Source organism: Pleurodeles waltl, chromosome 2_2, assembly GCF_031143425.1.
Source record: "Pleurodeles waltl isolate 20211129_DDA chromosome 2_2, aPleWal1.hap1.20221129, whole genome shotgun sequence".
NCBI classification, from domain to species: Eukaryota; Metazoa; Chordata; class Amphibia; order Caudata; family Salamandridae; genus Pleurodeles; species Pleurodeles waltl.
The window spans coordinates 962,358,351-962,935,066 of record NC_090439.1 but is presented as its reverse complement, the minus strand read 5'-3'; the positions used below and the strand labels follow the sequence as shown (position 1 = coordinate 962,935,066).

The following is a 576,716-nucleotide window of genomic DNA, read 5'->3' as shown; positions in this document are numbered from 1 at the left end:
CCTTTGAAGTGGGGGAGACTTCAAAGAGTGGTTTTGCAGTGTACAAGTTCCCCTTTCAGCCCAATCCTGAATGCCACGGTCCCAGTAGGGGGTTTATCAGTCCATTGTGTGAGGGCAGGCCACTGGCCTTTGAAATGTAAATGTAAGTGTCAGGCCCTCCAGTCTTCCAGCCCAGGAAGACAAATTCAGTATGCAGATGAACGCAGATGTGACTGAGTGTCCTGTGTCTGTGCTTGTCTGAGCAAAATGCACAAGGGAGCTGTCAACCAGCACAGGCCAGATGTTGGAGAAAAGATGTTAGGCACAGATGGTTTTAAGTGCAGAGAAATTCTCACTTTCCAAAAGTGCCATTTCTAAAATAGTAATATTAAATCCAACCTCACCAATAAGCAGAAGTTTCTACTACCATTCTTGCCATACTAAATATGACCTGGTTACCACTTTCAGGTCAGAATCTACCACTCAAAAAGTCTGAGGACAGTCCTAATGCTAGTCTATGAAAGGAGCAGGCCTCACAGTAGTGGAAAATGAATTTAGGAGTTTTTCACTACCAGGACATATAAAACACATATGTACATGTCCTGCCTTTTACCTAAATAGCACTATGCCCTATGGGTTGCCTAGTGCCTTCCTTAGGGATGACCCATATGTAGAAAAAGGGGAATTTACGGCATGGTAAGTACTTTTAAATGCCAAGTCTAAGTGGTAGTGAAACTTCACACACAGGCCTTGCAATGGCAGGCCTGAGACATGGTTAAGGGCCTACTTATGTGGGTGGCAAAATCAGTGCTGCAGCCCAATAGTAGCATTTAATTTACAGGCCCTGGGCACATGTGGTGCACTTCACTAGGGACTTGTAAGAAAATCAGATATGCCAATTGGGGATGGACCAATGTTACCATGTTTGAGGGAGAGAGCATATGCACTTTAGCACTGGTTAGCAGTGGTAAAGTGCGTAGACTCCTAAAACCAGCAAAAACAGTGTCAGAAAAGTTGAGGGAGGAAAGAAAAAAGTTGGGGGATGACCACCCTAAGGCTGTCAGGTGTCAGGAATAAAGCTGTACGCGGTCCAGGTCCCGCCCGAATCTCCGCTGTGCCTATTTGCAGCACTTCATGCGCACCACTTGTCATCCCCTCTTGTTCTAAAAGTGGTCATCAGCTTTGCCTGCCCCGTGGGAAAGCTCATGTAGCTGCAGGGTCAGGACATTGGTGGACAAGATGCACTTATCAGTGCTATTTTAGGGAATGGACTACAATTCCCAGGTTTCTAGAGGCAGCGGCCATCTTGGGGTGTGGCAGGCCTATAAAGCCCAGCCACACCCAAGCACATTGCTCACTATGTTGAAGACTTCGATGCAGTCAGACCTCGTGGGGGTTTCTTTGAAGAAGAGCAGATTTCCTGCATGGCAGATTGACAGTAAATCGGAGTATCCTTGTTTTCAGGGTGAATTCAGATAGGAGTAGGTCGTACTCATAGCGGTAAGGTCTTGATGAGCCCAATCTTGAAGGGAGTTGTTTACTTCCAAAAGTAAAGCGCCCCTTAGCACACCGAGCAAAGCATTTTCAGTTCAAAGAGTAAAGCGGCCTTGGCATGGCAATCAAAGCGCTTCAGTCCACATGAGTACAGCACCCTTTGCACAGCAATCAAAGCGTTTCAGTCCACATGAGTAAAGCGCCCTTGGCACGACAATCAAAGCGCTTCAGTTAACATGAGTACAGCGCCCTTGGTACAGCAATCAAAGTGCTTCAGTCCACATGAGTAAAGCGCCCTTGGCACGTCAATCAAAGCGCTTCCTTCCACATGAGTAAAACGCCCTTGACACGACAAACCAACGCGTTTCAGGTCACATGAGTAAAGCGGTCTTGACACGAGGATCAAAACGCTTCAGGCCACATGAGTAAAGTGCCCCTTAGCATAACGAGTGCAGCGCTTCAGATAAAGCAAGTTAAAGTGCTCTCTGGCATTTTGAACAAAGCGCTTCATGTATGATAGTCAAAGCGCTTCATGAACAACAAGCAAGGTGCTTCTGTCCAACGACAAAGCGCTTCAAGTTCAATGAGTAAAACTTTCAGGCCTAGGTAGTAAATGTGAAAATATTTCAGAGATAAACAAATTAAAGTTTCATTGTTTTTTGGGAAGCATAATATGTGAGATACATATTTAAGTCTTTGAGAATTTCTAGGCTGTGATCAAACGTTTATGTTTATGAATGCATAATTGTTACATGATTGATATTTAGAGTATATCCATAGTCCAAGGCTCTTGCCATCTCTAGGTTCAGAGGTTGCCGTTTGTTCTTGTTCCATGATTCAAAGAAGGGGCTACGCCCAATTCACAAAGGGTCTCAATCTGATATCACGTAGACGCCTTTAGTCAAGATTCTATTGGTGAGTTATACTGTTATGAATGAGTCTATGCATATTTGTTCAATCCTTTTCTTTGCAGATCTCTCTCCCTGCAGTTCCCTACCCTAATTCCCTTCCCCCCGCCTGGCTTCATCATAACTCTGTGCTATAATAGCTTTCTGAGTTGGTGACACCGGGAGGTGGGCCTTTTGTTCAGCAGTGTGCAGATCCTGAGGAAATGGCACTGTAACATCAGATCTAACATGTGCCCTCCCTAGCTGAAAGTGGGGAGAGCTACCCAACCCCCTGGGAGCTCTCATCACTAAGGCAGAAGAATCTGGAGAGACCACCAGCATTGGTGTGGTCAGTCCCTGGGCAATGCTCCACCGTAAGTCAATTCCCTGTAGGGAGATTGACCACCTCAAGAGTCTAGGATTTTCACCCCTCATCTGTATGAGCCATTTGAGGGGCCGGTGGTCGGTTTGAACCCGGAAGTGAGTCACAAACAGGTATGGTCTCAGCTTTTTGTATTTCTTCATTTGTAGATGTCTCTTTTCAAGAATTGGCTGTGTTGTGCCAGTTCTCTGATTCTCTTTGGACGAGTAATAAGCGGACTTGTTTAACTGCTTGGAAGTAGCGGTGCTGTTCTGACTCCTGGAAGACTGCATTAGTTGAACTGCCTTCTTCTAGGCAATGCTCCTTTTAAAAAGGCTGCTGGAATGGCGAGGTAATAGCACCCGGCTGCATTATTTCCTGATGAAGGAATGTCCTGTGAGGTGAAGAGAGCAGCTGGACTGCATCAGAGGTCATGTGGGGCTTTCATTCTTTTTCACTCTGATGTGGAATGCCTGTCAGAAGTTGAGAAGGAGATAGGAGGAACTGGACACCACTTTCCTACAAATTCTGACAATCTGCACAATTGATGAATCTTGATAGCTTAATTTCACAGATGCCCATGTGAACTAACATGAAAGTTAACTGTCCTTGCCCCCACCCTGGGTGAGGCTGTGAGGTTTACCGGGAACATCGTTGACATTTGGGTGCAGGAGTGGCAACCAATGACTACTTCCTATAGTAGGTGACTTTGAACATACTTTTTAACGATTCAGAACTACTGATTCCCCGAAGAGAGTTACCATTATGATACTGTTTTCATTATTCAATATTTTCATTTGTACTAAAGTGGATGTCATGTGATTTATTTATTGACTGTAATGTTGCTTCAGTGCTGCTAAAGTACTGTATTTGCATTTTCTCTAAGGGAAGCTTGCCATTTGAGCCACTGCTATCAAGGTTAAACCCAGCATTCCTTAGAGAAACATGATGTTACCTTTATAGGCTCAGCATTGTTCAGGTTTGTGGGGTGTCCACAATGAATATTGAGACTGTCCTGCACCTAGTTAGCAATCCACTTTCATATGGGCAACAAAGCTCCAAGTTAGAAAACATGAAGACTGTAGCTGCCATGCATTTTATGCCACTAGGGCCTCTTTGCTACCTTTTTTTGTTCCTGGGCTATTTGTTGGGAGTTAGTCACTTTTCTGTTGTTGCGAAATCTCAAGTGGGTCAAGGCTAGGAACCATAGGCAGGCAGAGTTCCATGGCATCATTCAGCTTGTTTCAGAAGTCCAACAGGAGCTCTGAGCATTACAGCTGAAAAGCCAGAGTGTTATGTCACACAAAATCCTTCACACAGAGGGTGCAGCTTTTACAGGTAGCCTCAGCACCTTATGCCATTTAAAAGGGAATGAAAATCAATGTAAATCTCAACTTTGCAGGCAGCTGAATATCTTCTCTCTGGTCACACCTAGAGTGCCCAAGCTTTTAAGGCAAGCTTGCAGGGTAGCACAGCAGATGTGAAAGTGGAGACAGGCTCAACATCTCTCTCCAGAAAGCCATCTGCCAAAATCAAGTTCTGATTGCCTGCTGATTATTCTTCCAAAACGCCCTCTTGTCCTTTACCTACCTGTGTACTTTAGAAGGCTACCGTCTTTGACCTGACCTGAACCATATTTGTGAGTAGTTAGTCCCCATTGTCCATCTTTAGATGCCCGTACCCAGAACTGGAGGATTGACAAAACTGCAGAGACTTAGAAGAGAGTTGTACTGGTGGTAGGAGATATGAGTATTACTAGGGTTGTGGATTGCAGCAGTTCGTATTTAGTTGGCAGTGTTTGTGTGAATTTGGGTAGTGTCTTTGTAAGGAAATGCCTCCTTGGCATGGTTACCCCCTGACTTTTTGCCTTTGCTGATGCTATGTTTTGATTTGAAAGTGTGCTGAGGCCTGCTAACCAGGCCCCAGCACCAGTGTTCTTTCAGTAACCTGTACTTTTGTTTACACAATTGGCACACCCTGGCATCCAGGTAAGTCCCTTGTAACTGGTACCCCTGGTACCAAGGGCCCTGATGCCAGGGAAGGTCTCTAAGGGCTGCAGCATATCTTATGCCACCCTGGGGACCCCTCACTCAGCACAGACACACTGCTTGCCAGCTTGTGTGTGCTGGTGAGGACAAAACGAGTAAGTCGACATGGCACTACCCTCAGGGTGCCATGCCAACCTCACACTGCCTATACAGTATAGATAAGTCACCCCTCTAGCAGGCCTTACAGCCCTAAGGCAGGGTGCACTATACCATAGGTGAGGGCACCAGTGCATGAGCACTGTGCCCCTACAGTGTCTAAGCAAAACCATAGACATTGTAAGTGCAGGGTAGCCATAAGAGTATATGGCTACACTGAAAACTGGGAAGTTTGGTATCAAACTTCTCAGCACAATAAATGCACACTGATGCCAGTGTACATTTTATTGTAAAATACACCCCAGAGGGCACCTTAGAGGTGCCCCCTGAAACCTTAACAACTACCCGTGTAGGCTGACTGGTTATAGCAGCCTGCCACACTTGAGACATGTTGCTGGCCACATGGGGAGAGTGCCTTTGTCACTCTGTGGCTAGTAACAAAGCCTGCGCTGGGTGGCGATGCTTATCACCACCCCCTTGCAGGAGCTGTAACACCTGGCGGTGAGCCTCAAAGGCTCAGCCCCTTTTGGCGGCAAGGCCAGAGGAGATAATGAGAAAAACAAGGAGGAGTCACTGGCCAGTCAGGACAGCCCCTAAGGTGTCCTGAGCTGAGGTGACTCTGACTTTTAGAAATCCTCCATCTTGCAGATGGAGGATTCCCCCAATAGGAATAGGGATGTGCCCCCCTCCCCTCAGGGCTAGTATCCATTGGCTACTGCCCTCCCAGACCTAAACACGCCCCTAAATCGAGTATTTAAGGGCTCCCCAGAACCAAGGAACTCAGATTCCTGCAACCTAAGAAGAAGAGGACTGCTAAGCTGAAAAACCCTGCAGAGAAGACGGAGACACCAACTGCTTTGGCCCCAGCTCTACCGGCCTGTCTCCCCACTTCTAAAGACACTGCTCCAGCGACGCTTTCCCCAGGGACCAGCAACCTCTGAATCCTCAGAGGACTGCCCTGCTCTAGAAGGACCAAGAAACTCCCGAGAACAGCGGCCCTGTTCACCCAAGACTGCAACTTTGTTTCCAAAGGAGCAACTTTAAAATGACTGCGTTTCCCGCCAGAAGCGTGAGACTTGCTACTCTGCACCCGACGCCCCCGGCTCGACTTGTGGAGAACAAACACTTCAGGGAGGACTCCCCAGTGACTACAAGACCGTGAGTAGCCAGAGTTGCCCCCCCTGAGCCCCCACAGCGATGCCTGCAGAGGGAATCCCGAGGCTCCCCCTGACCGCGACTGCCTGACTCCCAGATCCCGACGCCTGGAAAAGACTCTGCACCCGCAGCCCCCAGGACCTGAAAGATCGGAACTCCAGTGCAGGAGTGACCCCCAGGAGGCCCTCTCCCTTGCCCAGGTGGTGGCTACCCCGAGGAGCCGCCAACTTCCCACAGTCTTGCTGAGATGTTTTTGCATATTGTATCCATCTGATGATTTAAAAAGAAGTTGAAAAGGTTATCGGGTCCGATGTGGCCTAAGATCCCGAGTTAGTATTAAAGGTGCAGAAGACACCATATTGAATTGTCTGCTAAGAGGTTTTGTTTATTGTGAGATGCCGTCAACGGCACAGTTGACAAGTTAAGAGGGGGATTTACTTTGTGTGAATGTCAGGTGGTCGGTGTAGTGGATCCTAATGCACAGAGTGAAGCTGTACTGATCTAGATGATACCCCGCAGGTTGAGGTTTCATTTGAAGTGTTTGGAAATTCTCTTGTATGTTTGAAACTATTCATTCTTTAGTGGAGCAGACAAAGGTTATTGTAGTGTGTTTTATATATATGTGGTACAGTGTTAGTATTGGTTGAAGCCATGCTGTGATTGGTAGTTGCTTCAGAGCAAGGGATTGTGGATGCAGCATTGTTTTTAAGTGAATTGAAGCTTTGTGATAATTGTTGAAAAATTAGATGCTTTAAAATTATGCAAGACGTTTGTTTAGAGGTGACGTTCATATCACTAGTAGAGAATGCGAAGTGGGGTCTCTGAAGATATCCCAGGTCATGATATGGCAATTAATGTTGGGCTCCGTACATGTGTTTGGCTTGGTCAGTGGCTCAAGATCACACAGAATGAAGGTCCATTGAGATTCCCACAATATGGCACATATGGAGAGTGCTGTATGAAATTAAGCGACCTCCTAGACCCGCACAATGAAGCACTTAATGCTTAGAAACATGCTGCCTATGCAAGAGAAAGGAGAAATAGCAGGGTAGGTCGAGGAACACTATTTATACTTAAGCAGATGCTAGGTGTGATACTGAGCAGAAAAGGTACAGAGCAGACATGACATAAGGAGTTAGGTTGTACCCGACTTTGACTACAGATGTGGTCGAGGGAGAAGGGGAAAGGAAAATGATAAGAAAAAAGAAAGAGAAGCAACAAAATTAACCTGATGATATGAGTATAGATATAGTATATCATAGTATTGATGACTCTGCAGATAGACTTGGATTTGTAACTGTCTGAACTTCCACCCCTGTATAATGACGTCAGGAGTGAGAATGGGAATAATGGCAATGGTGGAAATAGTACAAAGCCTTTTCCTACTGGCCCAGTGTTAGACTTTTCATCCTTGACGTGGTCTCCCTTAACTTTTTGCCTCTGTTCCCTAGGTTGTTGATGTGTGCTGGACTCTGATTTTGCTGTTTTTGTTACTATGGGCACTTTACCACTGCTAACCACTCCTTTACAAAATGAGTATGTAATTGGCTAATCCATGATTAGCATATTTAATTTATTAGTATGTCCCTAGTACACTGCACTAGAGGTGCCCAGGGCCTGTAAGTCAAATACTACTAGTGGGCCTGCAGCACTGGTTGTGCCACCCACATAAGTAGCTCTGTAATCATGTCTCAAACCTGCCATAACAGTGTCTGTGCAGTTTTTAACTGTAAATTCGACTTGGCACGTGTACCCACTTGCCAGGTCTAAACCTTCCCTTTTCTTACATGTCAGACACCCCTAAGATAGGCCCTAGGTAGTCCCAAGGGCAGGGTGCAGTGTATGGTTAAGGTAGGACATATAGGTGGTCATTCCAACCCTGGCGGTCCATGACCGCCGGGTTGGAGGACCGCGGGAGCACCGCCGACAGGCCGGCGGTGCTCCAATGGGAATTCCGACCGCGGCGGTAAAGCCGCGGTCGGACCGGCAGCACTGGCGGTCTCCCGCCAGTGTACCGCCGCCCATTGGAATCCTCCAAGGCGGCGCAGCTAGCTGCGCCGCCGAGGGGATTCCGACCCCCCCTACCGCCATCCAGTTCCCGGCGGTCTGCCCGCCGGGAACCGGATGGCGGTAGGGGGGGTCGCGGGGCCCCTGGGGGCCCCTGCAGTGCCCATGCCACTGGCATGGGCACTGCAGGGGCCCCCGTAAGAGGGCCCCTAAATGTATTTCACTGTCTGCTGCGCAGACAGTGAAATACGCGACGGGTGCAACTGCACCCGTCGCACAGCTTCCACTCCGCCGGCTCGATTCCGAGCCGGCTTCATCGTGGAAGCCTCTTTCCCGCTGGGCTGGCGGGCGGCCTGAAGGCGGCCGCCCGCCAGCCCAGCGGGAATGTCAGAATTACCGCCGCGGTCTTTCGACCGCGGAACGGTAACCTGACGGCGGGACTTTGGCGGGCGGCCTCCGCCGCCCGCCAAGGTCAGAATGAGGGCCATAGTATTGTGTTTTATATGTTGTGACAGTGAAATATTGCTGAATTCATTTTTCACTGTTGCAAGGCATATCCCTCCCTTAGGTTAACATGTGGGCTACCTTTAAATATGATTAAAGTGTAGATTCCCTTTGGGAGCGGATGGACATGTGGAGTTTGGGGTCACTGAGCTCACAATTTAAAAATACATATTTTAGTAAAGTTGATTTTAAGAGTGTGTTTTTGAAAATGCCACTTTTAGAAAGTGGCCATTTTCTTGCTTACATCATTTCTGTGACTCTGCCTGTTTGTTGATTCCCTGTCTGGGTCAGTTTGACAATTGGGCTGGTTACACCTCACACTAGACAGAGACACAAAGGGAGCTGGGGTGTAGTCTGCATTTCCTGATGACCCATCTGTGCTAGGGGGGAGGAGTGGTCACTCACACCTGAAAGGGCTGTGCCTGCCCTCACACAATGCAGTCTACAACCCCCTGGTGAGTGTCTGGAGCCTGGTCTGGTCAAGGCAGGATTTCACATTCAGAAGAGACATTGCTTTGAAGTAGGCCTACTTCAAATGAGAAATTGGGTATAAGAAGGGCACCCAAAACCACAGACTTCAGAACAGTTCTGGAAACTAGAGGAACCTCTGCCTGGAGAAGAGCTGAAGAGCTGAGGAAGAAGAGCTGCCCTGCCTGTGACTGTGCTTTGTGGAGCTATCCTGCAGTTGCTGCTTCTGCCAGAGTAAGAGGGCAAAGACTGGACTGTGTATGCCTTCCATCTTGAGAACAAATCTCCAAGGGCTTGATTTAGAGCTTGCCTCCTGTTGTTTGAAGTTTCAGGGACAGCAAAGACTTCTCTCTGCCAGCACCTGGAGTCTCTGGAGAGACTCCTACTCTGCTAATTGGTGCCCATCCAGTTCCTGGAACCCTGAAAGGAGAAGCTGGCAGCCTAAGAGGAGGAAATCCTCGCACAGAGCGCCGTGCGGGGAAAAGATCGACGCCACTCCGATCTGCGGCTGAAAATCGACGCTCGTCTGTAACGTGACTGAAGAATCGACGCACAGAGCTGGAGAAATGATGCGCAGCATCGCTGACGGAGGCTGGGAGATCGCAACCCGCACTGCGTGGTTTTTGGATCATCGTGCGGCTTGATTTCCGAGAGTGCTGACCAGATCGACACATCGCTCTCCTGCAGAGAGAAAAAAAGACGCGCCCGATGAAAGGAGAAATGACTCAAGGTCTCACTCATGAGTGAAATCGATGCATCTCAAGCCCTTTTTGACTTACACTCACCCATGCAGGGTTATTTTTGATGCACCCAAGGTACTTTTTCACGCTAACAGTGTTAGTATGTGTTTTAAACTACATAAAGACTCTTTTTGCTTTTTAATTGATAACTTGACTTGTGTATTGTGGATTTTTGTTGTTTTGGTCTTGTTTGGTTTAGATAAATATTTTCTATTTTCCTAAACTGGTGTTGTGTCATTTTGTAGTGTTTGTAGTGTTTCCATTAAGTTACTGTGCATATTGGTGCAAATACTTTACACCTAGCACTCTGAAGTTAAGCCTACTGCTCTGCCAAGCTACTAAGGGGGTAAGCAGGGGTTAGCCGAGGGTGATTCTCTTTTACCCTGCCTAGAGTGAGGGTCCTTGCTTGAACAGGGGGTAACCTGCCTGTCAACCAAAGACCCCATTTATAACACCCATCCAAGGTGACTACTAGTCCTGTAGGAGCTGTTTCAGTGAATGCACATAATGAATGTAGAAGGGAAGGTTTGAGATAGTGTGTCTCAGTTGATCCTACCATAAGTACTGTTGATGCTCTTACAGCCTCAGTTACGCTTGTCTTGGTCGTTCCCATGTATAAGTCAGAAGATTCTGGCAAAAACACTTTCTATCTGGCTATACCCAATAATGTTGGGGGGCAGAGAGGAGTTCCAAATAATCCAAATGTTAGGGAGCTTGTCCCTTTAATTTTAGCCCTCAATGTGGAGCAAGTACTGATATTTGTTTTATTATATCAGGATGCACGTCAATAGATACTTATCAGAAAGTACCCAGTTGTACTATTACTGCATGAAAACCATTGTTAAATTCAGGAGATGGTGCCCAAGGAAATTATACCATACATAAGATTCCTGTGGTGACTCGATCCATTAGTGCGAAGCAGACTCTATCTAGAGAAAGTATGAATACAGGGACAAGTCAGGGAACAGTTCCATCAACACCAAAGGAAAGAACTACAGATGTGACAAAGTTGACAAAAGATTTGGATGTAATGAATATCGACAGTGTTGGCCAGGAGCAATTAGAGACTTATCAGGAAGATGAGCTTGCATGTAAGTGTTGGGGCAGCACTAAGTGATCCAGCCAAGTTCGTGACAAATTGACTCAGAAATATGAAGTAGACCTAGATAAAACTAAGGCTCTGCAGAGGTGCTCTTGATTGTGCTTCTGTGAAAAAATACATTGCAGCTATGAGAACCCCAGGATTGAAAACTCAGATTAAAGAACTAATTCATAATATTATGGAATGGAATGAACCTTTAATTGGGTGACTGAGTGTGATGCTATTAATTGTGTTTGACCAATGACTTTGTGTTTCACCACTGCGCATATTAGTTACTCAATGTTCACCAGTAGCACATTATGGTGGTCATTATGACCTCGGCGGTCTTTTCGCAAGACCGCCGAGGTACTGCCGTGCTGAAGACCGCCAGTGGTGGCGGTCTTCTGCGCCGTGTATTATGACCACTGGCAGGCCGCCGTCCTTTTTCATACGGAATGCCGCCAGCAGCCATACTGGTGGACGGCGGGAAACTGGCTCAACCTCCACCGCCACGTCAACAGAACACCGCCCCCTGAATCACGTCCCATGATTCGATGTGGCGGTGTTCTGGTGACGGTGTTCTGGTGGTGGAGCTGCCCCCATGGATCCCGTCCCCTCCCGGAGGATCAACGGACAAGGTAAGTTGATCATCCGTTAGGGAAGGGGGTGGGAGGTGTTGTTTGAGTGCATGGGGGTGTGCATGTGAGAGTGTAGATGGGGTGAGTGAGTGAGTGTATGCGTGTGGGGGGTGCTGTGTGTATGGGAAATGTGTGCGGGTCGGACGGTGTGCATGTCTGTTTATATGTGTGCGGGTATGTGTTGTCGGGGTGTATGTGTGCGTGTAGGGGTGTTTATATGTGCATGTTGGGGTGTGTGCGTGTAGGGGTGTATATATGTGATTGTTGGGGGGGTGTGCGTGTAGGGGTGTGTATATGTGCATGTTCGGGATCGGGGAGGGGGTTGTGCCACCTTGGGGGGTAGCAGGGGATGGAGGGTGTTGGGGGAGGATTCGTAGGGGTTGGGGGAGACCCCTATCAGTGCCAGGGAAGGAATTCCCTGGCATTGATAGTGCCTACCGCCATGGATCTCATGGCGTTTCCCAACCACCCGAGATCCATGGCGGTATGCAGGGTCCTGATACCGTCGGCGGTCTAGTGACGACCGCCAGGCTGGAGACCGCAATCTCCAGCCCAGCGGTTCTCACCGCCATGACGGTCGGAATGGTGAAGTGGCGGATGACCGCGGCGGTAACCGCTGCGGTCCTAATTCCATTTTTTTTTTTCCGGCCTGTTGGCGGTCTTACGCCCGCTTTACCACCGACCGCCAGGGTTGTAATGACCCCCTATATGTTTAGTTCAGTTTAGCTGCCTATTGGCTTTGACATGGCATTAGCCCTTATGTTCTGCATTCAGTTTAGCTGCCTATTGGCTTTGACATGGCATTAGCCATTACAGTCTGTATTCAGTTTAGCTGCCTATTGGCTTTGACATGGCATTAGACATTACATTCTGTATTCAGTTTAGCTGCCTATTGGCTTTGACATGACATTAGACATGACATTTGATATTTAGGTTAGCTGCCTATTGGCTTTAACGTGGGGTTAGAGATTTTAGTTGAGACATTGCAGATGAGCTGTGTTTTTCCAAGCTGTGTTTTTCCACATGGTAGACCAAGCAGTGTTTTTCATACCAGACCTTAGCTGATAAAAGCACGTAGATTTTGTGTTTACCTCGCAATCCAGTCTGAGAATGAGTGAGCTCGGGAGAATTGGCCACTCTCCAAGGTTCTTTGGTTCTCACACTGAGTTTGCTTTTAAGGATGACTCTGGACTACAGCAGGAGGTAGATTGAATCTGCTTGACTTCATACAGGAACGGAGACGTCAGTTGCCTGTCTCCCTTTTGGGTAGAAAATCTCTTTCTCGCAGTTGACCGGAGTCATCAACTTGCAGACCCCAGAAAGATGAAGCTGAGCTATAGGCCCTACGGTGATAAATTTGGACTTTTATGCTTTGCTTTGAAGTTATGCTATAATATAATCACATATATTTGATGTGTACATTGCAACTGAGAAGTACTTTGATATATTTTGCTTTCATTGCTGCGACTACTTTTGAACGTGTGCTTCCAATCTACTAATTTAGTCTCTCAAGAACATTGCGGTGAAGTAATAAAAACAATACATGTCTTCTTTCAACTCAGAAGTGCATTCCAGAGAGGTTCTGTAAGCTCAATTATGAGATAAGAGCAGGAAAGGAGAACATTATGACATAGTCAGCAGTTTTGGGAGTCAAATTGGAAATTGGATGTGCACGATTTCAAAGTGTAATTGTTTTTTGTTGTTTAGAGAATTAAAGAAGCACGGCAGACCATGTTTGAAAATGCATGTGAAGTTAAACTGCCTTATGGTGCTGTGGGAAACATGTTTTCTTGTTTATAAGGACTGTATGAGTCTTCAAATGAGTGCTGTGATAAAGCATATTTAGAAAATGTGCCTTTTGAAAGAAATGATGTTCCTTTTGTTCTTGACAGAAGGGTTTGGATACTTTTGTCTGCTTACAGAAAAATGCAGGAGAGATATAGGCAGTTAGAACATGAAAATAAGAATTTACGTGAGCAAATTAGCCAGAACACATTAATGCAAGATAATGCTGAAATCTATAAAACTGCTGTTTTAGAAGAATCTGGCTTTTCCCATTCCAGTAATGAGGGGGTTAAGACAGCTGTGGGGCAGTCTGAGCCTCCGTGTGAGCAAAACACCCCTCAGTTTTTGGCAGTTGAAGAGCATTCCTTAACTGATAACACTGAGAACAGAGCTCAGCATGTTATTTACAGACCGCTTCTGCAAATAAAAATTAATTCGGACATGGCAGAAGTACCGTCGCAAAATGTGCAGTTACTGGCACAAGTAAAACAAAAGATTTTAGAGTTTCTTACTGTTTGCACTAAGCAAAAGACACCGAGTTTCATGAGCTTGTTTGATTTTTGGAAACAGTATAGCCCTCATCTGAGTGACATCTTAACACTTTGGTATAAAGTAACTAGGAAAAAATATAAGCAGCTGCGCGCTTCAAATGAAATAATTCAGACTTTAGGTTTCTGCGCAGTGCAAGAGGGAAACACTGATTTACATGTAAATCAGGAACAGGGGAAGACAAGAGTGCCCCTGGAACTTTGGAGTAAGCTTTTGACTTGCTATCAGTCGGTGATGAGTTCACCTAACTCTCACAGTTTAGGACAGGCACAGGAAGCTAGTATCATACACTGGATCTGGTACATGCAAGACAGGGCTAGAGCCACTGCAGCCCTACATGAACAGGTGTCACAAGCCCCTTTTCAGGATGTGGAGAGGGTGCAGGGAGTACCACAGGTAAAAGAGTTACCAGTGAAATTGAGTGCACCATTTGAATTTGTGTCCCCTGAGGATAAAAAGCGTGTGTGTTTGACTAATGATTCATTGACTGAAAAGTGGTTTTCTAGCACAGGAGAAGGAACAGTGTTGTACAATGTGTGTCAGACTTTAAAGCAAGAGCTGCTTGAGATGTGTCATTTTTACACTGATTCTTGGTACACTGCCAATGGTTTAGCCATTTGGTTTTCCTCATGGCTTGTACATAACTGGTTCAATTCCATTGCAGATGTTAAAGAGAAAAATTCGGTCTCTGAAGTGTCCACCCAGGATTCTGACTTAGTGGGGATGGCTAAGTGGGTGCACCAGAAATGTGGACATCTGGGAGAAAAAGCCACTTACAGGTGGGCAAAGATGAGAGAGATGCATTTTCCCATAGATTTGATAAAAACTGTGATTGTGCCTATTTGTCAGCATGCACAACAGAAATCTGTCCCACAGTCAAAGATCGGTTGGACAGAGGAAAGTTACCAGGACAGATATGGCAAATTGATCAGGTTTTAGGGGGAGTGATTGCTGCAGATTACCAAGGAGAAATCAAAATTATGCTGACAACTAGAAAATAATCTGATTCATTCATACAAATTGGAGACAGAATGGCCCAACTTGTCAAAAATGCAGTGAATGGAGGTTTGGTAAAGAAGGAGTCTGCCCCAGCCCTTCCGACAGTGCAAGGAAAGGGAAGCTGTGGTGCAGCAGATAAAAACCTCAGTGCTGAGGTGTGGGTTGAAGCCCCAAGTGACCCTCCAGAACCTGCAGAAATCATAACAAAGGGCCCCAAAAACATCCTGCTGATTATAAAACAGGGAAAGGAAGAGGAAGGGCACATTTCAGATGACAAATGTTATTTGCAAGAAAAGTAATACTTTTTTCTTTGCAGATAAAAAATAGACAGCAGAATGCCACCAATCAATGCCAAAGTTATTGGGAATCCACCACACCAAATATAGGTGGTCATTATGACCCGGGCAGTCTTCTGAGCGCCAGGGTTAATGTGGCGGTATCACCACCAATAGGCTGGCAGTAATGAACGCCAAATTATGACCATGGACAGCCAATGTACCACACCAACCACAAGCGCGGTACGAACACCGAACATGGTGGTAGCCACCTACAGACAGGTGGAAGGCAAGGATCCACCCACCATATTATGACATAGCACACGCCACGATTTCTGGGGCAGTAGTAATGACACCAAAAGCCTGGTGGAAACACATCACTGAAAAGGAGACACTCACCTCCAGGGACACACAGGAGTCCGCGTCCGCCATGGAACCTGAACTGCAAGTATTCCCAATGCTGTACCACGCCATGGCTGTCCTGGAGCACCAATGCTGACGAAGACAATGACTGTGAGTACAGCTGCCTAGCACACAGGGGTGGGAGAGAGGGGTATAGAGTGACACACACAACACACACCATACACCATACACACACCACACACCCAGTAACACATGCAAAGGAATAAACAGCAACAGAACCCCAGAGTAAATAAAAGTAGGACACATACATAATTCCAACCACTGTATTCCTTGTGTATGAATATAAAAAATGCAAAAACATGCACAACTACAGAAATAAAGACATGCAGGCCCAAAGGCCAGTCCAAAGTCACTAATCCACATAGGGCAAAGTCCAAGCCCCAACTCGACTCCTTACATCGGGTCTCCACTGTTCATGGGCATCATGTTGGGAATGGGCAGGCAGCTCAGGGGGTGGGGGGGATGTGGTGGATGGGGCTAGAAACTCATTGTGAGGGGGCTTCTAGCTCACTGGTTCTGGAGGGGGCTTTCTGCCCACAGGATGAAGGGGGGCTGGCTGCCTACAGGTTGAGGAGGGGGCAGGCTGCCCACTGGTTACTGAAGGTGCCCCTTGGCCTCTGGTTCTGGATGCTTCTCCTTGGCTTCTGGTTCCAGATGCTGCTCCTTCACCTCTGGTTCTGGATGCTGCTCCATGGCCACTATATTGTGGGCCTCTAGGTCCAGGTATATCTGTGGGGTGGTGGTGACTGTGCATGTGGTATGTGGGGCACATGTCTGCGGGTCTGCTGTTGTGGTGACTGTGGGCAAGGTTGTGCAGGTGGCAGGATCTGGGAATGTTGATGCAGAGCATGCAGGTGTGAGTGAGGATGTGACTGTGAGGGAGGAGGAGGCGGAGACAGTGGAAGCAGTGGATGATTTTGTGTGTGCATCTGGGTGTTGGCTGTGTGAGTGCTTGTGGACTGAAGTGTGCTGCCTGTGTTTGTCTGTGTGAGTCTCGTGTGTTGTTTTGGGTGCATGCTTGTCAGAATGTGTGCATGGGTTGTGTTGGGGGTGAGGAGATTGGGACTAGATAGTGGTAGTAAGAGGGGGGATGGGTGAATCAGGGACACTGGCTGCCATCAGTGAAGAGGCCAGAGCCTGAAATGAGCTCTGTAGGGTCACAAGTCCACCGTTAATGCCCTCCAGGAAGGCATTGCATTGCTGCGTTTGGGATGCCAGCCCCTGGATAGCATTACAATGGCTGACTGCCCTAAAGAGATGGATCCCAGGAGGTCAATAGCTTCCTCACTGAGGTCAGCAAGGCTGACTAGGGCAGGGACTGAGGTGCCTGGGACAAACGAGATACCTACCTTCCTGGGTGAGCGGGCACAGGCAACTCTGTGGGAGGCTACTGGGAGGACAGTGCTGGTACGGCGGGTGGTGGTAGAACCTGTAGTTGGGGTGGTCCCAGAGGGGTCCGCAACCACCAGGGAGCTCCCAGTGGAGGACGATTCAGAGTCAGTGGTGTCACCTTCTGTCCCAGCCGTGGTGCTCCTCTCGCCCTCCGTCCCACTGGTCCCGTCGTTGTTGGTGGACTCTGCCTCTCCTCGGTCCCGTGGGCTACAGCTCCCTCACTCGCGGTGCCCCTGCTCCTTTCCCAGATGATGCTAATGCACACATGGACAGGATGACAAAAGGAGAGAGGGGAGAGAGAGAGAGAAAGGGAGCGCAGGGTCCGTCTCAGCACCAACAGCACAGATGGCAGACACATCACTGTCACACACTGAGATTGAGAATGGGCAGTATGGACCACACTGACATGCCCTTGGCTAAGTACCACAACAGGTAGGCCCCAAACACTTCCAGCCACACACCAACTGGGACCAGCTAAGCCCTGCCTGACATGGGACGTCACCTACCTAGCTATCTAATACATGCTTTCAACCCTATTATCCTGAGCTGGACCACGCAGCAATATCTAAACTGGCATATTGGAGCTTTCACTGACTAGTACCCTGCACCCAAATCCCATGCCAGGCAACAGAGATGGTTGACATACACACTGTACTCACCCCCTTGTGGCTGCTGTGATGCCCTCATGTGCCCATCCAGCTCTGGGTAGGACATCACCAGTATGCGGGCCATTGGGGGGTCAGGTTCTGATGGGCACCCCCCCTCCTCATTGGGAGGCCATCTCCAGCTGGGCCTCCGTGGTCTTCCGACCCAGCATCTCAGGTCCTTCCACCGTTTCCTGCAGTGGGTGTTCTGCCTGCTATAGACCCCCAGGGTCTGCATGTCTTTGGCGATGGCACGCCACAACCCTTTCTTCTGATGGACGCTGACCTGCAGAGGAAACACAGAAGGTGGGACACCATGAACCTGACAATCCAGCCTGTCACACATATGGCCCACAAAAAACACTTCCCCTCATCAGGCACAAACATGACCCCTACCCCTGCATTGATGCTGCCACCAGCCATTCCCCCCACCTGACACACTGCCAGCATACACACACAAACACACACACACACACACATCTTCAGTCATGTTGCATGCAACGCACCCATTGTGTACTCACCTGTTGGTCTGGAGGCCCATACAACTGGCCATCCTGGGGAAGGACCCCATCCACGAGGCACTCCAACTCCTCCGACGTGAAGACTGGGGCCCTTTTCCCTGTAGCACGAGCTGTAGTGTAGCCATTTTTAATGTAGCTTTCTGCTTGTTTGCTTAAAGTATTAGGCCTCTGCGCACTTTGCCCTAGATGCATTTTATTTAGCCTCGCACTGTTATTTTACAATAACCAGTATCACGGTCTTGTTTTATTTTCTTCTATCACACTGTTTAGCTTACTTCAGCACTGAAGTTCTCAAACAATACATTCTTGCTCGCTCTGTGCTTCAGTCTGGTACATTGCCGATAAACGTGTTAGTTATAAAAACACTTCCTAGTCCTGGTACACTTAGGAGGGAGATTCCGACCAGGAACCCACAACTAGATGCTGACAGCCCTGTTGCAGATGCTGATCCCGATCACAGGCCTTTGCTCAGGTATGAGGGTCGATGTCCTCCCGGGGGAACCTGAAAGGCAGGCTTAGAGCTTAACATGCTGTACTCAAAATATATCTTAGAGAAAGAACTTAATCTAGTTGAACTATGATAGCATTATTCTTATGTTTCACTCTCCTCGTTACTATTTCAATCCTACTGTGTTGTATGGTTCTGGTTACTGCGGCTCACGCCTTGTTATCTAAAATGCAGTCGTTTTATTAAACCAATCTTTAAAACTCAAACTGCCTTTGTCATTTATATATGAGACCACACTGTGTATGAGAGAACTGGTTGGGACCTGAGTGACCACGACTTCCCTGGGAAGCACTAAGATGTCATGCGCTCGACTGCCCAATTGTCTAGTCCTTTGGGGAGAGATAAGGCACTGCTAGTTAGCCGGAGCTCAACCTGGATTTGGGGTGACAAGGGTCCTTCGCCGTGGGTCAGACTTAGTCCCCCACACTGTGAATGATCTTGCCGCCCAAAAATCCAGTAGTCTTATTAGGATAATGAGAGCCTACGTGACAGAGCCGTGGCAGGTTCCAGACACAGGTCATAGTAGCACACGCAGTGGAGATGTCGTTCTGTGGAAACTCAGGAATCAAGTGAAGTGTTAGAAAGGAAATGGCGGTCACGTCTGTGGCGGTGAACACCATCACTGCCGGCGTTGCTCGTCATTGGTTCCCATACTCCATGGAGGGCCATGTTAGCCAATGCGGAATTACACGGCGGTGCGGACTGCCTTCCGCCATGACACCAACGCCAGCGGTGTGAGGTCACTTCCACCTGTCCCTGAATACAAGACAGGCAGGTGCCATTTTCTAATGCTTGTACACATGTACAGATTAATAAGTGCGTCATTGTAGTCAAATGTACTCACCTACAGAGTTCCAGTGTACAACATATAAACAGGCTCTGTGTACACTGCTGTAGTGTGTTCATGGTTCCTGTTGATACTCCTTTTCTACATTTAGGTCCCTTAGGTACCAACCACTGCGGAGGAATAGGAGGAGGCAAACACCCGTGTCCAGACCCCTTATGGACTTGGCTACACTGGAGGACCAGCACATCATACTCACCTATCGTCTGGACAGGGCCACAATCACAGAGCTGTGTGCACAATTGGAGCCTGATCTTTTACCTGCTATCCATAACACTACAGCAATCCCCCCTCTTGTGCAGGTACTCTAAGTGCTCCATTTCCTAGAACAGGCTCCTTCCAGGTGACAGTGGGCTTGGTTGCAGGGATGTCACAGCCAATGTTCTCTATTGTGCTTGCAAAGGTTTTGTCTGCTTTACTCAAACACATGTGCAGCTACATCGCATTCCCCCAGGTAGATGACTTACCCACTGTGAAGGCTGGATCCTATGCAATGGGACATATACCACATGTAATTGGGGCCATCAACGGGACCCATATTGCCTTAGTCCCCCCAGGGCCAGTGAACAAGTGTAGAGGAACCGGAAGAGGTTCCAATAACTCAATGTCCAGATGGTGTGCCTGGCTGACCAGTACATCTCCCCCATCACTGCCTAGTATCCAGGGTCGGTGCTTGATGCCCTTGTCCTGAGGAATAGCAGTGTCCCACACCTGATGGCACAACTACAGAAGCACAGAGTGTGGCTTATAGGTGAGCCTGAGTCCCCACCCAATGTATGTCAGTGTATGCTTTCAGGAGTCATACCCCCTGCCAATGTGTAGGGCTAATGTGTGTCCCTCACTTCTTGCAGGTGATTCTGGCTACCCAAACCTGTCCTGGCTCATGACCCCTGTTAGGAATCCGAGAACAGGGGCTGAAAATAATTATAATGATGCCTATGGGCGTACCAGGAGGATGGTTGAGAGGACCTTCGGTCTTCTGAAGGCTAGGTTCAGGTGCCTCCCTCTGACAGGTGGATCCCTATGCTACTCCCCTGAGAAGGTCTGTAGAATCGTTGCTGTGTGCTGCATGCTGCACAATTTGGCCCTCAGCCAGCATTTACCCTATCTGCAGGAGGAGGGGATGATAAAGCAGCTATGGCAGCAGTGGACACTGAGAACAGTGAGGAGGAGGAAGAAGAGGAGGATGTGGACAACAGGTCACATTTGATCCAGTAGTACTTCCAATGACACTCAGGCAAGACTGTTGAACTAAACAGTACTACATTTTAGTGTTGTACTGTGTGACTGCAGCATGATGCCATTCATTCCCTGTGCATCCCACCTGACTGTCACCTATATCTTCCCTTATTGCACATGTTGGTGTTGTTCCAAACGTGTACTGCAGTGTTGTGTTCAGACTGCTGAGACACATTTGTTGGATGAGTCAACATGTTACTGGACATTTACACGGGATCATGCAGTTCATTACAGTTTGTTACATTGTACATTACCTGTAGATAAAACACTATTACACAAGTTGTGTCCAAGGGTGTTTATTGAAAATAGTTCTACAATGGGAAGTGCAATAGAGTGGGGTTATGGTTAGGGATAGTCTAGGTTATTGGTCTGATTGTAGCACAGGTCCAGTGTCAAAGGGGCCATAGGAAGGGGAGCAATGGCAGTTCATAGTAGACAGGGTGACACAGTGGAACACAAGGGGGACATTCAGGAGGGTCTCATTTCCTGGCAGTGGCCTTGTTCTTGGCAAGTACCTTTGGTGTCTGTCTGGGTCTCCTGGAATGTTTGCAGGGTGGTCCACCTTCTGCAGGGGGAGGGGTGCTGGTGGCCTGTGGGTCCTGTGGCAGGGCCTCCTGTCCACTAGCTGCAGCAGATGTAGAGGGCTGGTCAGTTGACTGGCTAATGGAAGGGGCCTGTTTATGTGATGTGTACTCCCTCATGATGTTGGCTATATCACCCAGCACCCCTGCTATGGAGACCATGGTGCTGTTGAGGACTTGCAATTCTTTGCTGATCTCCTGGTGGTCTTCCTCCTGCAGCCGCTGGTTCTCCTGCATGGTGTCTATCACCTGTCTCATCTTGTCCTGGGATTGTTGGTAAGACCCCAGGACATTGGTGAGTGCCTCCTGGACAGTCGGTTCCCTGGGCCTGTCCTCCCCCTGGTGCACAGCTGTCCTCTGAGTGTCCCTGGCTCCCTGTGCCTGTGTCCCCTGAAAGGTATGCCCACTGCCACGGACCCCAGGACCCTCATTGTCTTGCCTGTGAGGTGTGGACTGGGGTCCCTGTACAGGTGGACATACTGCTGATTGATGTGTCCTGGGGACAGAGGTCTGGGGACATTGGGTGGCGTTGGATACTGAGGGGAGGGAGGCTCTGTGGTGGAGTGTGTGGGCTGGGGTATCTGACTGACCAGTGGTCCCTGATGGGTTAGGGAGTTCATCCAGATCCAGAACTCCAGAGTTGCTGGCCGTAGTCTGGAAGGTGATAACAGATGCATAACCGACAGCCTTAAGAAAGGTCACAATCCCCGCAGTGTTGGATGCGTTGAAGATTCTGCTCACCAAGACTCCAAAATTATTGGGGAAGTTGATATTTAACAAGGACTTTATCTCTGCTGATGACCTTGCAAGCTGGAGGGCATTGGTCTCTCTGGCTGATGTCAGAGTGACATGTTTTTCAAACAACAGCCCCTTTAGTGTGCTTACATTTGAAGTAACAATGTGGGGCCATATTTCTGCTACTTTTATCTCTTGTGTGGGGGATGTAATACATGGCTGGAGCAACTTATAATTTGAGAAAACAAAATTACTTAAGCAATTCCAGGCTTAATTCTGCAACAGCTTTCACTATTCAGCATCACATAACTTCTGTTCGAATGTATCTGAAATGCTGGGTGAATCGAAGAGACAGGAGTACCCTTCAGATAGCACGCGATGTTCTCTATGGCAACATTATAAGTGCCGTGCAAGGACACCTGCTTGCAAATCACAGAATGAGTAACAGTAGTATCACATTCACTTCTGCTAAGACCTCTGTTTCGCCGTTCAAACATTTGTAAGTGAAAGGCAACTCCCACGCCTCATGGATATAACTGTTATCTAACTGCTTAAATCTGCCAACTGCAAAATGTTTTAAACACTTGCAATACTGAATAGTAGAAACAGGCAGGTTAATTCCCCCATGTATTAGCCATACTGCTGATTGAATTTCTGCTATAGTAAAAGGCAATTTTTCCAATTTCTCAATGTTAAGCATGATGTAACTAGGTTCTTTTTCAGCCATTATCTGTTGTTGTCTGGTCAGATTAAAGGCAGCAAATAACTCAGTAGGGTTAACATGCTGCCAGGGCGCACCAATACTTTTGAGAACCGGCAGTGTCCAACCCAACTGCATAATGTACATAAGCTGACTCTCTCCATGATGTAAAAATTACATATTGCTCTGAATGATGTCTATTGCAGAAGACAATGTTATTTGGTGTGTAAATGTGGTTGGACAATATGTTCATGTCATTATTGAAGCAGCTAAAGCCTTCTCTGTTTTTTTTTTGTCAATAGGCCTTAATCATGCAGCAGTTTTCATTCTCCTAAGCTTCCAAATTTTATTATATATGGCATATAGAAAACATTGCAAGCATGGTTTTGTAGGACCCAGCAAGAAGTCTTGGGTATCAACTTCTGAAAGAAGTCAAAGATGTTCTTTGAATGCCAATGTGGAGGAACGAAACCAGTGTTGGCATAGCTTACCCACACTATGGGGCATATTTATGAGCCCCTAGCACCACTGGAGTGTCACATTACATGACTCTTGGTGGTGTTATGCCCTGCACCATATTTACAGGGTGGCGTTAAACCTCTTTTTGTGGCTTAACACCACCTTGTAAATACAGCCCCTTCCCACGCAGCACTTTGCGTGGAAGGGGCGTGCAATGGGTGTTGCTGTGGGTGTGCTGCAGAAACACTCATTGCATTTTGACGCTGCCCCAGATTTATGTATTTTCATAAACCTGAGGCAGCACCAAAATCTAACGCCACTCCAGCACACACAGAAGTGCCAAATCGCCAATAGTGATTGTTTATATGCAGGAAGGGGCACCTTCTTGCACATAAACAATCATTTCTGGCATTTTGCTCTTTCTATGCGTGCTGCAGAATGCAGCACACACAGAAAAAGCAAAAAACAAGAACATAAACAATCATTCAAAATGCCGCTTTGCCGTTTGTGTGTGTGTGCTGCTTTCAGCAGCACGCCCACAAGTGCCAAATCACCATTAGTAATTGTTTAGGTGCAGGAAGGGACACCTTCCTGCACCTAAACAATCAAGCCCCTCAACGCAGACATCCTTGAATGATGGTGCAAGGATGCCTGTGTTGGTGTGAGGCAGCTCAATTTAGCGCCAGTGCAAGGGGAAACGCAGGGGTGTGCCAGGGTTATAATAAATACGGCACATCCCTGCATTTCTAAAGTGACACAGTGCGGCTCTGCCAATTTTGGCACTGCTCTGTGACATTTTTTGTAGAATATGGGTCTATATGTAGTAATAGTAGCTGAGCTGTGAACTGTGATGTAGTGAGGATCTGGTCGGCTTGCTCTAAAAACCCTGTGTGAAGTTAACAAAACATGCTTCACAACCATTTGTGTCCACTGGCCAGAATAACCACCCCCCATGAGGTGAAAGTGAGGAATTAAAGGTATCACTCTGAACCCAACTAGTAAGCTGTTCTTCAGTAACATTCAATTTTTTTTGCCAATTGTGAAATCTTGATGGGCCAGGATACTGGCCGCATGCAGTTCTTTTTTTCCCTAACTCCAGGCAGGTTATTTGTTGAATTGTGTCATTCAAAAATATAATTTGTAAGGGAATAAGGCTTGCTCTAAACAAAGCTTCCTTATCCTGTGTTTGCCAATCACATATTCACCATACACTCTTCATCTCAATAGAATTCTTCCCAAATTCATAGCTATCAATGGTCAACAGAGAAAAAAAGGAATCTGAATAAATTAATTTGGTGTTGGCTAGCAATATCTTTCCCACTTTAGAAGGCGGCAATTTTAAATAATACAAAACTGCATTGCTAGCATCAAGCCCATAAAAATATGCACCCTTTTCTACATACATTTTGCAACTCCCCACTGGAGGAGTTGGACAATGCTCCCATTGTGTGTAATTAAAAACAGATCTTAGTGTACAAGCTTGGTGCAGAAAGTAATGTCCTTAATGGCGATAACAAAATATTTCCCAACAATTCGCTGTATTCATATATACATCTTCACTTTCGAATACAGTGTACTATTCAAGCTCAGAAAGTATGGAATCAACGCTTAAACACCCTAGTCATCAGAAACAATCCTAGGTGTAATAACATAATTCATGAAACTTTAAAAATATATGGATTTTGAAGGACCTCAGTAGGACTGAATACATCACATGGTACTTTATCCCACACAATCCCATCAGGATTTAGAATGGCTGAAGTTTTCATAAGGCACAAGTCTCTTTGGACCTTTTGGGAAGAAAGGTAAGATGTCAAAGCCTCATCCGCCAGTTCAACAGCAGAGTCTTCAGGAAGATAATGAAAGAAAACAATGACAAGACCAATCCAAATCTAAATGGCAAACAATATCAATGTTTTCCATAGATAGTACCATAGATGACCCAAACAATTGTTTTTACTGAAACTGGTGCAGTTGCAGATGCAGAAGAGTTTGAAGAAAAGTCATCTATGTTGACAAAGTAACCAGAAGCTGTTTGTGTCAGTGCAGAACTGTTAGATGGACCCGATGATGGTGGTTCATAATAAAAGATATCATCCCTCTTTGTTGAATTGGAATAGTAGATAACCATAGTGTAGACGTTTCTTGTTGGTGAAGAGGTGACAGGAAGTAGTAGAAGCTCGTTCGCCACTCACCCAAGCTCAGGGAGCTAACTGTAGTATTGGTACTTGTAGAAGCATTATTGAACACTTGAAGAGGCATATCCGGTTAGGTGGTGGGCAAGGTTAGGAAACTAACCACAAATCCTCGTGGTCTACTGTGCATGATCAGCCACATGGTGCCATTTGACACTGCCAATTGAAACCAAATGATTTTCTTTAGAACCAGGCAGTGGTGGTATTTTGACAGTTCTGGTACCGTGTATTCCCAGGGCTGGAACCAGTGCTCTATAGGATGGGCCAAAGTCCTTTTTTTACAGCAATCTTCTCTTGTACCAGATCCTCAACTTAAGGAATCCAGCTGGTAGATGGTGGGCAAATCTCTCATCCCCAAGGTGGGACATAGGCAGATAAATTTTAATCACAGAATTTTTGTGTTTCCTGTAAAACTGTGATATGTTCATTTACTTCAAATGCTGTTTCTGCTGTGCCAGTGCTATCAAAATCTGGGACATACATAGTTATCCCAAGCAGGACCTCAGAAGGGCTGGATCCTCCCAAGGACCTTCTGGGTAGACTATTTAGTACTCTCTGGACCCCATATAGGAGATGAAGCCAACCACGACCATAAACTAATACCTTTGCTGTTAAGGATTGCTTTAAGTCTCGGTTCTTTCACTCCACAACAGAATTACCCTTTGGATGATATGGAGATGAGTAATGGAGTTGAACACCCATTGTTGCCATGGTGTCCTTGAATGCGCTGGATGTTAAAAGCTGGGCCCTGGTCTGAGTGGAATGGTACAACCACATATGTCCTGATTAAGACTTTCATATGTTTAATAACAGTTTGGACATCAGTTGTTCATTGTGGCCATACCCACAGGAATCTAGAACATGAATCAACAGTGACTAAGATGTATTTGTATGCACCAGGGACGCAATGGTCCAGGTACACACATTATAGTGGTTTGTTTGATACTAGCAGGGGTGTCAGCGGTGGGCATTTGATGGTGGAACCTATAATTTGTTGACGTTTGTCAGAGCAGAGGGCATACGGCTTAGTCTGTTTGTATAGACTTGGCTACAGTAGCGTTTTTGTAGCAGGGATATAGTAGCCACCACACCAGCATGGGCAGAAGCAATACCTTCATGCACTGCTTTAACGAGATCTGGTCTCTGATCTTTGTTGGAGATCACACAATTGCCGCCTCCTGGAGTTCTTGCAAAGGCAATGTTTTGGGCACTGAAGTGGTAGGTATATTTAGCAGGGTATGCTTTTGGTAGGGGCTTGTCTTCAGCCGAGGCTTTGACAGCAGCCAATGTCTCATTGTCCAGTTTCGTGTGAGAACAAGTAATTACAGTAACAGAAGCCGTAGCTACTGTGGATTTGGCAGCTTCATCAGCCAAAGTGTTTCTTACAACATGTACCCCTACATGTTGGTGGCCCAATGTATGTACTACATGAACTCTGGGTAGTCTGTCCGTAGGATCTGCTACCCTCCCCCACAGGTTTTTGTGTTTGATGGTGTTCCCTTTTGAATACCTGAACCCATTCAGATGCCAATGATGTAAGTAACCATTGTAGGACTGGAAACAGTAATACGAATCAGACACAATCAATGTGTCCTGTTCTGGATCTGTATGTTCCAGTGCCAAAATGAGAGCCTTAAGCTCAGAAAGTTGCACAGTGCAGACCCCTTGGATCTGCGTGTAGTTATGTTGAGGGTGGAATGTACCATCCCTCATGAGTCTGCTGACTGCTGTGCAAGCAGCGGAGTACTGATGTTTAGTTCCTACAGCTGCTTGTGCTGAACAAGGTCCCATACTGATTAAGAGGCATGGTGTTAGAGGGTACGGATATTCAAGCTTACATTGTACATATTCTTAATTCTTAGGTCTTACGCTTGGGGTCAGGAACATAATTGACATCGGTGGCAGTCAGGGAGATTGCCCATTGAATCCAGCGTGGATGTAATGGTTTTGCGTTTGGAACGCTACCTTTGGTAACTGCTTCAAGGGCTGGCACCAGGATAAAGACAACAATGTGTTTCCCTTGGGCAAGTGGTCTCTCCTTGATGACAGCCATCCATTCAGCAGTCAGTATTTTTTCTGTTTGGGGTACAAGAGTGATTTGTATGCTATGGCACTGTGTCACCCTCATTAAATGTGGCATAGGTGAACCTAATGGCATCAGGCATTATTCTGATTAACATGTTTGTTTTATTGTCATATGTATGTAAGGGTTGTGCTTCTAGCATGTCTTGTTGCAAATCTCTAAGTATGTGTGTATGTTCTGGTGTTCAGTGTTTTCTTAAAAAGTCTAGATGAATGAGATCATGGTGGTTTTATGCATTGTGCATAATCTGGAATGTATGTTTTGCCAAAATTAAAGAAACCCAGTAATTACTGCAGTTTATTGATGTATTTGGTGGTTGAAGTTGAGTGCACTTTTCTAAAATAAAGTGTGGGGTTAGGCTTCTGCCTTCATCAGATAATTTGTATCCTAAAAATAGAATACTATGATAAGCAGTTTTGTGTTTCTTGAAGTAAAATTTGTAGCCTTCTTCAGAGAATCCTAAAACGATGTTTTCCACTGGGCCAAATGTGCATTGAGGTGAATATCTGTAAAGTAAATGTCATCGACATAGGGCAAAATTTCAGGATCAATGTACTGTAGTATTGATGTTACACAGGCCAAAAATACCCCAGAGCTGTTCTTATACCCCTAAGGCAATCTACTAAAGCATCACTAAGAGCCTGATATGGTGAAGGCACTATGACCCCCACTTTTAGGCACTAGATTTTGGCAGAAGAAGCCATTGAAAATATCTAAGGTTGTTTTGTATTTCTTCACACCATATTGTTGATAAGTGTGGTGCTGTGTACATTTTGGATTGCAAATGTGCGTGTATGACTGATTAAATGTCTGTAATCTAAGACTATTCTATATGAATGGCCAGGTTTTCCTACGGGGACTAACATGTTATTCATGGCAGAGACACAGGGTTATTTTACTCCCTGGTACTCCAGTTGTGTGGTAATCTCTCTCCCGGGTACTTTGGCTTTATGTTTAATTGGATATTGAGGGTGGATGCGTGGAGTAGATCTAATTGGTATTACATGCTAGGGGGAATCTCTATCCCATCCTGCGGGGTTGCTGTACAATTCAGGAGCCAGAGTAAAAGCCCAATTGGCAGCATAGACTTCCTTTACTATGTCTAGAACTAAGACTGAGAAAGAAGGCAAAATTACATCTTCCCAATCTTATTCTGCCAAAAACATATCATAATTTAGTGTAAATCTTCTCCAGAAGAATAATTTAATTGTGCACTCAATATCTCCCCCAATCTGAATATTTAATCTGCAGATTCTGTTGGGTGGGGAGACATGCCTGGCCGCTGTTTCAACCTCAAGGAAGTCATTAGTCGGTGTCACATCCAGAAGATCTATAAGACTCTGGCAATATATTGTGACCTCTGCCATTCTGTCCAACAGAGTCACTGCCCATGTCCTATTCTTCAACTACGTTCTCTGTACAAGTGGCATCTTTAACTGAAATTGCTGCCACCTTTATCTTTTTAAATTGGGGCTTTTGCTGTGGACGTTTCTCTTCTCTTACTTTTTTGTGAATGTCTCTGAGGATCGTTGTGCATCCTTTTTCAGCTTCACATAGTTGCTTCGATGTTCTGACTGCCCTTCTCTGTCACTCTGTTTATCTGGTGTGTCCTGGAAGGAACGAGATGGGCGACTGTCAGTATATGAATTTATATCTGTTGTTTTTAAAGTATTCCTATTTCTAAGGTTGTATCTTTTTCACAGGTCTCCGGTCGCGATTCTCCTCTTTGTAGTTTTCTGTCTCTATTTTGTTTTTGTTTCTTCCAGATTTTTTTTTAGCTCTCTTGTGCTTGCTTAGTACTCTTATTAGTGGAGGTACTCTGTATTGGTGGTTTAATTGGTCTGGCCCCCAGACAATCTCAACATATACCCGTATAAGTTTCAGAAATAATCTTTGGCAGCTCGTGCTCCTGGTCCCATTGAGGAACCTCCCAGAGCCACTGGTGTATTGTCAGTCCTGCTGTTTTCCCCTTGATATTACTTAAAATGATTGAGGAGATTGTGTCAAAATTGTGCATCATCTTCATCCCCAAGTCCAGGGCCGGGGCTGCCCGATATTCATTCTGAATTTGTTTCAACACTTCTGGTAAATTTGCAAGTCACGGTGTACCATGTGTGGTGGTATATATTGCGGCAAAGACTGTGCCCCAAATGGCACAGTCTTCTATTGAGGGAGCCATCCCAAATGGCAAGCACATTGTGAGATTTCTATGTTTACGTTGGGGGTCCCTTATGGAGAAACACTGCTTCAAGCTGGTTTGTTTTTTGCGCGACCCAGAAAAGAATCTTCTCCTCTTCAGTAGGCTCTTTTCCCATTATTGAATAGACAGTTTGTGGATTAATGCCTATAACACCCAATTGATAGCTAGAGCATGTTTAAAGCCTGGGGTGTTTGGCAAATGACCTGCTACCGATACTGACATGCTAGCATTCTGTGCCTATGGGGTTAAATGTTATAGTACAGATTGACAAAGATTCATTTGAGCCAGTCACTTCACCAGTAAGGAAAAGAATTAAACACTGCTAAAATGTCAAATATGATTTCATTGTTCTTAGATTCTCTACAGTGTATCAAATAAAATAAATAAAATAATTGGATCAAGTGTGAATCACACTTCTAGACCCTATACCTTTAATTCAAGAACACAAAACAAAAGGAAATAAAAGGAAGAAGAAACACTTTTTAGGGACATCCCTAAACAAAAAAAACACAAGCACATTGGTCTTAGAACAGACTTTTTCGCTGTCACCTGATGTAACTATGTTGCACTGTATTGACTGCTTTAGGAAGAAATACAAATGACACATTTGCTCTCACCTTTATTTCTTTGAATGGCATTTTAGTTTGTGCTTGTGTAGGTGTTTACCAGTATGCATTTGTTTACGCTGGTGAGGGGTGTACCCCTTTTGCAGGTTTCCATTACATATTATAGGCTTAAACCTAAAACAGGATAGTCTACAAACAGGTAATCAGCCTTGGTTGAAATGAATATATATCAGCAGAGCCCTCCTAAAAGTTAGTATGTGAGATTATGTGCCAACCTTCTTCTTCCTCCCTTAGTGCGGGAAGAAAGTTGAACATGATTTCTTGTTACAAATTGAATCATAATGCTACATTAGGATCAAATCCTGGCCTAGGATATGACATCACCCAATGTGGCAGTTCATAAAGTGTTCAGAGACCACTTGAGGTAGTAGCCAGAAGTAAGAAAAATTAGCCAATTAAAAATGGAAGACAGACAAATCAATAGGTTCAAAGGGGGCCCTTTGTAAGATCTATAAAACCAATGTCAGATTTCAGGAGGACAATATGTTTGAAAACAAATGTCTGCAAAACCAACAACTGTGAAGCAACCGGGAAACCAGTGATATTTCACTGTGGGAAGTCAACTACAAGGCATTTTACATTCATTTACTCACTACACGGAGGATGGGATCAAATTCTTCACCATCGGTTCCATCAGGAAATTGAGCATGATGAACAGGTCATGGGACAATGGAGAACATCGCTAAAGCAAACACTCTGTGGTAAAATTCATTCAATGATACAGTTCACTATTTCATTTTTTAGGTTTCACCTGTCCAGTACTTGTGCTGTGCTTGCAAAATATTTTGTGATAAAAAAAAAAAAAAATCTTAAAAAGGGGTTAGAATCTGCCCTTACTGGCCTGAGCTTACCATTGATTTATTCCAATGTCTAACTAATGTGCTTCTGGTTGGCCGGTACGTTGTCTTGATTTACTTCCCGCTCTGCTTTGCCATCCATGCAGTGTGGAGTCTGGACCAATTACAGCTTCTGGCCACTGGCTACCGGCAAGTGTCCTTCCATTGGCTATGTCACTGTGAAGGTACCATTTTTGGCATTTCTGAATGAGTACTTCATATGAGTGCATCTGCAGACCCTCACACGTGCATGCCTACGACCGTGCTTTACATATTAAAGCATTCGCCAAGCCCCTCGATAAATAAAGGTTGCACAGGAGAAGTTCACCTTTTGATGAAGATTTTAGTTGTTAAGATAAAATGAAGATTGTTGAATATACACAGTGTTGTATACTGGTGTGTGTGTTGCAAAGAGTACAGTGACTGCAATTTTACTCGCACCCCTTCTGCCCCCAAAATCAAATGCAGATTTGCCTAACCCAGTGTCCCTCCCACTCGGAGCTGGACGGGCTTGTCACAGTAGCACTCCAAACAGAATCCCCACCCGCTTTATCGACTGCAATAATTAGCGTGTTCAGTGTAATTATAAATTTGAGCTATATGCAAATCATTATGCAAATGCAATGATTTGCAGTGCATTAGTGAGGCAGCTTTTGCAGAGTGCTTTGAGCGTACGATTTGTGTATGACTGGTAGCTTTGCCGCTACATGACTTTAAAGGGGGTCAAATGTACAAGAAACATTACCAAAAATGTTTGTTCTTAGTTATGTTTCAGATCCAAGGTTTTTGGTATTGCCAGGAAATTCAGATGTTCCTTTACAAGGCAAATTTTGCCAAGTATATCTGCAAAATGCATTTTTGTTTTAAAACAGAGGATGTGTCAAGGAATGTGGTAGTCCCCTTCTTACCACACCCTTGCACTCCACCTGTCTTCACTTGTTGGTACCTCAGTGGAAACTTGTCTCCACAAAGTTGGAACAGAACTGCTCTGTAGCTATGAGCCTGTGTAGACCCTTTATGCCTTTCTATATATTCATGTTTAATTGCGGTGGGGTAACAGTACTTATATAGCACCTAATACAACATTTTTCCTGTATGCTGTCAGCATGTGTCTCCATGATGTCTTTCAGTATGTGTCTGCTCTGCTAAGTGAATGCAAGTCGCAGTCTCTCTCTGCTAGACTGTGTCTGTGGGTTTGTGTGTCAGTGTGTCTCCCTCAATCTCACTAATTCTCCATCAGTCTCACTCACTCAGTCTCACTCATTTACTTAGTCTCACTCATTTACCTAGTCTCACTCAATCTAAATCAGTCTCACATAATCTCACTCATTCTCAATCAGCCCCACTCCATGATCTCACTCTGACTCTCCTAGCCTCAACTTAGTCTCACTCATTCTCTGTCACACTTATTTCGTTCATTTTGAATCTCCAGTCTCTTTAAGCCTCATTTAATCTCACTCATTCTGACTCTGAAGTATGAAGTCTAATTCAGCCTTACTCATTCACACTCATTTATTCCCACTTATTTTGAGTCACTCTGACTCACTCAGTCTCATTCTGGCTCACGTTGATTCAATCAGCCTCACTTGATTGAATCAGTAACATTATCATGCTTCATTTAGTCTCAATGTTTATCTTACTCAACCACACCCTGACTCACTCAGTCTCACACACAATAATACCCATTGTCATTCTGCTTCACTCACACTCATTCTCACTCATATTCACACATCCTATCACTTATTCTCACTCACTCTGATACTTTGACTCATTCACTCACTGACTGTCTCTCAATTCCACCCACGGATGTAGAAAAACAGACATGCTCACATGTCCACAAACTCTCTCTCACATATACACATTCTCACCCATTCACAAACAACATTTAAGATCTTCCTTTTATTATTGTGCTGCTTGCACAGGTCCAATTTGGACTCCTGCTCTTCCATTTACCCTTGAGGCAGCCACACGGTTCCTTTCTGCTTCAACCAGCAATGGAGCATAAAAGTGAATCCTCGAACCTGAGCAGTTGCAGATTCCAGGTTTCAGTCTCTACTCTTTCACCTACCCTTTCCCATCTCTTTGATGAGCTAGAAAAGGGTGGAGTGACAGGCTGACATTTCCATTTGTACACGCATTCTCACACATGCATACACCAACTCAAACAACACTAAAACACACAGTCGCATTCACGCACATACTCACACATTAATGCACACCCCTGCACACACACACAAAACACCCGCCTCCCCTGTCGGAAGCCCAACTTACCTGCATCCAGGGGGTCTTCTGGCAGGAAACATGATGGGCGCTGCAACCGCCAGCAGAACACCGCCAGGCCGTATCATGTGTCATGATAGGGCTGGCGGCGGTCTACTGGTGTGGTGCTGCTGATGGTAGCAGCCCCATCTTACCACCATCCGCCAGTATGGCCACAGCTGGATTTCCGCCCTTCTTGTGGCGGAAATCCGGCTGTGGTTATATTCTGCCGAACGGATGGCAGCCGCGGTGACGGTCTTTTGACGGCCGTCACCGTGGCGGTAGGTAGCTTATACTGCCATTCTTATAATGTGGGCCATAGTGACTATGGGGAGAATAAAAGAACTGTCCAAGGCCAAAGCGTCACATATGGAGGCCTCACTACATGGACCAGTGAAAGTTGAATCAGTAAATGCAGTCACGCCGACACGCGGCAAAGCCAGACCCAGAAGAAGTAACGCTGCATCCAGGACATGAGGCTATTGTGGAGGGCCAACCCAATGCCCTGCAGAATGCCCAGCGAGGCGGAAAACTTGTGCAGGGTGAGGGAAGATGAATCACTTCCTGAAGGCATGCCGAGCAACAATAGGACATACCCTGAGTTCAACCGTGAACACTGCATTCGAGGCGCAGGTCCAAAACAGTGACATGGATGACGATGTTGACGGAGAACACTCCATACACTCCATCTTCACAATTCTCACAGCGTCCTGCATAACACGTTGGCTACCCAGATGCATTATACAGGTGGGAGATCACTCAACCCCAGCAGTAGTGGACACAGGAGCCTCCATAAACATAATGGCCCTCATTATGACATTGACAGTAAATGCCGCTCACTGCCATGCTGACGGCCACCAACCTACCGCCGTGGTAGTGGATATCTATTCTCCATATTATGACACACACACACACCAATCTGACAGAATTCAGCCACATACACAAATCCGCCAGCCCAAAGGTCAGTGATGAACTGGCGATATCAAAACCCACACCATTACGCCAACAGAGCAATGCCCATCACATTATGATCCACAAATCACCACGGTGGACAATCAATGGTGGTAAACCATTTGCGGTACACACTACCTCACTCAGAATGGACAACCACATACAAAACAACACCACATTGGACAATTCAAACAACACAAATCTGACACTCATACAGACACCCACCCACACCACTATAAAACACACACCTGCATTACCCACAACCCTTTACAATTACAAATCATTGCCAAAAGAGACACACCAAGAACACTGACACAACTAGAGCCACACACTACTCACACCTAGACACCACTCACGTAGTCTAAATCACACACCCCAGCACCTTAACTAACACACCTCACATAACACCCATGGTACCACAAACACCCCCCCGTTTCACAGGGGAGGAGCTAAGGGTCATGGTGGAGGAAATTGTCAGGGTAGAGTCACAGCTATTTGGAGCACAGGTGCAGAAGATGTCAATAGTCAGGAAGATGGAGCTATGACGGAGAATTGTGGACAGGGTGAACGCCATGGGACAGCACCCCAGAACTAAGGATGACAACAGGAAGAGGTGGAATGACCTACGTGGGAAGGTACGTTTCATAGCAGCAAGACACCAGCTCGTTATCAGGAGGACTGGCGGTGGACCCCCACCTCCTCCTCCACAACTCACAACATGGGAGGAGCAAACCTTGGGAATACTGCATCCTGCGGGCCTAGTCGGAGAAGGACTGGACTCTTGTAAGTCAACTCTCTACTATTATCACCCCCTCCTACCTGCATGCCATCACATACCCTCACCCTCACTCCCATCACTCCACTCCATCCCACACACTCCACCATGTCATCTCACTTATCCCAATGCCAAGCCCTGCATGCTGTACCAATGCATGGACACCCCTCACAGCCCTGCATGGACTCTCCTCACTAAAGCATGCACAGCATAGAGAATTAACAATCCCACCATACACTAACATACAAAAGTGAAAGCTGGCAGGGCAAATACAACCATAAAGGGGACGTCAGGGATGTTCAATATGTCATACACATAAACTATAACACATCATTTACATCCCCACAGGTACCCCAGCCAATGTCACCGGAGAGGAGGTGCCAGCAGTATCCAGTCCCCCAACTGAAGAGGCTCACGGTGATGACAGTAACTCTGATCTTCAGGATCTGGATGATCTACCTGGCCCATCAGGGACCACTGGACAGCCGGTTACCCAAGCCCAGTCACAGACCACCACAGAGCCTCCCCCATTAGAAAACAACACCACAGCACCCACCCAGCATACTCACACCTCTGTCCCCAAGACACGTCAATCAGCAGTGTGTTCACCTCTACAGGGACCCCAGGCCACACCTCGCACACAAGACAATCATGGACCTTGAGTCAGTGGCAGTGGGCACACAGTTCAGGGGACAGAGGCACAGACCAAAAGGGAAACTGGGGAGGAGTGCTGTGCGCCAGGGGGAGGACAGGCCCAGGGAGCTAACTCTCCAGGAGGCACTCGCTGAGATCCTGGGAGCCTACCAACATTCCCAGGACATGATGGGCCAGATCCTGGACAACGTGCAGGAGAACAGGCGGCTGCAGGAGGGACAGTACCAGGGGATCAGGGAGGACTTGCAGGCCATCAACAACACCCTGATCTCACAGCCAACATTTTGAGGGAGGTAGTCTCACACCAGCGGGCCCCTGCCACTAGCCAGACATCTGAACAGCCTTCCACCTCTGCTGCTGCTAGTAGCCAGGAGGCCCCGCCACAGGACTCACAGGTCACTAGCACCCCTCCCCCTGCAGAAGGTGAACCACTCCGCAAACGTTCCCTGAAATCCAGTCAGAAGCCAGAGACACATGCCAAGACCCCCTGCCAGGAAATGAGACTCTCCTGATTGTCCCCCTTGTGTCCCCCTCAGCCACCCTGTCCACCTTGAACTGCCATTGCTCCCCTTCCTATATCTCCTAGGACAATGCACATGTGCTACAAACACACTGGAACAATACCCTGGACCTTCCTCCATCATCACCCCATTCCATTGCACTTTTCCCCTATATGTTAGCACTTCAATAAACACCCTTTGACAAAAATCTATTTGGAGTATGTCATGTATTTCAAATATGTATTTTTTGAAACAGGTACAAACATTGCAAATGAACTATACATAGAATGAGCATAGATTAATGACCTGTAGCTGGCTGTAGTGATCACACCAGGAGTATTTGTCAAATCACCAACATCTGTGTGTCATTGGAAGTACTGAGAGATCACAGATGTTCTGTTGTCCTCATCCTCATCCTCTGCCTCCTCATCCTCACTGTCCACAGGGTCTGCTGCTGCCATAGGGGCATCTCCAGTATTCTCCTCCTGCAGAAAAGGGACATGGCGTCTGGGGGACAGGTTGTATAACATGCAGCATGGCACTACTATCTGGCAGACCTTCTTGGGTGAGTAGCACATGGATCCACCTGTTAGATGGGAGCACCGAAACATGGCCTTCAGGAGGCTAAAGGTTCTCTCAGTGATCCTTCTGGTTCTCCCATGTGCCTCATTATAACGTTCTTCTGCCCTTGTCCTGGCATTCCTCACAGGGGTCAGCAGCCATGATAGGTTTGGGTAACCAGAGTCACCTGCAAATATTGAGGGACAACGCTTAGCCACACACTATCCCATATGGCCTGCACCATACCCATACACCAACATATACTGGGTGGGAACCAGGGATCACCTATTGGCTACACCCTGTGCCTCTGTAGTTGGCCCATCACATTTGGGATGCTGCTATTCCTCAGGACAAAGGCATAATGCACCGACCCAGGATGCTTAGCATTGATGTGGAGATGTACTTTGTCTGCCAAGCACACCATCTGAACATTCATGGAGTGGAAACTCTTACGATTCCTGAACACCTGTTCATTCTGGCGGGGGAGGAACAAATGCAATATGTGTATCATCAATAGCCCCAATTATATTGGGGATATGTGCCGTTGCATAAAACACGGCCTTCACTGTGGCCAAATCCTCAACCAGGGTGAAAACAATGCAGCTGCACATGTGTTTTATTAGGACAGACAACACTCTTGTCAGGACTTTTGAGAACATTGGCTGTGAAATTCCTGCTGCCAAGCCCACTGTCACTTGGAAAGAACCAGTTGCCAGGAAATGGAGTACAGATAGCACTTGCACAAGAGGGGGGATCCCAGTGGGATGACGGATAGCTGAGATCCGGTCAGGTTCCTACTGGGCACACAACTCTGTGATTGTGACCCTGTCCAGTCTATAGGTGAGTATAATGTGCCTGGCCTCCAGTGTAGTAAAGTGCACCAGGGGTCTGTACACAGGGGTATGCCTCCATCTCCTATTCATCCGCAGCGGTAGGTATATAAGGGACACAAGAGTGAGGAGGCTATCACAAACTGAACATTGGAGCCACAACAGTAGTTAGCATTCTGTAAACATGTAATGGGTCAGTGTGATTTGTCCAGTATGTGCCTATTTCTCCTGTGACGCAGCATGATTCCATAGGGCTGCCCCCCCATGAAATGGGGTCTGCCTGTCCTGTGTGGAGGGACAGGTGGAAGTGAGGTAATTCTGCTGATGTTGTGCGCCGTGGCGGGAGGCAGTCATGAACCGCTGTGCAAATCCTCATTGGCTAATTTTGGGCCCTATGGGTTACAGTGGCCAATGGTAATCTACACCGGCGTTGACGGTATGCACCGCCGCGGACGTGACCGCCATTTTCTCTCTGATTCCTCACTTGCTACCTGACCTTCCATAGGAGAGCACCTACACTGCATGTGCTGCTGTGACCTGTGTCTTGAACCTACCATGACCCGAGTGACCGGAGAAAGGGACCCAAACTTCACTTCGGAGGAGTTTGAGAGACTGGGGGTCCTACCTCAGTACGGACTGCTGTATGGGCCTCCAGACCAACAGGTGAGTACACTGTGGGCACGATGCATGTGGCGGAGGTGTGTGTGATGGCTCCGTGTAAGGGAGGAGGGATGTCTTCCTGGCTGGGTACACATTGGGGGCTGGGCTATGTGTGTTCCAATAGTGGTATAAATGGGTATGGTGGGCCACATGTGTAACTGGCTGGACTGTTTGTCTAATGGTGTTTTCCTGTCTATATTGCCTCTGCAGGTCAGCACCCATCAAGAGAAGGGTATATGGCATGCCATTGCCAAGAACGTGCGGACCCTGGGGGTTTCTGGCAGGCGGAGCACCCACTGTCACAAACGGTGGGGAGACCTGAGACGCTGGGCACGGAAGACGGCAGAGGCCCAGCTGGGGATGGCCTCCCAACGAGGAAGGAGTGCCCGTCAGACCCTGGCCCCCCATCACCCGCATACTGACGGTGGCCTATCCAGTGCTGGATGGGCGCTTGAGGGCATCACAGCAGCCACAAGTGGGTGAGTACAGTGGCTAACATTACAACTTACGGCTGGTGGGGTGGTGTCCGTGTGCTGGATGTGTGTTAGTGGGTGTCCCTAGGCCAGGCCTGCCATAGCAGCGTAGGTCCTCTTGTGGCTAGGGTTCTGAAGGGATAATCCTTCCTACCTAGCTTGTGAGCATCCACTACTGGTCAGGACTGCGTGGGTCCCAGGTGTGCTGCAGTTAGCGGTGTGTGCCCCTCCTCATGCCTCGGTGGCTAGCAATATCAGTGGTGGTGCAATGCATAGTGCGTAGGCCTGTTCCCTGTGTGTGAGGGTAATGTGTATGCCAACGGTGGTGTTGGTGCAGCCATTGGCCCAGTCTATCCTTTGTCTCTTTCCCCCCTTTCTTGTTTTGTCATCCTGTCCTTATGTGCATTAGCATCATCTGGTGGAGGAGCAGAGGCACCAGCAATGAAGGGAGCTGCATACCACAGGACCCAGGAGGCAGAGTCCAAAGACCCTCAGGGCACCAGTGGGATGGATGGCGAGGGGAGCACCATGGCGGAAACTGGAGGGGACAATTCAGACTCAGTTACCTCCTCCGATGGAAGCTCCCTGGTGGTGGTGGACTCTTCTGTGACCACCGCAGCTACAGCTACAGCCGCCACCCCCGTACCAGCATCGCCCTCCCAGCTGCCCCTCAGCGAATTGCCCATACCCGCTCACACAGGAGGGTGGGCATCTCCTCCGCCCCAGGCACCTCAGACCCTGGCCCAGTGAGCCCTGCTACCCTTAGTGAGGAGGCTATTGACCTTCTGAGATCAATCTCTGTAGGGCAGTCAGCCATTGTGAATGCCATCCAGGGGCTGGCAGCCCAGATGCAACAATCTAATGCATTCCTGGAGGGCATTCACACTGGATTGGTGGCCCAACAGAGATCAATCCAGGCTCTGGCCTCCTCTCTGATGGCAGCCATTGTCTCAGTTTCTACCTCCCCCCTCCAACTACCACTTCCCAGTCCCATTCCCCTTAACCCCAACCCATCTCAAGCACACAGCCAGACAAGCATGCACACAAGACAACGCCCAAGAGTATGTTAGGCAGACACAAGCACCACACTTTATCCCACAGGCACTCACACAAACACCATCCAGTTGCAGACACAACAACATCCACTATTTCTACTGTCTCCCCCTCTTTCTCCTCCTCCACCTTCCACCCAGTTACATCTACACTCACACCTGCATGCACTATATCGTCATCCACTACCTGCATCATCACCACACCAAGCAGAACACACACCTCACTGGCAGACACCTCCACAACAGCCATGCACACGTCCCCTGTGTCCTCTCCCACTGTGTCTGTCCCCCCTCCTAAAGTACACAAACACAAGCACCCAACAGCCATCTACCTCACAACAACATACAGCCCATGCACATGCAGCCAAATCCAGCAGATAGACACCTCCAACAACCACTCCCTCATCCTCCACTCCCATTACTTATCCCTCTTCCCACCCCAATGTCCCTAAAAAGCTTTTCCTTTCCAGCATTGACCTTTTCCCTACCCCTCCTCTCCCCTACCCTGTCCTGCATGTATGGCCAGGGTAGGAAGAACCCAGCCAAGCACCTCAGCCACACAGTCCATGGGCCCAGTTACGTCCACACCTACTCATGGTGGAAAGGATTCGAGGCTACATATATTTAAGGGGAAGGAGACTTCACCAACGAGCCGAAAAGGGAAGGAACCCTCACCTGCCATCCGAAAGGGGCAGGAGCCTGCACTAGCAGGCAAGATGGGCAAGGAGCCTGCAACAGCAGGCAAAAAGGGGAAGGAGCCTGCACCTGCCACCCGAAAGGGGAAGGAGCCTTCACCAGCAGGCAAGAAGGGCAAGGAGTCTGCAACAGCAGGCAAAAGGGGAAGGAGCCTGCACCTGCCACCCGAAAGGGGAAGGAGCCTGCACCAGCAGGCAAGAAGGGCAAGGAGCCTGCACCAGTAGGCAAGAAGAGGGGAAGGAGCCTGCACCAGCAGGCAAGAAGGGCAAGGAGCCTGCACCAGCAGCTGTCATGGAGCCCCCACCACCAAACGTGGTTGGTCCACCACCACCAGTGCCACCACGGTGCAGCCATATGACGGTGCTGGGGATGTGCAGGAGCCCCCCACCACCAGCACCTCCACATTGCAGCCATCCAAGGGTGCTGGGGCTGTGCAGGAGACTCCCACCACCAGCATCTCCATAGTGCAGCCGTTACAGCCGGCGGATGCTATGTGATACAGCCTCCATGGGCTACTGTGTGGCCTGTCCCCTCAAGCACCAGTGAGGAAGGCACCCACCTGAGAGACTGTGGCCTATCACTCCCCAGGACCAAGCACAGGGCATGTTGCCCCCTCCAGAACCAGTGGGCAAGTCACCCACTCAAGAGATTGTGGCCTATCACTCCCCAGGACCAAGCACAGGGCATGTTGCCCCCTCCAGAACCAGTGGGGAAGTCACCCACTCGAGAGACTGTGGCCTATCACTCCCCAGGGCGAAGCACAGGGCATGTTGCCCCCTCCAGAACCAGTGGGGAAGACACCCACCTGAGAGACTGTGGCCTTGCACTCCCTAGGACCAAGCACAGGGCATACTGCCCCCTCCAGAACCAGTGGGTAAGACACCCACCTGAGAGACTGTGGCCTTGCACTCCCCAGGACCAAGCACAGGGCATGTTTCCCCCTCCAGAACCAGTGGTCTTGCTTCCGCTTCCAGCTGAGGTACCCCTCTCTCCCCCAGAGGTGCCTACCTATTTGCTAACTGATGCCCCTACAGTGTTCTCTCCGTATTGATGCTGGTGACAAGTGAGGCCTTGGACTTTGCCCTGTGGCCATGTGGCCCACGCGAACTGAGGACTGGCCAGTGTCCCTTTTTATGTACATTTGTAAATATCTGTAGCATTGGCTAAGTTATTGTTTATACTGTGTTAATCTTATTACAATCACTTTGGTACATTCCTGTTGTCCTTGCATTATTCAGTAGATTTAGGGGGGATTAACTTGTTTTCTTGTGCAGCTGGTTGTGTGTAAGGTGTGTGTTTGTGTGGGATGTGTGTGTGTGTGTGTGTATGTATGTGTCACTCTCGTTTTTCTCCCCCCTTCCCTTGTGTGCTAGGCGGCTGTACTCACCGTCGTCGTCTTCGCCGGCGTTGGTGTTTGTGGTGGAGCAGAAGGTAGAATATCATCGGAAATATTTGCAGTTCTGGGTCCATAGTGGTGTGGGTCTTCCCTGTATCTCCAATGGTGAGCCCTTTCACTTCTGTGCAGTGTTTCCGCCAGGTTTCTGATGTCATTGGTACAGCCCCGGAAAAGGTGGTGGATTGTCTGGTCATAATACTGTGGGCGGAACTTTGACTTCCACCTGGCTGTAGGCGGCTACCGCCGTGGTGCCTGTTGTTTCTGCCCTGGCGGTCAGTGTGGTACACTGGCTATCTTTCGAAGATCTTTCTACCATGGACATAATTTGGTAGTAGTTACGGCTGGCCTTTTGGCGGTATTACTGCCACTTTATCACCGACCACCAGGGTCATAATGAGGACAAATGTCTTCTGACACATATGGAAGAAAGGAGCCACGTCCAGATTTGACCCCCACAGCTATTGAGGTGTTCACATATGGACAATCTACTCCATTGGTCATGCGAGGTAAATTCAGGACAAGCATTACCCATGGGCCCGCTCCATTGACCACCACGTATAAGTTGCTGAAGACGGCCATGGCATGTTGTTCGGGTGTGGAGCCAGGGAAACCCTTGGCATAGTGACCTTTGCACTTTGAGTATAAGAAGAATCCAAACCGAGATGCTGAGAGACTTCCCTGATGTTTTCAATGGCATTGGCTGCCTGAAAGACAAAGAGATCAAGTTGCACATCAACAAGACCATTCAACCTGTGGCTCTCCACTACTGTTGCATCGCGTTCCATGTAAGACCACAAGTAGAGAGAGAGCTTGACAAACTTGAAGCAGCTGGTATTATCAAGAAGGTGAGGAGACCCACACCGTGGGTATCTCTGGCTGTAGTCATCAGAAAACTCAAGCAGCCTGGGTAGGTGAAAATCTGCGTTGACATGTGTCTGCCCAACGATGCCATCAGGAGGGAAAGACACCTTACCCCCACCATCGATGACCTGATCGGTAAGCTAAGGGGGCCTGCTGGTCCTCAGAGTTAGCTCTCAGATCTGGATATCACCAGCTAGTGCTTGGTGAAGAGTCATGATATATATCACCATGTTCTTGATGCATGTGGGGCTCAGAAGGTATCACAGGCTGAACTTTGGAATATCCAGCGCCTCAGAGGTGTTCCAAAATGCAATCCACAAGCTCCTTGCAGATCTCCCTGGTGTTGTGAATGTCAGTGATGATATTCTTGTCCATACCCACACCAGACCGGAACACCAGTCTCAGTTGAGGAAAGTTCTCCAATGACCCTCCATTGCAACAAGTATGAGTTCCAAAATATATGTCTTCTCCACAGAAGGAGTTGCCCCTGATCCGGCTAATGTCCAAGACATCAAAGAAGCACCTTCTCCAACAATAGTGACCAAAGTCCGCAGCTTCCTGGGGATGGTCAATTACTGAGGCTGGTTCATTAAGCACCTAACGCTGCTGACACAACCAATGAGAGATCTCACCAAGACAGCAGTGCCGTGGACTTGTGGGCCAGAGTAAGAAACTGCCTTCCAAGCCACAAAGGATGCACTATCTACAGACACAACCCTCAAATAATCTGACCCACTCAAAGACACCACCATAGCAGTCGACGCAGGCCCAAAATGACTAGGGGTGGTGCACTTACAGTGGAAGGAAGGAGGAGAATGAACCCCAGTCACCTTACAAGCAGGTCTCTCACCACAATGGAGCAGCAATATTCACTGATCGAGAAAGAAGCGGTCCTGACACATTGGGGATGCAAGCATTTCCACCTGTATATATATGGGCATCCATTCAGGATAATGACAGACCACAAGCCTCTGATCCCCCTCTTTAGAAGGACCTCATCAACCCTGCCCCCACCTTGGATAGAAAAATGGATGCTCCAACTACAGAAGTACAACTGCCAACTAGAACCCCACAGAGTACCTCTCTTGACATCCAAGGGTGGCTACGGAAGAAGAGGATAAAGCCTACGAAACAGAGGAATTTGTGAAATACATTCACTGTAAGTGACTACTGCCTCCAGAAGGCATTAAGTGCAGTCCATTCCAGTCAGTGGCACCCGCTCAAGAATCAATGGCCACAACTCAAACCTAGCATGAGCTGCATCATGGAAAGCCTATACCACGCCCACGAAGAGCTGACTGCTGACCTCGATGAATGCCTCCTCAGACGTAATCGCTTGTTCATCCCATCTAGCCTCACAGATCAAGCTGTCCACTTGAAAACAAAGAGCAGACTGAGGACCAAAGTGTGGTTTCCCTTAATGGATAAAAAGGTAGAGGTTCTCATTAGATCATGTGAATGGTGTCAGGCTGCTGAAAATCCCAGCCCTCCAGCCTCAGTCGCAACAGAAAGAGGACCAAGACAAGTGTGGGAATCGACCAGCCTAGACTAAGGAAGTCTTCCCGATGGTTGACACACTTTAGTACTCATTGAAGACTACTCGAAGTATCCAGTAGTGAAAATTATACAATCTCTGACACTGAAGTGATCCCCATGCTTGAAAAAAATCATAGCCACCCACGACCTGATGAAAGAAATAAGAATGGATAACAGGACACCATTTCAGGGCCAACAGATAGCCTTGTACCTCACCTCGATGGGAATCATCCTAAAAAAAAATAACTCCTCGCTGGCCACAGGCCAACCAGAGAAGTCGAAAGGTTCATGAGAACTCACAAGAAGATAATCCGGATTGTTACAGCCTCAAGTTAGCCATCTACTTGTTTCTTCAAAACTACCTCCTAACCCCTCACGCCACCACAGGGTGGGCACTGGGAACACCTTTCAATGGGGCAAGTGATCAGAGACTCCATTCCACATCACCTGAACTGGACACCTCGTCCAATCAATGACGAAAAGACCTATGAGAAGTGCAAGTCATCCAATGACAAGGCCAGCCGTAGACGGACAGCTAAGGCATCTGACCTCCAAATAGGTGACTTTGTGCTCATGAAAGATCAGACCCCAGGGAGCAAGTTCAGGTTGCCTTTCGAACACCGTCCCTGGATCATCGTACAACGTCAAGGAACCATTGTCGTTGCCCGATGTAAAACAGAGGAATTCACCCGAAATATATCTGCATTCAAGTGCTACTACCCTGCGATGTCCCTGTCAACTCCATCACCAAGAGCTGAGCCATTCCCTGATAGACTGGCAAGTCCTGCGGTGGACGCCTGGGCACCCATCGGTCAGACTGTAGCACCAAATCAGGAGGACGTCTCAGCGTCACCACAGGAGGACTCCATGAGAGAACCACTGCTCATGCCATCGGAGCACAAGGCAGACTGCCCCGCCCATACCAGTTATGCCATATGACAAAACCCCACACCATCCACCAGGCTGAAGGACTATGTGGCCTTAAAGCAGCCAAGCTCATCCACCTGTGGCCCGACAGCCCTCCGTTGACTTTCTATGTGGACAGCTGGTGTGTATGGTGTACCTTGTTGTAGATTTTGTTTGAATTTGGAGAGGAATGTAGAGTCGTGCCCTGTGATGCAACTGAGGCGTAGAAGCTACCATCCAGGGTCCACGCCAGAGGGGATTCCTGGGACACATCCCCATGGTCCTCACTGTTGGTAGAGCCCCCCCTGAGGTCACATGATTAAAGTAATAAACAGTGTGTGCCTGAAGGGCATGGTCAGGAGTGGAGACCAGTCTGCGTAGGACACAAGAAACAATAATATTGTGTCTGAGTGTTCTATTGTAGGGCACAATGGGCCGCAAGCATACCCGGCCTGTCCGCGCTAGCCAGCAACATAACAGTCGTTAACAGTTAATTTTGAGTTCTATACATCAAAATGTAGACCAGCACGGTAATACTGTTTGTTTTCCTTCGTTTAGAGCTGCAAACCTCCCTAGCACAAATTTTGTTAGGATTTACCTGTCAGTATTTTTGGGGGTAAAAAATACAGCAGTAGTACTACACCACTTGTAATTTGTATTTTGATGAAAAATCCAGTTTGCACCCAAACATGGATTGCCAGTATGCACTGGAATAAGGGCTTCAGAACAGGGGTGTAGCTACCACTGGTTCAACAGGCGCAGTGGCACAGGGGCCTAGAGCCCTCTGGACCCCACTGAGCCATGAAAAATTCTGTATTTTACTATACAAGCAGCAATCAAAGGGACCATTTTCCTTGCTTACACCTGTGCCCAAGACCACGCATGACATTTATTTGGCAGAGCCTCTAGTAAATTAACAGCCTACCATTAAAGTAATTAGAGGTGCACAGACCAAAGGAGTGGAAGATGCAGGGGTCTTAAGCATTGACATAATTTGGGGGTTGCCAGGGGTCGCAGACGTGACCTTTAGCTTGCCCTTTGTGACCCCTGGATTCAGAGGTGACAAAATCAGTGTCAGGAACACAGGGGCACCACAATGTCAGTTGGGGCTCTCTTCTCTTTTGTTTCTTTCATTTTTTTTATGATAATAATAGCAAATAATGTTAAATATTCACTATTAGTATAATAAAAAATGGAGTACAATTAGGTGGACTATGGCCCTCCCTGGAAGCTGAGGTAAGTAAAGAAATGCTTTTAAATGTATGTTGTGTGTGTGCTTGAGGGTGAGTGTTTGCTTAAGTGAGAATGTGTGTGAAAGTGTAAGCATGTGTATGTGAGTGAAATTGAAGGTCACAGTGTGTGTGATGTCACTTCTTCTACCCTTGGCATTTTGGTGAATAGACGTTCAGGGTCTTAAGTCTGTGCACCATACATGAGGACTGCCTCTGACTGTGGACTTTACACAAAAAGTATGTCTCAAAGCCACAGGCATACATATATACAAACAACGGAAGAATGGAGAAAAACTTTAAAGGTATTTTTATTTGTGCCATTTTTTCATATTCATGTTATAATTGTATGAATCATAATCATGTTTTCTTGTACGTATTCTCTTGTTGAACTGTGTACTGAAGTATAGTCTATTGCATGAGGATCGGAAAATAATCTGAATGGTTTCTATACCACCATATGAATCGTGCTTGAGGGACTTATTATGCACATGCAATATCACATCTAGAATTCTACCACTTTAGTTTTCATAAATTGCAGGAACATGAATGTGCACATTGCAGATTTTCACAAAGGTTGTAAATACCATGGAATGATTGTGCACAATGAATAACATAAGTTAGACTCGAGAAATGAATCGCGCGTCTTGCCGATTCGAGGGCCACCAAGTAAATGCCATGAAGTGGTAGCGCGCAATGAACATCGTGATTTTAAACACAAGAAAAGAATTGCGCGTATTACCGATTCGAGCACCACCAAGTAAATGCCATGAAATAGTAACGCACAATGAATAGCATGGGTTCAACAAAAGAAATTAATCGCGCGTTCTGCCGATTTGAATGTCAGCCCATAAATGTCATGAAATGGTAACACACAATGTATATCATGAATTAGACACAATAAATTAATCGCGCGTCTTGCCGATTCGAATACCACCATAGGACTGCCAAGAAATGGTAGCGTACAATGAATAACATGAATTTCACACAAGAAATGAATCGTGTGTCTTACCGATTCGGATACCACCATAGGAATGCCAAGAAATGGTAACGTACAATGAAGAACATGAATTAAACATAGGAAATGAATCGCGCGTCTTGCCGATTCGAAAGTTGCCAAGTAAATGCCATAAAATTATAGCGCACAATGAATAGCATGAATTATGCACGAGTGAAGAATTGCGCGTCTTGTCGATTCAAGTGTTAGCATGGAAATGCCATCAAACTTCAAGCGCACATTCACACGCAAGAACGCCAATTGTTTTATCATGCAAATTAGGCCTTAGAACTCGAAAGCCTTCGAGAACGGGATTGGGGCCCAGCCCGACCTCCGTCTTACCGCCCTGATCTAGAATCACCGGCAAAGTGAAAAGGGCAAGGCCTGGAAGATCAAAGTAGGCCTCCGGAACAGGAACTCAGGAAGTTGCTGCTGCTCTGCATCGAGACCTCTGAATAGTGGGCACGTGGAGCTGGGCTGGCTCCCTTTTAGAGAGTCTTAGCCCAGCCCACAACCACACCCAGGAATGCTGCAGGGAAAGCTTCTAGAAGGCCCTGGAAAGGGACCACACCATGACACAGTCTGAAAGCCTGCAGCAGTACATTGCATATGAACAGTATTTATATGCACGCTGAACATACGTCTTCAGGATTAAACTCTGCAGTGCAAAAGGTTAAACAACAGCATATCAGCACAATTCATAAATTATGTTAGCTTGAAATTGCTAGGTTTTTGCATTCTAGTTGCCCGTAGAGCGCGCACTGCCCTGATGTTGACAGAAGCAGCTTCCTCAACGTGAAAGGAAGGTTTATCAACGTGAGCAGTCGAAATCATCCATGACCGCACGCATTGAGAAATCTCCCTGGGAGGTGGTCTTGAGTAAGATTTTCCTGACTCGCGTTCGCCAATTCAACGTTGGTGAGTGAGGAAAATATGGAACTCCATGCTCTAAGTGGAGCGTAGTTCACCACCCACCCCTAATAGTGGGTCACAAATTTACTGTAGCAAGAGCACAGTGGAAGTGGACTTTTGAGCTTGTGAATATAGTTTCCATTGAATTTATCAGTGACTTATATATCAGTATACAGATGATCAATTCAATTGTTTATCTTGTTAGTTGTCATTTATCGATTTGCCCCCACATTACACCCTTTCTTCGTTTGCCATTGTCCTGTATATTGCCCAGGGAACGTGGGAGTATTTGGGCAAACCACGTTATTGACGTAAGTACAACTGGGCCCATATCATTCTTACTTCACTAGTGCTTTAGCAGTGACAACTAAGAACAAGCTTGATAAAGAGAAGTGGCAGGTTAATGTGATTATCGCCTGCCTTGAAAAATTGTCATGGCTTAGCCTTTGTCAATTTAGGTTCCTGGTTTGTAAAAGCCAGATTTATAAAAATGCACCTAAAATAATACGGATTAGGTGAAATATGCCTCTCTCTGATTGGTAGGAGGCCAGACAGACCATGCATAGTTACAGTCAGAAAATTTGTTTTTAGATGCAGCTTGAGCGATATTTTGAGACTTTCGAAAAGTAATTCCATTCTTAAAGTAAGTGTTTGTCTATGGCACCTTGTTTATAGTAGTAACAAAGGAGAGGATTAGATCAAAGGCAGAGCCGCAGGTAAGTAGTGGAGATGCTTGATGATAAATGGTGTATTTGTTTTTTATATATATATATATACTGTATATATATATATATATATATATATATATATATACACACACACACATATATATATAAATATATATATATATATATATACACACACACACATATATATATATATATATAAATATGTGTGTGTGTGTGTTAGAAAATTGAATTGAGATAAAAAAAACTATAGAAATTCACTTAAAAAACCCAAAGGTTACAGGGACGTTCTAGTTACTGTTAGAATTTGGGTTTTTGGTTGGTTAGTCAGGGCAAGTAAGTTACACACCAAGATAACCTGTGTTCACCCCTGGTAGCTTGGCACAGAGCTGTCATGCCCCCAGAGGTTATGTGTAAAGCGTCTTCCCAACACACTCAAAACAGTGCCACAAAAGAGACTCTACATATGAATATATAAAAATATTTGTCTATATTGTAGATATATCTTAAGACCAAAATGACTTAAAACCTAAGTACTGTTCAAATAAAACAATTACTACAAGATGTTACTGGTTATCTTTAGTAATACATTAATCCTCAGTGACATACAACACATTATCAGTGGCTATTCAGAGAGTGAAACATAACCCACTATAAAATAAACCTATTAAGCATGAGAAAACCATACGACTCCGTAAATACATGAATCGTGATAGATGTGCACACTATCCCACTGTTGGCATAGTAAGAGTTATCAACAGGTCATGGGATGTTAAAACTAAATACACATACCACTTCATATAATTAGTAATACCTAAGTTTACCAGTATATACCATCATAATCACAGAGACAGTGCACTTGCACTGCTATTGTACTCTGGGCGGTAATTAGAGCACCATCGCAAGTTACAGGACCCCTGCACCCATACCACACTGATCACGGTCATGTGTCTATCTCTCCGAATGCGGCAAGTACCTGATTGGGGTGGCCTCCGCCGTGGGCTCACTCTGAGATGGCACCCAGATACAGAGCAGCTTCAGTTGTCGGCTCCGCTCACCACGTCCTTCCTGGTGGCAGATCCCTGCTAGGGGGTTGAGTGATTGTGCAAAATCAGCCAAGACCAGCTGAACACCAGCCTCGCCCAAAAACCACCCCCCGAACCCACCAATCCCGACCTCGCAGCCTGCAACCTCTGGCACTGGATCGACGACTGTGCCAACACCCTTGCCCCGCTCAATAAACATTCCAACAGAGGTGCCAACAAGAGAGCCAGCTGGTTCACCTCGGACCTTCAAGTCTCCAAGCAAACCTGTCGGAAACTGGAGAGAAAGTGGCTCCTCGAACAGTTCCCGGACAACCATGCTGCCTTCAAGAACGCCATCCGCAATCACCATCACCTCATCAGATCTGCCAAGAAAACCTCCTTCAAAGACTGCCTGGACAACAACGCACACAACAGCAGGGAGCTCTTCAACATCTTAAATGAACTCTCCAACCCCAGGTCCAGCACAATCAACATCCCCCCTTCACAAGACCTGTGCAACTTCCTCGCCACCTTCTTCCACCACAAGATCACAGACATCCATGACAGCTTCAACAGCCAGACCACCCCGCCAATCACTGACTCCTCAGACTCTCCTCCCACTTTCAACTACGACCCCCTACTCGTCTGGGCCAACGTGAACGAAGACAACACAATCAAAACCATGGGCTCCATCCACTCTGGATCTCCGTCAGACCCATGCCCGCACCACATCTTTAACAAAGCAAGCGCCTCCATCGCTCCCCACCTCCACAAAGTCATCAACATCTCCTTCGAGACCGCGACCTACCCCGAGAGCTGGAAGCATGCTGAGATCAAGCACCTACTCAAGAAACCCGAGGCGGACCTGAGAGACCTCAAAATCTTCCGCCCCATCTCCCTGCTCCCATTCCTGGCCCAGGTCATCGAGAAGATCGTCAACAGTCAAAACAACATCCTGGACCCATCCCAGTCAGGGTTCCGCAGCAACCACAGTACGGAAACCGCCCTCATCGCCGCCACCGACGACATCAGGGCCCTGCTTGACAGTGACGGAACCGCGGCCCTCATCCTCCTGGACCTCTCGGCCACCTTCGACACTGTCTGCCACCGCATACTACGCACACGCCTTCACAACGCAGGGATCCGGGACAAGGCCCTGGAGTGGACCACCTCCTTCTTCTTTGGCAGAACCCAGAGCATCCGCCTCCCCACTTTCAGCTCTGAAGCCTCCAAGGTCATCTGCTGCGTTCCCCAAGGTTCGGTCCTCAGCCCTACACTTTTCAACATCTACATGGCCTCGCTCGCCCGCGACGCCCGGCTGCACAACCTCAACATCATCTCCTACGCTGACGACACCCAACTGATCCTCTCCCTCGCCAAAGACCCATTCACTGCCAAATCCAACCTCCACGAAGGAATGAAGGCCGTCGCCGAATGGATGAGGAACAGCAAACTGAAGTTGAACTCAGATAAGACGGAGGTCCTCATCTTCAGCGCCAACCCCTCAGCCTGAGACGACTCCTGGTGGCCGACTGCTCTGGGAGCAACCCCAACACCCACCAACCACGCACGCAACCTGGGCATCATCCTCGACTCAACACTCTCCTTGACCAAGCAAGACAGCGCTGTCTCCTCAACCTGCTTCAACACCCTCCGCATGCTCTGCAAGATCTACAGATGGGCCCCCACATATACAAGAAGAACAGTCACCCAAGCCCTCGTCCGCAGCAAACTTGACTATGGAAACACCCTCTACGCAGGAGCCCCGGCCAAACTCCTCAAACGACTGCAACGCATACAAAACACCTCCGCACGCCTGATCCTCGATGCCCACTGCCACAGCCACATCACCCCCTTCTGAGAGACCTACACTGGCTCCCCATCAACAAAAGGATAACCTTCAAGCTCCTTACCCATGCACACAAGGCGCTCCACAACACTGGTCCAGCCTACCTCAACAGACGACTCACCTTCTACACCCTGTCCCGCCAACTCCGCTCAGCCGACCTCGCCCTCGCCACTGTCCCCCGCTCCCGAAGAGCGACTACCGGAGGCAGATCCTTCTCCCACCTCGCCACCAAGACCTGGAACACCCTTCCCTTGCCCCTACGACAGACCGAAGAACTGCTGATTTTCAGGAAGTGGCTCAAAACCTGGCTATTTGAGCAGTAGCAGCACCCTCCGCCCATAGCGCCTTGAGACCCTCACGGGTGGTAGTGTGCTCTACAAATACACTGATTGATTGATTGATTGTGTGACGACACTGCAAGAAGGGGGCAGGTACAATACTACTAGTCTTGTGGCGGCCAAACTGGTGCAGCCTACGCCAGCACTTAAGCCTGGTGATGGGACCCTTTGAGGGGGTGTGTGAGGGTCAGGCGTCGCAAATGCATACAAGCAAGGTGGGCCACAGGCCAGGATCAGTATTGGCTGTCTGTTGGGTTTCCCCATCAATGGGGGGGGCACACTCTGGTCCACAACAAGGATTCCTTGCAATGGTTGGTCAGAGTGGTGGCTCAATCTGGTCTGCAGCTCCCGCACCACCTGGGTAAGAAGTGTTCAACATTCACTGGGAAAGTAAAAACACAAAGCGCTCTTTCATTCACTATGTTGTAACAATGGGCTCCTGGGAACGGAGGCAAGAGCACTCCCTCCTTTCTCTCATGGAAATCCCTCCAAACACTCCGAGCTTGTAGGACATAAACACAAAAGTATAGTGCTCCCGGACGTTACACTTGCAGAACCAGGGGCAGCCATTTACCAACATTGATCACCATCTGGCCCCTGGGAAAACACTGTAGGGAACACAAGGCAAGCAGTAGAGGGTAGGCAGGCCAGCACAATAAGGCACTTAATGGCGGTTCCTCCTGCCAGTCCAGCAGTGCATAGGTAGTCCAGAGACAGGGAGCAGCTGACAGCAGGGCAACAAGCAGAAAAATAATCCACAGGAGTCCTTTGTGCTACCCAGCAGACACCCGGCAGCTGGGCAACAAACAGAACAGCAGTCCAAATGAATCCTTTGTGCAGTCCAGCAGTCCTTCTGACAGAGGTTCAGTCCCAGTTCCAAAAGTGCTTCCCAAATCATGGGGCAAGAGCCCCTCTGCTTATACTCAAAAATGCCTTTGTTCAGGGGGTAAATTCAAAGGGACCCGTTCAACCCAGTTCTGTGTCAAGACATGAGTAGAGGGTAATCAGTCCATTTTGTGAGAGCTGGACACAACCTATTGACATGTAAAGTATGAACGATCCTCCCTCTCCCCAGCCCAGGATGATTGTTAGAATTTGGGTCTCTAGTTGGCAGCGGTATGCACCATATCCAAGTAGAGACCACAATCCTAGCTAGGGTAAGTCACAACACAACCTGAATTATCCTTTGGTCACCCGCCGGTAGCTTTGCACAGAGAAGGCAGGATTAACTTAGAAGGCAATGTGTCAAGTATTTGTGCAGTAGCTCATATAGTAACACAGTGAAAACACCACAAAAAGTACTGCTCACCGTTTTAGAAAAATGGATACTGTTTATCTGAATAAGATGAGACTAAAATGACAAAAATCCAATAAGTATAAGTCAAGATGTTACCTTTTACAGGTTTAAATGAGTCTAAATCCACAAGATTCAGTGGTTGTATTCTCCTAACACACAATACCTGGGATGTGTAAAAAATAATGACGCAGAAGGCCGCAGAGGAGGAGATGCATCGGAAAGTAAAGTGATACGTCAGTTTTTTTCTGGTGTGGCAAAGGGGATGCATCATTTATTTCCATGTGGCAAGGTGATGTGTCTTTTTTTTCCTCACTGCGGTGCAGGGATATTTTAATGTCTAAGGACGATGTGTGAAAAAACCAGGATGTGCTGGTAGGATGGAGCAGGCACTGCATCAATCCGGTAGGCAATGCAGCAATCTTTCAGCCACGAGGCATCGATTTTGCTGATATTGCATCAATCTTCTGACCACTGAATTGTCCAGTTCTAGGTCCAGAATGTCTGATTCTGTTGGGTCCCAGACCAAGCATATATACCCAAATGTGCCTTTGAAGTCGATGAAAACTTCAAAGAGTGGATTTGATGTGCACCAGTCCCCCTTCCAACCCAGTCCTGTCTGTCAGAAGATCTGTTGGGGGTTATTAGTCCTTTTTTGTGAGGGCACGCCACTAGCCTTTGAAGTGTAATAGAGAGCTCCTGTACCCTTCCTGCCCAGGAAGACCCATCAGTATGCAGATGTATTCAGATGCAGCTGAATGTCCTGTGTTTGTCTGTCTGGGTGGAATGCTCTGTTAACCAACGCAGACCAGACGTGGATTGGAGACAGGCTGTAAGGCAAATCGAGCAGTAAATGCAGAGAAATGCCTACTTTCTAAAAGTGGCAGTTCTAAAATAGTAATGTTAAATCAAACTTCACCAGCAAGCAGGATTTCTCACTACTCTTCCAACCATCCAAACATCACAATGCCACTCCTCTCAGACCAGACATTACAACTTAAAAGTATATAAGGGAATTTCTAATGCTGGCCTATGAGAGAAGCAGGCTTTGCAGTAGTGAAAAACAACTTTCAGTGTTTTTCACTACCAGGACATGTACAACTCACAAGCACATGTCCTTCCTTTTACTTATATAGCACCCTACCCTGTGGGCTACCCATGGGCTACTTTAGGGGTGATTATATATAATAAAAGGAGAGTTTAAGACTTGACAATTAGTTTTAAATGCCAGGTTGAAGTGGAATTGAAACTGAACACTCAGGCCTTGCAACGGCAGGCTTGAGACATGGTTAAGGGACTACGTATGTGGATGACATAATCAGTGCTGCAAGCCCCCTTGTATCATTTAATTTACTGGCCCTGGGCACATCTAGTGCACTTTAGTAGGGACTTAAAAGTAAATTAAACATGCCAATTCCGTATGAGCCAATGTTAACATGCCGTGTTTTAGGGAGAGAGCACATGCACTTTAGAACTGGTTAGCTGTGGTAAAGTACCCAAAGCCCTAAAGCCAACAGAAATGAGATCAGAAAGAGAGGAGGAGGAAGACAAAAGGTTTGGGGTGATCCTTCAGAGTGGGACATTTTACAACAATGACTATCAGTATGCAGATACCTCTTCTGTTACACCCAACCCCTATTATGTGATGGATGTCTGGAAAATATGCACCAAGTGGAGCTGACTGATTGCAGTCAGGCTGCAAAGCACTAGAGCTGGAAGCACAGAGAAATGCCCACTGTCTAAAAGTGGCATTTTGAAAATAGTAATGTAAAATACACCTACATCAGTAAGCAGGATTTCTCACTATCATTCCACACATACCAACCATGCCCACGGTACTCCTCACATGAATAGAAATGACCACATAGACATATATGAGGGAATTCCCAATGCAAACCTCTGAGAAGAGCAGTACTCACAGCAGTGAAGAAAGAAATGGGCTGTTTGTCACTTTTAACATGTAACACATAAAAATATATGTCCTACCTTTTACATACACAGCACCATGCTCATAGGGCTATCTAGGACCTACCCTAAGGGTGACTTAGGTGTAGTAAGAAAGGGTGGTTTGACTTGCAAAGTCAGTGTGGGAGTAGACTGCACACGCAGGCACTGGAGTGACAGCCCTGAGACAAGTTTGAAAGGCTACTTCTGTGGGTGGTGCAATCTGCACTGCAGGCCCAGTAGTAGCATTTCTTTTACAGGACCTAGGTATATTGTATACCACTTTACAAGGGACTCACAGGTAAATTAAATAAGCCAAATAGGTGTAAGCCAATTATACCACGTTTTAGGGCAGAGAGCACATGCATTTTAGCACTGATTAGTAGTGGTAAAGTACCCAGAATCCTAAAGCAAACATAAAGAGGGTCAGGAAAATAGGAGGCGAAAAGCAAAAAGTTTGGGGATAACCCCGCAAAAAGGGTCATTTCCAGCAGTTAGGCTCTGAATTTACTCATACAAAATGTTAGAAATTCAGCAGTTATACTTAGTTAATTCAGGGAACTATAACTCGCGCCCTAAGGCAACTGTAACTCGTGCCTCCACCCTGCACAGCTTTTCTTTATTAATTTGACTGCTAATGCTTCATTGATATTTTTAATGATGTTATAAATGTTGTCATGATTGTTGTAATATCTGGGGTAATTAGCAGTGCATGGCGAGGATATGAGTTATAGTAACTTAAAATAACTCAATTATAACTGTTGAATTTCTAAGGTTTTTTATGAGTACATTTAGAACCTAACTATAACGTCCTTTTAACCTTTGTTTTGTTTCAGTGAATTTCTATGTTTTTTTTAAATTCTTTTTCCTGACTATAGGTTCCATACAACCTTTGTTTTTTTTTGTGAATTTCGATTTCTTTTTCAAGGTAAAGTAATTTTAGTTACTATATTTTAATCCAACCACCACCGCTGTGTGGTGGGGGTGGCAGAAGGGCCTGGCCTTGTGTTTTTATTTCTATTTCTTATCTATAATCGCCCTGAAACCTTTGGGTTTGTTTCAGTGAACTTCTAAGGTTTTTTAAACTTTGGTTTCCAGCTACTATCTAGAGAGTGTTACCAAGTCAAGATATGATGAAATACTAAAGTAATACCACTATTAAATGTAGTGCATCATTCTGCATAACTTGCCTTTTTTCCCAATATAATTTAGTCGACCCTGCTGCATAATTTGACCGTCTCATGTCACAAATTTCCAGTGCTGTGAGTATATGTTAACGTTAACAGTGAGAGTTTACCAATGTTATTATCTTTTGGTATTATTTTTCTACGAAAAACATTTTGTAAATCAATGTACAGAGTTTTCATTGACCATGAACATCATTGTGATGTCATCAAGTTTGTAATGTCGCTGGCCAGTGGCGTAACTGGCCAGCCGACGCGTCGTGTGAAGGAGGGGTGTTCTGGGGTTATGTAACACCCCGTGTGAAATCCCTGGATGTTTCCGAGGGATTTCACCTCGATGCGGGTGGTTTTGGTTTGCTCCGTGGCCTCCGGCCCGGAGCTATAAAAATAAAGAAGGGGCGTGGCTGGGATCTATCGGAGCCGCGACGCAGGACAGAGCCCCGTGTAAAAGGGCTCATCCTACACCAGGCCGCACCCAGCCACGCCGTCATTAATGAAACACGACCGAGTCATGCGCTTTATTTGTAATATCGTCGCGCGACGTGCAAAGTGTGTTTAAGCCCTTTTCAGGGCTTAAACACCACAAAGTGGCGACAAGGTAGGCGAATCCTCGCCTGTGAGTTGGTGCCCCGCCGCGGCCGTATTCCGATCGCGGTGCTCGTGCGGTGGGCTGACACTCACACAAAACGCAGAAAAAAAAAGGCAGAAAAAAAAGAGCCAGAAAAAAAAGGCAGAAAATAATGCTGTGTGATGCCCATCAGGTGAAAAGGATAATACACAGGAAGGCTGGACAGAATAAATACATACCTGGACACAGTGAGTACAAGTGCCCCCTCCAGAGCCGGTAACTCACCACAGGCACAGTAGAAAGAAACTCATCTAACGCCACCCCACCCACTATGTCTGCCGTACCCCCAGTAGAACCTTTTGTGGTAGAAGGGGCTCCCTCTACGCAAGTACCCAAGTGGAGAGAATGGGTAGAAAGAGTGTTGCTGTTTTTTGAGGCCACGAAAGTAGCAAATGACCAAAAACGCGCCATGCTCATCCACATAGGAGGTAAAGACATATATAAAATATCAAAAAACCTTGTGGAAGATGCGCCCAAAACCCATACGACACTCATAGCTGCCCTCAACCGCCACTTCGAGCCAATGGTCAATACTGATTACGAAAGGTTTATATTCAGACAACCAAGACAGCAGATGGATGAATCGTTAGATGCTTTTCACCTAAGACTGAGAGAACTGGCGGCACATGTAGACTCAATGATGAGACTGAAGAAGTCCGAGGACAATTAATACAAGGGTGTGCCTCCCTCCCCCTCAGGGAACGCATCCTAGAGGAATCCGGGAAATCATTACCGGATATTCTACTGTTGGGCCGAACAAAGGAGCTCTCAAAAGCTAGAGCCTCACACATGGAGGCGGCATTGCAACACCCCATAAAAGAAGAGGTCATCAATGCAGTCATGACACCCCGAAAGAAAACCCCACAGAAAGTGAGTGGTCCACACCCCAGACAATGTGGGAATTGTGGGGGAGTGCCACATCGAGCCTCCGAGTGTCCGGCAAGAGGAAAAGTGTGCTCGAGCTGCGGGAAGATGAATCACTTCGCAAAGGTATGCAGGTCCAAAAGCACCCGAGGGGCAGCCGTCAACATAGCACTCGAAGATGCCCCTCCTGAAAAGTCAGAGCAAGGGAGCGACATGGATGATGACGAAGCGGGTATTCATGTTGTCCACTCCTTATTTGCGGCCATGCCTACAAGCTATCGCCAAGCGCAACTTCCAAAGTGCCAGATACTCATGGGTCATCATGAAGTGGTCGCTGTAGTAGATACAGGAGCATCCATAAACCTACTGGCAGCGGAAGAACATCACCAAATGTCCCCAATTCCAGCATTGACCAAGACCAATGTCAAGGTATATGCTTATGGACAGAGCACCCCCCTCTCCCTGAGGGGTATGTTCCAGACCACTATCACTCATGGACAACAGTCGATATCGGCGAAGGTTTACGTGACCGAGGGAGGAACTGGCATGCTACTAGGCTGCCGGGCGGCGGAGGAGTTACAAATAGTAACATTTGCGCTCAGCATTCACCAAGAATCGGTGGCGGAGTTGGTAGCCAGGTACGATGGAGTCTTTAATGGCATTGGATGTCTACGAGACCGGGAGATCAAGCTCCACATTGATCACACAATTCAACCAATAGCTCTCCACCATCAGAGAGTAGCGTTCCATCTCAGACCCCAGGTGGAGAAAGAATTAGACAATCTGGTGAAAGCTGGAATTATTGAGAAGGTTTCTGGGCCCACCCCTTGGGTATCTCCCATTGTGGTAGCTCGGAAGCCTAAACAACCAGGCGAGGTGAGAATCTGTGTGGACATGCGTCTCCCAAATGCAGCCATTAAGAGAGAAAGACACCTGACTCCTACGATTGATGACATTTTGGGAGAGCTCAGTGATTCTAGGTGGTTCTTGAAGCTTGATCTCTGGTCTGGGTACCACCAGTTAGTGTTGGCCCCGGAATCCCGCTACATAACGACTTTCTCTACACACGTGGGGCTCAGGAGGTATAAACGCCTATGTTTTGGGGTATCCAGTGCGGCGGAAGTATTCCAAAATGTTATCCAAGAGCTGTTGGAGGGTTTGCAGGGAACAATAAATGTCAGTGACGATATCCTTGTCCATGCCCCCACCATTGCTGAACACAATGCCCGTCTACAAAAAGTCCTCCAACGCATTCAGGACTCAGGACTTACTTTGCATCGACAAAAGTGTGAATTTCTAAAAGACCGTATACAATTCTTTGCTTACATGTTCTCGGAGAGCGGGGTTGCCCCAGACCCCGCGAATGTAAACAACATCAAGGAAGCGCCGCCGCCCACCACAGTCTCGGAGGTCCAAAGCTTTCTAGGGACGGTAAATTACTGTGGTCGATTCATAAAAGATTTATCCAATCTAACTCAACCTCTGAGAAATCTCCTCAAAGCGTCTGAATCGTGGCAATGGGGGTCTTCTGAACAAACAGAGTTTGACAAAATCAAAGAAGCTTTGTCCAGCGACACAGTGCTGAAATATTTTGATCCAAGAAGAAACACCAAGGTTGCTGTGGATGCGGGACCCAAGGGTTTAGGTGCTGTATTGCTGCAGGAACAGGGAGAAGGAATGTGGACTCCTGTTGCCTATGCCAGTCGTTCGCTCACTGACACTGAACAGCGTTATTCGCAAATTGAAAAGGAAGCCATAGCGGTCCACTGGGGTTGCAAGCATTTCCATATTTACGTGTATGGCCGCCCGTTTGTCGTGACCACTGACCACAAGCCACTACTTCCCCTGTTCAATGGAACTGAATCCAAGCCACCGCCTAGAATTGAGAAATGGATGCTACAATTGCAAGATTATCGGTGTCAATTGGAATATCGCCCGGGGTCCGAAAACCCGGCTGACTATCTGTCGAGACATCCTAGAAGCGCATCAGAGGTGGAAGTCAAAGAAGCAAAGGAAACTGAAGAATATGTTAGATATGTAACTGATCGATCCCGGCCTTTGCAGAATGACTATGGAGGAGATCATACAAGCAACTAAGTCGGATGAGTGCCTGCAGAAAGTCATGACAGCCATACAGAGTAATCAATGGCATTGTATCAAAAGCCAATTGCCTTTATTAAACATTGACTCTCAACGTATACTGGGAAGTCTTTATAGTGTGAAGGGTGAGCTCACCACTGACTCTCAAGGGTGCCTGTTAAGGGGAAGTCGTTTGGTTATCCCAGTCGTCGCTGGTTAGCTCTGACAAAGCTGTGGAGTTGGCACACAATGGCCACCAAGGTATGGTCAAAACGAAGAGCCGCCTCCGATCCAAGGTGTGGTTCCCCCTCATGGACGAAAAGGTTGAACGTTTCGTCAGGTCGTGCCGTTGGTGTCAGGCTACTGGTGAGTTGAGCAGGCCAGTTCCCATAGAGACTGAACCAATCCCTAAGGGTCCATGGGTCTCTGCAAGTCTGGATTTTGTCAGTTTACCTGATGGCCGCCACACTATGGTCATAATTGAGGATTACTCAAAGTATCCTGAGGTGGAGATTATTCCTGCACTCACGGCGGAGGTGGTGATCTCTGGGTTAGAGAAAATGATGGCCACCCATGGTCTTATTGCAGAAATTAAGACTGACAATGGGCCACCCTTTCAGAGCAAAGAACTGGCTGAGTACTTAAAGATCACTGGCACCCGTCATCGCCGGGTCACCCCTCGGTGGCCTCAAGCCAACGGTGAGGTAGAGCGGTTCATGCGGACTTTGAATAAGGTGATACGAATTGCGGTGGCCAGTGGCCAGTCTGTTGAATATACCATTTTCTCATTCTTACGGAATTATTGACAGACGCATCATTCCACTACCAGCCTAGCTCCGAGTCATGTTGTTTTTGGGAGGGCGTCAGTGGATGCTATTCCTCATCATTCTTCTTGGGTTCCTCCTGAGTTGGCCCGAGACTTGGTTCAGGAGAAACGGCGGATGTCAAATTTACAGGTCAGCCGTGCCCGACAAGCCACCCTGTCGGACCTGAAAGTGGGTGATTATGTATTGCTCAAGCAAACCCTACCGGGTAGTAAGTTTCGTACGCCTTTTTCTACGGTCCCATGGGTAATTGTTCAAAGGAATGGATCTGCTGTGGTTGCCCAGCAGGGTACCGAGACAGTGACCCGCAATGTGTCGTTTTTCAAGAGGTTTCATGATGCTGGATGCTCTCGAGCCGAAAGAGTTGGTGATGCTGATGAGGGTGGCCCGGTGTTTGAAAGTCCTGAAGAGGCTGTGCCATTGTGTGGTCCTGTGAGTCACACTGTTGATGGTGCTGAGCCTGCCCCGGTTGAACAATTGACTGGTGGTCCAGCCCCTGAGGTGGCATCTCAACGATCCGGATCTGCCAGATATGGTTTGCGGGGCAATCCCTGTCCTTCTACCCGTCTACATGATCATCTGTGTGATTATTGACTGAATAGTCTGTTTAGTGTTTTTGTTGTTTTTGCATTTTTTGGAGGAATGTAATGTCGCTGGCCAATGGCGTAACTGGCCAGCCGACGCGTCGTGTGAAGGAGGGGTGTTCTGGGGTTATGTAACACCCTGTGTGAAATCCCCAGATGTTTCAGAGGGATTTCACCTCGATGCGGGTGGTTTTGGTTTGCTCCGTGGCCTCTGGCCCGGAGCTATAAAAATAAAGAAGGGGCGTGGCTGGGATCTATCGGAGCCGTGACGCAGGACGGAGCCCGGGGTAAAAGGGCTCGTCCTACACCAGGCCGCACCCAGCCACGCCGACATTAATGAAACACGACCGAGTCATGCGCTTTATTTGTAATATCGTTGCGCAAAGTGTGTTTAAGCCCTTTTCAGGGCTTAAACACCACAAATTTCAATCACTGTGTTGTTTTGAAATAGAGCAAATTACATACTTAAATATATTGTAGAGAGTATATAGTTATAGGGTCTTCCTAAAACGTTAGTTAAAGTTTTCCCTTATGTATTAGGTTTTATAGGCAAGCACTGGTCCCGTGTTTTTTTGTGTTTCTGCTGCGACTCCAGTAGCCACAATGACGTTGTTAACTGCGATGACCGCATGGTTTTCAGATAGTGTAACTACTATGTATGCACATAATGTAGCCACTGTTTGTTCATAGGGCTTTTCTAATATAATGCTTACAGTTTGTTTTCTATAATAGGTTTTGTAGGAAAGTAGTTTTTTACAGTTTTTTCATTTCCACAGCGAATCCGACAATCACGGTGATGTCATTAACCTTGACAAATGTATACTTTTCATAGTATGTAAACAACATATTTACAGATATTGCAGACAGGGTTCGGAAACAGGGGTTTAGTATGATGGTGTTATAACTTCTACTTGTGAAGTTATTTGTAATGAAAAACAATTTTTATTAGTTTCCGAAGGGTCGGGATGATTTGCGTAATCACGGACATCATGTGACCAGGAAAGAAAGAAATACGATTGGATAAGACAATTTTTAAGCATTTTCATAGAGACCCCACCCATTTCTCTGCTCATGAAACTTCCATTTGCTTCTTTAACCATTCTCTGGAAGTCTGTCTAAAACTACAGGGACAGTGACTCTACTTATTTGTGTTTTGAGTTTTCAAGACCTACAAATATGACAACAGGAGGCAGCCAACAAGCTCAGGTCCCACATCCAGGACACGAGGAAGATATTGAAGACCAGGATAATGAAGAGTCTGCAGATGAAGGGCCTTCTTTGCGAAAAGGCAGTGTTGCATGGGATTTTTTTACAATTCCAAGTAGGGGGTCAAAAACAGTGGCTAAATTAGTTAAGTGCTCTCTCTGTCAGAAGATGCTCTCAGGCGGATTAAATAAAAAGTACTCATGTGGAGAAATATCCAGGTTATATCTCCTCAAAGCTTATCATTCAAGCCGATTAAAATGAGCTAGAAAGGAGAGAGGAGCTCACGGAACCTTCAGAGCATCAGGAACACCATCTACACCAGGACAGAGTTATGTTGGAGAAATTGCACCAGAATTCCGCCAAATGGCAATGTACTGTATGGACTGCAGCAAGGACATCTTTGCTGAAGAACAGTCAGTTCAAGTGCTCCGTGATGCAGCAAATGAGCATAAGTGTTAATTTTAATTTGAAATCCCAGTTGTATGGGCACCTGACCGACTGTATGAGCCGTGTATGGGTGAATCAGTGGATGTATGAGTAGTGTATTGTCGCGTGGGCTCTCATTATTCTAAATGAGACTACTGGATTTCTAGGTAGCAGGATCTATAACGGTGTGGGGGACTGAGTCTGACCCACGTGTAAAGAACTCTGTCACCCTAAATCCGGTTTTTGCTCCGGCTAACTAGCAGTGCCTCATTTATCCCATGTGGAAGGAATGATTTGGCAGCCGAGCGCATGACATCTTTGGAACTTCTCAGGGAAGTCGTGGTTACTCAGATCCAAACCAACTCTCTTATTTCCAATATGATCTCATATACAAATGACAAAGACAGTATAAGTTTTATATAATGTTTTAATAAAACAACTGTATTTTAGATATTAAGGTGTGAGCCGCAATAACCAGAACGATACAACACAGTAGGATTGAAATAGTCACCAGGAGAGTAAAACATAAGAACAAAGCTATCATATTGTCTAACAGTTTCTACTCTCCCTCTGCTTGTTCTATTTAGAGCACAGCATGTTAAGCTTCTAGCTTGCCTATTAGAATCACTGTGGAGACATCAGCCCTCATACCTGAGCAAAGACCTGTGATCTTGGTTCAGCATCTGCAACGAGGCAGTCAGCGTCTAGTTGTGGTTCCCTGGTCGGAATCTCCCTCTTGCGTGTATTGGGACAAGGAAGTGATTTTATAACTAACATGTCATTGTGATCACAAAATGTCCCTACGCAGGAATGCCAAGTCTAAACTCCTACCACGTCTATCGGAAATGTACCAGACTGTATCCTTGACTGAAGCACAGAGTAAGTATGTTATGGAGAACTCCAGTGCTGAAGTAGGCAAAACAGTGTGATATGAATAAAAAACAACACCGTAGAACTGGCTATTTGAAAAATAACAGTACGAAGCCTAATAAAAAGCATATGGAGCAAAGTGCACAGAGGCTCTAAGCTGTCAGCAAATGAATAAAATATATTCAGGGCAAAGTGCACAAAGGCCTAAAGACTGAAGCTAAAGCGCAATGAATACGTAAAACTAACCACACTACACCCTCCCCTTGTCGGTAGCAAGTGGTTCCAATAATATAAAAGGATGCCCTAAATATAAACAATACCTAAAACAAATATTTCGACAAGGTGAGAAGACAACAAAGTCATAAATTTAGGTAATATGTGATCAGAAAACCAAATTCAATATAGTGTCAATTTCGTAAAAATCCAATCGTCAGATAGAAGCAATAGAACGCAGGAGTTCCTCCACTTCGATATATGTCAATATCGGAAGATCCACGCCACAAAGTACCATGGAGCAGGTGTGATCCAAAGCCCATAAACCATTCAGGGCGGCACCCCGTGCAGGGCCTATGAAAGAGACAATACCATCTTCCTCCAGGAAGGGAATCTCATAAACTGCCTCACGAAGCAAGCGCATCCGTAGTACACAAGTCTGGGAATGAGCCCTAATCGGGAACATCAACAGATCAGTATCGACCATTGGAGGGCGCTGCAATGAGAGACAGAGAGCCAGTGCATGTTCAAACGAGCACCAAAGGCATCGAAACACGGGTTGCACACAATCCAAAACCGGTCTGAATGACAGAGACCAGTCGCACTCCAAATGTCCCAGGAGTGTCGCTGCAAAATGCTGCAGCATGCGTTCACGACACAGCTGCGCTGACGGGAGCAGCAATACAGGATCTCGTCGTGACGGGACAGCCATTGCGAAAAAATAGCAACAACAGCAAGACTCCAGCCAATAAAGCCAAAGTAATCGGGAAACCCCCAAAAATGCTTCAGAAAATAGAATGTATAGCCGAAGGTATCAAACCGAATATGGAAGAGAAGGTATGAGCAAAACCAACACCAACGACTTTGAAAAAATGTGCAATACCAGCAGTGCTGGATGCATTAAATATACGTCCCACAAGTTCACCGAAGTGATTCGGAAAGTTTGTATTCAAAAGGGACTGTATCTCCGCCGACGACCTTGCCACCTGAAGTGCGTAGGTCTCGCTAGCAGATGTAAGGGCCACATGCTTTTGAAACAATAAAGCTTTTAGCCGACTCAACTTGTCGAAATCAACCTTGGAAGTAGCAATATGAGGCCAGATGTCCGCTACCTCCCTAAATTGAGTGGGGGGAAACAACACATTCCCGCAGCACGTAACGGCCTTGTTGACAACGACGATGTAAACTATTCCGGCACGCATGCCACAGCAGCGTTCGCTGTTAAGAACAATGTAACTGCCGTTAGAAAGCACCTGGAAAGTGTTTGTAATAACCGGGACTGGAACTCCCTTCAGATAACAAGCTAAGTTAGCAATCGAAGCGTTACACGCCCCGTGCAAGGACAGCTGTTTACAAATCATTGAATGGCTGACAGAAGCTTCGCATTCGCTGCCGCTAAGAAAAACCTCCTTCAAACCATTAACACATCTGTACTGAAAGGGAAGGTCCCACACCTCGTGTATGTAACTGTCTCCCAAAGGTTCATATCTACCCACCGGAATGTGCTTCAAACACGAAGTAAATTGCAAAGTAGAGATAGGCAAATTAATAACCCCATGAATCAACCATTCAGCTGACGGAATCTCAGCTACCGTGAAAGGCAGTTTCTCTAATTTCTCAATATTTAACATAACATATGTCGCTTCCTTTTTAGCCATCAGTTGTTGTTGACGAGTCAAATTAAAAGAGATAAAGATCTCTCTGGCACAAACGTGCTGCCATGGAACGCGACTCGCCTTCAAGGTCTGAAGAGTTCAACCCAGCTGCATGATGGACCGAGTCTGACTCTGCCCATGATATAAAGAAGACATGTCCGATTTAATAATGTCAATGGCAGAGGAAACAATGCTGTCAATCGTGTAAACACGGTCAGAAAGGGTATGCATGCCATTATCAACAACAGACAAAGTCTGCATCAGATTTTCCTGATCAATCTGCCTCAACCGGGCTGCAGCCTCTTGTTGTGAAAGCTTCCAAATCTCATTGTAAACCTCATATAAGAACCTTTTCTTCCGTGGTACTTTGGGACCTGACAAAAAATCTTGTAAGTCAGTATCATTGGACAGTAACGTGAGATGTGACTTAACTGCATCCAGCATGGATGACTTCAACCATTGCTGACAAAGCTTCCCCACACTGTATGTAGTTATAATATCAACATGTTCTGGCGATACATAACGAGTGTCTGCCCTACTAGTCCTGAACCCCCCTGAAGAGGTGACAAAACGTTGATGACACACATTAGTGTCTACAGGCCATAATAACCACCCGCCTGGATGTAACGATGAAGTGTTAAGCGTACCATTTTGGACCCAATGTGTAAAGTCACTAAAAGTAGCATTTACATAGTGCTGCCAATTCGTTAATTTAGAAGGGACAGGTATACTAGGCAAAGTCAACTCCTTAATTGTTGCCAAGCCCAAACAGCTAGTCTGTTGTACTGTGTCATTGAGGAAAATCATTTGGACCGGGATAATACATGCTCTAAATAACGTGTCCCTGCCCCGCATATGCCAATTTTTCGAACCCCAAACACTTTTTAAGTCAACAGTTTTAAACCAGTATTCATATCCCTCGACAGAAAGTTTAGATACAAACAAATTGGAATACAGTAATTTTGTATCGGTCAATAACATTTGCTTATTAGAATACGTTGCAACTTTAAAATAGTAGGACTTAGCATTACGTTGATCATGCCCACAAAAATATGCAAATTTATCATAATATGTTTTCGAACTACCTTGTGGAGGAGTCGAGCAATGTTCCCATTGCACATAATTAAACATGGGCTTAGGGCTACTAGCTTTATGAATAAAGTGGTGTCCATAATAGTTATAACAAAACATGTCACCATGATTATCTCTAAACTGGTAAGCATCTTCATCGTCATAGACAGTATAGTATTGCAATTCCGTAAGCATAGAATCTACTGTCTTCACATCCCAATCATCAGAAACAATGCCAGGTATAACAATATCATTCATTGATAATTTGAGGACATACAGTATTTGAATCAATTCAGTGGGACCATATATATCAAGCATTACTTTATCCCACACAATTCCATCCGGAACTGGTATAGCAGAAATGTTCACTGTGGACAAGTCTCTTCGAACCATATGAGACGAAAAATGCGGTTTTAACACTGTCTCTACGTGCTCAATGTCAGATCGATCAGGAAGAAAATGACCATGTATTATCAGAAAAAAAGTAACCACAAATCCCAACCATAATAAAATAGTCATCATAGCCAAAAACAGCCAAAAATAGTTCCAAGGAAAAACAAAATATGTTTGTTTAAGCCATCCCAACAGCCGTCGTGGACCGTGGACAGAAGACATCGAGGACGAGGAGCCGGACCCATCATTATCAGCGTCGTTGAAGCAGCCAGAAGCAGTTCTAGCAAAAGGTGCAACTGTGAACGAAGAGGCAGATGGAGGCTCTCGCCGTGGCACGCTATAAACCACATGTTCAGAAACTTCAGTAGAACGTACAGCAATTTGATCACAAGATTCCATATTAATCGTCGTCGGTGGAACAATCGCAAGATCATTATCCACCCTCCCCAAGCTCGGAGAGGAAACATTGTCGGTGAAAATCACCTGCAGCGGGACTTCTTCCCCAGTAGTGAGAGGGATTCCGGAACTACTGGGTGTCCCTCTTGGTCTGCTGTGCAGAATCGGCCACATGTTGGAACTTGACATTATCAATGGAAACAATGCGATTTCCTTTGGCCCCTCGCAGCGGCGGTAAAATCACAGTTCTCGTGCCGCTCACCTCCAACACAGGGACAGGTTCTCGATAAGAAGGACCAAATTCTTTTTTAACTGCGACCTTTTCACGCACTAGATCCCCAATCCTGGGTATCCAACCAGTAGGTGTTACTGGCTCATCCTTAATTCCTGAGGAGGCAGCACTGGCAGAAGAGTTATCTTCACGGAATTGTTGTAAATCCTGCAAAACAGTGACACGATCATTTATGTCAAAGGGCGTATCAGCCGCCTCCACACCAGGACCATCTAGATCAGGAACATACATTTGTGTTCCAAACAGGCACTCATGTGAAGTACGACCCCCCAGTGACCTTCTAGGCAAGTTATTAAGTGCTCTCTGTACTCCATATAGGTGGGCTAGCCAACCACGACCCGTACCTATAACTCTGGCCGTTAAGGACTGCTTTAAATCATGATTTAAACGTTCCACAACAGAATTTCCCTCGGGTAGAAATGGAGACAAGAATTGGAGTTGGACCCCCAACGAAGCCATGGTGTCCCTGAATGCCTTAGAGGCAAAAGCAGGGCCCTGGTCTGAATGAAAAGCCGCAACTGCAAATATATCGACAAAGATGCGCAAATCTTTAATAACAGTTCGAGCGTCAGCCGAGCGTAGTGGCCATACCCACACAAATCTGGAGCACAAATCTACAGCAACCAATATATATTTGTATGCACTATCTGGTGTCAGCGGACCACAATGATCCAAGTACACACACTGTAATGGTTTATTTGAATCCAGAAGGGGCGTTTGCTGCAGGCGTCTAGCCGACGACGCTTTAATTTGTTGACAAACATCACAACAAAGGACATATTGCTTTGTCTCTTTATAGAGACCAGGCCACCAGTAACGAGCCTGTAAAAGTGATATCGTGGCAGCCACCCCAGCATGTGCAGAAGCCACCCCCTCATGTGCTGCAGAAATCAATCGAGGTCTCTCAATTTTATTGGGAATTTCACGCACACCAATGCCTGGAATTGTAACAGTAGCATTCAGCGCACCATTCAAGCAGTAACAATATTTGGAAGGAAATCCTTTAGGAAAGGGCGTGCCAGCAGCCGTAGCCTTTATGGCAGCCGAAATTTCTGTGTCTGGTTTGGAACTCGAACGAGTCACTGCGGCCACAGTGGCGACAGCCACCGCCGATTTCGCGGCTTCATCAGCCAAAGTATTCCCAGCAACGTGTATTCCAATGCGCTGGTGTCCAAGTGTATGCACAACATGGACGTTAGGAAGCGTTTCCTTCAGATCCGCAACCTTACCCCACAACATTTTATGTTTAATGGTGTTGCCTTTAGAATCTCTGAACCCATTCATCTTCCAATGGTGTAAATATTCGTTGAAAGACTGCACACAGTAGTAGGAGTCACAGACCAGCAAGGTTAAAAGTGCTGGATCCGCGTGCTCCAAAGCTAACAATAGAGCTTTGAGCTCAGCCAGCTGTGCCGTGCAATCTCCCAAGGTTTTAGTATAAGTATGTCGGGGGCAGAACACTTCCCCCTCCATAGTGCCGCTCACCACCGCACATGCAGCAGAATACTGTTGTTTAGTCCCAACCGCTGGTTGCGCAGAGCCATCGGTATACATGACCACTTGATATTGGTCAATAGGCAACGTACCAGCAGGAACAGGGTATTCCATCTCATATTGAAGAAATTCTTGAGTCTGCAGTTTAGGGTCAAATACAATTTCAATTTCAAAGAAGCTTTATTGCGGCTACAAGAGCCAAAAAAGCGCGAGCAGTAATAAATACAAATAAATGCACATAATAAAATAAAATTGCAGGTAAATATGGTGATAAAAGGGAGTAAAAAATAAATAAAAATTAAAATGGAATAAAAATGAGATAGAATAAAATGAAATGAAATTAGATGAAATGAAATGAAATGAAATGCGCTGTGCAGGATGTTGGGACAGTCTTATTTGGAGTCTTTGTCCAGAAGAGTTTTCCCTCTGATAAGCCAACTAGCTCCGAGGAATTTGGCGATAGCGATCACTAGCGTTGGCCTGGTGTCTGATCTAAGGATTCGCAGAGCTAGCGCAGAGCAGCGTGCTCCCAGTAGTCTGCATGCCGGGGCCAGCCATTTCCTACGGGGGGCAGTATACGCGGGGCATGCAAAAAGGAGGTGAGGGAGATTCTCGACGGGGGCTTTGCAAGCAGGGCATGCGGTGGATTCGTTGTGTGACCAGCTGCTGGTGAAAAGTCTTAATGGGAGTGTTCCAATGCGGAGCTGGAAGTACAGTTTCCTTTCCCTTGGGGCCGTGATTAGGTCCCAAAAAGTTTCGTACTTGCATGACTCTTTTAGGTTGGCAAAGTCACAAGATAATGTAGTGTGGAGTGCAGCCCGAGTGTCTTCGTTGTTGGCCCTTTGCCAGTATAGTTTCTTTAGTTCGCTTTTCGAGGGAAAGACTGACGTGGCTGGTGAGTTCCAGAGATCATCGAGCCCGATAGAGTGAAGTAAATCCTTGATGGATCGTAGCCAGGGGATTCTGTGCAGGTGGTCGGCTTTTAGGATGACCTGTAGAGCTTCGGTGAAGATGTCAAGTTCCGGAGTGGTCCAGAGACGCCGCCAGTACAGCAGAGGTCGCAGGCGGGCTTTGTGACCAATGCGTTTGATGCCGAGGTCCTTGAAAAGAGGGAACAGTGGGGTGCTTAGCGGAAGGGACACAAGGTTTCTTAAGAAGTTGTTTTCAGCGGTGGTTAGGTCTTGGGTTTTGGTATAGCCCCAAAGTTCAGCCCCGTGGAGCGCTGAGGAAACTGCCTGGGCTTCGTATAACTGTAATGCTGGGCGAATTGGTTTTGTGTGTGAGAGGTGGAAATTTTTTAGTAGAGCCCCAGTTGTTTGTCTTAATTTAAGGGCTTGTTTTCCTATGTGTGGCTTCCAGGACATGTTGTCAGTGAGTGTTATGCCCAGGTAGCTGAAAATGCCCACCTTCTCGAGTGAGGAGCCCTCTAAAGTGAATTTCCCTTTGAAAGATCTGTGGCGATTAAGGGTCATTAGTTTGGTTTTCGTTGCGTTGATTTCGAGTCCCTGGGATGAACAGAAATGCTCGAAGCACGCAAGGAGTTTCCTTAGACCACTAGGGGTCTTAGATATCAAAAGAGTGTCATCGGCAAAGAGTAAGACTGGGATTTTTTGTGTGCCAAGTGAAGGTGCGTCAGCCTGCAGTCTGAGGAGGGAGGGGACAATTTTGTTGATGTACAGGGAAAAGAGGGTCGGGGCAAGTACGCAACCTTGCCGCACACCCCGGGAGACGTGGATTCTATTGGTAAGTTGGCCCTTGTTGCCCCACCTGACTTGTGCGTAGTTGTCCTCGTGGAGTCGTATCAAAATGGCAAGGATGTGTTCCGGGATTCCCATCCGAGAGAGAGTGACCCACAGTTTGTTGCGAGGTACTAGGTCAAAAGCAGATTTGAGGTCCACGAAAGCTACATAAAGGCTGCCTTTACCAATGAACACTGTTTTCCAATATAATAATAGGAATCTGAGGGCTTGATCAGTGGTGGAAATCTTCTTTCGGAAACCGGCTTGGAGGGGGCTAAGGATATCGTGGTCAATTATCCATTCTTCGATCTTCCCTAGGAGGCAGTGGCAGAAGACTTTTTGGACACAGTCAATTAGACTAATGGGTCTATAGTTACAGGGAAGAGATCTGTCGCCCTTTTTAAAGATTGGAATAACAATGGCCGCTTTCCAAGAGTCGGGAATTGGCGCCCCAGATGCTATTGCGTTAGCTAGAATGGTGAGATATCTTGACCAGGATGCTAGGTCTGTTGAGAATAGGTCTGCTGGGACGCAGTCTGAACCAGGGGCCCTGCCGCGTTTTAGTGCTTAGAGAATAAGTTATATCACTTTGAGAGAACAACAGGGGTGCTGCGGTGGTTGGTGCTAATGAGTGAAGTAGGAGGGGGCCCGTACAAACAGAGGTGGGGCTATCATGATCAGGGGAGTACAGACTACTAAAGTGGGCTATCCAGTCTCTTGGGGCAATATTGGTTGTGATGTCCAAACCACTGGTTTCTGGGCCTCGCGCTGCCAGGGACCAGAACAGACTATAATTTCTCTTGCGCACAGCGTCGCTGAGTGCTGTCCACCATTTGCTATCTTGATCACGCTTGGCTATGCATATTGCAGATTTATAGGACTTCCTAGCTACGCGGATGGCGATGGGGTCCTTGGATTTAATGGCTTGAACTAGGCGCTTGTTTAGGGACCGGCACGTTTTGTTGAACCAGCGGTGCCTGGCTTTGGGTCATTTGTCGTCGTGGGCTGGGGGTGCTGAGAAGTGGGCTGCGATATCCCTAAAGCAGGAGGTGTGGATTGAGCTAATTTCCTGGTGGGGTGTTGCAGAACCTGCCTCTAGGTCCCTTAGTGTGGATTTTAGGGTGTTGTTGGCAGCATTGATGAGTGCGGGCCGGGCCACAATATTGTCCCATTTTAGGTGTCTTTTGTTGTTGGCCAGGTTAATACCCTCGGGTGCTACTGCTGCGGGGTTAGACGTGGCTGGGAGGTTACCTAGGGCTAATGTGTGGACAGAGAGAGGGTTGTGATCACTTTCGGTCCTTTCGATGATTGTCATATCGATGACTAGAGGCCATAATCTTATATCGAATAGGCAATAATCGATTCTGCTGGTGTGGTTCGTTTTGTTGTATGTGTGACTACCGTTGGTGTCTGAATTAGTTCTGCCATTTAGCGCCCTGAGTCCAAACTCCATGGTCAATGATTTTACCTGAATGGCAACCGACGTCCACCTTTTGATGGGTGGAATTGACAGGGCGGGGATAGACCAGGCTTGATCTTCCTCGCGGGTGGACCTGAGATCGTCCCAGTCAAGGGGTTCGAATGTGACGTTGAAGTCCCCAGCCACGATGGTTTTATGATGGCGGGGATAATTTTGTAAGAGGGCTACGAGGGCGCAGAGGGTTTTGGAGACTTGACGCCCCCTGACCCCTCAAGCGTAGATATTAAAGATGTTCACCACAGAGTCAGGCCCAAAGGATAGACGAAGGCCTAACAGGTCGGGAGAGGCGGTAGGTAGCTGTGATATATGGCAGCTAAGCGATGTTTTGATCCAGATGGTCAGACCCCCTGAGGGCCTGCCTCTCGTGCTGGCCACAGCGGGGATGTGGAAATTTGAGTAGCCTGTTCGGAAGAGTGGGTCGAGTGACCATGTTTCCTGTAGGAGACATATGTCATGTTCGTCAATAAATGAGGAGAAGGATGGAAGGGGAAGAATAGATTTCAGACCTGCCACGTTCCATGAGACAAGTCGTACCCCAGATTGTGACTGAGTTGTCCTGCCTAAATGCCCGGGGTTTGTGAAGTTGGCTGTCGGGGGTTGGTTTGGCAGATGTGGCTGAGGGAGCAGAGATGGGTTGATACCAATGTTTGCCCGTGAGGCTTGTGGTGGTTGGTGATGTTCCTCTGTTGGAACAGGCCTGGTCCTGATCAAGGAGATGCTTGCGGGCCTAGACAGCAGCTCTAGGTTTGGTGGGCAATGTGCCTGCAAGATGGGTGGAGCATCGTTGTCATGATTGCTCGGTGAGCCGGAAATGGTCTCGGTGTCATGGGTAGGGGGGTGAATACATGGACAGACAGTGGTGGGGTAAAAGGAGGATCTGGGGGTGATAGATGTTGGAAGGTTGCAAGGTTTGCCTGCATAGATTTTAGGTGGGGCTGTGAGTCAATCATGTTTACCAAGAGGGGATAGGTTTTCTGCCGGGTGGTAACTCGGGCATTCCTCGTGGAGCGTAGGTGACCTGGGCTGTTTAAACTGGATGCGTGAGTGTGCAGGTGGGCTTGTTCTTGCGTCTAGGGCCACCAGATTGCTCGCCATGGTCCTGTTCTTGAGTGTCAGTTTTAGGATATAAAAGTGAGTTCCCGGGTCTGGCCGTCGTACTGCGTTAATTAGGTCCTCACGTATTATGGATCGGCAGCCTCTAACATGGCGAATCCAGTGAATTGCCTTGTTTTTGATAGAGTCTACCCCTTCCTTGCGCGCCAATGTGGTTAACTTGGGAACGTTAACCATTAGAACTATATTACCTAAATGGGACTGGTCAGTGGCAGGTTGCGTAGAGTATTTTGAGGCAGTGTTGCTCATGGGTTTGAGGGTATTATGATAGATGTCTAGTGAATTTCCTATGCCTAAATTGTGGAAGAGGGGAGTCTGGTGGGAGTTCATGGTCTTTTCTTTGGTAGGGTGAGGGCCAGCGTGGCAAGAAGCAGAGGAGTTGGGCGAGTTTGTTGTGATGCCTGATAGGATTGGATTTTGGGCAAGGTTACTGGTGGTCGTGTTATTTGCGTGGGTTAGCTGTTTTACTATTGCAAGTAATGAGTTAACCATATGCTTGAGTTCTGTGACTTCCTTCCTTAGAGCTTGTATGTATTCGATATGCTGTGGGGTTACATGAGGAGAGTGCGTGTTGGTTGGTGCTGGCCCATCTGCCAGGGTGTCTGGGTTGATGTTGTCGCGTGATTCAGGGAGGTTGGTTAGGGGATTGAAGCGGTTACTGAGCTGGATGGAATCGTTGGTGGCAAGTGGTAGGTCTTCTGCTAGGGAGGGGGCCGCATGGGTGATAACGTTCCTACTTTCACCCACCCCTGTAGTGTCAGTAACTTGTTGCCCACGTTTCACGAAAATCTCAGCGATTTTCATGGAACCTTCCTTCCTGCTAGTTGAAGTGGGCCCCTCCCCAGTTGCAATAGAAATGTTTCCCTGGGGGCTAGTTAGTATTCCGTTGCATTCGCCCAGGAGAGAGTCGATTCTATCCATAACGCAGTTGCTAGCTGCATGCGTATGCCTTTTTCGCTTGGCTTTTAGTACTGCCCCGGCCCCTGCCTCTATTGCTTTCCTTTTGCCCATCTGGTGTTAGTGTAGGTGCAAGGTTAAATGATAAGGTGTCAGATTAAATGGAGCAGCTGACTGGGGAGACAGAGTTGGAAATAACAAAAGGGACTGAGTACAATATGGGCTTCTTGGGAGATAGATGTTAGGGGGGTGGCCCAGCCCAGCCTCTGTCAGCCGCTGACGGGCGCAGAACGGGCCCGCCCTTGGCCCGGGCTTCGCCCGGGCACGTCCCGCGCTGCGGGAGCGCGAACGAGTTTTAAAGGGCTCCTGCCCCGCCTCCAATGAACACACAGCGCTTCCCGCGACGGTGGGAGCGCGAACGAGTTTTAAAGGGCTCCTGCCCCGCCTCCAATGAACACACAGCGCTTCCCGCGACGGCGGGAGCGCGAACGAGTTTTAAAGGGCTCCTGCTCCGCCTCCAATGAACACACAGCGCAGGGTCAAATACATAATCTACATCAGTGGCTGTCAAAGACGTAGCCCATTGTATCCATCGCGGGTGTAAAGCTTTCGAATTAGGAACACTCGCTTTTGTAACGGCCTCTAAAGCCGTAACCGGAGGAAACCACAACAATGCGTTGACCCTGGGCCAGCGGTCTTTCTTTAATCACAGCCATCTGTACTGCAGTGAGAATTTTCTCAGTTTGTGCAAAACGTTGCTCTGCAGCCGAATACAAGTGAGACTTGTATGCAATCGGGACTGTCTCCCCCTCATTAAAGGTGACATAAGTAAACCCAACAGCCCCAGGTACCACCCTGATGACTAAATGTGTCTTATTGTCCCGTGTGTGGAAGTGTTTAACCGCTAAGAGATCACTCTGTAACTCTCGCAGTATGTGTGTATGTTCAATCGTCCAAAATCTACTCGAAAAATTCAGGCGAATCAACTCGTATAAGTGTTTTATACGCGTCGCATATTCAGGAATGTAAGTTCTGCCAAAATTCAGAAACCCCAGCAATGACTGGAGCTTCCGAACCGTATTAGGAGGCTGCAATAAAGCACATTTCTCCAAAAAATGTGGCGCTAGGCTCTTGCCCTCACTCGACAACTCATATCCCAGGAAAATGACGCTGAGGAAGGCAATCTTTGATTCTTAAAATTAAACTTATAGCCAATATCAGCAAACCCCACAACAATGCGCGATACACGCCTCAGATGTTGCAGAAGCTCATCATCTGTCAGATATATGTCATCAACATATGATAATGCTTCAGGGTCGAACTCATGCAGCATTTCAGTTACACGAGCCGAAAACAGTCCTGGGCTATTCTTATACCCCTGAGGCAAACAACAAAACTTTTTCTGAGAGCCAAACGCACTGAAACAGGTATAGTCCCGACTCTCGGGCGCTATATTCTGGCAGAAAAATCCATTCGAGATATCTAATGTTGTCTTGTATTTTTTACGCACTATATTATTCATAAGCGCTGCGCTGTGTGAATTCTGTATTGCATATGTGCGTGTATGACTATTCAAATGTCGGTAATCCACCACTATCCTATAGGAATGGTCTGGTTTAGCAACCGGAAACAAGGGATTATTCATCGGCGAGACACAGGGCTCAATTACACCCTGGTACTCCAATTGTGTAAATATTTTCCTAACCGATGCCCTTGCTTCAAATTTGATAGGATACTGTGGTTGTGGCTGAGGTTCGCCCTTTATCGGAATTACATGAGAAGGTGATTGTCTGTCCCACCCCACATTATTTCTATACAAGGCGGGAGCCTGTGCTAGAGCCCATGATTTACTATAGGACTCTGCTAGTTCTCTCGGAACAAGTGGTGAGAAGGAAGGTGTAATAACCACCTTCCCAACCGGACAGTCGCGAACAAAGTCAGGTGGCCAATCTTGTTCGGCCAGCAGAACATCATATGATTTTACCACATGGTCCCAAAAAATGGTGTTTATAATACGGTCAATGTCCCCTTCCAATCGCAGAGTCACTTCATATACTCTATCAGGAATCAGAGACTCGCATATCCGCCGTCTCGACTTGTATGAAGTCATCAGTTGCTTTCACCTCCAGATGCTCTAGAAGACTCCGGCGAACTATTGTGACCTCTGCCGCGCTGTCTAACAGTGCTAACGCCCATGTCTTGTTCATCAAGAGAACTCTCTTCTTGAGCGGCATGTCTGACTGAGACTGCTGCCACTTTCTTCTTTTTAAATTGCTGTTTTTGTTGCAGCGGTTTCTCTTCCTGTTTAATAGAAACCTCCGCTGAGCGTTGTGAATCCTGTCTCGGTTTCACGTACTCCGTCCTCCGCTCTGACCGCCCACCTCTCTCACTTCTCTTTTCCAAGGAGTCCTGAAAGGAACGAGATTGGCGTGTATCAGTATTGTGATATCTATCAGGCGTCTTCAAAGTATCCCTATTCCTGAGATTATACTTATTCTGTGGTGTCTCCGGTTGCGGAGACTGTCCACCATCTTTCTTAGGTGTTTGCTGTTTCTTTTCCCAGTGCTTTTTCGAACCTTCAGGTTGTTGCTGTTTAGCATTATCTTTATTATTTTTACCCTGTAACTGGGGTTTTTGTGGTCTAGCCCCTAGGCTATCACGACCAATACTAGAATATGTTTCCGCTATTATTCTCGGAAGCTCCCGCTCCTGATTAAGCAGCGGAACATCCCGAAGACGCATTCGCACTGCTAGTGCTACTGCCTCTCCTTTGAGATTACTCAAAATAATAGAAGAAACTGTGGCAAAATTGCCCAGCAACTGCATGCCGAGATCTAAGGCAGGGGCAGCCCCATATTCATCCTGAATCTGTTTAAGCACGTCCGGTAAATTAGCTAATGTCGGTGTACCGTGTGCCGTAGTGTAGAGCGCGGCAAACACCGTGCCCCAGGTATTACAAAGGTCCACCGGAGGAACCATCCCGTACGGCAAACACATCGTCAAAATTCTATGTTTATCCTGAGGTCCCGTATGGGGAAATACTGCTTCCAGCGTATCAATTTTTTGCGCCAGCCAAAATGGAGTCTCCTCTCGTTTAGCCGGTACTTTACCCATAACTGAGTGCACAGTGGCCGGATTAATACCCGGAACCCCAGCCTGTGGGTGCGCTGGAGCAGCATGCGCTGCATTTGTATTTAGTGTCTGCATGACAAACTGAACTAATCTTCTATATGTAGCCGTTAATTCCGTATATAAACGACGAACTTCAACCACTGCCAATTGAGCAACCGCAGGATGAGGTGTATATGTAGCCAATAAAGGCCAGGTAGGACCATCATTACTTAGTGGACCTAACCTAACTTGTGCTACTGTGTGTGGGAGGGCGCCATCAAGCCAATTATGGTGTTCTTAATAAGATAGAGGTATTTCTAAATAAGCGTAAGCCCTGTATTGTCCAGGGACATTCGCAACAGTGTATTCGTGAAAAGTATTTGTTCCCCCATCCACTGATGGAAATCCGACCCAAGAATAAAAAAGTTCAGTTCTATAGGCTGCATGGGCGTCCACCACAAAAGTGACTGGACCCCCCTGGACTGTCAGTCCATGTGTCAACAGATGTCCCGTGAGCGGATGACGCATATTAATTGCTATATTCACTACATTAGGATTCGCCATTTTATAAAAAATAGCTGCAGGTCAGAGAAGGCACACCAATATCGGGGTTTTTCCTTTCAAAGTTCAAGCTTGAACAACCAACCACTAAGCAACAGGAAGCACCTATGCCGTGGCGGCGGAAACCCTCAGCCCCACGGACGTCTCCGTATACGGAACCGAGGAGTCAAAATATATATGAGACCAAGAGAGTCAGTCGTACCTAATCATTAGAGCCAGACCAAACGTTGGCGGCGCCATGTCGCGTGGGCTCTCATTATTCTAAATGAGACTACTGGATTTCTAGGTAGCAGGATCTATAACGGTGTGGGGGACTGAGTCTGACCCACGTGTAAAGAACTCTGTCACCCTAAATCCGGTTTTTGCTCCGGCTAACTAGCAGTGCCTCATTTCTCCCATGTGGAAGGAATGATTTGGCAGCCGAGCGCATGACATCTTTGGAACTTCTCAGGGAAGTCGTGGTTACTCAGATCCAAACCAACTCTCTTATTTCCAATATGATCTCATATACAAATGACAAAGACAGTATAAGTTTTATATAATGTTTTAATAAAACTACTGTATTTTAGATATTAAGGCGTGAGCCGCAACAACCAGAACGATACAACACAGTAGGATTGAAATAGTCACCAGGAGAGTAAAACATAAGAACAAAGCTATCATATTGTCTAACAGTTTCTACTCTCCCTCTGCGTGTTCTATTTAGAGCACAGCATGTTAAGCTTCTAGCTTGCCTATTAGAATCACTGTGGAGACATCAGCCCTCATACCTGAGCAAAGACCTGTGATCTTGGTTCAGCATCTGCAACGAGGCAGTCAGCGTCTAGTTGTGGTTCCCTGGTCGGAATCTCCCTCTTGCGTGTATTGGGACAAGGAAGTGATTTTATAACTAACATGTCATTGTGATCACAAAATGTCCCTACGCAGGAATGCCAAGTCTAAACTCCTACCACGTCTATCGGCAATGTACCAGACTGTATCCTTGACTGAAGCACAGAGTAAGTATGTTATGGAGAACTCCAGTGCTGAAGTAGGCAAAACAGTGTGATATGAATAAAAAACAACACCGTAGAACTGGCTATTTGAAAAATAACAGTACGAAGCCTAATAAAAAGCATATAGAGCAAAGTGCACAGAGGCTCTAAGCTGTCAGCAAATGAATAAAATATATTCAGGGCAAAGTGCACAAAGGCCTAAAGCCTGAAGCTAAAGCGCAATGAATACGTAAAACTAACCACACTACAGTATGACTGAGATAATACTTGTGTGACTGTTTCTATGAGGTATTAGTTGACTTATTTATTAAAGTGTTGTGTACTTACCTCATCGATGCTTCAATTCAACAAAAACTTTTATTATGAAATAGGAAAAAAGTAACACAAAGGTGTAGACAGATGTTTATCTTAAAACCAGTCTCAATGGTACCTGTCAGCAATATCTATGTGCTACAAAAAATATTTTGATACCTTTGAGTAAGACAAAGGAGGAGTTGAAAGATAACGTAAAATATCAAGTGAGGACAGACAGCAGACCTTATAACAAGAGCTCAAACTATCATGTTATTATCTGTGATGCACCTCCCTGTGCCCTGAGACCCACCTTTCTCAGGTTCACCTATTTCTTTACTGATCAGGTACTCCTTATTAGCTCCCCAATATTGTGTAGGTCTGCTGTTTGGAGGAGCCAGTTCATTAAATGCATCTGTTTGCGTGTTGCAATATAACATGTCAGTGTGCCATTCCCCAATCGTCGGCAGTGACCATCCATCCCATCGCATTGCTATCTTACGCTTAGCCAGTAACAGTCCCATGGACATCAAACTCTGATCTGTTTTCTGCACCACCCTGTCATAGCTGAGCAGCGCTAGGAGCGGTGTGCTTTCCAGCCTTGTCCCCCTATACTTTCTAATTCTACAAATATTTTACCCCAGAACTGCTGATTGTCCGGACAGGACCATGCCATTTGCAAAAAACCCACTTAGTCTTCCCCACATCTGGGGGAGGTGACATCTGTGCGCAATCCATATTTATAAAGTTTGAGGGGTGTATAGTATACCCTGTTTATATATTTAAAGTGTATGAGGCGGTGCCTGCCATTCAAGGAGATACTGCGGGTCATTGAGCAGCAGTATTGCCACTGTTCGTCCATCAACCGTATTCCCAAATCTCTCTGCCATTCGATTCTGGCCTTTATCAGCTCATGCACACGCTTCTTCTGTGCATGTGCGTAGAGTCTAGACACTAACCGACGGGGTTGTGCATCTGTAATAATCATAGAGAGGGACTGTATGTCTGGTGGTTCCTGCAGCTCCTCGCCCAAAACAGCGCCCATTGCATGCCTGGCTCTATAAAAGTGATATTGCCTGAGCGGGGTCAGTGCTTGCATCTGCTTTGCCATAATTGCCCAGGTGCGCATGCCGCCCTCATGGAAAAAGTCTCCCATTGTCTTTCTATTTAACTTATGCATTGCCTCTACCGCACTTTTATTCATCCCCCAATGCATACCACGCACACCACTCCGGAGGCACATGCGAGAAATACAGTAGGGAGAGCCCCTTTTAAGTCATCAGGCTATGCCAGGCCTGTGCAGTAATATTCAAGGAGGCAAATTCCCCATATTAGTGAGACAGGATTGAAATATCCTGCTAGGCAAAGGATATGGGGCAGCCAGCTCGCGTTCTAGTTGTAAGTGTAGCAAGTCCTGAGAGCTGTATATCCAGGTGTGGGCAAACATAGCATGAGTTACCCTATAATACGTTTCTGGATCAGGTGCATTGAGTCCCCCCCATCTCGTACGCCAGGGTCAATGCCCGCCACTGGACTCTCGGCTGCTTTCCTGCCCAGGCTAGTCAGATAAGTAGGGCCCTCAAGGTTGAAAAAACACCCCTGGTAACAACATAGGGATATTCTGGAAGAGAAATAAAAATCTCGGAAGCACCACCATTTTCATGAGGGCTATCCTACCCACCGAGAGAGGCAATCTGATCCATCTCTCCACATCTCTCGCCAGAGCTTAATTGCAACATCATAATTATCTGTTCTTACTATATGGTGGTCTGTGTGGACCTGGATCTCTAGATATCGAACTGATCCCGTTTCCAACTTAAGGGGGAAGTCCATACCCATGGGAGTTGTGGCTGGCATCAGAGGGAACATAATGGATTTGTCCCAGTTGATCCGCAGACCAAAAACGGTGCCATATTTTATGATCTCTCCAAATATTGGTGCTAGGTTATGATGAGGGTTTCGGATGTAAAGTAAGGTGTCATCCGCATATGCCGAGATCACCAGATTATAGTTCTGGAATCTGAGGCCCCAATGCCCATGATATTCCCGCAGCACACATGCAAGCAGTTCCGCAACTATTGTGTACAACAGGGGCGACAACGGACACTCCTGTCTTATACCCTAGAAATGTGGAATGCATCCAATACCGAGCCACTAATTCTGATCCTGGCCAAAGGCTTCTCATATAATGTTTTCACTAATTGTAAGAAAACGTCCCCTACCCCCAAACGTGGGAGGACCGCTGTCAAAAAGTGCCACTCCACAGAATCAAGGGCCTTCTTTGCACCCAGGAAGACCGCCACAGCTTTCGTCTAAGTGTTCAAGTTTTGCATGACACCAAGCACTGTGGAAGATTAGCTGTGAGATTACGGCCCGGGATAGACCCTGATTGCTCTGGTTTAATCAATTTGGGTAAAAGTATGGCCAACCGGTCTGCTAGGATCTTAACATAAATTTTTATGTCAACATTTATTCATGATAGCGGCTGATAGGATGAGCAGTGCACTGGAGATTTGTCAGGTTTCAGCAACGCAAATAGCATCGCCTCTCACATTGAGGGCGGCATCACCCCGGCCTCCGCCATCTCTGTGTACACTGCCTTCAGATGTGGGAACAATAGCTCTTGGAAAGCTTTGTAAAACTTTACTGTCAACCTATCTGGCCCTGGGGCCTTCCCCTGTGCCATAGCCCCAAGGAACCTGCTCATTTCCATGGTGGTCAGAGGCGCCATACAGGACTCTCTGTCCGCATCCGACAGCCACAGCATATTGATGTGCATCAAGTAGTCTAACGTGGCGTCTGAATTTGGGGCAATTTTAGAAGTATTGAGGGCCACACAGTACTCGCAAAACCTATTTGCTATTCGCTCTGGATCCGTGATCACGTTACCATCCTCATCCTGTATTGCCATAATCATGTCTTTCTCTCTGCTGGGGTGTGCTAAGGCCTCCAGTACTGCCCCTGGTCTCTCACCCTCCCGTAGATACGGGCTGTTGCATATTTCCCCATATGTTGAACCTCAGTGAGTGCTGTGTCCTGAAATTCCACCAACTTGGTGTGTGTGTGGCCTAGAATGTGTCTGTCTGCTGTGAGTAGGTGTTCCTGCTGTAACTGAGGGAGCTCTTTCTCCAAGTGAGCAAGATGGCCACAGATTGATTTCAGGACCCCCTGCATGTTTTGCTATGGTAAATTAATGGATTTACACTTTAAATGTTTCCCAAACTGTGCACATGCTGTCTATGGAGCCAACATTTACCAGAAAAAAGACTTTAATTACAGTAGCTAACTCTTCGCAAAATGCCGAGTCCAATAACGAGTATGGGGGAAACCTCCACATGAACGGGGGATCGTTTTTGGACCTAAAGCTATCTTCAACGGGACTGGTGAATGATCTGAGTGTGTTCTAGGCAAGGGGTCTACCACCTGCATGCGGCCGGCAATGCTCTTGGAGACCAGCCAGAGGTCCATTTGTGTATGTAGATCATGTACTGTTGAGTAGTGAGTGAATCCCCTCCTCCCCCCAATGTGGTGTCTGTATCACCATATATCGACCAATCCCAACTCTGCTGCTATTTTGTTCACCGCCTTAGCTGCAGAGGCCGGTTTCCTATGTGTGCCTACCAACTTGTCAAGTAGAGGGTCTAAGGTACAATTGAAATCGCCTCCCCATATCTGCGGAAGACACGCCCCAGGCCACAAACATGATAATAGTTATTGCAGTACTATTAAGCATTATTACAATATACTCAAAATGTAAATTTTTATTTTTCATGCTTCCCAGCTTTTATATTTCCTCACAATGGTTTATATAAAGCATCATCTTTGAACAGTGGGAGAAAAAAACAATTAATGGATTGTGAAAAAAAACAACCCCAAAGTTGCACAATAGATCCCTACAAATAAATGACACTATACATTGAACCCACCACATTTCTACAGTAATGTAAACAACAATATTTTAATATTTTTCTTCAATAATTGTATCTGGTACAGTATCAGAAATAAATATAAAGTACTATTCTTTTTTAGCAGTCCTTCTAAAAACCACTATCCCTGGTAGGCCAAATGAAGTCTAAGATGTTGATAATCCATGTACACAAAATCTCACTCAATAGTTTTTCTCCTCAATTAGGATCCAGAAGTGTCACAATTAGTGATCCAGAAACAAAAGGGGACTTATTTAAAGTTTTGCAAAAATAGTATTGTTTCAACCTAGAGCTGCTGTAATTACAGTATGTTCTCCCATTTTTACAGCTTATTTAGAGAGCTCTGTATAGATTTGATATATTAACTCCTTAATAGAACTTTAAAATGGCAATTGACACACAAAAATGTTTTTTTAAAGACATTACCATTATTTGGCCGATTAATGTCTAAACAAGAGATGAAGCATGTTGAGGAAATAAGGTACACCAGTTTTTTAACCATAATATTTCTTTATAACTGATTGAAGAAAGAGGAGATATGAGTTTGGTAGTTTAAAGGAAATATTTTGGTTTTATTTCAGGTTGATGTTGGTGCATTCTGTCCATCCAGTTTTACTTTTTTAATATACAGTGTATTGTCCAGAGGCTGTAGTAACTCCTTCATGAAAAACTCAGGGGTGGCTCTTCCACAGAGGTGGAGAGGCATTACACCCCTGGCTGAGCCAGCAGATGAAAAATAAAACAATAGCTTGCTATCATTTTATTATTCATCATTTTTCATCTGGTGACTCAGCCAGCAGGTGCAGGGAAGGGCAGGGCTGGGCCATGGGGAGCTGGGAGGTGGAAGGGGGAGAGTGCACTAAGTGCGTATGTGTGTTTGGCTGACTGTCTGAGGCCGGCCAAACACGCATGCACACTTAGGTTTCTCCAACCCAGCTGTATACGCAGCCGGGCTGGAGAAACAGCACAGATCCAAGGCTTGTGTCTGAGTGGCAGTGACTGCAGCTCAGACTAATCCTGACACTGCCTACATGCTATGTTTAGCATGCAAACAGGGTCAGGATTGCTGGGGAGCCTGTGCTGGTGTCCCAGTGCAGCAAGGCGGCAAGCAGCGGCCAGAGATGGGAGGCAGAGGTGTTTTCTTTTTTTTTAAATGTTTGTAATTTGAGTTTCCAATCTGGTACCATCTGGTCTGCAGTGTTGTAGCATTACTATAGTATACTTAACCATTATTTGTAGAAATAGTGTACATAGAAGTTCAGATCTTCAATTTGGGCAGGCCATATTTTGGTTAGTGTTTCTATACAGTGTCTCAAAAGGTACACTTTTACAATCGGATAAAGTTAAGTACAGAAATCGCTCAGAGTTGATTTCAGTGCTAGATGTCAAAGAGCAGCCTTCACAGTCATGGGTCCATTTGTTACGGAGTCCAAAAAGATCATCAATAGTAGCTTGTTCTTCTTCTAAAACTCCAAGCGTGACTGTAATTAATTCCTGTGCCTCTTATTGACTGTTTAGAGTAAACATTATTGATCTACTACATACATCTAAAAGATCTTGGATCCCTGAAGCTGATTGTACTGCACTTCAGTTACTAAATGTTGCAGCAAATTATATAGTGCAGAACACATTCTCTTCTCTGACTTTTGTTCAACTTTGATTACTTCATTAGGTAAATGGAACAGTACATTGAGAATGACATTCGCAAAGCAGTTGACAGCTGTACTGTTTTCCAATTGGTAACCTACAATTTCATCATCATTTTCCACTTTCCTCTAATTAGCATTGTCTGTGTAGTCTTTATGTCCTTTCGTTTTTTTTCAAGGTCCATAGTTTGTTTTGTAATATTCTGCTTTTGGCAGAGTATCAATTTCTCATAAACTGGATACTGGCCTAAATGAGGAGCGTATAGAGTTCTTAACCGACTATATTCTCTTACACAGCTGGCATCAGCACTAACTTTACTCTCATCAAAGTCAATCAAAATCAATCTGAACAAGATTCTAATTTGCAACAGCGCGATATATGACATTCCTTCTTTGAATACAGAACTTCCAACATTAACCAAAGCTGCATGTACACTTAAACCTTGTGATTTCTGTATGGTTACTGCATATGCTAAAGCCAGATGCAACTGTTGCCGTCGGATATGTGTCTTTTACAAGTAAAAACTGTACAACACACCGGCCAATAATCTTCACCTCACCTATCTGATCAAATTTTACAGCCAAGTTTCCCCCTCCTCTCTATTTGGAAAATAAATGAAATCAACAACGTAACCATTGCACCATGTACTAATCGTTCCTCAACATTTAAATTGCATTGTAGAATAACGTTTTTGTAGACATGGAAAATTCTGTCATTTTGGATACTGATTTTTCCAAAGAATCAAATTTTGCTTGTAGTTTATCTGTCAGTAGTATTGTGACTCCTTGATACTCCATTTTATCAACAGCATAATTTCTAAAATGTCTTCTTTTCCAGTTGTAGTAATTTCTCACTAAAGGTTGATCACTCTTGAAGTGTTGGCATTAAACAAACTATAGATGTCTGTTTTTGATGAGATTGAACATCAGTTCTGCAGGAATAATGTCAGGTGGGAATAGATTCCTGATTAAGCGAGTATCCAAAGCACATTTCTCCTCTTTTGTGAGAACTCCTACTCTAGTGTCTTTCAGTATCTCTGCATATTCCATTTCAGATGCCTGGTGCATGCTTGTTACTAATTCTTTGTACTCAAAGTTCAACCAAATGTTTGTTACCAATACATTCTAGGGAATTCCTTGCTTCATTATGCAGAAGAGCTTTGAAATTTGGTTGTCCTTTTATAAGAGTAAGTTGGAGTAGGTCACCAAAGACAACTACATGTTGTCCTCCAAATAACACATCATAATTTGTCCTTATAAACTTGCTGCATCCTTAAGTGCATGAAAGCAAGCATTATTTTTGATACCATGCTCACTTCATCAATGATGAGAACTCATCTTTTTCAATACTCTCAATACTTCATAGCGAGCGTCATTAAATACCTTCTGATATTCTAGTTTATTGTCATGTTTAACAGGCAGCATTAGTAGTCAATGCAGAGTCATTCCTTTAATTTTATGAACAACTAATCTTGTTGGTGCTGTTACTGCACATGGCAAATTTGAATTGGTAGTCTTCTGTAAATAACTGGTGAGAACTTTAATTAGGGAGTTTTTGCCTGTACCAGCTTGTCCACTGATGTACAATAATATTGGTTTATATGTAGGACATTCACATAGTGTTTTCTCATGCACAAATCTGTGATCTATTTTAATTTTAACTTTGATGTAAATGTCTCTCTCTTCATTGTTCAGTTGCTTCACTAACTGTTCGAAATCTACAGTTTCCTCTTTTGCCTGCTGCGTGGCAACCTCCACCTCATTCATAGCTATTGCTGCTTCATTTTGAATTATTGGTTCTCTAAAAGGATCTCTACTTCCTGGTGTAGACTTCTGGCTGCTTTGCAAACTATCCCTGGCTATTTCAGTAGCAATGGCTTCTTCCTGTGCCACCTCATCTTTCAACATCTGCATGTGTATTGGAAACACAGAACACTGAATGCTACCTTTTACAGCATTGAATGAGTCTTCATAACAGTCATTTTGTCCAAGTAGTTCTGAAAATTTTTGCCATGGTTTGAAGAGGTATGGAAGGGCCAATTAGAAACATTATTTTCTAGATGGAGTTTGGCAGCTAAGCTTCCTGTGATTAACTAGATTACCTTTATTGTGTTTTACCAAACAACCATCACATCCACTCACTTCAAATCGTCCTTCTAAGTGTTTTCTGAGACATTATTTCCATATGTGTAATGTTGAAGTATTTCATACAAACACTTGTTTTCAAGATGGACATTTCATCTTAGGTAGTATGCATCCAACATGTAAATCTTTACGATGTCTGTACTCTCGGGATCAACTTCTGCAAGATACTGTATTTCTGGTAAAGTCTTAAAAACTCTATTACGACTATTTGCAAGGCCTAAGCTTATCCACATGATTTCTCTAGATTTGGAGAACCAACTTGCAGAGCTCAACCTATGTGTGCATTCATAAGAACCAATTTCCCTGTGTGAAAGTGTTTTTAAAGTAAAACTGTACAATTTAATGGTGAGGCTGTTTTCTGCAGAAATCTCTTTCCACATCTTTCATCTCTGTCTTTTCTGTCTTTTTTGTGTAAGAAATGATGTAGTGAGTTACAGCAATGGAATTATCTGCAACAAATTGGATGTCCATATTTGCATACCACATCTTTAGAATGATAGGATTGTAGTTGTTGATATATTGTGACACTTCTTTTATTCTAAGGTTGTATTTTTCGGTGACCTGTGTGTCTAGGTGTGTCTACTTCATATGAAAAGCTATTCACTCTTCCTTCTGAGATCACAGGTCGTGGAAATCCAAAACGACATTGTGTATATATTTTGCTTTATGTTTGTGACAACAGTATTTACCACACCTATGAGTTTGAATTCTAAGAACTTGCCTTAATCCCTTCTCAGAAATTTCCTTTGGTATGGCGCATGTCACATACTGTTCTATGAACCTCAACACAGACTTATAAGTGCCTGTTCTAAACGTTGGGGCATCTTTTACCCACAACAGCATGTGAATATGTGGAGCAACTCCAGCTTGATACTCTTTCCACCAAAAGAAATCGGTGACTTCGCCAAGAGGTGGATTTGTCTTGTTGCAGATGAAACCCATCATTGCTTGAAATCGGTGGTTAAAATATCTACAAACGCTTGCAGGATCCAATGAACAGAGTTCTCCTGGTGTTTTCAGATTTATATCTTTTATATTAGAGTTTGTATTTTGTAAGAAATCAAGGATATAATACCATGGATACTCAGCGCAACTGAGTGTCACAACCCAAGTAGGTAATCCTAGATTCCAGAACTTGCATTTCAGCTCACCATGGCAATGATACCAATATTTATTTGTACCATGTTGACATACCATCAAATTGATTAAGTAGTACTCAAGGTGTTCATCTTTTCCTTGAACTTTATCAACCAATTCCCTTGCTGTGAGATTCTGGACATTTGCTCCAGTTTCACGGAACAGACTGTTTTAAACTTTCTAATCTCATTATGAACCTTATCTTCAGAAATACATAATTCCTTTTCAGCTACATTTGCAAATTTTAACTGACTATTTTCTCTGCACTCCTGTTCAGGTCCAAAGAAACAAAACTGGGCATCACAACTTTTTTCAACTTCTGCCAGTGTTCCATACAAAAGTGCTATTATTTCCCCTAAACATAGTGCAGGACTCTTCACATGATAAAGTCTCCTGACTAAAGTTAGCATCCATGAGTGGTGTACAGCTAACATTCTAAAATGATGAAAGGTGCTTTGGCACACTTTCGTTGATAAACATGCAAGTGAATGTCCCTTTAGATTTATATATTTTCTTACTCTGCATGGATCTAATCCTTGTAAAATGGCAATTTTCTGTTTGGGGCTTTTGCAAAGAATGACATGTAGGAAATTTCTCACTGTATCAATTGATTGCTGTCAAACACTACAAATACTGCTACAATTCCACTTGTAAACAGGGGCCTGTCTACGCAAACCCTGAACCTCTTCAGCTATGACTTCCTATACATTTCTCAATAGGAGAACCATCTTTAACTTCATACCACCGTCCAGATTCATCAACTTTATGCACTAGCCTGTTCGCTTGCAAGTAGCTTTTGTGATTAATGAAAGACTCACTACTAGCTGTATGTCTCCATTCCCCACTAAAACATTTGCAAACGTTACTTTTGTTTGAGTCTTTTCTTTTGACATTTTTGTCTCATGCTCAGCACTATTTTATCTAGTGTTTTCATTCTGTTCAAAATCAAAATAAATACATTCCTCTTCAGAACAAACACCTTATCAACTATACTCTCAAGATGTTCCTTTTTTCTGACAGCTTCTCTCCTTCTTTTGTATTTCTTCATATTTCTTCTTAGATTCTGGATTACTCTGCTACGGAGCATTCTAACTCTTATTTCCTTGAACTGGTGCTGTCCTCTTCTTAAACTCTGCTGTTCTTTGTATATTTTTTTACTTCTATGTCACATACTTTTACACTTGTCTTATGTGAAATTTGTATCTTATTGATTTCCTTTTGCTGTTTTTCAAGTTGACCACATACTATTTTAAGAAATATCTTTGTTCTCTTACCAGCAACTCCTTTTTCTTTCACTACCTTTTTAGCATTCTGCCCCTTTTGTTTCTCAGTTATAAGGAGATAGTACTTTCGTTTTTTTTTGTTTCTTTTTTCACTCACTTTTTGACAGCATTGCAACTCTGTGTAACTAAGTTAATTCTTCCACCTGAAAACTAATAAAAAGGTACATTTAATTTCAAATTATTTATTTGTATATCAAATACTTTAAATAGTTAAGTAAAATAAAGAATTGTGTTACTATGCTTCATAACATATATGTAGCATATCACACACCTGACATATATCTACTAAAATGTATGTTTTAGACTTTAAAAACTGTTTTTCTACCTATTTAAATAGCCAGTGACACAAAACACCCAGTTTCTAGAATAGTAGGTCTCACCCATCATTAAAGCAGAAATATGCTACATACATGTCACTTTTTGGCTATTTATGTGAATGCATGTAGATGTCCATCTGCAATACTACTATTCCATGTTTTAGTATGCCTGCCAGTATATGAGTGTCTGTTTCTCTCTCTATGTACAGTTCTGTTAATGTGTATCTAATTGAATGAATAAACAAATACCTCACAGAATCTGTACTATTAGACCTCACCCATCATCAAACCAATTTTGTCTGTGCGCAAATTACAAGTGTGTGCCACTATTTCCCAATATATATGAGTGTTTGTTAGTGTTCACAAATAGCAGTGCCATCAGATGTTTTAGTACATGTGCCAGTATCTGACTTACACTTTTAACACCTGTATGACTTGGAAATCTGTATGTACATGGATGAAGATATATGACAGTACCTCTGTTAGGGAATACAGGGGTATATGAGTGGGTCTACTATTGTCTTTGTTATTGCTGCATATATAAGTGCTTTCTCAGTATGTGAGTGAGGTGCCTCTGTTCCTTTGGCTGTGGCGGAGACACAGCGTCCATGCTCTGGAAACATGAATGTCAGTTTGTTGGTGAGTGGTATACTCTATGTAGTGCTTGGGTTAGGGAACTAAAAGAGCATGAGTATGTTTCTAAAACAAAAAATATGTTTATTAATCAGTTAAGTAGATTGCAGCAGGCTGCATGGAATACATACAGCATGTGAGAGACCTGAGATATTTGGACATGACATGGAGTCTAACAAAGTACTTATTCAGGCCAGTTTCAGTGGATAGTTATAGAGCACTCACAGGCTCTGCACTACTAGCCCTCACCCTTCAGAAAATAACTTTTTCTGGCTGGATGTAGGAAAAGAGTATGCCTATATATCTGAGTGAATGTAGTTGTCTACCTCTAGTAGCACAATCAGATAATTTAGTACATGTGCCAGTATCTGACGTCCTGCTTTAGCATGTGTATGACTCTGTTTATCTGTATGTAAGTGGCTCAACATGTACCTGATTGCATATGTTACAGAATACAGGGGTATGTCAGTGTTTCTGCAATTGCCTTTATTAGTGCTACACTTAAAAGTGCTTTCGGAATGTGCCCATGAATGTAGAAGTGTCTCTGTTTTTCTAACAGTGGCTGAGACACAACACCTGCGCTTTGGAAACAGGAATGTTAAGTCATCGTTGACAGGTACATTGTATGTACTGCTCGGGTTAGAGGTCTGAAAGTATATGATTACGTTTCTAAAAAAGAAGTACATTTTCTAATCACTTAAGCACATTACAGCATGCTTGATGGAATACTTACAGCATATCAGTGGGATTAGATATTTGCTGTAAAAAATCGGTTGCGACTGGACAAACCAGTATTACAAGCCAATTTTAGTGGCCTGTGACAGAGCACTCACAGGCTCTGAACTACTAGGCCTCACCTTTTAGAAAAGCACTATTTGTCTGGAAACATCAAAGATTGTGTCAGTACTTGCCTATATATCTGAGTAAATGTACTTGTCTAGCTCTAGTAGCGCCATGAGATATTTTAGTACCTCTGCCGGCATGTGATTGCCTCTTTTACAACCTGTATGACTCTGTAAATCTGTACGTAATTGGCTGAACATATACTTCAGAGCCTCTGTTAGGGAATACAAGGGTATGTGAGAGTATCTGGATTTACATTTGTTAATAATGCACACAAGTGCATTCTGGGTATGTCAGTGAATATAGTAGTGTATCTGTTTGTCTGTCAGTGGCTGAGACACATGCGCTTGAAGCAAGAACCTTAGTTCCTTGGTGAGTGCTACACTCTATGTAGTGCATTATATATTTGCACTAAAATGTGAGCTTGAGAGTTCACAAAGTAGTTTTCCAGGCCAATCTCAGTAGCCAGTGACAGAACACACATAGGCTCTGCACTACTAGGCCTCAGCCTTCACAAAAACAGTCTTTGTCTGGATACATGAAAAGATTGTGTCAATACTTGCCTATGTATGTGAGTGAATGTAGCTGTCTACCTTTGGTAGTGCTGTAATACATTTTAGTATATCTGCAGGTAGGTGACAGCCTGTTTTAGCACTTCTTTGACTCTGTAAACCTGTACATAAGTGGCTGAATATATACTTCAATTCCTCTGTTAGGAAATGCAAGGGTATTTGATAACACCTGCAATTTCCTTTGTTATTGCTGCATGTGTAGGTGCTTTCTGAGTATGTGAGTGAATGTAGAGGTCTCTGTTTCTCTGTAAGTGACTGAGACACAGCTTCCATCCTCTGGAAACATGAATGTCACTTCCTGGGTGAGTTCCTCTAAATAGTGCTTGGTTGACTGAGAGTGCACAAGTAAGTTTATAAAAATGAAAAGTATGTTTCAAAATCACTTAGGTATATTGCAACATGCTTGATGGCATACCCAGAGCAAGTCAGATGTGACATTTGCACTAAAACATGAGTTTTACACTTCACAAAGTGGTTTTACAGGTCAATTTCAGTGGCCAGTGACAGAGGACATTCAAACTTACAGCATCAATCCTGACTACGTTTCTGAAACTGAAAAGTATGTTTCTTTAGCACAGTGCACCACTGTTGATGGAATGCCTACAGCATATCATAGGCACCTCCGAGTGCACGAATAACTTATTCATCTCAAAAGAAGATCTCTCATATTCACAACATACTATTGTTTAATACATGCATACATCATATATCACATATGAGTAATATACACTAAAATATGTAGATGATACTTGACAAATAAATTCTACATGCCATGTGAAGCTGGCAGTGGAAGACAATAGACACAATCTTCACTATGAGAGGTGACACGTATAAAGAATGCTTGTTTAACTACACCTACTACCATTTTATTCCAAATGTGACCCACTAATACTTTTAACAACATATTTTACCATGTAAGTACATAGAAACCTGACCTATAATTTACCAACACCTACTCTAACATATATGTAATACATTCCTATCAGCTTTTACACATAAAACATATACATACACATGTACAATTTGTTTCCCCTTTCAATCATCAATGCTGTACTTCTCTTCTAACACTGAATAAATAGCACTACAAGTCACAGAATTCCAAGAAATTAATTCTTTTAAAGCAGTACATCATGTATAGACATGTAAAACTTTCATATGTTGTAATACATTCTGAAGTCTCAGTTTAAGACTTCGGGCCTCATTAAGAGTTCGGCGGAGGAGATTACTCTATCACAAATGTGACGGATATCCTGTCCGCTGTATTACAAGTTCCACAGGATAGAATGGAACTTGTAATATGGCGACGGGATATCTGTCACATTTGTGATGGAGTAATTCCCCCCCTCCAAACTCATAATGAGGCCCTCTGTGTGGATTTGTTTAAGCACTTGCAGCATGCAGTAAAATACCACATTTACAATATGCAGTTCTAATGGAAACGCATTTGTAAAACAGCTTCTCACATATGTAATCTGCACCTCACACAATCTTCATCTTACACACCTCTTAATAAGTATATGAAACCACTAACACCGCCACTCATAGATCATCTCAGGTACTTGCAATAGTTTTCAATACATACATTTAATAGTATGTTTTAATAATCTCACATAAAGTTATATCTTTAAAAAATGTTTTCCTAACAATCAAATGGTATTCACATACCTGAAAATTGAGTTCGTTGGTGAATTTGTTTTCTCTTATCAAATATATTCAATACTTTTACCAATTGACAAATGGGTCAGCACTCTTACACTTCGCAACCATAAGTGGCAGCCTTTTTTAACTTTGCACTTTGTGATAATGCAGATGAGAGGAAATAAAAGCAAACCTGTCATTTTTTTTTTCTTTTTCAAGCCCACTTCCCAATGATTACAATGATACCTTTCATGCACTTTTCTAAAGAAGCCCAATATCATGGGATAATCGCTATTATCGCGATGTATTCATAAAAACAAACAGGTGCCAGAAAACACATTTAGCTTAGTAGTTTTATGACTTAAAGAGCATAGTTCACCTTATTAACAACAGGTCTATGAAAATAAATCCTTACCACAGAATAATGAGTGCAAACCCTTTTATTTTTTACAAAGACAAAACTGTCCCCCCAGTACAGTCTTAGTACAGTCTACATAGCAGCTCACTAGAACCAGTAGGTCACAAGTTCACAGCACATTCTAGAAGGGGCATACTTGTAACATCTAGGGAAAGTGCTGCTAAAAAATTTATCGAAATATGTGGATGAGGTACTGAGAGATTTTGGTGTAAGTCTCCCCTCGTATGTGAGAGATACTAAGGGTGTCTTAGGTAAAATTACTTACATACCCCGGGAAGCAGACTTCTATCTTATGAACCTATATGTGACTTCCTTGAATACCATCATTGATCACAAGTCAGGGATAGCTACATGCACACATTTTTTGAGAGCCAGATCGATTAGGTTCCTCTACCACACTTCCATGATCGAGGAGATGATGGGGCACTGCCTGAATAATAATATCTTTCTCTTTAACCCCTTCGCTGATAAGCCTTTTCCCCTTCCTGTGCTAAGTCTTTTTTTGGCTATTTGGGTAGTTCGTATTTAGGCCCCATAACCTTTTCACGCATAAGCTATCCATACCAAATTTGTGTCCTTTTTTTTTCAACATTCTGGGGATTCTAAGGTAACCAGGGTTTGTGGATTCCCCGGGTAGGCCCCTGAGAACTTTGCTAAAATACAGCTAAGATAATTTTTGGGGGGTGAACAAATGGGAACAAAGTGCTGCAGAAGAAATCATCTCTTTTCCCCCCTGAAAATAGCATTTACCAAGGGTCTGCAGTGCTAACATCATCATCTTCTCAGCTTCCAGGAAGAGGCAGACTAGGATAAGAAAACTAAAATTTTCAACACAGTGTTGGCATTTTACTGGGTCATACCCCATTCTCCCTATTTTTTGTGCTTTCAAGCTCCTTCCAGTTAGTGACAGAAATGGGTATGAAACGAATAGTGGATCTCAAAAGACTATACATTTCTGAAAAGTAGACACAATTCTGAATTCAGCAAGCTTTTTCTATAGAATGTAAAACTTGAAGTGAGAAATATTGAATTTGAGCTGACAAAACAGCCATTTGTGTCTATGTTTTCAACTGTGACTTTTTCTAAGTATGGCAGATTTCCAAAAGCAATATACTGTTTCATCGGTTGGGCCCTTCTGGTTGCAGGGATATATAGGGCTTGTAGGTTCTCAAAGAACCCAACCTACCCAATGCCAATAACTGAGCTGCAATGTTTTATTTTATTGTTCATCAGGTATACAGCAATTCATTTGGTAAAATATCAGGAGTGAAAAATAGTTATCAAATAGTTATTAAGGAAATCTATGTATTTCTGAAATGGGCACAAGATATGGAGTTTTAAAAGCAGTGGTTATTTGCACATCTATGAATTTGGGGTACCCATTCTAGCATGTAAATTAGAGGGCATTTCTCAAAATGACTTCTTTCTTACAGACTGTCTTACATTTGGAAAGCACAAATAAGACTATTGGTATTAACACTTGTTCTACTATTCCGTCTCCCGTAAAAATGGTACCTCATTTATGTGGGTCAGCCTAGTGCCCATGACAGTAAGCAGCCCAAAAAGCAACACATTTCCCTCACATTTTTCAGTGTGATCACCAGCACAAATTTCCTTCCACCCAGTGTTCCCCTTGGTCTCCCAATAAAATTGATACCACACTTGTGTAGGCTGGCCAAGTGCCTGTGACAGGGAAGGGCCAAAAATAACTAGATATTGAGGGGGAACCAAAGGGGATCCAAAAGGACACTTTTTAGTTACATTTTTAGGGTGACTCTGCTTTGGGCACCACACAGATGGGGCAGATTTTTTATCAGTACAGATGGGGCAATGCTGAGTGATTGGAATTTTGTGGATTCCAGATGTTTCCATCACAGAAATGTAGGGAAAATGCGCTTTTTCAGGCAAAGTTGGAGGTTTGCACAGCATTAGGGGTAAGAAAATGGTGTGGGATGCATGTGAAGCACACCACCTTGGACTCACCCAGATGTTTAGTTATCAGATGTGTCTGGGTCTGATAGGGTTTTCCAGGTAGCAGCATATCCAAGTCCAAAAAGTGCCACAGCTCACCATTGCAAGTGTGACGATATTGGGAGTTGGCCAAGCTTTCTTGGCCCATATGTAAAACTGAAACTCAAGAGATTCAAATGTCTTCTTGCTTGCTATTGGGATGAGATGCTTTAGTCGACAGAGGGTGCTGAAAGACTTTTACCTCCTTTACTTGGGGTGGAATCATAACTATGCCCATGGTGGTAGGCAGCCCCACTCCTATATTTATTTTATTTTATTCCCTGGCATCTAGTGGTAAGTCTGCCCCTCCCCGGGTGTGGATCAGGGTTAATTACCCCATCTACTTCTTGGGCCTAGGGGAAAAAAGACTTTGGCCCTCATTACAACCATGGCGGTTGGTGATAAAGCGGCGGTAATACTGCCAACAAGCCGGCGGTAATAAATATGAAATTATGACAACGGCGGAAACCGCTCAGACAGACAGCCACTTAAACACACCGACCGCCAGGGCGAAACCAACAGGCACCACAGCCGTAACCGCCAACAGCCAGACGGAAGACAATATTCCGCCCACAGTAATATGACACTCCTATCCGCCACCTTTTCTGGGGCGGTACCAATGACATTAAAAGCCTGGCGGAAACAGAAGACAGAATGGAAACGACTCACCTCTGGAGACTCAGGGAAGGACCACGCGACCATGTAGCCCGAGCTGCATGTCTTCCCCATGCTCTTCTACCTTCTGCTCCATTATGAACACCAACACAAGCGAAGACGTCCACGTGAGTACTGCCACCTAGCACACGGGGAGGAAGGGAGGAAAAAGAGAGTGACACACACACACAACACCCCCACCCCCAACACCACATACACAACCAGATGCAGTATCATAACATGTACACTCCATACCCCACAGGAATAATGCAAGGACAACTACTATAGTGTAAGAAGGGTGTGATAAGATAAATATAGGTGACATACGTGCATCCAAAGCAAAAAGTATATACATATTTACAATGCAAGGGACACTGCCCAGTCCTCAATGTCCGTGGGACACAGGGCCACATCACAAAGTCTAAGGCCCAACCTCACTCCTGCAACAACACAGAGAGAATACTGCAGGGGTATCAGGCCGAAAATAGACAGGCACTTCAGGGGGACAGGGAATGGGGGGGCACCTCAGCCGGAAGATGCCACTGGTCCTGGAGGGGGCAACATGCCCTGTGCTCTTTCCTGGGGAGTGCAAGGCCACAGTCTCTCAAGTGGGTGATTTGCCCACTGCTTGGTCCTGAGGAGTGCAAGGCCACTGTCTCTCAAGTGGGTGATTTGCCCACTGGTTCTGGAGGGGGCATTGTGCCCAGTGAGCTTCATCCTAGGAAGGATGGGGTGAGTGAATGGCTTCTTCCACTGGTTCTGGAGGGGGCATTGTGCTCAGTGAGTTTCATCCTGGGAAAGATGGGGTGAGTGGATGGCTTCTCCACTGGTTCTGGAGGAGGCAACATGCCCTGTGATGCAGATCTTGGGGAGTTCAAGGTCACAGTCTAACCTGGGTGTCAGACCCACAGAATTTGCTGGTGCAACCCGCACTACAGCCCATGGACGCAGGACTACACACTGTCTGCCGGTGGTGACAGCTACTCAGTGGTGGCAGTGGTGGTGCTGGTGTTGGTTCTTGCAGAGGTGGGGGGAGGCTCCAGCCCTTCCCCTGCAGCCTCGGACGGCTGCCGACTAGGGCCGCTGCTGCTGGCGGTGTTGCTGGTGCTGGAAGTGGTGGGGGGAGGCTCCAGCCCTTCCCCCTGCAGCCTCGGATGGCTGCCCACTGGGGCTGCTGCTACTGGCGGTGGTGCTGGTGCTGGCAGTGATGGGGGAGGCTCCAGCCCTTCACCTACAGCCTCAGACGGCTGCCTACTGGGGCTGCTGCTGGAAGTGGTGCTGGTGGCGGTGCTGGCAGTGGTTGGGGGAGACTCCAGCCCATCCCCTGCAGCCTCGGACGGCTGAACCACCATGGTTGATGGTGGGGACTCCGACTGAGTCCTAGCGCCAGGCCTCTTGTCCTTTTTCCCTGCTGGTGCAGGCCCCTTGCCTTTCCTGCCAGCAGCTGGGGATAGCTCCTTGCTCCTTTTGGCAGCAGCTGGGGACTGCTCCTTGCCCTTCCTCTCAGCAGCCGGGGATTGCTACTTGCCCTTACTTTTACCAGCTGGGGATGCCTCCTTGCCATTCCTTTTTGCAGCTGGGGGTGGCTCCTATCCCTTCCCTGCAGCAGCTGGGGGTGCCTCCTTGTCCTTCCTTACAGCGCTTGGTCCAGGCACCCTATCAGTGTGGCTGTCTGGTGCCCAGGATCCTCTCCCACCTGGTGTAGCTGTGGACACTACTATGCCCCTGGACTGGGTGGCTGAGGTGCTTGCCTGGGTCTTCACCACCCTGGCCTGACGTGAAGGACAGGGGGGGAGGGCTAGGGAAGAGGTCAATGTTGGTAAGAAAAAGCTTCTTAGGGACATTGGGGCGGGAAGAGGGATATGGTTTGGGAGTGGAGGAAGAGGGAGTGGTTGTAGGAGGTGTCAGTCTGCTGTGTTTGGGTGCAGGTGCATGGGCTGTATGCTGTTGTGAGGTGGATGGCTGTTGGTTATCTGAGTGCTTGCGTTTGTGTACTCTGGGAGGCGGGGGCACAGACACAGTGGGAGAGGACACAGGGGATGTGTGCATGGAAGTGGTGACTGCCAGTGAGGGGCGAGTGCTGTTAGGTGTGCTGGTGATAGGGGTAGTGGATGAGGATGTAGTGCATTCAGGTGTGAGTGTAGACACAACTGGGAGGGTGGTGGAAAATGAGGAGGAGGGGGCCACAGTGGAGGCAGTGGATGTTGGTATGTCTGCATCTGGATGGTGTTTGTGTGAGTGCCTATGGGATGGGATGGATGTGCCTTGCCTACTCCTGTGTGTTGCCCTGGGTGCATGCTTGTCTGCCTGTGTGCTTGGGATAGGTTGTGGTTGAGGGGAATGGGATTGGGTAGAGGAAGTTGGAGGCTAGAAACAGGGACAATGGCTGCCATTAGAGAGGAGGCCAGAGCCTGGATTGATCTATGTTGGGCCTCCATGCCAGTGTGAATGCCCTCCAGGAATGCATTTGTCTGTTGTATTTAGGTTGCCAGCCCCTGGATGGCATTCACAATGGTTGATTGCCCAACAGAGATGGATCGCAGGAGGTCAATAGCCTCCTCACTCAGGGCAGCAGGGCTAACTGGGGCAGGGCCTGAGGTGCTTGGGGTGGGCACAGGAAACTCGCTGAGGGGCTGCTGGGCGTGTGGTGCTGATATGGGGGTGGTGGCTGTACCTGTAGCTGGGGTCAGCATAGAGGTGTCCGCCACCACCAGGGAGCTTCCATCAGAGGAGTAATCCGTGTCTGAACTATCCCCACCTGTCTCCGCTGTGGAGCTCCCCTCGCCCTCCATCCCACTGGTGCCCTCACCGTTGGTGGATTCAGCCTCCTGGGTCCAGTGGGATGCAGCTCTCTCCGTTGCCAGTGCCTTTTCTCCTCTGCCAGATAATGCTAATGCACATAAGGACAGGGTGACAAAACAAAAAGGGGGGGGGTGAGAGACAAAGGATACACTTGGTCAATGGTACACTACCAGTCACAATGCTAGTCACCAGGCCATGGATAGGGACACCTAATGCCAATTGCAGCATACCTGAGACCCACAGACCCCTGCCCAGTAGTGGATGCCTACTATCTTGGTTGGAGGTATTTTACATCAGAACCCTGCCCAACATGGGACCTACTCTACAATGTCAGGCCTGGCCTAGGGGCACCCACAGGCCCACATCCCCCACCCGGATACCACCCCACCAGGCACAAGTTGTATATTGGGCCACTGTACTCACCCCCTTGTGGCTGCTGTGATGCCCCCAAGCACCCATCCAGCTCCGGATAGGCCACTGCCAGTATGCAGGCCATCGGGGGGTCAGGGTTCCTCATTGGGAGGCCATCCCCAGCTGGGCCTCAGCCGTCTTCCGTGCCCAGTGACTCAGGTTCTCCCACCGTTTGCGACAGTGGGTGCTCCACCTGCTGGAGACCCCCAGGGTACTCACGTCCTTGGCGATGGCACGCCATATCCCCTTTTTCTGATGGGCGCTGACCTGCAGGGAAATGGACACAGGGAAAGGTATTAGTCTGATCGTCCTGCCTGTTACACTCATGGCCAGCCATGCCCCTTCCCATCCCCATTAGCACAGACATGGCCCACCATACATGCTGTACGCTGCCCAGGGCCCATCCACCACACATCCCCTACATGAGGCCATCACACACAGCACTCCATGCATTCACGCCCCATGCATCGTACTCACGGTGTACTCACCTGTTGGTCGGGAGGCCCATACAGCATTCGGTACTGGGGTAGGACCCCATCACCAGTCTCTCCAACTCCGCCGAGGTGAAGGCAGGGGCCCTTTCCCCGGTGACACAAGCCATGGTCAGTTCCAGACATAGGTCACAGCAGCACATGCAGTGTAGGTCCTCTCCTGTTGAAGGTCAGGCAACAAGTGAGTGAACAGATAGAAAATGCCGGTGACGTCCGCAGCGGTGCATACAGTCACCACCGGCTTACATCACCATTGGCCACTGTACCCCATAGGGCCCAGTGTTAACCAATGAGGATTTGCATTGCGGGTTTCAACCGCCTCCCTCAACAGCACACAACGTCAGCAGAATTACCTCATTTCCACCTGTCCCTCCATAAAGGACAGGCGGACGCCATTTCAGGGGGGGTGCAGGCCATGGCTCCTAACAGCATCACAGTACACATATGCACCATTTAGACCTCTCCAACAAAATTCTGTTACAATCACAACATGTATTGAATTGTAGTGTTTGGAAATAAGAGATACTGAACATCTGCTCACCATTTTGCCCCATAGATTGCAACCGCTGCGGATTAATGAGAGATGGAGACATCCCCCCTTGTACAGACAACTGGTGGACTCGGCAACAATGGAGAACAGGCAGATTATTCTCACCTATAGACTGGACAGGGCCACAATCCCAGAGCTGTGCGCCCAATTGGAGCCTGACCTAATCTCTGCTATCTGTCATCCCACCAGGAACCCCCCTCTTGTGCAAGTGCTATCAGTGCTCCATTTCCTGGCAACTGGCTCTTTCCAAGTGACAGTGGGCTTGGCAGCAGGAATGTCTCAGCCAATGTTCTCAATAGTGCTGACCAGAGTTTTGGCTGCCCTGATGAAACACATGCGCAGCTAAATCGTTTTACCCTAGGTGGAGAATTTGGCCACAGTGAAAGCTGATTTCTATGCAATGGGACATATCCCCAACATTGTTGGGGAATTTTATGGTACACATATTGCTTTTGTCCTCCCCTGGCGAAATGAACAGGTGTTTAGAAATCGAAAGAGCTTTCTCTCCATGAATGTGCAGATGGTGTGCCTGGCGGACCAGTACATCTCCTACGTCAATGCAAAATATCCTGGGTCGGTGCATGATGCCTTAATCCTGAGGAATAGAAGCATCCCATATGTGATGGCTCAACTCCAGAGGTGCACAGGGTGTGGTTAATAGGTGAGCCCTGGCTCCCACCCAGTATGTTGGTATATGGGTATGGTGTGGGCCCTAAGGGTTGGTGTGTGACTAACAGTTGTCCCTCGATATTTGCAGGTGACTCTTGTTACCCCAACCTCTCATGGCTACTGACCCCTGTGAGGAATCCCAGGACAAGGGCAGAGGAACGTTACAATGAGGCACATGAGCAAACAAGAAGAATTATAGAGAGGACCTTTGGCCTCGTGAAGGCCAGGTTTCGTTGCCTCCATCAAACAGGTGAGGAAATTCGATTTTTAATACGATCGTATCGACCCGCCATTTTGTGGCCCGCCGCCATTTTATGTTGCCTTCACTCAGGCAGCACAGCGAACGAAGTCCATTCTGCCTTTTCTGCTTATTCTGCAACATGGTGTTCAAAACAGCCTTCTGCCTCTATCTTTACAAGGCTGGTATTAAGGTCTGACCGAGTACACTAATCCCTGTCTGGTTTTCTAATCCTTGTTTCAACTATCTGTAGGCTCACACTATTCTCCGCCGATCTTATCTTATCGTCTGGCCTTCGCTGTCCTTTGCTAGTATTCTCTCATTTCACAACTGTCTTCCAAACGCACACAAACTTATCGCACCACATGCAACTTCGTTGTGGATCGGTTAATGAATTAGTTCAAGGGAGGGGTGACAAACACAGCTGGAGGGGAGGCAACCTTAAGTCACTTGATACTTTGTTCTGTCTTGTTTTCCGACATTTCTATTGGCTCTGTTCTATCTTTACATCATTCTTACTGGCTCCTTTCTATGTGTTCTGGGAGTGTATGTAGTTAATAAATGTTTTTATACGGTATATAAGATTGTGCGCCACAAAGTAAAGTGGCAGTCTCCTGAGAACATACCTTGTGTACTTCTTGGACAACTGTACTAGCTGCAGCTAATAAAATCTGATCTTTTACGCCTGACAGAGTGTCCCGTGTCTCTGTTAGTTGAGGCAGGTGAATCCAAGGAGATTTCAGGCGTACCCTGCGCCGCCAGGCCCATAAGGTTCTGGTTCTTCAACTGGCGCCCAACGTGGGGCGGCTTCAGCGGTACCGGTTCTGCCTGAAGGTCGTGAGGAACCCCGCAAGAAAATTCTGGAGGAATCGCGAGCCACGTCAAGCGACCCCTGTATGTCGAAGTGGTCCGAAGGTCTTTTTCAGCGCGGTTACTCCTTCCTGACGGCTACTGACGACTGCTGCCCTGACTGCCGCCCTGCCTTGGCCCTTTCTTTGATGATGTATGGTAAAGCGAGACGATAGACGGGCCTCTGTTGGTGTAAGAAGACATCCTTAGTTAAGTATTTGGTGGGTCGCGCCCACAAATTTTGGTCTTTGTTTTGTCCTTAGGTCCTTAGATTTGGCCATTGCAGTGGCCAAAGCCGAGGGGTAAGTGCATTTGTGCTGTGTAAACTGAAAGTTTTACCCCCTTGATGTTTGTGAACAGCCAGTAAAAATCGTGAGATGTCTGGTCTGACTAAGTTTGGAAAACTTTGTTGCTTTGGTTGTAATAGGGACTCCCAGCTTGAGGACTCCTGTCCGATTCCTTCGGTTGGAACTCCCACATATGAGCTCTATTCTAAACATGGTGTTGGTCCTATTGCCTTTAATAAGACATGGACCCGATATACAAAGAAAGATGGTGTTTTAAAATGGCCAGAAAATGGTAGTTTCGAAACTGATGTGCTAGATAATTTAGAAGCAACGTTATTTAAAAGAAAAGCCCGGCCGGCAATGTTTGACTCTTTTCGCCTTTGGCGTAAGGAAGCCAAACAGAGAGAAATTAAACAAGCGAAACGAGATAGGAAAACACAGGGAATGACGATTATACAGGCTGCTCAGCAATTCAAAGATGATGAAATAGATAATGCAATGGAAATTTCAGACAGACAGCATCGAATGGCAATAGATAAATGCTATCCGACGTTGCCTATCTCTTCCCTTGATAAGAGAAAAGATTTTGAGGAAGATTCCTTAATGTCCCACTTATTGAAATTGCCTCCGCCCTATGTACAAGGTGCTAATGCACCCCCGATGTTACAGCCTGTTCAGCCGCCAGTTGTGCTTCCGCCTGCTCCAGCTTTTCCACATTTGCCTCCTCAAGTATTGCCTATGCCAGCTTTGCCTTTAACTCCTTTGCCTTCTGCTCCTTTGGCAATTCCTAATGCTCCTTTAGTTAATTCACCTAATACCTTGTCCCCTATCCTTATGTCAAATTCTCCATCTACGCGTAAGCGATTAACCGATACTGTCTCTGGTCTCTTATCACCTTTCTTTGAAGCTTTAAACGTGTCTCCAGCTTTTTCTCGAAGACAGTCTCGTAGTCAATTCCCAGACTCCGAAGAGCGAGAAAAATTGGACTCACTTGCTTGTAGATGGATCAAGAAGGGTCCCCAATATAGTACGTCTGATATTATGTCCACCTTTCTGCAATGGAATGCACCTACGCAGAGATATGTTTTTAAAGTTATGTGCGATACTCTCGCTAAAGAATGGGAGGATATGAATTTGGGTTCGGTCCCACAGGATCTGTTAGATGTTCAGGCTGACTTTGACAAAGGACTTATTGTGGGTCCTAAGGTTGAAAACGCTGTCAGAACACTTATTTCTTTCAGATCCCTATTGTTCTCACAGACTTTTCCTGATTCTGATCCTTCAGTTAGGACAGCACTGAAAAACTATCCCATGAGAGAGGTTTCTCCAATATGGAAGGAAGAAGTTGCAGCAGCAGGTGCTAATCCAGCTATTCCTGCGCATTTTCAGCGCATATGGATACATGTCCCCTGGAAAAGGTCTGAAGTTTTAGCACTTAAACAGTCACTACCAGATTCACGCAAAAATCCTGCAGGTTACTATAAAGAGTTGTCGCAAACAGTTGATGCATGTACTATGAATCTAGCAGATATTGACATGTTGATGGGAAATGTAGTTCCACAGACAATATGGGCTAAAATTCGTAGAGAGGATCACGCTCAAGAATTAGGCGGCGATTGGAACGCTATTATTGCCGCAGATAGAGGTCAAGTAGGTGGTGCAAAGCCCGACGCTTTGATCTCAGAACTCCCTGGTAGGATTATTACGTTAATGAAAACAATGATGCCTGCTTTGAGAGTTAATTGGGATAAGCTAGCAGCATGTAAACAAAAGAAAGATGAAAGTGTTTCCGATTTCTTTACCCGATTTGAGGAGACATTCATTGATCACAGTGGTCAAGATATGGCTACAGAAGGGGGACAGCGATTATTTGTGGATAAGTTCGTATATAACTTGCTTCCTGAACTATCACACAAGCTAAAAGACTCCGAGAGTTCATGGGCAGTTTCTTCTTCCGCCCAGATATTGGCTACTGCACAATATTATGAAAATAGAGACAAAGAAGAAAGGGAAAAACAAGAGAAAAAGACGAAAGAATTAAAAACTAAAGTTCTCTTGCAACAGGCTTATCCTCCTCGTCATGTTCAGCCTCAGTTTCAACAGCCTCCGCAGTTTCAGAGGTTGTATCAAAAGCCTGAACCATTCATTCCAAGACCTTTGCTAGGTCCCAATCAATGTGCTTATTGTAGGGAGGAAGGTCATTTTAAGAACAATTGTCCGGCATTGTTGCAGCGTAATGGAGCAACATCTGCTTCACGAGGTCGTGGTGGTTCTCAGTCAGCAAATAGAGGTAGAGGTCGAGGTGTGTTAACCCAAGGGCAGCGTTCTTTTGTTCCTCCAAATTCCGGAAATTACTTTGACCAGCAAAATGTTAGGTCTACACAGTATTACAGTGAGGATCAGTATATTGAAGGAGGGAATGAAAGTCTTCATTTTGAATAGGACAGCCATGGACAAAGTAAGGGGGTTACGTCAATTCCAGTGGATCAGAATGGACCTTATGTTAATGTCACTACAATGGGTGTTTCAGAGCCATTTCTTTTAGATACTGGTGCCATGAGAAGCTCTATCATTCATTCTAAACTCCCTGGCGCACCTTTGTCTGGCTTAACGAATGTATCTGTAGGATTTTCTGGCGCCCCTGTTCGCAATCCAGTTTCTTGCCCTTTGCCTGTTTCAATAGGCCCTTATGATTTAGAAGCTCCGCTTCTTCTGACGAATGGTTGTGGTGAAAATCTGTTGGGTTTAGATCTATTAAAAAGAATGCATGCTACGATATATTGTTCACCTTCTGGTGTATACCTCACTCTAGGACAGAAAATGACTAGTCCAATGTACTTATCAAAAGATCAATTCCCACCTGAATTGCTTTCTCTTCCCGAAACGCTTTGGGCTACGGGTCCGAATGACGTTGGTTGTCTTGAGATCCCACCTTATGTTGTTACTCTTAAGCCCAATGCTGAAATGCCACTTATTCCGCAATACAGAATTTCTACTGAAGGTGAGAAAGCACTTCTGGAAATTGTCCATGATTTGATTCAGAAGGGTGTGGTTGAGGAAACGAGAGGAAATATATGTAACAGTCCTGTTCTTCCGGTTCTTAAACGCACTGATCCTTCTCAGCCTCCTGTTTATCGTTTTGTAATTGATCTTCGGGAGGTAAACAAGATTGTCGTACCGCAGTTTCCTGTAGTCCCAGATATCACTGCTCTGTTGACGATGATACCTTCTACAGCGACTTGGTTTTCAGTTATCGATTTAAAGAATGCTTTCTTTAGTATTCCCATCGCCGAAGAGAGTAGAGATATTTTTGGTTTTTCCCTCGGAGGCCGAAGCTTCCGGTTTAAACGCGCACCTCAAGGTTATTGTGAAAGTCCCTCTGTTTACAGTCAAGCTCTAAAATGTCATCTTGATGCCTTTTCCTTACCGTCCGGTGCCGTTCTCATTCAGTACATGGATGACTTGTTAGTTGCCGCTGATTCAGAGGAGATTTGCAAAAACGTGACCGTTGCACTGTTGCGTCATTTGTTTGATCTAAATCACAAGGTTTCTCCTTCTAAATTACAATATGTCTGTCGCGAGGTGACTTATTTGGGTCATCTCTTGTCAAAGGAGGGACGACGATTGACCCCCGAACGAATTCAGGCAATTGCACAAATGTCAGTGCCATCCACACAAAGAGAGGTACGTGCCTTTTTGGGCATTACTTCTTATTGTAGACAGTGGATTCCGAGTTTCTCTTTATTGGCTAAACCGCTGTTGGCACTAACTTTAAAAGATACGCCTCAGCCTCTTCCGTGGACTGACGAGTGTCAGAAGAGTTTTACTGATTTGCGTATTGCTTTGTGTTCTGCTCCTGTATTGGGTACTCCTGATTACAGTAAGCCCTTTAAGCTCTATGTCCACGAAAGAGAGGGTTGTGCATTGTCAGTCTTAACGCAGCGTTTTGGAGATCAACAGCGACCATGCGCATATTTCTCAGCTACGTTAGATCCAGTAGCTAAAGCATTGCCTAGTTGTCTTAAGGCGACAGCGGCAGCAGCAATTTCTATCCGACAGTCTGCTGGAGTAGTGCTAGATAATACTCTCATTGTTATGGTGCCACATGCAGTGGATATTTTACTAAATAGGACAAAAACGCAGCATCTTACGAGTGCTCGGTTGTCCGGATATGAGCTGACGCTTTTGGCTAGTCACATACACATCAAACGATGTAATACCCTGAATCCAGCTACTTTGTTGCCTCTTCCAGAAGAGAGAGATGTCTCTGAACAGCATGATTGTTTTCTCCGTACTGAAGAAGAGACTAAGGGTAGAATTGACCTAAAAGACACGCCATTGGTGAATCCAGATGGAACACTATGGGTAGATGGTTCTTGTTTCAAGCTCCCGAATGGAGATACAGTTTCAGCCTACGCTATTACCACTTTGCATACGATTGTGGAGACAGCACGCATTAGACATAATTCAGCTCAGGCAGCTGAATTGATAGCCTTAACTAGAGCGTGTGTGTTATCCGAAGGAAAAAGAGTAAACGTGTACACTGATAGCCAATACGCTTTTGGTGTAGCGTTTAACTTTGGGCGCTTATGGAAGGAAAGAGGATTCTTTACTTCCCATGGTACTAAGATACAACATGGTCAATTAGTGACTGAACTTCTTGAGTCACTTACAATGCCTACTCACATAGCGATCGTGAAGTGTAGTGCACACAAAAAGATTGTGGACGATGTTGGTCGAGGAAATGCATTTGCAGATGAGGTAGCGAAAAAGACAGCCAGAGACAACACAAGTCGAATGTATGTTGCAGGTCCCGCAAACTGCGTAAGAGAAAAGGGAATGTGTGAAGATACAGTAGAGAGTGTGAAATCAATTCAAGGAGAGGCTACGGAGAATGAGTTGAGAAAGTGGAAGGAAAGTACAGGAATGTTAGATGAGATGGGATGTTGGGTTGAATTATCAGAACATCAACGTTGGCTGTTACCAGATGCTTATGTACTACCTGTAGTTACTATGGCTCATGGTCCAGCTCACCTAAGTGCAAAAGGAATATGTAAACTTCTGGCTCCAGTGTGGCAAAATGAGGGGATCCCAAAGTGTGCAAATAATTTAGTAAAACATTGTATTGTTTGCTTGATGTACAATCCGGGAAAGGGAACCCCAACTCCAGCAGGTCATTTTGCTCCTCCAACATATCCATTTGAGGTGTTGCAGATCGATTATATTCACATGGAACGATGCAACAACCTCAAATATGTTCTGGTGGTAGTATGTGCTTTTTCTAGATGGGTGGAAGCCTACCCTCTGAAGGACAATACTGCTTTATCAACTGCCAAAATACTTTTGAAAGAATTCTTCCCTAGGTTTGGTTTGCCGTGCATTGTCTGGAGTGACAATGGGAGCGAATTTGTGGGTCAAGTCATGCAAAAAGTTTGTGCAGGTCTTGGCATAAAACAGAAGTTCCACGCGGCGAATCACCCACAGTCGGCTGGTTTAGTAGAATGCTACAATGGAACCTTGAAGCTCAAAATTGCTAAGGTGCAAGCTAGCACAGGACTTAATTGGCCTGATGCTTTACCATTGGCTCTTCTGTCCATCAGAACAGCCGTACACTCTCGTTTGGGGCTTAGCCCTTACGAAGTGATATTTGGTCGCCCAGCTAATGTATGGGGAGTTCCTCGCCCTAAGAAATACTCAGACTTGCCATACCCGATGTTGATTGACTACTTGCATGACCTTACAACTAAATTGCGTGTTCTTCATCAACAGGTTCAGAGTGCTCTACCAGAGGCTTCCACAGACCCAGGTCATTCCATCCGACCAGGTGACTGGGTCTGCACGAAAAATTTCCAACGACAGAGAAATTTGGAGCCCAGATGGAAAGAGCCACGCCTGGTTCTTTTGACCACAAGAACAGCAGTTAAAGTCGAAGGAAAGAAAAACTGGGTGCATGCCGTGCACTGCAAGAAAGTGCCTTTGCCTTTGCCTTTCGATCAGTGGGTCCGTAGAGGCATCAGTGACTCTGAAAGTGAGAAAGTTCTGCAATTTGTACCATTCAGTGATGCGCGTCTAATTGGAACACTTTCTGAGAAAGAGGACGACGACATCCTTCAAGAAGCAATACCATCGCATCGTCACTTGAACACGACAAATCCAGGAACATTGTTTCAAAACCAGACTGCCTCTGGACAGGAACGCTATAATTTGAGACCAAGACCAAAGAACTTGTAACTTTCTCTCCTATGTAGTACTCTATCCCGGTTGCAGGGTCACGGTAGGAGTCTTAGTCACGACCTGAGTAAGTGGCAATAGGCCTGCAGGACCTCACAGTGTCATAGGACGGTAGATAATCGTGACTACAGTGATTGAGGAAGATTGCCGTGAGCATCCACTTAGAAAGATGGAGGCTACATTAAATAAAAGAGAAAGTAAAAATGTAAAGAATAATTGTAAAGAAATATGTAGTCGTTGTAGTATTGCTCTATGCGTCATTATATTGTCGTGTATTCTTTTGGCATCTGTAAACTGGATCATTATTACTCTGCAGCAAAAAGTTGTCTCTTCTCCTACCTCTACATCTTCTTCTACTATCTCTCCGCACCTATTTCACACTCTTCCCCAGCATGAACTCATCAGAAGAACTGAATACTTTAACAATTCCTTCGTCCAGTTGTTACATCAACATCAGTTAGTGATCAATACAACTGACTGTTGGGTGTGTGGACTCATACCACATACGGTAGAAAAAGGAATGCCATATTTAGTTCTTCCATTCTCCTATGAAGGTTCCGCTTGGGCTTATTTTGTCATTTTCAATAATGCATATCAAAGTAAAATTAAACAACCTGTCAGTTCACATAATGTTGGTTCATATTTCAGTCATAGTTTATTGATAAAGGGAATGGTAGCTATGGCTAAAATCATGGAAAAAAGTGAAGCTTCCATAGATGAAAGAAAAGCATATACCAATTGGAACATAACTAATTACATTTCCAGCCTCAATGATAAGGTTGAGCAAGGAAAATCTCCTCCGATACGGGTCATACCCCAACAAGGAAATTTCTGTCTGCAAATAAATGGAAGAACTCCAAACACCGGACAAAGAGAAAGTTTATGTTCCCATACATATGTTTATTCAGCCCTGAATTCACCGCCGTTAGTACCATCTCAAGGTACATACTTTGTTTGCCACGATAGGGCTTATACATGGTTGCCAGCTGATTTTTCTGGTACTTGTTATATAGCCTTTCTTCTTCCCCCTACATACACCGCTCCTGCGAACCATCATAAAAATAGATATGGCAGAGGGATTGTGGATTCGAAGGACACAGCAGGACAAGAGGGAGGAGATTTCCTCAAAGGATTTCTTCCCTTCTGGGGTCCAATGGCCAACAGCAGAAATATAAGGCAATTGGTTCGTGTCGTAGAAACCACCATAGACATCACTGTAGGAGCTTTAAGTAACATTACAGCTGAACTACAGGCTGATCGTCTTATGACCTTGCAGAACCGTGTTGCCTTAGACTTTGTTCTTGCGGACCGTGGTGGAGTATGCAAATTGATCGGATCAAGTTGCTGTATTTTCATACCTAATGACGCTCCGACAGTATACCAAGCTATCTCTAAGTTACACATAATCTCCGAGTCGATTCATCAGGACGAAGGAGATTGGTCCTTTTCAGAGTGGTTTTGGGGATTACTGTCCAAATGGGGTTGGAAGGTATTGACATTCTTTGGAGTAATTTTAGCTTTTATATTCTCTTGTTGTCTTTGTATGCACTGCGGTCCTGCCGTCTGCAACCTATGTGCTACTGCATGTATTCCCAAACCCAAGTCACAAAGAACAGAGAATATCAAAATGATGGTACAGCAACAGCTTGATGACCTCATGGCCATAGACATCGACTCAGATTAACATGAGTTTGTGTATCTTGCCTGAGTTCTGGCAAAAGGAGGGTCTGAGGAAATTCGATTTTTAATACGATCGTATCGACCCGCCATTTTGTGGCCCGCCGCCATTTTATGTTGCCTTCACTCAGGCAGCACAGCGAACGAAGTCCATTCTGCCTTTTCTGCTTATTCTGCAACATGGTGTTCAAAACAGCCTTCTGCCTCTATCTTTACAAGGCTGGTATTAAGGTCTGACCGAGTACACTAATCCCTGTCTGGTTTTCTAATCCTTGTTTCAACTATCTGTAGGCTCACACTATTCTCCGCCGATCTTATCTTATCGTCTGGCCTTCGCTGTCCTTTGCTAGTATTCTCTCATTTCACAACTGTCTTCCAAACGCACACAAACTTATCGCACCACATGCAACTTCGTTGTGGATCGGTTAATGAATTAGTTCAAGGGAGGGGTGACAAACACAGCTGGAGGGGAGGCAACCTTAAGTCACTTGATACTTTGTTCTGTCTTGTTTTCCGACATTTCTATTGGCTCTGTTCTATCTTTACATCATTCTTACTGGCTCCTTTCTATGTGTTCTGGGAGTGTATGTAGTTAATAAATGTTTTTATACGGTATATAAGATTGTGCGCCACAAAGTAAAGTGGCAGTCTCCTGAGAACATACCTTGTGTACTTCTTGGACAACTGTACTAGCTGCAGCTAATAAAATCTGATCTTTTACGCCTGACAGAGTGTCCCGTGTCTCTGTTAGTTGAGGCAGGTGAATCCAAGGAGATTTCAGGCGTACCCTGCGCCGCCAGGCCCATAAGGTTCTGGTTCTTCACAGGTGGATCCCTGTGCTACTCACCCAAGAAGGTCTGCCAGATCATCGTGGCATGCTGTATGTTGCACAACCTTGCCTTACGTTGCCAGGTGCTTTTTCTGCAGGAGGATGAGGCTGCAGATAGCCGTGTGGCAGCAGTGGACCCTGTGGACAGTGAAGATGAGGAGGCAGAGGGTGAGGATGAGGACAACAGAAGTGCAATTATTAGACAATACTTCCAATGACACACAAGTGAGACAGTGTAACTTCACAGTTAAATGACTGTTTTGTGTTTGACATTGTCACTGGCAGGATGATTTTCCAACTTCTATGGCCACTCACTGTACCCTTTGACATCTCTATTTGTAGATATTGTGCCCCACTATCACTCCAGGTGTGTTGACTGCAGCCAACTACAGGTCATTCCTCTGTATACATTAATGTACAGTTGATTTTCAATGTTTAAACCTTGTTGAGCTAATATATACTTAAATCATTTGACACTCCATACTTGTATTTTTTCAAATGGTGTTTATTTAAGTGCTAAGAAGTAGAGGGGGATGTGCAATGGCCTGGGGTGATGGTGGAGGAAAGTCCAGGATAGAGTCCAGTCTATTTGATTCACATGTGCATTCTCCAAGGGGGCATAAGAAGGGGATCAATGGCAGTTCAAGGTGGACAAGGTGACAGAGTGGGACACAAGGGGGACAATCAGGAGAGTCTCATTTCCTGGTAGGGGTCTTGGCAATAGTTCTGGCTTCTGCCTGGATCGCAGAGAAGATATGCGGGGTGGTTCTCCTTCTGCAGGGGGAGGGGTGCTTGTGGCCTGTTGGTCCTGTGGCTGGGCCTCCTGTCCAGTAGCGGCGGCGGAGGTGGTGGGCTGTTCATCGGTTTGGCTAGTGGCAGAGGCACGGTGGGGTGCCTCCCTCATAGTGTTGGCCATGTCTGCCAGCACCCCTGCAATGGAGACCAGGGTGGTGTTGATGTCCTTCAAGTCCTCCCTGATCCCCAGGTACTGTCCCTCCAACAGCCGCATGTTCTCCTGCATGTTGTCCAGTATCTGGCCCAGTGTATCCTGTGAATGTTGGTATGCTCCCAGGATCGTGGTGAGTACCTCCTTGAGAGTCGGTTCCCTGGGCCTGTCCTCCCCCTGTCGCACAGCAGTCCTCCCAGCTTCCATGTTGTCCTGTGCCTCTGTCCCCTGAACCGTGTGCCCACTGCCAATGACTCCAGGTCCTTGATCGTCCTGTGTTTGTGGGGTGGCCTGGGGTCCCTGTAGTGGTGGACATACTGCTGATTGACATGTCTTGGGGACAGAGGTATGGGCCCACTGGGTGGGTACTGTGGTGGTGTTTCCTGAGGAGGGAGGCTCTGTGGTGGTGTGAGACTGTGTCTGGGTAACCGACTTTCCGGGGATCCCTGATGGGCCAGGTTGGTCATCCAGATCGAGGCGAGCAGAGCTGCTGTCATCACTGTGGGCCTGGATGTTGCTGGCACCTCTTCTCATGTGACATTGGCTGGGGGACCTATGGGGATGTAAATGCAGTGTTATTGTTTCTGCGTGTGACATCATGTGCATGGGTGTGTTGTCCTCTATGGTTGTTGTTGCACTGGCAGATTTGCCTTTGTGTGAGTTGCTATTTGGTGGGCGAGGTGATTCTCCCCAGTGTGCATGCAGTGGTGATAGGTGTCCATGCAGGTCTGTTAGGGCTGTCCATGCATTGGTGTTAAATGCAGGGCTTGGAATTGGGATGGGTGGGTTGTGATAGTGGGGTTGTGTGGGAGGTGGTGGAGTGATGGGAGTGAGGGTAAGGGTGGAAGTTTGTGATGGCATGCAGGTATGCGGGTGATAGTGATAGAGATTTGACTTACCAGAGTCCAGTCCTCCTACACCTGCCAGGCCCTCAGGATGCATGATTGCCAAGACTTGCTCCTCCCATGTTGTGAGTTGTGGGGGAGGAGGTGAGGCTCCACCGCCAGCCCTCTAAACAGCTAGTTGGTGTCTTGCTGCTGTGGAATGCACCTTCCCCCATAGGTCGTTCTACCTCTTCTTGATGTCGTCCCTTGTTCTTGGGTGCTGTCCCCGGTGTTGACCCTGCCACGATTCTCACCATAGCTCCATCTTCCTAGCAATGGATGTCTGCTGCAACTGTGATCCAAATAGCTGTGGCTCTATCCGGATGATTTCCTCCACCATGACCCTTAGCTCCTCCTCAGAGAATTGGGAGTATCTTTGTGGTGCCATGGGTGTAGTGTGAGTGGTGTGGGTGAGGGTGTGTGGAGTGATGTGTTGGGGTGTGTGATGTAAGGTGCGTGGATGGTGTATAGGTGATGATGATATGTGGCTCTGGTTGTGTGGGTGCTCTTGCTGTTTCTCTCTCTTGTGGCAATAGTTTGTATTCGAAACGGGTTGTGGGCAGTGTGGGTGTGTGTTTTATAGCGGTGTGGGTGGATGGGTGTAGTGTGTGTATGTGTCTTGTTGGAATTGTCCAATGTGGTGTAGTTTTGTTTGAGTGTGTATATTTTGAGCGCGGCAGTATGTACTGCCAATGGTTTACCGCCATTGAATGTCCGCTACTGTGATTCGTGGGTCATAATGCTGTGGGCGTAGTCCTGTTGGTGTAACGGTGTGGGTTTTGCTACCACCAGTTTATCACTGACCTTTGGGCTGGCGGACTTGTGTGTGTGGCTGTATAGTGACGGATTGGTTTGTGTGTGTCATAATATGCTTGGTGGTTATCCACTGCGGCTGCGTTATGTTGGGGGCAGTCGGCATGGCAGTAAGCGGGATTTACCGCCAATGTCATAATGAGGGCCTTTGTCTCCATTTATTTCGGTGGGAACACGGCCATACCACCACCCCTCTTTTAAAAAAAAAAAATCTTTGCTGGTGTGTAGTGGCCTTTCTGCTCCCCAGGGGCAGATCAGGGGTAATAATCCCTATCTGCCCCCCCCCAAAGGGGACAGAAATACTGTTTGTATGTTTGGGTGGATAGGGGCATTGACTAGCACATTTATGGCAGCCCCCAAAGCAAAGTTTAAAAACAAATCCTTAGTGCCTCGTGGGCTTTCTGCCCACCAAGGGTGGCTGATCTGGAGCTACTTTCCCTATCTGCTCCCAGAGGGGCAGAAAGAACTGTTTACATATTTGGGTAAGCCCATTTTGGGCAGACCACTCCCCATAGTTTGAAAAAAAAATCTGGGTGCCTAGCGGGATTTCTGCCCCCAAGGCTATTGCCTCCATCTGCCTCCCAGGGGGGCAGAATGACTGTTTACATATTTGAGATGGGCAGGGGCATTGGTAAGCCCATTTTGGGCAGCCCCCAACCCAAAGTTAAAAATAAGCAATCCCTGAGGCCAACTAGGCTTTCTGCCTCCCCGGGGTGGGGGTAGATGAGTGGCTATTGTCCTCATCTGCCCCTGAGGTGGGCAGAAAGACTGATTACATATTTAGGGGGGGTGGGGCATTGGCATGCCCATTTTGGGAAGCTCCCACCCCTATACAATATAGACAAATGTCCCTGGTGTCTAATGTGCTTTCTGCCCCTTGAGGTTTTTGCCCCTATCTGCTCCCCGGGTGGAGGGGAAGTGCAGAAATACTGAAATATTGCTGAGAAAATAATGGGGAAACAAAGGCCCTTGCCCAAGGGGCAGCTCCCCCTCCATGGTGTCTAGTGGGTGGATGCCCAAGCAGGGATCCACTAGGGAGGGGTACCATTGGAAAGGGGTGATTCTTCCCTTTCTAATGATAACTTTCCCATCTGCCTCAGTACACGTGGGCCGAGATAGCTTCCTGAGCACCGAGGCATGGAAAGTGAAATAGTAAAATGAGCTGATTGACTCATTTCACTTTTGTTTTCATTGAAATTATGTCAGCGTGATGTACGCGCTGATCGTCATTCCAATTAAAACAAAGAAGCAGCCTTGGGATATGGGGAACCTCTCCCCCATCTCCTGAGGCTGCTGTTTGTAAAAGAAACCCCTGTGGTGCCCGCACCAGAGGGATTTCAAGTGCCATGTGGGTGGGCAGCCGGGGTCCGTCCGACCAACATGAGCACTGTAGCGTCGAACGGCACGGAACAGGTTAATTACATGCTTTTTCAGACAAATTTGCAGGACCGCAATAGGGACCTGTTTTGCCCCAGGCTTTGCAAACATTTTCCTGGGCTGGTTGGAGGCGCAGGTCTTCAATGACGGTACTTTGGCCAAAGACCCATAACATGTGATCCTATGAGATCAGGTACATTGACAACCTTTTCATTATTTGGAATGGGTTGAGAATAGCGCCAATAAATTTATAGCCAAACTCAACATGAACTCCCTTAATCTTTCCTTTTCTAACACTATTAGTAATAGGAAAATATAATATTTGGATGTTCTGGTTGAAATAGCAGAGGGCAAGTTCAGGACTTGTCTGCACAGGAAACCCAGTGCAAGCAATAGCCTTCTCCATGCTTAAAATGGTCACCCAGAGAACCTGAAGTGGAGTATTCCTTCTGAGGAACTTCTCGGGGCCATGAGGCACTACAGCACAGAGGAATCTTTCTTGAAGGAACAAAACACAATAGTGTCCCGCTTTAAGGAATGAGGATATCTCCTATCAGTCCTCAACAAGGCCATCAAATGGGTGTCCCAGGTTAACAGAGAAACCATCCTGTTCGATAGCAAAACAACCAAACAAAATGAAACATTTAAAGAGTGATAATGACCTATGGTGGCAACTCTAAATATATCAGAAACATACTGACAAGACATTGGGACCATGCTCAAAAGTGACCTCATCTTTGGAAAAGATGTAGAGGAAAGACCCCTCACTATTTTCCATAGATCCAAGACCCTTGGGGATTCCCTGATCCATAATGATGTTACTCTTACGAAAGGTTTAAAGGAAGATGGCCTGCAAGGCTTCTTCTCCTGTGGCAGATGCAAGGCCTGTAAGAACAGTCAGCCTGCCAAGGAATATGAAATCATTGGGGAGGTGGGGGGGGGACATGTACGTTCAAAACATTATCATCTGCAGTTCCCAGCTTGCTATCTACATCCTGGTATGTCCTTGCTCCCTTAGATATATAGATAGCACATCTTGTGTTGACAAGAAAAGAGTTATGGAACATTTCAGGGCCATAGATCACAGTGATGTTAAATATCCAGTAGCCAGATATTTCCAGGAGAAACATGAGGGACTGTTCTCAGCTTAGGCTTTTTGCTGTTGAACAGGTGGTAATAGCACCTTAGGATTGAGGTGGAGGGAGTCCCAACTGATTATCATCCTGGAAACAAGTCCTGGGGTCTCAACTGTGACGATGAACACAGCCTATACCTGAACACGAGCTGAGGACAAAATGTAGCGTACATGTATTGATGTTGAGCTTCTCTGCATGTATTGTTTTGCTCACAACCAGTAGAAGGGGGTCAGCAGAGAGCCTTAACCTAGATGACTGTTTTTCTTTACCTTGTTGTGTTTTTTTAACCCTGTAATGTTTGTGTTATGCTTATGTTTTTACAGGAGGAAAGGAAGGGGTACCCCCTTATGTGTAGGAGTCCTGGGAGGAGTTCCCATAACCTCTTTAGATAAGACTGATATGTTTTACTCATGGTTTTCATGGGGGGGTTATGGACATTCAGGGAGGTTTTTTGATTATTGAGTGTGTTTTGGAGGTGGAGGTACTGAAATGTGTCTTGGTATGCCAGAGTGACCTTACCCACTGCGGTTCCATGAATATATACAAGTATCTGAACTCTCGGAGGGATGGTTATAGTAATGTGTATAGAATGTATATTTTGGTGGTCATATATGGCCTTTATTTGGGTATTCTCTCTACCTTTGTTGGCTGAAATGTACCTGTGTTTGGAGTAAACTTGTTTCACTGTCTTCCGAGTGAGCATGCATTCTTTTGATCTTGACTGATATATATATATTCCCCTTGTAGATGCCAGCAGTGTCGGCGCGCTCCCGCTTTATTTACCTTTATGAGAGAACACTTAGAGGATATATATATATATATATATATATATATATATATATATATATATATACATTTCTATAAAATAAATCTTTCAGCTCCTTTTTAAGCTGTAAGAGAAAGTCGCACCCAATGTGTCTGCATCTCTGTATTAATTCTTTATTCTGCTACGCGTTTCAACCCCAAAGGGTCTTTGTCATGGCCTGATAGAAAAATTGTGCTCAATAAATACACCAGTTTCATAAACATAGAAAAAATACTCAAAATAAATAAATATATACATTACTTCCGAATCTCCTAAACTCATCAAATAAACTTAATTTCCTGAATCAAATTTTGTAGGAGGTCTAAAGACTTAAATAATAATACAACTGACTTAAAAAAACACTCTAATGTGACTATTACCATTACAAATCATGGTAGTCCGTTGTAGGTGTCTGAATAATTCTTATCTCATAATACATATAAATATGACTCTCATGAATCACACCATCTTGGTTCCTTAGTTGATTTTCTCACAATCAAGTTATTATCATAATCTTCAAAAACTCAATATTCTAGGCTATATTATAAAGCTTAATAATCGGCCAAGTGGCCATTCATCTATATGCATGAAATAATTCACAATATATGCAACTTTACAAGCCATGATGCAACTAATATTTATTCTATCTTAAAAATATAATAAGCAACCCTATATAAAGCATTCGACCCCCAAAAAGTGTAATAAAGTTTTGAACTTCCCAAAAAGACAAAACATGTGAAATAAAAATAAAAATAAAAACCTGTTATACCCTGCACTCAATTATAGAGAAACAAGAAAAGCACACAATCTTCCAATTCCAGTATCTGATCCAGTGGAAGCCCAAGAAGGAGACATTTCATGCTAAGATGCTTGAAAAAGCCATATACAAAGAGTAAAAGACATGCCTTTTACATACAATAAGAAAAATGATGAAAATAATGATAATGGCAAAATGACAGTGAGAAGAAAGGAGAAAGATACATGTAAAGGTAAAGAAACATTGAAATAAAAAGGCAAAAAGAAAAACAGACTCTGTAATTGTACATCCCATAGACAATATATGAAGATGGACCACAAGCTAATAAAGTCTGAAACCACTAACAATGCTATCACATCAGCCGACGTGTACATCCTCATTCAAACCTCCAGACGACTTCCTGCCGAGTAAGATAATATATTCCGACTCTTTAACTCTCAAAAGCCTTTCTCTGTCTCCTCCATGTATAGTCTTCTCAATCCTATCAATACCAAAGAATATCATAAGTTCAGCATCCTGGTTGTGCACTTTTGCCCAATGTCTACCAACAGGACAAGAAACATCATGATTTTTAATTGCTCTGTAATGCTGAAAAATTATTTTTCACAGGACCAGTAGTGCTGCCAACATATTGCAATGTGCACAGACATTGTAAGACATAAATACAATGATCCGACTCGCAAGAGATAGATTTGTTTATCTTCCTAACCTCCCCCAGGGCCATCTTGTATATTCTCACATTCTTACTCTTTTTACATGCCTCACATTTCCCGCATTTACAAAAAAATGTTTTGTTCACTGAACCATCCAGTCTTTTTACACTGTACCGCCAGATGGCTATGTACTAAAATGTCCCATAATGGCCTTGATTTATGATACGTAAATTGAGCAAATGGGGCAAGAGTCTTTCCAATTACAGAATTTTGTTTTACTGTATGCCAATGTCTCATCACCATCCTCTTAATAGCTGTACTTTCTCAATTGAAAGTTGTTAATACTCTCATCTCTGGTATACTATCCTTACACTTACTTCTTTTTACTAAAAGAGTTTCCCTGGTGGTTTTCACCATTTTATTAAACAGTCAGAATATATCATCTTACTTGGTAGTAAGTCACCTGGAGGTTTAAATGAGGATGAAGAACTTTATGTACACGTCGGCTGATGTGATAGCATTGTTAGTGGTTTCAGACATTATTAGCCCATGGTCCATTTTCATATATTGTCCATGGGATGTACAATTACAGAGTTTGCTTTTCTTTTTTCCTTCTTCTCAATGTTTCTTTAACTTTAGATTTATCTTTCACCTCTCTCCTCACTATCATTTTTCCATTATCATTATTGTTCTTATTGTATGTAAAGGGCATGTCTTTTATTCTTTGTATATGTCTTTTTCAAGCATATTAGCATGAAATGTCTCCTTCTTGAGCTTCAACTGGATTGGATACTGGAATTGGAAGATTGTGTGTTTTTCTTGTTTCACTTTAATTGAAATAACAGTTTTTTATTTTATTTTTATTTTTATTTTTATTTCACATGTTTTGTCTTTTTGGGAAGTTCAAAAATGTATTACATTGTTTGGGGGTCGAATGCTTTATATAGGGTTGCTTATTATAATTTTGAAATAGCGTAAATATTAGTTATATCATGTCTTGCAAAGTTATATAAATTCTGAATTATTTCATGCATATAGAGATGAATGGACACGATTATTAAGATTTATAATATAGCATGAAATATTGAGTTTTTGCAGATTATGATAATAACTTGATTGTGAGAAAATCAACTAAGAAACCAAGATGGTCTGATTCAAGGGAGTCATATTTATATGTATTATGAGATAAGAATTATTAAGACACCTACAACAGACTACCGTGATTTGTAATGGTAATAGTCACATTAGAGGTTTTTTTTAAGGTCAGTTGTATTATTATTTTTTAAGTCTTTAGACCTCCACAAAATTTGTTTTTGAAAATGAAGTTTATTTGATGAGCTTAGGAGATTGGGAAGTAATGTATATATATTTATTTCTTTTCAGTATTTTTTCTATGCTTATGAAACTGGTGTATTTATGTTAATGGGGATTGAGCACAGGCCCTGATGAAGACCCTTTGGGGTTGAAACACGTAGTCAAATAAAGAATTAATACAGAGATGTAGACACGTTGGGTGCGACTATCTTTTACAGCTTAAAAAGGAGCTGAAAGATTTATTTTGTATTATAAATGCGTGTCACAGCCATTTGGTCAGCACCAGCCTCGTTTGGTGGACGTAGCCGGTATTAAGTGGAATTGCTGTCATTGACATATATATATATATATATATATATATATATATATATATATATATATATATATATATCTCAGTCAACACCAAGAGAATGCATGCTCACTCGGAAGACAGTGAAACACGTTCACTCCAAGTATACTCAAATTAGTGAATCTATCTATATTTGTATTCACTTAAAAAAACAAAGGAATGTTATAGTTATGCTCACATTTTAAACATACAAAACCTGTTATAGTTAGAGTTATCTCAAGTAACTATAACTCATGCCCTAAGGTAACTATAACTCACCCCCATGCCATGCACAGTTTTTTTGTCTAATATTGTACTGCAAATATTGCATTGATATTATCAATGATGTTATCAAAGATGTCAAGAGTGCCAACATTTTTGGGGTAATTAGCAGCACATGGTGAGGGCGCAAGATATAGTTACCTTAGGGCAGGAGTTATAGTTACTTGAGATAACTCTAACTCTAACAGATGAATTTCAATGGTTTTTTTTTAATCTATTTCCTAACCATAACATCACTGTAACCATTGTTTTTTTCAGTGAATTTCTATGTTTTTTTTTTAACATATAGTAATTTTCATTACAATACATGTATCCAACCACCGCCAAGCATGGCCTTTGGCTGTGTGCGGCAGCAGTTGGCCCTGTGGCCAACCCGCTATAACCACCAAACCTTGCGCCATGCTCAGTGGGATTGGTCGCAGGGCCTGGCCCTGCAGCCAACCCCCCTAACCACCCAACCCTGAGAGAGAGAGTGAGAGAGAAAGTGAGAGATTGAGAGAGAGAGAGAGAGAAAGATAGAGAGAGAGAGAGAGAACAGGAATTAGGCTTTGATGAATGATATCCTTAGAATGAGATATTTACAGACAAAGTGAAAAGAAAAATGTTTTTGTCACCTTTCAGTATGTAACTTAAATATTTATAGTTGAAAAAACGAAGGGCCTCATTCCAAGTCTAGCAGTCTCTAGACTGCCATACTCCGCTTTGGCGGCGGCCCAAGCACCACATTTCAACCCTGGCAGTCTGGCCAACAAGGGAACCACCAGCTCCACCAGGATCAGAGATCCCGGCAGGCAGGAGGTAGGTGGCGTTCCAAATCCACCAGGACAGTGCTGCAAGCAGCTCTGCCCTGGGTATTACGCATTTGTTCTACACCAGCCTTTTCAAGGGGGTAGCACTGCCATTAAACATTAAAGGCCTCTTGGAGAACACATGCATGCAGTGCAGGGGCTCCTCTGACCAGCACCCTTGCAATGCTCACTGTCTGCAAAGCAGACAGTAAGCTTTGCGAGGGTGCTGGCTCACCCTGCAGGCTACAGTATTGCAGCTGGCTCGATTACGAACTGGAGAGAATGCAGTAGCCTGGACCTGCTAGGCCAACTCAGGTTTCTGCCTGTTGACCTAGCAGGAAATGCTTAAGAACTCAGGTGGGAAGGTCACCTTGTAGGCTGCAGCCACACTATTAGGAGTTTGGCGGATGGAGTTTTCCGTACGCCAAACTCAAAATCGGATGCTAAAGCAGGAAATGACCACAGACTCACCTAGACTAGATCCCTTAAACTTTAATGTGCATGTTTGAGATCTTAACCACTAGGCCAGAGGTGACTCCTTACTGTGCAGTTTCCAGACTTAGCTAAGGAATTCAACACTCAGAGTTTGAGGGGAAAAATACTTCAATGTTCCATCACTAGGAATGTTTAACAGTGAAAACTCTAGAAAATAAACAGACACACTGCCAAGCGATACTAGGATTTGAACCTTTAGCCTACTGAGTGACAGCACAAGACCTTGACCATTACACAAGAAGTGACTCTGTTCTGCTCTGCATCCAAATGTAACTACAATATTCTTACTAAACATCTTGTTAGTCTGACTCTTTGAGGACATTGAATGGAGAGACCATTGCAATAATAATCTCTCTTTTCTTCCATCCCTTTATGGAATGGAAGAGAGAGCGAGAGTGACAGGACCCCGGGGGGAGGCTGAAGGCCTCCACATTCCTAGCTGGCTACCCACGTCCTGTGGGAGCCAGCATTGCTCCCACAAGCAGGGACGTGCTTGAAATAACAGTTGTTTTCATCTGTTTCCTTGCACGCATATATGTGTGCAGACAAACAGATGAAAACTTCACTTTCTGCAAGCCAGAGCTGTCACATGCAGAGTGGAGTGTTTGCTCTGACTTGTCGGGAGCTGTCGAAGCTCCCACCAAGTCGGAGCAAACAGCTATGTCCTAGGGGTGGGCACCTCTGTGAAATAGCAGGAGCCGGCCCGGGGAGGGTGGCGGTCCCCAGGGCCATCTGTGGCTCCATGAGGGGGTTCATTCTGATCGCCCCAGGGGAGGTGATGGCCCTCAGGGCTAATAGAAGCCCTAGGAGGGGGACCCTGTGTGCCTCTCTCCATTATTACCCAATACGCCTGGGACCTGGCCCACCCGGGGGCTAATTAAAAGAAAAGGGTGAGGAACTGCCCTTTAAAAAAAACAAAATCTGAAAAATCCTTTGATCCAGATCCATGGATTTTTCCAATGTTTAAAAAAATGCTTTTTAACCCTGGATGGGTCCCCCTCTGGGACCCCAGCACCAGAGCTAAGCAGTCAGGGTGTCCCTACCCTGGCCCCTTTATTTTTATTTTATTTTAAACTTTTTTTCTGGGACTCATCTGAAGACAAGCCCGAAGATGGCTGCCAACACTTCCTGCTTTGATGTTTGACAGCCAATCAGATATCGACAAGGGGACAACAGGATCTGGGGAGGATCTGCGTCCCTCTATATCTATATTATTTTTAATCTAATTCCTCCAAAACTACTGCAGGGATTCACAACAAATCAAAAAAAGCTTAGTTTCCGGACCAAGACCTAACTTTCTGCCAAATTTGATGGAATTCCATTCAGCGGTTCTTGCTGTAGTCATGTTCAGAAATTTGAAAAATCACATTGACATAAAATTAGGAAAAAGGGGTCTGAGATGCCCCCTTTTTCTCAGCGCCTACTTGACAGATCACCCTTAAACTTGCAACACAGCAGATGCACCGACCAAACTATAAGTTTTGAAACGTTTGTGAAGATTCGTCAAGTGGCAAAACCAAAAATGCTGGGTCTATGGAAAGAAAATAGTCCTAACTATAACTACCTACTGGCGACTGCTGGCAGGTAGATATGAAGATAGATATAGATAGATAGATAAAGAGATATTTTAATAATATTATTGTAAGTTGTATACAATGTTGTTTATTTTAATTCACTTGTAGCAAATATTGCTTTTTCAGTTTGTTTAATGTATATTAGTGTGGAACATATTTTAGGGTTTATACTTTTGTGCATCAATAATAATGTGTGCTATGCATTAAAACACATGATTCTACATGTATAGACTTTATTAACATAATTGCAATTGAAATAAACTTTGTAGGACCTGTAGAAGTATGTTTTAGTTAGGCCACATATCACTGTAAAACTACATTTTGAACAAGATGAGAGCTATCTCTGTCACTCACTCATCCTTCCCCATATGCACATTTTCCCCACAAGGGCAAAGGTGAAGGTGATGCCATTTATTTTTCCTTTGTTCTGATTTGGTAAAGAAATGAAACCTTTGCTCACACTATGATGAGTCTGCAGAATTGTTCATTTTGTATGCAACAATTGTGTATCAAAACTCTTTGATTTATTGGGTGCAGAAGATATTTGTGAGCTTTCCTTGATGCTTCTAGGGATTACTGTGTGTCTATTTACTGATGTTGTTGCTTATTTGGGACTTAGAATCATTTTTGATTTGACATACTCTGTATAACACTGCTTCTGAGAACCTTCATGGCATTTACTCTACATCACCCATTTTTAAATTATATCATAAAACTCTTTAACTTTTTATTGATCTAGAACTATTGAGTGGGGTCAATTTACTTTAGGACATTCATAACCCTTCTTAATTGTTGCTTGGGGAGGTGCTTTTTGGGGGAGGCACATTGCCTCATGAAATTGAGTTTAAACAGTATCTTCAATCCAGTACCCTTTGGAGAACCAAATGAGGTAAAAATTTGTGGTGTCTTAATTTTGAAGAATGGTTTTGCTCCCACATTAGTACTTATATTAATTATAGGTTAAAGTTTTTTAAGTACAGTTTGTAATTTGTAATGTGTAATTTAAATTGTAAAACCTTTAATTATTTATTTCTAATGTTTTGGGGAAATGTTGTGTTTTTAGGGGAATAGGGTGGCAAGGTATATAAATTATATATTATTTTAATGTTCAAATTGTTTATGCTAAATATGTGTAATTTAGTTAATTGATGGGTATTTATTGTATTTTTTTAATGTATAATTATTTGTATACATAGTTTAATTTTATAATTTATTAGTGGGATGTAGGGTTTGTATGGCAATAGCATGGGATGTCATTTAATTTATAAAATGTATATTTTTACATTACTTTTTTATGGCAATGAAATATGCATTTGGTCAATAATTCTGAACATTGTTTAAATGATTCATTATAATTTAAATTGTTAGTGTACTGTGATTTTTGTGTGTGTTTACCTTTTGGATAGTTTAATTACTCATTTATATTTTAGTGGCAGGTTGTGTTTGTTGGGGAATAGGCTATAAACTGATTTAAATGATCCATATTTTGGGATATATTTTTATATTGATTGAGTATTTATCTGGTAATAATTATGCAAATTGTTAAATTGCTTATGTTTATTTGATGTATTTTATTTAATTGTTAATGTGTTGCTTAGTGTATGTAGCTATCAAGTTAGTGAAATGTATTTTTATTTCTAATTAGTGTTATTCGGTTTCATTTAATTGCTATTTTAATATTATTGTTTTATTTATAATATTTCAGGAGTGCTGCACATATATTTGGATAGTATGGAGGTAAGTGTTTTACATTTTTTTTTTGCATACTTTTTTATTATTGTTTTATTTATTTATTTAAATTACATGCTATTTGGTATACTATATATTTTTATTTTGAGTATATGTCAATGACTGTGTTATTTAAATATTTTGCTAAAGTTTTGTTAGGAGTTAAGTAGGTATTGGTAATCTTTTGTACATCCAGCATGTTTCATATTTTTGCTCATGTTGGAGTGACAATAGTAAATCTAACCCCTCCAGTGCCATATGCTTTCTCTGATTTTGCTTATGTTAGAGTGAGAATAGTAAATTTATCCTCTCCACTGTCTAAAACTTCCCCTACTGTTGCGTACATTGAAATAATAATAGTTCACATTTCAATCCTTCAAAATACTAAACTTTATAAGTTTTTGTTAATTTTGCTTATGTTGCATCTCTACATTACGATCCATATTTACAGTTTAAAGCAGTGGCGGCTCCTCCATTAGAGCAGAGGAGGGGCACTCCCCCACACTGCTGTGCAGAAAGAGTAAAAAAAATAATAATAATAATAAAATGATTTCATTCATGATGCGTTCTGCCAGCAAATGGAGTGCGAAGGAAGGGGGGTGCCAGTGCGTCACTACTGCCAATGATTGGCAGCAATGAGGAGTGGCCACTTCAGTTTGGCATGTTGGTTTGGTCAGCTACCTTGCTAAGGCCAAACTGACATGCACAATTCAAACCTCTCCAACCCGACTGTCTTGGACAGATGGGTTGGAGAGCAGGCACAGGTCTACAGTGCCTTTTGGAGCATGGGTCTGGCTCACTCCAGATAATCAAGACACTTTGTTCATGCTACTAACCAGGATGAAAACATAGGGGGTGATTCTAACCCTGACGGGCGGCGGAGGCCGCCCGCCAGAGTTCCCCCCTCCAGAACACCGCTCCACGGTCATAAGACCGCTGCGGTGATTCTGGGTTTTCCACTGGGCTGGCGGGCGACCGCAAAAAAGGCCGCCCGCCAGCCAGTGGAAAACACCCTTCCCACGAGGACGCCGGCTCCGAATGGAGCCGGCGGAGTGGGAAGGTGCGACGGGTGCAGTTGCACCCGTCGCGAATTTCAGTGTCTGCTGAGCAGACACTGAAATTCTTTGTGGGGCCCTCTTATGGGGGCCCCTGCAGTGCCCATGCCATTGGCATGGGCACTGCAGGGGCCCCCAGGGGCCCCACGACACCCCATACCGCCATCCTGTTCCTGGCGGGAGAACCGCCAGGAACAGGATGGCGGTATGGGGTGTCAGAATCCCTCGCTGCGCCGCCATGGAGGATTCATTTGGGCAGCGGAAAACCGGCGGGAGACCGCCGGTTTTCCACTTCTGACCGCGGCCAAACCGCCGCGGTCAGAATGCCCTGCGGGGCACCGCCAGCCTGTTGGCGGTGCTCCCGTCAACCCTGGCCCCGGCGGTCCATGACCGCCGGGGTCAGAATGACCCCCATAGTCTTGATTGGATGAGGGAGTTGGCTGTGGGCTTCGCGCTTGGAGGACGTGCTGCAGAGCAATGGAGACGTGATGCAGAACATCAGTAAAGTAAGTGAATTTTTGTCTATTGATATCAGTGTGTATGTATAGTTATAGCTGTGTGTTAGGTGTAGTTTTTGTGTATGTGTTTTGTCCCCCCCCCTCCAATGTAATTTGTCACAAACCACCACTGGTATTAAGCATAGGAAGATACAGCTATTTGCCCAAAATCACACAATGTTTGGTCATGAGCTAAAACTTCGAATAGAATTAAGATCTTATGGTTGCAATATCAGCAATTAAACTACTAGGCCAGATGTCCAAGTTTGATCCTCGATGTTTTACAGTTGCTTTTTTAACAGAGTAATAAATGAAAAGGAACATTTTTACTTTATCCAATTAATTGTATTAAATTATCCATTTGCTTCAATTTTTTATTCTGGTATCTCCTCAAAAAATGAATGAAGACTCTATACATGCATTAAACAAAACTCATAGATGTTATTAATAATATGTCTCATGAAACTGAAGATATAATTATGGCTTGAGAAAAGTCCAGAGATGCCTCACTGTTTTTCCAAGGAGCAGTCACAAGCCAAAAGCCCATAATTCTAAGCCAAATTGCCAGCACGTTGATGATCTATGAATGGAAATACGTGAAGCTATGCCATGAAAGTGGAGCAAAGTAAATGCAACTATTTTAATACATTTTCCAGACAGCAAATAAAGCAGAAAAATATTTGATTAATCTCTTTTCCTATGAAGTTATTACAACTCAATTATTAAACCGAAATGCCGAAGAAAAGAGCCTTACTTTGGAAATCCAATCTGATTATGCAAATCTCCTTAAAAGTGTTTGAGGAATAAGATGTGTAATAGTTTCTCATAAAACTTCAAAACAGATCGACCATTTGAGTTGCAGGCCACCCTAACGGACAGATGTTCATTGTTAGCTATTCCTAGTTTTATCAGAAACAAATATTTGCAGGAATTTACATGAATTCTGCTTTTAGATCTTGTTACATATCATTCAGAAACTATGTCCCTTTACTTAGACTAGTAAAAGTTAGGCTCTGTCTCACTATAGCACTTTTTAGTGGTATGTTTGTAAGATGCTAGAGACTGATTGACCTTACTGTAAGAAATTATCTCGTCAATGCATATTACACACAGAGAAGGTAAATGAGCGTGGCTTCCTCAGCAATTGCTTGTTGCAAGTGTCAGTCACATTTTGGATAAGCCCACACTGAGTACGGTAACTCTCTGCCATGCTGTGTGGAATTTTGCCTGTCTGCTGCACTCACTATTTCATTGGTAAAACATGTGTATAAGTCGGCCTAGAGGACGATTACTCTTTGCAGTAATGTAAATGTAGCTTGTGTGATCTCTGCTCAGGGTCCTATAGGTATGGCAATTTTAACGAACGTTGCCATGCTGCTTTTGCCACTCTGTTTAAGGGGTCTATTGGGTGCTGCCACCCTCAAATCCCAAGCTTGGCTTGTACCACCACTATATCAGGTCAGGGGCATCTTGTGAAGGTGCTGCCATAGATAATTGCATTGCAACACAGCCCTAGGAATGCCTATTTACTTCAGCCCGCCCCTCTTCAGAAGGCTGCTCCTGGCTCTCAGTGACAACAAGATGGGGAGATCTTCTGTGCCCCGATTCCTTCATGCCACCATGTAAGACTGTATACCATATCAAACAGATTGTTTCAAGAAGTGTTAGCAATTTGGTTTCTGGTTGGCAGAGGTATGCACCCTGTTCAAGCAGGAACCACAATCCTAGTCAGGGTAAGTCAGATACACACCCTAAATTATCCTGTGCTCACCCTCTGTAGCTTGGCACAGAGCATACAGGCTTAACTTAAGAGGCAATTTAAAAAGTAATTGTGCCACACTTCAAACGGTAACACAATGAAAACACCACTAAAAGACTCTACATCAGTTTAGAAAAATAGCTTTTTTTGTATGAACAAAACAAGACCAAAACAACAAAAATCCAATTAGTATAAGCAGAGATATGAACTTTTAAAGATTAAATAAAACTGCAGTGCTAAAAAACCTTAAAGTGGCAACCAGGGCTATTTGGTTGTGCTAGACTGGGGTAAATCCAAAAGTTCAGGCTGCTGCCATGGATTGTGGGTCAGATACAGGGACCTGCCTTAGCCCACTGAAAAATACCTTGATTCTTGGATGTGTCAACTTTGAGGCCGAGATGCGAGGAGCAGGAGAAGTGATGTGTTGTGGTCGATCCTTCAGATGTAGGTGATGAGTCAGCTCCGAGCTGTGCAAAGTCGGAGATGCAGCGGAAACTGGAGACGATGCACTGTGCAACTGGTGATTTGGTGTCTGTGCTGCTCACAGCAGCAGAAATGCATCGATGTTGAAGGAGATGCACCAATTCCGATTGAAACAATAGTGTTGATGTGTGGGCTCGGGTAGTTGCAGAACTGTATACCCACTTCCAAGGGCCCAAGACTGGACTGGCACCACTTGGCAGGGTAAGACCTGCAGCAAATGCAGTCCAGGTGCTGTTGTAGATTGTTGAGAAGTCTTTGATGTCCCTTAGCATTAGAATGGGGAGCAAGCCAGCATGCCCTTGAAGTTAGTCTGGGATCAAGTGAGATGGCTTCAGTCCTTCCTCAGCAGGGCAGAGGGCAGCAAGCAGCAGGGCAGCACAGCAGAAAAGCAGTTCTTCCAGAGCAGCATTAAAGGGTGGCAGTCCTTGTAACAGCAGTCCTTCCTCCTGGCAGAGTTCCTAACAGACCCAGTAATGTATTGAGTTGGTGTGGTCAGAAGTCTAGTACTTATACCCAGATGTCCCTGAGTGGGGGTGACTTCAAAGAAGGGGCCTGAAGTGCACAAGGTCCTCCCTTCCTGGCCTGGCTCCAGACTCACAAAAGGGGGGTATGCAACCCTTTGTGTGGGGCAGGACACAGCCTATTCAGGTGTACGTGTGAGGCTGTGTTCAGCTCCTTCCTCCCTTCCTGCCCGCAATAGCCCATCAGGATATTGATGCCCCTCAGCCATACCTAAACTCCCCTTGTATGTGGCTGTCTAGAGGGAATGCACAATGTCCAGCTGTCACCCACACCTGCCATATATTGGATACAGACTGCAGGCACACAGGGCTAAGAGCAGGAAAATGTCAGCTTTCTTAAAGTGGCATTATCAAAATTGTAGCTATAAATTTGACTTTACATTAAAGAGGATTTATCATTTGAATTCCATAGGTACTAAGCATGACAGATGTACCTTCTCTCTATTTGGAATTATAGCTTGTAATAAGTAATCCCCAATGCTTGAGAGGGGTAGGCCTCTCAGTAGTGAAAAATGAATTTGGGAGTTTTTCACTACTAGGACATGTAAAACTTAGAAGCACATGTCCTTCCTATTAGTTACATAGCATAATGCCCTATGGGCTACCTAGGGCCTACACTAGGGGTGACATATATGTAATAAAAGGGAGAGATTAAGGATTGACAAGAGGTTTTAAACGCGAAGTCAACATGGCAGTGTAAACTGCACACACAGGCTCTGCAATGGCAGGACTGAGACAGCTGTAAGGACTTCCTGACTGGGTGCACAATCGGGGCTGTAATCACATTAGTAGCACTTACTTTAGAGGCCCAGGGCACATGTAGTGCACTTTATTAGAGGCTTTTAAGTAAATTAAATACGCCAATTGCGCATGTACCAATCAAAAAATGCTTAGGAGATACACATGCACTTTAGCACTGGTCAGCAATAGTAAAGTGCTCAGAGTCCTTATGCCAATAAAAAGAAATCATTAAAATATGAAGCAAGCAGGTAAAAACTTTGAGGTAAGCTCACTTAAAGGCTGACAGGTCTAACAAGAAGGAAAAGTGAGTATTTATTCCAGACCTGGAACATTAAATAGCGAGGGAGAAGTCGGAGCCATCAGTTGCAGTGCCATGCATGGTTTACGGATTCATTTGTGTTATGAAGCAATTCCACCCTGCCACATTTGTGTTTTTAACAGGTTGAGTGAAAGCTTTTAATTTCCTACTCCTTAAAGAGACTTCATGAAACCAAGGGTCATTCCAATTTAGATATGCATTGATTATATGTGCCAAACCTGGCATTAATCTGGCATGATGAAAAGAAACGTTTAAGTAAATTATTTCGACCCAAAACTTGTCCTAGCCACGTTACATAAACCTTGAATATATCCATCTATGAAAACTGCTATTAATTTAATTGTGGGAATTGGGAGGCTAGTCCATACGTTTTAAAATCACACCACTCCAACCCACCTTTTGCTGGAGGTTGGCTTCACATTATTCAGGAAATCTGCATATGTTTGAAATTCTAATTAAAGTTAGATGAGGTTCTTACTCATTTTGAAGTACGAGTTATCAGTATATGGCGTTTCATGCTGAATAAATACAACATTGTAGGAAGTATCACCCTCTTAGTTCAATTAATCCCATTTTATGATAGATATTGGAATGCGCAGATTAGGTTTCCAAATAATTACTGCCTGAGTTGGTCTACCAATGCTTTTGAAGGTGTCTCAAATATTTTTGGGAAAACTCACCCTGAGATAAAAGAATGTTCAACCGTGAAGGTGTGGGGCACTGGTGTGATGCAATGCATTATTTCCTCCATATTAAAAATGTTCCAGGACCTAGAGAGTTGGAAATATTTTTAACTACTTCCGCAAGAGATTTTATTGAATCTGAGGTTAGGATAATTTTATATAATTTTACTTTATGCAATACTCCAAGACTTCAAGAGGCGACATTTTGATAGAGGCCCGCAATTTAAAGGGAAACGGTTCAATTAAAAGATCTTAAAATGGTGAAAATGGCACAGTGCTTGGTTTTCTGAGAAACTGAAGAGGAGCCACCATCTTTGCAATACATTAATTATGGGATTTTGTATCATTAGCGTGACCGGTTTTTAAAAACCGTGATGGCAGAACTACAGTTTTGCATGACTGTTGGATATGGAATTACCAATTTAGAAAACATAGCACAGTCCAAAGGATAAATTGCAAGTCATTTGTACACACAAAGTCATCCATGTTAACTAAATTGCTTTCTGGTAGGCTCCTCTAGCAACTGGAATACATGAAAATTTCCCCCCAATTTTTGAAAAACAAAAGAACGACATTCGCAGACATAGAAGTAGGACTACAAATCAACCATTGGCCATTGAATTAATTATTGATTGCTCTCACCAACATAGAAACCACCCAGAATGAAGCCTGAAGAAGAATGTTTACACATAATGGGCCTCATTATGACTTTGGCAGTCCCATCACCATCATGTTGGAGGTGGCGGGCCCCGCTGACAACAGGGTGGCGGAGAAGACCGCCAAATTATGACCATTGTGGTATACAGCCAATTCACCTCTAGCACCACCAGTGCGATCAGGCTGCCATGGACGGCGGTAGGCACCTTCAGGCCGGCGGAGACCATGTTTCTGCTTGACAGATTACGAAGTTGCACACCGCCATGGTTTCCGCTGCGGTTGCACTACCACAGAAACCTTGGCGGACAGCAATGGCATAAAAGGAGACACTCATCTTCAGGAAGCCATACCTGTCTAGAGCCGCCATGGAACCTGAACTAGACGTCTTCCTGCTGCTCCTGCTCGCCCTATGACTCCGGAACTAGTATAAATGACGATGACAGGAACCGTGAGTACACAAACTTACCTGTCACTGCCATGTAATGCCAAGGTAGCAATGCACACAAAACATACACAACTGGAATGGGTGTCGATGGTGGCACATACACGCACACCTACAGTGACACACATTCACACAGCCACATACACACACGTACAGACTCAGTACATAAACCACAGGCAACACACACTTCCAACACACACACCGACCCGCAGACACAAAGCACAGTCAAACACAACAACACACAACCACCAACACCTCAAACGCACTGTCAAGCATTGACAGTACACACCCCATCTGAAAACACAAAGTAACAAAACCATAGTGCCAACAAACAGAATCACACAGCCATACAACGAGGCATACAGCACACTACGTAAACACACCACACAGCGGTTCTGACATTCCAATTACCACACATACAAATGCACACAGTACAACTACACAAGGGCACACACCACTCCAAATAACAAATCCCAACACAATTACACACTATATCAACATAAATGCATGTCCCAAACACATTCATGCCCAACACACAATACCCTGCCATCACTCTGGGACAAATGTAAAGCACACACCCACACAAGCAGCCCAGGCACAACTGGGAGCACAACGACCACACACACAAAACACACTCATACACAAACTAAAGCAGGCATGACCATAACAGCGATGAGGAATGAAAGGCAGGCAGAAAATTAACTTTGGGACCAACAACTGGTCGACCCAGATGTATGTATATAAATAAATAAACATATAAAAATAATGAACTGTGTACAAACAAAATAGCCCTTAGGCCAGTCCAAACAAAATGGTGCACAGCGCATAGATGGCATATCTGAGTGCCCCTACTTGACTCCTGACTGCTAATGTACCTCCACAGATAGGGGCATCAAGGGGGCAGGCAGGCACCTCAGGGATTGGGGGGACCAAGGGGGACTTGGGATTAGGTTTGGGAGAGGTGCCAATGGGTTTAGGCTTGGGAGGAGGGGCTTAGGGGTGGGCTGGGAACACTTGGGAGGAGTTGATTTCTTGGCGGGCATGGAGGTGGTGGGGCTGGATGTGGGGAGGGAAACAGATCTTTTAGGGGTCAGACAGGGTGGGAGAGGAGTAGGGAAAAGGGACAACTCAGAGAGGAAAAACTTATTTGGTACACGGGGACAGTCATGGAAAAAGGGTTTGGGAGTGGAGGGAGTGCTTGTAGGAGGTGTCTTGGTGGATGTTTCAGGTGCATGTGTGTGCAAGGAATGCTTGTGTGTGCTTGGTGTCTGTTTGTTGAGTGAGTGTTTATGTGTCTTGGGAGGAATTGGGGTGGAGGAGCTGGGAGTTGCCGTTCTGGATGGGTGACTGTTAAGTTGGTGACTGCAGGTATGGTGGATATGCTGGATGTGGGTGTGTCTGTGGTTGTGGTGTCTGCGGATGTGGTGACTGGGGTGGAAGTCTGATGATGAGCTATTGTGCTGACTCTGGGTAGGATAGGAATCGTGGCTGTATTGGTGAATGTCTGTGTGGTGCCTACAGGTGTGTCTGGTGTAGTGTCTGTTAAGGTGCAGGTGGTGGGGCAGTCTGTGCAGGTAGTGGGTGTTGGTGTGTTTGCAGGTACGTGTTGCTGGTGTGCATGCCAGTGGTGCGGCTTGTGTTTGTCTGTGGTACCCTTGGTTGTTGACATTCACACAATTGCAGAGGAATATTGCAGACAATAAGCACAGATACACCATATCATTTCATAAATGCATGTGCAGCTACAATGGCCTACATAGCACACATGACACATCCAAAGTCAATTACTGAATGCAGTGTCACAATAACTACCCTTCAGGCAGCCACAAAGGACATCATAGGGCTCCTACAATTCCACCTGAACTACAGTTAAATATGCAAGACTTGACAACATGAGTAAACCAACATCACTCACATCATACCCTACATGTGAGTACCTGTACCTAACTCCAGACAACACAAATGTCACACGGAAATGACATGTACACATGGACCTACATGACTGTCATTGCACGGACAACATTTCCCATTACTACAAATGTCTGCTTTTGAAATAGTGGTACAACAAAACCATATCTTCATCATCTCATAGGTCATTCAATACCTAATCCTCTCCAAACTGCACACATCAGCTAGGCCAAGGGTAGCAATGATAGTCCCACTTTATATGTTGTGCCCCCAAGTAACCATTGAGACATGATGTAGGCAGCATATTACCAAGGTTGCAAAGAAATTGGTAGGGCATTGCCACACATAGCATTGACATAGTATGTTGTCAAAGGCAAGCTCAGCCTAGGCACTTACCTCCTCCCTCTAGAACCAAGCCATTGGGATAGAGATGGAATGCCCACATGTCAGCCATATGGAAAAGCATTAAGAGTGCAAATACACAAAATAACACACCCAAAGTAGAATGTCCTTCCTTTGCAACCTTCACATACTCCATAGCATGAAGATGAATGGACAATGGGGATACACAACAAACACATACGTACTGTCCTACACAGGCCACATCTGTGGTGGAAATGAGATGGCAGCCTCACATGGAGTTCATGCCTGTGCCAGCACTAGTTATGAATGGTCCCTGTACCAAATACGTGAGTCACCCAGTTGCTACAACAAGTGATCAACACAGATGGGAGTGGTCAGACACCTTAAAAGCCACTAACGCTCATATGCCTATGGATGGACCTGGTTCCAGTCAGTGGGTAGGGTGAAACACCAGCTCCCATTCATAGGAATGTGACGATGGAGCAACACATGGTGCATTGACAATTGAGCATCTCGACATGCAGTCAGAATGATGTCTTGATACAGGTGATCTAAACTTTGACATAGCAAACCATGATGCCAGTTTCTCATCTCATACACTGGCAGGGTGGAAACTATGGATTCCCACTAGTCTACATACATTATTCACCTGCTACTGCTACATTGCCACAAAAGCTACAGTGATACAGCAAACACCATACAACCATAGCCAAGTACCAGGAAACAGTCAGTACCTACTCCCTTGTGGCTGCTGTGCTGCCCTCAAATGCCCATCCACCTCAGGGTAGGCCACAACCAAAATGCAGGCCATTAGGGGTTGGTCAGGGTCCGATGGACATCTCTCCCTCATTGGGAGGACATCCCCGGCGGGGCCTCCGCGGTTCTCCGGGCACAGCGTCTCAGGCACTCCCACTGCTTCCGACAATGGATGCTCTGCCGGCTGGTCCACACATGCTAGGTGATGGCACTTCAGATCCCCTTTTTCTGATGGGCATTCACCTGCATGGATGACACCTCTGCACACGCCTGTATGATATGCATACTTCTACTCCCTCAACAGTTCACATGGCCGACTCACCATCACACATGACACCAATCACACATGGCTGGGGCATTGGACTCACCTGCTCCTCTGGTGCCCCATATAGCTGCCCATACAGGAGTAGGACCTCCTCCACCAGCTTCTCTAGTTCTTTCGGGGTGAAGGCAGGGGCCCTATCACATGCAGGATGTGGCATGATGGCTCCCAGAGGCAGTGCACAGCAGTCCACGTTGTGGAGGTCTTCCTTGCAAGTGTCAGGAGTTAAGTGAGCAAGACTGCAGAACATGGCAGTCACGGCTGCCACGTACAGGACCATCACCGCCGGAGGTAATTGCCTTTGGCCTCAGTCTGCCATAGGCAGCAATGTTAACCAATGACAAGTTGTACGGCTTTTGCGCCCACCTACCGCCATAACGACTACCGCCAACGGACTTAGGACACTTCCAACTGTCCACTACAGTAGGTCAGACGCCTGCCATTTTGGGCACATGTAATCGGTGCATTTGCTTAAATAAGTGCGGCAGACACCTATTCATCCTGATTTCTGTGTAACCCCAATGTTGTCACATCATGGTTGTGCAGCATAATGGGACAATCTTGAGATTATTATGTGTTGAGCCTGTATACATGTGGATGGTTCTGTGTAGCTACACTGAGGTACATGGGCATTGGGTAATTATAGGTAGTTTTTAAAACATATGTGTGATCAGTACAGGACTGCACATTCACCCACACATATACTATTACATTTGTGCATATGTCCTATACGACTTACATGTCAGCCAGTGTGCAGCAATGACAGTGTTTCATGTGCATTTCTATGGTCTGTACTGTATATGTCAGCACTGCTACACATCCCCTACACATGTTAGTTGTCTGCTACTATACCATTTGCTGCCGACGATTGCCTACTGCATGACTCATTGTAAATTCTCTCCTCTCAACATAGATATCCTGCCATGAGGAGAATGAGACAACTACCAGTGTACCGTCCACTAGTAGACCTGGCAACCCTAGAGGACAGGCATGTCATCCAGACCTATTGTCTGAATTGTCAGACCTATCAAGGACAGTTGGAGCCGGATCTGATGCCAGTCAATGGCAATCCCTATTGCATACCTCCCATTGTACACGTATTGTCAGTTCTACACTACCTGGCTACAGGGTCATTTCAAAATACTGTTGCTTTAACAGAAGGGATGTCTCAGCCCATGTTCAGTCTGCTGTTGAGGGATGGACTGTGTGCTTTTTTGAAACACCTGGACAGCTACATCAGGTTCCCCTAAAAGACGGATTTTGCCTATGTAAAGGCAGACTTTTCTCAGATGGGACAGATTCCTCATATGGTAGGGGCCATTGATGGCACTCATGTAGCCCTGGTCCCTCCCAGTGCCAATGAACAGGTGTATAGGAACAGGAAGAACTACCACTCAATCAACGTGCAGGTGGTATTTCTGGCTGACCAGTACATCTCCCAAGTGACAGCCAAGCTTCCTAAATCAGTGCATGACTCCTACATTTTGCTGAACAGCAATGTCCCACACATGATGGCACGGCTACACACACAGAGAGGGCCTAGCTGGTTTGCAAGTATGCATTGTTATGTGTTTGAATATAATGTGACCTGTCATCACAATCTGCCCAGTCGTTGAACCTTCAATTTCAATTGTTCGACCATTGTGTTCACAGGTGACTCAGGCTATCCAAACCTTCGTTGGCAGTTGACACCAGTGAGGTACCCAGTAATGCCAGGGGAAGTCTGTTTCAATGAGGCCCACAGGAAAACAAGGCGTGCGATCGAGTGAACTTTTGGCCTCCTGAAGGCAAGATTTAGGTGCCCTGACCTCGCCCCACAAGGCTTGTCATATCAATGTTGCCTGCTGCATGCTCTACAATCTAGCCCTCAGGCAACACATACTGTTGCTAGCTGATGAAGGTGAGGCATCTGGACGTGTGTCTGCAAATGGTGATATGGCAAGTGATGAAGAGCCAGACTAAGAAGGAGCAGCTGACTCATCTAGGACTGAGCTCTTCAATCAGTACTTCCAGTGAAATACAGGTATGTGAAGTGGCCCTTCTCAAGTCTTGTCTGTGCACAATCAGAAGTTGATAGCTGGCATTACACCTCCTGACTTTAACCATTTGTGGTGGTGTAATGAGGTCCAATGTCTATGTTTCAGTAGTGGAAGCAGACAGATGGAAACTAAAGGTGTACAGTATTAGTGGTTCACTTCTAACATGTGTTGTGACAACTAATCCAACATTTACTTCTCTAATGGATTGACCAGTATTGAGGTATGTTTCCAGCTTTCTCCTATTCTCATTTCCCTCCACCCACTGAATGTGGAATATAATCCGTGGCTCTGCTACCTATGGCTTGAGGTATTCATTGTCAGCAGCCAACGGAAATGTATTACAGACATGAGAGGGGTACATGACAGATAGCTGGTAACACAGATTTTGTCTAGAGCCTGTGACTGCTGATGTATAGGAGCAATCTGGGTACCCCTGCTTTGGAGGTATTCTACAATGCGGACGACATCTATGAACTCCATATGTGCTTTGTATGGCACCATGACTTCCTTCTTGATAGTACTCTCTGTAATGCTCTCATTGCAGATCAATATGCAGACTATGCCCTGTTATTGCTCTGGATTTCAACCTTGCTCTCTGACATCTGTCCAGTGACATTACTGTTGTCATGTGTGTCCTGCTAAGGGAGGCTCTGTCTGATGGCCATTACTGTGCCAGTTTGAATCAGGAGGCCATTACCAGACCACAGTTGGGAATCATTACATTTGCTGTTGTAACATTAAAGACACATATATAGTGGTTGTATTCAAAACTTGATTTTTTGTGCATATAGTTATTAACACTCAAAAGAAATGTGAACAAGATAACAAAAAAGTGATCTGCAGTGACATGGTAGATAGATTCAGATGGAGTAGCTGCTACACCTGTTGGTTACACAGATCTTGTGTTCATTGACCATGGGGAAATGGAGTTCTGTCTGATAGTAGTCAACAGTGTGGCTCAGTGACACACAAGGGTGACAAATCAGGAGAGGTTCACTTCCTCGCAGTTGGTTTTGTCTTGGCATCCGCTCCAGCCTGATGTCTGGGTGGGTGTCCACGTTTGCAGGGGTGTTCTTCAGCTGCAGAGGGAGGGGTGTCTGAGGCATATGGTTCCCCTGGCAGGGCTCCCATTCTACTAGCTGCTGCTGATGTGGCTGGGGCAGATGTAACGTTGTTAGTGGAAGGGGCCTGATGGTGGGTTGAGAAACCATGCAGGGTGGTACTCATATCCCTCAGCACCCCTGCTATGGAGGCCATGGTGGCGTTGTGTGCCTGCCACTGCTGCATGACCTATTGGTGGTATTCCCCCTGCAGCCTTTGCTTTTCCCCCAACATGGTGATAATCTGGCCTATCCTGTCCTGGGAAGTTTGGTATGCACCAAGGACTTGGGAGATGATTTCCTGGTCAGTGGAGTCCCTTGGAGGCCCTATCCTATACCCTATGGGTTACCTAGGGCCTACCTTAGGGGTGACTTATACGTAGAAAAAGGGGAGCTTAAAGCTTGGCAAGTACTTTGAAATGCCAAGTTGAAGTGGCAGTGAAACTGCACACACAGGCCTTGCAATGGCAGGCCTGAGACATGGTGAAGGGGCTACTTATGTGGGTGGCACAATCAGTGCTGCAGTCCACTTGTAGCATTTCACTTACAGGCCATGGGCACATGTGGTGCACTTCACTAGGGACTTATAAGTAAATCAAATATGCCAATTGGGGATGAACCAATGTTACTTTGTTTAAGGGAGAGAGAATATGCACTTTAGCACTGGTTAGCAGTGGCAAAGTACACAGAGTCCTAAAACCAGCAAAAACAGTGTCAAAAAAGTGGAGGGAGGCAAGCAAAATGTTGGGGGATGACCACCCTAAGGCTGTCAGGTCTAATATATGCCCCCCCTGCTGAAAGTGGGGGGAGCTACCCAACCCCTTGGGAGCTCTCATCACTAAGGTGGAAGAATCTGGAGAGACTAGCAGCATTGGCGTGGTCAGTCCCCAGGCGATGCTCCACCGTAAAGTCTATTCCCTGTAGGGAGATGGACCACCTCAAGAGTTTAGGATTTTCACCCCTCATCTGCATGAGCCATTTAAGGGGCCTGTGGTTGGTTTGAACCTGGAAGTGAATACCAAACAGGTTTGATCTCAGCTTCTTCAGTCATCAGACCACAGCAAAAGCTTCTCTCTTCATAGCACTCCACCTCTGTTCCCGTGGTAATAGCCTTCTGCTAATAAAGTCTACTGGTTGGTCTAGGCCCTACTCATTCAGCTGTGCTAGAACCGCCCCTATTTCATGTTCTGAAGCATCTGACTGCACGATGAACTCCTTGGAGTAGTCAGGGGCGCTGAGCATGGGTGGCGTGCACATGGCTTCCTTTAAGGAGTCAAAGGCTTTCTGACAAGTCTCTGTCCAAACCTCCAACCTAGGCTGCTTTTTTGAAGTTAGTATTGTTAAGGGGGCCAGCATGATGCCATAATCCTTAACAAACATACAGTAGTACCCAGTGAGGCCTAGGGAGGCTCTCACCTCTATTTGTGTTCTGGGTGGTTGCCAGGCCATGATTGTCTTAATCTTGGCCTGGAGGGGCTGCACCTTGCCACCACCTACTAGGTGTCCCAAGAACACCACGGAATCCTGCCCAATCTCGCACTTACTGGCCTTGATTGTCAGGCCTGCCTTTGGAAGGGCCTAGAGCACCTCTTGGAGGTGAACCAGGTGTTCCTCCCAGCTGGAACCGTAGACAGCAATCTCGTCTAGATAGGTGGTGCAGAATGCATCCTTACAAGCCAGGACCCCGTTAACCAACTGCTGAAAGGTAGCAGGGGCATTTTTCAAAACAAAGGGCATCAATCTGAATTGGTAATGTCCCTCAGGAGTTAAAAAAGTATATCTCTTTGGCCCCCTCTGTCAAGGCGTTCTGCCAGTACCCCGATGTGAGATCAAAAGTGCTGAGGAATTTGGCAGCACCTAGCCTGTCTATGAGTTTATCAGCTCAGGGGATGGGGTGAGCATCAGTTTTAGTGACTGAATTGAGACCCTGGTAATACACACAGAACCAAAGTTCTGGCTAGGCACTGGGTGATGCAGCCTTTGGTACCAGCACCACAGGGCTGGAACAGGGACTGCTGGATTTCTCAATTACTCCTAGAGCCAGCATCTTGGCAGCTTCATCCTTGATACTGCCTTCACCCTGTCTGACAACCTGTAAATGTTATTCGTTACAGGGGGACTGTCTCCCGTGTTCATATAATGAACACACAAGTGTGTGAGTCCAGGGGTGAGGTAAAACAGGGAGGAATACTGCTCCAGCAGTTGGTAGCAGCCCCCTCGCTGGTCCAGGGTCAGGGAGTCAGAGAGATTGACACCCTCCACTGACCCATCACCTTCTTAGGCAGCGAGGAGGTCGGGGAGAGGTTCACTCTCCTCCTCCAAACCCTCATCTGTCACCAGAAGCATGTTGACTTCAGTCCTCACAAAATGAGGCTTCAGTCTATTCACATGGAGCAGCCTTAGGGGGTTTCTAGGGGATTGGAGGTCCACTAAGTAAGTGGCCTCCCCTTTACGCTCCTTTATCTCATATGGGCCAGTCCACCGGTCCTGGAGAGCTCTAGGCTCTACTGGCTCCATCACCCAAACCTTATCTCTAGGTTGAAACTCCACCAGAGTGGTCTTCTGGTCATACTAGCATTTCATAACCTCTTGACTGGCCCCAAGGTTGCTCTTGACCTTCTGCCAAAAGCGGTGCAGCTCACTGTAAAGGAGATCATTCTCCTGATAGATAAGGTGATCACCAGAGGCTTCACCTGCTGATTGGGCTGAGGCCTTTTGCCTCAAGCCCACAAGAGTGGGACACTCTTTCTGCGCCTCGCAGAATTCTTCCCTGGTGGGCCCACCCTCATCTTGCCAGCCAGCAAGCCCAGGTAGGTCACCCAGGGCAGCAATGCCTCCCCTCATTGGCTCAGGTGCCTCCTTCTCAGGGACCCCGTCAACCACCGCTGGAACTTGTGGGACCGGTTTCCTGTGCCCCTTGCCCCCCTCCTTAGCAGCTGTCTGGGCCATTCTTCCAGACTCCAGATGCCCTAGACTCCCCTCCCGGGCCGCCATTGCCCTTGTGGTCATGCAGACCCACTCAGGCAATCCCAACATCTCCAAGTGAGAGTTTAGCTCTACCTCCCTCCAGGTAGTGTGCGCAAGGTCATTGCCTAACACACAATCTACAGGCATAGCAGAACTTACAGCTACTTTCAGAGTACCAGAGACCTCCTCCCCACTCAAAAGGAACCAGAGATACCGGGAGGTGGCTCTCAGGATTGTTGGCGACTATGACCTGTTGGAATGTGTTCAGTAGAACCTGGTTTGCTGACACCTGCTGACTCTTGACAGTAGTCATGCTGGCTCCTGTGTCACGCAGAGTCTCCACTCGTTGCCTGTTAATGGTGACCCACTGCCTACACTTGGAAGTATTGGCAGGCATGTGGGCTTTTGGCACCATTTCTGCATACCCCAAGGACACTAGGGTCACCTCTGTCTGTTCCCCAAAACTAACTGGGACTACCTCCTCCCCGAGCGCCAAACTAGCCAACCCAGGTGTCTGCCCTCCAGTTGGGGGCTGTGCCCTATTTGGACATCTGGAGTCACCGTTAGAATGACCATACTTGGAGCACTCTATGCATTGGGGTACAAACCTCCCTGTCTTATTATCAAAGAACCCTTTCTTTTCAGAATCAGACTGGGACTGGTTACTACTATTCCCTTGAGAAATATTTCAGGGGCCTTTTGAGAACTCCTTATTTTTAAGTTTTTCTCCCGCTCTTTCTTTTGTTAAGGACCCTGATCACCTTTGTGGGTTCCCCCCCCCCCCCAAGATAACTTTTTGGACACTCTTGTGTTGGCCAAGAGGTCCGCCTCCTCAGCAAGCTTCCTGGGACCAGTCAGCTTACTGTCAACAGGGGCTGGTGCAACTCTGTAAAGCAAATCATGAGCATATGTTCTCTCAGGATTAAATTGTACAACCTCACATAATCACTGACTTTACTGCCCCACACCCAGACATTCAGTGACTTACTGGAAAAATCAATAGAGTCTACCCAGGTCTGGTTGGGGAGCTTGCTACTGTCCCTGAATCTTTGGCGATACTGTTCAGGGGTCAATCCAAATTTGGTAAGTAAAATGGCTCTCATGAGAGTGTACTTGTTCTGGTCCACAAACTTTAATGGCAGAAGTGTGTCCCTCCTAAGTATGGCACATGTTTGCACAAGCCCGCCCCCCATTGCTCTTTAAGAACCCCATGATCCCTTAGTGCAATTTCATATGCAGCAAACCACTTATCAATGTCATCTCCCACTACATAACTTGGCACCACATCCTTAGGTATACAAATCTTTTTGTCTCCAGCAGGTCCTGTATGCATGCTGCCACCATCATTGCTGGGCTGAGACTGCCTTGACTTGAACTCCAGTTCTTTCAGACTGGGTTCATGAGCCAAGATGAGTTTCTTTTCAGGCAAAGCCCTTTCAGCTTTTGACTTCTCTCTCAGCCCCTCTTTCTGCTCTCCTCTCCCTCTATTTTTAATCTTTCCAACTGCAGCTGGAATTCTCTCTCCTCCCTCCTTTCCTCTTCAGTCAAGCCGTGACTTGAATCACTGCTCCCTGGTTTAGCAGGGGGCACAAATCCAGGGGTTATGCCCCATTGCTGTTGGCAGCACCTCGGGAGAGCCATCCACTTACTCCCCCAACTCATCATGCTCTTGTGAAGGGGCTTCTGCCCAGGCTGTCAGCGCCTTTTGATAATCCTCCATCTTCGAGGCTCCACAGGTGGTACCCCCATCCCCTTGCAAACGCCCTTCAGCTGGTTAACTGTGTATCCCTCCAGCTTAGGTAGGTCGAACTTCCCAGATACACTTTTGGACGCAGCCAGAGACATGATGTATAGGATTAGATTAGAAAATGTCAAGCAGGGAAATTGTAGCAAAAAGAAAAACTAATCAAATTGACATTTAACTGTGGGTAGGTAGTGTACACATAGGTATTGTATGGCACTGCACAAACACAAGTCCTATCCCACTGCTGCCACCAATGTTAGAAATGGGGTCTCTATTTGGCAGAGGTATACACCCTTGTCAAAGCAGGGACCACAATCCTAGTCAGGGTAAGTTAAACACAATCCAAATCATCCTGTGCCCACCCTCTTGTAGCTTGGCACTCAGCAGTCAGGCTTAACTTAGAAGGCAATGTGTAAAGTATTTGTGCAATTAATCATACAGTTACACAGTGAAAACACCACAAAAGTACACCACACAGGTTTAGAAAAATAGATAATATTTATCTGAATAAAATAAGGTTGAAATATTATTTTTAAAAGGCTTAAAAGAGTCTCAGTACTTAGAAATAAACAGTTGCCTCTTTGTTACACACAGTACCTGGTATGCATATTTCTTGTACACCTGTGTGCAGTCAGGTGTGCTGGATTGGCCTGTATTAGATTCCCTTTCTTGTATGGTAACAGTTGTGCATGTGTTGTATTTATCCCATAGTCTGATTTTGATACTGCTTAATGTTTAATTCACTACAGAGCTGGGCAGCTGAGCATGTGCGGTATCACCACAAACACATACAATGTTAGCAGTTGTGTCTTTGGTAATTCCAAGCATGCTGACACTTTACAGCTAGTCCCTATATGGCTCCAGTAATCTGCAAATAAACAGTAATATCCTGAGGGATAGTAGTATTACCACACAGCCCCATTCTCAGAGGTACTATTGTGAATGTGTAAATGAGGTCCGGAGAGCAAAGGTGAGAGGCGCAGTGCAACTTAGTGCATTCACGGGCCTGGCGCATGCCTCCTTGTCTGTACCTCGACACGCTTTTGTTCACCCACAGCAGACTGAGAATGCTTGGAATGCACAGACCTCCCCAAGGCCTTTGTTATGTGCGCTGTACTATTCTAGCTTCCCTCCTTGTGGCCCTTGTGGTGAGGGGACGCCAGAATCATCAGGGTATTAGCCCCCTGTTAAATCCTGTAGTGAGGCAGGTTAGATAGCCCCCTCAATGCGCCCTTCAGGGATCATTTACTCTCAGGGCTACACTTAGGTACTACTTTTTGGTCTTATTATGTAAACAATCGGACATCGAAATATTGATCTCCAGATACATTGCGACCATAATATCGACTCCCAAAATATCACGACGGCAGAGCTAAAAATATTAAATTTGTTGAGGGGATATTGCGGTACAACACCATGCAAAGTTTAATATGTGTTTTCTACTGTTTACTTAATTGTACTCCCATTCAGAGCTCATGTTGGGGTCACCTCTCTACACTCTCCCACCAAACACCTAAAATGGCTTTCATCTTAAGGAAGAGAAATCTATCATGGCTTTTTCAATGCTTGTTGAAAAATAAGACAGACAGAACCTCGGGAAAATGGGTGGAATATCTATTGTAAACGTGGGTCTGAGACAGTTTTTTAAAAATTATTATTTTTACAAAAAAGAAAGGATTTGTTTCGTTCCTCTTAGTGAAAGAAAGCTAGGGTACAGATCTTTGATTTTTTCAGATAGTGCTTCCTTTTAAAGAGACAGCTATTCAACAGTTCCCCCAGTTTACGTCCCTCATGCCGTGGTGCGCCCATAAGTCATAGCGCCTATATTCAGCCATCGACGCAGCTGTTAACCTTGGATAAAGAAACTGTTGCCATATTCCCTCCGGGGCTTCTTGGAGGTTCAGCAGCTGTAATAACACATACCTTCGACGAATTTCCACGAACCTGCGCTTAGCTCTGCTCTGCGCTCTGATGGGACTGTTTTATGTTTGGGAAAGTCAATGCTGATAATTTATGCAATCAGCCGTGACTGCGTCTAGTGTTTCAAGCCATTATGAAAATAAATGTAGTTTTTGTATCAGCCTTTGCACTCAAATCACGAAAAACTCACACAAACGTTTTGGACACTACATCTCTCGTGCTGTGGGAATAGTGCGTAAATTATGGTTGGATACAGAGCCTACATGAAGAGGTATATGCGAAACAAAAATTAGCAGTGGTGTCTCTAGACAGACAAGTATTTGCAATGCAATAGGTCTCGTGTTTGCTCGAGTTAGGGCTATTAGCGGCGTAAATTTCTAACTGTAACTTTCTTGCCACACACACTGAAAATAAAAAGTAAAACAGTTGACATAAGCGAGACCATTCATGCGCCGCCATAAGCGCGAAGGATAGAGACAAAAGGAAAAAAGTCACTCACATTCAAAGTTATCGGCAATAGTACAATTATCCATTTAACAGGTTCGATGGCCAAGGCGGTAACAAAACCGAAACAAGCATTTGCAATGCAATGGGTCTCGCATTTGCTCAACTTAGAGCTATTAGCGTTGTAAAGTCTTAACCGGACTTTTATTGCCACATAAAATGAAAATGAAAAGTAATACAGTTTTACATAAGCAAGCCGATTTAAAGCGCCACGCCATGAGCATGAAGGCGCACACAAAATGAAATAGAAATTCGCACGCAGACAAATGTATCGGTAAATATGTAGCAAGATCGAGCTGCGTAAGAAATAAAAATAAAAATTAGTCCGGAAACCATGCTGAAAACATGGAGTCTGGTATGTTTTCAGTAGTTGGCCGGTGCGCTCGAGGAGGGCTAAACACCGGAAAAGACGTATGCATGCCTTTCACAAATAAAATTACGTGATTTTCGAAAGGCAAGCCAACGAACCAACGAAACTGATGGGCGTGCAGTGGGCGTGGTTAAAAGCCTGGAGTGCTTCACTGGAGCAGCACCTTACACACGAACCTGGGAAATGTGGCAACTATCTCTAAGTATTCCACCTATATCCACATATAGCAAAGCACTGAAAAAGTAAAACATCGAAAAGTGATTTAGATGTGGGTTTTAGTTCAAAGTTTAGAGTTAGGATTAAAAGGTAATCAGGATTAATGTTAGAATGTAATGTTAGGGTTAGGTTGTAGAGAAAGGATTAGGGTTAAACTAGTCGGGTGAGGGTAAGATTTAATGTGGGGGGGTTACCTTGTAGTTTTTAAGGTTATGAATAGGGTTTCTTTTAGGGCTTAGTGTTAGGTGTGGTGTTTACAATTAGGGCAAAGGTTAAAGTGTGGTTTGTAGGGTCAGAATTTCAAGATTTTAAATTTGCTGAAATGCTAAAGACCACAATGTTATAATAATAATTAAGGGTCTATTCACAAAGAAAAAGTGCAGATTCTATGACTCCACCTGATTGCACCTTTACACTTTTTTGATGTTTACACAACAGGTGTACTAGTCTATCTGACAGCCACAAAGTGCTAGTTTCCTGCCATCTTACTGCACCAGTCATTTGATGCTCTGAAGACTGACTAATCCCCTGTGTGAGCTGTAAGCTGCAGACACCTCCACCTGTGGCAACAGCATACGACAGCACCTGGTTTTGTTTTCCCCATGGAGAAACATAGGAGTTTGTGGGTGTTCACACAAACACACGGGTTGCCAGGACGTGTTCCACCTGCTTCCCACCTCCTGTGTGGGATTTACTCCTGCATATTACTCTACGCTCATGGTGGAGAGATCTGCATCAGTAAACCCATTCCTGCTGGACAGGATCCTTTTGTGAGTTCTTGACAGGTGTAAATGAAGAAATTTTTGGCCATAAAGGTATCCTCACGACCACAAGGAGCTGTGTGAATCATGCCCAAATAATTTGGGTGCCACACAGTTAGGCCCATATTCATACTTTTTGTGCGTAGCATTTGCATCATTTTTTTACGCAAAAGCGGTGCAAATGTTCAAAATACAATAATGTTTTGTACGTTCGCAAAAATAGTATAAATATGGGCGTTAGAGTCTGGTTCTTCATCACAAAATACTTTGTTTTGTAGTGTGCAGATAGGCAATCCGTATGTGTGTTGCCGAATTGATACATGCAATATGCACCTTTGCCTTCCATAATGGATTTTTGAAAATCTGGAAGGCGTATTTGTTATCAGATTGCTTAGAGCAGTGCATGGATTATGTAAAGCTGGATTGTAAAACTTGTTTACAAGACTATAGGAACCCAATGGGACACACAGGGGCTTATTTTTGAGAGGCTTTGCCTTTTCTGGTGCTCTGACGGCGCAAACCAATCTTCCATATCAATGAAGCCACGCACAGGCACCTTTCGTGGTTTTGAACGGCCTCATAGTCAAGGAGTAAGGCAAGCAGTCCAAGTCTCTGCGCTGCCTTACTCTGCGCCAGAGGGGCATTCCATGGGCATTGCTGTGGGTGTTCACTCGCAACACCCATGGATTTTAATGCTGCCCCAGGGAAATGGCAAATGCTTACATCTCCTGGGGTGAGGCGTAGCGAGTGGGAATATCTTTATTTCTTCTCATTTTTTCCTCTTTCCGTATGCCCTGCATTCTGCAGCAAACATGAGGAAAATGCCTTTCGGGGTTGTTTTTCAGCATGAAGGTGTCCCTTCCTGCCCAAAAACAATCCTGCATGCAACGGAGGCACCCGTGCACCATTCTGCAAGTGTGCCTGCATTGGTGCTAGGCAGCCATTGTGCACCAGCGCAAGGGGAAAGGGCAGGAATGCCCCGGATTGCATAAATACGGTGAATTCCTGCTCTTTCACTTTGGTGTAGTGGAGTACGGGAAGATTCCTTGCTACGGTGCCCTACGCCAAAACCCCATAAATGAGAGCTAAAATTTCTGCACTGCGTTGCGCAGCATAATTATATCTACTAAGATATAATGTTGCTTCTTTCTTCCCAAGCGCTGGTGCGCACGTTACGTTGCACACGCACACACCTTCACATCACAGTGCAAAGGTGCACGTGTGACGCGTAGCATGGGTTTTGTAGTGGAAGGTAACCTTCTATTACAAAATAGTAGCTTAGAATAACTATAAAACTTCCCCACACTGTATGTGAATTGTACATCCCATCACACATGCAATGTGCGAAAAGGTAGGAGAAATAAAATATTTACTGAAATAAAATATCCTTGAGGCGGAGATGTTATTTTTAAGCTCAAAGTTCTGCCTACCAATTTTAGTAGCTAGGGCTTTGTGTCAAAAACCGAGTAACGGCCTGGGAACAAAACGACTTGTAACTTTTAAGGCTACTTTTCAGCACGAAAAAGTTTTGCGATGGAATGTAAATACTCTATAAAGACTTTGCAAAGGCTCGCATCACTTTGTGTGCCTTTGCACTGGCGCACATGCTAAATCTAGCCCTGAGTTTCCTCAGAGTCTAGCAGGGCAGCGTAGCTCGCCAGCTCTCCCAGATGTGTCTAGCACCATGATAGCTTGTGTGGGTACCAGTGATGCTGCTCCCGGTCTGCTAGGGTGATGAAGTGAATGCACCAATCAGAAGATAGCAGAGCATCCTTCTCCATCAAGCAGTCTATCAGGTGGAAAGAGTGAATTGCTTTCAACTTTTTGTGCTACTTCCAAAGTGTGCGCTGAGGGAAGCTAGGGTTAGAGCTTATTGCTTGCGGTTTCCCTATGGTGAAAATTTAGGGTTTATGGTTAGAATTTAGGACTTGAGGTTAGGATATAGGCGTTAGAATTTTAAGTTAGGGTAAGATGAACGCTTATGAAAAGGTGAAAGGTTACATTTATGTTTAAGATTAGGGTTTAAAGTATGGAGAAAAATTAGGATTTACAGATTTAGGATTAAGGTTAGGGTGAGGGGAAGGTTATCAATAGGGTTAATTTTGTTGCATCCCTACACATCAGATAGTCCATTGTGAAAATAAAGCGCGAATCTTTTTGAACTTGCGTTCGGGAAAAGATTTATGGGGGTGGGGGGGGACTGAATAAAGTTTAGTTTAAGAGGTGTGCGAAGTTTCAAAAGTTCCCTCCCCCTAATGTTCTCAAATGTTGCTTCAAATATTGCAGGTTTCTTGACGTTCACGAAAGTTGCAACATTTTAATATGAAATAAGAAGTTTTACCGAAAAAAACACATTCAGCACAACAGTTATCACCCAAAAAGAGTTTTTGCTAGAAAAGTTCACCACAAACCCTTTCAAAGCCATTGTATAAGTTTATATTTTGCAAAACTGTAAAAGCAAAAAAAAAAATTTCGCATATCTCCTGAGTTCCGCGAGCAAAAGGACCCCTTTCTGATTTAACCACTCTGGGATCTGAACTTTTAAAAACAGGTTTCTATTGTTTCTTCTCATTTTACTAGCTGATTGGTTTATGTTTGTTACGGTTTTACTGTTTATTAAGCTATTGCAGCCTGCAGATGCAAGAAAGATTATTATCAAAGAATTCTCAAGCCCGTCCTCAGGGTTTAAAGGTTGGGTTATGGCACTTCAACCTCAGATGCAACAACAGCCCTGTCATTTTATGGACCCAGCGGAAGTAACTACATACACCCTCTCTCCCCCCCATGGCCCCTCCTCATCCGCCCACTCTCATCACACCCTGGACCTGTGCTTGCTACATACAACTGAGTAGCACTGACTGCTTGTAAACAGGACATCACTCGATTTCAAAACAGCTTTTCCATCCAAACCTCTTTAAACATGGATCTTGCAGTAAACTAACTCATTTGTAGTCAGCGAAACCGGTCTAAGGGATTAAATAAACCCAGGCATTGATCCACCACCACTCAACAAATGTACTATGTGAGCTGCTAAGATACCTCAGTGAGTCATAAGCTTGTGGCTGACACCTGCAGGTCACTAGTACCAATTTCAGGAAGGCACACTCAGCATTCCCTCTTTCTTAGGTAGAGTTCAGGATTACCACCATTGGTAACATATTATTTACAGTGTTTAGAGATTGTAGAAATATGATATAAAATGCTATATTAAATGTTGTTGTGACCTACAGAGTGAAGGGTTTCACCTTCGACACACAAATATGTCGTCAAGTATAGCCGGGCAAAGCAATCGTGTACCTTGAAATAAATCCTGCAATATAGCCAAAATTAGGACAATGCTTATGACCCCTAGTCATCACCGGCCCCCTGGAGCAATGATTGGGTTTCCTCTGTGGTCACCACCTCCCGACAGTGCTGCATAAGCTTTCCAAGAGCCACTATACACATTGCAAGGAGGATAAAATGGTTGGATGCTGGTAACGCTCTGCTCCATGGCCTCTGATACTCCACACTGGCGCCCCTCAGGGCATCCTACATGCAGCATGTTTCATCCTGGGAATGAGCAAAGATGATCACATCACCACCACCCTGGAGGCACTCCATTGGCTTTCCCTGCCTTCCTCAACATCTTCAAAACCAGCGGCATCATGTACAAAGCCATCACGACCGCCACACCTGCATATCTAGCAGACGAACTGACCATCTCTGGTGGTTCTTGACACACCCACAGCCGAGACACCATCAGACTGAAGAGTAAGAAGTGTAAAAAAGAAAAAACAAGACAGCAGACCTTTCCCATCTGTGCATCCAGAATCAGGAACAGCATCCCTGTATCCATCAGGACCAGCCCAATGATGCTCGAGTAGAAAACCACCTATTTAAAGAACACTACAGTGCAATGTGGTAACAACCTCGGTTACCTGTCCTTCCACACAATTATTGTATTCATGTCTTTGATCGAGTGAAGCCCTTCCCTGCCTTTTTTCTAGGTTTGCGCTATAGATATATATTATACATACATGAACCACTGACAGGGCTTTTCACAGACACTCCACAGCTTAATATCATTCTGAAATAAATGATAATCAAAACCAAACTCAAAGCCAAACGAGAGAGCATTGGGCAAACCCTCACTAACAGAAGCAGAGAAATCAATGCCCATAAATCACAGCAAAAACTAGCATCCCACCGGCAACTAAATACAGGGTTATTTCACCCCTTAGCGTCCAAAATGCTGTAATTGATCTAAATACCCAATGCACTCTGTTTTTATTGGCAAAATAGGTCTGACATACAGACATTTCAAAGAATGAAGAGGCATTACTGTATTATCAATGGCCAAATGAAAGAAAGAACTGTTCGGGGTCTTTTTCCAGGACATTAAGAATATGAATGTGACCCTCGTGAACTGTAGCTTCAAAAATGTACAAAAAATGAGACAATCTTCAAACAAAGGTTTACAGCTTTGCACCATGTAGATTGACTCATTTTAGGAATACACAAAAGTTTATCGGATTATTCCTGAAAATCTCCAGAATTAAAGTGCATTCCAATTCCATGTGAGTAAATATACCTGTTTCTGTTTGCTAACGCGATAACCTGCTGGGCAAGTGCGAATGAACTTACCAATTTTTTGGGGGGTGAAAGGGTGGGATAGGTTGGAGGTTGGGATGGTGACTACTCACACATGTGTACGTGTGTGGGTGTTTCAATTCAGAAACAACATGTCCTGACACACAAGAGTGATTCACTCACACAAAAATCTTCATCTCTGTAAATCCTTTTATGAGTGCAAAAACAAGGGTTATCAATCCCAAAAGAGGTATTGCACTGATAAGAAAGCCATTTCCAAAAATAAGAATGAGGGGAGCAAAGATCTTGTGACCCACAAGCCTAGAAGCAAGAAGGCCACATTAGTTGAGCATGATGCAAACATTTAAGGCTCTCTAAAATTGGATAAAGGGAAAGACAGTTTCTGTCATCCTACTAAGATATAGGGTAGGTGGAATATTACGATCCTCCTGTGGAATTGGCAGTATTTTGGTGACTCAACATCACTCTTGTAATGTGGAGTTCTAGCCAAATTCCACCAATCAGCACCTGGTTTAATTTTTTTTCTCTCACGCAGCTCTAGACCGGTAAGTTGGCGAGCGAGATTTAGCCTCCCTAGCAGGATTTCTGTTTTCTAGGAGGACGTCCGATTACATTTTAACATGTGCGGTCGCGACCTTTCACAGTCAGAAGGCTGCTCTTTGAGTAGAAAATCTACTTGAGCAGCAGAGAAATCTACTTGAGCAGCAGAAAAATCAACTCGAGCAGCTGAGTACCCAGGCACCGTTCGTGCTGATTTTTCAGCATGAAACACTGTAGTGCCCCCCAGGTAAATTATAGGGTGGACAGTGTGATGTGCCTAGTTCTGTCCATTGGCGGATTTATGCAGAATCTTACAGAGTTTTCATATAACTTCGGAATTATGCTGAGTCAAATTCAGAGTTCTGCCCACCCCTATTATCAACCCCCAACCCTCCGATCCCTTCCCAGCCTCCATTTAGCAACAAACACAAACAGAAATGGGCTTCCTTGCTCCTTGTGCTTACACTAAAACTATTATCTGCAAGCCTTTAGGCACTTTCAAAGTTTCACTTCCCTTTCCTGCCAAGTGCAACAGATTAATTATTCTGAGTGTAGTTAAGAGTTTTTATAATGGAGTCATTGATACATCACTGCTTTCACCAGCAGGCATTGTCATAAGTAAACTAAAGTCAGGGCGCATACCGAGCATGTTTGTCTTTGTGTTGAAAAATGCAGTTAGAGTGTTCTTCCCTTTGGGTATTCAGTCTACTTCATTGGCACAGCAAGTGCCTGACAAGGCGCATGCTTTTTACAGGAATCTAGCAAGAAATGTGAGGCAGCTGAGCACAGGTATCTTATCTTCAGGAATGCATGTTATGCACTTTGCGTTTGTAAAACTTGGTCCGGTACCTTTTTGGGGTCAAAGGGCACTCAGTGTAGTTTCTGCTTCCCAGACGATTTTGGTTGAATATCACAGCACTTATAGCACCTAAAGGTGAACTTGTTTGCACACTGCCCAAAAGAACAGCAAGCAATGCAAGATACTGAACAGATATTGGGGCATATTTACAAGCACTATGTACCATATTTACAAGCCAGTGCTAAGCCACTTTTTGTGGCTTGAAAGTTCTTTCTGAATATGGGCCCCTCCGATGCAGTTTTCTGCGGCAGAGGGGCGTGCCCTGGGTGTTGCTGTGGGCGTTCCATCACAACACCCACAGCTTTTGACGCTGCCCCAGATTTACGAGAATTTGTAAATCTGTGGCGGACCCCCAGGGTGGCGTGGGCATGGCACGATGAGAAGAAACACTGTTATTTCTCCTCGTTTTTGCTTTTTCTATGTGTTCTGCTTTTCGCGCACACACAGAAACAGCAAAACGCCATTAATGATTGCAGTAATTCAATAATGACGATTTTCGACTTCTATGTGTGATGCATTCTGCAGAACACCTAGAAGTGCCAAATCACCATTATTGATTGTTTAAGTGCAGGTACGGACACCTTCCTGCACATAAACATTCATTCCCTTCAACCAAGACACTCTTGCACTATGGTGCACTGATCCCTGCATTGGCAGCTAAATTTCGAGCTGGCGCAGGGGGAAACACAGGGGTGTGCCGCATTTTTGTAAATAAGGCGCATCCCTGTATTTCAGAACTGACGCAGCATGGCGCTGCTGGCGCTGCGCCAGTTCCTTATAAATCTGGCCCATTGCTTTGCACAAGATAACACCGCCTGTCTTCTGTTTTTTGTGCAAGGATGGTGTTGCCGCCATATTTCCAGCAGAGAGTGAGCTACTTCTACAGAATGTTTGTATTCTGTACTTTTTCCAAAATATGGTTCAAGTCCAGTGGGTGAAGAGATCCGGAGAGAGTGTGCACGTGTCAGGATCAGTGCTCTCTCAGCAGTCTGCGTTGAGCAAAGAACTCAGGGGGCTTCTTTACAAGCCCCTTGCGCCACGCGGCGTCACTTTTTATGTGGTAAACAGTGATGCACCGGCGGCACAAGGGGCTTGTAAATATGCCCCCCAATGTCTGGGAAAAAAACACCTGAATTTGAGATGTCACATGTCTAGTAGAAAGACCTGGTTGTGATGTCTGTGGGTCAGAGAAAAAAAATCGGAACCCGGCTCTCCTTCCCTCCGCAAGGTGTGATCTTGGGCAAGGCTGCTGGACTCCCCAGCCTCTCAAGCAAATTCCGCCCCTGAAAGGGGCATAAAGGGCCGGCGCCATAACGGCCGCCTTGGACCCGGAAGGGACCGGTCAAACTGTTTTTGGCAAAATGTCGCACCCATGCAAAGGCGACGCTTCCACTCCACCCCCTCACAATAAAACACGGTTTGGGGGAGAGGGCGTGAAAAACAAAGGAAGACCATTGGGGTTGCGGGGTTTGAATCATGAATCATTCAACCCCCCCCCCAATGAGGAAACAGGTATTCACCTGCAATGGGTACGGGGGACATTTAAGGGAGCGTGCTGTCCCATATCCAGCAAACGGACAGAGGACAAACCAGGATGGCGCGCCAATCCAGAAGGAAGAAGGAAGGCTTTGCCACAGTAACTGAATGTGAAGACTAACAGGCAATTACACAGGTGTCTATAACAATAAAAGTGGCCAAGATTTATCCATGACCAAGTGTGGACAGACATGTTTGTGAAATGATTTTGAAATTATAAATAACTGGAGTGAGACAAGTGCGGACGTTATGTTGCCCAAGACAAGAATTAAATGACAAAAGCCTGAGGGCAGAATCCGCAGCCATGGAAAGCAGGGAGAAACTGTTCTTGCGAAATGGTCTTTTGTGACAATGCAGTCTCTTCTCCAGCATGTGGTTTCCTGTCAGGCCAGACTGGTTCCCCAACCTGTCCGCCCAGTGTCCAGTCTTCAGGTATGCGTGATACTGATGGGCAGTCCGTTTCTAAACACTTCCTACTGCGATAGTGGAAAGGATCAGAGGCAAAGGAGATAACTTGCACAGGATCACACCGTTCTGGATACGAGAGAGCCGGGATTCTGCAGCTTATTATTATATGAGATCTCGACAGCTAAAGGTAAAACCCCTTTCTATTGAGCTCATGGCACTTTAGGAATTAAAATTTTATGAACAAATTGGATAAGGGCTCCGAGACGAGCAACGCCTGTACTGTGTGTAATGAAAATGCAGTTCAAAACGAGGGGCGGGGAATGTGCTCTGTTTTTGTACTGCTCAATATCAAACTCAATATATTCACCCATTGTACCTTTTTAAGTATTAAGTGGATATTTACAAGCCCCTAGCGCCTGCTTGTACCTCACTAGCGCTAAGACGGGGTCAAGGAGTCCTTTTCCCCATGCCAAAGCTCACTAAGCATTGCACCACTTTGTAACCCTTTGCACCACATTATAATATGCTGGGGGGGCGCGTTCTTCCGTTAGGAGGCCGAGAAAAATTGTCAGTGAAATTTAGGAGATTCACTGCACCATTTTCCGTCATTTTTAATGCCTGCCCAAGACATTGTTTCCTATTGGTCTCCCCAAGCTGGGGCACATCATTAAATAGAGTGCTACTAGGGTGATATTACGGGGTGCAAGAAAAGTGGTGCATCCTAGCTGATGTGCCATTTCTTGTAAATATGCCACTAAGCACTATCTCCAGGCGCTAATAAGATTACAGTTTGAGACTTCGCCTGTGATTGTGTTTGGCGTGGATAAATGTTTATATTGCATGTGGATGAAGAGTTAGGTGTGGACTTGCAAGGCACACACAATTCAGCTTATTCTGTAACATTTTAATAATTTATATGCATGGTTTTTTATTTGAATTGTCGTGTTAGTGCTTTTGTTATGTATTTTTATTGTGTCTTTTGAGGTTTGCCTTGTTTTTGGTGAAGGTGTGTTACCCCGATGGCTCCTGCAGAGGATGAGTCCATACAGTAGCTTCTGAGGAATATTTGCATTCGGTATCTCTTCCGTGACATGGTTCAAGTCCCGTGGACAGGAGACCCGGCTGCAGACTGCGCAAGTCTCGAAAGAGGACTCTCTCAGCAGTTTGAGTTGGAAAAGGAACCCAAAATCTGGGCAAAACGAACTGATTTAGGGGGTGTCATGTGTCTAATGGGAAGTCCTGGTTATGCTGCAGGTCACAGAAAGAATTCGGGTCCTGGCTCTACCTGCCACTGCAAGGTGTGATCTTGGGCGAGGCAGCTCAACTTCCAAAGCAAGAATTAAACGACAAAAGCCAGAGGACAGAAACCGCAGCCATGGGAAGCAGGGAGGAACTGTTCTTGCGAAATGTCCTTTTGTAACATAGCGGTCTCTTCTCCAGGAATGTGGTTTCCTGTCAGGCCAGACTGGTTCCCCAACCTGTCCGCCCCGTGTCCAGTCTTTAGGAATGCGTGATGATGACGGGCAGCCCCTTTCTAAGCAGCTCCTGGATCAGAGGCAAAGGAGATAACATGCACAGGATCACACCGTTCTGGTCACAAGAGAGCTGGGAGTCTGCAGCTTTGCCTCGTGGACAAGTTACCTTTTTCAGTATAAAGATATCTGCTTTATTTTTAGATTGTCGTATATAGCGCAGAACCCAAATGAGCAGGTTTCCGATCGCTAAATATATATTGTAAAAAGGTCAGTTAAGTCTATAATTTTTTTTGGGACACAGTATGCAACTGAAGTAGTATAGTTAATATAAAACGTCATCTGTCTAGAACAAGGCGAGTAAGAACAGTAAAGAGATCACGCCGTGAAAATAGAGAAAAAGTAGTCCACAAACCCAGCGAGCCGCGCATGTTTTCTGTACTTGGTCGTTGCGGTCAAGGAGGGCTAACCACCGGAAAAGGCATGACGTATGCATGGCTTCCACTAATGAAAGGAAGCGGATTCTAACAGGCAAGCCAACTTGCCAATGAAAGACACTGACGTGACGTCGATGGGGCTCCGAGCCCTTTTCTAATACCTAAAGCGTCTTGCTAGCAATACGCATGAGTGAGCGCATGCGACGCAAGCTCAACCCTAAAAAAGGATTTTTGAAAGGCAAGCGCATGAATGAGTGTTAGTGCTGGGCCTACGATGGGTGTGGTTAAAATCCAAGATACATACCAACACATCGGAAAAGCAGGCTTGCGCGCTGCTATGCTTGACCTAATAAAACTGACAGGAGATCAGGAAGGTTGTGCACATCATAGAGATATATATACATATATATATATATGTAATTTAAAAATGTTACCTTTTGAAGCAGACTGTGAATTAAACATTTCTATGGTCTGTGGAAGGATGTAAGAAGGTTAAGTGCCTCAATTACTCCAGTTCTCTTCACACCACTCTTTTCTGGAGTCTCTTTGTTGAACATTTATGCATTTTCTCTTCATATCTTTCTGAAACACTCAATTTGCATATCTCATACCTTAACTCGTTCGTCTTCAGCAACCTTTTTACACTCTCCCTTGCACACATAGTTCTGTGCATTTTCTTCTCTGCACCAATCCTAACCCCACACGCAAGGCACAAACTCACCTGTACACATTGCATTTTCTTTAACTTTCACCCTGTCAATATCTGAACATCTGTGTGCCTCCTTCACAAAATTACACATATTATCATAAATATAATTGGCACACCTGCCTATTGCTATGTGCATGGGTTCTGAACTCCTTTATGGCCCACTGATGGGCACTGTGACAAAATCGCACTGTGTTCGTCTCAGCCTCTACAGCTCTTATTTGTAGTCCAGCCACAACCTAAACTCATACAGCTATATATGAGTGACTGTTTTCACACCACACCCTTTACAAGAGAAATATTTTTCATGAAAACAATTACTGAAACACCACATACTGGAAAATGCAAAAGCTTTAGGGCAATGCAAGAGTATGTAAAACGTGAAACATAAACAACGTCACTGTTCCAAGGCTGAGATGGCAGTGTTTGTTTTTGCTGGCTACAGCTGTCGCCGGTGGCTGGACACAAGGGGTTGGGGGCGGCCACTTATAGAAGAGATACCACTCCCACCCAATTCACTGGAAATTGGAGCCATACAATTCAGAACATAATGTGATACATGCATTAATAGGGTGACCACTCGTCCGTAATTTTCACGGACTGCCTGTAATTTTGCCCTGTTTTCCATGATGAAAGGCTTAACAGATAGCGTTTGTCCATAATTTTAGCCTTTCATCTAAAGGACAAAATGTAATTAGGACAGATCAGTTTCCCCAGCCGGATTGAAAGGCAGGGAGTCACCTCTGCACAGAGGGAGTGGCAGACAGATAAGAAAAGGCATTCTTACTGGGGTGTCTCCTTCCCTAAAGAAATGCAAATGTGCACAACTGGTAAATCTGCAAATGTAAAGGGGCTTGGAAACCTGCATTGACTTCAATCAAAGGAGTCACTTGAAGCTTTCTGATGACAAAATATATTTTCTTTTAGGGAGGTACTGTAAGGGTATTCCAAGGTGAGCTGTGGAGTGTGTGGTTTTATTGGACTGCTATAAAAAAAAATTAGTACTAGGTATAAACTGTATATTATTGAAATCTGTACTTTAGAAGGACTTTTTTTTATTTAACCAAAATGTTTTTGTGCATTTTGTAGCAGCCTATATTATGATGTGTGTAATGCATGTTTAAAATAAGGACTTACACATTCTCAGTTCTTTCAGAGACCTCTGTACCTCATAGTACTAACAAACATTGGCAAAGTCAATAGGTCTCGTCTATGCAAAAGTTACTGGCTTTGCCAATGTGTTTTAGCCATGTTATGCACCAGAGTAGCTGCTGTTCAGCATGGCTAAAAGTTAGTGGCATTGTGGTGTAGAGTGGAGAAGAGAGGCATAGGAGCAGTGGCGTAGGGCAGTGGTTCCCAACCTATGGTCCGGGGACCCCTGGGGGTCCGCGAAGCCATCTCAGGGGGTCCGCGAAGCCATCTCAGGGGGTCCGCGAGAGCCTAGACAATTAAAAAATATTAACAAATATTGACAAATTAGGCCCCCAGCTTCCAGTAATGACTCAGACGGGAGTCCCCGGATTCCCATGATGATTCCGTGGGGGTCCCTGGGTTCCATTAATGTTAAAGTGGGGGTCCACAGAAACCAAAAGGTTGGGAACCACTGGCGTAGGGTACAGTGGTGCAGAGCAGAGTGCAGTGGGGTACAGTGTAGTTTTATAGAGTGCATTGGTGTAGAATGCAGTGGTTTAGAGTGCAGTGGCATGGGACAGAGTAGAGTAGCATACAATAGAGTGGCAGAGAGTGCAGTAGTGTAGAGTGGTGCAGCGCCATAGAGTTCAAAGTAGACTCATGTGGCATAGGGTGCAGTGGCGTAGAGTGGTGCAGAATGGAGTAGCATAGAGTGGTGCAGAGCAGAGTAGAGCATAGTGCTGTAGAGTGTAGTGGCATTGAGGGGAGTGATGCAAAGTAGAGTGACATAGAGTGCAGTGGCATAGAATTCAGTTGTACGGAGTAGAGTGATGTAGAGTACAGTGGCAGGGAATGCAATGTTGCAGAGTAGAGTGTCAGTGCAGAAGTGTAGAGTGGCACAGAGAGCAGTGGTGTAGAGTACAGTGGTGCAGAGCACAGTGGCACACAGTGCAGTTTAGAGTGTAGTGCGTAGATTGCAGTGGCATAGAGTGGCATGGGGCAGAGTAGAGTGGCAGAGTGCAGTACTGCAGAGTGGTGCAATGGCATAGAGTGCAGAGTAGACTTGTGTGGCATAGAGTGCAGTGGCATAGAATGGAGTAGTGTAGAGTGGTGCAGTGCAGAGTAGAGTGCAGTTGCATAGAGTGCAGTGGCGTAGAGTGCAGTAGTACAGAGTAGAGTGGTGTAGAGTGCAGTGGCAGACAGTGCAATGTTGCAGAGTAGAGTGTCAGTGCAGTGGCATAGAGTGGTACAGAGAGCAGTGGCGTAGAGTACAGGGCAGTGGAGTGCAGTGCAGATGTTTAGAGTGCATTGGCAGAGAGGGCAGTGGCATAGAGTGGCATGGGGAAGAGTAGAGTGGCATAGAGTGCAGTGGAGTAGAGTGGCATACAATAAAGTGGCAGAGTGCAGTAGTGCAGAGTGATGCAGTGGCATAGAGTGCAGAGTAGACTCGCATGACGTAGAGTGCAGTGGCCTAGAGTGGTGCAGTGCGGAGTAGTGTAGAGTGGTGCAGTGCGGAGTAGAGTGCAGTAGGACAGAGTAGAGTTGTGTAGAGTACAGTGCAAGAGAGTGCAATGTTGCAGAGTAGAGTGTCAGTGCAGTGGTGTAGAGTGGCGTACAGTGGTACAGAGTGCAATGATGTAGAGTACAGTGGTGCAGAGTAAAGGGCAGTGGAGTACAGTGCAGAAGTTTAGATGCATTGTCATAGAGGGCAGTGGCATGGGTCATAGTAGAGTGGCATAGAGTGCAGTGGAGTAGAGTGGCATACAATAGAATGGCAGAGAGTGCAGTAGTGTAGAGTGGTGCAGTGGCATACAGTGCAGAATAGACTCGAGTGGCATAAAGTGCAGTGGTGTAGAGTGATGCAGAGTGGAGTAGTGTTGCATGGTGCAGAGCAAAGTATAGTGCTGTAAAGTGCAGTGACCTAGAGTGGAGTTATGTAGAATAGTATAGAGTACAGTGGAATAGTGTATTGGTGCAGAATGCAGTAGTACAGAGTAGAGTGGTGTAGAGGATAGTGCTGGCCAGTGCAGAGTTGTAGAGTAGAGTTTCAGAGACAGCACATTTTTGATTGAAATGACCATTACATTGCTCAGACATGCAATTTTTCTAAAACAAACTATACAGTGCACAGAGAATGATGTGTGGAAATTGCATCACCTAATGCAATTATTTGTTTTAATCATATAAAAGCATTTGTTTCCAGCACAGTTCAGATTTAACAAAAATGTGCTTCATTTGTATTCCCAATTCTGATGTATTCTGAAGTTTATTCAGATGTTGTCATGTGATAGAAAAAACACTTTCCTAACCCTAGTATCCAGCAAGAGTGTCGTATAAATCCTCTCACTTTGAAGCCATAGAAAGAAAAGTAAGCACTAATTCCCACTGAAGACAGAGCCTGGCATTTGACCTTGTTCTTTGAGTGCACAGCAAATGTGGTGAGATAAGAACACGATTTACAGGCTTGTTTACAGAAAGGGAGCCCTCGGAAGGATACTGTAAGTAAGGTTTGGGCAAGGGTTTGGGCATAGCCTAAAACAAAATGTGAGTTACAAACCAAAAAGCCAATAGCAAGCAACGGGCAGAATGCATTCCCAAGGAAGCTCTATGAGTGTACTTAAAGTGACATCTGTGGGATACTTTGTGGGGAAAGTCCAGTATTTTAGCCCAGTCCATCTCTTGCAGAGGTTTGGCCACAGCAATCACCCAGGAAGTATGACGAGAAGACCTGGAGTGGTCTCAATGTTGCAGGAAAGGTCTGTACACCCAATCCATCAGTTTGCCACCAGTCCCTATAGTGTAGAGCTTCTGGCACACCTCATTTAGGGTTAGTGCTAGGTGGCAGATATGAAATAGGGCATTTAATGATTGTTTAAGGTGGTTGCAAGTAAAGAGTTGACCAGGGTGAAGATGATAGTCTGTCCCAAGGGTTTGGAAATGTAGTATATCGCTGTCCAGAAACAAATCCCTCAATTTTAAGACACTTGCAGCATGCCACTGATGGAGTTGCTCTGAGCACATTCATCCTGTGCGAATGGGAAGGCTTAGCAAAGGTGGTGCAGGACCACAGGGTTTCTTTGTGTCAGTGAGTTTACAGGTTATAGTAAGGCAAGAGAAAGCTGTGCATGAGAAACCCGGATGGTGATCCGTAGAATGGTCAGTAGGAAACAATGAGCAGTGCAGTAAGCCCTCCTTAAAACTCTTTATGGATAAACCCCATCTCATGCAGGGGGGTAGGCAGAAAGCCAGCGAGCCTCCCATTGGACCTGTGCAGCTGAATAATGGCGTTCTAAGCACAGAATTCCTAATCCACCCATAGTCACTGGTAGCTTTAGAGTGGAAAGAGCTACCCAACGGCACCCCAGCGACCAAATCAGATGTACGGCATGTCTGAAGAAGGAAAGAAGGACGAGCAGGGTAAGGTTTGCAAAATAATACCATCATCGGGGTAGAACACCATCTTCACTAGTGCCACGTGGCCCACTATAGAAAGCAGAAGAGAAGAACAAAAAGCAAACTGGGCTCGGAGGGACCATGACGCCCTGCCGAGATTTCCATCCTGCAAATAAGTGGGAGAATGGTAGATATTAATCACTGGGTATTGAAAGGTAACTGGTTCCCTGTTCAATCTGAGGTCTAATAGTATATAAAGGGGAAAACAGTGCCATGTTAAACACTAATTACATTTTAAAATGTTTACATTTTGTTTGTGCAATTTACATCCCAAATATTTTGAAGAATCTATGTGAACTTGACACTTAGGGATAATCCAGATCACTAGTTTGGCTTTTGCTCAATTTCAAAACCATTTGAAGACATGGACGAAGCGGGCAATTGCCTTGCACAACCTTGCAAGGGGTCTGGCCCCTGCTCACCCTTCACAAGCACAAACAGCACACCATTGCACCAGAAGAGTTTGCCAAGGTGGCTGGGTGCTGCTTGTTTAACCACTTGACAGTGCCTCTTCTGTTTCTCACCTGTCTGCAGAGACAGCTCCCCAGGTATGCAATACCTTCCCATGGTCTTGGTGGACCTATCTTGTCTTATTTTAGGAATTGTCCCACCGTGTTCTTCTCTTCCTTATTTATCTGGTTCTTAGCAACAATCTCTCATTTGATCTCAATTTTATCCTCCTCTTTTATTATCTTTGATTGGTAGTCAGGGCTCCCAGTTCTGAGATAAATGTAGAGTCTGAGACATACACTCTAGTGCTCTGAGACTACAGATAAGTTGTGGGTACCCCACATCCTGACATTAGGTGTGAGACTGTCGCCAACACCCTCTGCCCTACCTCATTACATTTTTTTTTAGGTTTAAACTCCATGGGCGGTTGGGGTGAACTAGATGTTTTTGTTCAATTTATTTAAACTAGCATAAGGTTATTTACCTTAATGTTTCCCAAACTGTTTGCCAGGGGTTTTAAAATGTTCAGAACCATAATCAAAATGTTGTTGTTAATTTCTCTTTAGGAAAGATTGGGTAGATTTGGGAAGGGATGGTGGCCTTGACACCTTGCTAAAAGGGCATTACCTTACTACTGATCAAGGACGTAATGTGACACCTGAATGTAGCATACCAGGATGCAATCACAAAAAGACCACAGTAAATAAATAGTGCTACATTAAAAAAGAGTAAATAAATGCACTGATAACATCGTGAGGCATGGCCTCTCTTGGGGGTGTCTGTAAAACGGACCTTTCTTCTTGAATTTTTGTCATAAATTTTGACCCTCGTCCTGAATTTTTGTCCAGAATTTTGACCCTTTGTCCTGAAAGTTTACAGTCCTGTCCAGAATTTGCCTCAATGCCAGGTGGTCGCCCTATGCATTAACTGCTCCTTGTATAGTGCTCTCCTGCATTAGTATGCATTCATAGTGCTTTTGGTTAGTTTGTGGTGCATTCCACGTGGGCAGGGTTTGCAACAGGCAAGAGCCTGTTAAATACATTGTTACATGCCATGGAGAGCATGTCTGATTGGCTTCAGAGTAGTTGCGCAGTGTGCTTGTTGCAAAGGTACACTTTGCTACCCGTGTATTTTTTTCACACTCAAAGCGAAGCAGTGTGCTGTAGGTGCTTCTAAAATGTGGTGCTTTTTTGTGAGGTGATTTTTTGTCTTCTGTGTCACCGGTGTCATTACCTTTAGTGACAAGTGTTTGGGCTCTCGAGAGGCCAACTAGTATCAATGTACGGAAAGGCTATCCAGGGGACCACAAAGTAAATGCCTCTGCACCCATCTGTTATATATCTCTGTTTTAGCAGCTTCCGTTCTGAAAGTGCAGTGTAAACTGAATTCACCAGCTAACTCGGTGGGCACGGAATTGTTTCCAGAGATTCTGTTAGGTGACCACTGTACCAGTGAGCGTGCCGTGTAGAATGTGAAAAGATTGAGACTGTAGTTAATTCTTATTATGCATTTTCATCCTGATTATTAGGTTCTCCGTAATTTTTATAGTATGTTTCCCTTACCCCTATGCTGACTTTTTCTGCGATAGCAATAACCACTTTGCAACTTCCACAAAGAGGACAACTACTACATGACGTTGCAAACCTCTAGAAACATATACTACATACAACGTTTAGTGGCTCTAAGCGGTAAACACGGGATATATTTCAAGATGACCAGCTAAAAATGGTGTAAGAATTTGTGAACGAGGGGTCTGATGAACAGCTGATTTGTGAATGCAGGGTACGAATTAGCACAGCAAAAAACGTCCACTGCAGCCCATAATTGACATTGCAAACCAAAATGCACACATAAGGAACCACTGTGAGTTGTAAGCAGAAAAGTTCGGCAAAGGGTCCGACTATGTCCGATTCTCAGGAGGAGCAGATTGAAAGCTGACACGGTGCACACTCGTAGACAATGAACCACTTTAAAATAGAAATCATGACTCACCAGGATAAAATACATCGGCGTTAATTTTCAGAACATTTAGTATAAGAAGCAGCACAGGATCTAAATGTTGAGCAACCATAAAATAAAAGTGCATTTTGAATTCATAAAAGCGGAATAATGACCCAAACTCGTATTAAATAAGAAAGAAACGCAGCCCATGAGAAAAACATGGACTTAATGCAATAAGGAATAATCCCTTTTCCATAATATCTGTTTGCAGCTGGGAAAATAAGTCCTAACTGCGCTGAAATCTGGATTTAGCCAAATCAGGCAATGATCTGAATATCACAGCCCAGGTTACCCAGTATGACTAATTTTCTTCAATCTACACAGCGTTGCACATGGAGTTCGGAGACAATGCTGGAGCCCATCAATCAGGCTTAAGCTGCTAAAGCACTTTTCTATCAATAAATGTTAATTATAAGGTTTTCCTGCAAAGCAAAGCCCAGTCTCCAGGATCACCTTGAATTGTCTGGTCATTGCTCACGTTCACTCAGGATAGCTAGAACTTACATGAGGGCTCTGAGCAATGTTAATGTTCCATCACCAGGTACAGCCCATACAGCACTGTCTGCAGTAAAGATGTTAAATCTGGGTAGTGTGGTCACTAGTTTTAAAGGAGACGTGAAATTGGCGTTGTTAAAGCCAATATGTCTGGCCTTTGGGACCTATTAGCTTTGCTAATTCCATTTTGCGAAAGTTAGAAATGGGGACTTTGGTTGGCAGTCAGGTTACCCCCTGTCCAAGCAAGGTCCCTCACTCTAGTCAGGGTAAAAGAAAATCACCCTCAGCTAACCCCTGCTCAACCCCTTGGTAGCTTGGCACGAGCAGTAGGCTTAACTTAAGAGTGCTAGGTGTAAAGTATTTGTACCAACACACACAGTAACGTAGTGAAAACACTACACAATGACACAACACAGGTTTAGAAAAATAGAAAATATTTATCGAAACAAAACAAGATCAAAACTACAAAAATCCACAATACATAAGTCAAGTTATCAATTAAAAAGCAAAAAGAGTCTTTATGTATTTAAAACACACACTAACACTGTTAGAGTAAAAATGTACCTTGGGTGCGTCAAAAATAACCCAGCACGGGCAAATGTGCGTCAAAAAGGGCTTGCGATGCATCAATTTTACTCACGAGCGAGACCTTGCGTTGTTTCTCCTTTCATCGGGGCGCATAGTTTCTTCTCTCTGCTGGAGAGTGATGCGTCGATCCGGTCAGCACTTTCGGGTCCGGGCAGGCCTTGCGTTGTTTTTACATGCCCAGCGGTGTTTGCGTTGGAAATCCAGCTGCATGATGATCCGAAAACCATGCAGCGCGGGTTGCAATCTCACCAGCCTCCGTCAGCGATGCTGCGCACTGTTTCTCCAACTCCGTGTGTCGATTCTTCAGTCGTGTTGCAGGTGAGTGTCGATTTTCAGCCACGAAGCCCTCGGCGGGTCGTTTTATTCAGCCACAGATCGGAGTTGTGTCGATCTTTTCCCTGCACAGCGTTCTGTGCATGTATTTCTTCCTCTTAGGCTGCCAGTTTCTCCTTCCAGGGTCCCGGGAACTAGATGGGCACCACAGGGCAGAGTAGGAGTCTCTCCAGAGACTCCAGGTGCTGGCAGAGAGAAGTTTTTGCTGTCCCTGAGACTTCAAACAACAGGAGGCAAGCTCTAAATCAAGCCCTTGGAGATCTTCACAAGATGGAAGGCACACAAAGTCCCGTTTTTGCCCTCTTACTCTGGCAGAAGTAGCAACTGCAGGATAGCTCCACAAAGCACAGTAACAGGCAGGGCAGCTCGTCTTCCTCAGCTCTTCAGCTCTTCTCCAGGCAGAGGTTCCTCTTGGTTTCCAGAAGTGTTCTAAAGTCTGTGGTTTTGGGTGCCCTTCTTATACCCAATTTCTCCTTTGAAGTAGGCCTACTTCAAAGCAAAGTCTCTCTTGAATGTGAAATCCTGCCTTGCCCAGGCCAGGCCCCAGACACTCACCAGGGGGTTGGAGACTGCATTGTGTGGGGGTAGGCACAGCCCTTTTAGATGTAAGTGACCACTCCTGCCCTCCCTCCTAGCACAGATGGCTCATCAGGATATGCAGGCAAAACCCCAGCTCCCTTTGTGTCACTGTCTAGTGTGAGGTGCAACCGGCCCTACTGTCAAACTGACGGAGGAAGGGAATCCACAAACAAGCGGAGTCACAGAAATGGTAAAAGAAATAAAATGCTCACTTTCTAAAAGTAGCATTTTAAAAAACACAATCTTAAAATCAACTTTACTAAAATATGTATTTTTAAATTGTGAGCTCAGAGACCCCAAACTCAATATGTCCATCCACTCCCAAAGGGAATCTACACTTTAATCAGATTTAAAGTTAGCCCCCATGTTAACCTTGCAACAGTGAAAAACAAATTTAGCTATAATTCACTGTCAGGACATATAAACCATATTACTATATGCCCTACCTTAACCATACACTGCACCCTAACCTTGGGGCTACCTAGGGCCTACCTTAGAGGTGTCTGACATGTAAGAAAAGGGAAGGTTTAGACCTGGCAAGTGGGTACACTTGCCAAGTCGAATTTACAGTTAAAACTGCACACACAGACACTGAAATGGCAGGTCTAAGACATGATTACAGAGCTACCTATGTGGGTGGCACTACGAGTGCAGCAGGCCCACTAGCAGCATTTGATTTACAGACCCTGGGCACCTCTAGTGCACTCTACTAGGGACTTACTAGTAAATCAAATATGCCAATCATGGATAAACCAATCAACCATAAAATTTACACAGAGAGCATATGCACTTTAGCACTGGTTAGCAGTGGTAAAGTGCTCAGAGTTCAAAAGCCAACAGCAACAGGTCAGAAAAAATAGGAGGCAGGAGGCAAAAAGATTGGGGACGACCCTGCATAAGCAAAAAAGTCCAGCAGCGATGCTGTGCAGCATGGCCGAAACCCCTCCCCCCAAAAAAACAGTAAAATAAATTTCAATTAGACAACTGTAACAACTGCTTCTTTTTTATGCACATACATACTTGCTGAGTGCACGCACATGCATTATTACACTTGTTTGTGTCTGCAAGATCATGCCTATATACTGCCCAAAAGTAACGTACAATCAAGGAGATCATTTAACCAAAATTCTATTTTTTTTTTTTAAGTTTGTGTTTATTGTAAAACAGCTAAATAAATATTTTAGTGCAAAGAATAGAATGTAAAAGTTGATATGGCAAGAAATAGTAAACGTTGAATATAATAAGAAAAAATTAAAATATAATTAAATATATGAAAAGAAATGCAGTGCACCTATGCTGGAGAGTAGCGCAATTAGAGAAAAATTAATGGGGAGGGGAATGGGTAATGAAAGGGAGAATGATCTAATCATGTTGAAAGGATATAACAAGATATACATAAAAAAAACCTGTAAACATTAAAACAAGTCAAGTATGATCATCTATAAACGTGCAATTTTAACATTAAGATATCACTATAAAGGGTAGAAACATGTGTTCAGGGTGGTTGTCCTACCTCAGCTGATACAGTAATAATTGTACTAATAGAAGTGGAGATTAGGGAAAGATAAGTAGTTAGTGGAAACCCTAATAAATCTCTCTTAATAGCCAATGAAACAGGGGAGAAATAGGGGGTCATTCCGAGTTTGGCGGGCGGCGGTTGCCGCCCGCCAAGCGGGAACCGCCAATTGGCCGCTCCGCGGTCAGAAGACCGCGGGGGCCATTCTGACTTTCCCGCTGGGCTGGCGGGCGCCCGCCAAGGGAGCGCCCGCCGGCCCAGCGGGAAAGGGCCTGCAACACTGAAGCCGGCTCCGAATGGAGCCGGCGGTGTTGCAGGTGTGCGACAGGTGCAATTGCACCTGTTGCGCTTTTCACTGTCTGCTAAGCAGACAGTGAAAAGCATACTGGGGCCCTGTTAGTGGGCCCCTGCACTGCCCATGCCAGTGGCATGGGCAGTGCAGGGGCCCCCAGGGGCCCCAGGACACCCGTTCCCGCTATCCTGTTTCTGGCGGTTGGCTGGCGGGAAGGGGGTCGGAATCCCCATGGCGGCGCTGCTTGCAGCGCCGCCATGGAGGATTCGCCCAGCCGGGGCTAATCCGGTGGGAAACCGCCGGACCCGGTTTTCCGACCGCGGCTGTCGGAATGGGCAATGAAGCACCGCCAGCCTGTTGGCGGTGCTTCAGTTGTTCGTGGCCCTGGCGGTCAGAGACCGCCAGGGTCAGAATGACCCCCATAGTATCCAGTCTGTGATGAAAACAAACAGCATTCCACCAAGCTCGAAAAGTTACACAGTTGGCTTGTTTCCAATTTGATGTTATTAAATGCAATGCAACTGCTAACAGTAGATCTATCCATTTATATTTCAAAGTTACATGAGGGCTGTGTGAGGCTAAACTACCAAGAAAAATATTTGCGAGGGAAAAAGGAACATTTAAAAAATCTTGTTAATTTGCCACCAGACTAATCTCCAGAATAGGGAAATGGGAGGACATTCATATAACATATGTTTTAGATCTGCATTTGGATATGAACAGGACCAACATGCTACCTGTAGATAAGGAATTAAGTAATGTAGCAGTAAATAACAATCTGTGGTAGACAAATAAAGTGTTTGTGTAGTGTTAGCCGCTCATGTAGTTTTATGAATTTTAAGCCATAAATTGTCCCATAAAGTAGTTGGCCAGCATTCTGCTAAATCCCTTTCCCAGGCCAATTCAGTCTTAGACTTGATCCTAACCAGGTCCAAATGTAGAGACTCGTAGATAGCAGATGCTGAGGGATTAGTGTGTAATAAGGAAAAAAGGTTAGTCAACAAAGAGGAGAAGGTACTGATGACAAAGTGGAAGTGTACTGAGCAATGGAGGTGTGTAAAAGTTTGCATTGTGGTTTACATGTTGAGGGTAAGGAGTATGTCTTTTGAAGATCTGTAAAAGAGATAGACCCTCATTATGACATTGGGGGTACATCATTTACCGCAATGCTGACTGCGCCAACATTCCGCGGCGGCGGCGGATATGTTTTCACCATTTTATGACACACACACACCAATCAGTCATTATTCAGCCACAGACACAAGTCCGCCACACCAAAGGTCAGTGATAAACTGGTGGTATCAAAACCCACACCTTTACGCCAACAGAACAATGCCCATCACATTATGACCCACGAATCACCACGGCGGACATTCAATGGCAGTAAACCATTGGCGGTACAACCACTGTGGTCAAAATACACACACACACATACAAAACAACACTACATTGGACAATACCAAATACACACACCTGACACCTATACACACACTACACCCACACACCCACACCACTATAAAACACACACCCACATTACCCACAACCCCTTACAAATACAAACCATTGGCACAAGACAGACACCACGACTACAGACAAAACCAGAGCCACACACCACCTACACCTATACACCACCCACGCACCCCCAATCACACACCCCAACACATCACCCTACACACCCTCACCTACACAACACCCATGGCACCACAAAGACACCCCAGATTCTCAGAGGAGGAGCTGTAGGAGGCTGGACTGGCTTGTAGTGAGTACCAAGGGGTACTTACACCTTGCACCAGGCCCAGGTATCCCTTATTAGTGTATAGGGTGTCTAGCAGCTTAGGCTGATAGATAATGGTAGCTTAGCAGAGCAGCTTAGGCTGAACTAGGAGACGAGTGAAGCTCCTACAGTACCACTAGTGTCATATGCACAATATCATAAGAAAACACAATACACAGATATACTAAAAATAAAGGTACTTTATTTTTATGACAATATGCCAAAAGTATCTCAGTGAGTACCCTCAGTATGAGGATAGCAAATATACACAAGATATATGTACACAATACCAAAAATATGCAGTATAGTATTAGAAAACAGTGCAAACAGTGTATAGTTACAATAGGATGCAATGGGGACACATAGGGATAGGGGCAACACAAACCATATACCCCAAAAGTGGAATGCGAACCACAAATGGACCCCACACCTATGTGACCTTGTAGAGGGTCGCTGGGACTGTAAGAAAACAGTTAGGGTTAGAAAAATAACCCACCCCAAGACCCTGAAAAGTGAGTGCAAAGTGCACTAAAGTTCCCCAAAGGACATAGAAGTCGTGATAGGGGAATTCTGCAGGAAAGACACAAACCAGCAATGCAACAACGATGGATTTCCAGTCGACGGTACCTGTGGAACAAGGGGACCAAGTCCAAAAGTCACAAGCAAGTCGGAGATGGGCAGATGCCCAGGAAATGACAGCTGTGGATGCAAAGAAGCTGCTACTGGACAGTAGAAGCTGAAGGTTCTGCAGGAACGACAAGGGCTAGGACCTTCCCCTTTGGAGAACGGATCCCTCACGCCGTGGAGAGTTGTGCAGAAGTGTTTTCCTGAAGAAAGACTGCAAACAAGCCTTGCTAGCTGCAAGTCATGCGGTTAAGGTTTTTGGATGCTGCTGTGGCCTAGGAGGGACCAGGATATCTCCAATTGCGTCTGGGGACAGAGGAGGCGTCGAGCAAGACAAGGAGCCCTCTCAGAAGCAGGCAGCACCCGCAGAAGTGCCAAAACAGGCACTACAAAGTGGAGTGAAATGGTGCTCACCCGAAGTTGCACAAAGGAGTCCCACGCCGCCGGATGACAACTTAGGAGGTCGTGCAATGCAGGTTAGAGTGCCATGGACCCAGGCTGGACTGTGCACAAAGGATTTCCGCCGGAAGTGCACGGAGGCCGGAGTAGCTGCAAAAGTCGCGGTTCCCAGCAATGCAGTCTGGCGTGGGGAGGCAAGGACTTACTTCCACCAAACTTGGACTGAAGAGTCACTGGACTGTGGGAGTCACTTGGACAGAGTTGCTGGATTCAAGGGACCTCGCTCGTTGTGCTGAGAGGAGACCCAGGGTACCGGTGATGCAGTTCTTTGGTGCCTGCGGTTGCAGGGGGACGATTCCGTCGACCCACGGGAGATTTCTTCGGAGCTTCTAGTGCAGAGAGGAGGCAGACTACCCCCACAGCATGCACCACCAGGAAAGCAGTCGAGAAGGCGGCAGGATCAGCGTTACAGAGTTGCAGTAGTCGTCTTTGCTACTTTGTTGCAGTTTTGCAGGCTTCCAGCGCGGTCAGCAGTCGATTCCTTGGCAGAAGGTGAAGAAAGAGATGCAGAGGAACTCTGATGAGCTCTTGCATTCGTTATCTAAGGAAATCCCCAAAGCAGAGACCCTAAATAGCCAGAAAAGAGGGTTTGGCTACTTAGGAAAGAAGATAGGCTAGCAACACCTGAAGGAGCCTATCAGAAGGAGTCTCTGACGTCACCTGCTGGCCCTGGCCACTCAGAGCAGTCCAGTGTGCCAGCAGCACCTCTGTTTCCAAGATGGCAGAGGTCTGGAGCACACTGGAGGAGCTCTGGGCACCTCCCAGGGGAGGTGCAGGTCAGGGAGAGGTCACTCCCCTTTCCTTTGTCCAGTTTCGCGCCAGATCAGGGCTGAGGGGTCCCTGAACCGGTGTAGACTGGCTTATGCAGAAATGGGCACCATCTGTGCCCATGAAAGCATTTCCAGAGGCTGGGGGAGGCTACCCCTCCCCAGCCCTAACACCATTTTCCAAAGGGAGAGGGTGTAACACCCTCTCTCTGAGGAAGTCCTTTGTTCTGCCTTCCTGGGCCAAGCCTGGCTGGACCCCAGGAGGGCAGAAACCTGTCTGAGGGGTTGGCAGCAGCAGCAGCTGCAGTGAAACCCCGGGAAAGGCAGTTTGACAGTACCCAGGTCTGAGCTACAGACCTGTGGGATCATGGGATTGTGCCAACTATGCCAGGATGGCATAGAGGGGGCAATTCCATGATCATAGACATGTTACATGGCCATATTCGGAGTTACCATTGTGAAGCTACATATAGGTAGTGACCTATATGTAGTGCACGCGTGTAATGGTGTCCCTGCACTCACAAAGTCCGGGGAATTGGCCCTGAACAATGTGGGGGCACCTTGGCTAGTGCCAGGGTGCCCACACACTAAGTAACTTAGCACCCAACCTTTACCAGGTAAAGGTTAGACATATAGGTGACTTATAAGTTACTTAAGTGCAGTGTAAAATGGCTGTGAAATAACGTGGACGTTATTTCACTCAGGCTGCAGTGGCAGGCCTGTGTAAGAATTGTCAGAGCTCCCTATGGGTGGCAAAAGAAATGCTGCAGCCCATAGGGATCTCCTGGAACCCCAATACCCTGGGTACCTCAGTACCATATACTAGGGAATTATAAGGGGGTTCCAGTATGCCAATGTAAATTGGTAAAATTGGTCACTAGCCTGTTAGTGACAATTTGAAAGAAATGAGAGAGCATAACCACTGAGGTTCTGATTAGCAGAGCCTCAGTGAGACAGTTAGTCATAACACAGGTAACACATACAGGCACACTTATGAGCACTGGGGCCCTGGCTGGCAGGGTCCCTGTGACACATACAACTAAAACAACATATATACAGTGAAAAATGGGGGTAACATGCCAGGCAAGATGGTACTTTCCTACACAACCCCCCCCAAACGAAGGACAATAAGACTAGTCATTACCTGATGGGTCTTCATTGTCTAAGTGGAAATATCTGGAGAGTCCATCTGCATTGGAGTGGCTACTCCCAGGTCTATGTTCCACTGTATAGTCCATTCCCTGTAGGGATATGGACCACCTCAACAATTTAGGATTTTCACCTTTCATTTGTTTTAGCCAAAGTAGAGGTTTGTGGTCTGTCTGAACAATGAAGTGAGCGCCAAACAGGTATGGCCTCAACTTCTTCAGTGCCCAGACCACAGCAAAGGCCTCCCTCTCTATGGCAGACCAACGCTTTTCTCTAGGGGTCAACCTCCTACTAATAAAAGCAACAGGTTGATCCTGGCCCTCAGAATTAAGTTGTGATAGGACTGCCCCTACTCCTAATTCAGATGCATCAGTCTGGACATTGAAATTTTTAGAGTAACAAGGGCTTTTTAGGACAGGTGCAGAGCACATGGCCTGCTTCAGCTCCTCAAAAGCTTTCTGACAGTTTGCTGTCCATAATACCTTCTTAGGCATTTTCTTTGAAGTGAGGTCATTAAGAGGGGCTGCAATGGAGCCATAGTTCTTTATGAACCTCCTATAATACCCAGTGAGGCCTAAAAAGGCTCTCACCTGAGTCTGAGTAGTAGGGGGAACCCAATCTATAATAGTTTGGATTTTCCCCTGAAGTGGTGCCATCTGTTCCCCACCAACAAGGTGTCCCAGATAAACCACCTTCCCCTGCCCTATCTGGCACTTTGAAGCCTTGATAGTGAGGCCTGCCTTTTGCAGGGCCTCTAAAACTTTCCATAGGTGGACCAGGTGATCATCCCAGCTGGAGCTAAAGACAGCTATATCGTCCAGATATGCTGCACTAAAAGCTTCCAGCCCTTGCAGGACTGTGTTCACCAACCTCTGAAAAGTGGCAGGTGCATTTTTCAATCCAAAAGGCATTACTGTGAATTGGTAATGGCCTCCAATGATTGAAAATGCAGTTTTTGCTTTTGCATCTTCTGATAATTTGATCTGCCAATACCCTGCAGTCAAGTCAAAAGTGCTTAGATACTTGGCAGATGCCAGTGTATCTATGAGCTCATCTGCCCTGGGTATAGGGTGAGCATCAGTTTTGGTTACTTGGTTGAGACCTCTATAGTCTACACAAAACCGCATTTCCTTCTTTCTATCTTTGGAATGAGGTTTTGGTACAAGTACCACAGGAGAGGCCCATGGACTTTCAGAGTGCTCAACCACTCCCAGTTCAAGCATTTTCTGCACCTCTTGCTTTATGCAGTCTCTGACATGGTCAGGCTGCCTATAGATCTTACTTTTGACAGGCAAGCTGTCTCCAGTATCTATAGTGTGCTCACACCAAGAAGTGGTGCCTGGCACAGTAGACAAGAGTTCAGAAAACTGACACAGGAGATTTATGCAGTGGTCTTTTTGCTCAGCAGTAAGACAATCTGCTAGTACAACCCATTCCACCAGAGCATCTTGTTCTGTGGAAGAGAAGAGATCAGGGAGAGGGTCACTCTCTTCTTCCTGTCCCTCATCTGTTGCCATGAGCAGGGTGAGATCAGCCCTGTCATAGTAGGGTTTCAGGCGATTGACATGGAGCACCCTAAGGGGACTCCTGGCAGTGCCTAAGTCAACTAAGTAGGTGACTTCACCCTTTTTCTCAACAATTGTGTGGGGTCCACTCCATTTATCTTGGAGTGCTCTTGGGGCCACAGGCTCCAAGACCCACACTTTCTGCCCTGGTTGGTACTGAACCAAAACAGCCTTCTGGTCATGCCATTGCTTTTGGAGCTCTTGGCTGGCCTGAAGGTTTTTACTGGCCTTTTTCATGTACTCAGCCATCCTTGATCTGAGGCCAAGTACATAGTCCACTATGTCTTGCTTTGGAGCTTTTAAAGGTTGTTCCCAACCCTCCTTAACAAGTGTTAGAGGACCTTTCACAGGGTGACCAAATAGGAGTTCAAAGGGGCTGAAGCCCACTCCTTTCTGGGGTACCTCCCTGTAAGCAAAAAGGAGGCATGGTAAAAGGATATCCCATCTCCTGCGGAGTTTTTCAGGGAGTCCCATAATCATGCCTTTGAGAGTTTTGTTAAATCTCTCCACCAGTCCATTTGTTTGTGGATGATAGGGTGTAGTGAACTTGTATGCCACACCACACTCCTTCCACATGGCCTTTAAGTAAGCAGACATGAAATTGCTTCCCCTGTCTGATACCAGCTCTTTTGGGAAGCCCACCCTGGAAAATATTCCCAGGAGGGCCTTTGCCACTGCAGATGCTGTAGTGGTCCTTAGAGGAATTTCTTCCGGATATCTGGTGGCATGGTCCACTACCACCAAGATAAACCTATTGCCTGAAGCAGTAGGAGGGTCAAGGGGCCAACTATGTCAACCCCTACTCTTTCAAAGGGAACCCCAACCACAGGCAGTGGGATAAGGGGTGCCTTTGGAGTGCCACCTGTCTTGCCACTGGCTTGACAGGTTTCACAGGACTTACAAAATTCCTTTGTGTCCTCTGACATTCTAGGCCAATGAAACAAGGGAACAAGCCTGTCCCAAGTTTTCATTTGCCCCAAATGTCCAGCTAGGGGAATGTCGTGGGCTAGAGTTAGGAGGAACTTTCTGTACTCCTGAGGAATCACCAATCTCCTGGCAGCTCCAGGTTTTGGATCCCTTGCTTCAGTGTACAAGAGGTTGTCCTCCCAGTAAACTCTGTGAGAGTCACTGACATCCCCATTAGCTTGTTTGACAGCTTGCTGCCTTAGACCCTCTAGTGTGGGACAGGTTTGCTGTGCCACACTCAGCTCCTCCCTGGCAGGCCCCCCTTCACCCGAAAGCTCAGCAGTGTCTGCTTCCAGCTCCTCTGGTGTAGGTTCTGCACAGGGTGGAAATTCTTCTTCCCCAGAAGAAGAATCCACTGTAGAGGGACGGATAGTAGGTAGTGCTTTACTTCTACTAGCCCTAGCTTTAGAGAGAACTTGGTCCATTCTTCCAGGATCCAAGTCACCCTGTCCTTTTTGCTTTTTGGCCTGAGCCCTTGTCAAAGCAAAAATATGCCCTGGGATGCCCAGCATTGCTGCATGGGCCTCCAACTCCACATCTGACCAAGCTGATGTCTCTAAATCATTTCCACGTAGACAGTCTACAGGTAAATCTGAGGCAACCACAACTTTCTTTGGACCAGTAACCCCCCCCCCAGTTGAGATTTACAACAGCCATGGGGTGGCTAAGTGTGTTGTTGTGAGCATCGGTTACTTGGTACTGGTGACCAAGTAGGTGTTGTTCAGGGTGGACCAGTTTCTCTATTACCATTGTAACACTGGCACCTGTGTCCCTGTAGGCCTGAACCTCAACACCATTTATTAGGGGTAGTTGCTTGTACTTATCCATGTTAAGGGGACAAGCAACTAAGGTGGCTAAATCAATAGCCCCCTCAGAGACTAGCACAGCCTCTGTGGTCTCCCTAACAAGACCAACCCCAACTAAGTTACCAAAAGTGAGCCCAGCTACTCCCTTGGATTGGCTATTAGTAGGTTTGCTCCCACCACCACTGCTATTAGTAGGGATACTAGGTGTAGCAGTAGGGGTTGTAGTGGTAGGAGGCTTTGTGCTTTTCTTTGGACAACTGGGATCTGTTGTCCAATGGCCTTTTATTTTACATAAATAGCACCATGGTTTCTTTTCTTTGTTTTGATTTGAAGAGGATTTGGACCCACCACCCCCACCAGAGTGTTTTTGTGGGCCTGATGAAGACTCATTTTTAGATTTGTCCCCACCCTTGTCAGAAGACTTACCATCCTTCTTCTTATTGCCATCTTTGTCACCCCCTGTATGAACATTTCTGTTCACCCTTGTTCTGATCCATTTGTCTGCCTTCTTTCCCAATTCTTGGGGAGAGGTCAGATCCGAGTCCACCAGGTACTGGTGCAACAAATCAGACACACAGTTATTAAGTATATGCTCTCTCAGGATCAAGTTATACAGGCTTTCATAATCAGTAACTTTACTGCCATGTAACCACCCCTCCAAGGCCTTCACTGAATGGTCAACAAAATCAACCCAGTCTTGTGAAGACTTCTTTTTGGTCTCTCTGAACTTCATCCTGTACTGTTCAGTGGTTAAGCCATAACCATCTAGGAGTGCATTCTTAAGAACTGCAAAATTATTGGCATCACTTTCTTTTACAGTAAGGAGCCTATCCCTACCCTTTCCACTAAATGATAGCCATAGGATAGCAGCCCACTGCCTTTGAGGGACATCCTGTACAACACAGGCCCTCTCAAGTGCAGCAAACCACTTGTTAATGTCATCCCCCTCCTTATAAGGGGGAACTATCTTGTGCAGATTCCTGGAATCATGCTCTTTTGCAGGATGACTATGGGGAATACTGCTGCTGCCACCATGGGTTTCTAAACCCAATTTCTGTCTTTCCCTTTCCACGTCTAAGGACTGCCTATCCAAATCCAGCTGTTGCTTATTGAGCTTCAGTCTGGTTTGTTCCACTCTCAATCTATTGAGCTCCCTTTCTAACACTCTGTCATCAGGGTGGGTGGGTGAGGCATGTCTAGAGACAGAAGTATGCTGAGATAGAACAGAAGGAGACCTGGCCCTAACAGAAGGCACCCTAATAGCTTGACTAACAGAAACAGCACTTCTACTATGATGAGAAGGGATACTCTTACTGTGATGTGAGACAACACTATCAGTATGGTGTGACTCTACATCAGTACCAGCTATGCTAGGTGGTTTGCTAGGGGGCAGGCTTGGAAGTTTCCCTCCCACCTCTTTTGCTAGGGGTGCCCCAGAATCAGAGTGGGAACCATCAGCTAACTTTTCAACAGGAGTGCCAGCTCTGGCCTTATCCTGTTCAACAAGCATATTTACCAACAGGTCTCTAGAGGGATTCTTCCTTACACTTAAACCTCTTTCTATGCAGAGACTCCTTGCATCTTTCCAGCTAAGGTTATCATAAGCAAGTTTGGACAGATCAACAGTTTGGCCTGTGCCAGACATTTTAGAAAGTGTTTAAGTGATAGAAAAAGTGAGAAAAAAGTTTTTCAGAACTTTTGGAAAGACAGAAAAAAACTTTTCAAACTTTTAAAGAACTTTTTAGAAAGTTAGAGGTACTTTTCAGCACTTTAGAAAAGAAGTGAGAAAAGAAATGCAAAACTTTTTGGTTAGGTGTACATACACTGAACTTGTTTTGTATATTTTTCTCTTATGAAAAGTACAATGACAAAAGTGGTAAGTAGTTACAGAGCACTTATCCCACCACTGCACAACCAATGTAGGAGGCTGGACTGGCTTGTAGTGAGTACCAAGGGGTACTTATACCTTGCACCAGGCCCAGGTATCCCTTATTAGTGTATAGGGTGTCTAGCAGCTTAGGCTGATAGATAATGGTAGCTTAGCAGAGCAGCTTAGGCTGAACTAGGAGACGAGTGAAGCTCCTACAGTACCACTAGTGTCATATGCACAATATCATAAGAAAACACAATACACAGATATACTAAAAATAAAGGTACTTTATTTTTATGGCAATATGCCAAAAGTATCTCAGTGAGTACCCTCAGTATGAGGATAGCAAATATACACAAGATATATGTACACAATACCAAAAATATGCAGTATAGTATTAGAAAACAGTGCAAACAGTGTATAGCTACAATAGGATGCAATGGGGACACATAGGGATAGGGGCAACACAAACCATATACTCCAAAAGTGGAATGCGAACCACGAATGGACCCCAAACCTATGTGACCTTGTAGAGGGTCGCTGGGACTGTAAGAAAACAGTTAGGGTTAGAAAAATAGCCCACCCCAAGACCCTGAAAAGTGAGTGCAAAGTGCACTAAAGTTCCCCAAAGGACATAGAAGTCGTAATAGGGGAATTCTGCAGGAAAGACACAAACCAGCAATGCAACAACGATGGATTTCCAGTCGAGGGTACCTGTGGAACAAGGGGACCAAGTCCAAAAGTCACAAGCAAGTCGGAGATGGGCAGATGCCCGGGAAATGCCAGCTGTGGATGCAAAGAAGCTGCTACTGGACAGTAGAAGCGGAAGGTTCTGCAGGAACGACAAGGGCTAGGAACTTCCCCTTTGGAGGACGGATCCCTCACACCGTGGAGAGTTGTCCAGAAGTATTTTCCTGAAGAAAGACCGCAAACAAGCCTTGCTAGCTGCAAGTTGTGCAGTTAGTTGTTTTTGGATGCTGCTGTGGCCCAGAAGGGACCAGGATGTCGCCAATTGCGTCTGGGGACAGAGGGGTCGTCGAGCAAGACAAAGAGCCCTCTCAGAAGCAGGCAGCACCCGCAGAAATGTCGGAACAGGCACTACGAAGTGGAGTGAAACAGTGATCACCCGAAGTTGCACAAAGGAGTCCCACGCCGCCAGAGGACAACTTAGGAGGTCGTGCAATGCAGGTTAGAGTGCCGTGGACCCAGGCTGGACTGTGCACAAAGGATTTCTGCCGGAAGTGCACGGAGGCCGGAGTAGCTGCAAAAGTCGCGGTTTCCAGCAATGCAGTCTGGCGTGGGGAGGCAAGGACTTACCTCCACCAAACTTGGACTGAAGAGTCACTGGTCTGTGGGAGTCACTTGGACAGAGTTGCTGGATTCAAGGGACCTCGCTCGTCGTGCTGAGAGGAGACCCAGGGTACTGGTGATGCAGTTCTATGGTCCCTGCGGTTGCAGGGGGACGATTCCGTCGACCCACGGGAGATTTCTTCGGAGCTTCTAGTGCAGAGAGGAGGCAGACTACCCCCACAGCATGCACCACCAGGAAAGCAGTCGAGAAGGCGGCAGGATCAGCATTACAGAGTTGCAGTAGTCGTCTTTGCTACTTTGCTGCAGTTTTGCAGGCTTCCAGCGCGGTCATCAGTCGATTCCTTGGCAGAAGGTGAAGAGAGAGATGCAGAGGAACTCTGATGAGCTCTTGCATTCGTTATCTAAGGAAATCCCCAAAGCAGAGACCCTAAATAGCCAGAAAAGAGGGTTTGGCTACTTAGGAGAGAAGATAGGCTAGCAACACCTGAAGGAGCCTATCAGAAGGAGTCTCTGACGTCACCTGCTGGCCCTGGCCACTCAGAGCAGTCCAGTGTGCCAGCAGCACCTCTGTTTCCAAAATGGCAGAGGTCTGGAGCACACTGGAGGAGCTCTGGGCACCTCCCAGGGGAGGTGCAGGTCAGGGGAGTGGTCACTCCCCTTTCCTTTGTCCAGTTTCGTGCCAGAGCAGGGCTGAGGGGTCCCTGAACCGGTGTAGACTGGCTTATGCAGAAATGGGCACCATCTGTGCCCATGAAAGCATTTCCAGAGGCTGGGGGAGGCTACTCCTCCCCAGACCTAACACCATTTTCCAAAGGGAGAGGGTGTAACACCCTCTCTCTGAGGAAGTCCTTTGTTCTGCCTTCCTGGGCCAAGCCTGGCTGGACCCCAGGAGGGCAGAAACCTGTCTGAGGGGTTCGCAGCAGCAGCAGCTGCAGTGAAACCCCGGGAAAGGCAGTTTGGCAGTACCCAGGTCTGAGCTACAGACCTGTGGGATCATGGGATTGTGCCAACTATGCCAGGATGGCATAGAGGGGGCAATTCCATGATCATAGGCATGTTACATGGCCATATTCGGAGTTACCATTGTGAAGCTACATATAGGTAGTGACCTATATGTAGTGCATCCGTGTAATCGTGTCCCCGCACTCACAAAGTCCGGGGAATTGGCCCTGAACAATGTGGGGGCACCTTGGCTAGTGCCAGGGTGCCCACACACTAAGTAACTTAGCACCCAACCTTTACCAGGTAAAGGTTAGACATATAGGTGACTTATAAGTTACTTAAGTGCAGTGTAAAATGGCTGTGAAATAACGTGGGCGTTATTTCACTCAGGCTGCAGTGGCAGGCCTGTGTAAGAATTGTCAGAGCTCCCTATGGGTGGCAAAAGAAATGCTGCAGCCCATAGGGATCTCCTGGAACCCCAATACCCTGGGTACCTCAGTACCATGTACTAAGGAATTATAAGGGTGTTCCAGTATGCCAATGTAAATTGGTAAAATTGGTCACTAGCCTGTTAGTGACAATTTGAAAGAAATGAGAGAGCATAACCACTGAGGTTCTGATTAGCAGAGCCTCAGTGAGACAGTTAGTCATAACACAGGTAACACATACAGGCACACTTATGAGCACTGGGGCCCTGGCTGGCAGGGTCCCAGTGACACATACAACTAAAACAACATATATACAGTGAAAAATGGGGGTAACATGCCAGGCAAGATGGTACTTTCCTACAGGAGCTAAGGGTCATGGTGCAGGAAATCTTCAGGGTAGAGCCACAGCTATTTGGAGCACAGGTGCAGCAGATATCCATTGCTAGGAAGATGGAGCTATGGCGGGGGATCTTGGACATGGTCAACGCCGTGGGACAGCACCCCAGAACAAGGGGCGAGATCAGGAAGAGGTGCAACGACGTACGGGGGAAGGTACGTTCCATTGCAGCAAGACACCAACTCGCTGTACAGAGGACTGATGGTGGACCCCCACCTCCTCCCCCAAAACTAAAAACATGGGAGGAGCAAGCCTTGGCAATCATGAATCCTGAGGGCCTGGCCAGAGCAGCAGGAGGACTGGACTCTGGTAAGTCAACTCTATACTACTATCACTCCCATACTTGCATGCAATCACATACCCCCGCCTTCACCCTCACTCCCATCACTCCACCACCTCCCACACCCCCCAGCATCACATTTCACTCATCCCAATGCCAGGCCCTGTATGCCATACCAATGCATGGACAGCACTCACAGCCCTGCACTGACACCTATCACTAAAGCGTGTACACTAGAGAGAACTAATCATCCCATCATACACCAACGTACACAAGTGAACGCTGCCAGGGCAAATAAAAACAAAGAGAGCAACCCATTGATGCACAATATGTCACACACTGAAACAGTAACACTGCACTTACATCCCCACAGGTATCCCAACCATTGTCAGCGGCAAAGAGGTGCCAGTTATATCCAGTCCCCCAACTGAAGAGTCCCACAGTGATGACAGCAATTCTGGTCGCCTGGATCTGGATGACCAGCCTGGCCCATCAGGGACCTCTGGACAGTCGGTTACCCAGGCACAGACAACCACAGAGCGTCCCCCATCTGAAAACACCACCACAGCACCCACCCACCGTACCCATAACTCTGTCCCCAGGACACGTCAATCAGCAGTGTGTCCACCACTACAGGGACCCCAGGGCACACCTCATACCCAAGACAATCAGGGACCTGGGGTCAGTGGCAGTGGGCACACGGTTCAGGGGGACAGAGGCACAGGACAACAGGGAAACTGGGAGGAGTGCTGTGCACCAGAAGGGAAGACAGGCCCAGGGAACTGACTTCCAGGAGGCACTTGCAGAGATCCTGGGAGCCTAACAACATTCCCAGGATACGCTGGGCCAGATCAGGCGGCTGCAGGAGGGACAGTATCAGGGGATCAGGGAGGACTTGCAGGCCATCAACACCACCCTGGTCTCCATAGCAGGGGTGCTGGCAGACATGGCCAACATTATGAGGGAGGCAGCCTCACAACAGCGGGCCCCTGCCAGTAGTCAGACATCGGAACTGCCTTCCACCTCCGCTGCCGCTAGTGGACAGAAGGCCCCGCCACAGGACCAACAGGCCACCAGCACCCCTTCCCCTGCAGAAAGAGAACCACCCCGCAAACAGTCCCTGTGATCCAGGCAGAAGCGAGAGACTATTGCCAAGACCCCTGCCAGGAAATGAGACTCTCCTGATTGTCACCCTTGTGACCCACCCGGTCTACCTTGAACTGCCATTGCTCCCCTTCCTATGTCCGCTTGGACACTGCACCTGTGCTACAAACAGACTGGAACAATACCCTGGACTTTCCTCCATTGTCATCCCATCCCAATGCACTTGCCCCTCTACTTCTTAGCACTTAAATAAACACCCTTTGAAAAAATACAATTATGGAGTATGTCAAACTTATTTAAGTATGTATTTATTTAACCAGGTTAAAACATTGCAATCCAAATGTACAGTAATGTTCAAATAGGAAAGACCTGTAGTTGGCTGCAGTGATCACACCAGGAGCGATAGTGGGGCACCAACATCTGCAAAATAAGTTGCCAAAGGGTACAGTGAGTGGGCATAGCAGTGGGAAATAACAGCATGCCAGTGCCAAAGTTAATCCAAATTATGACAATGAAATGTGAAATAACACTCTTACCTGTGTGTCATTAGAAGTATTGTCGAATCACTGCAGTTCTGTTGTCCTCATCCTCATCCTCTGCCTCCTCCTCCTTACTGTCCACAGGGTCCACTGCTGCCACAAGGCCATCTCCAGCCTTCTCCTCCTGCAGAAAAGGCACATGGTGTCTCAAGGCAAGGTTGTGCAACATGCAGCATGCCACGATTATCTGGCAGACCTTCTTGGGTGAGTAGCACAGGGATCCCGCAGTTAGATGGAGGCACCTGAACCTGGCCTTCAGGAGGCCAAAGGTCTGTTCGATTATCCTTCTTGTTTGCCCATGTGCCTCATTGTAACGTTCTTCTGCCCTTTTCCTTGATTCCTCAGAGGGGTGAGTAGCCATGATAGGTTAGGGTAAGCTGAGTAACCTGCAAATATCAAGGGACAGCATTTAACTACACACTATCTTATATGGCCCACACCATACCCATACACCAACATCTATTGGGTGGGAACCAGGGCTCACCTATTAGCCACACCCTGTGCCTCTGTAGTTGGGCCATCACATTTGGGATGCTGCTATTCCTCAGGATAAAGGCATCATGGACCGACCCAGGATACTTAGTATTGACATGGGAGATGAACTGGTCTGCCAAGCACACCATCTGGACATTCATGGAGTGGAAACTCTTTTGATTTCTGTACAACTGTTAATTTTGCCAAGTGGGGACAAATGCAATATGTGTTCCAACAATTTCCCCAATTACGTTGGGGATATGTCCATTGCATAGAAGACAGCCTTCACTGTGGCCAAATTCTCCACCAGGGGGAATACATTGTAGCTGCACATGTGTTTAATCAGGGCAGACAACACTCTGGTTAGCACTATTGAGAACATTGGCTGTGACATTCCTGCTGCCAAGCCCACTGTCACTTGGAAAGAACCAGTTGCCAAGAAATGGAGCACACATAGGACTTGCACAAGAGGGGGGACCCCAGTGGGGTGACTGATAGCAGATATCAGGTCAGGCTCCAGTTGGGCACACAGCTCTGTGATTGTGGCTCTGTCAAGTCTATAGGTGAGGATAGTGTGCCTGTCCTCCATTGTTGCCAAGTTCACCAGGGGTCTGTACACACGGGTATGTCTCCATCTCCTATTTATCTGCAGTGGCTGCAGTCTAAGGGACAAAAGAGTGAGGAGTCGGTCACAAACTGAACATTGTAGCTACAACAGTACACTGCATGATGTTCATTTGTAATGTGTAAGTGGTATTTGTCCTGTATGTCCCATTTTTAACTGTGACGCAGTTATTATCCAGGGCCTGACCCCCCCCCCCCCGAAATGGCGTCCTATGTCCTGTGTGGAGGGACAAGTGAAAGTGAGGTAATTCCGCTGACGTTGTGCGCCATTGTGGTAAACGGTCGGGAACTGCTGTGCAGCTCCTCATTGGTTAACATTGGGCCCCATGGGGTACAGTGGCCAATGGTGATGTAAGCCGGCGGTGACGGTATTCACCGTCTCGGACGTGACCACCATTTTCTATCTGATCACTCACTTGCTACTTGACCTTCCATAGGAGAGGACCTACGCTGCATGTGCTGCTGTTTCCTGTGTCTGGAACCTACCATGGCTGGTGTGACTGGAGAAAGGGACCCTGCCTTCACCTCGGCGGAGTTGGAGCGACTGGTGGATGAGGTTCTACCTCAGTACGGACTGCTGTATGGGCCTCCAGACCAACAGGTGAGTACACTGTGAGCACGATGCATGTGGCATGAATGCATGGAGTGGTGTGTGTGAAGGCCTTGTGTAGGGGGATGGGTGGATGTCCCCCTGTACGGCGTACAGGTTGTGTGCTGGGCCCTGTGTGTGTAAATGGCGATGTGAAGGGGTATGGTGGGCCATAAGTGTAAATGGCAAGACGGTCTGACTGATACCATTTCCTGTGTGCATTTCTCTGCAGGTCAGCTCCCATTAAAAAAAGGGTATATGGTGTGCCATCGCCAAGGACGTGTGGACCCTGGGGATCTACGACAGGCGGAACACCCACTGTCGGAAATGGTGGGAGGTCCTGAGATGCTGGGCACGGAAGTGTGATGGAGGGCGATGGGAGCACCACGGAGGAGACAGGAGGGGACAGTTCAGACACAGATACCTCCTCCAATGGAAGCTCCCTGACGGTGGCGGACACCTCTGTGACCACCCCACCTGCAGGTACAGACGCCACCCCCCTACCACCACCGCCCTCTCAGCAGCCCCTCAATGAGTTTCCCGTGCCCGTTCACCCAGGAGGGTGGGCATCTCCTTCGCCCCAGGCACCTCAGGCCCTGCCCTAGTTAGCCCTGCTGCCCTGAGTGAGGATGCTATTACTTTCCTGAGATCCATCTCTGCAGGGCAGTCAACCATTGTGAATGCCATCCAGGGGCTGGCAGCCAAGATACAACAGACCAATGCATTCCTCTAGGACATTCACACTGGCTTGGCAGCCCAACAGAGATCAATCCATGCTCTGGCCTCCTCTCTGATGGCAGCCATTGTCCCTGTTTCTACTCTCCCCCCTCCAACTTCCTCTTCCCAGTCCCATTCCCCTCAACCCCAAGCTATTGAAAGAACACAGGCAGATGAACATGCTCACAAGACAACACCCAAGAGTGGCACAGGCAAACACGAGCACCGCACTTCATCCCACATGCACTCACACAAACACCATCCAGATGCAGACATACCAACATCTACAATTTCCATTGTGTCCCTCTCCACCTCCCCCTCTCTCCCAGTAGCGTCTACACTCACACCTGCATGCACTACATCCTCACCCACTACCAGCATCACCACTACACCAAGCAGAACACACCTCATGGCAGACACCTACACAACAGCCATGCACATGTCCCCTATGTCCTCTTCCACTGTGTCTGTCACCGCCCCTCCCAAGGTACACAAACGCAAACACTCAGACACCCAACAGCCATCCACCTCACAACAGCATCCAGCCCATGCACCTACACCCAAACACAGCATACAGACACCTCCTACAACCACTCCCTCTTCCTCCACTCCCAAACCTTCTCCTCTCCCCACCCCAATGTCCCAAAGAAGTTTTTCCTCTCCACCATTGCCTCTTCCCTACCCCCACCCATCCTTCACATCTGGCCAGGGTGGAAAAAACCCAGGTAAGCACCTCAGCCACCCAGTCCATGGGCGCAGTAGTCTCAACACCCACTAGTAGTGGGAAAGGATCTGGGGCACCAGGCAGCCTTAAGGAAAGGGTGCCTGTCCCAGCTGCTGCCCGGAAGGGCAAGGAGCCATCCCCTGCTGCTGCCAGGAAGGGTAACGAGCCATCCCAAGCTGCTGCCAGGAAGGGCATGGAGCCATCCCCAGCTGCTGCCCGGTAGGGCAAGGAGCCAACACCAGCAGGCAGGAGGGACAAGGGGCCTGGTGCAGGGACTCAGATGGAGCCCAGGGATTGGCTGGAGCTTACCACCACCACCACCAGTAGGAAGTCGCCCAAGGCTGCAGGGGATGGTCTGGAGCTTCCCCCCCCACCACCAGCAGCAGCACCAGCACCACCACCAGTGGGCAGCCGTCCGAGGCTGCAGGGATTGGGCTGGAGCCTCCCCCACCGCCACCAGCAGCAGAAGCAGCACTACCACCACCACTGAGCAGCCGTCACTGCCGACGGATGGTATGTAGTCCTGCCTCCTGCCCTGCAAATCCAGTGGGTATGACACCCAGCTGAGAGACTGCGACCTTGCACTCCCGAGGATCAAGAGCACAGGGCACGATGCCCCATTCAGAACAAGTGGGTAAGACACCCACCAACCACAGCCTCCCCAGGATCAGAAGCACAGGCCACGATGCCCCCTCCAGAACCAGTGGGTAAGACACCCAGCAACTCCAGCCTCCCCAGGATCAAGAGCAAAGGACACAATGCCTCCTACAGAACCAGTGGGTAAGACACCCACCAACCCAAGCCACCCCAGGATCAGAAGCACAGGGCACGTTGCCCCCTCCAGAACCAGTGGGTAAGACACCCACCAACCCCAACCTCCCCAGGATCAGAAGCACAGGGCACAATGCCCCCTCCAGAACCAGTGGGTAAGACACCCACCTGGGAGACTGTGGCCTTGCTCTCCCCAAGACGAAGCACATGGCATGTTGCCCCCTCCAGAGCATGAGGGCAAGTCACCCACTTGTGAGACTGTGGCCTTGCACTCCCCAGGACAGAGCACAGGGCATGTTGCCCCCTCCAGAGCATGTGGGCAAGTCACCCACTTGAGAGACTGTGGCCTTGCACTCCCCAGGACCGAGCACAGGGCATGGTGTCCCCTCCAAAACATATGGGCAAGTCACCCACTTGAGAGACTGTGGGCTTGCACTCCCCAGGACCGAGCACAGAGCATGTTGCCTCCTCCAGAGCATGTGGACAAGTCACCCACTTGTGAGACTGTGGCCTTGCACTCCCCAGGACCAAGCAGAGGGCATATTGCCCCCTCTAGAGCCAGTGGGCAAGTCACCAACTTGAGAGACTTTGGTCTTGCACTCCCCAGGACCGAACACAGGGCATGTTGTCTCCTGCAGAGCCAGTGGGCAAGTCACCCACTTGAGAGACTGTGGCCTTGCACTCCCCAGGACCAAGCACAGGGCATGTTGCCCCCTCCAGAACCAGTGGTGTTGTTCTATCTGCTGGCTGAGGTGCCCCCCCATTCCCATCGCCCTGAGGTGCCTGCCTATTTTCCAACTGATGCCCCTGCAGTATTCTTTCCATGTTGGTGCAGGTGACAAGTGGGGCCTTGGACTTTGGCCTGTGGTCCTGTGGCCCAAGCACAATATGGACTGGGCAGTGTCCCTTGAACTGTACATATACATATACCATTATATTGCATTTTTGTATTTCTACTGTGTTATTATTACACTCACTTTTGCACAATCCTGTTGCCCTTGCATTACTCCTCAGGGTAAATAGGTTTTATTACTTCAGCTGATTGTGTGTATGGTGTTGGGGGTGGGGGTGTGTGTTGTGCGTGTGTGTGTAACTCTCTTTTTCCTCCCTCCCTCCCTCCCCTGTGTGCTAGGCAGCTGTACTCACCGTGGTCGTCTTCGCCGTCATTGGTGTTCATGGTGGAGCAGGACATAGAAAATCATTGGGAATATTTGAAGTTCGGGCTCCATGGTGGCACGGCTCTTCCCTGTGTCTCCAAAGGTGAGTCCTTTCCCTTCTGTGCAATGTTATCGCCAGGCTTTTGATGTCGTTGGTACCGCCCCAGAAAAGGTGGCGGATTCCAGGGTCTTAATATGGTGGGCGGAACATTGACTTCCGCCATGCTGTAGGCGGCTACCGCCGTGGTGGCTGATGTATCTGCCCTGGCGGTCAGTGTGGTAAAGTGGCTGTCTGGTTTCTCACCACCATGGTCATAATTTGGCGGTAGTTACTGCCAGCCTGTTGGTGGTATTACCACCACTTTATCACCGACCGTCAGGGCTGTAATGAGGGCCATACCATGGTTATGAGTAAAAAGTTGTGATAACCAGTATAACCCTCTGGAGTGCCATGATTTCCAATATATAGATCAGTTGTTCCCTCATATTAGTTTAATATGCCAAATAGATTGTTATAAAAAGTTAGTGGTAGACAGACATGCTGAGGGCAAGGGAGGTTACAGGAGTCTGCGACTGTGGGAAATAACTGTTGTACGGAACTGAGCTTTATTGGCTGTAAAAGCAAGAGATTATTTTAAATCAAAAGGCGAAATAAGAGATTTCTCTAGCTGTAGCCATATCAGAGGATGTAAAAGTAAGTCAGAGGAGAGCCATCTAGCAGTTTGTTTTAAAGAAAAGGCATGATGATATTTTTTTAAGTCAGTAAATCTAAGATCTCCATTTGATTTATCTTTTTTTTTAAATAGACAATGTGATATGGGGTTGCCTTTCCATAGACATTTGTTAAGTAACGAGTCTATTTTTAAAAAAAAATATTAGAGAGGAATATGGACAGGAATCATCACAATTATATATAATACCAAGGGGGAAAGCATCACTTTAATAGAATGAAGTCAACCAGGACAGAAAAAGTGAATGCCAATGAGTGATATCATTTAATGTTTTAATGATGTTTTAAAGGTTTAATTTGAGAAGGTCACTAAAAGTTTCTGAAAACTATAATCCTAAATAGTTTATTTTGCAGGGCTGCCAAGTAAATCCAGTGGAAGTAAAAAGTTGCTTATTACACAGAACATTTAAAGGTAATATCTCACATTTATCAGAGTTCAGTCTGTGACCGGAAAGATGAGAGAAGGTAGTAACCTGATGGAAAAATGGGAGGCAGAGAGGTAGTGGGATTATAACAGCAGAAAAGAATAATGTCAGTATAAACCGACATTTTAATTTGTTGAGATCCTAGTTGAAAACCTGAGATATGTGTATCTTGTCGAATTTTAGTGCTATGATAAACAATAGTGGTGATAATGGTCAGCCTTGACGTACCCCTCTAAATAAGGTAAAATAATCTGAGAGCAAACCACTAACAAAAATTATAGTTTTAGGGCCTGAATATAGTAAGGATATTAATTTAATTAGTTTGGGAGGAAACCAAATCCACTTTAATGCTTGAATCATGAAGCTCCATTCCATCCTATCAAATGCTTTCGAAGCATCTAAGGCGATAGCTGCAATAGGATGATTTAACATAGAGGCCTTGGTTGGGATATTAAAAAGACCTCGAGCATAATCGGCGGCTAGTCGGCTTTGACATAACCCACTGTTTAGGAACTATAAGATCAGGTAAGATGGGACCTATTCGTAGAGCCAACATTTTTGTGAATATTTTATAATCTGTATTAACTAGAGAAATGGGATGATAATTTTTACAAAGTGTGGGATCCTGATTATCTTTTGGGATTAAACAAATCATAGCATCCTGAAAAGTACCATGGGAGGTGCCACTTTTGGTGAAAGAGGTAAATAACTGCAAAAGTTTATGTAGAAGAGATTGCGTGAAGTGACTATAAAATTCAATAGTAAACCCGTCAGAACCAGGGGCTTTCCCCCTGCGAAGAACGGAGATTGTGTAAAATAATTCTAAGAGTGTGATATCTGATCCAAGTGAGTATAAATCAATATGTTGTGAAGAGGGAGAGGCAATGGATTAAAAGTATTTTGATAAATCTGGATGGGATACATGAGTATCAGAAGAATATAAATTAGTGTAAAAATTAACAAATTCCTTCATTATTTCTTTATCTTTATAAATAACATTCCCAGTTGTATTTCATAGTTAGCAAATGATTTTCCCATTTTGTTTTGGCCCCCATAATATCTTGCACTACTTTTTAAGAGATAAGAGGAAGCAGTGTTCGTAGTTCAATAAGTGAACCTAATGATGCCTCATTATTAGAATAATAATAATCATATTCAAGTTTTTACATTTTTTTTAAAGTAATTGCGTATTTTGGGATTCCATATGTTTTTTTTTTTTGTGGAAACAAATTTTATTATAAAACCTTTTGGCTGCCGCTTTAAAAGAGTCCCAGGTAGAAATAATAGAGGTTTTAATGGTAGTATTTAAAGTAAAGAGTACATTTGTAAACATTTCAAATTCAGAAGTGAATTTAGAATCTGAAAGGAGTGTGCTGTTAAAACACCATCCGTCTGCATGAGGTGAAAAGGAATAAAGTCAATATCTGTATAAACTGGTGCATGATCTGAAATCAATATGGAGCCTATGCCTGAATGGAGAACATTTTAGGTAAGAGATTTACTGAAGAAGAGATAATCTATTTGAAATTGTGAGTGATGTGGGGACGAATAAAAGACATATTCAGAGGTGTCTGGATGGCATATTCTCAAAGTATCAACTAAGGAGTTACAGTATGCAAGATTTAAATTGAGAGTGCATCTTGGAATGTACAAACTTAACTGTTGAGTGCTGGTCCAATACAGGATCCAGAATTAGATTACAATCTCCGCCAAATATAACATATTCATTATCACATAAATGTAATTTATCTGATATATTGGACAAAACTATATTGTCTACCGAAACCAGACCATAAAGTCTGAAAATAGTCAGAGGTGTATTATTTATCAGGAGTTTGACAATAATTCAGCGACCCTCAGAATAAGTTTCCTGACGCACTGTCATGAGATGCAACTTTTTATGGCAAAGAATCACTACTCCATGAGAAGCAAACACATTGCCTACCCAACATTTTTCTAATTTAGAAACTTCTGTCTCAGAAAGGTGTGATTCTGAAGAAGTGCGACATCTGTTTTTAGCTTGGCTAAATGAGATAACACCCTTTGTCATTTGATAGGATTACCTATTACTTTGATATTCCATGAAGTAATCTGGAATGTAACATAAAAACATTAGTAAGCACATATTGTATGTTAACAGTATCATACATTTTTGTGATAAAAATAGAAAATGAGAAGAATAAGAAAGTTGGTGAATAAAAGGAAAGAAATTAAAGGACGGAGACAAGTTAAAAAATAAATTAGAAATGTAAAGTAAGAAGATAGAAATTTGCAAAAGTCAAAGAGACAGTAAAAGTCATACAAATGACGACTGAGAGACATACCTACGAAAATACAGAACAAAAGGGGAGAGTGACAACACCAGAAGATGACGATGACAGCCATCAAGATCCACAGAACCGCCAGAAACGCAGGGACGGCTTCAACTTGGATGAAGGTGTCACATAAAGGGTGATAAACAGGAAGGAGATGTGAGGACATATACCTATAATAAGAGATAAAAGACTATTGAATTAAGATCATAGTAATAGGAGAAAAACAATAGAAACAAGTAATAATCTTAAGAATTAGTCCAAATTGAGTGACTTTTAAAGTGTCCATTTCTTCTGCTCTATGTTCTTGTATGAATTGTTTAAGTGCGGCCGGATCTTCGAAAGTGGTTGTTTTCTCTTTGGATGTCACCTTGAATAAACATGAATGAAGTAGTCGGAATCTAGCATTTATGGCTCTCAATTGAGGACGCAAGTCCAAAAATTGTTTGCGGCTATCAGCTGTTGCTTTGGCAACATCTTGAGAGAAATACAGTCTGTGACCTTTCCAAATTATTTGTTCTTTAGCCTATACCACAGACAAGACTTAAATTAAGTCTCTGTATTGCAAAAAGAGTATAATGACTCCTAATGCTTTATTAGAGACTTTCGGACCCAATCTGTGAGCCCTCTGGATTTTGAGGGAATTGGTTGATGACAAATCCAGTAGCTTTGGAAGAAAAGTTTGAAAGTAGGTAGTCTGATTGGAACCCTCTGTGTTTTTGGGAAAACTATATCAGCGTAGATTGTTCCTACAATTTCCTACAATTTCTATTTTCAAGATCCTCAGTATGCCTCTTGAGTAGTGAAATTTCAGATTCGAGGTTTGAAATACGTGAAGCTCCTCGTTGAAGATATTCTGGTTTCTGTTCCACCAGCAAAACTCGTGATTCCAAGGAAGACCAGTTATCATCTAAGTGCTGCAAAGTTTTTGGTGTCTCCTCCATAAAGGGTTTCAATGCCCAAATTTCTTCTAAAATCAAATCTATGGAGGTTGACGAGGGCTTCCCTGGGGAAGGAGAATCTTTTTTAGGCCTTTTGTGTGAATCTGTTGGTATTTTGTTTGATGAGGTAGTTTTCGGAATGGTTCCTGAGTGGGATGCAGATCTCGACGAAACCGTGTTATCCGTGTTGTCTCAGTTAGAGTCTGAATCTGTCTGAGGAGTAAATTGAGGAGTAGTAGAGTGTTTAAGACTCCTTATTTTTCCAATAAGCTTCAACGTGGAGCGGAAGGCTATGCAAAATACGAGTAAACGCACTTGGAGTCAACATTGCGCCGTAAAGATGTTAAGTAGTGTTAGAAATGGTGTCTCTAATTGGCAGAGGTATACCCCTTGTCCAAGTAGGGACCACAAGCCTAGTCAGGGTAAGTCACACACAATGCAAATTATCCTGTGCCTACCCTCTGGTAGCTTGGCACTGAGCAGTCAGGCTTAACTTCGAAGGCAGTGTGTAAAGTATTTGTGCAATAAATCATGCAATAACACAGTGAGAACACCACAGAAAGACACCACACAGGTTTAGAAAAATATAAGATATTTATCTGATTAAATTAAAGTTAAAACAATGAAGATTTGATAATCACAAGTTGTAATATCACTTTTGTAATCATAAGAGTCTTTAGTTATTAAAAACAACAATTGTCTCTTGCAAGCACAAAGTACCTGGTTTGCGTTGATAACTAGTCCCGTCTTAAATAATTAATTAGTCTGGGACTCGTTTTAGGCCAATTAATCTTTTTACCCTGATTGAAGACACCTTAGGACGAGACAATTAATCAACATAGCAATCAATAGATCAATAATGTTATCAATATTCACTATAGCAAATAGATTCAAATTGAATAATGGCATAGGTAAGACCCAAACCACACCAAGGCCTCTCAGTCATGAAATAACCACCCAATATTTTGTAAGATTTATGATATTTATTCCCTATTGATTACACTCTACTAGCAAGTTAATTACTCTCAATACCAGAAAACACATCAACACAGTAATAATATGTCAACTCAAATAAGATTTCATCAAAGCAAAAAATCATAAACATTAGAAGAAAGCACAACGTCAACATGGGTTAATCTTAGCAGAGTTTCAATAGCGCATTATTCAACAAAGCATAGATTCAGCCATTTGTCTATTTGCGTCAATCTAGTGAATTCCTTAACTAACCTCGAATCAGCATTAGCATGTTGGGCTTCATGCAAAACAATTTAGCAACACAAATTTCGAAAACATCTAACTATGGTCTCTACCAAAAGAAGCAGTTGGTACCTAGAAAGGAAAGGCAAACAGACAATTTCAATTTCATCATCATATAGTTACCCTCTGTAATGAGTCAGCATATAGAGTCAGTCTTCATCCTCAGGACATCAGTTGATTCGCTATCAGCCAAGGAACACAGCAAAGTACAGCAAGACTGGTATAAAGGGACCCTTCCCTCATAAGGAGGAGAAGTACGAATCGGCAAGGCAAAACATGGATGGTTCGAAGAATTTAACCGCAAAGTCTTTAAGACAGAGTGGCAAAGTGTCTAGGCAATAGTAAAGGCAAGTAATGGCTGATTTCTCCTTGTGTCCTGCGATTATATCAAAATTGTCGAACAAGTTTCTAATTTCCAATTGGTCAATATTTAGTGCATCATTATCTCCATCCAATAGTCCAACGGTCACCCCATTAGAGCTTTCCACTTTTGACAGTTCTCACGCAGCTCATTGGTTCCTGGGTTTGACGCCTCCAATGGGTAGAATGTCAGGTGAGGAATAAGTGACATTTGTTACACAAGTCAGTAGTCCCATTGTCTTCCCTAGTCTAAATGACCTTGTACCTGTTGCGAATTACACTGTTGCGCTCCACAAGAATGTCTCCTTGAGCAAGTCGGGTTCTCATGAGAAAATTTACTACGATTACACACACATCTCTAACTCCTGGAAAAGTACAGCTTCACGCCCTTCAAGAAACATTACATTGCACGTTAGAAAACACAGTTAATATGAGACCAGGCAGCTAGGCCTAGACCCTTGCTAACTAAGGCCTAATGTTAATTTAGCAATTCTAATACATAATACCTAACATTAATACAAGAGATCATACATTAATACATTAGTCAATTTCATTAATCATCGAATACAATGGTGGCCACTCCCCGTGGGCAGATTTCATACACATGCATTAACGTTTACATTTTCTATGCGATTTAACTAAGCATTATATTGCAAGCTTCTCATGTTAATTATTAGATTTTAATCACGCTCCATCAATCCCTCCTCTGATGACTCTTGTCATCACACAAATCCTTTCCCTTCACAACATTTCACTTTCTTAGTTCCTTTATTTCAATTTGTTCCCCCATTTTTGACTTTTCGTATTTTGCGTTGAGTATTTTATCCCTTTTCTTTTCTCCTGTCCTCATATTGCATTTTGCCAATTTTTCTCTAATTCTTTTACTAATTTTACATAATAACCATAGTCCGAATAAACAAGCTAAAACAATCAATATCCCCTCTATTATTTTTGCAAATATCCCATGCCAAATATTACTAAACCAACTTCCCACTTTAGCAAGTCCCTTTCCAACCTTTTCCCAAACTCCAGGTTCTTTCAGCTCCTTCAAATCTGTACTATCTCTTGTTAGGTTAGTAAGCATACTTCTAATCTTATTACTATTGTCGGGTATATAGGCACAACAATGCCTCTCATTAAGCATCTTACAGACTCCGCCAGTTTTTGCTAAAAGAATGTCTAAAGCAAGCCTACTTTGAAGAGTCATAGCCCTCTCTGCAGCAAGTTCAGTATCCACCAAGAGTATAGCTCCCGTGAAGTTTGTCAGCATGTTATCCACAATAGTAGACAACTTTCGAATCTTTATGGAGTTTAAGATAACTCCCACTGAAGGAATTATTGCTCCAAATATATCACCCACGACAGCAGCAGTTGTCTCTCTTTTCTGTCTAGTATGATGTAATTCAGACACTTTAGGAAACTTCCTTAAGTCATCAAATTGGTAAATCTTTGGAAAAACTATTCCCAAATACCATATCCCATACTATCCCTTTGGAAGACGGTAATAAGCATTAAGTCCACATATGTAATAGATCCCTGGGATCGCTGGATCCTGTCCATTTAACATGAATGTCCACTTACTCTGAAACAAAAACACATGTCTGCACTCACTCGTTCCCACAAATAAAGTGTTGTGGTAAGATTTTGGCCTATATAGACAAAGCTTTCCTACATGTAATACATCTAAAGCTAATTTGCCTTGTGTCTTTATTGCACTATAAGCATAATCATTTGCAAACGTTCGTTTCTCTAATCCCTTTTCTAGCTTTTCTTTTAACGCTTTTCTTCTATCATCAGTGTGATCTAAAAAGCTCTTCTCTACAGATGTTAGTAAGCAGGTTAGATTATTGCGATGCGCATAAGCTGTACCAAATGTCAGTGTGGGCTCAAAGAAACCCGTAACTATTTTTATACTATGATCTCTAGCTACCTTACTCAAATATTCATTTATAGGCACAAAAGAAAACACTACATCTAGATTATAATAGAAGTACTGAATATATTCTTGATCATAAATCCTTGTTAATAACAAACTACAACTTATTCCGTATGTTAACGGCAAACTATGATAGGTAACCCCTTCTTGTACTGACAAAGGAATTTTTGTGCACACATAACAATTCTTCGCATCCATTGTTTCAACATACTAATTCAACAATCGATAGAAAACATTAGTAGATAGTTCCCCTTTTGTGTTAGTTCCCTCATGAAAATATTTCGTATCCTGCTCAAATCTCTCCCATGGTGTTAGTGTAGCAGTCTCAGGAATTATAGCATTGTTAGTCTCACTCTTATCCACCAATGGCATTCCCACAATCACAGCTATGATTACTATCGCACACACAACACCCAAAATAATACCCAACCATCTATAAATCCGACTCCCCTTATTATTATCTCTAGTGTTAATCATGATCTGTAAGGAATCAGAAAGAAGAACAACATAAAGCCAAACAATCAACTGAGGAAGGTCTAAAGCTCTTTTTTTTCTCTTCTCTCAAGCAAAGTCTTTCTTTAGCAAGTATTTACAGCGTTTCACTCACTCCCAGGATCCTTGTCAAATCAGGTTAGCAGCTTGTCAAAATCGTTTTTTCAAGTCAATTCAGGTTAACAGTGTCACATCCGGTAATTTATCAGTCTCTTTTTCTCTCAGCTTTTCAGCTTTACTTCAAATTTAACACAATCTCCCTTCTCTGTGGTCAAGTTCAGGTGCAGTAGTATTGACCTGGAACCTCTCAATCAAAACAGAATGCCAAGAATTCTTGTTGCCACTCAGCTGATGTTACATACGCCCACTCAGGACCTGCGTACCTTCTGTTGGCTATCCTCTTTCTTTTCAGCTTTTGCTCGCCCTGCAATTCTCCATCACTAAGATCTTCTTTCCTGGTCGTATCGACTTCCTCTTCTATACTTTTGTTAACAACCACCTTTCCTTTGGTTACTCGCGATTCTGGCCACTTGTCTCCTTTCAGTACCTTTTTGACTTTTCGGCTTTCTTGTGGCTGTTCTCCGCCCTCCTCTGATTCTATGGTGTCTTCTCTTGATGGACCTGCAATTTGCTCAGGAGGAGTCTGGCCACTTTGCTTCTCTCCTGACTCTTCCCCTTCGCCTTCTGGGTCTGTCACGGGCTCTACTTCAAACCCGTATCCGTCTGCTTCTGGGAGAACCTCTCTTTGCGTTGGTTCTTCTGGTGCCTCAGTTGAGATAGGCTCACTGTCACCCCTCTGGGTCTCAGCTCTTGCTGGAGTGACCAAGCCGTCCTCAACGGGCTCTCCTTCTGTCTCAGTTCCCCTTTGATTACTCTCCGGCCCTGAGACTTCCTTTTCTGTGGTTGTAATTTTTGACAGTTCAATTTCCTCATCAGTTGGGCACCTCACATTCTTTGTGTGACTGGCAAGGATCCAGCTTGGAATTCCTGCACATTTCACAGCAATAGTAGTTGTCAGTATCACTTGATACGGCCCCTTCCAACGTGGCTCCAAACACGACTTCCTCACGTGTTTCTTGACAACAACCCAGTCACCGGCTTTCAGGTTGTGACCTGCATCATTTATCGGTGGCGGTGTGGTGGCTTCCACCTGGTGAGAGAAAGAGTGGACCACATCAGCCAGACCCTTGCAGTAGTCCATCACCATATCATCTGTGATATTCACAAGAGCATTTGCAGGCACTGCGGGCAATCTCATGGCTTGGCCCATGAGAATTTCATGAGGAGACAGTCCTGTTTTCTTTTTGGGTGTATTTCTCATTGACATTAGCACTAAGGGCAATGCATCTGGCCGTTTCAAATTGGTAGCTGCGCACATTTTTGCCATTTTCGACTTCAAGGTCCCATTCATCTGTTCCAGTAGTCCTGAGGCTTCGGGACGGTAGCCACAATGCAACTTCTGTTCAATGTTCAGTGCGGCACACGAGTTTAACCACCTCGTTGTTGAAGTGACTTCCTCTATCTGATTCTAAAGAGATTGGAAACCCGAAACGTGGTATCAACTCCCTAAGCAGCAACTTCGCTACTGTGAGACTGTCATTCCTACGTGTAGGGTAAGCTTCAATCCAGTGACTAAACATGCACACAATCACCAACACGTACCTCAGACCTCCACACACAGGCATCTCAATAAAATCCATCTGCATCCTGCTAAATGGACCTCCTGCTCTCCCAGTGTGGCTCAAATTCACCGCAGTCCCTTTCCCCACATTCATCTGTTGACAGATGATGCACCTGTGACAGATTACTTCTGCAGCTTGTCTGAATTTTGGATTGAACCAATCGACTTTGAACAACCTGATCATGGTGTCTCTCCCAATATGTGCTTGACCATGGTAAAACATTGCAAACTGTGACAAAAGACTGTTTGGCAAAACTAGTTTCCCCTCATCTGAAACCCACATATCATCAGGTCTTCGTACACATTGCATTTTGAGCCAAGAGCGTTTCTCCTCTCTGCTGGCACGCCCCTGCAACAATTTGAACTCTTCCATTATGTCAACCCCCCTCAATGCATAACCTGTGCATGTCTCATTTTCAGTTTCCAGTAACAATTCCCACTGATCTTTGAACGATATACAGTTCAATGCACAAAACCTTGCGACTTGAGCTGCATATCCGTTTCCCATTGACACAAAGTCTTGCGATTTAACATGAGCGCTGCAGTTCACCACAGCAATTTCAAGAGGTAACTGAATCGCGTGCAACAATTCCTTAATTTTTTCACCATTTTTCACTGAAGAACCAGAAGAGGTCATGAAACCCCTCTGTGACCACAACTGGCCAAAATCATGGACAATCCCAAATCCGTATCTGCTGTCAGTATAGTCACTTTTAGTTTGTCAGCAGCATGGCATGCCCTAGTAAGAGCAACCAATTCAGCACCTTGAGTGGAATACACTCTCTCGAGCCAGATGCTTCCAGGATACCGGTGATTGTACCCACAGCGTATCTGGCGCTTAGTAATCCCACTGAGTCCCTTAAGCGTGAACCATCAACAAAGATAATGTAATCATTTTCTTCCAATTGGGTATCTTTAATGTCAGGTCTTGGTTTGGTGCACAGTTTGGTTACCTCAAGATAATCATGTTCTACTTCCTCAGCATCATCAACATTTGTATTTTCATTGGGAAGCAAAGTTGCCGGGTTTAACACAGTGCAGCTTTTCAGTGATACATTAGGTGACCCCAATATAATTGTTTCATATTTTGTCAGACGGGCATTTGTCATGTGCTGCGTCTTGGTTCGGGTGAGTGGTATTTCAACTGAGTGCGGGACCATTACTGTTAAGGGATGTCCCATCACTATACCCTCACATTGAGTGAGGCTTTGACCAACTGCTGCAACTGCACGCAGACAACCCGGTAAGGCTGCTGCGACTGGGTCCAAAGTAGCTGAAAAATATGCTACTGGGCAGTTTGCACCTCCATGGACCTGTGTCAGGACAGACAGAGAACAAGCATCACGTTCATGACAAAACAGTACAAAAGGCTTTGTGTAGTCAGGCATACCTAAAGCTAGAGCCCTGCACATGCACTCTCTCAGTTCAATGAAGGCCCTCATTTCTTTCTCGGACATAGTTAGGGTATCCGGGCCATCCTTAACCTCCTTGACAGTCAACCTCACCAAAGGCTTAGAGATAATTGAGAAGCTGGGAATCCACTGGCGACAGTAGCCCACCATTCCCAAAAACATCCTTACGTCTCTTTTGGATGTCGGGGGACTCATCTGTAATATGGCTGTCACTCTTTCTTTTGATATTCTCCTTGACCCCTTTTCAGTCATGTGGCCTAAATACTTCACCTCCTTCTGACAGTACTGTAGCTTCTTTGGGGACACTTTATGTCCGTTCTTTCCCAAATGGTTCAGTAGGGCAATAGTATCATACCTGCAGTCATCTTTCGTTTTGGATGCAATCAGCAAATCATCAATGTACTGTACTAGAGTGGAGTTAAAAGGCAATTTCAATGACTCCAAATCCTTCTTCAATATCTGGTTGAAGATGGAAGGTGATTCTGAAAACCCTTGAGGAATTCGACACCAACTGTAAACCTTGTCCAAGAATTTAAAACTGAATAGAAATTGGCTATCCTCATGAAGAGGCACAGAGAAGAACGCTTGAGACAAGTCCACAACCGTGAACCACTCTGCATCATAGGGAACTTGGAACATGATCACGGCTGGATTTGGCACTATGGGGCAACATTTTACCACTATCTCATTAATTTTTCTCTAGTCCTGGACAATACAAACTTTCCCACAAGGCTTTCTCAGTCCCATTATTGGCGAATTACATGGGCTGCCCATCACTTCTTTTAAGACCCCTTGCTTCACATCATTCTGCTTCACATCTCCTTTGACTGGTTCTACTCCTTTGATCAGTCCCACTTCCTTTCCTGTCAAGTCCCATACCTTCTCTGCCACTGTTCCCTGTAATTCTGTTGGCAAATCGGTCACTGTGAACATCGGGAAGAAGCTTATCAAAGGGTATTCCTCATCTGTGGTCTCTGTCTCTGGCTCTGAGATCTGACCATCGTCCCCTTCATCATCACTGTTTGTCTGCACCTCAATCCCTTCATTGGAACAGGTGATCGAACACCGCGTTTAACACAGTAAGGCGGTCATTCTGACTGCGGCGGGCGGCGGTAGCCGCCCGCCATGCGGTCACCGCCATTTGGCCGCTCCGCGGTCAAAAGACCGCGGAGGCCATTCTGGCTTTCCCGCTGGGCCGGCGGGCGCTCCTTTCAGCGGGAAAGGCCCTGCAACATAGAAGCCGGCTCCGAATGCAGGGGTGCGACGGGTGCAGTTGCACCCATCGCGATTTTAACTGTCTGCTATGCAGACAGTGAAAATCATGCTGGGGCCCTGTTAGGGGGCCCCTGCACTGCCCATGCCAGCGGCATGGGCAGTGCAGGGGCCCCCAGGGGCCCCATGACACCTGTTCCCACCATCCTGTTCCTGGCGGTAAAAACCGCCAGAAACAGGGTGGCGGGAAGGGGGTCGGAATCTCCATGGCGGCGCTGCTTGCAGCACTGCCATGGAGATTCAGCCCAGAGAGGGGAAATCCGGCGGGAAACTACCGGATCCCCTTTTCTGACCGCGGCTTTACCGCCGCAGTCAGAATGGGCAGGGAAGCACCGCCAGCCTGTTGGCGGTGCTTCCGTGGTCATCCACCCTGGCGGTCGATGACCGCCAGGGTTGGAATGACTCCCTAAGTCTCTTCCCAGTAGGGATACGGGACTTGAATCACAGACTACAAACCTGTGCAATCCCTGAAAGGTATCAATCTCAACCTGAACCGGATATGTAATCGGATTAGTCAAGAGATGATTTGCTACTCCTACCACCTTTATGGTACGCCCCGAAAGCGGCAATTTTTGAACCTCTGCACTTCTGACTGTAGAGCGTGTAGCTCCTGTGTCAACCAGGAACGAAACCTTGTGACCAATCACCTTCCCTTGCACATAAGGTCCCCTCTGATCTACTTCTAGGGATGCTGCAAGCCTGCACTCTTCGCTATCTGAACAATCATCCGACCATTCATCGTTTATTCCATTCTCACTGCCAATGGGAATTGTTGTACTGTATTATTTTGACTCATTGTTTGACCTGTGACCTGTTGAGGAAGCATCACCTGTTGATGTCCCATCGGAGCTAAAGGCAACTGCATTTGCTGTCTATGTACCATGGGAATCTGCTGTTGTATTTGCCGCAACTGCGCTGGCTGAACAGGTGGCATTTGCACTTGTTGCATAGGCTGGAGACCCTGCATCTGTACCATATTATTCTGGAAGTTCAGATTTGGACCCCTCATTCTTGGACCCCTCACATTTTGAAGTTTACCAACATCATTGCTTTGTTGAACAACACCATCCTGCACCATCATTGGGCACTCCCGCTTCCAGTGTCCCACGCCCCCGCACGCATGGCATGACGACATCTTTTTCATGCCTTGCAGGTCATTTTGAATCACAACAGTATTCAAGTCTGGACCACGGTTCACAAAACCTCCCTGACCTCTGCCTCTTGTTTGCGGTTGGAACATTCCGTTCCCTTGAGGCTGCTGCTGTACCATCTGCTGTACTCCATTTCCCTGCACCCCTGCCTGAGCTGCCTTAATTTGCATCACCATCACCTTCTCTTTCAGCTTTCTCTGTTTCAATTCAATCTCATTGTTACAGTATTTCGCATACTGCAACACTTCATCAATCGGTTTCGCTTACCAACAGATCAAATGATTCTTAATCATCTGGCTAATCTCTGGCCTCAGTCCTTCAACAAACCTGAACACAAGGTGATTCATATCTTTCGGTTCTATGACCTCCGTGCCACTATAGTGTTTGAATGCCTTTAACAACCTCTCATAGTAAGCATGTATCGACTCTTTGCCTTCTTGTGCCGTTCTATCAATTTTCTGCCAATCAATATTCTGCGGTGACACCTTCTGCTTCAAAAACTCAATCACCTTATAGTAGTATTTCATCACCTCAGGAGACGGTGCTCCTGTGGCCCTGTCCCTTGCCGGTTCTGTCGTTGGCCAATCCACACTTCTCTTACACTCAAGCCATAAATCAGCTGGAACTATAATCTCAAATAGGGTATTCAAGTCTTCCCAGAGACACTTTGCAAGCTTCACAAACTTATCTGTCTGCTGATACCACTCTATTGGCTTGTCCCTCAACCTGGGATAATCATTTGTGAATGACAAAATGTCACCTCTAGACCACGGTACATGGACTAGAACCCCTCCAGCTGTCTCCCTCATCAGTAGCATCTTTATTGTTCCCGCGTCTGGTGCAGCTTTTGCCTGCTGCGGTTCCAGGCAGTCACTTTTGCTCTTATCTCTCTTCTTTGCCCATCTGCCTTCCCACTTCTCTAATGCTCCCCAAACCTGCGCGCTCTGTAGAATTTCTTTAAGGTGTGCCTTCATCCCAGTGGATCTCATATGATCTAAATCTTTAGGTTCGAAGTCTAACCTATAACTCCTTTTCAGATGCTTAGTATTGTCTAAGTCTATACCGTATTTATCTGCTAAGTTCGTTAACCTCTGGTGCACCTTACTCACTTCTTTGGTTATTTTCGGGCACAAGTACCTCAGTTCTGCCTCAGTGTATGATTCTAACCTGTTCACTCCCATAGTCCCTTCAACTAGCTCAGCTGCTTCCACACCCAACCTCACAAAAATCAGGTATTCCTCTCTCTCTGACCTCTCTGCTGTCGCAGGAGTAGCCTGTGAAGTGTTAAGCTTGTCTAACCACTCAGTTAACTGTTGCGCTGTTAAGCCTAGCAACAAGATATTTACAGCCTGCATCATTGGTGTCTGTGAAGTATTTGCTCCCAATATCCGTGGTGTCAGTAGACCCAAACCTGCCTGTCTCATTGTCTCTAAAGGAACCCCAATCGGACTGAAGTCCAACAAGGATCTAGATCCCTCGGCTGTCTGTTCTCCCGGTGTCATCCCTTGGGAACTTCCCGTGAACCCTCCTCTTATCACCTCTTGAGTCATTACTCCCTGATCGCATACAATAGGTTTGACCTGCGCATATAACGGTACTGGCGGATCAACAGTAATCGGCAATGATATAGCAGCTGGTGCCTGTCCGTTTCCCAATCCCGGTGGAGCGTTAACTCCCAGGGCTTGATTCATCATAGGTGCTGTAACTGACTGCAGTCCTATGACCGAAGTGTAACTTGGAAGCACCTGTTGCTGCGGCTGGGGCAGCAATTTTGGACTTGGCTCAATCTGCACTAACTTTGATCTCGTGTACACTGGATCAGGTGGCACCATCAAACTCGTAGTTGTCTCTAATACTGGGACATCAGGGTAGAGTCTCTGAATTGCCGGTGGCTGTACCTGTATCTGCGTATCTCGTGCGGTGGATACACTAGCACCATTCTGTATCGGAGCTGATGTGATAACATTATTTGCCTGTGCTGCGCTTGTGGTTCCCTAATTTTGTGTCGGACTTACAGGACCTGCACTAGTACTCAGTCTATTGTCATTCATGGCATATGGTGGCGGTCGATCATGTAACAACTGATTGAGAAACTCATCATCATCAGAATCGTCTGCATCTACCCAAGACTTCTGAGTCTCCTTCTTCTTGCTAGAGCCCTTGTCTGTTTTACAAGTGGCCTTTCTTCCCTGTGTTTCGGCTTCTTGAGATATTGCCGGAAACATACTAACTCCATCTACTATTTCCATTCTCCACATCCTGGTCTCACTATCCCATCTAGCTTCTGCTAAGGTCTTTTCTGCTTTCCTCATTCTCCGCTTGAATTTCTGTTGCCTCTGTCATATGGCCATTAATTCCCAAATCACTAACGCCTCAAACTGAGCTGGTTTCGGGGGCTGGTGCTTCTGCTCATTTAACGCTTTCCGCAAATTTTCTAGGACCCCTATGTTAAAGGTTCCATTCTCTGGAAATGCCAAACACCCATTTTTCTCTGTTAATTTGCACCAATGCTTCAGTCAAAGGCATGGCGCGACTCCCTTTTCCTCCATTACGGCATAAGCCGGGGTGTCTTCTGGCGGTGTAGGCTCCCCCACACTCGCTGTAATATACGCATCTCCCCTCAAAGCACTCTTTAAAGCCTTGAAAAACTTAATTTTTGCATCTTTTATTTTGTTTAGAGTCTAATCAGGAAGTGACTTTAGTTCCCAGAACACTCTTCGTCTACCTTCTCAACCAATTGCCTCGCATGGACGGCTGCCAATCCGTGCGCGACCCCTCTCAGCAACTAACCTATCCCAGTGCGGCTCCAATGACGTCACACCCACACACTCTGCGGCTGACAAAGTCTTGCGGCTTGTCTTCCTCACTATCTATTCAGACAAAAGCACTTTAACAACAAACTCAAATTTGCCGGTTTACTACAGGAAGGGTAACACAATCGCTTCAGAACTTCACAGAGATTTCACTTGAAGCTGCGTCCGCTACTCTCTCCTTCTCAGATCCCACACCCGCAAGCAGAATTTGACTCGCAAATTCTACTCTCGACTTGTCAATGGTTCGTTCTAGTGCACTTTAGAACTTGCCAAATCTCCATCGAAGGTTTCACTCACACAATTTGACTCAAACTCGACTTGTCAACCATGCCCGATTGACCTATTAAACCGTGCAAATTACAACATAAACCAAGTGTCTCATACACTTATCAATATACTCCGGAGTCTTAGACCACGCCGGGTCCGTACATCACCAAAAACCACGTGGACAATTTTTGGCATAAAGCACAACACTCACATGAAGTTCGACGACTTCCCTACTCTCATTCTGCGGAGTACACCCACTCCTACTAAAATATTACCTGGGCTAGATTCTCACAACCCTTACAATTCACCTGCGATATGCATAAGCTGGGAAAGTGCAAATTCTACCTCACTCATACTATCACTAGAACACCGAGAACATACTCAACTCACTTCGGCAAGCTCCAAGATTCCGGGAATGTCATTTGGGACTTAGGGGCACATCATACCTCAAATTTTCATTATTTAAAAAAAAATTCCAAAACAATGGTCCCTCGTCCTAGGGCCACAAAGGGCCTAAACCATCCTCTGCTACCAGAACTGATAACGCGTCCCGTCTTAAATAATTAGTTAGTCTGGGACTCGTTTTAGGCCAATAAATCTTTTGACCCTGATTGAAGACACCTTAGGACGAGACAATTAATCAACATAGCAATCAATAGATCAATAATGTTATCAATATTCACTATAGCAAATAGATTCAAATTGAATAATGGCATAGGTAAGAACCAAAACACACCAAGGCCTCTCAGTCATGAAATAACCACACAATATTTTGTAAGATTTATGATATTTATTCCCTATTGATTACACTCTACTAGCAAGTTTATTAGTCTCAATACCAGAAAACACATCAACACGGTAATAATATGGCAACTCGAATAAGATTTCATCAAAGCAAAAAATCATAAACATTAGAATAAAGCACGACGTCAACATGGGTTAATCTTAGCAGAGTTTCAATAGTGCATTATTCAACAAAGCATAGATTCAGTCATTTGTCTATTTGCGTCCGTCTAGTGAACTCCTTAACTAACCTCGAATCAGCATTAGCATGTTGGGCTTCATGCAAAACAATTTAGCAACACAAATTTCGAAAACATCTAACTATGGTCTCTATCAAAAGAAGCAGTTTGTACCTAGAAAGGAAAGGCAAACAGACAATTTCAATTTCATCATCATATAGTTACCCTCCGTAATGAGTCAGCATACAGAGTCAGTCTTCGTCCTCAGGACATCAGTTGATTCGCCATCAGCCAAGGAACAGAACAAAGTTCAGCAAGACGGGTAATAAGGGACCCTTCCCTCATAAGGAGGAAAAGTACGAATCGGCAAGGCAAAACATGGATGGTTCGAAGAATTTAACCGCAAAGTCTTTAAGACAGAGTGGCAAAGTGTCTAGGCAATAGTAAAGGCACGTAATGGCTGATTTCTCCTTGTGTCCTACGATTATATCAAAATTGTTGAACAAGTCTCTAATTTCCAATTGGTCTATATTTGGTGCATCATTATCTCCATCCAATAGTCCAACGGTCACCCCATTAGAGCTTTCCACTTTTGACAGTTCTCACGCAGCTCATTGGTTCCTGGGTTTGACGCCTCCAAAGGGTAGAATGTCAGGTGAGGAATAAGTGACATTTGTTACTCAAGTCAGTAGTCCCATTGTCTTCCCTAGTCTAAATGACCTTGTACCTGTTGCGAATTACACTGTTGCGCTCCACAAGAATGTCTCCTTTAGCAAGTCGGGTTCTCATGAGAAAATTTACTACAGTTACACACACATCTCTAACTCCTGGAAAAGTACAGCTTCACGTCCTTCAAGAAACATTACATTGCACGTTAGAAAACGCAGTTAATATGAGACCAGGCAGCTAGGCCTAGACGCTTACTAACTAAGGCCTAATGTTAAATTAGCAATTCTAATACATAATACCTAACATTAATACAGAAGAATAATACATTAATACATTAGTAATTTATCATTAGTCAATTTCATTAATCATCGAATACAATGGTGGCCACTACCCGTGGGCACATTTCATACACATGCGTTAACGTTTACATTTTCTATGCGATTTCACTAAGCATTTTATTGCAAGCTTCTCATGTTAATTATTAGATTTTAATCACGCTCCATCAATGTCAAAGTTACACACACGAATAACGCAGAAAAAGAGATGCGTGGAAAAAGGTAGGTGTGCGTCAGATATCTGGTTGCACACAGATGATGCGTTGATTCTTTTCCACACGGCAAGGGCTTTGCTTTGAATTCTGTCGCATGACTGGTGTTGCTTCGATTCTTCTCACAGGAAATCGGGCTGCGTCATTCCGGATCAGCGATGCGTCTATCCGGTGGGCTGTGCGTCGAAGTTCTAGTTGCAACTCTGGCGCTGCGCCAATCTCCACTTAGGGAGCTGGGGTGTGTTGATCCGGTTCAGCGATGCAATGATTTTCACAATGCTGGACAGGGTGTGCATCGATTCCGGCAGGCTGTGCGTCGATCTTCGCTCCACAGGGAGTTTATTTGCAGAGATGTATTTTTGGGCCTGACACTTCAGTAACAGGAGGCAAGCTCAATCCAAGCCCTTGGAGAGCACTTCTCAGCAGAACCAGGGGCTAGAAAGGTAGCCGGGCAACAGCAAGATACCAGTCCTTTACAGCAAAGTAGTCCAGGTGAGTCAGCTTCTCTTGGCAAGTTGCACATTCTGGTTGCACATTCTGGTGCAGAGTGTCTGTCCCAAGAAGTATCTGAGTTGGTAGGTTCAGGGACCCAGTTTATATACCCAAACGTGCCTTTGAAGTGGGGGAGACTTCAAAGAGTGTCTTTGAAGTGCACAAGGTCCCCTTTCAGTACAACCCTGTCTACCAGGGACCCAGTAGAGGGTTTGGCAGTCTATTATGTAAGGGCAAGCCACTGTTCTTAGAAATATGAGTGTAAGGCCCTCCACCCTTCCAGCCCGAGAAGACCCATTCAGTATGCAGATGTGTGCAGGTGTGACTGAGCATCCTGTGTTTGTGGTTGTCTGGGTGAAATGCACAAGGGAGCTGTCAACCAGCCCAGCCCAGACATGGATTGGAGACAGGCTGTAAGGCACAGAAGGATTTAAGTGCAGAAAAATACTCACTTTCTGAAAGTAGCATTTCTAAAATAGTAATATAAACTCCATCCTCACCAATAAGTAGGATTTTGTATCACCGTTCTGGCCATACTAAAAATGACCTGTTTACCCCTTTCTAATCAGAATCTAACACTCACACAGTTTATGAGGGTATCCTCAATATTAGCCTATGAAATGAGCAGGCCTCACAGCAGTGGAAAACGGATCTAGGAGTTTTCCACTATCAGGAGATATTAAACACACAGTTATATGTCCTGCCTTTTACCTACACAGCACCCTGCCCTCTGGGTTACCTATGTCCTACCTTAAGGGTGTGTAGTGGGTGTGGTGATAGTGAGACACTTTTTCCCTCTAGTACAGTCGACTCACAGAACAGTTAGAGAAGAAAAAGAAAAATCTTTATTCTTTCTCATATGGTACTTTCACTTATAAGTCCTATGTCATGGAGTACCACCACTCTATTGTTTGAAAGGAATAACTTAAAGTTATCTTCCTTATTCCTTTTGATTCGCTATTGTTTCTACAATCTCTTCTTTCTTTGCTTCTTCCTCTATATGGGTATTTTTCTCTTTTATCCATCAACTTGTTTTAACAGTCTCTCTTTGTATCCTTCTAGGAGTTCACCGGTTCCTGTTTGCGACTCCACTCAGAGGCATGAGGAGAAACCACAGGATAAGAAATAGGAGGTCAGTCTGGGTTTGTTTTAACCATATATTAAAGGGGAAAAGGGGTGAAGGGGAAGGGAAGCAACTGTGCACTGTCAGTGAGTTTCCTCTTTTCACTGTGTGATTTGTGCCCAGTGGTTTAGTGGTCGTGAATTGAGTAAAAGAAAAATAATGGCCTCTATATCTATTTAGGTTATCAAAAAAAAAAAAGAGAAAAGAAAAGGAAAAAAAAAAGGGCGGAATAAAGTGTGTTTCTATCCACACATTCCCTTCCCTAGCAAGGTGTCATAGTTCTCTACCTTGCTCCTCACTCAGATTGATGGAATATTTCATTGCAGCCCTCCTGCCGTCTCTTATTGCTTCCTCCGTCCCACCCCCTATTCCCCAGAAGGTACTTGCAGCCCGTATACGGCATGTACCTGGTTAAGCCATGACCATCCAGGGACGTGGCAGGTCAATGCGTCTTCCGCAGATCTCCTGCCGCTGCCGTCTGCTGGTTCCACTCTCTCCTGAATGTGATCCAGCGAAGCCTCTTCTTTGTTTCTCCATGTTGCGTCCCCGTCGCTCCTCTCTGGTCGGGTTCTCCTTCCTTGCCGCTGTCCACGTCCTCCACCTGTCTATGCGTGCTTTCTAACGCCTGCGCGCTCTATTCAGGGTTTTTCACATCATTACTGTGTAACGACGTGACACACTGAAAAGTGCCCCGGGATACTCTATCTTCGGCCTTGGTCTCGTCGGCTCGTCCAGGGTTCCGATAACCCTGTTACAGGGTGACTTATGTGTATCAAAATGTGAGTTGAAGACCTGGCAAATATTTTTAAATACCAAGCCGAAGTGGCAGTCAAACTGCACACACAGGCCTTGCAATGGCAGGCTTGAGACATGGTTAAGGGGCTACTTATGTAGGTGGCACAATCAGCGCTGTAGACCCACTATTAGTATTTAATTTACAGGCCCTGGGCATATGCAGTGCACTTTACTAGGGACTTACAAGTAGATCAAATATGCCAATTGGGTATAATCCAATGTCACCATGTTTTAAGGGTGAGATCATATGCACTTTAGCACTGGTTAGCAGTGGTAAAGTGCGCAGAGTCCTAAAACCAGCAAAAAAAGTGTAAAAATGTGAAGGGAGGCAGGCAAAAAATGTGGGTTGACCACTGTTGGACTTTTGCTTATGCGGGGTCATCCCCAGACTTTTTTGCCTCCTGCCTCCTATTTTTTTTCTGACATGTTGCTGTTGGCTTTCAGGGGGTAACCTGACTGTCAACCAAAGACCCCATTTCTAACAACCACCCTAAGGCTGTCAGGTCTAACAAGTAGCTGTTAGAGTCAAGAATCCTGGTAGATTATGTGATAGAATACAGTAAAGTAGCAAGTGAAAATATGCGCAGAGACTTGATAGCTCTGTTAGGTGAAAAACAATGAATATAATAAAGAATTGTTAATGAAAAATCAGCCTAATTCTCTGAATAAATAAGTAACACACCTCTAGGATGAAGGGGAAAAAAATCATTTTCTTATTCTCACATATATAGAGATAAAGCAGATAATAAAGTGGATTTGCCATAATTGTAAAGCAGAAATTAATTCAAGTTTAAGCAGTTCCTAAGGAGAAAACACATTTGTCAGCACTTAAAATGACGGAAACATCTCCATTCCTGAGGAAACTACCCCGAGGCCGGCCACCGAAGTGATTATAAATAAATAAAAGTCGCTCCTGCGACTCACCAATTATATCCGGACGAGACGCGTGTTCGTCTCCTCCGAGAAAGAAATGTTCAGCAGCATTTGTAGAAGTTGAGGCCTCCTTCGTCCGCGTATCCTCGACGTTATGCCGCCATCTCGGTCGGCTGCGTAACCACGCCTCTGAATGACTTATAATAGACTCATGAATGGTGTCAGCCACATATCCGGCTAAATTAAAGAATAAAGAATGCATCAACAGGGAACTAATATTTATTATAAAGCAGGTGTTCATATGAAGGACATTTAATTCAAGCACTGTAGAGCAGAAAAAACTAAATAAATTATGTTAGAAAAATCTGTTCAATAAGTTTGGGAATTTTTCTCCAAATGGGGGCGGGTGAAAATACATATTTAGCATGCAGCCTTATATGTCTAGTGCAGGAGAAAACTCTTAGAATGTCCATTGGAATAAGAAATGTATGTGCTGATTCAATTAACTTAGGCATCCAAACGTTGACGTATGTTCCACTTATCGTTCTGTAAAACAAACTTTCAATCGTCTACAGCTACACAAATTACACTACGGAATGGATAACTCATAAATTAAATGTTTCTTGTAAGAGTGGAGCAGCACACATTTTTCTTATTCCAATGGACTTTTCTCCTGCATTGGTTCAACTGCTCCCATTAAAATATGCCACCACTGCATATACGCATACTTGAAGGCCAAGAGCCTGTGTTCCGGAACTAAAAACTGTGGCTTCACATAAATTCAGGACACAAAAGAGATTCCGAAAAATAATGTCCAAGCATGGAAGTTTGAACTAAACACTCTCAAATGTTTACCAAAGTCTCTACTATACTGTCACTCAGAAGACTTCTATGGATGCCATTAATGCCATCAGTATTTTATGTGCATGTATATACCCGTCGAACATTCACTCATCTTCCGCTCAAACTTACTGTACATCAGTTTCCCTTTTACTTTACAGGTTCAATTCCATTGTCCAAATCAGAGACGAAAACTGCAGGAAATATTGGTGGTGATGGGCGCTCTGCCCCACTCTATGTCAAGCGGGTAGGATAAACTGAGTGAATGCAAAACACTGTGTTTAAGCTATGATGGTCTTGTCGTCCGACTCTCAAATGTCTATCAAGGCCGAGAGAATCAGACATAATTTAAAAACGTTCAGTGTAACAAGATCACCATCAAATTCTGCAAGCCTTGCAGGGGACTGCAAGATCTCCAGAAATTGCTGCCATTCTAGGCTTACGCACCCGAGCTAAATAAAGAGACTAAACTCAAATGCTCTGATTATAAAAAGACTAAACTCAAATGCTACCATGTATGTCTCAAGGTTAATGAGTGCTCCTCGCCAGTGAATCTTCCCTACGATGGTCATATTTTCTTGGTCAATGTAGATGAAGAGGCCACCAGATTACGAGTGGTACATGCCCTTGTAACTTAATGTAAAATGATGGAAACTTTACGGCAATTGGCAATGTCTCTTTCCCAGGTCTTGTCAGCTAGGGTCATTCCAGGTAATTCTTAGCACAGTATGGGCATCCTCTGTACAGCTGTCCCTAATCTTGGCATAATGTATACTCTTGCACAAACTCCTAGCATATTCTTGCCATCAATGGTCCATTTGTGGTTCTGGCAGTTGTAATTTCTGCTATGTTGTGGGCATCTAGTGCACAAAGATGCTAACACAACATATTGTGGGCATCCTTGCTAACCAGACCTATTACATTGATAGCAACTGCACTATGGTCGCAACTCATGACATACTGTGAGCATGCATTGCATGATGATGCTCACACTACGCTAGCATAGTGCTTGCCCTGATTTACTGGTGGTAATTCAGGGAATATTGTGGGCAGCCATGGTTTGATGGTACCACAGCAAACATGTAAATAAGTTTGGATACATTAAAATTCAAGCAGGCGGAGAGAAGAGAGGAGCGAGTGCAACAGAATATATATATATATATATATATGTATATATATATAGATATATAGATAGATATATAGATAGATATATAGTGTATGTATGTAGTCGACTAGCTTAACCAACCCTCGCTAAAAACCCAGGACATATTCCCTTTACCAAAGTCTGTATTTTGGAGCGATGGCTGGGCAAGGTGAAACCTTTTGTATTTGTGAAAGGGAGAATAGTTGTAATTTGACACTATTTCTGAAAGACTCATCATTCAAAGCTAGCATAAGTGACACTTTATTTCATCAGTACACTATTAATATTATTTATCCCTTCATTATACACTATATTGATGTACAAATATTGTACATTCAGTATTGCTGATATCATGTTTTACTGTAATATGAGGTAAAACTTAAATTTTTATAATAAAAATCATGGTATTTATGATATGAAATCATCTTTTATCTAAATCAGTGTATTTCAGTAATGGTTGAAAAATTATGCTATTCACTGTAATGGAAGGTTGATGGTGTTCAGATAATTTGCAGGGGAAGGTCCATTTTAGCTGAGAAATAGACTTCACACCTTCCTTGAGAACCTCAGTTCTGCCCCAGTCTAACACAGATGCCTGATCTCCTATCACCAATACTTCAGAAGGGAGCCTGTCCTGTGTTTGGCTTCAGAGATCTGGCTTGCCTTGTTTGTTTTCACATGCTGTGGCTTTCTCAGCCCAGGTGCATGGTAAACAGTTAACTATCACATGAAGATTTCCTCCCCAGACATTTCTTTCTAAAAAAAAAAACTGGGTTAAGCACTGTTAATGGCTCTATTTTCTGGGGAAGCATTTGAACCTCCTGCTGGATAGCAGAGTAAATAACGTGGCCCAGAGTGGTGGGGGGCGGGGCAAAAGCCCGGAGTATGATGGCTAGGCATCCAAATATGGAAGTCCTCAAAGTACCATAAGAAGTGTAGTTATCATGACTATGACTGTGGATCTACACTCGGGATGCATGTTTACCTTAGGATTGATCTCTCACTTGATTCTATAGGTGTAAGTGGGGCTAAACTGTACTTTGGTGCCGTTTTTGTCTAGAATGTCTAATTCTGCTAAGCAGCACTGTTGGAAAATGGCACCCTCTGAAGGGTCACCCCACACTTTTTGCCATTTACCCTTCACATTTGTCTGAATTAATTTTTGTTGGACTTAGGACTCTGAGCAATTTTCCACAGCAGACCAGTGCTAAAGTGCATGTGCTTCTCCCCTAAATACAGTAATATTGGTGTATACACAATTGGCCTATTTAAATTACTTGTACATCCTTTGGAAAGTGGTATACCATATATCCATGGCCTGTACATTAAATGCTACTAGTGGGCCCGCAACACTGTTTATGCCACTAACTGAAGTAGCTCTTTAAACATGTCTCAGACCTGCCACTGTAGAGCCCCTGTGTGCACTTGACTGCCACTTCGACTTGGCATTTAAATCCCCTTGTCATGCCTTAAACTTGCCTTTTATTACTTATAAGTTACCTCTAAGGTAGGCCCTTGGTAGCCTATAGGGCAGGGTGCTATGTAACTAAAAAGTAGGATATGTTCTGGTAGGGTAAAATTCCCCAAATAATTTGTCACTACTGTGAGGCCTGACCATCGCATAGGTTAACATTAGGAATTCCTTATTACACTTTAAAGCTGTAATTCCTGATTGAAAAGGAGTAGCTATGTAATGTTTTATATCTAGAATGTTAATGATAAATACACTTTTTTTTTGTAAAGTCTGATTCAACATTACTATTTTAGAAATAAAACTTTTAGAAAGTGGGCATTTCTCTGCTCTTGCAGCTCTGTGTGCCTGCAGCCTGTCTCCAATACACATCTGGTGTGGGTGACAGCTAAACTTTGTGCATTCACTCTAAACAGTCACAAACACAGGAAGGTTGGGTGTGTCTGAGATGCTCATCTGCATTTTGATGGCTCTTCCTAGGAAGGAAGGATGGGAAGGGATGACACTTAAACCTGAATGGGCAGTGCCTGTCCCCATACAAAGGGTCAATTACCCTCTACTTATAGTCTGGAGCCAGGGCTGCGGAAGAAATTATACTTGTGCACTTCAAAGGCCCTTCTTCAAAGTAACCCCCACTTCAAAGGGACAATTGGGTAAAAATACTAGGTCCCTGACCCCACCAAGACAGACACTTCTGAACCTTAGACTGGACTCTGTAGGAAGAACTGCTGTGCTGCATTAAGGACTGTTACTTTGCTGGACTGCTGACCTGGAAGGAACTATTTTCTGCTGTGCTGTCCTGTTGCCTGCTGCTCTCTGACACTGCTATGTGAGAGCTGGACTTTGCCTTATATCCCCAAAGAGGTCGACAAGGGCTTGATGGCTTACCTCCTGTTGCTAAATGTTAGAAATGGGGTCTTTGGTTGGCAGTCAGGTTACCTCCGTCCAAGCAGGGACCCTCACTCTAGTCAGGGTAAGTCGCACACAATCAAAATTATCCTGTGCCCACCCTCTGGTAGCTTGGCACTGAGCAGTCAGGCTTAACTTAGAAGACAACTTGTAAAGTATTTGAGCAACAAATCATGCAATAACACAGTATAACACCACAAAAATACACCACACAATATTTATCTGGTTAAATGCAGGTCAAAGCAATCAAGATGTGATAAGTACATGATAAAATATTGCTTTGGAGAATGATAAAAGGAGTCTTTAGTCTTTAAAAAGCAACAGGTGTCTCTTGAAAGCACAAAGTACCTGGTTTGCGTTCAAATTCTCTGCAATGGACCGCAGAGGAGGATATGTATGGAAAACGGGGAAGTGTGCGTCAGTTTCTCCGGGTGCACACAGACGATGCGTCGATAAGTTTCCACGCAGGGAAGGCTTTGTGTTGATTTCTGGCACACTGACTTGGATCCTCTTTGGGTTGCAGCCTTTTCGGACGCCTCGAGGACAATGTAGAGAAATCCAGTGCGTGCAGGACAAAGTCACAGGACTGCATCGATCCGGTGGGTGATGTGGGGAAAATTCTGTCACATAACAGGCGCTGCGTCGATTCTTCTCGCAGGAAGTTGGGCTGCGTCATTCTGGCTCGGCTATGCATCGATCCAGTGGACCGTATGTCGAAGTTCCAGTTGCAACGCTGACGCTGCATCGATCTCCTCTCAGGGTGCTGGGCTGCATCGTTCCGGTTCAGGTGCGGTGATTTCCTCATCGCGAGGCAGGCTGTGTGTCGAATTGTCGCCACACAAGGAGTTCTTTGCAGGAGGAAGTCTTTTTGGTCCTGAGACTTCAAGGAACAGGAGGCAAGCTCTATCCAAGCCCTTGGAGAGTACTTTTCAGCAGAACCAGAGGGCAATAAGGCAGCAGGGCAACAACAGGGAAACAGTCCTTTGCAGAAAAGCAGTCTGGTGAGTCCTTTGGGCAGCCAGGCAGTTCCTCTTGGCAGGTTGCAAGGTCTGGTTCAGACTTTCTTCACCAGTGGTATCTTGTCCAGAAGTGTCTGAGTTGGTAGGGTCAGAGGCCCTGTTTAAATACCTAAATGTGCCTTTGAAGTGGGAGAGACTTGAAAGAGTGGCTTAGAAGTGCACTAGGTCCCCTTCAGTTCCATCCTGTCTTCCAGGGTCCAGGTAGGGGATTTGGCAGTTCATTGTGTGAGGGCAGGCTACTGTCCTTTCAAATGTGTCAGGCCCTCCACCCTCCCAGACCAGGAAGACCCATTCAGTATGTAGATGTGTGCAGGTGTGACTGAGCATCCTGTGTTTGGGGTTGTCTGAGTGAAATGCACAGGGGAGCTGTCAAGTAACCTAGCCAGATGTCCATTTTTGCTGGCTTTAGGACTCTGCTCACTTTACCACTGCTAAACAGCGCTAAAGTGCATATGCTCTCTCCCTAAAACATGGTGACATTGGCTCATACCCAATTGGCATATTTAATTTACTTGTAAGTCCCTAGCAAAGTGCACTACATGTGCCCAGGGCCTGTACATGAAATACTACTAGTGGGCTTGCAGCACTGGTTGTGCCACCCACATAAGTAGCCCTTAACCATGTCTCAGGCTTGGTAATTATTTTTAAGTGCCAAGAGGAGCAGGAAGTGGTAGTGAAACTGCACACACAGGCCTGCAATGGCAGGCCTGAAATATGGTTAAGGGCTATGGGCTTATGTCGGTGGCACAACCAGTGCTGCAGGCCCACTAGTAGTATTCAATTTACAGGCCCTGACACATGTAGTGCACTTTAGTAGGGACTCACAAGCAAATTAAATATGCCAATTGGGTATGAGCCAATGTCACCATGTTTTAGGGAGAGAGAATATGCACTTTAGCACTGTTTAGCAGTGGTAAAGTGTGCAGAGTCCTAAAGCCAGCAAAAATGAGGTCAGAAAAAGAGAAGGAGGAAGGCAAGACGTTTGAGGGTGACCCTGCAGAAAGGGCATTTCCAACTCTCTACCCCTGCTCCTGTACCTGGTTCACTGGAAGAGATAAAAATGTACACGATAAATGCCCAATCACATTAAAAGGCCTATTCAAGGCCAGTATCCACCTATGAAGGGTTCCTTCTGCAACAGGCAATCTGAGTGCAGATACCAGGCTGTGCAAGATTGTAGTCTCACACAGGCAGCTCGCACACTAATGCACATGCATATGTTCACATGTAACCAGTACAGGGCCTCTTACTCTAGCTGAGAAGCAGTGGACCATATCTTGAAAGGAAGACTACTGATTAGCCATTTCAGTCCATTTCGAAATAATTTACCGTAGGTCAGACTGAGTTGGTGAGACTCACTCACAATAAAAGTTAAAAAATCAGATAGTCAAAAGTGAGAAATCCATGGAGGCTAACTAGGGGGGAACCCATTTGCTTCAATAAGTATTATCTGGGTTTTCCAGCCTGTCCTGAAAATATATGATTTGTCACTAAAGACAATTTAATTTGCAATATTTTGTTTAGCAGCAAATCATAGTACTGCTACATCAGTGTGTAGTAAGCAAAATTTTAAAACAAAAAGGTTGCATTTTTGAGTTCCTTTTGCATCTACAAAAGAAAGAAGGAAGTGACAATTTAAGAAAGGCAAACACTGAACTCGGCTTTTATAAAAGCCACATGACTGCTTTGAAGGGACTGGTTGATGATAAGATAACAATGTGCATTCTGTGGGAAGAAACATATACAGTACGAAACATGCATGACTGAGCCAGGCTGCAAGATGGCAGAAAGGAAATCAGCATTCAGTGAGGAAATATGTTTTGTAGTTAAATGACAGTATCTTAAGCAAAACATGAACCACAATTCTTGTGATAATTGGAGGGTAATACCACCTGAATGCACTGCTGATAATAATGGATCAGAGGGGATGTAAAATCCACCTAAATATCTATACTAAAAATGCCACAGTTTGTCTGTGCCAGCATAGAAAATTTTCATATTAAGGCAAGACAGGGAGGGACACATTATATGCATATTTAAAGTTCCCTTGAGAGTTGTCTTTTGCACCATTATCTACAAGCTAAAGGAGAAGTGATCAAGGTAAACATTTGAAGGATCCCTCTCAACCGTAGATGGGTGATGTCTGCTCAGAAAGACTTGTGGGGCATATTTAAGAGCCCCTAGTCCCTCCTTGCACCACATTAGCGTCATTTTTTTCATGCTAATGTGGCCCAACGAAGCCAAAATCGCAGTGCCATTTTTACAAAGTGGCACAATGCATGCATTGCACCACTTTGTAACTCCTTGCGCAACATTAGGCTTGTGCCAGGCATAATGTATGCAAGGGAGCGTTCCCCTGTTAGGGTGACTGAAACAATTGGGCAAATAAATCTAACAGATTTCTTTGTATCATTTTTCTCAACATTTCTAAAGCCTGTTCAGAGCAGGCGTTAAAAGGGGGCATGCCATTGTTTTCAATGGGCCCCTATGCACGGTTCAGGGTTAGCGGCAGAATTTTGGCGTTAACCCTGAACAGTAAATCAATAGCGTCAGAAATTCTGATGCTATTTCCCCCTACCCTGGGCCATGGTGCACTGTATTTTAGATACAGCACACACATGGTGGCATATGAATGGCTGTGATGCAAGCAGTCTGTACCCCTACTCGTTACCTGTTCTACCCCTCATTTCTTTAAAGCCTGAATCCTCAGACTTACTTCAAGATGCAAATGTTTCATTTTATGCTTTTGATATAAGACTTAGCCCTACTGATAGTGGTAAATGTAGAGACCGGACAACTGTTTGATGCACTTGCCATTGAAAATGTCTCTATTACCTTTATTAATGAAGTCATTGCCTTATGCCTACAGGATATGTTATTTTCATTCCAAAGAAATGACACATTGAGCACCATCCAGCATACAGATGGTCCACTGGGGAAGCGGATATAGCTTCAAGGTCTGCCTGGGTATGATTCCTCTGGTGAGTCAAAGAGTTGGCTCAAGAATACAGGGAAGTGAAAAATTATCTTGATAGTACTTCTGTGCTCTATGTTATGTTATGTTAAGTTATGTTATGTTATGGTATGTTATTAAATTTGTGAAACACACTAATATCTATACATGGTGTCCTAGCACAGTGCCAGGGATAAACAGATCTTAATAAGATAATTATTGACAGTATAGCCAGGTTCGTAAGGCCTTGTTAAAGCATAAAAGGGCAGAGGTTTTCTTCGGGGGCATTGGAAGCACGTTCCACATACTTGCAGCTGTTTTAGAAAAGAACCTCCCTTGACCTGAGCCTGCTTAACCCTCTGGACCACCAGTAGGGAGGCATGCGAGGATCTTTGATTGCGACTGGGAACATGCAAGGAGAATGTTTTTTTGAGATAGCCAGGTCCAAACTTATACAATGCTCTTTGAACAAGACAAAGTTTTAAAGCTTATCCGTTTACTCCCAGGTAACCTTTGAAGGGTGTCAAAGGCAGCAGAAATGGAAGAAAACCAGGGCAGACCCAGAGTGAGTCTTGCTGTAGCATTTTTAATCCTCTAAAATCTTTTCAGCAGTCGGAGAAGCACAGCCAGATAAAGAGCACTGTAGTAATCCTGGCTACTCTGGATAGTTGCCTAAACTGTTACAGGGCACACCGCACAAGGAAGTAAAGGGAGAAACACCTTTCCATGGGTCCTTCCCAGGCAATCACGGAAAGGAGGTGAGTTGTAATTTTTCTGGTGAAGGCTGTGTGGGACTAGTTGATCTCCATTGTGTTCCTTATGAATCTATGAATGAAAATAGCATTCAACCAACGTTTGGTTTCACTGATATGATTTGCAGGGAGCCATTTGCTGGTATCGTGTGTCTGAGATCTCATTTCCAAAACAAGAGCTCCCTCCAGATTTACTGGCCCTGGGCAAAATGAACCTGGGCCAGGGATCCAGTAGGACTTCAACCAATCATCTTTTATTCTAAATTTGTCTAGCGATCAAGTTGGACTCCAACCAATCATCATTTATCCTACGTTTGTAAATGTTTGCTGGGGATTGGGATATGTAGTTGACACCATCAATGTCTTCTGCTAAAAATGCTTTAGAAGAGGAGGAGATAGGAATATCTTTGGAAGGACTTATCTGGTCATTTAAGACCCTAAAAGGATCAAAATCACTGACACTGTGTACTTTGCTTGATCAAAATAGGAGTCCCTGGACATTGAGGAAGGATTTATTTAGTAGTTTACAGTTACAAAATACCTTACTAAACTTAATAGAACTGACTGCTGGTTGTACTACTGATGGGAGGAATTACTGGAATTCTTAAATGAACCTGGTGGCATGTCTCAAGAGTAACCAAGAGTTTATGTGATGGATAAGTGACAACAACATCCAAATGGTTATTCATTCATGCATGATGGAGCGTCATTGCGGGCACTGAACTGCACAATGACCCGTTATCCAGGAATGTTTGACTAGGGGAGAGAAGAAATAGAGGCACCACCATAGGTTCGCACAGTCAATCATGGTTGTACAAACTCATGACTTGTAGGACCAGGTGGTCTCACTTGGTGAAGGGGTGAGGCTATTCTAACTCGCTAGAGATGATGAGGGATTGACTTTCAGTAATTGACTTTCATGAGAATTTTGACTTGCTCCTTACATAATATGCCCTGATGTCTCAACACTTCAAAAAAGACAGCTGTTACTATTATTCAATTTGATGATATTCAAAATGCCAACATTAGACAGATGGAATTGTTCATTTCAAACACATGATCTACAGATGACAGCGTGTCCAGTGTTTAACTCACTTAGGCATCCTGGTTGCTCCTTGTGTTGATATTTAATGTATGGAATGTTTCAAATAAAACTTGTGTAGCTGGATCAGTGGTTGTACTTATAGGTGTGTAAGCAAGGTCTTACAGATTCTAATGTTCCTTCCTACAATGGTCTACAACAAAGTTAACTTATTAAATGGCCTATGCAAATAATAATGGTTAGCAGGGTAACTGTTTCAGTGTTTCCAAACCTCCATTATTTGGCTTATGCACTCTATCACCTTTCATAAAACGTATGAGAACAAAACAGCAGGATTTTTATTCACAGCACAACTTATACATTTGATTTTAAAAAGTCTAAATTTCAGATGGGTGCATCATAGGAGTTGGGTGTTGAAATAATGTCTATAATAAATAGTAAATGATTTGTGTATTAAATAGCTTTCTAGAACATTTCATCAGTTCGGAAGAAGAAAACACATTTTGCAGCTTTTCTACATGGAAAGAGTCTTATCTCGATTTTGAACCTTTTGTAGTATGTACAAATGAAAAACCTTAGTCTACAACTATACATTGGCAATGAGTTTTTGATATATTAACAGATAAAGATGGTCATTATGACCCTGGCGGTCCTCAGACCCCCAGGGTTAATGTGGCGGTCTTCACAGCCAACAGGCTGGCGTTGAAGACTGCCACATTATGAGTGTGGCAGGTTGGCTGTTGACAGCCTGCCACATCTCACCCATACCGCCATGGCAGTATGAACCGCCGGGCCGGAGATGTTCATCTCCGACCTGGCGGTCCACAGAAGACCTGTGGCGGTATTAGAAGCTAGCCTAGTGCCATGGTTTCCGCAGTGGTGGCACCGCCACGAAAACCATGGTGGTAGGGCTAACGGTGACAGGGAATTCCTTCCCTGTCACCGGTAGATGGCTCTCCCCTGGAAGCACCTGATCGCTTGAACCTCCTACAGTCACAGCGCCCCCTACTCACATAGCACCCCATCCCCCTACTTACATGGCCCCCTGACCCCCCTCCCCGCATACATGCACACAGACACCACGCATTCACCCATTCACCAACACTTCCAGACACGCATCCACTCACACTCACCCATACACGCATTCACTCTCACACATACTCACATGCATTCAGGCACACATACATACAAACATACAAACATGTATACTCATACGCATACACACTGACATGCAGACACGCACTCACTTCAGCTTTCATACACGCATTCACGCATACACATACAACCACGCATACACCACAGCACTCACAGTCGCATTCACACATGCACACACATATTTATACACACACACAGACACCACATACTCACACACAACATCCCACACCCTCCCACTCCTCTCCCCTGTTGGATGCCCGACTTACCTTGTTTGGCGAGGAGGTTGTCCGACAGGGAACAGGAAGGGGCGCTGCCAACGCAGGCAGCGCCCCCCCATCAGGATACCGCCAGGCCGTATTAAAGGTCTTAATATGGCTGATGGCGTCTTATTGGTGGGGCGGTGCAGGTGGTAGCAACGCTAGAACGCCACCACCGCCAGCATGGCTACTGCCGGATATCCACCCACAGTGTGGTCGAAATCCAGCAGTACCCATTATATGGCATGCGGAAGACCGACAGCACTGGTTATTCTTCTGGCACCCGTGGCTTTGGGGGTCTCGCTCAGAGACTGCCAAAGTCATGATGAGGGCCAAAGTTTTCCCACATTTTACTATCCACTTTGTGACTAAGCTTTGTCTTTTTCACCCACTTGTTACATTTTCTCTGGTGTTTATTTTTTTTTAACAAAAATGCATTTTTCTAAGCCTTAAGTTTTAGAGTTTGAGGCACTGCTAAACGGGTCTGTGTTCAATCATTCCCTTCATTTTGACCTTGTTATACTTTCAGTAAATGTACTGGAGCTTGGGCCAGATTCCTCTCGAATATACGGTCTACCACAAAGGTAACTTATTAAATGGGTTTTAAGAATCCTATGTAAATTGTGCAATACAGGAAATATTTAATGGTTAGCAGGGTTACCGTTTCAGTGTTCCCAAACCTCCCTTATTTGGCTTATGCAGTCTATCACCTTTCACAAAATATATGGGAATAAAACAGTAGGAATTGTATTCATAGCACAATATATACACTTAATAAAAAAAGCCTCCATTTCAGATGGGTGCATCATGGAAGTTGGCTGTTGAAATAATGTATATCATGCATAGTACATAATTTGTATATTGAATAGTTTTCTAGAACATTTCATCAGTTCTAAAGAGAGATTACATTTTGTAGCTTTTATACATGTAAAGAGCCTTAGCTCGATTTTGAACCTTTTGTAGTATGTACCAATGAAAAACCTTACATTGGCAATGGAGTCTTTACCATATTAACAGATAAAGTAGTCCCACATTTTACTTTCTACTTTGTGATTAAGCTTTGCCTTTTCACCCACTTGATACATTTTCTTTGGTGTCTATTTTTCAACAAAATGCATTTTTCTAAGCCGTAGGCTTTAGAATTTGAGCCACTGCTAAACAGGTCTGTGTTCAATCATTCTCTTAATTCTGACCTTGTTATACTTTCAGTAAATGTACTGGAGCTTGGGCCAGATACCTTATGAATATACTATATACTGTCTGGTAGAATGTCTCTTGGAAACGTTTATCCAACCACCTGCAAACAATATTCATTTTATAAGTAATAGGATCATGTGGAAAGACACCACATGTAATGTTAATTTTAAGAATACCATTACATTTTGTAAATGAACAGAATAATGGTAGTGAGGTTTCATTGTTAAAGTACTTTATTTTTAGGCTTAAATGCACCCACCGTCTCATTTTAAGTGATGAGTTTGGAAGTGGAAGGGATCCCCACAGGGATTTAGTTCCATTAGTTTGCTTAACCAAAAAGGCAGAAATGCTTGCATCACCACTCATTAGCTCATATGATAGTGTTAATAAAATCACCATAAGATCTCTGTGGTCTAAACATGTAATTTATTCATGGCCTGAACCAGAGGTCTATTGTTTAGAGTCTGAGCTTATAAGAATAATGTAACTCTTTCTTTTTCCATCATAAGACTAAAGAGTAAGATGTCAGTCATAAAATATGACTGAACATATTCATAGAAAGACAGAATGAGAAAATGAAGTGAAGAGAATGAAGATGAATTATTTATTTTGTGAAATAAGTTGAGCCGATTAGTAGTATACTTAACAGTAAAACCTATGCATTTTTAGCTGATTTCATAGGGTAATTGTAAAGTAACCCCCCGCTGTTGTAAATTACACCCCATCATTTTATAAATGTTGTTGAAAGGCATGGTAGACAATAAATTATTAAACCATTATTATTATTTCTTTTAACTGTCTATAAAACAGATTGCTTTTTAGCCAATTTCTTTGACAATTACACAACAATATACACTATCTTGCACCATTTTTTCAGAATTTTCTTTTGGAGGACACCTGCTCCAGAAACATCATAGAAAGGATGAGACTTGTTTACTTCAGTTTCTGATTGTGCACTTTGATATTCAAGAGATCATTCCATTATTTGCAATCCCATTGCTTTGTATTTTTAAATTGGTATTTCATATAGATCTTAGGGAAATAGTTGCAAAGTTGTATATATCCACAGAGTAACAGTCAACACAGGTTGACATAGTGTTCGAAAATAGGCATATCCTTGTTATGATTTCAGCACACATTTTATGACGATTTAGAAGCACACACAACTATATGGAGATTGACAATTGACAAAACATTTACTGGTTATGAAATGATAAAACAATAGTGATAAATTAACCTAATTTAGTGTAGCTGTTTCTTCACAATGAAACATATGTATGTATACTTGTTAGACATAGCAACAGAAGCTCTGTATCTAATTAAGTGATAATACTTTGTGTGGGCCAGTTGTTTCCATTTCACCTGAATTTTATACTCATTGTGCACAATCCTTATGTTTCTATTTATTTAAGATTCATTTGTAATACCTTTGTTTATATATGATATGAGTCTCTCTTTGAATATCACTGTGTATCAGATCCTTATTTTTATTTTTAATGGCCTTCAGTAGAAAATTCTGGGACCTGAGTTTTAGATAAGTGTGGTGAACAAGCATTTCCACTCATCTTCAGATACAATTATTATCCTAAACTGACTCTGTGGAGATTTCAAAGAGTTGAAATTATCTGTCCTTGACTTAGAGTGCATAGGCCCAATTCACAAAGGTAAACTTAGACTTTTGGTCTAAGTTTCCAACTTTTTGGTATTCACAAGGGTGTGTTATGAGTAGTATTTTTACGTCCACACTTGGGGCGGATCATCTGCACTCGGGCTGGAGGAGGTAACCCTTCATTTTGACACACCTGTGTCAGTGCCTACCGCCCTCCCACCCTACTCCAGCTGAAATTCCTCAGCCCACACCCAATCCCAGCCTTGCTGAACACACAAAAACAGAGCTGCAACAAACAAACCTTTTCAGACCATGCAACATGTTGCTGAATGTGTTTGTTGGTTTGGCCCTTGCCATGTGACAGCGGGATTAGAGGAGAAGGAGGAGGAGGAGAATTGAGGGGCTCTTCAGACAAAGGATCAACCTTTTTGGGATGTCAAGGCAAGATGACATTGCCAGATACCGTTTTCCCCCTGATGCCATCTTGCCAGACTTTTGGGGGAGTTAAACAAAAAATGCGGGCCATGGGACAAACTGAAGGTGCTACACTGGGACTGCTCACACATCTTCACCAGCCCGGAGGGGGTCTGGGATCGGCTGGAGATACATGGTGATGGTAGAATCCCCGCGCTGACTCCTCGGGGGCTCAGGATTGAGCGGATCCTCTCATGGCTGGAGGAAGTCTGGGAGGAGGAGAAAGCAGGGCGGTGGGTCTTCCAGGTCCACTTCACGAGTGGTGGTCAGATGTGACGGCACGCTAGATATGGAACAGCAGAGGTTGGAGTGGGAAGCAGCAAGCACTAGTTGAAGCACTAAATGCCCCAAACACAGGGATGGTGGATGTGGTGGAGGAGACACCTGACATGGAGAGCCATAGCCTGTTGCTTATTAGGGCTGCGAGGATGTATCTCTTGAAGCCATTGTGGGCCAGATGATCCTGCAAGACACTCCCCCCTCTGCAAAGGATGATGCGGGTTGGGTGGCTGGGATGCGGTATGCAGTGAGAGGGGGGTTCCTGGTCCATTTGTGGTAGGAGCAGGGGGATGTACTCCCCTTGTGAATGACTGGAGCAGGTCTATGGTAGACACTGTGGTGACACTTTGGGCTGGCTGGACGTATGCTTACCCCCTTCCTTCTCCTGTTTATATACCGCTAATAGGTACTGATTGAGTAGTGTATTAGGAGGCAAGTGTGTGGAGTAGAGTGAGGTGTCAGATTTGTGGGTGTTAAGTGTGATCTTGTTGTGTGACAAAGGAGTAAGGGGTCAGGCGGTGTTAGATTGCACAGTTGCTGGATCCTGCTTCCCCCATTATAATATTCTGATTGATAGTTGCAGATTGATTGTGACTGGTGTTTGAGTGCTGGATTGTTATCACTGGGTGTTTTCTGGGATCGGGTGGGTGTTATGGAATGGGGATGTATGAGAATACAATGGTTGTTTAGAAGTGTTTACCTGACGGGTAAGATGGGATGTATTAATTTGTGCACTTTTTATTGTTGCAGTGGAGACACAGTCATGGGTGAAGGGTGGGGGCTTGGGTCAGGAAGCCTTTTGCATTTCATTAGGTACAATAGCTACAACCTTTAGAATTATGACATGGAATATGCGTGGATTAAACTCCTACGCTAAGAGATATAGGGTCCACACATATCTTAGACTGCAGGGTATACGAATTGCCCTGCTACAAGAAACAAATCTCCTGCATAACAAGGAGCTGAAAGTACATCAGAGGTGGAGGCGACATTCTTTGTCTGCTACCTATTCTAACTATGCCCAGGGAGTGTTTGTTTGGGTTGCACCAGGGGTCTCGTTTAAGAGGGAGAGTTTCTGAGCAGATATCGAGGGTGGATACCTTATGCTCTGCGCCTTATTAGATGGACGCAAGGTCTGCTTTTTAAACATGAATGCTACCATTGCGGATGGCAGGTCATTCTATATGGGACTGGAACATGATCTGCTCCCATATTTAGGGATCCCTATACTCTGGGCTGGTGATTTTCATTGTATACTTGATGGGATGACGGACCGTCACCCACCTTGGATGGACACGAAGCCCCAGATGGTGACAGCACTACGTGCAGTAATGAACCGGTTGGGATGCATTGATGTCTGGCACAAAATGCACCCAGCCGATAAGGAGTATACATGTCATGTCCCCACTCATAACACATATAGGCCATCATTACAACCCTGGCGGTCGGTGTTAAAGCGGCGGTAATACCGCCAACAGACCGGCGGTAAACAAATTGGGATCACGACCACGGCGGAAACCGCCAACACAGACAGCCACTTTAACACTCCGACCGCCAGGGTGGTAGCAACAAACACCGCGGCGGTCACCGCCAACAGACAGGCAGAAGACAATGTACCTCCCACCCCATCACAACTCGCCAATCCGCCAGCTTTTCGGGGGCGGTGCCAACGCCATCAAAAGCATGGTGGAAACAGTGTTTCGAAGGGAAACCACTTGACACTCAATGAAGAACCAGGACGCCATGGAGCCCTAGTTACAGGTCCTGCCCATGATGGTCTACCGCCTCATCAACCAATAATACGAAAGACGGCGGCGATGACCATGCTGAGTACTGCACCTACTACACAGGGGAAGGGGGGAGGAAAAAGAGAGTGATACATACACGCAACACCCCGACCCTCACCCACAACACCATACACACAAACACATGCAGCAACAGTACATTTACACCCAGTTACCCCCTGGAAGAAGGCAAGGACAAAAGGAATAGAGTTAAATCAGTGTAATATTAGAAATAGGCAGATCTATGTAACAATTATAAAAACAGTACTTACAAAAATATACAATATGTACATAAGGCCGTACATTGTCCCTTCCAAATGTCAGTGGGCCACTGGGCCAAAAATCATGGGCCATGCCCACATTTGATTCCTGCATCAATACGGAGAGAACACTGCAGGGGCATCAAGTTGAAAACACACAGGCACCTCAGGGGGACAGGGAAGGGGGTGGCACCTCATCTGGAAGATGGAATAATGCCACTGCTCCTCAAGGGGGCTCCATGCCCAAAGCAATGTCCTGGGGGGTACAAGGCCACAGTCTCTCAAGTGGGTGGTTTGCCCACTGCTTGGTCCTGGGGAGTGCAAAGCCACAGTCTCTCAGGTGGGTGGTTTACCCACTGCTTAGTCCTGGGGAGTGCAAAGCCACAGTATCTCAGGTGGGTGGTCTGCCCACTGCTTGGTCCTGGGGAGTGCAAATCCACAGTCTCTCAAGTGGATGCCTTCTTACACTGGTTCTGGAGGGGGCCTTGTGCCCAGTCTGCTTCATCCTGCCAAGGATTGAGTGAGTGGATGCCTTTCTCCACTGGATCTGGAGGGGGCCTTGTCCCCAGTCTGCTTCTTCCTGCCAAGGATAGGGTGAGTGGATGCCTTTCTCCACTGGTTCTAGAGGGGGCCTTGTGCCCAGTCTGCTTCATCCTGCCAAGGATAGGGTGAGTGGATTCCTTTCTCCACTGGTTCTGGAAGGGGACGTGTGCCGAGTGATGCAGCACTTGGGGTGTGGCAATTCACATTCCCTCACCTGGGTGTCTGAGGCACGGGATTTGCAGGGACCAGGTTTCATGATAGTCCATGGAGGCAGGGCTAGACTCCATGCTGCGGCGCCTAAGGCTGCAAACTGGTGGTGTTGCCGGTGCTGGTGAAGTTTGCTGCCAGTGGTGGTGGGAGGCTCCAGCCCGTCTCCAGCAGCCTCGGACGGCTGCCCACTGGGGCTGCTGGTGCTGATAGTGGTCCTACTGTCAGCGGTGCAGGTGGCGATGCTTGCGGCGGGGCTGCTGGCGGTGCTGGCCGTGGTGCAGGTGCCGGTGCTGCCAGTGGTGGAGGTAGGCCCCAGCCCTTCTTCTGCAGCCTTGGACAGCTGCCTACTGGGGATGCTGCTGCTGACAGTAGTGGTGGCAGCGGCAGTGCAGGTGGCGGGGCTTGCGGCGGTGCCTGCGGCGGGGCTGCTGGCAGTGCTGCCCGCGATGCAGGTGGCGGGGCTGGTGGTTCTGCTGGTGGGCACCAGGCCTTCACTTGCAGCCTCCGACGGTTGAAGTGCCTTGCCTTGGGTTTTCTGCCCCTTCTTCACCTTGGCAGATGCTGTTGTGACCTTCGCTCTGGCAGGTGGAGTTTTGGAGGAGGCCTTGCTGGGTGGTTCGTGCTCCTTGCCCTTGCTGCATGTCGTCCCCTTCTTCACCTTGGCAGGTGGCGGAATGGTTTGGTACTTTGCAGGGGTTGATGGCACACTGGCTGGCCTGACGGATGTCCCCTTTGAGCCTCTGGGAGTTTTGAGGACTACGACTTGGTGGCTGAGGTGCTGGCCTGGGTTGTGGACACCCTGGCCCGAGGGGAAGGACGGGGGGAGGGGTAGGGAACAGGTCAATGTTAGCCAGGAAAAGCTTTTTAGACACACTGGGGCTGGAAGAGGGTTTGGGAGTGGAGGAAAAGGGAGTGGTGGTTGGAGGTGTCTGTCTGCTGAGTTTGGGTGAAGGCGCATGGGCTGGATGCTGTTGTTAGGTGGATGGCTGTTGGGTGGGTGGTTGGACGCTTGTGTTTGTGTACTTTGGGAGGAGGGGTCACAGACACCACTGGGAGAGGACACAGGGGACGTGTTAATGGATGTGGGGGTGGTGACTGCCAGTGAAGGGTGAGTAGTGATGGGCGTGCTGGTGATGGAGTTAGTGGATGAGGATGTAGTGCATGCAGGTGTGAGTGAAGACAATACTAGGAGGGAGGTGGACGACAAGGAGGAGGGGGACACAGTGGAGGCAGTGGATGTTGGTGTGTCTGCATGGGGATGGTGCTTGTGTGAGTGCCTGTGGGATGATATGTGGTGCTTGGGTTCACCTGAATCACTTATGTGTGTTGATTTGGGTGAAAGCTGGTCTGAAGGTGTGCTTAGGATAGGCTGGGGTTGAGGGATTAAGACTGGGTAGAGGAAGTTGGAGGGGGGAGGCTGACACAGGGACAAGGGCTGCCATCAGTGTGGAGGCCAGAACCTGAAATGTTCTCTGTTGGGCCGCCACGCGAGAGTGAATGCCCTCCAGGTATGCATTTGTTTGTTGCAATTGCCCTGCTACACCCTGGATGGCATTCAGTATGGTTGACTGCCCAAAAGAGAGGGATCTCAGGAGGTCAATAGCCTCCTCACTGAGGGCAGCAGGGCTGACTGGGGCAGGGCCTGAGGTGCCTTGGGCGAAAGAGATGCCCAACCTCCTGGGTGAGCGGGTACCAGAAACACGCTGAGGGGCTGCTGGGAGGGCAGTGCTGGTAGGGGGGGTGGCGGCTGTACCTGTTGTTGGGGTGGGCACAGAGGTGTCTGCCACTGCCATGGAGCTTCCATCGGAGGAGGAGTCGCTGTCTGTGGTGTCCCCTCCTGTCCCCGTCGAGGCACTCCCCTCACGCTCTGTCCCACTGGTGCCCTCATCCTCAGTGGATTCGCCCTGCAGGCCCATGTGGGATGCAGCTCCCTCCGTCACCAGTGCCTCTGCTCTTCCGCCAGATGATGCTAATGCACACAAGGACAGGGTGACAAAACAAAAGGGGGGGAAGAGACAGAGGATACACTTGGTCAATGCCAGCAACACCACTACCATTGGTGGACACAACACACAGGGAGCAGCCCTCTGCACTAGGCCATGTCCAACCAGTTATTAAGATAATCAACAGCCCATGGGGTAACCTGCCTAATACCATCAGTTGCACACCAGAAACACACAGGACCCAGTCCAGTAGTAGATGACCCCTAACACTATTGGGGTAGGAGTGCTTCAGAGCCTGCCCAACAAGGGACCTACCCTGCCAATTTCACCCATAGCCCACATCTCCCATCCAGGTACCTCTTAACGTCAGGAGTCAGATTCTGTACTCACCCCCTTGTGGCTGCGTGATGTCTTCAAGCGCCCATCCAACTCCGGATAGGCCACCGCCAGGATGCAGAACATCAGGGGGGTCATGGTGAGAAGGGCACTCCTTCCTTGTTGGGAGGCCAGCCTCAGCTGGGCCTCCGCAGTCTTCTTTGTTCAGCGGTGCAGGTGCAAGAGTGCAGCAGTGGGTGCTCCGCGTGTCAAAGACCCCCAGGGTCCGCACCTTCTTGGCAAAGGCATGCCAAATACCCTTCTTCTGGTGGACGCTGACCTGCAGGGAAAAGACAGCAGATAAGGGAATTAGTCAACCGTCCGGAACATCAGACTCATGGCCCACCAGATCCCTCCCATCCCCTGACAGACATACATTGTCAACCTTACATGCTGCACTCTGGTGAGGACGCCTCTGCCCCCCCCCCCAAATGTGGCTTACATACACAGCACTCCATACATTCATGTCCCACGCATCATGCTCACAGTGTACTCATCTGTTTGTCTGGAGGACCATAGAGTAATGTGTACTGGGGTAGGACCCCATCCACCAGTTTCTCCAACTTCTCCGCAGTGAAGGCAGGGGCCCTTTCCCCAGACACATGAGCCATTGTCGCTTCCAGACACCGGTCACAGCAGCACTTGCAGTGTAGGTCCTCTCCTGTTGAAGATCAGGTAGCAAGTGAGTGGATAGATAGAAAATGGCGGTCACATCCACGGCGGTGCATACCGTCGCTACCGGCGTACATCGCCATTGGCTCCTGCAACCCATAGGGCCCTATGATAACCAGTGCCAAGTTGCACCACGATTATCGACCACCTACCGCAATGGCACACAACGCCAGCACAATTACCTCATTTCCACTAGTCCCACCTCACAGGTGAGGCATCCGCCATTTCAGGTGGGCACAGGGCATGGCATCTAACTGTGTCATAGCAAACATTGGCATGGCAACTGACAGTCGGGTTCAAATATTGTTTCTGTAAAGTATACAAATCATCATTAGTGCAATAGATGTGGGAATATGACCCTCTGCTCACCGTTCTCTTCCATAGGCTTTAACCGCTGAGGCTGAATATGAGATGGTGGCATCCTCCGGTGTACTGACCCCTGGTAGACCTTGCGACAATGGAGGACAGACACATGATCATTACATACAGACTTGATCGGGCCACAATCCAAGAACTGTGTGCCCAATTGGAGCCAGACCTGATGTCAGCTATCCGCCAGCCCACAGGTATCCCCCCTCAAGTGCAGGTCTTGTCAGTGCTCCATTCCCTGGCAAATGGTTCCTTCCAAACAACAGTGGCCATGGCATCAGGGATGTCTCAGCCAATGTTCTCCAATGTGTTGACCAGTGTGTTGTCAGCCCTGCTGAAACACATTGCCAGCTACATCGTGTTCCCCCAGGTGGAGGATTTGGCCACAGTGAGAGCTGACTTTTATGCCCTGGGTCATATCCCCAACATCATTGGTGCCATTGATGGTACACATGTTGCATTTGTCCCCCTCCCCCTGGAGAAATGAACAAGTGTTCAGAAATAGAAAAAGCTATCACTCTATGAATGTGCAGATGGTGTGTTTGGTGGACCAGTACATCTCCCATGTGGATGTCAAATATCCTGGCTTTGTGCATGACCCCTTTATCTTGAGGAATAGCAGCATCCCATATGTCCCATATGTGATGGGCCAACTCCAGAGGCACCGGGTGTTGCTAATAGGTGTGCGAAAGGTCCCCACCCAGTATAAACTTATGTCTGGGTATGGGGTTGTTCCTAAGGGTTAGTGTGTGTCTAACAGTTGTCCCTCGATATTTGTAGGTGACTCTGGTTACCCTAACCTCTTATGGCTACTGACCCCAGTGAGGAATGCTAGGACAAGGGCAGAGGAATGTTACAATGAGGCACATGGGCGAATTCGGCGGATTATAGAACGGACCTTCGGGCTCCTGAAGGCCAGGTTCAGGTGCCTCCATATGACAGGTGGATCCCTATTCTACTTACCAAAGAAGGTGTGCCAGATCATCGTGGCCTGCTGGATGCTTCACAACTTAGCGTTGCGATGACAAGTGCCTTTTCTGAAGGAGAATGGTCCAGATGGCGATGTTGTTGCAGCTGTGGAGCCTGTGGACAGTGAAGATGAGGAAGCAGAAGAAGAGGACATGGAGAACAGGAACTCGGTGATCCTGCAATATTTCCAGTGAGACACAGGTAAGAATACAGACCTGCCTACTTTAACACTACTATCTCTCTACAGTCTGTCGTTTTCACCCAGTGTATGGTCACTGAGTTGTCACTTTCCCTTACGATTTCACAGATGTGGATCCCACTGTGTGACATCTGCTTTGTTTCCTCATGGACTAGAGCTGTGTGACATAGGTATGTTGACATTTCAATTGAAAGAGCATTTTGTCACTGTAAGCTGATACACTATTTCGAAATCACAGACTGACTCCAGATTGTTTTGTGGTTCAGGGGTGTTTATTGAAGTGCTCAATATTGGAGGGGGTTGTCAAATGGTGAGAGGGGATGGTGGAGGAATGTCCATGGCAGAGTCCAGTCTATTAGTCTCACAGGTGCATTGCCCAAATGGGCATAGGAAGTGGAGCTGGGGCAGTTTGAGGATGGACAGGGTGACAAAGTGGGACAGAAGGATGACATTCAGGGTGGTCTCATTTCTTGGCGGGGGTCTTGGCATCGTTCTCTGTCTTTGTCCTGGATCTCAGGGACCGTTTTCGGGGTGGTTCTCCCTCTGCAGGGGGTGGGGTGCTGGTGTGGTGGTCCTGTGGCGGGGCACCCGGTCCACTAGCGCCGACGGAGGTGGTGGGCAGTTCATCATCCATGCTAGTGTTAGGGGCCCCTTGTTGTGCCACAGTGTCCCTCCTGGTGTTGAGTACTTCCTTCAGCACCCCTACGATGTTGCCCAGGGTGGAATTGATGGTTCTGAGTTCCTCCCAGAAGCCCAAATACTGTTCCTCCTGCAGGCTCTGGGTCTCCTGAAACTTGGCCAGTACCGTTGCCATCGTCTCCTGGGAGTGGTGGTAGGCTCCCATGATGGAGGAGAGGGCCTCGTGGAGAGTGGGTTCCCTTGGCCTGTCCTCCCCCATCGCACAGCAGCCCTCCCAGTTCCCCTGTGTTCCTGGGCCTCCGTCCCCTGGACCGTGTGCCCACTACCACTGCCCCCAGGTCCCTGTTGTTGTTGGGGTGGTGGGTTAGCCTGGGTTCCCTGTAGTGGTGGACACACTGCTGATTGACGTGTCCTGGGGACAGAGGTATGGGCCCGCTGGGTGGGTGCTGTGCTGGTGTTTCCAGAGGGGAGAAGCTCTGTGGTGGCCTGTGACTGTGTGAGGGGAACCGACTGTCCAGAGGTCCCCGATGGGGTGGGCTGGTCATCTAGATCCAGTTGGACAGAGCTGCTGTCATCACTGTGGGCCTCTTCTGTTGGTGGTGTGGACATGTGTGGACCCTCCTGTCCTGTGACTTTGGGTAGGGGTCCTGCAGGGGTATAAAAGGATGTTTATTACATCTGTGTGTGCTATGGTGTGCAATAGGTGGGTGACAGTGTACCCCAGTGCTTGCAACCCTGTGTGGGACCTTGTGTGATGGTGGTTTAGGGGGTGTATGGGTATGTGCAGTGGCCATGCTTTGGTGATGGGTGTCCATGCTTTGTTGTTGCATGCAGGGCTTGGTGTTAGGATGTGTGGTTTGTGATGTTGGGACATTTGTGAGGAGTTGGAGTGATGGGGGTGAGGGTGGGGGTATGTGATAGCATGCAAGTAGGGTGGGGGATGTAATAGTTAAGAATTGACTTACCAGAGTCCATTCCTCCATCTACTCCTGCGAGGCCCTCAGGATGCAGAATCGCCAAGACTTGCTCCTCCCATGTTGTTAGTTGTTGGGGAGGAGGTAGGGGTCCGCCGCCAGTCCGCTGAACCGCGATGTGGTGTCTTGAGTTTGTGGGTGATGTGGGTGTGTGTTTTATATTGTATTGGGTGTGTGGGAGTGGTGTGTGTATGTGTATCATGCTGTGGGTCATAATAGCTGTGGCGAATTTCCGCGGCGGTGTGTTGGCGATCTTCTGCACGGCGGTAAGCAGCTTTTACAGCCAATGTTGTAATAACCCCCATGGTGTTTTTCTCTACATGAATGAACTGTAACAAATACCATGAAATACACTCCTACTTCATTTTCTGATTTAGAGTTTCAAGACTTAAATGTTCAGGGAATATTATGCTCTTTAATCAAACCACTCATCTAAGTTTCAATGTCTGGAAATGATTGCGCACTCCGCTGATCTGTATTTCAAAAGTTAAAGCATCAGGAAAGAATCACGCACTCTGTTGCCGATTCGAACATCTAGATTATTATGCAGTGAAATGATCGCGCACAACGCCGATCTATGATTCAAGATTTAAATGCAGGGAAAAAGAATCGCACACTCTGATGCCGATTCAGAATTCACAATACAAATGTCATGAAATGATCGCACACACTTCCGATATGAATGTCATGAAGTAACTGCCTGGAAAGAATCGCTCACACTGTTGCCGATTCAGAATTCACAATGTAAATGTCGTGAAATGATCGCGCGCACTGCCGATCTGAAAGTCACGAAGTAAATGCCTGGAAGGAATCGCGCACACTGTTGCCAATTCGGAATTCACAAGGTAAATGACATGAAATGATCGCACACACTGCCGATCTGAATGCCATGAAATAAATGCCTGGAAAGAATCGCGCACACTGTCGCTGATTCGAAATTCACAATTCAAAGACCATGAAATGATTGCACACACTGCGGATCTGAATGCCATGAAATAAATGCCTGGAAAGAATCGCGCACACTGTTGCTGATTCGGAATTCACGATTTAAAGACCATGAAATGATAGCGCACACTGCCGATCTGAATGCCAAGTAATAAATGCATGGAAAGAATCGTGCACACTGTTGCCGAGTCGGAATTCACAATGCAAATGCCATGAAATGATCACACACACTGTCGATCTGAATGCCAAGAAATAAATGCATGGAAAGAATCGCGCACACTGCTGCCGATTCGGAAGTCACAATGCAAATGCCAGGAAATGACCGCGTACACGCGATTTCAAGTTTAGGCCCAAAACTCGAATGTTACTGGAAAACGGAGTCGGGCCTAACCCGACCTCCGCCTTACCGCCCTGCCTGAAGATCACCAAATAAGCAAGAGCAGGCCTGGAAATGGCTGGTTAGGCCTCCGGGACAGGAGCTCTGGAAAATGCTGCTGATTTGCACTGGGACCTCCTGAATAGTGTGCATGTGGAGCTGGGCTGGCTCCCTTATACAGAGCCAAGCCCCGCCCACGAGCCACACCCAACCATGCTGCAAGAAAGGCTTCTAGAAAGTCTTAGAATAAAGGACCACACCCTGTAGTCCTGCACACAAGCCTTGCAAATGAACAATGAATTACAAACAGCATTAATGACTTTTCAAGGTGAAAGTTCTGCAATGCGAAAGGTTAACATACTGCATAAAAACACAATGCATGAAATATGCCTCTGCATAAGGACTGGGTTTTTGCATTTACGTCACCTGTAGAGCGCGCACTGTCCTGATGTTGACAAGAAGGCTGACAATCAGGAGAGCCTTATTTCCTGGTGGTGGTCTTGGCAATGTTCTCTGGTTTCTGCCTGGATCGCAGGGACCATTTGTGGGGTGGTTCTCTTTCTGCAGGGGGTGGGGTGCTGGTGGCCTGTTGGCCTCCTGTCCACTAGTGCCGGCGGAGGTGAAAGGCTAATCATCGGTTCAGCTAGTGTCAGGCGCCTGTTGTTGTGCCACTGCCTCCCTCATGGTCTTGGCCATGTCAGCCAGCACCCCTGCAATGGTGATCAGGATGGTGTAGACGTTAATTAGGTCATCCCAGATCCCCAGGTACTGTCCCTCCTGCAGCCGCTGGGTCTCCTGCAACTTGGCCAGTATCTGGCCCATCATCTCCTGGGAATGGTGTTATGCTCCCAGGTTGTTGGAGAGTGCCTCATGGAGAGTGGGTTCCCTGGGCCTGTCCTCCCCCGTCACACAGCAGTCCTCCCAGCTTCCCTGTTCTCCTGTGCCTCTGTCCCCTGAACCGTGTGCCCACTGCCACTGACCCCAGGTCCCTGATCATCCTGTGTTTGTGGGGTTGCCTGGGGTCCCTGTAGTGGTGGACACACTGCTGATTGACGTGTCCTGGGGACAGTGGCATAGGCCCGCTGGGTGGGTGCTGTGCTGGTGTTTCCTGAGGGGGGAGGCTCTGTGGTGGGTTGGGAGTGAGGGTAGGGGTAGGAGTTTGTGATGGAATTCATGGTATTTGTTACAGTTCATTCATGTAGAGAAAAACAACATGGGGGTTATTACAACATTGACGGTAAAAGCCGCTTACCGCCATGCAGAAGACCGCCAACACACCGCTGCCGCCGCGGAAATCCGCCACAGCTATTATGACCCACAGCATGGAAGCCGCCAAAATTAATTAATAAAGATTTGTAAATTAATAAATATTTGACTTACCGGAGTCCAGTCCTCCTGCGACTCCTGCAAGACCCTCAGGATGCATTATTGCCAAGACTTGCTCCTCTCATGTTGTTAGTTGTGGGGGAGAAGGTGGGGGTCCACCGCCAGTCCTCTCTACTGCTACCTGGTGTCTTGCAACCATGGAACACACCTTCCCCCATAGGTCATTCCACCTCTTCCTGATGTCATTCCTACTTCTTGGGTGTTGTCCCACGGCGTTGACCCTGTCCATGATTCTCCGCCATAGCTCCATCTTCCTTGCAATGGACATCTACTGCACCTGTGATCCAAATAGCTGTGGCTCTACCCAGATGATTTCCTCCACCATGACCCTTAGCTCCTCCTCAGAAAACCTGGGTGTTTTTGGGGTGCCATGGATGTGGTGTGTGTGATATGTGTGAGGATGTGTGGGGTGATATGTGGTGTGATGCATTGGGGTGTATGCTGTGATGTGTGTGGATGGTGTATGGGTGATGGTGTTCTGTGGCTCTGTTTGAGTGGGTGCTCCTGGCTTGTGTCTTTCTCTGTTGGCAATCTATCTTTTAGTTGAAAGGGATGTGGGTGTGTGTTTTATAGTGGTGTGGGTGTGGTGTGTGTATGTGTGTCAGGTGTGTGTAGTTTGAATTGGGTAATGTGGCGGTGTTTTGTAAATGTGTGTGTATTTTGAGCGCAGCGGTATGTACCGCCAATGGTTTACCGCGATTGAAAGACAGCCGCGATGATTCGTGGGTCGTGATACTGTGGGCGTATTCCTGTTGGCGTAACGGTGTGGGTTTGGCTATCGCCAGTTTATCACTGACCTTTGGTCTGGCGGACTTGTGTGGGTGTCTGTATTGTGGCGGAATTCTCAGTGTGGGTCATAATACCCGTAGCGGAATAACGCTGCGGTCACGGTATGTTGGTGGCCATCAGCACAGCGTTAGTCAGCATGTACCGCCACGGTTGTAATGAGGGCCATAGTCATTTGGATAGGTTCCTGGCCACGACAGACATAGCTATTCAGGTGGTGCACATGTAGATCCTGGGCAGATTTCTTTCTGATCATGCGCTGGTGCGACTGGACTGGGAAGTGGGCATTGGGAGACTTTTGGTACCCATGTGGAAGCTACAGTCAGAGGCACTTACGGAACTTGTGTTGGGCTAGGAGATTTGAGCAGTGCTATTTCATGTCTAACTGATCCACGGGGACTGATAGGGATGTAGAGTGGGATGCCCTGAAAGTGGTGACCCGAGAGGAGTGCCTAGCGTGGATTGGTAGCCACAGATGATGTTTGGAGGCACAATTACCAGAGGAGGAGGGTCGCCGGGTGGGCCTCCAACAGAAGGTTCCTGTGACGGAGACCCAGAATGCACCACTGCGGGTGGCTCATAGAGCAGTGGTGGGGACATGGGATTGGTTGGACAGACTGATCCTACATGACTACTGTCAGTCACTATACCGCTAGGGCAACAAATCAGGCTACCTACGGGCATGATTACTTAAGAGGGAGAGACCCCCCCCAGTGACTACTTCCATGAGATGTCTGGATGGCTCCCTTGTAGGGACTCAGGCGGAGATCAACTCCCTTCTGCGAGGTAATCTTGGGGAGGTCTATGACGTGATGGACACCCTTAGATTGGATAGGGCGTGTGAATTTCTGTCCTGGATGCCACTCCTGCGATTGACAACAGACAGAGTCTGCAGGGTAACTTCTTAATGGAGGAAATCGGAGAGGTTGTGCGGGGGATGAGCAGATTCAAGGCACCTGGCCCTCATGGCCTGCTGATGGAGTACTAGCAGGACTACTCAGGGCTGCTCCTCCCTCACCTCCACAAGGTGCTCTTGGAGGCACGAGAGCATGGAGTGCTACTGTAGTCCATGCGTGAGGCACAGGTTAATATGCTTCCTAACCCCAACAGAGACCCCATGGAACCCGGCTCCCATGCCCCTTGTCCATGTTGGGAGTAGGTGTAAAAATTCTCATGAAGGTCCTTGTGACACGATTGCAGAGTGTAATCACTCATCTGGTATATGCTGACCTGTGTGGTTTTATGCCCAGTCAGGAGACCCACATGAATCTGCGACAGTTCTTCCATATCCTCCACTAAACTGCAGATAGTGAGGTGGAAGCATCAGTGGTCACCTTAGACATGGACAAGGCGTTTCAAGCCCTGGATTGGGAGTACTTATGAGAAGTCCTTCCTAAAGTGGGCCTCAGTGCAAAGTTTTTGTCCTGGGTGAAGTTGCTCTATGGGAGGCTAGGGTGCGAACAGGCACCCTGGTGTGTGCGGTTCCTTATAGCAATGGGTACCAGACAGGTTAGCCCCTAATCATCTCTCCTGTTCACCTTGGTGATGGAGCCGTTAAAGATCTGCATCTGCAGTGAAATGGCCAGATGGGGGTTCACAGTAGGAGGTAACACTCATGTTGTATCCCTCTTTGTGGACTATGTGCTTGTGTACATCACACACCTCGAGCGGTCGGTAAGCCAGTTGTTAAACATCTTGTCAGAGTTCAAGTCGGTGTTGGGCCTTTGGGTTAATAAGCGGAAAACAGCAAGGACACTGTGTGGAACTCCCGGTGACTGAGCGTCAATGGGAGATTGATTGGTTTCAATATCTGGGGGTTCAGATAGCTACTGACCTGGAGACCTGATACAGCCTTAACATAGACAGCATGCTTTGTAGTTTGCAGGACTCTGAATTTCTGGTTATGCCAAACATTATCGGCAATGGGTAGAGTTGCACTGTGTGAAATGGTACTATTCCCCCTCTGCCTGTATGCTATGCAAAACGCAATGTATAAGATCCCTCCATCCACTTTCACTCAGCCTAATACACACCTGGTGTCCGTAGTGTGGGCAGACAAGTGCTGCAGAGTCAAGCTGCACATTTTTAAATTGGACATGGATCTAGGAGTTTTAGGTTTACTGGACCTCTGATTGTATTTTTTCTCCAGCCTGCTTCAGTATGCTGCTCTGTGGTGTGATGACAGCCCCAACATAGAGAATTCCTTGCTGGGCTCATGGGACAATGAGGTGGATCTTCCACACTACCTTATGCTGGGGATGGGTGTCCCTGCCAATTGCCCCTTCATTGGGAAGCATCCTGAACAACGAGTCATGAACCACGAAGTCGTGGAAAACGAAAGCAAAACAACGCTTTCGTTTTCCACGACTTCCTTGTTTTAGGGCCTTAACCTCACATGTGTGAACCACGTACATGCGTGGTTAAGGCACAGAAGAAGGGAGTCGACGCGATCAAGGAGGAGGTAAGTTGGGCTGGGACTGGGGCTTTTTTTCTTTAGGGGCGGGGTGGGGGCTCGGGGTGAGTAAGGTTTAGGGGCAGGGAAGGGATGTGTCAGGGTTTAGGTTTTAGGGGTGGGGTGGGGTGGGGGGTTGGGGTGCTTTAGGTTTTACGGGTGGAGTGGGGAGTTGGGGTATTTTTTGTTTTTGGGGCTGGGGGCTCGGGTGATTAGGGTGCGGGAGGGGGTCAGGGTTTAGGTTTTAGGGGTGGGGTGGTGATTGGGGTGCTTTAGGCTTTATGGGAGGGGGGTTGAAGTTGTGGTAATTTTGGGGGTGGGTGGTTGGGGTGGTTGTGGCGGTAATTTTTAAGGGTGCGGGGCCAGGGGGGGCTCATGCTGGAACCATGCTTGCTGATCACTAATACCTTTACCAGGAATGCCTTTACAATGAAAAAACGTTGTTAAGGTATTCGTGGTAAAGGCATTAGTGATAACAACGAGGTCGTTGTTCCGACCTCGTTGTTCAGGCATGGGTGGTTGAAGCACTCGTTGTTTCGACATATAACCCCCTTCATTGTTTGACAGGTGATTGAGGTGTGGGGCAGGTCATGACATGCATATTGTGCCAGGCCCCCTATTCTAGGATGTTGCCATTGCAGAGGCTGAAACCTATGCGCAATACACAGTTGGTGATGGATCTGATGCAGTGGTATGCTGGTGGCTGCACTGCAGTTGACGACTTATTCCACAGCAATGTATTCTTCATGATAACAGAGGCAGGGAATGCGTTTGGCCTACATGAAGGGCAGTTCCTCCAATGTGCCAAAATATCTTTCACGATACAAGAGATCTTGCCACCATTTCCCACCAAAGGATCCCAGACTCTGTGGATGGTGCTGGATCCCGGGTCATTTAGAGGCCTGTTAACCCACTTCTACGTTGCCCTTAAGGGTGAACGCCACACAGACACTATAGTGGTACAAAATAGGTGGTCAGAGTCACTGACAACAGATCTCTCTGTGAGTGCCTGAAGATGAGCATTTACCCAGGTGAAGGAGGTGGCCAGGAATGCAAGATTTAAACTCATGCAGTTTTAAAACCTTCTCCAGGAGTACTTTATCCCTCAGCGTTTACATAGGACAGACGGGATGCGCTTCACTGTTTGCCCTCATTGGGGATGGACAACAGCGACCTCTCTTCACATGACATGGGACTGTTGTGCCCTGAAGGAATACTTGGCTGAGATCCTGCAGATGCTACGAGAGGTCATATGGGTAACGCTGGAGTCCTCTGTATAGCACTGCTTGCTTGGAGCTCTCCTCATTCCTCCTCCTAGGGCCCAAATCTGCCATTTACTGGCTCTGTTGGTGCTGGTCTTGGCCAAATGCAGGACAGCTATACATTGGGCTAAGTCCACTGCCCTCGTGGGTAGGTGGTGGCTGACTGATGTCCTAGAATGAGGCGTGGCGGAGGAGAGACGCCAAACAGGACCTAGCTGTGTGGGAGGCCAGGTTGGACGTCTTGTCGGAGACTCTCCTGGCAATGCTAACCCCGTGCGCAGTCCAATGTGGGCCAGAGGCCTGAGGCATCATGTGACACAAGTCGTAGGGTTGGAGCCACGTCTGAGAATATTTAAACCTTATCTAGGGAACCGTCCCACCCGGAAGTGGTGGTGGTATATGGGTGGTGACACAGATTACTGTGGCCCCACCTCTTGGGCACTTGTCTATCGTCCACTGACCCCTGATCCTTCACCCTGTGTACCCAGTTGTCAGGCCTAAAACTTCCCTTTTTGTACATAAGTCACCCCTAAGGTAGGCCCTAGGTCGCCCCATAAGCAGAGTGCAGTGTATTTTAAAGGTAGGACATGTACTGATGTGTTTTACATGCCCTGATAGTGAAATACTGCCAAATTTGTTTTTCACTTTTGCAAGACCTATCCCTCCCATAGGTTAACATGGGGGCTGCCTTTAATATCTTTTAAGTGCAGTTTCCCATTGGGAGCAGATGGATATCTGGAGTTTGGGGTCTCTGAACTCACAATTTAAAAATCCATTTTATGGTAAAGTTGGGTTTCAAATTGTCAGTTTGAAAATGTAACTTTTAGAAAGTGGGCATTTTCTCTCTTAACCATTCTGTGCCTCTGCCTGCTTATGGCATCTGCGTCTGGGTCAGACTGACAGTTGGGCTGTTTGTGAATTCCCTCTAGACAGTGACAAAGGGAGCTGAGGAGCGTCCTGCATATCCTGATGAATCTCCTGTGCTAGAATGGGGAGGGAGCAGCTGACATCTGCACCTGAAAGGGCTGTGCCTGTCCTCACACAATGGAGTCTCTGACCCCCTGGTGTATGTCTGGAGCCAGGCAGGATCTTGTCAACAACAGATAACTTTCCTTTTAAGTTTGCTTACGTCAAATGCAGAAATGGGTGTTAGCAGTGGGACCAAAACCCCAGACTTTTATATCACTTCTGGATCAAGAGGAACCTCTGCCAAGGAGAAGAGATGGAGGAGGAGTACAACTTTTGCTGGGTAGGCCTGCAGTTGCCTTAGAGAGGGCAGAGATTCTGCTTGTGAAGTTTCTCCAAGAGCTTGGTCTGAGCTTGCTTCCTGTTAAGAAGCCTCAGGGACAGCTACCAGCCTCTGGGTTCACTCTCCGTGGACCCTAACTCGCAAGGTGTTGCCTTTCCCAGTTTTTGGGCTCCTGGGAGTGAAAGCTGGCTCACAAAGAAGAAACACCATTTGCACTGACTCCGGACAAAGTCAGGACTGGCGCTGCTACTTGACCCAGTGACGCCACGTCCACCCGAAGCTGTGGTCCCAGCTGGAGTGCGATGACCCCGACCGACACTGCAGGCCGATGCTGCTGCAGTCTCACTGAAGTTCAGCAACTCAGTGAATCCTGTAATGCAGTGTCACTAACATCTGTGACTCTTGACTCTGCTGTGGCACTTGCAGCCCCGTGTTGTGACTGCGTCCCCGTGAAGTTGCACAAAGCGTCTTGATCCACCGGATTCATTGAACCTGCAGGATTGTCAGAAATCGATGCTTCGCACTGCCACCACCTCATCTGCACTGCTTCGCAGCAAGGACCCGAAGCTTCGCACTGACAATGCTCTGCAGCACCAGAACCAACGCTGAACCAGATCTAGCAATAGCTCGCTTCCCCGAATCCAGCTTGTTTCCTAACTTTCAAAAGGTACTGTATCTGGGGATCCTTGCGACTCCGTGACCGGTGCCATTGGCGTCAGATTGTTGGGAACGACTCTGTCACTTTGCACATTGCCTCTGAGATAAGCCTGGCTACTTGTGCCAAGCTACCAAGGGGGTGAGAAGGGGTTATCCTAGGTGTGTATCTCTCTATCCTGACTAGAGAGAGTGCAAACTGACTGCCAACCAGAGACCCCTTTTCTAACAGTCCTCACCACCTGTAAGACAGAGGTTGCAATAGGCTCATTATTTGCCTTACAACATCATGCGGTGAAACACAAGAATTGAGTCAAATTGTATTCACATCAATAGAGGTTACACATGTGACCTGGTTTGTGTGCACCTACATGTGATAGCTCACAATGTGTCATTGTGGTGTTCAATGCAGATGTGAAATGCAAAAGCAAACTCACCAGTTCCAACCACAGTGCTGCGTGATATTGAGGTCCCGCTTGATACCAGCTGCTGGACTGGGCACCTTGAGTGTGTTGTAGAAGCAGCTACAGGCAGCTTGGGAAAGAAGTGGCACCATAGTTAATGTCCTGCCTGATTTATATTTGAAAATGCACACTTAACATACACATCACTGATTATGTTGGACACATTTTACATACCAACTTGAGATGAAATGCTGAAATGGCGTTATCTGCTCATTCTTTTCCACAAGGATTTGGTTATTGTACACGAATAGGGTATGAATAGTCTGCAACCCTATATGGCACACTTACCTGATGGATGGGTGTCAGTGGAATTGACTGCTGCAGCCAAGATGTCTCAAAAGCCCCTGGATGGTGTAATCCATATCACTGAAGTAGTCCTGGCAGTCGCTGTAATGTAACATAAGTGCAAAGAAAGATGATGATTCTACATGTGCATGTCAGAGGATTGGTCCAGTGTTCTACAAGTTACAGGTGGCCATCATATCAACCAGGTATCACACGTACGTGCAAACATGAATTTGGAGGTTACTTAGAGCTATAGGATGGAAATGACTAGGGTGTTCTGCACTGCCTCTCTTTGGACACACCTTCATTTTAAGGGGCATAATGCATCCTAAGTATGATGTGGTATCTGTTAATTTGGAAAGGAGTTTTCCACACCATGTAGTGCTGGTTCATCTTTGCACATTAGATTATGTCAGTGCAGAGTACATGTTTGATATATACAATTATCAACCAATGTATGGGTAACATTCATTCTACTCCACCCCCAAACAGGACAACATTGTGAGGTCAGCCATTTCTGCTGTGCACTCTTTTTCTGGTCTGTGTTCCCAATGTATGTGAACAACATGATGATCTATTTTACCTGACACTGGATATGAGTATGTACAGCACACATCCTGAAGTCCTGTATTCCAAGGTTTACTCATTTGTTATTATGGGGGAAAGAAAGGCAAAGTGAAATACACTTTGGTTTAGGATCACACAATTTGGTCAGGTGGAGAAGCTGGGCTGACCTACACCTTTACTAGTTTCATGTTGTGCTGTTCACCCACTAGATATATGGGCTTTGGCCCCCCTACACCCATCTTATCAGCCACTACCCCACTCCCCAAACACAAGCCTACTGGTATCACAACACCCCTCATCCACATTATTACTTTTAGTTCCTGAGATTTTGTCAGCAAGTATCCATGTAATGGACTTACAAACAAGTTGCGACTACTCCTCTCTATGAGAGACTTGAGGACATATTTATGAGCCCCTTAAGGCAGCGGAGCATCATTCTTTGTACGACTCCAGCTGTGCACACTAGTACATCATGTCTATGAGGCCACGGCAAGCCACTTTGCATGGTTTGGCATGGTCTCCTATCTATGGTGTGTGTCAAGGATGGACAAATCACTGTGTTGCTTTACTTTGCACTTGAGTGGCATTCCGGGTGTTCCCACACAACACCTATGGTTTGTGACACTTCCCCAGAGTGACAGAACCATGTACACCTGGGGGTGTACTAACACCTTACACGCCCTCAGGTGACTCATAAAGACTTGTAACATATAGACTTGCTGCACTGACCTACACAAAATCCACCTACTTGAGGGCCAAAATAAACCCTTAGGTAGGTACTGTAGACATCCATTTTGAGTTGGGCTTTCATTGGCCAACATGTTAAGATGTGTCATACTAGTGTGAGCCATATGTGAGCATATGGAGATGAGTGACAACAGTGATATTAGCACACAACACATGCTGCTGACATTTAAACCACAGTTTAGGAGCATGAGCATTTGGGATAGTCATGTATATGTACCCTTACTGGTGTCTGACATCCACCCAGTGTGTGGTTCCTGACTAGATATCATACCCATACATTTTGTAGCGGTCACTGCAGGCTGTGTCTTTCTGTACAATGTCACAGGGCCTACAATGATATGTGTGTTTCAGTTTGCAATCTAGTCGACACATAATTCACAGCATTAACTAATTCATTTCACAGATTTTGCACAGTTTATAGATTTCCTGTCATGTATCTATGAATTAACTGATCACAAAGTAGGAGTTATTGTCCTCTCCTGGCCATATTTATGTACCAGTTTGTGCTACTGGTATGTGTTGTTGTGCTTTAGGACTTTGCCTCCCTGATGATACAGGGACCTCTGCTCCAGTGTATAAATGTACTCTGGCTGTATGTGGCAACAAAAGGGAAAGGTCATCAGACACAAACAAGATATTTGAATATGTGCAACCTGTCACATTTGTAAACAATTGCTTCTACATGCCAATGCAGTGGTAAGTGAATGAGGGGCATTATTGCCATTTACCAGTGTTACTTGGATGAAGCAGAAGTGATGGGCCGCTGTTAGGGACTGAGGAATTGAAAGGTTCAATTGCAATCACAAAGGATTCTGGGACTTGTAGTGCAATGAACTTGCTGAGACATATGAGGATCTAACTAACTATGCAGATTGCACATACTTTGGACAACATTCATGGTCACATTTGTGAAGTATCACTGACATTGCTCACTTGGTGTAATTGTTAGTATCATCACATATTACCTAGCACCACATTGAGGTCATCACTCACAGACAGCCCATGGAGCAGGTGGGGGTCTATGGTGGGTAGGACTTCCCTCTCAAGTACGGCAAGTTGGAGGCGGGCTCCAGTTGATACACCAGGAAGAGCTCTGGCCACCTCTCTCCTGATGTACTTCTCCTTCACCCTCCTCTTCTCTTCCTGCCACTTCTTTTTGATGTTAGTCACTGTCCTTTTGTCCTTTCCAATGTAGTGACCACTGTGGCCAACTGCTTCAATAGGACTTCCTTCTGTGAGAAACTGCTGCTGTAGGGTGAGAGACCATGCAGTCTCTTGTAGTTCCTGCTGATGTATTGGAGGATCATGGTGGTCTCCTCCTCCATGTAGTTCTTCTTCCTCCTAGTAGGTAGCATGGCGTCTGTAGATACAGAGCAGTGTTGTTGTGGAGAAACCAAAAACTTGCTTGTGGGCTGCTTTTATCTGTTTTTTGGTGCAAGCCTGTAGGTGCCATTAATAATGTGCAGGTGCACGTAGTTACAATGATTCTTCCCTGAGCCCAGATCATCTGCCCTAAGTGTGGATGATCTGCCCCGAGTGCAAAAGATCTACACTGAGAACGGATGATCTGCTTGAGTGTGGATGACCCACCCGAGTGCGGATGATCTACACTGAGAATGGATGATCTGCCTGAGTGTGGATGATCCACCCCGAGTGAGGATGATCTGTTGTGAGTGCAGACGTAAAGATACTACTCACAACTTACCTTTGTGAATACCAAAAGAACGTAACCTAGACTTTTGGTCTGAGCTTAGACCAAAAGTCTAAGTTTACCTTTGTGACTCAGGCCCTATAAGTACAGGGCATGCCCCCTCTCTACTCCTTTGTGGCATAATAGCTATAGAGCGATGGTGAGAACCAACATGTATGTGACACAAATTCCATCACTCTGGCTTGCAGTGTAGTGTGCCACGATTAACTGCTTACAAGATACATGAACAAAGGGAGTTTAAGGCTTGGCAAGTGCTTTTAGATGCCAAGTCAAAGTGTTAATGAAACTGCACACACAGGCCTTGCAATGCCAGGCCTGAGACATGGTTCAGGGGCTTCGTATGTGGGTGGCACAATCAGTGCTGCAGGCTCACTAGTAGCATTTAATTAACAGGCCCTGGGCACATGCAGTGCACTTTATTAAGGACTTATAGGTGAAGTAAATATGCCAATTGGGTATGAACCGATGGTAACGTGTTTAAGGGAGAGAGCATATGCACTTTAGCACTGGTTAGCAGTGGTAAAGTGTGCAGAGTCCTAAAACCAGCACAAACAGTGTCAGAAAAGTCGAGGAAGGCAGGCAAAAAGTTGGGGGATGATCACCCTAAGGCTGTCAGGTCTAACAAGGAGGGTATGTAAATATCTTTGGAAGGACTTATCTGGTCTTTGGAGACCCTAAAAGGATAAAAATCATTGACGCTGTGCATTTGCTTGATCAAGGTAGTAGCCCCCCTACCTTGAGGAAGGATTTCTTTAGTAGTTTACAGATACAAAATACCTTGCTAAACTTAATAGAACTGGCAGCTGGTGGCACTACTCGTGGATGGAATTACTGGAACCCTTGCATGAACCTGATGGCATGTCTTAGGAGTAATTAAGAGCTTATGTGAGGGCAAGTAACAACAACATGCACATGATTAGCTCCTCATGCATGATGGCTCCTCAATGTGGGCAATGGACTGCATAATGACCATTTATCCAGGTGAAAGTTTGAACCATATTTAATTTGTTGTATTGTAGTGTTACACTGTCTCAGGATATGAACTAACAGGGTTGAAAAGAGTAGGTTAAGCTTCTCTATGTCACGCTAATGATAACCTGTTAACAGACAGTCAATTACCTAGACTCTTGTAAAGAAAGATTCCTTCCGGAAGGTAGAGGTGTGAAGATGACCTGGCCCATGTAGTGGAAAGGGGAAACATGAAGGGTCTCATCCAGAAGATGCTGTGTGTAATTGGCCCTTCATGAGTTGTCCATATTAGATACTGTACTGAAACTATTTGCATTTACTTCATCTTCCAGGTCAGGGCCCTTTGTGAAATGTTGTCCTCAGTTATCAGGAAATGACCCTGCTCGGTCTTGAAGAGCAGAAATAATTCAGGAACAGTCCCCTACATTGGCCCTACTATGTCCTCTTAAAAAAACAAATTAATTCAGGTTTATTGTCACTTCCAACCCAGTCTTCTATAATGTACCTCTTTTGAATTCCAGAAACTCAGGTGTTTTTATCAATAAAGTTTTTCTCGCTTGCATGACTTTCCATTGGTACCTAATATACAAGCTGAGCCTGTCAGGCCTGTGGATGCAACACACCTCTCACACGGGGCTATTACACACAGTAAAACTAAGCTGGTTATGGTAAACCAAAGAGGACATTTTAAATCATTATCCTTTAAAGCTATTGAAGCACACATGTTTTCCATCACTTTGGGCATTACATGATTCTGTACAAGCAATGCAGCTGCCAATTGGGCCAAGACGATCGTCTCTCTAACAGAGGTTGGTATCAAAGGAACATTTTTATCCAGGGTTGTATGTCAGAATATTATGTGCAGAAACATCATCTGCCACACATATGGGACCCTAACTATTGTTTAAAGAAACAATGTCTTATTGGGTGTATATTTTCTATTATTTTTTTTCAACTTTGTTTTATTGGATTTCTCACAAAACATGCAAAAAACAAGCAGTGCACAGTACAGGTTACGGATCAATGGTAATACTACCTGAAATCCAGATCATGTCATGATCAACAGGGCAATACAATACTTTGCAGGTCATTTAAGGCATAAAACATCTACATAGCCCAAGAAAATGATGAGTCCAAGACATAACCCATTTACTCAGAAAAAACATAGATACATATGACATCACACTCGGCTGTCATGTTCAGTACAAGATAACAAAGTCTCAACAAGGTTCTCACACCTCATTTTCTGATCCATTTCTTGAGCTAGTGTCGCAGTCATCAATAAAGTTATTAAGACCAAGGTCCCATGTCATGACCTCATCCTCAGCTTTCCCATCAGTGTGGGTGAGGCACATATGTGCCTCTTCTACCGCACCCCATTTGCATACATCCCTTAGCCATGCATTTAACTGCAGTAAGCTTTGACTCATTCGTCTAATTGCTAGTCTCCTTTTTGCTAATAGTAGTGCGAGCTGAGCAAGCTTGTAGGGGAACTTACACCCCTTGGGCCTTGCCACCACTTCCAGGAGACAAGCCAGCGGGGCAAGGGGTACCTCTATGTCCATTGCCCTTACTATGATGGTAACAACATCCCTCCAGAGACTCTGCATTTCAGCGCAGGTCCAGGATAAGTGTCCAAAAGAAGCTCCCAGTTTCCCAAAATGTGCACAGCTAACTTCTCTCAAGGGGGTCATCCTTTCAACTGCCTGGGTGTCACATAAGTGCAATGCAGGAAATTGAAATGCAGCAATTTAAACCTGTGGTTACAGGACACCTGCCTCACCAGCTTGCATGTGCGGGACCAGTCTGCATCTGCAATAGGCTCCCCCAGATCCCCAGGCCACACATGCTGCGCAGGGGACACTATCCAAGTCTGCCCATACCGCACCATAAAACAGGGTGATTAGGTGCTGTCCCCCTCCCACTGGAGCAGCCTGCCAAGTACCCGTGAAGTTTGAGGTGCTGCCAGGCCCCCAGCCCACACCTCTCTTGCAGTTTTTTCCAATTTGGCATAATGAAGAAAGTGGCCCGGCCCCACCCCAAACGCCGCCTGTATCTCTTAAAAGGTGAGAAAAAAACCCCCAAGGTACAAGTCTCCCACCACTGTGCACCCTCCCAATGCACATTGTTCCATGGACACTTCTTTGTCTATCGTGCTAAACAGCATCATGTCCCATAGCCTGAGCCCCCATTCCATCGCTGTCTGTCTTATCAAGTATGGAACTGGGTGTTCAGAGCGCCACCTCTCATTAGTAGCCGCAGCATGGTATCCCCATTCAGCATACTTTTGTGCAATATCTTCTCCCAGTTGTTGGAGTCGGCCAACCATCTTGCTGCATGATGCAACGTGGCAACTTAATAATACATTTGTTGGTCTGGGAGGGCCAGTCCCCCATCCTCCATGTCAGATATGAGGACCAACAGTGCCACCATGCTGTGTCGCCCTGCCCACACCACTGAAATAAGTAAGCTGTCCAATTTATGAAAGAACTCCGGCCTAAGTGGGAACAATGCATTCTGGACAAAATAAAGGCACAGAGGAAGGAAGATCCTCTTTGTCACTGCGGCCCTACCCATCACTAACAGTGGGAGTCTGGACCAGAAAGCTATGGAGGCCTCTAGCCATTCCAGGAGAATGTTGACATTCAGGCACCGAAAGGCAGCCTCAGTGTGAGTGATCTTTATGCCTAAATACCGGAACCCCTTGGTCACCCACCGGAGACGCAGCCCAAGCGTTCAAGAGTGTGAACATAAATGAGCGCGCTATCTGCATATAAGGAGACACCATTTATAGAGCTTTCCACTCGAATCCACTCGAATCCCCCCGAAGTCCCTGTGTAACATCAAGGCTAGGGGCTCAAGTGCAAGAGCGAAATGAAGGGGCTGCAGGGAGCAGCCCTGTCTAGTCCCCCTCCCAACACCTCATGGCTTCGAGAGGTCACCCCCAACTCTAATAAGGACCATAGATCCAGTGTACAGAAGTTGCACCCAGCTGAAGAATACAAGCCTGAAGCCCATACCATTTAGTTCCGCAAGAAGGTAAGCCCATTCTACTGTATCAAAGGGTTTTTGTAAGTCCAAGTAGACCAGAGCCAGTTCATGATTATCACTGATGGCCTCGTGAAGCACATGGGTGTGCATTCGTAAATGAAATGTGGTGCTATGTATAGGCATGAAGCTGCATTGATCTTTGTGCACTAACCTGAATTACCCCTACCAGTCTAGTCGCGAGCAGATTGCACAGTATCTTGATATCCTAAATGAGCATAGTAAGGGGTCTATATAAGGACGGGTCTGTAGTGTCCCCTCCTGGCTTCAGCATAAGGCAGACAACTTCCTCCGTTATGGTAGGTGGAAGAACGCCATTACCCCGATCAAAATACTTCTAGCAGTCTTTCTTTTAGTATTGTGCAATAGGCCTGATAGAATTCCACAGGGAATCCATCCCTTCCGGTAGCATTAGATCTATTAAGTGCCTTAATTCTCTCACCTAAAGTGATTACCCTCTCCAGCTCTTGCACACAGTCTGGTGCAAGAGTGGGTAATCTCACACTGTACAGGAAATGCTCTCTCTTCCTCTCAGGGCAGACCTCTCTGGCCTGGTACACCATTTTAAAATGGCCCACAAAGGCATCTAAGATAGCTTGATGACTAGTCACAAGAGCACCACCAGGTAGATGAACATGGAGGACAAGAGGGATCTCCTGCTCCCATCATAGTATCCAGGCTAGCATCCTGCCAGACTTATCCCCCTCCCTATGAAAGTGCTGACGGTATGCTTGAGGTGTGCATTTATCTAAAGTGTCCCAAGTAGCACCTCCCTATAGAATTGGAGCTCCTCCGTTTGCGCCTCTGGTATAGTCAGGTTGGAGCTCTGAGGCGTCAAGCAGTGCTACCGCCCCACAAGGTCAGTCTCCAGCTGTCTCGTGGCCCCACATGTGGTACCAATACAGGCCCCCCTCATTACTGCTTTGTGGGCCTCCCAGTCTAGTGCCCTGGAGGTGGCAGTTTCCCAGTTAACTGATAAGAAGTCAGTGAGAGAGGTTGCCATTACCTTCCCACCACATCTGCCATGAGTTCAGAAAGCATGCTCCATCTATGCTAATGATATAGGGCATCCACGCCCACTGTAGGTGTGGTAGCACTTGGGTATGATCAGAAAGATATCTCCTTGAGAGAGACAACCCATGCAATATTCCAGTGATCACCCCAGCAATCAAAAGGCGGTCCAACCAACTATAAGTATTGTGATTGAGTGAGTGGCAGGTGTATTTACGACCTCCTGGATGTAAAACTTGCCAGAACCCCAGATTATGCATGACTTGGTCTTCAGTGGTTTGGTCCCATGTTTGGGTCGGATATTGGTCCCCATCTTCATCCAAGATACAGTTATAGTCTCCTGTCCATATCACTGGGTTCCCCATACTGTCATCCAGCACAGTCTCTGGAGAGACTCCTGCTTTGACCAGTGGTGCCCTATCCAGTCCCTGGGCTCTTGGAAGGAAAGCTGGTGAAAATTAAAGAAAATCGACTTCGGACCGATGCTGCTGCTGAATCCGGTGACGCCGCCTGCACCCAACTCCGTGATCTTTGCTGGAACGCAACTACCTTCGCAGGCCCGATATCGCTGCAGCCCCGCCAAAGTCCAGAACTCTGTGGAAGTCGTTTCACCAAGTCTTGACCGACGCCGCTCGAAGTGCGTGGATTCAACATTTCGCAAAGACGCCGTGATCCCCGACTACGCGCATCGGCTTGTTTTTATTTCTTTACCAAGGTACTGTTCCTGGGGGTCTACGCGATTCCATCTCCGGCGCTGCTGGTGTCATATTGTTGGGAACAACTCCGTTACGATGCCGTGTTAACACCTCATCGAAGCATTTTCTGTTTCTAAGCGCTATTTTTGAGTTAATCTTTAAAAATTCATAACTTGATTTGTGTATGTCAGATTTTTTTTGCCGTTTTGGTCTTGTTTTGTTTAGATAAATATTTCATATTTTTTCTAAACTGGTGTTGTGTCATTTTGTAGTGTTTTCATTGAGTTACTGTGTGTGTTGGAACAAATACTTTACACCTAGCTCTCTGAAGTTAAGCCTACTGCTCTGCCAAGCTACCAAGGGGGTAAGCATGGGTTAGCTGAGGGTGACTCTCTTTTACCCTGACTAGAGTGAAGGTCCTTGCTTGAACAGGGGGTAACCTGACTGTCAACCAAAGACCCCATTTCTAACACCATGCAAATTGGCAGTGTGCTGGGCCCACTTTCTAAGGAAGAGAAAGAACGTAGGAAAAAATTGAAACTGTGTTTATACTGTGGCAAGGCAGGGCATTTTGCTTGGGAATGTCCTAACAAGCCTACTGCTCCAAACAAAGCCATTGGAGCGGTAAAAGGGCCTGAATTCTCTCTTCCTGACCAGGCAGAAAACTAACCGTCTCAATAACATCTAAGACCATTTTATCGAGCACTTCTTTCAATATGGTCTCACATCTTCTGGCTAATACCACCAGTCCAGTAACTCGACATTTAACTCTTATTGTGATGTTAGTGTTGTCCCCTCAGGTTCATAAGGTCATTCCCATATTGCTTGACTCTGGGGCTACCGGAAACTTTTTAGACTTCGGTTTGGCTAAAACCCTAAATATTACGTCTGTCAGAAAAGACACGTCCTTGAACCACTCAGAGCCGTGGATGGCTCAGAATTGTCCTCCCGGCTTATCGTTTATCAAACAACACCCTTGTCCATGCTTTCTGCAAACAACCATACAGAACAAATTCAGTTTGACCTCATAGATACCCCAGTATTTGGAGCCATTTTGGGGATTCCCTGGCTTCAGTTACACAATCCCAAAATTGACTGGGCAGCAGGATAGTGACATTAGACTCTAAACATTGCTGGCACTCCTGTTACCAAGACAAACCATTACTAGTGACAACCTTGCATTGTGAGTCCACACATAGGGGGTCATTCTGACCCCGGCGGTCAAGGACCGCCGGGGCCTGGTTCGGCGGTAGCACCACCAACAGGCTGGCGGTGCTCTGCCGGGCATTCTGACCGCGGCGGGACAGCCGCGGCCAGAAACGGAAAGTCGGCGGTGTACCGCCGACTTTCCGCTGCCCATGGGAATCCGCCATGGGGATTCCGACTCCCTCACCGCCATCCTGTTCCTGGCGGTTCCGCCCGCCAGGAACAGGATGGCGGTGAGGGGTGTTGTGGGGCCCCTGGGGGCCCCTGCAGTCCCCATGCCAATGGCATGGGTACTGCAGGGGCCCCGTAAGAGGGCCCCACTTTGAATTTCAGTGTCTGCTCAGCAGACACTGAAATTCGCGACGGGTGCTACTGCACCCGTCGAACATCCTCCACTCCGCCGGCTCCATTCAGAGCCGGCATCCTCATGGAGGGCTGTTTCCCACTGGGCTGGCGGGCGGCCTTTTGGCGGTCGCCCGCCAGCCCAGTGGGAAACCCAGAATAACCGCGGCGGTCTTTTGACCGCGCAGCGGCATTCTGGCGGTTCCCTCCAGGCGGGCGGCTCCCGCCGCCCGCCGGGGTCAGAATGACCCCCATAGTATGGCTATCAAACCAGACGACACACTGGCCATTCCTGCACTGTATAAAGACTTCCATGATGTCTTTAGTGAACAGAAGGCCACCCAGCTGCCACCACATAGGTCATACGATTGTCGTATAGACTTGATTCCAGGGGCAACGCTACCATGTAGTAGGGTGTATGCCCTTTCTGAGCCTGAGAATCGATACCTGTGATACTACCTGGATAAACTACCGGCTAAGGGTTTAATTCATCATTCAACAACACCAGTATCATTGTCTTTGTTCTTCGTGCCCTTGAAGAATCGTGAGCTGCACGCTTGTATAGATTATCGTGCAGTGAACAAATTGACCAAAATTGGTATCCTCTTCAGTTGATCCTGGTACTTTTAGATCAGGTATGTCAGTTTATACTAAACTCAACTTCCGGGGCGCCTACCACTTGATCCGAGTGATGAAGGGGGATAAGTGGTTGTTGGACTTTTGGCCATACGCATGGTCATCCCTAGTCTTTTTGCCTCCTTCCTCCTGGTTTTTCTGAACTTTCGCTGTTGGCTCTAGGACTCTGAGCACTTTATCACTGCTGACCAGTGCTAAAGTGCAGGTGCTCTCCCATCTAAAGTTGGTATGATTGGCTTATACCTAGTTGGCATATTTAATTTACCTATAAGTCCCTTGTACAGTGGTATCTCTATACCCAGGGCCTGTAAATTAAATACTACTAGTGGGCCTGCAGCGCTGCTTGCGCCACCCACTGAAGTAGACTTTCAAACCTGTCTCAGGCCTGCTAGCGCAGGGCCTGTGTGCCCAGTTTTCTGCCACAGGGACCTGGCATCTAAATTTACTTGCCAGGCCCAGAACTCCCCTTTTTCTACATGTAAGTCACCCCTAAAGTACGCCCTAGCTAGCCCTATGGGCAGGGTGCCATGTATGTAGAAAGGCAGGACATGTGCCATATTGCATGGCCTGTCCTGGTAGTGACAAACAGCCTAACTTGGTGTCTCACTGCTGTGAGTGCTGCCTTCTCATAGGATTGCATTAGAAATGCCCTGCCTTATGTGTAAGGGGTATTGTCTGATTTATGAAGGGTAGCGTAGGCGTGTTTGGTATGGTTGTGATGAGGATAATAAATACTGCTTACTGGTGTGGGTGTATTTTTTATTACTATCACAGAAATGCCACTTCTAGAAAGTGCGCATTTATCTGTGCTTATGTCTCTGGTGTTTTGCAGCTTGACTCCAATCCACGTCTGGGCAGAGTGACAGTTGGGGCTTTGTGCATACTTTTCAGACAGCCTGTACACAGGGAGGGTGGAGGTGTCACCGAGGTGCAGCTACATACTGAATAGTCTTCCTGGGCTGAGAGAAGGGAGAGGCGGGGCACACCTACATTTGTAAAGGCTGTGCCCTGGCCTCACACAATAGGGTCGTTAACCCCCCACTGATGTTTGGAGCCTGTGCTGAAAGGAGAGAGGGGGCACTCCCAGAACCAGTTGTAACTGGCTGGAACCTCCTCTCCCTGTCATTGTAAAACACTGTAAAAATGGACTATAAGTACAGGGGAATTTTCCCCACAATTTGAACATTCTTGGAACTTGAAACTGGACACAGAATGCTGATGAATGGACTCACCAGGAAACCGCCATGGACTGCTGCTGCTGTGCTGACCTGTGACCTGCCTGGTCACTAGGAGGAACTGCCCCCATCTGCACCCCTTGTGCTGGCCTGTAGCTGGGCCCACCAGCCCTGTGCTCCTTCTTGTGGAGTTGTTCCCAGGGGCAGGGTGCTGTGGCCCCTGACCCCTGCAACGATCTTTTCTTTTGCCCAAAGAAATCACCGCCGCAGCCCGGGCTTTAGATGGTTCCTAGCGCTTTGAAAAGCGCTTTTCTTTTGCCAAAGGAAGAATCACCGCCGCAGCCCAGGCTGCAGATTTTACTTTAGCGCTGTGAAAAGCGCTGTATTTTGAGCCCCCAGATCACCGCCGCAGCCCGGGCTTTAAATTGTGCCCTCGCGCTTCCTGGAGCGCGTCTCTGCGATTGGAAATCACCGCCGCAGCCGGGTTCGGAAAATATCCCTGAGCGCGAGGTCCGCGCTCAGCACTGTGCCCCCAGGGCACGAAGGAAACCTCCGTTTTATGGTAAGGAGCAAGCGTGCTCCTGTTGGTGCCCCCGGGGCGAGGACGGCACCGGAAGGCCCTGCCTTGGGCCGGAGAGCCATAGAGGCGGCGAGAGGAGAGGAGGACGCCTCTCCCCCGCCGGGAGAAGCCTCGGGAGGCTCCGGTAGCCGTTCGTGAGGCGGGAGGAGAGGAGGACGCCTCTCTCCCTCCGGGAGAAGCCTCGGAAGGCTTCGGTTGCCAGGGGGAACGGGCAGCAGCCTCATCGGAGGCTCGCTGCACCCCCAGGTCCCTCGGGGCCCCTGCGAGGGCCAGCCTTTTGATAAAGGGGTCTCCCTTGGTGAAAGGGCCGACGGAGGCCCCGGGAGACCCCAGGAGTTTGCGGGTCCCCAGAGGGGCCCGTTTCTCAACCGGAGGGGGTGCGTGGCGCCCCTCCTCCCACCTCAAAGGTTTTCCTGACCTGAGCGCCCCCCTCGAGGGGGCCCCCAGCGTTTACGGTCCCCGAGGGGCCCGTTTTTCTTTAGAGGAGGTGTGTGCTACCCTCCTCGCTCCCCAAATTGTCAGGAGGCCCCCGTTTTGCGCAGAGGAGCGCTGGGGGCCCCTTTCTTCTTTGTCTTCAAGGCACGGAAGGTACCTGCTTCATCATTCCCAGGTACTTTAAAGTGGACCAATATAATTATAATCTAAAGTTCTTTTCACAGACTTGGCCATTATGATATATTGCCTACCTGTTCTATGATGCTTTTACATATGTGTGCACATGTTCCTTTTATGGGCATGACTTGCTAATATGTTTCCCTAACTTGCCATAGGTTTTCTAATGTTCCTACTATGGGCGTTTCATGATATTCTTATGACAAGTGTTCTAATGTGATAACGTGTTTCCTGACTACTGCTTATGTTGCAGAATACTGAGTAACCTGTGTGTTATGTGTGACTACTGCTAGTTTGCAGAGTAACTAATGTGTAACGTGTTCTGACAACTGCTAAGGTAGCAGGATAGTACTGTTATGTGATGTTGGTCTGATAATTACGTTGTATACAATACAGTATATTTTCATATAATCTGGTGTTGTGTTTCCTTTGTGGTGGGGATATTGCATCACATGTTTGTGTGTGTTGTGCAAACGCTTTATGCATTGCCTCCGGGTTAAGCCTGACTGCTCGTGCCAAGCTACCAAGGGGGTGAGCAGGGGTTATCTTGGACGTGTAACTCCCTTGTCCTGACTAGAGTGGGTAAGTTCTGCCTGGCTGAGGTGCATACCCTACCAACCAGAAACCCCATTTCTAACAGTGGTAGACAGCGTTCCGAGCTAAATTCGGACTCTTCGAGTACACAGTGATGCCCTTCGGGTTGCGTAACGCTCCTGCAGCATTTCAATTTTTCATCAATTAAGTGCTCCAGGAGTTTCTGGATATCTGTGTAGTGATATACATAGACGACATTTTGATCTATTCGTCTTCCACTGAGGAACATATAGGGCATGTAAGAGCGGTTTTACAACGGCTTTGTGAGTATCATCTCTTCGCCAAGCTGGAAAAATGTGTTTTTCATGCTGCAACTGTAGAATTCCTGGGATATGTGTTCACTCCCGATGGAATTTCCATGAAAAGGTCCAAGGTACAAGCCATCCTGGATTGTCTAGTCCCAAGATCCATCAAGGAAGTGCAACAGTTTTTGGTCTTTGCACATTTTTATCGGAGATTTATACCCCACTTTTCTATTGTGGTATCTCCCATAACTCGTCTCCTACGAAAGGGGGTTAAGTGCCTCTGGGATGCAGAAGCTGGGAAAGCCTTCCAACATCTTAAAAACACATTCACTGAAACACGCATTCTCCATCATCCCGACCCGGCTTAGCCATTTTTCGTGGAAGCAGATACTTCCCAAATGGCAGTGGGTGGTGTCTTGTCCCAATGAGATACTGAGTCTGGGCATTTCCATCCAGTAGCTTACTTCTCAAAGAAATTGCTACCCGCAGAGCAAAATTACACGTTGGCGGAGCGGGAACTTCTGGCCATCAAGCTTGCCTTCCAGGAATGGCATCACCACCTACTAGGAGCTGGACACACCGTAACTATTTACACAGAACGTAATTTACAGTTTTTTCAAGTGACCAGGGCCCTGACACCTCGTCAATTATGCTGGCTTCTATTCTTTAAAGAGTTTGAATTCGTAATCACCTATAGGCCCGGTACTACACAACAAAAGGAAGACACATTGTCTAGGAAGGGTTTATCCTCTGATGTTGCGTTAGAACAAGTCATAAGCATTATACCCCCAGAAAAGATTGTGGCTGTGTGCACTTCCCAAGAGTTCCTTGAGAAAATACGGGTAGCCCAACACAAGGTTCCCTGTTCAACTGATGAGAAAAAGAGGGTTTGTACGTCTCTACCAAAGAATTAAGGGATACAGTGTTACATTGGGGACATGATTCTGTCCTCGCAGGTCACCCGGGTGAGAAAAAGATGTTAGATCTCTGTCAAAGATGGTTTTGGTAGCCCACACTTGTGTAGGATGTCAGAAGCTATGTCCTGGCTTGTTCCACCTGTGTTCGGGCTAAAACCCCATATACTCCAGCCACAGGATTGTTACTTCCCATGCCAATTCCGGTGGCCCCATGACATACCATAAGTATGGATTTTATTTCTAATCTCCCAGCTTCCAATGGACACACTGTCATATGGGTGGTTGTAGATTACCTAACTAAAATGGCTCATTTTGTTCCATTAAAATGCCACCCTATGGCTTCTAAGCTCTCTGATTTGTTTGTCAAACACATTGTACGGCTTCATGGGTTGCCCACAACAATTGTTTCCGATCGTGACCCCCAATTTTATATCACGGTTTTGGTGTAGCTTCTGTTCCTCTGTCAGTATGGACGTCCGCTTGTCCTCTGCATATCATTCACAAATGGATGGGCAGACGGAACGTTCCAACCAATCGCTGGAGCAAATCCTGAGATGTTACATTGATACATGGTCTACTGAGTGGGATACGGCTTTACCTCTTGTTGAATTTGTAGATAACAACAGTGTCCACAAGGCTACAGGAGTATCCTCATTTTACTGTTTGTTTGGTCTGCACCCAAGAATGCTGCCTATAACCTGGTCCCAAACATCCACAAGAGTTCCATCAGTACAGACACACCATAAAGAGTTACAGGAGATTCAAAAACAAGTACAACACCATTTAAAACTCTACCAAGCTCAAGTAAAAAAAACAAGCAGACAAAAGAAGGAGACCTGCTCCTTCTTATCAGATAGGAGATCAGGTGTGGCTCTCATCAAAAAATCTCCATCTTGCAGGATCCAGAAAATTAAACCCCCGTTTTCTAGGCCCCTTTCCTATTGCCAAAATCATCAATCCTGTGGTAGTAGAACTGACATTGCCAGATGATTTCAAGGTACACCCCATGTTTCATGTGTCATTACTCCGTCCCTATTCCCCTGATACCTGCGATACCCCAACTCCTCCTCCGGTAAAAGTAGACAGGCAATGGGAATTTGAAGTGGCCAAAATTCTTGACTCCAGTCGCGTCCGTGGTGTTCTACAATATTTATTGGCTTGGAAAGGCTATGTGCCTGAGGACAATTCCTGGGAACCCGCTTCCACAATTCATGATCCACATTTTACTAAAGAATTCCATTTCCTGCACTCTTCAAAGCCCCTCCCTTTGAGAGGGTCTTTGGCGACCTCTGACCGGTTTTTGGTCTAGAGCTCGCCCCCCACGTCCGCAGCAGCACCTTGCTGTCTCGGGCCCCTGACCCCCGCCCACGCTGCTGCTAGCGTGTTCGAGGCCCTCCTCCACCTGCAGGCATCCTCCTGCGCCTCATCCCTGGTGTCTAGTGGGCTCTGGTAAGCTTTGCTAGACCTGTGTGCTCTCTGCCGCTTTTCGCCGTATCTGTAAGTGTTTTCTACTTTTCAGCGCCTTGCCTCCTTGCGCTCTTGCCCCCATTGTGCCCCCTCTGATTGCTGTATTCCGATTGTATTTTGTGCCATTTACCGTATTTTGTGACTGTTTTGGACTTGTGCCGTATTTTTGTCATTTTGTGCCTTGTTTAACCTGGTTTCGCCCCTTAGGCGCTCCCCCTTGCCGCTTCCCCTGCCGCTGCCTCCCTGCGGCCCCGCCCCCCTCGCGCCCCCATTCGCCGCTCCCTCCTGCCTCCCGCCTCCCAGCTGCTCCTCCCTCCCCCCTCCCTTCTTAATGGCTGGCGCTGCGCGTCACGGGTGAGCGACCTCTGACCTGTTTTTGGTATAGAGCTCGCCCCCCACGTCCGCAGCACCACCTTGCTGTCTCGTGCCCCTGACCCCCACCCACGCTGCTGCTAGCGTGTTCGAGGCCCTCCTTCACCCGCAGGCATCCTCCTGCGCCTCATCCCTGGTGTCTAGTGGGCTCTGGTAAGCTTTGCTAGACCCGTGTGCTCTCTGACGCTTTTCGCCGTATCTGTAAGTGTTTTCTACTTTTCAGCGCCTTGCCTCCTTGCGCTCTTGCCCCCATTGTGCCCCCTCTGATTGCTGTATTCCGATTGTATTTTGTGCCATTTACCGTATTTTGTGACTGTTTTGGACTTGTGCCGTATTTTTGTCATTTTGTGCCTTGTTTAACCTGGTTTCGCCCCTTAGGCGCTCCCCCTTGCCGCTTCCCTTGCCGCTGCCTCCTTGCGGCCCGCCCCCATTCGCCGCTCCCTCCCGCCTCCCGCCTCCCAGCTGCTCCTCCCTCCCCCCTCCCTTCTTAATGGCTGGCGCTGTGCGTCGTGGGTGAGCGACCTCTGACCTGTTTTTGGTCTAGAGCTCGCCCCCCACGTCCGCAGCACCACCTTGCTGTCTCGTGCCCCTGACCCCCGCCCACGCTGCTGCTAGCATGTTCGAGGCCCTCCTCCACCCGCTGGCATCCTCCTGCGCCTCATCCCTGGTGTCTAGTGGGCTCTGGTAAGCTTCGCTAGACCCGTGTGCTCTCTGCCGCTTTTCACCGTATCTGTAAGTGTTTTCTACTTTTCAGCGCCTTGCCTCCTTGCGCTCTTGCCCCCATTGTGCCCCCTCTGATTGCTGAATTCCGATTGTATTTTGTGCCATATACCGTATTTTGTGACTGTTTTTGACTTGTGCTGTATTTTTGTCATTTTGTGCCTTGTTTAACCTGGTTTCGCCCCTTAGGCGCTCCCTCTTGCCGCTTCCCCTGCTGCTGCTTCCCTGTGGCCCCGCCCCCATTCGCCGCTCCCTCCCGCCTCCCAGCTGCTCCTCCCTCCCCCCTCCCTTCTTAATGGCTGGTGCTGTGTGTCTGCGCCGCTGGCGCGCCAGAGGCAAGGTCGTCTGCGCCCGTCCGTGCCTGGACCGCACCCAGCACCACCCCCCCTGGCCCGCACGTCCCCCGCACCACCAGCCTTCGTTACTCGGCCAGCGAACTCCTCGCCCTTAACCCTGGCTCCTCCACAGCCTGCTTCCAGGCCACTCCGTAGCACACCAAAGGACCCTTCTCCTGCCGCACCTGCAACTTCACCTGCAACAGAACAAGGAAGCCTGCAACTACCAACACCAACCACCTCCACTGCATCCTCATCAACACACGCTCCGCACGAAAGCACGCCATCGAGCTCTGGGACCTGCTCGACACCACCACCCCAGACGGAGCCTTCCTGACCGAAACCTGGTGGAATGACTCCTCGGCCCCAGACATCGCCAACGCCATCCCTGACGGCTACAAGATCACCAGAAGAGATCGCACCAACGGACTCGGTGGAGGACTAGCCATCGTCCACAAATCCATCCTCAAGATCCACACCCACACGGACGACACCCTCAAGACAGCTGAACACCTTCACTTCCAGATCCACACGGACCCCAACACTACCCTCAGAGGAACTCTCATATACCGACCTCCAGGACCAAGAGCCCCCTTCAGTGACACCATCTCCGACCTCGCAAGCACCCACGCCCTCACCTCAACGGACTACATCCTCCTTGGAGACCTCAACTTCCACCTGGAGCACAACAACGACGCCAACACCGCATCACTGACCACCAACCTCTCCAACCTCGGACTCAGACAACTGGTCAACACACCCACCCACATCGCCGGTCACACCCTAGACCCACTCTTCACTGCAAGCAACCACATCTCCTTCAGCCACACCACCGAACTCCACCGGACCGACCACCACTGCGTCCACTTCACATTCAAGAAAAACACCAAACACCACCGCACCCCACTACCGCCGCACCGCCGCTGGGGCAAAGTCACCGAGGACCAACTAACCAGCACCCTCGCCAAGAACCCACCAACCGACCCTACCGACCCGGACTCTGCCGCCATCAACCTCCAACAGTGGATCCTCAACTGCGCCAACACCCTCGCTCCACTCAAGAGGCCCACCGTCAACCAAGAAAAGAAAAAAGCAGCCTGGTTCACAGACAAACTGATCACCTCCAAATGCACCTGCCGGAAACTTAAGAAAAAATGGCTTCTCGAGCGCACACCCGACAGCCTGGCAACCCACAAGGAAGCCACCAGCAAGCACCACCAACTAATCTGACTCGCCAAACGCTCCCACTTCACAGAATGCCTAAACAACAACGCACACGACAGCAAGGAGCTCTTCTGCATCATGAAGGAGCTCTCCAACCCCAGCGCCAACGTCAACGACGTCCCACCATCCCAGAAACTCTGCGACGCACTCTCCACCTTCTTTTACCAGAAAATCGCCGCCATCCCCGACAGCCTCAACACCACACCTCCGCCAGACCCCACCCCCGACAACTCCTCCTACGCCGACCGCCTCACCACCTGGACCCACGTAGATGACGCCGAAACCCGAAAGACCATGAACTCCATCCACTTAGGATCCCCCTCAGACCCCTGCCCACACCACGTCTACAACAAAGCCGACTCCATCATCACCCCCCAACTTCGTAAGATCATCAACCTATCCTTCAATACTGCGACCTTCCCGGACAGCTGGAAGCACGCCGATATCCAAGCCCTCCTCAAGAAACCCAAGGCTGACCTCAACGACCTCAAAAACTTCCGCCCGATCTCCCTCCTCCCATTCCCAGCAAAGGTCATCGAGAAGATCGTCAACGCCCAGCTCACCCACTACCTCTAAGACAACTCCATCCTAGACCTCTCACAATCCGGATTCAGACGCAATCACAGCACCGAGACTGCACTCCTCGCCGCCACAGATGACATCAGACAGCAAATGGACAACGGCGAAACCTCAGCCCTCATCCTCCTAGACCTCTCCGCTGCCTTCGATACGGTCTGCCACCGCACCCTACTAACTCGTCTCCACGAAGCTGGAATACAAGACAAAGCCCTCAACTGGATCTCCTCATTTCTCTCCGGCAGAACCCAGAGAGTCCGACTCTCACCCTTCCACTCCGAAGCATACAAACCTCATCTGCGGCGTCCCCCAAGGTTCCTCGCTGAGCCCAACACTGTTCAACGTCTACATGGCCCCCCTCGCACAACTGGCCCGTCAGCACAACCTCAGCATCCTCTCCTACGCCGACGACACACAGCTCATCCTCTCCCTCACCAATGACCCACACACCGCCAAAGCCAACCTCCACGAGGGATTGAAATCCATCGCCGAGTGGATGAGAAACAGCCGCCTGAAATTAAACTCCGACAAGACGGAAGTCCTCATCCTCGGACGCACCCCCTCGGCCTGGGACGACTCCTGGTGGCCCACTGCGCTGGGTCCCCCCCCTACTCCAGCCAACCACGCACGCAACCTCGGCTTCATCCTCGACTCCGCCCTCACCATGTCCAAACAGGTCAACGCAGTCTCCTCCTCCTGCTTCAACACCCTCCGCATGCTCCGTAGAATCTACAAGTGGATCCCGACGGAAACCAGAAAAACGGTGACCCAGGCCCTTGTCAGTAGCAGACTTGACTACGGCAACGCACTCTACACAGGCATCCCAGCAAAAGACATCCAATGACTCCAACGCATCCAGAACGCATCCGCCCGCCTGATCCTCGACATACCCCGCCGATGCCACATCTCCCACCACCTGAAGGACCTCCACTGGCTCCCTGTGGACAAGAGGATCACCTTTAAACTCCTCACCCACGCGCACAAAGCACTACACAACGCCGGACCCTCCTACCTGAACAACAGACTCAACTTCTACGTCCCCTCCCGCCAACTCCGCTCTGCCAACCTCTCCCTCGCCATCGTGCCCCGATTCCAACGCAAGACCTCCGGCGGCAGATCCTTCTCCTACCTCGCCGCCAAGACCTGGAACTCCCTCCCGACCCCCCTGCGCCAGACCCAGGACCTCCTCACCTTCAGGAGACTCCTCAAGACCTGGCTCTTCGACCAATAGCAGCTGCCCCCCCCACCCCCTTCAGCGCCTTGAAACCCTTACGGGTACATAGCGCGCTTTATAAATTTAATGATTGATTGATTGGTGGGGAGGACTGTCAGGAATCCCTGAGGTGCCTCCTGCGTTATCTGTCAGCATCTCCAGGAATTAGGGTTAAATCATATCTCTGTTCTTGGTTAAACCTTCATGTTTCTAAGTAAACATAATGTGCTGTGTTGTACAATTGGTTTTATCAATGCTTTTTTGCTAATGTGAGCAGGTGTAGACATGTGCTTCTAATTCGGTGTGGTGTAGACATTTCTAATTGGTTGTGGTGACTCATCCACATGTGGGAACTCAACTGCGTTCCTGATTGGCTATAAATAGCAGAGTGAAGCATGCCTCCTTGCTTGGCTTTGTTTTGCTTCCTGATCTCAGCATCTGATTTGGCAGTCCAGCCCCTGCTGTCATCCTCGTATTCAGGACTTTTGAGGCAATTCTTTTTTTCATTCCTGCACCAGCTGACACCAGGCATTCCTCCAGCACTCCGGAAAAAAACTGCAGCTAAGTGACTAGTATTCTCCAGGGAGTTTGTTCTTTGACCGCTGCACTTTCCTGGAACAGCTGGTGTATTTCAGACCTTGTATTTTGGCAGAGTGCTTATCATGAAGAGACAAATGCATTTCTGAACATTCTACATTATTATTGTAGTTACTTGCCTAAATGTGCTTCAGGAAATCTGTTTGAGCTCAAGTACTACAAAAAGTGACAGTGCAATTTTAAAAGAACATTTACGTGACTTTTCGTTCTCTAATAGCATAACTCTTGGATTTAAATGGTGTCATTCATGCCTGTGTTTCAGGTTTGAGGAATTTGCTTTTTGAAGGGTTTTTCACTCACAGAGTGAAACCAAACCAAACTGTGCCACCCTAACTGTTTGAACCCAGAGTGGACATTTGTATTTCTTGGATTGTTTTTGTTCCTTTTAGTTTAACCCTATGCATGCAGGAACGTTATATGTGATATAATTAATGTCCTTGTTTGTCTTTCTTGTGCATGATAAGTGCAACCACAGTTCTAATTGTAGTGTGCAACAGTGAATCTCTGTGAAGCCAGCCCTAGCCAGTACTTGTTGTTATGGTACTCAGTTTGGGTTTTTGGTAATGCAGTGTTAGTAATTGTGCCAACAGTTATTATTATCCAAGAAAAGTGCTGGGGCATCCCGGTGTTCTTCTACTGCTCCTGTGCACATATCAGAAAGAGAGTTTCAGTTTCAAGGAAGTTGAGTGCACTAACCGTACTATCACTCTGTCAACAACGACCTGCCCCCCGAGAATACAGGGTGCCTGGCTGGACCGGAACTACGTGGTAGTGCTTTGTCTCTTTCTTTGCCACTCCCCCTTTCCTTCTGGGACACCTGCTGGGGTTTCTGTGTCCACCAGGAAGTGCCGAGATGTGTTCCAGGAGGTCGGGGTATACCATCCCCCCCTGCAGACATTCTGCTTTTCAGGTGAGTGGCCCCGTCTCGACATATAGTAAGGTCAACAAAAACGGGCCATTAAGGGATTATTTTGTATTCATAGTGAAAATTATATTTATTTAGATTAATTTGTGCTGTCCAAGGGTGACTAACCTGAGTGTACTTTATTCAAGATAACTTAAAATATAAGGAAATAATGGATAACTCTCATTGACAGATATATATCATTTTTTCAGAATTGTATTGAGAATCAAACAATTCTAGACTGAAGTGGTTCAACAAAAGATAACAAATAATAACACATAGGGGGTCATTCTGACCGACCACGGGAGCACCGCCAACAGGCTGGCGGTGCTCCCACGAGCATTCTGACCGCGGCGGTTCAGCCGCGGTCAGAAGCGGAAAGTCGGCGGTCTCCCGCTGACTTTCCGCTGCTCGGGGGAATCCTCCATGGCGGCGGAGCGCGCTCCGCCGCCATGGGGATTCAGACACCCCCTACCGCCATCCTGTTCATGGCGGGAAACCCGCCATGAACAGGATGGCGGTAGGGGGTGCCGCGGGGCCCCTGGGGGCCCCTGCAGTGCCCATGCCAGTGGCATGGGCACTGCAGGGGCCCCCGTAAGAGGGCCCCAAAAAGAATTTCAGTGTCTGCCTAGCAGACACTGAAATTCGCGACGGGTGCTACAGCACCCGTCGCACTGCAGCAACTCCGCCGGCTCCATTTGAAGCCGGCTTCATCGTTGCTGGGTCTTTCCCGCTGTGCTGGCGGGCGGCCTTTTGGCGGTCGCCAGCCAGCACAGCGGGAAAGCCAGAATGGCCGCCGCGGTCTTGTGACCGCGGTGCGGTCATTTGGCGGTAACCGCATGGCGGGCGGCGACCGCCGCCCGCCGTGGTTAAAATCAGGCCCATAGTACATTGACAGTGTGTTGTCTACAGCATAGCTTGAGTCTCAACACTTGATATATGAGTCATGGTGACATGAGTGGTCCAAAAGAGTGATAGGTTGTACGTTGACTTTACGGTCTCAGGTGGTGTGTATTCATGAGACTATCTTCAGGACTGAAATGCTCATGCAAAGATAAATAGAAGCCCCACTTAGAAGGACTATGATGTCAAAGGGCAGTGCATTCCGAAATGTTGTTTATTGAAGCATAGAATATCTAGCACATTAAGCACTGACAATTGTTAAATGAAAAATCAATTGAGACAACTGTCAAATTGTGCCGCTGGAATTGGCAGTATCTTAATAAGGGGGCAGGGCGTCGGGCTTGTTCAGTGTTGATTTCGGAACTTGGAAAACTCAGTCACAGCTACACAGTGGATGAATCTAAATTTAGGTAAAGTGCTGCTTCTTTCCAAATACTTCAAAAGGCAGGCATTCTGCAGTATCATGGTGCACCCAATGGGAGGGGTATACTTCAGAGTAATGAAAAATGAATTTAGGAGTTTTTCACGACCAGGACATAAAGAACCTAAAAGTACATGTCCAACCTTTTAAATACAATGCACCCTGCCTGGTTGACTGTTTAGGGCCTACTCTAGGCGTAACATATGTCTTGAGAATGGCGTTTTAGGCTTGACAAAAAAATTATTTTGTCATGTGAAATTGGCAGTTTAAAACTGTAAAGTTTGCAATAGCAAGTCTGAGATGTTTTAAAGGGTCACTCAAGTGTCTGGCACAATATGTGCAGCCGGCCTACTTGCAGTATTTAATTTACTGGCCTTGGGTATGTGGTATACCAATTTACTAGGGACTTAGCGATAAATTAATTATGCCAATCAGGTGTAAGTCAATTTTACTATGTTTGGGCAGTGAGTACATACACTTAAGCACTGGTTAGCAGTGGTAAAGTGCAGAAACTCAAGAGGCCTGTGAAGCAAATTCAGCAAAACAGGAAGGGAGAAGGCGAAGACAAAGTATTTAGGGGAACACCACCCTAAGGCTGACACATCTAACAGGGACCATGTTTCAGATTGAAAATAGGACATAATGCATAGTAATGTCACCACTACATAGGAGCTGTAATGATACATCAAGCAGCCAATAGCAGGAGGTGAAAGAGTTGTGCTCCACTATGTAGAGCCAAATCTCATTCTCTATGTATTTTAAGGAAGTAGTAACAATGTATTTTGCAGTCAGTGGCATTGTTAAGCCACACCCAAAATCAGACATTTTTTTTTATTACTTAAGAGTGATCTTTAAGGGTCCAACTCGATGACAACATATATAAACATAGCTGATATTTCAACTGAGCCATTTTCCACAGACGTAGGTAATCTGTAGCAATAGTTATAACGATGCACACCGCTCTCAAAATGTGAAGAAGGCTGGAAAGTAAAGCAGATGGTTCAAGAGACCAAGGGAACTAATTGTTTCTTAACTAGGACCATAAACAAACTAATGAGGCTGCTCGGATGTTGTGGGAGCACTTATCCAGAGCTGTTCCCTGCCAGATGTCGTGCCCAGGAAGTCACTGGAAGTAAGATTCAGTATCAGGTGGGCAATTATCCTGGTTAAATAAAACTTGTGTTGATTAATTGTGTTATATTTGGTTAATCGTGCTGCGGCGTTGCTGTGCTCGGAGCGTAAATCCCGGCGCACAACGCAGGAACCAGGAATACATCAGCCTGGGTGACACGCGCCATTATTCATCCGCCATCTTTCAGATGACTAGCAGGTGATGTATGAGAGGCCCTCTTGCCAATTTGTAAGCACTTTCCTATGTCAGACAATTCAGATGTGTGTTGCACAGATGTTGGGACAGGACGTGTTATTAATCTTCTTTTAGGCTTGCAATATGTACTCAACAACAAGATTTGGAAGGGAAATGCGTTTTGGGTGGTATTGCTTTTGCGCACTGGCTGACAAGAAATAGCATATGTCCCACAGGACCTCGAAAGCAAATAACATCTCCATTTGCAACCAATCCCCCATAGACTAATTTGAAAAATTATAGTGGGAATTGTTCTTTTCTTTGTCAAATGATGTCAAGGACGGTGCGTGCTAAAAACAAAACATAAAAAAACACAAATCAAAACCCACATGGCTATTTTCCTAGGCTAATGTCTAAAAGCATGCAGGAGCTGTTCAGGGAATGCTCGAGCAAGGAAGGCACTTCCGAGACACTAGGTTTGCTTAATTAACATTCTGCATACTGCACCAAGTCAAGTAACAAAGACAATGCGTTTTCACATGATTCTTGTGCAGTTCATACAATGAGGCAGCTTAAGACAAAATTGCTCGCTTACAATGAAGCATGAATTCTGAACGCGGGGCCATAATGAAGTCAGACGAGCAACGAGGACTTCAAGATGCAGTGACTGAGTTCATCACGGTAGAGCATTGCACGCAGGTTCGTGCTAGATAGGTCATTATATGGCCATTATTTTAAGTACAGTTATTAATTATCTGTGAGGAGCTGTGAGTGTGTTAAATGACTGGACTGGTGACCTTGAGAGATAAACACCGCTTTTTCTCGGGTTGGTGAGTACAGATAGTAGACAGGATAATCAGCTAGAGGAGTGTAAATCTAGATACACTAGATATATTTAAATCTAGCTAACATTAAAACCTGTGGCCTTATAAATTGGAATGTCTTTATTTTAAATATGTCAATGTCATATAAACAGAAGAAACTAAAATATACCACTGCCAAAGCATTTTCAATGAAATATTTTTGCATGCTACACTTTAGACTCCTTGTTGCATCGGTTCCTGCCGAGCAAGGCCCAAGATCAGGCCTTGCCAACCTCCTCAATGCTAGACCCAATGCTCAACGTTCCATCCACTCAATAACCGCTGTGTACGACCTTCACCCAGGCCTCACACCTAAAGTCATGCATATCCAACAAAAGCTGTATTCACAGTGGTGGTATCGAACCTCACTGTGCATGGCTTTTGGCTGTGTGCAGCGTGGGTTGAATGCTGGTCACACCCCAAACCTCCCACACATCCAACAACTGCTGTGCCTTTTGTAGTTGGCTCCGAGTGAAGGCCCAGCATGAGCTTCTGTGTTGATAAACCAACAAAGGATGCATCTGGCAGTGTGCAACACACACTGGGTGCAGAGGCATGCCTGTGGCCAGGTCTGTTCCATCTTGTCTGCCACTGATTCAGCTGTGCACTACCTTCGTGTGTTTCCCGAGGATGCTCTGGCGGGTTGGCCTGGCCTTAAGCCAAACCCTTCACCAGCCTTTATGCCTCTAAACCTGTCAGCCGTTGCCCATGCACTGCAGGCCCTGAGCCTCCCACTGATCCACAGTGCTCACTGTGCATAGTATTTGTATGGTTGCACAGTGAATTATGTTTCTTGTTTCAATTTTTTTTCAGGATTTACAAAAAAGATATTGAGTTTTGCAAATAATGTGTGAATCCACCTGTAAATTCTTATTTTTACGTTCAGAAGCAGCTTCTGCCCCTCTGACTCACCTACATCCTACCTGGAGCTATATATCTCCTCAATCACTTTTTTTCCTAGTCCCCAAGGTTTAGAGTATGGCATTCTGTAATGGCCATCTCAACAATTTTTTTTTACTTGCTGGCAGGTAATTGGACTGCCTGTAGCCTCAGATTCTTTAAAGATCCCAGAATACCTCATTGACAAAGGGCAGTGTGTTCCCTCTTCAATTGGATGTGCTTCTTTTATTAATTTTAATAAATTAATGGTCTAAATAATAGAAACTTAACCCTTTCGAGGTCCACCTTTTACCTATTACAAATTTCTCAAAAACTGGATGGATTTACACCAAAACATGCAAAAACACATTTTTGAGATAAGTTCTGGCTTCATGCCAAGTTTGATGTAGTTATATTCATTTTGTTGTAGCAGGAAGCAGATGTTTATTTTAGAATTAAAAGAGAAACACACTTAATTTACTCCCCCATGCATTCCCAACCTGGATGGATATACAGAAAACGTGGCATGGAAAAACACAGTTACTTATGCTATTTGATTGATAACTTTCATGCAGATTCATCAAACATCAGCAAAGTTAAATGTCCTTTAAAATTAAATTTAGATTGAACAATAATCACAAAAACACTATCTATCTATCTATCTATCTATCTATCTATCTATCTATCTATCTATCTATCTATCTATCTATCTATCTATCTATCTATCTATCTATCTATCTATCTATCTAAATATATCCTTGTGGAGGTTGGTCACAAGGTAGTTACAGTTAGGACCTAGTTTCTTTAGAATATGTGCCCCACGAAGGTGGCAGTTCCCAGTACAAAAATCTACCCGCAGAGGGTGACTGCATGGTTCCCCTCCCCCCAAAAAATATGTTGAGGCTGGGTCCTATGGGATGGGGTCCCCAGGGCCCAGATTAGCTCGGGGAGTGTGGCCACATACCCCCCCCAACCCAAAAAAAATGAAATGTTTTGGCTGGGCTCCGGAGGGTGGGGTTTCCAGGGCCAAGATCAGCACGGGGAGAGGAGCCACATGGCCTCTCTTCACCCCCCAAAAAAAAAAAAGTTTAGGCTCTGCCCTGAAGGGTGGGGTCCCCAGGGCCAAATCAGCCCGGAGAGAGGGGCCGCAGGGCCCATCTCCACCCAAAAAGAAATGTTAAGGCTGGACCACGGGTGATGGGGTCATGAGAGGGCCATGTTGCCCCCTCCTCCATTTAATGAAGGCCAGGCCCCATGGGATGCGGTCCCCAGGGTTGAGATCAGCCCACAGAGGGGGGATGTGCGGCCCCATTAAATTGCAGTGAGCCCCGGGGGATGGGGTCCCCAGGGCTGAAATAGGCTGGGGGGGGCTGCGTTGGCCCACCTCCCCCACTCTGGCCATTCACCCAATGAGGTAGCACTTGCTAACTAACCAGTAGAAAGTGCTCCCTCTTACATCCACTCTCACACCCATATTGACCCTTTCACACCCACTCTCACACTCAGACACTCACACAGCCACTGTGTGTTTGGGTGTTTAGGGAGGTTGGCCCCAGGGATCTGGCGGAGGCCAGGCTGTGCGGCCAACCCCCACTGCACACAGCCAAAGGCCGTCTGAAGCATTGGTTGGAGTGACTTATAGTAATTAAAATTACTTTGCATTAAAAGAAACATAGACATTCACTGAAAAAAACAAAAGTTATGGGGACATTATAGTTAGGAAATAGAATTAAAAAATCTTTAGAAATTCACTTAAAAAACAAAGGTTACAGGGATGTTATAGTTAGATTCACATTTCACACGTACAAAACCATAGAAATTCAGCAGTTATAGTTACCTGGACTAACTATAACTTGCGCACCTGTAATGCACTGCTTATGACCTCAGATATTATATCAATCACGACATGCTCAGTGACATCACTGATGACATCATCCACAGAACCACTCACACACCCACTGATACTCCATACAAACTCTTGTACATTCAGATACATATAACTATACACATACTCATTCACAGACCATTACACTAGTGACACACACCCACTCACTTGCTCAGACAGCCAGTGACACAACCACTCACTCACCCATCCAGCACTGGCTGGGACTGCGAGGGCCTTCAGACTTCCCCTAAGGTCCCATTGCACACTGGGTGCCCTGTGGGGGCACCCAGGACATGTGTATTCAAACATTCATACAGCTTCTCACACACCCACTCATAGACCTACACAGCCACTGACACACCCACTCATACTCACATACCCACTACCAGACCCACACAACAGCTGACACATCCACTCACTCACCCATACAACCACTCACACATTCACACACTCAGCCATATAGTCACTAACACAGTCATTCCCTCACTGATACAGTCACTTACATACCCAGACACTCATGCATACAACCACTGACACACTCACTCACCCATACAGGCACTCACACACCCACTCACTCACCCATGCAGCCACTCTCACACCACTCACTCTCCCATGCAGTCACTGACACAGCCACTCACGTATGCATACAGCCATACATACACCCATTCATTCACCCATACAGTCACTGACTCACCCAGTCACTCACAAACACAGTCATTAACACACCCAGTCACTCACCCATAGAAGCACTCACACACCCATTCACTCACCTATACAGTCACTCACACACCCACTCACTCAACCAATGCAGCCACTCACACAGCCACTTGTTCACCCATACAGCTATTTACATATCCACTCACTATCCCATACAACAACTGAGTCAACCGTTCACTCACCCATAGACCCACTCACACACCCACTACGACATCCATACAGACACTTACACTCACTGGATGATGTCATCAGAGATGTCATTTGAGATATCATCAGTGATGTCACTGACCATGTCATGACTGATGTATTGTTGAAGTCATGAGCAGTGTCTTACAGGGGCGCAAGTTATAGTTAGCCCAGGTAACTATAGCTGCTGAATTTCTATGGTTTTGTCCATGTAAATTGTGAGCCTAACTATAACACCCCTGTATCCTTTGTTTTTTATGTGAGTATAGATATCATTGTTTTTAAAGATGAAAGCTATTTATAGGAAAATTAGTTAATGTTTGCAACTGAAAAAGATGCTTGTGCCATTTAAAATTTAATGAAGGTACACCAATGAAAAAAGAAAAATGAATACCCAGTTAGTTAGTTAACACAAGCTTTATTCGGCCAGCAGACCATCAAATCAATACAATACAAATTAAATCATCATCATAAATAGTACAATACAAATCTACCATAAACCAAATTTACGAAAAAAAGTGAAATCCATTCTGCCCGAGCTAAAACCGGTTAAAATCATTATAGATAAAAGTTACGTATACGCCATGCCTCTACTAAAAACATGCTTACAGCATAAATTAACACGCTTGAATTGTGACTTTTTAGAATCCTCAAAGCTAAAGCACATTTTCTTAACTTCAATTCCCGACAAATGTCACGGATCCATTTAGACTTTGGAGTTAAATAAGCAGGACAGAAAAACATAAAATGCTCTACTGTTTCCGGGGAATTACCATACACAGGACAAGTATCAGACGTTAAATTGGATCCCCATCTGCTCATTAGGGCCATTAATGGTAATGTTCTGAAGCGGAATCTGGCATACAGTCCTTTGCCTAATAGGTCAGGTATTATATCTAGATATAATTCAAATTCCGGGTACCATTTAAAATCAATAAAAAGATTAGTTAAACGACCACTAGATTTGCGGGCAATATTATTATTCCGTACATAAGACCAGTAGGCTCCCTTAAATACTTTAACATGGGATTTCTCAAGTTGATAAGGGTTCTCCCATAAATCTCTCAGTCCCAATGTACAAAGCCAGTTGGATACATGTTTGATCCATGGGATAGAGGTAGAATTAGTACATTTTAGCAATTCTAGAAGTGAGGACTTATATACGAACAATTCAGGGACTTCCATAGCCTCACCCAATACAACAAAGGTCGTAGAATAATTAGATCAGCCATTCGTTTTAACCCTAAGTATAAAAATAAAGGGATTAATGGGGTGCTGATGGGGCATGCACATAAAGCCCGAGCAAAGCTATTCTCAATTTTAGTTATTCTACTGCTATCTGACATGACCCAAATCTCTGCACCATAGGCAGCAGCACCCTGCGCCTTAGCCACATAAATCTTTCTTGCTGGGGATACAGCTTTGGCGATTGTGCTCCTATAAAGGTGCAATATGGATGCTGCCCAATGTTGCAAAAGCCCGGCACTCTTGCTAACTTGTTCCTCCCAATGAAGTAAATCTGTGAGCCTCACACACAGGTAATCGATGGAGCTAACCTGGTCCAAAATAACACCATCTAGCCTTATAGTGCATTTCTTCTGAGGCCCGGAATGGAGCACCATCAGTTTAGTTTTCTTCAGGTTCAGCTCTAGGCCAGAATTCCAACAGAATGAATTAAATTTGTCCACAAGAATTTGTAAACCCATAGGGGTTTTTGAAATAAGTAAGGAATCATCCGCAAAAAGGAGAATAGGAATTTTCTGATTAACTAAAATGGGAGCATCATTCTGACATGCCCTTAATTCTTGCACCACCTCATTAATAAATAGGGAAAACAAGAGTGGTGCTAACACACATCCCTGTCGGACACCTCTTTTAATAGGGAATTTGTTAGTCAACTCACCTTGTTTGCCCCACCTCACTTGCGCATACGTGTCTTGATGCATGGGTTTCAATAGGAAAATTGTATGGGCTGGTATCCCTATTTTATATAGCACTTCCCAAAGCTTTTCTCTTGGGACCAAATCAAAGGCGGAACGCAAGTCAACAAAGGCAACATATAAGGGTTGCTTTGCCAGAACTACATATTTCCAATGTAACACAGCCAACCTAAAGGCCTGGTCTACCGTACTTATTTTAGGCCGGAACCCCGCCTGTAACGGAGAAAGAATCTGCTGTTCCGTAACCCAGCTCGATAATCTACCTAGAAGCTGTTTGGCGAAGATTTTTTGCAGATTGTCAATTAACCTAACCGGTCTACTGTATAGTTGGATGGGAGATTTGGGTTACCCTTTTTGTAAATAGGGATAATTTCGGCACCCTTCCATGTCTCGGGAATCTGTCCTCCTTTTATGATTTTATTTGACAATAAGTTGATATACCAGGTCCATATAAGTGGCTCAGATTTATATAGATCGCCTGGGATTTTATCTGGTCCTGGAGCTTTACCAGATTTCAAAGAATTAATAGCATCAGCAGTTTCTTCTAAAGAGAAACAAGTGTAACTCTCAGGGTCATTTGGTAAAGTGAGGGGGACTAAACCCACATTGTCACAATCAAAGGCCACAGAGTAGGTAGTTTCCTCATAAAGAAGAGAGAAATGCTTCACCCAACAATCAGGTTGAATATGATTCCTTAGATTAGATCTACCCCCTCTCTCATGTTTAGTCAACAATTCCCAGAAAAGCTTGTTATTATTTGTTTTTGAAGCATCCAACAACTCCTGCCAAATAGAGTCTTTCCAAGATTTCTTTGAATGTAAAATTGTCTTTTTGTACATACATCTTGCTTGTTTGATCACCCCCGGAGTCCCAACCTTAATGGCCTTTTTTAGACCAGACTTAGCTCTCATACATGTATCGTTAAACCATCCACTGTTGTTCTGGGCCCTGCCTCGAGGGCTTGCCTTAACCTTTTTGTAAAAAATACTTTGAAGTTTAACCGTCTTGTCTGCATGAATACCAAGAAGTGGAATAGCCTCAGGGTCAGAATCTTCATAGGCTGACAAGTTATCAGAAAGCATTAGGTAGATCTCGCGTAACAAGTAAGGGTTCGACATCACTTTTGGCCACCCTACCTTTGAATAAGCATTGTTAAAAATAGGGTAAGGGACCGTTGTGAATTGCATGTTCGAGGTTCTACCAAAGATATTCCCAGAGAGGGTGAGTAACAGGGGATTATGATCACTCTCACACCTGGAATCCACCTTCATATCCCGCAATAGCGGCCAAAGTCGCACGTCCACTAGAAAATAATCGATAACACTAGTCAGAGAACCTCGTTGGAATGTAGGAGCAAGGTTTAAGTCAGAAGGAGTACGCCCATTACAAGCCCTAAGGCCAAATTTTAAACATAATGAGGCTAGCTGAGTTGCAACACGAGAACGTGGGCAGGGGCTATCGCCATTCAATTGTGCAATCCCCCATAATTCATCCTCCTCCATGGTTAAATCACTAAAGAACTCAGAGGGTTCGAAGGTACAATTTACATCCCCAGCAATAATTAGATAAGAGATAGTTTGTATAGTGTCTAAAAAATCTGTAAGTAGAGTTAAAATATGTGATTCTGATCCACGTGAGACTGATCGTGCGTATACATTAATAAGAATTATGTTAAAATTAGCTGGAAAGAGATTTGTAAGCCCATCAGATCAGGACAATCACATTTTAAAACCTTGTAATCACATTGCAGTTTTGAATTTAAAAGAATTAAAAGTCCCCCTTCTGCTCGACCTGTTGCTTTCTCAGATGGTTGTGCAGGGACATTAAAGGAAAGGAACCCATCTATGCTAGTTCGACCCTCAACCCATGTTTCTTGGAAAAGACACACATCTTGGGACTTTATGTAAGTAACCCAATCGGTATCGTCCAGTTTCCTGGCAAGGCCAGCAAGACTCCAAGTCATTATGGATAACCCAATAGTGTCTGTTTTAGTATCATAGGTTGTGGGAAAAACATCCTTGTAGTTCAACTCATCAATGGTCTTGTCCAATCTAATTATTTGAGCTTCCTCTAAAATGTCCCTATTAAGGGCTTCCTAGGCAGATGACAGTCATACAGAACCATGAAGCATAAGTTCACCTTCCTCCCGGGAGTCTCTCCTATTAGCATGGGCATTATGACCAGACACAAGGGCCTGTTTTAAATCCACTAATTTGGGAACTAACATAATGCCTTCTCCTTTTAGCCCCTTGAACTGGCGCATACGTGCAACAAAGTCGATGAGTTGGTCTGCCATGATTTTGTCCAAAAACACAATTGCGATTACATCAAAGTTTGACCCAGAGGGACTCCATCTTTCGGTTTTTAGGATGTCCGAGCGTATAACTGAAAGGCATTCCTGTCGATGACGCAACCAATGGATCAACTTATTAAGCCTAGACTCTTGGTCCCCAGCAGACCTGTATGACAGCTTTGGAACATTAGTTAAGAAAAGAGTATTGCCTCCATACCTAGAGCCTATGCTTAATAGAGGCATGTCTAAGGAGCTATGAGCTCTTTGGGAGGGAATGATGCAGGTTGAGCCCTTAATCAGAGAATTGATAGGATGTCTATCGATATTAGGAAGCAGGCAGTCCATATTCTTGAAAGTATTGGTAGTGGCAGTATGCCTCGTAGTAAGATGACGAATCGGTGGAGCAAGGGAGCTGCCGACAGTGTCAACATTGCTCACCGCCATAGTTCCTCCAAAGATGGAACTATTGCACCCTATATATTTACTTTTAGGATTGGCTGTATAGGGATTGAAATTAGCCTCTGTGGCACCCAAATAGAACCCAGAGCTTTGAGAATAGTCGGCAGGCCCCTTGCACGCATTGATATTGGATAAAACTAGTTCAGCCGCCACAATTCCACCTTCCTCAACTATCTCTAGCTTTTGGCACTTACATCTCGGTTGCTGGACCATTTTCCCTGTAGGAGTTTAGTTAACTGCAATACTAGATTCCTAACTTCTTCTACTCTATGTAGAATTAGAGGCAAGTTAACTTTACTGGGAGATGGTTCAGAGCACGTAACAGTAATAGGGGGGGAGATGGCAGCCTCGATATCTGTCTTGGCCAAAAGGAGGTCATGGATCTCAGTCAAATCGCCCTCCTCGGTCAAGAGCTCAAAGCGATTTCTGCATGGTATATTAGGGACAAGCCTTATCTCAGGACTCAAAGGTAGGGGAATACGTTCAATTTCCTCTGCATGAGAGGCCCCTTGGGTGTGTGGAAAATTGGAGGTGCTACTAAAAGCCACAATACCCGACTGAATAGAGGGAATAGTGGCATTAGCAATGGGCAGTTCCCCTGCGCCATCGGTTGGTTCCCCAGAGACAACTATTTGGCTCTTCTTCTTATTAAAAAACTCCTGGATCCTTTTGGGATGGAGTGATGGCTTCCTCTGAGGCAAAGTTGCGCAGGTACCTAATTCACTATTAAGTATGGCATCCACCTCCTCAAATAATAGATCAATCTCGTCAAGTGATTTCGGGCCACCATGTACGGACTTATTTGTTAGTTTCCTAGGACGGTTTTTCTGTTTTTTTATATCATCCAGTAATGCTGGCGGGTCAACAGCTTTCCTTTTCCCCATAGTTTAAATATCAAAAAGCCAAAAAAAGGAAAATAACAGTCTTACTTGAGAGCTCCCGTTGAGAGGTCAGTCCTGTCCCGGTCTCAATCAGGCAATGACGGGCGAGGGCGGGTCTGTTTTCTACAAAACAGAGCCGCTCAAGTTAAACTGTGCAATTTCCTTAAATGTCAACTAGACTCTTTACCGCAGACGAAAGAGGGGGGGCCCAGCCCAGCCTCCTCTGGTCTCCGACGGGCACAGGACGGGCCCGCCCTTGGCCCATGCTTTGCCCGGGCACCGCCCGTGCGCGTCCCGCGAGCGGGAGCACAAGCAAGGAGTTTAAAGGGCTCCTGCCCTAATCTCACAGGTAATGGTTTCCTCCCGCGGCTCCCGGCTGGCGTTGTGCGCGTCCCGCGAGCGGGAGCGCAAGCAAGGAATTTAAAGGGCTCCTGCCCTAATCACACAGGTGCTGGTTTCCTCCCGCGGCCCCCGGCTGGCATTGTGCGCGTCCCGTGAGCGGGAGCACAAGCAAGGAGTTTAAAGGGCTCCTGTCCTAATCTCACAGGTGCTGGTTTCCTCCCGTGGCCCCCGGCTGGCGTTGTGCGCGTCCCGCGAGCAGGAGCGCAAGCAAGGAATTTAAAGGGCTCCTGCCCTAATACCTAGAAATGTAGACGTATAAATATCTAATAAAGTATTAGGTCAATGTCACCGATAACCAGTACTTGAGTGGAAGTGTAGAAAATTGAGCAGAAGAAGACAACAGTATTGACAAACTTAGATTCTTCTTAAACAAATACAGCAGAGGAAGTGTACTGTGAAACAAATAATGAAACTACTTCAATGCCTAGATTCTTGTTGAGATAGGAGACAGGCAAGCCTTCAAGGACATTCATTGGCATGCTTATTACAAGAGATTTGTGGCAGTACATTTCATCACATATGGATGCTGTCTTGGCACCAGACTGAAATGTGTAATCCAGTCAGAAGATTGTACTTTGTAAATGTGTAATTTGTAAAATGACCAGCTCCCCAGCTTCAGAAAGTAAATTATATATTATTAAAAAGTAGTCAATCTGAAGTCATTTCTGTTAAAGCTGCTATTCAGTTGACATACGTTGGGTGTGAAGGGCCAACTGAAGGGAATGAGATGGTTGTGGAAACCAACACTGAAATTCCTAATACTAACACAGTTTTAGAAAACGTTAAAAAGGAAATTGATGCATTTGTAACAACAACAGCAGAAATTGCTGATAAAGTAAGTATTTATTGTAGGCAAACTCACTACAGATCACAAACTTAAAAAGATTGATATTTGTAAAAAACAGAAGTGAGTAATCTAGTACAGCGGATTAAACTGGTTCTTCACTTGATAGCAAGATATTGCTTTGGCTTGTGCATAAGGCAGATTGCCGGTAAATATTATATTGACAAATTGGATGACAAAATGCTGGCTAGAGGTGGTCATAATAAGTTGGATTTTTTTCAATTGAGATTCAAAACCTCAATGTGTATGAGAATATTCAATGATAGACAGCGCATCTCTTCCAAGCATTGTTAGAATGGAAACAAAAATAGGAAACTACCTCCTTCTAAATTACTAAAAGATACAAAAGGTAAAGTATATTTGCCGTTCAATATGAACGGGAATATTGAAACTATAGTTGTAGATGGATAAGAACAACCATCATTAGTATTCTAGTGTAATGAGTGCCTATTTAAGACAAAAAATGGCAGGAACGTGTAAGCATTGATAGGGTTTAGAAAGCTTTGCAATATCTTAAACTAGAAAATGTGTTTTACAAAGATGTTGATGTAGAGGGATGTGTTACCTGTGTCAGAACAGGAAGTTCTACCTCAGCTGCTTCTGCTCAGTTTGAAAAAGTAAACTTAAGTAAAGCAAAATAAATATATGAACATTACAGCATCATCCTCTACATTCAAGAGACATGATGGGTGATTCTTTAGAAAATGAAGCAAGCAAAAGGAGAACCAGTAAGTGTGTGGGAAAAGAGCTTACAAGCACGGGTTTTCCAGTTTTGTTCCCTACAGGAGAATGTGGTTGTTATGATGAACGTCCAGTACAGACTCCTGGATCAGACTACAGATCAAGTAGATTATATTCTGAAGGTCCCCGCTTTAGGCAAGACATTCATACATTTTCCACTTTTTGTTTGAAAGTGATCTGTCAGTGCTTTAAATGCTGTGGGCCATGTGATGAGAACAGGGACACGGTGTAATGATATCACTGCAAGTGATTTTGTGGAAGAATTACATGTAAAAGATGAGGTACTAGAGAGTAATCTAATGATGATCATGACTTGCCAATGTTGTACTCAGGAATAATGGCTCCATCATCATGGTGAGCAAAAATGTATGCTACATAATCTAGGTGCACCCACCTAGTTTGTCATCTTGAGCTGTGCAGAGTATGCTTGGGATAATTTGTATGAGTTTCTCAGGCAAGATACTGTAAAAATTGCTGGGATGAATTTCAAGACTCCTGGTGAAATGCTTTACACTGATCCTGGAAATGTTTTTAGATACTGTAAGCATAGATTTGAAGCTATCATACATTTTATCTGTTAAAAAAAACCTCCATTAGCTGAGGTTGTGGCTTTTTCTGGAGAAAAGAATACCAAGCTAGAAGTGCTCCCCATATACAATATGTTATTGTGGGTAAAAGATGCACCATCATTTGGTTGAGATACTGATGACTTAAGCTATCATTCATTGAGCAGTATGTAACTTGTGACATTCTATAAGAATCTCAGACCAAAACTCTTGGGCAACAAGTTTTGCGATTCTACTCCTATAAATGTGGCAAAGATTGTTAACGGAGATACAGATCAAAAGGGAAATACTGCACTAAGTGTTGTTTAGGATTCCATAGGCCCATGATCTCCAAATGAAGAGTGAACAGTTTTACGTCTGTAGTCAGACACGCTGTTAGTAGAAAATCACCTAAAAATACATATAACCTAAACAGATGTGAGACTTAAAAATTTATCAGTGATTACAATCCAGTAATCCTGTCCATGTCGAATGTCAACATGAATACGCAGTTTGTAACAGACAATTGTGGTGCTGTCACTCAAAATGTCATGTCATATATAACAAAGTCAGAAAAGACAGAAATGAAGGATGTATGGGAAGAGATAGCAGCAGAGAAGTCTTTAATTAAAAATCTTTACAGTTTCAGTTTAAAGATGATCTCAACACAGAGAAGTTAGATCTTATGAAGCTTGTGACGAGCTCAGGTTTTCTAGCTTAAACAGGAAGCCCAAATCAATAATCTGGCCCAGTTTTGGTCTGGCATCCACACAAAAACGTGTGTTGAAACCGTTTCCTGAAACTGAGTATAGTTTTCAGTGTGATCCAGAAAGTACTCAGCTATTTAAAACAAATATGATGGGCACTTATTACCCTAATTAGAGTGTCTAACTAGACAACCTTTGTCTTTATGACTTACTGCAGCTCTATACATACAGAAATAAAATAGATAAAAATACTGAACAAGGAAAGTTTGGGGTGACTGGCTGTATTGGATGTTTCGTGAGACATCCAAAAGCAAGTTACATCAATCATTGTAAACTGAGCTGTCAAAAAGGTGAGAAAAGAGAATTATTTTACCTGGCTGTTTTGTAACTTTTTAAACCTTGGTGTTCAGAGACTAAACAGGTAGCTGACTATGACTGTTAAGAAGCTGTTTTCAGTGCAGTCAAAGATAGTATTCAATGTGAAGCATTTCCCACTTATCAGATAATGTAAAATGATGAAGTTCAACAAGAGGAAACAATTGCTATAGAGGTTGCAAAGGACAGTTAACAAGACAGCTGAAGCTCAGGGCCTAAAAGTCAAGGTCCACTTAGCCAGTCTATCATTGAAAATGTGGCATCCATAGCTATACATCGAGTGGAAAATTCTATGGGTCAAGTAAGGAGTGAAACCATTGATTTAGAAAATTTGATCTCTCAACTAAATCAAGAAGAGCTAGAATGTTTTGAGCAAATAAGATTTGTGACCCATGGACTCCTATATGGTACGTCTGAATGATCATGTAGAAACATCAAGCCTGCACTTCTCTGTTAGTGGTCAGGCAGATACAGGAGACATTTTTCTAATTAAAGAAGTGACTGCATTTGCTCACAGAAAGACTATTTGTGATCTTTCATGTGCTGGTACTGCTCCCACTGGACTAGAAGCCCGCAACATTAAAGGAATCACATAGCACAGACTACTTATGTTTTCTGTGGAACATGACTTCAAACTAAAGTATTTGAAGTTCTCTGGTGATGCTTGTCATGAAGTTTCCAGAGTTCTGAAAAATTGAAGGTTCTTATTATAGATAAGGTCAGCATAGTATCAAACCTAAAGTTAGCTTTTATTCATCTGAGGATGCAGGATGTCCTCAGAACTGACTATGATGTTCTGTTTGGAGGTAAGTGTGTCATAGTTTATAAGAAAGTGCTTCATGAAGAAACTTAAAAGTTATTAAGGAGTATTGTATATGTTAATAAATGGTTACATTTGCAGTGTGGTGAGTTGACACAAAGGGGGTGATTCTCACCCTGGCGGGCGGCGGAGGCCGCCCGCCAGAGTTCCCCCCTCCAGAATACCGCACCGCGGTCATTAGACCGCTGCGGGTATTCTGTGTTTTACACTGGGCTGGCGGGCGACCGCCAAAAGGCCGCCCGCCAGCCCAGTGTAAAACTACCTTCCCACGAGGACGCCGGCTCAGAATTGAGCCGGCGGAGTGGGAAGGTGCGACGGGTGCAGTTGCACCCGTCGCGAATTTCAGTGTCTGCAAAGCAGACACTGAAATTCTTTTTGGGGCCCTCTTACAGGGGCCCCTGCAGTGCCCATGCCATTGGGGCCCCGCGACACCCCATACCACCATCCTGTTCCTGGCGGGAGAACCGCCAGGAACAGGATGGCGGTATGGGGTGTCAGAATCCTCCATGGCGGCGGTGCCCAAATGAGGATTCATTTGGGCAGCGGAAAACCGGCGGGAGACCGCCGGTTTTCCACTTCTGACCACGGCCGAACCGCCGCGGTCAGAATGCCCAGCGGGGCACCGCCAGCCTGTTGGCGGTGCCCCCGTCATTTTAGCCCTGGCGGTCTTGGACCGCCAGGGTTAGAATGAGCACCAAAGTATGAGACAAGCTGCATATGTGAAGTATGGCAATACATTAAAAGATATGAGAATACAAATGATTACCAAAGAAGCAAAGAAAGCTCTTTATTCTTGCATGGTTAGGTCTCTGTTTCCAAACAAGAACTCACCAGCTTCTGTAATCAAAGACTTTGGGGCTCATTCTAACCCCCGTAAGAGGGCCCCAAAAAGAATTTCAGTGTCTGCTTTGCAGACACTGAAATTCGCGACGGGTGCAACTGCACCCGTCGCACCTTCCCACTCCGCCGGCTCAATTCTGAGCCGGCGTCCTCGTGGGAAGGTAGTTTTACACTGGGCTGGCGGGCGGCCTTTTGGCGGTCGCCCGCCAGCCCAGTGTAAAACACAGAATACCCGCAGCGGTCTAATGATCGCGGTGCGGTATTCTGGAGGGGGGAACTCTGGCGGGCGGTGAGAATCACCCCCTTTATGCGAATTCACAAACAGATTGTATAGCTCATGCCAACAACGGGTGAGCATGGTCAATTTAACTTAAACATGCATTATTTAGATAAACAAGAGATTATGAGCTTTAATAGTAAAGATAAAATGGAGCATCAAGGTTTTAAAATTACTGCTATGTCAATCAGTAGTAAAACAAAAACTTGAATCACTAGAAAAAACAGTTTCACATACTGCTGGTTTAGAAAAGACTCTAAATCTGTGTAAAAATTGCAAATTAATTTTATGACAAACCATAAATGTTGAGGAGCGATTACTGAATTGGGCAATGGGAAATGTGATCGACTTCACTACATGTCCAATAGAACAGAGTATGAATATATTTTGAGTTAATTTGATCATATTGAAGAGGGTAAAAAAATTGGCAGGAGTACTGCTAGATTTCACTTGGTAAAAGACCCCTAAGTGAAAAAAAAACAGTCTCCTCTGTGTTTAGTCATTGCTGCCACAATTCACCAATCTCAAGGATTTAGTTTGGATGCAGCAATGATAAGTATAGGTCACACAGTTTTCAAAGAAGGCATTTCTTAAATTGGTCTACCACGGGTTATATCATTGTTAGGACTGCCCCTTCTTTAGTTTAAGGAGAGCTAAGTCAATGCTGAGCCATTGTGTGTAATAGAATACAATCATTTGAGAGGGATGTATATTCCTCATCTGAGTTTATATCACATCTTTGAGAAACATCCAAGTTACAGAAAGTGAAATATTACTGAGGTTTCAGATTTTTCAAAGGCAATTGAAGAATGTACAAATTCTTGTAAAAAGCTAAAAACTATTGAAGTCAATTATGTAATAGGTTTTCAATTTTTTTAATATTTCAGGAGTTTCCTGCTACTTTAACGGTGCAGGTAATGTTCCATTCCACCTACAACTAGTGGTTGAAAACATTCTACAAAACAAAGATAAACCTTTAAGTCAAGCTTTCACAACTCTATTCAGTTTAGTACAGAGTGAAAAATAGGTGTGCTTCAACTACATTTCTATGTGATATTGTTGACCACTGTAATAGTAGTTCACAGTTCATTTTGGTGTGCAATAGGATGATGTGATGTGACAGGAGATATTCATGGCAGTGCTAAATGTGAAAATGGGAGAATTGCAATTAATGACTGTAGGAAAGTTCTCTTTTGGATAGTCATCCCCACACATTTTGCTCTTCATGCTGTTAGATATGCCTCTGAGAGTGTACTGGAGCTTGCTACCCAGGCCCCAGTGTCAGTGCTTTCTCCCTAAATTGGTAAAAATGAATTGGTATCACCATTTGGCAAGTACTCCAACCACCTTAAGTCCCTAGTATATGGTACTAGTGGTATCCAGGGTGGGTGTTATAGGTGTCACCAGGGCCTGAAGCACTCTTTGTGCCACTCTGAGTGACCCACATAAACTACTAACAGCAGGCCTGCCATTGCAGAGTGTAGCAACAGTGCATACTGGTTGAACTCAACTGTGCCTATACCATGTGTGGCACAGTCCCAGCACTATCTTTAATGTATGCCATTATCCCCTCAGGTAGGCCTCCTGAGCCTGGAACCCATGGCACATTATATTAAAGGGATGGACATGAAAGCGCTGCAAATGTGAAGTATGGCAATACATTAAAAGATATGAGAATACAAATGATTACCAAAGAAGCAACAAAAGCTTTTTATTCTTGCATGGTTAGGTCTCTGTTCCCATACAACAACTCACCAGCTTCTGTAATAAAAGATTTTATGCAAATTCACAAACAGATTGTATAGATCATGGGTACTCACAAACTTTTTCTCGGGGTCCAAAATTGCAGTATGGTTTGCGGCCGAGGGCCGCACTGAAGTGACAGCGGGGGCGGGGCTTAGAGGGGGCGGGGCTTAGAGGGGGAACAACCACCCCACCCCCTTTTTCAAAACAATGCCCCTACCCCAGTAACACACACAGCGCGCACACATACAGCGCCATCTGCTCTCACCCCTACCCCAGTAACACACACAGCGCGCACACATACAGCGCCATCTGCTCTCACCCCTACCCCAGTAACACACACAGCGCGCACACACACAGCGCCATCTGCTCTCACCCCTACCCCAGTAACACACACAGCGCCATCTGCTCTCACCCCTACCCCAGTAACACACACTGCGCCATCTGCACACAGCGCCATCTGCTCCCACCCCTACCCCAGTAACACACACAGCGCCATCTGCTCTCACCCCTACCCCAGTAACACACACTGCGCCATCTGCACACAGCGCCATCTGCTCCCACCCCTACCCCAGTAACACACACAGCGCCGTCTGCACACAGCGCCATCTGCTCTCACCCCTACCCCAGTAACACACACTGCGCCATCTGCACACAGCGCCATCTGCTCTCACCCCTACCCCAGTAACACACACAGCGCGCACACACACAGCGCCATCTGCTCTCACCCCTACCCCAGTAACACACACACACAGCGCAATCTGCTCTCACGCCTACCCCAGTAACACACACTACACTAAAAACAAATAAATAAATAACCAAAGAGCCTTACCTGACTCAAAGCACTGTAAAGATGTCACAAATGTGGAACAGCAGGCAGGCAGGCGGGCAGCAGACGTGGAGCCGGTGACAGGAAGCAGACGACCAAAGCCCCATAAAAGTTAGCTGCAAGCGCTGACTTTTATGGGGCTTTGGCTTCCAGGATCGTCAGGGCAACGCCATAAACAATGGCCGCCGTATGTAAACATAGAGGAGGGCCGCGGGAGCATGCTCCCGCGGTCCTCTTCTATGTTTACATACTGCTGCCATTATGATGTGGCGTTTGGTGTGCGTCTCGCGGGCCGCCAAGCTAGGTCTGTGGGGCCGCTGGCGGCCCGCGGGCCGTACTTTGAGTACCGTTGGTATAGATCATGCCAACAATGGATGAGCATGCTCAATTTAACTTAGACATGCATGGTACCACCGAAAGAGGTGATGTTTGATATCACAACAATGTGCCTTCTCATCCCTGACACAAATCTCTGTTGAGGCCAATGTGGCATGAACCCAGAAAGCAACCTTAGAGGTTGCCCACTGAGTTACCTGAGTTTTCCTGTGCTCTGGCTGTCAGTTTGAAGCTGCTGCCATCAAGACAGGATTCTGACCCCCTGGGCAGTAGGGTGAACACTCCCGGAGTCAGGACATTGGCCTGGATGGGAAGAAGGTCACACCCAGTTAGGCTAGTGAAGTGGTACATCAAGGCAGTGAGATTCAAAGGGCACACCACCACTGACATGCAGGCAGGCTATCCCCTAGTGGAGGACAAAGCCATTTTTTTGCCCACAGGCATATTTGCACCAAGACAGGAGGGAAAATTAGTTAGTCAACAGGTGTACACCCCAAAATGTCTAGCCATGCCTCTAGGGTGGGCAGACCATTCTGTAGAGCTGAGGAAGACTTCTGTCATCTTGAAAAGTGGCAAAATAAAGGTTTCTGGGTAGAAAAGGTGCCATAACCCACCAGATGTGGTCAACTCAGGGCAGATTAGCCTCCAGGGCTGGTAACCCATTAGATACTTACACCTGCACCCCTCACACCTCTAAATCTAAGATTTAAAGGGCACCCCTGCCACTAGAACCTCAGATCTGCAACAACCTGTGAAGAAAAGACAAGAGAGGAACCACATTGACGACAACAGAAACCTGCATTAACAAAAGGTGTGAAACTTTGACCTTTCCTGGAAATGCTCAACTGTGGCTTGTCCTAGACCAAATACTGATTCCCACAGCAAGAGGGAACCCTTTGTGAGTCAAAGGCAAAACCAGACTCTTCAAGTAGTCCCTTGCCCACCGCAAGTAAAAAACACCTACTGGATCCGAACAAGTGCCTGCCATTGGGCCCTCTAAGGGTTCACCCAAAGACAGGTGGTCCAGTGAACTATGGGAGGTGTAGTCCAGCTGCCTGCCAAGTTGCAACCTGATATCATTTTTTAGTAGGCAACCTGAAGGGGAGATAGCTTCTCTTCTACCTTACCACTGCTAGGGCTTGTTGGTGGCCAGACCGGTCATCACCATATTTACTAGATGCTGCAGCTCAAGAGCACACCCCAACACCTTCATCCAATGTTACCTGTGGCTCTTTTGTTGAGTTTTTGCATCTGCTTCCTCACCCACACTTTCTCAGTGGTAAAACCAGCAACCACAAAAAGGACAGCAAAGCACACCTCTACACCTGAGACACCCGAGCTAGGTGGAGTTGTTCTGCCTGATGAATTGTGGTCCAGGGGTCTACATAAGAGTAACCCCTACTGGGCTCTCACAAACTCGACTTTCAAGTGACTAAGGCCCATATTTATACTTTTTTAGCACCACATTTGCGTTGTTTGTTGACGCAAAATCGGCACAAACTTACAAAATACAATTGTATTTTGTAAATTTGCGCTGCTTTTGCATCAAAAAATGACACAAATGCGGCGCTAAAAAAATATAAATATGGGCCTAAATGTCACAAGTACCATTTTCCAGCACCTACGGCTCCTGCATTCACCACCGATGAAAGCCAGGACACCTCTGCACCCAAGCCCCAAGAGCCAGGTAAAATTGACCTAATGGTCAAATCTTGGTCCTGGGACTCCCCACAATCTTAACTACCAGTGGGTTCCTCTGAACTCACCCCACAAGTGACCGAGTGTCACCAGTGATTTTTTCTATTGACCATGATGGTAAAGTTGGGCAGCTTATAAATGTACTGATTTTATTTCACTCAAAAATTCATAACTCTGGTTATACATATTTGATTTACTGTGTTTTGGTTTCTAAAATTATATAAATCACCTGCTTTATTTTTTATGCATTGGTATTGAATTAATTTTGATCTGAGTCAACTACTTACAGTCCTTGTTGGTAGTCTGAAATACTTAACACATGTGCCTCTAGTATAGTCTGACTACTCTTTGCCACAGATTTATGTTTGTGAATCCAAAGGACCATCTTTGGGATATTTTGAGAATATTACCTAGTGAAGCCTAACCAGCATCACTGCATACAACTCCACTTTCCTGCAAGGACTTACTGTTAGAAATGGGGTCTTTGGTTGACAGTCAGGTTACCCCCTGTTCAAGCAAGGACCCTCACTCTAGTCAGGGTAAAAGAGAATCACCCTCAGCTAACCCCTGTTTCCTCCCTTGGTAGCTTGGCAGAGCAGTAGGCTTAACTTCAGAGTGCTAGGTGTAAAGTATTTGTACCAACACACACAGTAACTTAATGAAAACACTACAAAATGACACAACACCAGTTTAGAAAAATAGGAAATATTTATCTAAACAAAACAAGACCAAAATGACAAAAATCCGACATACACAAGTCAAGTTATGAATTTTTTAAGATTAAACTCAAAAATAGCGCTCAGAAGCACAAAATGCTTCGATGACGTGTTAACACGGTGTTGTGACGGAGTCGTTCCCAACAAGCCAACACCAGTGGTGCCGGACGTGGAGCCGCATAGACGCCCAAGTACAGTACCTTTGGTGAAGAGTGAAAACAAGCCGATGCGCGAAGTCGGGGATCGCGGCGTCTGTGCGAAACGTTGAATCCGCGCACTTCGAGCGGCGTCGGTCACGACATGGTTCGCGACTTCCACGGAGTCGCAGACTTCAGCAGGACTGCAGCGGCATCGGGCCTGCGAAGGTCGTCGCGTTCCAGCGAAGATCATGGAGTCGGTTGCAGGTGGCGTCAGCGGACTCAGCAGCGGCGTCGGTCCGAAGTCGTCCGAAGTCAATTTCCTTGGATTACCACCAGCTTTCCTTTCAAGGGCCTAGGGACTGGATAGGGCACCACTTGTCAGAGCAGGAGTCTCTCCAGAGACTCCAGGTGCTGGCAGAGAGAAGTCTTTGCTGTCCCTGAGACTTCAAACAACAGGAGGCAAGCTCTAAATCAAGCCCTTTGAGATTTCTTCACAAGATGGAAGGCACACAAAGTCCAGTCTTTGCCCTCTTACTCTGGCAGAAGCAGCAGCTGCATGATAGCTCCACAAAGCACAGTCACAGGCAGGGCAGCACTTCTCCTCAGCTCTTCAGCTCTTCTCAAGGCAGAGGTTTCTCTTAAGGTCCAGAAGTGTTCTAAAGTCTGTGGTTTTGGGTGCCCTTCTTATACCCAATTTCTCCTTTGAAGTAGGCCTACTTCAAAGTAAAGTCTCTTTTGAATTCAAAATCTTGCCTTGCCCAGGCCAGGCCCCAGACACTCACCAGGGGGTCGGAGACTGCATTGTGTGAGGACAGGCACAGCCCTTTCAGGTGTAAGTGACCACTCCTCCCCTCCCTCCTACCACAGATGACTCATCAGGAAAGGCAGACTACACTCCATCTCCTTTTGTGTCACTGTCTAGTGTGAGGTGCAACCAGCCCAACTGTCAAACTGATCCAGACAGGGAATCCACAAATAGGCAGAGTCACAGAAATGGTATAAGCAAGAAAATGCTCACTTTCTAAAAGTAGAATTTTCAAACGCACAATCTTAAAATCAACTTTACTACAAGATGTATTTTTAAATTGTGAGCTCAAAGACCCCGCACTCCACATGGCTATCCGCACCCAAAGGGAATCTACACTTTAATCAGAGTTAAAGGTAACCCCCATGTTAACCTATGAGAGGGACAGGCCTTGCAACAGTAAAAAACGAATTTAGCAATATTTCTCTGTTAGGACTTATAAAACACATTACTATATGCCCTTCCTTAAACATACACTGCACCCTGCCCTTGGGGCTACCTAGGGCATACCTTAGGGGCGCCTGACATGTAAGAAAAGGGAAGGTTTAGGCCTGGCAAGTGGGTACACTTGCCAAGTCGGATTTACAGTTAAAACTGCAGACAGACACATCAGTGGTAGGTCTGAGGCATGATTACAGAGCTACTTATGTGGGTGGCACAACCAGTGCTGCAGGCCCACTAGTAGCATTTGATTTACAGGCCCTGGCACCAGTAGTGCACTTTACTAGGGACTTACTAGTAAATCAAATATGCCAATCATGGATAAACCAATTACATACAATTTACACAGAGAGCATATGCACTTTAGCACTGGTTAGCAGTGGTAAAGTGCTCAGAGTTCAAAAGCCAACAGCAGCAGGTCAGAACAAATAGGAGGCAGGAGGCAAAAAGACTGGGATGACCCTGCAAAAAGGGCCATTTCCAACACTTATTTAAAACAATCTTTTCATGAAACCATGAGTGTGTGAATAGTACCTATTCAGGCAGAACATATATTCATTCACAGTGATATCTGAATCTTATAGCACCAGATTGAAAGTTTTTGAAAACCATTTTGTAAAAGCTGTGCATAGTTACTGCAGCAGAAACTACACATTAGAACTACTATCTACATTAGTTGTGAGTCACAGTTCAAGATATCTTATTCTCTTTCTAGAAAGATGTGTAGGGCTGATGGCAGTAAAATCAATACTAATATCACTAACTTAAAGGCTGGTCGGGTATCTCTTTAAAGGAAAACGTACAATGTTGCTACCATTATTTTTCACCAAAGACAGTCACCATAGTGTCTACCTTAAAAACTTGTGTGGTTGAACTGAATGTGATTACTTACGATATTGCAGTAAAGCATAGGTTACCTTGGAAACCTCCAAATTCCTAACTCATATTTCTGGAACTAAAGGTCTAGAGAGAAATAATGTTTACAAACGTCTATGTATATATAAACAGGCAGAAAGTTTTAAAGTTCATGTTGCTTGTCGTTATGTGGCCTACCAAGTATAACAGCTATATAATGATTGAACTATTTAATAGTAAAAAATGAAATTGTCATAAAATGAACATCAATGTGTACATTAGAAACATCTTACATAACTTCAGTAATTATGTTATCTTGCAAATTAAAAAATAAAATTTCAGTTTCTGTCTGTGATGTCCAGAAACTATCTTTCAAAATGCTAGTATAATGCGTATAACATATGTGTTGTTTTTAATACATCTTACTGATTTATTTTTCCCTACTGATTTATTTGTCCTCACATTTCAATGATGGATTGTATTTTAAGTAATTATTCATACTATGCATACTGTTAGTATTCTGATACATATATATATATATATATATATATATATATATATATATATATATACAAATACCTACATATACACACACACATATATGTCTATATTTTATATCAAGTAATATTCAGTATAAATGCAATTTCTGAGAAGAATAACAAGTTTTTTTTAAATAAAGGTAAACATATTTAATATTTACATTATAAAAGTAAGATATCCCACAATAAGTAAATGTATTCTCTTCTTTTCTATCAGTATAGCAAGTGTCATTGAAAATGTCATTCTCTTTCTACACCCTGCGAAGGTGTCTCAGCTGAGGGGCCAGTCATTTTATACACTGTGCAACTCATATGCAAAAACGATGGTGTAAATATGTAGTGCACTCACTTATCACACTCTACTACATGCACTACTCTTCCAAACATCTTTTACACAGACAATATTATTAACTAATATTTTACTGTTAATACTACTGTATTATACAATTATTTAAGCCTAAAGAAAGATCAAAGAAAATAATTAACTCCCTCTTCACACACTAGTATGGACACTCATCCCCTTGAGTGGATGTGTCATTAACAACACAATCTCTATGGGGGTCATTACAACATTGGCGGTAAATGCCGCTTACCGCCATGCAGAAGGCCGCCAACACACCACCGCGGCCGCGGAATTCCGCCACAGCTATTATGACCCATAGCTCGGAATCTGCAAACATTTAGAAACAAACACTAGTCCGCCACACCAAAGGTCAGCGATAAACTGGCGATAACAAAACCGACACTGTCACGCCAACAGGAATACGCCCCCACTATCACGACCCACGAATCCACACCGCGGTCTTTCAACCACGGTATTCCATTGGCGGTACACACCGCCGCGCTCAAAATACACACACATTTCCAAAACACTACCACATTGGACAAATCGAAATACACACACCTGATACACATACACACACCACTCCTACACATCCAATACAATATAAAACACACACCCACATCACCCACAAACCCTTACAACCACAATTGCGACTGAAGGCCAGAGAGAGACACCACCATCTACAAACTAGCATCCACAGGCACTCAACACCATCACTCACACAACATCCACGCACAAAACACCACGCACCCCTAAACATCACCCCACACAACACACACCATCCCACACATCACCTACACCACCCCATGGCACTGCAAAGGCACCCCAGGTTCTCTGAGGAGGAGCTCAGGGTCATGGTGGAGGAAATCATCTGGGTAGAGCCACAGCTATTCGGATCACAGGTGCAGCACACCACCATAGCTAGGAAGATGGAGCTATGGCGCAGAATCGTGGACAGGGTCAACGCAGTGGGACAGCATCCAAGAACACGGAAAGAACACTCCCTGTGTACTTACCTGTTGGTCTGGAGGACCGTAGAGTAGCGTGTACTGGGGGAGGACCCCATCAACGAGCTTCTCCAACTCCTCCGATGTGAAGGCAGGGGCCCTTTCCCCAGACGCACGAGCCATTGTCTCTTCCAGACTGAGGTCACAGCAGCACTTGCAGTGTAGGTCCTCTCCTGTCGAAGATCAGGTATTGAGTGATTGAAGTGATAGAAAATGGTGGTCACGTCCGAGGCGGTGCGTACCATCACCGCCGGCGTACATCGTCATTGGCTCCTGGGACCCATAGGGTCCAATGTTAACCAATGCAGCATTGTGCCGCGGTCTCCGACCGCCTACCGCGACGCTGTACAACGCCAGTGCAGTTACCTCACATCCCATTGTCCCACTTTAGAGGTCAGGCAGCCGCCATTTCAGGGGCCCACATGACCTCATTTTCAACTGCATCACACATACCTAGGCCTAGCCTCAACACACATGCAGGCCACGTTTGTATATGATTGGTGTTCTGGGTAAACTGTGGGTACGTACCTCTGAGTTGGTTGACTCTGTGGTCGCTGTTGTTCTTCATAGGCACCGTCCGCTGGGACATGTGAGGAGATGGCGGCATCCTCTGGTGTACCGACCGTTGGTGGACCTGTTGACAATGGAGGAGCGACATTTGATAATCACCTACAGGTTTGACTGTGCCACAATCCAGGAACGGTGTACCCAGTTGGAGCCAGACCTGATGTCAGCAATCCGCCATCCCACAGGAATCCCCCCTCAAGTGCAGGTGCTGTCAGTGCTCCATTTCCTTGCAAGTGGGTCATTTCAAACAACAGTGGCCATGGCATCAGGGATGTCCCAGCCTATGTTTTCCAACGTGTTGTCCAGAGTGTTGTCTGCCCTTCTGAAACAAATGCGGAGCTACATCGTTTTCCCTGAGGTGGAGCATTTGCCTATAGTGAAAGGTGATTTCTATGCCCTGGGACATATCCTCAACATCATAGGTGCCATTGATGGGACTCATGTGGCTTTGGCACCCCCCCACAGGAGTGAACAGGTGTACAGAAACCTGAAGAGTTATCATTCCATGAATGTACAGATGGTATGTTTGGCAGACCAGTACATCTCCCATGTGACTGCCATGTTCCCTGGCTCAGTGCATGACGCCTACATCCTGCGGAATAGCAGCATCCATTATGTGATGGGTCAACTCCAGACGCACCGTGTGTGGATATTAGGTGAGCCCCTGGAAGCAAGCCAGTGGGAATGGCTGTCTGGGGTTATCCCTACAGGTTAGTGTGTGTCTAACAGTTGTCCCTCGCCATTTGCAGGTGACTCTGGGTACCCCAACCTGTCATGGCTACTGACCCCAGTGAGGAATCCCAGGACCAGGGCAGAGGAACGCTACAATGAGGTCCATGGGCGAACTAGGAGGGTGATCGAGCGGACCTTCGGCCTCCTAAAGGCAAGGTTCAGGTGCCTCCACATGACAGGTGGATCCCTATTCTACTCACCAAAGAAGGTGTGCGAGATCATCGTGGCCTGCTGTATGCCTTTTCTGCAGGAGGATGGTCCAGATGGCGGTGTTGTGGCAGCTGTGGAGCCTGTGGACAGTGATGAGGATGAAGCAGAGGAAGAAGACATGCAGAACAGAGACACAGTGATCCAGCAATATTTCCCGTGACACACAGGTGAGAATACAAACCTGCCTACTACATGTACTTTTACACTACTACTTCTATCCTGTCTGTCGTTTTCACCCAGTGTATGGTCACTGAGTTGTCACTTTCCCTTACGGTTTCACAGATGTTGGTCCCACTGTGTGTCATCTGCTTGCATTCCTCATGGACTAGAGCTGTGTGACATAGGTATGTTGACATTACTATTTGAAACACATTTTTTCACTGAAATTGCTAATACACTATTTCGAAATCACAGACAGACTCCAGATTATTTTGTGCTTTAGGTGTGTTTATTTCAATGCAAATTATTGGAGGGGGAAGTTAATTGGTGAGGGGTGATGGCGGAGGAGAGTCCATGTTAGAGTCCAATCTATTAGTCTCACAGGTGCATTGCCCATGGGCATAGGAAGTGGAGCTGGGGCAGTTTAATTATGGACAGGGTGACAAAGTGGGACAGTAGGATGACAATCAGGGTGGTCTCATTTCTTGGCGGGGGTCTTGGCATTGTTCTCTGTCTTGTTCCTGGATCTCAGGGACCGTTTGCGGGGTGGTTCTCCCTCTATAGGGGGTGGGGTGCTGGTGTGGTGGTCCTGTGGCGGGGCATCCTGTCCACTAGCGCCGGCGGAGGTGGTGGGCAGTTCATCGTCCATGCTAGTGTCAGGGACCCCTTGTTGTGCCACAGTGTCCCTCCTGGTGTTGAGTACTTCCTTCAGCACCCCTACGATGGTGCCCAGGGTGGAGCTGATGGTTCTGAGTTCCTCCCAGAAGTGCAAATACTGTTCCTCCTGCATGCGCTGGGTCTCCTGGAACTTGGCCAGTACTGTTGCCATCGTCTCCTGCGAGTGGTGGTATGCTCCCATGGTGGAGGAGAGGGCCTCGTGGAGAGTGGGTTCCCTTGGCCTGTCCGCCCCCTGTCACACGGCAGCCCTCCCAGTTCCCCTGTGTTCCTCGGGCTCCGTCCCCTGGACCGTGTGCCCACTGCCACTGCCACTGCCCCCAGGTCCCTGTTGTTGTTGGGGTGGAGGGTTATCCTGGGTTCCCTGTAGTGGTGGACACACAGCTGATTGACGTGTCCTGGGGACGGAGGTATGGGCCCGCTGGGTGGGTGCTGTGCTGGTGTTTCCAGAGGGGGTAAGGTCTGTTGGGGCCTGTGCTTGTGTGAGGAGAACCGACTGTCCAGAGGTCCCCGATGGTCCGGGCTGGTCATCTAGATCCAGTTGGACAGAGGTGCTGTCATCACTGTGGGCCTCTTCTGGGGGTGGAGTGGACATGTCTGGACCCTCCTGTCTGGTGACGTTGAGTAGGGGTCCTGCAGGGGTGGACAGGCATGATTATTGCATCTGTGTGTGGCATGGTGTGCAATGGGTGGGTGACCGTGTACCCCAGTGCTGGCATTCCTGTGTGGGAGCTTGTGTGATAATGGTTTAGGGGGGTGTATGGGTATGTGCAGTGTGCATGCTTTAGTGATGGGTGTCCATGCTTTGTAGTTGCATGCAGGGCTTAGTGTTGGGATGGGTGGGTTGTGATATTGGGACATTTGTGAGGAGTTGGTGTGATGGGGGTGAGGATGAGGGTGGGGGTATGTGATAGCATGCAGGTAGGGTGGGGGTTGTAATAGTTAAGATTTGACTTACCAGAGTCCATTCCTCCAGCTACTCCTGCGAGGCCCTCAGGATGCAGAATCGCCAAGACCTGCTCCTCCCATGTTGTTAGTTGTGGGGGAGGAGGTAGGGGTCCGCCGCCAGTCTGCTGTCCCACTACGTTGACCCTGTCGACTATTCTTCGCCATAGCTCCATCTTCCTTGCAATTGAGGTGTGCTGCACCTGTGATCCGAATAGCTGTGGCTCTGCCCAGACGATTTCCTCCACCATGACCCTGAGCTCCTCCTCCGAGAACCTGGGGTGTCTTTGCGGTGCCATGGGTTGGTGTAGGTGATGTGTGGGGTGGAGTGTGTGGTGATAAGTGTGGTGATATCTAGTGGTATGTTGTGTGAGGTGCGTGGAAGTTGTGTGGGTGATGGTGATATGTGCCTGTGGATGCTGTTGTACTTGCTGTTGGGGTCTCTCTCTGGCCTTCTTTCTGTATTTTTGGTCGTAGGGGTTTGTGGGTGATGTGGGTGTGTGTTTTATATTGTAATGGGTGTGTGGGAGTGGTGTTTGTATGTGTCTCAGGTGTGTGTATTTTGAATTGTCCAATGCGGCTGTGTTTTGTAGGAGTGTGTGTATTTTGAGCGCAGCGGTGTGTACCGCCAATGGAATACCGTGGTTGAAAGACTGCCGCGTGGATTCGTGTGTCGTGATAGTGTGGGCGTATTTCTGTTGGCGTGACGGTGGAGGTTTTCTTTTCGTCAGTTTATCACTGACCTTTGGTGTGGCGGACTTGTGTGGGTGTCTGAATTTTGGCGGATTCCGAAATGTGGGTCATAATAGCTGTGGCGGAATTCCGTGGCCGCGGCAGTATGTTGGCGGTCTTCTGCATGGCGGTAAGCGGCTTTCACCGCCAATGTTGTAATGACCGCCATAAAGTGCAAAGTGTGCCATAAGGAATTTATCAGAAACACCAAAAAACAATACAGTATTGAAGCAATCGGGATATTGCGGCACTTAAGAGCAATGCATCCCCAATGCCTAGCTCGAGTAAAGATGCAGAGGAATGCGAAGCTAGATGCCTTATCAGGTGCCTCTATGCCTCTTTAAGCAGGGCAAACAACCCCATCTCAGATTGTGGCAAATCAGGCTATTAACACCCCAGCCTCCTTGAATAAAGCACTTTTCTGTTGTCTTTGCAAGACAACCATTTCCATTCCCTTCAGAAGAAAATGTACAAGCCAGTGACAAGCTAGCAGAAGAGCACAAATGCCTTCCTGAGCCCTTATCTGATGGCCTGTTTTCACTATTTAAGATTCTATTACATCTAGTACTGAGGACAAAAGCTATGCATCTTACCATGCTTCTAAACAGCATAGTAAAATCAGGGCACTTCGCAGTAGCTTGGAAAAGGGTATCCTTCTTACAATAAGTAAAGAAACCGCATCGCAACCATCTTGAAGTTAGTAGTTATTGACCTATCTCTCAACTCTGGTTTGCAGCTAAAATAGTGGGAAAGGCCATGAATAATGAACTTTACTCTTTGCTTGCTACTAGTCAACTGCTCAGTTGCTCTCAGCATGGTTTTAGAGGTAATCACAGCACTAAGCCCGCCCTGATTGTAGCATCAGAAGGGTTCACTGGGATGTTAGAGGAGAATTCATTATAGACAACGTTTACCTTGGATTGAAAACTGTCAACCAGTTTGGTGCAGAAGGCTTGATTCATGCCTGAAGTGTTTTTATTGTTAAATGTACCAGAGTGTTGACCATTTTAAATAATTATTTGGCTGAATATTTAGCAGTTTCGATTTTCCCTATAAAATAAGTAGATTTTTTCTGACATAATCATGGCTTTATATAATCTTTGTATTTATGTCTTTTGCAGGAACTGTTATTTTTCCTCCAAATTTGTTCTTGTCTTCTGCATTTCTGTTTTTGTAATCTTAATTTGACCGAGTACTGAGGGCTGATGGTTTACTTCTGTGGTTTTTGTGAGTTTTTAATGATAACTAATAGCTAGTTGTTCAAGAGCAGTGTTAATCCAAGAAAGAAATCAAGACATTTCTAGGTCCATGTCATTTGCCAGGTTGCCAGGTTGAGTATTTCTTTCAACTCATTACCACTGATTTTATACCAAGCTTAACTTTTAATCATTTGGGAAGGCTTGTTTTCTAATGTTGTTTTACTCGGACTCTCTAAGGAGAAAAAAATTGCTTTATGGTCTGACCAAGTCAGCAGCAGGGCCAACATGAAGAAAAGCGCAGAGTTATTAGTCAAAATGTCATCAAGAATGTGAGTGGGTGGTCCATTGTGAGAGGTCAAAACTTAGCATTTTGTCAATTAAATTCTGCATCTTTATCAGCCGGAACCTCAAACTGAAAATTAAAATCATCAATAACAGCAAGAATCGGCAAATGCAAGCAGGGTTCTTAAAGTAAGCTCAATGATTGATTGCAAAAAGCTGGCTTTAGGCCCCGGGGGTTGATAAATTACGATGCCATTAAATGTGTTATTTTTAGATAACTCAAAATCAAACATTAATGCTTCACAGTTTAGAGTAGTGAGGGTTTCAAATCTTGCCTCCAGATGGTTGCTAGAAATAACCACTACTCCACTCCATGTTTATGTGGATGGTCCAATAGAAATATGGAGTATCCTTCAGGCATAGCAGCTACTAGATCTGGGCCAGGTGTGTGGTCAGTCCAGGTTTCAATGATAAAAGCTATCGTGGGGAATGAAGTCAGCGAATTCATATTTGTTTTTAATTAAAGAGCGAGCATTAATAAGCACACATGGTAGACTGTCATTTATTCCTATCCTTTTGGGAATAGGCATTTTTATCCTTCAGTATATCTGAAGAAGACCTTCCAGCACGTATATTGTTATTTAGTAAAAAAAAAAAAAACTACAATGATTACAGGTTAAAAACTTTCGACTGGAGGCTGAGCTCAGGCTAAACACTGTAAAATCTTTCCCAAAGTGTTAATGGAAAGAATTTTGTTCTTGGAGTACCCCATAGGTGAGCCTTGTTGGGGGGGCAGTTTGGCCAGGGATCAGCCACTGGGTGCTGTATGGGTGCAAATGGACACAGAGGGGCTTGCCTTTGGGGTACCCACTATGATGTCCTCTGCGCAAATGTGCTCTGCCATTCTTATTAAGAGCAGAGATCCAGGGGCCGTGGTTAAAAATCCAAGCGCTTGGGAGGAAAACTAGTGACCAAATAAAAATACAAACTGGAGCCCAGCAACTCCTACTTCATACACAAGCTCCTGTGTGTCAGGCGTATATTGGAAGTACACCTTAACTAAAATAAAAGTCAGAACATAAAATCATACAACTAAAATAAAAGGGATGTCACCCTTACAACATGTTGCTTACCTAGGAGCCAGACCTCCTGAAATTGACGCCGAAGTATCTACAAGGAGATAGAAAGTGCACCAATTCAACTCAGTTCAGTGGAGATGTTTTTTCTTTGTACCTCTAGTCCTTATTACAACCTTTGCAGGTTACAAACTTAGCTGACACTTTCTTCCCTCCTGCTCTCATTTAAAAGCATTGTCAATTGAGAGATTCTCCGCCAGGCTGAGCAGCTTGCAGTGGTGGAACCTCTCCTGTACACCCATCTGAGTCAGAGGAAGACATTTGATTGTCTGAAAAATAGATTTCCAAAAAGTAAACACAACAAATTAGGAAGGCCTGCCCACACCAAAATCCAAAACACAAACGAGGCTGAAATGATGGATTATTCTTTTTGCAAGTAATGACATTGATACGAACCACTCATAATGTGTTCCATTGGTTAGTCTTTCCTCTTGCTGACCTCTTGAGAGTAGCTCGCAGCGCCGTAAACAAATTGTATCTGTGTAATGGTGCTAAGCATGATTAATGTTTGCTAGTTTGACAAAATCTTTACTGTCATACTTTATTGAGAATTATGATTAAACACTAATATCATTAAAATTTCAAACTTACGATCTTGCGAGCTGTCCACAAGAGTCAAATAGGAAGTACAGCCCTCTCAGACCCCATGCAGGGGATTGTGGGAGTAACTAATTAATTAAAATAATAAAATAAATATATACTGTACAACTTTAAATGATAATCATATTATACATTAGTATTAAATACTAAATCAACACTAGAAAGACAATCTAAAACATAACTTATGACTACGTTTTATAGAGAGCCTCATGAGGAGCTCGCAAGACTCTTGTGACAGTAATGACACACCCCAAAAAATACATTTAAATGGTTAATACTAATCGTATACTTTATAAAAATAAGTGATCACCCTCTTTTTCTGATTTACAAGCACCTCTTAGATATAAATATATGCCTACAGAGTCCTTGAGCAATCTTTTGTTAATTATTGAACTTCATGAGCAGATGCCATAATGTGACAGTAAGAATGACTGAGAACATAGACAACCTCAAACTAAATATTGTTTTATCACTCCCTGTTACACTCAGACATTGTTCATTACAGAGGTTTTACCAAACAGTGCACTCTCTTCCATTATGATACAATAGAAAGCCATTCCCTTTGGAAATTAAGTGTGCAGACAGATATATCCTTTAGTCATTCCTCTGTACGCAACTGCTCCCTGCAGTTTGGATCCTGGCACCCGTGGGGGGTGAAGAGTATGCCAGAGTAGCATGTCGCAAAATCATTGAACGCCAAAAATCAGAAATAACAAATGTGCACTCAGGAATGCAAGGTAAAGAGGACAGTTTACTCCAACACAACGTGTTTCACTTGTAAACGCTGCCTTGCTCACATACTGTCGTAGTTTGACTCTTGCTCTGGGCAAGACTGCTGGTTTAAGGATGACAGAACTTATGTGTATAGGTGACTATGCCAGGCCTACAACAAATTGCAACTGTTGTCCCAACCCTCCCGGCTCACAAGCAGCACCTCACCAAAAACCCAAACAGTAAAAGGTGATTTGTGGCAGCCTTTACACATGGACTCAAGAATGTGACATCTCAGGGAGTGCCGTGGTTAAACAGAGATGACCCCTTTCTCACATGAACAACATGTCTCAATCAAACGCAGGCAATGAAACAGATGCAGTAACGTTTCAATAGGTTTTATTTAACAAAACTGCAATCTACGATAAGTTGCATGGGCTGCAATGACTATGATAATGAACAATGCAAGAAACAGAATGGTGAAGACAAGAGCCATTAGTACAAAGACCCCCACCATCTTGAAATGAAATGAAGTGACATGAGATGTAAAATATGTCCTAATACCCTAACCTAATCTTTAACCTAAAAGAGAGCTAGGTGTGTTAAACCTAATCTGCCAATGCCATAGCCATGAGAAGAGCCCCCAACCCACGTTACCTTGGAATGAGGTCTCTAGCTCAGACGCCGTAGGGACACGAAGACTGGGTCAGTGTGAAGGTGACGTGCAGCATCGATAGCAGCGATAGCTTCTGGCCAGAATGCCTCTGACTATCTGTCTAAGTGAGGTGCATTTATTCAGATCTGCTCGGACCCCTGACGGAGGTCTGTTCCCAAACAATAAACAAAAAGACATGCTTGGGACGGCAATTTATGTGCACAATGCCCTCGAAGGCATGAAGAGGGAAAGTATCTAATGTGAGCACCTACAGTTGTTCATCTTTGTTGCTTGATATTGACGCCTTAGTGCGGTGGCACTGATAATGTGAAACTAAAACATTGGCCTAACTAGAAGTAAGGCAGCCATCTTAAAAGATATAATTAAATCAATGAGCTAAAACTGAGCAAGCTAAGTAGGATAAAAGTCCATTAGGTGACGGGAGCACTAGTCTGCAAGCCAAAGGCTAAGCTAACTCCTGTTTCCCGTTAAACTAAACCAGTATTCACTACACCCTCCCCATTGCTGTAACAAGTATGATGCCATAAGTTGACGCCACCGAAGGTCAATGAACCCAATGCTAAAAAGTGCTCTGGACTAGAAGCTAAAAGCATAAAAAATAGGTAAAAACATATGTAAAAACATATTAAAACCCTAAATAGCTAAAAAACATACAAAGATATATAATGTCGACCATGACAAGCACAGCAGGCCAAAGTAAGGGCAATAAACGCAAACTTTGAATTTGGTATTATAAGTCAATCATCAAATCTTTCTAACAATAGTCATGATCTTGAAGAGCATCTTCAAAGCTATTGAATGGAAAGGACCTCAGGAAAGAGGCCACATCTTCAGATATTAGATCAATCAAAGGATAGGCAGATGGATCCATGGAGCAATAGTGCGTAGTAGTCTCGTGCAGATCCACCTGCAGGAGTGGCTCTCCCAACAGTGCCAAAAAGAGCCAGATCGTTCACCAAGGGCAGCTCATAAGTGGCCTCGTGAATCAGCCTTAGTCTCAAAGGGCATGACCTTGAATGAACGCTCATCGGGGTCATCAGAGGTGCTTGGTCCCCAGGAGGCACTGGTGTAACAGCAAGGCACCCTGTAGGCAAGTGTTCAAAGAGGGACCATATGCAGCGAAAGACTGGTTGCACGCACCATAGGTGTGGTCAGAATGACAATGGCCAATCACGCTCTAATTCCTCCATCAACAGAGCATTAAAGACCTGAACCATGTGTTCATGGTACAGTCGAGCTAGTGTCAGTGGCTCCATTGCTTCGTATAGCTGGAAAGACAAAACCACTGCAAATCAGAAGAAATAGCAGTAGTACCACACCTATTAATGCCAATATTACAGGAAAGCTGCCAAACACACTTGAAAGGAGTGAATGGATGGCTGATGGAATTACTCCGAAGACAGTCTGGAAGATAGACACAAATCCAGACCCAACAGCCTTAAACATGTGGACAATCCCAGTAGTACTCGAGGCGTTGAAAATTCTGGATACCAGCTCTCCAAAGTGCTTGTGGAAATTGGTAATTAATAGGGATTGTAGCTCGGCTGATGATCTTGCAGTCTGGAGAGCATACGTCTCTCTAGCTGATGTCAACTTGACTTGTTTTTGGAACAGTAGCACCTTTAGTCTGCTCAGCTTGTCATAATTTACATTAGCAGTATCAATGTGAGGCCACATTTCTGATACTTTTATCTCTTGTGTGGGGGAGAATAAAACTTGTCCACAACAAGTAACAACCTTAGAGACTGAAATTGCGTAGGCAATTCCTGGTTGCATACCGCAACAGCTTTGATCGCTCAGCACCTCATAACTTCCATTCGAAAGTACATGAAATGCTGGTCGAATCATAGGAACAAGAGTACCCTTCAGAAAACAGGCCATGTTTGTGACCCCAGCATTGCAAAGGCTGTGAAGGGACACCTGCTTGCAGATGATTGAATGACTAACAGGAGTCTAGCATTCGCTGCTGCTGAGAAAGACTTCTGTTTCGCACTTCAGACATTTGTATTCAAAGAGCAACTCCCACTCTTCTTTAATTTAGCTATCGCCTAGTCACTCGTACCTACCCACGGCAAGATGTTTCAGGCATTTCAAAATATGAAAAGTGGAAATGGGCAGATTAATAATGCCATGTAGGAACCATACTGTTGAAGGACTCTGCAATTGTGAAAGGCAACTTTTATAACTTCTCTATGTGAAGCATGGTGAAACTCACTTCCCTTTTAGCCATTGTCTGTTGTTCCTTGGATAAATTAAAAGCAGTGAACAATTCACTACCGTTAATGTACCTACATGGAACTAGGCCATTTTTCAAAGTCTGTAACGTCCAACCTAACTGCATGATGTACAGCAGCTGACTTTGCCCATGATATAAAAGGGACATGTCTGTCTGAATGATATCTATCGCAGACAATACTATGTTTTACAGGGAATAAATCCTTTTGGACAAAGTGTTCATGCCGGTATTAACAACAGCAAAAGCCTTTTCTACGTTTTCCTAATCTATTTGCCTTAAACGTGCAGCAGCTTCTATCTGAGAAAGCTTCCAGATCTCATTATATATAGCATAGATTAATCTTTTAGAGATTGGCTTTCTAGGACCTAACAAAAAGTCCTGCAAGTCTACATCTTCAGAAAGAGTGTTAAGATGTTCTTTGACTGCAGTTAACATGTTAGAGTGTACCCATTGTTGGCACAGTTTACCCACACTGTATGTTGTAACTGTACCCATGTGTTGTCCCGAGACAAAGCGAGGGTCTGGCCGGCTAATCTTGAAACACCCCTGAGGAATTCACAAAATGTGCCTGACACCAATTTGTGTCTATTGTCCATAATACCCACCCACCAGTACTGGAAAGTGAAGAATTATAGGCACCAGCCTGAACCTTTGCATCTAGATTTTCCTCGTCACATTCAGGAAGGACAGCCAATTATCAAACTTTGCCGGTGTGTAGATACTGGCCGTGCTCATTTCTTTTTTTTTTTTGCTAACCCCAGACAGAATGTCTGTTCAATGGTGTCATTTAAAAAGATCATTTGAACAGGAATCAGATACGCTCTAAATAAAGTTACCCTGTATTTGTGTTCCCCATACACTCTTTAAATCAATAGTGTTCCTCCAGTATTCATAACGTTCAACGGCAAGACGGGAAACAAAGTAATATGAATAAATCAGCTTTGTATCAGTTAGCAAAATTGTCCTAATTTTTGAAGGAGGTAATTTGAAATAATACGACTCTGGGTGTTTTGTGTCATGCCCAGGAAAATAAGTACATTTACCTGAATAACGTTTTGGTTTCCCCACAGGAGGTGTTGAGCAATGTTCCCACTGTGTATAATTAGAGACTGGTCTATGTCTAGTAGCACGGTGTAGGTAGTAATGTCTCCAGTTGTTATAGCAGAACATTTCCCCATAATTCATTGTATTTGTAAATACATCATCACATTCAAATTCTGAATAGTCCTTCATTACAGTTAACATAGAATCAACTGTCTGGACATCCCAGTCATCAGATAGAACACCAGGTGTAATTACATAAGTCATAGAAATTTTGAAGACATGTGGAATTTGAATGACCTTAGTAGGTCCATATATATCAAATGGAATGTTGTCTCACACAATCCCATCAGGAATAGGTACAGCTGAAATGTTCACAACGGACAAGTCTCCTTGGACCTTATGTGATGAATGATATGGAGTTATGACTTCATCCACAGGCTCAACAAAGGAGTATTCAGGAAGGTAATTACCATTTATAAGCAAAAAGAAAACAGTCACAAAACCAATCCATAGAAATAATGCAAGGAAATGTTAAACAGAACCATAAATAGTTCCATGGGTGTATTAAATAGTTATTGTTAAGCCATAGGTACAGCTTAAGTGTCTTTGAAACAGTTTCATTTACATGAATGGATGAGTCTGAAGAAAAGTCATCAGTGTCGATGAAGTAACCAGAAGCAGTCTCTGGAAATGCAGGAGCACTACCGGTGGATGGATCCACTTTGTGTGGAGGCTCATAGTAGATGGTGTTGTCAGTCTGTGTTTTGTTGGTGTAAAAAACAGCCAGATCTTAGACGGGTGCTTATTGAAGTGATAACTGGAATCAGCAAGAGCTCATTTTCCGACCCTCCCCACGGTTGAGGAGGTATTCGTAGCATGGTTGGACATACTTGTGTAGTCAGAAGTAATGCTGTTTCTGTTTTGAAGGGGTATGTCCTGTTGGGTAGTGAGAGGGGATCGGGGACTACCCAAGAGACCTCTGGGTCTACTGTGCAGGATCGGCCACATGGTAAAGTTTGATGTCATCAATGGAAATTAATCTGTTTGCTTTGGAAACAGGCAGCGTGGTATGATTGCAGTTCTGGTAGCTTGGACTCCCAGGACTGGGACTGATGCTCTGTAGGATGGACCGAATTCCTTCTTCACAGTTATTTTCTCACAAACCAGATCCCCAACTTTAGGAATCCAGCCAGTGGAAGTTATTGGTAAATCCCTTATTTCTAAGGAGACATCACTGGTGGATGATTTATCATCACAAAATAGCTCAAGCTCCTGTAAAACAGTGGGACGTTCATTTATGTCTAAAGGTGTGTCAGCTGCCACCAAACCAGGGCCATCAAGATCTGGGACTTACATAGGTATCCCAAAGAGAACCTCGTAGGGCGTGCGTCCCCCCATCTTGGCAGGTTATTCAGTGCTCTCTGGACCCCATATAGGTGATGGATCCAACTCTGGCCAGAACCTAATACTCCAGCTGTTAAGGATTGCTTTAGGTCACGGTTTCTCCTCTCTATGACCAAATTTCCCTCGGGATGGATGGTATGGTGAAGAGTAATGGAGTTCAACACCCATCATCCCCATGGTGTCCCTGAATGCCTTAGAGGCAAAGGCAGGGCCCTGGTACAAATGGAATGCTGCAATGGCATATGTACCGATAATGATCAGCAAGTCTTTTATAACAGTTCGAGCGTCAGTTGACCAATGTGGCCACACCCACAGGAATCTAGAACAAGAATCTACAGTGACTAAGATGTATTTGTATGCACCATCAGGTTGAAGGGGACCGCCACGGATGTTTGCGGCAGGCATTTCATGTTGGGGCACTTAATCTGCTTGCAAATGTCAAAGCAAAGGACATAATGCTTTGTCTGTTTGTATAGACCTTGCCACCAGAAGCGTTTTTGTAAGAGTGTTACTGTGGCCGAAATACCAGCATGAGCAGAAGTGACACCCTCATGCGCTGCTTTAATGAGATCTAATCTCAGACCCTTGTTGGCGATCGCTCGATCGCCAACCCCAGGAATTGTTGCATAAGCAACATTCTGTGCACTGATGTGTAAAAGTATTTTATAGGGTATCTTTTAGGAAGAGACTTGCCTCCAGCCGAAGCTTTCACGGCAGTCAGAATGTCATTTTCCAATCTCATCTTAGAACGAGTCACTTCAGCCACAGAAGCCGTAGCTACTGCAGATTTGGCTGCTTCATCAGCCAAAGTATTGCCGATAACGTGTACTCCTACTCGTTGGTGGCCCAGTGTATGTACTACATGGACACAAGGTGGCTTATCCTTAAGATCAGCTAACCTCCCCCACAGAGTTCTGTGTTTTATGGGGTTCCCTGTGGAATCTCTGAACCTGTTCAGCTTCTAATGATTGAGGTACTCATAGGACTGGATGCAGTAGTATGAGTCACAGACAATTAAACTCAGCAATTCTGTCTCTGTATGTTTTGGCGCTAAAATAAGGGCTTTGAGTTCAGCCAGCTGAGCTGTGCAGTCCCCTAGGGTCTGCATGTAGGTATTGTGAGGAAAGAAGACTCCATCCTTCATCACTCCGCTCAAAGCTGCGCAAACGGCTGAATATTGATGTTTGGTACCTACACCTGGTTGTGCTGGACCATCAGTGTAAATGGCAGTATGGTATCTGTCAAGTGGTAGAATGGCTAGAGGAGCAGGGTACTCCTGTTGATATTGGAGAAATTCTTGTGTCTGAAGTTTTGGATCAAAGATGTAATCAACATCAGTGGCAGTCAGGGAGGTTGCCCATTGAGTCCAGAGTGGATGTAATGCTTTAGTGTTAGGGACGCTTGCTTTGGTGACAGCCTCTAAGGGTGACACCAGGGTAACGACAATAATGCGTTTCCCTTGGGCAAGTGGCCTCTCCGTAATGACATCCACCAGAACTGCAGTTAGAATGTTTTCTATTGGTGCAAAACGTTGTTCTGCATTTGGGTATAAATGTTAGTTATACACTGTGTCGCCTTCGTTAAAGGTGACATAAGTGAACCCAATGGCACCAGCAATTATTCTGATGACCAAATTGTTTTGTTGTCCCAGGTGTGCAAGTGTTTTGCTTCTAGCATGTCCTGTTGCAGTCCCCTAAGGGTGTGTTTGTGTTCAATAGTCCAGTGTCTGCTAGAAAAATTGGGCGTATTAAGTCATAAAGTGGCTTCATACGTTGTGCATAGTCACGAATGTAAGTTCTGCCACAGTTAAAGAAACCAAGTAAAGACTGTAGTTACTTGATTGTATTTGGTGGTTGGAGTTGAGCACATTTCTCTAGAAAGTGTGGGGCCAGGCTCTTGCCCTCGTTTGATAGCTCATATCCCAGGAACAATGCATTGAGAAAGGCTATTTTAGACTTCCTAAAATTTAATTTTTAACCAAGGGCTGCAAATCCTAAAACAATACGATCGACCCTGGCAAGATGAATGTTGAGGTCGTCATCTGTGAGATAGATGTCATCCACATAAAACAATTCCTCAGGATCTATATCATGTAATACTGATGTTACACGGTGTAAGGAAATGCCTCCTTGGCATGGTTGCCCCCTGACTTTTTGCCTTTGCTGATGCTATGTTTACAATTGAAAGTGTGCTGAGGCCTGCTAACCAGGCCCCAGCACCAGTGTTCTTTCCCTAACCTGTACTTTTGTATCCACAATTGGCAGACCCTGGCATCCAGATAAGTCCCTTGTAACTGGTACTTCTAGTACCAAGGGCCCTGATGCCAAGGAAGGTCTCTAAGGGCTGCAGCATGTCTTATGCCACCCTGGAGACCTCTCACTCAGCACAGACACACTGCTTGCCAGCTTGTGTGTGCTAGTGAGGACAAAACGAGTAAGTCGACATGGCACTCCCCTCAGGGTGCCATGCCAGCCTCTCACTGCCTATGCAGTATAGGTAAGCCACCCCTCTAGCAGGCCTTACAGCCCCAAGGCAGGGTGCACTATACCATAGGTGAGGGTACCAGTGCATGAGCATGGTACCCCTACAGTGTCTAAACAAAACCTTAGACATTGTAAGTGCAGGGTAGCCATAAGAGTATATGGTCTGGGAGTCTGTCAAACACGAACTCCACAGCACCATAATGGCTACACTGAAAACTGGGAAGTTTGGTATCAAACTTCTCAGCACAATAAATGCACACTGATGCCAGTGTACATTTTATTGTAAAATACATCCCAGAGGGCACCTTAGAGGTGCCCCCTGAAACTTAACCGACTATCTGTGTAGGCTGACTAGTTTTAGCAGCCTGCCGCAAACCGAGACATGTTGCTGGCCCCATGGGGAGAGTGCCTTTGTCACTCTGAGGCCAGTAACAAAGCCTGCACTGGGTGGAGATGCTAACACCTCCCCCAGGCAGGAATTGTCACACCTGGCGGTGAGCCTCAAAGGCTCACCCCCTTTGTGCCAACCCAGCAGGACACTCCAGCTAGTGGAGTTGCCCGCCCCCTCCGGCCAGGCCCCACTTTTGGCGGCAAGGCCGGAGAAAATAATGAGAAAAACAAGGAGGAGTCACTGGCCAGTCAGGACAGCCCCTAAGGTGTCCTGAGCTGAGGTGACTCTGACTTTTAGAGATCCTCCATCTTGCAGATGGAGGATTCCCCCAATAGGGTTAGGATTGTGACCCCCTCCCCTTGGGAGGAGGCACAAAGAGGGTGTACCCACCCTCAGGGCTAGTAGCCATTGGCTACTAACCCCCCAGACCTAAACACGCCCTTAAATTTAGTATTTAAGGGCTACCCTGAACCCTAGAAAATTAGATTCCTGCAACTACAAGAAGAAGGACTGCCCAGCTGAAAACCCCTGCAGCGGAAGACCAGAAGACGACAACTGCCTTGGCTCCAGAAACTCACCGGCCTGTCTCCTGCCTTCCAAAGATCCTGCTCCAGCGACGCCTTCCAAAGGGACCAGCGACCTCGACATCCTCTGAGGACTGCCCCTGCTTCGAAAAGACAAGAAACTCCCGAGGACAGCGGACCTGCTCCAAGAAAAGCTGCAACTTTGTTTCCAGCAACTTTAAAGAACCCTGCAAGCTCCCCGCAAGAAGCGTGAGACTTGCAACACTGCACCCGGCGACCCCGACTCGGCTGGTGGCGATCCAACACCTCAGGAGGGACCCCAGGACTACTCTGATACTGTGAGTACCAAAACCTGTCCCCCCTGAGCCCCCACAGCGCCGCCTGCAGAGGGAATCCCGAGGCTTCCCCTGACCGCGACTCTTTGAACCTAAAGTCCCGACGCCTGGGAGAGACCCTGCACCCGCAGCCCCCAGGACCTGAAGGACCGGACTTTCACTGGAGAAGTGACCCCCAGGAGTCCCTCTCCCTTGCCCAAGAGGAGGTTTCCCCGAGGAATCCCCCCCTTGCCTGCCTGCAGCGCTGAAGAGATCCCGAGATCTCTCATAGACTAACATTGCGAACCCGACGCCTGTTTCTACACTGCACCCGGCCGCCCCCGCGCTGCTGAGGGTGAAATTTCTGTGTGGGCTTGTGTCCCCCCCGGTGCCCTACAAAACCCCCCTGGTCTGCCCTCCGAAGACGCGGGTACTTACCTGCAAGCAGACCGGAACCGGGGCACCCCCTTCTCTCCATTCTAGCCTATGCGTTTTGGGCACCACTTTGAACTCTGCACCTGACCGGCCCTGAGCTGCTGGTGTGGTGACTTTGGGGTTGCTCTGAACCCCCAACGGTGGGCTACCTTGGACCAAGAACTAAGCCCTGTAAGTGTCTGACTTACCTGGTTAACCTAACAAATACTTACCTCCCCTAGGAACTGTGAAAATTGCACTGTGTCCACTTTTGAAACAGCTAGTTGTGAATAACTTGAAAAGTATGCATGCAATTTTGATGATTTGAAGTTCCTAAAGTACTTACCTGCAATACCTTTCGAATGAGATATTACATGTAGAATTTGAACCTGTGGTTCTTAAAATAAACTAAGAAAAGATATTTTTCTATATAAAAACCTATTGGCTGGATTTGTCTCTGAGTGTGTGTACCTCATTTATTGTCTATGTGTATGTGCAACAAATGCTTAACACTACTCCTTGGATAAGCCTACTGCTCGACCACACTACCACAAAATAGAGCATTAGTATTATCTCTTTTTGCCACTATCTTACCTCTAAGGGGAACCCTTGGACTCTGTGCATGCTATTCCTTACTTTGAAATAGCACATACAGAGCCAACTTCCTACATTGGTGGATCAGCGGTGGGGTACAAGACTTTGCATTTGCTGGACTACTCAGCCAATACCTGATCACACGACAAATTCCAAAATTGTCATTAGAAATTGATTTTTGCAATTTGAAATTTTTCTAAATTCTTAAAAGTCCTGCTAGGGCCTTGTGTGTTAAGTCCCTGTTTAGCATTGTCTTTTAGAGTTTAAAAGTTTGTTAAAAGTTTGAAATTAGATTCTAGAAACAGTTTTAGATTCTTTAAAAAGTCTTCCAACTCTTAGCAAAATAATGTCTGATACAGAGATGAATGTGGTGGAACTCGACACCACACCTTACCTCCATCTTAAGATGAGGGAGCTAAGGTCTCTCTGTAATATCAAAAAAATAACCATTGGCTCCAGACCTACCAAAATTCAGCTCCAGGAGCTGTTGGCAGAGTTTGAAAAAGCCAACCCCTCTGATGATGACCTCACAGAGGAAGAAATTAGTGACTTGGAGGCCAATGTCCCTCCTCCAGTCCTAAATAGGGAGAACAGAACCCCTCAAGTCCTGTCTCCAACTGTGTTAGTCAGAAATAGTGAGTCCCTCACAGGAGGGTCCCACATTTCTGAAATCACTGAGGATGCTCTCAGTGAAGATGACCTCCTGTTAGCCAGGATGGCCAAAAGATTGGCTTTAGAGAGACAGCTCCTAGCCATAGAAAGGGAAAGACAAGAGATGGGCCTAGGACCCATCAATGGTGGCAGCAATATAAATAGGGTCAGAGATTCTCCTGACATGTTAAAAATCCCCAAAGGGATTGTGACAAAATATGAAGATGGTGATGACATCACCAAATGGTTCACAGCTTTTGAGAGGGCTTGTGTAACCAGAAAAGTGAACAGATCTCACTGGGGTGCTCTCCTTTGGGAAATGTTCACTGGAAAGTGTAGGGATAGACTCCTCACACTCTCTGGAAAAGATGCAGAATCTTATGACCTCATGAAGGGTACCCTGATTGAGGGCTTTGGATTCTCCACTGAGGAGTACAGGATTAGGTTCAGGGGGGCTCAAAAATCCTCGAGCCAGACCTGGGTTGACTTTGTTGACTACTCAGTGAAAACACTAGATGGTTGGATTCAAGGCAGTGGTGTAAGTAATTATGATGGGCTGTACAATTTATTTGTGAAAGAACACCTGTTAAGTAATTGTTTCAATGATAAACTGCATCAGCATCTGGTAGACCTAGGACCAATTTCTCCCCAAGAATTGGGAAAGAAGGCGGACCATTGGGTCAAGACAAGGGTGTCCAAGACTTCAACAGGGGGTGACCAAAAGAAAGGGGTCACAAAGACTCCCCAGGGGAAGGGTGATGAGACAGCCAAAACTAAAAATAGTAAAGAGTCTTCTACAGGCCCCCAAAAACCTGCACAGGAGGGTGGGCCCAGAGCCTCTTCACAAAACAATGGGTACAAGGGTAAAAACTTTGATCCCAAAAAGGCCTGGTGTCATAGCTGTAAACAGCATGGACACCAAACTGGAGACAAGGCCTGTCCCAAGAAAGGTTCCACTCCAAACTCCCATCCAGGTAACACTGGTATGGCTAGTCTCCAAGTGGGATCAACAGTGTGCCCAGAGCAAATCAGGGTCCACACTGAAGCTATTCTAGTTTCTGAGGGTGGGGTGGATTTAGCCACACTAGCTGTCTGGCCGCCTAACATGCAAAAATACAGACAGCAACTCTTAATTAATGGGACTAGAATAGAGGGCCTGAGGGATACAGGTGCCAGTGTCACCATGGTGACAGAGAAACTGGTTTCCCCTGGCCAATACCTGACTGGAAAAACTTACACAGTCACCAACGCTGACAATCAGAGAAAAGTACATCCCATGGCAATGGTTACTTTAGAATGGGGAGGGGTCAATGGCCTGAAACAGGTGGTGGTCTCCTCAAATATCCCAGTGGACTGTCTGCTTGGAAATGACCTGGAGTCCTCAGCATGGGCTGAGGTAGAACTAAAAACCCATGCAGCAATGCTGGGTATCCCTGAACTGGTGTGTGTGAAAACAAGAGCACAGTGCAAGGCACAGGGTGAACAAGTAGAGCTGGAGCCTGGAAGAATGGCCCAGCCTACCAAGAGAACAGGAAAGTCAGTTGGGAAACCAACTACAACACAGCAAAAGAAAGGGAACCTCTCTTCTCAGGAAGAAGTTCTGCCCTCTGAGGGAACTGAGCCTTTGGAGCTTGAACCTTATCAGGTTGAGCTCTTAGGCCCAGGGGGACCCTCAAGGGAGGAGCTGTGTAAGGGACAAGAAACCTGTCCCTCTCTTGAAGGCCTTAGGCAGCAAGCTGCTGAAGAGTCCAAAGGCAAGAAAAATGGAACGCATAGGGTCTATTGGGAAGATGGACTCCTGTACACTGAGGCCAGAGACCCCAAACCTGGTGCCACTAGGAGAGTGGTAGTGCCTCAGCTGTTCAGGAAGTTCATCCTAACATTGGCCCATGACATTCCCCTTGCTGGACATTTGGGACAAACCAAGACGTGGGAGAGGTTAGTCAACCACTTCTACTGGCCCAATATGTCCAACATGGTTAAGGAGTTTTGCCTCTCCTGCCCCACCTGTCAAGCCAGTGGTAAGACAGGTGGACATCCAAAGGCCCCCCTCATTCCACTTCCAGTGGTGGGGGTTCCCTTTGAAAGAGTGGGTGTGGACATAGTTGGTCCACTGGAACCTCCCACAGCCTCAGGAAATATGTATATCCTGGTAGTAGTGGATCATGCTACCAGGTATCCTGAAGCTATCCCCCTTAGGTCGACTACTGCCCCTGCAGTAGCCAAGGCCCTCATTGGTATCTTTACCAGAGTGGGTTTCCCTAAGGAGGTGGTGTCTGACAGAGGTACCAACTTCATGTCAGCATACCTAAAGCACATGTGGAATGAGTGTGGAGTGACTTATAAATTCACTACACCATACCATCCACAAACTAATGGCTTGGTTGAGAGATTCAACAAGACATTAAAAGGCATGATCATGGGGCTCCCAGAAAAGCTCAAAAGGAGATGGGATGTCCTCTTGCCATGTCTGCTTTTCGCTTACAGAGAGGTGCCACAGAAGGGAGTAGGATTCTCACCCTTTGAACTTCTGTTTGGTCATCCTGTAAGGGGACCACTTGCCCTTGTTATAGAAGGCTGGGAGAGACCTCTCCATGAGCCTAAACAGGACATAGTGGACTATGTACTTGGCCTTCGCTCTAGAATGGCAGAGTACATGGAAAAGGCAACCAAAAACCTTGAGGCCAGCCAACAGCTCCAGAAGTTTTGGTATGACCAAAAGGCTGCACTGGTTGAGTTCCAACCAGGGCAGAAAGTCTGGGTTCTGGAGCCTGTGGCTCCCAGGGCACTCCAGGACAAATGGAGTGGCCCTTACCCAGTACTAGAAAGGAAGAGTCAGGTCACCTACCTGGTGGACCTGGGCACAAGCAGGAGCCCCAAGAGGGTGATCCATGTAAACCGCCTTAAGCTCTTCCACGACAGGGCTGATGTCAATCTGTTGATGGTAACAGATGAGGATCAGGAGGCAGAGAGTGAACCTCTCCCTGATCTTCTGTCATCAGACCCAAAAGATGGCACAGTAGATGGAGTGATCTACTCAGACACCCTCTCTGGCCAACAGCAAGCTGATTGTAGGAGAGTCCTACAACAGTTTCCTGAACTCTTCTCCTTAACCCCTGGTCAGACACACCTGTGTACCCATGATGTGGACACAGGAGACAGCATGCCTGTCAAGAACAAAATCTTTAGACAATCTGACCATGTTAAGGAAAGCATCAAGGTGGAAGTCCACAAGATGCTGGAATTGGGAGTAATTGAGCGCTCTGACAGCCCCTGGGCTAGCCCAGTGGTCTTAGTCCCCAAACCTCACACCAAAGATGGAAAGAAAGAGATGAGGTTTTGTGTGGACTACAGAGGGCTCAATTCTGTCACCAAGACAGATGCTCATCCAATTCCAAGAGCTGATGAGCTCATAGACAAATTAGGTGCTGCCAAATTCTTAAGTACCTTTGACTTGACAGCAGGGTACTGGCAAATAAAAATGGCACCTGGAGCAAAAGAGAAAACAGCATTCTCCACACCTGATGGGCATTATCAGTTTACTGTTATGCCCTTTGGTTTAAAGAATGCCCCTGCCACCTTCCAAAGGTTGGTGAATCAAGTCCTTGCTGGCTTGGAGTCCTTTAGCACAGCTTATCTTGATGATATTGCTGTCTTTAGCTCCACCTGGCAGGATCACCTGGTCCACCTGAAGAAGGTTTTGAAGGCTCTGCAATCTGCAGGCCTCTCTATCAAGGCATCCAAATGCCAGATAGGGCAGGGAACTGTGGTTTACTTGGGCCACCTTGTAGGTGGAGGCCAAGTTCAGCCACTCCAACCCAAGATCCCGACTATTCTGGACTGGGTAGCTCCAAAAACCCAGACTCAAGTCAGGGCATTCCTTGGCTTGACTGGGTATTACAGGAGGTTTGTGAAGGGATATGGATCCATTGTGACAGCCCTCACTGAACTCACCTCCAAGAAAATGCCCAAGAAAGTGAACTGGACTGTGGAATGCCAACAGGCCTTTGACACCCTGAAACAGGCAATGTGCTCAGCACCAGTTTTAAAAGCTCCAGATTATTCTAAGCAGTTCATTGTGCAGACTGATGCCTCTGAACATGGGATAGGGGCAGTTTTGTCCCAAACAAATGATGATGGCCTTGACCAGCCTGTTGCTTTCATTAGCAGGAGGTTACTCCCCAGGGAGCAGCGTTGGAGTGCCATTGAGAGGGAGGCCTTTGCTGTGGTTTGGTCCCTGAAGAAGCTGAGACCATACCTCTTTGGGACTCACTTCCTAGTTCAAACTGACCACAGACCTCTCAAATGGCTGATGCAAATGAAAGGTGAAAATCCTAAACTGTTGAGGTGGTCCATCTCCCTACAGGGAATGGACTTTATAGTGGAACACAGACCTGGGACTGCCCATGCCAATGCAGATGGCCTTTCCAGGTTCTTCCACTTAGAAAATGAAGACTCTCTTGGGAAAGGTTAGTCTCATCCTCTTTCGTTTGGGGGGGGGTTGTGTAAGGAAATGCCTCCTTGGCATGGTTGCCCCCTGACTTTTTGCCTTTGCTGATGCTATGTTTACAATTGAAAGTGTGCTGAGGCCTGCTAACCAGGCCCCAGCACCAGTGTTCTTTCCCTAACCTGTACTTTTGTATCCACAATTGGCAGACCCTGGCATCCAGATAAGTCCCTTGTAACTGGTACTTCTAGTACCAAGGGCCCTGATGCCAAGGAAGGTCTCTAAGGGCTGCAGCATGTCTTATGCCACCCTGGAGACCTCTCACTCAGCACAGACACACTGCTTGCCAGCTTGTGTGTGCTAGTGAGGACAAAACGAGTAAGTCGACATGGCACTCCCCTCAGGGTGCCATGCCAGCCTCTCACTGCCTATGCAGTATAGGTAAGCCACCCCTCTAGCAGGCCTTACAGCCCCAAGGCAGGGTGCACTATACCATAGGTGAGGGTACCAGTGCATGAGCATGGTACCCCTACAGTGTCTAAACAAAACCTTAGACATTGTAAGTGCAGGGTAGCCATAAGAGTATATGGTCTGGGAGTCTGTCAAACACGAACTCCACAGCACCATAATGGCTACACTGAAAACTGGGAAGTTTGGTATCAAACTTCTCAGCACAATAAATGCACACTGATGCCAGTGTACATTTTATTGTAAAATACATCCCAGAGGGCACCTTAGAGGTGCCCCCTGAAACTTAACCGACTATCTGTGTAGGCTGACTAGTTTTAGCAGCCTGCCGCAAACCGAGACATGTTGCTGGCCCCATGGGGAGAGTGCCTTTGTCACTCTGAGGCCAGTAACAAAGCCTGCACTGGGTGGAGATGCTAACACCTCCCCCAGGCAGGAATTGTCACACCTGGCGGTGAGCCTCAAAGGCTCACCCCCTTTGTGCCAACCCAGCAGGACACTCCAGCTAGTGGAGTTGCCCGCCCCCTCCGGCCAGGCCCCACTTTTGGCGGCAAGGCCGGAGAAAATAATGAGAAAAACAAGGAGGAGTCACTGGCCAGTCAGGACAGCCCCTAAGGTGTCCTGAGCTGAGGTGACTCTGACTTTTAGAGATCCTCCATCTTGCAGATGGAGGATTCCCCCAATAGGGTTAGGATTGTGACCCCCTCCCCTTGGGAGGAGGCACAAAGAGGGTGTACCCACCCTCAGGGCTAGTAGCCATTGGCTACTAACCCCCCAGACCTAAACACGCCCTTAAATTTAGTATTTAAGGGCTACCCTGAACCCTAGAAAATTAGATTCCTGCAACTACAAGAAGAAGGACTGCCCAGCTGAAAACCCCTGCAGCGGAAGACCAGAAGACGACAACTGCCTTGGCTCCAGAAACTCACCGGCCTGTCTCCTGCCTTCCAAAGATCCTGCTCCAGCGACGCCTTCCAAAGGGACCAGCGACCTCGACATCCTCTGAGGACTGCCCCTGCTTCGAAAAGACAAGAAACTCCAGAGGACAGCGGACCTGCTCCAAGAAAAGCTGCAACTTTGTTTCCAGCAACTTTAAAGAACCCTGCAAGCTCCCCGCAAGAAGCGTGAGACTTGCAACACTGCACCCGGCGACCCCGACTCGGCTGGTGGCGATCCAACACCTCAGGAGGGACCCCAGGACTACTCTGATACTGTGAGTACCAAAACCTGTCCCCCCTGAGCCCCCACAGCGCCGCCTGCAGAGGGAATCCCGAGGCTTCCCCTGACCGCGACTCTTTGAACCTAAAGTCCCGACGCCTGGGAGAGACCCTGCACCCGCAGCCCCCAGGACCTGAAGGACCGGACTTTCACTGGAGAAGTGACCCCCAGGAGTCCCTCTCCCTTGCCCAAGAGGAGGTTTCCCCGAGGAATCCCCCCCTTGCCTGCCTGCAGCGCTGAAGAGATCCCGAGATCTCTCATAGACTAACATTGCGAACCCGACGCCTGTTTCTACACTGCACCCGGCCGCCCCCGCGCTGCTGAGGGTGAAATTTCTGTGTGGGCTTGTGTCCCCCCCGGTGCCCTACAAAACCCCCCTGGTCTGCCCTCCGAAGACGCGGGTACTTACCTGCAAGCAGACCGGAACCGGGGCACCCCCTTCTCTCCATTCTAGCCTATGCGTTTTGGGCACCACTTTGAACTCTGCACCTGACCGGCCCTGAGCTGCTGGTGTGGTGACTTTGGGGTTGCTCTGAACCCCCAACGGTGGGCTACCTTGGACCAAGAACTAAGCCCTGTAAGTGTCTGACTTACCTGGTTAACCTAACAAATACTTACCTCCCCTAGGAACTGTGAAAATTGCACTGTGTCCACTTTTGAAACAGCTAGTTGTGAATAACTTGAAAAGTATGCATGCAATTTTGATGATTTGAAGTTCCTAAAGTACTTACCTGCAATACCTTTCGAATGAGATATTACATGTAGAATTTGAACCTGTGGTTCTTAAAATAAACTAAGAAAAGATATTTTTCTATATAAAAACCTATTGGCTGGATTTGTCTCTGAGTGTGTGTACCTCATTTATTGTCTATGTGTATGTGCAACAAATGCTTAACACTACTCCTTGGATAAGCCTACTGCTCGACCACACTACCACAAAATAGAGCATTAGTATTATCTCTTTTTGCCACTATCTTACCTCTAAGGGGAACCCTTGGACTCTGTGCATGCTATTCCTTACTTTGAAATAGCACATACAGAGCCAACTTCCTACACACGGGCTTAGAACAGCCCTGGGCTGTTCTTGTAACCTTGGGGCAAACAGCAGAAGCGTTTTTGTGAGCCAAATGAGAATGCACTCAGGTCCCGACTTTCATGTGCTATGTTCTGGTAGAAAAAAGCATTGGAAATATCCAAGCTTGTTTTGTATTTCTTGCGCACTATGTTATTAATTAGTACTGTACTATGTGAATTTTCTATAGCATATGTGCATGTATGACTATTTAAGCATCTGTAATCTAAGACTATTCTATAGGAATGGTCTGGTTTTGCAACAGGGAATAATGGGTTATTCATTGCAGAGACACAGGGCTCAATTACTCCCTGGTACTCGGGCTGAATGAGGATTTCCCTCACTGGAGCTTTTACTTCATGTTTAACAGGATATTGTGGCTGAGGCTGGAGTGTAGACCTGATAGGTATTACATGACAAGGAGAGTCCTTGTCCCAACCTACATGATTGTGTTATAATGCAGATGCCTGCGCTAACGCCCAATTAACAGAGTAGGCTTGTTTTACCGCTTCATGAACAAGATCGGAGAAAGAAGGCAAAATGACATCTTCCCTATGTGGGAGCTTATGGACGTGCTCGGGTGGCCCGTCCCTTTCGGCCAGTAGGATATCACAACTAAGTCATCCCAGAAAATCACACCAATGGTGTGCTCTATGTCTCCCTCAATTTGGATATTTAAATCGTAAACCCTGGCGGGTGAAAGAACGTGGCCGTCCGCAGTCTCACTGCAATGAAATGGCTAGTTAATGTTGCAGCCAGATGATCTTTCAGACTCTGGCGACATATCGTGACCTCTGCTGCGCTGTTTAACAGTGTCACTTCCCCCGTCTTGTTCTTCAGCAATGTTCTCAAGTGTACTGGCATTTTTAAATGACAGTGCTGCCACCTTTTTCTTTTTAAACTGTGGCTTTTGCTGTGGGGAATTATCTTCTTTTTTGTCTGAAGTCTGTGGTGAGTCTTTCTTCTGTTTCACATATTCAGGATGTCGATCAGGACGGCTACATCTATCAAGTGGTCCTGAAAGGAACGAGAGGAACGTGAATCAGTATATCTGTCAGGAGCCTTTATATTTTCTCTATTTCTGAGAGTATATCTCCTGTCCGAGTTCTCCGGGTGTGGATCTGCTCTCTGATTTTGTCTATCTTTAAACTGTTTTTTGTTTATCCCAGCACTTCTTAGAACCCTCCTGTGCTTGTTTAGTACCCTCTTTAGGGGTGGTACTCTGTATTTCAAGCTTCTTCGGCTTGGCTCCCAGACTATCCCGTCCTATACTGGTATAGGTGTTGAAAATAATTTTCGGTAGCTGTTTCTCCTGGTCCAAGTGTGGAATCTCCTGGAGGTGCTGGCGTATAGTCAGTGCTACTGCATCCCCTTTAATATTACCTAGTATGATTGAGGAGACTGCGTCGAAGTTACGCATTAATTTCATCCCTAAATCTAGGGCTGGTGCAGCCCCGTGCTCATTCTGAACTTGTTTTAACAATTCCGGTAAATTGGCAAGTGTCAGGGTACCATGGGCCACATGTACGAAGCATTTGCACGTCACAAACGGCTAATCGGGCTGTTTGCGATGTGTAAAATGCAATTTGGGATCTACAGATAAATTTTTGCGATTCAGTAATCTAGTTACCGAATCACAAAAAGGGTTTGCGAGTCGCAATTAGGAAGGAGTGTTCCCTTCCTAATTGTGAGTCACAGTCCCATGTATGATTGTTTTGTGACCACAAATGCGGTCACAAAACAATCGCAGTTAGCACCAGTTTCAAACTGATGCTAACCCATTTGCAAATGGGAAGGGGTCCCATGGGACCCCTTTCCCTTTGTGAATGGCAGCGTAAACATTTTTTCAGAGCAGGCAGTGGTACCACGAACCACTGCCTGCTCTGAAAAAATGAAAAGAAAACTTCATTTTTTGTTTTTGAAATGCATCTCATTTTCCTTTGAGGAAAGCAGGCTGCATTTAAAAAAACAAAACAAAACTGCTTTATTTAAAAGCAGTCACAGACATGGTGGTCTGCTGTCTCCAGCAGGCCACCATCCCTGTGAGGGCGGCCATTTCCAATGGGGTCACAAATTGCGACCTACCTCATGAATATTCATGAGGTCGTTCATTTGCGGCCCACTTGCGAATCGCAAACGGTGTCATTGACACTTTTGTACATAAGGTTTTGTGGCTCACAAATTGTGAGTCGCAAACCCTGTAGTTCGTACAGGTGGCCCCATGTGTGGTAGTGTAAATTGCAGTGAAGACTGTACCCCATGTGAGGAGGCATCCCCGAGGGAACCATCCCGAGGGACAAGCACATTGTGAGAATTCTGTTTCTCCTGTGGTCCTGTATGCGGAAACACAGCTTCCAGCTGATTTGTTTTCTGGGCTATCCAGAACGGGATTTTCTCTCATTCTGTGGGTACCTTTTCCATGATAGTATGCACTGTTTGTGAATTAATCCCAGTAGCCAATTAGTATCCAGCAGGTGCTGGTGTTGCTGGTCACGCTGGTATACTGTTCAGAGTTCGCATTATGAACTGAAAAAGTTGTCTGTAGATCATTACTAGCTCAATGTATAGGTTTTGCAGATCTGCTGCCTGCATGTTTTGTATACCTGGGTGAGGTGTATATGTGGTAAACATAGGCCACATCGGTCCGTCATTACCTAAGGGACCAAATCCCACAGGTTGTATTATATGTGGTAGGGCACCTTCGAACCAGTTCTCATGCTCCTGATAAGTGAGCAGTATTTCATGATACTGGTATGCTTGGTACCGAAGAGGAACATTTGCAATTCTGTATGTGTGGAATGTGAATGTAGTGTTGTCTTCCCTAGGAAAGTGTACCCAGGAATAGAATGTTTCTGTTTGGTAAGCTTCACTAGCTTCCACTATGAATGTAACATCCCTGCCCTCATCTCTTAAACCATGCGCTACTAGGTGTAACGTTAATGCTTGTCTAGCATTCTCAGGAATTTCTATGGCATTAGCCATAGTGTGAAATGTGTAAAATAGATGAAACGCCAAGTGGGGAGAAAAGTCCTTTTATGAGTTCGAGCTCGAGCAACCTACACCCTAATTAGGTGGTCCCTCTTCAGCTGAGGAGGATCTTCCCCAAGACCACGGACGTCTCAGTGTAATGGTATTTAAGGAGCCTGTAGTGTGTCAGACAGTAATAGTCAGGGTATCCGTAAATTAGTGCCTAAACACCATTGTTGGTGGTGCCATGTTGTAGTTTGACTCTTGCTCTGGGGAAGACTGCTGGTTTAAGGATGACAGTACTTATGTTTGTAGACGACTATGCCAATCCTACAATAAATCACAACTGTCATCCTAACCCTCCCAGCTCACAAGCAGCACCTCACCAAAAACCCAAACATTAAAAGGTGATTTGCGGCAGCCTTTACGCATGGACTCAAGAGTGTGACATCTCAGGGAGTGCCGTGGTTAAACGGAGATTACCCCTTTCTCACATGAACAACATGTCTCAATCAAACACAGGCAATGAAACAGATGCAGTAAAGTTTTCAATAGGTTTTATTTAACAAAACTGCAATCTACAATAAGTTGCATGGGCTGCAATGATTAGGATAATGAACAATGCAAGAAACAGAATGGTAAAGACAAGAGTCATTAATACAAAGACCCCAACCATCTTGCAATGACATGAAGTGACATGAGATGTAAATTACGTCCTAATACCCTAATAATGTAAACCTAATCTCTAACCGAAAAGAGAGCTAGGTGTCTTAAACCTAATCTGCCAATGGCATGTCCATGAGAAGAGCTCCCAACCCTCGTTACCTTGGAATGAGGTCTCTAGCTCGGGCTTCGTAGGGACACGAAGACTAGGTCAGTATCAAGGCGACGTGCAGCATCGATAGCAGCCATGGCATCTGATCGAAATCCCTCTGACTATGTGTCTAAGTGAGGTGCATTTATACAGATCTGCTCGGACCCCTGACGTAGGTCTGTTTTCAAACAATATATAACAAGACATGCTTGGGACGGCAATTTATGTAAATAATTCCCTCGAAGGCATGAACAGGGAAATTACCTAATGTGAACACCTACAGTTTATTTATCTTTGTCGCTTGATATTGACGCCTTAGCGTGGTGGCACTGATAACTTGAAATTAAAACATTGGCCGAACTAGAAATAAGGCAGCCATCTTAAAAGATATAAGTAAATAAATACGCTAAAACAGAGCAAGCTAAGTAGGGTAAAAGTCACTAGGTGATGGGGGCACGAGTCTGCAAGGCAAAGGCTAAGCTAACTCCTGTTTGCTATTAAAACAAACTATGATTCACTACAATACCAGGTAACAAAACAACCTCCATTGTAAGTACAAGAAATAACCAGTGAAAAGGGACTAAATACAAGTCAGTGTGAACAAATATATCACCCTTGGCTGCCCAAATGCCATGAGTATGTGCATAAGAAGGGAAAATTCAAAGAGATATATAAAACATAAAGATAGCAAATTCAAATGCCCACACAGCTCCCAATCATAAATGGATAACAGTCTTGACATTATAATAAGGAAAACATGGGACCCGCATCATAGCTGTGTATAGTGCCCAAGTGGGTGAATGAAAGGGGAAAAAAGGGGCAAAAAGAGTAAGCAACCTCAAATGAATGAAAGTAGGGATAATATATACAGTGGGCTTGCCATTAAGGTAACACATCAATACCACTAATAAAAAGGATACCCACAAACACTCATCCAGTCCAAGTGGGCATAATACACAATCAAGTCCATCCCCAAAAACTCCATAGGGCGTGGTCACAATCTCTCAGAAGGTTCCTTGAATCACATGTTATATGGAACTGCTATGTTCTGAGATGATGCTCAGGGTGAAATGTTTGTTTGCACTGCCTTGTATTTTGTCCCTTTTCACTGTTTATTTCATGTATTTACAACAAAAGTTTTGTTATCACCTGGTACGTGAGCAAGGCCGCGCTGACAGCCGAGTCATGGTGGAGTAAACTGTTCTTGTGTACTTTGCATTCCTGAGTGAGCGCTTTTTTATTTCTGCTTTGTGACATTTTGTCCTTTAGTCATTGTACACTATATACATTGAAAATGAAAAATTAATTTACTTTAAAAAACCCTAGATATTCACTGAAACCCCAAAGCTTAAAGTAATGTTATAGTTAAGTATGATAAAAAGATCTGTATCTGCTTAAAAAAAAAAAAAAGCCTTAGAAATTAACTGAAAAATCCAAAGGCTAAAGTAGCATCATAGTTAGGTGATTTACAACATTAAAGTTTTGGATAAAAAAAACACAGAAATTCACCAGTTATAGTTAGCAGATCTAACTAGAACTTGCACCCTCACCTTACACTGCTTATGATCCCACCTATTACATCACTCATGACATGTTCCATGACATCATTTATGACATTATTAATGACATCTCAAATGACATCATTGATGATGTCAAAGGGCTACTGAGGTGGGTGGCATAGTCAGTGCTGCAGGCTCACTAGTAGCATTTAGTTTGCAGGCCCTGGGCACATGTAGTGCACTTTACTGGGAGCATATACATAAATTAAATATGCCAGTTATGGATAAGCCAATGTTACCATGCCTAAAGAGATGAGCACATGATCACTGGTTAGCAGTGGTAAAGAGCCCAACGTCAGCAAATTAGGAGGTCAGACGGCAAAAAATAAGGGGGAACCATGCCAATATATATAGGAATCAATGCTCTTCGAGGTGTGGTAGAACCATTAAAACAATTTAAATACAAACCAATTTATTGTACAGTATGACACATTTGGCCAAACAAGGAAAACTCCAGTCAGGTATAAAGTTATGGGGTGTATTACAAACTCAAGGTCAAAGTCATGTGGACAACTCTCAAGACAAAATTATAAAGATACAGAATCATCAAGGGTTGCCTAAGTTGACGAAATAAGTTCAGGCAAACTAACATTAATGAAACTAAGCATTCAATAAGAAGAGGACAAAACATCAATAAGATTATTTGTGAGAAAGAAATGAAGCGTTGCTCAGGTTTGAAAAGCATCAGTCAATTTCAAATCAGCAGAGTTACAATTTAGCTGAGCACAGGGAAATACTATCATTGCCAAATTAAGGATTAACATGTGTGGGGCAGAACACGTGGGCAAAAGACAAAAAGGACAAAAAGGGCAAAACTAATTTGAAAAAAGTTAATCTCCGGCAACAAGGTACTATCTAAGGTGGGCAAAAGATAAATAAAAAGGGAAAGTGTCAGCATTTCAGAAGCTTGATCAAGAATCTTCTGCAGGGGTTAGGTAGAAAATCTCTAAGTCTCAATAAGACATTTCAAATGGGCAAAAGGCTGAGAGGAAGATACCTCTCCAGATGTCACGGCATGCAGAGTACAGGAACAGGGGCTCTGCTTCTCATCTTCAGGAGTCTGGAAGAATCGCTGACCAAAGTCCCACAAGACAATGCCATTTTAAAGTTCATACGGCATTCTGAGTCACCAACGGTGACAGTCCACATTACGTTGAAGGGGTATCATCCAATAGAAATTCATCACACGACCCCAGTCACAAAATACAAGCTTAGCAGCCCTCACGTAGGCTAATGCAAATGAATTAAAGAATTACATTCAATTAATATTGTTAGAAATTGAGTCTCTAGTTGGCAGAGGTACGCACTCTGTCTAGGTAGGGACCCCAATCCTAGTCAAGATAAGTCACAACACAATTTAAATTATCCTGTGCACACCCGCTGGTAGCTTGGCACAGAGCAGGCTGTCTGAACCTGGCAATGTGTGAAGTATTTGTGTAATAATTCATACAGTGACATAGTAAAAACACCACAAAAAGTACTCCACACCAGTTTAGGAATTAGATAATATTTATCTAAATAAAATAAGACTAAAATGACAAAAATTCAATATGCACAAGTCAAGATATTGCTTTTTAAAATTAAAGGTTCAGATGAGTCTCAATTCTTAAGAATCAGTGGTTGTATCCTTTTAACACACAATATCTAGGATGCATGAAAAATAATGATGCAGAGGAGGAAATGCGTCGGATAAGAAAAGCGATGCGTTGGGTTTTCCAGTGCAGCAAAGGTGATGTTGTTTCATTCTACACGGCAAGGTGATGCATCAGTTTCTGGGAGCAATAGGCTTTGCATCAATCCGGCAGGTGATGTAGCGATTCTTCAGTTGCGAGGCAGACGTTGCTTCGATGCATCATATTTTGCAAGCATTGCTTCGATTTTCTGACACACTGGATTTCCTTCTCTCAAGTGAAGTCTTTGATGGCCCTGAGACTCCAGAACAGGGGGCACACTCAGTCCAAGCCCTTGCAGAACACTTGTGGAGGAAGGCAAAGTCCTTCCAGGAGAGTCGGGGGCCAGCAGGCATCAGGGCAACAAGTAGGACAACGGTCCTTCCAGCAAAGCAGTCTACATGAGTACTTTGGGCAGCAAGGCAGTCCCTCTGACAGAGTCCATGTGTAGGTCCAGAAGTTTCTGATTTGGTGGGACACAGACCCAGTACATATACACCCAAAAGTGCCTTTGAAGTGGGGGAATCTCCAAAGAGTTGTTTTGAAGTGCACAGGTTCCCCTTTCAAACCTGCCCTGTCTGTCAAGATGCCAGGAGCCCTGTGGGGGATTATCAGTCCTTCTTGGGAGGGTAGGCCACTGGGCTTTAAAGTGTTAGTGAGAGCCCCTCCACCCTTCCTGCCCAGTGAGACCCATCAGTATGCAAATGAATGCAGATGCAGCTGACTGTCCTGTGTTTATGGCTGTCTGGGTGGAATGCACAAGGGGAACTGTCAACCATCACAGACCAGATGAGGATTTGAGACAGGCTGTAAGGCACAAAGAGCAGCAAGTGCAGAGAAATGCCCACTTTCTAAAATAGTGATGTAAAATCCAACTTCACCAGTAAGTACATTTTCTCACTTCCTTTCCCATCATATCAAACATGACAAGGCTACCCCTCTAAGATCAGAAATTACCACTTAAAAGAATGTAAGGGAATTTCCAATGCTGGCCAATGAGAAGGGCAGCGTCACAGTAGTGAAAAACTACTTTGGGAGTTTTTCAATACTAGGACATGTAAAACTTGTAAATACATGCCCTGCCTTTTACTTACACAGCACCCTGCCCTATGGGTTACCTAGTGCCTACCTTATGGGTAACTTAGGTGCTGAAAGGGGAATTAAAGGCGTGGTAGGTAGTTTTAAATGTCAAGTCGAATTGGCAGTGAAACTGCACATACAGGCCTTGCAATGGCAGATCTGAGACATGGTTAAGGGGCTACTTATGTGGGTGGAGCTATCACTGCTGCAGTCCAACTACAGCATTAAATATATAGGCCCTGGTACATCTAGTGCACATTAGTAGGGACATATAGGTAAATTAAATATGCAAAGTGTGTAGGAGCCAATGTTACCATGTTTAGGGGAATGAACACAAGCACTTTAGCACTGGTCAGCATTGGTAAAGTGTGCAGGTAAACAAAACCAGCAAAAATGAGGTCAGAAAAATTGAGAGAGGCAGGCAAAAAGTTGGGGGGAGACCACCATAAGACTGTCAGGTCTAACAAATATATTTTAATAGTCACATTTTTAATATGCAGACTTATAAATTGAACATTAATAATGCTTCCTTAATGTTCATGTTACATTCACTTTCAATGAAAAGACTCTGTTAATACATTTCAATGAGTATAACGCAGAACTGCATTTCTCCATTTTTATTTAAACCATTAATCATTAGTAATTCAATATTGCTTCAATACATTCTGTTAGTTTAAGGTCTAAATTACAACATAATGTCAATTACTTTTTTCAAACATTTGATTTGCAAGTGATACTACCAAGGTTTCTATCACTAGTCTAAATGAATGCACACTAAATACGACTTCTCAGTGCTTTTCTCTACATTCAAACTATTAGTACTTTAGTTAATATAATGGATATATTGCCACATATTGATGACTTTTGTGACATGAGGGACAGCACTAAATTATCGACTATATCAGTCCCCTCTTTGATGGCGAATCAAGCCATCACAAAATACACCAACTCTAATTTTAATGAAACAGCTCATAGTTTCAGAGGCTTATTCAGGTAAGGTCTTCTGCAGTCTTTTAAACACTTAAGGTTACAATAATATATACTTCTCCTAGTCTCCTCCCTTCTCTGTCTATTCTTTGCTCTCTTTTCTTTCATCCTTTTGATCAATCTGCACAGACCAATTGCAACTAGGGCACACAAAGCCATAATCAAAAGAGGTCTCTAGATGGTTTCCACAGTTCCTCTCCCTAAGTTTCCAAACCACCTTCCACTGGCTGAAAAACCACTACCTATTGCTTCCCATGTACCTGTTACTGTTAACTCTTTTAGGTCCTTTTTCAAGGCAGTCAAGTTTGCAATGTGTAATGTATTTCCTTATCTCTTTACTATTATCAGCTATGTAAGTGCAACATTGTTGCACATGTAACATTTTACAAACTCTCCCTTCTTCTGCCAGGAAGATGTCTAATGCAAGGAGATTTTGAAAAAACATTAATTTCAAAGCAACCATTTCTTTGTTCATTGACAATATGGCACATGCAGTGTCTGTAGATAATTTATCTACTATTATTGACAGCTTTCTAATCTTGATATAATTCAAGATTACGCCCACTGGTGGAATTATAGAACCCAAAACATCTCTCACACTCTCCGAAACACTAAGGGGGTCATTCTAACCCTGGCGGTAAAAACCGCCAGGGGGAATGACCGCGGTAGCACCGCCAACAGGCTGGCGGTGCACCGCTGGGCATTCTGACCGCGGCGGTTCAGCCGCGGCCAGAAACGGAAAGTCGGCGGTCTCCCGCCGACTTTCCGCTGCCCTTGAGAATCCTCCATGGCGGCGGAGCGCGCTCCGCCGCCATGGGGATTCTGACACCCCCTACCGCCATCTTGTTCCTGGCGGGTTTCCCGCCAGGAACAGGATGGCGGTAGGGGGTGCCGCGGGGCCCCCGTAAGAGGGCCCCACTATGTATTTCAGTGTCTGCTATGCAGACACTGAAATACACGACGGGTGCCACTGCACCCGTCGCAACTTCCCACTCCGCCGGCTCCATTCGGAGCCGGCGTCCTCGTGGGAAGGCTGTTTCCCACTGGGCTGGCGGGCGGCCTTTTGGCGGTCGCCCGCCAGCCCAGTGGGAAACCCAGAATGACCGCCGCAGTCTTTCAACCGCGGTACGGTCTTCTGGCGGTTCCCGCTTGGCGGGCGGCTCCCGCCGCCCGCCAACATTAGAATCAGGGCCTAACTTCTCTTTTAACTCTGGGGTTTGATTTCTCGTCCCAGGTTGGATCATTAAAATGTTCGATATGATAAATCTTTGGAAAAAATCTACTCTGAGGAAACATGTACTATTCCAACCTTTCAGCAGCTTGTAATAGGTTTTTTTTCTCACATATGAAACAAACACCTGATATGGCGGGATCTTGTCCATTCATAGAAACACATCTACATTCACTAGTTCCTATAAAAAGTGTGTCAGTCTTTGGTCTATATACACATACTTTCCCTACATGTTGCCAGTCTAAGGCCAGGGATACTCAATTTCCAACCACTGATTGTGTTGCATCCTTTTCCAAATCTTGCAAAACTATTCCCTTTTCTATTTAAACTTCATATCTCTTCTTCTCTCCTCAACTTGTCCAATCAACTCCTTCTCTACTGGACTAAGGCTCCTGGTCGATTTGTTCTTATGGGCATAAACTGTTCCAAATGTCAAAGTAGGCTCAAAGAAACCTCCCACTGTGTCGATGTTTTTTACCTTTGCAATGTTGCTCAACTGTTTCATGATAGGGTCAATTGAAAACACTAGGTCATAATTTGAATACGTATTGATAATAATCCTGGTGATATAGCAAGGTTCACAACAGACTACCAGGAATTCCATAGGTTAGAGGTAAACTATGATATGTTATCCCTTTACTTACAGATGAAGGCAACTGTGTACACATGTAGCAATCTCTACTTTCAATGGTGTCTCCATATTCATAAAGCAGTTTGTAATACACATTTGCTGATAAATTACCTCTAGAACCATTAGTGTGTAAATATTTCTCATCTTCATACAATAGATCCTGATTTCAATAGAATTGCTAAATCTGGGGCACTTGTGGATGTAACTTTGTCAGAATAATTTTCTATGGGCAAACTCAACCCAATGAGCATTAATATAATCATGATTACTGTCACTATTACCAAACGTAAGCATATGTATTTGCAGTTACTACCTCTATTGCGATTTGACTCCATGAGTTCTCTAATGTCAGACCAAAAATCTGAATTTGAATATCTAAAATTAAAAATCAAAAATGGCTTCTATATATCACTGTCTCTTTTCAGTCCTTTTTATTTGTGTGCAAATCAATAATCAAAAATAGTCTCTTAAAAAATGCAAATTATTCTCAAAGTTCCTTGATCGTCTAGAAAGTTCATTATGAGTTTTCTCTACTTGCAAATGTTCAAAAAGACTTCTACTAAAAGTTCAAATATCTCTAAAAATGACACAGCTTCTTATCACTAATAATCACTTCCAAAGCGTAATATCTTTATTCATCAAGCGGCAATGAGATTTCAAAGTTCAGCTCCACCTTAATTTGTCAAACTCACACATGTTGAACAGGATTCAAATTGTTAAAGCAAAGGGTTACAGATTGGCAGCAAAATATGTCCATTTAGGTGCTGAGTATCTTCAACTAGGTGTTCTCCTTCTTTTTGATCTTCTGTTTACTTGACCCTCAGTATCACTGTTACTCTCACTCGACTCTTCAGTCCCCTCAACAATAGTTGAAGGCACTTGTACAGCTGGCACTGAGTGCTTTTTAGGCCAATTGTCTCCTGGTACAGCTCTTTTATCAAACACAGCTGGTTCTTCATCAGCAGTTGAACTAGCATCAGTCAACTGATTCTGTCTACACTCTTCTGTACCACCCAATACTGTTGACTCTTTCAGAACCCTATCAGACTGAGCTTGCGCTGAAGCAGCCACTTGTCCAGTCCTAACAGCTCGAGTATACTGATCCCTCTCACTCACTGCAACCAATCCTTAAGGGACAGGTTCTGTATCATCAAAGGGACCTCGAACTTTGCTAGCGTGGTTCGCGTGTACTCATTTTGGGAGATAGCATTCTTCACAGCTGTAGTGGTGACTAAAGCCACCTGGTGAGGTCCTTTCCAGCGTGGTTCAAAGCAAACTTTCCTCATGTGCTTCCTGATCATGATCCAGTCACCTGAACATAGGTCATGGCAAAGCTCCTGTTGTGGCTGTGCTGTGGTTTCTCCAATCTGATGAGACAAAGAATGAACTACGTCAGCCAGTCCTTTGCAATACTCTAGCATCAAATAATCTGTAATGTCCACACGCGCATTTAAAGGTACTGCTGGCAACCACATAGCTCTCCCCACTATAATCTCATGAGGGGACAATCCAGTCTTTCTGTCAGATGTACTATGCATTCTCATCCAGACAATAGGCAACACTTCTAGCCATTTCAAAGTGGTGGATGCACATACGTTCACAAGTCTGGGCTTCAGGCTTCCATTAATCTGTTCTACAAGTACTGAAGCCTCAGGTCAGTGGCTGCAATGCAATGTTTGCTCAGCTTGTAATGCAGCACACAACATTTTAAGGATCTCACTGTTAAAATGAGTTCCTCTGGCTGACTCTAGAGAAGCCGGAAAACCTAAACGTGGTATCAACTCCCTAAGTGACAGCTTTGCATGTGACACATCTGTTGCACATGGCTTCTGAAATCACTCTGAATTTGGGGTCAAACTGTGTCTGTCTGTAAAGAAGAAAAACCACGGCACATCCCAAGCGGTTATAATGTTCCAGTTTATTCCTCGTGATGTCTTTAGATGAAACAATAATCTGTGGCCCAAGGTAACATCTTGGAGCCAGAGTCAAGAGATGACAACAGAAATCCTTTTCAAATGAACATCAGCCCAAATAGACAACAGCCGACACGTGTTTCGTCTGGGTAGACTTTATCAAGGCTATGATGCAGATAAATAGCTCAATATTCCAAAGTACCAGAGACAAATTGATGTCTTATGTTTTGAGAAGGAGGTCGAGTAAGAAGAGGCTAGAGGACCATGGTAAGCCTCAGATGTCTCCAAGCGTTTCTTTCGGCGTGGTATGGACGGCGCTGCAAATTGCAATCGCGGGCCGGTGGCGGACTCCCTCTATTTGAAGCCCAATAGGGAGTGGAAATGGAAAAGGGACTGTAAAGCTAGAGCGTCATAGTAGTAACAGACTTTCTTCTTTGTCCCCAGACTCAGCGCCATCTTCTGCTTTCTCAGGTGTGTCTGTCTGTATGTTCTGATCATTTGCATTCCTACCTATGTACGCCTGTCTGTGATAATATCTAGCCATAGGGCACAACAAACTATTTGGAAACACTCCTCTTCCATCATTTGAAACCCCAACATCATCCTCATTTTTTTTTTTACTGCTCTGACCCAACTCTGCTGTTCCTCCTCTGTCAATTTTTCCTTCATTTTCTGAACTTCTTCCCATGTATCAATAGTGGGTTAACAGGAAACTATGGGGGTGATTCTCATTGAGGCGGGCGGCGGTTGAATATGTTTAACTGCCATATGGCCGCTCCGCGGTCGAAAGACCGCAGAGGCCATTCAGGCTTTCCCGCTGGGCTGGCGGGCGACCGCCAGGAGGCCGCCGGCCAGCCCAGCGGGAAACCCCAACCCACGAGGAAGCCGGCTCCGAATGGAGCCGGCGGAGTGGGTATGTGCGACGGGTGCAGTTTGCACCCGTCGCGTATTTCAGTGTCTGCATTGCAGACACTGAAATACACAGTGGGGCCCTCTTACGGGGGCCCCGCGGCACCCCCTACCACCATCCTGTTCCTGGCGGGAGACCCGCCAGGAACAGGATGGTGGTAGGGGGTGTCAGAATCCCCATGGTGGCGGAGCGCGCTCCGCCGCCATGGAGGATTCCCCCGAGCAGCGGAAAGTCAGCGGGAGACCGCCGACTTTCCGCTTCTGACCGCGGCTGAACCGCCGCGGTCAGAATGCTCGTGGGAGCACCGCCAGCCTGTTGGTGGTGCTCCCGTGGTCGGTGGCCCTGGCGGCCACCGGCCGCCAGGGTCAGAATGACCCCCTATGACTTGTCTCATCACTTGTCTCGTTGCTCCTTTCCTCATTAAAGGAGGTGCAACGAAGGATGAAATATCACGCTACTTCATCAGCATATGTATTACCTGAATCACAGTCAGTAGATTTTCTGTGCGCTGTTCACTGTGCATTTTACAATGGCAATTTTTGCAGGCAACTGAATGCATAGAGGAATAGGCTTTTCTCATGCAATAGTATGGAAAAGAAAGACTGGCAAAGATCAATTATAGTAAACCATTCTGCTTCACAGGGATTTGAAATAAAATCACTGCAGGATTTGGCGCCACGGGAAAACAAAGAAAAACTATTTTGTTCACTTCTCTCAAGACTTGAACTATGCTGTACTTTCCAGTGGGCTCAATGGGAGAGTTACATAGGTTTCCCAAAATCTTTCAAAATACCATGTTCAATAATTAATTAGGGGCGTAATTCCAGCAATTGTCTTGGGTATCATATTATACAGGGGTGTCTTTGGATGCACTGCATTTGACTTCATTTTTATTTTAATAGGTTTAACTCCTTTAATGAGTCCTATTTTTTGTCCTGAAAAAATCCAAACTTCAGGTGTCACTGTGTCTTTTAAGTCTTTAGGCAAATCATTACAGGTCAGCATTGGGTAGAATGAGATGCTCAGGTACAGCTTTGCAATTTTACATGGCACATCTTCATTTGTCTGTATTTCAATTCCTCAAGGTATATAACTAAGAACAGTTTAGCTTACACAGTAGGATGCGTCCTAGTAAATGTACAGGACTTGAATGGAAAATCACAAATTGGTGTTCATCTTCAAATTAACCTATTTTCACAGGAACAAGTTGTGTTACAGGGATAGTTAACTGCCTATTTGTGACTACTACAATCTGAATTCTCTTTCTAGAAAGGGGTACATTTGGAACTTCCGCTGTTCTGACAGTGGAACGTGTAGCTCGAGTGTCAGCTAGGAATGAAGCATCATGGCCCTAGCATTGGCATTTACATAGGGACTATGCTGATCTGCTTCTAAGGATGTAGATAACATGTAATCCTCATTGTCTGAGCTGTCTGCTTGACGAATTTCTGAAAACTCTTCATCAGTCAGGTCCACCAGGAAAACTTGTAATGCTCTCCGATTCATATTTGCATGTGTAATATGGTTCAGATTCTGTTCCGGAACAACCATTTGCTGTTGAGCTGCTGGGGCTTGTGGTACCAGCATCTGCTGTTGTGCGGACACATTCACATTTTGTACTTGGGGTGTTTCAACTCTTTGAACTTGAACTTGAGTATTGCCTTGTGCCTGTGTAACTCCAACATTCTGCACTTGATTATTCATAATATTAAAGGGACTCTCCCGCCGCTAAAGACCAAACATTCTGCAGGAATTACATGGATTAGTTCTCTTCAAAGCCTGAACATCAATAACACTTCCCCTCTGACCTACATGAACACCAAATCCTCTACATCTAGACTGAACATTTGTCACCTGCAGTGGCACACCTTACACTCCACCAGTATTCACCATCATCTTCGGGCTATAACTAACTTTCTGTGCCGGCTTCAATTGCATCACCATTACCGTTCCATTTAACTTTTTCTGTGTCAGTTCCAATTCATTACTACAGTATTAGGTGTATCGCAGGATCTCAGCAATCACCTTATTGTGCCACCAAATCAAGTGCTGCGGAATCATTTCACTAATGTCTGGCTTCAATGCTTGCTCAAACCTGAACACAAAATAATCCATATCTTGAGCTTCTATTTTTTCAGTACCACTATGCTGTTTGAAAGCTTGCAGCAGTCTTTTGTAGCAAACATGAATTGACTCTTTGCCTCCTGAGCTGTCAGTTTTCTGCCAATCAATATCTTCAGGCCAACTTTATTTTTCAAGAACTCAATTATGTTATAAAACTTTTTCATCACATCTTCAGATGGTGCACCCATAACCGGATCTCTTTGTGGTTCACACTCAGGCCATTCAACAATCACTTTGCATTTTTTCCACAAATCAGTGGAATCACAATGTCAAATAACGTGTTCAAATCCCCCCCACAGGCATTTTGACAGTTTTACAAATCTGTCTGCTTGTACCACTCCACAGGTTTCTCTCTCAATCTCAGGTATACATTTGTGAATGACAAAATATCACTCCTACTCCAGGGTACATGAACATAACCTCTACCTGGTATTTCCCTCACGGGCATCATTTTCACATTGTCATTGGCTTGTTTTGCTCTTGCCTGAGGTACATTTACCTTTGCTTTCTTCTGATCTCGTTTCTTTGCACTATCTGCCTTCCCACTTATCTACAGCTCCCCATTTCTGAATGTAGGTAATCAATTCCTTAATGTGCATCTTCTTTCCAGGAGACCTCCTGTTAACTATATCTTTTGTGCTAAACTCCAATCTATAACTTCTCTTCAGGGGTTTGGAGTTCTCCAAATCCGCATCACATTTCTAACGACTTCAGCTGACCTCTCATAAGTCTGTCCTGCACGTTGTGTAAACTATACGTACGAAGTGCAGTTTGTCTTCTGGGAAAGTTTCCAACTGAGCTGTGTCCAATGTGCCGAAAATAATTTCATTCAATTCTCTCTCTGGGGTCTCTTCTGTTCTTGCATTGTGATTCATTTCACCTGTTACACCTTGAGGATTCAGATTATTTAACCAATCTGTCAGTTGGTGTGCAGTAAAACCTCGCAAACTGATTTTATTTCTCTGTTGTACTTCTGCTCTTGACTGTTCCATATTCTGCTGACTCAGGGCATTAAAATGTGACATGCTCTCTGTCTGATAAGGGAAGCGGACTGATCCATTTCTGAATTATTAGAATATACTGATCTCTGCATACCAGTTGGTGATAGCCCAGCGGAAGCAGCCGGTGTATTGTGAACTGTTGCAACATTTATTGAGTGGGCGTTGCTTACAGACATACCTGAAGCAAACAAAGGGAGAATGGGACCTATAGTCGCAAAAACTGTTAATACATCTGGACCTACATGATTCGTCTGATTCTGAGGAATTGTCATTCCTACACTCTGTCTTCTCAGGAAAGTACTGAAAGTTTGTCCTGATTAATTAGGGGTAACATTTGGCATTGACTGGACTGGACCAAACATTGACACCGGTTGATTCGGAATACAATTTTGTAAAGGCTGATTTACATAGGGTGACTATAAATGTGAGTCATATGAGAGTTTGGCACAACCTGGTTCACAACTGGGCTTTGTACCTGCTGAACTGTATTAACCCCTTGCATGCTGAGGACAGAACTGATCTGTCTTCAGCCACGGCAGCCATATGCTGAGGACAGAACCATTTCATCCTAGCACCAGCCCATGGTGGAAGCGCTGTCGCTCCCCCCATGGCCATTCATTTAAACCCTCCCACAGGGATTGCATTGGAAGCACTTCCACTGCTGACCTCCAACCTCTTTCTTGGCGATCTGACGACGTTAGCTCGTTCACTTCATGTTGGCATCATCAAATGCAGCCACGATGTGCTGGAAGCCATTTTTCCTTTCCCTCTGTGCCTTTTTGGAGTTGATTCCTGCTCCACGATTGCTGTGAGGGCTGCAATTGTGGAGCAGGAATTCACCAACTGGGCCTCCAGGGATTTTTTTGTGTGGGGGGGAGTGACCCCTTTGATAAGGGCCACTCCTCAAGGAGGCACTGCACTTATCCTTGTTTATGCCCCCGGGGTGGTAGATCAGACATTTTTCTATCCAATCTGCTCCCCCCCAGTGGGGCTGAAACCCCCTTGAACGCCAGGTATATTTCTGCTACCCTAATTTACAGGGTATAACCCCTTGGACAAGGGTCGCTCCATTGGGGGAGAATTTATTTAGTTTTTCCAACCCCCCAGAGGTCAGATCGGCTGTTTTTATGCTGATCTGCCCTCTGGGGAAGTCAAAGTCCACTAAACTACTAGAGATTTCTTTGTAGTCAGAGTTTCGTTTGGGGAGAATTTATTTAGTCATTCCACCCCCCTAGAGGGCCTGTTATTAATTTTTAGGCCGATCTGCCCTCTCGGTTCCAGGGGGGGTTGGATGCCCACTAAACCACCAGGGATTTCTGTATTTGTAGGGAGGCACCCCGCAAAGGGCAGATCTGCCAGTGTTAGGCCAATCTAACCTTTTGGGGGATAGAAGCCCACTAAACCACCAGGGATTTATTTGATGTGAGCGTGGCGACCTTTGGGAATGGCTTATGGCTGGCGATGTGTGAGTTTTATGATAACGGCTTTGTTTCATGTCATAATTTGCATTCATGATTGTTATATTTTATTTCGCCTTTTTTTTATTTATTTTTTTATTTTAGTTTGCATTTTTGGCACTGGTTGTTCTGCAGTTTGTGTAGTTGCACTTTTGTTTGTACTATTTACTCTAAATGAGTATCGTTTATCTGCATGAATGTGTTTTTTGTAAATGGCGTAATAATTGCAGCATCTTTAGCTTCTGTTTTCTTGCATGTTTTATTGTGTGTCATATTCTCCTTGCATTTGTACACAACGTGTATTGTGTTGTCTTGTGAGCCATTTTTTTGCTATTCATTTCCATTGGCCCATTGGTGGTGCTTGCTGTGTCTATGCAGAGTAGGTGCTGGTGAGTCTAGCTGTCTTTGGCAAGAGAGTGGTATTGTTTATGAGTAATTAGGTCTGTGTGATAGAGCCACACTTTGGCCCTCATTACGACCCTGGCGGTCGGTGACAAAGTGGCGGTAATACTGCCAACAGCCTGGTGGTAACTACCGCCAAATTATGATCATGGCCGAAAGATCTCCGAAAGACAGCCAATGTACCACACCGACCACCAGGGCGGAAACAACAGGCACACTACGGCAATAGCTGCCTACAGCCAAGTGGAAGTCAAAGTTCCGCCCACCATATTATGACTAGACAATCTGCCACCTTTTCTGGGGCGTTACCAATGACATCAAAAGCCTGGCGGAAACACTGCACAGAAGTGAAAGGACTCACCATTGGCGATACAGGGAACAACCACGCCGCCATGGAACCAGAACTGCAAGTATTTCCAATGATAGTCTACGTTCTGCTCCACCACGAACACCAATGCCGGTGAAGACAAAGACGGTGAGTACAGTAGTCTATCACACAAGGGAAGTGAGGAGGAAAATGACAGTGATACACACACGCACCATACACACCCTACACCATAAGCACCCCACACACACATACCATACACACAACCAGCTGCACAAGAAAACAAGTTAATTCCCCTAAATCGGCTGAATAATGCAAGGACAACAGGAATGTACCAGAGTGACTGTAATAAGATCAACACAGTATAAATAATAATTTAGCCAATGCTCCAGATATTTTCAAATGTACAGAAAAAGGGACACTGCCCAGTCTTCAGTTTGCGTGGGCCACATGGCCACAGGGCAAAGTCCATAGCCCCACTTGTCACCTGCATCAATACGGAGAGGACACTGCAGGGGCATCAGTTGGCAAATAGGCAGGCACCTCACGGGGTGGGGGACACCTCAGCCGGAAGCAGAAACAAAACCACTGGTTCTGGAGGGGGCAACATGCCCTGTGCTTTGTCCTGGTGAGTGATTGGCCACAGTCCCTCAAGAGGGTGTCTTCCCCACTGGCTCTTGAGGGGGCAACATGCCCTGTGCTTTGCCCTGGGGAGTGCAAGGCCAAAGTCTCTAGAGTGGGTGTCTTCCCCACTGGTTCTGGAGGGGGCAACATGCCCTGTGCTTTGTCCTTGGGAGTGCAAGGCCACAGTCTCTTGAGTGGGTGCCTTCCCACTGGTTCTGGAGGGGGCAACATGGCCTGTGCTTTGTCCTGGTGAGTGATTGGCCACAGTCCCTCAAGAGGGTGTCTTCCCCACTGGCTCTTGAGGGGGCAACATGCCCTGTGCTTTGCCCTGGGGAGTGCAAGGCCACAGTCTCTCGAGTGGGTGTCTTCCCCACTGGTTCTGGAGGGGGCAACATGCCCTGTGCTTTGTCCTGGGGAGTGAAAGGCCACAGTCTCTTGAGTGGGTGTCTTCCCCGCTGGTTCTGGAGTGGACAGGCTGCACAGCAGCCCATGAAGGCGGGATCACATTGCGTCTGCCGATGGTGACGGCTCCACTGTGGTGGTGCTGGTGGTGGTGGTTGGAGGCTCCTGCACAGCCCCTGTACCTTCGGATGGCTGAACAACCACAGTTGGTGGTGGGGGCTCCATGACAGCTGCTGGTGCAGGCTCCTTGCCCTTCTTGCCTGCTGGTGCAGGCTCCTTGCCCTTCTTGCCTGCTGGTGCAGGCTTCTTGCCCACTGGTGCAGGCTCCTTCCCCTTTTGGGTGGCAGGTGCAGGCTCCTTCCCTTCTTGCCTGCTTTTGCAGACTCCTTGCCCTTCTTGCCTGCTGGTGCAGGCTCCTTCCCCTTTCAGATGGCAGGTGCAGGCTTGTTCCCCTTTCAGCTGGCTGTTGCAGGCTCCTTCCCCTTCAGTATACGTGGAATGGAATTCTTTCCACCACAAGTAGGTGCAGATGGAACTGGGCCCGTGGACTGTGTGACTGAGGTGCTTGGCTCGGTTTGTGATACCCTGTCCATACGTGCAGGACGGGGGTATGGAAGAGGTCAATGGTGGAAAGGAAAAGCTTTTTAGGGACATTGGGCGGGAAGAGGGAGAAGTAATGGGAGTGAAGGATGAGGGAGTGGTTGTTGGAGGCGTCTGTCTGCTGTATTAGGGTGCAGGTGCATGGGCTGTATACTGTTGTGAGGTGGATGGCTGTTGGGTGTCGGAGTGCTTGCGTTTGTGTACTTTAGGAGGGGGGACAGACACAGTGGGAGAGGACACAGATCAATCAATCAATCAATCAGTCATTTGTAAAGCGCGCTACTCACCCGGAGGGTCTCAAGGCGCTGGGGGAGGGGGGGACCGCTACTGCTCGAACAGCCAGGTCTTGAGTTGCTTCCTGAAGGAGAGGTGGTCTTGGGTCAGACGGAGGTGGATGGGGAGGGAGTTCCAAGTCTTGGCTGCCAGGTAGGAGAAGGATCTTCCTCCCGCGGTGGCTTTCCTGATGCGTGGAACGGCCGCGAGGGCGCGGCTGATTGATCGTAGCTGGCGGGTGGGAGTGTAGAAGGTCAGGCGGTTGTTGAGGTACCTGGGGCCCATGTCGTGGAGGGCCTTGTGTTCGTGGGTGAGGAGACGGAACGTGATTCTCTTGCTGACGGGGAGCCAGTGCAGGTCTCTCAGGTGTCCGGAGATGTGGCTGTGTCGAGGGATGTTGAGGATGAGGCGTGCGGAGGCATTCTGGATGCGTTGGAGTCTTTTCTGTAGTTTGGCCGTGGTTCCGGTGTAAATGGTGTTTCCGTAGTCCAGTCGACTGGTGACGAGTGCCTGGGTGACCGTCTTCCTGGTTTCGGTGGGGATCCATCGGAAGATCTTTCGGAGCATGCGTAGGATGTTGAAGCATGATGATGAAACAGCGTTGACTTGTCTGGTCATCGAGAGGGAGGAGTCCAGGATGAAGCTCAGGTTGCGTGCGTGGTCCGTTGGTTTGGGTGCGCTGCCCAGTGCAGGGGGCCACCAGGAGTCGTCCCAGGCAGAGGGTGAAGATCCCAGGATGAGGACTTCCGTCTTGTCTGCGTTCAGCTTCAGGCGGCTATTCATCATCCACTCGGCTACGTCTTTCATCCCTTCGTGCAGATTGGTTCTGGCGGTGGCTGGTTCGTTGGTGAGGGAGAGGATCAGCTGGGTTTCGTCGGCGTAGGAGATGATGTTGAGGTTTTGTTGGCGTGTGATGGCTGCGAGGGGGCTCATGTAGACGTTGAATAGGGTGGGGCTGAGTGATGATCCTTGCGGTACTCCGCAGATGACTTTGGTGGCCTCGGAACTGAACGGGGGGAGGCGGACTCTCTGGGTTCTTCCGGTGAGGAACGAGATGATCCACTCTAGTACCTTCTCTTGGATTCCGATGTTGCTGAGGCGTTGCACTAGGGTGTGGTGGCAGACAGTGTCGAACGCTGGATGGTGTTCATCGTGTGGATAGTGTCTTCGGTGCTGACCGGGGTCCAGGCGCGGAGGGTGGTGTTGGGGGGCGTTGGTTTGGTGGTTGGGTGCGTGGTCTGTGCGCCGAAGCTGTTGTGTATGTCGGCTATCTTGCGCTGAAAGAACGAGGGGAGTGAGTCGCAGAGGTCTTGTGAGGGCGTGATGTCGTTGTTTCCGGCCCTGGGGTTGGAGAGCTCTTTGACGATGTTGAAGAGTTCCTTGCTGTTGTGTGCGTTGTTGTCTAGTCGTTCTTTGAATGCTGTCTTCTTGGTGGTGCGGATCAGCTGGTGGTGTTTGCGGGAGGCGTGCTTGAGGGCGGTCATGTTGTCTGTAGTTGGGTTTTTTCGCCAGGTTTTCTCGAGGGTGCGGCAGTTCTTCTTGGAGTTCTTGAGGTCGCTGTTGAACCAGGGGGCTTTCTTGTTGTTGGGTCTGGTGGGATGGCTTTTCAGCGGTGCGAGGTGGTCGGCGCAGTTGGTGATCCACTGTGTGAGGTTGTTGGCTGCTTGGTTGGGGTCCGTTGAGCTGCCGGGGGGGTTCAGGCTCAGTGATGTGGAGAGCTGGTTGGTGGTGATCTTGTTCCAGTTCCTGCGGGGGGCCTGTTGTGGGTGGTGGTGAGTCGTGGTTCTTCTGAAGCTGAAGTGGACACAGCTGTGCTCTGTCCAGTGGAGTCCGGTGGAGTGGCTGAAGGAGATGTACTTGCTGGAGGTGAAGACTGGGTCCAGCGTGTGTCCGGCGTAGTGGGTGGGGGTGTTCACCAGTTGCTTGAGTCCGAGGTTGGCGAGGTTGTCCAGCAGGGTGGTGGTGTTGTTGTCGTTGTTGTTCTCCAGGTGGAAGTTGAGGTCCCCTAGGAGGATGTAGTCAGCGGAGAGGAGGGCGTGTGGGCTGATGAAGTCTGAGAGGTCTTCGCTGAATTGTGTGCGGGGTCCTGGGGGTCTGTAGATGAGGGTGCCTCTGAGTGTGGTCTTGGGGTCGGTGTGTATCTGGAAGTGAAGGTGTTCGGTGGCTGTGAGGGTGTCGTCGGAGTTGGTCGTGATGCGGATGGTGTTCTTGTGGACGATGGCGATGCCTCCTCCTGTTTGGTTGACGCGGTCCCTCCGGGTGATCTTGTATCCGTCCGGGATGGCGATGTCGGGCGCTGAGGAGGCGTTCATCCAGGTTTCTGTGAGGAAGGCGACGTCTGGAGATGTGGTGTCGAGCAGGTTCCAGAGTTCCACGGCGTGTCTGTGGACGGAGCGGGTGTTGAGCAGGATGCACTTCAGATGGTTGCTGCTGGTGCTTGGTTTGGCGGGTGCGGGTTTGGATGCAGGAGAACTTGCAGGATTGGCAGGTGAAGGGTCCGTGGATGCGTGTTGGGGCGGCTCGGCAGCACCCGGGGATCCGGCCGGTGTTGAGTGCGATGAGGGTGGCGGCTTCGTAGGTCCGGCGGGTAGGCTCGCAGCGGTGGGGGCCAGGGGGTCTGGCGCTGGGCGCGGTCCAGGCACGGACGGGCGCAGATGGGCTTGCCAAGGCGCGCGCCAGCGGCGCGCCCGCTGCGCGCGGCTTCCATATGAGGGGAAGAGGGAGGGAGGAGCAGCTGGGAGGTGGGAGTGGGGCGGCCAATGGGGAGCAAGGGGGCGGAGCTACCGGAGTGTAGCGGCAGGAAAAAAACGGGCGGCAATGGGGTGACGCGGCGAGGCTGGAAGAAAAAAGAACACAGTAAGGGCAAAAAGGTAAAATGTACAGTGGAACAATACCAGGGGCACAGGCACTCGGGGTACAGAAGACAGAGCGGACACAGGCACTCGGGCACAAAACGAAGAGGACGCTGGCGCTAGGTCACTGGAGGCGGGAAAAGGCAGTCAGGGCACAGGAGCACAGGGCACAGGAGCGAGAGCGGTCACACTGGAGGCTGCGTGGCGGTGAGGGGAGCGACCTGCCTGAGAACCACAGAGGATGTGTGCATGGCTGTTGTGGAGGTGTCTGCCAGTGAGGTGTTTGTTCTGCTTGGGGTTGTGATGATGAAGTAGTGGATGATGATGTAGTGCATGCAGGTGTGAGTGTGGACGTAACTGGGTGGGAGGAGGAGGAGGAGAAAGAGGGGGAGACAGTGAAAATAGTGGATGTTGTTGTGTGTGCAACTGGATGGTCTTTGTGTGAGTGCCTGTGGGATGAAGTGTGGTGCTTGTGTTTGCCTGTGACACTCTTGGATGTTGCCCTGTGTGCATGCTCATCTGGTTGTGTGCTTGGGATGGGTTGGGGCTGAGGGGAATGGGACTGGGAAGTGGTAGTTGGAGAGGGGACGGTAGAAACAGGGACAATGGCTGCCGTCAGAGAGGAGGCCAGAGCCTGGATCAATCTCTGTTGGGCCACCAATCCAGTGTGAATGCCCTCCAGGAATGCATTAGATTGTTGCATCTGGTCTACCAGCCCCTGGATAGCATTCACAGTGGTTTACTGCCCTACAGAGATGGATCTCAGGAGGTCAATAGCCTCCACACTCAGGGCAGCAGAGCTCACTGGGGCAGGGCTTGAGTTGCCTGGAGTGAAGGAGATGCCCACCCTCCTGGGTGAGCGGGCACCGGCAACTCGCTGAGGGGCTGCTGAGAAGGCAGTGCTGGTACGGGTGTGGCGGCTGTACCTGAAGCTGGGGTCGTTACAGAAGTGTCCGCCACCACCAGGGAGATTCCATCGGAGGAGGTATCTGAGTCTGAATTGTCCCCTCCAGTCTCCGCCGTGGTGCTCCCCTCGCCCTTCGTTCCACTGGTACCCTCAGTGTCGGTGGACTCTGCCTCCTGGGTCTTGTGGGATGTAGGCATGAGGAGGGGCACACTCCGCCAACTGCAGCACACCTGGGACCCACACATCCCTGACCAGTAGTGAATGCTTACAAGCTAGGTAGGCAGGATTATCCCTTCAGAACCCTTGCCACCGGAGGACCTATGCTGCTATGTCTAGGGGCACCCACACATCCACCACCAGCCATAAGTTGTAATGATGGCCACTGTACTAACTCCCTTGTGGCTTCTGTGATGCCCATCCAGCTCTAGATTGGCCATCGCCAGTATGCGGGCCATCGGTGGGGGGCCGGGTCTGATGGGCACCCCTTCCTCATTGGGAGGCCATCCCCAGCTGGGCCTCAGCCGTCTTCAGTGCCCAGCATCTCAGGTCCTCCCACCCTTTGCGACAGTGGGTTCTCCACGTGCCATAAACCCCCAGGGTCCTCACATCCTTGACGATGGCACACCATATACCCTTCTTTTGATGGGTGCTGACCTGCAGAGGCAATACACACAGGAAAACACCATTAGACAAACAGTCCAGCCAGTTACACATATGGCCCACCATACCCATTTCCATCACCATTGGTACACAAATAGCCCAGCACATAATGTTGACACTACAGAGGACATACGCACCTTACATGAGGTCTTCACACACACAACTCCATGCATTAATGCCACATGCATCATGCCCACAGTGTACTCACCTGTTGGTCTGGAGGCCCATACAGCAGTCCGTACTGGGGTAGGACCCCCATCCACCAGTCTCTTCAACTCCTCTGAAGTGAAGGCTGGGGCCTTTTCCCCAGTCAAACGGGCCATGTTAGGTACCAGACACAGGTCACAGCAGCACATGCAGTGTACGTCCTCTCCTATGGAAGGTGAGGTAGCAAGCAGGAATCAGATAGAAAATAGTGGTCACGTCCGCGGCGGTGCATACCATCACTGCCGGCGTAGAACCCCCATGGGGCCCAATTTTAACCAATGAGGAATTTCACGGCGATTCCCGACCGCCTCCCACCGCGGCGCACAATGTCAGTGGAATTACCTCACTTCCACCTGTCCCTCCACACAGGACAGGTGGACGCCATTTCATGGGGGGGCAGCCCTATGGAATCATTCTGCATCACAGGAGAAATAGGCACATACTGAACACATCATACTGGCCCATTACAAGTTCACAGAATGCAAACTACTGTTGTGGCTCCAATGTTCATTTTGTGACAGCCTCCTCACTCTTGTGTCCCTTAGATACCTACCGCTGTGATGAATAGGAGACATACCCCCATGTACAGACCCCTGGTGGACTTGCCTACACTGTAGGACAGGCACATTATCCTCAGACTTGACAGGGCCACAATCAGAGAGCTGTGTGCCCAATTGGAGCCTGACCTGACATCTGCTGTCCCCCCACTGGGTTCCCCCATCTTGTGCAAGTGCTATCTGTACTCCATTTCCTGGCAACTGGTTCTTTCCAAGTGACAGTGGGCTTGGCAGTAGGAATGTCACAGCCAATGTTCTCAATAGTGCTGACAAGAGTGTTGTCTGCCCTGATAAAGCACATGTGCAGCTGTATTGTTTTCCCCCTAGGTTGAGAATTTTAGTACAGTGAACGCCGAGTTTTATGCAATGGGACATATCCCCAACATAATGGGGGCAATTGATGGTACACCTATAGCATTTGTCCCCCCCACGGTAGAATGAACAGGTGTTCAGGAATCATAAGAGTTTCCACTCCATGAATGTTCAGATGGTGTGCTTGGCGTACAAGTACATCTCCCACGTCAATGCTAAGTATCCTTGGTCGATGCATGATGCCTTTGTCCTGAGGAATAGCAGCATCCCAAATGTGATGCCCAACTACAGAGGCTCAGGGTGTGGCTAATAGGTGACCCCTGGTTCCCACCCAGTATATGTTGGTGTATGCCTGTGGTGTTGGCCATATAGGATAGTGTGTGGCTAAATGTTGCCCCTCAATATTTGCAGATGACTCTGGTTACCCAAACCTATCATGGCTGCTGACCCCTGTGAGGAATGCTAGGACAAGGGTAGAAGAATGTTATAATGAGGCACATGGGCGAACCAGAAGGATAATTGAGAACCTCCTGAAGGCCAGGTTCCGGTGCCTCCTTCTAACAGGTGGATCCCTGCACTACTCACCCAAGAAGGTCTGCTAGATAGTAGTGGCATGCTGCATCTTTCACAACGTGGCCATCAGATGTCATGTCCCTTTTCTGCAGGAAGAGGAGACTGGAGATGCCTCTGTGGCAGCAGTAGACCCTGTGGACAGTGAGGATGAGGAGGCAGAGGATGAGAGTGAGGACAACAGAACATCTGTGATCCGTCAATACTTCCAATGACACACAGGTAGGACAGTGTAACTTTACATTTCAATGACTTTGGTTGTAATCTGTGTGGCAATGGCATGTTGATATTTCCCACTTCTATGCCCACTTATTGTTCCCTCTGGCAATTCATTGTGCAGATGTTGGTGATTTAACAAATATATGAATTGTGATCACTACAGCCAGCTACAGGTCATTAATCGATGCTCATTCTATGTACAGTTCATTTGCAATGTTTGTACCTGTTTCCTAAAAATACAGATTTGATATACAAGACATACTCAAAATTGATTTTTTTCAAATAGTGTTTATTGAAGTGTTATCATATAGGGGGGAAGGGCAATGGGATGGGGTGATGATGGAGGAAAGTCCAGGGTATTGTTCCAGTCTGTTTGTAGCACAGGTGCATTGTCCAAGGGGACATAGGAAGGGGAGCAAAGGCAGTTCAAGGTGGACAGGATGACTGAGTGGGACACAAGGGTCACAATTAGGAGAGTCTCATATCCTGGCGGGGGTCTTGGCATGTGTCTCTGGCTTCTGTCTAGATCACAGGGAACGTTTGCGGGGGGTTCACCTTCTGAAGGGGGAGGGGTGCTAGTGGCCTGTGAGTCCTGAGGCGGGGCCTCCTGGCCACTAGTGGCAGCGGAAGTGGAAGGCTGTTCAGATGTCTGGTTAGTGGCAGGGGCTGGCTGGTGTGAGACTGCCTCCCTCATAATGTTGGCCATGTCTTCCATAGCATGTGTGCTAGCAATCAGGGTGTTGTTGATGGCCTACAAGTCCTCCCTGATACTCTGGTACTGTCCCTTCTGCAGCCACCTATTCTCCTGCACCTTGTCTAGGATCTGGCCCTTTGTGTCCTGGGAATGTTGGTAGGCTTCCAGGATCTCGGAGAGTGCTTCCTGGAGAGTCAGTTCCCTGGGCTTGTCCTCCCACTGGCGCACAACACTCGTCTCAGTTTATCTGTTGGCCTCTCCCTCTGTCCCCTGAACAGTGTGCCCACTGCCACTGACCCCAGGTCCCTGATTGTCTTGTTTGCAAGGTGTGGCCTGGGGTCCCTGTACAGATGGACACTCTGCTGATTGACGTGTTCTGGGGACAGAGGTGTGAGTATGCTGGGTGGGTGCTGTGGTGTTGTTTTCTGATGGGGGAGGCTCTGTGGTGGTCTGTGACTGGGCTTGGGTAACCGGCTGTCCAGTGGTCCCTGATGGGCCAGATAGATTGTCCAGATCCTGAAGACCTGAGTTACTGTCATCACTGTGGGCCTCTTCTGTTGGGGGACTGGATAGTGCTGGCATCTCCTCTCTGGTGACATTGGCTGGGGTACCTGTGGGGATGTAACTGATGTGTTATAGTTGATGTGTATGACATATTGTATATCCCAGGCTTCCTCTCTATGGTTGGATTTGTCCTGCCAGCTTTCACTTGTGTGTGTTAGTGTATGGTGGGATTGTTAATTCTCTATGCTGTGCATGCTTTAGTGATGAGTGTCCATGCAAGGCTGTGAGTGGTGTCCATGCATTGGTACAGCATGCAGGGCTTGGCATGGGGATAAGTGAGATGTGATGGTGGAGTGTGTGGGATGTAGTGGAGTGATGGGAGTGAGGGTGAGGGTATGTGATGCCATGGAGGTAGGGAGGTGATAAAAGTAGAGAGTTGACTTATTAGAGTCCAGTCTTCCCCCAACTCAGGCCAGGCCCTCTGGATGCAGTATTGCCAAGACTTGCTCCTCAGATTGACGTGTTCTGGCGACAGAGGTGTAGGGACGCTGGGTGGGTGCTGTGGTGTTGGATACTGATGGAGGAGGTTCTGTGGTGGACTGTGAGTGGGCTGGGGTGACCGACTGTCTAGTGGTCACTGATGGTCCAGATTGTTGATCCAGATCCTGAATTCCAGAGTTACTGTCATCACTCAAGGCATTGTCTGTTGGAGGACTGGTTTGTCTTGGCACATCCTCTACAAAGACATTGGCTGGGGCACCTGCGGGAATGTAAGTGATGTGTTATCCTTCATGCCTGTGAAATATTGTACATCCCTAGCTTCCCCTCTATCATTGCTGTTTACCTGCCACCTTTGTTGTGTATGGTGATGTATTGTGGGGTTGTTAGTTCCCCTATGCTGTGCATGCTTTAGTGATGGGTGTCCATGCAGAGCTGGGAGGGCTGTCCATGCAATGGTATAGCATGCAGGGCTGGGCTTTGTGGTTAGTCATATGTGTAGGTGTAGTGTGTGGGATGTAGTGGAGTGACGGGAGTGAGGATGAGGGGGTGTGATGGCATGCAGGTGATAACTCGTAAATGTTGACTCACCAGTGTCCAGTCCTCTGGAAACTCTAGTGAGTCCCTCAGGATGCAGTATTGCCAAGACTTGCTCCTCCAATGCTGTGAGTTGTGGGGAAGGAGGTGGGGGTCCACCGCCTGTCCTTTGGATAGGGAGCTGGTGTCTTGCTGCTATGGAACGCACCTTCCCCCGTAGGTCATTCCACCTCTTCCTAATGTCATTCCGAGTTCTGGGGTGCTGTCTCACGGCATTGACCCTGTTCATGATTCTCCGCCATGGCTCCATCTTCCTGGCTATTGATATCTGCTGCACCTGTGCTCCAAATAGCTGTGGCTCTAATCTGACAATTTCCTCCACCATGACCCTTAGCTCCTAGTGTCTTTGTGGTGCCATTGATGTTTTGTGAGGTGTTGTTGGTGAGGGTGGTTTGGGTAATGTGTTGGGGTATAGGATGTGGAGTGCTTGAGTGGTGTATAGGTGTGAGAAGTGTGGACTCTAGTTGTCTCAGTGGTCTTGGTGTCTCTCTGGTGGCAATGATTTGTAATCGTAAAGGGTTGTAGGTAATGTGGGTGTGTTTTATAGTGGTGTGTGTGTGGTGTTTGTTTGGCTTCAGGTGTGTGTTGTTTGAATTGTCCAATGTGGTGTTGTTTTGTATGTGGGTGCCCATTGTGAGCGTGGCAGTATGTAACGCCAACGGTTTACTGCAGTTGAATGTCCACTGTGGTGATTCGTGGGTCATAATGTGATGGGCGTTGTTCTGTTGGCTTAACAATGTTGGTTTTGATAACGCCACTTCGGACTGGCAGATTTGTGTATGTGGCTGTATTCTGTCAGATTGGTGTGTGTATGTCATAATATGGTGAACAGATATCTGCCGCCGCTGCAGTATGTTGGCGGCCATCATCGTGGCGGTAAGCGGGATTTACCGCCAATGTCATAATGAGGTCCTCTGTTTCTTACTTATTTTACACTGTGTTGGTTATTCTTGACTTATTTGTCAAGTTACTTTCATTAGTATGGATTATGGCTAGCCGCAGGATTACTGCTCAGCAGGTTGTTAGTATGCTTTTTGAATCTTCCTCTGACCAGTATTATGATACTGACTCTGCATTAGAAGCAGACGAAGAATTGCAGAATTGTGGCAGTGAATTTTCTGTCTGAAAGGAATCATCTGATAATTAAGCCACTTTAAGAAGAAGAAGTGCCTCTTTTAGAGGAGGATACTGATGTGGCAATAGTGCAGCAAGAGGCATCTGGATTGCAGCCTGGGGCTTCAAGGCTGCCCATTGGAAGCCCTGAAGTCTGCATTGCCCAAACATGGTGCAACTGGCTTTGCCTGCCAGGGTGTAGAGTGAATATTGAAAACATTTTGCCTATAAATTTCTCTCAGTTATTTATGGACGATGTATTTTTGAATGAGGTTGTTGAGCAGGCTAATTTGTATGCTGAACAGTATTTGAGAGACAACAGTGCCAGACTTAAGCCCCACTCTTGAGCTACCCGGTGGACTCCAACAAATCGGGTTGAGTTGAAGAAGTTCTTAGGTTTAACTTTTTGATGGGCTTGATAAGCAAGCTGTTCATGTCTTCATATTGGTCTACTAGTCTCTTGATGACAACTACTATATTTCCTGTAACCATGAGTCATGATCAGTATTTGCTTCTGCTTCGGATGCTGCATTTTGTTCAAAATGGTTTAACATGGCCACACGATCTCCCTGATTGTGACCATCTTTTTAAGATTAGGCCTACCCTGATCACTTTGTAGATTGGCTTTCAGAGATCTATGTTTCAGGGTAAGAACTAGCTTTGGTCCTGATCAAGGGCCATTTCATTTTTAGGCATTACATTCCTAGCAAAAGGGCACTTTATGGAATTAAGAAATATATGTTGTCTGAGCGTGGGTCTGGATATGTCTATAACTTCAGGGCGTGCACTGGCAGGGATTCCAGTATTGACCCCCCGGTTGTCCATCCACTTTCATAGTTAGTGAGAAAACTGTGTGGGAACTTGGTAGAGGACTTTTTCACAAAGGTCACCATTTATATGTCAATAACTTCAATTATGTTGTGCAATTATTCAAAGTGGACACTGTTGCTTGTGGCACAATCCACTCTAACTGTAAATGTTACTCAAAAAAGCTTGTTTGTAAAAAAAACGTGAGTCGGAACAGTGCAGTGTCTTGCAAAGTGAGGAACTTCTAGCACTGAAATTTGCAGACAGGAGAGATGTCTACATGCTGACTAACATCCATCATGAAAGTACTTCACCTGTGACTGTTTGGGGTCAGGTTGCTGAAGTGTGCAAGGTAAGTGGTTGGAACCTTACACTGCTGTTCATAAGGCTTATATTTGGTCTAAGAAGTTGGCCATCCAACTTTTCCACTTAGCAACCTGTAATGCTTTTGTGGTGTTCAAAGATTGTTTTCCAGAGTTAAAGATGGCATTTGTTCAAGTTCAAGAGTCTGGGATAGGCAGTGTTGTTGTAGTGGAATAGACAAGTGTTCCTAGAGTTGACGTGGTGGAGGGTGTGGCTAGATTGAAAGACCACCACTTTGCTCATCACATCATTCTCATGCCCAAAAAATACTTTCCCAGTAGGAGAGGTAGAGTCTGTTGTGAAGAAATATGCAGAAGGAGACTTGTAAATACTACCCTGACTGTCCTTCTAAACCTGGGTTGTGTGTGCCCCCATGTTTTAGACAGTACTACACGAAAAAGTGTTTTTGGAAGCTACCATAAGCGTAAAAGTGAACTGCTTGATCTGTATTGGTTTCTATTTTTCGTTGCGTTTCACAGTTGCCATTAGTGTGATGTATTCAGCTAGAGCTGTTGTGTGTGTAGTTTATTATTTACATACAATTGGTTTGTTTTTTCTTTTTTGATAAAAAAATTGTCATGGCAGTGGGCATGGACTGGCACCTGGCTGACGGTGTGCGTGGACTGGTGCTTAGCTGGTGGTGTGCATGGACCGGCGCTTGCTGTGTTAGGCATGTCAGCATATGCATATAATGGGCCATTCAATGGCGCTGTTTGTTGATGTGAGTGTTGTAATGTGCTGGGCCCACAGCTGGTGGTGTGAATGTCTGTGTTACGTATCAAAGGTGTGTGAATGGACTGTAAAGTGGTTGGTGCCTCAATGTGGCTTTATAGCTCAAGAGCTGTGAGTCATTGGGTCAGTTTTATGACCTTTCCATTATTAACAGTGCATTTTATTTTTGTGAAATCTCCTATTAATAAAGTTTTATATTTTGAACCATCACTCACCTTCGTGCCAAATCCAACCAGTATATGTGGATACTTGATGAATATATGGTTGTGCAGTAATAATCGTCTTTTCTGTCTTTCTATGCCAGGGTGCATATTGCCTCTTGTTGTGAATGCTGTAATGTGCTGGGCCCGAGGCTTTCAGTGTGAATGGTCTTGTGTGTGTCATATATGAAAGGAGTGTGAATGGCCTATAAAGTGGTTGGCGCCTTGTAGCGGCTTTGCAGCTGTGCAGCTCACAACCTGTGAGTCATTGGTTCTGTTTTATGACCTTTCAGGTATTAAAAAGTGCATTTTAAGTTTGTGAAATCTCTTGTTGATAATATTTTATATAGTGAACCATCACTTGCCCTCGTGCCAAATCCAACCAGCATGTGTGTGTAAAAATAATGGTGGGTAGTCACAAGACATATTTATTGCACTTCTCCTCTCAGGTGGGTATATAACTCAAGAAAAAACCCGCTCAGCTGTAATCAGGCATTAAAGCACACCCCTGACACACTAGGGGCCTCATTATGACCCTGGCGGGCGGCGGAAGCCGCCCGCCAGGATGCCGCCCTCCAAAATACCGCGCCGCGGTCAAAAGACCGCGGCGGGTATTACAAGTTTTCCCCTGGGCTGGCGGGCGGTTGCTGAAAAACCGCCCGCCAGCCCAGGGGAAAACGACCTTCCCACGAGGATGCCGGCTCGTAATCGAGCCGGCGGAGTGGGAAGGTGCGACGGGTGCAGTGGCACCCGTCGCGTATTTCAGTGTCTGCAAGGCAGACACTGAAATACTTTGCGGGGCCCTCTTAAAAGGGGGCCCCTGCCGTGCCCATACCGTTGGCATGGGCACGGCAGGGGCCCCCAGGGGCCCCGTGACCCCCCCTACCGCCATCCTGTTCATGGCGGCTTTCCCGCCATGAACAGGATGGCGGTAGGGGGGGTCGGAATCCTCATGGCTGCGGAGCGCGCTCCGCAGCCATGGAGGATTCACACGAGCAGCGGAAAGTCAGCGGGAGACCGCTGACTTTCCGATTCTGACCGCGGCGGTCAGAATGCTCGTTGGAGCACCGCCAGCCTGTTGGCGGTGCTCCCGTGGTCGGTGGCCCTGGCGGCAGAATGACCCTCTAGGTGTCTCAAGTAGGACCCCAATGATGAAGCATGCCACCAACTAAGTTGTTGGGTGAGAGACCTTTTTAACAAAACCTAAGGGCATTTTGTCACAATTTGAATGTTTAGGACATCACAGAAGTAAGAGACTTGGTAGCGTGCTCACTTCTTGTCTAGGAAAACTCTACCATCTCTAGATATGTTCAAAACCAAGACACCCAGGGTAGTACAGGGTGGTGTACCTTTCGGGGATCCCAACTAGTTTCCTTACCTGCAATGCCCTGCAAATCCCAAAATGTGGCTCAAATTAAACATTTCCTTTGCATTTCTGTGCCATATTCTTCCAGAAATATGAATAAACCACAGATTACCTAACACTCAGCATACCCCTCGGTCTCCCTATAAAAATGATATGTCACTTGTGTGGGTGCCCAAAGCAGAGTCAGCCTAAAAATGTATTAAAAAAATTTGCTTACGAGCACACTTTGGTTCCTCCTCAATCTCTACACGTTTTTGGCCCTTTCCTGTCGCAGGCACCTGGCCCACCCACAGAAGTGAGGTACCATTTTTATCAAGAGAATAAGGGGAACACTGAGTGGTAAGAAATGTGTGGCTCTTCTCAGATTCCAGAACTTTCCATCACAGAAAGGTGGGCAATGTGTTTTTTACACCATGTTTGAGGTTTCCAAGGGATTCTGGGTAGAAACATGTGGTTAGAGCCACACAAGTCTCCCCCTCCTTAATTCCCCTAGGTGCATTTAAAAAAAAAAAAATACAGTTTTGCTTGGTTTCCCTAGGTGCCGGCTGAGTTAGAGCCCAACATTTACAGCTAGGCACATTGCAAAAAATGAGTCTGTTTTTAGTGGAAAAATTTGATGTTCCCATGTTGCGTTTTGGGGCTTTATCTGTCAAGGGCATTAGACCTACCCATACAAGTGAGGTACCATTTTTATTGGGAGACTTGAGGGAATGCCGTGTGGAAGGACATTTGTGGCTCCCCTCAGCTTCCAGAACTTGGCATCACAGAAATGTGAGGAAAATGTGTTTTATAGACACATTTTGAAGTTTGCAAGGGATTCTGGGTAGAAGAATTAGGTTCAAGCCACAGAAGTCACCCATCCTAGATTCCCCTCACTTTCTAGTTTTAAACAATATACAGGTTTGCTAGGTTTCTGTAGGTGACGGCTGTCCTAGGACGTAAAATCTACAGCTAGTCACATTGCAAAAAAGAGTCAGTTTTCAGTGGAAAAATGTGATGTGTCCACATATATATGCATTTCATAAATAATGTATGTCAGAATATGAAATATTCATATTAAATTCAGTTTTTAGTTTAAAATCTGTTCTCATTTATATTACAATGCACTTTTTGACACAAGTGTAAATAATCGCGAAGAAGAAGGTATTCGCAATGACATAGGCATGCCTATGTTGTTCCACTTTCGCGGATCTTGCGACTATAGCGTGCTTCTAAAAAAGAGTAAAACACACATATACACATTTTTCATAACATGCTTAAGAACAGCTGTTTACTAAGACTTTTGTATCTGTAATCTTTTCCAATAAAAAACACTTTTTAATTGTATTTCACGTTTTCACGACTATGTAGGTAGCCATTATGATGCTGATATCTGCAAACATTGTGTGACTAAGTAAAGAGTGATTTGATTGGAGAAAACAGTTTTCAGTTAGGCTTATAGGAAGTCTCTATCCATTTTAAGTTTCTGAAGGTTCCATTTATTTGTGGATTGTTGAATGGAGCAAGTGTTTTTGTAACTGGTCTACATTCTTTGTTTAAATTTTTGCAAAGAATATGGCAACAAATGAAAGACAGCAGGACCAGCCTCAACAGCAGCCAGAACACCAGCAGCAAGAGGTGGATGAAGAAGAGAATGATGATGAACAAACTACACCAAAAAAGCTGAATATTGCCTGTGAATTTTATCACTTCCCTCTGAAGAGTCAAAAACAGTTGCCAGATTGGTCAGGTGCATACTCTATGGGAAGACCCTCTCAAGAGATATTAATGAAAATACTCATGTTGTACCATTTAAAAACATACCATTCTAGCAGTGTAAGAAGAGCAAGGAGGCAGCGAGAAGAGAGACCTTCAACTTCTGCAAGTACACCATCTGTCCTGGGAGAGAAAGTCCCTAATGAAATACAGAAGCGTCATCCCCAATTAGCTCCTCAGTTGAGGCGTGTTGGTGCATATTGCGTACATTGTAATACTTCCCTTACAGCAGGTGAACAATCACTTGATGCCATTGTTGAAGCTGCAGACAAACACAAATGTTATTTTATTTTTTTGTAAATTTTGTACCTGTTTTTACGTTGCTTGTTGCAATGTTGTTTGCTTATTTTCACTGTACCTGGCCTCCCTGGACCCTGCATAGACATACCAGCTGTGCTCTAGAGGTCCCTAATCCCTTGTGACCTCCACCCTTCAAGGGGCCCCACCAGACTAAGCTTTAAGTCTATCTGTGCAATGTGTTTTCAAGTGGTTCCCCTCTCTATTGTGCACCGGCTCCAAGACTTTCAGCTGCTGCTCCAGCTTCAACCGGGAACCACCCAAACTTCTCCAGCAGGCCTACAGGACATCTCAACGACCTCCACCTAAAAATAGAAGGTGACACTTGTGAGAGCATTGCCTGATTTTATGCATTTTCCCATTCATTCCTATGGTGTGTTATTATTGCATATTGAGGATCTTGGTCTTGAAGTTTATAAAAATCTGAAGTATTTTTGTAAATTGGTCTCAAATTATTTTTCTGAGTGTGTGTCCACATTTATTGATATTGTGAGTACAACAAATGCTTAGCACATTTCCAAGATAAACCAAACTGCTCACCTACTCTACCACAAAAACAAAGCATTAGGTGGTCTGCTTTTTAACTCTGGATGCGAAAGTGAAGTTGCTTGGTGTCTCTGCATAGTGCATGTCATTTCATACCTTATGTAGAGAGCCAGTGTCCTACATTTGGTGGATCAGCAGTGGGATACAAGACTTTGCATTTGCTGATGCCACATTGTCATTAAGTGATCACACAAATAACTTTAAAAATTGTCTTTAGCATAGTCGTATTTTGCAATTGAACAATTTTTTGACATTTTTAAATGAATTGTTAGGGCCCTGGTTAGGTCCCTGAAATAGTGATTAGAATTTAAAAGTCTTTACTATGGTTAAGTTTTCAAAAGTTTGCCATAGTTTTTCGGAAAGTTGATAAAGGTTTCAACTTTATTGAAAAACATGTCTGATGCAGAGAACCAGACTCAGGATCCCAACCTGACCCTTTGGATAGCACTGAAGCACCCCAGACTAAGGGCTCTCTGAAAAAGATACCAAATTCACACTGGTGTTCATGCTACCACAGAAACTCTTAGGAGACTAATGACAGAATACGAGACTCAACACTCAGTGGGTGAGAGTGAAACCTCAGAAACAGAAAATCAAGTTAGCTCCAGTGAAGCTGAGGAAGAAGAGGTGGGATCCTTTGTCTCAGAAGTAGGAGCCCCCTCAGAGGAGGATTTGGCTCTGGCAATATTGACCAAATGGCCGGCTTTAGAAGTTCAACTTTTGGAAATAGAAGTTAAAAGAACAGAGGTCAGCCTAGGACCCATCTCTGGTGGCAGCATACATATAAATAGGGAGAAAGTGAAGTCTTTTAACCTAAAACTCCCCCAAAGAGTTGTCCCCTCTTTCACAGAAGGAGATGATGTCATCAAATGGTTTTCTGTCTATGAGACAGCCTGCATGACCAGGGAAGTAGATAGGAAATGTCGGGGCTCTCTATTGTGGGAACTATGACTTCTGACATTGAATGAGGCAGATGCTAAGTCCCATGAAATCATGAAGACTACCCTAATTGAGGGCTTTGGACTTACCATTGAAGAATACAGAACATAATTCAGGAAGACTAAAAAAAAACGGAGTCGGTCCTGGGTAGAACTTGTGGATTTTTCAGTAAAAATGCTGGGTGGCTGGTTAGAAGGTAACAAGATGCAAGATTATGATGGATTTTAAAATGTAATTGTAAAAAAGCAATTTTTGAGTGATTGTTACAATGAAAAACTACATCAGTTCCTGGTAGAGCTAGGTCCACTTTCTACTGGGGAAGAAGGCAGACCACTGAGTTAATGCAACGGTGACCAAAGCAACCACAGGTAGGGGAGACCAAAAGAAAGAGGCCAAAAAGCCTCCGAAGGGAAAGATGGGAACCAAAATAAAAGCAAGGAGTCTTCATCAGGCCCCCAAAAACCTGTTCAGGAGGGTAGGCCCCAAAACTCCTCACTGCGCAAGAGTGGGTACTAAGTTAGGAACTTTCATCCCAACAAGGCTTGGTGCCATGATTGCAAGAATAGAGGGCACCAAACTGGACACCTTAGCTGTAAAACCAAGAAAAATGCCTCTAATCCACCTGCAGTAAATGCAATTGCCAGTCTCCAGATGGGGGTCACAGATGTGGGCTGACCATGTCAGTGAACCCACAGAGGGAACATTGGTCACAGAGGGAGGGTAGACTTTTCTTGTGCTGCCTGGCTCACTGACATGCAAAAATGCAGGAAGCAACCCTTGAATAATGGGGCTAAGGTAGAAGCCTTGAGGGACACCATTGACCCAGCACCTGGTCCACTCAGATCAGCACCTGATAGGGAAACGTTATCCTGTCATCAGTGCTGACAATGTCACAAAGATCCAACCCATTGCAATGGTATCTTTTGAGTTGGGGGTGGAGCTGGACAAAAAGAAGTGCCTGTGTCACCATCTACCCCTCTAGACTGTCTGCTTGGAAATGATTTAGCACAATCTCCCTGGTCTGAAGTTGAACTGAGGACTCATGCAGCATTGTTTGGGCTCCCAGAATGGGGTTGTGTCAAAACAAGGATCACAGAGCAGACTCCAGAGTGAAGTCTGCTCTGGAGGTATCGGATACTAAAAGAATGGACCAACCCTCCAAGAGAAAAGGCAAGAAGACTGGGAGACCAGCTTCTGAACAAACTACACGTCAGAAGCCCTCTTCCCAAGGAAGAGGACTTGTTAATCCCAGAAAGAACTGGGCCTGCAGAACTTGGGCCTTACCACCCAGACCCTTAGGCTTAGGACCATGGAGACCCCCTCTAGGGAGGGGCTGTGCCACTCTTAAAAGCCTAAGGCAGCAAACTGCACAGGAAGAAAAGGGTAGTGTCAGTGGCACTCACAGGGATGTTTTTGGGAGGATGGACTCCTGTTCATTGAGGTCAGAGACCTCAAGCCTGGTGCCACCATGAGGGTGCTAGGGCCCCAGCAGTACAGAGAGTTTCTTCTCTTTCTAGCCCTTGACATTCCCCTCACTGGGCATCAGGAAAACAAAACAAAACCTGGAGATGGCAATTTAATCACTTTTACTGGCCTAAAATGACCCAGAAGGAGAATGGCTTTTGCCAGTCCTCTGTCACCTGCCAAGCCAGTGGCAAGGCAGGAGGGCACATGAAGGGCCCCTTAATCCCACTACCTGTGGTTGGGGTGCCCTTTGAAAAGGTAAGGGTTGACATTGTTGACCCCCTTGACCCGCAAACAGCTTCCGAAAATAGGTACATTTTAGTGGGAGTAGATCATGCCACTAGGTACCCTGAAGCCATTCCTCTTAGAAACAACACTGTCCCTGAAGCAGCCAAACCCCTCCAGGTTATTTTCACCAGGGTTGGCTTTCCTAAAGAGGTAGTAGCAGACAGGGGTTCAAACTTCATATCTGCATACTTAAAACACATGGCAGGAATGTGGAGTGGCTAATAAGTTCACTACCCCATACCATCCACAGACCAATGGACTGGTTGAAAGATTTTACCAGACATTGAAAGGTATGATTCAAGGACTCCCTGAACATTGCAGAAGGAAATGTGATATATTACTTTCATGTCTGCTTTTTGCCTACAGGGAAGTGGCACAAAGGGAGTAGGGATTTCCCCCTTTGAACTTTTGTTTGGGCATCCTACTAGGGGTCCATTGAGTCTTGTGAGGGAAGGCTGGGGGAGGCATCTCAAGGAGCCTAAGCAAGAGATTATGGACTATGTACTTGGCTTTCGTTACAGGATGGCTCAGTATTTGAAGGAAGCAAGCAAACATCTTCAGGCCAGCCAGATGATACAGAAGCAGTGGAATGACCAAAAAACTGCACCGGTAGAGTTCCAACCAGGGCAGACATTTTGGGTATTGGAGCCTTTGGCTCCTATGGCTCTCCAAGACAAGTGGTTTGGCCCCTACACCATAAGTGAAAGAAAAGGGGAGGTAATCTACCTGGTTGACATTGGTAGTTGAAAAAATTCCAAAAGGATTATGCATGACAGAGCTGATGTGACCATGCTCACGGTTACAGATGAGGGACAGGAGGAAGATCTCCTCTCCAGCAGCCTACATGATGGCTCTTTGGATGGAGTGTTCTTGTCCGACACTGTCACTGGACAACCTCAGTCTGGACTGGCAGGACTTATTGGTGTACCCATGATGTGGACACTGGTGACAGCTTCCCTGTCAAACCAAAATAAATTTATAGGCAGTCAGACCATGTCGGAGAAAGCATCCAAGTTGAAGTCAACAAAATGCTGTATTTGGGTGTCATTGAACCCTCTAAATGTCCATGGGCTAGCACAGTAGTTTTAGTCCCCAAACCTTACTCCAAGGGAAATAAAAAAGAATTGAGGTTCTGTGTGGACTTCAGGGGCCACAATTTAGTAACAAAAACAGATGCGTACCCAATCCCAAGAGCTAATGAGCACTTAGACAGATTAGGGGCAGCCAAATACCTGATTAACTTTGATTTTACATCTGGGTACTGGCAGATTGGCCTGACGCCTAGAGCAAAAGAGAGATCAGTATTCTCCACCTCAAGTGTGCACCATCAGTTTACTGTCATGCCCTTTGGATTAAAGAATGCCCCTGCCACTTTCCAGAGGTTGATGAACCAAGTCCTGGCTGGGCTGGAATACTTTAGTGCAGTGTGTCTAGATGATATTGCTGTCTACAGCTCTACCTGGTAGGATCACCTGATCCACCTTGGAAAGGTTCTTGAGGCCCTGCAAAAGGCAGCCCTAGCTATCAAGGCCAGCACATGCCAGGTAGGACAGGCAAAGGTTGTGTACTTGGCCCACTTGGTAGGTGAAGGCCACATTTAGCCACAACAGCCCAAGATCCAGACAATTCTTAGAGCTGGTGCACAACAGAAAAGGGGAAAACTTGGAAACATACTGCACAATAGGACCTAAAGGTAAATCTGGTGGGTTCCTTTGGACTGTAGAGGTCGGAAGGGGTTAGTGACCCCCTGGAGCACAGCTGGTTTGCATTGCAGAGGCCAGTGAGGTTGGGTGCAGTACAGTACAGATAGGTGAGCACTTGAGATGGTGAATGTTGATCTCTCTTTTGCTCTACGGGTCAGACCAATCTGCCAGTCCCCAGATGTAAGAGCAAAGGTGCTCAGGTATTTGGCTGCCCTAATCTGTCTATGGGCTCATCAGCTCTTGGAAGTAGGTGTCCATCTGTTTTTGTTACTAAGTTGAGGCCCTGGTAGTCCATACAGAACCTCATTTCATTTTTCTCATCCTTGGAGTAAGGCTTGAGGACTAAAACTACTGGGCTAGCCCAGGGAGTCCAAGAGGGTTCAATAACACCCAAATCCAGCATCTTTTTGACCTCAACATGGATGCTTTCTCTGGCATGGTGTGACTGCCTATAAATTATGTTTTTGACAGGCAAGCTGTCACCAGTGTGCACATCATGGGTACACCAGTTAGTCCTTCCAAGGGTCAGTGAGAATAGCTCAGCATACTAGTTGAGGACTTACCTGCAATCAGACTACTGTTGTCTTGTGAGGGTGTCTGGAAAGACCACTCCATTCGCAGAACCATCTTGTGGGTTACTGGACAGGAGATCAGGGAGAGGTTGACTCTCTTCCTCCAGTCCCTCATCTGTAACCATGAGCTTGGCCCCATCAGCTCTGTTAAAATAGGGCTTCAGGTAGTTGACATATATAATCCTTTTTGGACTTTTGCAACTACCAAGGTCAACCAGGTAGGTGACCTCACATTTTCCTTCAAGTTTGGGGTAGGGGCCAGACTATTTGTATTTGAGAGCTCTAGGAGCCACACACTGCAATACCCAAACTTTCTGCCCTCATTGGAACTCCACCAGTGCAGCTTTTTGGTCATACCAGAGCTTCCGGAGCTCCTGGCTGGCTGGAAGATTTTTGCCTGCTTTTGCCATATACTCTACCATCCTAGACCAAAAACCAAGTATATAGTCCACAATGTCTTGCTTAGGCTCTTTGAGAGGCCTCTCCCAGCCCTCCCTCACAAGACTCAATGGACCCCTAACAGGATGCCAAACAAAAGATCAAAGGGGGAAAGCCTTAATCCCTTTTGTGGCACTTCCCTGTAGGAACAAAGCAGACATGGAAGTAAGACATCCCATCTCCTGAGTTTTTCAGGGAGTCCTCCAATCATGCATTGTCAGGTTAAATCTTTCAACCAGTCCATTGGTCTATGGATGGTATGGGGTAGTGGACTTATAAGCCACTGCACATTTCTGCCACATGTGTTTTAAGTATGCAAACATGAAGTTTGAACCCCTGTCTGATACTACCTCTTTAGGAAAGCCAATACTGGTAAAATAAGGGGCAGTGATGGTCTTAAGAGGAGTGACTTCAGGTTACCTACTGGCATGCAGCTATTTCCTGAAGCTGTTTGAGGGCCAACAATGTCAACCCCTACCCTTTCAAAAGGCACTCCTACCACAGGTAGTGGGGTTAAGTGGGCCTTCAGGTGGCCTCCTACCTTGCCACTAGCTTGGCTAGGACACAGGACTGACAAATGTTCTTCACCTTCTGTGACACTCCAGGCCAGCAAAAGTGATTAACTAGCCTGTTCCAGGTTTTATTTTGGCCCAGATGCCCAGCCATGGGAATATCATGGGCTAGAGAGAGAATGCACTCTCTGTGTTGCTAGGGCACTACCACCCTCCTGGATGCACCAGTACGGAGGTCTCTGGCCTCAGTCAACAGGAGTCCATCCTCTCAACAAACCTTTGGGTACCACTGACACTACCGTCTACTTCCTGTGTAGCTTGCTGCCCCAGGCTTTCAAGAATGGGACAGGTTTTTTGTCCCTGGCACAGATCCTCCCTAGGGGGTCCCCGTGGTCCTAAGAGCTCTGGGTTGTGAGGCCCAAGCTCTGCAGGCCCTGTTCCCCCTGGGTATAATTCATCCTGTTCCAGGGAAGAGGGGATCTGACTTGTGATCTGTTCGTAAGCTGCTCCCCAAGTCTTCTTGTCTTTTCTCTTGAAGGGGTGGTCCATTCATCCAGGATTCAATACTTCTTGTTCACTCTGGAGTTTGCCCTGTGCTCTTGTTTTGACCCAAATCCATTCTAGGAGCCTAAACATTGCTGTATGAGTCCTCAGTTCAACTTCAGCTCAGGGATATTGCTCTAAAATATTTCCAAGCAGACAGTCTACAGAGATGGATGGGGACACAGCCACTTCTTTTTGTGCAACTACTCCCCCCTAGTAAAACGATGCCATTGCCAAGGGTTGGATGTTTGTGACATTGTCAGCATTGGTGACAGGATAAGTTTTCCCTAACAGGTACTGATCTTAGTGGACCAGATTCTGAGTCACCATGGTGACATTAGACCCTGTGTCGCTCAAGGCTTCTACCTTAGTCCAATTAAACAAAGGGTGCTGTCTGTATTTTTGCATGTTAGTGTGCCAGGCAGCGGAGGATAGATCTACCCCTTCCTCAGTGACTAATGTTGCCTCTGTGGGTTCACTGACATGGTCAGCCCACAACTGTGACCCCACCATCTGGAGATTGGCAACTGCATTTACTACAGGGGGACTAGAGGCATTTTTCTTGTTTTTACAGCTAGGGTCTCCAGTTTGGTGCCCTCTATTCTTACAATCATGACACCAAGCCTGTTGGGATCAAAGTTCCTACCTTTGTACTCACCCTTAGCCTGTGCCTAACCTCCTTGAACAGGTTTTTGGGGGCCTGATGAAGACGTTCTGCTTTTGTTTTTGTTCCCAGCTTTCCCTTGGGGGGAGGGGATTGGCCTCTTTCTTTTGGTCTCCCCATCAGTGGTGGATTTGGTCACCCAAGTCTTGACCCAGTGGTCTGCCTTCTTCCCCAACTCTAGAGGAGAAAGTGAACCTAAGTCTACCAGGAATTGATGTAGTTTCTCATTGTAACAATTACTCAAAATATGTTCTTTCACAATTAAATTGTGAAGACCATCAAAATCTTGTATCTTGTTACCTTCTAACCACCCACCAGCATTTTTACTGAATAGTCCACAATTTCTACCCAGGACCGACTCTGGGTTTTTAGAGTCTCCCTGAATTTAATTCTGTATTCTTCAGTTGTTAGCCCAAAGCCCTAAATTAGGGTAGCCTTCATGAAGTCATAGGTCCTGGTATCTGCCTCATTCAATGTCAGGAGTCTATACCTGCATTTTCCTGAGAACAGTTCCCACAACAGAGAGCCACAATGTCTTCTATCTATGTCCCTGGCTATGCAGGCACTGTCATAGGCAGAAAGCCACTTGGTGATATCATCACCATCTGTATAAGGTGAGACAACTCCTTTGGGGAGTTTTAGGTTGAAAGATTTCTCCTTCTTCCTAATAATTTGCATGCTGTCACCAGAGATGGGTCCTTGGCACAAGTCTCTTCTTTTAACTTCTATCTCCAAAAGCTGGGGTTCTAAAGCCATTCTTTTGGTTAACCTTGGTAGAGCCACATCCTCCTCTAAGTTGGCTTCTACTTCTGAGATGGAGGATCCTATCTCATCATAATTAGCGTCATCAGAGTTTTCTTGATTTTGTATTGTTGTTGGTACCCCCTGTCAGAAGATTACCCATTTAATCAAACTTCCACAGAAGCAGATGCCTTTTACCCAACTTCCTCCAACAGATGTATGCTCAGACTTTAACTGGTTATCTGAACCCTGCATCCCCTAGAGCAGCGGTCTTCAAACTGGGGGTTGGGCCCCCCTAGGGGGACCTCAAGTGATCGCAGGGGGAGGGTGGTGCCAGACTCTGGCCAAAGGAAGCATTATACAGATAACAGGCCTTTGACTTAAGCAGAAGCATATTATTGCATTTCTAAAAAGGTAACAGTACTTAACTGCAATGTTTAAATGGGTCTAGACATATTTAAACATTGCCATGTTTATAAAATTGTGAAAAATTCTGAGGGGGGCCCAATGATTTCTATTATTCAACTGAGGGGGTGCGGCATTAAAAAGACCACTCCCCTAGAGGGAAAGCAGAATGGGAATAGAAAAAGAGAGACCACCTCCAGATACGGTTCCAGCCTGTGTTTCCCACTTGAAGACAGGATATTCAGTGTGTGTCTCTGAAAACCTGCACCTTTCTTCTTATTGGCATTTCCTTAAAGGAAGGACCTGAGGTCGGGTGAAATTAGCATTGATAAGTACATTCCTACTGTGCATTTAACTGTTCAGCCATTCACATTCAGCCAATTCTATCATTCTCCTAACCTGGATCTTTTGAGAGACTAGCCTCTCTCTAAGAGAACAATGTTAACTTTATATCTTCTTTTCTCCAGGAGTCAGAGGTTTCCAAGGTTCTCTGGAGAACAGTTCAAAAGTTCACAAATATACAAACTACTAATGTCTTTTACAGGAAATGAAAACTCCTTCTCAAGGTTCAGTTTTCTCAATCACAATTAGGAATTAGTCTGAGCACTGAGGTTTGTCTCTGACAAGTCTGCAAAGCAAAGAGATCTTGAATATATATGTACATATATATATTAGCAAGTCTGGAAATCATACAAAAAGATTTCTTACTGCAGTTGCTTGAAGTTCTGTTAAGCCAAAACAAATTCTCCTCAGAAAGCCGATAGCCAGTTGTTGGAAGAAGGAAAAAACTCAGCTTCTTCAAAAGGGAAAAAGTAGCTGGTGTGCACACCGTAACAAGAAAAATAATTAATTACTCAAAACTGGAAGAATTCTCTATGAAACGAAGCACCTCAGGAACACTGCTCATTCTCCTCAGGATGACAGTTGAAGTGCAGGGCTCCTAGAGCGAAACAGCTGGAGGGAAGCTTCAGCATGAGACTAAGGTAGAAACACTAGAGTGCTGACCTCACAAGAATTTGCAGCCACCATCTTGAGTGGCAGTTAAACCTGAAGAAGCTAGTTCTAAGAACAGCCTCCACAAGAGCCACTGGGCGTGAGGACGTCGCTGCAACCAACGTGGGTACAAAGAAAAGTGGAATTGTGTTTGCTGAGGGAAGAACTTAACATCGCTAGCACTAGCTTTCCTGACACCCCCTCTTCCACCTGGTTTGCAGTCTCATGTTCTGCCACTAGCTGCCTAAGCCTTTTTGTGGTAGCATGCTCACCAGTGTGAGTTTGGTATCCATTGCAGAGAGCCCTTAGCCTGGGGTAGGTCAACTCCAGCCAAGGGGTCAGACTGAGCTCCTTATACTGGTTCTCTGCATCTGACTGTTTGCTTACTAAAGTTGGGACCTTTTCAACTTTCGGAAAAACTTTTGCAAACTTTCAAAACCTTTGGAAAAATGTTCTAAGGCCTTACTACAATAAAGACATTTAGGGCCTCATTAGGCTTTTGGTGGAGGTTTGCACTGTCCACCTAACTTCCGACGGGGAGGTTGCTGCCATACTGGCTGACTTGCCCCTGGACCCATTAGGAGTTTCCCTCTGGGCTGGTGGTTGGAAAATCTAGGTTTCCAACCTCCAGTCTAGCGGGAAACAGGCGGCAGCATGGTCTCCAGCTTGTAATCGAGCCTGGGGCAATGCTGCTGCCGCAGGGTGCACCAGCAGCCACGCAATGTTCACTGTCTGCATAGCAAACAGTGAAAATTGCAAGGGTGCATGGCAGGGGAACCACTGCACTCCCCATACCACTGGGGAGCAGTGCAGGGGCCCCCTGTGGATCCCTGCACTTGTTCTCCACCAGCCTAAAAGGCTGGCAGAGAACAAGGTCATAATCTGCAGGGTGGCGCCACTCTGGCTGATGCGATCTCTGCAACTGCCAGGCCATCAGGATCATGGATCCCGGTGGTGCTGGGGGTACCTTTAAATGGCATTCAGACCACTACGGCAGTGATGGCCCTGACCTCCACTGTGAAGCTGACGGTCTTCAGGCCACCAGCCTCGTAATGAGGGCCTTAGTTTCTTATCACTGTTTTAGAGACCCAACCATGGCCCTAACAATTAATTTTAACATTTAGAAAAATAGTCCAATTGTAAAAGTACAACTATAGACAATTTTTAGAGTTACCCGTGTGATCACTTTAGCCCATATTTATACTTTTTGGTGCAAAACTGCGCTAACGCAGTTTTGCATCAAAAAGTTCACCGCCGGCTTACGTCATTCCAAAGTGCCATCAGGGCACCAAATTTATGGAATGCCGCAAGCTGGCACTAAGCTTGGGCTAACGTAAAAAAAAATAACGCTAGTCAGGTGGCAGTGGCGGTAGAGGTGAAGGGGTTTTGCCTCAAAAAATGACACTAGGCTGTTTAGAGGCCGTTAACTAGCCTAGCGTCATATCCTTACACACAACCATCCATAACACATGACTACTGTCTTATAAAAGACAGGGGTCATGCCCACCACCCCAATGGCCAGCACAGGGAACCAGTGTCCACTGGGCATGGCCATTGCACCTAGTGCCCAGCAGGGGCCCCATACCAGGGCCCCCATTGACACATAGATAATTAAAAAAAAACACTTACCTATAGTCACCCTACTTACCTGGGATGGGCTCCCCTATCCTCTGGTGTCCCTCTGGTGTGGGTAGGGGGGTTACTGGGGCTTGGGGGGGCCCTTTTGGGCCAATTCCATGGTGTTTGGCCATGGTACCTTAAAGCCTGGTATGACTCAGGTGGTAAATAATGGTGCAGGCTTAGCACCATTATTTAGGAAGGCCTCCCACCCGTTCACCGTTTTTGCACAGGGGGATAAATATGGCGAGTGATTTGTTGGACGGGAACGCCTACCTTTCATCTCATTGACGCAAGATGGGTTCACGCATCCCAAAAATTATGTTAACTACTATATTTTAACGCTAGAGGGGTCTAGCTTCAAAATATAAATATGGAGTTTAGTTTGCCCCATTTTTGCTTCAAAGAAAATAAAACACAAATGGCACAAACAGAGTATAAATATGGGCCTTAGTTACAAAGTGGTAAAAGCAAATTCAAAGTCTTGTTTCCCACCGCTGATCCATTAAATGTAGGAGGCTGGCTCTCTATATAGTGTATAAAAAAGACGTGCACTGTGAAGAGAGTCCAAGCAACCCCACTTTTTATCCAGAGGTAAATAGCAGACCATCTAATGCTCTGTTTTGGTGGTAGTGTGGGCGAGCGGTTAGGTTTATCTTGGAGATGTGTTAAGCATTTGTTGTTCTCACAGTGGCAGTAAATGTGGACACACACACTTGGAAGAATAACTCAAGACCAATTTATAAAAATGCTTCCGATTTTAATAACATTTTTAAGACCAAGATCATCAAACTATGTTAAATACTTCTTTTGTTATGATTTTTCAAAGTTCAGAAAATATATGTTTTTGTGCATAATTAAGCACCAGAGGAATGAATGGGAAAATCTTTAAAAATGCCTGTAAAATCAGGCAATGCTCCCACAAGTGTCACCTTCTATTTTTAGGTTGAGGTTGTTGAGATGTCATGTAGGCCAGCTGGAGAGGTTTAGGTGATTCCCGGTTCAAGCGGGAGCAGTGGCTTAAAGTCTTGGAATTAGTGCACAATGGAGAAGCGGACCACTTGGGAACACACTGCACAGATGGACTTAAAGGTAAGTCCAGGGGGTCCTCTTGCAGTGTAAAGGGCAAAGGGGGCTAAGGACACATAAAGCACAGGTGGTTTGGCGTTGCAGGAGCCAGGGAGGCCGGGTGCAGTGCAGATAGGTCAGCCAAGAGTTGTGCAATAGGGAGTCCTTAGAGCCAGGTGCAGGTCACTTGGAGGATAGATTGCAGGTCAGCAGGGCCACTCTGAAGGGTGGTTCTTGGGTGTCCTGTATGTAGTCCCTTGCCTAGTGCTTGATTCTGATCCTTGGAGAGTCCATAGCAGACTTTGTTTCTGGGTGTCTGATGTTGGGGGTCCAGTACTTTGGGCAATGGGACATCTGAGGCCCTGAGAGTTGCAGTGCCACCAATCCCAGCACGCTGGTAGGTTTTGTCCTTCGGGTCTGTTGTTTGGATTTTGATCAGGCTGCTGGGTCCAGTTCATTGGTCAGCGGCCAGTCAGTGAAATGGACTTCACTGGTTCCTTGCTTGCAGGTTGCAGCACTCTGAGGGAGGTTGTTGGTAATTTGCAGAAGGCTGGATGTGCCCTGGGAGTATTATAGTCCTTCAGGTTCCCGGGCTACACCTCAGCGGCGATTGTCAAGTCCTAGGACCAGCAGGAGCATTTTTCTTCTTGCAATAGGACTTTTGTTTTTGTGCCTTGAGTCTTCTTTGTTCCTGGTCTTCTTGTGTCCATTGAATCTGATCTGCAGGTCTAGGGATTCCCGTTTAATTCTGCATTTAGTGGACATTAGGGGGAGTACCTGGAAGTGGCCAATGGGTCACCTACCGTAGGGTGGGTACACCCACTATGTGGGAAGGGGCCACACCCACTTCCTGTGGGACAGGACCACATCCCTAACCCTGAATGGCTATTTTCCTGCCATCCAAGATGGAGGAAAATGAAATGAAGTAGTCACTTTGCCTGCCACACCTGAGGGGTAGTGCAGGCTGAGGAGAGTCACTCCTCCTACTCTGGCTAAGTTTTCCCGTATATTTTCCCACTCAAAGTGGGTAAAAACCATTGGGTGGCCATCTGCTGCTAGAAGCAGAGATGTGAGTCAGATTTCAAAGGCAGCCAGGCCTTTGAAGCTGACAGCTGGTGCAGGATGCCTGCCTGGGGGAGGAGGTGTAACACCTCCATCTAGGAAAGGCTTTGTGTTCTGGTTCCTGAGAGGACAGGCTCTCACTCCAGGAGTCCAGGCCTCTGTCTGATGGTGGCAGGCTTCTAGGACTAGTCAGCAACAATGCCAGGGCTGTTAGGTTTTTCAGGGGGCACCTCTTAGTTGCCCTCTGGGTATATTTTATAAGAAATCCAACTCTGGCATCAGTGTGGGTTTATTATTCTGAGTTGTTTGATACTTAACAACCCAGTATTCAGAGAGCCTGTCATGTAGCTGGGAAACTCATAATGACCAGTGTCCAGCACATGTATTTGCTATGGTTTCCCTGAACACTTACTATGTCTTAAGGTTTTGCAAAGACATGTTAGGGGCATATTTGCTAATGCCATGTGTGCCCTCATATGCATTATAGTGCACCCTGCCTTATGGCTAGAAGCTCTGCCACAGGTGTGACATAGCTATATTGCATGCAGTGTTAGGGCGCATGGCACTCTTGGTGAGTGCAATGTTGGGTTTGCAACTTTTAAATGCACCATAGCAGTCTGCATGAGGATAGTGTGCGGCCTCTCAGAGTGGTTATAATTGGTGCTGCAGCTCTGGGGTTCCTCTTCAGTACCCATACCCTCAGTACCAGGGGTATAATTTGCTAGGGATTTACAAGGGTGGCTGAAATGCAAACATAGTATAGTTTTGGGGAATGAGATTTGGCCCTGGGAACCTGTTTAGCAGGTGCCTAGGGCACTTACAGTTTGAAACCACCTCATTTTCAAGACAAAAAGTGGGGTCCTTTTTCACACCATATTTTTCCAGTTTGATCTTCTTAGCTCCCTATGCAGTGTCTTTTTCTCTCTTCTTTTCCTGAGGGTCCGTAGACTGTTTTGTAATCTTCCGCTTTGGCCAGAGTATCCATTTCTCCTAAACAGGGTTCTGGCCTAAATGAGGAGCATATAGACTTCTTACCCAATTGTACTCTCTTACACAACTTACATCGGCACTAACTTAGTTCTCATTAGAGTGTGTAAAAATAAACCCAATAATGTTCTAATTTGCGACAATGCTACATATGAAGTTTTCTTTTTGAATACAGAACTTCCAATATTAACCAAAGCTTCATCTACACTTAAACCTTGTGATTTATGGATGGTTATAGCATATGCTAAAGAGAGAGGAAATTGTTGACATCAGATATATAAATCTTTCACAAGCAAAAACCTTACAATACATTGCCCAATCTTCTTCTCATCATCTATCTGATCCAATTTTTTATCCAAATATTCAACTTCACCTCTATTTGGAAAATTAATAAAATCAATAACTTTAACCCTGGAACCATTTATTAAGCCTTTTTCAACATTTAAATTACGTTGCAAAATAATTCTGCAATTTTTTGAAGTTAGGTCTATGCTTTTCAAATCCCGCTGTCTTAGATAGTGATTGCTCCAAAGAATCCAATTTTGCTTGTAATTTATCTGTTAGCGGTATTGTAACTCCCTGATGTTCTATTTTATCAATAGCTGTAATTTGCAAAATATTCTCTTTTTCCAATTGTAGTAATCTTTCATTACTTGAAGTGTTGGCATTAAACAAATTATAGATTTCTCTTCTTTGTTAAAATTTAACATTATTTCTAGTGCTGTAATATTAGATGGGAATAGACTCTTGATAAGGTGATGTTTTAAAGTACGTTTCCCCTATTTTGTAAGGACTCCCACGCTAATGTCTTTTAGTACCGCTTTTCATATCAGATTCTCAGCGCTTGTTCTTAACTAATTCCTGATACACAAAGTTTAACCAAATGTTCACATTGCCTATTCTTTCCATAGAATTTCTTGTTTCTTCATGCAAAAGTGTTTTGAAAACAGGTTGTCCTTTTACGGAAGGTGGAACATCCTTGACAAACACACCCTCAACATGTTCCTTTTGAGTGACAGTTTCTTTTATACTTCTTCATATGCCTCTTTAGGGTCTAAATTACTCTGCTAGGGGACATTCCAACTCTAATTTCCTTGAACTGGTGCTGCCTTCTAATTAAAGACTGTGCTTCATTGCAGGACTTTTCACTTTTCTTATCTTGTACTTTTACTCTTTTATTCTGTTCTTAGTTGATGTCAAACTTAGTTTCTTATGTATTTAATTTTTCTGTCTTTCAAGTTGATCACATACTATTTTAAGAAATGTCTTTGTTCTTTTACAAACATTTCCTTTTTCATTCCCTGCTTTTTCAGCATTTTGCCCCTTTTGTTTCTCGGTTGTGAGGAGGTAGTATTGTTGTCTCTCTTTCTCCACTCCCTTTTTCATGGCATTGTAACTCTGTACAGGGAAGTAGAAGTTTGTATCTGAAAAATAACAAAAAAGGAAGATTTATGTTTTAATTATATAGTTTCAACATTAAATATTTTAATTACTTAACATGGTTTATAAAATGTTCTCAGTTATTTTTACTAAAACATGGATTTACAAGTTGACAAAGGTCTTTCAGAGACCAAATTGAGTGGGCAGTGAAAGTAAACACATAGCATCTGCACTAGTAGGCTTCAGCCATGATTGAAGCAGTACGTCTCTCCATCCATGACAAGATTGTGTCAGTACTTCCCTATATATGTGAGCGAATGTAGGAGTATACCTATAGAAGTGCCATTATAAATTTTATTAAATGTACCAATATTTGACTGTATGTTTTTGTACCTCAATGGCTCTCTGGACGTGTATGTAAGTGGCTCAAGAAATACATCAGTGCCTATAATAGGGAATAAAAAAGTATGTGGGAGTGTCCTGTACTGCCTTTGGTACTGCTGCATACATAAATACATTTTGAGTATGATAGTAAATGTAGTGCTCTCTCTGTCACTCTCTGACTGGGTGAGACAGAGGATCTACGCTTTTTGAACATGTATGTCAGTTCCTTTATTAGTTGTATAGTCTATGTACTGCTTGACTTAGTAGTCTGCAAGTGCATCAGAAAGTTTCTAAAACAGAAAAGGGCATCTCTAAATCACTTAAGCACAAACCAGCAGATTTCACAATGGACTTTTAGATCCCAACTTGATTGGGCAGTCACAGTGCACATAGAGGATCTGAGGTAGTAGGCCTCATCCATGATTAAAGCAGCATACATAACAAGATTATGTCACTACTTGCCTATATTTCACACTGACTGTAGGAGTCCACCTATATAAGTGTCGTGAGATGTTTCAGTATATGTGCCAGTATGTGACTCTCTATTTTAGTCCCTCTGTGGTTTTCTGAATGTATATGTAAGTGAATGATTAAGTACCTCAGTGCCAGTTTTGCTGAATTGAGGGGTTTGTAGGTCTGTTTTGCAACTTCCTTTCATACTGCTGGATTCCAAAGTAGTTACTGACTACGTTAGTGAATGTATAACTCCCTCTATCACCATCTGACTGGGTGAGACAGAGGATCAATGCTTTGGAAATATGTATGTCAGTTCCTTTAAGAGTGGTATATTCTATGTAGGGCTTGGCTTAGGGGTTTCCAAGTCCATGAGTAAGAATATAAAACTGAAAAGGAGATCTCTCAATCAATCAACCACAGAGCAACATGCTTGATGACATTTCTACCTGTCTTTTGTACCCACTAAACATCAGAATCCTATATATTCCAAAATTGAGGTTTTACAATTCCTTAGAAAACTTAAGGCTAAATGTTTTTTTCACAGATAAAGAATAGGATTCTGAAGGACAGACACCTTTCTGAAATAAGTCCACGTTTAGTCCCTCAGTTTCCACAATGCCTCTTCAAGTACTGATGTTTGAAGAAACCGTTCTGAGAGAGGTAGATTCTCTTTATAAGAAAAAGCAATTTTTGAAAAAGAGCATATAGAGAGAGGAAGAAATGGCAATTAAATCCCTGTCCTTAGACCCAATTTTGATGCTCAAACCAGCAGACAAGGGAGGGGGGATAGTATTATTGGATAGTGGGAAATATAACAATGAAGTTTGAAGACAAGTGAATAACATTGAGCATTACCATAGATGTCAAGTCAATCCTACTCCAGAAATCAGTAATCAGATCTTTGAAATAACCAAGCACGCAATGGATAACTGCTGGATAGGAGACAAAGAATTTGACCCCTTAAACAAACCCAATTCTAGAGTGACAGTCTTTTATATTCTACAGAAGATTAATAAAAATAGTGAGGAACCTCCAGGACAACTATTGCTATCTATCTGTGGCTCTATTCTAGAGCATTTGTCCGGATACATTGATTTTTAAGCCATTTGTGACAGAAATCAAAGCTTACATCGGGGACTCTATGGACTTCATTGGCAAATACCAAAATCAACCATTTGATCCTTTGAAAGAGATTTTAGTCACACTAGACATAGTCATTACATACAAACATTCCATAGTATGAAGTGTTGGCAGTCATGAGAGATGTTCCAAATAAAATAACTCCACCCTACCAGGTTCCCACTGAATGTCTGATGAACCTAGCATCATTATGCCTTAAAAAGAGTTCCTTTTTATTTAAACAAGAACTCTTTTTTACAAATAAAAGGAGTAGCAATGGGATATGTATTTGCACCAGAAATAACTAATATGTATATATCCTATTTTGAAGAACTATGGATCTTTAGTGAGAACAACAGATTTAAAGAACAAATAAGATCATGGCACCAGTATATAGACAACATTTTCTTTATTTGGCAAGGGCCCACTGAGACGTTGATGGAATTTTACCATTGGTTAAACACCATATCTCCAGATATCTGTTCTCTATGTCCAACAGTAGAGATAGACTGAATTTTCTATACTTATGGATTACAGACAACTATAAGTTGCTAATGCACCTCTACAGGAAACACTCCAACAGAAATACTTTGCTACATTTTCAGTGTAGCCATCCTAGGGCACTTACAAAAAATGCCCTATGGGCAATTCTTAGGGATTCACAGTAATTGCTTATATAAGGAAGATTACTTTCTGAACTAATAGAATCTTTGCAATTAACTTATCCAGAGAGATTATCCCCAAAAAATTGTTAAGAATGCCCTAAAGTGAGCATGGTTTACCCAGCGGGGACATTTGCTCACCCCCAGAGAAAAAACACAAGGAGCACCACTGACATGTGTACTTACCTTCTCTCCCACTGCCAATAAAATCAAGAGAACTATCAATTCCAACATGAAATCAATTAGCAACATCAAAGTGGCACGTCCTCTGTTTGCGTTCAAGAAAAATAAAGATTTATGCCAATATTTAGTTCAGACACACTGTAAAACTCAAAACTCGACTTTAACAAAGATGCTGGGCTTACCTGCTGTAAATGAACAGTGTAAATGTTCAAAATGTAGAGCTTCCAATTTCACTAGAAACAGTAAGGAGATCAATATTAATGTGCATGCATGGCACTAGAATGCCTTCTCTAATTGTAACAGAAACAATGTTGTATATTACATAAAATGCCTGGGCAATAAGATCTGTATAGGTCAAATTAAACAGAGGATCCTGCAACACAGATCCCGCATTTGATGGCGAACTCAAGGGGCACCGCTAGTACAACATTACAGTGAAAATGAAATAGAATGGTCAGTACTATATGTAGTTCCCAAGACAAAAGCACAAGTCAATAGTGTTCTCATGAGAACAGAGGCCAGACTAATTGCTAGGTTTGATCCTTCGATGCATGGAATGAATATGATGAAGTATGGGCCCTTTAGGATATATAATTGGTTACTTCTGCCAAACTATCAGGAGATAGGCACATATGCATTCTTTAAAGTAGATGATGTCTTAAATGTGGGTTTTAATTGTTAATGTATATAATAATTTGGAATTGTGGAATAATTGATTTTCATTTTTGATTGGCTCGGTTAATGTATATAATGGTGTCCAGCTCCTTTACCTTTGACTAGGTCAGCCTAGAGCAGAGGTCTTCAATCTGGGGGCAGGCACCCCTAGGGGTGCCACAAGTGGTCCCGGGTGGGGGTGCCAGACTGTGGCCAAAAGAAGCATTCTACAGACAACAGGCCATTGTTTTAAGCAGAAGAATGTCATTGTATTTTTAAAATGGTATCGGTACTTAACTACAATGTTTAAATAGGTCTAGAGATATTTAAACATTGACAACTTTATCATATATTTGTGAAAAATTTCTGAGGGGGGCCCAATGATTTTCATTTTTCAACTGTGGGGGTGCAGCACCAAAAAGTTTGGAGAACACTGGCCTAGAGGAATGTACACATTTTATTAGACTTTTTAGATTTGGACCTAAGATCTTGTTTCCCTTAGTGTGCTAGGTTCCTTTAATATGGTCCACCGGTGCCCATATTGGAGAGTCTACCCGTAGTCCAGTTGCTCAAGCATGGGAGCCCAATACATAATTTCCGGTTGCGCTGAAGTCTTGTTTTGAAGATGCGCACAAGTTTCACTAACATGGAGCGACTTAAAGGATTGGCGTGTGGGGAGTAACACAAGATTCTGATAACCCATTACTAGGCATTTGAGCAGTTCCCGGCCCTCCCGGGCGTACCCTTCCTGGCAATTGAGTAGGACCACAAGGCAACACGTTTATGTTTTATGTTTTATTTGCCACCCGGCTTCAGCCTTATATATACTATAGAGTCTGTTGAAGTTTTGTGCCTTTTTTCTAGGGTCCAGAATCTTGCATGTAATAAAGAGCGATGGGATTCAATTCTTGTGAGGTAATTTAGAGCCCTCACCTATGGACCTGTAGTTACAACAGTAGAAGTATCTGCATGTAGGCAGTTTAGACGCACCACCTTCACCCGCCAGGGTAGACGCACAGAGGGGTTTCCCTGGTGCAAGGAGGTGCCATCACTCGGGTTTCACTTCACTTTTAGGTTTGCTGTAGGATGAGCTCATAAGGCTGTACACCAGATGAGATATATTGACAAGTCATTGCATGGCCACAGGAGTGTTAAACATTGATGTATTTGTAAATAGCTTGCTGGAGCATGACACACATCAATGTGGCCTTTTTTCCTCCTTCTACCATGACAGCATTTAATTATCACAAAGGTTTTTAATTCATAGTAAGGCCCTCAAGATGATGGGATTTTCTTTTTGTATATCTTTTAAGCTATTGATACATGATCCTTATACAGTCCTGAAGAGGCCAGAAGTTTAGAAGCCGAAGCCCATCAACATACTTTTATATAAAGTGTCCTCAGCAAATTCATGGAAAGGAAAATAAATGAAGAACACCATCAGTCCTTAGTCCACAATATAAGAGAACACCAGTGGACAGAGATGATTAATGTTCATATAATGGACTGTCTGATATGACGGACCAGGATTTCAGATGTAGGCTACATATGGCCATCAATTATATAATATTTGTATATAAGGACATTGAACAGAGGATTGTACATTATATAGCTAAGGGGATTTCTGTTTTTGCTTTTAGAGATCTCGACTTAATGAGTTGTTTAATTTGTATAATATGAAGATAAATGGTGTATATCCTAGAAAGTTTGATGACTAAAAGATGTCTGAAATAAAAATGAATTATGTCAAATAGATTACGAATAGTACAATAATAATTGGTGCGTTATTGTCTAAGGAAACTTTATTGGATCTATCCCTCAAGAGTCAATTTTGTTTATATATATTGATAACATCCCTGCAGCACATCTCAGAGGTGAGTTATTTCTGGGTTTGATTGAGTCTGTGACTCAGTGCAAGAGGGACTGTCTGGTTTGTGACTTGGTGTGTTAGTATCTGAGTAGGTCTGTGAGTAGGGGTATGAGTGTCTCAGTGGGCCTGTGACTTGGTATGTGAGGATCTAAGTGGGTCTGTGAGTGGGTGTGTGTGTCTCTGTGAGTCTGTGAGTGGGTGCATCAGTGTCTCAGTGGGTCTGTGAGTGGTTGTGTGTGAGTGTCTCTGTTGGTCCTTGAGTGGATTTGTTAGGATCTGAGTGAGTCTGTGAGTGGGTGTGTTAGGATCTGAGTCAGTCTGTGAGTGCGTTTAATAGTGTCCCAGTGGGTCTGTGAATGGGTGTGTAAGTGTCTCTGTGGTGGTCTCTGAGTGGGTGTGTCAGTGTCCCAGTGGGTCTGTGAGTGGGTGCATGAGTGCCTAAGTGGGTCTGTGATTGAGAACATGGGCATCTCAGTGGTATGTGATTGGGTGCTTTAGGGTCTCAGTGGTTCTCTGAGTAGTTGCATGAGTGTCTGATTGGGTCTGTGAGTTGGTGTATGAGTGTGTGGGTGAGTTAATGAATAAGTGTATAAATGACTCTCTGAATGTTACAGGGGGCTTCACTAAGCACAGTGACATATTTGTAAATACTGTGCAGCATGAAAAAAGAAACATTTTAAGGGCATAATTTAAGTCTTAAAGACTCCTATATCATATCCTGGGGGTGAGGATACCTCCACCCTGACTCCTTATGCCAATTCTCACATTATTGTGCAGCCAAGGGGACTGTGTCCCATTGACTAAAATGGTGGCTGCAACTTTCTGGTGAGGTTGCGGCCAGCCAATCACCACATCCATGGTGACTTGTGCATTTGTCAATATGCTGCAATTGCCACAAAAACATCGCAGTAGAACCCGGGCCCTAGATATACAAATGTATTTCCCCTTTGATTTCTTAAAAACTACTGAACGGATTTACACCACATATGCAAAAGCATAATCTGTGTAACAAAACCTAGCAGCGGTTCAGGCTGTAGTTGTGTTCAAAACTCCTATGGGAATTAATATGAAAAAGCAAATTTTTTGACCACCCCCTCACTTTTTCTCAGCCCCGCTTGTCAGCTCACCCCATAACTTTCCATGCATAATAAGAATCACCCGCACACTTTTTTGGGGTTGAATTTCAAGAAGATTCATCAAAGGTGCCAAAGATATGGGCAAGACAAAACACGCTTTTTTTCTATGGAAACATGGTCCTAACTATAACTACCTACTGGCGACCAGTAGGTGATATACATCTATAAATGTATATATATGTATGTAAATTCCCTAGTGCCAGTTGCCACTAGGTAGTTATATTTAGGATCTAGTTTCTATAAAAAAACATTTTTTGTTTTGCTAATAACTTTAACGCTGTATGATGAGTCTTCACTTCAGCATGTGTCCAGGACGTTTTTGGGTTATCCGTCAAGCAGGAAATGAGAAACAGTGAGGTCCCAAAATGCTTTTTCCCCATGCATTTTTCCATAGGGATTTTGAACAGAAATAGCACCCGAACCACTGGAGGGATTTACACCAAATTTGGCAGAAAGGTAGCTCTTGATCCAGAAAGTAAACTTTTTGTTATTTGCTGTAAATCCATTGAGGAGTTTTTGAGAAATTAAAGAAAAAACTAATTTATATATATATAGAGAAGCAAAGGTTCCCTGAACCCTCCCGATCTCAAGCTGAGATCTGATTGGCTGCCAACACTTCAACTAGGAAGTGTTGCCAGCCATGTTGGGACTCTGTTTCAGCTCTGGTGCTGGGGTCCCAGAAGACACCCGAGCAAAAAAGCATTTATTTTTTTAGGTTTCAGTTGGAGATGCTGCGGATCCACTGAAAATTCAAAAACAAAAACCAAGCACGGTCTCCGATGCTTGTCCAAAGGCAGCCCCCTGGTGGGCTAGGTCTTGGGGGCATTGACATCTTGATTGCAGGGGGGTCGTCTGGCCCCCGCAGCTTCAGGGACTGCCACCTCCCTCAGGCTAACATATAATTAAATCCAGGGGGTGTGCCTGCCCTCACCGCAGCCCCGGGGACCGCCACCTCCCTGGATATTCAATCAAATGCTGGGTGGCTGCCCAACCCTCCGCAGCTCCGGGGACTGCCACCTCCCTGGGGATGATTCCAAAACAAATGGGGGGTACCCAGCCACTCTGCAGCCTGGGGACCACCACCTCCCTGGGGCTAATGTCTCATCAAATGCAGGAGAGCCAGGCAACCCCCAACAGCCCCGGTGAGGCCACCTCCCTGGGGCAAAAATAAATGAAGTGTGGCGGGCCACCTTGCCCCCCTGCAGTCTCGGGGACTGCCACCTCCCCAGGGTTGATATCCAACCATATGTGGGGTGGTTGCTTGGCCCCCCTGTAGCCCTGGGGGAACACCACCTCCCCAGGGCTGACATCCAATCAAATGCAGAGTGACTGTCCCACCCCTTGCAGCCTCAGGGACCACCACCTCCCTGGGACTGATATTCAATCAAATGCAGAGGGCCACCTGGGCCCCTGCAGCCCCAGGGAGCACCACCTCCCCAGGGCTAATATCCAATCAAATGTGGGGGTGCACCTGCTCCCCCCGCAGCCCTAGGGACTGCCACTTCCCCAGAGATAATTTAAGGTCAAATCCAGGGGGCTTCCCTGCCCCGCCAGCCCTGGGGACCACAACCTCCCTGGGACTCATGTCTCATCAAATGCAGGGGGGATGGGTGGCCCTCCTGCACTCAGGGACTCGCCACCTCCCCGGGGTTGAATTTACAAAAGATAGAGGGTCTGTTACAGACCCCCTGCCCTGGGGACCACCACCTCCAGGGGCTAATTGAAATGTTGGAGGGGCTCCACATGGTCCCCCCTTGTGGAACCAATAATGGCCTTGGGGACCACCACCTCCTGGGCCGGCTCCTGTTATGTCCCGGCATGACCACCCCTGAGAGATAGCTGTTTGCTCTGATTTGGTGGAAACTTTGACAGCTCCTGTCAGGTCAGAGCAAACACTCTTCTTCCAGCAAGTGAGAGATGTGAAACAGCTCTCACTTGCTGGAAGTAGAGGTTTCCTCAGTTTCCTTGCCTGCAGAGATGCAGGCAGGGTAACAGAGGAAATAATTGCTCTCACAGAGAGGGAGCTGCATGTTTAGCAGTGCCCTGTCTGTGACAGCAAGGCTGGCTCCCGAAGGAGGCAGGGAGCCAGCTGGGACCGCAGTGGCCTTCAGGCTTCCTCTGTGGTCCCAAACAGTGGTGACTGGGTACCCTGGGGGCACCTAGATAACATGGCCTGGCCTATGAGGATGGGGTCCCTGGGGCCAGGATCGGTCTGGGGAGGGGCAGCCATGCGCCCCATCAAAAAATGAAATGTTTAGGCCAGTCCCCGGGGAATGGGGTCCCCGGGGCCAAGATCAGCCTGGGGAGGGAGGCCATGAGGCCCCTCTCGCCCCCAAAACCACATATATTAATGCTGGGCCCCAGGGGATGGTGTCCTAGGGGCCAAATTGGCTGGGGGAGGATAGCTATTTGGACCTGCAGCCAACTCCCACTGTGCAGGGCCAAAGGGTGTGTGGAGCTTAGGTTGGGTGGTTAGAGGGGTTGACTGGTGGGCTGGCCACAGGCTAGGCCCTGCAGCCAAACCCACCATGCACGGCCAAAGGCTGTGCTTTCCTCAAGGTTGGGTGGTTATAGGGGTTGGCAGCAGGGCACCCAACCACCACTGTGCATGGCCTAAGGCGGTGTGCCGCAGTGGTTGAAATAGGGTATAGTAATAAAAATTACTTTACGTTAAAAAAACAGAGAAATACACTGAAAAAAACTAGAGGTTACAGTGACATTATTGTTAGGAAATAGAATTAGAAAAACCATAAAGAATTCAGTTTAAAAAAGAAAGGTTACAGGGACGTTACAGTTAGGCTCACATTTTAAACATACAAAGCCATAGAAATTCACATGTTATAGTTAGAGTTATCTCAAGTAACCCTAAACCCTAAGGTAGCTATCATGTCCTCACCTTGCACTGCTAACTACACCACAAATTAGGGCACTCACGAGATCTTTGATAACATCAATGTAATATTTGCAGTAATTTGTTTGCTAAAAAAACTGTGTATGGCAGGTGTGCGAGTTATAGTTACCTTAGGGCACGAGTTATAGTTAACTCTAACTCTAACAGGTGAATTCTATGATTTTGTACATTTAAAATGTGAACCCAACTCTAACGTCCCTGTAACCTTTTTTTCAAGTGAATATATATATATATATATATATATATATATATATATATATATATATATAGTCACTGGCAAAAACAAAGGTTGCAGGGACTTTAGAGTTATGCTCTGAATTTACTCATACACAACCATAGAAATTCAGCAGTTATAGTTGGAGTTCTTTCAAGTAACTATAACTCCCGCCCTTGCCATGCAGTTTTCTTATCAATAATTTTATTGCAAATGTTGCAGCAATAATATCAAAGATGCCTTAGAAGATGTCATCAATGATATAATATGTGAAGTAACCTGCTGTGTACGGCAAAGGCATGAGTTACAGTTACCTTATGGCGCAAGTGAATTTCCATGGTTTACTTTAACAAATTTTAATTACTATTTAAGTTATTCCAATACCTGCCGTGCACGGTTGGTCGCAAGTCCTGGCCTGCAGCCAGACCTTGCATCCAAGCCCTTTTAACCACCTAACCCTGTGACGTGCATGCCACTGGTTGACCACAGGGCCTGTCTCTCTTTGTGGATCTGTGAGTGGGTGTGTGAGTGTCTGAGTGGGTCTGAAAGTACGTGTGTGAGTCTACGAGTGGATGAATGAGTATCTGAGTGGCTGTGTGATTTGGCGCATGAGTCTCTGAGTGCATGTGAATGAATTAGTGTATGAATGAGTCTGTGGTTTATCTTTCAAATTTTTTCACATTCATGAATATTTTGCACATAATTCGCTAAAATCCATGAAAATTCATGAATTTGTACGAATATTGTGCATACTGACACAAAATTATGTTCAATCCATAATTTTCCCCTAAAACACACTTATATCACACCACTGGGGTCATGTTACCTTCAACCTGACCATTTATACCACTTTCAATTAGGATTTTCACTGCTGGGGACCGTGTCCCATGAAATAAAATGACAGCTGCATCTTTCCAGTGAGGTAATGGTCAGCCAACTACAGCGCTTCTTTTCACATGCACATTCGTGAAAACTCATGAATTTCCGTTTACATTTTGCAAAATAATCGCAAAGACGTGCAGTCACAGATGTATAAATTAAGCTTTCCCTAAATTTCTGAAAAACTACTGCACGGATTTACACCAGAGATGCAAAAGCACAACCTGCCTCCCGAAAGCTAGATTTATGTCAAATTTGGTGCAATACCATCCAGTGGTTCGGGTTGTAGTTGTGTTCAGAGGGCCTATGGAAATTAACATGAGAAACACAACTTTTTTGCCCCCCCCCTTTTTCTTGGCCCTCACTTGACATATCACCCTGCAACTTTTTGTGCGCAACAAGAATAACCAGCACACTTTTTTTTGGAAAAATTCGTGAAGATTCATCAAACGGCACCAAAGATATAGGCAAGTAAGAAAATGCTTTTTCTAAGGAACCATGGTCCCAACTATAACTACCTAGTGGCAATCGCCACAAGGTAATATATTTTTATTTATATATTCATATATATAAAATCCAATCGTAAAAGTCTTACTTAAATAGTAAACTGTATAATAAGTATTCAAATGAATTACCAACATAAAAGTAGGACTAAATGTAATATGTTTGTGTAAATGCAATCTTGGACTATTGGCAGTGTCTCTATAAACACTGATTAATCCCTAGTCGGCAAAGAAAAGTCAATTTATGCATTTTCTCATTTGAAATGAGGTGATGTTCGTTTGAGAATAATATAATCAAAATTATGATACAAGAATGAAAATGTGTGGCTACAAATGGAAAAATACATAATTGGCAAATGCCCCACATAAAAATAAATATGATAACAAAAAGTAACGTAACATAAATCAAAAGACATTCTCACTGAGTTGGGCATGCTAGTGTCTTGACTTATGCAACAATTGTATTATATTTAACGCAAGTTACCCAAAGGGTAACTTCACAATGCGTCAAAAACCAGTATATAATATATAAAAAAGAGATCACATAAATTACAGGCTCAATAGTAACCCCATGCTCAGTTAGAGGACAGAATTTAAGAAATAGCAAGGATTATTCTGACTGACTTAAAAGATAATATGCTTAGGGTTTCAGCCTACTAGGGCACTATTTTGTAACTTAGGGCCTGATTTAATAAAAGTGGCGCTACACCCAGTCCAACACCACTTTTCTTGCACCCTTTACCGCCCACCTAATGCCACAATGTGAAATCTTTTAGCAGCCATTTTTTAACCCCCCCCCATAATAGGGGAACACCCCCTTTGCATACATTATGCCGGGCACACTTTGTAAATTTGACACTGCGATTTTGTCCATTAAAAAAATTATGCTAATGTGGCACAAGGAGGCACTAGGGGCTCTTAAATTTGCCCCTTAGTATTTCTTGAAATCTGCCCTCTGAGTTAAAGATGACTTAGCACACAGTTTCCTATCAGATGAATTGGGTTACAAGAAATTCCCTCTGTAAGGATTCATTTCATGCAAAAAGTGCAAAGCTTGTAATAAATGTAAAAACTGTGAAGAAATCTCAGGCCTTAAGGTAAAAAGAAATACAGAGGATAACAATTTGCCACCGGTCATACGGATCATGTATTATGCCCTTGCATGAAACAATATGTTTTAAGTACAAAATGGAAAGTGGAGGAGCTTATACAGCAAAATAGAAGGGCAATTATCTCTCGTAACCTCAGATACCCAGCAGTAAAACATTTTGCATATGAGCATAACAGTGATGTGAACCAATTATTATCTGTGGGCATTGACCATGTGGAGAGAAAACCCTGAGAGGGAGACAGACTCAAATCTTAGAAGAAGATGGAATTAAAATATATTATCTCACTTGAGAGTAAATATCTAGGGGGGTTTCATCAGGACAAAGAACAAACTGTGGGAAAGTTTAGAAGAATAGTATTTTGTTGTGTATAATGCATTGTGGAAGAGCAAATTATGATAGCTGGATAAATTGTCCACTGCTTATATTTTCACCCTTTTCTTCTCCACTTACTTTTTCCTTTTGCACTTTGTGGTTGCATGGTCATAGGAACAGCTTGTGAGTGCGGATGAAAGGAACTTCATAATAAAGAAGTTAACGGGGGTGACATAATTCGAAGTAGGGTCATGTTAGGTTAAATGTATCAAAGTGATGTTATCATATAAATAAGGGATGTGCTACAAGGCTGAGGAAATGTGGGAATTAGTCTTAATGTCACACTGGTAATAATGGAAGTATTTGGCATATATTGTTAATTAATGTGATGATAAAACATCCACTTGGACTCGAATTTTAGACGCACATGAATAATTTCTTGGTACCAATCATTGTCTGGTTTTTACAAATTAATTGTGTATTTTCTCTTGTGTAAATGAATTAAATCTGACTTGAAGCAAACACCCTAGGAGAATATGTGTGTAACTCCACTATAATATAGTGGGCAAAAATACGATAGTGTTTTAACAATACGATATAAGGAGACCTCTGTCAATGGCTACTACATACTATGATGATGTTTATTTGGATGTGCTAAATTGCAATGGCCCGGGAAGTATTTACTCCCCGATTACGGTTCAGCAACCACCGTTGCATGGGTGAGACACCATCACCAATCTCACTTACTGAGGCCGACTGAATCTTTGGACTTTGTAAAGACTGTAGTAGTCAGAATCATTCAATAACAAACCAATGATATTATATGATACCAGAAACAATTGAACATTAAAACAAACTCCAAATCAAATAAAGTTTCCAAGCATTATTACAATCCCAAACTCAATGTCACATAAATGGTGCACAAAACTAAGTTAAGATACATGAAAACCGTAGGCTGACCAAAACGGCTGAAAAGATTCAACCTACTAGACATCAATACCGTTAGACACTCCAAAATAATCATTTAGAATAGCAACAATACAATATGTGCATGAGTATTAACATTCAAAGCAGATGATGGTGACATCAGTAAATCATCAAAATACACTTTGGCATTCAATTTTAGACTTCAGATTTCAAAGCTGGGCCATTCCTAACACTAACCAGAATTGGGACTTGCATGCGCTGGAACGAGCTAGCACATGCGGATAAAAACAAAATAAAAGAAAGTAAAAATGATTTGGAAAAAAAATCTAACAAGAGCAACTTACTGAAAATTATTTTGGTGTAAGTCACTAATTAAAGAAAACAAGAAACCACGTTTAGTTATACCTCTACTCATGGAACAGACAGCAGACAGGAGCAGTTCATCAGGCAGGACAATCACTTTCTTCCAGTTTCACTTGACAGCCACATCAGGACAGTGCAGAACACAAGCTATACGTAGGACATTATCAGCAGTTCAGAATTAGGGGCTTCATTAGTAGTGATCCACATGACAGAATATGGCTGTTAAGACTATGATGAGGAAACTCAGAGAATAGGAGTGTGAGAGCATGCTCAAACAGGGTTCTGGACAGCTTTGAGACAAGCATAGGACTCCCCTAAATTTCTAAGTTTTTCCCGAATTAAAAGTATGCACAATCCATTCATTGGTCCTTCAGGTGGGCGCATGCTGGACTTCAGATTCAGCATCCAATCACTGTACATGGCACCACCAAATGCTGATACTTTCAAGAATCTTCTCAGCAAAAGTGTATTGGCAGCTGGTGACTTCACATGTAGCTAACAAAATGTTACATTCTCTAATTATTTGTTACTTGAGATCCTTTCTCAGGGCACACAACAAACTAAGCTAATTCATTTCACATGAGAACTGTGGATTTCCTGTCCTGTTTGACAGCTAGAACAAATTGTGTTACATTATTGCATCTAAAACATATTCCTTGCCCGTAGTACAATAGGAAATTCAACATTCACATTAGCAGCCTAGGGAAATAATTCAGGTCAGAGGTGAAAGAATAAACAAGTGATTTTCCTTTAATGCTCCATGATGCTGCACAATGGATCTCTTTCAGGCCTAGTCAAGTCAAGGAAGCCTTAATACACATTAATACCTTTAGTACATTAATAAACCTATTGCACACCTTACAATTCATACATGCAAAGCAAATTATTTATTTGCAACTTTATTATTCATAACATGCTGCAGCTAATTTTAAACGTGCATTTATTTTCTACATACACGTAACTGATGCTAACGAAATCCATTTATTCAAATATAAGTACAATTAATTCATATTCATTTTAACACTTCAATTATTAATTTACATATTAATAAAATATTTTTAACATACGCTCATCCTTAATACTTTTATTTAATAAAATGCAAAACTATCATGTTAAAACGTTGTGCACAGTGTGTCTGGTGGCCACATGGCTCATCATAATTCAAACGTGCACATTTTACAAGTCATGTTATTTTCTCTGTTAAACTTTTAAATGCAGGTTAATTTGTCACCATATGGTAACCTCTCTGCCACTAATTTATTAATAAAATTTGATCTCTCTCAGTCCCTTCTCTGGTGGCAATCTATGTCATCACAAAAGAATGTTTCTCATTTACAATGACACAAATTCAAAACCTTGTAGTCTGATAACGCAAAGGTCTATGTTTGCGATAATTGTCAATCCTCTTCATATTCTGTTAATACCTGTCTCTCATATTCTCCATTTCCATTTCTTCCCTCCTTGTTCATTCTTTGCTGTCTCTTTGTTTCTTCCAGAAATTGTAAGCTTTGCAAAAGCCAAGTGTATAAATTCTCCACACTGCCACAATCAATAAAGGTTTCAGGATTATTTTCACAAAACCATTTCCCAATTTTCCAAGCCAAGATCCTACCTCCGAGAATCCCTCACCTATTGTTTGTCTCTTTTAGATCACTTAAGTAATTTTCCAGACTTGTCAGATTAGATAAGTATCTCATTATCTCCCTGCTGATATTGGGTATGTACGTGCAGCAGTGCTGTGATTTCAAAACTCTGCAGACTCAGCCCTCTTTTGCTAAAAGAATATCTAACGCAAGGTGATTTTGAAGAATCATAGACCTTGTCTCAACCATTTCTGTGCCCATTAGGAGCATTGCACTTGAAGAATCAGATGACATCTTGTATACAGTTGTTGATAATTTCCTTATCTTTATGTCATTCAAGATCACACACACTGATGGAATAAAAGCTCAAAGAAAAATCTCCTGTAATAACTGAACCACTTCCTCCCCCTTTAAATCTCATTTTAGGTCTCTCAGTCCCTTCTGGATTGTCAATGTTGTACACTTGGTAAATGTTTGGGAAAACCACTCCCAAATCGCATGCATCATACCAGCCTTTTTGCAACTTGTAATAAGCATTCCTACCACAGATGTAATAAACACCAAGTACAGCAAGGTCTTTTCCATTTAGCATAAAATCCCATAACTCTTAAATTGGAACACATGTCTGTGTTCACTTGGTCCTGCAAACTTACTGTCAGCTTTTGATTGCGGCCTATATATACAAAGCTTTCCTACATGTTGCCAGTCTAAAACTAAGCATCCCTGTGCATCAGTTGTGATGTGAACTGATTTCTTCTTGCCACCTATACTCTTATCCTTTCCTTCATTGCTTTTCTTCCATCATCTACCTGATTAATGAACTCCTTTTCTACCTGTGGGAGAATGCAGGTTATCAATCAATCAATCAAACAATTGGTATTTATAAAGCGTGGCTACTCACCCGTGAGGGTCTCAAGGTGGCGGGGGAGAGGGGAGGGGCCTCATCTGAAGACCCACGTCTTGAGGTTCTTCCTGAAGATGGTGAGCGACAGGCTTTGTCTGAGGTGCAGGAGGAGGTTGTTCCAGCTCTTTGCTGCAGTGTAGGTAAAAGATTGTCCTCCGGCGGTAGTTTTGTGGATGCAAGGGATGGTGGCCAAGGCCATCTGGGCGGAGCAGAGGGATCTGGTGAGGGTGTGGAAGGAGAGGCAGTGGTTCAGATAGGCTGGTCCTCCATTGTGTATGGCCTTGTACGCATGGGTGACAAGCTTGAAGGTGATTCGCTTCTCGACTGGTAGCGAGTGGAGGGTCCTCAGGTGTTGGGAGATGTGTTCTCGGCGAGGGAGGTCCAGAATGAGTCTGGCGGCGACGTTCTGGATGAGTTGAAGTTTTTTGATGTTCCTAATTGAGGTGCTGGCATAGAGGTCATTGCCGTAGTCGAGCTTGCTCGTGACTAAGGCATGGGTGACTGTTTGTAGGGATCCATCTGAAGAACTTTCGGAGTTTGTGGAGTGTGTGCCAGCAGGAGGAGGTGACAGAGTTTACCTGGGGGAGCATGGATAGGGAGGAGTCAAGGATGATTCCTAAGTTGCTGGCGTGCTCAGTTGGCGCAAGGGGGGCGCTGAGGGACGTGATTCACCATGAGTCGTCCCAAGCTGAGGTGGCATTTCCAAAGGTGATGAGCTCCGTCTTGTGGGAGTTGAGCTTGAGGCAGCTTTCTCTCAAGCAGGTGGCGACGGCTTCCATTCCTGCGAGAAAGTTCCTTTTGACCATGTCCGGGCCTTCAGTGAGGGAAATGATGAGTTGTGTGTCATCGGCATATGGCACGATATTTATACCATGGTTTTTCACAATGACAGCAAGAGGGGCCATGTATACGTTGAACAGCGTGGCACTCAGTGAGGATCCTTGGGGGACTCCGCAGTTGACTCCTGTGGGTCTGGAGGTGTACGGTGGTAGTCTGACCCTCTGCGTTCTCCCAGAGAGGAAGGAGGGGATCCATTCCAGGGCTCTTCCGTGGATTCCTATGTTGTGAAGTCTGGTGCGCAGAGTGCTGTGGGAGACCTTGTCCAATGCTGCTGAGAGGTCGAGGAGTATGAGTGCTGCGGTGTGGCCGCAGTTCAGGAGTAAATAGATGTCATCTGTGGCTGCCAGGAGTGCTGTCCCTGTGCTGTGATTGCTGGAGAAGCCGAACTGGGAGCTGTCTAGGGTATTCTTGTATGCAGATGCATACTGAATGTAGTCTTGATTGTACAAACGTGTTAATAATAAACTGCAACTTATACCATAAATTAGTGGTAAACTGTGATAAGTTATTTATTCTTTTACTGACAAAGGAATTTGTGTACACACATAAGAATCACGCACATTTATTGTGTTACCATACTGATACAGCAAACTATAATGAACATTGGAAGATAAATTTCCATTTGTGTCATCTAAATGAAGCAAATCCCTCATCCTTATAGAACTTATCTTGCTTAGATGCTCTTTCTCTGCATTGGAGTTGCTGTACTTTGCACTCCTCCTTTCATTGAAACATTCATTCCCGCAGTAAACAAAATGCACACAATCATACATACTATTACCAAACCAGTACACTCATATTTACACCTGCTATGTTTGACTTGTCCAGGGTTCATGGCTTCCATAGAATTAGAGAAGAAAAGAAAAATATAAAAAGCAAAAGCGAGCAAAAATGAAAAACTAAATTATTTTAAAAGTCTTAGCAATATTTACAACAGTTTTTGATCTTCATGAAAGTTTTTCAAGATTCAACTAAAAGCTCTCAAATGATCACTTATTGTTACTTCCAGAGTGTAATGTCTTTGCTGATCAATTGGCAAGGTTATTTCAAAGCTCAGCTCAAATACAACTTCAAGTTCAAGACTGTTTAACTGAATTCTCATAGTCAAAACAAAAGACCATAAACTCACTTTCCCAGTCATTTGTGACAAGATAGATCAATCCAGGTGAAGAGTATCTGCTACTTGGCACTCTTTTGCTTTTCGTTCTCCTTACAACACCATCTTCATCTTCACTCTGATTTGACTCTGACCCCTTCTGTATATTGATTTGAGTGTGTCAGCAACCAGTTCATGCTCAGCTGCAGGCCATTTATATACTTTCACAGTTCTCTTTTCAGGTGCAACTGCTTTCACCACATTTTCTACACTGCGAGAAATCAGTTGAATTTGACTTTGACGTCTGTTTGCAGGCTGCTTGCACTTTTATCTGCATGTTGACTGCTTGTGACTTCGACACTTTGTACATTTTCTGCTACAGCCACTGGCTCCATCGTCACAGCTTGGTCAAGTCGAACCCCTTCTTCATCAGCATTCGCTCCTACTGGATCAGACTCTGTGTTTTCAAAAGGGCACAAAACTATGCATGTGTGGCTTGCATGAATCCAGTTCAGAAGACCAGCACACTTCTCAGCTGTTGTCACCAAGATGACTTGAAATGGACCATTCCACTTTGGCTCCAGGCAAGTCTTCCTCACATGCTTCTTTACCATGGTCCAATCTCTAGCTTTCAAGCTGTGACACTGTTCCTGGGTTGTTTGAACTGTTGCTGCTTTAACCTGATGAGTCACAGAGCGATAATCCAGCACTAAGTCATCTGTTATGTTCACAAGTGCATTTGCAGGTACTGCTGGTAGCCTCATTGCACGATCCCATCAGAATTTTGTGGTGAGACAGTCCTGTGTTCCTGTCAGGAGTGCTATGCATCCTCATCATGACAGGTGGCAATATATCAGGTCATTTCAATGCTGTAGATGCACAAATCTTTGCCAATCGAGCTTTCAGTGTTCCATTAATTTGCTCCACAAATCAAGATGCCTCTGGTCTGTAACAGTGCAATTTTTGCACAATGTTCAGTGCTGCACATAACAACTTTATGATCTCATTATTAAAATGAATTTCTCGATCTGCTTAGAAAGAAGTTGGGAATTCATACTTTGGAATTAATTCCTTGAGCAGCAGCTTAGCTACAGTGAGACTTTCCTTCCTACGTGTTGGCTAACCCTCACTCCAATGGGAGAACATACACACAATGACTAATACATAATTCAATTCATTACAGGCAGGCATTTCAACTAAATCAAGTTGCATTATGTTAAATGGACCCCCCCCGATTTGCCTATGTGGCTCAAATTAACCACTGTGTGTTTCCCTACATTCATTTGCTGGAATCTAACACATCTGTGGCAAACCACTTCTGCAACCAATCTAAATCTTGAATTGTACCATGTCTGCTTAAATGTGTGAATCATTGCCTTTCTGGTGAGATGAACCTGATCATGATAATACCTCACCATTGAATCTGACAATCTGGCTGCACAATTTCCCTTCATTTGAAATTCAAACATCATCTCCCTCTCTTTGAGCACAACCTGCTTTTATCCTACCTCTGTGTTCTTCTTCTGTTACCTCTTCCTGCAATCTCTTAATTTCATCCCAGGTGTCAACCACTGACATCAAGAAATTTTGATTTGTCTCACTGGTGTCTTCTTCATTACTCCACTCTCCATAGAAGGTGACACAATAAAGTGCACAATAGCAGGCAATTTGGTCAGCATAGGCGTTGCCCAGCAATACACAGTAATTTGATCCTACATGTCCAGTACATTTTACAACCGCGATCTTCTCAGGTAAATGTAGAACACACCATGAATTCTTCCACCATTTTGAATGGGGAATCCAGAAGAGGTCATGAAAACCCCTCTGGTTCCATAATTGCCTGAAATCATGGCAAACACCAAATCCATATTGACTATCTGTGAATATTGTCACTTTGAGCTGCTCTGATACGCAACATGCTCTTGTAAGAGCAACCAATTCAGCTACTTGGGCAGAAACAACTCTTTGAAGCCACGAGGCTTCAACCACTCCTGAGATAGTGTAAACTGCATAAACAAAGACAACTTGGTCATTCTCCTCTAGAAGATTATCCTGAATATCAGGTCTGGGTTTGGTGCACAGTTCAGTGACATTGAGGCAGTCATTTTCCATCTAATTAACATAATTTGAATCATCAACATTCACAGGCATTATATGTGGTGGGGTTCAAAACTGCACACCTCTTGACTGTCACATTTGGGGATCCCAGAATCAATAACTCATAATGGGTAAGACCTGCATTCATCAAATATTGGGTCTTAGATCTGGTTAGGAGTAGTTTGACTTTCTGTGGGACATAAACAGTTAAAGGATGTCCCACCAAAATGCCTTCACATTGACTGATGCTCACACCATCACTGGCCACGGCTTTCAAACAGCCGGGCAAAGCAGCAGTGACAGGATCCAATGTAGTTGAAAAATATGCCACTGGCCTGTTCGTTCCTCCATGTGACTGCATCAAAACAGAAAGAGCACAACCATCATGTTCATGGCAAAACAGTGCAAAACCTTTCTGTGTAATCAGGCATTCCCAAAGCTGGAGGTCTGCACAAGCTCTCTCTCAACTCAGTGAAAGCTTTTGTGCACTCTTCATTGAAAGGGACTGGATCTGTGACTTCCTTGTGTGTCAACTTCTGCAACAGTTTGGAAATTACTGAAAAATTTGGGATCCATTGGCGACGATATCTCACCAAGCCCAAAAACATCCTGACATCTCTCTGTGTAGCTGAGGGATTCATTTGCATAATTGCTGCAACTCTCTCTTGGGACACTTTCCTCACACCTTTTTCAGTTTGATGATCCAAATACCTTGCTTCTTTCAGACAATGCTGTAATTTAGCAGGGGAAATCTTGTGTCAGTTGTCACCCAAATGATTCAATAATGCTATGGTATCTTGTCTGCAAGCTTCACATGTATTGAACGCAAACATTAGGTCATCAATGTACTGCACTAAAGCAGACTAAAATGACACATTCAAAGACTCTAAGGCCCATATTTATACTTTTTTTTTTGTGCCGCATTTGCGTCACTTTTTGACACAAAAGCGTCTCAAACTTACAAAACACAATTATATTTTGCAAGTTTGTGCTGCTTTTGCATAAACAAAATGACGGAAATGTTGCTCAAAAAAAGTATAAATGTGGGGCTAAGTTCTTTTTCAGGATCTGATTAAATATGAACGGAGATTCCAAAAACCCCATGTGGAGTATGACACCATGAATACACATGGTTGCTGAATCGAAAACAAAAGAGGAACTGACTATACTCATGCAATGGCACTCAGAAAAATGCTTGTGACAAATCGATCACTGAAAAAAAATTCTGCTTCACATGGAATCTGGAAAATGATCACTGCTGGATTTGGCACTACAGGACAACAGAATACTACAATTATGTTCACCTTTCTCAAATCCTGTACTATGTGACATTTCCCACTTGGCTTTCACAGACCCATAATTGGTGAATTACATGGACTGCCCAACACTTCTTTCAGAACTCCCTGTTCAACAAAATCTGCCATGACTGCAATGACTGGGATAATACCTTCAATTACTTCTGGGGTCATGTGAACTGTGGTGTTCTGGGGGAAACTGTAATTGGCTTTACTGTCACCTTGACTGGATCAACACTTCAAATGGGTCCAATTTCTTTTCCAGCGAGATCCCAAACTCTCAGAGTTACTCTCTCTCGTAATTCATCAAGCAAGTCTTTAACTGTCATAGCAGGATACAATGTAATTAGAGTATACGTGTCATCAGTTTGACTGGAAGTTTCATCGTTGCTATTGGTTTGAATCCCTTCATGTGTACAAGTGATGGACCATTTTAATTCGCAGAGAAAGTCTCTTTCTAACAGAATCACAGGACTTGAATCACAAACTACAAATTGGTGCAGACCCCCAAATGAACCTATTTCAACTGGAATGGGCTCTGTAATGGGATTTACCAAATATTGATTTGCTACTCCAACAACTTGAACTGTTCTGACAGTGGAACGAGTTGCTCCTGTGTCAACCAGGAATGAAACATCATGACCCATTAAACTCACAATCACAAAAGGATCATGCTGATAAACCTCCAATGAAGCAGCTAACACACATTCTTCCTCTTCTGAACTCTCCCCCATGCATTCTTCACTCATCTCATCATCACTGAAATCCATCAATGGGTATTGTGTGATTAACTGATTCACGTTTGCATTTGTTCTCTAGTTCACATTCTGCTGAGTAACCACTACCTGTTTCTTTGCCATCAGAGCCTGTAGTAAATGCATGTGCTGTGGGACTTGGATCTGCTGGTGGGAAATTGTACTTGTTGCTAGGGAACCTGCATTTGAACTGGTCCAGTAGGAACATTCATGCTTTGATTTCAGGGCCTTTGGACTCTCAGATTTTGAAATTGACTGTTGTCAATCATCTGCACAACACCACCACCTTGCACCAAATGTTTTACATTATTAAAGGGACACTCCCATTTCCAATGTCCAACATTGCTGCATGCATGACAAGGAAGCATCTTCTTTATGTTCTGAACATTAGCCATATTCTCTTTCAGATCTACTCAAATTCCACGACCTGTACCTCTATACTGAAATACCACATTGCCTTGATGCTGTGCTCCCGGCATTCCTCCTGCGTTCATTATTCCTTGCGGACCCTGCATACCTGCTTCTTGGGCTGACTTGAGCTGCATCACCATTGCCTTTTCCTTCAACCTTTTCTGCTTCAGATCAATCTCATGACTAGAGTATTTTGCATATTGCAGCACTTCATCAATCGGCTTTCCTTACTAACAAATCAAATGATTCTTAATCATATTACTAATTTTAGGCTCAATCCTTGAACTAACCTAAACACAAAATGAATTACGTCTCACGACTTAATAATCTCTATGCCACTGTACTGTCTGAAAGCTTGCAGCAGCCTCTCATAATAAGTATGAACATACTCCTTTGTCTCCTGAGATGCCCTGTCAATCCTTTGCCAATCAATATCTTTAGGGGAAACTCTCATTTAAAAAAACTCAGGCCCATATTTATACATTTTTAGCACCGCAATTGCGCTGCTTTTTGATGCAAAAACAGCGCAAACTTAGAAAATACAATTGTATTTTGCAAGTTTACGCCGCTTTTGCGTCAAAAGTCTAAAAGAGTATAAATATGGGCCTCAGTCCCCTTGTGATAAGCTTAGATCACCTCTTCAGAAAGCGCACCTGTTACTGCATCTCTTGGCGGCCCATGCATTGGCCAATCAATGCTCTGCTTACACTTAACCCACAAATCTGCTGGAACCACAGCTTCAAACAAAGTGTTTAGATCTTCCCATAAACACTTCACAAGTTTGACAACCCTCTTTGTCTGCTGGTACCTTTCCACTGGTTTCTCCCTCAACTTTGGGTAGTTATTTGTAAATAACAATATATCACTTCTACTCCAAGGAACATGAACCAAATTCCCACCTGGAATTTCTCTAATTTGCATCATTTTTACAGCTCATTCAGCCTGCTGTATGTCACTTGAAGATGCAGTCAACTTTATCTTCTGATCTCTCTTCTTTGCCCATCTACCTTCCCATTTATCTAATGCTGCCCATGTTTGAATACTTTGAATCAACACTTTAATGTGAAATTTCATTCCAGGTGATCTCATGTTATAATGTCTCATGCATCAAATTCTAATCTGTAGCTCTTCTTCAGCTGCTTGGATTTATTCATTTCAATTTCATATTTATCAGCGAAATTAGTAAATTTCTGCTTAACTTGACCTGCTTGAAGAGGACCATCCTTGCACATGAAGCACAATTTTCATTGTAAGAATCTAATCTATTCAATTCAAATTCTACCTCAATCATCTGATTTAAAATTTAATTCCAATTTTAATCTGACCATTTTGAATGTATGTTTTTGCCTCGAGCATATTTCCTGGAACTGATGCTCCACTCAAGTTATCTAACCATTCAGTCAATTGTTGGGATGTCAATCCTGGTGAACTAATGTTATTACTGTTGTTGTGGGGCAGATACTGTGGTACATAACATGGGGCTCTCATAACCTGCTCTTGAGTCATCACAGATGATCCCGTTGAACATGGGGGCCATGTCCCCTCAATTAGTGGCCCACCTCCATTATGTGTCTGGTTTGAACCATAGGAATTCACAGGGGTCATAGCTGGCACAGTAGCGCTCAGTCTCTCCATTTCTGCACTATGTCCAAAAGGTGAATTCATTGCTGATACTTGATTTGGATCTGGGAACCATTCTCATTATTACCCTGGACATACAATAGGGCTACTGGAACTATAGTTACAGGGACTGTTAATGCTTCTGGTCCTGACAAATTCAACTGACTTTGCTGGAACATTAATCCTTTACTTATTCTGTGGCAATATTCTGTGGTGTTATCACTGAGGAATACATTGACATTGCCTGTCTCTGGTTCATGACTCATGTCTGTACATTAGGTATAGACTCAAACTGAGTCATTACTGCATTCTGAATTGGCTGTGCAATAACTGGAACTGGAACATTCTGAACTGTGTTGACATTTGGAACCGTCGGATAAATCGCTGGCACCTGTGCAACATTTGCAGTAGGAAAGTTTGGAACTATGTGAACCTGACTTTGTGCACTTGAGCTGCGGCAACACTCAGGACTACATTCTGATTTATTGATTCAACTGCATTATATGGTTGGGGCAATTCTGAAACAACTGAGTTATAAAAGTATCCTCTGAATCACTCTCGACATCTGCTACTCTTTTATTTTTACCCAATTTCTGTTCTATATCCCTGAGATTTCTTTTTGGCTTTAGGCTTAACACTTCCCTGACCTTCCTGTGTAAGTGCTTCACTGCATGTAATGTATCTGCTCTCAACATTCTCTGCTCTGCATCCCACCTAGTTTCTGCTAGCATCTTCTGTGCTTTCCTCATTCTTCTTTCAAATTTCTGAGACTCTTTTTAAATACATTTCCAAATAGCAAGTGCTTCAAATTATGCAGGCCTAGGAATGGGCTTTGATTCATATAACACCCCCTTAGATTCTCCAAAATTCTGAAATTAAAAGTTGCATAACTAGGAAAGGCTAATGTGCCTTCCTTCTCAGTTATTATGCACCATTGATTTACCGAAAGACATGCTGAAACTCCTCCCTCCTCCATTACTTCGAATGCTAGTATACCCTCAGGTGGAGTAGACTCACCCTCCCTAACGGGAATAAAAACATCTCCTATCAACGTGCTCCTTAAAACTTTAAAAAACTTCATTTTTGCACAAATCTCATTCAGAAACACAAAATCTACAAAACCAGGAAGTAATTTTCAGTCCCACAATCCTATTCGTTAGCTGTTCTCAACCTACCAGTGCAGTTTTATCCACCAGTCCATGCGTGGCTTTTCTCACCGACTGGCCTATCCCAGCACGGACCAAATGATGTCACACTCACTCCGTTCAGCAGCTGTGACTCACTTCAGAGCCGTCTCACACAAAACCTAAATGCATATGTTGCGAGCACAGAAAACGAAACCTGTCTGCTCACAATGGGTAGCACTCCAATGCTTTGAAAGCTGTACAGCAATTTAGACTGTGACTTTTCGCGCAAAAAGCTACTCTTCTGGTTGTTGCTTTCTCAATAACGCAATTAAGATTTGACCCACACACCTCACTCCTCCATGCCCACTCAGAATTCACCTAATGCCAACCAGGAGTCCCTCAAGGCCAATTATAGCCAATCTCTTAAACCATAGAGCTTGAAATACAGTATTGCAGCTGGCTCGACAATGGCACAACATTACCTACCAAACAACACAATATTGTTCTTCTTGGATTTAAGGCCAGAGACCAAAAAGCCTGCAAAGAGTATTTGCCTTTGAAAAAAACTACAAAAAGTGGAGATAAAGTATGCAATGTTATATCCATCCAGACTGCGAATAGAATACCAAGGCCAGATGAAGATTTTTGCTACACCAAAAGCAGCAATGGAATATGTCAACAAGCTCTCCCCTCACGGGCAGAGATGCCACACTCCAGTGGAACATGTATTTTGCTGGATTACAATCGCTGCTAATGACTGGCTGTTATTCACAATGGGCAGTCATGACAATCGGCCCTTCTAAGATAGATCAGTTGGTATGCCAGGCCGTGGGAGTGGCCTCGCAGGCCAGCAAGTCTCCTATTTTCATGACTGTGACACTGTGCGGTGGTCAAGCTGACCTGACACTCCTTGCATCCAAGCAGATGATCTATGTAAGGGAGTGGACCTGGCTGCCCCTAGGTGCACCACCTAACTGTCATGTTTTAAAACAAAACACAACAGGCCTTACACACTCGTTTCTCTCAGCCACGCACGTAATTGGATGGGAACTTGGGACTGTTGAAACCCCACGCGGGCGCTCCCCTAATGACTGTAAAAGTCGTCACAGCACTGGTGGCACTTGTTGAGTGCCGTCAAAGGTTTATGTTTTGTTTTTGTTTCGCAGAAAGATCTTTAGCATAATTTGGGATGCTGAAGTGGGAGGAGGGAGGGTTGTATGTTTTGGAATGTTGCCACAGCACTGCATTAATAGATGTACATAATGCACACACTGACGCACTGTTATTTTACTGACTCTAAATGTTGTATGTGAAGGGTATGTCTAGACTGCAACTGCCTTCTAGCACGTCATTTCTTACATGGAACATTTGTGAGCTCCATCATCCCTGCAAGACAAGGCAGGTACTAGGGTACCTGGGTTGATGCCATATACACACTGTACTTCTTCAGGAGACTCATCTGACAAAATGTATGGAGGGGGCAGTGGTATTGAGCTGGGCTGGGACACGATTGGCTTCCTCATACTGCTCCTATTCCAGAGGGATGCTGACACTGGTAAAGAGAATAGTGCCATTCACGATGACTCATATTATTACATATTGTCATACTATTACAGGTGATCAGGGCCAATATGCTATAATACAGGGTATTCTCTCCAGCTACTTCATCACCTTAGTGAATACTTATGGACGAAATGTGGATGCCGCAGAGCTCTTTACCCACATTTGGAGTGCCCTGCCACACTCCTTCATAATATGGAGGGGGGAGATTTGAATACACCCCTAGACCACCTACAGGATAAATCCTCACTGGCAGAAGGCCACGATAGGCAATCCTCCAGGGTGCTGAGGGAGGGCATGGAAGAATTCGGCATGGTGGACTTGTGGCAACTGCACAACACGGACAGCCAAGAGGGCACATATGCCTCTGCGGTGCACAACTCTTGGTCTAGGCTAGACTATTGGTTGTCACCTGGACGACAGGTGTTATATGTCTTCCCTGTCTGACCACAACCCAGTTCATTTAGATGTCATGATCCCCACGCAGATACCAGCACTATTCAGTTGGAAATTTAACACATCTGCACTCTTAGACTCGGAATTGAAGGAGTCCATAAGAATAGCCATCATAGAATACTTTGGTGTTAACAAAGGCTCGGTAGAAAGGGCGGGCACACTCTGGGAAGCCTCGAGGGCTACAATACAATGGTTCTGTATTATCATGCATGCAGGGATACTTAAAGATATCTATGCACAATTGTCTAAGATTGAACAAGCAATACAGGTGTGAGAACAGTAATATCAGCGCTTGCCGAGTGCAGTTGTTTTGTTTGCCATCAGAGACCAAATTACAGAATATAATGACATGGCAGATCAAGATGTGCAACATCTCTTACAGGCATGTGGCAAGAGCTTATGGGGAGGGTGGAATACCAGGCCGCAACCAGCCACCAGGCTGTGACATATGAGGTGGCAATGGCACATGCAAACAATTGCTAGCAGTAACGGAAAAGCCTATCACGACACAGCAAGTATTCTACCTGCTTTCGCTGAATTCTATGAAAGCTTGTATAAATCTAGAGGGTCATCCACGGCAGAGGAGACCTCTGTTTATTTGCATGACATTGCCCTTGTTTGGCTGTCAGTGGGTCAAAGAGAGTATCTATAGCAATCCATAGAAGTAGAGGAGGTACTTGATGCCATACGCTCCTCACAGAAGAGAAACATCCCAAACAACGTATCCTCAACAAAACAGATGGTTCCCACACAAGCATAACAACGCTTGTCTGAACAACAACTGAGTTTTTCTTTGCCTTAACCACGCATGTGCCAAACTTTGCATATGCGTGGTTAAGGAAGAGAAAAAGGCAGAGAGCAGTCTAGTGGATCAGGAGAGGATACAGTGAGATAAGTGGGGCTTGGGGACAGTTTTCAGGGGTGGAGGGTGGATTAAGGGCTTAGGGTGTGTGGGTGGAAGGGGCCGGGGTATTTTTTTTTAGGGGAAGGGTTGAGGGAGTTAAGGACATTTATTTTTTAGGACTTAGGGAGAGTGGGAGGGTCGGGTCATTTTTTTTTAGGGAGAGGTGGGAGCAGGATAATTTATTTTTTAGGGGTAAGGGTGGGGAAGTAGGGTAGTTTATTTTTAGGGGCGAGGAAGGTTTAAGGAAGGGTTATATGATGTGGCAGAGGCAGATGGACTGACACAACCAGACCAGGAGCTAGATCACTGCAGCTCTTCATTAGATTGACCCAGGAGAATGGGGTTTCTGCTGCACACTGATGGGGATGCTTACATCCAATTGCAATCTCCACATTACCCATTTTAGGTATTTACAACAAGTGCATTACATACTGTCCAGACTGTTTAGATATGGGCTTAGGGGCGATGCGCAGTGAATCAAATGTGGAAGTGCAGATGCGGGCTTCATGCAACTGGCCTTGGACTGTGGATAAATTCAGGGATTTTGACAGCGGGTGATAAGGGTATTGCTCTCCATGGTATCGGAGTTAGTAGACTGTACTCCCCACATGTGCCTATTGGGTCTGGTCTAGAAACCACAGCCATTGGCCTGAAAGGTCACAGCAGTGGCACTATTGCTGGCCAAAAGGAGAGAGGCCATGCACCGGGGACAGTGCTCTGCACCCAAATCTGATCACTGGCTACTAGACATAGGGTGTCATTATGACCCTGCCGGTCCTGCTCTGCCACACCGGTGGTGGCGGCCAGACCACCGACATTGTGGCAGTGCAGGACCGCCAAATTGCGACAACAGTAGTGAACTGGCTCCATAGCAACCAGTTCACCACCTGTACCGCCAGGGGGGTAGGACCGCCTGGCCGAAGGTTGACCACCTTCGACCTGTCGGTCCACATAACACTGCCTGTATTTTTAGTATCCCTACTGCCAGGGATTCTGTGATGGCAGCCCCGCCACGGAATGCCTGGCGGTAATGATACTGGCGACAGGAATACTCATTCCTGTCGCCACTCCAGGACTCCCCAACCCCCCTCCATGTAGGACCCACCACCGACCCCATCAGAAGCCCCCCACCCCCCAAAGCAGTGACAACCCCTTCCCCCATTCTGTACCCCCACCCCGATCCCCGTCCCTGATCCCCATTCTGAACCCCCGCCCCCAATCCCCATTCTGTATCCCCGCCCTGATCCCCATACTGAACCCTCCCACCCCCATCCCCATTCTGTACCCTCCCACCCCAGTACATCCACGCAGGCACACATCACACATACATACATACACGCACACATGCATGCACACTCATTCACACACACATGCACACACGGCCACAACACACCCCTACCCCCGCATACACGCATTCACACAAGCACACAGATATTTACATACACACGCACACAAACACATACAACACCCCCAACCCTCTCCATTCACAAAAACACACACCCCCATTCACACACACAACACAGTATGGCTGCTTTCCTGACTAATAGTGGCGGAGAGCAGCCAGCAGCCATAATATGGTGGTGTGAAGACTGCCAACATTGGCGGTCCTTTGGCGGGTGCGACATTGGCGGTTTTTGGAAAAGACCGCCAATGTCAAAATGAGGACCTTAGTGTACAGCAGAGATAACCTGGAGCTATACACACTAGAGTTGCCGGTGTCTTCATGTCCAAGGGATATGTGGGCCCCCCTAACAGCGTACTTGCTGAAACACTCAGATATTCTACCTCCTGATGGGTAGTGTGATGGTGGTGTTAGAAAGGTGGGAGCTGTAAGTGGGTAATGCAATATGCAGTATCTATATCATATAAGTGTGACATGTATATTTAATATGCAACAGAGGTTGGCTTGTTATGTTTTTCCTGTTCTAAATGACAAGGCGTAATAAAAAACATATGCAAGAAGATTCTAACCTCTATGAAGAGAGCTCTCAAAATATTATAATACCAAAAAGCAGGAAGCAATAGTGGCAGCATCAAACACTGACATAAACACTGATTCATATCTGAGTGATTTAAACAGAACATCCACGTATGATAGTGAGTTGGTAAAAGATTCATTTTGAATTTTTTTTTTGTCTTTTGATAAGAAATTTAACCAGGCAAGGATAAAAGAACAAAGGACGCCCTGCACAGTTTACAAGGAAGCCAATAGCACCGAAACAGTCACAAATGCATGAAAGAGGTAAAGGATTGGGGAAAGAAAAAGAAGAGGAATCTCTAAATCAGAAAACTCAGAAGAATTGAAAGCAAACTCAACTTCAAATCAACTTTTCGAAAATAAACTATCATAAATTTCTCAGATCATATTTTGACACATCTTCAAAAGAATTGGAAAAAGGTTTGACCTTCTGTATTGGTTTTAACTACACAAAAACAAAAATTGATGTCTCTAAATTGATTAGAAAATTGAAACTGGACCAACACTTTTCCAGCAAAACAAGACTTGAAATTAAACCCCTGAGAATGGAGGAGTGGGATGAGTTCACAGGTTTATAAGTAGCCGACTATGAAACATTAAAAACTGTAGAATCATTATAAGAACTACCCAATTACTTTCAAGAACACACACAGAGGAGGCCCTTACTGGGTCAGAATTCAATGCTACAGAACAGAGTGGTCTGAGGAAGAAACCAAAATGCATTCCAAAGTCCATGTTAGATGCAGTTAATGTATTCCATGATTTAGTCATCAATGATCTTAAAAATCAGAGAAGAAGACTTACGTTTTCAAACAAAACTCAAAGAGTGAAATGTAGTATTAATGAGTGGGGACATTTTTGCCAATGAAGCAGTGTTACACCCGGAAAATAAGGACTGCTATGGGAACTATAAACAGGTAACATGTAAGATGAAATTGAAAGAATAACAACAGAAGCTTCTGGTTTGGAAGGACCAGGATCTTCTAGATGATGAATATCAATTTCTGAAATGTGAAGATCCAGTGGTCCCAACAATATATTTCCTTTCTAAGGTTCATAAGAATTTGGAGAAACCAGCCAGGCTCCTATAATAGCGTCAATAGGGATTTTTCCAGAAGCAACATCATAATTTGTAGACCATTACCTACAACCATATGTAAAACCCTTAACTTCCTATTTGAGAATAGATTTGTTACAAAAGATCAATGTCATTTGCTGGCAGGAGGTCTACTATTATGATAATAATGGAGGTAACATCCCTATATACATCTGTCAAGCATGAAGTGACGAGAAGTCCACGAGGCCCGTCTCCATCTTGAGCAGAATGGGACTCTAATGTTTCTACTTTTGCAGAATCATTGACGTCTGCCTTTGACACAGATGTTATTTCATCTTATCTTTCCAAGAACCTGTTAAAGTGTCAAGTCACTCGGATAATGACATCAATAAGAACAACTGATGCAATATCAGTCTAGGGCAAGTACCTTGTTATCTCCATCCCAAGGGCAAGCAAGAACAATAACCTAAACACTGTAGTCTCAATTGATGTGTTTTTAATTTCTTGTTTATAAGTGTGTGTCTAAGACTGGCATCTTGATGCACATGGATTATGTCAGACATTCCTGAAGTTATACCAGAAATCCCCATCTGAGATATAAGACAGTATAAAAGAGCTGCCACTTGACCACTTGTCAGGAGAGGTCCTTTGACCCAGAATATCATGCAATATACTGCCAGAAAATAAAGATCCTGATGGCCAGAGAAGCTGCTGCATCATGCTTTATATCGATACTGAGCCAAGCCTCGGCTTAAAGGAGCTGACACAAGGCGGTTTTGCCTTTCATAGGGAATATCGCCTCTCCAACTCCTGATAGCTACAGGGTTTTTTGTTGTAAACAAGTATGCAGTGCATTGACTCTCCCTAAAAACATTCTAGATGTAAATTATGCTATTCCATGCTCTCTTAGTATAGCACATAGAAGTAGGCTTAAAGTGTTAGGTCGTTCGATGACATTTCAACTATGGTAGAAATGTTTATTTTATTATTGTTGTTCACAACATGCATTTGTGCTGTTTTAATGATATTCCGTGTGGGTATTTTAGAAGTGCTAAGCAACTGAATAAGACTGTTGAAATAAAATGCTTTTTAGTTAAAGTATCTTTTTCTCAGTGCAATTTGTGTGTGTGATGTTGTAAAGAACAAATGTGTTGTATTCATATTACCACAGCTTCCCTGGATTTCTATTTAGGGACTCTTAGTAGCCCAAAAGCACTGATGGCACTTCACCTTTGTATTGGGTGGGGTTCTGCTGGGCTACAATAACCTTTCTTTCACGTTCAATCATTGCTGCATTAAACTAAGTTCACTCGTGTCATCTGTGGTTGTAAAAACAAACCTTCTAAGGCTAAGCCGAGGTCCTAGGGCCTGATTTACAAAGGTAAACCTACACTTTTGTGTAAGTTTACAATTGCTTGATATTCACAGGGGTATTTTACAAGTCCTATCTTTTTATTTACAGAGACTTTACAGTCGTAAAGATACTACTCGTAAAATGTTTTTAATGAATAACAAACAAAAGTGTAAGTTTAACTTTGTGACTCAGGCTCTTAGTTTATTCAACATTTTCACCCAAAGTGGGTCCTAGATTCTTTGATTAGAGTAATTTCTTTTAATATACACACACAAGTGAACCATGATTATGGAGATGACCTTATTAATTGTGGTTACCTTCTACATGGAATAAAGGAGCAATTACTGCCATAGGTTTGTCTGTAGGTGACTTTTAAAATGTTATTCCCCATCTGTGGGTTTTCTTGTTTTATAATCCAATTTAGTTGAATTAGATTGTTTACAAGGCTGCCACTATTGTGATAGAAGCCAATTAGAGAAGCAGTTCCTCAGCATCTCAAGCTTTGAGGTGTCCCTGATGTGAGGGGGCAGTGACTGTTGTAATAGCTATTCATGCTGCATATGCTTTTGAAATGCGTTACTCATGGGTGGACTTTGGGGCTATAGATGCTGCTTCAGGGCAGTTTCAGGCTTACAATGCTGTAGCACTGCTGTACGTTATAGGGAGTACCAAGATCTGGAAATCCCTTTGACTTACCAGAAACACCAAGACTGGTATGCTGGTCAGTTACCACACAAACACAAGAATGATTGGTTGTGACCACTGAGGATTAAAGGGGCTATGTGGCTATTATTAGCTGGTTAAACACCTGTTCCAACTCCTGACACATTATTGCTCACTGATGTTGTAGGGATTTTGAATTACACAAACGCCTTTGTAGGAGACTTGTCTGGTTTGTACTGCATACAATTACCTTTAGACCAGCTCTTGCAGCTTGACCAGCATTTTAGGGACAGGTGCAAGCAATTTGTCCACAGAGTATAAATACTTTCATGGAAAAAATGCCCACGAAGCATAGTGAAATTGCCTTCTGGATTGCTCACAAGACCAACCAGTTGGAAGCTGTCTATTGGAACATAACACCCCAAGACAAACATAGGCTTCTGACTATGTTTCTTCCTCTTGGGTTGGTGCCACCTGAAGAGTAATATAACACTTGAGGAAGCATTTTTGCATGTATTTACAGTAGCACGCATGGCACGCCTTCATTAGCACTTCTCCCAGAGATACTGAAAAAATACAGAACAAGCACAGGGCTGCACCAGCAATGGACTTAGGAATAAAACAATGGGGAACTTTTCCACAGTTTTCCCAAGCATTCTGAGCAATATTAAGGGAGAAGCTGTGGTTCTGGCTATATGTCAGAGACTAGAAGAAGTTCCAGTTTGAAATCATGAATGGGAACTACCAAATAATATTGTAGAATTATAGCTCTGTGGGTCGTGATACCTTGGGTAAACAAGCTGTTAAGCCATATTTAAAACCTAAAAGTGAAATTGAGGGTTCCATTAAAGAGAAATCTGTAACAGAAGATAGGTAGGAAGAGAGAAAAGAGAGAGCAAAGACAGACTGGATCATATGTATTTAGGGAATCTAATGGAGCTGATTACCATTTAAGGGACCATGTTAAAATGAAAAAAGAAAACAGAATGGTATCAGTAAACTGTCCACTGTCCACATTCTTTCCAGAACACTGATGATAAAGAAGGAGGGAGAGGAAGTTGATCTGAGTGCCAAACAAGGAAAGGTTAAGCAGGACAAGAGAATGAAGTCAGAATAAAGAGGGAAGAAAGAGAATTGGAGTCTAGGATCCCAGTTAAGAAGAAGACAGTAGCAGAACAGTCTAATAAATATGCTGATACAGCTTCAAATTCTCCTGCAGAACAAGACTTGGGTGAGAGTGCTTCTAGACAGATCAACAGAAGTCACAATAGTGCATGAAACTCTTTAGGGGTTTCTGGTGGAGAGTCCAACTATGAGTCCAATTCATACAGGTAGAGAATCCAGATAAACATTTGAGTCCTTTTGATAGAGTTTATAAATTAGATTGAAGAGGATACATCACAAATTATCAAAACTGTCTTCTGGATGCATTTTTCTGAGGATTATGACATCATACTAGTTGATGATAACTTGCCTCCAGTCTTTATTAGGGAAGCACCCTGGGAGTTGGGAGTAATAAGGGTAGCGTTTTCTCTCATAGTATCTGAAGATATCAGAGAAATTTACACCAGTAAATGGGCTGTTAGTCAGGTTACAACCTTATACAGAAACCAAGCAGAGTGGGAAAAACACTTAATTCCCCATGTTATTCCCTTGCATAGTGAAACTCAAGTGCAACGGCAATACTCTTTAAAGCCAGAGTCAAACTGTAAAGACTCGGACTTCAGGTGAAGAAAACTGTAAGTTTATTATTATAATTGTAGACCGCTGCGTTGTCGCAGCCACCACCTTTCAACAGTCCTCTCGACTCGTAATGTCTTGAGCATGCTCTAGAACGCGAGATGCGAGTCGCGAGGACGGGGCATAATACTACATTATCCTCTTCCCTTACAAATTAGCAAATAACAATTTTTTTGTTTTTTTTTACATTACACATTACTTATCAAGCAAGCAATCTACAAGAGAACCATAACAAAATAAAATAAAATGAAAGAATACAAAACGTTAAGGAAAATAAAACACAAAATCATAAAACAACTAATACATTTCATCAGAGATGTAACACAATGGATGAATTCACAAGGTTAACGGTATCTCAAGGGTTTAACCCTTTGTTTGCCGCTTCTGCGTACATAATGTTCAAGAACAAATTTATCAACATCTCTTGGATTTGTTTCCTCAGTAACGGGTTCACTGTGAGATGGTTTGCCCTGACACACAATAGATTGATAAAAACTACACATTTTGTTAGGAATTTCCTTGACCTTAACCACCCTGTCAACATTCCACCAATTTTGCAAATTTACTCTAACAGCATTACCACACACTTTGTCAATTACCATAGGTTCTGAAAATCTCTTTTCTCCTTTCATCCTGTGAACAGGAAATTTGATTCTAATCTTATCCCCTACTTCAAACTGATGGGGATAGACTTTCTTTGATGAATCAAAATACTCCTTTTGCTTCGTCTGTGCCATCCGGACATTTTTCCTGACAACATCATCAATCACACTCAGATCACTTCGTTTAACCCGCTTGGACATCCAACCAGGACAGATCATAGAAGATGGCTTCCTTCCATGCAACAGTTCAAAAGGAGAAACACCTGTAGAAGAATGGGGGGTTGTGCGATAAAACTAAAGCATGGTCCGTACAGAAACTTGAACATTTGACTTGTTAGCAATAGCCCATTGAACACAATTCCCCAACACTCGATTCATGTGCTCTACAAGGCCATTTGTTTGAGGATGATACAGTGAACTCTTTATATGTTTGACGTCACCTTCTAGCAAAAATTCTTTAAACTTATGACTAACAAATTGCACACCATTGTCAGAAACAATAGCCGAAGGGAACCCCTCACGTAGAAATACATCTCTCAAAAATTAAATTACATTCTTTGATGAAGGATCACTTATAAATTTGATTTCAGGCCACTTAGAGTAGTAGTCAATTAAGACTACAGCAAATCTAAATGAAATTGGTAAGGCATTGAAAGGACCAATAAGATCAATTCCCAGCTTTTCCCAAGGTCTAGAGGGTAGTTCAATAGGTTGTAATGGTGGAGTCCTCACATTGAACCCCTTTCCACAACTGTTGCAAATCACACATTCATCCACACAAACATCAACACATTGATCCATTCCAGGCCACCAAAACGTTTCATGTAATCTGCACTTTGTAACTGTCCTACCTAAATGACCCTCATGTGCAGCAACAACTATTCTTTTCCTCAGGCTCTCCGGAGGAACAAACCTCTCACCCCTCATATGAATGTCATTTTCAACGGACATTTCCCTTGATACTTTGACAAACGTTTGGAATTGAATAACCATGTTTCTTTCTCTGGGCCACCCTTCTTTTACTAATTTTTTAACCTGAGCCAACACCAAATCTTTCGCAAATTCCCTCTTCCACTCACATTCACGTATCGCACACATATCTTCTAGATCAACAGCTGCTATAAAACAGTTTTCAACATCATCCTCCTCTTCATCCTCACCAACACCAGCTTCTTCAAGTGTCCGAAATCTAGATAAAATATCTACTCTGACATTCTTGTTACCTGGAACATAACAGACTTCAAAGTCATATTGTAATAATTTTGTGACTAATCTAGAAATACGAGGTGTTAATTCTCTGATTTTGTCTCCAGTCAAAATAGAAACAAGGGGACTATGATCCGTGCACAACACAAACTTGTTTCCCCAGACATACGGCTGAAACTTCCTTATAGCCCACCAACATGCAAACAATTCTTTTTCAAAAACAGAAAAGTTTAATTCAGTTCCTCTCAAAACCCTTGATGCATATCCCAAGGTATTTTCCACACAATCTTTTGCTTGAGTCAACACCGCACCCAAACCGAAACTGCTCGCATCCACAGTTATAATGCACTGCACATCTGGATCAAAAGGTTTCAAAATCCTAGGCCCAACTAATTGCGACTTGACCCACTCAAACGCCTCCTGACAATCCTTACTCCAATCAAAAACAAAAAATTTCTTTAACAAATTTGTCAAAGATTTAGTTTTAACAGCGTAATCACTCAAGAAGCATGAATAAAATTCACACAAACCAATGAAGGACTTCAACCCTGTTTTGTCAGATGGTGGAGATGCATTCATAATCGCTTTGCCTAACCCTGGTTTGGATTCAATTCCTTGTTCGGAAACAACATGTCCTAAATATTCAACTCTATTATGCAAAAATTGACATTTCTCGCTTCTAAGAACCATTCCTCTTTCCTGCATGATCTTTAACACTTTTCTCACAATGTAATCATGCTCCTCTTTGGATGCTGCATGGATCAAACCATCATCTTGAAATACAGCTACCCCTTTTATGTCCTTTAACATCAGAGACATATCTCGCTGAAAAACAGCTGCTGCCGAAGCTAACCCAAAAGGCATCCTGCAATACTGAAATATACCTAAAGGTGAAACAAAAGCAGTAAGATGCCTTGAAGCTGGATTTAAAACAATCTGATTGTACGCCTCAGCTAGATCCAACTTGGAAACCCAATTTGATTCACCAATAGTGGCCAGCATCTCTGTAATTTTGGGTATGGGATGCGAATCTACCCAAATATGTTTATTCAAACTGCGAAGATCAACACAGACTCTCAAATCGCCATTTTTCTTCCTTGCAACAACCAAGGGAGACAACCATAAAGAGGAATCTATAGGTTCAATTATACCCTTCATACACAAATCCTTCAACTCCTTTTAAAGTTTTTCCCTCACACTGAATGGTATACTCCTAAATTTATGTTTTACTGGAATGGCTCCCTCCTTGACTTTTATCACATGAGTAAATCCCTCAATGGTGCCCAATTTTTTCGAAAACACAGACGGAAAATCCTTTATTAGACTGGCTCCATAATCACTTGATTCTACAACAGATACCTGTTCCTTAGTGCCTGGCCTCAAAACCATTTGAAACAAACCCTGATGAAACCAACCCAATATGTTTAGTCCTTTTATCGCTACATAAATCTTGCCAAAAATGTTCCTTCCCTTAAACTCAAGTACATATTCGAAAAGCCCTGCCAATTCATTCTTTCTCCCTTCATAGGACACAGGTGCTCTGTCAGGCGCACAGAGAGTTCTCTCTCCCCAAACCTCCTTGCATAGTTCTTGAGTAATCATTGTGATCCGAGCCCCAGAGTCTACTAAAAGTTTGATTATTTTGTCACCAACACCAATTTCAATGTAAGGATCTATACACATAGTAGGGTCACCAGTCACTATCTGATCCTCTGTGACAATCATTACCATGTCCCTGAACTCTTCTTGGATTCTGTCTAGATCACCATTATCTACTTCTATGACATTTGTTACCTCTGAACTATTTGTATACTTCCCTGAACTCTGTTGAGAACCAACATTTATTGTGCCACTCTGACACACTTTGGCATAGTGCCCAACTTTGTTGCACTTCCTGCACTAGGCATTCTTAACAGGACAGCCTGTGCCACTCTTAAAATGCTTTAGATTACCACACCGGAAACAAATATTGTTTTGCTTAAAAAATGGTTTGGAAGAAGTCTTAGTTAATTAAAAAAAAAAATCATCTTGAGATTTCACCAAACCTATATTTTCTGTTGCTCTGGATTCCAATTCCTTCACCGACAATTTAGAGGTCTCAATGCTCTTTGCCAGTCGTAATGTCTCATCAAATGACGGATTGTTCATAGAAATACGTTTTTGATGGATAGTCTTATCCGTGCATTTTGCAATAAATTGGTCCCTGACCAGCTGGTCGCTGAATGCCTGAAACTGACAGTCGGCTGCAAGTTTCCTCAGTGCTGACACAAAAGTATCCACATTTTCACCAGGATTTTGTTCTCTTTTGAAAAACTTGTGTCTGATAACCACTAAACTGGGTTGTATGTCAAACCTCAGTTCCAATTCTTTTATTGTTTCAGTATACTCATCAATCTCTTCGCCTTCATCCAATACCAAGGCAGGAAGATGCTTAAAAACGGATCTCCCTTCAAATCCTAGGTAATGCAGTAAAATAAATGTTTTCCTTTCAAGATGGAAGTGTGATGCACCAATTGCTCCTAGGTACATTTCAAATGCATCAAACCAATTTTTCCAGACAATTGGTGGATTACCAGGTGTCTCCAAAAAAGGTGGTGGCGGATTCACAGACTGCATTCTGATCCAGAGTTCAAGTGCAGAAGGTAAGTAATGTCACTGAGTTTGCACTGCAGAAGAAAATGAAGACTGTAGCAACTCAGCAAACAATTTTTCACTTTATCTTCTTTACTTTTACGTCTGTATTAATATAAGGTCCAAAACAGATCGTGCACAGCAAGCACTAAAGGTTCTGTACAGTATAAGCAGCCAAGAAGTTTAAATAGGCTTCCAAAATTATATTCCACCTAAAAATAGGGTACAGTACCTTTTTATTCCATAAGATGGCAATTTTGAGCTAAAATCCGGTGTAAACAGCAGAAAACAAAAATAGGTAACCAATCAGGAGCCTTGGTTGACGTTACCAAATATCAGCAGGACTTTCTAATTGCCATAACGAGGAAAACGGGTCTGATGCAGCGGTCTAAACACTCGTCGCCAAAATCCTTGTAAAGACTTGGGCTTCAGGTGAACAAAAAAAGTAAGTTTATTATTATAATTGTAGACCGCTGCGTTGTTGCAGCCACTGCCTTTCAACCGTACTCTCGACTCGTAATGTCTTGAGCGCGCTATAGAACGCAAGCATAATACTACACAAACCTTGGTATGAAAGCTAGATCGTTTACAATCTCAGGGCATAACAGTGCCTTGTCTTTTACCAATGAACACTCCCTCTTTTCCAGTCTCCAAACCAGATGGATTCTATAAAATAGTTTTAGACTATAGAAATTTGAATACACATGCATATACATATGTGGTGCAAACACACATAGCACAGGTTTAATGATGAACCTGGTGAAGAAAAATTGGAAATTTACCCTTGACATCTCCAATTGTTTTTTTAGTAAAAAATTAGGCCGTCATTAAGACCCTGGCAGTCTTCTTGGCGGTTTTATGCCTGCCAGGGCCACAGTGGCAGTTTCATCACCGACGGGCTGGCGGTCAAGACTGCCACATTAAGAGCGTTGCATGTTGGTCTCTATCAACCTGCCACATCTCTACCTGTACCACCACGGTGGTTGGACTCACTGAAGATTAGCATCTCACTCACATATGCATACACAACACCTCCCACGCACCCTCCTCCCCGTCGGATGATCGACTTACCTTATCCGGTGAGGAGGTAATTCAGCAAGGAATGAGAACGGGCGCTTCTACCGCCGGCAGTGCCACTCCATAAGGACACCGCCAGGCCGTATTACTGCTCGTGATACGGATGGTGGAGTCCTTTTGGTGGGGCAAGGCCGGTGGCGGAACCGAACATGCGAATCCGACCGCCAGCACGACTACTGGAGGATTTCTGCCCAGAATGTGGCAGAAATCCTTCTGTACTTGTCAAATGGTGGTCAGAAGACCACCTGCACTGGCGGTCTTATGGCACCCACGGCTTTAGCGGTCTTTGCAAAAGACCGCCAAAGTCAAAATGAGTGCCATAGTACCTTAAAGCGAGTATCTAACTTCCTTCAGTTTTGACGGGGTGCAGTTCTCGTTCCGCCGCTTGTCTATGGGCCATGAGAACAGTAATGGCTTATTTTCAGCATGCATCATGGAGAACTTAAAACCAGATCTGAGGTGCTATCATATGTTGATGATATCTATCTCACTGATGATTGCTTAGATGTACACATAACTAGGGTGGATAGAATTGTAAAGATATTAACATCACATGGTTGCTAGATTAACTTTAAAAAAGTCCAAGATTGTCTACCTTAAGATGACCTTTCGTGGATATGAGTTCTCTAATGAGGGCAAGTGGCTGGCTTCTGATTTCCTTCAGAAGTGTGGTACTTTGCAGCTTCCTGACACATTTAAGAAGTTGGAATCCCTGCTGGGACATACTTACTTGCCTCACTATGCTGAGCATGGGAAACCCTTTTATGACTTGATTTCTCCCATGTTTTCAGCAACAACGGATGAACAAACACACTGATATTTGCTGTGCTCAGACATGCTAGAGACAAAATACTTATAAACCATGGGTAGTAGGACTAACCTAGTGCTCAGCCAGTCAGGCTATACTTATGTGACCTACAATGAGGAACAGACCATTCCTATAGCATACAAGCCTCACTGGTATTCTCCAGTCAAAGAACATTTTGTTGCCATTGAAAATGTATTTCAGTTTTGCAGACAGCTATTCTGAAGGAACACCCTCTGGTGCAGGGAAACTCATGATTGTTGTCACTAATGCACCAGCACTAGAGGCAATCACTAAAGCAAGCATTCCTAAAGCTCATGCCCTCCATCCGAGATGGATGCAGTGGACCTTTTCCTTAAGTGCAGCTTTTCCCCTGTATGAGCAGAATGTTGCTCCAACTCCAAAAGCCATAGCTATTGAGACTTATTGGAGCATGTTCTATACAGATGGCTCTATAGGTGCCTGCTCAACCAGTGATAGGAATAAGATCTAAGTACTCTGTAGCCTGTGTGGGTGTGCAAGATGTAGTGAAAGATGGTGGATTCCATCTGCAGTGCATCTACACTAAAATCTTAGGTGACAGCACTATGCAACATGTAGAAAGAACTTTATGCCCTAGTACTTGCATTACAGAAGGCTGCCCCGTCAGTTCCCACAATCATAGTGTCTAATTCATCCTTCTGTGTGCAAGGGGACAATGCTGACTTGCAACACTGGCCTTTGAATGGATTCAATGATTCAAGGAGGAACCAATGAAGAATTGACAGCTCTGGGTAAAGGTGACTGTCATACAAGATGAGCTTAAGTTGGTCCATGTGAGGCACTTTGACCCATCAGCATGATGGCTCTCACGCCAAAGAGAACTGTGTAGCTGACATAGCTGCCAAGGCTACAGCTCAGACTGTTAGAGTAGCACTCCTAACCAGATGTTAGATGATGTTACATTTGGGACGGATTAACCCCCTCCGCCAAAGTTGTAATCAGGCCCATTATTTCCTTGAAAGGGCAATTTTCACAACCTGCGGTTGGTGAACTGCAACTGCATCTTTCATCCCACACAACCAAAGAAATCACTACACTGTAATCATAACAGCTTATCCTGTGCCCAAGGGCATAGCTCGAGAAAAGGTTCCTTATTTGAACTTAGGACCTATTGACACATTGCAATTACCATACATTTTGATATTTTAACAGCAAAACATGCAAACAAACAAGGTAGAAAGCCCATGCCAGGCTTTCCTCCTAAATATTCCAACACCTTTATTTCAGACAACACTCATATACTCACTCTACCAGAAATGGAAGACAGAATAATTCCTAATAAGATGTCCAGATTAGAATTAATCAGTGAAACACATGAGGGATTGGCATCCTTCCATAGTAGGGTTAATAGAACCATAGCAGTGCTACAGCAACGGTACTGGTGGACTTGTTTATATACACAGACTATGGCCCTCATTACAAGTGTGTTGGTCTCCATTTGGGGTGGGACCCCGGCACTCCTGCCGGTCCCATTGCCACATTATGACTCTGGTGAGTGGGACCACCTAAAGACCACCGTCACCTCCAAGAACGTGATTCCAGACGGTTAGACGGTGGTCTGAGTTGTGGTCAGCCACGGCAGGGATGAACTCAGTGCTGTGATGTTGTTTACAACTCAGCTTTCTGCCAGCCTTTTTCATGGCAGTCATCCCATCATGGAAAGGCAGTCGGAAAGCTAGTGCCGGGGGCCTCAGGGTGGCCCCTACATTGCCCATGGCATGGGCAGTGCAGGGCCTCCCCCTGCTCAGCACCCTTGGAATGCGCACTGTCTGCATTGCAGACTTTGCACATTCCTAGGATGCTGGTGGCTACAGTATTGCCCCCAGCTCCCCTAAGGGAGCCGAGGCCTATACTGGAGCAATGCTTCCACCAGTCAGACTGCCAGGAACATTGTAATACGACTGATGGAATGCCACCGGCATGGCAGTGGCCTCCTCCACGCAGCATTGGCAGTCTTGTGGTGGGACCGCGAATGTCGTAATGAGGCCCTAGATTACAAAATGTCATATTTGAGGAGACCCTGGCCAACTCCTCTCACATCTCTGGCATCCCTTTCAGGGTGATTTATTTGGGCCATGCTGGCCTCAATAAATTTTGTTGACCAGTAGAAGTATATATTGGAATCAATTAATTCATTTTCTCAATTCTTTTAGTTGTGGTCCCAGAGAAATACAACTGCTTGGGCAGTTGTAAAGGATATGCAGTGTCTGATAGTGATTGAAGCAGTTCATTCATTTAACTCTGATACTGGTCCCGCATTCACCGCCATGGTTTACAGGGATGCTTTTCTACCATGGGAGTTTGTCTGCAGTTCAGCAATCTGTTTTGAGCTGAGTCCAATGGATTAGTTTAGCATCCTTATGGTGTGATTAAGTAAGTCTTAGCTGCTGGGATTCTAATTTCAGGTCTTAGTTGGTAGCGTGATTTGTATGGCGACCATAGAGCAATAATAACTTGCCTAGATGTGTATTGGGAGGGTGCACTTCATACGAGGTACTCTTGGAAATTCCTATGTATGTGCCTGGCCTAGATAATCCTGGGAAGGTGTGGCAGATGAAGAAAAGTTTGAGCTGGAAATGTTTGAAATTCTTACAGAGTATCCAAGAGGTCACAGACAAGCTGTCTAATGTGAACCATTCTGAAGTTGCCACCAGCGAAGAGAAATGTGTTACTTATGCCGATGGGTAGGTCCCTAAAGTTAAGGGCTCTAGTTTTTTAAAAGATCCACAAGTATTTGAACCATCCTACAGCCAATTTGTTCCAGCCCTTAGGGTAAACGGCAAACAAACTGCCATCCTGCCTCCTTTGTCTGGTTGAAGAAGAAAGAGAGAGGTCGCCATCAACCGTGTGAAGAAGCAATATGTGGCTGATTCTCTACAACTGACCATCACAGACACCAAGAAGGATTCAGCCTCTCCCCACTCTGGGATAACTCTGAACTTTGCACAGAGGATTTTTCATCTTGCTCCAAAGTCACTCTATGCATAGATTTGTTATTGCTTATCACTGGTGTCATGACAGACATGTGACTCTACCTTGGTCGTATGCTTGGATTGCTTTAGTAGTGTTTCTTTTCATCATGTGGATATCAACACTGACCTTCATTCTACTGCTACTGAAAAGACATTGGGCCTGATTACAACTTTGGCGGAGGTGGTTAATCCGTCCCAAATGTGACGGATATACCGCCCACCATATTACGAGTCCATTATATCCTATGGAACTTGTAATACAGTGGGCGGGATATCCGTCACATTTGGGACGGATTAACCCCCTCCGCCAAAGTTGTAATCAGGCCCATTATTTCCTTGAAAGGGCAATTTTCACAACCTGCGGTTGGTGAACTGCAACTGCATCTTTCATCCCATACAACCAAAGAAATCACTACGCTGTAATCATAACAGCTTATCCTGTGTCCAACGGCATAGCTCGAGAAAAGGTTCCTTATTTGAATTTAGGACCTATTGACACATTGCAATTACCATACATTTTGAAATTTTCAACGAATGACCAGATTCTTCCTGGTTTTATTTCAGATGACCGGGATAGAGAGACTATAAAACAAATGATGTCTGAATTACAGGTGTGTGCCAATTTAAACAATGAAGAATATGCATACTGTTATATACATTGAACTAGCTATGGTAGCGAAACATACACACACAATGGAAACATTGAGAAGATCCATCTCTTAATAGTCAGTCTCTTGAAGAAAGGTCCTTATTTTTGGAGTGAAGACAAGCCACATCTCTAAGCCTTCTATTTTTCAAAAAGTACACAATGAATTTGGAAAAGTCTAGTCATACTAAAAGCTAACTTAACCATGTTCAATATTTGTCAATTACTAATGAACATTTCAGATTCGGAAATAACTGATATATATATATACATATATATATATATATATATATATGTATTTTTAAATAAAATCTTTTTATTGATTTTTGTATAAAAGTAAACAGCATAACACAATCCCCCAACTTTGAGTACATGTGGATACAGTATACATTCAGAATTACATTTAACTACCCAGGGTTGGGTAAGACCAGATAATAACATGACAAATAAGACTCCTCCTAGTCAATATTCACAGCATGTCAGGGGGTCCCCTCAATCAATCCACAGCTAAGGCCTCAGTTACTTGTCTGTGTGGCAGACTTCCAGTAATGGCCCCTATTCCTCTCATTTTCTCACCTTTCTCCATCGGCCTGATATACTAATTTCTCTACCCCACACACCAGTCGAGACCCTCCTCCCATTCTCTCATAGTGGGTAAAGTGGGCGTCCCCCAGTATTTCCGAACATCACTGGGTGCCACCATCAGGGCCAGACTGCAGAACAGAAAGCTATAACGGTCCAAGGTTTGGTAACCTGAGATCCCCGGGGATACCAGCGGGGGGGGGGGTGAGCTTCACCTTCTCTCCCGTGGTCTTCAAAATGTTTTTGCCCCCAACTTCGGGCACTCCCAGAGCATGTGGATCAAGGTGCCTCTAGTATGACAGCTCCGTAGGCATCGGTCGTCATGAGTCAACCCATCTTAACCTCTTCTGTGCCTTGGACGAGATTATCTCGTCCAAGGCTACAGTTCCCCTGTGCCTTGGACAAGATCATCTCGTCCATGGCACAGGGGAACTTGGGGGCGCGCTAGCGCGCCCCCCGTGCACTCCCCTTCCCCCCCCAAGTCGGGGATGGAAGGGGAAGACCTTCCCCTTCCACCCCTGACCCCCCCACCCCCCCCCTGTGACGTCAGCGCGCGCGCGCGCGCTGATGTGTCACAGGGGCCTCCCTCGTCGCGCTGGAAGCTCTGCTTCCAGCGCGATTGAAAAAGAAATGCAAAAGCATTTCTTTTTCAATCACTTGGGAGGCCCGGAGGGGCTTCAAAGGGAAGGAAAAGTATTTCCTTCCCTTTGAAGTCCCTCCGAGGGTTTCAAAAGCCGGATTGCTTGCAATCCGGCTTTTGAAACCCCACTAGACACCAGGGATTTTTTTTTTTTTCATTGAAATAGACAAAAGGGAGCGACCCCTTGGGCAAGGGTCGCTCCCAGGGGGGCATTTTTTTTAAAAGGCCTTTTCTGCCCCCCTTGGGGGCAGAAACCTCTAGGCACCAGGGACCTTTTTTTTTTTTTTTTTTTTTTTTTTTGTTTCATTTTTTTTTATTGAGGTGGGGAGCGACCCCTTAGGCAAGGGTCGTTCCCCTTGGGGGAAAATTATATTTTGGCCATTTCTGCCCCCCTTGGGGGCATGATTGGCCTATTTTGATGAGGCCAATCTGCCCCCAAGGGGGGTAGAAACCACTAGACACCAGGGATTTTTTTTTTTTTTTATTGTTATTGACAAAAGGGAGCGACCCCTTGGGCAAGGGTCGCTCCCAGGGGGGCATATTTTCGGGAAGGCCTTTTCTGCCCCCCCTGGGGGCAGATCGGCCTACTATTAGGCCGATCTGCCCCCAGGGGGGGCAGAAACCTCTAGGCACCAGGGACCATTTTTTTTTTTTGTTTCATTTTTTTTTTTTTTGGTGGGGAGCGACCCCTTAGGCAAGGGTCGCTCCCCTTGGGGGGAAATTATATTTTGCCCATTTCTGCCCCCCTTGGGGGCAGATTGGCCTATTTTGATGAGGCCAATCTGCCCCCAAGGGGGGTAGAAACCACTAGACACCAGGGAGTTTTTTCTTTGCGTGAATTTCACGCAAAGGGAGCGACCACTTAGGCAAGGGTCGCTCCCTGGGGGGGAGGGGAATTTATTTTAGGCCATTTCTGCCCCCCCTGGGGGCAGATCGGCCTATTATTAGGCCGATCTGCCCCCAGGGGGGGAAGAAACCTCTAGGCGCCAGGGCAAATTTTTGTTTGTGTTTTTTTTTTTTGTTCTTTTTTTTTTTTTTAGAGATGGGGAGCGACCCATCAGGCAAGGGTCGCTCCCCTGGGGGGCAAATTGTATTTAGACCATTTCTGCCCCCCTGGGATCAGATTGGCCGATTTTAGGTCAATCTGCCCCCAAGGGGGCAGAAACCACTAGGCACCGGGGATTTGTTTTTTGGCGCCAATGTCACGCAGGGGGAGCGACCCCGTAGGCAAGGGTCGCTCCCGGGGGTTGGGGGGGCAAATTTATTTTAGGCCATTTCTGCCCCCCCGGGGGACAGATCGGCCTATTATTAGGCCGAACTGCCCCCGGGGGGGGGGGCAGAACACTCTAGGCGCCAGGGCAATTTTTTTTTTGTGTTTTTTTTTTTTGTTGTTTCTTTTTTTAGAGATGGGGAGCGACCCATCAGGCAAGGGTCGCTCCCCTGGGGGGGCAAATTGTATTTAGACCATTTCTGCCCCCCTGGGGGCAGATTGGCCGATTTTAGGTCAATCTGCCCCCAAGGGGGCAGAAACCACTAGGCACCGGGGATTTGTTTTTTGGCGCCAATGTCACGCAGGGGGAGCGACCCCGTAGGCAAGGGTCGCTCCCGGGGGGGGGGTGGGGGTTGGGGGGGCAAATTTATTTTAGGCCATTTCTGCCCCCCCGGGGGACAGATCGGCCTATTATTAGGCCGAACTGCCCCCGGGGGGGGGCAGAACACTCTAGGCGCCAGGGCAATTTTTTTTTTGTGTTTTTTTTTTTTGTTGTTTCTTTTTTTAGAGATGGGGAGCGACCCATCAGGCAAGGGTCGCTCCCCTGGGGGGGCATATTGTATTTAGACCATTTCTGCCCCCCTGGGGGCAGATTGGCCAATTTTAGGTCAATCTGCCCCCAAGGGGGCAGAAACCACTAGGCACCGGGGATTTGTTTTTTGGCGCCAATGTCACGCAGGGGGAGCGACCCCGTAGGCAAGGGTCGCTCCCGGGGGGGGGGGGGTGGGGGTTGGGGGGGCAAATTTATTTTAGGCCATTTCTGCCCCCCCGGGGGACAGATCGGCCTATTATTAGGCCGAACTGCCCCCGGGGGGGGGGGCAGAACACTCTAGGCGCCAGGGCAATTTTTTTTTTGTGTTTTTTTTTTTTTGTTGTTTCTTTTTTTAGAGATGGGGAGCGACCCATCAGGCAAGGGTCGCTCCCCTGGGGGGGCAAATTGTATTTAGACCATTTCTGCCCCCCTGGGGGCAGATTGGCCAATTTTAGGTCAATCTGCCCCCAAGGGGGCAGAAACCACTAGGCACCGGGGATTTGTTTTTTGGCACCAATGTCACGCAGGGGGAGCGACCCCGTAGGCAAGGGTCGCTCCCGGGGGTTGGGGGTTGGGGGGGCAAATTTATTTTAGGCCATTTCTGCCCCCCCGGGGGACAGATCGGCCTATTATTAGGCCGAACTGCCCCCGGGGGGGGGGGGCAGAACACTCTAGGCGCCAGGGCAATTTTTTTTTTGTGTTTTTTTTTTTTGTTGTTTCTTTTTTTAGAGATGGGGAGCGACCCATCAGGCAAGGGTCGCTCCCCTGGGGGGGGGGCAAATAGTATTTAGACCATTTCTGCCCCCCTGGGGGCAGATTGGCCGATTTTAGGTCAATCTGCCCCCAAGGGGGCAGAAACCACTAGGCACCGGGGATTTGTTTTTTGGCGCCAATGTCACGCAGGGGGAGCGACCCCGTAGGCAAGGGTCGCTCCCGGGGGGGGGGTGGGGGTTGGGGGGGCAAATTTATTTTAGGCCATTTCTGCCCCCCCGGGGGACAGATCGGCCTATTATTAGGCCGAACTGCCCCCGGGGGGGGGGGGGCAGAACACTCTAGGCGCCAGGGCAATTTTTTTTTTGTGTGTTTTTTTTTTGTTGTTTCTTTTTTTAGAGATGCGGAGCGACCCATCAGGCAAGGGTCGCTCCCCTGGGGGGGCAAATTGTATTTAGACCATTTCTGCCCCCCTGGGGGCAGATTGGCCAATTTTAGGTCAATCTGCCCGCAAGGGGGCAGAAACCACTAGGCACCGGGGATTTGTTTTTTGGCGCCAATGTCACGCAGGGGGAGCGACCCCGTAGGCAAGGGTCGCTCCCGGGGGGGGGATGGGGGTTGGGGGGGCAAATTTATTTTAGGCCATTTCTGCCCCCCGGGGGACAGATCGGCCTATTATTAGGCCGAACTGCCCCCGGGGGGGGGGGCAGAACACTCTAGGCACCAGGGCAATTTTTTTTTTGTGTTTTTTTTTTTTTGTTGTTTCTTTTTTTTAGAGATGGGGAGCGACCCATCAGGCAAGGGTCGCTCCCCTGGGGGGGCAAATTGTATTTAGGCCAATTTTAGGTCAATCTGCCCCCAAGGGGGCAGAAACCACTAGGCACCGGGGATTTGTTTTTTGGCGCCAATGTCACGCAGGGGGAGCGACCGCGTAGGCAAGGGTCGCTCCCGGGGGGGGGGGTGGGTGTTGGGGGGGCAAATTTATTTTAGGCCATTTCTGCTATTATTAGGCCGATCTGCCCCCGGGGGGGGGGGGGGCAGAAACCTCTAGGCGCCAGGGGAATTTTTCTTTTTTTTCTTTGTTTTTTTTTTTTAGAGATGGGGAGCGACCCATCAGGCAAAAGTCGCTCCCCTGGGGGACAAATTGTATTTAGGCCATTTCTGCCCCCCTGGGGGGCAGATTGGCTGAGTTTAGGTCAACCTCCCCCCAAGGGGGCAGAAACCACTAGGCACCGGGGATTTGTTTTTTGGTGCCAATGTCACGCAGGGGGAGCGACCCCGTAGGCAAGGGTCGCTCCCGGCGGGGGAGAGTGGGGGTTGGGGGGGGCAAATTTATTTTAGGGCATTTCTGCCCCCCCCCCCCTGGGGCCGGCTGAGCTACAGGCCAAACACCACAGGTAGGCACCTTGCAAAAAACACCTTCCGTTTTCTGTGAAAAAATATGTTGTGTCCACGTTGTGTTTTGGGCCATTTCCTTTTGTGGGCGCTAGGCCTACCCACAGAAGTGATGTACCATTTTTATCGAGAGACTTAGGGGAACGCTGGGTGGAAGGAAATTTGTGGCTCCTCTCAGATTCCAGAACTTTCTGTCACCGAAATGAGAGGAAAAAGTGTTTTTTGGGCCAAATTTTGATGTTTGCAAAGGATTCTGGGTAACATAACCTGGTCAGAGCCCCGCAAGTCACCCCATCTTGGATTCCCCTGGGTTTCTAGTTTTCAAAAATGCACTGGTTTGCTAGGTTTCCTCAGGTGTCGGCTGAGCTACAGGCCAAAATCCACAGGTAGGCACTGCTTTTTATAAAAAAATTTGATGTGTCCACGTTGTGTTTTGGGCCCTTTCCTTTCGTGGGCGCTAGTCCTACCCACACAAGTGAGGTATCATTTTTATCGGGAGACTTGGGGGAACGCTGGGTAGAAGGAAATTTGTGGCTCCTCTCAGATTCCAGAACTTTCTGCCACAGAAATGTGAGTAACATGTGTATTTTTAGCCAAATTTTGAGGTTTGCAAAGGATTCTGGGTAACAGAACCTGGTCCGAGCCCCGCAAGTCACCCCTCCTTGGATTCCCCTAGGTCTCTAGTTTTCAGAAATGCACAGGTTTGGTAGGTTTCCCTAGGTGCCGGCTGAGCTAGAGGCCAAAATCTACAGGTAGGCACTTCGCAAAAAACACCTCTGTTTTTTCCCAAATTTAGGATGTGTCCACGTTGCGCTTTGGGGTGTTTCCTGTCGCCAGCGCTAGGCCTACCCACGCAAGTGAGGTATCATTTTTATCGGGAGACTTGGGGGAACGCTGGGTAGAAGGAAATTTGTGGCTCCTCTCAGATTCCAGAACTTTCTGCCACAGAAATGTGAGTAACATGTGTATTTTTAGCCAAATTTTGAGGTTTGCAAAGGATTCTGGGTAACAGAACCTGGTCCGAGCCCCGCAAGTCACCCCTCCTTGGATTCCCCTAGGTCTCTAGTTTTCAGAAATGCACAAGTTTGGTAGGTTTCCCTAGGTGCCGGCTGAGCTAGAGGCCAAAATCTACAGGTAGGCACTTCGCAAAAAACACCTCTGTTTTTTTCCAAAATTTAGGATGTGTCCACGTTGCGCTTTGGGGTGTTTCCTGTCGCCGGCGCTAGGCCTACCCACGCAAGTGAGGTATCATTTTTATCGGGAGACTTGGGGGAACGCTGGGTGGAAGGAAATTTGTGGCTCCTCTCAGATTCCAGAACTTTCTGCCACAGAAATGTGAGGAACATGTGTTTTTTTTAGCCAAATCTTGAGGTTTGCAAAGGATTCTGGGTAACAGAACCTGGTCCGAGCCCTGCAAGTCACCCCTCCTTGGATTCCCCTAGGTCTCTAGTTTTCAGAAATGCACAGGTTTGGTAGGTTTCCCTAGGTGGGGGCTGAGCTAGAGGCCAAAATCTCCAGGTAGTCACTTTGCTAAAAACAGCTCTGTTTTCTGTGATATGTCCACGTTGTGTTTTGGGGCATATCCTGTCGCGGGCGCTAGGCCTACCCACACAAGTGAGGTATCATTTTTATCGGGAGACGTGGGGGAACGCTGGGTGGATGGAAATTTGTGGCTCCTCTCAGATTCCAGAACTTTCTGCCACAGAAATGTGAGGAACATGTGTTTTTTTAGCCAAATTTTGAGGTTTGCAAAGGATTCTGGGTAACAGAACCTGGTCCGAGCCCCGCAAGTCACCCCTCCTTGGATTCCCCTAGGTCTCTAGTTTTCAGAAATGCACAGGTTTGGTAGGTTTCCCTACGTGGCGGCTGAGCTAGAGGCCAAAATCTACAGGTAGTCACTTTGCTAAAAACAGCTCTGTTTTCTGTGATATGTCCACGTTGTGTTTTGGGGCATATCCTGTCGCGGGCGCTAGGCCTACCCACACAAGTGAGGTATCATTTTTATCGGGAGACGTGGGGGAACGCTGGGTGGAAGGAAATTTGTGGCTCCTCTCAGATTCCAGAACTTTCTGCCACAGAAATGTGAGGAACATGTGTTTTTTTAGCCAAATTTTGAGGTTTGCAAAGGATTCTGGGTAACAGAACCTGGTCCGAGCCACACAAGTCACCCCTCCTTGGATTCCCCTAGGTCTCTAGTTTTCAGAAATGCACAGGTTTGGTAGGTTTCCCTAGGTGGCGGCTGAGCTAGAGGCCAAAATCTACAGGTAGTCACTTTGCTAAAAACAGCTCTGTTTTCTGTGATGTGTCCACGTTGTGTTTTGGGGCATATCCTGTCGCGGGTGCTAGGCCTACCCACACAAGTGAGGTATCATTTTTATCGGGAGACGTGGGGGAACGCTGGGTGGAAGGAAATTTGTGGCTCCTCTCAGATTCCAGAACTTTCTGCCACAGAAATGTGAGGAACATGTGTTTTTTTAGCCAAATTTTGAGGTTTGCAAAGGATTCTGGGTAACAGAACCTGGTCCGAGCCACACAAGTCACCCCTCCTTGGATTCCCCTAGGTCTCTAGTTTTCAGAAATGCACAGGTTTGGTAGGTTTCCCTAGGTGGCGGCTGAGCTAGAGGCCAAAATCTACAGGTAGTCACTTTGCTAAAAACAGCTCTGTTTTCTGTGATATGTCCACGTTGTGTTTTGGGGCATATCCTGTCGCGGGCGCTAGGCCTACCCACACAAGTGAGGTATCATTTTTATCGGGAGACGTGGGGGAACGCTGGGTGGAAGGAAATTTGTGGCTCCTCTCAGATTCCAGAACTTTCTGCCACAGAAATGTGAGGAACATGTGTTTTTTTAGCCAAATTTTGAGGTTTGCAAAGGATTCTGGGTAACAGAACCTGGTCCGAGCCCCGCAAGTCACCCCTCCTTGGATTCCCCTAGGTCTCTAGTTTTCAGAAATGCACAGGTTTGGTAGGTTTCCCTAGGTGGCGGCTGAGCTAGAGGCCAAAATCTACAGGTAGTCACTTTGCTAAAAACAGCTCTGTTTTCTGTGATATGTCCACGTTGTGTTTTGGGGCATATCCTGTCGCGGGCGCTAGGCCTACCCACACAAGTGAGGTATCATTTTTATCGGGAGACGTGGGGGAACGCTGGGTGGAAGGAAATTTGTGGCTCCTCTCAGATTCCAGAACTTTCTGCCACAGAAATGTGAGGAACATGTGTTTTTTTTAGCCAAATTTTGAGGTTTGCAAAGGATTCTGGGTAACAGAACCTGGTCCGAGCCCTGCAAGTCACCCCTCCTTGGATTCCCCTATGTCTCTAGTTTTCAGAAATGCACAGGTTTGGTAGGTTTCCCTAGGTGGCGGCTGAGCTAGAGGCCAAATCTACAGGTAGTCACTTTGCTAAAAACAGCTCTGTTTTCTGTGATATGTCCACGTTGTGTTTTGGGGCATATCCTGTCGCGGGCGCTAGGCCTACCCACACAAGTGAGGTATCATTTTTATCGGGAGACGTGGGGGAACGCTGGGTGGATGGAAATTTGTGGCTCCTCTCAGATTCCAGAACTTTCTGCCACAGAAATGTGAGGAACATGTGTTTTTTTAGCCAAATTTTGAGGTTTGCAAAGGATTCTGGGTAACAGAACCTGGTCCGAGCCCCGCAAGTCACCCCTCCTTGGATTCCCCTAGGTCTCTAGTTTTCAGAAATGCACAGGTTTGGTAGGTTTCCCTACGTGGCGGCTGAGCTAGAGGCCAAAATCTACAGGTAGTCACTTTGCTAAAAACAGCTCTGTTTTCTGTGATATGTCCACGTTGTGTTTTGGGGCATATCCTGTCGCGGGCGCTAGGCCTACCCACACAAGTGAGGTATCATTTTTATCGGGAGACGTGGGGGAACGCTGGGTGGAAGGAAATTTGTGGCTCCTCTCAGATTCCAGAACTTTCTGCCACAGAAATGTGAGGAACATGTGTTTTTTTAGCCAAATTTTGAGATTTGCAAAGGATTCTGGGTAACAGAACCTGGTCCGAGCCCCGCAAGTCACCCCTCCTTGGATTCCCCTAGGTCTCTAGTTTTCAGAAATGCACAGGTTTGGTAGGTTTCCCTAGGTGGCGGCTGAGCTAGTGGCCAAAATCTACAGGTAGTCACTTTGCTAAAAACAGCTCTGTTTTCTGTGATATGTCCACGTTGTGTTTTGGGGCATATCCTGTCGCGGGCGCTAGGCCTACCCACACAAGTGAGGTATCATTTTTATCGGGAGACGTGGGGGAACGCTGGGTGGAAGGAAATTTGTGGCTCCTCTCAGATTCCAGAACTTTCTGCCACAGAAATGTGAGGAACATGTGTTTTTTTAGCCAAATTTTGAGGTTTGCAAAGGATTCTGGGTAACAGAACCTGGTCCGAGCCCCGCAAGTCACCCCTCTTTGGATTCCCCTAGGTCTCTAGTTTTCAGAAATGCACAGGTTTGGTAGGTTTCCCTAGGTGGCGGCTGAGCTAGAGGCCAAAATCTACAGGTAGTCACTTTGCTAAAAACAGCTCTGTTTTCTGTGATATGTCCACGTTGTGTTTTGGGGCATATCCTGTCGCGGGCGCTAGGCCTACCCACACAAGTGAGGTATCATTTTTATCGGGAGACGTGGGGGAACGCTGGGTGGAAGGAAATTTGTGGCTCCTCTCAGATTCCAGAACTTTCTGCCACAGAAATGTGAGGAACATGTGTTTTTTTAGCCAAATTTTGAGGTTTGCAAAGGATTCTGGGTAACAGAACCTGGTCCGAGCCACACAAGTCACCCCTCCTTGGATTCCCCTAGGTCTCTAGTTTTCAGAAATGCACAGGTTTGGTAGGTTTCCCTAGGTGGCGGCTGAGCTAGAGGCCAAAATCTACAGGTAGTCACTTTGCTAAAAACAGCTCTGTTTTCTGTGATGTGTCCACGTTGTGTTTTGGGGCATATCCTGTCGCGGGTGCTAGGCCTACCCACACAAGTGAGGTATCATTTTTATCGGGAGACGTGGGGGAACGCTGGGTGGAAGGAAATTTGTGGCTCCTCTCAGATTCCAGAACTTTCTGCCACAGAAATGTGAGGAACATGTGTTTTTTTAGCCAAATTTTGAGGTTTGCAAAGGATTCTGGGTAACAGAACCTGGTCCGAGCCACACAAGTCACCCCTCCTTGGATTCCCCTAGGTCTCTAGTTTTCAGAAATGCACAGGTTTGGTAGGTTTCCCTAGGTGGCGGCTGAGCTAGAGGCCAAAATCTACAGGTAGTCACTTTGCTAAAAACAGCTCTGTTTTCTGTGATATGTCCACGTTGTGTTTTGGGGCATATCCTGTCGCGGGCGCTAGGCCTACCCACACAAGTGAGGTATAATTTTTATCGGGAGACGTGGGGGAACGCTGGGTGGAAGGAAATTTGTGGCTCCTCTCAGATTCCAGAACTTTCTGCCACAGAAATGTGAGGAACATGTGTTTTTTTAGCCAAATTTTGAGGTTTGCAAAGGATTCTGGGTAACAGAACCTGGTCCGAGCCCCGCAAGTCACCCCTCCTTGGATTCCCCTAGGTCTCTAGTTTTCAGAAATGCACAGGTTTGGTAGGTTTCCCTAGGTGGCGGCTGAGCTAGAGGCCAAAATCTACAGGTAGTCACTTTGCTAAAAACAGCTCTGTTTTCTGTGATATGTCCACGTTGTGTTTTGGGGCATATCCTGTCGCGGGCGCTAGGCCTACCCACACAAGTGAGGTATCATTTTTATCGGGAGACGTGGGGGAACGCTGGGTGGAAGGAAATTTGTGGCTCCTCTCAGATTCCAGAACTTTCTGCCACAGAAATGTGAGGAACATGTGTTTTTTTTTAGCCAAATTTTGAGGTTTGCAAAGGATTCTGGGTAACAGAACCTGGTCCGAGCCCTGCAAGTCACCCCTCCTTGGATTCCCCTAGGTCTCTAGTTTTCAGAAATGCACAGGTTTGGTAGGTTTCCCTAGGTGGCGGCTGAGCTAGAGGCCAAAATCTACAGGTAGTCACTTTGCTAAAAACAGCTCTGTTTTCTGTGATATGTCCACGTTGTGTTTTGGGGCATATCCTGTCGCGGGCGCTAGGCCTACCCACACAAGTGAGGTATCATTTTTATCGGGAGACGTGGGGGAACGCTGGGTGGATGGAAATTTGTGGCTCCTCTCAGATTCCAGAACTTTCTGCCACAGAAATGTGAGGAACATGTGTTTTTTTAGCCAAATTTTGAGGTTTGCAAAGGATTCTGGGTAACAGAACCTGGTCCGAGCCCCGCAAGTCACCCCTCCTTGGATTCCCCTAGGTCTCTAGTTTTCAGAAATGCACAGGTTTGGTAGGTTTCCCTACGTGGCGGCTGAGCTAGAGGCCAAAATCTACAGGTAGTCACTTTGCTAAAAACAGCTCTGTTTTCTGTAATATGTCCACGTTGTGTTTTGGGGCATATCCTGTCGCGGGCGCTAGGCCTACCCACACAAGTGAGGTATCATTTTTATCGGGAGACGTGGGGGAACGCTGGGTGGAAGTAAATTTGTGGCTCCTCTCAGATTCCAGAACTTTCTGCCACAGAAATGTGAGGAACATGTGTTTTTTTAGCCAAATTTTGAGGTTTGCAAAGGATTCTGGGTAACAGAACCTGGTCCGAGCCACACAAGTCCCCCTCCTTGGATTCCCCTAGGTCTCTAGTTTTCAGAAATGCACAGGTTTGGTAGGTTTCCCTAGGTGGCGGCTGAGCTAGAGGCCAAAATCTACAGGTAGTCACTTTGCTAAAAACAGCTCTGTTTTCTGTGATGTGTCCACGTTGTGTTTTGGGGCATATCCTGTCGCGGGTGCTAGGCCTACCCACACAAGTGAGGTATCATTTTTATCGGGAGACGTGGGGGAACGCTGGGTGGAAGGAAATTTGTGGCTCCTCTCAGATTCCAGAACTTTCTGCCACAGAAATGTGAGGAACATGTGTTTTTTTAGCCAAATTTTGAGGTTTGCAAAGGATTCTGGGTAACAGAACCTGGTCCGAGCCACACAAGTCACCCCTCCTTGGATTCCCCTAGGTCTCTAGTTTTCAGAAATGCACAGGTTTGGTAGGTTTCCCTAGGTGGCGGCTGAGCTAGAGGCCAAAATCTACAGGTAGTCACTTTGCTAAAAACAGCTCTGTTTTCTGTGATATGTCCACGTTGTGTTTTGGGGCATATCCTGTCGCGGGCGCTAGGCCTACCCACACAAGTGAGGTATCATTTTTATCGGGAGACGTGGGGGAACGCTGGGTGGAAGGAAATTTGTGGCTCCTCTCAGATTCCAGAACTTTCTGCCACAGAAATGTGAGGAACATGTGTTTTTTTAGCCAAATTTTGAGGTTTGCAAAGGATTCTGGGTAACAGAACCTGGTCCGAGCCCCGCAAGTCACCCCTCCTTGGATTCCCCTAGGTCTCTAGTTTTCAGAAATGCACAGGTTTGGTAGGTTTCCCTAGGTGGCGGCTGAGCTAGAGGCCAAAATCTACAGGTAGTCACTTTGCTAAAAACAGCTCTGTTTTCTGTGATATGTCCACGTTGTGTTTTGGGGCATATCCTGTCGCGGGCGCTAGGCCTACCCACACAAGTGAGGTATCATTTTTATCGGGAGACGTGGGGGAACGCTGTTTGGAAGGAAATTTGTGGCTCCTCTCAGATTCCAGAACTTTCTGCCACAGAAATGTGAGGAACATGTGTTTTTTTAAGCCAAATTTTGAGGTTTGCAAAGGATTCTGGGTAACAGAACCTGGTCCGAGCCCTGCAAGTCACCCCTCCTTGGATTCCCCTAGGTCTCTAGTTTTCAGAAATGCACAGGTTTGGTAGGTTTCCCTAGGTGGCGTCTGAGCCAGAGGCCAAAATCTACAGGTAGTCACTTTGCTAAAAACAGCTCTGTTTTCTGTGATATGTCCACGTTGTGTTTTGGGGCATATCCTGTCGCGGGCGCTAGGCCTACCCACACAAGTGAGGTATCATTTTTATCGGGAGACGTGGGGGAACGCTGGGTGGAAGGAAATTTGTGGCTCCTCTCAGATTCCAGAACTTTCTGCCACAGAAATGTGAGGAACATGTGTTTTTTTAGCCAAATTTTGAGGTTTGCAAAGGATTCTGGGTAACAGAACCTGGTCCGAGCCCCGCAAGTCACCCCTCCTTGGATTCCCCTAGGTCTCTAGTTTTCAGAAATGCACAGGTTTGGTAGGTTTCCCTAGGTGGCGGCTGAGCTAGAGGCCAAAATCTACAGGTAGTCACTTTGCTAAAAACAGCTCTGTTTTCCGTGATATGTCCACGTTGTGTTTTGGGGCATATCCTGTCGCGGGCGCTAGGCCTACCCACACAAGTGAGGTATCATTTTTATCGGGAGACGTGGGGGAACGCTGGGTGGAAGGAAATTTGTGGCTCCTCTCAGATTCCAGAACTTTCTGCCACAGAAATGTGAGGAACATGTGTTTTTTTTAGCCAAATTTTGAGGTTTGCAAAGGATTCTGGGTAACAGAACCTGGTCCGAGCCCTGCAAGTCACCCCTCCTTGGATTCCCCTATGTCTCTAGTTTTCAGAAATGCACAGGTTTGGTAGGTTTCCCTAGGTGGCGGCTGAGCTAGAGGCCAAATCTACAGGTAGTCACTTTGCTAAAAACAGCTCTGTTTTCTGTGATATGTCCACGTTGTGTTTTGGGGCATATCCTGTCGCGGGCGCTAGGCCTACCCACACAAGTGAGGTATCATTTTTATCGGGAGACGTGGGGGAACGCTGGGTGGATGGAAATTTGTGGCTCCTCTCAGATTCCAGAACTTTCTGCCACAGAAATGTGAGGAACATGTGTTTTTTTAGCCAAATTTTGAGGTTTGCAAAGGATTCTGGGTAACAGAACCTGGTCCGAGCCCCGCAAGTCACCCCTCCTTGGATTCCCGTAGGTCTCTAGTTTTCAGAAATGCACAGGTTTGGTAGGTTTCCCTAGGTGGCGGCTGAGCTAGAGGCCAAAATCTACAGGTAGTCACTTTGCTAAAAACAGCTCTGTTTTCTGTGATATGTCCACGTTGTGTTTTGGGGCATATCCTGTCGCGGGCGCTAGGCCTACCCACACAAGTGAGGTATCATTTTTATCGGGAGACGTGGGGGAACGCTGGGTGGAAGGAAATTTGTGGCTCCTCTCAGATTCCAGAACTTTCTGCCACAGAAATGTGAGGAACATGTGTTTTTTTAGCCAAATTTTGAGGTTTGCAAAGGATTCTGGGTAACAGAACCTGGTCCGAGCCCCGCAAGTCACCCCTCTTTGGATTCCCCTAGGTCTCTAGTTTTCAGAAATGCACAGGTTTGGTAGGTTTCCCTAGGTGGCGGCTGAGCTAGAGGCCAAAATCTACAGGTAGTCACTTTGCTAAAAACAGCTCTGTTTTCTGTGATATGTCCACGTTGTGTTTTGGGGCATATCCTGTCGCGGGCGCTAGGCCTACCCACACAAGTGAGGTATCATTTTTATCGGGAGACGTGGGGGAACGCTGGGTGGAAGGAAATTTGTGGCTCCTCTCAGATTCCAGAACTTTCTGCCACAGAAATGTGAGGAACATGTGTTTTTTTAGCCAAATTTTGAGGTTTGCAAAGGATTCTGGGTAACAGAACCTGGTCCGAGCCACACAAGTCACCCCTCCTTGGATTCCCCTAGGTCTCTAGTTTTCAGAAATGCACAGGTTTGGTAGGTTTCCCTAGGTGGCGGCTGAGCTAGAGGCCAAAATCTACAGGTAGTCACTTTGCTAAAAACAGCTCTGTTTTCTGTGATGTGTCCACGTTGTGTTTTGGGGCATATCCTGTCGCAGGTGCTAGGCCTACCCACACAAGTGAGGTATCATTTTTATCGGGAGACGTGGGGGAACGCTGGGTGGAAGGAAATTTGTGGCTCCTCTCAGATTCCAGAACTTTCTGCCACAGAAATGTGAGGAACATGTGTTTTTTTAGCCAAATTTTGAGGTTTGCAAAGGATTCTGGGTAACAGAACCTGGTCCGAGCCACACAAGTCACCCCTCCTTGGATTCCCCTAGGTCTCTAGTTTTCAGAAATGCACAGGTTTGGTAGGTTTCCCTAGGTGGCGGCTGAGCTAGAGGCCAAAATCTACAGGTAGTCACTTTGCTAAAAACAGCTCTGTTTTCTGTGATATGTCCACGTTGTGTTTTGGGGCATATCCTGTCGCGGGCGCTAGGCCTACCCACACAAGTGAGGTATAATTTTTATCGGGAGACGTGGGGGAACGCTGGGTGGAAGGAAATTTGTGGCTCCTCTCAGATTCCAGAACTTTCTGCCACAGAAATGTGAGGAACATGTGTTTTTTTAGCCAAATTTTGAGGTTTGCAAAGGATTCTGGGTAACAGAACCTGGTCCGAGCCCCGCAAGTCACCCCTCCTTGGATTCCCCTAGGTCTCTAGTTTTCAGAAATGCACAGGTTTGGTAGGTTTCCCTAGGTGGCGGCTGAGCTAGAGGCCAAAATCTACAGGTAGTCACTTTGCTAAAAACAGCTCTGTTTTCTGTGATATGTCCACGTTGTGTTTTGGGGCATATCCTGTCGCGGGCGCTAGGCCTACCCACACAAGTGAGGTATCATTTTTATCGGGAGACGTGGGGGAACGCTGGGTGGAAGGAAATTTGTGGCTCCTCTCAGATTCCAGAACTTTCTGCCACAGAAATGTGAGGAACATGTGTTTTTTTTAGCCAAATTTTGAGGTTTGCAAAGGATTCTGGGTAACAGAACCTGGTCCGAGCCCTGCAAGTCACCCCTCCTTGGATTCCCCTAGGTCTCTAGTTTTCAGAAATGCACAGGTTTGGTAGGTTTCCCTAGGTGGCGGCTGAGCTAGAGGCCAAAATCTACAGGTAGTCACTTTGCTAAAAACAGCTCTGTTTTCTGTGATATGTCCACGTTGTGTTTTGGGGCATATCCTGTCGCGGGCGCTAGGCCTACCCACACAAGTGAGGTATCATTTTTATCGGGAGACGTGGGGGAACGCTGGGTGGATGGAAATTTGTGGCTCCTCTCAGATTCCAGAACTTTCTGCCACAGAAATGTGAGGAACATGTGTTTTTTTTGCCAAATTTTGAGGTTTGCAAAGGATTCTGGGTAACAGAACCTGGTCCGAGCCCCGCAAGTCACCCCTCCTTGGATTCCCCTAGGTCTCTAGTTTTCAGAAATGCACAGGTTTGGTAGGTTTCCCTACGTGGCGGCTGAGCTAGAGGCCAAAATCTACAGGTAGTCACTTTGCTAAAAACAGCTCTGTTTTCTGTGATATGTCCACGTTGTGTTTTGGGGCATATCCTGTCGCGGGCGCTAGGCCTACCCACACAAGTGAGGTATCATTTTTATCGGGAGACGTGGGGGAACGCTGGGTGGAAGGAAATTTGTGGCTCCTCTCAGATTCCAGAACTTTCTGCCACAGAAATGTGAGGAACATGTGTTTTTTTAGCCAAATTTTGAGGTTTGCAAAGGATTCTGGGTAACAGAACCTGGTCCGAGCCACACAAGTCACCCCTCCTTGGATTCCCCTAGGTCTCTAGTTTTCAGAAATGCACAGGTTTGGTAGGTTTCCCTAGGTGGCGGCTGAGCTAGAGGCCAAAATCTACAGGTAGTCACTTTGCTAAAAACAGCTCTGTTTTCTGTGATGTGTCCACGTTGTGTTTTGGGGCATATCCTGTCGCGGGTGCTAGGCCTACCCACACAAGTGAGGTATCATTTTTATCGGGAGACGTGGGGGAACGCTGGGTGGAAGGAAATTTGTGGCTCCTCTCAGATTCCAGAACTTTCTGCCACAGAAATGTGAGGAACATGTGTTTTTTTAGCCAAATTTTGAGGTTTGCAAAGGATTCTGGGTAACAGAACCTGGTCCGAGCCACACAAGTCACCCCTCCTTGGATTCCCCTAGGTCTCTAGTTTTCAGAAATGCACAGGTTTGGTAGGTTTCCCTAGGTGGCGGCTGAGCTAGAGGCCAAAATCTACAGGTAGTCACTTTGCTAAAAACAGCTCTGTTTTCTGTGATATGTCCACGTTGTGTTTTGGGGCATATCCTGTCGCGGGCGCTAGGCCTACCCACACAAGTGAGGTATCATTTTTATCGGGAGACGTGGGGGAACGCTGGGTGGAAGGAAATTTGTGGCTCCTCTCAGATTCCAGAACTTTCTGCCACAGAAATGTGAGGAACATGTGTTTTTTTAGCCAAATTTTGAGGTTTGCAAAGGATTCTGGGTAACAGAACCTGGTCCGAGCCCCGCAAGTCACCCCTCCTTGGATTCCCCTAGGTCTCTAGTTTTCAGAAATGCACAGGTTTGGTAGGTTTCCCTAGGTGGCGGCTGAGCTAGAGGCCAAAATCTACAGGTAGTCACTTTGCTAAAAACAGCTCTGTTTTCTGTGATATGTCCACGTTGTGTTTTGGGGCATATCCTGTCGCGGGCGCTAGGCCTACCCACACAAGTGAGGTATCATTTTTATCGGGAGACGTGGGGGAACGCTGGGTGGAAGGAAATTTGTGGCTCCTCTCAGATTCCAGAACTTTCTGCCACAGAAATGTGAGGAACATGTGTTTTTTTAAGCCAAATTTTGAGGTTTGCAAAGGATTCTGGGTAACAGAACCTGGTCCGAGCCCTGCAAGTCACCCCTCCTTGGATTCCCCTAGGTCTCTAGTTTTCAGAAATGCACAGGTTTGGTAGGTTTCCCTAGGTGGCGGCTGAGCTAGAGGCCAAAATCTACAGGTAGTCACTTTGATAAAAACAGCTCTGTTTTCTGTGATATGTCCACGTTGTGTTTTGGGGCATATCCTGTCGCGGGCGCTAGGCCTACCCACACAAGTGAGGTATCATTTTTATCGGGAGACGTGGGGGAACGCTGGGTGGATGGAAATTTGTGGCTCCTCTCAGATTCCAGAACTTTCTGCCACAGAAATGTGAGGAACATGTGTTTTTTTAGCCAAATTTTGAGGTTTGCAAAGGATTCTGGGTAACAGAACCTGGTCCGAGCCCCGCAAGTCACCCCTCCTTGGATTCCCCTAGGTCTCTAGTTTTCAGAAATGCACAGGTTTGGTAGGTTTCCCTACGTGGCGGCTGAGCTAGAGGCCAAAATCTACAGGTAGTCACTTTGCTAAAAACAGCTCTGTTTTCTGTGATATGTCCACGTTGTGTTTTGGGGCATATCCTGTCGCGGGCGCTAGGCCTACCCACACAAGTGAGGTATCATTTTTATCGGGAGACGTGGGGGAACGCTGGGTGGAAGGAAATTTGTGGCTCCTCTCAGATTCCAGAACTTTCTGCCACAGAAATGTGAGGAACATGTGTTTTTTTAGCCAAATTTTGAGGTTTGCAAAGGATTCTGGGTAACAGAACCTGGTCCGAGCCACACAAGTCACCCCTCCTTGGATTCCCCTAGGTCTCTAGTTTTCAGAAATGCACAGGTTTGGTAGGTTTCCCTAGGTGGCGGCTGAGCTAGAGGCCAAAATCTACAGGTAGTCACTTTGCTAAAAACAGCTCTGTTTTCTGTGATGTGTCCACGTTGTGTTTTGGGGCATATCCTGTCGCGGGTGCTAGGCCTACCCACACAAGTGAGGTACCATTTTTATCGGGAGACTTGGGGGAACATAGATTAGCAAAACAAGTACTATTGCCCCTTGTCTTTCTCTACATTTTTTCCTTCCAAATATAGGAGTGTGTGTAAAAAAGACATCTATTTGAGAAATTCCCTGTAATTCACGTGCTACTATGGTCACCCCGGAATTCAGAGATGTGCAAATAACCACTGCTCCTCAACACCTTATCTTGTGCCCTTTTTGGAAATGCAAAGGTTTTCTTGATAGCAATTTTTTACTTCTTATATTTCAGCAAATGAATTGCTGTATACCCGGTATAGAATGAAAACGCACTGCAGGGTGCAGCTCATTTATTGGCTCTGGGTTCCTCGGGTTCTTGATGAACCTACAAACCCTATATATCCCCGCAACCAGAGGAGTCCAGCAGACGTAACGGTATATTGCTTTCGATAATCTGACATTGCAGGGAAAAGTTACAGAGTAAAACGTAGAGAAAAATTGATGGTTTTTTCACCTCAATTTCAATATTTTTCTTTTTCAGCTGTTATTTTCTGTAGGAAACCCTTGTAGGATCTACACAAATGACCCCTTGCTAAATTAAGAATTTTGTCTACTTTTCAGAAATGTTTAGGTTTCTGGGATCCAGCATTGATTTCATGAGCATTCCTGTCACTGACTGGAAGGAGGCTGAAAGCACAAAAAATTGCACAAATGGGGTATGCCCCAGTAAAATGCCAAAATTGTATTGAAAAATTGGGTTTTCTGATTCAAGTCTGCCTGTTCCTGAAAGCTGGGAAGCTGCTGAGTTTAGCACCGCAAACCCTTTGTTGATGCCATTTTCAGGGGAAAAACCACAAGCCTTCTTCTGCAGCCACTTTTTCCAATTTTTTTGAAAAAAATGAAATTTTCACTGTATTTTGGCCAATTTCTTGGCCTCCTTCAGGAGAACCCACAAAGTCTGGGTACCTCTAGAATCCCTAGGATGTTGGAAAAAAAGGACGCAAATTTGGCTTCGTTAGCTTATGTGGACAAAAAGTTATGAGGGCCTAAGCGCGAACTGCCCCAAATAGGCAAAAAAAGGCCTGGCACAGGAGGGGGAAAAGGCCTGGCAGCGAAGGGGTTAAACAGCTTGGTTCTGGTATAGTAGGTCCTATGCAGATTTTTCAGTTGTATCAGGAAGAATCCTGCCCGGATCGCAACTTCTCTGGGATGTACGCATGCCTGATTCACACGTCATACTCCAGTACTCCCAGATCTCCCTCCCACCTTTCTTTCAAGTGGTCTATGGGAGGAAGACTGTTGTTCAGCAGTGTGGAGTACATTCAGGGCACAGCATGTTTTGTCAGGGGAGGACCCAAGATTCTACATTTGAAGGGGAATACCTCCTCTACCGTGGTCTGCAGTGCTTCACTTTTGCTGAGCAAAAAACACATCTGTTGGTATCTCAAAAACTGACTACCTGACAACTTGCATTAAGATTGCAGTTCATCAGACAGGATTACTGCATTGTCCCTCCAGACATCCCCCAACTGGGAAACCCCCAGCAGAACCCATTTTCGAGGACCCTCTATGTTCCTTTGACCCTGGTGGAGATCCAAGTCCCAGAGCAGAGTCCGCAATGTCACCCTGCCCTGCCACTCCAATGCACCTGTCGCCCTCCTCCAAATGCAGACTACTTTCTCCATCGGAATAAGGAGAGGGGGAACTGTTAGCCCTTCATAAAATCTTCAGAGGTATACCTCTGGGGCCATGATGGTGCGATCTGCCCACAGGGAAGGTTCCTGTTGGGACAAGAAAACCCAGTTGATGACTGTCAACAACTGTGAAGCCCAACATTAGAGCCAGAGATTCAGGAGTGCAATGGTCCCATCTGTTTGGCTTCTAGTCAGTGTTGAGAGGGCCATTCTGGGTATTCGGCCATCCCAGAGCAACACTCTCATAGTTTTATTCACCTTGCAGAAAAATGTGTCTGGGGCTGGATGGGAGTATTCTGCGGGATGAATAGGAATTAGGGTAAGTATATCATCTTATAGACCCAGAACTGAAAGCAGCAGCTTTCTCCATCTCTCTACATCCTTTTGATAGACCTCCAAAACCCTGTCCAGGTTCTCCTGCATATATAGGGCTACATTTGGTGTTACCAAAATGCCCAGATATTGGAAACCCTGGATTGTCCAATGAAATGGGCAGTTCCCCAGCATTGCTGGGGCATCTGTCCCCAGTGGAAAGGTGTCTAACGTATACCAGTTGTTCCGGAACCCTGCGTAGCAGCCAAAAATTGTTCAAATATCCAAGATTCTCTGTATTGAAGGTTGGGGGGCCGCCAGATAAATGAGAACGTTGTGGTGTATAGGGAGACAATGTCCTCCCAGCCCGAGTCCCATTGAAGGCCCCTGATTTGTGTGTTGCCCATGATCGATTATGCCAACTGTTCGAGGGACACAGCAAATACTATCTGGAAGAGAGAGCAGCCCAGCCTGGTACCCCAGGGCAGGCCAAATCAAATGGATATTACCGCATTCACTCAGTCCCACACCAATGGGTCTGAATATAGCAGGCTGATCCAGGGCAGAAAATACTGGCTCAAACCCATCTTCCGGAGGACAGCCATCATGTACGGCCATTCTAGGGAATCAAAGCTCTTCTCAGCATCTAAGGTCAAGAGGACCCAATGCTCCTGCAGGCGCCTGCTCCCTGCCAAGCAACCCAGTAACCACCTCAGATTATGCATCGTAGCTCTATATGGCATAAAACTAGACTGATGTGGAGCAACAAGGGAGTCGATCATTTGTATTAGATGATTTGCAAAATTCTTGTCCAGAATGTTAGTCTCTGTATTGATCAGGGAGACTGGTGTGTGTGAGGAACAATCGTCAGCCACCTTTTCCGCTTTCTGAATCAAGACATTCATGGCTTCTTGAAGATAAGGTGGCAGGGTGCCCGTTTCCCTAGCTCTGTTAAACATGGGCAGCATTGAGGAGACCCTTGCCAGCATTGAACCAGGTGGGAGTCAAGGGATCACCCATAAAATCCTTTAGGTCCCCTCGGTCAAGGGTGGCCCGGCTTTGGTAGAGCTGATCCTGATATTCTGCAAACTCCTGTGCAACAGCCAGGGGTGTTTCCTGCCGAGCCATCACTTCTGTCCTAATCCCGCTGATCCGACATTGCCCCTCCTCCTCTTTTGACAGCCATGCTAGGATCTTGACAACCTCATTGCCAACCTCATATATCAGACCCTGAATGGCCCAAAATTGGCCTCTCTCCTACTGACGCACAAGTGCATTGTATTCCTGCCTGACATCCACAATCTTATGCGTCCGGTCTCCACCGAGGGTGGCCACATAATCAGCCTCCAGCTGAAACAACTATTCCTGTAGTTTCCAGCTGTCACCTCCTTATCCCTTCTCAGGCCCACCCTGTGTGCAACTGACCCCTCAGGACCACTTTATATGCTTCCCATAGGTCAGTGGCTGATCAGATAATACCTTAATTTTTTGTAAATTAGCTGGCTGTTGCTGTAGGCATCATTGTTTTTGTCTCTCTATCCTTCAGTTCCCATGCATCAAGTCTCCATGTTCCCATCCAGTTCGGGACACCCATGTGAACCTTGATGAGCAGTGACGAATGGTCTGAAATGCCTCAGGGGAGGAAGGCGGTACCAGGGTACCTAGTCCTCTGACATGTGGGCACTAAAACGTAGTCCAGTCGGGACATAGCTCTCATTGACTTCACTGCATATGGGTATTGGTGTGTATCAGGGTTTGTCACCTGCCATAAGCCAACCAAGTCCATAGCTTCCACAAAAGTAGCCAGTCTTGTGTTCGGTCTCTAAAGGTCACCTGATTTAGTTACCCTGTCTATGTCCCCTTGCAATGTCAGATGGAGCCCACTCCTCCCCCAGTGATGTTCAATGCATCTGAGGAGCTTGTGAGCCTGGTCCCCATATGCTCCAGGCCCCTAGATTATAGAGCCTAGGGGAAGTACCATGGGGCATATTTATACTTTTTGGTGCAAACCTGCATTAATGCAGTTTTGCACCAAACAGTTTAGCACCGGCTTGCACCATTCCTGAGCACCAGCCTGCTGCCATATTTATGGAATGGCGCTAGCCGGTGCAAAGGGTGGCGGTATGTGAGAAGGGGATTTGCACTAAAAAATGATGTTAGGCTGGTTAGAATAAAAAAAGATTACTCTAAACCAGCCTAGCATCATTTTCTGACACAAAACCATTTATACCACTTGACTCCTGTCTTAGAAAAGACAGGAGTCATGCTCACCACCCCAATGGCCAGCACAAGGGACCAGTGTCCCCTGGGCATGGCCATTGTACCCTGTGCCATGCAGGGGACCCAAGTTAGGCCTCGATGGTACTTTAATTAAAATAAAATACCTACCTATACTTATCCTACTTACCTGGGATGGGGTCCCCATCCTCCGGTGTCCCTCTGGTGTGGGTGGCGGTGTTCCTGTGGTTTGAGGAGGGCACGTGTGGACTCATTCCATGGTCGTTAACAATGGAAATGGGTCCACAGGTCTCTTAACGCCTGGTCTGACTCAGGTGTTAAATAATGGTGCAAAGCAAGCTTTGCACCATTATTTAACCTCTCCTCCGACCCATCCGTCATTTTAGCATGGGGAATAAATATGGGGCTATGGGGTTAGCACCATTTTTTAGATGGGAATGCCTACCTTACATATCATTGATGCAAGGTAGGTTCACACATCTAAAAAATGGTGCAATCTCCAATATTTTAACGTTAGACGGGTCTAATGTTAAAATATAAATATGGAGTTAGTTTTGCACAGAATTTGTGTAAAACAAAATTACACAAATTTGGCGCAAATGGGGTATAAATGTTCCCCCATGATCCAATGACCATATCCTTCTCATAGCAGCAGCAATGGATCGCAGCATGACAGAGGTGTGTATCCTCCCAGGCACAGACGACCTCCAGTGGTAAAGAGCTGCAAATCAGGATGCCTACCCCCCGGATTCTTTTGTGAATCCTGCATGTGCCAACACTTTATATCTGCCTCTACCCAGAAACCTGCAATTATTGCCTAGCAGGTGAGTTTCTTTTAGCAGGATTATATCTGGGTCATGTCGGAGTAGGTCCTTTCTCACCACCCCTCACTTGAGTTTGTCCCCCAGGCCATTCACATTCCAGGAGAGAAGCTTCAGCATCAAGCCTTCACTGGCGCTTAGAGCCTCCATAGTGTCCTTCCTCTCTGGCCTGTCCGAATTTTGTCATGTCATCCACATCCTCGGTGAAACAAATCCTGCATCCCAACCCCCCAACCCAGACCCAATCACCTTGTGCTGCTGGTTTAAAACTACCCACCACTCCAATTGAAATAACTGATATGAAGCAAAAAGGAACCTAGAATTCTTCTCAGTTCCAGTTTGAAGGTTGAGCTTTATGGCCTATGATTCCAATACCTGCATGCGTCATTTTCTTTCCAACACCCCTGACTGCCCTGATCTGGCAATATTACACACAGACCCCTGGAGTAGTTAGCACATGCATTGTGGGCAAACTGTGCCAACCTCAATTAGCACATTCCAGTCTTTTGGCTGTGAAGGAACATTTATCCTCAATCAGAGAAAACATTCCTTCTGAGACCATGCTCCCACTACAAATAAACAATACATAGTGACAGAAACATTTGCCATTAATAATGAATAGAATAAGTACTCAGAAAAGGAAGCTGCTGAAAGAGTTAGAAAGATAGATCAAGAAAACCTGCAATTAATTTTTTTTTAATTATTGACAACGGCCTGCACAACCTTTCTGAAAGATTGTACTTACTAAACAACATCATGTCTTTAGCCTTAGATCTTTTAACCCCTTCGCAGCCAGACCTTTTCCCCGTCAGGTGCCAAGACTTTTTTTGGCTATTTGGGGCAGTTTGCTCTTAGGCCCTCATAACCTTTTGTCCACATAAGCTACCCACGCCAAATTTGCATCCTTTTTTTTCCAAAAACCTAGGGGTTCTAGAGGTACCCAGACTTTGTGGGTTCCCCTGAAGGATACCAAGAAATTAGTCAAAATACAGTGAAAATCCCAGAAAAATCCCAGAAAGCTAAACACTTCTGAAAAGTAGATAGAATTCTGAATTCAGCAAGGGGTAATTTGTGTAGATCCTACAAGTGTTTCCTACAGAAAATAACAGCTGAAATAAAAACAATTGAAATTGAGGGGGAAAAAAACAGCCATTTCTCTCCAAGTTTTACTCTGTAACTTTTCCCGGCTATGTCAGATTTTTTAAAGCAATATACCGTTACGTCTGCTAGACTTTTCTGGTTGCAGGGATATATAGCGCTTGTAGGTTTATCAAGAAACCTAGGTACCCAGAGCCAATAAATGAGCTGCACCTTGCAATGGGTTTTCATTTTATACCGGGCATGGAGCAATTCATTTGCTGAAATATAAAAAGTGAAAATCAAGAAAACCTTTGTATTTCCAATAAGGTGATGAAAAGCAGTGGTTATTTGCAAATCTCTGTATTCCGGGGTGCCCATATTAGCATGTGAATTACAAGGCATTTCTCAAATAGACGTCTTTTTTACACACCGTCTTACATTTGGAAGGAAAAAATGTAGCAAAAGACAAGGGGTAATAACACTTGTTTTGCTATTCTGTGTTCCCCCAAGTCTCCCAATAAAAGTGATACCTCACTTGCATGGGTAGGCCTAATGCTAGCGATAGGAAACACAACATGGACACATCACATTTTTACATTGAAATCTGACATGTTTTTTGCAAAGTGCCTAGCTGTAGATTTTGGCCTCTAGCTCAGCCCGCACCTAGGGAAACCTACCAAACCTGCACATTTTTTAAAACTAGACACCTAGGGGAATCCAAGATGGGGTGAGTTGTGGGGCTCCCACCAGGTTCTGTTATCCAGAATCCTTTGCAAACCTCAAAAGTTGGCCAAAAAAAACACATTTTCCTCTAATTTCGGTGACAGAAAGTTCTGGAATCTGAGAGGAGTGACAAATGTCCTTGTACTCAGCGTTTCCCCAAGTCTCCCGTGGAAAATGGTACCTCACTTGTGTGGTTAGGCCTAGTGCTCGCGAAAGGAAATGCCCCAAAACACTATCTGGGCATAAAAATTATCAAATACAAAACTACCTGTTTGTTTTGGGGGGGGACACCTGCGTTTTTCGTCCTGGGCTCAGGAGGCACCTAGGGAAACCTACCAAACCCAGACATTTCTGAAAACTAGACACCTGAGGGAGTCCAGGGAGGTGTGACTTGCGTGGATCCCCCAATGATTTCTTATCCAGAATCCTCAGCAAACCTCAAATTTAGCTAAAAAAAAAAAAAATCCCACATTTCTGTGTGGTATCACTGCACCGGGACACATTTCCTACCACCCAACGTTCCCCTCAGTCTCCTGGTGAAAATGATACCTCACTTGTGTAGGTGGGCCAAATGCCTGTGACAAGGAAGAGCCAAAAACATGTCGAAATTGAGGGGGAACCAAAGCGGGTCCAAAAGGGCAGTTTGAGAAAAAAACATTTTTAGGCTGACAAGTGCAGCAGAATCTTTATCGGTATAGGTGAGACAATGTTGGGAGGTACGAATTTTGTGGATTCCTGCAGATTATGGAAGGTTCCATCACAAAAATGTGGGAAAAATGTGTGCTTTCCAGAAAAGTTGGAGGTTTGCAGGGCATTGTGGGTAAGAAAATGGTGCGGGGTGCATGTGAAGCACACCACCCTGGAATCAACCAGATGTTTAGTTTTCTGATGTGTCTGGGTCTTGTGGATTTTTCTACATGGCAGCATCACAAAGTAAAAAAAAGTGCAGCCCTCACCATTCCAAGTGGGATGATTCCTCTTCCAGCCCTGACCTGGTGGGGTTGGGGGGGCGGCCCTCGGGGTGAGCGCCAGCGCTTCCCCCAAGGGCCGGTAATTGGACATAATGGTTACATCCATGGTGCCTGAGAGGAGCAGCCATGGACGTAACCATTACGTCTGTGGCCCACAAGGGGTTAAAAGGGGATTTAGGTCTATTACAACATGGTCATGCTCAATCAAGAGCTATTATATACCTAAGATTGGACTTACAAACACTTAGATCAGGTTTTGTGCCTTGGCAACTTCTGAATGGGAAGATTATTTTCGAATCTTGTAACTTGACACAAACCCAGGAATCAATGCTTAAAAAAGAATCTACTCACACTTTGTTGAGTACCAATATAAAGAAGAAGCATAATTTTCAATTAGTTACAATCCATCTGTTACATGGCTAATACAAAGCATTAATTCTTTACCCATTACAACTTTGCATTTTCATGACTGTCAAAAAATATAAATCTTTGGGCTTGAATGCACAATTCATATCTGTTCCATTTGAGGATGTTTCCCTTTTCTTATGTGAAAATGAAGATGACCTTGTGTTTATTAGTACCTCCAGCTGCAGAAATCCTTTAGGTCACCCTCTTCTGTGAAATACAATGTCCTTGCATGGAATATGTAGTGCTTTGATGCCTGAGTTAAGTCGACTTTGTATCAGGCTCGAATGTCTTTTATAACCAATTAAAAACAATATTAAAGAATTTGTCTTTTATCAGTTAATATCACTTCATCCACCCCCAAGCACCATAAACTACTGTACATTGGCTCTTATTTAATGTTAGCCAATGTTAGGTGTTACATGTTGAATCCTGTGCATATTTTTTATTACAGTTTTAAAAACAATATAGTGCTGTGGAAGAACCTTGTACTTACTGCCGCAACGTGTGATAAAAAATGTCCCTTGCTCTAATATTGATATAAGATTAGCATACTGGTTGCTATGTTATTACAAAAGAAAGTCCCTTTGACTGCGATGGAAACCTGCCACCCGCAGACAGCTACAAATGCTAAGGACTTTCACTTGATTCACAATTGATTATTGATTGCAAGTGGAATTGTGCATCTTTTTAAGAACATTGGATCCGGTCTGGTGACTGGATTTAAATCCGCTTTCAGATTGATACCATCATTATTTTCACTCTTTATTCTCCAGTATTTTTGGAGGATTTCCAACCATTTGACTGCTTATCGGCTGTGGTATTGTCATATTTTATCTGGTCAGACAAGGAAATCAACAACATGTAATATGTGTATCCAGCTTAACAGGGGTGCAGAGAAACTCTAGCAATCTGTTTGGGACATGCTCGGTTTTTTTACTTAGAAAAAGTGGATGCTGCCTTCTTCCAAAATAGACGCTACACAAGTGAAACCTGTGTTCTGGTACATTAACTGAAATCATCTTGGATCTACATCTAAAGCAACTCCCAGTGGCTTTCCTAGATGTTGACATTCTCCTGCAACTTTTGCAATCACACCATTGACGATGAAGAACAATGCATCTATCCCTACTGCAGGATGCTAATTATGATGTATCAATTTCAACAATGTCACTCTTTGATGAGTTGCCTGAGGGATGGCTTGAGTCACTGATGTTATATGAGCCTCCAAATTATGTACTCTCACCATCACTGAGTACATTTTAAGTGCAACTGCTTGCTGCTCCATCTAATGTGCGAGCTAATGACAACAAGCACATATTGACTGGTTTTCTTCATGATTACTTATATTCTGCATGTGAACCAGATTATGTTGACATACTCAGATGAGGATTGAAACAAGTTGGCATTCAGCTAGAAACATGCACAGGATTTTAAATCTACTGAATAGACAGTGTCGCAGGGAGTCTGCTTTTGCAGAACTGTGGGACAACAGAACATCAGAATGCAGGAGCTGGCCACTTCTGTCAAATCAGTAGTGTCATACCAAAATACTTGACTATCTCACAGTGCCTTATGCCCTCCTAACCTTACAGAGTGACAAGTAATTGTGGTAACCCCAGAAGAATGACACTCTGGGAACAGTAGAAAACAGGTCAGTCCTTTTCATGCATTATCTCAGTCATACATATCTATAGCAACAGTAAAAAAGACACAATGAAAGTACACAGCATATTTATTGGAACTAACATAGTCTATTATGAAACAAATTAGATGTGATTACTATACTGGCAATAATTATTAAAATCAGAATAGCAGTTAAAAAATGATATAACACAAATGGTGCCAGCATAATGCAGATCTAGTGGCCTGAGCCTACCCTGTAATTGTATGTGTAGGAAGGATTATTATTATTATTATTATTTATAATCTATGGGCCTGGTGAACCTCATACCTCTGTTTGCATAGTCAAGTGGTCCTCAGAGGAAAAGGTAAACCCAGTTTACACAGGTTGCATGCCCTGGAGGGCATTTGTGCTCCAGATGTGTCAGCTCTGCTAGAATCCTCCTCTCTAAAAATACTCACTACAGGACCTAACTTATAATGTTAGTTTGATACAGTGAAAAGCTTCTATGTTATGTCTTTAGGAGCCTGGAAACGATTGCTGAGTGGACAGAAAACAGCACCTGGCTCGTGTTGTGCCCACTGAGCAGTCAGAGAATGTACAGACAGAAAAGACAAAGGGCCAGATGTATCATACAACCGATTTAGCTATTTCAGAAATGCAAAAAGGTATGTATGATTTTTGCGATTCGGTAATAGCGATTTCTTAAAAATCGCAAATGCTATTACCGAATCGCAAATAGAGAATCTGTCCCCATTCGCACCTTTGGGCCTGTTGGCCCATATCTGTGAATTTTTTGCATTTCCAAAATTGCGATTTCTGAACCAGAAATCGCAATTTTGGAAATGAAAAACCCCAGGGTGCTGGGGGCCTAAGGCCCCCTCTGCTGCACCCCAATTTTTTTTGGGGGGACATGTAAGATGCACACATGCCAAAAGGGCATGTGTGCTTTACATGTACAATTTAAAAATGCATTTTAAATGCATTTTTAAATTTTGCACATGGTTACCACCAAGTTCAACTTGGTGGTAATTAGCGATTCCTAAATGCCAAAATCACATTTAGGAATTGCTTCATACGTGTGCTAAGGAATCGCAAATAAAGAATCCTTATTTGCGATTCGCAATTTTAAGGAATCGCTATTTTAGCTAATCCTTAAAATTGCATTCAGAATGTATTTCATACATTCTGAAATGGCATTTTGCATTCGCAAACGGGCATTCGCACTGTTTGCGAATGCAAAATGCTTTCATACATCTGGCCCAAAATGTGCAATGTACAACAAAGCAAGGTAAGGACATTGGGATTTCTAGAGTGCTATGAAATGAGGTATAACTGTAGTGAGTCCATGAACAGATCAAATGACAACAGTACCATATATATATATATATATATATATATATATATATATATATATATATATATATATATATATATATATATATATATATGTTGTCAAGTCACTTAGATAATGTCATCGATAAGAGCACCTCACGTGACATCAGTGTGGGAGTAGTGCCTTGTTATCTACAATATAAGGTCAAACAAGAAGAACAACCAAAAAGCGTACTCTGAATTGATGTGTTTTTACCTTATTTGTTTTTAAGAATGCGTCTAAGGCTAACATCTTATGTCTGACATTCCTGAAGTTATGTCAAAAATTCCCATCTCAGATGAGATACAGTATAAAAGAACTGCCACTTGACCACTTGTCAGGAGAAGCCTTTCACCCCAGGTTACTGAGCAAGAGGCTGCCAGAGAACTCTTGATTGCCAGAGATAGTGCTGCATCACACTTTATGCTGATTCTGAGCCAAGTTTGGGAGGAGAGGAGCTGACGCAAGGTTTGCCTTTCACAGGGAACACTCCTGATGACTACAGCATCTTGCTGTAAACAGGTATGCAGTGTGTTGAATCTCCCTAACAAACTCCATATCCAAATTATACTACTCCAGGCTGTCCTTGTGTAGCACATAGAAGTAGGTTTTAGGGTGTTAGGTTGTTAACTGATATTTTAACTATGGTAGGAATGTTCATTTTATTCTTCTTGTTTGCATCATGGATGTGTGCTGTTTTAATGATATTCTGTGAAGTTATTTCAGATGTACTAAGCAACAAAATGCGACTGTTGACATAACTTGCTTTTTAATTAAAGTGTCTCTTTCTTAGTGTAGGTTTTAAGTGTAATGTTGTAAACACTAAAATAGTTTTTCAAATTACCACAGCATCCCAGGATCTCTGTTAAGGGACTGTTGGACAACCCAGAAGCATTGGCGCCACTTCAACTATGTATTGGGTGGGATTCTGCAGGGTACAATTACCTGTCTTTCATATTCAATTGTGGCTTCATTGAACTAAGTTCACTCCTGTCAACAGTGGGTATGAAAACAAACCTTGCAGAGCTAAGTCAGAGTCTTAGTTAATGCAACAGAAGAAGCAATGACATCCACCAGATATTATTTGAGCAGACGCCCTATACAACATCTTAAGCACAATGAAATGATTCTAGAAAAAGTAGGATGGTGCCTTACATGCAACATCTTTACTTTTCAAAGCAAGATGTATAGACAAGTGGTTGTACTTTTCTTCTTGGTGACTAAATGCAAGGATGTGAAACAGTTAACATAAAGTTATACTTCATATTAAGTATTTAATAGATACATTTTATTCAGGTAAATAATCATCAAACACTCTTTTGAACAGGATTTAAGGTGTAATACATTTTTACATCGTATTGATGTCTACAGAAATATTCCTGGGGCAATTCACAAAGATGATTTACACTTGTGAGTATTTTACACACGTAGGTTTACTTTTTTTTTGTGTCCTCATTTACCTTTGGAGCTTTCATGCTGATCCCCGCGACCTTTCCCTAATCGAATGATGTTCCTGACTCAGGGAAAATCATGGTTATTAAGAAAAAGCACCAGACCCAGGAAGGGATGATAAGATTAGCTTCACATCTCAACCCCAAACGGCTTTACTCATCGGACAGTTTTATCTTATTCTAACACACCCTTCTCTCCAACCACTCTAACCAGGGGGACCATATGAACCCTGCCTTGTCTGCTCTGGGACGGGGTACGTCCATTTAGATACGTAAGCTACTGACTCTAGCCATTCTGTCTTGGAAGGGGCCTTTCGGTTCATCATCTGCCTGCACAGAAGTTTACTCTTAACAAATTTCTGATTGCATCAATGTCTATAGAGAGACTACATTACTTACGTACCTCAATAGCAGTAAAGGAAAAATAACAGAATATCTACTAAATATGGGTAATTTCAACAATATGCTTTGTTATGTATGTTGCAAAGGTTTACAAACTTTAGCACTATAAAGGATATAGAAAATTTGGTCTAGATGTACCTCACTGAATACCTTTCAGTATGAAATCATGCAGCAAACCCTTACATTAATTGGATGATAATATAATTGATGTCCTCAATGGTGACAATTCAATTCAATAAAACTTTATCTGATTTTCTAACATGGAAATAATGGAAGTACATCAATAGAATAAAATATCACAAAAACATCCACGTGAAAATGGAACTAGACAAAAAACATGAACCTATATTAAAAAGGAAAGGAATTCCTAATTTTCATGACTAATTACTGCACTATGTTTCACTTCAATAAGCCATAACTTTCCTAGATATCTCACATTTAAAACCATTGTATTTAAAAGACTGCCGGGATAGTAAGTGCATAGAATTGGGTTATTAGTTGAGATGGCCCCACTTGGCCAATAGCTGCAATCCTTGTCATGGTTAATCACAAAAAGTTACTAGTTTAATTGGTGCATAACCCTGTAGTAGCTTGGCACAAAGCAGTCAGGCCTAATTTAATGGCAATGTGTAAAGTATTTATGCAGCACAAGACCAGTAACAGTGAAAACACAACACAAGTAAATCCCAGATGAATCTTGAAATATTGAGTACTCTAATAAATAAGATTATACCAGAACAACAAAAATCCAATCAGTACAACCGGAGATATTGAAAATGTTTTTAGTAAATTGAGTGCTAAAAGCAAAAAGCTCCAACTGTGATTATCTTGTTGCACCGGACCGGGACAAGGTCACAAGCTCAGGCTGACTACCAATGGAGTGCAGGCACTATACAGAGACCAGGTTAGTCCTGCTGAGAGTTGTACATTATGTTGTTGGTTGGAGGCTTTGCGTGACTCAGCATTGGTTGCTATCAGGAGCTACAGCGTGCTGTGATGCAAAGTCCTGCATGGAGTTGTATTGTGCTGTGTTGGATCCCATGAGGAGTTGTGAGGGCTGCTATGCAAGCTCCTGCATTGAATTGTGTTGCGCTGCATGGACTCCAATCAGATGCTGTGAAGGCTGCGTCTCAAGGTGAGTTGCTTCGTGCTGTGTTGGTTCCAATGAAGCTGTTGATCAGAGGATGCAAGGGGCTGCGATGCGATGTCCTGGATCGAGTTAGGACAGAGTGGATGGAACCCATAGATAATCTGAAAGGATATATTGTGATGCCAACCAAGGGTCCAAGAACCGGGACAACCTCTTAGGATCAGGACTCACTCAGCCAGAGGCTAGCAGCATACTGAGGCAGCGCCACTGCAGCATGTCAGCAGGGCAGTTGCATGGAGAGATTTGAAGCAGGTAGTGCTTCTGTAGCTCACACAGGAGGTCAGCCAACTGCCCTTCGAGTCACTCTGGGTAGTCTGGGATGAAGGCTAGGAGGTCTGATTTTCCTTCTCCGACAGCAAGGTAGTCCTTCAGCAGCATGGCAGACCTTTGGAATCAGGCAGAATTTCTTCTTTAACTTCCACAGCACTAGAAGTGTTCTGAAGAGTGGCTCTGGAGGTCCGATATTTGTACCTTGTGGCTGCATTCGTGTGTTCGAGACTCCCTGCCCTACAGCTATATCTGGTTCTGAGAAGGTCTTCCCCTGTCAAGGCTCCAAACTCTCTGGTTGACAAAAGACAGGGTAATCAGGTGTCAGGTTCCTTTTTGTGTGTAGTTGACAAAGCCCTTTGAAGTGTAAGTGAGTCTGTTTACAGCCCCTCCCAGTCATCCTGCCAGGATGTCCCAACTTGTCCACTCCTAAGTACCCTTTGTGTTACTGTCTGGAAGCAATACACACACCCCAGTAGCAGAGCCATTCCCAGTCATGTGACCCAGGACACTGGCAGAAATCAGGAATGGTTGGGACAAGAAAATGCCAATTTTCTAAAAGTGGCATTTTCAGAATTGTGAACTAGAATACAACTTCACCATAAAAGAGTATTTAAGTTGTATTTTATGAGTGTAAACAGTATGGGGCTTATTTAAGAAAAGTGGCGCTGCACTGGGTGCAGTGCCACTTTTCTTGCACCCCTTAGCACCCCTTAGTGCCCCCCTAATGCCACCCTATAAGATATGGTGCACCATGGTGGTAGTTAGGGAAACTAGCGTCAAAAGTTTTTAAGCTAGTTTGCTTTGCAGGGCTAGTGTCAAAAATGTTGATGGTAACCCTGCAAAGCACGTTGAGGCCCATTGAAAACAATTGTGTCCCTGCTTTTAACGTCTGCTCTGAGCAGGCGTTAAATGCTTCCGAAAAAATTTGATTTCTTTGCATAATTTTTTCAGTCCCCCTAATGGGTGAATGCTCCCTTTGCATATTTAATGCCTGGCGCAGGCATAATGTAGCACAAAGGGTCACAAGGTGGCGCAATGCATGCATTGCCCCACTTTGTAAATTTGTTGCAGTGATTTTGATTTCGTTGGCCCACTTTAGCGTAAATAAAATTATGCTAATGTGGTGCAAGCAGGTGATAGAGGCTCTTAAATCAACCCCTACATGTCTACATGCTCCCACTTTAACCACTTCGCTGCCAGGTCTTTCCCCCTCAGGTGCCAGGCCTTTTTTGGCTATTTGGAGTAGTTTGCTCTTAGGCCCTCATAACCTTTTCTCCACATAAGCTACCCATGCCAAATTTGTGTCCTTTTTTTCCAACATCCTAGGGATTCTAGAGGTACCCAGAGTTTGTGGGTTCCCCTGAAGGAGACCAAGACATTTGCCAAAATACAGCAACATTTTTTTTTTTTTTACACAAAATGGGAAAGAAGGGCTGCAGAAGAAAGCTTGTGGTTATTTTTCCTGAAAATTGCATCAACAAAGAGTTTGCAGTGCTAACATCACCAGCTTCCCAGCTTTCAGGAACAGGCAGACTTGAATCAGAATACCACATTTTTCAACACAATTTTAGCATTTTACTGGGACATACCCCATTTTTACTATTTTTTGTGCTGTTAGCCTCCTTCCAGGTAGTTACTGAAATAGGTTTGAAACCAATGCTGGATCCTGGAAGGCTAAACATTTCTGAAAAGGTGACAAAATTCTGAATTCATCAAGGGGTCATTTGTGTAGATCCTACAAGGTTTTCCTACAGAAAATAACAGCTGAAATAAAAGAAATATTGAAATTGAGGTAAAAAAACAGCCATTTTTCTTCACGTTTTACTCTGTAGCTTTTTACTGCTATGTCAGATTTCTGAAAGCAATATACCGTTACGTCTACTGGACTGTTCTGGTTGTGGGGATATATAGGGCTTGTATGTTCATCAAGAACCCTAGGTACCCAGAGCTAATAAATGAGCTGCACCTTGTAATGTGTTTTCATTCTATACCAGGTATACAGCAATTCATTTGGTGAAATATAAAGAGTGAAAAATAGGTATCAAGAAAACCTTTGTATTTCCAAAATGGGTAGAAGATAATGTGTTGAAAAGCAGTGGTTATTTGCACATCTCGGATCTCTGAGGTCCCCATACTAGCATTTGAATTACAAGGCATTTCTCCAATAGACGTCTTTTTTACACACTGTCTTACTTTTGGAAGGAAAAAATGTAGAGAAACAGAAGGGGCAATAACACTTGTTGTACTATTCTGCGATCCCCCAAGTCTCCCGATAAAAATGGTACCTCACTTGTGTGGTTAGGCCTCGACAGGAAACGCAACATCTACACATCACATTTTCCCAAAGAAAACTGACGTATTTTTTGGAATGTGTCTAGCTGTGGATTTTGGCCTCTAGCTCAGTTGGCACCTAGGAAAACCTACCAAACCTGTGCATTTTTTTAAACTAGACACCTAGGTGAATCCAAGATGGGGTAACTTGTGGGGCTCTCACCAGGGTCTGTTACCCAGAATCCTTTGCAAACCTCAAAATTTGGCCAAGAAAACACTTTATCCTCACATTTTGGTGACAGAAAGTTCAGTAATCTGAAAGGAGCCACAAATTTCCTTCGACCCAGCGTTCCCCCAAGTCTCCCAATAAAAATGGTACCCCACTTGTGTGGGTAGGCCTAGCGCCCGTGACAGGAAATTCCCCAAAACACAACGAAGACATACATCACATCCTCCCAAAGAAAACATAACTGTTTTTTGCAAAGTGCCTAGCTGTGGATTTTAGCCTCTAGCTCAGCCGGAACCTAGGGAAACCTACCAAACCTGCACATTTTTTAATACTAGACACCTGGGGGAATCCAAGATGGGGTGACTTGTGGGGCTCTCTACAGGTTATGTTACCCAGAATCCATTGCAAACCTCAAAAGTTGGCCAAAAAACACTTTTTTGTCACATTTTGGTGACAGAAAGTTCTGCAATCGGAGAGGAACCACAAATTTCCTTCCACCAAGCATTTTCCCAAGTCTCCCAATACAAATGGTACCTCACTTGTGTGGGTAGGCCTACCACCCATGACAGGAAATGCCCCAAAACACAAGGTGGACACATCACAATTTCCCAAAGAAAACAGACCTGTTGTTTTCCAAAGTGCCTAGCTGTGGATTTTGGCCTCTAGCTCAGCCAGCACCTAAACCTACCAAAGCTGTGCATTTTTTTAAACTAGACACCTAAGGGAATCCAAGATGGGGTGACTTGTGGGGCTCTCACCAGGTTCAGTTACCCAGAATCCTTTGCAAACCTCAAAATTTGGCCAAGAACCACTTTTTCTTCAAATTTCGGTGACAGAAAGTTCTGGAATCTGAGAGGAGCCACAAATTTCCTTCCACCCAGCGTTCCTCTAAGTCTCCTGAAAAAAATGATACCTCACTTATGTGGGTAGGCCTAGTGCCCGCAAAAGGAAATGCCCCAAAACACTATGGGGGTCATTCTGACCTCGGTGGTAAAAGGCCCTTACCGCCGGTCAGAAGTCTGCCATTCTACCGCCGCGGCCGCGGTAAACCGCCACGGTCATTCTGACCACCAACTGTGAAACCGCCAAAAATCCGACATCCAAGGAAGGCCGCCACATCAGCGGGCCGCGGACAACTGGAGATGACCAAACCTCCACCGTCACGCCAACACAAACACGCCCATGCCATTCTGACCCACAAATCCACGCGGCGGTCTTTCAACCGCGGTATTCCATTGGCGGTACACACCGCCGCGGTCAAAATACACACACAGCTCCAAAACACTGCCACATTGGACATTTTGAAATACGCACACCTGAGACACATACAAACAACACACCCACACATCCAATCAACTATAAAACACACACCCACATCACCCACAAACCCCCACTAGTTGGAAATCGGAGCGAAGGCGAGAGCGAGAGAGATAGAGATAGAGAGAGCGAGCACAGCAATAGAAAACCCCAACACACACAGGAACCCAACTTCATCACCCACACCACATCTACGCACACATCACCACATATCACCACGCACATCACCACAAACACCACCCCACACCTCATCCACACCATCCTATGGCACCCCAAAGACACCCAAGGTTTTCGGACCAAGAACTCCGGGTCATGGTGGAGGAAATCATGAGGGTTGAGCCCCAGCTCTTCGGCACACAGGTGCAGCACACCACCATAGCAAGGAAGACTGAGCTATGGCAAAGGATCGTAGACAGGGTCAACGCTGTGGGACAGCATCCCAGAAATCGGGAAGATATCAGAAAGCGATGGAACGACCTACGGGGGAAGGTGCGCTCGATGATCTCCAGGCACAACATCGCTGTGCAGAAGACTGGCGGCGGACCCCCACCCACTCCACCCCAATTCACAGCATGGGAGCAAGAGGTGGTAAACATCCTGCATCCTGATGGCCTCGCTGGAGTACACGGAGGAATGGACTCTGGTAAGTCGAATCTCAACTACTTCACCCCCCCCAACCACCAGCATGCCACCCCCCCCTCACCCCCAATCTCAACCCCCCAGCACACAACCTCCCTGCCAATGTCTCACCAGCACAACCCACCCTAAACAACACCAACCCCTGAATGCCAACACAAACCATAGACAGCCACCACCAAAGCATGACCATTGCACATACCCCTACACCCCCCCCCCCAAACCCTCACAACACCTCCCACAAGGGAATGCCAGCACTGGGGGACAAGGTCACTCAAAATGCACGCCATGGCACACACAGAAACAATAACCATACTCCTTTACCCCTGCAGGGCGCGAATGCCAACACACCGCCACGGAGGGTCCAGATTTGTCCATCCCACCCCCAGAACAGGCCCCCAGCGAGGACAGCAGCTCTGTCGACCTAGAACCTGACGACCAGCCCGGACCATCGGGGACCTCTGGACAGTTGGTTCCCCACACACAGACACAGGCCACAGCAGACCCAAACCCCTCTGGGAACACCAGCACAGCTCCCACCCAGCGGGCCCATGCCTCTGTCTCGCGGACGCGTCAATCAGCGGTGTGTCCGCCACTACAGGGCACCCAGGCTGACCCAACATCCCAACAACAACAGGGACCTGGGGGCAGTGGTAGTGGGCACACCGTCCAGGGGACAGAGGCCCGGGGAAACAGGGCAACTGGGAGGGCTGCTGTGCGACAGGGGGGGGAGGACAGGCCCAGGGAACCGACTCTCCAAGAGGCCCTCACCACCATCATGGGAGGATACCATCACTCCCAGGAGATGATGGCGACTGTACTGGCCAGGTTCACCGAGATCCAGGCACAGCAGGAGGAACGGTACATGGGGTTCAGCAATGAACTCCGGAACATCGCTACCGCTATGGGGACCATAGTCCAGGCCCTCAACCGGATAGAAACCACATTGCGGGACCATGTGGCACCGCAAAGGGCCCCTGTCACTAGCCAGGAACAGCCTACCACCTCCGCCGGCGCTAGTGGTCAGGAGGCCCCACAGAACGACGGGCCACCAGAACCCCACCTCCTGCTGAAGAACAACCACCCCGCAAGAGGAACCTGAGATCTCAAAGGAAGACAGAGTAGGATGCCAAGACCCCCGCCAGCCTAATATCCCCCCGGATGTCATTCCACTGTCCCACAGTGTCACCCTGTCCAACCTTGAACTGCCCCTGCTCCATCCTTCCACAGGCATATGAACAATGCACCTGTGCGACCGAGAACTGGACTCTGCCATGGACATAACTCCACCCTCACCCATCACCGTTTAATATCATGTACCAATATATAGCACTAAAAATAAATCACTCATTGCACAGAAATCATTCTGGAGTCAGCCTGTATTATTTACAAATGTATAACACATTACTTATCAATAATGTTCTGTAATTTATGTGTGGACAACATACCGATGTCAATAAGCATTAGTCCATGGGCTAACCAAGCAGAAGTCACGCAGTGGGTCATACAGCACTGAAAAGGGAAGGGAAAAGCAAACTTCAGTTTAAAAGAACTGGGGGGAAATACACAAAGTAAAGATGCAGGGGGCATTCAGTAAATGTTAAATGGCGTGGGTGATTCCTACCTGTGTGCTACTGAAAATACTGTTGGATAACTCTGTCCCTGTTGTCTGGGTCGTCCTCTTCGTCTTCCTCCTCTTCACTCTCCGCAGGCTCCACAGCTGCTTCAACACCACCATCTGGACCATCCTCCTGCAGGAAGGGCACCTGACGTCGCAATGCCAGATTGTGAAGCATACAGCAGGCCACGATGATCTGGCACACCTTCTTTGGTGAGTACATCAGGGATCCCCCTGTCATATGCAGGCACCTAAACCTGGCCTTCAGGAGGCCAAAGGTTCTTTCAATGATCCTCCTAGTTCGCCCATGGGCCTCATTGTACCGTTCCTCTGCCCTGGTCCGGGGATTCCTCACTGGGGTCAATAGCCAAGGCAGGTTGGGGTAACCAGAGTCACCAATTAGCCACACACGTTGTCTCTGTAGCTGTTCCATCACATAAGGGATGCTGCTATTTCGCATCACATACGCGTCATGCACTGACCCAGGGAACATGGCATTCACATGGGAGATGTACTGGTCAGCCAAACAGACCACCTGGACGTTCATCGAATGGTAACTTTTCCTGTTTCTGTACACCTGCTCATCGTCTTTTGGGGGTACTAAAGCCACATGGGTCCCATCAATGGCACCAATTATGTTGGGGATATGTCCAAGGGCATAGAAATCACCCTTCACAGTGGCCAAATCAACCTCCTCAGGGAATACAATGTAGCGCCGCATGTGTTTCGTCAGGGCAGACAACACTCTAGACAAGATTTTTGAAAACATAGGCTGAGACATTCCAGATGACATGGCCACTGTTGTCTGGAATGAGCCACTTGCCAAAAAATGGAGGACTGACAGAACCTGCACTAGAGGGGGAATTCCTGTGGGTTGGCGGATGGGGGACATCAGGGCTGGCTCCAGCTGGGCACACAGTTCATGTATAGTGGCTCGGTCAAGTTGGTATCGTAGTATGATGTGGCGTTCTTCCATTGTCGACAGGTCCACCAGCGGTCGGTACACGCAAGGATTCATCCTTCTCCTCGCAAGTCCCAGCGGACGGTGCCTAGGAAGGACAACATGGCGCACAGAGTCAAGCATATCACAGGTACGTTCACCACTGCATGCATAGCACACGATTATCTATGTATTGAAAGGCGTGTATGTGTGGCAATGCAAGGCCTAGGCCTGTGTGACGCAGTACAAATAATGCCATGTGGGCCCTTGAAATGGCGGCTGCCTGACCTGTGAAGTGGGACAATGGGATGTGAGGTCAATGCGCTGGCGTGGCACACCATGGCGGTAGGCGGTCGAAGACTGCTATACGAAGCCGCATTGGCTAACATTGAGGCCTATGGGTTTCAGGAGCCAATGACGAGGTGCGCCGGCGGTCGCCGTACGCACCGCCGCGGTACGCACCGCCGTGGGCGTGACCGCCATTTTCTATCTGCTTAATCACTCGAGACCTGATCATCCACAGGAGAGGACCTATACTGCAAGTGCTGCTGTGACCTCGGTCTGGAAGTGACAATGGCTGCTGCGACTGGGGAAAGGGCCCCTGCCTTCACGTCTGAGGAGTTGGAGAAACTTGTGGATGGGGTCCTCCCTCAGTATGCGTTACTCTACGGTCCTCCAGACCAACAGGTAAGTACACTGGGTGCACATTGAATGGGCTATGCCTGTGTGGAGTGGGGTGGATGCTAAGTTGGTGGGGTGGGGGGCGAATGAGGAGTGCAACGCACGACAGATGAGAGCATGTGCCATATGGCAAGGTTGGGGAGCGGGGGCCAATCGCATCTAACATGCAGAAAAATGATGATTTTTCCTTCCCACCCTGTACATGTCAAATAGGTCAGCGCCCATCAGAAAGTGGACATTTGGCGTGCCATCGCAAAGGAAGTCTGGGCCCTGGGGGTCCACGTCAGACGGGGCACCCACTGCCGCAAGAGGTGGGAGGACATCCGCCGCGGGACCAGGAAGACCGCCGAGTCACTGCTGGGGATGGCCTCCCAACCTAGGAGGGGTGCCAGTCGTACCCTGACCCCCCTGATGTCCCGGATCCTGGCGGTGGCCTACCCTGATTTGGATGGGCGCTTGAGGACATCACAACAGACACAAGGGGGTGAGTATCAGCACATTCTGCTATCTCTCTGCGCAGTGGAGGCGTCTGGGTGGGGGAGGAGGGTTGGGGGTGACATTAGGCCAGGGCGCTTTCTGTAGTGTAGTCCTCTCCTTTAGGCATGGCTCTGTGCTCCCGGCCCCCACCTCTGTAGGGTGACAAGTACAGCTATCGATGGTCCAGCATCACACATGTGCGCCTTTGTCGTTTCTAGACCTGTTGTCCTAGTCAGAAGTACTGAGTAGTGTACCCCGAATGCGCGGCTTAGTGCATGAGGCTCCTGTGTCTGTCCTCTCCGCCAACGGTGTTGACAACCTGGTCTTCGTTTTTCTCCCCCCACCCTTCTTCTTCATCTTCTTGTGCATCTGTGCATTAGCATCATCAGGCGGAGGAGAATTGGCATCGGAGCACGAGGGAGCTGCAAGTCACAAGGCCCCGGTGGGACCAGGAACAGACACCGAGGGCACCAGTGATCTGGAGGGCGAGGGGAGCACCACAACGGGGACCGGTGGTGACACCAGCGACAGCGACACGTCCTCGGATGGGAGCTCCCTAGCGGTGGCGGCAACATCCGGGCCCCCCGCCTCTACAGGTACAGGCGCCACCCAGCGCACCAGCCCCGCCCTCCCAGCAGCCCCTCAGCCTACGCTCCGTGCCCGCTCGCCCAGGAAGGCGGGCGTCTCCTTCGCCCCAGGCACCTCAGCCCCTGCCCCTGTTACCCCTGCTGCCCTCAGTGAGGAGGTCATTGACCTCCTGCGGACCATCATTGTTGGGCAGACTACCCTTTTGAATGCCATCCAGGGGGTAGAAAGGGAGGTGCATCAGAGCAATGCCTACCTGGAGGGCATTCATTCGGGTCAAGCTGCCCATCAACAATCGTTCAATGCTCTGGCCTCAGCACTGACGGCAGCCATTGTCCCTGTTTCCAGCCTCCCTCTTCTGACTGCCTCCAGCCTGTCTCTGTCTCCTGTTCCTCAGCCTATCCCATCCACACCATCAGACCAGCCTGCACACACCTCAACACCCAAGGGCAGCTCATCCAGACACAAGCACCACAGAACCCACAAGCATTCACGCAAGCAACACCCAGATGCAGACATTCCAACAGTCACTACCACCTCTGTGTCCCCCTCCTCCTCGTCTCCCTCCTCCCTCCCTGTGACGTCTACACTCACACCTGCATGCACACCACCATCAGCCAGTGCTTACATCACCAGCACACCCTCCAGTCCAGTCCGCACACGTGCAGTCACCACCCCACTACCATTTACACGTCCCCTGTGTCCACTCCCACTGTGTCTGTCACCCCCTCTTCCAAGACACACAAACGCAGGCAGACACCCACCCAACAGCCATCCACCTCATGACAGCCTCCAGCACAAGCACCTGCACCCAAAGACAGCACGCCTGACTCTCCTACAACCACATCCTCTTCCTCCACTTCCATCACCACTTCTCCTACCTTTTACCTTGGTCCTAAGAAAGTTTTCCTTGCTAATCTTGACCTCTTTCCCTCCACTGACCCACCCCCTCCATCTGCAAAGAGTCCCAAGAGCACCTCAGCCACCAACAGCCCAGCTTCGAGTGTCACTGTGGTGCATGGGTTCTGGAGCCCACCCTTTGCCAGCAGTGACACTTCAATCAGCAGCAAGGGGACAGCCAGCCCCCCACCAGGCAAGAAGACCAGGAAGCTAAAGGGCCGCCGTGAGAGGACTGACACGGCTGCCCCCAAGGAGCAAAGTTCGCCCACTTCACCAGCCACAACATCTAGGGGAGGCAAGGGCCCGAGAGCCCCATCTAAGGAGCGAAAGGGCAGCAGGGCGGAAAAGTCAGCCAGCAGGAGCGCGGAGCAGGAGGGGCCCACAAGCCCCATCCCGGGTGTTAGGAAGGACACCAAAGGGCCCAGGACTCCGTCACCGAAGGGTCCAGCAACAGCACGGTCAGAGGGCGACTGAGCAGGGAGTCCAGGCCAGGTCTGGCTCCCTTGATCTACTGGACGAGCACCGCTGAACAGGGCCCCGCCGTGGAGAAGAGCACCGCTGAACAGGGCCCCGCCGTGGAGAACAGCACCACTGAACAGGGCCCCGCCGTGGAGAAGAGCACCACTGAACAGGGCCCCGCCGTGCAGAAGAGCACCGCTGAACAGGGCCCCACCGTGGAGAGGAGCACCGCTGAACAGGCCCCCACCGTGCAGAAGAGCACCGCTCCGCTGGGCCCCGCCGTCTCAAGCACCGCTCCGCTGGGCCCCGCCGTCTCAAGCACCGCTCCGCTGGGCCCCGCCGTCTCAAGCACCGCTCCGCTGGGCCCTTCATCTCAAGCACCGCTCCGCTGGGCCCCGCCGTCTCAAGCACCGCTCCGCTGGGCCCCGCCGTCACAAGCACCGCTCCGCTGGGCCCTTCCTCTCAAGCACCGCTCCGCTGGGCCCCGCCGTCTCAAGCACCGCTCCGCTGGGCCCTTCATCTCAAGCACCGCTCCGCTGGGCCCCGCCGTCTCAAGCACCGCTCCGCTGGGCCCTTCATCTCAAGCACCGCTCCGCTGGGCCCCGCCGTCTCAAGCACCGCTCCGCTGGGCCCCGCCGTCACAAGCACCGCTCCGCTCGGCCCTTCATCTCAAGCACCGCTCCGCTGGGCCCCGCCGTCTCAAGCACCGCTCCACTGGGCCCCGCCGTCTCAAGCACCGCTCCGCTGGGCCCTGCCGTCTCAAGCACCGCTCCGCTGGGCCCCGCCGTCACAAGCACCGCTCCGCTGGGCCCTTCATCTCAAGCACCGCTCCGCTGGGCCCCGCCGTCTCAAGCACCGCTCCACTGGGCCCTTCATCTCAAGCACCGCTCCGCTGGGCCCTTCATCTCAAGCACCGCTCCGCTGGGCCCCGCCGTCTCGAGCACCGCTCCGCTGGGCCCTGCCGTCTCAAGCACTGCTCCGCTGGGCCCCGCCGTCACAAGCACCGCTCCGCTGGGCCCTTCATCTCAAGCACCGCTCCGCTGGGCCCCGCCGTCTCAAGCACCGCTCCGCTGGGCCCCGCCGTCACAAGCACCGCTCCGCTGGGCCCTTCATCTCAAGCACCGCTCCGCTGGGCCCTTCATCTCAAGCACCGCTCCGCTGGGCCCCGCCGTCTCAAGCACCGCTCCGCTGGGCCCTTCATCTCAAGCACCGCTCCGCTGGGCCCCGCCGTCTCAAGCACCGCTCCGCTGGGCCCCGCCGTCTCATGCACCGCTCCGCTGGGCCCCGCCGTCTCAAGCACCACTGGCACAATGACAGTGCCGGATCTGTCTCGAGCTACTGTTCACGGTTCACTGTGCCCACCATGCCTCCTCCTTGACCGGTGGAGACTGTTATCCACCTGATGGACTGTGGCTTTGCAATCCCCAGGATGGCCAAGTGGGCAAGCCACCTACTGTAGAGACTTGAGAGACTGTGGCTTTGCACTCCCCAGGATGGCCGAGTGGGCAAGCCACCCACTGTAGAGACTTGAGAGACTGTGGCTTTGCACTCCCCAGGATGGCCGAGTGGCCAAGCCACCCACTGTAGAGACTTGAGAGACTGTGGCTTTGCACTCCCCAGGATGGCCGAGTGGCCAAGCCACCCACTGTAGAGACTTGAGAGACTGTGGCTTTGCACTCCCCAGGATGGCACAGTGGGCATGGTGGCCCCTTCGTGGATCTGGCGTCGTGGACTCATGTGGCTGTGGTGCCCCCCCCCTTCCCTTCCCCCTGAGGTGCCTGTGTTTTTTTCATCAGATGCCCCTGCAGTGTTCTCTCCAAAGGACTCAGGTCTCCTGTGTGGGCTTTGCCCTTGTGTTGATACACTTTGGCCCACGGACACTTGGAATCTCGTTAGATGTGCAGGACTTATTGCCTCGGTTTATCGTATGCACTGGATATTGAATTGGTATTTTTGATTTGTTATTGCTATTTGACCGTGACTTATCAGTGGTTTTTATTTCCCATAAATTTCGAGTCACAATTTAATTATGTCCTTGCTTTTTTTACGGGGGTTTGGGTGGTTTCACTGTGACTTGTTGCTCTGCATTGGTGTGTACATGGTTTGGGGGGGTGGGTGTATCGCTTATGTGTGTGCACGTAACCTTTCGTCCTCCCCCCTCCCCTGTGTCGTAGGTGCAGTACTCACCGTTGTTGTCTGTGCCGGAGTTCGTACTCGTGGTAGATGAGCAGGTAGACGAGAGCAGGTAGGATGTTTAATTCGGGTTCCATGCTGTCCTCCTTCCTCGTGGAGTGTGTAGAGGTGCGCGTTTTCCCGTTCGTAGTCTGTTTCCGCCGTGTTTTTATCGGCGGTGCTCCCGCCCCGGAAAAGGTGGCGGATTGGCCGGTCATGATAGTGTGGGCGGTACATTGTCTGCCGCCTGTCTGTTGGCGGTGACCGCCGCGCTGTTTGTCGGTCCCGCCGTGGCGGTCGGAGTGTTAATGTGGCGGCCTGTGTTGGCGGTTCCCGCCAGGGTCAGAATTCAATTTTTTCGACCGCCGGCCTGTTGGCGGGTTGGCCGCCGCTTTATCACCGACCGCCAGGGTTAGAATCACCCCCTATGTGGACACATCAAAATTATCAAATGCTAAACTTTGCGGCAGTGGTCCTGGGCTCAGCAGCCATATAGGGAAACATACAAACCTAAACATTTCTGAAAACTAGATACCCGAGGGAATCCAGGGAGGTGTGACTTGTGTGGATACCCCAATGTTTTCTTACCCAGAATCCTCAGCAAACCTCAAATTTAGCAAACAAATCACATTTTTTCCACATCTCTGTGTGGGATTACCACACCGGGACAGACTTCCTACCACCGAACGTTCGCCTCAGTCTCCTGGTAAAAATGATACCTCACTTGTGTAGGTGGGCCAAGTGCCTGTGACATGGAAGAGCCAAAAACATTTCGAAATTGAGGGGGAACCAAAGCGGATCCAGATGGGCTGTTTGAAAAAAAAAAAACATTTGTAGTCTCACAAGTGCGGCAGAATTTTTATCGGTATAGATGAGACTATGCTGAGTGGTAGGAATTTTGTGGATTCCTGCAGATTCCGGAAGGTTCCATCACAAAAATATAGGAAAAATGTGTGATTTCCAGCAAAGTTGGAGGTTTGCAGGGGATTGTGGGTAAGAAAATGGTGCGGGTGTATGTGAAGCACACTACCCTGGAATCACCCAGATGTTTAGTTTTCAGTTGTGTCTAGGTCTTGTGGAGTTTTGTACATCCAGCGTCCCAAAGTCCAAAAAGTGCAGCCCTCACCATTCCAAGTGGGACGATTTTGAGAGTTAGCTAAGCTCTGTTGGCCCAAATGTAAAACCAAACCCCAAAATAATCAAATGTCTTCTTGGTTGCTGTGAGATAAGATGTTTTAGTGTGTGGGGGAGAGCTGAAAGACTGTTACCCCCTTCAGTTGGTGTAGGGGATAACCAGGCCCATACTGGGTGGTAGCCATCACTCCACAATTTTTTTTTTTTTATTCCCTGGCATCTAGTAGACTTTCTGCCTCCCGCCCGGGGTGTGGATCGGGGGTAATTGCCACATCTGCAGAACAACTTTGGCCCCATTTATTTGGGGTGGGAGTATGGCCATACCCCCACCCTCTTATTTTGAAAAAAAAATCTTCCCTTGTCTCTGGTGGTCTTTCTGCCCCCCTTGGGGACAGATGTGCCTTCCAAAAATAGGCAACAGTACTGTGCCATCATGGGGAGCGACCCTTGCCCAAGGGGCTGCCCCCACAATCAAAACACACATACAAACACACCAATCCCTGGTGCCTAAGTGGTTTCTGCCCCCCGGGGGCAGATTGGCCTAATAGAAATAGGTCGACCTGCCCCCAAGGGGAGCAGAAATGTCCTTAAATAAGTTTGCCCCCCAGGGAAGCGACCGTTGCCTAAGTGGTTGCTCCCCTTGCAGGAAATTGCTGCATAAAAAGTCCCAGGCCCTTGGGGGCAGATCGGCCTAGTAAAAATAATGGCCTAAAATACATTACCCTTGCCTAAGGGGTCGCTCCCCTTGTGTGAAATTGACACAAAAAAAATGAAACATCCATGGTGTCTAGTGGTTTCTGCCCCCCTTGGGGGCAGATTGGCCTAATAAAAATAGGCCGATCTGCCCCCAAGGGGGCAAAATTGGCCTTAACACAATTTGCTCCCCAGTGGAGCGACTCATGCCTAAGGGGTGGCTCCCCATTTATCAAAAATAAAATAAACATAAACAAAATCCCTGGTTTCGCAGATCGGCCTAATTACAACAAATTTCCCGCCCAGAGGAGCGACCCTTACCTAAGGGGTCACTCCCCTTGTGTGAAACTGACAAAACAAAATCCCTTGTGTTTAGGGGTTTCTGCCCCCCCGGGGACAGATCGGCCTAATTATAATAGGCTGATCTGCCCCCAGGGTGGGCAGAAAATGCCTAAAATTATTGTGCCCCCCTGGGGAATGGCCTTGCCCAAGGGGCAGATCCCCTTATTCAATAACAAAGGAAAAAAACTCCCTGGTGTCTAGTGGGCATTTCTGCTGCCCGATCGCATTGACTTTTGTGCCATTAGGTTTCATCATTTGTGTATCGGAAGGCAATGGAAAATATGTGACAAATGTTTACATTTATCCATCAGTACCCTTTCTACTCTGCTGATATATAATGTAAAAAAGTGTGGCAACACACAGCTATGCCTAACTGCCTATTAACATTAAATGCCTTCATACCCTAACTATTTCTCCCATATTTCACTTTTGCAGTGGTGGCCTTGTAGGTCGCTCTCAACAGGTTAACAATCACATATTTCACATGTAAATCCAGCATCAAGCTCCAGAGTTTGCTATGATTAAAGCAATCAAACACGGTGGACAGATCCATAAATCCCTCCCTTTTTGCCTGTACACTATTTATTAGACAGAGGTTCAGGCACTGTTCCACAGTGCCTAAACTCCTATGGCATAATTAGTGGATTTCTATGAGGATCTTATGTTCCTCTGTCCAGGATTCTAGAAGGATAACAAAACTCTCCTTCTCACTTAAAGCAGGAAGTCCAACAATGATATTGGGTAATAATATCTGTGATCCCCTCTAGTTCCCTTTTAAAAAGATCTGGACAATATTTGACAAGGACCAGGTGTCTAACCTCCCTGTATGCATACCGAGCATAATACATTTGACAGAAAGGGGGCCATAGATCCAAGCTGTCCTTAAAAAGGTCAACTGGAATCCCACCTGTGCTGAACGCTTACTTGCTGCGACTGACAAGGATATCTTGTCTGACTTCTTTCAATGTGAAAACCAGAGGCCTGACATAGTTGACATGAACCTCAGATTTCCTCTCATTTTGATCTTCATTAACTTCTGTGGGTACCTGAACTTCTGTAGGCACCTGAACTTGCCTTGCATAAATATTACTAATGCGCTCAATTCAGTCTTGAGATGAAGCAATTATGTCTCACCCAAATGCTTCTGCACTCCTGAAATAGGGATGATTTGTGATCTGGGTGATCTGAATATCTATCTAGATAATATCAATGATCAACACTCACACCTTTTTCTTGATAAACAATCTGCTTGGAATTTGTTGCAGTTTGTTAAACAGCCCACTTGGTCTGCAGGTCACATTTTGGGCACCATTTTCTCTAGCTGTCAGGTTAATGTAAGGGACGTGAAGTATAATACGTGGACTTATCATGCTATGATATATTTTAGATGGACCCTTGACCAGGGGTTTAAAGGGAGAAGAACAATCCCTCCCTTAGTTTAATCGTAGTTGAGCAAAGACCAGCAATACAGAAATTACTTCTACTTGAAAATGCATGGATCAATAGAGGTGGATGCACTGGCCACTGATACCTGGTTAAGACAGATGGCCGACAATCTGGCTCCAATGAATATGGGGTCTGGCCTTCTAAGACGCCTTTCTGCTCCTTGGCTTAATGACGAATTTAAGATTAGATGACAACAATGTGAAAGACTTAAAAGTTCTTGGAGATAGTTCCATATACTGGTGGATAAGGAACTTTATAAAAAGGAACAAAATGGTTAGCATCAAGAAATCAATAGGGCCAAAGCTTGTTGTTTTTGCTAGTGAAATCTCTATGTCAAGAAATAAACCTAGCGGTATTTTAAAATTCGGAAAACATTTTCTAACCTGAGCACCTTATTTCAGCCTTTGGGGGCCTCTCCTAAATTTTGCACTCAACTTTCTGTTTTGTTTTATAATTAGATTAAGGGCATTGTTGATGCCTTCATTACTTCATGATCTGGCAATTCAGTTAACTGCGATGAGAGAGGAACAAGCCTTTTTCAGCTCCTTCCAACTTGTCCTGTTCTTTGACTGCTTTTGCTACTATTTCTCTGGGGGACTGTGTGAAAGCTTTAAAATCTTGTAAATCTGGCTCTCCAAATGATCTCCTCAAATGACAGTGGTCTACTACATGGTGATTAATTCTATTTCTAACTCCTTGCTCAATGATTCTCTTTGCCAATCTATTGTCCCCAGCTAAGCTTATTCCACTGCTGAAAAAACCTTAAGCTGACAAGTCCATCTTGGCCAACTATCAGCCTATCTCCTTTCTACCAGCTTTCCCTAAAATTTTAGAGAAGCAGATTAATGCTCAATTGTCCAGGTATTTGGACTCTAACCGTTTGCTGCATCCATTCGAATCGGGCTTCCGCCCTGGACACAACACTGAAACCCTGCTGGTGGAATTCTCATACAGCAATAAACTTTGTGGATCAAGGGAAGCAAGTGACTCTCCTGTTAGATTATCAGAGACATTTGATACTGTTTCTCACCCCATTCTCTTACAAAGGCTAAGCAATATTGGGATTGGGGTCTGCCTTGGCATCGTTTGAGTCTTTACTTTCTGACAGAAGTCAGTTGGCTTAGGTGCCACCTTTTGCTTCTGAACACAAACTTTTGAGGTATGAAGTTCCCCAGGGATCTACATTGAGACCTTTGCTGTTCAATGTGTATATGACTCCTTAGGCAGCCCTGGTGTAATCTTATGTGGTGTAAGTGGAGTTGTAACCTGACCACACACAGATCCTCCCTACTCGGGATGGCAACACTCCTAATATGCAGAATAGATTTACTGCTTGTCCCTCAGCAGTTTTTCAGTAGATCTGTGTTAGCAATCTTCAATGTAACACCAGCATAACTGAAATACTCCTTTTTGCCCCCCCCCCACACGTGGAGAGGTTATTTATATTTGGCCCAGCCTGGCTCCTTTGTTGCCTACTCCTTGCTTGGTTGTATGTAACCTGAGAGTAAAATTTGATAATAACTTATCTTTTTGCTACCAAGTGGACAGTGTAGTGATAACCTTCTTTGGACTTCTCTGTTCCTTAAAAACATTTCTATTTTTGCTTCTATTATTCTGCCAGAAGACAGTAATTTGTGTTCTCATTACTTCACTCTAGGATTATACCAATGCATTATACTCAGGTCTCCCAGCATACTAATTTAAGAGACTCCAATTGGTGCAGAACACAGTGGCTTGGTTGCTGCTTGGGCTCCGTAATCACATTCATATTCTTCTGCACCTAAAGGAGTTACATTGGTTGCCAATCTGTGAGCATGTCCACTTCAAGAGTCTAGTTGTAGCGCACAGAGCTTTTTATCAGTCTGGCCCTAGTTACCTGGCTAATAGAGTTTCACATTATCTTCTTAATAGAACTCTCTGGTCCTCTGATGCTTTGTTGGCAGTGGTAGTAAAAAATAAAAGAAAGAAAAAGGGCAGGTGTTCTTTTTCACTTTTGGCTGCCTCAAGCTGGAATGCTCTTACTTTGGATCTGAGGGCTACCAAAGACAAAGGTTCTATCAAATGCAGCCTCAAAACATGGCTGTCTACACTTGCATTCTGAAATGTTCCTTCTGATCAGTGGTTACAAATCTGCTAGTGCCAGGACACCCTTTTGGAAGCTCTGCACTCTACAAAAATCTAATAATGATAATAATAATAATAATAATAATAGTGATTTATTTATCACTCATCTAAAATCAGTTTTTATGCCTTAGTTTACTAGCCTCAATTAATGCACCCAGGTCCTCTCCTTAATCACTTTGTTCCTGACAGCCAGCACTGACTTATCAACACACCAACATTCAGTCATCTGTGGTCGATTTCTATTCTTGTGTGCTATAGTATGTATATTATTAAACTAGTCTTGGTGCCTTACACTTCCCGTCACAAGTTTGTCTGTTAACCCCTTTTTTATATTTTAAGACATCTCCACAAATGCCCTCTTGATTTTTAGATTGCCCCGCCTCATCCAAACAAATATTAAAATGCTTTGGGGCATTTAAGAGCCCCTAGCACCTCCTTGCCCCGCATTAGCATCATTTTAGAAATTCACCTGTCATAGTTAGAGTTATCTCAAGTAATTATAACTCGTGCCCCGCTATGCACAGTTTTTTTGTCAAAAATGTCACGAGTGATGTAATTTTTGGGGTCATTAGCAGTGCATGGCAAGGGCACAAGTTATAGTTACCATAAGGCATGAGTTATAGTTACTTGAGATAACGCTATCTATAGCAGGTAAATTTTTATGGTTTTCTACATTTAAACTGTGAGCCTAACTATAAATGAATAGGAAAAACATGTTTTTGGACTCCTTTTTCTTAGACTCCACTTGATGGTTCACACTGAAACTTTCAAGACAGCAGCTGAACTGACCAAAGTTTAAGCAAGATTCATCAAACAGTGCCAAGGTTATTGGCAAAACAAAAAATGCCCTGTCTATGGAAACTTTGCCCTAACTATTACAAACTGGTGGCGACCACCAATATGCTATATATATATATATATATATATATATATATATATATATATATAAATAACATCCTTTCAGGGTTAGAATGATACATAAATTATTCAAAACAGAAGAAAGAACTCTTGGTAGTTCCCAAGTTTAGGTGGAGAGCAGTTCCAGTAAAGAGCACCCTGCAACACTAGTGACACTCTAGATTTGCTCACCTCAAATGTCTGTTTTTCTAGCAAAACATTTAAGCATAGGTTTGGCACAGTGCATCCACGCTGAGTTAGAAAATGACAAAGGGCCTCATTATGAGTTTGGCGGTACCAGGACTGCCATGTTGGCAGTCGCACCGCCAATAGGCTGATGGAGAAGACCACCATATTATGACCATGGCAGTATTCACAACAGAATACAGCCAAGGCACCGCTGGCACCTCCACTGAGGTCTGGCCACCACGGATGATGGTAGCCATCTTCAGACTGGCGAGGTTGCCGACCTCCAAGCTTTCCGCCTTGGTTGCACCACCACGGAAACCCAGGCGGAAACCAACTGCATAAAAGGAGACACTCACCTTCAGGAAGCCGTACTTGCCTGGAGTTGCCATCGAACCAGAACTACACGTATTCCTGCTGCTCCTGCTTGCCCAATGACTTTGGAATCTGAGACAATGATGACGACAGCAACCATAAGTACAGCCTCTTACCTGTTATTGTTGTATTTTTGTACACACACAACAGACATTCTGGAAGGAGGTGCGAGGCTGACACTTACGTAACAGCACACTAACACGCACACTGACAGACAGCCACAAACACACTTGCATTTAGACAGCAAACACGCCACAGCCACCACACACAAACACACACACAGACAAGCACACATGTTACAAACACACACAGGTACGCATGGAAACACAGCACAGGCCCACATTCACACACTACTACCAAACACCACAACAAGTCACAAAAACAACACATCCTCACATCTACAATCACTTGGCAGGGACACAGATGAGACACTACCCAATAACACATCACACCGACTTCACAAAGTAACACCAACAGGCGAAACACACATGCAAATACACAATCATACCACCTACCAATTGACCTACAAAGAACTCCGTGTCCAACATTTGATGCACATAACACAAACACAGTCAATGCACACAAAGCCACTCAACACACCAAAAAACACATCACATCTCAACACCAACAACACACAATACCAGCACAACTAATCCTTTCAACACGCACATGTCCATGACACAACACATACCCGACCATTTTCGGACAAAATCACTGAACACCACTTCACATAGGCCCTCATTACAGAATTGGCAGTAAATGCCTCTTACCGCCGTGCAGAAGACCGCCAACACACCACTGCGGCAACTCGGAATCCGCCAAAATCCAGAAACCCACACAAGTCCACCTCACCAAAGGTCAGTGATAAACTGGCGATAACAAAACCTCCACCGTCACACCAACAGGAATACGCCCTCACTATCACGACCTACGAATCCACGCGGCGGTCTTTCAACTGCGGTGTTCCATTGGTGGTACACACCGCCACGCTCAAAATACACACACATTTACAAAACACAACCACATTGGACAATTCCAAATACACACACCTGAAACACATGCACACACCACTCCCACACACCCAATACACTATAAAACACACACCCACATCACCCACAAACCCTTACGACCAGAATTGTGAGAGAAGGCCAGAGAGACACCACCATCAACAAACTAGCATCCACAGGCACTCAACACCATCACTCACACAACATCCACGCACCCTACACAACACACACAAACACATCCCCTCACACATCACAACACACACCACCTCACACATCACCAACAACACCCCATGGCACCGCAAAGACACCCCAGGTTTTCTGAGGAGGAGCTCAGGGTCATGGTGGAGGAAATCATCCGGGTAGAGCCACAGCTGTTCGGATCACAGGTGCAGCACACCTCCATAGCTAGGAAGATGGAGCTATGGCGCAGAATCGTGGACAGGGTCAATGCAGAGGAACAGCATCCAAGAACACAGGATGACATCAGGAAGAGGTGGAATGACCTACAGGGGAAGGTGCGTTCCGTGGTCTCAAGACACCAGATTGCAGTTCAGAGGAATGGCGGCGGACCCCCACCTCCTCCCCCACAACTAACAACATGGGAGGAGCAGGTCTTGGCTATACTGCATCCTGAGGGCCTCGCAGGAGTAGCTGGGGGAATGGACTTTGGTAAGTCAAATCTTACCTACCATATCCCCCACCCTACCTGCATGCAATCACATACCCCCACCCTTACCCTCACCCCCATCACTCCAACAACTCACATATGTCCCACTATCACAAACCACCCATCCCAATACCAAGCCCTGCATGCAGCACCAAAGCATGGACACCCATCACCAAAGCATGTCCACTACAGATACCCACACAGACCCCAAAACAATTATCACACAAGGTCCTACACAAGAATGTGAGACTGGGGTACAGGGTCACCTACCCATTGCACACAATGGCACACACAGATGCAATAATCATGCCTTTACACCACTGCAGGACCCCTACCCAACGTCACCGGACAGGAGGTTCCAGACTTGTCCACCCCCCACAGAAGAGGCCCACAGTGATGACAGCAGCTCTGTCCAACTGGATCTAGATGACCAGCCCGGCCCATCTGGGACCTCGGGACAGTCGGTTCCCCTGCCACTGTCACAAGGCACCACAGAGCCTCTCCCCTCAGGAAACACCAGCACAGCACCCACCCAGCGGGCCCATACCTCTGTCCCCAGGACACGTCAAGCAGCAGTGTGTCCACCACTACAGGGAACCTAGGCAAACCCACAAACCCAAGAACAGCAGGGACCCGGGGGCAGTGGCAGTGGGCACACGGTTCAGGGGACAGAGGCACAGGAAAACCGGGGAACTGGGAGGTCTGCTGTGCGACAGGGGGAGGACAGGCCCAGGGAACCCACTCTCCACGAGGCCCTCTCCAACATCATGGGAGCGTACCATTGTTCCCAGGAGACAATGGCAACGGTACTGGCCAAGTTTCAGGAGACCCAGCGGCTGCAGGAGGAACAGTATTTGGGGTTCAGGGAGGAACTCAAGTCCATCAACACCACCCTGGTCACCATTTTAGGGGTGCTCAAGGACCTTGTGAACACCAGGAGGGACACTGTGGCACAACAAGGGGACCCTGACACTAGCCTGGATGATGAACTGCCCAACACCTCTGCCGGCGGTAGTGGACAGGAGGGACCGCCACAGGACCATGACACCAGCACCCCACCCCCTGCAGATGGAGAACCACCCCACAAATGGTCCCTGAGATCCAGGACAAAGACTGAGAACAATGCCAAGACCCCCGCCAAGAAATGAGACCACCCTGAATGTCATCCTTCTGTCCCACTTTGTCACCCTGTCCATCCTTAAACTGCCCTAGCTTCACTTCCTATGCCCCTTTGGACAATGCACCGGTGAGACAAATAACATGGACTCTGCCATGGACATTCCTCCACCATCACCCCTGACCATTTTACAACCCCCTCCACTATTTTGCACTTAAATAAACACCCTTAAATCACAAAACAAGCTGGAGTCAGTCTGTGCTTTCACAAATGTGTATTTGCAATAACTGAGGAAAATAGCAATGTCCATTATATTGTCAACATACCTATGTCACACACCTCTAGTCCATGAGGTAATATAGCAGAGGTCATACAGTGGGACCCACATCTATGAAATGGAAAGGCAAAGTGACAGGTCAGGGTCCATACACTGGGTGAAAGTGACAGACATGTAATAGGTCTAACAATTTTATCAGATGTAGGAGGCAGTGATGTCTTCTTACCTGTGTCTCACTGGAAGTATTGCTGGATCGCGTTGTTTCTGTTGTCGATATCCTCTTCTTCTGCCTCCTCTTCTTCACTGTCCACAGGCTCCACAGCTGCCACAAGACCTCCTTCTGGACCATCCTCCTGCAGAAAAAAGCACCTGTCATTGCAAAGCCAAGTTGTGCAGTATACAGCAGGCCACGATGATCTGACACACCTTCTTTGGTGAGTAGTACAGAGAACCACATGTCATATGGAGGCACCGGAACCTGGCCTTCAGGAGGCCGAAGGTCCTTTCTATCACTCTCCTAGTTCGCCCATGTGCCTCGCTGTAGCATTCCTCTGCCCTTGTCCTGGGATTTCTCACTGGGGTCAGTAGCCATGACAGGTTGGGGTACCCAGAGTCACCTGCAAATGTCGAGGGACAACTGTTAGACACACACTAACCCTTAGGGACAACCCCAGACAACTATTCACAAGGTATAGGGTCCTTGTCTTCACCTATTAGCCACACACAGGGGGTCATTCTGACCCCGGCGGTCAGAGACTGCGGGGGCCAGGGTCGGCGGGAGCACCGCCGACAGGCCGGCGGTGCCCCGCAGGGCATTCTGACCGCGGCGGTTCGGCCGCGGTCAGATGCGGAAAAACGGCGGTCTCCTGTTCCTGTTCCTGGCGGGTCTCCCGCCAGGAACAGGATGGCGGTAGGGGGTGCCGCGGGGCCCCTGGGGGCCCCTGCAGTGCCCATGCCAATGGCATGGGCACTGCAGGGGCCCCCGTAAGAGGGCCCCACTTTGTATTTCAGTGTCTGCTATGCAGACACTGAAATACTCGACGGGTGCCACTGCACCCGTCGCACCTTCCCACTCCGCCGGCTCAATTCTGAGCCGGCGTCCTAGTGGGAAGGCCGTTTTGCACTGGGCTGGCGGGCGGCCTTTTGGCGGTCGCCCGCCAGCCCAGTGCAAAACCCAAAATACCCTCAGCGGTCTTGCGGCCGCGGAGCGGTATTTTGGAGGGGGGAACTCTGGCGGGCGGCCTCCGCCACCCGCCAGGGTGAGAATCACCCCCACAGTGCCTCTGGACTTGCCCCATCAAATAAGGGATGCTGCTATTCTTCAGAATGTAAGCGTCATGCACTGAGCCAGGAAACTTGGCGTTCACATGGGAGATGTACTGGTCGGCCAAACACACCATCTGCACATTCATCGAATAGTAGCTCTTTCGGTTTCTGTACACCTGTTCACTCCTGCGGGGGGGACCAATGCCACATGTGTCCCATCAATGGCACCTATGAAGTTGGGGATATGTCCCAGGGCATAGAAGTCACCTTTCACTGTAGGCAAATCCTCCACCTGAGGGAACACGATGTAGCTGTGCATGTGTTTCAGCAGGGCAGACAACACTCTGGACAACACGTTTGAGAACATAGGCTGGGACATCCCTGATGCAATGGCCACTGTTGTTTGAAAAGACCCACTTGCCAGGAAATGGAGTACTGACAGGACCTGCGCTAGAGGGGGGATTCCTGTGGGATGGCGGATAGCTGACCTCAGGTCTGGCTACAACTGGGCACACAGTTACTGGATTACATGTCTCTCTTCCATTGTCAACAGGTTCACCAGTGGTCTGTACACCTGAGGATGCCGCCATCTCCTCACCTGCCCCAGCGGACGTGCCCTATGGATGAGAACAGCGAGCACAGAGTCAGCCAACACCGAGGTAGTAAAAAAACATTTTTATTGCACACCTTTGTCAATCCGCTATGTGCCTGTCTTTGTGTGTATGCAAGGCCTAGATATGTGTGACGCATTTAAAAGTAATGCCAGGTGGCCCCCTGAAATGGCGGCTGCCTGACCTGTAATGTGGGACAAGGGGATATGAGGTAACTGCGCTGGCGTTGTACACCGTCGTGGTAGGCGGTCGAAGACCGCAGCGCAATCCTGCATTGGTTAACATTGGGCCCTTATGGTCCCCGGAGCCAATGACGATGTACGCCGGTGGTGACGGTACGCACCGCCGCGGACGTGACCGCCATTTTCTGTCTGTTCACTCACTTGACATACACTGCAAGTGCTGCTGTGACCTCAGTATGGAAGCTACGATGGCTCATGTGTCTGGGGAAAGGGACCCTGCCTTCACATCGGAGGAGTTGGATAAACTAGTGGATGGGATCCTCCCCCAGTACACGCTACTCTACGGTCCTCCAGACAAACAGGTGAGTACACTGTGAGCATGCTGTGTGGGCAATGCCTGTTTGGAGTGGTGTGGATGGAATATATACGGGGGGATGAGGCTTGCATGATCAGACGGTGAGTGTATGTGCGTCAGGGCTATGGTGGGAACGTGGGACGATGACTGTGACGGTCCGGACGGTTAAAGTTTTTCCTTTTCCCCTGTACTATTCCTGTAGGTCAGCGCCCACCAGAAGAAGGATATTTGGGGTGCCATAGCCAAGGACGTCCAGACCCTGGGGGTCCACCACAGACAGAGCACCCACTGCCATAAAAGATGGGAGGACATTCGCCGCTGGAGCAAGAAGACGGCGGAGGCCCAGCTGGGGATGGCCTCCCAACTTGGGAGTGGTGCCCATCGCACCATGACCCCCCTGATGTTCCGGATCCTGGCGGTGGCGTATCCGGAGTTGGATGGGCGCTTGAGGACATCACAGCAGCCACAATGGGGTGAGTACAGTCACATCCATCTGACTCTGCGCGCATTGGAGGTGTCTGGCTGGGGGAGGTGGACAGTGGGTTCCCCTAGGCTAGGACGAGCTTTGTAGGCAAGGACCCTTTGTGAGGCAGGCTAAGTGGCACCCCAACCCTACCAGTGGTAAGAGCCATCCACACCTTGTCAGGCTCCTGTGACTTCCATGTGTGCAGCAATCGGGCATAGGCCATGTACCCCATGTCCCTGTAATTAATTAGGGAACTCTAAGTGCATGACGTAGTGCAGAGGGCTGCTGTGTCTGTAGTGTCCGCCAACGGTATCGGTATTGCATGCACTGAACATGTTTTTCTTCTTTCTCCCCCCCCTTTTTGTGGTCTCCCTGTTCTTGTGTGCATTAGCATCATCAGGCGGAGGAGCTGTACCCCCGGAGCAGGAGGGAGCTGCATCCCACATGGCCCAGGAGGGCGAGACAACGGAGTCTGAAGTCACCAGTGGGACGGAGGGTGAGGGGAGCTCCACAGCGGGGACAGGAGCAGAGACCAGCAACACCGACTACTCCTCTGATGGGAGCTCCCTTGCGGTTGCAGGCCCCTCTGTGCCCACTGCATCTACAGGTACAGCCGCCACCCCCCCCTACCAGCACCGCCCTCCCAGCAGCCCCTCAGCATGTGTCCCGTGGCCGCTCACCCAGGAGGGTGGGCATCTCCTTCGCCCCAGGCACCTCAGGCCCTGCCCCAGTCAGCCCTGCTGCCCTCAATGAGGAGGCCATTGACCTTCTGAGATCCCTCACTGTTGGGCAGTCTACCATTCTGAATGCCATCCAGGGTGTAGAGAGGCAGTTGCAACAGACAAATGCATACCTGGAGGGCATTCATTCTGGCAAGGCAGCTCAACAGCAAGCTTTTCAGGCTCTGGCCTCTGCACTGATGACAGCCATGGTCCCTGTGTCCAACCTCCCCCCTCCAACTTCCTCCACCCAGACCCAATCCCCAGAACCTCAGCCTATCCCAAGCACACCATCAGACCAGCATGCACACACCTCAACACACAAGGGTGGCTCTGGCAAACATACATCCCACAGGCACTCACACAAGCATCATATCCATGCACACATACCAACATCCGCTGCCTCCACTATGTCCTCCTCCTCCACGTCTCCCTCCTCCCTCCCTGTCACGTCTCCACTCATACCCGCATGCACTACATCTTCAGCCACTACCTCCATCACCAGCACGCCCATCACCACACACCGCTCACGTGAACTCACCACCCCACTACCATTCACACATCCCCTGTGTCCTCTCCCAGTGTGTCTCTGAGCCTCGTCCCAAAGTACACAAACACAGTCACACACCTACCCAACAGCCATCCACCTCACAACAGCCTTAAACCCTTGCACCTTCACCCAAAGTCAGCAAACGAACACCTCCTACAACCACTACCTCTTCCTCCACTCCCAAACCCCCTCCATCTACCTGTCCCAGTGTGTCTAAAAAGCTTTTCCTATCAAATCTTGACCTCTTCCCTACACCTCCCCCACCCCGTCCGTCCCCTAGGGCCCACCTTTCCATGTCCCAACCCAGCACCTCAGCCACAACATCACCGGGCACAGTGGTGCCAGCAATAGCCGGATTCTGGAGTGTGCCAAGCAACAGGGCTGCCAGTGTCCCAAGGAGCAAGGCCAAGGACATTCCCCCACCTCCAAAACAGAAAATGTTGCCCACATCCTGAGGAAGAAGGCCAAAACACCTGCCACCAAGGGCTCAGGCAAGACAATTGTTTGAAGTGGCAAGACAGCTGTGCCACCATCCAAGGTGGGGAAGGGCCTGAAAATGAAAGGCAAGTCAACGTCGCCGCCACCTGCACGGCGGACAAGTCCGCCACCGGCACCGCCACATGCACTGCCGCCATGGACACCGCCACCAGCACCCCAGATACTGAGCCCTTCACCAGCACCGCAGACACTGTACCCTTCAGCAGCACCGCAGTCAGTGAGCCCACCACCAGCACCGCCGCTACTGACACCGCTGCCAGCACCGCGGTCAGTGAGCCTGCCACCAGCACCGCCGCTACAGACACCACCACCAGCACAGCAGTCAGTGAGCCAGCCACCTGCACTGCAGTCAGTGAGGCCGCCACCAGCACTGCTGCCACGATGACCGCCGCAAGCACGGCCGCTACTGACCCCGCTGCCAGCACCGCCAGCGCCCCGCGACATCCTGAGCCAGTGGCACCACCGCAGACATGGCTGCCATCCCCAGTGGTCATTCGTACGAGGCTGGTGGTCAGTTCCAGGGGCATGGGCAGCTTGCATGTTGCACCACCGTCAGTGGCGTGTCACATCCACTACCTCAGTCCTTGGCAGGATGTAGCACTCTGGGCACAAAGCCCCCTCCAGAACCAGTGGAGAAAGACATCCACTACCTCTGTCCTTGGCAGGATGAAGCACTCTGGGCACAAAGCCTCCTCCAGAACCGGTGGAGAAAGACATCCACTTCCACAGTCCTTGGCAGGATGAAGCACTCTGGGCACAAAGCCCCCCTCCAGAACCAGTGGAGACTGTTATCCACTTGAGAGACTGTAGCTTTGTACTCCCCACGATAAAGCATTGGGAAAACCACCCACTGGAGAGACTTGAGAGACTGTGGCTTTGCACTCCCCAGGATAAAGCAGTGGGCAACCCACCCACTGGAGAGACTTGAGAGACTGTGGCTTTGCACTCCCCAGGATAAAGCAGTGGGCAAACCACCCACTGGAGAGACTTGAGAGACTGTGGGGGTCATTCTGACCCGGGCCGGCGGCGGAAGCCGCCGTCCTGGCGGTGACCGCCAGAATACCGCTGCGCGGTCAAAAGACCGCCGCGGCTATTCTGGGTTTCCCGCTGGGCTGGCGGGCGACCGCCAGAAGGCCGCCCGCCAGCCCAGCGGGAAACACCCTTCCATGAGGATGCCGGCTCCGAATGGAAGGGGTGCACCCGTCGCGATTTTCAGTGTCTTTGTGGGGCCCTGTTACGGGGGCCCCTGCAGTGCCCATGCCATTGGCATGGGCACTGCAGGGGCCCCCAGGGGCCCCATGACACCCCATACCGCCATTCTGTTCCCGGCGGCTAAAACCGCCAGGAACAGGACGGCGGTATGGGGGTCGGAATCCCCATGGCGGCGCAGCTTGCTGGAGGATTCCCCAGGGCACCGGGAAACCGGCGGTACACCGCCGGTTTTCCGTTTCTGACCGCGGCTGTACCACCGCGGTCAGAATGCCCATGGAAGCACCGCCAGCCTGTTGGCGGTGCTCCCGCGGTCGTTGGCCCTGGCGGATTTTACCGCCAGGGTCAGAATGACCCCCCTGTGGCTTTGCACTCCCCAGGATACATCAATGGGCATGGAGACCCCTTGTGGAGCTGGCTTCGTGCACTCATCCGGCTGAGGTGCCCCCCCTTCCCTTCCCCCTGAGGTGCCTGTTTTATTTCGGCATCTGATGCCCCTGCAGTGTTCTCTCAGTTTCGATCGGGTATCGAGTGTGGGCCTCGCCCATGCATTTTGGGCCCCGTGGTCCACGGACTATATAAGTGCAGTACCTGGACTTGAATTCTTGTTGTACATAATTCCTTATAGTGTATATACATTTTTGACTAATGGATTATTCTTGATTACAATGGTTACAATCATTTCCTTTTGTCATTGCGTTCTTCCGGGGGGTGGGGGAGTGTAAATGTAATGTTGCAGCGTGTATTTGTTTGTATGTTGTTGTGGGTGAGGGTGGGGGTGGGGGTGTTGCATGTGTGTGTCAGAGGAGCAGGAAGACTATCGCAGGGAGGATTTGGAGTTCAGGCTCCATGGCGTCCTGGTTCCTTGTGGGGTGTGTAGAGGTGAGTGTTTTCCCTTCCAAGTCCTGTTTCCGCCGTGTTTTTTTTCACATTGAATCCTCCCCGGAAAAGGTGGCGGATTGGCCTGTCATAATAGTGTGGGCGGTACATTGTCTTTCACCCGTCTGTTGGTGGTGACCGCCATGCTGTTTGTTTCTACCGCCGTGGCGGTCGGACTGTTAAAGTGGCTGTCTATGTTGGCGGTTTCCGCCATGGTCATAATTAAAAAAAATGACCGCCGGCCTGTTGGCGGTTTACTGCCGCTTTACCACCAGCTGCCAGGGTTGTAATGAGGGCCATAGTGCCCAAACAACACACATTGCTCAAGCCCAACACACACATACAGACACACAACTACTGTCAGGCAGGAACAATTCCATACTTGGGAAAGAAATGCATGACAAATATATAACCAGGAAACAACCCACTGGTTGGTTCAAGTAATTATTGTAAGGCAAAAATATATGAAAAACAAAGGTCATAGACCAGTCCATAATGTGGACATGTGGTATGCACACAGTGCACAGATGTGTTCCCCTAACTTAACTCCTGACTGCCATGTAACCTCCACAGGAAGTGGCATCAATGGGGCAGGCAGGTACCTCAAGGGTTATCAGGGTGGCGGGGGTTGTTTGGATTTTGGAGGGAGGCATTTAGGATCAGACTTGGGGGGGTTGGATTTGGACTTAGATTTAGCAGAGGGTTGGGTTTTAGATGGAGGGGTAGACTTCTTGGCAGGGGCATGAGAACTTGTGAGGGGCAGGGGAAGTCTTGGAGGTAGAAGGTCCGGACTTGGGCAGGGACACTGAGGCCCATATTTATACTTTTTGACGCTAAACTGCGCTAACGCAGTTTAGCGTCAAAAAATTTTGCGCCGTCTAACGCCATTCTGAAGCGCCATGCGGGCGCCGTATTTATGGAATGGCGTTAGCCGGCGCTAGCAGACCGGCGCTGCCTGGTGTGCGTGGAAAAAAAACACGTAGACCAGGCAGCGCCGGCGTAGGGGGAAAATGGCGTTAGGGTGTCTTAAAATGGGGCAAGTCAGGTTGAGGCAAAAAAATCGCCTCAACCCGATTTGCGCCATTATTTTCGACGCCCAGACGCCATTTAAATGACTCCTGTTTTAGTAAAGACAGGAGTCATGCCCCCTTGCCCAATGGCCATGCCCAGGGGACTTCTGTCCCCTGGGCATGGTCATTGGGCATAGTGGCATGTAGGGGGGCACAAATAAGCCCCCCCTATGCCACCCAATTTTTTTTTTAAAAAATAAAAAATTATACTTACCTGAACTTACCTGAATGTCCCTGGGGTGGGTCCCTCCATCCTTGGGTGTCCTCCTGGGGTGGGCAGGGGTGGCAGGGGGGGTCCCTGGGGGCAGGGGAGGGCACCTGTGGGCTCATTTTGAGCCCACAGGCCCCTTAACGCCTACCCTGACCCAGGCGTTAAATAGTGGCGCAAATGCGGGGTTTTTTGACCCGCCACCTCCCGGGCGTGATTTTTGCCCGGGAGTATAAATACGACGCATTTGCGTCGCCGTCATTTTTTTAGACGGGAACGCCTTCCTTGCATCTCATTAACGCAAGGAAGGCGTTCACGCAAAAAAATTACGCTATTTGCCCATACTTTGGCGCTAGACGCGTCTAACGCCAAAGTATAAATATGGCGTTCGTTTTGCGCCGAATTTGTGTCGAAAAAAACGACGCTAATTCGGCGCAAACGGAGTATAAATACGGGCCTGAATGTTTAGGGGTATCACGGGGTGGGAAAGGAGTAGGGAAAAGGACAAATCCGAAAGGAAAGCTTTCTTAGACACAGGGAGACAGTCATAGCAAAAAGGTTTGGGTGTGGAGGGAGAGAGAATGGTTGTCTGAGGTGCTGGTGTGGATGTCTTGGGTGCATGCTTGTGGGTGTCTGTTAGGTGGGTGAACGTGGGTGTCTATGTGTCTTGGGAGGAGGGGGTGGAGGTGCTGGAAGATGCCGTTGCAGGTGGATGAGTGTTTGTTCGGGTGGTGACTACAGGTCTGGAGGACGTCCTGCGTGTGGTTGTGGTGTCTGAGAATGTGGTGACTGGGGTAGATGTCTGAGCGTCTGCTGGGGTGGTGTCTGTCGGAAAGATAGGTATAGTGGTTGGATCTATGACTATTGGTGTGGTGTCTGCAGGTGTGCCAGGTGTGCTGTCAGTGATGCTGGGGGTGGTGAAGGTGTATGGGCAGGGTGATGTGTATGCAGGTGTATGTTGCTTGTGTGCATGTCAGTGGTGTCTCTTATGGTGCTTGTGTTTGTCTGAGCTACCCTTGGATGTTGAGGCAGATGCATGCTTGTCTGTCTGTGTGCTTTGGCTGGGTTGGGCAAGAGGCATTTTTGAGATGGGAAGAGGAAGGTGGAGTGGCTGTTATCAGTGTGGACGCCAGAGCCTGAAAGGATCTCTGTAGGCCAGACAGTGCACCCTCTAGGAAAGCATTGGATCTGAGTTGCAAGTCCCTGTGGTAACGCGTCCCATCTTAGATAATTTAATTAATCTGGGACTCGTTTTAGGCCAATTAATCTTTTGACCCTGATTTGAGACACCTTAAGGCGAGATAACTAATCGATATCTAAATCAACAGATCATTAACCTCATCAATATTCAAAATAGCAAATCAATCGCATTAGTTAGTGACATTAATAAGAATTAATACACACCATGACCTTGTAGCCATGAATAACCACACATAATTTAGTAAAATGTTATGATATTTATTCCCTATTGTTTACACTTCTACTAGCAAGTTTATTAGTCTCAATACCATAAAACACATTAACAATGTCACAATATCGCAACTCGAATAAGATTTCATCAAAGCAAAGATTATAAACATTTGAACAAAGGACGACGTTAACATGGATTTAATCTTAGCAGAGTATCATTAGCGCATTATTCAACAAAGCATAGATTCAGTCATTTGTCTATATGCGTCTGTCTAGTGAACCCCTTAACTAACCTTGAATCAGCATTAGCATGTTGGGCTTCATGCAAAACAATTTAGCAACACAAATTTAGAAAACATCTATCTATGGTCTCTATCAAAAGAAGCAGTTGGTACCTAGAAAGAAAAGGCAAACAAACAAAATCACAATTTCATCATTGTATAGTTACCCTCTGTAATGGGTCAGCATTCAGAGTCAGTCTTCGTCCTCAGGACATCAGTTGGTTCGCCATCAGCCAGGAAACACAGCAAAGTTCAGCAAATTAGGTACTAAGGGACACTTCCCTCATAAGGAGGATAAGTATGAATCGGGTAGGACAAAGATAAGGATGGCTTGAAGAATCAAACAACAAAGGGGCATATTTATACTCTGTTTGCGCCGGATTTGCGTCGTTTTTTTTACGCAAATCCGACACAAAGCTAACTCCATATTTATACTTTGGCGTTAGACCCGTCTAGCGCCAAAGATCTTAGAGTTTGCGTCATTTTTTAGCGTGGACACCTACCTTGCGTTAATGATATGCAAGGTAGGCGTTCCCTTCTAAAAAATGACTCTAAGGCATGTGCGCCTTATTTAAACTCCCGTGCAAAAATGACGCACAGGAGTGGGCGGGCCTTAAAAAATGACGTCCAGCCGCTTTTGCGTCATTTTTTAACACCTGGTCAGGGCAGGCGTTAAGGGACCTGTGAGCTCGGAAGGAGCCCAGAGGTGCCCTCCCATGCCCCCAGAGACACCCCCTGCCACCCTTGCCCACCCCAGGAGGATGCCCAAGGATGGAGGGACCCATCCCAGGGAACTTAAGGTAAGTTCAGGTAAGTATATATATATTTTTTTTGTGTGGCATAAGGGGGCCTGATTTGTGCCCCCCTACATGCCACTATGCCCATTGACCATGCCCAGGGGACATAAGTCCCCTGGGCATGGCCATTGGGCAAGGGGGCATGACTCCTGTCTGTGCTAAGACAGGAGTCATTTCAATGGGGGTTGGGAGTCAATAAAAATGGCGCAAATCGGGTTGAGGCCAATATTTTGCCTCAGACCTGACTTGCCCCATTTTTGGACGCCCAAGCTCCATTTTCCCCTACGCCGGCGCTGCCTGGTGTGGGTCATTTTTTTTGACGCACACCAGTCAGCTGCGCCGGCTAACGTCATTCAATAAATAAGGCGCCTACATGGCGCTTTGGAATGGCGTTAGCCGGCGTTAAAATTTTTGACGCTCAACTGCGTTGGCGCAGTTGTGCGTCAAAAAGTATAAATATGGCCCAAAGTCTTTAGGACAGAGTGACGAAGTGGATAGATGATAGGAAAGAATGGCACGTAATGGCTGATTTCTCCTTCTGACACGGGGTTATATCAATCTTGTTGTACCGTCCCCTGATTTCCAATTGGGTAACTTTTGGTGCATCATTATCTCCCTCCAATAATCGGCTCATCACCTCATTAGGATTGTCACTTTAGAACAGTTCTCACGTAGTTTATTGGCTCCTGTAATTTACGTCTCCAATGGGTAGAGTGTCAGGTACAAACTTTTATTCTCGTGGTCTCAGTCAGTAGTTCCATTGTCTATACCAGTTCAGGCGACCATGTACCTGTTGCAAGTCTACACTGTTGCATTCAGCAAGAATGTCTCCTTGAGCAAGTCAGGTCTCATGAGAAAGAATTTACTATGGTTACACACATCTTCTAGCTTCTGGAAAAGTACGGCTACATGTCCTTCAGCAAGTCAGCACATTGCACGTCAAAAAAACACATTTAATTTGAAACCTTGCAGCTAGGCCCGACTCATGCTAACTAAGGCCTAATGATTAATTCAGCAAAACCTTAACATACTACTCTAAATGCTAATACAAAATCCAACATTAGTACAATAATAATTCATTATTAGTCAATTTCATTAATCATCGTATACATTGGTGGCCACTCCCCGTGGGCACATTTCACACACATGTTAAAAGCGCATGAATACATTTTCTATGCAGCATCATTACACATTAATTTGCAAACATTTCATGTTAATTTTGATTATAAAAGCTTCACTCCAACACCTGTATGGCATTCACAGTGGTTGACTGACCCACAGAGATCGGACCTCAGGAGGTCAATAGCCTCCTCACTGAGGGCAGCAGGGCTGACAGGGGCAGGCGCAGAGGGGCCTGTGGCAGGAGAGACTTTCACCTTCTTGGGTGAGCAGACACGGCCAACTGGGTGGGGACCTAAAGGGAGGGCAGTAGCACTAAGGGGGGTGGTGGACTGAGATGGTGATTGGGTGGTCCCAGATGGATCTGCCACCACTGGAGGAGGATTCCGATGATGAAGATATGGAGTCTCTTTAGTGGCACTGCCCTTGCCCTCTGGGCCACTGGGTCCCTCAGTGTCAGTGGTCTCAGTACTCTGAGTCTGATGGCCAGCAGCTTCTCCACTCAGCTGTGACCTGTCCCCTTCACTGCCGATGCTGATGCACAGAAACAGAGAGAAAAAGAGGCTCATCACATTCTTAACATGCATATACATTACATACAAAACAGTAATAACACATCTAAGTTAAATAAAGCTTGTTAGAAATGGGGGTTTTGGTTGGCAGTCAGGTTACCCCCTGTACAAGCAAGGATCCTCACTCTAGTCAGGGTAAAAGGGAATCACCCCTAGCTAACCCCTCCTTACCCCCTTGGTAGCTTGGCATGAGCAGTAGGCTTAACTTCAGAGTTCTAGGTGTAAAGTATTTGTACCAACACACATGCCCATATTTATACTTTTTTAGTGCCGCATTTGCATCGCTTTTTGATGCAAAAACTGCGGCAACTTACAAAATACAATTGCATTTTGCAAGTTTGCGCCATTTTTGCGTCACAAAATGACGCAAATGCGTCGCTAAAAAAGTATGAATATGGGCCACAGTAACTTAATGAAAACACTACAAAATTACATAATACAGGTTTAGAAAAATAGAAAATATTTATCTAAACAAAACAAGACAAAAACGACAAAACTCTACAATACACAAGTCAAGTTATCAATTAAAAACCAAAAAGAGTCTTCATGTAGTTTTAAACATACACTAACGCTGTTAGTGTGAAAAAGTACCTTGGGTGCATCAAAAATAACCCCGCACGGGCGAGTGTGCATCAAAAAGGGCTTGCGATACGTCTAATTCACTCACAAGCGAGACCTTGAGTCGTTTCTCCTCTAGTCGGGTCAGCGTGCGTTATTTCTTCTCTCTGCAGGATCCGGTCAGCACTCTCGGGTCTGGGCAGGCCTTGCGTTGTTTTTACATGCCAAGCGGTGTTTGCATCAGAAATTCAGCCGCACGATGGTCTGAAAACCACGCAGCATAGGATGCGATCTCACAAGTCTCCATTAGCGATGCTCCATGTTGTTTCCCCAGCTCCGGGCATCGATCTTCCGATTGCATTGCAGGTGAGCGACGATTTTCAGCCACGAAGCCGGTGGCGCGCCAATTTGTCAGCCGCAGATCGGAGTTGTGTCGATCTTTTCCCCGCACGCGTTCTGTGCATGGATTTCTTCCTCTTAGGCTGTCAGCTTCTCCTTTCAGGGTCCCAGGAACTGGATAGCCACCACTTGGCAGAGTAGGAGTATCTCTAGAGACTCCAGGTGCTAGCAGAGAGAAGTCTTTGCTGTCCCTGAGACTTCAAACAACTGGAGGCAAGCTCTAAATCAAGCCTTTGGAGATCTTCACAAGATGGAAGGCACACAGAGTCCAGTCTTTGCCCTCTTACTCTGGCAGAAGCAGCAACTGCAGGATAGCACAGTCACATGCAGGGCAGCTCTTCTTCCTCAGCTCTTCAGCTCTTCTCCAGGCAGAGGTTCCTCTTGGTTTCCAGAAGTGTTCTAAAGTCTGTGGTTTTGTGTGCCCTTCTTATACCCATTTTCCTCTTTGAAGTAGGCCTACTTCAAAGCAAAGTCTCTTTTGATTGTGAAATCCTGCCTTACCCAGCCCAGGCACCAGACACTTACCAGGGGGTTGGAGACTGCATTGTGTGAGGGCAGGCACAGCCCTTTCAGTTGTGAGTGACCACTCCTCCCTTCCCTCCTAGCACAGATGGCTCATTAGGAAATGATGACTACACCCTAGCTCCCTTTGTGTCATTGTCTAGTGTTTGGTACAACCAGCCCAACTGTCAAACTAACCCAGGCAGGGAATCCATAAACAGGCAGAGTCACAGAAATGGTATAAGCAAGAAAATGCTCACTTTCTAAAAGTGGCATTTTAAAACACACAATCTTAAAATCAACTTTACTAAAAGATGTATTTTTAAATTTTGAGCTCAGAGACCCCAAACTCCACATGTCTATCCGCTCCCAAAGGGAATCTATACTTTAATCATATTTAAAGGTAGCCCCCATGTTAACCTATGAGAGAGGCAGGCCTTGCAACAGTGAAAAACGAAATTAGCAGTATTTCACTGTCAGGACATATAAAACACATTACTATATGTCCTACCTTAACCATACACTGCACCCTGCCAATAGGGCTACCTAGGGCCTACCTTGGGGTACCTTACATGTAAGGAAAGGAAAGGTTTAGGACTGGCAAGTGGGTACACTTGCCAAGTTGAATTTACAGCTAAAACTGCACACACAGACTCTGCACCTGCAGGTCTGAGACATTATTCCAGAGCTACGTTTGTGTGTGGCACACTCAGTGCTGAAGGCTCACTAGTAACATTTGATCTACAGGCCCTGGGCACCTCTAGTGCACTTTACTAGGGACTTACTAGTACATCAAATATGCCAATCATGAATAAGCCAATTACATACACATTTTGTATAGGAGCACTTGCACTTTAGCGCTGGTTAGCAGTAGTAAAGTGCCCAGAGTAACAAAAAGAGCAAAAACAGAGTCTAGCACACATCAACAACCTGGGAAACAGAGGCAAAAAGTTAAGTGAGACCATGCCAAGGATGAAAAGCCTAACAAAGCCCCAGAACCATTCAGAGTCTACATCATGTCACAACTAGATACTTCCAACATTCCCATATGGCCACAGTCTAACCCACAACATAAGCCAACCATCTGACCACTACATCATAATCCCATCAATCCACCAGTAACACAAAAGCATCATGAACATGATGAATTGGCTACATCTAAAATCTCTTTCTATACAGATCATCATTGTCCATCAACAAATCATGTTAAGTAAATGTATTTTGCTGACAACAGAATATCATGCCTCACCCTCTGTACACCTGCCCAGTCCATCACCAGTAGTCATGTTACATGAAAGTAAACTCATCTCACTTCAAATACAACACAGCATGTTGTTTTCAAAAACACATGCCTAACTTACATTTCTATAAACAATTCACACAATGTCAAACACCTCAGATGAAGACACTACATATGGCATACCCAAACAGTGTGCCTTACAAGATCACATAGAATGTCATTGAAACATCTATCTAAATTCTATGAAAAGATTAATTAAGATTATCTGGAGCCACGTATCTAACTCATTGACACATAGACACCAATTCTATGTCCTGCAATAGGAGCCTACTTAGCACACAGGATACATCCACAGACAACCACAGGGAGCATAGTAACACCACCAATACAATGGACACCAAACAATGTGCATGAAGGGCTCAAAGCATTTCACCTAACATGCTGATTAGAAACCTCCACTTGACATCTAAACACCTACATCACTAACAACTGTCCAGACAAGTGATTCCTTTTACCTTAGTCCAGAACTAACACTTACACAACTAATTACTGAGGTAACCCTGAATGACTAATACATCTAGAGTAAAGCAAAATGAATGACAACGTATCCCATAACACCAACATGTGTATGTCAAATGGAACACCTGCTACACCATTAACTCAGGCAGAAATGAGCAGATCCATTACTAAAACTATCCAAACAGCCACAGATTAGCAAAGGTACATCTAGCAAGGAAGAGGTTTCAACATTACTGTAGGCACAAAGCATTAATTCTCACATGATGTGGGCAGGAAATAGTTTTTGTTGCACTCATATAGGTCTGATATTGCCCTATGTAGCGTGGACAATATACATTTGGTTTAGGGATCAGCAAACTAGCCACTGACCTTCTCAAAACCATATACATTAGAGTAAAAGGTATTAGTACACATGTCAATGTTATGTCTTGAATTGTCAATGTTTTATTACCAACATGATTTCCACTATGTAAGATGTACACCCTGATCAAAAGTCACCTTTCCCAATATATAAATCTCTCCTCACAATGGGGATGCCTACTCAGACCTCATAGGGAGTGTACAGAGTTTGACATACCTAAAAGCTTGTAGATGACAGCCTCACATGAAGTTTTCAACTATTTCAGGACACAGGATTACTTGGCCCTGTTACTCATCTGTCAGACCCAAAGTTGCCCATAGAGTGACATCCAGTGGAATAGGACTGGTCAGAGACCAAAGAGCTATACAACTGATCAACTGGGTAAATTGACCTGGGTCAAGGTGGGTAGGATGACTGTTGGACCTGGCCCTTTTACAGGGTCATTCCTCAGACTTGTTTTACCTTTTGCCTCCTTATTTTTCTGACCTTTGTTGGCTGACTTTATGACTCTGAGCAATTTTTCACTGGTAAACAGTGCTGAAGTGCATGTGCTCTCCTTTGTAATATGTTATGATCGACTTATTCCTAATTGGCATATTCAATTTACCTATAAGTCCCTTGTAATGTCCCTATACCCAGGGCCTGTAAATTAAATGCTACTCGTGGGCCTGCAGCGCTGCTTGCACCACCCACTGAAGTATTTCAGGCCTGCTAGCTCAGGGCCTGTGTGCGCAGTTTTCTGCCACAGAGACCTGGCATCTAAATGTACTTGCCAGGCCGTGAACTCCCCTTTTACTACATGTAAATCACCCCTAAGGTACGCCCCAGCTAGCCCTTATGGGCAGGGTGCCATGTATGTAAAAGGCAGGACATGTGCCCGGTTGCGTGGCCTGTCCTGGTAGTGACAAACAGCCTAACTTGGTGTCTCACTGCTGTGAGTGCTGCCTTCTCATAGGATTGCATTAGAAATGCCCTGCCTTATGTGTAAGGGGTATTGTCTGATTTATGAGGGGTAGTGTAGGCATGTTTGGTATGGTTGTGATAAGAAATGCTGCTTACTGGTGTAGGTGTATTTTTTATTACTATTACAAAAATGCCACTTCTAGAAAGTGCGCATTCCTCTGTGCTTATGACTCTAGTGTTTTTTGCAGCTTGACTCCAATCCACGTCTGGGCAGACTGACAGTTGGGGATTTGTGCATACTTTTGAGACAGCCTGCACATAGGGAGGGAAGAGGGTAGAGGTGTCACAGAGGTGCATCTACATATTATATAGGCTTCCTGGGCTGAGAGAAGGGAGAGGTGGGGCACACCTGCATTTGTAAAGGCTGTGCCCTGGCCTCGCACAATAGGGTCGTTTACCCCCCCACTGATGTTTGGAGCCTGAGCTGGAGGAAAAAAGGGGCACTCCCAGAACCAGGTGGAACTGGTTGGAACCCCCTCAGACACTGTAAACTGAGTATAAGTACAGGGGAATTTTACCCACAATTTGGACATTCTTGGAGACTATTGGAATCATCTTGGAACTGGACACCAAAGGCTGGAAGGATTCACCAGGAACCGCCATGGACTACTGCTGCTGTGCTGACCTGTGACCTGCTTGGTTAATGAAAGGGCTGGCCACCTGCTTGCATCCTCTGTGTGCTGGCCTGTTGCTGGGCCCCTTCACCTCTGGGCCTTCTTCCAGGACATTGTCTCCCAGAGGGGGGGTGCTGTGGCCCCTGACCCCTGCATCCATTTTTAGCATGAGGAGTGCTGCTGGTGTCCTGCCTCTGGTCCTCAAGCGCCTGGAGAGCATTTGTCCTTTGCCCTGCACAAGTGCCTGGGGAGAGCGCTCTGTTAAAGTGGCGTTAAGCGCCTTGAGAGATTTTTCCCCCGGCGAGCGCTTTTACCATTACTATTCACCACCGCAACCCAAGTGTGAGCAGAACAACAAGCACATTGAAACGCGCTGCCCGGTGTGCCCCCGGAGCACAAGGAACAGAAGGAGAAGGGAAGCCCGATGTGGTGGTACCCTCGGGGAATGGGGCCGCTGTAATTAGTGCCCCCAGGGCTGGGGCAGGCACCATCTCCTGAGGATCACCGCCGCAGCCTGGATCGAGTGCTGCACCTCACCGAAGAGGTACAGAAGGAGGACAGGAGGATCTCCCTGCCAGAGCCCTTCGCCCAAGGCCAATTGGGGTCTTGAGTTATGCAGCTCCCACGGCATGTGGAGACCCAGGACGCACGGTCTCCAACTCTAAGAGCAAGACAGGGCTGGCTGGAGCCGCCCATCTCGCCCCACGCTGCACTCCCCTGCCGGCTCGCTTGATCAGCAGTACGGACCAGAGGTGAGGGTCCCTACTGTACCAGGGGACCCCGGTTGTCACTGAACCCTCCTTGTTGGATTTCTGAGCCCTTTGTTGTGCACCCCCATGTGGAAGAGCCCTGGAGGCCCAGGGAGCCCCCAGTGATTCGTGGGCCCCAGGAGAGGCCCTTCCTTAAAACGGAGGGGGGGTGTGGCACCCCCTCCTTTACCAAAAGTAATTGCTGACCTTGGCCCCCCTCGTGAGGGCTGGTGGAGGCCCAGGGGGGACCGTCGGTAGTGCAGAGGGTGTGTGTTCTGCCCCCCTCTATCCAGGAGTTCTAGGGAGGCCCCCACGTTGCACAGAGGAGCGCCAGGTGCCCATTCTTCGTTCTTTGGCACTGTAGGTGTCTCCTCAGAAAACCAGGTACTACCAAGAGACAATATGTACATCATAAGTTCTTTTTAGAGGCTTGTTGTTGATTTATATGTTGCCTACCTGTTTGATGATGTTCTCATATATGTGTGAAAATGTTCCTTTTATGGGCATAACATGCTAATATGTTTTTATGACTTGCCATACGTTTTATAATGTTCATAATAAGGGCGTTTATGATAATCTTATGACAAGTGTTTTAGTGTAATAACATGTTTCCTGACTAGTGCTTATGTTGCAGAATACTGAGTAACCTATGTGTTATATGTGACTACTGCTAGTTTGGAGAGTAACTAATGTGTGATGTTCTGTCAACTGCTAAGGTAGCAGGATACAACTGGTGTGATGTTTGGTCTAATAATTGTGTTGCGTACAATACAGTATATTTTCATATAACTTGGTGTTGTGTTTCCTTTTTTTGTGGGGATAGTGCATCACGTCTGTTGTGTGTGTTGTGCAAACGCTTAACACATTGCCTCTGGGATAGGCCTGACTGCCCGTGCCAAGCTACCAAGGGGGTGAGCAGGGGTTATCTTGGATGTGTAACTCCCGTGCCCTGACTAGGGTGGGTTGGTTCTGCTTGGCTTAGGTGCATTCCCTAGCCAACCAGAAACCCCATTTCTAACAATGAAACAGTGGGTTACACATTCGTATGGCTGAGTAGAATTGCACTTTTGACAATTCTCATCTGCATCTACACATGCAGTCATACCATTTGATTGACACAGGTTATGAACATGTCCCTATACACAATACTGTTGCCACATCTGTGTTTCTATGCTGCCTACTGTAATACTATGTCTACCTAGGAAACAATTTACCTGTATGACTTACCACATTGTCACAGATGAGATACTTATACATCATACACTGAAATTGCAGAGGCATGTACATTGGTTCAGTCAGTACTTACCCCCTTGTGGCTACTATGCTGCCCTCAAACGTTCATCAACCTCAGGGTAGGCCACCACCAAAATGCGGGCCATTAGGGGGGTCAAGGTCCGACAGCCCCCCCTCCCTCATTGGATGGACATCCCCAGCTGGGCTTCTGTGGTCTTCCAGGCCCAGCGTCTCAGGTCCTCCCACCACTTCCTACAGTGGGTCCTCTGCTGGCGGTGGACACCCAGGGTCTGCACTTGCTTGGAAATGGCACACCAAATTCCCTTCTTCTTATGGGTGTTGACCTGCATGGATGACACAAACAAAAGGAAAAAGTAATGTCCACATTCACCATACCAATAGTAGTGGACAGTGATAGCAAGTAGGCAAACATTCCCATCTTCTCAGCTTACACTCATTTACAAATTAGCATCTACATGCATTAACACCTCCACTACTTTACATATCAGGTACACCATCAAACACCACACCTATCACACATTGGTTTTGCAGTGGACTCACCTGCTCCTTTGGTGCACCATATAGCTGTTCATACAGGGGTAGGACCTCCTCCATGAGCCTATCCAGCTCTTCAGGGGTGAAGGCTGGGGCACCTGCAGGACATGGCATGATAGCTCCCAGAGGCAGTACACAGCAGCTTAGATAGTGGAGGTTTTGCAGGCAGCAATGTCAGGAGTCAAGTGGGCAATCTTGCAGAAGATGGCGGTCACGCCCACCACATACATGGCCCTCACTGCCGTTGGACATCCCCATTGGCCCAAGTACGCCAAAGGCAGAAATGTCTTGCAATGGCAATTTCCACTGTGGTTGTGACCACCTACCACCATGACGACTTCCGCCGATGGATATAGGTCACTTCCACATGTTCAGTACAGTAGGTCAGACGGCTGCCATTTTAAGCACATTTCATGTATGGAAGATTTATAAAATCTGCGTAATAAACTTTAACCCATATTGTGCCGTATATCTGTAAGTACTGCCTCCATGTTTAGTTGTCTATTTGTGCATCTGTGCAGTAAATGCTGTGCAACTGGAGGACATGTGGTGATAGCAATGTACACCTACTCTTAGGTTCCTATGAGCTTTGAAAATGAAGATAATGTGCAACAATATGTGCAAGACATGTCAAGTCAATGGGACTTACAAAAATATTCAGTAACAAATGAATATGTATGTGTAGTTCAATAGCTAGTTGAGGGAATGTGCACCAAGGAGGGTGTCATTGGATGCATAGCTAAGTGCTGTACTGTAGATGTCAGAGGTTGTAACCAACCTCAACAGCAGGTATGTGTGAGTTGTTTAACTTTATATGATGTGTGCATGCTACCTGTCACATACTATGTTTAAATATTTTCACAGTTACCCTGCCATGAGGAGAAGAAGACAAGCACCAGTGTACCGTCCACTTGTAGACCTGCACACCATGGAGGAGAGATATTGTATCCAGGCGTGTTTGCTGAATCGTCCTACTATCATGGATCTTTGTGATCAGTTGGAGCCAGATCTGATGCCTGCCATTTGCAATCCCTATAGCATACCTCCCATTGTTCAAGTCATATCAGTGCTACACTTCCTGGCCACTGGGTCCTTTCAGAATACAGTCACCCTAACTGCAGGGATGCCTCAGCCTATGTTCAGTCTAGTTTTAAAGAATGTACTGTGTGCTTTGTTGAAACACCTGGACAGCTACATCAGGTTTCCCCAACGTGCAAATTTGGCTTATGTGAAGGCACAGTTTTATGCAATGGAACACATTCCACATGTGGTTGGAACCACATAGATGGCACCCATGTAGCCTTGGTTCCCCTCAGTGCCAATGAACAGGTGTAAAGGAAAAGGAAAAACTACCACTTCATAAAAGTTCAAGTGGTGTATCTGGCAGACCAGTACATTTCACAAGTCATTTCTAAGTATCCAGGATCAGTCCATGATGTCTTCATCATGCAGAACAGCTATTTCTCACTGCTGATGACATGACTCCACACAGCGAGGGCCTGGCTGGTTGGTAAGTTACAATTGAAATGTGTGTTTGCAATGTATGTCTCCTGCCATCACAATGTTGCATGTCCCTTGTATATGTTTGTGTTGTTCTACCAAATTGTTCACAGGAGACTCTGGCAATCCAAACTGTGCTTGGTTGTTGACACCAGTGAGGTACCAAACTACACCAGGGGACGTCTGCTACAGTGAAACCTACGGGAGGACAAGACATGTCATTGAGTAGACATTTGGGCTCCTGAAGGCAAGATTTTGGTGCTTGGACATGTCAGGAGGAGCCCTCCTATACTCACCCAACAAGGTATGTCAAATAATAGTTGCCTGCTGCATGCTCCACAATCTTGCGCTGAGACGACAGATACCATTTATACCAGATGAGGGGGAACCAGCAGAACCTGTGTGTGGAAATGTAGATTGTAAAAAGATGAAGAGCCAGAGGAAGATGAAGCAAGAGACTCTAGGGCAGATCTCATCAATCAGTATTTCAACTGACCAATACGTATGTGAAGTTGACGTAATGTGATATTATTTTGTAACCTGAAGTACATGGGTAGCATGTCATCTCCTTTCTTGTATCATCTGTGGGGTTGTAGATAGCTCCCATGCCTATGAGTGAGTTGTACATGCAGACTGAAAGTTTGTATTGTGTACAGGCCAGAGTGGTCTACTGTATCATGTATTATTATAGCAGATGCAATGTCACAATTGTGGACATGACTTCTCTGATTTGAGGAGTGTATTCTGTTATGTCCTATACCTTTTTCCTTTCAATCACAGATTTGCCTAGATCGTGTTTCCTACATCATCCTTGGCAAATGACAGTGTGAGAAGCAGATGGGAATTGCAGACAGATATGAGAAGTGAACATGGCTGAAACCAGGTACTATTAGTCTTGATTATGTGGAGTGTAACGAACATTGTTAGACTGTCAGGACACTGGGGTGGAAAAGTGTTTTCCCATTTAAATTCACCTGTAGGGTTCAGGAGGTTGTCAAATGGTGTCAATTGTGTCTGGATATGTGTTTGGCAAATGTGTAAATATAGGACCATCGCCTCTCCCATCACAATGGTTTCTGTTTATGTAATCTACCTTGAACATAGCTGTCAGTGTGTCCCAACTTTGCAAACCAATGTGCATGTCACTGTGGACTGACATAGGTGAATGACAAGCCCACAGGTATATGACCAATGTAAATGTAAGGTTCCAGGACTGGGGACATCAGTACTGATCTCTGCCTGTACCATGGCATATGAATATTTGGAAGCTATGATGTGTGGGTACGTGATAAGGCTTTACCAGGTGATACAAAGTACCAATCTGTGTGTCTCCTGCCTTGTTGGTAGACTAACATGACCCTAACGTCTATATAATATGGTTTAGCATTGTGTGACAGCTTAGCAAATATCATGATGCTACTCTCAGTCATGCTCTATGTGCTGTTTACATATCTACCAATGTGTAATTGTAGTTTTCAGCTTTTTTGGAATCTGTCCTGTTACAATCCTATTGTATTGAGTCTCCTGCTGATGGAGTCCATGTTTGATGTCCATAACAATGGGTGTACATTACAGAGGGACATATTCTGACTAGAGGTGGCATGCATAGATATGGACCTATGTTTAAGTGTGATTTATTATGGAAATAAAAACAACATGTGACTATTAATGTATAAAACACACCAAATAAACAGTGATGGGTTCCGTTATGGTGTCTGGAATTATGAGGGGAGCTGCTACACCATGAAGATACACAAGTCCAGTGCCCTTGCACCATAGGAGATTGGTTACAAAACAGCCAACAGGGTGTATCTGTGGCACACAAGGGGTACAAGTCAGGAGAGGTTTATTTCCTGGCATTGGGTTGGTCTTGGCATCTGCTCCTGCTGGCTGGAAGTCTGGGTGAACGTCCAGGTTTGCGGGGGAGAGGGTGTTCTTCAGCTACACAGGGTGGGGTGTCTGAGGCTTGTCCTTCCCCTGGCAGGACCTCCATTCCACTAGCAGCCACAGATATAGAAGGGTCTGATGTTTCCTTGCTGGTGGAAGCACCCCTGCAATGGAAGACAAGTGGCATTTTATGCCCGCCACTGCTGCATGACTTCCTGGTGGTTGTCCCTCTGCAGGTTTTGGATTTCTCCCAACATGGTGATAACTTGGCCCATCATGCCTTGGGAACTTTGGTAGGCTCCCAAGACTTGGGAGATGGTTTCCTGGCCAGTATTGTCCCTTTGAGACCCCATCCTCTTGCCCACAGCATCCTTTCCACACCCCCCACCCCCACGTGCCTGGGCCCCTGGCACAGTGTGCCCACTCCCCGTGGTGGCAGGTCCATCGTTGTCAGGGGTGGCAATGTGAGACTCAGGTACCTGCAGTGTGGGGCACACAATGGATAAAATAGTCCTTGGGACACAGGTTTGGGGATGAATGGTTACCTGTGATGTAGATGCAACAGGGCTGGGAGGAGTTGATGTAAGCTGGGTGAGGATGACAGTTGCTGACTGACTAGGTGTCCCAGATGGGCCATGTTCGTTATCAGTGTCCAGACATCCAGGGGTATTGTCCTAACTGGGACCTTCATCCAGAGGGGTAGTGGCAGTCTCTGGTATCCTCTCCATGGTGACAATGGCAAGGTTACCTGTGAAGGAGTAAAACATGGAGTTCATGTTAAATTGGGGGTATTGTTGTAGTTGTGTGAGATGCAGACAGTGCCTTAACATGATCCCGAGCAATTACATTGACAGCTGCTGCACAGAATAACTTAGTACAAAATACAACTCTGTGACTTGAATTCCGTACTCCATGTATAGAGGTGTTAGACTAGGTTGGAACTGTTTGTACTGTTGATGCCATCTGATATTGTATGATTATTGACATGGCTGTTCACCTCTCTTACCTAGTGAACTGCCTGCCACGACAGATGGCACAAATACGAGTTGTACAATGCACATTGGTGTCTTTGTAGGAACATAGTATGTGTGTAAGCAGTGGACATTGATCTGTTTCTGTATGTACTGCATGTGCATCCTCTCAGCCATCTGAATTTCCAAACCTGGTGAGCATATTTCTAGCTTGGTATCTTTAATCTGTGGCCATTTTAACTGGGCACTCAGCTATATCTGTGTATTGCTTGGGATGCTAGTGTGAGTGATCCATTGCATTGCTGTCATTGACATGCACTGTTCCACACTAGAACAATCAAGATGATGTAGATATATGCATGACATGTAATATTTGGTGCAGTGTCCAGGTTTTGAAATTGTTGGAATATTGCAATCTGGGAGAAGGACTGCTATAATTAGCAAGTACTTCACATGCCTTTTACAAGGGCTGTGATGGCAGGTGAGTGTAGTGGACATGTGGCATGCCAGAGAGTGGTATTAGGTATTAGGTGATTAGGACATAGTTTAGTTGGTAATGTGTTAATTGGGGTGGGTCTAAGTAGTGAAAGAGCATGCAGGACTAGACAATCGGGTGATGTGAATGTTGTGGATTCTTACCAGTCCACCCCCCAGGTGTTCCTGTCAGGCCCTCAGGATGCTGGATGTCCAGGACCTTCTCTTCCCAAGATGTGTAAATAGGGGGAGCAGGTGGGTGCCCACAGCCAGTCTTCAGTACCGTGAGCTGGTGCCTGGATGCCATGAAATGGACCTTTCCCCTGAGGTCATTCCACCTCTTCCTTATGTCTTCCCCTACAGAATTCACCCTGTTGACTATCTTTGCCACAACTCAATTTTCCTGGCAATAGATGTTTATTAGACCTGTGCTCCGAACAGGTGTGGCTCTACCCTGACAATTTCATCCACTCAATTCCTCATCAGTGAAACGTGGGTGGTTTTGTGGGGACATGGTAGTGGTTGGGAAGACGGTGTGGTTATGTTCAAAGTGAAAAGTTGCAGAGTTAGGTAAATGGTGTGGTGTAGGTGTGTGATGTGAGTGGGTGATGGGTGTTGTGGTTTGTGTGTGGTGCTAATATATGTGTTTTATATGTTGTGTAGGTGTGTAATGTGTGCATAGTGAAGTGTTAATGGGTGCCTATTCTTGCAAATTTAAACTTTCTGGGATTTTGGTTGTCTGTGGCTGTGTGCAGCGTTTTGATTGCAAAGGCTTTTGGGTTGTATAGGAATGTGTTAAATAGTGCAGCGAGTAGGTGTGTGGATGTGTATCAGGTGTGGGGTATTCTAACTATCCAATGTGGTGTGGTGTTCTGACTGAAGTGAGTTGAGACCACCACAGTTTGCACTGCCAATGGTTTGCTTTCATGGCAGAACCGCTGTCGTGTTTTGTGGATCGTAATCTAATGGGAGGATTTTTGTCAGGCTGGCGGTGCTGGTGGTGGGACCACCGCTCATCCATCCTCCAGTATCCTTGCGGGTTCAGAAATGTGTCTATTTTTTGGTGGATTTCACAGTGTGACTCTTAATACTGTGGTCGGATTACTGCCAACATGGTGGCGGCCACTGCAGTAGTCTTTCCAAAAGACTGACAAACTCGTAATGAGGTCCAAAGTCTTTTGCCATTTGTATAGTAAAATCTTTAAACATAGGATTGGCCCAGTACCATCCTTGCTGAGTTATAAAATGACAAAAACCTTTCAACACTTCAGGCACAGTATTGGAGCTTTGGACTGGTAAAATACCATCCAAACCAACCTGGAATGAGCAAAAGCAACCCCTGACACGTGTTTCGATGTCATTACAGCTCCAAAAAGGATTAGCTTTGTCCAGACACAAGGGAGCAACCAGTATAAGTAAAAACAACACCCTTTCAGGGTTAGAGTGATGCATAAATTATGCAAATCAGAAGAGAGAACTCTGGGTAGTTCTCAAGTTTAGATGGAGAGCAGCTCCAGTAAGGAGCACCCTGAAACACCAGGGACACTCTAGATTTGCTCACCTCAAATGTCTGTTTTTCTAGCAAAGATTTAAGCATAGGATTGGCACAGTGCCATCCACGCCGAGCTAGAAAATGACTATGGGCATCAATAGGAGTCTTATGACCTCCACACTTGCAGTGGCAGTCTGGACTGTCGCCTATGCAGTGGTCCGACAACCACGTAACAACCCTGGTGGTCCGACCACTAGGGAACAGTAAGCTCTGCCAGGATCTTGGATCTCAGCAGTCTGGCGGAGATCCTAATCTGCCAGGGTAGTGCTTCATGCAGCACTGCCCTGCGGATTACGACATCGTTCTCCACCAGCCTTTTAATGGCTGTAACACTGCCATGAAAAGGCTGGTGGATAAAAGGTGCAGTGGGCCACAGGGGACCCCCTGAAATGCCCATGCACTTGGCATGGGCAGCTGCACTGCTCAAGCACTTCCCATGGGCAGTGCAGGGCCCCCTGCCCAGCACCGTCGCAATGTTCACTGTGTATCAGAAACCAGAAACAAGGCTGTAGCCTGTTCCCGCTAGGCCGGTGGGCGGTAACTCAGGTTTCCGCCCGCCGACCTAGCAAGAAACCCGTAATGACTCTGGCTGGTAGGTCACCGCATAGGCGGTGGGCACCCTGTTGAGTGTTTGGCAGACTGATTTTTCCATCCACCAAGCTCAAATGAGGCCCAAAGTCTTTTTCCATTTGTACAACAAAATCTTTAAGCATATGATTGGGCAAGTGCCATCCTTGCCGATGTCTATATATAAATATATATGTATATATATATATATATATATATATATATATATAGAGAGAGAGAGAGAGAGAGAGAGTATATATATATATATAGAGAGAGCGAGAGAGTGTGTGAGAGAGAGAGAGCAAGAGTGTGAGAGAGAATTTTAGCCGTACCACTTGGAGTCAATATGTATACAATAATATCCTTTCATGGAAATTATGCATATCTGTGTAGTGATACATTAATATGCCAAACATGACTGACTTAAGAAATAAATTACAATTTATACTTAATTTATTTCAGAACCCATGGTAAATTTATGTAATGAATGTTATCCCAAGAGCATAAATCAGCCTGCAGTATTTTAAGCTTAGTGTCATGAAATCATGTTCCTAAAAAAATATTTCATGTAAAAAATGTCTGTTACTGTCACACTTTTTTCTGAAAAATTGGCACTGTCAAGATGTCTGGAACATAACTGATGAGTATTCGTCTACAGTTTTAGTACAAGCTCCTTCAAACTGACTCCACGGTTATATTTGACATCAACTTGTAATTTTTATGTACATAATTTGACACCATACACTAAAGTTTAGTTTTACATACATATGTTTCAGATAATAATCACAGAATGTATGTGTTATTGCATTTATTTTGCTGAATAATTTATTAACAGCTTATCCTTAATTATTCTTGTAATCTGAATCATGGTTCTACATATAATACATCTTCATATATTCTAAGCCTTGCAAATAAACTGCTGGTAAAAGCATTAAATACTAACATGTTCCTATCACAATTGTATGTTGTAGCTCCCTAAGTGCAACAAATATATAGAGCAATAGCTGCAAAAACGTAGATACATTTTAAATTGCATGTCTGGATCATCTTTACCACTGATGCTGTTTCTGTATTTATTGATACTCTCTTTTTCTTTTAAGAAGAGTAAAATTTTAGTGTGAAGACGGCACACTGATTTACAAACGTATTTTCACTATACAATTCCACACTTTTGGGTAGGGGTGACTTCTTCGCAATGGCAAAGGAGCGTCCCCCCTGGCTATGCCAGGAGATGAAAGATAAAGAGTATTTGCTTATCATTTATCTTTCAGCTGCAGGCTCAGCCAACAGCATGCAAAGGGAGGGGTGGGGTGTGCCATAGGAGGTGGGAGGGTGCAGGAGGAGAGAATGCACCTAAGTGTGCATATGTGTTTGGCTGGCCATCTCAGACCAGCCAAACACACATTCACACTTAGGTTTCTCCAGCCCGGCTTTGTTGAACAGCCGGACTGGAGCAACTGCACAGGCTCCAGGGTTGTGTCGGAGCGGCAGTCCAAGCTGCTCAGACCAATCCTGATTCTGCTTTCATGCTAGCTTTAGCATGAAAGCAGCCCCAAGATTGCTGGGGAGCATGTTCTTGACAGTAGAAGAGGTTTGAGGCAGCAGATGATGGTGACAGGAAGAGGTAAGTTTTTTTAAAATTATTTTGTATTCCCCTCCCCCACCTGCCCCTCCTCTTGAGATTTGTGGCAGCCACTGCTGCGTTTGGGTGAATTCCACAAAATGTCCACATACACAGCATTAAAGTATTCAGAAGCCTGCCTTTATTATTCAGAGGTCCGAACTAAAAAAGCATATGCAGTGTGGGGCAGAAAGTGGGGGTCGGGGGAGAAAAGACAATGCAAGCAGATGATAGCAATATTTTACATGAGCTTCTAGCTCTTTGCTTCACATATCCGTGTTAGTGGCTTATCACATCAATGCTTCTGCACCTCAATAAGCCTCTGGAGCCCATGTTGCCCTGATCGTAGACACTGTGTACACTGTTTTAAGCCTGAAATGCCTGCTTACTTTCCCTTTGGCAGAATTTCAGGAGGGCAATTGCAAGATAACCAACTGGCAATCTATCAGAATAGATTCTGTTGCCACAGGTCACACTACATTGACATTAGGGGAGATAGCCTTGGGGAGCTCTTTGAGTCTGGTAGCATTGTACACGCTTCTCAAGACATCTTTGGACACGCACTGGCCAGGTAGGTACTGCCGTGGCTTTGCTTTTCATTTAGGTAAGGATGAAATTGTTGGGATGACCACAGGAAACTCTTTCTGTTTGTGAGATAAACAATGACATGATGGGTTATGGTCACCAACCCTGCTGAATGACCTGGCTTCTTGGGGCTTGTATTTTGTGTAGTCTAGGTCAGTCAGGCAGAACATGTTCTGGATCAACTCTGTTCTGTTGATGCTGCAGATTAAGCTGAGGTACCATCTATTGTTCCAGCCTTTTGGGTGTCACAATGTCATATATCTCAATATTTATTGAGTGCACAGAGTAGAATTCCTATAGTTGCCAAGAGTTGTGGCTGTAGCCTGTGACTCTGCAGAGCAAGGATAATGGACAGATTTCTCAAAACACGTATGTAGGAAGTTGGCTCTGTATGTGCTATTTCAAAGTAAGGAATAGCATGCACAGAGTCCAAGGGTTCCCCTTAGAGGTAAGATAGTGGCAAAAAGAGATAATACTAATGCTCTATTTTGTGGTAGTGTGGTCGAGAAGTAGGCTTATCCAAGGAGTAGTGTTAAGCATTTGTTGTACATACACATAGACAATAAATGAGGTACACACACTTAGAGACAAATCCAGCCAACAGGTTTTGTTATAGAAAAATATCTTTTCTTAGTTTATTTTAAGAACCACAGGTTCAAATTTAACATGTAATATCTTGTTTGAAAGGTATTGCAGGTAAGTACATTAGGAACTTTGAATTATTTCAATTGCATGTATACTTTTCAAGTTATTCACAAATAGCTATTTTAAAAGTGGACACAGTGCAATTTTCACAGTTCCTGGAGAGGTAAGTTTTTGTTAGTTTTACCAGGTAAGTAGGACACTTACAGGGTTCAGTTCTTGGTCCAAGGTAGCCCACCGTTGGGGGTTCAGAGCAACCCCAAAGTTACCACACCAGCAGCTCAGGGCCGGTCAGGTGCAGAGTTCAAAGTGGTGCCCAAAACGCATAGGCTTCAATGGAGAGAAGGGGGTGCCCCGGTTCCAGTCTGCCAGCAGGTAAGTACCCGCGTCTTCGGAGGGCAGACCAGGGGGGTTTTGTAGGGCACCGGGGGGGACACAAGCCCACACAGAAATTTCACCCTCAGCGGCGCGGGGGCGGCCGGGTGCAGTGTTAGAACAAGCGTCGGGTTCGCAATGGAAGTCAATGAGAGATCAAGGGATCTCTTCAGCGCTGCAGGCAGGCAAGGGGGGGCTTCCTCGGGGAAACCTCCACTTGGGCAAGGGAGAGGGACTCCTGGGGGTCACTTCTGCAGTGAAAGTCCGGTCCTTCAGGTCCTGGGGGCTGCGGGTGCAGGGTCTTTTCCAGGTGTGGGGACTTAGGTTTCAGAGAGTCGCGGTCAGGGGAAGCCTCGGGATTCCCTCTGCAGGCGCGCTGTGGGGGCTCAGGGGGGACAGGTTTTGGTACTCACAGTCGTAGAGTAGTCCGTGGGTCCTCCCTGAGGTGTTGGTTCTCCACCAGCCGAGTCGGGGTCGCCGGGTGCAGTGTTGCAAGTCTCACGCTTCTTGCGGGGAGATTGCAGGGTTCTTTAAAGCTGCTCCTTTGGATAAAGTTGCAGTCTTTTTGGAGCAGGTCCGCTGTCCTCAGGAGTTTCTTGTCGTCGTCGAAGCAGGGCAGTCCTCAGAGGATTCAGAGGTCGCTGGTCCCTTTGGAAGGCGTCGCTGGAGCAGAGTTCTTTGGAAGGCAGGAGACAGGCCGGTGAGTTTCTGGAGCCAAGGCAGTTGTTGTCTTCTGGTCTTCCTCTGCAGGGGTTTTCAGCTAGGCAGTCCTTCTTCTTGTTGTTGCAGGAATCTAAATTCTTAGGTTCAGGGAAGCCCTTAAGTACTAAATTTAAGGGCGTGTTTAGGTCTGGGGGTTAGTAGCCAATGGCTACTAGCCCTGAGGGTGGGTACACCCTCTTTGTGCCTCCTCCCAAGGGTAGGGGGTCACATTCCTATCCCTATTGGGGGAATCCTCCTTCTACAAGATGGAGGATTTCTAAAAGTCAGAGTCACCTCAGCTCAGGAAACCTTAGGGGCTGTCCTGACTGGCCAATGACTCCTTGTTTTTCTCATTATCTCTCCTGGACTTGCCGCCAAAAGTGGGGGCTGGGTCCAGGAGGCGGGCATCTCCACTAGCTGGAGTGCCCTGGGGCATTGTAACACTAAGCTGGAGCCTTTGAAGCTCACTGCTAGGTGTTACAGTTCCTGCAGGGGGGAGGTGTGAAGCACCTCCACCCAGAGCAGGCTTTGTTTCTGTCCTCAGAGAGCACAAAGGCTCTCACCGCATGAGGTCAGACACTCGTCTCTCAGCAGCAGGCTGGCACAGACCAGTCAGTCCTGCACTGAACAATTGGGTAAAATACAGGGGGTATCTCTAAGATGCCCTCTGTGTGCATTTTTTAATAAATCCAACACTGGCATCCGTGTGGGTTTATTATTCTGAGAAGTTTGATACTAAACTTCCCAGTATTCAGTGTAGCCATTATGGAACTGTGGAGTTCGTTTTTGACAGACTCCCAGCCCATATACTCTTATGGCTACCCTGCACTTACAATGTCTAAGGTTTTGCTTAGACACTGTAGGGGCATAGTGCTCATGCACATATGCCCTCACCTGTGGTATAGGGCACCCTGCCTTAGAGCTGTAAGGCCTACTAGAGGGGTGACTTACCTATGCCACAGGCAGTGGGCGGTTGGCATGGCACCCTGAGGGGAGTGCCATGTCGACTTAGTCATTTTCTCCCCACCAGCACACACAAGCTGGCAAGCAGAGTGTCTGTGCTGAGTGAGGGGTCCCTAGGGTGGCATAAGACATGCTGCAGCCCTTAGAGACCTTCCCTGGCATCAGGGCCCTTGGTACCAGGGGTACCAGTTACAAGGGACTTACCTAGGTGCCAGGGTTGTGCCAATTGTGGAAACAATGGTACATTTTAGGTGAAAGAACACTGGTGCTGGGGCCTGGTTAGCAGGGTCCCAGCACACTTCTCAGTCAAGTCAGCATCAGTATCAGGCAAAAAGTGGGGGGTAACTGCAACAGGGAGCCATTTCTTTACACAAGCCCCCCCCCAGCCCACAGGCCAGGAGACTCAGCCAAAGCTGGGAGAGTCTTCCTAGTCTGTCAGGCGAGGAAGAGTAGAGGAAATAGGCTGGTTTGTTGCAGGGCCTACTCTGCCTTACATCCTCCTGTTTAGGTCATTCCCTCTGGGGAACTGACCCACTTCCACAGTGATAGGACCTAGTCTGAATTGCCTCTTGTCTGTACTTTTTATGTCTCCACCCATTCTCTCTATTTTGGGGTTAGAGGTATCCACCTCTGCTAATCTTATTTTAGCCAGGGTCACCCCTAGCTTACCCAAAGAGGTTACCCAGAGCTGGAGTAACCCCACCATGACCAACAGGGTCAGAGGGCCTAACTTGCTATTTGGCATGGGGTCAGACCACCAAGCCAAGGATAGTGCAGCCATAAAGGCTAACACCCAGCAGAGGCCACTGACAGCTGTCAGTGCCCAGAACCACACCTTTAGCTCTTCACCTACAAGGGAGGGGGCTAAATTGCAGGCTTCTTTGGGTTCAGGGTGCCTGTCTGCTGTATTAGAGTGGGGGGTTACCACATCTTGTAGTAAACACCCTTCTTCCACTCTTTCTTCTGTTAGCTGAGGAGCTACCCACTCAGGCTTAACAGTTGCCTGACTAGCCAGGACTTCTTGTGGGTCAGGTTGGACTTTAACAGTGCCATTTTTGGAGTTCTCCCCTACTGGAGCAGAATCTCCCTGGCTTGCTGGAACCTTGGCTAAAGGTTGTCCACCCTTCCTACACTGTTTTCTTTTCTTTTTCTTCTGGGGCCTACTTGCATTTACTGCAGAGGCAGGAACTCCAGAATCCTTGGGAGAGGACTGGCACTGGACCAGTTCCTCTCTTGGGCTCTGACTAACCTCTGGGTAGTCATTTCCAAGGAGACAATCAAGGGGGAGGTCTGTACTGACTACCACCCTTCTCCAGCTAAAAGTCCCACCCACTTCTATGGGCACAAAAGCTACTGGCCTACAAGTGACCCTGTCTGGGCTAACTCTTACTCTGGCAGTCTCACCTGGGATGTACTGGTTTGAGAACACCAGCCTGTCATGCACAATAGTGTGACTGGCACAAGTGTCTCTCAGGGCAGTGGCTGGGATTCCATTCACCAGTAGGTGGTGGAAGTGTCTACTTCCCTCTGGAATCTCCAACTCACCTGTTGGGCCCTTTTTCCAGTTGAAGGCTATGAAGACCTCCTCATCTGAGGAGTCATCCCCAATGGCTACACTGGTCACCCCTGGAATTTTGCTAGGGGGTTTGTTTTTGGGACAAGAAGTGTCCTTGGTGTGGTGCCCTGTCTGTTTACAGTTATGGCACCATGCCTTAGTGGCATCCCAGCTCTTACCCTGGTACCCACCTTTGTTTTGGGTTGTGTCTCTGGGCCCACCCACCTGGTCTGGTTTTTGGGGGCCTACAGGGGACTCTTTTTCTTTGTTTCTAGTGTCACCCACTTTCTCCTGGGGAGGCTTTGTAACCCCTTTCTTTTGGTCACCCCCAGTGGAAGTTTTGGTTACCCTAGTCTTGACCCAGTGGTCTGCCTTCTTTCCCAATTCTTGGGGAGAAATTGGACCTAGGTCTACCAGATACTGATGCAACTTTTCATTGAAGCAGTTACTTAAAATGTGTTCTTTCATAAACAAATTATAAAGCCCCACATAGTCATACACTTCATTTCCAGTTACCCAACCATCCAGTGTTTTCACTGAGTAGTCAACATAATCAACCCAGGTCTGGCTCGAGGATTTTTGAGCCCCCCTGAATCTAATTCTATACTCCTCAGTGGAGAATCCAAAGCCCTCAATCAGGGTACCCTTCATGAGGTCATAAGATTCTGCATCTTTTTTAGAGAGTGTGAGGAGTCTATCCCTACACTTTCCTGTGAATATTTCCCAAAGGAGAGCACCCCAGTGAGATTTGTTCACTTTTCTGGTTTCACAAGCCCTCTCAAAAGCTGTGAACCATTTGGTGATGTCATCACCATCTTCATATTTAGTTACAATCCCTTTGGGGATTTTCAACATGTCAGGAGAATCTCTGACCCTAGTTATGTTGCTGCCACCATTGATGGGTCCTAGGCCCATCTCTTGTCTTTCCCTTTCTATGGCTAGGATCTGTTTTTCCAAAGCCAATCTTTTGGCCATCCTGGCTAACTGGATGTCCTCTTCACTGGGGTTATCCTCAGTGATTTCAGAGAGGCTGGACCCTCCTGTGAGGGAACCAGCATCTCTGACTATTATTTGTGGAGTCAGGGCTTGAGAGGCCCTGTTCTCCCTAAATAGGACTGGTAGGGGGGAATTTTCCTCCAAGTCACTATCTTCATCCTCTGTGTTGCCATCCTCAGAGGGGTTGGCCTTTTCAAACTCTGCCAACAGCTCCTGGAGCTGTAGTTTGGAAGGTCTGGGGCCCATTACTATTTTCTTTATTTTACAGAGTGACCTTAGCTCCCTCATCTTAAGATGGAGGTAAGGTGTGGTGTCGAGTTCCACCACATTCATCTCTGCACTAGACATTATGGCCCTCATTCTGACCTTGGTGGTCTTTTCGCGAGACCGCCGAGTTACCGCCGCGGTGAAGACCGCCGACCGCGGCGGTATGCCGCTGTGCGCATTCTGACCGCTGGGAGCGTTCCGCCGGAAAACCGCCAGCAGCCACACTGGCGGTCGGCGGGAAAGTGGAGACTGGTCAACCTCCACCGCCACGCCAGCAGAACACCGCTCACAGAATTACGACCCACATTTCTGTGTGGCGGTCTTCTGTTGGCGGTCTTCTGTTGGCGGTCACCTCCCCATGGCTCCTGTCACCTCCCGGAGGACCAACGCACAAGGTAAGTTGATCGTCCGTGAGGGGAGGGGGTGGGGGGGTGTTGTGTGATGTGTGCGTGCATGGGGGTGTGCGTGTGAGTGTGTAGAGGGGGTGTGTGAGTGCGTGCATGCGGGCGGGGAGTGCTGCTGTGCCTATGGGCAATGTGTGTAGTTCGGCGGGTGCGCATGTCGGCATGTATGTGTGCGGGTATGTGTCCCCGTTGTGTATGTGTGTGTGTAGGGGGTGTGTATATGTGCATGTTGGGGGTGTGTGCATGTCGGGGTGCGTGTATGTGCATGTCGGGGTGGGGTGGGGAGGGGGTTCGTACCACCTCTGGGGGGTGGCAGGGGGGTGGACTCGGGGGGGCAGTGGGGGGTGGGGGAGACCCCTATCAGTGCCAGGGAAGGAATTCCCTGGCCCCGATAGTGCCTACCGCCATGGTTCGCATGGCGGTTCCCGAACGCCAGAAACCGCGGCGGTAAGCAGGGTCATGATACCGTTGGCGGTCTTGGGTCGACCGCCGGACCGGAGTGCGCAGACTCCAGCCCCTCGGTCATGACCGCCGTGGCTGTCGGAGTGGGGAAGTGGCGGTCGGTCGCGGCGGTGACCGCCGCGGTCAGAATGCCATTTTTAATACCGCCGGTCTGTTCGCGGTCCGACCGCCGCCTCTCCGCCGACCGCCAAGGTCAGAATGAGGGCCTATGCTTCTAAAAGTTGGAATACTTTTTAAGAATCTAAAACTAGTTCTAGAATCTAATTCAAACTTTTAACAAACTTTTAAACTCTAAAAGAAATGCTAACAGGGACTAACACAAGGCCCTAGCAGGACTTTAAAGAATTTAGAAAACTTTTCAAATTGCAAAAATCAATTTCTAACGACAATTTTGGAATTTGTCGTGTGATCAGGTATTGGCTGAGTAGTCCAGCAAATGCAACGTCTTGTACCCCACCGCTGATCCACCAATGTAGGAAGTTGGCTCTGTATGTGCTATTTCAAAGTAAGGAATAGCATGCACAGAGTCCAAGGGTTCCCCTTAGAGGTAAGATAGTGGCAAACAGAGATAATACTAATGCTCTATTTTGTGGTTGTGTGGTCGAGCAGTAGGCTTATCCAAGGAGTAGTGTTAAGCATTTGTTGTACATACACATAGACAATAAATGAGGTACACACACTCAGAGACAAATCCAGCCAATAGGTTTTGTTATAGAAAAATATATTTTCTTAGTTTATTTTAAGAACCACAGGTTCAAATTTAACATGTAATATCTTGTTTGAAAGGTATTGCAGGTAAGTACATTAGGAACTTTGAATTATTTCAATTGCATGTATACTTTTCAAGTTATTCACAAATAGCTATTTTAAAAGTGGACACAGTGCAATTTTCACAGTTCCTGGGGGAGGTAAGTTTTTGTTAGTTTTACCAGGTAAGTAGGACACTTACAGGGTTCAGTTCTTGGTCCAAGGTAGCCCACCGTTGGGGGTTCAGAGCAACCCCAAAGTTACCACACCAGCAGCTCAGGGCCGGTCAGGTGCAGAGTTCAAAGTGGTGCCCAAAACGCATAGGCTTCAATGGAGAGAAGGGGGTGCCCCGGTTCCAGTCTGCCAGCAGGTAAGTACCCGCGTCTTCGGAGGGCAGACCAGGGGGGTTTTGTAGGGCACCGGGGGGGACACAAGCCCACACAGAAATTTCACCCTCAGCGGCGCGGGGCGGCCGGGTGCAGTGTTAGAACAAGCGTCGGGTTCGCAATGGAAGTCAATGAGAGATCAAGGGATCTCTTCAGCGCTGCAGGCAGGCAAGGGGGGGCTTCCTCGGGGAAACCTCCACTTGGGCAAGGGAGAGGGACTCCTGGGGGTCACTTCTGCAGTGAAAGTCCGGTCCTTCAGGTCCTGGGGGCTGCGGGTGCAGGGTCTTTTCCAGGCGTCGGGACTTAGGTTTCAGAGAGTCGCGGTCAGGGGAAGCCTCGGGATTTCCTCTGCAGGCGGCGCTGTGGGGGCTCAGGGGGACAGGTTTTGGTACTCACAGTCGTAGAGTAGTCCGGGGTCCTCCCTGAGGTGTTGGTTCTCGACCAGCCGAGTCGGGGTCGCCGGGTGCAGTGTTGCAAGTCTCACGCTTCTTGCGGGGAGATTGCAGGGTTCTTTAAAGCTGCTCCTTTGGATAAAGTTTCAGTCTTTTTGGAGCAGGTCCGCTGTCCTCTGGAGTTTCTTGTCGTCGTCGAAGCAGGGCAGTCCTCAGAGGATTCAGAGGTCGCTGGTCCCTTTGGAAGGCGTTGCTGGAGCAGAGTTCTTTGGAAGGCAGGAGACAGGCCGGTGAGTTTCTGGAGCCAAGGCAGTTGTTGTCTTCTGGTCTTCCTCTGCAGGGGTTTTCAGCTAGGCAGTCCTTCTTCTTGTTGTTGCAGGAATCTAAATTCTTAGGTTCAGGGAAGCCCTTAAATACTAAATTTAAGGGCGTGTTTAGGTCTGGGGGGTTAGTAGCCAATGGCTACTAGCCCTGAGGGTGGGTACACCCTCTTTGTGCCTCCTCTCAAGGGTAGGGGGTCACATTCCTATCCCTATTGGGGGAATCTTCCTTCTACAAGATGGAGGATTTCTAAAAGTCAGAGTCACCTCAGCTCAGGACACCTTAGGGGCTGTCCTGACTGGCCAGTGACTCCTCCTTGTTTTTCTCATTATCTCTCCTGGACTTGCCGCCAAAAGTGGGGGCTGGGTCCAGGAGGCGGGCATCTCCACTAGCTGGAGTGCCCTGGGGCATTGTAACACTAAGCTGGAGCCTTTGAAGCTCACTGCTAGGTGTTACAGTTCCTGCAGGGGGGAGGTGTGAAGCACCTCCACCCAGAGCAGGCTTTGTTTCTGTCCTCAGAGAGCACAAAGGCTCTCACCGCATGAGGTCAGACACTCGTCTCTCAGCAGCAGGCTGGCACAGACCAGTCAGTCCTGCACTGAACAATTGGGTAAAATACAGGGGGTATCTCTAAGATGCCCTCTGTGTGCATTTTTTAATAAATCCAACACTGGCATCCGTGTGGGTTTATTATTCTGAGAAGTTTGATACTAAACTTCCCAGTATTCAGTGTAGCCATTATGGAACTGTGGAGTTCGTTTTTGACAGACTCCCAGCCCATATACTCTTATGGCTACCCTGCACTTACAATGTCTAAGGTTTTGCTTAGACACTGTAGGGGCATAGTGCTCATGCACATATGCCCTCACCTGTGGTATAGGGCACCCTGCCTTAGGGCTGTAAGGCCTACTAGAGGGGTGACTTACCTATGCCACAGGCAGTGGGCGGTTGGCATGGCACCCTGAGGGGAGTGCCATGTCGACTTAGTCATTTTCTCCCCACCAGCACACACAAGCTGGCAAGCAGAGTGTCTGTGCTGAGTGAGGGGTCCCTAGGGTGGCATAAGACATGCTGCAGCCCTTAGAGACCTTCCCTGGCATCAGGGCCCTTGGTACCAGGGGTACCAGTTACAAGGGACTTACCTAGGTGCCAGGGTTGTGCCAATTGTGGAAACAATGGTACATTTTAGGTGAAAGAACACTGGTGCTGGGGCCTGGTTAGCAGGGTCCCAGCACACTTCTCAGTCAAGTCAGCATCAGTATCAGGCAAAAAGTGGGGGGTAACTGCAACAGGGAGCCATTTCTTTACAACGTATATGAGCTATATTCAATCAATAAGAAAGTACAGAGAAGCAACAGACCAGTCAGACATTTAGAAGGGAAATTGGCATCTTCTCAGTTGCCCTCAATGCTCCTACCAAACTCTATACTCTATCTTGGTGTAGAATATATGTATTAGAATTAAGACTTGATGAATACTAACAATGTCAATATTACAAAAACACCAAACATTGTGTATATCACCTCACTAGCCTCACTAGATAGCCTCACTAGATAGATATCCCATCACCCATGGAGATAAATGCAGAATCTTTCCATTCTACCTTGTTGGTTACTCAGACTTGTGTGACAGATGTCTGCTGATGGCATGGATCCAATGCGAGTGCACTGATGCAGCCATGACTGCAAATGGGTGCCATCGCACAGGATATGTTCTGGTCTTTTCGACGGTGCCCCATGTGTCGAAGACTACGCCCACAAGGAAGTCCCGTGTACCTCGCGGTCAAGTTGTTTGGGACACAGCAAGAATAAAAGCCACAACCGGAGGCTAGCATTTGCTGCTGTCACAGAAACGTACCTGTAGATACTTACCATGCTGATCCCTATTTGCTAAACTCTTGTTTGCACACCAGCCACCACTCAGTTCTGCATAACCTGGGGCCTAGGTGCTTGCTTGTTTTCCTGGTATCTGTTTATCTTACTCATAGCTGCTTCCTTCCTGCCTTACATGGAGTCCTGGTACTCATTTCATGATTGCGCCAGCATCACAGCTCCACAGTAGAATTCTGGTGGACCTTTAAAAGAAATGTAAAGCTATTATCACCAAATGACTGTTGGCAATAACTGCCAAGGTGCAAAATATAACTGTAAATATAAAGTGCTCTTTTCGCAAGATAGTTCTTTTTCAGCTTTTTGCGGACATTTGTAGACTTTTTAAAATTATTCTTATTCTCATTCTCAGAAACAGCTTTCTGTTGTAAGTATTTTAGAGAATAATGACATAATTTCGAGGATCCTTTGTGCGGTGTAAAGTCCACCCTATGAGGTTAAATAGATAGTAGGAGGGTTCCACCAAAGGTAATAATTTATGTTACAGCATTTCCCAGATTCATCATGTAATGGTATTCTCTAGGGATCAAAAACATATAAATTGTTTTCCCTATTACTAAAGTCTTAAGTGGGAAAGAGAGATGTTTTTGATCAACTGAATTTAGGAGAAGAAAATTGGGTTATTCTTTAGACTGTATCATAAGTACCCTCTACATATACACTTTACTTTTGTTTTACTTTCCAGAGTGAAGTATCTACACTAAGAAGGATAATAGCTGAGCAGAGGACAATTTCTCCTATTTTATCCACTTCATCAGGTTTGAATCTTCTGCCGGGATTCAGGCTGTTCCAGTGTTTAGGTGGCTTTGAGAATCAACTTCTGGGATCGTATCTTGCTCTTACCGGATTGCACAACCTTGGGAAGAAATAAAAACAGGTCAGTGCCAAAGCATTACAGCAGACATCCATGTGCTCCATTCCTATCAGCAACTAAATCCTTTAGAATGCCCTCCCTGTAGAAGGAAGTCCTTTCTCCATGCTCTCTAGCTAACACATGGCTTAAAGAAAAAACTTGTGAAAGGAAAATTGCTAGTTGTTAGGTAACTTTGCATAGGAACATGACACTGTGGAACAGGCAAGCTTGTGAAATAGTTATAAGAATTACCCGTGCATAGGCCAACCACAGCAACTGATAGTCGGGTGAACGACAGAATATTAAAGCCAAAAATATTAACAACAAAAATATATTGAGAACACATACATTAGCTTTACAAACATTGTAAGTCAAACATATCGACTACAAAAACAGAAGGCCACAATATTGACATAAAACATGTAAGTGGTAAGTATATGGAATTTTCAGTATTAACCAATATACTAAATTAAAAAAATATCACATACATATTACATTTTAAAATGTATAACTATAATATAAAAAAGTATATCAAATGATATAGCTTACCAACATAAAATAAAAATATTTAAATAAAATTAAAAAGTAACATTTAAATAAATAAAAGTATGAATTTAACATAAATAATGAGTTACAAAATCCAAATAATGAATTTTAATTGCACATTCTTGACATAAAAAAATACTTAAAAATGCAATAACAATATTACAATAAAAATACTACTCCAAAAAATACTACAAAAACAATCTAAACAAAACAAACCTTTAAAATTAAATCACAAAATATATGTTAAAACAATTGCAATAAAAACATAAATAATTTGATTTGGAGGGGTACTCCCACTTAACCCTGACCAACAGTAGGGAAAGTGTCAGAGTTTAGAGGGGACAGATTTACTATTTCAATTTTAACGTAAGTAACAGTAAGGCAAGTGTGGACTTTGGAGATGGCAGATTTACTATTCCTACTATAACCTGATCAATAGTACTGAATGTGCTACATTTTTCGGGGCAGAGTGATGGGGGATCAGATGTACTATTTCCACTTCAACCTATGCAACAGTAGGAAAAGTGATGGACTTTGGAGGGTTCAGATGTATTCTGCTATATTTATAAACATACCATGTATTTCCATAAATATGTGGAAAATATTTTCAATGTTGTATAATTTATATAAAGAATTAATAAATAAAAACACTAAACTAACACAAAAGATTATAAATGCAATTATATTAAAACATTTTTTAACTAAAAATATAAACTAAATTTAAAGCACTTCCCACTCTCTTAAACTATAATCACAATCCCCAGATAAACAATGTAAAATAACACCGGAAAAATAACAATACACATTATTTCTAAAAAATTCACTATCAATCAATCAGTATTTATAGAGCGTGGTTAATCACCCGATAGGGTACACAAGTGCTTGCAACTTTGCAATGATTACCTAAATATTAACAATAATAAATATCCAAATCATTGAAAGCCAATAAATAATTAAAATCAATTATATAAAGAACCAACCAACAGTCAAAACATAATTGCCTTTCAATGAAAAAGTACACTAAATAATAATAAATGTATATAATTAATAATCATATTAATAATTTCAAACTTATTAATCAAATCAATAAAAAATATTTCCCAACCTATTCTCCATCAACCTCAAAAACAGTCAATGAAATAAAATAAAATAAAATAGTAAAATCTTTAGTTTATCAAATCAAAGAAACTACACCAAAAAATAATTACACATACTTAACATTAAAATAATATTGTATAAAATAAAAACAAATAAAACTCACAAAATAATTGAAAGTACATTATTATGCAGAACTTTATTTAAAAAAAAGAAATATTAATTTAAGAAAAATTATAATCTTATCTTCAATATTCTCTCTCGTGGTTTTCTTGATATAATAATACATTGACACAATATTTATGTCAATCATTATTTCTGAAACACTATTTTGGTGGAATATTCTGTTATTCATTGGGTTGACAGGCCTACTACACAACATAGTTCTTGGAAAGAAAAACAGATACTATAGCTTCATAACATGCTCATATAAATCAGACAAGCATTTCAATATAATATGAAGGTAGTTAATATTAATTGGTTATCAGATATATACATAATAAGGTATCGGTCAGTGGTAAAGGTTACGGCTGAAATGCTTGGGAGCCCTATGGAATTTACTGGCATATGTCAACAATATGCAATAAGGTACCTATATAGGACACTATGACTGACCACATGCACTTATGCTTCTCCTGCCACTTCCTTTTGTAAATATCCGTCCATCCCCATCTCCTTCATAAAGAGAGAGACAAACCTAAATATAATTTACGAGGTGACTGCTTAGCTAAAATAAGCCACTTGTTCCCATAAAATGCTGCATTGTTTGCTCTCAACCAAAGGAGAAGTGACCTGGTAACAGAAATGAATTCATCCATCCTCCTCACCTTCCATAAAAATGGTCTCAGGGGTGGCTCTTGGAGCACCCAATTAACACTGCAGGAACAGCAGATCAAGATTATCAACAACCATGTTCTTCATCAATTTATTAACATGAGAGGAGTTTAATCTGGACACACTTGCCAGGGTTTACTGCTAATAAATAGGCCATGGAGGCTGCCACTAAGCATGCTGGATTTATATTTTGATTTATATTTTGTGGAAAGCCAATGGCAAGCTTCCAGTACATCACCAAAAAGATAATGGCAAAGAGAGGTGAAGGATTTAACAACAACAACAAACAAAAAAAATCTTTCCCCATGCTCAGTATTCCCAACCTTCCTGTAAAGATGAAGATAGATTTATGGGGGTTTGATGGTCCAGGTGCAGATGACAATACTCTTGTGTTCCTTGTGGACATACAGTCAAATGGTGTTACCTGTGGTGCCCTGCTGCATTTACAAGCCAGAGACAATGCTACTGCCTGTTGCCTGCTAGGCTGATGAGTGGCAGTCTAGCAGGAACCACTTGATAGGTCCATAGGGGCCCACTATGGCGGCAGCCACCCTCTCGGGAGTTTGGCGGATGGGCTTTTGCGTCCGCCAAACTCAAAATGAGGCCATTAGTTATAGAGAGGCACTAAAAATTGGGTTGGGATTTCACCTAAATGATGGTCACAACTCTGAATAGCTTTGTTAGCCAGCTGATAAGGGACCCATACTACAAATAGGACTTTTTTACAGGGATTGTATGACTTAGGAATCATGTTGTAGCAGTCATGGGTGAAGCTACTTGACTACACCAATGATTACGCTTTTTACCATGTCCACAAATCGTACTAAGGCCTTGATTATTTGATTGTAAGATCTTTCCTTCATAGTCAAGATGGAGGACGTTCGTACAGGTATCATGGTTTTCTCTGATTAACAACTGGTCCTTCTGAAACTCTCAATAAAGATAGGTCACATGTGGGCAAGCCCTGGGAGATAAATACAGCTCTTCCCATTGATCTACTTCTCAGAACTAACATTAAGATATCATTCAAGAACACTTCATAAATAATACTGTAATTCAAGTGAGGTCAGCAGGGAATCTGCATGGGAGATCACATAAACTTACTAGAGGCAAACCTATAGATGGCTCATCCAGTAGATACACAACCATCATGGCTGAGAGGTCCAAAATCAACCACTAAATCGCCCTATTTGGAATTTTAACATTTTACCATTGGGTTACAGAAGGATTACGGCTTTTAGATGATCGAAAGGCCAGTTTAAATTACTTACAGCAGGTAAAGCCGAGAATAACATCGGATGGATACAAACATTGCACTCTAAAATCCAAACAGACTACCTACCTTGACATAAACTATGTATTATTCAGATTAGGAATTATATTAGTTTTAGGACTCATCAGATCACTCACAAACTTATGATAGTAATAAACTGGAAATGTATTTATTGTGATTAATATCTGAAAAAAGGCTTATGGTCTCCAGCAATGATATCTATAAAGGATTGTCTTTCACACATTTTTGCAAGAATTGAAAGCTGAACTGGAACACCCAATAAAGGTTGCCAACTAGACCCTTTAATTAAGCATAGCCAGGGGCTTTCGCTGCCATTTATTACAAAGCACTCCTGGATCAACCCAGCAATCTTCTGAGGGAAATTTATAATTCTTTTCTTAAGTCCATCAGTGTCACTGAGGCAATGACAAAGACAAACATTAATACCCATAAGATCACCAGAAAGACAAAAATGTACTTTCACACACTATTAAAGTCAAAAATAAGCCTAGCCCTCAGTGCTTACTTTGTAAATAAAAACGTGCTGTGCCCAAAGCTCTCCTCTGAGGTTGTGTACTCCTAAAGCCCTCTCGACCTCTTTAATAATTTTACATCCACTCCCTGCACACTCATCTCACTCTTACAGCTTTCTGCCGTCTCCCTTCGTGACGTTTTTTTATTTTCTCTTTCCCCGTCTTTCCCATATGTGTCTTCTGCTTGCAGTAAATGCTTGAGGCAGAAAAATAAGTGTCGGCCATCAAACATAAGTGCTGGTGCCCGCACCGGAAACCACCGGCTCAAATTAAGACCTACTAGCCCTAAGAATTACTCCCAGTCAGGGCAGAAGATAAGGCTGCTCAATAGCACCCTTTATCCCTTATTCACGAGTTCTCTGTATTTTCGTGCTGGGCTATGACGGCACGTGGAATTCCATCCAGGATTCCCGCAACTAAATTTGGGGAATACATGCCATTCTCCTCAGAATGGAAAATAGCAGGCGGACCTGGCAATATCATGGGTCATTTCTGTATGTTTTCCCCATTCTTAGAGGAAGTGATACAGGGATGCAATAGCTTTACTGTGGCACGTGGTGCTTTGCAAGGACTAGTATTTGAGAGGAGAGCTGGGAGAGCACTTGTTGCTCACCCCATGTTGCAGGAGGAGCAGTGGGTAGGAGGTGGACACAGAAGCTGTCTGTACCTCCGACAGGCCTTTTGTAATGTGTGAGTCACCTGGTGTCTCCTGGCCACTCTTGACTGAGCCTGGTTGTTGAAGTTCAGGTAATTCTGGGTCCGGAGATAGTAGAAAAACTGTAATTACCTATAGAGCCATCACTGTAACAGCCACCCTACCCCCCCCCCCCCCTCAGCTGGAGGCACTGCCCTCTCTGCGTATCTCATAATAGGCTCCTTAGTGTTTATTCTCAAGATGGAATGCCGAGCCTTTCAGTTAAGATACAATCTCCCGTCCGAGACCTTTCTCAGCATTTGGATCATTCTGACTTGGGTCTACTCTGACATGTACCTCCTGTACTCATAAAATCTAATATTCCTCCTGTGGGCACTCACTTTCAAAACGAACTATGAAAAAGTCTGATGGGCTAAATATGCCCAAATGTGCGAGTAGGTGGATTTTTTTCTGAACAACACAAAATTAAAGTTTTATGATTCTTTATCATACTTACACCATCAATGAACCAGCTATTCTTATACCTTGGAGGATGACATATGTATGATGTAATTTCAAAATCCTCTATCTTGGAAGCAAAACATTTAAATAACCCTCATTCTCTACCGAATTGAAGAGTTTTTGGTATTTATTTCACTGCAGAACAACAAACAGATGAAGGTCCATCATATGTCTTAAATATTCAAGAGCTCCGACGGGAGAACTGACCATGGTGGCACACCGGCAGTAGTCATAGAAATATATATTTTTACACACAACGTAAAATCCCTGTTAAACAAGTTAATCATAATATAAAAGGAGGGACTGAGCAACAGCATGTCCAACTCTGGTAGCCGACATACTTATTTTATGTATCCGAGTTTTGTATAGAACCAGTACTTCATTTTAGACACATCAGATCATTTGAATGGTTTCGATTACTTTTAAACTTCCCTTCATGTTATTATATATCTCCTCACCTTTCCCACACCGAAAACAAACTTATCTCAGCCCATTATCGATGTAAATTTATATACGTTGACCAGGAGGGAAACTTAATCGTTTCTGAATGCCCACAAGCTTATCGCGAGCTATTCCGGTAGGAGGTGTCACGGCCTTCAGTTACTGGGCCCACAGCTGTCTCTACTGGGGTATTTTGCTTCTAGTGTCCTGTGGACAAAGTACTGCTCACCCTGAACCTGGAGACCAAGTAGCCCCTTTAGCCTTTTAGCACTTCTCTCCCAGGGTAGTGAAGTAGTGCAGCCCCAGGCTAACTCAGGGATTTGCGGTGGGCTAGAAAGGCAGATTTCAGCAATCTAACAATGCACAACAAATCATTGCCCATTCTACACATTTTCTATTAAAAAGAAAAAGTACTTTAGTACACAAACTACAACACACACAAAATTACAAATATTTACGATTTGTCAGCTGGAAAAAGCAGTCGCACATCTCCTAAAGGGGACTTACCAACTACGTAATGCGTGCTCTAGAAGCAGGACCCGTGGACAAGTAATCCCCTAAACCCAGACTAGACCCTGTTCTTCTGAGGCCCCTTTAATGATGTATGTGCCAGTAGACCCTCACTTCTAAAACAACAATACCCCTAGATCTCCCTGTAGCAAATCAGAGACATGCAGTTACGAAGTGACTAATACTGACTTTGTCAATAATGTTCAGAACAGCGTGATCCTCCTTGGGATTTCACCCTTTCCAAATTTGGCCTGCACACACCTCTTCACAATGTTGCAAAGGTCTTTATATCATGCGCAGCATAGGTTATTTTTGAAGGTATACCTTTCCAGTTCAAAATCATTTGCCTTGAAAAATGTTAAACCGTTTTTAAATTTGAAGTGTGGTATTCAGTGCGGTACACATGCAATTTGTGAACTGTTTGGAGAAACAAATATATTTCTTTAGCTCTGTACTTGCTTCAAGGATGCATTATTTTTGACACAAAGTGTAGTCTGACAATTTTAATGGATGGCGTTTTGCATCAAAAATATGGGTGTTGGCACTTGAATGCCCATGTTCTGCCTCCTTAACGCAGGGTGGGCAACAAAAACAGCACAAAGATGTATTTGCGCTCAAAAAGGGCACTTTTTGAGCGCAAAAAATGAACTTTTGCACTGGAAAGTAAATACCCTTATAAGGCTTTGTGTCGCTTTCTGTCACTTTGCATGAATTTGCGGCAGCACAAGCTCTTTATAAATCTGCCTCAGGGTTCTCTTATCTGTGTTGCTGAAGGCACAATCTAAACAGGACAAACATTTGGACCCAGTTTTAAGTAGCTCTAGCATCAAATAAGTGTAATTTATTACGCTAATGTGGTGTTAGGCTTCAAAAATTGCAGCACCATATTTACTTTGTAACCCCTTGCACCACATTATGCCTGCCCCACGCACAATGTATGCAAGGGGGGGGGGTTCCTCCATAGGAGGGCCGAAGAAATGTCACAAAGAAATATAAAAGATTTCTTTGCACCATTTTTTGCAGCATTTTTAATGCCAGCTCAGAGCAGGCATTAAAAGGTGGCAAAGCATAGGTTACAATGGTCCACAATGTACTGCTGTTTTAGGAGGCCTGAACATGCTAGCTGTGCAGCAGGGTAATTAAGTCTCTCAGTATAGGAGCTCAAGCATAAATTCTATTAAGGCTGGCTCAAAGAAATATGACAAAATTGAATGAGCTCATATAGAGTAAAAATACTCTTATTATGAATTTATGACTCACAAATTGATAGGGAAGGGCATAAAACAGATATTTGTACCTCATGGAAATCAAAGGTTACACTTAGGCACACTTTAAACTGGTTTGCACTTTGGGTAAACATTACAGATTTACACTTTATCCAAAAAGAAAGAGGATATTTCTTTTTGGCTTTTTGGATGCCCAACTGAACCATAAGGCATTAGCCCAAATTAATCTGGCAATATCTGACAGTGATGCCTGCGTGCAGATACCATACTGAGTAAGATAATTGTCTTTCTCATTCAGTGCGCGCGCCTGGGCCCACATTAGGCATTGATTCTGTACTACCATCGCCTCAAGATCCATCCTGCTCTCTACATTTTCGGACATCTTTTTTATCAGTTGCATTGGGCATGTGCACCAAGTGCCCCCCACATTCTGACAGTGCTCGGCTGGTCGAAGTTTACTTTGTTGGACAGTCTTTCTTTTACAGTGAGAGCTCCAGAGCACATACAGTGCGCTCTAGAAATGTACAACGTACACATAAGTGTTTCTTTTCTCACTGAATAGATGATGTTCTTTGTAATTAACAAAATCAGTATGTTTCATTTTTTTATTGTGTGCACTTTGCACGTAAGTGATTTTTCACGTCTGCAATTTTGATCTGTATATCTGGTGAGCTATCTGCTTATCTCAGGTATATTGCTTGATTAGTCACCTTTCTTGTAGCATTAACTGTGCTACTGCTAATATCTAAAGTTAAATCTGTGTTGCAGTTATTGATGTATTCTTGCTTCAGTTTAACACCCCTGAATTTCTGTGGCCTCCTATTATATTTTTTATGGAAAGCCATTGCTTGTCCAAATGATGTCTTAAAACAGGGCAGGATTGTTTTGTGGCCAATAGCAATCCTTATGCCAGCTAGGTTTAGCTGTTTAGGGAAAACTGGGGATTATTTCTTAAAGGAGCAGGCTGGGATAAGTAAAACTGAAACTGACTGATGACTGACACTTAAACGTATCTCTCATACCAAGCAGTGGGTGAGGGAAGCTTACATGTGGGCCTTCTTTAATACACATGTGCAATAGGTTGATACAAAAATAGTATACAGTGTGCCCAGAAGGTCAAGACACTAAGGGGCATATTTATACTCCGTCTGCGCCGAATGTGCTTCAAGAATTTTGATGCACAATCGGCGCAAACGTTGCCCCATATTTAAACTTTGACGCCCGAGTCCGCGGAAGACAAAATTCCGCTGTGTGCGTAATTTTTGGGATGCAGGAAACCACCTTGCGTTAATCATATGCAATGTCGGCGTTCCCGTCCCAAAAAAGACATAAACGGCCATGCGTCGTATTTATGCTTCCGGGCAAAAATCCCGCACGGCCGGGAGGTGGAGTCGGAAAATGACGCACAGCCCGATTTGTGTCAAAAATTAACACCTGGGTCAGGGCAGGTGTTAAAATGGGGCAAACACACCTGTATTTAATCAGAACACACAGAAGCAACAGCAGAGCAGCAAAAGGGAGACATGGAGGTGCTTCTCATCCAGCGTGCACGCAGACACAGAGCCCATCAACAACAATAGCAGCTACCACAACACCAGCAGGGACCCTAAAGGCAGCGCAGAAGGCAGGAAAGGATATTCCGCACCAGAACAACCCTTCATGGCCTCAGAGAACATGACATCATCCAGAGGTACAGGCTGAACTGGCAGGCCATTCAGCAGCTGCTGCGCAACATAGAGCCACAGTTGTCACCCACCTTGCTGACAACCCGCACCATCCCAACAGAAACGAAGCTGCTAGCTGTACTTCACATGTTGGCAAGTGGCTCCTTTCAAAGCACTGGCACCCTGGTTGCCGGAATATCGCAGCCATCATTCTCTACCTTCTTGCCCAGAGTACTGGATGCCATCATTGGACTCACACCCCGCCACATCTGCTTTCCAAACACATAGCAGAAGCAGCAGGAGACAAAACAGGGGTTTTACCTCATTTATGGATTCCCTCATGTCCTTGGTGCCATTGACTGCACACATGTATGCCTTGTGCCACCTGCTGCAACTGAACACCTCTACCGCAACAGGAAGCACAGACACTCCATCAATGTGCAGGCCATTGTCGATCACCAAGGATTGATCACCAACATTGTGGCAAAGTATCCTGGGAGCGTCCATGACTCATTCATCTTCCGTCACTCTACCATCAATCAACACTTCCAGGCATGGTCGTTATGGCAATGGACTACTTGTTGGTAGGTTTCTATACTTACCAACAAGTACCTACTTATATACACACTGCATCGCAACCCTCTAGGATACACAACACATACACCACGACAGCAACATGTGGACAGGAACACACTGAGGTCGTGACACCGCTAGCCATGTTTGATAGGTCTGTAGTGAACCTGTCACACATCTGAAATTAGTGTACCGTCTAATGTCAATACGTCAATGATCACAACGGATGGAGAGGTTTGGTTAATTGTCACCTTGCAAAATTTAAGCGTCTCACTGATGTTAAAATTAATCCATTGCATATGTCTAAAGGTATGGGATGCCCAGGGTACATAGATGCAAACGTGTTACCACCACTATCAATTTGAATCTGTGTATGGAACTATCATCTCACCCCCGGTGAAGACACAGGGACACCTGTATCACAATTCACAATGCTAGGGAGTGCACACTGTACTGCAAATCCCAAAACATACTGTTGACAACTGGTCAGCAGGCAAACACTCGTTCAGCCTAGGAAACAACCCAATGCAGATGGTACATCCTAGAAGGCTATGAAGCAACACAATAACACAAAAGAGTCACAGACAACACAAGACAACTACTACCATGCAAAGTGATATTAATGGGGAAAGCTACATCAACATGATCCCAATCTTTTTCTTTTTTCAGCTGATCAGGGGTATGGGATCCAGCCATGGATTATGACACAATTTGGCAACCCAAGTACTGCAGCAGAGCGTGCCTACAATGAGGCACATAGGAGGACACGCACCATAGTGGAGAGGACCTTCAGCATCCTCAAGTGGAAATTCAGGTGCCTCAACATCACTGGTTGCAGCCTCCTATATTCACCGGAAATATTTTAACACGTGCCACCCTGCACTACATTTGCATATGAAGGAACATTCCCCTATTAGAACCAGAGCCACAAATGCCTGAAGAGGAGGAAGAGGAGGATGCTGGCCTGCAACATAAGGGGGAACAACAAAACACAGCTGCTGGATTGCGCAGGTGCCAACATATTGTGAACAATTTATTTTAAAACAACTCACCATCACCACTGTGGCAACATATGTAAATAAACACCAATAATAATCACCATATCATGGTCTGGCTAATAATTTTTGCTCACCTTTATCTCTAACTATCAGAATAACAGTGTAGCCTCATGGAGCATTGCTGATATATACGGATCAGGACACAGAACATTCCAAAGCAATTGTGATAGGTATTACACAACAGTCACATACAGGCACACTGTAAATGACATACGTCCTGTACATTTCACCTTTGAAGGACAATAGCAGAGGACCACACCTATTTCACACATACATGTTAGCAATATGGTTCATCGCAGCATATGGCACACAACTAAGACACCATCAGTCTATCAGGGCAAAAAATGCCTCATACATGCATACATACGTGCTATTGCAGTGGTTCCCAACTTGTGGTCCGGGGACCCCTGGGGGTCCGCTAAACCTTCTCAGGGGGTCCGCGAGAGCCTAGAAAATTAAAAAATATTACCAAATATTGACAAATTAGGTCCCCAGCTTCCAGTAATGACTCAGGCGGGGGTCCCCGGTTTCCCATGATGATTCAGTGGTGATCCCTGGGTTCCATTAATGTTAAAGTGGGGGTCCACAGAAATCAAAAGGTTGGGAACCACTGTGCTATTGCATTGGTAACAGGAATGTATGACCAGACCCTTGACAGCAGTAAGTCGTACAGCACCTATCTTTGCAAGGACTATCTGTGACTAGAGTTCCATATAAGCAGAACATAGACAGCACAAGTGCCACACCTATGACAAGCATTGCGCACATGACATTCCATGTACATGTCAACCCATTTCCCAACTCCTGACACACCCATGCTCCTGGTCTACCCCACATGTCTGAAGAGGTCCCTAGAATGGTAATATGTGTACCCAGATATTCCCTTCCTCTTCACACACAGACTAACAATAGTATTCCAGTGTGCATCACCCTTCTCTATGGTATGCCATTGTCATAGTACATCTGACTGCATGGACGTCAGGTCAATTAATACACTGGCTTGTAATTTCTAAGCCCTGTTATCGCCTGTTGGCCATTCGAACTCAAATCTCACCTACAGGACTTGTGAGAAACTGATGCAGCACACACCTGTGAGCACCTCCATGCAGACCACCCATTTGTACATGCACTACCCTTGCAGATGCTTGGAACAGCATAGAAGTTGCCATTTTGTTGAATACACTGTTATGCATTGCTAGATTATAAGCTGTGTAACACAGCCCTTGGGTTTATGTGTCACCTTCCAAAACATAGGACAAACACCGTTTCCCATGTCAACTGTCTTGTTCTTCCTCCGACCAGTGTAAGTCAGACCACTGAGTATGTACCTTGTGAAATTTCTGGATCCTGATTGACCTTGCATCCTGTCAGCCTGACTGGCGCCTGTCTGTGCGTTACCCTAAAGGTTCCTTTTGGCTACATATGTACACACTTGCTTTCCCAAACCTCATATTCCTCTGGGGGTATTTTGTCAAGTGCTTCCTCAATGCATACCCAAATACATTGTGTAGATTAATCTGCTTTTTAATTGTACCATAATTGTAAAATTGTCTTGGAATACCAAAATCATGGCCTATCCCTTGTCTGGGTCTCATGTATGCATGAACAACAAAGTGTGACAGTGTACCAGGGCTGTATGCAGGGATTGGGTATGGTGCCTCCAGCAGAACCAGCAACCTCTGATAATGGGAATGAAATTTCCACACGTTAGGACCCTGACAATTTACACGCTGGATCAGATTGCTCACAACATATTGATGGCCTGTGCATGCTGAATAGCTGCAAGATTAATCAACACAGAGGCTATGATGTTCCCAGATGCAGTGGGAACTTTACAGGCCAACCTGTGTACAAATGTTGTAATGACACCTGCCGGAACATGACTCCTGAGATATGATCTCACTCATAACACGTCTGCAGTGACAGGGTGGGACCATCCCCATGTAGGTTCTCATGTCCTCATTGGCTTTACTTCCATTGATCTCCGAAGGATACTCAGTAGATACAGGAATAGCCGCCACTGACTCATGATGAGACCTGGACGTAACTGTGACAACATAGACCCCTAAAAATATACAGGGTCAACATTGGACCACACACATGAACTAGACACCTCTGTGCAATTGATCACTGGAAATATGTGGCCACGTGCTGCCTCGTCTGCTGGTCCACCACTGCCACAGGAGAGTTGTGGCTCAGTCATATGACCACAACTGTGGGGGGGAAATTACAGTTGTGGGTCATCTTTGGCTTTCCGTGTCAATAACACAGTACCCACTTAGTCTGTACATGTGCCTGACTCACGGTGGGTTCACCAACAAGTGCCTAGGAAGCAGTTTACAAATTTCCTGGATATGTGATGGGCAGCATTTGGACCATTGACATGAACAAGTGACTGCCATCTATCCGGTGCATGCTTTGCCATTTGTGGTGTCTACGTTACCCAAAATCTTGGAAGTGCACACAACAGATGTTTCTACATGTATGACTAACACATGTCCTCTCTCAATTCCACACTGACTTGCATCTAAGATTTGGACACATTGATTTCACATTCATACAAGCATATTTTCAACAATGCATCTTGTGATGCACACACACTGGGTCAACAACTACATTAGTAGCCAATGCACACACATTGAGCTATAGGCATTGAGGTATTGTACTTATGTGCGTCACCTTGCTATCCTCTCCTGAGGCCAAACTTGCCTAATTTGTGCAATACATATATGGAGGCCACACATATAGCCATCTAGTGCATCAGCCAAGAGTTAAAATCATGTTAAGGAAGTAGCGGATCATGGTCCAAGCAGTATGATGTCTCACATGTGCACATTCACCGTCAAGACCAAAATGGGTGCATCTCAGTTGTGTCACAAATGTAACATTACATTAAAATGGTAAAATGACCCAAACCCAGTTAATGCCCTGAAATTTTGACGCAGATGCGACAAAAAATGACGCTTATGCCCGAAAAACAACACATTATGCCTTGAAAATTGGTTTAGTGTTAGACTATTTCAAAATATATGCATGCGGCCTCATTTTTACTCCTGTGCGTTGAAAAAAATGACACCCAGACTGTATGCATCATTTTTTTAACGCATAACGATAAAAACGGCGGCCATTTTATGCAGGAAGTGATGTAATAGGATATCATGTTTACAAATTATGTACAGTGGGGGTACTTTCACTTTGCAGTCTGTGATTCTTCTAGACTGTGTGGCTGTGTTCAGAGTTTTGTCTAGTCAAATTGTGAGTTTGTCTCCTGTGTGGTCCATTCCTTGTCAGTTTGTGAATAAAATATTGTTGTTGTATCCTGTCTGAGTGTTTATTGTGTACTATTGTCTAGTATTGTGTTGTCTTTGTTGTTTTCGGGAGTCTGTTGTGGGAAGTGATAGTTTGGGGGTAGTTGGGCTCTTTTAGTTGTTTAGTCTAAGTTTTTCTAAGTCTACTTTCCCCCTATTCTCCTTTGTTCTCCTTTATCCCCTATTACCCTTTTTTGTGCTAAGATGTTGGGGAGGCCACGTCTTGGCAAGATGGGTGAGGAGGAGCTTGGGGGTTCACATGGCTGGTGTGCCATTTCCTCCCCCCTTATGATTGAGGCAGGTGGGCGGGTGATACAGGGGTATCACACCGAGGCACGGAGGCTCAGGTGGGGAAAGGTTCTGCATCACTTGAAACGCGCATATCTCAGCTGAAGCACCGCTGGGATGACCTCATCTCCAGGGAGCAAGATCTGCTGGACCACCTGGGAATTGTGATTGGTGGCCCTGTCGGTGAGTACAAATCAAGTAAATGTGCACAACTAAATGCTCTGTAGTGACATCAGATGATTTGTACAACATCTGCCGGCAATGTTGTTAAGTGTGTGGAATGCTTTGGAAACATACAGGGTCATTAATGGAGTATGTTACGGACGACAATTGCTAGCTGTCAGGAAGCAAGTGCTCTGCAAACTTACTGAATACTTTTGCTTAATGTAAGTTGGTGCCGCCTTTGTGTCAAACAGCAACAGAAATCAGGAGCCAAATATGTCTATATAGGTCACATTTGCCTGAGAGGTATAGATTCTCAAAATCATTACCAACATTTGTTGACGCAACAGCTAGAGTGACTTTCGAAACACTACATGATGCTGAAAATGAGTACAGGCTTCACGTCATTAGATGATAGCAATGTGGCCCAAACATATGTCTCATGTGTGTCTGGTTAGTGTGTAAGGGAAGCGATCACAGAAGTTTTATATATGTTACGGATTATTGTGGCCCTTCGTCATTTCGGATACATGTCAGATCTGGATTTGGAGACATAGGGAAAACGTGCAAGGTGCCCTCAGCTAACATCTTAGACTGGTATTTGGTGTTTGTTGTTCCACCTTTCATTTAGGGATGGCCGGCCAAAGGTATGCACACAGGTTCATATCTCTATGGTTGGTGCAACTCATCATAGCTGGGCCACATCAAATGAAGAAACTGTAACAACATGAGGGTTTATAACTGTCCCTGCCCCTCTGTACATTGTAACTGTGTGTCATAAATTTGTAATGGCCACAATGGCTGGTTGAATGGTAATGGTAATGCACTCCTCAAGAAAAGTGGCTTTGGGTGTCTCTCTTGGATACACATGATGAGACGAATACACTCCATTATAATGTCTGTTCACTAATGAAGGAGCATGGTTGCCAACACATGATAGTTAGGGCCACTGCATGTGTGCAGATATGTGTGTAAATTTCACAGGAGACCCATGGTATGTACTTGTTAGCCGTGGTATATCGGATGCAGTATCATCATGTCTGAGTGGCTTTACTTACTTATGTAATCTTACACATAGTATTTGTCTTTGGAATTGTTGGACAGTGCACAGAATTTGAGCACATTTCTCCCTTCCATGCCTTACAGGTGAACCCGCGCCCTACATTGTGGGCGAGGTGACTACATTCAAGGACCCCAACAACTCCAGTAAGTGTTGATATGTCTGTTATGTGTTGTGTTTGCTGGTGATGTGTGATGGACTCCTGTGTGTTGAACAAATAGCAAGCTGTGATGCGCTGGCCCATCATTTGTCTTGTTCCATTAGTGGGATTTCATTTTCTCACCATTTTAGAGTTGGCCAATGCTTATCCTATTGTCTTATTTAGGGATTCTAGATCAGGCCTGTAGGCCCCGCAATGTGAATGGGGATGAGTCATGTGGATAACACTTGTATCAGCAAGAGTTGCACTGAACCTAATATGTGATTTAGTCAGCCTGTCAGACACACATTCTCCCAGAATGGGGCTGCAAAACACTGAACAACAGACTTCTGCTTCCCTATTCACTATTGTACTGATTAAACTGTAGGTTGAACTTCCTAGCAGCATGTAGCTCCACATGTAGTGCTACGAGTATGTGGCACTTGAGTGCAATGGCCTAGGTGTGCATGCAAATCATGGCCAGGGGTGTTCTTGCATCTCTGTGTTAGTTGAATGTCATGGCTTACTGAAAGTATATGATGTGGACAAAGGTCTGCATTACCAGACATGTGTGGCGCTGGGATTGGTCAAGGGTTTGCTGTCTCCTATTTGTAGATACACCTTACCTGTGGTGTGTGTGTTGAGCCAAACACATGTCCTGCATTCATAAGCTTCCTGGGTGTCCATGTTGTTTGAAATTGTTTGTTGTTTCTCCACCCCCCCCACCCTCAAACATAGGCATGGGTTTGTGAATAGTGTACCTAGGACTGATGATACAAGTTTGGTACACAGACATGTAAATCAGTGAATCTTTTGTCTGAACCTAGTAAACACACTCATGTTTAGCACACGTGTACTATACTAGCAAGTCCATTTACAACTTGCAGATCATGTGGCCCTAGATTTCCATCCCGTACAATGACATTTGTAGCCCTGGCATTGGCAGAGGATGTGCTGCATGATTGTTAGCTGACAACTGGCAGAACTATGATGCCAAAATCATGGCAGTTGTTACCCATTTTGTAGGGTGTGGATGTGCTATGTTTGATACGACCTTTGTAGGCTGGCCTGCCATGTACTTCCTCGGGGACATTCAATGATCTGTATGATGATATGAGCTGTTACAAGTACAGTAGATGTATTGTCTGATTTACTTCTTGTGCCATTTCACACAATGCAGTTCCTAATGTAATTTTTTTCATTTGTCTTCACAGCTGCTAATATGACACCCATCCAGGTGTGGGAATTCCAAAGGCGGGCAATGCAGTACCAGCATATACTGCAGGTAGAGTCGGGGGAACCGAAGAATGGCCCGCAGATATCTAAATGAACGGGCCTCCAGAGCCTGGAGAGCATTCCCACAGGGTGGCCCTCCTTGGCCCACCACAGCCACCACCAGCACCAGCACCAGCACCACCACCACTACCACCCAGGTGGCACCACCAACAGCTGTGCCCGTTGTGGCAACAACATCTGCAAGTGCTCCAGGCCCTAGCACAGGACCACCTGCCAGGCAGCCCACAGACATTGACCCTACACGGCCCCCCACTTCCTCAGCTGGCACACAGACCACCCCAGCTGCTGCCATTGACCCTGCTGCTTTTGTGGACATGCAGCGTAAAATGGACTGTGTCCTCAGAAAAATGAGTCACCTGCGGCAGGATGTTCGCCATATCAACCAGCAGGTGCGGTCCATTAAGCGGACCCTCCGAAGGCCAACCTCTAGACATTTTGATGGACATGATTCCCTCCCCTCCCTCCTCTTTCCTTATTCTTATACTTTGTGGGTTTAGGGAGCTTAGTGTTAGGTTAGTATAGGCTGTTAGTTTAGTTAGTGTTAATGGGTGGGGTGTCCTGATTATTTATACTGTTTCTTTTCGATTGTGTGGGTGGGTGGGTGAGGGGCAATGTTGGGGTTCTTCGGTGTTTTGAAAAGAAAAAAAGTTAAAAAAATTAATAAAATACAAAATTTCAAAAAAATATATATTTGTTTAGTATAGGATAGTATGTGTTTAGGTTAGTATCTGTTGTCCTCCATGTGTCCCGTCTCATAAGAGGGGTGGGGGGTTGATATTTAGAATGTTTTGTTACATGTGATAAGTAAGTTTAGCTTAGCTTAGTTAGGGACAGTTGTGGGTAATGAGTAGTTAGGGTAGAATTAGGGTAGGTAAGGCTTTTCCCCCAGTTTTCTCTTCTGTTTTTACAGTTTGATAAATATGTAGTAAACCCTTTACAGTATATGTGAAATACTTGTAGATCAGGGCTTTGGCATGAGTGTAGAGGATTTCTTTTGTATTGCATTTGTGTCCTATGCTACAAACAAATCCCAAATTAGCTGTAACATTGGCAGCTACCACAAAGCTACCTTGCAAAGATTTGACCATTCATTGCAACCACCTATCACAGTTACTATGGATACCAACGTGTTTTTTTCAATAAGTATGTTTTCCATGTCACATACTGTACTTCCAGATTTGGTATTGGGGACACTGTGTTATGTCTGACTGCAGTGTGATGTTCAAGGAAACCCTTATAAGGTGAGTGGTAGTATGCACTCTTGTAGTATTGTGATCATGACTCACATAGATCATTTGTGACACTGTTCAGCATGATTACTTATTTGGATGTAAACTCAGACACCTTCATTCATGCAGTTTGTTGACAGTTTGCTTACATTTGTTTGGCAATCTTATATGTGTTAGTATTGCATGGAGGCAACATTTTGCTGCCACTACTTAATGGCGTAGATATCCCTTGAGGCAGCATCATTCTGTCCAACACAGCATTATGGTGTATGGTTTCTCTTTTCATCAGATATTACCCTCAGGAAGGGCAGAGTATGGTGCAATCCAGGCCACTGTGCATAGTTAGCAGACTACATTATTTCAGGACAGTTGTATTGACAAGGTAGGTAATTTGACAAAAGGCAAAATTCAGTGATCTACTGCACTGTTGATGTGTCACATTACACAGAGACAAAGTGGTTGTGGAAGTGATATTTATTGAAAAGTGCTGTAGTGCTATATGTACATTGTCCATGATTGTGAGTCCATTATAGTGACATCTTCCATTGTGAACCTACACAAGTGCTACTGGAAAATGCATTTGACATGCTGGGGTAATGTGTCAGACAGTGCAGAGGGACAGGATTTGCCAATGAGTAACTGACAGCCCATCACAGGGCAGGCTGACAAGATATACAGTGGTTTGCAGAACAGTCATTGAGTACAGTTGTTGCAAGACTGGCATGTTAGAAAGCGCAGGACCTTGGTTATGGGTGGCCATGTGGCAGGGACTAGTGCTTCCGGGTACTTTTACGTGTGAAGGTGCTGTGTTCCATGTCTTCTTCTTCTGATGTGTGTGGTGCCTCCTCTGTCCCTGGTGGTGGTGGTTGTGAAGGGGCAACACACACCTCAGTGTTTGAAGACTTGGAGTCCGACATCCCAGTCGCTGCTACCTGTGAGGGTCTTAAGGGCAGTACTGCTGCAAGGAGGATCTGCTGGTTCTTAAGAATAGCAGCCACATCACAATGGTAGGCAGCCAGGTCGGCCCTGAGGGGGTCATGATTGCATTTGTGCATGCAGTGGAAGGTTTGGGGTGCGAGGTGTTGTAGCAACTCCCTTACTGCAGTGGTCAATTCCTTTACAGTTTGTTGTAGTCCTTGCAGGATGGATGTTAGTGCTTGCATGGCTGCTGCATGCTCTGCAGATGACATCATGCACAAATGCACCCCCTCTAGGCTGGCTGCCATAGTTTGCATCCCCATCCGCACCTCATTGGCCAGCTCCCGCTGTACTCCGACTACAGTTCTCTCAAAGCTGGTGCCTGTGTCATCTGAGTCCTCAGCTGTATTGGAGCTGGCAGGTCTTACAATTGGGGTTGTGAGTGGGTCCTCTGTGATGGCTGCTCATTCTCTGCTCCTCCTTGTGACTGAAGGTGGGGTCTGGAGGGTTCCAAGGACACCTTGGAGGGTCTGGTGGCTGATATTTGTCAGCTCGTCATCCATGTCATCAGGGTAGTCCTGGACAGGCATATCCGCAGGAGATCCAGCGTCCTCTGCAATGAAATAGGGTACAATTAGTGTATCTGTGTTGTGGCATTTGTGATGTGACATGCCTGCCTTGTGATGATTTTCACATTGTGATCTTGGTTCCTGTTCAATGATCCAGTCTTTCAGATGGGCATTCTCCCAGGCCTATGCCCCACCTGCACGTCACATGTATTGTGGTAAGTTTTTTGACTTGTCGGCATCATCTCTTCTAGCTGTTGGTTTAGGCCAAATAGTGAACTGCCACCTTCTTGTCCTACTCAACCCTCCGTCTACATCCATTCTCATGGTGAGACCTTTCACTGGCTGTGGGTGCTCTGATTGCACTAGCAGCACACTGAACAATCTGGTCCTGCCCCAGTCTCTGATCTTTCACATCCACTCATATGTAGTTGAAATGTATTGTATCCTATGCATAGCATTGTTATGGCAAGATATGGATGTTAGCATTGGTAATGTGTACAGCTGATGTTGGGGAATGTGTGGACATTTGATTACCCTGATAGTCGTAGCAGTGTCCTATTTCCTCCTCTGACTGTGCAGGTGTATTTCAGTGACCAGTTACATGTTGCATTGAGACCCAGGCACAGGATGTGTGTTGTCTCCTGGTAGTCTGCTCTGTCCTGTCCTTGAATCCCTGTGACGATCTCCTCAGGGATGACGGCTGCCACCATCTCCTCCATGTGGTCCAGGGGCTCCTGGTGTGCTGGACTCCCACCTCCAGTCTGCAGTGCTGCCTTCCTGTTCCTGGCCATCTTTTCCTTGGTCCTGCGCTTTCAGTCATGCCAGCATTTCTTGCACTCGATAACTGTTCTGCGTACTTCTGCCACACTGCTAATCTTGTCAACAATTTGTTGCCATATTGCCTCTCTCCTACTGATTGGCAACTTTGAGGTGACAAACAGTTGGTGCTGGTGTTCCGTCACCTCTTTTACCAGGATTTCCTGCTCCTCTGCACTTAAGCGACACTTTGTTTTCTTCTTCTCCCTGTCCTGGTTCTTGTGTTGGTCCTCCTGGCTGGTTCCTGGTCTGTTGTCATCTTCCTGGGGTCTGTACAGGCATCTGGGATCCATTTTGGCTCTCCTCTGCTGAAATGGCGTGTTTGCGGGAAAGTTTGATGCTATTGCGTCAAAAAACGCTGCATATCCGGTTTGCGGTGTCGTAAATCGACCCACAGTCATCTCGCCGCGTTAACGTTGTTTTCCTTTACCACGTGACACTGAGGTATGCGTAAAAAAAAATGACTTACACCTGTGGTTTGCCCCGCCGTGCGTCAAAGTATAAATTTGACACCCGCACGGCGCTCCGAAATGGTGTTAGCCGACGGTAATATTTTTGACACAAAACTGCACCGGCGCTGTTTTGTGTCAAAAAGTATAAATATGGGCCTAAGGGCCTGATTTGTACTTTTTTAGCGCTGCAATTCAATTATATTTTATGAGTCTGTGGCACTTTTGCGTAAAAGAATTACGCAAGTGCAGCTCTAAAGAAGTATAAATCAGGCCGTAACATTTACTTCATGTTATAGTGGTGAGGGGCGTAGCTGGTGCAATGAGCAAGATTGCCACCCTGTAAATTGTTTCACCCATGCTCTCACTTATACTAATATTTGCATCTGTTATGGAGACTGTAGATCACTGTGGAAGATGCTCCTGGGCATTGAGACTGGAACTTACTGACACGTGGAGGCCTCCGAGGGGACTATATGGTTCTTTCCACACATCCACTGATCGGGGCCTGGAGGAGTGAGTCGTAGGCTGGAGTATGATGGCCCAGGGTGGGGCTTCAGAGACGCGTACTGCTGCTAAATTATATAGTGGACTGTCTTTCAACAGGAGCATTGGGAGTGTGGTGCTGCAGTCCCAGACCACAGCAGCAGGCTGCCTCCCACCATATGTGCTACCTGGTGGCACCGCTAATGGAGAGACAATCCTCTCACTCTCGCTTATACCCCCGTAGGAGGCCTCTGACTGCATGGGGATTGTGGGTGGGTGTGACTGGGGGTTTGCTGGTGCTGCATTCCTTGCTGCATGTGGCAAGCCACCCTCACTACCATGTTCACACGTGGATGAAGAGGTGAACACTGATTTAAAAATGTATATTTTTATTGAATTTTCAATTTGCAATTACAAAAAGAAAGTGAGGACACAAAAGTAGTACTTGAACATAGCTAGAGAACCCAAATGGAGCCTGAGAAGAGTTCAGAGTACAATGAATAAGCATTACAGCAGTTCTTTGAAGGATTGCGCAAGGTCTTCGCGATGCTTGAAGTTAGGCAGTGGTGATGTTTTTCTCAGTGAAACCCACAGTAAACAGAATCGGGAGAGGAGAGTTTGAACTCGGGTGGCAGGGTGGTGGGGGTGACCACTGTTGCAAATTAGGGCAACAGAAAGGCGCAGCTAATAGTATGAGCAGTTACCAGGAGTGTTATACAAGTCTGTGATGGAGAACAGCGGGGTAAGCATCCTATCAGTGGTCTACTGGGGCAAACTGTGCTGGTAAGCTTGTTCTTGTGGTTGAGAGGGAGGAACAACGTTTATTGTCCCCTGGTGGAAGTGTGCAAGCATTGTAGTCTGGTGGGGGGAGATTGAGCGTTCACATAGACGGTATACCTCTTCATATCGGAGGGTGTCTCCCTCTGCTGACCCCCACTTGCATACAGTGCCACGCTGATGTGGGGAGAGCTTTGGGGGAGTGCCAGTGCATTGTCAGGGTGCCCTTTGCCAGGAGGAGTGCTAAAGATGCGAAACGGGCCTGCACTTGCTGTTGCTTAGTGTGCCTGAAGATGCCTACGGAGCTGGCCTGCCATGAGTTGAGGTCTGTAAGTTCAGTAACAGCGTGGAGTGAACAGAATGCCAGTAGCTGTGGAGGGGTGGACAGGACCAGAATATGTGTATGAAATCTGCCTCTTGAGCAGTGCAATGGTGGCAGCCTGATGGAGTATCTGGAAATAGATGGTGGAAGCATATTGGAGTAAGGTATGCCCTGTGTAGGATAAAGAACTGTGGGGGTCATTCTGACCTCGGTGGTAAAAGGCCCTTACTGCCGGTCAGAAGTCCGCCATTCTACCGCCGCGGCCGCGGTAAACCGCCACGGTCATTCTGACTCACAATGGCGGAACCGCCAAAATCCCGACATCCAAGGAAGGCCGCCACATCAGCGGGCCGCGGAAAACTGGAGATGACCAAACCTCCACCGCCACGCCAACACAAACACGGCCATGCCATTCTGACCCACGAATCCACGCGGCGGTCTTTCAACCACGGTATTCCATTGGCGGTACACACCGCCGCGCTCAAAATAAACACACAGCTCCAAAGCACTGCCACATTGGACAATTTGAAATACACACACCTGACACACATACAAACAACACTCCCACACATCCAACCAACTATAAAACACACACCCACGTCACCCACAAACCCCTACGACCGAAGATCATAGACGAAGGAGAGAGAGACACATCACAGAATAGAGAGCTACATCACACAGAGGCACACTACACCATCACACACACCACATAGAAGCACAAAGCACCACACACCAACACACTCTTCACCATATACACCACCCCACACCTCATCCACACCACCCCATGGCACCCCAAAGGCACCCACGCTTTTCGGACCAAGAACTCCGGGTCATGGTGGAGGAGATCATAAGAGTCGAACCCCAGCTCTTCGGCTCACAGGTGCAGCACACCACTATAGCCAGGAAGGCGGAGCTATGGCAGCGGATCGTGGACAGGGTCAACGCGGTGGGACAGCATCCCAGAAATCGAGAGGACATCCGCAAACGTTGGAACGACTTACGGGGAAAGGTGCGCTCGATGGTCTCGCGACACAACATCGCAGTACAGAAGACTGGCGGGGGACCCCCACCCACACCACCCGAATTCACAGCATGGGAGCAAGAGGTACTAAACATCCTGCATCCTGATGGCCTCGCTGGAGTACACGGAGGAATGGACTCTGGTAAGTACAATCTCAACTACTTCACCCCCCCCCCCAGCATGCCAACCCCCACCACCACCCTCACCCCCAACCCCCCATCACACATCCTCCCTGAGAATGTCTCCCCAGCACAACCCACCCAACACCAACCCCTGCATGCCACCACAAACTATGGACACCCATCACCTAAGCATGACCACTGCACATACCCCCCTCCAACACCCCCACAACACCTCCCCCAAGGGAATGATAGCACTGGGGGACAAGGGCACCCATAAATCGCACACAATAGCACACACAGAAACAATAACCATACTCTCTTACCCCATGCAGGACCCGAACGCCAACACACCGGCCAGGAGGGTCCAGAAATGTCCATCCCCCCCCCCGGAAGAAGCACCCAGTGATGACAGCAGCTCTGTCGACCTGGAACCTGACGACCAGCCCGGACCATCGGGGACCTCTGGACAGTCGGTTCCCCACACACAGGCCACAGCAGACCCAACCCCCTCTGGGAACAACAGCACAGCTCCCACCCAGCGGGCCCAGGCTCTGTCTCTAGGACAGGTCAATCAGCGGTGTGTCTGCCACTACAGGGCCCCCAGGCTAACCCACCACCCCAACAACAACAGGGACCTGGGGGCAGTGGTAGTGGGCACACCGTCCAGGGGACAGAGTCCGGGGGAAACAGGGCAACTCGGAGGGCTGCTGTGCGACAGGGGGGGGAGGAGAGGCCCAGGGAACCCACTCTCCAAGAGGCCCTCACCACCATCATGGCAGCCTACCACCGCTCACAAGAGACGATGGCGACGGTACTGGCCAGGTTCCAGGAGATCCAGGCACAGCAGGAGGAACGCTACATGGGGTTCAACAATCATCTCACCACCATCTCTACCGCCATGGGGAGCCTAGTCCAGGCCCTCCACCGGATAGAAGACACGTTGCGGGACCATGTGGCACCACACAGGGCCCCTGTCACTAGCCCGGACCAGGAACAGCCTACCACCTCCGCCGGCGCTAGTGGACAGGAGGCCCCAACACAACGACAGGCCACCAGAACCCCACCTCCTGCTGAAGAACAACCACCCCGCAAGAGGAGCCTGAGATCAAAAAAATCGACAGAGTAGGATGTCAAGACCCCCTCCAGCATGAGATACCCCCTGAAGTCATCCCACTGTCCCACATTGCCACCCTGTCCAACCTTGAACTGCCCCTGCTCCATCCTTCCACAGGCATATGGACAATGCACCTGTGAGACTGAGAACTGGACTCTGCCATGGCCATTACTCCACCCCCACCCATCACCGTGTTTATATCATGTACCATTATCTAGCACTAAAAATAAATCACTCAATGCACTGAAATCATGCTGGAGTCAGGCTGTATTATTTACAAATGTAAAACACATTACCGATCAATTATGTTCTGTAAACTTCGTGCTGAACACATACGGAGATCAATAAGCATTAGTCCATGGGCTAACCAAGCAGAAGTCACGCAGTGGGTCATACAGCACTGAAAAGGGAAGGGAGAATCAAACATCAGTTTCAAATAACTGGGGGGTCATAGACAAAGTTGAGAAAAACGAGGCAGTCAGGAAAATTAAAATGGCGTGTGTGATTCTTACCTGTGTGCTACTGAAAATACTGTTGGATAACTCTGTCCCTGTTGTCTGGGTCATCCTCTGAGTCTTCCTCCTCTTCACTCTCCACAGGCTCTACAGCTGCTTCAACACCACCATCTGGACCATCCTCCTGCAGGAAAGGCACCTGACGTCGCAATGCCAGATTGTGAAGCATACAGCAGGCCACGATGATCTGGCACACCTTCTTTGGTGAGTACATCAGGGATCCCCCTGTCATATGCAGACACCTAAACCTGGCCTTCAGGAGGCCAAAGGTTCTTTCAATGACCCTCCTAGTTCGCCCATGGGCCTCATTGTACCGTTCCTCAGCCCTGGTCCGAGGATTCCTCACTGGGGTCAATAGCCAAGGCAGGTTGGGGTAACCAGAGTCACCTATTAGCCACACACGTTGTCTCTGTAGCTGTTCCATCACAAAAGGGATGCTGCTATTACGCATCACATACGCGTCATGCACTGACCCAGGGAACATGGCATTCACATGGGAGATGTACTGGTCAGCCAAACAGACCACCTGGACGTTCATCGAATGGTAACTCTTCCTGTTTCTGTACACCTGCTCATCGTCTTTTGGGGGGACTAAGGCTACATGGGTCCCATCAATGGCACCAATTATGTTGGGAATATGTCCAAGGGCATAAAAATCACCCTTCACAGTGGGCAAATCAACCTCCTCTGGGAATATAATGTAACTCCGCATGTGTTTCGTCAGGGCAGACAACACTCTAGACAACACCTTAGAAAACATTGGCTGAGACATTCCAGATGACATGGCCACTGTTGTCTGGAATGAGCCACTTGCAAGAAAATGGAGGACTGACAGCACCTGCACCAGAGGGGGAATTCCTGTGGGTTGGCGGATGTGGGACATCAGGGCTGGCTCCAGCTGGGCACACAGTTCATGGATGGTGGCACGGTCAAGTCGGTATCGTAGTATGATGTGGCGTTCTTCCATTGTCGACAGGTCCACCAGCAGTCGGTACACGCATGTATTCTTCCTTCTCCTCGCAAATCCCAGCGGACGGTGCCTAGGAAGGACAACATGGAGCACAGAGTCAAGATAATCACTGGTACGTTCACCACTGCTTGCATGGCACACGGTTATCTAGGTATTGAAAGGCGTGTATGTGTGGCAATGGTAGGCCTAGGCCTGTGTGTCACAGTAGAGATTATGCCATGTGGGCCCTTGAAATGGCGGCTGCCTGACCTGTGAAGTGGGACAATGGGATGTGAGGTGACTGCGCTGGCGGAGCACACCGTGGCGGTAGGCGGTCGAAGACCGCTATACGGAGCCGCATTGGATAACATTGAAGCCTATGGGTTTCAGGAGCCAATGACGATGTGCGCCGGCGGTCGCGGTACGCACCGCCGCAGTACGCACCGCCGCGGGCGTGACCGCCATTTTCTATCTGCTTAATCACTCGAGACCTGATCATCCACAGGAGAGGACCTATACTGCAAGTGCTGCTGTGAACTCGGTCTGGAAGTGACAATGGCTGCTGCGACTGGGGAAAGGGCCCCTGCCTTCACGTCTGAAGAGTTGGAGAAGCTCGTGGATGGGGTACTCCCCCAGTATGCGTTACTCTACGGTCCTCCAGACCAACAGGTGAGTACACCGGGTGCACATGGAATGGGCGAAGCCTGTGTGGAGTGGGGTGGATGCAAGTTGGTGGGGGGCGAATGAGGAGTGCAACGCACGACAGATGAGAGCATGTGCTATATTGCAAGGTTGGGGAGGGGGGGCCAATCACATCTAACATACAGTAAGTTGATGATTGTTTCCTTCCCACCCTGTACATGTCACATAGGTCAGCGCCCATCAGAAAGTCGGGATTTGGCGTGCCATCGCTAAGGAAGTCCGGGCCCTGGGGGTCCACGTCAGACGGGGCACCCACTGCCGCAAGAGGTGGGAGGACATCCGCCGCGGAACCAGGAAGACCGCCGAGTCACTGCTGGGGATGGCCTCCCAACCTAGGAGGGGTGCCAGTCGTACCCTGACCCCCCTGATGTCCCGGATCCTGGCGGTGGCCTACCCGGAGTTGGATGGGCGCTTGAGAGCATCACAGCAGACACAAGGGGGTGAGTATCAGCACATTCAGCTATCTTTCTGCGCAGTGGAGGCGTCTGGGTGGGGGAGGAGGGTTGGGGGTGACATTAGGCCAAGGCGCTTTCTGTAGTGTCCTCCTCTCCCTTAGGCATGGCCCTGTGCTCCCGGCCCCCACCTCCGTAGGGTGACAAGTCCAGCTATTGATGGTCCAGCCTCACACATGTGCGCGCTTTTCGTCTCCTGACCTGTTGTCCGAGTCAGAAGTACTGAGTAGTGTGCCCCGAATGCGCGGCTTTGTGCATGCGGCTCCTGTGTCTGTCCTCTCCGCCAACGGTGTTGACATTGCATGCACTCAACCAGGTCTTCTCTTTCTCCCCCCACCCTGTTTCTTCATCTTCTTGTGCATGTGTGCATTAGCATCATCAGGCGGAGGAGATTTGGCATCGGAGCACGAGGGAGCTGCAAGCCACAAGGCCCCGGTGGGCACAGGAACAGACACCGAGGGCCCAAGTGAGCCGGAGGGCGAGGGGAGCACCACGACGGGGACCACTGGTGAGAGCAGCGACAGCGACACGTCCTCGGAAGGGAGCTCCCTAGCGGTGGCGGCAACATCCGGGGCCCCCGCCTCTACAGGTACAGCCGCCGCCCAGCGCACCAGCCCCGCCCCGCCCTCCCAACAGCCTACGCTCTGTGCCCGCTCACCCAGGAAGGCGGGCGTCTCCTTCGCCCCAGGCACCTCAGCCCCTGCCCCTGTTACCCCTGCTGCCCTCAGTGAGGAGGTCATTGATCTCCTCAGGACACTCATTGTTGGGCAGACTACCCTTTTGAATGCCATCCAGGGGGTAGAAAGGGAGGTGCATCGGAGCAATGCCTACCTGGAGGGCATTCATTCGGGTCAGGCTGCCCATCAACGATCGTTCAATGCTCCGGCCTCAGCACTGACGGCAGCCATTGTCCCTGTTTCCAGCCTCCCTCTTCTGACTCCCTCCACCCTGTCTCTGTCTCCTGTTCTTCAGCCTATCCCATCCACACCATCTGACCAGCCTGCACACACCTCAACACCCAAGGGCAGCTCATCCAGACACAAGCACCACAGATCCCACAAACACTCACCCAAGCAACACACAGATGCAGACATCCCAACAGTCACTACCACCCCTGTGTCCCCCTCCTCCTCGTCTCCCTCCTCCCTCCCTGTGACGTCTCCACTCACACCTGCATGCACACCAACATCAGCCAGTGCTTCCATCACCACCACACCCTCCTGTACAGTCCGCACGCGTGCAGTCCCCACCCCCACTGCCATTTACACGTCCCCTGTGTCCTCTCCCACTGTGTCTGTCACCACCCCTTCCAAGACACACAAACGCAGGCAGACACCCACCCAACAGACATCCACCTCACAACAGCCTACAGCACCTGCACCTTCACCCAATGACAGCACACCTGACTCTCCTACAACCACATCCTCTTCCTCCACTTCCATCTCCACTTCTCCTACCTTTTACCTTGGCCCTAAAAAACTTTTCCTGGCTAATCTTGACCTCTTCCCCTCCGATGACCTACCCCCTCCATCTGCAAAGAGTCCCAAGAGCACCACAGCCACCAGCAGCCCAACTTCTGGTGTCACTGTTGTGCATGGGTTCTGGAGCCCACCCTTTGCCAGCAGTGACACCTCCATCAGCAGCAAGGACACATCCAGCCCCCCCCCCGGCAAGAGGACCAGGAAACACAAGGGCCGCCGTGCGAAGACTGACACGGCTGCCCCCAAGGAGCAGAGTTCGCCCACTTCACCAGCCACAACGTCTAGGGGAGGCAGGGGCCCGAGAGCCCCATCTAAGGAGCGTAAGGGCAGCAGGGCGGAGACGTCAGCCAGCAGGAGCGCGGAGCAGGTGGGCCCCACATGCCACATCCCAGCTGGAAAGGAGGACACCAAAGGGCCCAGGACCCCGTCACCGAAGGGCCCAGGAACATCACGGCCGGAGGGCGTCTGAGCACGGAGTCCAGGCCAGGTCTGGCTCCCTTGAACCTACTGGATGTGCACCGCTGAACAGGGCCCGCCGTGGAGAAGAGCACCGCTGAACAGGGCCTGCCGTGGAGAAGAGCACCGCTGAACAGGGGCCCGCCGTGGAGAAGAGCACCGCTGAACAGGGGCCCGCCGTGCAGAAGAGCACCGCTGAACAGGGCCCGCCGTGGAGAAGAGCACCGCTGAACAGGGCCCGCCGTGGAGAAGAGCACCGCTGAACAGGGGCCCGCCGCGGAGAAGAGCACCGCTGAACAGGGCCCGCCGTGGAGAAGAGCACCGCTGAACAGGGGCACGCCGTGGAGAAGAGCACCGCTGAACAGGGGCCCGCCGTGGAGAAGAGCACCGCTGAACAGGGGCCCGCCGTGCAGAAGAGCACCGCTGAACAGGGCCCGCCGTGAAGATAGGCACCGCTGAACATGGCCCGCCGTGGAGAAGAGCACCGCTGAACAGGGGCCCGCCGTGGAGAAGAGCACCGCTGAACAGGGTCCCGCCGTGCAGAAGAGCACCGCTGAACAGGGGCCCGCCGTGCAGAAGAGCACCGCTCCGCTGGGCCCCTTCATCTCAAGCACCGCTCTGCTGGGCCCCGCCGTCTCAAGCACCGCTCCGCTGGGCCCCGCCGTCTCAAGCACCGCTCCGCTGGGCCCCGCCGTCTCAAGCACCGCTCCGCTGGGCCCCTTCATCTCAAGCACCGCTCCGCTGGGCCCCTTCATCTCAAGCACCGCTCCGCTGGGCCCCACCGTCTCAAGCACCGCTCCGCTGGGCCCCTTCTTCTCAAGCACCGCTCCGCTGGGCCCCTTCATCTCAAGCACCGCTCCGCTGGGCCCCGCCATCTCAAGCACCGCTCCGCTGGGCCCCGCCGTCTCAAGCACCGCTCCGCTGGGCCCCGCCGTCTCAAGCACCGCTCCGCTGGGCCCCTTCATCTCAAGCACCGCTCCGCTGGGCCCCTTCATCTCAAGCACCGCTCCGCTGGGCCCCGCCGTCTCAAGCACCGCTCCGCTGGGCCCCTTCTTCTCAAGCACCGCTCCGCTGGGCCCCTTCATCTCAAGCACCACTCCGCTGGGCCCCGCCGTCTCAAGCACCGCTCTGCTGGGCCCCTTCATCTCAAGCACCGCTCCGCTGGGCCCCGCCGTCTCAAGCACCGCTCCGCTGGGCCCCGCCGTCTCAAGCACCGCTCCGCTGGGCCCCGCCGTCTCAAGCACCGCTCCGCTGGGCCCCGCCGTCTCAAGCACCGCTCCGCTGGGCCCCTTCATCTCAAGCACCGCTCCGCTGGGCCCCTTCATCTCAAGCACCGCTCTGCTGGGCCCCGCCGTCTCAAGCACCGCTCCGCTGGGCCCCTTCTTCTCAAGCACCGCTCCGCTGGGCCCTGCCGTCTCAAGCACCGCTCCGCTGGGCCCCTTCATCTCAAGCACTGTTTATGGTTCACTGTGCCCACCATGCCTCCTCCTTGACCAGTGGAGACTGTTATCCACTTGAGAGACTGTGGCTTTGCACTCCCCAGGATGGTACAGTGGGCAAGCCACCCACTGTAGAGACTTGAGAGACTGTGGCTTTGCACTCCCCAGGATGGTACAGTGGGCAAGCCACCCACTGTAGAGACTTGAGAGACTGTGGCTTTGCACTCCCCAGGATGGCAGAGTGGGCAACCCACCCACTGTAGAGACTTGTGAGACTGTGGCTTTGCACTCCCCAGGATGGTACAGTGGGCAATCCACCCACTGTAGAGACTTGAGAGACTGTGGCTTTGCACTCCACCGGATGGTACTGTGGGCAACCCACCCACTGTAGAGACTTGAGAGACTGTGGCTTTGCACTCCCCAGGATGGCACAGTGGGCATGGTGGCCCCTTCGTGGATCTTGCATCGTGGACTCATGTGGCTGTGGTGCCCCCCCCTTCCCTTCCCCCTGAGGTGCCTGTAGCATTTTCATCAGATGCCCCTGCAGTGTTCTCTCCAAAGGACTCAGGTCTCCTGTGTGGGCTTTGCCCTTATGTCGCTACACTGTAGCCCACGGACTGTTCCATTTGACTTGGATGTAGCGGACTAATTGCCTCGGTTCGCCATGGCAGTGTGTATAGTATTATTTTGTTATGGATATTTTGCATAGTTGCCGATACGTCTCAGAGTCTATTTTTTATATAAAAATTTGGTTCACAATTTAATTATGTCTTTGCATTTTTCAGGGGGGTTTGGGTGGTGTCACTGTGCATTGTTGCTCTGCATTGGTGTGTACATAGTTTGAGGGGGTGGGGGTCGCATATGTGTGTGCCCGTAACCTTTCCTCCTCCCCCCTCCCGTGTGTCGTAGGTGCAGTACTCACCGTTGTCGTCTGCGCCGGAGTTCGTACTCGTGGTAGATGAGCAGGTAGACGAGTGCAGGTAGGATGTTTAATTCGGGTTCCATGCTGTCCTCCGTACTCGTGGAGTGTGTTTTGGTGAGCGTTTTCCCGTCCGTAGTCTGTTTCCGCCGTGTTTTTATCGGCGGGGCTCCCGCCCCGGAAAAGGTGGCGGATTGGTGAGTTGTGATACTGTGGGCGGTACATTGTCTGCCGCCTGCCTGTTGGCGGTGACCGCCGCACTGTTTGTCTGTACCGCGGAGGCGGTCGGAGTGTTAATGTGGCGGGCTGTGTTGGCGGTTCCCGCCAGGGTCAGAATTCCATTTTTTGGACCGCCGGCCTGTTGGCGGCTTGGCCGCCGCTTTATCACCGACCGCCAGGGTTAGAATCACCCCCTGTATGTCTTTAAATTGGGAGATGTGCAATACAAGCCTGGGAAATCAGAGTGCTATGTACCATTCTTTGTCCCGAAGCACCCTTCCGAAATTGTCCTTCCACTGATGTCGGAGTGTGGACAGCGGGGTGTGCATGAGTTCACGTGGTGCTCTATATAGCCACATGATTAGGTGACAGCCAGGCCCCATCAACAGGATGGAATGTGGCACCGGGTGTGTGTGGGGGGGTCCCCTTTTGTTATGTCCCAAAGCATTTAATATGTGCGGACCACTCATCCATGAAGAAGGAACTCCCCGCTGGGAGGCCACTTTCCCCTGCCAAATGTGCAAAGGGAAAGAGACCGCCCCGTGGAAGTGATTGGCTACAGAGTGGCCTGAGTTGTCCATTCATGCTCTCAGGACTCCAGCTGTAAAGGATGCAGTCTGATTGGGCAACCTGACAAGGGTCAATAACTGGGTGTATAACAGGGTGGTGCAGGACAGCCAGTGTAGCCAGGCCATGCACCCCCAAGTTAGCGCCACCTGCAAAGATCAAGTATGAGGAAGTTGCAGCTTTTTCAGACAGAGTGCCATCAACACCGGTATCAGGATAGGTCCCTAGGTAGTAATGGCCTCCCACAGACTGCAGCCAGTGGACCATCGAGAGAGCCACTGGAGCTGTGCAGCCAGAAAGTATTCTTCGAAGGATGGAGCTCCCAGGCCTCTCTGATCAGTTGGCAGTTGCAACTGTGCAAGGGCAGGCAGTGATGGCTGGTGCCGCAGGTAAGTGCAATGAGGAGAGTATCCCGCTCCACAAAGAAGGAGCATGGCGGTACGATTGTGAGGTTTGCAAATAAAATAAGCATGGCAGGATAATCATTTTTGCCATTATGTGAGGGTCTGCCAGGAATGCATTTGGGATCAGACCCCGATTAAAACTCTGCAGTAGTTAGCTTCAAAGAGGTCAGCAGAGAACTGGTACAGGTGGGCCCACAGGTATTGAACTGCCTGTGGGCACCAGTAAAGGTGGACATCACTGAAAATCAGATCATGTGGTGATTGCCCTGATCATAATGGATAAACCGCTGATTTCACCCAGTTGTTTTGGGGCCTTGTGTTGGAGGTGAAGTCATCTAGAATGCGCTGGATCGGGGTGAGGTTCACTGTAATATCTCGGATATCTAACAGCAGATCATCCACGTAGAGGGTCACCACGTGCACTTCATCTGCTAGTGGTATGGCCCACTCTTCCCCCCTTGCGTGGAGCTGTAGAACTGGGGGCTCCGTAGCAAGTGTGAATACCAGGGTGGAGAGTGGGCATCCCTGTCTTGTGTGCCAGCCAATAGGGAATGGAGCAGAGATGAGATAGCCTAGGCGAACAGAGGCATTTGGGTCAGCATAAAATAGCCTTGTGTATGGCAAGAGCTTGGGTCCCACTACTACATGGTGTAAGACCTCAGATAAGTATGACCAGGTCAGGGTGTCAAAAGCCTTTTCCAGGTCTAGTATAAGGTAATCAGAATTAGGTTGATGGTGGCGGACCTGGTCCTGTATGTAAAATAGGTGGTGAATATTGTGTGATGTATTACGCTGAATACAAAACCATTTTGGTCCTGGAGAGGTGAGTACTGATGATCCCAAAGCCATTCAACTCTGCCCATTGCAGAGGAGGCAGAAAACAGCTCTAAGTACATTTGGAAAGCGACTGGGGGGAGCTAGTGCTACAACTTTTGTCTCACAGGGGATAGCTGTCTCCCTCACACCATATTCTTGTGCCTCCACTTATGCTATTTCACAGACCCTGCACCCCACTGCAGCGACATGCACAGCAGAAATATTCTAGTCCTGTTGACCACTCCTTGTGAGGATCGTCGTCAACTCAAAGAGCACTGCAGGAGCCATCATCTTTCTATGCATCCAGAACTGGGCTGAACGGTTAAGCCTATTCCTAACTTGTGCAACTGTTATAGCTTGATCTCTAGCTCAGCTGCTGTGACCCGTCCCCCCCTTCTCGTGGGTATAGATGATCCCTTTCAGGGATTCTTGTCTGGCACTGAATTGAAGATTCCAAATTGATTAAGGGGATGACAAAAGCCCAAACTAGCTCACATGAGTCACCCATCCACAGGCAACCCTGCTTCCTCCATTGTCGAAAGGGAATATGTTGTTGCAACTAAATTTCTCAGGAGCGATGTCTGGCACAAAGGGCAAACACAGACAGCAGGAATGTCTGGGAAGCAAGCTATCAATATGGAGCCACCTATGAAGGAAAAGAAATATATCAAAAGTGCAATACATACAATGGAAGTGCTCTTGTCTGCAACAATGAACAAATTGACATCTATACAAGCTGAACTGTCTACCTTCAAAGCTAAGCTAGACTCCACGGATGCTAATGTAATGACATTGGAGGAAAAAATCTACAATCCTCCCCTGACTGGAAGCAGGCAGTATGGACCCTACAGCTAAGAGGTTATAGTGACCGTGTAGTGAATCCTAGTTTGTTTTAATGGGATAACAGGAGTTAGCTTAGCCTTTTGGCTTGCGGACTCGTGCCCCGTCACCTAGTGACTTTTAACCTACTTAGCTTCGTCTGTCTTAGACCATTTATTTAATTAATTCTTCTATGATGGCTACCTAATTTTAGTTAGGCCATTGTGTTTAGCTTTATATTATCAGTGCCACTGCGCTAGAGCGTCAACTCATGCCACAATGACAAACAAACTGTAGGTGCTCACATTAGGAATTACCATCCCAAGCATGCTGTGTTATCTATTGTCCCACGTCAGGGGTAAAAGTAGATCTGTATAAATACATCACACTTTAGACAGATAATCAGAGGGATTGCGACCAGATACCAACGCCGCTATCGATGCTGCACGTCGCCTTGACACTGACCCAGACTTCGTGTTCCTTTGGAGTCTGAGCACAAGACCTCATTCCAAGGTAACAAGGGTTGGGGGTTCCTTCCAGGGACATGGCATTGGCAGATTAGGTTTAACATACCCAGCTTTCCTCTAGGTAGAAGGTTAGGTCTATTATCATAGGGTACTAGGACATATTGTACACTTTGGCCCTCATTCTGACCTTGGCGGGCGGCGGAGGCCGCCCGCCAAAGTCCCGCCGTCAGGTTACCGTTCCGCGGTCGAAAGACCGCGGCGGTAATTCTGACTTTCCCGCTGGGCTGGCGGGCGGTCGCCTTCAGGCCGCCCGCCAGCCCAGCGGGAAAGAGGCTTCCACGATGAAGCCGGCTCGGAATCGAGCCGGCGGAGTGGAAGCTGTGCGACGGGTGCAGTTGCACCCGTCGCGTATTTCACTGTCTGCGCAGCAGACAGTGAAATACATTTAGGGGCCCTCTTACAGGGGCCCCTGCAATGCCCATGCCAGTGGCATGGGCACTGCAGGGGCCCCCAGGGGCCCCGCGACCCCCCCTACCGCCATCCGGATCCCGGCGGACGGACCGCCGGGATCTGGATGGCGGTAGGGGGGGTCGGAATCCCCTCGGCGGCGCAGCAAGCTGCGCCGCCTTGGAGGATTCAATGGGGCGGCGGTACACTGGCGGGAGCCCGCCAGTGTTGCCGGTCCGACCGCGGCTTTACCGCCGCGGTCGGAATCCCCATTGGAGCACCGCCGGCCTGTCGGCGGTGCTCCCGCGGTCCTCCGCCCTGGCGGTCTTTGACTGCCAGGGTCAGAATGACCGCCTTTATGTCTTTCCATGCTATTGCAAGATGGTGGGGGTCTTCATAATCATGACTCTTGTCTTTACAATTTTATCTCTTGCACTGTTCATTATCCGAATCATTGCAGCTCATGTGATTTACCGCAGATTGTATTAAATACAAAATATTGAAACGCTACTGTGTCTTCGTTATGGCCTTTGTTTGGTTGAGACATAACGTATCTGTGAGAAAGGGGTAGTCTCCATTTAACCACGACACGCCCTGAGATGTCATACTTCTGAGTCCATGCATAAAGGCTGCCACAAATCACCTTTAACTGTTTGGGTTATTGGTGAGGTACTGCTAGTGAGCCGGAAGGGTTGGGACCACAGTTGCGACTTGTTGTAGGATAGGCATAGTCGCCTACAAACATAAGTACTGTCATCCTTGAATCAGCAGTCTTGCCTAGAGCAAGAGTCCGAACTACGACAGGTTCCATGTGATGACATAGAAAAACAATATCATGAATACCATTACCGAGAAACCATTTTACCTAAACTGTTTAATGGAAATTCTCAGAATGAATGGCATTCATCCTTTCATAGACACCAATTTTAAAATAACTCAATGATCAAAATTGGCTTTTGCATGCTTATTTTATAGGGTGTAAATACCATGGTTGCATCCATCCCTGAATACTTTCTACTACTATACTCCAGCCATCCCTGAACTGTAAAACCGCTCAGTGCCTCAAACTCCACCCCTTCCTGAACCATAAAACTCCCTTTTTATGTCTAATCCCAAACCATCTCTGACTACTCAAACCCTCTTACCAGATGCTGCTCTATACATCCCTTAAAACTCCCCTATTAATGACTCCTAAAACCCATGACCACACATAACCTCTACCTATCCCTGAACCCTAAAAAACCCTTTCTAAATCTGCACTCCACCCAACCATTCCACCAAAATTCCACCCAATCCTACCCTAAAAACTCTCCAACCCTTAACATCAACTCATTAGTGCACCATAAAAAACTTTGCCAGCCCTAAACTCTACCTTTCCATGATCCCTAAAACCTCTAAATTCCCTTGCACCCCACCCATCCCTGAGCCCTAAAGACACCTCATATCCCTAAACTCCACTCATCCACAAACCCTTAAAACCCCTGACCACCCGTTAAATCCACCCATTAGTGATACCTTAAAAAAAACCTCACCACTTTTAAACTCTACCCATTGCTGAACCCTAAAAACTTTCTGTGCCTGAACTCCATGCATTCTTGACTCCTAAATACACCTGACCACCCCTAAAGATTAGTCGTCCCTGAACCAAAAAACCCTCACTGTTTCTGAACTCCACCGAAGTTTCATGTAATTATGGATTTTTCCTTAAAATTATCCTTCTTCTGAAATGTTTCTTAATTTTTCTATTAATTCACATACATCAATAGAGGTACCTATGATTTACTTACAATTGCTAAGTGGTCTATTTGAAAATGCATTTCTGGATATTCTGTGGCAAAAGCAAAAAGAGCAAAAAGATATTCTGTGGGTCACCAATGCTGGGGAAGGTTGCAGAGAAATGCAATTGTGTTAATGGATCACTAATGTAAATGCATGTAGAGAACAATCCTACTGTTGCAGGAGTGCAGTTAACCTTTCAACTACATCCCAGTTTGCGATTTCCTGATCGCAAAGATTCGCTATTAGGGAATCACAAACCACTGTTTACGTACATCTAGCCCTAGCTTTGGAACATAGATAAACTACAAGAAACGTAACAATAGAACATGTGCCAAAAGAATAGGACAAAATATTCTTGCCATTAGAAGCCAAAGGCTCCCAGAAATTAAAAACTGATACAGATTTTTATATCCTCACTTTATGTGAGTAAAAAATACAAGCAATTTATACAGGCAGCTTTGCAGACAGTGAACATTGCAAAGGTGCTGGGTGCACCCTGCTGGCTGGAGCATTCCAGCCGGCTCGATTTTGAGCCAGAGATAATGCTGCAGCCTGTTATCTGCTAGGCTGGTGGGCAGAAAATGAGGTTTCCACCTGCCAGCCTAGGGGGAAACTCTTAGGGCCAGATGTAGAAAACATTTGCGATTCGCAAATGCCCCGATTCGCTATTTGCGACTTCACAAAATCCGAAATGGGATGCAAAAATCCAATTTCCGAAGTGCAAATAGCGATGCAAGCCATTATCGACTCACAAATTTTGCGACCTGATTTTGCAACCTGCACATAGGAAGTCGCAATTTGCGAGTCGCAAACCATATGAAAAAGCCAGTCACAAATTGCAACTAGTCGCAAAAAGCCCATTTTGCACATCCAGATTACCACTGATTCAGAGCAGGTGGTAACCAGAACCAAAGTATAAAAGGAGACTCAGAAGGCATCTGGGTTAATCAAAATGTCTGAACTATATGTGATAGCATGGAGGAGGAGAGTCAACGCCGCCCAGCAGAGGAAGAGGAGGACGCAGAGACAGGAGAGGATATACCGAACCAGGCAGACACTATTCCAACAAACTGAGGAGGAGATATATGACAAATATAGACTGAGCAGTGCAGCAATTTTAGAATGAATTGAACTACTCAATCCCCAGCTTGAACAACAGACAATGCAAGGCAGCGCCATCCCTACACATGTGCAAGTGCTATGCTCACTGCACCTCTTGGCATCGGGTAGCTATCAGGGGTGATTGCAGTGGCAGGTGGGGGATCCCAGAGTTCACTTTCACGATTCTTCAGATCATTCCTAGATGCCATACTCACACACATGTCCAGATATATATACCTACCCAAGAATGAGGCAGAAATGAACAGCACCAAGTTGGACTTCTACAGAATTGCCAACTTCCCCCATGTTATAGGGTGTGTGGACGGGACACATATACAAATCTTCCCTCCTGCATATCTGTAATATGTGTTCTGCAATAGGAAATGTACCCACTCACTAAACTTCCAGGTGGTATGTGACACCCATAATGTCATTACTGACATTGTAGCTAAGTTTCCAGGGAGTACACATGACTCATACATATTCAGGCACAGTGGGATACACCAACGCCTAGAACGTGGGGAGTTTGGAGATGGATATCTATCAGGTATTGTTGAATACACCCTGAAGCCTTACATACTGGTCACTGAGGAAACCATTCATGCCCTGCTAACATTGCTTATTTTTGTCAAACAGGTGACAGTGCATATGCCCTGAGACCATGGATACTTACCCCGTACCTAACACCTTGCAATGAGAATGAGAGGCGTTATTGAACGGATTGAACAGGCAACGACAATCTTGAATACTGTTTCTGGGGCATACTGGAGTGCACCTCCACTTTTGTGGAGGCACCTGAATCTTGCCTTTAACAATCCAAATGTCCCCCTCGATGACAGTTCTGGTCCGCCGATGGGCACTATTATAACGCCCCTCATTTCTCTCAGCCGCTCCGCAACCCTCTCCTTCGTCCTAGAGCGCAGGTCATCAGCATTTCCTGATTTCCTCCAGGGTGCGGTAGCTCACCCCTATGGCATTTATCCTTTCCTGGATTTGCTGCCATATCAATTTCTTTTGAGTGTCTGGGACACTCATGGCTGCCTTCCCAAACAGTTGGTCGTGGTGCAGGCAGCATTCCTCTGTCAGCACCTCCAGCTCTTTATCAGAACATTTGACCTTCCTTCTCCTTCCAGCACTGCCTGTCTCCTCCATTGTAGCAGCAGCTCCTCTCTCCTGGGTGTGGCACAGCAGTTTGGAAAGGGTGTGGTCCTCCCTCCTCCCAGGTGTATTTGATGACTTCCTGGTTCTGATGTCATCACCAAGAGCCAGGAAGTGGGTTTCCAAACTGTTGTGCAGCACCTGCAGGCAATTTTCAAGACAGTCGCAATTTGCGACATCCTTCTCACAATTTGCGACCTCGCTTCTAGCGAGGTTGCAAATTGCAGTGAGACACCTATGCGACTCCCAAATTGGTATCGCAATTATTTCTTGGATTTCATTTTGCGAGTCGGAAATAGCAATTCGCATTGAAACGCTATTTCCGACTCACAAATTTTAACCTACCTACATCTGGCCCTTGATGAGTTGGGCGTGGATGTAGCCTGTGTGGCGGCACCCTCCCAGTCAGAAGTTCGGCATTTTCACCGTCCACTGAGCTCCTAATGAGGCCTATAGTTTGGGAGATACTTGGAGAGACAGACATGCTAGAATAGAGAATAAAGCATTTTAAATGCTGCTATTAATCTATTTGTGATACATTTTTATTATTGTGGCTAGCAATTTATAAAGAATTAGCTACCCGATATGGCAAATTAAAAATCCACTAATTGGTTTACTGATCAGTTACAGACAAGGATATGCACAGATTTTTAAGATTTAGGCTCAGGCACTTAAATTTAAGAGATTATCACACGCCACTGCAAGGGGACAAAAATAGCAGATCCTCATTGTAGACTGTGTAATTTGGGAAGAGAACATTTAATGTACACTGTCGCGTAGGCTCTCATTATTCTAATGAGACTACTGGATTTGGAGCAGCAAGATCGCCCACGGTGTGGGAGACTGAGTCTGACCCACTGCAGGTGACACCTGTCACTCTAAATCCGGGTTTTGCTGCGGCTAACTAGCAGTGCCTCATCTCCACCATGAGATAGAGATGATTGGGCAGGCGAGCGCATGACATATTTATACTTCTCAGGGAAGTCGTGGTCACTCAGGTCGCATCCGGTTTTCTCGTTCACAATTCAGTTTCATATATAAATGACTATAAGAAGCAGTATGAGTTTTAAAGACTGGTTTAATAAAACAACTGCATTTTAGATAGCAAAGCGTGAGCTGCAATAACCAGGATGACACAACATGACAATATTACAATGGTGATGAGGAGAGTGAAGCATAAGAATAACGCTATCATATTGTCACTAGAATCTATGAACTATTTCCTATCTAAGTCATAATCTGAGCACAGCATGTTAAGCTCTAATTCTGCTTTTCAGGTTCCCCCAGGAGGACATCAACCCCCGTACCTGAGCAAAGGCCTGTAGGGTGCGTTAGCATCTACAGCGAAGCATTCAGCAATCAGCATACAGTTGTGGTTCCCTGGCTGGAATCTCCCTCTAACGTGCAATGGGACAAGGAAGTGTTTTTATAATGACATAGCTGATGTTCTAAGAAAATGTCCCTACGTAAGGTTGTGTATTTTCTATGAATGTTGGAGACTAAACTTCGACCACGTTCACCGGCAATGTACCAAACTGTAGCCTTGACTGAAGCACAAAGTGATCAAGACTGCCTTGTTTGAGAACACAGTGTTGGGCTAAGCAAAAACAGTTAGATAGAAGAAAATAAAACAAGACCGTAAAACTGGTTATTGTAAAAATAACAACGCAAAGCCGAATAAAATATATCTAGGTCAAAGTGCACAGCGGCCTAGTGTGTTAAATTAGCGTGCATGGAGCTATAACTAAAATGGCTACACAACAACACTACATGCATTTTCCCAGGTGCAGTTGATTTAAGAAGGAAATATTTAAAATTCGAGTTAAGACAAGCTATAAGTGCTTAGTGTTTCGAGACACTGAGGCCCAGATTTAAACTTGCTTTGCTCTGAATTAGCGTCATTTTTCTACGCTAATTCAAATCAAACTTAACTCCATATTTATATTTTGACGCTAGACCCGTCTAGCGTCAAAATATTGTAGTTAACGTCATTTTTTGATGCATGAAAACACCTTGGGTCAATAAGATACAAGGTAGGCGTTCCCTTCAAAAAAATTGACTTTAATTTAAGCCCGTAGTGCCATATGTATCCACCCGGGCAAAAATGACTCACAGGTGGGAGGCGGACCCAAAAAACTGACATTAACTCAAATTTTAATGCCTGGGTCAGACCAGGTGTTAAAATGAGGCCCATACATCACTACTTAAGGAAAACACACAGAAGCAACAATACCAACCCACAGGATGACATGGAAGTGCAACTGCTCCAGCTTGGGAGATGGCACAGAGGACAGCAAGAACAACTACAACCACCACCGCCACAACGGAGCCCAAAAAGGGAACGCAGAAGGCAGGAGAGGATGTTCTGAAACAGGGCAACCCTCCTTGGCCTTAGGGAACAAGACATTGTAAGGACATACAGACTCAACTGGCAAGCCATACTACATCTGCTGCACCACATTGAGCCACCGACCACAGCCAGCTTGAAGACCCCACATAATATACCACTTGTGACAAAGCTGCTAGCTGTCCTGAACATGCTGGCAAGTGGCTCATTTCAAACAATGAGTGCCCTGATTGCTTGTGTGTCACAGCCGTCATTCTCGGTCTTCCTGCCAAAGGTGTTAGATGCAATTATCTCTCTGACACCCCGCCACATCAGCTTCCCCAACACCCAGCAAATGCAGCAGGAGATAAAACAAGGGTTCTACCAATTTGATGGCTTCCCACATGTGTTCAGTGCAATTGACTGCACCCATGTCCACTTGCAGCAACAGAGCAATTATAACGAAATCGAAAACACATGCATTCCATAAATGTGCAAGCAAAAGTGGACCACTGGGGACTATTCACAAACATTTTGGCCAAGTATCCTGGGAGTGTCCATGACGCCTACATATTCAGGCACAGCCTGATCAAGAACACTTCTTGGATGGACAATATGGAAATGGCCTACTTGTGGGTAAGTCAACAAACCCAGCAATTTACACACAACCCACCAACCCTGTAGGACACACAAGACATACACCACTCCAAAAACTCATGGCCAGGGTAACACAGATGTGCAGGTAACAACACATATGCACCATGCTACAGTACAGCACAATCAGTGCACACCACAAACACATACACCCACATGTACGTAACACACCCACAACTTGGCAGGCGCAGCACGTGAAGTACAGGTGCAGATATGTACTATATGCAAACAGAAGATGTACACAAACCACTACAAGTGTCCACAGGTTGTCTACTATGTACACTTCACACACACAGTACAACAAATAAAGAATAGCTCAGCAATGCCAATGGCATACACCATGCTCATGTAACGTAAGTCACACATAGGCACAGGTCCCTCAAATCATGCCGCACAAGTCTCTGCCAGAACAAACATCAATCCAGACAGTTGATGCCAATACCAACAACATCTCATCAACACATACCTGACTTACCTGTAGTGTGGATATACATCTGCATGATGTACTGGGTCGCACACATAGGAATATAACATCAATGGCCATCACATACCATGTGCCAGATTTGTGAGAAGTGGCACCACACCTACTGTAGTGCCACCTCACGTGCACCACTTACTGACCCACAACACCATCATGTCTGTACCGTATACATTAAATGGCCCACCAAGGGGCAGAGTCACTGTTAGACAGTGCAGCTCATGGATGCCATAGTGGGACCCTGTAGAAGTATTTAGGAGATCACTGACCTTACATAGACTGTGCTAAGGGACACATTTGCGAAGCAGCTGAGCTCCATCCCATAGCCTGCACTGTGCATGTGTGGACAGAATAAATGCTGATTCATGTTTTGGAAGATAGGACAGACACTGGTAGTGATGTTGATCGTCCTGAAACAATGGGATCCACACCTTTGGACACCTGATGGCTGGCACAAGCATCAGCCGCCACTTAGGATCACTAAGGGGTCTATGTAAGAGCCCCCAGTGCCATAGTCATGGCCTGAACTGTATGTACAAGTTTGCGGATACCCACTCTTTTGTAACATGAAGCCACATTGGAAATTGGCCACCCTCCCACGCAGCACTTAGCATGGAAGGGGCTTGCAATGTGTGTAGCTGCATGTCTGTCACCTCAAGATACATAGCATTACGATGCTGACATAGATGTAGGTGTCACCTAAAATCTGAGGCTGTACCAACATCAAACACCACCCCAGGGGTGCTGTTTGCAGGTTGCAATAAGGAAATAGACTGTGATTTGACCTCACTTGAATATGCCACCTCTGCATGCTGCATACTGCTACACACACAGAAAGAGCGAAGCGTCCATCAAAGATGTATATGTACAGGAAGGTGTCCCTTCCTGTATAGATACATGCAACTCCACACGGCAGTTAGCCAAACACCCTGGTGCAAGGTTGGTAGTCTTGGTGCACGGCTGCATATTAGGCACCTGCGCAGGGGACAGCAAAGGGTTGCCAAGCAACATGTCACACAGGGTGCATTCCTGCATAGTCAAAATGTTGCAGCACAGTGCTGCCAATGTTGGATCTGTGTTGTGCATTCACTTACCCATTAAAATGGCCCTAAGTGTTGGACTTCATCTGTAAAGACACATGCCAAAAAGGCTGGGATGTCCAGGCTCTATAGGGCTACCATGTTGTCACCACATCCGACCCCATTTTGTTGTGAGGATATGCCATGTCCCCCATAGTTATAGCACACTCATACAAAGGTGCTCTACATAACACATGGTACATACAGACTGAGCATCAGTTAAGATTCCAAAAGATATGTCCCAGGTCCTTGAGCCAATACCCATGATTGTCATGTTCAACAACACAGTACTAAGAAAACTTTGCACAAGGCCAGGAACTCACACCGTACCACAAACACGAATGAGTCACAACCAACTCAAAATAACAACTGCAATGCTACGTGACAAACCTGTCGCAAGCCTAAACAACAACTTACACCTTTTCTGTTTTGCAGGGGATCAGGGTTGTGGCATACAGCCATGAATGATGACCCCATTTGCAAACCCAAGCACAGCAGCAGAGCGCGTATACAATGAGGGACACGGTAAGACACACAATATCGTGGAAAGGACATTTGGCATACAGAAAACAAGAGTCAGGTGCCTGGCCCTCACAGGAGGCAGCCTTCTATATTCCCCTTAAATTGGGTGGAATATAATCCTGAGCTGTGGTATTCTGCACTCCATATGTGTGCGAATGAACGTTCCAATGTTTGACCAGGTAGATGACCTACCTGAGGAGGATGGTGGTGATGACATGGAGGGAGAACAGCACAACACAGCTGCTGAGGTACGCCAGAGACAGCACATAGTTGGCAACTTTTACTCTTAAGAACCACTGATTTCACCTTGTCAATTTTGTAAATAAACACTTCACTAATACAACCAATCCTGCATTGGTCTCCTCAATCGCCACTACACATAGCATAGGAATGTGAGTCAAAGGTCAGGGATCATGTTGCAAATGGGAATCTGACAAGTACTGTTGCGACATCATAAGTGATGTGTAAGAATGTACTGCCACAATCACATACATCACTAACAGCCTCATCACTGCTATGTGACAACTGAAGGACACAAGCTATGGACCACTACATTTGTACATCCATGTTGCCAACTTGTTAGTCAATAGGTCATCAGACACTATTACATCATGTCGAAATAGAATGTATGCAAGGGGCCCACACGTGAGGTAGTGGATGTAAAAAAACTGAAATTAAGTCATGTTGGAACTGAACACCGTCACAACTCAGTGTGAGAGTTGCAATGGCTGCATGGAACATGTGTGACAAGGGGGGGGACATAATTAGTAACTATGGTCATCATGATTTGCCCAGGTATAACAACCAATGGTAGAAGTTGGGCCTGAGCAGAATATCCATGGTAATCTGTCCTGCCACTGCCATGGGGCACAATCCTGACACAGGGTATACCTGACCTCACACATTGCACAGACATGTCTGTGGAATGCACATCAGCATGGATGAAGCCATATGCAGCGAGGGCTGCAGGTCCACCACACAAAACCAACAACCATTGGTAATTGCAACAAGTTTAATCAAACTTTTGTGATCAAAACGTATTCTGGGTGGAATGTAGGCAGAATGTGTCATACACACTATGTACCAAAGATGTGCACATGTCAGACAAATATGCAGGCTTCACACAAGTCTCCATAAACTCAAATCTACATATGGAGACAGTTGTTGGGTAATATTTCCTAAGTAGCAATGGTTCACCCATCATCAACAATGCTTGACCTGTGTCTGTAGCTTTAAATATTATGCTCTGTATGACGACATCACACATCACAGACAAAAACACAATTCACAATCACAAATCAGAACTATTGCATTGAACTGAAAGCCAAACAGATGTGGATACACAGTTGTCACACATGCCTATATATGCACAACGTGCAACAATTTGCATGCTGTTGACTCTGTAACACCTACATTGGTGGAATAGACCAATCACACCCTTATCACATTGTTGCATGGACTAGCAATCAATCAAAGAAATTTGTAGAGCGCGCTACTCAACCGTGCGGGTCTCAAGGTGCTGGGGGGGGGGGGGCAGGAATGGTCACTGTTCGAACAGCCAAGTCTTGAGGTTCTTTCTGAAGACCAGTAGGTCTTTGGTTTTGCAAAGGTCGATGGGGGGGCGTTCCAGGTTTTGGGGGCGAGGTAGGAGAAGGACCTGCCTCCTGTGGTGGTGTGCTGGATGCGGGGGACTGTGGCTAGGGCGAGGTCGGCTGATCGGAGGTTGGGTGTGGGAGCGTGGATGTTTACTCTTTCATTGAGGTAGGTTGGGCCGGTGTTGTGGAGGGATTTGTGTGCGTGGATAAGGATCTTGAATGTGATTCTCTTGTCTATGGGGAGCCAGTGTAGGGATTTGAGATGTGGTGAGATTTGTTCGTGTCGGGGGAGGCCAAGGATGAGGTGCGTGGCTGTGTTCTGGATATTTTGGAGTTTGCGTTTGAGTTTGAGTGTGGTGCCGGCGTAGAGGGCGTTGCTGTAGTCCAGTCTGCTGCTGATGAGTGCTTGTGTGACTGTCTTTCTGGTTTCTGGGGAGATCCATTTGAAGGACTTTTTCAGGGTGCGGAGTGTGTGGAAGCAGGAGGAGGTTAGATCATTGATTTGCTGTGTCATGGAGAGGGAGGGGTTGAGAATGATGCCAAGGTTGCGTGCGTTGGTTTGCGGGGGTGGGTGCGGGGCCTAGGGCAGTGGGCCACCAGGAGTCGTCCCATGTGGTTTTGTTGGGGCCGAAGATGATGACTTCGGTTTTGTTTGAGTTGAGCTTGAGATGGTTAGTGGTCATCCAATTGGCGGTGTCTAGGAGAGCGGCGTGTAGGTTGGTTTTGGCGGTGGTGGGGTTGCCTTTGAGGGAGAGGATGAGTTGGGTGTCATCTGCATTTGAGAGGATGGTGATTCTGTGTGCTCTGAGAATGTTGGCTAGGGGGATCATGTAGATGTTGAAGAGTGTGGGGCTGAGGGAGGACCCTTGGGGGACTCCGCAGGTGATCTTGGTAGTGTTGGAGTGGAAGGGCGGGAGGCGAACTCTCTGGGTTCGGTCGGTGAGGAAGGAAGAGAGCCAGTCTAAGGCTTTGTGGCGAATTCCTATGTTGTGGAGGCATGTGCGGAGTGTGTGGTGGAAGATGGTGTCAAAAGCTGCAGAGAGGTCTAGGAGGATGAGTGCGACGGTCTCGCCTTTGTCGACTTTGGTCCTGATGTCGTCAGTGCATGCAATGAGGGCGGTTTCTGTGCTGTGGTTCTTGTGGAACCCAGATTGTGAGGGGTCAAGGGTGTTGGTTGCTTCGAGGAAGTGGGATAGGTGAGTGTTGACCAATTTCTCTGCAACCTTGGCGGGGAACGGGAGGAGGGAGATGGGGTGGTAGTTGGAGAGGATCTCCGGGTCAGCTTTTTTTTTTTTTAGGAGAGCAGTAATTTCCGCATGCTTCCAGGGGTCTGGGTAGGTGGTGGAGTCGAAAGAGGAGTTGATTATGTTGTAGAGTATGGGGGCAATGGTAGGGCTAGCTTTGTTGTAGATGTGGTGTGGACAGGGGTCGGAGGGGGAACTGGAGTGGATGGAGTTCATGGTTTTTTCGGTTTCTTCATGTGTGGTAGGGGTCCATGTGGATAGTGTGGTGGGGGGTCTTGAGTGGGGGTTGAGTTGGGTGAGAGAGGGGTATGTGTGGTGGGTGTGTGTGATATGAAGCTGTTGTGGATGTCCAGGATTTTTTGGAGGAAGTAGTTGGAAAAGGCGTCACATAGTGGCTGTGTGTGTGTGGGGTCTATGTTGGACTATCACATGTGGCAATACCCAAAGTGCCACACTGCAGCACAGCCCATGTAAAATGTATGTTGATTTAGGGTGCATCTAAGGACAATGCAAAACAACACGCAATCAGAAATTGAGTCAAAAAATATGCCGCAAATGCATCTAAAACATCTACAAACGCAAAGTAAATGACACATGGGGCCATATGTACGAAAGCTTTTTCCCATAGACACAGAATGGGTAAAATCCTTTCGTACATCTGGCCCATGGTTCCTTAGCGTGAATTCCACCTTTGCACTCCTCTCGACGCTGTTTTCAGTGAAATCAATGCATTACCATCATGCGTCTATATAAATGATGCACGTGTTGTGCGCCTAAACAAAACTACACAAATGTCAAATGCGTCAAATAAATACACGCGTAACTGAAAAACATGACGCATGGGAACAGGAAGTGATGTAATAGGAAATCCTGCCTACAAGCATGGTACAGTGGGTGTAGTTTCACTTTTTCTTTACAGTCTGTGCCTTTCTGACTGTGTGGTTGTGTTTTGGAGCTGGTGGTTGTGTCTTGGTTGTGTATTGAAGTTTGTGGTGTCCCTCCTGTTGTGTCCTGTCTTATATTGTGTGCATTCTGCCCCAGTAGTTGTGATTTGGTGTATTTTTTGTCTACATTTGTATTTGTACTGTGGGGTGTCAGTCTGGGGTAGTTACGCATCTGGGATAGTTGGGATTAGTTAGTGGGGTTAAGTTTGCTTTTATTTTTATTTTTTCTTGGTATTTGGGGTCAACTTTGACCGTATACAACATGTCTGGTAGGGGGTGGCTGACCAGGATGTCAGAGGATGAGCTAGGTGGATTTGTGTGGCTGGTATGCCACTACCTGCCTCTGATGCTAGAGATGGGTGTCCAGGTCATTCAGGGATACCGGACTGAGGCCAGGCAGCTGCGGTGGGGCAAGGTGCTCAACCACCTGAACAGAGTGTACAGGAGCAGCAGGAATGAGCACCAGCTCAAGCATCGCTGGACAGATCTGGTGGCCAGAGAGCAGGATCTGCTTGATCACCTTGGTATTGGGATCAACGGACCTGTTGGTGAGTCTCCCATTGGCATGCTATTCACTGTTCACTGCTCTTGAATGACAGTAGCAGATTAGTTGGAGTGCTACATGCAGTGCTTGCAGACAGGTTGTATGCAACCAGAATGAAGTGTATCTGCGCCAGTCTAGGTCTGGAATTCACATGTCCAACCATGATACCAATGCAGGTCAGATGTCTGGTGAGTCCTGCACAACCATCACGTGGGCACACATTTCAGAGGCCATGGCGACACCTGTGCCTCAACATAGTGTCATGTAAGAAACACCAAGGCACTGCCAGCCTATCATATTTTCCCTGGATTGTCTCAACAAAGTTGGGCAATGCATGTATAGCGCAACTTCATAATTTCACACACATGACCCATGCCCCTGCCATTAGGATAGCAAAGGGGGCTCACCCGCCTTAGGGGGCAATGTATATGGGGCATTTGATACCATTAAACATCTTTGCCACATCAGTCATGGATTAATCAATGCATGATAATTGCAGACTTAAAATTGAGCGGCATGTCTATTGTCTATCACAAAGTGCCTCTGGGTGCCTTGTAGGACAAGTTTGAGTATCTGAGTAATATATCATGCAAAGCTCCAGGGTAGTGTCATGTTTTTTTACACAACTCCCCCTTATACCATGCTGTTGTGTCTTTTATAGATGGCCCACATATGGGTGTTGCAGGGTGTAGCACTAAATGAGTCTCTGGCCCAGTGTTAGTGTTCAGAGGTGTGGCTCTTACTCACCTAAGTGAATGTGTCATTGTGTGATCATAGTGGTGTGTCTGTTGCACTGTTTTCCACTATGATAACTAACTCACTGCTCTCAACTAGTTCACACTGAAATTTGATGTCCACTCGCAGTGACTGTATGTGACAGTAAGCATGGTTTTCCATTCATGTCTTACAGTTGGACCTGCCCCCTACACAATTGGCGAAGTGGCGCGATTTAAGGACCCAGATGTATCCAGTAAGTGTGATAATGTGTGTCCTGTGAAGTAATCCAGGGTTTGGTGTAAGTAAGTCGTGTGTTGAATACAATGCAAAATGTGAGAAGCTGTCCAATGATCAGATGTCAAAGTTGGCTGGATGCTGACATTATGGCCCATTTAAAGATCCCCATGCACCACCAGAGGGTCACATCTTGTGAGGTTGATGGGGCACCATGGCCAGCATTGTGTACACAAGGTGATGACAAGCCACATATAGGGCCATATGTGACTAAGAATGACAAAGTGCAACTTTGTGAGAATATTGGTAGTGGCACAATCCATCATTCTCACAACACAGGGATGCACCATATTGAACCCAATTTGGTGCATCCCTGTATTGTCATGAAGATGGAGGACTGGGCTGGCAATTATCCCCAAGCATGGCGCTCCTTCTTTTGCACTCAATGTATGTTACACTTATGTGGAATGTAATTGGTTTGCATGCAGGTCAAGGCCAAACATGTGCTGGCATGGAAATGGGTGTGTAAGGAATAGTAGTGGCAGATCAGGTATTGATGGGTGTCTACACCTGGACACATGAATGTAGATGTGATAGACATATGGATATCAGCTTCCTAGTTGTCAGCCCTCCTGACATATGGTCCACTAGTTGACTCCATGTATGTGTGGGCATGCCTTGGTGGATGACCAGGTCAGTTGAGATGATGGATTGCATGGCCAGCCCCCCTTAGGCTCAGGGGCAGAGGAATATCACAATTGTAGGTAGATGTGATGCTCACAGTGTAGTAGGTGACAGTCATATTGATCAGGCTTTCATGTGTACCTATCAGCTCTGGCCCCTTATGATTACCAACAGCATCCCATCCTCCCAATAACATGTCCAAGTTCCTGGTGATGTATGGCTATCAATAGCCACAGATGATGAGGAAGTTTGTGCCTGATCTATGTAAAGTTTGTGCTGCCTTTGCATTATTCTTTATAATTCAAAAGTGATGCACACTTCCATATGTTTGGTTCATTTTCATGTTTTGCATCACTTTAGTGTCAATAAAATGATGCTAATGCAGCGTTGTCATTACATTTGTGAGGGCCATTGTCCTTTCTGGAATGTGAGTTGGAGTGCATGTATAATTAGATGTAGCAGTGGAAGCTACTAATCTGTACAGACTCCACACAATGCTGACATTGATGGTTGCCTGTCTCTATTTAACAGCTGCCAATATGAGCAATGATGAGCTACGCACATTTCAAAAGAGGGAAGTGAGGTACCGCCATATCCTGGCAGTTGAATCTGGGTTCTGAAAAATGGCTCACTGCTACTGTGCTGAGAGGGCAATGGGGGAATGGCATGCATTCCTACAAGGGGTCCCCACAGTAGCGCAGAAGGTACTGCAAACTCCTACCTCCTCAGCAGTGCAGGGGGGCACAGCTGGCACCACTCCCACAACCTCGGCTGTCATACAGCAGGTGGTGCGCCAAATTGAGCCACAGATAACAGCCAGCCTGAAGACATCACACAATATTCCACCGGAGACCAAGCTGCTGGCTGTCCTGCACATGTTGGCAAGTGGCTCATTCCAAACTACGGGTGCCTTGGTTGCTGGGGTATCACAGCCCTCATTCTCTGCCTTCCTTCCCAAGGTCCTTGATGCCATCATCTCCCTCACACTCGACAACATCAGCTTTCCCAACACACAGCAGAAGCAGCAGGAAACCAAACAGGGGTTTTATCAAATACATGGCTTCCCGCATGTGCTTGGTGCTATTGACAGCATCCATGTCCGGATTGTACCACCTGCTGCAACCGAGCACCTCTACTTCAACAGAAAGCACACCCACTCTATAAATGTGCAGGCCATTGTTGACCACCAGGGATTGTTCACCAACATCTTGACAAAGTATCCTGGGAGTGTACATGATTCCTTCATCTTCCGCCACAGCATCATCAATCAGCACCAATATGGCAATGGCCTTCTTGTTGGTAAGTCCATAAACCTAGTAATATACAGACTGCACAGCAACCCTGTAGGACACACAGGGCCTGATTACAACTTTGGAGGAGGTGTTAATGCGTCCCAAAAGTGACGGTAAAGTGACGGATATACCACCAGCCGTATTACGAGTCCATTATATCCTATGGACTCGTAATACGGCTGGTGGTATATCCGTCACTTTACCGTCACTTTTGGGACGGATTAACACCTCCTCCAAAGTTGTAATCAGGCCCACAGTACATACACCACTACATTGACAGGTGGCCAGGACGACACTGAGGTGTGACACAGGTGTTTGACACCCTGACCCAATGGAATACACACCTATGGACAAATGACGGATGCCAATAACAATAGATGCTACTCTAGAGCTACAAGGTACCCATTTCAAACCACACAGTGACAATGACATGGCCTGCACTGGAAGTACAACTTGGAAGGTGAACCATTTAATGTTACATAGGGCCACATAGTCAATCCCACACCCTCCCAAGCAATAGGTACTGTGGAATGGGTGTGCAATGTGTGTTGCTGCAGGTCAAATACCATGAGACACATAGCATGATGATGCTGACTCACATGTAGGTGACATGGAAATACTGAGGCAGTACCAACATCACCTATCACTCCTGGGGTGACGTTGCCAGCTAGCAATAAGTCAGTAGCCTGTGCTATGAACGCATATTGATGTGACACTAATGCAAACTGCACACTGCTGCACATACTGAAAGAGCCAATTCTCCATCTAAATAACAGATCAACAGGGAGATGGCCCTTCAAGCACACATACATCCACCTCCACAAGCCAGTTAGCCAGCTTACCTGGAGCAAGTTCATTAGTGTTGGTGCATGGTTGCACATGAGCCACTGGCAGAGGGAACCACAAAGGTCTACATAGAACCAAGTCACAAATGGGACAATTGTGCATTGTCAATACTGAACATCTCCGTGCTGCCAACTTGGAAAGATGTGTTGGGCATTGCCACCAAGCACAATCGAAGGGCCTCACCTCGGGTTTTCATCTGCAATTACATGTGTCCATGTGGATGGGATGTCCAGGCCATTTAGTGCAACCATGTTACCACCACATTGGAATCTATTGTGTGTGTGGAAGTATCATGTCCCCTCCAGTGAACACACACTAAAACATCTTGCTCACTACACAATGCATGGGAGATACACACTGAACTGCAATTTGGAAACTAAACCATAGATGTCAGATCAATGAGCCAAACATAAGTTCTGAAGTCAATCAACCCAATGCAGAAAGAACCTCACAGAAGCCCAGGATCCCACACAATGCCACAAACACATATGAGCCACAGACGACACAAGATATCAACTGCCATGCTACATGACCTTCCTGGTGCAAGCAACAACAAAATACTTACTCCTATTTTCTCTTTCAGTTGATCAGGGTTACGGGACCCAGCCATGGAGCATGACCCCATTCCCCAACCCAAGCACAGCAACGGAGCGTGCCTATAATGAGGCACATCGGAGGACACGCACCATTGTTGAACAGACCTTTTGCATCCTGAAGTCCAGATTCAGGTGCCAGGACATCACCGGAGGAAGCCTCCTATATTCCCCAGAAATGGTCTGCAAGATCATATTGACTTGTGCCATCCTGCACAACATTTGTGTTAGGAGGAACATCCCCCTATATGAACCTCAACAAGAACTGCCTGAAGAGTAGGAGGAGGAGGCGGATGGTGCCATGGCAAATGAAGGGGAACATCCAAAACACAGCTCCAGGAATGCCTCTCAGACAGCAGATAGTTTAAAACTTTGTTCAACAATAGTCACTATAAACACATTGTTACGATATGGAATTAAACACTTTATCACTGAATTCTGCTCTGGGTAATTATTTATGCATCACATGTTCTTTAGGAATCTGTGTATTACCTCAGGGAGCATGTCACAAAGACAAATCTGACTACTTCTGATGCCACATCACATTTGATGCGTATGATTGTACAGCAAACATCACACACAGTTCATATGAAAACCATCTTTTCTACTTCACATAGGAAGGGAAAAATCATAGGACCACAGTTATGGCAGACATCCATGTTGCCTTATGGTCTACTGTAGCACATGACACACAACAATGCCATCTTCAATCAAAAGGTAAATAAACACATCGCATTCACTGCTTGAGAGCAGCTGCTGTGACTCCCGTCCGTCCCTCAGCCGGGCATGAGTTGTAGCTGGCGCGGTAGAGACACTGATGGTGATGTGGCAGGGACTGCACCGGGAACCCTATTTGTACCCTGGGAATCATCAACACTCACCCAGACTCCTGTTCTGACTCCTGTTTACTTCCCTTTTCTACATGGCATGCCATAGTACAACTACATTAGCCTGCATGAACCTCAGGTCCCATAATGCACTGCTTGGTAGTTGGTAAGACCTGTAATCTTCTGTCGATAGCTTCCCATGGGCAAAGTCTGGTTGGCCCCTCATTCTGGATTCACTCCTCCAGAACTTGTAAGAGACTGAAGATGCACACACCTGTGAGGAGCTTGTGTGACGAGTGGTGCAGTGATCCTGAAAATGGATAGCACGAGTGTCCCAGGTATTCCAAGCAATGCTCACAAAACATGCCCTGGGTATTCCATCCCAGGTAATAAGTCCTGCAACAGCCATATTTTAAGTCTCTGCCCTCCCTTCTCTAGGGGGCGCTGTAAATGGACTATCTGTATCCTGGGAATCATCATCAACTCTCACCCAGACTCCCATTCTGACTCCTGTTTACTTCTCTTTTCTATATGGCATGCCATAGTACAACCACATTAGCCTGCATGGGCTTCAGGTCCCATGATGCACTGCCTGGTAGTCGGTAAGACCTGTAATCTTACATCCATAGCTTCCCAGGAGAAAAGTCCGGTTCGCCCCTTCAACTGGATTCTCTCCTCCAGGACTTGTAAGAGACTGAAGAAGCACACACCTGTGAGCTCTCTCATGCAGCCCAGCCATTTGACTCTGCCCTGGCCTTGCTGCTGCCTGGAACTGCTTAGAAGCTGCCATTCCCTGAAGCTCCTCGTCGTGCATTGGAGTACAATTAATTTGTGTACCGGAGCGCTTGTTGGATTGTGTGACAGTTCTGAGTCCCCCTGAAACTGCTCTCTGTTTCCACAGTGTTGTTCCTGCTTGTTCCAGTCAGACTCTGCTCCCTGTTTTTCAGTCTTGTTCATGTTTGTTCCTGACAGAGCCTGCTTCCTGTTAGCCAGACCGGTTCCAGTCTTTGAGTCAACCAGAGCCTGTTCCCTGTGCCTGCATTTGCCTCCTAGTTGGTTCCCATGCCCTCCATTTCCTCTTGGGGTATTTTGTCTGGTAATTGTACGATCAGTTCTCAACTGTATAGAATTGTTTAATTTTGTATTTGTACTGGCACATGTTTTCCAGGGGGCTAATCCAGCCTCCATCCTCTGTCTGGTTTTGCATGTCTTTATTAGTGCCAAACAGCGACAGTGTGCTATGGCTGTATTCCTGGATTTGTTACTGTGCCTCCAGCCCAACAAACAAAGGCTGGTCTTATGTATGTAAGGACAATCCATGTTTGTGCCCTGAGGATCCAGACACAGATTCACTTCTGCCGCTACCTTTCGATGGGGCTTGTGAGGTGACTAGCTGTGAGATTAATCTGCACAGAGGCACTGATGTTCCCTGTTTCTGAGAAGTTCAGACCCCTACCCTGTGTACAAACGTAGTGATGAGCCCTGCGTGTTTGTCCATTACTGATCCATTACATATTTGCCCACACTAAGGTTGCTCTGTATTCACCCTTCTGTCTTATCTGCCGTACCATAGCTACCCTATCCCCTTGTATGCCTTTAGCGGATCTTTGGCTTTAGGACAAATCTGCAAGATACTCTGTGAACTCAAGGGTTGTCCCAACAGACTCCTGACTAGACCTGACAAAACTGCAACACCGTGGAGCCCAATACTGACACAGGGTACACATGCCCACACACTTGAACTGGACACGTTTGTGCAATGCACCTCTGAAAATATGTGAACACATGCAGCCTGGGCTGCTGGTCCACCACAGCTACAAAATGAACATAGATAATTTACATTAGTCAAACTGATGTGTACATGACAATTTTATGATTGGAATTGAGGATCTGTGTCGCAAACACTGTACCTACCAAACATGTTCAAATGCCTGACTTATGGGTAGTATGCACACAAGTGACCATGAAGTGGTAGGCAACAATTAATGACATGTGAGGGGTAACGTATCTGACATAGCCCTCATCTGCCATCCTCGATCTTTTCTGTGTATTGTTTGTCGCAGGAAATGTATTGTCCCCAAAGTTAAACTACAAACAGCTAAAGAGTTGACACATATTCCAAACACATATCATGACTGTTGTGCCTCATTGATTGGCATCTGATGTTGATACCCATTTGTAACACATTCATACACGAACATCGCGCCTAATGTATTGCATGCCATTCCAACAGAAGCACACAAATAGTTGTAACAGTCAATTCACACACAAAACACACAGGCCATGATTTATATTTTTGTAGCGCAGCGTTGTCGTTATTTATTGACCGCAAAATCTGTGCAAACTTACAAATTCCATTTTAATTATCTAACTTTGCGCTGCTTTTGTGTCAGTAAAAAAAGCTAATTCTGCACAAAGATGGTAGAAATGTGGGCCGCAGTTGCATGGTCTACCACATGTGGTCAAACACTAGAACACACACTGCAGGCCATACCATCCTATCTTTGTCTAGATATAGGCTACATGCATGTTAAAGAATGAAAAATGATGTAAACACAGTGTGAGTCAGAAATTTTGACGGAAATGCATCAAACAATTATGCAAACGCACACTAAACATCAATGGGTTCCCAGCGTTAATTCCACCAGCGCAACCCACACATGCAGATATCCATAAAAATAGTAGTTTTCCAGTAATGCGTGGGATTTTTACGCTTATGTAGCTTATGCGTAAAAAATATTCACACAAACTACGTAAGCGTCAAAAGATTTACACACAAGACGGAAAACGGGGTGCAAAGGGGACAGGAAGTGATGTAATAGGAAATCCTGTTTACAGACATGGTACAGTGGGTGTACTTTCACTTTCACTTTGCAGTATGTTATTTTTCTTGCCTGTGTGTCTGTGTGTTGGTCTTGCTCTCTTGTGGATTGTGTATATTGTCTCTTGTGTGGCCTATCTTTTGTCTTTTGGTATATCTTTATTGTATTTTGTACCTGTGTAGGTGTCTGTTTGTGGGTAAAATTAGCTGTGGTAGTTTGGGTCTGTCATTGGGGTTTGTACGTTTCATTTTTTCTACTTTCTTTTCCTTTCTTTTTCATTTTATTGTCAAAAATATTGTACTGTAGCATGTCGGGAAGGGCGAGGCTGGGGCACATGGGTGAGGTGGAGCTTGGGGCATTTGTGTGGCTGGTGTGCCACTTCCTCCGTATGATTCTGGAGGCAGGGGGCCGAGTGATACAGGGGTATCACACGGAGGCAAGAAGGCTGCGTTGGGCGAAGGTGCTCTTCCACCTTAAAAGAATATTCAACACCTCCAGGAACGAGCACCAGTTGAAGCATCCCTGGGCTGACCTGGTGGCCCAAGAACAGGACCTGCTGAGCAACCTGGGTGTGGTGATCGGTGGCCCTGTTGGTGAGTATCACATTGACAAATGTGTACAGTAGAATGCTCCTGAGTGACAGTAGCAGATGTTGTGACGTGCTGCATGCAATGTTTGTGGCCATGTGGAATGCAAATTGAACAAACTGCTAGTGTACCAGTAATGAGATGTATTATACATGTTAATACATGGTAACAATGCAGTCCAGAGTTTCGTTGAGCCATGTTCGAGGGTCAGATGTACCAAGCTATTTATAACTTTCACTAATGGCTAAGTTTACTGAATTTTTGTGTTTATGTCAGGACAAATATTCATTTAAATGCACCAACCAAAATTTGCCATTCTGCTATCAGATTGCACAATCACAAAATAGGGTTTTCTCGTGGCATTTAGGATTAGGCGTTCAAATCCTATCACTCAGTTGCAGGCGCCTATTTCTTTTAATCTTGGGCACAATTGCTGGCACTAAGCTATTGCAGTTACCATCCATTTCAACTTGGTGCTAACCCATTTTCAAAAGGGGAGGGGTCACCATGGGATACCTTCCTCTTTGCAAATGCATGGTCAAAAACTTTTTCTGAGCATGAAGGTGTGCAACGGACCACTGACTGCTTCCAAAAATCTCTTTTATTAATGAAATTGATTGTTAAAATACTTTCTGTTTACCCTTGCTGAAATATTGCTGCATTTCAATGAATATTTATATCTCAATATAAAAGCAGTGACAGACATGGTGGTCTGCTGAGCTCAGCAGGCCAGCATCCCTGTGAGTGCTGCCATTCCCAAGGGGTTTGCAAAATGAGACCTAGCTCATCATGATTTAAGAGGTAGGTCATTTGCTACTTAATTTTTTATTTGCAAACAAAGTCATTTCAAAGGTTCTACTTCTGATGATCCAACTTGCTAATTGCTAGTTGTCAAGTCTCGCAATGTGTGAATCACAATACCTGATAAAGGTACATATGGCCCTGAGTGACACATTCCAGGTGCAATGACTACACCTGTGTCAATGCATTCTGTCAATGATGATCAGCTAAGACACTGTCAGCATACCATATTTCACAGTTTTGGAACAGCAAAGTGGCCAATCCATGCTTAGCGTTACATTGTCCTCATTACACACACACACACACAATCCCTGCCATCATGTTGTCATAGGGGGCAAATACGGCTTAGGGGACACTGCCAATGGGGCATATGTTACCTACATACAACAATGCCACGTCTGCTATGGACCACTGAAAGCACGATAATTCCTGACTAAAAATCGACCCACATGTCCATCACACAGTTACTCATTGTCCCTTGATGCACAAGCCACAATACCTGAGTCACTTGTACTGTAGTGAACCAGGGTAGTGCCATTGCAATTGTCAGCCAATAACAAATAATGAAATGGAGTACCATCTGAAATGGATTTGCCTCAAAAGTGTAGTCAGGTTTAGCACCACATGATTGTTAGGGCCAGTGCATGTGTGCCTATGTGTGTCTATCACTCACTGGAGTGACAGTGTCAATGCACGTTTGTCTGTTGGGGTGTCTACATGCCTGATGTGCTGCTCTGTCATATAAAATGTCACACACTGTAATGTGTTGTTCCCACGTTTGTACAGTAATCAGACATTGAATATATATCGCCCTTCCATGTTTTAGAGGTGGACCGGCCCCCGATACCATTGGGAAAGTGGCTCGATTCGAGGACCCAGATGTATCCGGTAAGTGTGAAAATGTCTGTCCTGTGTTGTGATTGCAGCTGTTGTGTGATTGACTCTTGTGTGTTGGACTCATTGCAATGTATGATGTGCTGGCACATGATCTGATATATGACTTGACTGGAGGTTGACATAGTGTTCCATTCGAGGGTGAGACATTCACTGACAGAGAGTCCTATCTTGGGAGTCTTGTGCTGTGCAATAGGCAGCAGCGGGTGAACAAGGTGATTGGTAGCCACATGTAGCCCACATTTGAGTTGGAAGTGGTCCAGTGTCAGAATATTGTCAGCAAGTCATACCCTGATTTACACAAGACATTGATGCATCACTTTTCCACACTAAATTGTGCATCCCTGTATTGTAATGTACATGTAGGACTGTATGGGTGACTGTCCCCCCACATCAAGCTCCAAATGTAGTACTCCATTTACGTGGCACTTAAGTGGTATGTTTTAGGCGTGCATGCAGGTCAAGGCCAGATGTGTGCTTGCATCAATGTGGATGATTTAGGAAATGTGTCAGTGAGATCTGATGTTGATGGTGTCCACAAATGGAGATGTGATTGACCAATGGATACCTCACTCCTAGTTGGCAGGCCTCCTTATATGCGTTCCACCCACTAAATCCATGATTAGCGAATGCATAATATCCATATACAAATCACAAATATTGTGTGCCTTGAAGTTGATCCAGATAATAGGGATTAGTTGGCTTTGCACATGTTCAGTAATTGCTGCATTTGCATTTTCACACATTGCACTACATAAATGAACAGATCATTTAATTTGGTACACACCTTGTCGTGCTCTGCTGTTAAATACCTGATGGGTAGGCCGTGTTGCCATGTCATTCCTCAGGGACAATCTATCATCTGTACTGTAATTTGGACTGCATGTGCAATTTGAGGGAGAGTGTGAGATTATCATCTGTACAGGCATCACACAATGATGACACTAATGTCTGCCTGTCTCTTTTTTATAAATGTAAGGTCAGTGCAAGGGGGAAGTGACCTAGACATCCGCAGAATATAACAAACTTAAAGAATTATCAGTGTACCATGAATGTAATACAAAAGAAAATTTATTACTTCATATACAACTTAGATTTATATTAATCACAACGTTTTTCTGTAAATCTCGATTGAACATGTCATTCTGTTCTCAAGAAAGTATTACAATTGTTTACATGGTAGGTGCTCCTAAAACAGTGAAAGTGCTGAAGTGCAGATAAGTGAAGGTGATATATACAGTCAGTGCAGAGTGTGGTGTTAAGAAAATTATGAACTTCAAGTGGCTCCTTCAATCCAGGATGCCCTGAAGTTTCACAAAAATGTCTTTGTCTCATCCACTCTTTGGAGATGTGTCGACGTTTCAACCCCGTATTACGGTGAGTCAAGGTGGGGTCATCATAAGGACAAGGATGATTGGATTGGAAGCACCTACAGGTAGTGTAAATCACTGTATTAGAAGGGGTCTGGTGAATCCATATATACAATGTGAATAGTATACAACCTGGAAAACTCACCTAATATTCCAGTGTACAGAACCAATCAGGTAATGAGGGACATCTTCCTGTTGGGGAATAGTTACATAACTCAGTGTGCCAGATAATCAAGAAGATTGATCTGTGTGAAAATGAATTATTGGACTTACAGGGTCAGGAAAAGTCCCAAAGTCTAAAGATCTGCGCTTGTCTGTTGCCGCAGTGATCAGGAGCACCAGAGGTCGTTATTATCTGGTGTTCGGAAGACTTCTAAAAGAGAGATGATTAACTGGTTAAGCCAGTGTCCCAAGTTAGCATAGGGTTTGGTGCTGGAAGTAGAGGTTAGTCGATCTACTAAAAAGACTTACCAAAAGGACTTGCAATTGGTGGATCAATCTCACTGTGTAGGGTAGTTAACTCATCCAGGGGCTGCAGAGGCCAAGGAGCGCCATAATTTCAGGGGCTTAAATTATCTAAAATGCAAGAAGTATGCATGAGAGAAGGAAACCCCATCTGTTTGGGGGGGGTTTGGTGAATCCTAACCCAGGTAACCACTTACTTGTGCATAGGACTGCCGCCTCAGCAGCATGCGGTCGTAATTTCAGCCGGTTAACCAAAAACCGGGTTGAAAATCTCTATGTTCGTCCGTGATGAATCCAGGAAAGCCACCGCACATAATGCGGACGTTCGGCTTAAAACGCTCTGCCTCCATATTGGAGTGAGCATACAGCACTGTGATTGGTTCAGGTACTAATCAATCACTGCAGAGAATCTACGGCCCTTGCTAACCGTATGTGTGGATGCGGAAGTCGGACCCTGAAGGGAGGGTTCCCTTTCTGGTCCGCTCTATCCGCCAAACATGTGGGAGGGCTGCGGGCCTGTAAATGTGTTGAGGAATAGCGTGCGTGTTCCGAGTATAATAACGGAACGCAAGCGGGGCCGAGATTGTATTAAACTTCAATGCGG

The 576,716-nt window shown here is 46.0% G+C and overlaps 1 long non-coding RNA gene across 3 annotated transcripts; it reads left to right on the top strand.

Annotated features, from left to right (window-relative positions):
* The first annotated feature begins 156,057 nt into the window (after window positions 1-156,057).
* On the top strand, window positions 156,058-525,871 carry LOC138274356 (uncharacterized). Of its 3 annotated transcripts, XR_011200375.1 has the most exons (6): window positions 156,058-156,188; window positions 210,273-210,342; window positions 213,003-213,088; window positions 220,254-220,365; window positions 514,752-514,943; window positions 525,440-525,871. It is a non-coding gene; the product is annotated as an uncharacterized lncRNA (long non-coding RNA). The 3 variants fall into 3 exon arrangements; XR_011200373.1 differs by lacking the exon at window positions 213,003-213,088; XR_011200374.1 differs by lacking the exons at window positions 213,003-213,088; window positions 514,752-514,943; window positions 525,440-525,871 and adding an exon at window positions 495,673-495,687.
* Window positions 525,872-576,716: the final 50,845 nt, after the last annotated feature.